Genomic DNA, 484,620 nt, shown 5'->3' with positions numbered 1-484,620 from the left:
TTGGCCTGTCACAGTTCACTTGGAGGCTATTGTGGCACTGTCCTTTTCATAGGCATGCCGCCATGACCAGCATCGCTGAACGCTCATATATAAGAGCTCCAATAACAGTTAAAATGCTATTAAAGTGGATGAGGCACCGCTATGCTGCTGCTCTCTCTAATTTGAGACACTGACTGGAGGGCTGTGTGCAATACTCTCTGGGGGAAACTATTCCCTACTGACTCGAGCATATGTTGTGAGCGTGCACACACACACACACACACACACACACAGGCAGCCTTTCTAATTGCCACTGGAGTGTAAACTGCAGCTGATAATGCTACGGTCATAACAATCTCTCTCTTAAACAAATATTCACATCTGTGCCCTCATGCATGCATACACACACACACACACACACTGAAAAAAGTGAAGCTAATGCTGAAGTGCCTTAAACTTGCATTGCATGTAAAAAGTGATGATTACATGGAAGTCTACTTCTCTCTTGATGTATTATCTCAGTAAACATTGTAAACATGAGTTTATGGTCTCAATCTCTAGTTTCAAGTCTTCTTCAATACAGCATGATGTTAATTTAGACAATTATGCTACGCTGCCAGTTACACGTGGCCAAACCAACACTTAGAGCGTCATAGTTTGAAGTTTAGCTGCATTATTGGACACATTTTGGATGAAAATGCGTTGCAGGAATATGGAAAACCTGCATGCGTATTGTCCGCATGATAAATATGCACAACCGTAGCGACAACTGGAGGTTTGACATCACTTGGGAGAGAGATTCGCCTGAATATTGTGTCCCCGCGGGGTAAGCAGGCATTCACAAGAACCCACAAAATCAGGTTCTATAAATCTCCTTGTAAATTGTTTGGTGTGAATGTGCTTGAAGAGTGTATTCACATACAGTAGCTTTGATACATTTTTCTTAGCCGCCATTGATGGTTCAGGGACGGCACAGATGGCCTCTCATGAGTAAATAAGTGATTTCACTCCACTAAAATGCATCTTTCAGAGATTTTACATCTTCCAGAGGTGTATTATTGAAAAGAAATGAATGGTCAAATAATGCAGGGGAATTTGAATACAAGGCAAGGTAAGCCTTTGATACAAGGGAGAGCTCTCTGAAAAGCGCTGGCTCTTGATGGATTATTTGGTAATTTCAGCCCATTTTGTTGATAGACGCTAGCCTTGCAAGGCATAACAAAGCAATGCTTTTAGAATATGAAAATGATTCTGTTTAAGGGCAATCTGTGACCAAGTTTTCAAATGAGATTTCTAAGAGAATGGAAGGTTGTCTCTCTTGGATGGATGCCAGTTTTCAAGTAGCACTTTTTTTTCTTACCAAAGCTCAATTCTAAAAGACGGTCTTTTATTTGTAATTTGAATGGAGCTCAAATGAGTGGACGGTCGACCACGCGGGTTTAACCAGAGCACACGGATAAGTTGTTCCATGCAGAGTGACGAGGTGTGTGTGTGTGTGTGTGTGTGTGTGTGTTTGAATGAGTGCTCAATTAGTGATAATAAACATTAAAAATCCAACCTCAGTTCAACTCTGTTCTTTCTCTCAAGGAAAACACACAGAACAAACTAATTATTTTTAATGTGTATATGCTTGGTCTCATTTCAGTATCAGCTTTTAATAACATAGATTTAATGGACTGGTATTTAAAAAAAAAAAAAAAAGTCCACTCCATACATACATAATACCATTACTGACCAAATTAACCTTGAGTAAATCTTAATTACATTTAGTTCCATTTGGTTGGTAATGCAATTCACACGGCTCGGGTTATTACAAATGGACAGGGGGGTGTTTTTGTTTTTTTTCTTCTTCTTTTATAAAGTTTGCGTTTCACACATTGTATGAGTTTTTCACTCCAAACTGTCATGAATGTGTCCTTCAAGGATTCTGCGTTGATCTTCTTCTCGACAAATCCTGTGAAAAGACTCAAACCAACAATATATTTATATAACTAGTATTGTGCGTGTGTGTGTGTGTGTGTGTGTGTGTAGCTTATTCACCTGCCCCATAGACCTCTATTAAAAACACATCCATGAGCCACACGACGGACAGACTCACAATCAGCTTTATTCGGTGTGCGAACATGTGCAGGGAATTCAACTCTGTCTTTTTGCATCTCTCATCATGTATTCAACAGAAATACAAGTCAAAGCTAAGATAATAATAATAGGAAAATATCCATACTTTACTAACCTCACGTACGTAACAAACCGAAACTCCTTCCTCAAAAAAAGCTAAAAATAGTCCCCTACAAATACATCCCCTCCAGTTTGATTAATGTTTACTAAGAACTACAGTGATCAGCTGTTTTTGTAATTATTCGTTTTTTGTTAGTTAGTTGGGGACTTAATTATGAATTAGTGCGACTACAAAATGGAATTTGGAGTAAACAGAAGATGAACTAGAAAGGCACAAATCAGGACCAGAAGTTTTTCCATAATTCTGCTGAAAAACAAACCGAAAAGATTGGATGATTCAAAAGTTTTTAGCAAGAACAAAAACAATTAAAATACCCTTTAAAGGCACTAAAAGAGTAGAGCATTGTTCTATCAAGCTCATTATGATTTGGTAAACTCCGTCTAAAGATTATTAGACAAACAGGAACATGCAGCATCAGTGCTTTGAGACAGGCCTATCAATTCCTGCCTGACTCCGTCCCCTCTTATGATTAAAATTCACTCCATGACAAGCGCTCCGCTGCCACTCAGCCAGGCATCTGTCAGTGTGATTCAGTACTATACGATATTATTCAAAAGCACACTTGAATCCTAATGAGAATCCCATTGACAACGTATTGCCGACCCCGCTGATGAACATTGATTGAAAGAGGGGGTCTGGTTTGGAGTGGAGCCCCCCCTCGGTCCAACCTGGACTGGAACGGCAGCATCAAACTGGGGCTCGATGGGATCGATGGTGTGCGACGCTCGCAGCTTCAGAAAGATGTTGCACTGTGAGAACGAATGTTTTCTAACCGTCTCCGTCCGGATGTGTGTATTTGCATGCAGCTTGTTTTCCCCGCCCAGCAGAACTTGTGTGTTCTCACACTTATGGTCCTCCCAAGTCCAAGGCTGGCACGCAATAACGAAGACAGCCCTTTCAATAACCTTGACAGACAGATTAAAAACAGGATTCAATAGCTACTCTTCCCCCATGAGCACTCCATCACAGAGGCCGCTATCCTTCAGACGCCGGTCCTCTCTCCCTTTATCGTCAGCGCCTGTCAATCACGCGGTGGCTCGGCAAAATGGCCTCTGCTACTCCTGAGGAGCCGCTACTGTGTTCTCGCTTATCCTTTTCGGCTGTGGGTTAGAGGGGTAAAGCAACAGCGGGAGCAGCCTTATCGCTGGTGTGTTGCCCGCCACGATATCACCCCACTTACCTCACACAGGGGAGGGGGGGGGTTGATGGCGTTACTGTGAAGAGGTCTGCTTGCATCCTCGTGTAAGCCCTGTCGTCTGTCTCAGCAGACTGTCCTTCCCTCACGTGGGTGGCCTTGTCAATCCCCATTAATACCCCGCATTTCTATGGTTTCCAAACAACCACAGCCTCCGCCCATCCACCATCGCTTTCAGCCGCAGTGCTCACCAGATCGTAGGCTTTCCATGCCCTCCCTTCCTCCTCCTCCTCCTCCCTCCCTCCCTCCTCCTTTCTTGAGTTTTCACCGCGGCTTTACTCGCAGCCTTTGTAAGTTCACAGCCTGTCTTGGAGGCACAGAGAGGAAAATCAAACTGCTCAAGGCGGGCTCGGATCGCAGGTGAAACCCTTAGAATAAAATAGAGGGAGAGAGAGAGAGAGAAAATCCTGATGTGAATTCAGGAGACGCGTTGCCTGAAGACGGGGCACCGAGTTGAAAGAGTTTTTTTTCTCAAAAGCCACACTTGTTTGTTATTTTTCCGCCCATTATCAGATCTAAGTGTTATGTCATGCGTGTCCAGCTTTTTTGGGGTTTCTTATGGTGGCGGATTTAAACCGTGATTCCCCGGACATAATAGAAATATGATGAGGAGGGGAAGTTGTCCAGAGGTTGTTTCCAGCTACACAGTCTATAGCAACAGAAAGTGATACATCAGCTAATTAATGGTGCCAACTGCTTCCTAATTGCCGTGCTCCCCTGACCTCCTGTTACCTCCCAGGAGCTGCTCTCCACCCCCAAGGGCACCGGAGAAGCCCGTCCTCCCGAAGACGCACGCCGGCACGCCCGCGCACACGTGCACGCGGCACAGCAAGCTACCCCTGTGATCCCCGAATGTCAGGTTGAGGGCATCCAGAGGCCAGCCGTCCTCTCAGCCCGGCATACCGGGAGTTTATAAAGAGCACGAAAACACACAGTGGGCAGTTTAGCCGCAATAATCTTGGGGATTACAGGTCAAAATGATTCCAGACACAAGAAGAAACAGTTGAGACTTCAGCTTCGGAGAATGAATACAATGTGTGCTGCCACATGCTTCACCTCCATCAGCGGCTGTTACCATGCTGGAAGTCAGACCCCAAAACAACAAAAAACGTGCCCTTGGTGATGTTTTCTGTTTTCAAATCTGCTACAATCAATACAATCACTTTAATAATGGATCAAATGTGTGATGTAAAGAAATGCATACCGTAATAGAGCTGTAGTTTCAGGTCGACAGAGTAGATGCGTCTTGTTTTGTGCTCGTGGCCGTCACTGTTTTGGTTGAGTCTCACAGCTCTCATCGGTTTGCATGTGGCGTCCTGCGTTCGGCTCCTGACATGACAGCTAGTTTCAAACATAAGCTTCATGGAAAGTGCTGCCAAGCGTCCTCCATTGGTTTCTTTGCAAAGTCACGTCGAGAGGTCATCGCTCTCCAAAAAAACAAACCATGGCGTCCTTAAAAACGAGATAAAACGTACTAATAAGTGAGCTTTGGAGCTGCTGGTTGGTGTTATGCTAACTAACCAGCAGCTATGCTGAAGTTTAGTTGAAGATCTATGTAAAGTCGGGGGGGAAAGTGTCTCTCGGTGTTGGAAATGTAGATGTCTGTGTCTATTTTCAACCCCATTAGATATCACTGACTGATTACATTCTGCTGTTTATGAGAGCACTCATGGGATCCAACGCATTAAACCGTGCCTTCAAAACTTAATCTATCGCTTAATTAAAGTTGTCCAGTATGAAAACAGAACGGGCCTGCTAAGAATTAACTTCAACCCTCCATTGTCCCTCCGTCGGAGCCGCAGACACTCGTGATCCGGCTAATGAAGACGTGTTAAGATACAGATTCGGGGGCCCATTTGCATGCAATTACAGCACATTGCTTAAACGCCAGAGCTGTCAGCATCCATGCGTCCACATATCCTGCATCCGCAGTTCTCCGGAGAATTACGTGCGACCCCCCCCCACCACCACCACCACCACCACCACCCTCCCATTCCACCAAAGTCATTGCTCTGCCTCTGCAGTTTTGTAGCAAATGGCTGTAGTCCATTCAAACGTGTGAAATTGTAATCATAGCTGTCTCTGGATGGGTGTAATTAATGTGCTCTATCACAGGGATTTTGATGGCCAGTGTGGAGCATGTGGGGAGCCGAGCCAGCGAAGGACATCGGCTAAATGATGTGCTATTATATGGAGTGTTTGGTCATTTGTAATAGCGTGCGGCGCGGAATGCATGATGAGCAGAGAGGAACGTCCTCCCGGCGCTATCATCATTGTGTTCATTAATTGCGTTGTTGATGGTGGTCGGTAACGCAGCAGGTTGGGGTGTGATGAGTGTTTACGCGACAGGAAGAGCCGGCAAATTCGCTGTTGTTTGTTGGGGAAATTACCTGCGATGTTTCTGAACAGCTTTAAAGTTTTGGGGCGCGAACACTTTTCCCCTCCCGGGTGTCGGCGGATTGATAGATGTGGATGTAGACTCGGTCGTTAGCGGAACAGATATTAGGGGATGTTGTGTTAAAGCGGCGGTGTCAGTAAACAAGAGGCCGGCGGCGAGATAAGGAGGAGCACGCGACAGAGCCTGAGGAAGACTGATCGGGCGACACGTGTGTGGCGACATGTCCCATCAGTCTGCGTGTCGGACCCGTCTACGCTCAGACAAATTAGGATTTGTCCTTGTGGGTGTGCGACTCAACGCAGAATAAATATATCCTCTCTTTGAGGTGGATTTATCACACACGAGTGTCACGATGGAGAGGAGGGAGGATGGCGTTCTGCTGCAGCCAGTTTTGCAACCAGTGAAGGAAGTGACCATATTTGGAATCATCAGCTGTTTTACCCTGAGGCACTTTGCCAAGGGGCGTTTTTTGAAGCGACCGCGGTTGATCGGGGTCAAAGTGCGCCGGCACATCATGGGGTTTCAAAGTGGTTTCTGATTGGACAGGGTTGAAGTTGGCTGTTAGTTAGTTGCTTCTGCCATGGAGGTTATGTTTTCAGTTCGTTTGTGTGTTTGTGTGTTTGTCTGCAGGACTACAGAAAAACTAAAAGTCCCACCAAATGCATTGTGGAAAAAATATCCCCCCATTCAAATGAATGGAAGAAATGTTGAGAATTTAAACATTTATACGGTCGCATAGAAGCTATATTCAACCTTTAAAATGTCCCTCGTCTTTCATACATTCTGGTGTTATTCAACATTCAAATCCCATTAAAACTTGTATTCAAGCTTCTTTGAAGGTTAGTCAAAAAAATGCCCTTCTCAGATTTGTTTTGGCAGAAAGTTGCAAGCGAGAGTGGAACTCATCACAAAAGGGAGCTTTAAAAATATTTTAGAAGAAATATCTTACATTCCTAGATATACTCTCAAAATGTAGTAAAATCTCATCGTATGTTAACAGAAAACCTGGAATGACCTAGTTTGTTTCTTTTAAATGAAAGCCCTTGAAGGGAACTGTATCTCAACACATAACTCCCATAACCGGGGCTGGGTTTTATTCAAAATAAAAGCACCATCGAGTAATTCTTAATTCTGAGGAATATATCCACAGGAAAGTCAAAATTATGTGCATTTTTCTAAATAAAAGCCCTCAACAGTCACTCTTATTTTACAGGAAGCTTGGGATGACACTTATTCTCGATATATTTGAACAGATAACAAAAAAACTATCTAAATGGAAAACTCAGAAGGAGGCTTTTATTTAAAGCCCCTAACTAGTCAATGTATCTTAACAGGAAACTAGAGATGGACTTAGTTTTTAAATTAAACGTGCTTATAGTTCAACTCTTGACCTCAGGTGTTGTTACATCTGTATTCCAACAAATTAAATGGAAACTCATTCTCTCACACACACACACACACACACACACAATACATTGCATTTAAGTTAAGTCCTTGCTCTAAAACTCCTATTTGAACTCCATTCATGGCCTCCTCTGTGTTTTTCCTTTTTGCCATTCTTCCCCACTGCCCCGACCGAGCTGCTTTATACTCCACGATAGCATATTAAAGTCTTATCTACTGATTCATACTCCATTCAAACCTTAAAATGTTCCGTATCTTTCACAAATTAGGAGGCGTTCTACAACTTTCAAACATTGCGGTTATCACTTGACTTCTAAATCGTGTGCATACGAATAATAAGCTTTCTCCCATTCATCGGCAGTCCTTCAACCGCTTCTTCACGAAGTGCAACAACAGGCTCCGGTTTGGTGTCGGCTTTTCAACACACCGTAACGTTTTCCACATTAATGTGCTTTCTTTTTGTACAACAATGGAGTTGAGTGGCACAGAGGACGGAGATATATCAGGTCTTAGAGTAGGATGCTGCTGGTTTGGTGTATTGAGCTTCAGGTATATTCAAATATAATATCTCTTATATTATTGGTGTAAGATTAGATTTAAGGGAAGTCTAAAAGAAATGGGTTTCCTACACTTCCCAGAATGCCGACTGCTGAATGCAGCGAGATGGATGTGGTCTGTGGCTGTACATGGCAGGCAAAGTGAGAAACCAAGTCCTGGACTCGGGGCCTTGCTGCATGCTGGACCACAGAGGGGGGGGTTTGGGGGGGCTCACTCCTCGCTGATCCATTCCTCACTCTGCAATTGTTGAATGTCGGGTGCACAAAAATGATGATAGAGGCCATTAGTCTTTGATTTTGAAGGACTGACACCCAAACCTGACATTTACCGTTGTTGTGGAGACGGAAATCAAATCCATCACGCCTGTGCTCCCTGTCTCAGGATCCACACATAGGAAACAGCAGCGGGGAAGATGGAGTCGCCATCTTTACTGACATATATGTTACCTATAAGGCAGTATATACAGTAAATATAGAAATATACATCTCTATCTGGTCACTATGGAGGTTCGGGCGGCCGGTAGACTGTCATGTGTCTCAGCCAAGACTTTATGCCTCTATAATGTAGTCTGACATGGTGAGCAGTGGTGACCCGGCTGAAGGGGTTTAATCTCAGACCGTCCAAAGAGAGAGGCCCGACAAACTCCCCTTCACACTTTTCAGCTCCTTCAGTAACAAGTGGCGAAGGCAATTAGGACACCTGATCTCAAGTCTGCTAATAACGACGGTCTGCAGAGGGTATTTAGACGTCAGTGGGATTAGGGAGATCTTTGTCATGTAGATTCCCCGCAATGCCCCCGGCGTCGGAGATAAAATGAAGACGAATCCTTGGTGGAGGAAGAAGAATAAAACAGAGGGAAGGGAGTGGAGGACACAGAGCTCTCAGCTAATGACAGGGCTACTCTGCATCACTGCACTGACTAATGAGCACTCCAACAAGGGTGAGCTTAAAGACCAGCATGTGTGTGTGTGTGTGTGTGTGTGTGTGTGTGTGTGTGTGTGTGTGTGTGTGTGTGTGTGGCCCGCATGCACATGTGTGGCAACTTGCAAACGGGAAAAAATGGTGAAGGGAGAAAACTGCAGGAGGAAGGAGGGAGGGTTTACGTCTCCGAGAGATCGGCGGTGCGTGACAACGGAGGAAGCTCTTAATAATTCACATGATATTGATTTAGTTACCTTACTTCCTTCTTCACTCCCACGCCCTGGGAGAGGAAGCCCACCTGTAGGTTGCTGCCTCCCCCCCTCCCTCCCTCCCCCAACTGATGCAGCACCCAAGACTCACATCATGAACCGCAATCAGCTGGATGACCTCGGACGAATACGAGGATTCTTCCTACCACACCTGTTATTAAAGTGATGATAATTAACTGCACCCTGGCAGTTATCATTTATGGCTTTAAAAAAAGGAAAATAATACTGATTTCTCTAGGGGCAGAATATTTAAATAGTGTAGTAACAAAGATATTTACACCGTCAAATCCTCTCCTGGTTAAATATTCATCTGTTCTTTTATAATTCAGATGAATAAGTTGGTGAAAACATCTCCCTCGCAGCAGTTCAAAGAGGAATTAATTAAAATGGTAGCGTTTCACTCCACTATTACCGGCTCATTCAGCGCACAAGAAGACATCAGGTCGGGGTTTTGTGTTATTTAGTTTTATTTTTTAAACTTCTGATTCTTCCATCAGAGAGACGAAGCGGCCGACGATGCGGTGACGTTTCCCTGCAGTTTGTCGCCACCTTGAGGCCATGCTGGGTAAGTGTTTTTTTGACACACACACACACACACACACACACACAAAAAGATCATTCCACGTAGATACACGTATAGGGGACTGTTTCCCAGGAGATAACGCAATGGATGCAGGCATTAAATGCTCTTTAGAGAGGAGTTAAACAAGCTGGAGAATTAAAGGAGCATTACGTACACGTTGGGAAGGCGTCTGAGATCTGCCTGATGAGGGGAGAAAACACAGGCTTGAGTGTTAGTAGCAGAATATGTGTACTTTTAAATGCTTGAATAGAATAATTCATAGGTTATTGGAGGATTCTTCATTTGTTTAAAAACAGCTATTGTTAGGATGTGATTGATGCTGATGAAGATTTTTAAAAATGATAACAAAAATTGATGATTGGTTGGTTGAGAATTTGCAATATGCACATATATATATGTTTATAAATATTTATATAAAAGTTACATCTAAACTTGTATAACGATTTGCATTAAACGTATTATATTATTCACTCAGTATGTTTATTACATTAATTACATGACCATTTTCTCTTTACATTATGTACACTTATTATCTGTGAAAGAGCATCATGATATTTCCAAACATAATCCTGAATGTATTTCTGCAGTATGGGAACTTTGTGAGACGAGCACTGAAGCTCTAAAACCTCCACATTTTAATTTTATTTTATCTTTCTGTTTGTGTTTATGCGTCGTGGGTTATGTAATGTGGCTTCTTTGAATTTTGCATGTTTTTATAGATCCATAAAGATTTTAGTGGCCATTAGCAGGAGGCTGGTCGCAGAATATTCTTGTTTGTTTGCAATTAAAACCTCTTTGGTTAAAAGAATAATTAATAGATGGATAGAGAAGAATATTCACTTTGTTAATGGTGTGTTTTTTGGTCCTCAATTAATGAGATTTCCAGTGATCACAGGTGATCTTCCCTAATGCAACATATGGAATGCGTGAGGGAATTAATTCATTATATTAATGTACTTTTGTGTAATATTTTTTCATTTGAACCTGCTTCCATTGCTCCTTCTGAATATTGAGTCGTGTTTGTGAGACTGTATTCATATAGTATTCCTGAAAATATCATTTAAATCTGTTAATGAGTGTATATATATACGTGTACAACACTTATTAGCAACTTTAATACAAAACTTCATGACAAAAGCTCTTTTCCATCAGAAACGTGAATTAAATAATTATTTCCAACATTATATAAAAGACAGGCTGTTTAAATATTAAACATATTAACACATTATATGTAGTTTTGAGGGTAAAAGCAAGATTTTCTTTTCTTTATAGCGTTGACCATAATGTCAGAGTGGACCAATGGCTGATAGTCGGAGTGGAACTGCAAGGTGGTTTATGTCACATGCGTACATATTCACAGGCTCCTGATGCGTTTTAATGAGGGGGAAGGAGCAGATGCTATTTAAATGATTTCATTAGTCGTTTATTTCCTGGGAAAATAATCCCACAAATTAATATTCAAAGCATTTTTTGCTGTCTTTATATGTCTGTGTGAAAGGAATCTGTGCCGTTCAAGACAAAACTAAGGTGTTTTGTCTCGATTTAGTTTGATTTTTCTGTTATAATGTCTGCTATCTTCATTTTAATTTTTAACAATATGTATTTAAATTTTCTAAAGATTAACATTAATGATTGTATTTGTATTATTCATATTATTAATATTATATTAATTGCTTAAAAATGGCAAGGTGTAAAGATAGAAATGTGAAAAAATATATACTAAATGGTAAAAGAAATCAAAATATACTTTAAAAAATGTATTTATAAAATACATTTAAACATTTTAATAATTTGGTGCAAATGTTCAGTTTCAGACAAAATAAATTAATGTTATGAGAAGACATCGTCTTGTCCTCTTCCATTTATGCCAGAGGAGTGCCATCTGCTGGTACTGGATGAAACTGCACCACCATGGTGTTTCTCATGCTCCATCCAGTCGACTTCTCTCTTTCTCTTATTATTTAAAATGACATTTGTGTGTTTCCATGCAGCCTTTCTGCCTGTTTTCTCTCCACTGTGTGGCCAACAGTGACCACATGATCCTTTAAATGTCCTTCCCATGTCGACTGATGGAGGTGTGTGATAGTGTTGTGCTATTTTTGTAACGTTTTGTCACATCCTGTGTGTGTTTTTTATCTCGCCTGCACGGAATGGCCTTTTAGCTTTGTTCTTTTCATCGTGGTGATGTGTGACTTTCTAATGATTTATGACAAAACAACTCAGTTGTTGTGGATGATTAAAAACCCACATTGGCCCACATTTTATGAGCTTTTCTTCAAGTGTGAAAGGAAAATGGACCATTCTCTCCTTATTGAGTTTCCACAGTTGTGTACTATAGATGCATGAATATTCATAAAAAAAAACAGCAGAAATTGTGTCCTGAAGGGCCATTTAGTTATTTACGCTGCACAGATTTATAACGAGAGCTCACAAAGCAGGTTCAAATTAAAAATCTCAGAATCAGGAGATGAAAAAACGCTCCATCCCCTGCAGTTTTTTTAAGCTCTGGACCTTTCTCATTCAGTAAGACTCCCAATGAAACCCAAACAACACCACGTGACCTGCGGGAGGCCGGATCCGGTTGCCTTTCACCTACGTATTTAAATCCAGAGAGCGACTCCCGCCACCTCAGATCAATGGAAAGAGATCCATGTCAGTGTGAGGGTTTGATTGACAGCTCTCTTTAAATCGAGCCTGAAAATAGAGAGCTTACAAAGTGCAGCATCTTTAACCCCCGGCCACTTAGATATGACCTGGAGGTAGACGTGTCAGTAAACCTATAGCCTGGATAAGGTTTTCCTCAGGTGAGCTCCTGCAGCACTAAGTGAAAAGAACCGTAATGCCAGAAGAGAGAGAGAGTTTTTACCCTCCAAGCAACATCATATCACCTCATTTTACAAGGATCTGATTGAAACGGAGAAAATAAAAAGCAAATGCGTACCATTAACGGCTTATCAAATGCAGCCTGCGTCTGTCAAGCTGTGCTGTACGAGGAGGCTGATACCTGTAAAGCTCCCCAGTGTGACAAATGTGTTTTCCTGAGCTCAGCTGCTTTTTGAGACGAGGAGAGAGAAAAAAACCTGCACAGCATCTCTTAAGAGGCTCTTGGGAATCGAGCTTGAAGGGTTGGAGATAGAGTGAACTAACAGGGCACTTAGCTGCTATCTGTGGCTAAACAGGGCTACTCGGGGATCTTCTTCTCAGCAGAATGCTGCGCTGGGATGTCTGGAGGCAGCCCAGACCACCGCTCATCCTCTAAGTGGTTTAGATCTCTCCAGACGTGACAAGGACCCTCATCCCGGCTGGGTCCTGGTCCGGGTCTGGGGTGCAGGCGTGCACCCTCGGACACGCGTGTGATTCCGGATGAGTAATGGAGAAAAGGAAGCAGACACGGGGAGATAGGCCGGCACATGGTGGCTGGTGTGTTACCGAGTTGACTCCTCCAGTTTCATTGGGCTCCTGCTCTCTACGTGTTGTATAGTTAATGGCGGTCAGCGATACTCGGCTGCGCTTGTAGACACGGCAGATTTCGGGTCCTATCACGAAATCAAGCTGGCGACGAACGGAGGTCAGCCAACAGCCGTGATTGTGTTTTTGTGCAGACAACGTGAAAGTCACGGCTCCTCTTTCAGATTGTGTTCCCCCTTGAGGAGCAGCGACTTGTAAATAATCCCAATTAATCAAATGAGGGCCGGCGGAGAGCAGCATCGGATGTGTTGGACCGCTTTCAGCGCTGTTTGGTGTCTGGGGAAACGGTCTGCTGACCTTTACGGGTCATGTTTGTAGGCGTCCGGCTGGAAGAGTAACTTCAAGCTTTTATTGAGGAATGGCCTCCCCACGGCTGGGCCAGCAGCTAACAGTGCTGACAGAACTACGCTTCCACAACGACGTGCGGGTTGGGAGGATGAACATATCTACCAGAGGTCTGGGAGCCTGAGGGTTCTTCAGTATCTCAGCTGTTCCTAGGTCTGCACTCTTCTGAACAGAGATCTTGGATGCTGATCCTGGACTCTGCTGGATCCACTGTCCCCGTTTGGGGGTCACAGTTGGTACTTTTTCACGTTCCTGCAGGATTTATGACATCACAACGCGTTCAGAAGCCAATCACGGTTCTGTATGTCCCACTGTTTGCCTTTAGGGCCAACCAGACATATGATAGGTGTGTTAACGCCGTATCGCCAACAGAGGGCGATATAACTGTTTTGTTTTTCCATGAGCTGAGCTCTCAGAAATGATTTGAGCCACACATTTCTCTCATTAGATTGAAGCAAAGCTTTTAAATGCCTGTGATTGAACATTTCCATTCACCTGTAACATTCAGAGCTGGATCTTCTAACCGAGCCGTACTCAGCAAGCCTCACATACATCCTGACATCATCAAATATTTACGGTTGGAAAAACACCATGCATGACGTCACCGATAGGCCCACCCAGGAGAGTTCTGGTGTGATTGCAGGAACCCGTCCCACGTTTTCCTTTTGAAAAAAACGTGACATTTAGAAACCATCAGTGAAATGATTCAGGTGAATCTCCGGGTGACATTTCCACTTCACCTCCACACTCTGCGGCGTCTAATGAGGCCAGCAGCCTTCGATGTGCCCTATAAGAGAAACTGAATCCTGCGGTCATTGTCTAAGTTTATAGGACGCTTCTATAGTTTCCCCTCGGCCTCGATAGGAAGCCGCAAGGCTCCCGTTACACCGAGGCCCGTGTGAAGTGCACCGGTGGCGTCACACCATCAGCTGCTGGCAGCACTAATTCATGGTTTAATTACATCATTATAACTCCAGTAAACTTAGACTCGGTGTGAATGTCTTTGCTTACAGATTGCTGGTGGTGGCTTCTCGGAGTTTCGCTCCCTCAGAGTTGAACACGGACATATAATGAGTCCAGTCTTCGATGTTTGGGCCTCGAGAAAAACATCACTACATTTTAAAAGAGACATCCAGTAGCAATACTATAAATATCCCCCTGGCAGATTAAAGCCACATTCTCTATTCAGCCCCTTTTGTACTGACAGTTAACTGGCGGCAGCTTTACCAGCCGAGAATAGCTGACTGTCACCTGATACAGTGTGTCAATAAGGAGTTTTATGCAGCCATCTTATGTCATTAGCCATAAATCAATGGAGGAGATTGATCGGTGGGCAACTCCACCATGTATGACATGTTTTAAATGGATCGTGCTGTCAAAAGGCAGGGTCAATTCCTGGTTTTAGTGGCAAATTGGTACGTCCGACAACCACGATTGTCGGACTGTTGTGTCGAATCTAAAAGGGTGTGGTGATCACGGTGCTTATAAAACACAGCACAGCGTATGCTTGTCTCTCCTCTGAGAGCCGGGCGCAGCGGGAAATCTTTTCATGTGGAAAATAACCCAAGAAAAACAACATCGCCCGGCAACTTCCTCGCAGCTCTTTGATCAGCCGAGAGCTGCGCTTCTTTGAATCTTGGCAACAGTGGCCTCGGGGCGGCGAGAAGCTTTTGGAGACGCAGGTAGCAAATGTGAACGGATATGAAAAGGTTGCTGTAATAATGTGTCTAAATGTTGAGGACTGCACAGGGAAGGCAGACTGTAATACAACGGCTATCGGATGGAGTGCTATGAAATTGACATTCATGGACTTGGCAGAACAGGAAGGTGAAGTCGCTAATGCTATGAGTTGCAGGTGGAGCTCCGCTCACCTTTCCTCCAGGCTTCAGGCCGGTGAAACGCCGTTGACATCTTAACTTTCAGGAGGCTTAACTGTTCCGGTGAGATTGTTCCTTGCCTGGAGTTCTCTGACAGAGAGATGATTTTATCGGCAGTGAAGCAGAGCGTGCGTCTGCTTGTGTATGCATGTGTTGACCCGCAAGACAGGTATCAGTCCTGCAACCTTCCCCCCAGAATTAATCTCCTCTTGTCCTCGACTGGTACCGATTCACCCTCCATCCTCAGAAACAGCTCTCATATTTCACTCATTCTTTAGTTATATTTATTGTTTAATCATTTGGTTTTCTGGATCTGCAAAACCACGATATATATACTATTATTATTATTTTAAGTTCTGTATTAATTTAGTCATTATTTTGGTGTGTGTATAGTTGATAAGAGAAGGGAATATAATAATTAAGTCTAAAAGTCATATGGATATACGGTTCATTATTAGGGGGTTTTTCCTTATCCGCTGCGATGGTTTGGGGCACAGAGGATGTCTTATGTTGTACAGCTTGACCTCTGAGGCAAATTTGTGATTTGATGCATGCATAAATAACATTTAAGTGAATCCTTTCCAGCCGCCAACTTCAGACGAATGGGGGAAGCACGACAAGAAGCTGTGGTTGAACCTATTGCTCCACAGACACAAGCCATTGATAAAGGCCTGTTATATTGCTGGCCTATTGCGTCTCTGGAAACCACATGAAACGTCAGCTGACTGATGTTGTCAAAGAATATAGTGAGAGAAGAAGAGAAAACATGTTTATTTTAAGGGGGGGGGGGGACAACAAGACTGCTCTGTGTTTGCATTGTGGGGAGGTGGAAGGTGGTGGCGAACACAATCCGGGGATGATCCATCCAGCGATAGGGATAGGACAAGTTGCCACGGCAACCCTGGCTCCTGATCCCTCAGACCGGCTGGAGCTGGCACAGAATGAGAGCGAGTAAGAGAGACTGGAGGGGTGGGGGGGCAGAGGAGGCTGGAGAGCTGCCAGGGATGAAACTATCAACCCTTCATAAACTGAGATTTAACAAAAACACACATATTTAGAAAGCATCAATATCCCCAGTATATCCACAGTACTGGTAGCAGCCTTGCATTCTCCCTACTGGCCATCAGGGGGCGACTCCCCCTGTGAAGCCTGATGGTCCTCTGATGTGAAATTATCACAAATTTGCTTCGTATTTGAGAACTCTTAATATGCGAGGGCCAGGTTGGGACCGGCTACTGTATAGGGGATTACCAGGATGGAGAGTAATTCAATAGGTAAACAAGGTCTAAAAATACCCCGGCCCTTGTATGCTCTGTCAACACCGGCCGCAACGCACCATGATGTCCCTCTAATCGGGTTTCGTGTGCATTGTTCTCACAGTGAGCAGCAATGTTCATTTTGTTGACTCTCTATTGCAACCGTCATGCCAGACATCAAACGTTCCGATGAAAACTGTTTGTGGAGAGAAGATAATACTCAACAAAGTGGAACATTGCATATATTACATCCGTGAATCCTTATTCTTATTTGATTTCGGAGGAAGCAGGCTGTATTTGGAATTTAATATCCCCCGCTGCTGCCGAGCGAGTGATTTTTTATTTTTGGAAGACTTTGTTCCAATATCATTCCTCGGATGAAAAACGCCGACTCACTATTGTTACCAGAAGGTGATTCATGTGACTCTCTTGTGATGCTGTAGCTGGCGCAGCAACCAGCTGCTCGCATCAATGGAGGCAATTGTCGCCCATCTGTAATTGAGATCAACGCTTCATTTAATCACACGGCGACGAGGGCGAAATCTCAGTGTTAACACGAGTTTACGAGCTGAGCACGAAGCGAAGATGGAGCGAGGGCGCTGCAGTCTCGGCGGTGACAAAGGATTTCAGGAGGACAACTTTGTTCAAAAGGCATTTTGTCAGACAAGCCACTTCTGTTTATAGCTTTTAGAAGCAGCTTAAAATACAGTTGAATTTATTTTTTCGTCACTTTTACTGAAATACAATATTTCCCATACCTATATTTTAAATGAAATCGGTAAATGTCTTACTCTGTTTTAATACTGAGCTGTATAAATAAAGGTTATTATTATTATAAGTAGGAGTAGATGTAGTATTATATCAGGAGTGTTTCCGTTTTCGGCCTCGGGGCCCTTAAACAGGTTAATCTGTTCGTGGTCATGACTCCATAAGGAAGTTGAAACGGGACAAAATGGCCTCCCTCCAAGGACAGACACACAAGCCAACCCCGAGTCACAGTCACTCCACTTTGGCACCTCGAGTGGACTAGCGAAGAGACGGGAACATGTGCGGCGTGATGCATCTCTGGGATGACACCTCTCGCCGGCGATGAGCTGTGCAGTCAGAGGCGTTTAGCCGTGATGGCGACGCTGACACAAGACAAAGCCGGCGGTTTACGGGGAGCCGCCAGCGGTATCTCGGAGTGACGTGCGGGTTATCGTTGACAGGCCGACGCCGCGTCCCCGGGCGCGTATTTCCCATGAACTGCTTAGCTGAACTGCTCCCAAAAGATAGCAAAGACAGCGGACGAGGAAAGGTGAGACATTTATCTGCGGAAGGGGGCCGGCTGTGAAAAAAAAGTCTGGGACAAAGTTCGACGGGACTCGGAAAGCAAAAGTCCAACCAACGAGCAACATCGGGTCTCTTTTCTAAGAATTGACGTTATCTGCAACCATTCGGCTGCGACCCTTCGGACCGATTGTCTCCTCCTGGCTGCCGGCCAAAAGCGGAGATCAAGGGCCAACACAACCAAGAACAGGCAGAAATAAAGGGAGGGAGAATAGACAGACATCGGCGGTCATCCCCGGGTGTAGGCGGCCATTTGCCCCAGAGTGATCCCGGGATTAGGGGCCAAGGCCCGGCTGCACCATCTAAATTGCTCCACATAGTGAAAAGATTAAGTTAAAAATGAATGGACCAACTGAGCTTATAGAGTCAGGCTTATAGGAACTATTCTCCATTCAAAAACCCCGGCAGCAGCAGCAGCAAGGAAACGACAGGCCAGTGCCAGTTGGGATATGAACAAAGAGGGGGGCTTGAATGCCTCACGGAGGAAGCATTGGCACGATAGGACTGGCATGGGCATGCTACTGATTATCACAACCATTATCACCATCAAGATGAATCATCGTTGCCAAGCTTGAAGCCGCTGTCATCATAATTATGCTTATCATAATTTCCACTTCATCGCCAGCTTAATGTCGTGACGACCACGACGGCACCTCCGTCTTTTTAAACTTAAGTGATTCATTGAGTTTTTTTTTTTTAACTGCTCATTAAGAATGATTAAGCTGGTGATCACATTTACTGGATCACACGTTAGCGTTTAGCTCAAGGCATCACTGTGCCTCGGCCAGATCAGCCTCCAGGAAATCTACAACCTTTAAAACATTAATTATGCATATTCTGAGAGTGTAGAAAATAAAAATGGATTCCCCAAAAACATGACAGACCTCTGTATTTGCCTCTAAAGAAAGACTTTCTGTCGCGTCCCCATATGGAGTCAAGAAATATCCACATGATGTAGATTGTATAAATACTCATTCACTCACACTCACATCTGTTTGTTCCCCCCCCTGCAGTGGTGAATGGGCTGATGCTGAATGGATGAGGCCACGTGGGATTCATTAATGACTGCCGGGCAGGCGACCGTGCACCGAGCCTCTCGAATGGGTTGAGGTCAGAGAAAAAGCCTCATGGTAACAGAGCTCCTTTACAACCACCGGGGGAAATCACTGCTGGTTTGTTGGCAGCCCATGTAATTAACCATGTTAGCGTTCCTACACTCACACAATCTGGAGAATAAACCCCTCCGCAGGTCCCGACCTTTAAATCCCGTGTCACAGCAAGTGGACGGCGGCTGTTTGACAGCCTCTGAATTATGCACCGCTAAGCCAATTTTCTCACAAATATTTCCATTAGGTTTTGACAGATGTGAAATACATACAAATAGTTGTGATACGTGAAATGCGATTGAACGCACAATTTTCACCTTGGAGCTTCATCCCTGGAACGATCCAGCGATATGACAGAGAGTGTTCACTAAGCCAATTTTAAATGATTTATGGAGGAAAATAACGCTGTGATATACTATTGATTGAAGAGGCTGGAGCAGTTGGTCTGCCTTTGCTCCAAGACGCTTCAGTGGGATGGACGTTTGCTGTCTGGAGGTCTCGAACCCGGTTGAAGGACGGCCGCCACACACAAAGGCGGATCTGCCTTTTTGCATGAGTGACAGGCTGTCAGGCGCTGGCAATGTTTGCTATTAGTCCATCTAATTAGCAGGGCCCAGGGCAAGGTTACACACTACAGTAATCACCCATTTTTTTTCTTTCTTTCCCCAATACATCATAATGATGGTGATGGTCCCACGGGGCAAAGCTGCAATCATTCACCTGCTGACTCAGCTCCAATTATAAAGTGGCTGTTTCAGCTCCATCCCTTTTTTAAACTTGGGCACGTCTCGGAGAATAACATCCATCCTCCCTCCGACGAAGCCACTGCTTGAGATTAAATGTCATCGTTTTTGCCCCTAATGTTCCCCTCACATTGACTTACATCTTTAACACTTGAGGTCAGTTGACAGACTGTATATAAGAAGTGTATTCTTATTTTTGGTGCAGCACGTTTTTCCTGGCAGGGCTTTATTATTTAACAGTTACAGTTGTAGAACTCAATCACTGGATAGATTCATTTGACCATAAAATTGTTGGACTAAGTGACTCTCCTGACAGGCAATATTTCCCACGAGGCAAAGGGGTCTTAATATTTCAGTCTGATTAGAAATAATCACTCGGTTGCACTTAATGGAACACAACTAGACTCATACCCAAAGCAAATATCTCGCCTGAAACTCTGCAGCTTTGCTTCAGAATCCCCTCATGTGTTGCCACTAAGACCCGCATCCCCACGACGTTGTTTAATTTCTACTTAATTATTCATTACTCCCTTAACAGCAACGTCGGGATGATTCTTAATTTCCTTGTCTTGCCGTGACTCATAACCCCGGTCGGGAGGATGCAGCCTCATAAACAGCATAACCGGACGGGCGATGTTCCTGATAAATGGAAAGTAAATACAGTTTTATCTATTAATAGCTATCGGTTCCCATAAAGCACAGAGCCTCCTTGCCAGTAGCATCTGGTAAGAGATATTCAAGGGGCACAATGAGACAAGAACATCTCTTTTGACTTGTGATAGCTTGTTGACACATTTCTTGTTCTTAACACACTAAACCGATTAACCCTGAACAAAATGACACAAACCAACGGGTGTACCTTTTCTCGATGGCTTCTCTCAGTGAAGGTTTTGTTTGTCGTGTGTTGCGTTCAAGACATTTGCGTCAGGCTTTGTTCTTAACATTCCAAACAGGAATACCTGCGTGGTGAACTGCAGCTCCTTACTTCCCCGGGACTATATTCTTCTCTGATGGTGTTCGTCACCACCAGCTGTCCTTTCAGTGAGCGTGAAAATGTATTAATGTTGTCACTCCCTTTAATGTGAATATGCCTCAAGGGCAGGCCTACCCTTTACTGTTTCACCACTGTGAGTCAGCGAGTCGTGCTTGCTGTGCGACGGAGGGGAGGGGGGGGTATTATGGATGAAGTTTTATTAATGTATCATTCATGTTAACTGTGAAAATGCTGATCAGTGCTGATCAATGCGAAAGCAGGGATAAAATAGCGTAATCCAAAGAAAGCTGTCGGTGTTTGACAATGAGAAAAGTGGCTTCATCCTGCTGGATTTCTTGTTAAAACAAAAGGTCGGAAAAGCAACATATGCCATCTTGTCTCCAACCCCCCCGCCGCCTCCACGTCTATGTGGGCATATTGAGTTGTTTTCTCAATGGAGCAGATGGAGGGAGAGCTGGTGTAAGACCAGGACAGATGTTGTGTGTGTCTTTAGAGAGAGAGACGCTAACAGAGACACAGCGAGGGGAATAAATTGGATGTGAAAGGAAAAGTGGAATGGAATAAATTGAGAGGGAGAGGGCATCGAAACGTTTAAACTCCCAGTCCGCATTACCTGTCGGTGTTTTAACACAGTAACAGGACTCACTTTACACAAAAACAGGATCCCAAGTATTCAATTTATTTATATAGACCAAAGGCACAAATCTTATCAAGTCCTCTGTCCCAGGATATCGCGTTAGAAAAAACTAACATTAACGGGAGGGAAGGTATAACAGTGAAGTACGTGTGCTTGAGTATTTCTATTTTGTGCAACTTACTTCTACTCCACTACACCTGATGGAAAGCTTAAATCCCAGTAAGCTGAAATAAAATAAGTGGTTGATGGGTAAACCAGGTGTGTAATACAGCCCATATGTTCCATGTTCCATATTAAATCGGTAATGTTGTTGTTGTGTCTAAGCTGCTTGTTTATAGGCCCCTGAAAGCACCAGCACCATGGCCAGCGCCTGCTTGTGACGCCAGAGCTGAGAATATTGTGTCAAGAATACACCAACACCATTTTTATTGTCAAAAACACGAATGCAAAATTGAGTAAACTTCACTTTTGCCTCTCACTTGCTATTATTGACTCATTTGATTTAATGAGAAAATAAAAGTTAAAATACGAAAATCATTTATTAGTCTCAGTGGAGACTATTTAAATTATTGCTGAGGTGCAACAACAAGCGGCAGTAACAGTAGAGATATAATAAATAAGTGAGCAGTAAAAAAATAGATTATATTTGGTTACTTGATGCAGATATGAAGCTTTGTACGATGTGTTTTCTATTATGGGTCCTGGCACGGTTATGATTTTGGTTTTGGGGATTGGTTATTAGGATCTGGCAACACTGTGGTCATTGGTTGCCATCATAAAACGTAAGTACGCTTTAGCAGAAAAACTTACGGTTGTTAGCACGCGCTAAGCTAGCTAGCTCAATTGTACTTGTGACGTAGAGGTCGGGAGTTGGTGATAGTTGGACTTAAATACGATACGATTAACTAGAAGGTGAAATACAAATAGTTTGTGCTGCTAACATCGCTGTGACGCGTTACCAGTGAACCGTTGCCAGGCAGCACCGCCTCCGCTATCTCTCCGGGCGGCTACCGCTTAGTCTGCGCATGCGTGTGACCTTTTCCCTTCGCAATGTCGGCGCCAGGTTTGTTTTTATTATGTATTTGAGTGTGTTAAGTTCTTGTTATAGTTTCTATCTGGCAACACTGGCTCATTGGTGTCAACAGTATTACTCGTCATCATGTGTGGGGGGTAAAAGGTTACGCTGCTGCTTTGCGTCATAAAAATTAAGCTAGCTAGCGCTCATTAAGCTAATTACGTTGATTAGACACACATATGTGGCGTAAGAGGTGGGATGAAAGGTGATGATAGGACTTAAATGTGATACGAGCTGATCAATAAACCCGTCCATGACACAAAACTAGCGATCAGTAGGATAACGCTGCTGTAACGCGTGGAAGTAAACCGTTACCAGGCAACACTGCCTCTACTATATCTCCGTCTGCCGCTCTGTGTACGCGTCAATGTGGGCTTTCCCTTCGCAGCGTCAGCGTGTAGCGCCTCTCCGGTCCCTCAGCCTCCCAGCCATTGGCTTCAGACGCCCATCAGTCCTCCCATCACTCCCCCCCACCTCCTCCCTTTTCTCCCCAACGCGCGCACGTCCACTCTCACTCGCGGAGAAACAAACGCGCGCAGCGCTCTCGAGGAGCGACGGTGAGATGCTGGACAAACTGCGGCTTGCCGACTCCTTTCTTCCCAGCTTCACGTCGGCGAGGAGCGCCGGGGACGCCTCTGCGATGCGCTCAACCGGGGACTCGTCGGAGTTGAAATAAGGGAAACACGAGAGGGGGGAGATTTTCTTACGAGGATGACTGACTGGTGACAAAGAGATCGGGGAGCCCCCTCTGGCTGCGGTTGTCACCCGCAAGAACTTGACGGTTTTTTTTGGGGGGTACCGGCTTGCTTTTACTTGGACAGCCAAAGATAATTTTATTTTTAGTCATCTTTCTTTCTTTCTTTTTGGAGGGGAACCATGCCTGTCCGGAGGGGTCATGTGGCGCCACAAAACACATTTTTGGGAGTAATCATACGGAAATTCGAAGGACAAAGTGAGTACCTTTCTCTGCTGTGTGGGTGCGTTGTGCTGCCTGCCTGCCCATTGTGTCCTGCTGCATCCTTGAGAATAATTTAGTCGCATTACCGGCCTCCTTTTCTAATAACGAGGCTTTCTGGTGCAGATGAGCTCCAATAAAAATATCCTCTCCCAGTGATTTGGATACAGTACGTGTCAGGTGTCCACGAAAAGTAATTTGAAGTGTATTGTCCCTTTGCCTTATGTTGTTTTACAGTTCTGTTGTGCTGCTCCTGCACTCCTGCGCCTGTGGAAATTGTAGTTTAAAAAAGATGCATATGAGACACAAATATTAAGGGATAATAACTTTTTAAGATCATCAAAATGCCTGCATAAAATCCCCCAGTGATGTGTAGTTTTTATAGAGAATGTGTGTTGATTTTGCAGGAGGCCTAAATGTAATGTCAAATTACAGGCCACCCCAGTCTTTAATTGTAATGCTTTAATTGTATTTAATGATGATTAGACAACAATAAAGCAATCCAGCCTGTTTTATTCACTGGAACAGTGAAGCACCTATATTAAGGAATATATCAGAGGGCAATCCCTAAATAAATTACACCCACCTTCCTGTATTTATGGATTTTCTTATGGATTCTGTCATGTTAATGTGCCTATTCCTTCAATGTATATATTTGTGAATCATTACAGTTAATTGGATTTCAAATTAACATCCCCCCCCCTCCCTCGATCTCCCCTCACAGATAAGAAATTCGTCATAGCCAATGCCCGGGTCCAGAACTGCGCTATTATCTACTGTAACGACAGCTTCTGCGAGATGACGGGCTTCTCCAGGCCGGACGTCATGCAGAGGCCGTGCACTTGTGACTTCCTGCACGGCGAGTTCACCACCCGGCACTCGGTGGCCCAGGTGGCCCAGGCGCTGCTGGGCTCGGAGGAGCGCAAAGTGGAGATCACCTACCACCGCAAAGATGGTGAGTGCTGCCTGCGTGTGGGCTCGGCTGCCGTTGCGTACAAAATCATGACGTGAAGCTGTCGCAGTAGTCGCGCTGTAAAAAAATCCCTCTGGCTCAACTACTGGAGCTCAAACACCGTGTCCCGACGGGTGAATCTGGTTAAGTTGTGTGCTGCACATGACTTGCAGTGTTAATGGAGGATACAGAGGATAAAACGTGTGACTTTTACAATCCCAGGTACACAGTGGGTCATTTTTAGTTCTGAGCCTTTCCTATCTGGAGCATTTTGCAGCAGCAAATCACTGAGTGCACCCATTTAGAGCCCTGAGGGGAGCAGCTGTGAAGGTTTCCTTTGCTGTAAAGTCCAGTTTTTGAAATGTTGCATGCGCTGGGTGACTGGGAGAGATGTTCATTAGCCTGCGCTTGATAGGGCACCCTGGGAAGGATGTAGCTCACCTCCCTAAAGACTAATGTGAAGATAGTGAGGCGTGTGGTTTCGCCGTTTCTCTTCTCATAATCTCCAGAAGAAATAGCGTACAGTTAGTGCACTCTGCTTTCATTCAGCTACAGACCTGACACAGCCTGTGACTGACTGTATCTGTATAGCCTTCCATAGTTCACATAATAGTGACGGGACGATATCAGATAAAAAATACAAAAACACACACTCACGTGGTGAATTTCCATCATATTGTAATTGTAAATATGACAATTTAACCATTTATAAAGCTGTCTAGCTCAGTATCTTGGTAGAGAAGTGAGAAATAGACGAGCTCCAGAGTGAGAAGTTTAAAACGCGTAGCATCGACTGTGCTGGTTCAGGGAGAGTTCATGTGCTGACCTCTAACAATGACATGTATTCAGATGATTAAGCCTCCTTTGCATAATGCTGAAGGTGATGATTCACTCTGGCACAGTTAAGGATCAATAGTTTAATAAGACTTATGTGGGGATCGTGCTCGTCTGGTGTTATTGTTTGTTGTATGTCACCATTATTTATTTTTATTTTTTTCCCTCAGTTATTGTTAATACTGCTGTGTGTGAGTTATTTTTAATCAAATCAAAATCGGTACTACCGCACTTAAACTAGGTCAGGGCTCCACAATAAGGATTGCCTGGGGTGAGTAAAAGCCACTTTGGGCAATATATCTAGCAACTTACTTGCCTAATGGGGGCTTGACAAATATCTTGTTGCAAAAAACAGTAGCCACGTAACAGAAAATTATGTCAAAACATCCTTAAAATCTCTTCCACTTAAAATCCCAAATATCTTTTTTTCTGGCTGAAATATGAAACAATAATTGCAGAGTAAACTTCCACACTTCCACAAACTCTTCTGAAGCCAACTTCAGGCCTCGCCAGCTAAGTTAGCAACTTTGAATCACAGAGCATGTCCCACTGGGCGTCCATGTGTGAAGAAGTTTGGTAACTCTAGGAGAAACCTAGAGCTCCTGATCTGGAGAAAATGTATCCCTGGTAGCGAATGGATGGATGTTCTCATGGATAATAAATCAGGACGGGGATTCAAGGTTTGATGTGAGATAGGAGCTCTGGATCACTGACAATGGTGTGGCCTTTAAACATTGACTACTCGTGTGTGTGTGTGTGTGTGTGTGTGTGTGTGTGTGTGTGTGTGTGTGTGTGTGTGTGTGTAAGAGATATAGGTATAAGAAAATCCTCAGAGAGCAACTGGGGAGGGATCTCTACCAGGATGGACGGAAGTTCAGTAGAGCATAGCCAAATCAAAGACAGAGATTATTAATAATAAGCAACATTTTTAACCATATTTTGAGGATTATTAGGAAAATAATGTGAAATATTTTGGCCAGGATAATCCTGTGCCTTCATTTGCTAGATGTTCTGTGGACGGGATGTTTAAACCGTCAGTGAGCGCTCTCATTAGAGAACAGGACGCCGTTATGTAGAAGCCTCCTGGGAATGTTTGTTGAACTCATTAACCAAACCAAGATCTTTTTAAGGCTATGAGACACGTTACCAAACAGCAGCCACAGGGGAGCCAAGCCACGGGAAGGGCGATACACACTTACTTCTGCTTTGTCCCTTGAAGTTTGAACAGAGAACAGTCGCTCATAATAGAGTATTATTATTCGGTGCTTACCTTTGGCGAGGTAAAGTGTTTAAGTGCTTTAATATGACCAGAACAGGTGTGATGCGTCTCCAGGCCGGCGTATTTGTCAGCCGGGCCAAGCCGGGGGTTCAATCTGCATTGATCCACTGAGCAAACGGGACTAATGAGGACACAAATACCTTCATGTTGCATTGATCTTCAAAACCGGTGCATTGGAGAGGGGGAATCAATGACGACCGAACGCCCTCCCTCCACTCGCTGGTCCACAGGAGACTTGGATAAAAAGAGCTGGAGGACTTCTGACTGTATCGCCCTCATTACCATTCTGTATGCTGCGCCTCTAATTACCTCCGTGTTTTCCACTCACCTGACTCAGAGCTTCTCCGGGGAAGGTCATACACCTGTTCCAGTCTGCCCCAATCCTCTCCTTCTCATAATAAGCAAGTGTGGCTGTGCAGTGACCCACTGAGCAGTTTTACGCTGAAATTATGTGTAATAAATTATACAGCTATATTTCTGTAGGCATTCCCATTAAATTAAGCTTATTCAAGGTTGAAGAGTCATGGTGTAGTAGATGTCTTAGCCTAGATGCTTCAACTTCTTCCCCCAAAAAATCCAATATTAACTGACAGTAAACTAGTGTCTTTAATATTAATAAGCATTTAAAAAGACGTGTTGTGGGTAACTCTAGGGTCGAGACAGCAGGGCAGACGTGTGTCAAAGATAGAGGCCCTCTGTGGTTTGTGATCTCATATGTGGCACCCAGCAGTGTATGGTAGCATAGAATAGCACCTATGATGGATGACACGATTATGACATTTAATTCTAAAAAAAAAAACCCCAACATGTTGTGCTTCTTGCGTCTTCATCATTTATATAACGCTGTAAGAAACAGAATCTGTCGAGTCCTCTTTATAATTTAGCTGGTATGACTCACGCTCTCTCCTTGCACAGACATCGCTCACGTTAAAGGTAGACACATCGCATCGGTCAGGAGTCTGGGAGATGAATGCACAACGGTAACGAGTAAACCTCCCAAAGCAATCACGTTTTCCCAGATGCAAATATGTGTTTACTAAAGGCCAGCGCTATAGTGGGGGGAAACCCTTTCTATGCATCATGTCAATTGCTGCCAGATACCTTGTATTTAATTACCTGTCCAACATCTTGTTCACACAGTGCCTGATAATATTCCCTTGAAATGATACAGAATAGATTTACAATATTAAATTAAAGCAGCATTTGTGGAGCTGGGAGGAAGCCAATGACCACTACATTATAAAATAATTCAGTTTTACATCATTTCTTTGGTGTCAAGTGGAGTTGTACGTTGTTTTTTTTAAATTCAATTAAGCGATCAGGGCCATGTTTAATTTCTCATGCTTATAGCGAGGTTCTTTAAGGTTTTTCAAGGTTTTTCAAGGTTTAATTGATTGTAATCCCATTTCAACTAGTTACAAGTGAAAATGCAGTATCAACATGTCTGGAGGAATCAACAGTTATTTTGAAGATACTCATGATTAAAATCTTTAAGACTTAAAGATAAAATGTGCAAAACCATTCGTGCCACTAGACATAATGCATGTACTGTAAATGCAGGGCTGTGCAGCACTTATGTTAAATATTTACACGTTTTAATGCATTTTTAATGATGTTTTTATATCAGCGTATCGGGCCAAGCTGAAATGACATCGAATGCTCAGTGGAGATCAGGACTTTATCTTCCCCTAGCTGGACTGGTGTAATGCAGTGGCAATGAAGTGTTATGTATTTTTTAAAACTCTGCTTGTAACAAAACACTACTTCTATGTGTGAGCATTTATAGCCTTTGACTGTGCAGCAAATGTGAGTTGGATTGTTCGGAGGCAGGCAGGTCCGGTGGGGAAAATAGGCACATTGTAATCGTAGGTCTTGGAGAGATAAAGGGGCAAAGGTAAATAAAATGTACCACGTTTAGACTAAAAATAAAGGCTCTCGCACACACACACACATTCCTCATCTCTATTGCCTCCTGTATTGGAATTCCTGGATAAATGTCATAGTGGCGAGCTTATTGCTCTCCTCGTGGCGGACCGTTGGGGTGTCTGCGAGGCAATCTTCGTCTCTTCTAATCCTGTGACCCGGGGTCTGCATAAACGCACCGCCCGCCGCCCTTTACAGTCCGTGAAGGAGATCCTGCTCGTCAGCACAATCTCCGTTAGCACATTGTTAATGCTTTCTGATTAGTGCCTTTTAAAGAACCATCGGCCCTTTCTCGTATCTCGTTGACCTCTATAGGGGGATGTGGCCGTCATTAAGTGGCAAAACCTTTATTTGAAACGTTTTTGGTCATTTTGTATAGCTCTTACCTGTCATCATCTGATGATTTCTGTGTTTTAGTTATTGTGTGGAGTACAATGGTTGCTGCAGTGGTAGTTATGCCTAATGTTGTGTGTACTGTGATGACAGATACATTACACAAAACAGCGTTCCAACGATTCCACTTGAACCTCGTCATTGAAAGCTATTTTGTGCTGTGCTAAAATTGATACCTTCTAAAACAGCCAATTTCAGTGAAGTAAATACAATAATAGCATTTCACCCCGAGTCAGTGTCTCCCATTAACTACCTCCATTCTTGGCTCCTCAGGCGAAGGCGAACTTACAGGAGTGCTCCCAGTGCTTTATCAATACATTACAACCAAAATCACAGAGACGGAGCGAGGGTAAATCTCCGTGGTGATTTATGCCATTTTCATGCAACCGGCATCATGGCTAACTTTAGCCAGGATGACTGGGAAATCCCGGCTTAATCCCCCTATCGTTTGTGCAATAGCCCTCAGGTTGGAGCAAAGATGTCATTAAAAGAATCCCATATTACTGAGGGGCCATCATGTAGAGCACTAATGTGTTCAAACGGCAGATGAGAACAAGAGGCAAATACCTAAAACATAATTTCCCGTTCAATAAGCCATTTAATGCTGGAATGTTGCCAAAATGTTGGATTTGGCTTCGTTTTCCTCCTGAAAAAGATCGGCTCACTGTCTGCTTCAAATGCTAATGCTTCCCAGTGTAATTAGACAGCAAAGTGGTGCGAAATTGGATTTGCAAGATGACATGATCTCTTCTCGTCTGAAACAAATGCAAATGATGAAGCAGAAGCTTCAGATCTCACATGGAACGCTTCAGTTCTGCCGTCATGTATTTGTTAATGAATGCTTTGCGGTTGAACGTCCCAAGTTAGAAATTAAGCATGAAAACCATCAATGCTAGCGGCGTCGAAATAAACCGTTCCAACCATAGCAATACATGTTCACCCATGAGGCTTTGCTCTGCCTGCCCCTCCATTCACAGGGTCGTTGTTTCCCTCCTAAAGCGTTGACTCTCGGGGCCTCGGTGTGGCAAGAAATCCATAAGCTCAGTACATGGCCAAAGCTTTCACCTGAAAATAGCAAATGAGACTGAAAATGTCACCCTATAAATAGGTTAAAGTTGTGCTTCAGTGATGCCCACGGAGATTGGTGTTTTATTCTCGCCCTGCGCCTTTAAAATGTCTCGTATCAATGCAGAAACTACAGCTCGTGATCAAAATATACACTGTATGACGTGTGACGCCTCCGGAGGACACGGTTTATGCAGTTCATGCCCACTGCATTCTGGTTGTTGCAGGTTTTCTACCTTTTTTTTTGGAACAAAAGGGAAATACCACAGGCCTTTTCTCTGTTACTGAACCTCCAATAAGGAACTCGATGGAAACCAGCGGGTCTTTAGATATCGGACAAAGCGGTTACAAGCCTAATTGAAGCTGCTTTTTTACGGTGGACATTCCATATTGCAACTCCACCGAGTCAGAGAATAACTAGCAACTCAGTAGCCCAGTGGAATCCAGACACGATGAGTAATGATGATCTTACTCTGGTTATTTGCCTGAAGCACTTTGACGCGGTGACTCTGGAATAGAAACCACTCTGTGTAAAAGCCAATTCTAGATCCAAACAAGATAAGCTCTCATTCACTTTCGCCCCGCAGTCACTTTCCACAATCGCAGGTTCAGCTGTGTTTAAGAGCACAACAGTGGACAGCTTGTGACTGCGACACAAGACATACGCATGAAGGGAGAGACCGGGGTGGGAGAGAGGAGGGTGGGGTCATGTAAATGAGACGGAGGGAGTGTGTGATGGCGAGAGAAGAAACATGGCCCCAGGTCTGTCTCCAGCTCCCTCTGTCTGTCTGTCTGGACTTTAGATAAGGATAATTTATTATTATTTAATTGGTGGATCTATTTTATGCTGATGAAAAGAGAGAGGAAAAGGGATTGATTATGAATGTTTGGAAAACAGACTGATAAATATTTAAAGCTACTGTAAAGCCAATCTCACCCATCAAATAAATACAATTTAAAACCCAAAGGGGAGCGTGAGAAGAGGCTTTTCTTTATCTATGATCCGTCATAGGAAGTTATTAAGACCATCAGGGTGAAAGTGAGGAATATATCTATTATATTGCAATAATTCCCATGTCGATCGGACTAATCTCAGTCGGCGTGTCTACCTCCCGTCTTAACACCATGCAGGAGGGACACTGAGTTGCTATGGTTACGTGCCCACTCGGAGTCCCCGTCACTCGGACAGTTTCCGTCAATAAACCACTCTCGGTGCATAGTTGGTTTTCATAGCAGCCTCAATCGAACTCCTCAACGAGTGCAGGTGGTCGGAGAGTTTTAGATCACAATCCTTTTCTGTGTCATATTTAAAACATTTAGGAGCATAGATCTTTATGTTTTGAAGAAATATCTGCGTGACATCTGGAGTGTGTGTCAGAAATAGTACCCAATTAACACAAATTGGCAAAAAGACAAAAAGGTGTTAATTCCTGAGGCAGAAGAAGAAGCCCCTTAGCTTTCTGAAGATGTGGCCCGCTGAATTTTGTGTGGTGGTTGGTGGCAGAATGAGTGTTTAATAAATGCAATGTTGCTGTGAATAAACAATGTAACATAAAGTAGAGAAATGAGCTAAACGTAGAACGCTCTACGAATAAAGCGATGAGGTTTTAAGGACAGAAAGAGGCATCGTTGTGCTATCTGTGTCGTATAACGATCCCCAGCCCCGCTCTCATCAATTCACATGTGCCTGAGAGGACGGAGTGGAATGAGCAAAGCCCCTCACTCTCCATCTAAAGTGACGCGGACGGATGCGTGTTTGTGGCAAAGGCTTCGATTTCCCTCCGCGCTCATGCCTCACGGTGGCTCTCATTTGTAATCAGTTTCCCCTCAATGGCTTCTCCAGGCTGCCAGCGGAACAATTACACATCGGTCATTTACAAGGAGGTTTGTCGTTACTCCACTGGCAGTAACGGCCCGGAGTGGAGAAGATGTGAAGTCTGCTGTACCTTCACCACATACACATTCTTTTAAGATTGGTGATGATTAACTCTTAACCCGTTTACCACCAGGGACGTTTTTTTAAGTAGCTGGGACATAACGTTGGGAGATTGAAAGCTCGGCGAAGCGAGGAAAGTCACTCTTGTATTATCAGTTTGAGTTCCCCCCCCCCTCCTGTCTGTCAACCATGTGCACCACAGCATAGTGTCGTCTTGGCAGCCGTTGACGAAGGAGCCTCGATACATCACTGCAACTCTGGATTCGTCCCGGCATGTCTGCTGACGGGCTCCAAGCTGGAGAACCGGCGACACAATCACGAAACTTCCATTCGTCTCCTCACTTATGTGTGAAATGTTGATATGTGTTGATATTGCCAATATCAACCGGTTTAACCTCAGCTTGTAGCGATTAGCCGGCGCGGTGTCAGTGTATACATGAATTGGATTAAGCCTGCACGCGCTGCCGTTATGTGACGGCCTTACCACAGACAGTAAACAGCCAGACAGCCCCCTCCCCCAACCTGCTGAAACACCTCTCTTTGAAGGCCCCCCTCCCCCCCTTGTCTCTCCCCATTTGTGCCTCAACCAGGGTCTTACATGCACCCTCACCCATCCTCCACCGCTCCATGCACGGGCGCCAAAACGCTGTCTGAGAAACGATGAGCTGCATGTGAGCAGCAGTAAAAGGTTAAACACCAACCCCCTTATATGTGTCACTAAACAATGATGAGCACATCTGTGAATGAACAGCCATTCATCCCCCCTCACCTCCAGTCAGGCTCCTTCATTCATCAGCTCATGTGCTGACCCGATTGTTTTCATTCACGCAGTTGTTGGTTAACATTTGGTCAATTAGTAGATTTTTAAGAACGTGCGACATCCGTAGACCGGCTTTATTGGGGGTCTTGGAAAGGTCCGGGTTGTAGGTGGCTCGTGTATCCCACTGTGAGCTTAGCGGCACCTCTCGTCTTGACCTCGCTGCAGACTTAAAATGTAGCCTCTAATATCCTGCAGCTCTATCATTAACCACGCTTTGTGGGTTATTTATTTGGTTTCATATCTGGACCAGTGAGTTTATGAATAAATGTTTTTGTTTGCTCGAGCACAGAGTTGTTTACAGACCTAGCCTGGAGGTCAGCCCTTATAGATGCTACTCTATCCCTCTCTAGGATGTGTTGGAGTTACAACAGTGTCTTCATGCCCAGGCAGCCAGCATACGACCCTTTGAAACAGCTGACTCCAACATTATTATCCGCTGAATTAGGTGAAAGATGTTCATGAATCATACCATTTGACCATCTTTTTTAGAAGCCCACCGCTAAATGCCAGGCAGGGATCAGCACTCTGCGGCGCCCGCGGAGCCACTTTGATGGAATCAACAAGCTCTTAGAGTCAGAGGGGACAGCCTACGGCCACGGGCCTGTTTCATAGCATGCAGTCGTACTCTCAATGCATCCTGACATCTGCACATTATCAAGGCGTCGGACCACAATGCTGGCTCTGATTTGACTTTGTCCACTTGAATCCTTTGGAGCCACACAGGGCTCACTTTGTGTTTTGTGTTTTTACCGCGGGCGTACACGGATAGCCGGCCGGATGACAATTTGACAAAAGTAATTTCGCGTTGCCGTGCTGGGATGAGACGAGGGTGACAGGAAGTGGAGCCTCTCAGCATCAGCCGGAGCACTTCCAGTACATCTCACTGATGACCTTATTGCTTTTGCTTGTAGCCCTCTTATCAGGAAATGAGATGAGCTTCGTATTGTTTGTATCTAATCTATAATGTAATTGATTGAAAACAAATATGCATGGACAAGATACTCTCTTGTATCCAGCCTGAATGCCTCCCCCAAGACGTCCCGTGCTGTTTCCAAAATGAAAGTTGCTATGGAAACGGCAGCGCATGTATTTTCTGTGGCCGGTAGCTCCCACGGATTTCACTCCATTTCTGTCTTAATTAGTTGTTTTTCTCCATGTTTTGTTTCTGGAGCGCTGAATGACATGTGATAGGATACAGGAGGAGGGAGAATCGAGATGTGTTTATGGCACCGTTCACATCTTGCTGTTTGACAGAGTCTGCAAAGCCTTCCATCGCCCACCATGATCTCCCAGTTGACCTTTTGCCATGACACCGCACGGCACCCAGAGTTTTAAGGCAGATTATTCCCGCTGAAGCTGCTAGGCTTTGTTGTCTTCCGTGAATTGCTCAGGACTTGTTCCGTGACCTTAGATTTCGTCCTCGCTCACCGGCACAAGAAGTCAACAAAAGGTGCAATTACATTTCACTTACAGGCATAATGGGATTTCAACATCAAACCTTTCTATTAACTGGACACAGTGACCTGTGAAATAGCTGACATGGAAGAAAGAAAGAGCAACATAATGTATTGAATCAACCAGAGTGAAGCATGAATGTTAATAATCCATAACATTACAGATTAATTGTTTGTATTGTCCTCCATTGTGACTCACTTAGTTTCTTGAGCTTCACTCAGTCTATGAGATCTTGGCAGATATTTGTATTTGGATGCACTCCGATGAAACGGCTTAGATTTTCTTTCAAGACTACTTGACCTAAAACTAATTGCAATTTATCTCTGATTGAAATCAGAACCCTGCGGACGGTATTAAATCCTTGGCTGACTTTGATTGCACTGGAATATCTTTTGTCATCTGATCACTTAGTGGCCTCTCACAGATTGCAGCGTACTCTCAGCTGATGGGAAGTGTGTAACGCACTGATACCGGAACGGAACCTCCAATGTGTGATCTTGTATTAAAATGTCTTCCTAGATATTAGACTCTCTTGCCAAAAATGATGAAATGATTGGACGTAGTCATGGCGACGTCACCCACTGGTTTGTGGGTTTGAAAGGTCCAGTTTGGCATTTTTGTCTTCGCCGTCTTGGATTGGAAATTCCCCACATCTATTATTATCTTAACTGATGTTATCTTGTTGTTGTATGTTTTAAAATGTCTATTTGTTATATGTTAGTCTTAATTCTCGTGTCATGTTTTGCTGCAAAACACTTGAATGCAAAACACTTTCAGGTTCAAAATTATTATTATTATATCTGATGTTCTGTAATTCATTAGAACAATAAGAAAAAGTCGTTATATAACATTTTCCTTGAATGTAGTCCACATTTGAGAGAGAGAGAGTCAAAAGACTGAGGACATTATTTGTGCCTGGCTTTGTTTTCTGTTGATTGATTAAGGCGGCGCTGAGGTATCGAGTAGAGGTAACATATTGAGCTCTTAAGTTACGAAGGATTAAATTGCCTCGCTGCGGGAGCGATACCTTCTGGAGCTCGGGTGGAGAGTATGGATGGAAATGATTTTCAGTCACTTGCGGTAAAAGGGTGTTTTTGTTCCTCGTTTTGCTTTCATGTACGGCGTGTAGCTTGTTGACATTTTCATTGACAGGCCCAATGATGGAGAAATGTCTGTGTTGCAGCAGTTTGACATGTGACCTTTGGGTTATGGAACTCCCCAACAGTGTTGTAACCCCGCCTGCTACTTGTTGTTTCGCAAAAACAGCGTAGCAGTCATTGAGTCAGACATGCTGACACTCCAGTTGATTTGAGGACAATTAGCCGCCAAGACGCTCCCTGCTGAGCTTTCGACAGAGGCAGGGAGACGAGGAGGGAGATGTCACTGCAACCCCTCAAGCATTGTAGCACCAACCAACAGCTTCCTGCTGCTGGAGGCTCAGCTCGCATCAGTGTCACACACACACCTATGTAGTCACACACACCACGTCTATGAGGCCAAGGCTAAAAGCACACACTGCAATTTATAATGATTTTGACTGCGATACTCTTGGCAGCGGTTTCTCCAAATGAGGGCTATCAAGATTCCCATATGCCACGATCCCACAATCACTGTCAGACACAAACAGTCAGCAGATGTTAAACTGCGTGCGCTACCCTACCCCGCCCACCCACCCGCCCGCCCCCACCAGCACACCGAGCTGCAATGTCTTAATTATTGATAGCGGAAATAGAATCTAATGAAATTTCCAGCGTCGTGAAACTGGAAATCCTCTCACTGCAGGACCTGTGAGCACACACACACACACACGCACACTCACGCTCGATAGTTCCCGTTTCTTCAATATCTAGACATAACATTGAAACAAATATGGCGTTGCTGGGATGAAACAATGGAGCAGAGAAGTATCTGTTCAGATGTAATGAGTCCTCTCCTCTCCATCCAACTCTGTAATCTTACTGGTTTAAATGAGGTCACCAGGCACTGATTCCTGTAACTTTTCCAGCAACAAGATTTATGCTGCGTTCACACCGTGTGGATGTGTGTGTGTGCGTGTGTGTGTGTGTGTGTGTGTGTGTAGGTGTGTGGGGGCGTATTGGATAGCTCGGTGTAATGAAGGCCCAGCTCTGCGGGAACAGTTGGTCAGCGGTGTATCAGTCCAATATGAGAGTGTCCTCATCTGAACCTGAAGTCCAACAGTGGTGCCGCCGTAGAAATAAAGCAGCAGAAGAAGCACGGACATTCAGGGTGGTAGCAGGATGGTCAGGGCTGTGGCCATTTTTATGTGTACCGTTGCCATAGCGAGCGTTGTAGCGGCCCATGACGTAACGGTGCCTGACTTCCTGCTGCTCCAGAGAAGGACAACATACCTCGCTAACTAGGCAACCAGAGCTGCGTCCTCTCTCTTCCTGGTTAGCTGTGACATCACCCCACTGACGTGCGTCGTCACCATAGCGACTAACAACTATCTCCCATTTTCGGTTGCACACTGAAAACGGTTCTACTCCTATTCTTTGGGTGCTCCTTCCAAACCTCCAAGGTCACAGCAACCAAAAACAAGAAAGTCACCTTCCTTGTGTTTGTTTCTGGATGACATTTACCCACCCGTCTGCACGTATCACTGGGTTGATTCCCTGACTAATGTCTTTGCTCGGACATGCCGTGAGACATCCCGTCCAAATCAGACGGGCGTGCAGGTGACTTTGCCTCTCCCAGTGTTTGTTGATTCATCGCCGTGTGTTCAGGAGAGAGGACACTAAGCGATGCAGCTGAGAAAGCCTGAAAGAGTGTACAGTGATTTGGCATATTCCGTGCGTGCCACACTGTGCAGTCATCCTGCCGAGCCATCTGTGTAGCAGCAGATTAGCAGGTAGCCCTATTAATCCAGGTAGGCTGTGATGCGCCGGGGAGGAAATGAAGCCGAGTGGAAAATGCTTAAATCAATAAGAGCCACATTTCCGCTCCGGCTTAGGCCGAGTCACTTGACTTTGACACACCAGGCCGACGCAACAATGCAGCAGGCTTATCAGGCCTCTGATGATTGGCATCTCTGTGTCCATCAGCTCACTTCCACCGTGCCAAACTTTGAGCTAGCCAACCGCCTGTCCGATTCGACGGATTAGAGACCAGAAAAGGACAGATTCTCAGATGCACTCTGCAAAGGAGAGAGTATTTAAAGCCTATTTTTTTTTCTCCCACAGAGGATGTAACCTGATGTTTCATTCGAGGATGTTTTGTTGTGCAGCTCGCTATAAATATTCACTAAAGCGGCTTTGGTTCCTTTGAAAGGTGCATTCTGTCATTACACAGCAGCGTGTAAAACCAGCTCCACCGCCTGCTTATTAGATTTAGTTGGACAGAGAACATTCTGCTAATTAATGCTCCCTGCAGGCTGTGTGTGAGCGGCTGTGTGTGCTGGACTCATTACTGTTTGTGTCTCTCTACACCGGCGCGCGACTGCAAATGTTATTTCTGCTCGTGTGTAAGTGTGTGTGTGTTTGGCCGCTGAGGCAGGACAGACATTTGCATGGGATCTGTTTGATCTATCAACTTAAAACACATCAGGTGGCCTTCCTGCAGCGAAGCTGGGCAGCTATCTCATTTCTCAGGGAGGGAGATGCGGGGAGAGAGAGCGTGAGCTGAAGGGAGGACTAGAGGGGGGGAAGGCAATAGAGAAAGAAATCAAACAGGGTAGATTTTAATAACGGTGAGCGAGGAAGACGGACAGGGAGAGAAGGCGAGTAAACAAGTAATACTTAATCATTCTTATTTAACCTTTGTTTCACCAGTATTTTTTTTTCTCTCCGTTGTGCCTCATTAGGCACTTGATTATGTATGTCTTTGAGCGTAATGGAAAAAAGAAATGAGTACTCTCGTGCAGCACATGATTTAAAGCACAAATAATCACATGTGTACTGTTTGCTGTCCTGTTTTCAAGACCCCACCACAGGCAATAGGCCCTTTTCACAGCAGCCATTTTGGCATCACACAGGATTAATCAATGCAATTTATTATGGTCCCATTCTGTGAAGTGTATCTCAGTCAGCGAAGTGAAGCTGGATACTCTGGAAATGCCGTTCTTAGGCCATTTCATACACGTTAAACGAAGAACATCATTTAAAATGACGGTAATTCAGGAAATCCAATTTAAATATTTTATTTGAATAGCCTATAGGCTTATTTATTAGCCAAGAAAATACCTAGACTCAGACACACACGTTTCCTCTCTCTTTCAAATTCACATTGTTCTGAAACAATGTGACATGACAAAAAGCAGCGCATGCAAAACACTGATTATGATGGACGAAAAAACCCCAGTAATGTGCCAAATGGAACTTCACAACCTAATTAGTGGAATACTTTTGGGGAATGACATTCCCCACGTCTACCCATCATCTCATTCTTCCGTTGCCTAAACAAGTCTGACCATTATGCTTTCTAGAACATAATACTTAGCTCCTATGAATTATAAATGCAGATGGTTTCCAAGCGGCTTATTTTTAGAGCTTGCATACAGATTGCTTCACAAAGCTGGGGTTACGTCCCCTCCCGAGGTTGCAGAGGTTAAACGAAGCACGTGTTTTTCATTCACCTTTATGGTCACAATCTTGGATTTTTTGCAACCCGCGTCCAGCAGAAAGAATGCAAGTTTCAGGCACTTTTCATAACTGGAACTTATATTATTACACGAAACAGGCTGACAAAGACTCCATCTTTGTTTTGATCAACTTCCTGCCAATCCTGAATAAACTCTCATGGACTGAAACAGCAATTGTTACCAAAAGGTTGAACTTTTATTTGCAATATTAATAGTTTTGCTGATAAAAGATTCAGCCTGCATGAGAAAACTGTCAATATTAGACAGGAGTGTTGCTGCATTTGATTGAGTAATTCAAGCGTAGCATTTTGTTGCAAAAAAAGCCATTTTGAAAATTGTTGCGAGCAAGCGTGTCAGCAATCGCAAAACAAAACTGTAATCTGATGATTATTTTGGTCTTCAAAACAAAACTAAAGAAGATCAGTGTTTGCCGAAGAAGCCCATGACGTCTCCACAACTCAAAGATATCCAGTTTACTGTCATAGAGGAGTGAAGAAGTCAGATTAATAATAGTGGAAGTGCCTTTTTAAATTCCTATTTAGCTCTTGAGCACTCTCTTGTTTCCATGGAGACAGACAAACAAAAGTGATGCATCAGGCTTTCACATAACAGGACGTTCGTCACTGTCGTTGCTGCTAGTTGTGGAGATATAAACACCTTCATGCTTTTACGGCAGCGGGTTGCGTGGGAGGAGCTGATGTAAAAGGGGTTTCTTTTATTTATGGCTTATGACGTGAGAGGTAGTTACGGCTGTCTTATTAAAATAAAAAATGTAAATGGCAGGTCATAATAAATTCAGATTTTTACAACCCATGTCCTTCAAAATGACCGAGACTGAGAAAGCAACCAGCAGTCCCAGTATGGCTTCCCTTCTCCCCACAGAATCAGGAGTCCCCCATACATAAATCAAACCCCACTCCAGTGAAGCCCTTGCTTTATAATATTGCTGCAACAGGAGTTAGGCTGACACTTTTTATGGCACTCGCATCCATAATTCATTATTACATACTTATAATTGGGGATGCACTGGTCCGACTTTTCCAGGCCCGATACGGATCCCTGGTCTTAGGGTATACTTGTTTCCTATAGCTCCAGCACCTCCCAGTTATTATTGCGGGTCCCATCTTATTGCAGGGATCATGGTGCCTTATAATTGCCTTAGTTGTAATACATTATAGCTTTTTTCTAATGCCGTATAATCAATACTGACTAAGATAAATTATAATACACTATGATCCTTGCAAAAAACAACAAGTCACTGTCAAAGAGTGGCCATTAATTCTGCATTATTGTGCTTATAACTATAATTATACATTGGTGCTAGCAGATTATAATGCATTATCATAGTTTGTAAGTATGTTTCTAGATGAAAGGGCTACCAGATTTTAAAACCCGGCAGCACAATCTGAGAAAATGGCCGCTATTCTGCAATTATTGGAGTCTGCGTGTGGGCGTTCATATTTCAAGTACGCACACATTTTGTGAGCAGAGTCAGAGTTGTGTCTCTGTGTTCCCCCCCCTAAAAAGAAACGCCGAAGGTTGGGTGCCTGCTGGGCGAGCTATAAATAGCCTCTTGGTGACAGCAGGACTAAGAGCCTAATGTGAGGGTGAGCATCTTCCAGAGACGTCCACGTTCATTATTTATATCTTCATATACATGTCGTTTTCTACACCAGTAATCCTCATCACGGCTTCATCGACGCTGGCAGCCGCAGATACCCATCCAAGTCAGGCAACCCTGAAATATATCTGAACGGCCGTCTTTGTCTGAATGATAATATTCCCTTTGAAGCTAATAAAAAGGCGAACCATCTCCGTTTCATCTCTTCTTCTTGTCTGCTGTTTTGATCAATTAGGAGCTGTTAGACATGAGACGTTCGCAGCAAGTGGGGGTCACATTAAATTTACCTCCCACTGTGGAGCCATCGCTATCTGGAATAATTGGGCTTGAAGAACTGAGAGCAATTTGCCCATCAGATTGAGAACCCTTTAATACCCTTCCCCCCCCACCAATTTCAGTGCATATATGCAGGTTTTTTAAACAGACTTCATTCCCATCGGCAGTAGAAGATGTTGCTTTGAGGAGAGCGTATAACTGCTGTAATAACCAGAGTTAATGCTTGTTGGAACAGTACACTAACAAAGATGGTTTTGATGAGTTTTGTTCAATGAAGCATCGTTTTTACATAATAAATGGATGTTTTCCGACTGGAGTCTGGTGGCTTTGATGGGAGCATAGTAATTGTATGTTTTGTGCATTAGTAAATTATAATAATTGTCCAAATCCCTGTTGATTTTAATTATTACATATTCAGTATTCACGCCTCACAAAGCATTACACTGAAAAAGGGTAATTTGTTTGGGGAATGAATGACAAAAGCCAGATGTTGGCGAGTGCGAGTGGGTGTTAGCGATAGGAAGGACTACTGCTTGTTGTGTTTTGAGGAAATGAATGAATTGTTATCCGTGTTACACAGTGAGTTTGGACGTAATTGGTTGTGGCGTTAATGCGAACACGAAGTGAGTAGATGTTTTCGCCTCTCGGTGGACCTCTTGACCTTTTCACCCTCATTCCTCTGCGAGGCCTTTCCGCACACACACAGCTTTATCTGGAATGAGATGCTTGAATGTCAGAGTGTTAATGGAAAGCTCCAGGGTCACGACTGTGCTGTATCCTGGAAACTGTTCTGTTACTCGTCTTTGATACGTTTTTTTGCAAAGACTTCACTTTTGGATTGACGGATTTTATGAGCCCATAAAATGTTTATGACCCATTTGTAACCTTGGTTTTCCTGTCGGTCAGGTACAAACTTCCTGTGCGCCACCCACATCATCCCCGTGAAGAACGAGGAGGGCGTGGTCATGATGTTCATCCTTAACTTCGATTACATCCTGGATGAAGGCAGCAGCGACTCGCTAGAGAGACTCAACCACACCTCGCCATCCAAAGCTGACCAACGTGAGTATAGAGAGCTACTGTCTTAGAATCTCAAGGGTGATATGACAGACCATTAGCCACCACCACCACCAGACACTGGTGCTGATGGTCCCGCAGATAAAATGATGAATCTGCAGAGACTGGGCGGTGAGGGGGAGGATCGCGAGTAACGGCAGCGTGAATGACTAGAGGCAGCCAGACGCTCATATTTAAAACGAGTCGGCAGCCAGATGACAACGTAGGTGTGTCTCTGTTGGATGGATGAGACCAGCTGGTGATGCAACCGGCAGCGCCAGACAATAACGGCGTGAGTAGGGCGTATGAAAAATAATCGTATGTGTGATTCATGGTAGAATTCAAACATAATTCGTGCATATTTTTTCTGAAATAAAGTCCCATGGGGAACACCGAGGGATTTAGCCTCGGTAGAAGCTTTCACTCCCTATTCAATAGCCTTGTTGGTGTCCTGCTGTAAACAACAACTATTGTGGAACATTCCTCTTCTCACATGTGCTGCATGTGAAGAAAGAAGTTATCACCGGATAGGACCGGAACAGCAAGGGGTTGACCTTTTTAACTGTGACCTTTCCACACATCCACACCAATTTGTGCCTTTTATAACATGACCCTAATAGATGCTATATGGATACAGTTGTAGCACAGTGTTTGAACCCAGAGCATCCTGCTCCCTTGGCATGTTGACACCGGCATTTAGCAGAGACACTGATGTGTTGGCCTGCCATCATCTCAAACGCCTGCCCCAATTATAGCTCGTAGCCTGCCGGGACGGCCCGACGCACCCCTGGATCAGCGCTGGAGAGCCCTCTTCCCGGAGCTGTCGGTGTAATCGTGTAGAATGCCATCCCCCTGCGGAGCTCTCCCGACGTCTTCTTGATATCGCCTCTCTTTCTCCACTTTCTCCCCGTGACATAAAACGTGGCAGCGTGGAGGAGCAGAGGTCACCTCTACATGACTTTAATTGGATGAGGCCTTCAGCAGGCCGCGCCGCCTCATGGGGGCTGACGGGGGGATGTGGTGAAAAGGATGCATGCGTTGAGGATATAAGCAAGCATCGTCCACATTTGCACACTCAGACAGCATGAGTGAACATTTAAGCTTCACTTAGACAAGATAGATCCTTTTAAAATGGAGTTTTAGGATCAAATATATGCAGATCGATTTGTTATCATTATCAAAGTCTGAGAAACAGATGATACAAAGCCGTCTTTCTTTGGTTTGTCGTTCCCTTTCTACGTCTCTGAATCGTGCTCCCGTACAGGAAGACATTTCACTCCCCGACACGGAGATCTGAGGGCCCAATTAATATTCAATGCAAATATTACTAACTGGTATCATAGCAACAGGGGCCAGCGTACGTCCGTTTGGTTGTGTGAAACCGCCGGTGAGTTTTGAGTGCCGGAGAGGCGGTGAGACATAAAACCAGCTAACAGCACTCAGAGGGTTCAACCCTTCCAATATCACATTTAAATCTCGCTACGTACAAACAATGTTGTTGGCGCACACCTTGAATGCGTGACTGAGTTATGAGCTAATTAAAAGATGATTAGAAACACAGCTCCGAGCTCGTGAGCGCCCGTGAGTTACCATTCATATTTCTGTTGCGAAGGTGTCGTTTCGACAGAAGTGAAATGCTGGAGCCTGCTCGATTTAATTTGGACAAACCTGTCAGTGAAGCGTTGCGGTGGTGTGATGTGGAGACCGTTTTCCTTTTTAGGGGGGGGGGGAGTATTTGAGACGGTCTCACTAAACAGCGTTTTTGATGTGTTTTCGCTGACTTTTGAATACAAATTGGGTACGCTGGTTTTCAGAATGATGAATCAGATGGTGTTTTTTTTAATCAGCAGGCTTCAGCGCCGAGCTCAGATGAAACGACACGTTGCTGGTGATTCTTTAGCAGAAACCAGAACGCTAATTCAACTTGCTTCATTAAGATGAACGGCTTGTTTAGTCCTGCTGGGCTGTTGATTTGAGCACCCGCTCTGACTCAGCAATCATCCATGGTAGAACGCATCCGAGCAAAGAGCAGGTTCAGGGTATTGAATTATGTTAATGATCATTTTTCCAGTCCGACACACAGGCCAGGTGCCAGGAAAATTAGTTTCTTGAAATAAAACTTGTGATAATTCATGCACTAGCCTCAGAAATGATAAATACAAACAACAGCATGGGGCAGTTATTGATCTGGCAGAGTGCTAAATATATATTTCTATTTGAACAATTCTGTCAAAACTGTCAAAATCAGTAGTAAGAGGTACGTAGAAACAGCTCTGTCTTTACATCCACCAAAAGCAAACCCACTAAGAAACTATGTAGACATATTAGATGACTATCTATGTATTGAGCTAATTAGTAAAATAAAAAACAATACTTGGGTCTTAATGGTGAGTAGAGAGCCCATAGTTGTGAGACTACGTTGTTCATAAACAATGTGCATGGTGGGTAAATGTCAAGCTGCATCTCAGTGAGTGGAGCCAATATAGTTAGGCTCACTTTTGAGTAAAACACAGATGCAATCCAGGCTTTTAATCACACAAACATAATTTCCGACGTCCTCAGCGTCTGGCTGGAGACATAATTTAAACAAACTACGCTGACCTAAGACGACACGGAACATTGTGTCTAAAATTACTTTCCTCCTCTCCGGCTCCGGCTCCGTCACCCCGAGCAATGAGATGCATGCCGCTCCTTTCCGGGCCTCAATCTCGTTTACCACCCATTGTGCCTCTGAATACATCCTTAGCTGGTCCACTCTGCAGATATTGAATGTCAAATGCAATGTGCAGCGGTTTGCTCCAGCAAATGAACAAAGGCGACACTGTGATGACGTGTGTTCGTGGTTTTTAATTCAGTAATAAATGCACGTTGTGTTTTTCTTTCCACTGCTTTTTTGTAAAGGTTAGTAATAATAACTATAATCATATAATAATAATTAAATAATTGTGTAGTAAAAGCAGGACAAAAGACTATATAACAAGAGAAATGTCTGTAAACATGCTTTAAAATTCCATTTTCATGGCAGTAAGATGGCACGCGGATATGTACGGCATATGTTCAGGCGACTAAATCATTCAGAACATGCAGGCTGCCACTTGTGGTCCATATGTGAAATCCTGTGAGTGTGAATGTCTCTGTCATGATATTTTTAGATTCAGCTAAATGTGGCTGTTTGTGAACAGTGTGTGGGCTTTAATTTACAACAAACTTAACTGTGTTCTTACTTTTCCCCTCAGAACGACCTACTGTCATGGCAGCAGCACCCACTTTGTGTTGCACTCTCCTTCATCTCCACAGGAGCCATCACTCATTAAAACCCTGCACACATCCCTTTTATGGCGCTAACTCCTCGCCGCACTACTGCCATTATAATATTTCACCAAATGTCCTCCTCCATGAATATTTGAAGGAAATCGAACATTGAACTAGTGCCTGAGGCAGAATGGACATTAGTTTTGATCTGCCGGGGTCTTTTTAAGATCTTTTTAAGCAGGCATACTTTAGGCTGCAAGTAAGATCGGCTACTGACACAGCGGGAAAACGGAGCATGAGGTCGGAGGGGGTCGATCGCACTGGCTCATTAAAAACTACCACACAATGGGTTTCTATGCTGTCAACTAACAATAACTCACAATAAATCACGATAAGTGCGTGATGAAGCTATCTGCTGCCTTAGACATGTTTTTATGTGATATTTATTGCCTCCAGTGTAATTGGTCACCCTAAACGTCAATGCTGAAGTGCCTTAAACTTGCAATCTCTCTTCTGGCCATCAGGGGGCGTAAAAAAAAACTTTGCCTGGAATAATAACCGTGATCTCATAGTCATTGCTCTTCCTTCTGCCAGGGAAAGGGAGATTCTTCCGCTTCCGTTTCCCGGCCATACCTCTCCTGGGCATCAGCAAGCAGTCCCTGCCCCAGGAAGACCCCGACGCCGTCATGGTGGACTCCCCTCGCCACAGCGACGGCTCGGTGGCGACGCGCGACTACCAACTTCCCACCACCCGCGAGAGCTGCAGTCCCTCCTACGCCAATGACACCCGCGCCCTCATTGGCCCCAGCCACTGCTCCACCCCCGTGTCGGGGCCTTTGGACCACTCGTCGCCCAAGGGCCCCTGGGATCGGACGTCCCAACACCAGAGCAAGGAGAACACGGTCATTGCAGCTCCGTCAATCCCGGGCCTCACTCCAACCGCCTCCAGAGAGAGTGTGTGCAGCATTCGCAGGGCCTCCTCCGTGCACGACATCGAGGGCTTGCGGTCCAACTCCAAGATGGCGTTCAGGGACAGACACGCCAGTGAAGGTAGGAATCTCCTGCTCTACTGCCCTCAGTGTCAAATACTGAACCAGTCTTTATGCACTGTATGTCTCACGTTTTTGTGTAGTTTGATATTTAAAGGCTGTTTTTTGATCATTTTAGAAACGTGTCTCCTACCACCACTGAGGAGAATCAGTAATACCCAACATTTAACCAGGACTCACTTGAAAATAACCAGAAGCAGCCTGAAAATGATTGGCCAGTTTGAGGGGCGGGACTTACAAGTGTGATGAAGCCTCCTGTCAGGGTTGTCAGATCTATTGTTTCAGGATGTGCATGTTGGTAAATTAAGTCAAACGCACTAAATATTTAGTTGCTTCATACAAAAGAAAGCAGCCCAACCTCCACTACACACACACCCTAACCATATAAGTGGTTTAACTTTTAAAATGAGAGGGCGGTGTTGGTTTAAAAAGTTGGTTCAAACTGTTCTAACAAAAGCAATATTTTAGCACGACGTGGTCGATACCAATATTTTGTATTTTACGTTCAGGGACTGTATAAACTCACTGTGGTCCCAAAATAGCAGACTGGAGATGTGGCATCTCTTAATCAGCATTATAGTGTGTCACCATCTACACTCTGTGCTATTGATCTTCCCTTGAGCCTCATTAGCCTTTTGGCCCTCATTTGGATGAGGGTAAAAGTGCCCCAGACTGCCCGTTTTCCTCCAGGCCAATCAGTCTCCCCCATCCCCTTATCTCCAATCCTCATTCAAATGGCTCCCAGTGGCTGACACGGTAATAAGTCTACTTCACAGTAATGAATTGTTCGCGGGGACAGTAGCGGGGCTTTGATGGCGGCCCCCATTAGTCATCGTAGAAGCACCAAAAATTCCTCTCTCACCTCCCCTCTTTCTTTCTATCTCGCCGCGTCGCTGCCACCGCAGACAATGGGCGCAACATTAAAGGTAACTAACAGCAACCTGCTGCATCTTGAGCTTGTATTGGATAAATTATCCTGCACAAAACCTGCTTGCTGCATGAGTTTCTCTCCCCCCCCCCCCCTAACATGAGCGAAGGTTTACGTTGAATGCAAATGGACTGTGTTTGTAAATGCTTGTGCCGGAGCCTCGAAAACACTGGCACAGCACTAAATGACTCAGTCTCAGTGCATATGACCCGCTGATCCCAAGCCAGTCCCCCAGGGGAAGGCTCGGTTAGAGGAAGGAAAAAAAAACCCAAACACTGACCTCTGCACGCGCTCGCATGAAGACACACAGTCCATCATCTCTCTTGTTCATTGAATAAAATCAATCAACCTTCATAAGATAACTCCCACTGTCTCTAACCTCTATCTTCTGTGCAACCTCTGCTTCCTCGATGCCGTGATGAATGAAAAGTGACTGTGTGCTCAACCTCGTAATCATTGAGGATGTAAAGGACTTGTAGCGGTGCTGATGCAGCATGCAACGTTATCTTGCTGACACGGATTATGACTCGATGCATTAATGTTTACTTGTGTTCAGGATCAAATTCCCCAAAACTAAGTACAACTGGCCGATGTAGATGAAAAGATCCTTCTGCAAGTAGAGAAGGTTGTCGTAGTATCCATTTCCTGATGAATGCTATAATGTGATATTTCTAAGTGATGATGTTTGCACCCTGCGATCCAACGACCCCTCCATGCTCCCACTCTCCCCTTTACCCCCTATTTCTTCTCTCTCCTGGTTTGCTAGTGTCTCGCTCCTGGATGGCTGGGGGTATGGCTTCAGCTTTTGTTTAATTTTGTTTTTTTTTAAGTTATTTTTCATGACTGCAATGATGTGTCCTTCCTGTGGCATGTATTGAAGCTGTGCATGCAATCCCTCATCCTCAGCTGTCCGTTTCCCTGTCCTCGACTCTCAATCACCGTACTGTACTCTGTGAAAAGGGGGGGAAACGGTGCAACCTTCCTCCGCTGGCTCACAGGGCTGAATCAGCGACCCTCTCTTTTTCACTTTTTATCACTCTCATTGGAGACGTGTCGGTGTGTGTGTGTGGTGCTGTCGCATATTGTTGCAGTGCTTTCACGAGAAGGCGGGGAGTTGATTTCGGACCGTTTTTTATTATGCAGTGTGAACTTGTAGAGAACATTGTGTCGTATGAGGAGGGGATATTGAGTTAACTCTAGGATTGGGTACCGTACACCTTTTGTTGGGTACTTAACTCTTTCTGTAGTCACAGGAATTTCATTTCAGTTGTAAAAAGCACATTAAATAACCCTAAACCGTCACTTCAACCTCACTGTGCCAGTCTGTCACATGGTGTGACTCACATGTGAGACGTATTGCATCGCTTTGCATTTCATATTAGGAATACAGATGTGGACAGGGCAAGAAAGATGAATACATACACAAATGTTTTCCAGCGTTTACTAACTCTTGTAGAAGACATAAAAGCACATCATTTGTCTTCCATATCGCATGCAAAATAACAGTATTTTAATACTTAAATTACTTTTAATACTATGATCTGTGCAGTGCTGAGTAGTTGTCTGAAAAACAGCTGTAAAATGTATACTATCAGTTCCCTGTAATTCCAACTTAATTGAGTTCAGAGTTCGGTACCCAACCCGTGTTAACTCAACACCCGTCATCCGGATCGATGTTTGACTAACTGTGTGAAGTTCTTTGATCGTTTGCATTGAATCATCCTTTTCTTTCACCAACAGTGTTCTTCATTAACTTTTAATGAGAAACCTTGAAAGGCCCGTTCACCCTCGAGTGCTCGTTCAGACGGTGTGGAGTTTATATTTCAGCATCTGTTGTATCCTCCGTGTTGTGTTGCTCACTACCCCATGTCACGGCAATCACAAGAGAACTAGAGCGCTCTCTGATGTCCACGATCCACAATATCTAGATCAATAATAGGCCAACCATGGCACAAGATGTGGCAGCTTTTACAGACTATATCTCTCCCCCCTCCCTGTCGCCTTCTCTTTCAGGGCCGCTGAGCCAGATCAAATCCAGCCTGCTCGGCTCCACCTCCGACTCCCACCTCAACAGGTACAGCACCATCAACAAGATTCCCCTCATTACGCTCAACTTCTCCGACGTCAACAACGAGAAGAAGTGCCCCTCCCCTCCATCCTCTGAGAAAACCATCATCGCCCCGAAGGTCAAAGACCGCACGCACAACGTCACCGACAAGGTCACGCAGGTGAGTTTACCCGGTTTAATGTGGGCTGGTTTCACTGCCGTGGGTCTGGGGTTTGTATTTTGATGAAAAAATGTGCTTTGTGTTTGATGAGAACGCACCTTTTCTTGGTGAAATCACCACTTAACGGAAGAAAAGGCCAGATTTGAATTGAGAAGCAGCTCAGGAGCAGAGATAACTCCCTTTGGGAATAAACTTTAGGCTTCTACAGTCTGGAGAAAAGCTATTAACACACTAAATGAAGGGAACACGCCGAAAAGCATAACCGGTCCTCTTTAATTTCCCACATTTGGTCTATTAAATTATTTTCTTTGCGAGTGACCCGGCTGGCAGGCTTGAGAGTCACTAGTGGAATAGAAAGTTTTATCCACCAATTTGCAAGATATGCAGCAACGGTCTAGGCCTGTAAAAGAGGTCAACTAAACAGAACTAAACTATAACAACCTCGTATATAATGATTTGTGGATCTGATTGGTTGTCCCTCCAGCAGCAGCGGCGGCTCCTCGCCACTGCAAACTCATGAAGAAATTATCAGGAAAGATTGCTGATATTTTCATCTTCTGTCACACAGTTCAGGGGTTATTATTAACAGAAAACAATTAAGCATGTTGAGTTTATTAATAATTCCTACCTTCCTTTGTTGACTGTCTCGAGGTTGCACAGACTGGAGTGGGGAGACATTGGAATTCAATACGAATGGTCGTTGTAATATTATTTACTATCATCACAGATGGAGTGAGCGGGCGGTGAAGTCAGCGTTAGTATCCAGCAGCATCCCGCCCCTCCCACCCCCACCTGCCCCGCGTGCCTCAGGGTGATTAGTTGTAACTCAAGGGGTTTGATACGTAAAACGCCAGAGGTGTCACTTGTGTCACGTAACCGGGGATCCTCTTACCGCTGTCAGACAGCGTCCACAGCTCAGGATATGATTCTAGAGTTACTGACGGGGTTGGAACGTCATTCTTACCATCCCTGCCGGGCCGGAGAGGCTGCTCCTGCAGCACAGCCTGATGGAAATATAAAGTGTTTCTAACATGTTCCTGTAGCATCCCAAGTATGAATAGGTCCTCTTTAATGTGTCCCCTGATGTAGGGCCGAGGCTGGCCCGGAGTCCGATTAGGTCTCAGATTAGCATTTTATCCATTAAGGGTGTAATGGATAGAGAGTACAGAGATTGACCCCTCCTCTCTCTCAACTTCAGCTGAAGGCGAGAGCAGGCTGACCTCTACAACCAGCAATAAAGTTATTAAGCAGCAGAGGCTTGTTAATGTGCTTTTAATGGGATTAGGTAACATGTGGCACACTAGAGGAGGTGAAAACCAGCTGCTGTGTAACTTCTGCTGTGTTTGCGCCTTCTATGACTGAGCACATGGTGTGTCATTTCTAGGTTTTGCATATACTGCATGCTGCGGAGCATTCAAATAATCACAGTAGCAAATGGATAAATAAGCCCTGTAGGGGGCTGCGACTTATTCCCATCCTCCACAGTTTAGAGCTGTAAACGGTTCTCCAGACTGTGAGGAACACAAAGCAACAGCTGATGCCTTGAATCCAGACTCCTAGCTACCACAGGCATTTCATTTTTTTTTCTCGCCAACATCCTGAAAAAATCATTTCAACTTCTCGGAAGTCGGTGTAAACCATCAATAATTGAAAATGTCATCTTCTGAGGATTTCATTCAACCTTACAGCGGCCTCCAAGGATGTGCCCCCCCAGACCGTCACGGACTCGCCACCAAACCGGTCATGCTGGATGAGGTTACAGGCAGAATAACTTTCACCATCTCCAGACTCCTTCATGCTGCTGTTTTTCAGAATGGGGTGGATTGATGGGTGCTAGGCTATGCTAACATTGTTGCTGCTTCATTTGCACTCCAAATAACGTAATCTAGACATATATACGGCAGCGACCTTGTTGTTTTCCACCATAGACGGTCTCTGGTTTCTCCACATAGTCAGATCTGGTTTCTGGACTAATCTCAGCGCTGATAGTCACGCAAATGTATCGCTCCAGTTTGAATATTTCATCTATTTGCATCTTTGCATCATCTTTGGATGCAGCGGCTCAGCGCAGAATTACCCGTTGCGTTGTGTGTGAGCACACCATTAGTTATGTCATAAAATAATAAGGCCTTTCAGTAGTTTCAGATTGTGTTGTCAGCTGCATGACAAGACCTATTGCAACCTCTTATCTGTTAGTTAAATGGCTCTGCTGCATTATTGTATGACAGGATCACATACGTGCATCGTATGTAACGTTGGAAGCCACGTGATGAGCCCTGAAACATGAAACTACACTCTGCTCTTATGAATAATAGCCCAGCCCTCACAGTGCAGACCAAAAACAAGGCTAATGCTCATTTGCATACGGTTTGATGGCGAGCCAAACGCACAACAAGCCTTCCTTCATCCCACAAGAGAGAGTTAATTTGCGCCAAGTGCACATTCCTATAGTAGGGAGGGTAAATAATTAAAAGGGGATGTTTTATTTAGAAACAGCCGGCTGCAACACGTTAATCCGGGACTGTCAACCACTCAGTCCACTCCTCCCGGGCTTCCCAGCAGGCCGAGGGGTGAAGTGTCCGCAGCAGTTCACCATCTTGTTTGTGTTTGCGTCGCTTTTGTTCATAAATGGTGTTGAATAGAATAGAATGCCTTTATTGTCATTGCACGTTTTACTACGAGCTTTGCTGGTTGTCTCCAAAACGTTCAGTCATACACGTATTTTATAAATAATAGAAATAGGCAAAGAATCGATGCATGTGTGTTATTTGTTATGTTTTGATGTTGCATTTAACTTTGTGTGTTTTTATGTGGTGAAATGCAGTGATGGGAAGTAATCTCTGATGTACAAATACTTCCTTACTTTTCAGTTAGCTTGCAAAAACTTTTAGTGAGTCGTGAAGTTAAATCCGTACTTCTATTCTTTATGTATTTGATGTATGTTTCTTGATCATTTCTATGACTCACTGAGTGCTGACCGTAATGAAACAAGCATTCAGAATAGTTGTGGCTTTTAATGAAGCCGCGCGCTGATGAATAATAAACACACTTTTGGTTTCTGATCGATTCCAAAGGTTATCCCATGAGAGTGTTTGACCCTCCGCATCAGACAGAGGGCAGCACTTTCTAATAACCAATTAAATTATTAATGCTTCAGCCTTTTTTTGTGCTATGCATCATCATTCTGTCCCTTAGTGGTCTCTTCTCGGTCACAGAGGTTGTGGAGGTGAACAGCTGGGTTCATGCAATAAGAGATGGCTGTAAAATAATGTTCTTTTCTATCTCATACCCCCTTCTCCCTGAACTTTGGAATGTTTATTCATTAGGAATGTTGTCATATTCTAAATAATACTGGAATATGAGCATAGGTTGTTGTTGATGTTGCATAGTTCTCATTATTAGACTAGAAATGTTCTTTTTCTTCCTTTTTGTAACACATGAATGATTTATTTGGGGGGGGGGGGGGTAATTCATGCCTGGGGCAATCTGCTCATGCAGGCTTTGGAGATTATTCGTACAGTATATACAGGCGTGGCGCTGAGGTTCAACTCCTGCAGCCAGATTACTCGCATATCAACAAACATGACCTTTGCTTGACCTAATCTCCAGTCACAATGCTAATCCACACACACGTTAGCGTAGAGGCACAATGCTAATGCATGCCAGCTTGAATTGAAATCTAAATTCATTCTTACCTAATATGACCCCCCTATGTGGCTCTGTCATTTCTGTACTTTTACCTACAACAGCCCTAATCCACTGTCGTAGCAAGTGAAATAAATTCCCCACTTTGATAAATCCTCTGTCCTCCTCAGGTTCTTTCTCTGGGTCCAGACGTGCTGCCCGAGTATAAGCTCCAGACGCCGCGTATGGACAAGTGGACCATCCTTCACTACAGTCCCTTCAAAGCCGTGTGGGACTGGCTGATCCTGCTGCTGGTCATCTACACCGCCATCTTCACACCCTACTCTGCTGCCTTCCTCCTCAACGACATCGAGGAGCAGAGGAGGCGGGAGTGCGGCTACTCCTGCTCGCCCCTCAACGTGGTGGACCTGATGGTGGACATCATGTTCATCGTGGACATCCTCATAAACTTCAGGACCACGTACGTCAACGCCAACGAGGAAGTGGTCAGCCACCCGGCCAAGATCGCCATCCACTACTTTAAAGGCTGGTTCCTCATAGACATGGTGGCCGCCATCCCGTTTGACCTGCTCATCTTTGGCTCAGGATCAGATGAGGTGAGTGGTAACCGTATGCACTTCCAGTACATCCTCACTGCAATGATCACAACGTTCCCCTCTCGCATCACTTTTACACATTTGGCATAATGTCTTTTTAAAATAAACCTAGCTAAGCTACTGAAATGCTCCCATTAGTGTGTGAATGTTTATCACTCTGATGAGCAGGTTGGCACCTTGTATGGCGGCTCGGCGCCAGTGTATGAATGGGTGAATGCTGGCTTGTGTTGTAAAGCTCTTTGAGTGGTTGCTAAGACGAGAAAAGCCTATATAAATTCAGTCCATTAATCATTTATGCCTTCACTATGGGCTCCTTACTTTCATGAAGTCAGAGCGGAAAAGCAGCCCTCATTAATATTTCTTCTACCATAAGAGGAATGCATTTTGTTGGGAAATTAGGATTCATTGGAGGTGTGACAGAAAAGTGAGTTCTTTCCAGCAAAGTCGGAAATGCATTTTGCCTGTGTTTTGGGACATTTTACTTTGGCTCCATGCATCTGAAAGTACTTCTTGCAGAAAGCCGAGTCCCTCCTGCGTTGCTCCCGTGTCACGGCGTGAGGCCACAGCTCCCGCGGTCGTGTTCCTGAGCTGTTTAGACTACTAAAGCAATCTGACACTGGGCTGTCACATCTGCTTCCCTCTGCCTTCCTTTCATTAGAGGAAAGCCTGGAAGGCCTCCGGCAATCCAAATCTGCTCAAAAGGTCTCAGCCGCCCTAACTGCTCTGCCCGTGAGGAAAGATTTTCTTCATCTTGAGGATGATGGTTTAGCAAGTCATCTAATACCCAGAGAGAGCAGTTTAGAGAGGGCAATACGTTGTCAAAAGGGACACAAATGTCACGATGAGCAAACACTGAAATGGCTGCTTTTGTGTTTAGAGCCTGCTGTACTAAAGCTGCTAATGTGTTGTCTCTCTGACACCATTAACACTGATGTATGCAGCAAGTGTGCCAAACTAAATGCACATTTTCTGCTAGATAAGCTGTAAATATTGCGACACTAATTTACCAGTTGTCTTCTGATTCATGTGGAAATGCCTTTAGATGATGAGTTCACTGACAGTCAGAGGTTGAGCTGAGAGGGGTGAGAACGAGAGGAGGATGAGGAGGTGAAGCAGGAGTAAGAGGAGTAGGTGAAGGAGAATGGAGATGGAGAGCTGACGAAGTAAGACTTGGACAAGAAGGTGAAGAAAGAGGAGGACGGAGAGGAGGAGTAGGTGGAGGTGAAGAAGTAAGAGGAGGAGTCGGAGAACACAGTATTGATAGTGTGTCTCTTACTGTGTGTGTGTGTGTGCAGCGTGTAGTTGGAGCTTATTATGGTTTATTTTACTGTATCGATGCCAAAAAGATGCTGAACTTTGCAAGACGAGACGTTTTAATGTTTTGCTTGGTTTGGTTTTGCAAAGAAAATAGCCTGAAGTTGTTGGTTGTGTTTATTTAGCGTTAGGTGTGTCTTCCTGCGAGGAGGGTCCGTGAGTGGCAGGTGGAGATAATAGAGCAGACAGCCGAACGTCTCCGCGACACGATGTACGTCCTCATCATGCAGTTGGATGACTGGTGCACTGACAGAATGTGTGTTCCTGTTACAGCTCGTGTCAAAAAGCACGCGGTGACAGCATGAGTAGCGTGACAGAATACGGTATTTTTAGCTCGTCCGACCAGCAGCGGAAACACATCCGCGTACAGTTTTGGCTCTCATCTTCAAGGTGTTATTTTAGTTCTCTGTGCACTATTTTTAGACATAATCTCGTGCACCTTTGTTGCCTGGAAACCATCTCCAACTATATGGTAAGTTTTTTAGTTTTTTTTGTGCTGATTTCATTAGAAACATGGAAGGTTTGAATCTCCCTGGAGATGCAGGATTTCAGCTGTGCAGGATGGCAAATGTGAAGCAATTTGTCTGGTGCAGCAATTAAATACAGGAGTTTTATATGAATGTCTCATTGATAGTGATAAGATGACATTTTTTGCCTATTTTGTCCCGATGACATGGACATAGTTCCCAAGACTCATGGCAGTTTGTGAAGTTGTCCAGAAATTGAAATCTGATTTGTAAACACATTTTTTAAAAGGTTTTTTTATTAAATACTACATCACCAGCTCTGGATGTTGCATGGATGCCTTTGTTTTTGAATATCCACTATGAAAAAGGATCCTAATTGACATTCCAATGGCGTTGTTTTCATACTGAGTGACACAACAAAATGGACCATTGTTCCAGTGCACAAAACTAATAGGTTGCATTTTGTGACTATTTCACAACCTGCCATGAAACTGTGTTGTTTTATCCTTTGGTTAAAGCAGACTGTAAAAAAAAAAAAAATCCATTCCAACTCTATTATCCTGCAAACCTGCAGCAACGACTGTGCTATACAAAGAAGAAGAGGAGGCGGCTTCGTTGTAACAAGCGGCCCCCTCAGTCTCATTTTTGGCCTGCTGGAATCGGGCAAACTGTCAGAATAGACACAGCAAAGTTGCAAACGGTATCTTTGTTCCCCCTCGGCTCTGCAGCATCTCCCAGCTCCTTGCTTTGGTTTTATGTTTTCTGCAGTGAGCTGTTTCTGTGGAGAGACTCTAAAAGAAATCTGTACCTCATTATCCCAGTACAGAACGACAGGCAGCGCTTCTGGTGTGAAGCTGTTATCAAAGTTAGCTTCCTAATTCAAGGTTAACTTTACAGCAGAGAGTCATCTAAGGAGCTGCCTTGCTTCATACGTTCATATTCTGCTTCCTGATCCACTTACTTTGGATAAGCTATAAAATGAGTGAAAAGGTTCCATCACAACTTTTAAAGTGGCGCGTGTTGGAGGCCACAGAGGCAGATGGTCAGAGGGATATGTTTCATGCAGCTAACGGGAGCTTTAGCTCAGCTCCAGATCCTCAAACGCATCCGATTTACTGTAAGCCCAGATTTTAATCAACACTCCAGTGTGCGGGCCCCGTCGTGCCATAAGTGTTGTGTCATCAGACGGCAGCGCTACACCTAAGGCACCGCACAATAGATAATTTAGAGCTCATCTGTTCCTATGTATGATTCATCCACTGTTCGCTCAGTTGCCGCCGGCCGGACGCACGGCGGTGAATGATGGCGGTGATTTAGAGGTGAGATCGGGGTGGGACGGAGGTTCATTAATGGACCCATCAGAAGCAGCTACAGTCCTCTTCCTCACCGTGACGGCGACGTTCTCTCCCCTCGTGAATCATCTTTACAAATTAAAAAACTGCAAAGTCCTGCTTTTAAATAAGACGTGTTGTATTTACTCACCTGTGTGTGAGGCCGAAGTCATGACGTATAGACACAACTGCTGCAGGAGGCTGCGGGTAATGATTTCCCCAGGGGTATTAGGATAATTGTCGGGCACGGTAGAACCTATTAGGATTCTCACTTATTGTGTTTACAGATTGCACAACACTAATAGATCGGGACTGGTGTCACAGCTGTGTGCAGCCTCTCCCCAGCCCCCCCCCTCCCGTCGTCTGTGCATCAATTTAGTCAGGCTAGAAAATAGAGACGGGAGGATTAGAGTGCTTTAAATTAAGCAGAACAGAAGGCAGTGTGTGTACGTTGTGTATGTATGCACGCTGTGTCTGTGCCAGTGTGATCCAAGCTCCTGATATTTATGGTTTTTAGAGCTAATTTTGCCATCATCGTATGCATTAATTCAAAAGTGCTTCATCATCGGCCAGATGAATGAGTCGCCAAACTCTCTTCCCTCTTTCTCCCTAATTCACGAAAGCATCTTCCATACTGGCTGCCACGATTTGCAGCAGAGCCATAGGCAGCCACGTGTTAGTCAGTGGCCGTGTCCCACTTCAGCGTCTATCCTTCGGAGGCTGCATTTGAGGACCAAATGCGTCACGGCGGCTGAGACAAGGCCGTCTCAGCTCAAAGAGTCCTTCAGATGCAGCCCAGAACCGCGGCCTTCTGTTCCTGATTCAGAGGATTCCACTGATGGGGAAAGAAGGCCACGTTTCTCAGCCGCATTCAAAGGAGTCTTTGAAAGGAGACAACCTTGTCACCGCCACGTCGGGTCTTTAGACGCAGCCTCCGAGTTGACACCGAGGGACGCTCAGACCCCGGATGATCCGTCTGCACCGGCAGGAAGGATCCACCGTCTAGTCTGTGTCTAGTATACGATTAAGCATTCCTAAGCTACACATGTGTTTGAGTCTCTAAGCCGAGCTGATTGTCCTCATGACCCCGATCGTCCTCGTGACCTTGACCCTAACCCTCGGCACTGAAAGAGACAAAACAACACTTCCACTTTGATGCTGGAAGGTCGTTATTAGTGAGGTTAAGACAGAGATAATATCACTAAATCAGTCGTCATAATTTGTTTAAAGTTGGATGAAGTTTTGAAATCCACTGCGTTGACTGTGTGGTTTCCACTGTAGTGTCTTAAATCCTGTTTATCTCTCCGTCTGGTTTTCCCCCTAGACCACCACCCTGATCGGCCTGCTGAAGACGGCCCGTCTCCTACGGCTGGTACGAGTTGCCCGTAAGCTGGACCGGTATTCAGAGTACGGGGCTGCCGTCCTCATGCTGCTCATGTGCATCTTTGCACTCATCGCCCATTGGTTGGCCTGCATCTGGTACGCCATTGGCAACGTGGAGAAGCCTTACCTGGAGCATAAGATCGGCTGGCTGGACAACCTGGGGGTGTCGATAGGTGACCGTCCTTCTATCTGTTTGGATTTTCAAACAAAGTGCTCACTTTTGCTGCCGAATACTAATTTGCTTCTTATATCCATCGTAGGAAAAAAGTACAACTACAGCGACCCGAGCTCGGGCCCGTCCATCAAAGATAAGTACGTCACAGCGCTGTACTTCACCTTCAGCAGTCTGACCAGTGTGGGCTTCGGGAACGTCTCCCCGAACACCAACTCTGAGAAGATCTTCTCCATCTGCGTCATGCTCATTGGATGTGAGTGACAGGCGAGCAAGGCCCCCCGATCACACCGTCAACAGGCGCAGCCGCTTCCTAAACGCCCCTCGGCAAAGTGCGTCTGAAACAGCTGATCAGCCTGGGGGGGGGAGGGGGGAGGAGGGGAGGGGGGTGCGTGTGCAGCCAGGCAGTCATATCTGGACTCAAGCAGACGTGGAGCTCTTGCTGTTTCCCTGCTGATGGATGATGAGGAGCCGGAAGGAATATTAGTTAATTAAAAATGTCATCATTTTGTCTGCATTCGCTATTCTCCATTCCTAGACGTAGTAAAGCCCGCCTCCTGCTTGATTTGATTGGCTGCCTGGGCCAAGTGTAGAATTGTAGAACAAGTTGAGAATATTAGCGGTGCGTCTCGGTGTGATCGGCCCCTCACGGTACATGTAGTTTTGAAATCCTGTCGTTACTGAAACCCTCTAATCAGAGCTACCTCGCTACGTCACTGAGCTATAAGATAACCAGACCGTATGACTTCTCTTCCAGCTTTAATGTACGCCAGCATCTTCGGGAACGTGTCGGCCATCATCCAGAGGTTGTATTCCGGTACCGCCAGGTATCACCTCCAGATGCTACGGGTCAAGGAATTCATCCGCTTCCACCAGATCCCCAACCCGCTGAGGCAGAGGCTGGAGGAGTACTTCCAACACGCCTGGACGTACACCAACGGCATCGACATGAATATGGTACGAGAGCAGCGCGTGCACCGCCGCGTCTTTTATTCCACAAACATAAGCTTGTTTTTATTCCTGTTGCTTCTGCTCTCTTTCCAATATCATTTGTAACCCCCCCTCCCCGCTCTTACAACATGGTGAAGCGATCTCGTTATGTCACCGGCAAAGTATAATGTCTACATCAGGAAAATACGGCCACGAGTGAAACCAAAGTCACCGCTGCTAACTCTGGCTTTTTCCCATCACGATGCTGTTCATGGTTCTTATATCAGTTTGTCTTTTCCATGTCTGCCTCATGTCAAATGGAATGACCCCACCACTCTGGTAAGAGCAGGAGGTACATGTGTTAACACAACTAATGTGGATGTGAATGTTCCTCAGCGGTAGAGCGCCTCCTAGCTGTGTTGATCCTAGAAGTGCGGTGCTCTGTTTGAACAGGAAATAACAGACAGCGTTCTCATGCAGTTGTTTGGTTATTGTCCCTAAAACGTGCATGTTGTTGTTCCCTCGGTGTCTTGTGTGTACATGACGACGTGCTGTAAACGGTCCTTAGACGGACGGGTTTGCAGCACTCATGCATGCCGGTTACTGCAGAGGACACGCATAACGCTGACAGTTTCTGGCAGGCCACTTTGAAAGGGATGGTTTGGGCTTTTTGAAGTGGGAGGTACTCATCCGTCACCTGCATTATATGGAGTTTGGAGAAACAGACAGTGCCAACACCTGAGCCAAGCAATGAACTGCATTGGTTATGTTTATTATGATTTTCTTCAAAGCCACAATCGGAATCATTTTTTATTCATGATTTTGGAGGAAACCCATTTCCCTCACAAATAAGTTAATTGATAAGGGACACAAGTTACATATTTCATACTTAAATTCCAATTCATCTGATTTACATCTATTTATTTTCCACATTCTGTTATTCTGAAAAACTGAAGTAGTCATGCATCATTCTGCGAACTAATGTGTGGCTTTAAATGCAGAGAACATTCAAGTGTTTTGCTCGTAAAGAGATTTTTGCCTCGTTGGGGTAATTTTGTCCTTGTGGGAATCTAAACTCACCCTTTAAAACGCCAGTCTGTCCGTTTCTCCAAACTCCATGCACAGTGGGTAATCCAATGGATCAGTAGCTCATACAACCACACTTCAAAACATCAGCACAATTCCTTTTAATTGTCTATTAATGGCCTGCCTCAAGGTCTCTTTTGCATGGAATCTGTGTATTGAAACTATGCTAATTCATCTGGTACCAGAGACGGAGTGAATCACGCCTGTGAGAGTGGGCACAGCCTCGCCGGGCGCTGCCAGGTTTCCCTCCCACTGCAGGAGGCTTGGCAGCGCTCCGCCGTGGAACCTGCGCTTGCCAAATGCTGTTCAGTCTTTCCTTTCAAATCTACCGATCCGTTTTTTGTTCTGAGCAACAACAACAACAACAAAAAAAGCCCGTCAGAGCCAGAAAACTAGTTCTTTTGCTGCGCTCGTGTCATTAGCACATGGTATCTTATGTGTGAATGACCGATAAGAAACGCGTTTTCTTGTTTCAACTGTCCTTTATGTGTCCTCCAAGTCCCCATTTTCCTCCTCACCTCCCAGTGTTTGTTGTGGTGTTGAAGTTTGGAAAGAAATGTGGATCATTAGCTGTTTTGTCAGTGGTCACTGTATGTTTGTCTTTAAAGGGTAAGTGTGTTATTAGTCCTCACAATTCATAGAAAATGTTAAGTTGAATGTTAAAATGACTTGTCATACTATTTTTCAGTGTATTTTCAAGGCTCCCGGGCTATCTCGGATGGGTAGGAATGCTTGACCAATCACGATTGGATCAAGTTTCAACATTTGTTATACTAAGTTGTTGTTTTTTAACTAGAAAGCAGATCACATGTCTACAGCGGCATATTAGGGCTAGTAAGTTAATGTGCAGAGCCAGCGGAGGGGGTATTAAGGCAGATATATAGACTAGATTAATCAGAGAAAGCATGTGGAATTTCTGAAATTGAAGTTTCATATTTATGAAAAAAAATGTCACTTTAATCCACAAGATTTTGACTCGTTTCTAAATATCACAGCTCCATAACTTGCTTTGCATGTACCAAGTTAGGGTTCATAGAGTAGTTTCATCTTCTCAGTACATAAAGGCAGTGAAACTCCAAATTGTGCTCCAGTATCACAAACATAAGACAAATATTGCACTTTGCGATGTATCCGCAGCTTCTCGGTTTTCTAAATGTTGTGTCTCGTCTCTCATCTGCTGCGGAAGCTGCCGAAAGGCTCAGTAAAACAGTCAATTGTAGCCCTGTGTCGGAAGTTATTGCAGGCTATTTCTACTGCAGGGAGTCATTGGTTTTGAGAAGAAGGAAAGAACACAAGTGGCAATTGTATGATATTTTCTCTGGGAAAAAAAATTTGACCTGCAACTTCACCCCAAATCAAAATTCAACACGCATTATAACACCGAAGCGCACCGAAGCGCTGGCGGCGTAGAACGACGCTTCCTACACAACGTCTGACCGTAATCACGCCCGCTTTGACCCGTCTTTCACACACAGGTGCTGAAGGGTTTCCCAGAGTGCCTGCAGGCGGATATCTGCCTCCACCTCAACAAGAACCTCCTCCAGGGCTGTAAGGCGTTCCACGGAGCCACCAAGGGCTGCCTCCGGGCCCTGGCCATGAGGTTCAAGACCACCCACGCACCGCCCGGAGACACCCTAGTCCACAGCGGAGACGTGCTCACCGCGCTCTACTTTGTCTCCCGCGGCTCCATCGAGATCCTCAAAGATGACATTGTAGTGGCCATCCTGGGTGAGTCTACTTAGTGGAGCTTCATGTGCTGCTTGTAATGAGTGGTAGAGATCTTCATCTCTCTCTAACTTCCTAAAACATCGAGCTATTCCTTTAACATTTAATTAACTGTATTAAAACGTTGTTTTACGACCAGAGGAGTCGCCCCCTAATGGAAAGTAGAGAGAATGCAAGGTGTAGGCACTGCGTTGCTGCCTGGTGTTTACATCCATGACTTGAGTTAGTGTTATTTAAGCACACCTCCAGCTGCACACACCGACGTTTAAACAGACACCCAGTCGTTTGTTTAGCTGTAGAGTATCAGGTCTGAGGATGAATGGAATCATGAAACCCAGTCAGATCTGTTGTCGAGGCAGAGCGGAGCTCAAAGACGCTTCAATAACAGCAGCGGAGCGTTTAGCTTTGCCTGAACTCACCTTCATTAGTGTCGACGCAGGTGGGCCGACTTAATGAAGATGGCTCCGTGGCGCTGTGATTTGGCTGGGCTGGCAGCTACCATCCCTATTGGGTACGTTGTAATAACTTACTTCAAAGAATATTGCGATTGCCGCCGCTTCACAGTGGTGCCTCAGACGAAGGGAGCGGACGGTGAGGAGTGGGGGGAGGACATCGGGCGGGACAAGAGATGCAGCTGATCTATATTGATGGAATGAAAGAGCATGATTGCTTTCAAACAGAGATGGATGATAATGGGAGCAGGGAGGCATGAAGGAGGGGGCGAGGGAGAGAGAGAAGAGAAGGAAGAGTAGAAGAAAAGGGGTCAGATTGAGGAGTTCAGGAGGAATGAAGTCATAGAGGGGGAATGGAAGTTTCATGTCTCTCTACTGACCATCGGGGGCGACTCCTTGTTGCAAAAACTATCAGATTGCATAGAATTAAATGCGAAAATGTCCAATTATGTTTTTTTTGGCGATGGCCAAAATGCCAAAGACGTCACCATGACTACGTCCACTACTTGTGTTGTCTATGGGTGTGATGCAGTTGTTAATACCGGGTCCACTGAGCCGCACGGCCTCATCAACAGCCTGCAAATGTAATCGCATCAAATCTCATCATCCCAGCAGCCAGCAGGTGTATCCTCCTAAGCTTTTTATGCATTCCATTCAGATTCAGCGGCTGTTTTCACGCAGCCAATAAGATTTGGGGAAAACCGGTGACACAATAGGGTCACGATGAGCGAGAAGCTTGGCTGTAGAAGTCGCAGGCTGCACACGACTCGGCACATTTTCTCTATTACAGCAAGAAAACTGCTGATTTGCTTGCCGTTGCACAGAATTAATTCAAAATATTATTTGTGGAATGATTTTATAAATTATATAATATGGAATGCTTTTAAAGGCTTTCAGACTGCTAAAGTGAAGATGGTTAACTCTTCCTCCTGTCTCTTAGCAGGTCAAGAAGCCAAGAATAGATGAAGATGAGAAAAGCTTATGTCTTTGATTATCCTTATGTGATTGCCCCCCCCCCCCCTCCCCAGGTAAGAACGACATCTTCGGCGAGATGATCCACCTGTTCACAAAGCCGGGGAAATCCTGTGCAGACGTCCGGGCGCTCTGCTACTGCGACCTCCACACCATTCAGAGGGAGGAGATTCTGGAGGTGCTGGACATGTATCCAGAGTTCGCAGACCACTTCCTCACAAACCTGGAGCTGACCTTTGACCTCCGCGATGAAAAGGTACTCGGGCAGGGAAGTCTGGCTCTGAGATCACGCATCCAGGAAGCAGTGAAACGGATTGATGTTGAATCAATCTTTGTAATCCTGCTTTGCTGTGGCGACCGTTCGCTGAATTAAACATCTATTATCTCTGCCATGTCCAATTCAACGAGATGAATGACTTTCTTATTAATTCTCCTCGGGTGCTTCAACGTATCCCTGGTTGTTGGAATGAAAGCACGAGGGCTAATTTAGACCTTCTTCTTTAATCTGCCGTTGGCTGGAAGACAAGCGTGAGAGATGGAGTATTGGGGTGAGGGTGGGGGGGACATTGTGGACATGATGTAGGCTGTAATTATGATGAATTGAGTGTAATGGAAGGATGTATAAGGCCTGCGCCATTATGTGAACAGGAGCCCACACGTCAGTAGTGGTAATTATCTTTTAAACCAGAGCCGAAGTGCACTTTGTGTCTACTTTATCCAGAGAAGTGGAAAGAAGAGAGGTTGGATCGCCGAAGACAACAGATATTAACAGGGAGTTAAAAAAGAAAAAACCTGAACAGTTACATAAAAATGGATTCAACAATCCTCAGAACTATTCCTTCTGCTGGCGGTGAGCTAATTGCATGACATGAATATATATTTAAGCATGCAAATGAGGAAGGGCGAGCAAGATAAATATGAAAAGAAGTAATTAATGATTAAAAAAGCCAAATCCGTCCTGAAATCTATCCAAAGCAGGCGCCGACCTCCCGTTCTGAAAAGTGCCTCCCAACCTGCATTGTGACGTCATGGGACTCCCGTTATGTGCAATAGGGCACATGCAGTACTCGTGTTTACCAGCATGAGGTGTAGCCTACACTCTTTTCCAAGTAAAAAGTATCCCCAAAATTTCCCCCAAAAAAGTGATAATTCTTTTAAAATGCATCAAACCTAAAGCAGTGAGCTTGAAAATGTAAGGAGTAGAAAGTGCAGATGTTTGTTTTTCAAACTTGGGGAGTTAAAGTAAAAAGTTGTCTGAAAAGTAGAGATACCTGAAAAGTATTTGTACTATGTGTCTTTATATTTGATTTGGTCCTGCTCCTCTCTTCCCATGCGACGTGCTCACAGGTGACAGATTCTACCGTGGAAGACACAGAGTGTGGAAGACGAGTGTCGTACAAAAGGAAAACTTCCACAGGTCAGCGTGCTTTTAAATCACAACACAACACGGTGTGAGCAGTGTGTGTTATATTCCGGATGTCTCCTAAAGCATGAACAGTTGTGTTTTTAAACAGGAATGGAGGCTGTGACACGCTGGATTAATGTCATGTCGCCCGGGCAGAATTTCTGACTTATAGCGTGGTGTTTTTGCCGTAGCAGCCTGGTGTCATTTGCACCTGATTTAATGGAGGTAAACACAGTGGACAGCTGTGCATAATGACACTGTGCTGTGGTGCGGCACTTCTCCATTCGGAGGCTGCAGATTTATCAACATATCTGTCCTGCCGCCCGCAGACGGCTGCAGGGATTTAACGAAGCGAAGGAGAAGCTTTCACACAAGCAGCTGTGGACGACACACAGTGTGAGAATCACTATTGTTGTCTGACTGCAGACTGATCTCGTCAGGGTCCCACCGAGGGAAGGGGGGATATAGGATTGTATCGCGATAAAAACACACTCACGATAAGTTGATGTATAAGGAGAATAATAGATCCTCTTTGAGTAAAATAGTTTATTACTGCTAATTACTCATTCTGTGGGGCTTTTTGACCATCAAGGTATGCTGGTGTTCACTTTAGTTTAATAGACAAAGTGTTGGTTGCATCCCAGATTACTAGATCACCAGTTAAACCAGGCTTACTTGAGTAAATCAGGCTTATTTAGAGGTAATCCGGTTTCATAAGGAAGATTTCAATAAGTCTGACCCTCTTGGGGTTATTTGTACTTTCACAGCTTTAAGTTCCAGTCACCCGTTAATAGACATCATGGTTCATTTTCAGCTGTAGTACCTGGACAGGTGTATTAACAGCTAAAATACACACATGAAATACTTCAAAATAAGGTCAACAATATGTTAAAAGTTGGGGAGGAGCCAAGTCATGCAGACTCGAAGAGACAAGACATTACATGTGATGAGAGCTCAGTAGATTGTGATTTCTGAGGCAGTAAGAATAGAAAATGCCTTCAGATCAGTTCCACCGTCGGCCTCCCTGCCCTCGGCGAGACGACAGCAAACGGTACCTTGTGTCGGAACGCAACCTGCACTGTAGAAACGCTGGTAATGTGCCTTCTAACACCCAGCAGCAGTTTGGCTTCGATTCAGGAGAATCAAATTGGTCGCCATGGTTACGGGTCGTACAGCATCACCGTCTCCCGATATAACAGAAGTGAGGACGTACAGTCCATGTCTCAGCCTCCATCCGTCAGGTGTGAAGATGGAGCGGGATGTATTTGTCGTCAGTCATACCTGACTTGTAAATACACATGAAGATCACCGGTGACGACATTATGTCTTCTTTCCGGAATAAGGTCCCATGGGGAACGCCTGAAAGGGCGGGACTTAGCCTCCGTTGGTAATTCACGTTGTGCTCCTATTAGATTCTATGGACGTGATTCATCTGAAGAATAATGAACTCTTCTCCTTTTAATCTTGTTTGTCCTCAGTTGAACCCCAAATGAAAACACTGGCTACCTGTTGTCTCAGTTAATGAGACTATGAGACTTCCCCGGAGGAAGTCTGAGCGGAGAAGTTAGTGTTCCCCCAGCAGACTTCCTGATTACCATTTCTCCCCGTAGGCTCCCACAACAAGGAGCCAACCGCCACCTACTGCGACAGCACACCAGGGAGGCAGACCTATGCCTCCTCAGCAGCTGAGGAGAGCAGGGAGTCCGCTGTGGAGGGAGAGGACGAGGAGGAGGAGGAGGAGGAGGAAGGCAGGGTGGAAGAAGAGGAGCAGAGGCCCCTGTGCTCCGGCGTGCTGGGCTACCCGGTGGTTCGGGACCACACAGCGGGCCTCGGGCTGAGCAGCAATCCAGACGAACAAGCTGGAGAAAACATGCAGAACCAGACGTATAAAGGTGAGGACAGAGAAACCTCCTCCTTTGCTCATCCTCAGTCTTTAAATAGAAATTCTATTTCTATTCACTGCCTTGTTTAAACGGACATGAATGTTCCTGTGAATCCACACACTTGTCCTCTAAAGTTTCCCCCTGAATGCTAATTGGCTCAGAAGTTAATTTAGGGAAGAAACCCACCAAAAATCCCTCAGCCCCGGAGGAGGAGGAATGTCACACCTATTAAAAATCCAAACAGGGATTATGTGTCATTACGGTGCAACCTAAAACCCACTCAGTAATAAAACATAAGAGGATTAAATCCAGCAGTCGGGGGGGGTGTCACCTCTTTTGATCGTAGGTCATGACAAATGAAGGATTTACAGGAAACATCAGTTAAAATCACGTTGTTGACATGCGGCCTCTGCTCAGCTTGGTCAATCTTTTCAGGAAATCTGTGACAAAAATGGTGTTTTAATAGTTCATTCATCCTGTGGACATGAAACGCAGCACTGACACCGTACAGCGAGACAATGCATGTAAATCCCAGCGTAGCTTTAGCAGGCTTCACTGAGCAGCTTCACACACCAGTTTGCAAAATGCTTAAACCCCCGTAAAAATCGCCCAGTGTGAGAAAAGCCTCCTGCACACACACATTAACACAACAATAACGTTTACTGCAGGACTTTTCCTGGGTTTTATTGGCCAAGTTCAACTCTGTGTGCGATGGGGAAACTGATTTTATGTTGTTAATATCCCATAATTCGGCATCCATAAGACGATTTCTGCACAAGTAGAGCATAAAGTGATATTGATTCCTCTAAATGTCCCTTTTCAGATCAGCAAACAGGAAATGCCAATAGAATGTCAGGGAAAAAATGTAAAAAGCCAGGGAAGGATATGAAATTACTGATATTAATGTCGTACATTTGTGAGAAAACACATGGATCTCCTTTGACATTACAGTGGTAATTGTACAAGCAAAAATACATGTGTAAAAATGTAATATTGGTTGAAATTATGTCATACATGTATGGATTTAGCTGAAAGATGTATGACTGTCCAAACCAATGATATACAGAATATATAAATGAATGGAAATAAGATCCATTTTATGAGTTTCAATATAAATAAACATAAATATACATACATACAGATACATTTGAGTGGAGGACAGCTGTAACGGCATACAGACACAACATCAGGCATTAATACTGTATCATGTAGAGATATACAATGTCTTTTTATGGTCGCTCAAGTGTTCTGTGTAAATGTACCGATTTAATGTAATGTACAAATGTAATGTTAGATTTTGTCTTGGAATATTACCCCCTACCATTTGTTTTGCTGTCTTGTATTGAACACAGGAAGGCGCTTTGCTTGAGGCACTTTAATAACACACATCATTTACCGCGCGTGTGTGTGTGTGTGTGTGTGTGTGTGTGTGTGTGTGTGTGTGTGTGTTTGCTTGCACACACGCTTCCCTCCAGAGCGCCATGCAGACGAGTGGGTGCGTCAGCGTCCCAGTGAGGGCGTGGAGGAGGCAGCCCAGTGTCAAGAGACGCCAGCCGGGGAGGACGACAGTGACACAGACCTCACCTATGGGGAGGTGGAGCATCGGCTGGACCTGCTGCAGCAGCACCTCAACAGGTGTGGCCAAGAACTAGCATTTCAACAATGTACAAGCCCCTGTCATTTACAAGGACACACTTCCAGCCAAGCTAACACCCATGTGAGCAGCTTGTGTGGTTGGTTTCTGGTTAGGGTTGGGGCAGGCAGAAAGTCAGCGGCTGTTTATTTATAGCACGCAACCAAAGGCCGTTGACGTCAGCCCGTGAGGTCGGGATAGTGGATGTCATGGTCAAGTTGTGGTCCAATTATGGCAGACAAGGAGGGTATAGTCTTGGTTTCCACCACTTCACCCACAGGATTTGTTAAAAATGCATGTCTGGTGCACTTTGAGGGTAAAATGAAGAGGCTGGATCTCTGAAGAACTTCTTGCAAAAGTAGCAATGATGTTTGAGTTATGACTTTAAAGGCATAGTTCAGGCGTTTTTGTGTAAATACTTTCTTCTCGATGGCTAAAATGAGTGTTGTGTCCCCTCTGCCGTCCTCTGTAACTAATACACGTACATCCACTTGAAAAACTTGTAACTTATTCCTCTCTGTCCGTCAGACTGGAGTCCCAGATGACTTCAGACATCCAGGCCATCCTGCAGCTCCTCCAGAGGCAGACCACGTCCGGTCCCCCCGCCTACAGCACCGTCACCTGCAGCCCAGAGTACCAGAGGCCAGCCATAAGGGTCCAGCCGGTTTCCGCGATCCAGACCGATCTCAGCCTCGCTCCTGCTCCTCCTCCACCTCCTCCTCGGCCACAGGTACTTCACCCGCTTCGACACTGAGGCCTGCCTCTAGGAGACCACTTGATCAAAAATGATCTACAGATTAATGATGAATGAAAATAATCATTCCTGTATTTGTGCTGTGTCTCCTTCAGAGCCCAGAAAAGGCCCAGAACAAATCCAAAGAAACCTCCCAAGTCCTCCTCGGCACAGAGACTCTTCCAGACGGGGACTTTGCCGGGCCACTCGAGGGCGCCACAGAGCAGAGACACACACAAAACGGCGTGGACTCTGTAGAGCAACACTGCCAACCGCCGCCGCGGTTACCGCCAGGCCGACAAGCCTCTCTACCCGACGTCCCCAGCGGCTCAGGAATGTCGGGGCTCCACCGGCCCGCTTCTGAGCCGGGGCTTCCAGGAAAGTAGGCGTCCCTCGAACCCTTCGACTGACTGAAGGCCTCCTCTCAAGCTTTGACTCAGGACTTAAGAAAGAGACAGTATATGCAAAGGAAAACGAACTGTAGACTTTCTTCCATTCCTTTTTGGAAAATCTCCAAGCCCTCGCCCTTTCAACTTAGATGTATAAAGTGCATTTATACAGAGGTATTTATACACTATATTATTACCATATGTAAAGTCCTCATCCACTGTGTACATACTTCAAATCGAACACTGCCAGCAACACGAGGCACCCGATGTGCTTTTTTTCTAAGAGATATGCATGTTTTAGTTTCTCACGGGTCACAACCACCCGGGTGTGACCTCGGCATGCTGACAGACTACCGTAGCGATTAAGTCTCATTTACTACGACCCTTCCCTTCTCGTGGGGTCAAAGCTACTTGGAGCTGTTTCCACGGTCCACTCCGCAGCTTTGAAGTGCGTCTTTTAATGGCCGACGCGGTCACGAACCGGCACGGAGGATTAGCTGCAGAATTTAGCGTGCCTACCGCTTCACAACTTGGTATTGAGCTGAAAATAACTGGAATAATATTGCGTGGCGGGTGCGCCAACATCCCTTAGCACAACGAGACTTTTTGTCCTCGAGAGCAATAACGACGCACCGGTACGGGAAGCGAACAGAACCGTGGTACAGTTCTGGAGTGTAATGAGCTCTGGGAATTCGATTTTTACACAACCCGAACAAAAGAGCGTCTGTCAACTCGCTCTCTGAATTCAGCGGCTCAACCTTCACACGAACGCTGTGGATTAGAAAACACATAATCACCATATAACCACCTGCATCCTGTGATTCTTACGTAAGCATGGTTGTGGGGTGTTTGCAGTAACAGTAGAAACCTGAGAGGGACAGTTAGGTCCAGGCAGGTAAGGGATTTCAGTGACGTCTGCATTTGGTCCTTTTTGTAGTCGGATCCAGAAAAAAAGAACGCTATGCTTTTCTGCTTGTCACCTTTTCTTCCCTGAAATGATGTCATCAAGTAGGTCATTAATAGCCAAGCTAGGAAGAGAGGAGCTGTAGGTTTGTCTCCATGTTGAGAAGACAAACCTACATGTCCTTTGTGTGGACTTCTAGAGGAAGTTTCTGAAGTGAATGGTTCCCACTATTCCTCAGCAGAACAACTCCTGGTATCTGGTGATGGTTCGAGACGAGTCGTAGACTTGAAATCCTGAAACTGCGTCGACATAACATCCCCTCCAAGTGTATTTAAACCAGACGGGAACTGTGACGATCCCACGCCATAGGTTGTTTTTGGTTGCATGCCGTAGGTCTTCCATCGTCTTCTTAAAAAGTAGTATTTTGGTAAAAGAAAGCGTCGTCGGAAACACAGGAGAACAGCTTTCTCCACGTTTGTGGCCGAGGACACAGCTCAGCCTTCTATAGCCTTAGCTTTACGAGCCTGCTCTAGCCTTCACAGACGACGTCAGACCCTGCTTCTCCACCGTCAACGTGTTAATGTACGGGACCACTTTAGGGCGCATGATGAAACCCAATTTGGCATTTTTCAAATTCCAACACAAGCTCAACGTATTGCATGAAGAGTAAACGATACAACATTTAAAAAAACAAAGGTCTCAGTCAACCGTGTATCGATTTAAGAGATAACGGTTCTATGTTTCTAAAGGTTTGATTTGCCATTATGTGTCTATGTTTGTAATTGTTTGGAAAAAGCCCCCCCGATGTCGTGAGAGTGCTGTAAACGGCTGGTGGGACGAAGGGAAGGTGAACATGATGCATAGCCTCCGGATGTAGCACGTGAGACCTCAGCGCCGGCTGGTGTCATGAATGTCACTGATTTCACATCATTTCTGCAGAGCTTCTACCTGGACACGTAAAAAGCCTGGGTGTCATTCTATCCCCCGAAACCCTCAGACGATGGAGGAAGATGAGCCGAGATGAGATACAAAAAAACACAATTAGAAGTGATTGGATAAGCTTTCTTTCTCAAGCACAGTTGTAGAACAAAAGTTTCTGGACTCCAAACGCCCGATGAGTCGACCGAACTTTGACGGGATTTGCAAACTTTTGCACACGTTAGAAAACTTGCTGTACTACTGGATATAAATGTCACTTTTTTAATCTAGTGCTGTTCACAAATTGTTTTTATGCATTTTTTGTAAATGTTTGCCACTGTATTTTATACAATGCAACACTTAACAGCTGATTTGAATGTTTCCGTTGTTAACTATTTAAATTCAATGAAATATATTGTGTAAATAGAGACTGGGGGAGGGGGGAATGCACATTGTATAAATGAATAAACTGAATGCCTACTGATGTGAAATGTGTTTATTGGGAGTAACTAAATGTGATCCTTAGATGTCTGTGAACAGCTCCTTGAACTCCCTGCAGCAAAAAACCCTAAGCAGGGATTATTATCAGACAAACCAACTTTATTTAGAGAGTCTCTGTGTAGCTCAGCTGGGTGAACAAAGGGCTGCAGACCTGAAGGTTGTAGGTTTGAGTCCCAGCTGTCTCAGTAGCCTGCTCAGTGAATTTTGAGGTGGTTATTTCCAAACGAAGAGGATAAATAGAAGTTTCCCACTGTTTCTGACGTGCCGGCTGGTGGAGCGGAGGCAATGAACCCGACAACAAGGTGTCGACAGCAGCAGGGTTCAAGTCCCGGCTGCTCTTGGTCATTCCTCCTGCACTCCTTTAGGGGGTGCTGTGCTGAGTCCTGATGTCAAAGGGAACAAACCAACACATTATTGCGTGACACCAGGTAGCCCAGTGAGACGAGTGCAGGTCTGGAGACCAGAAGGTCTCCTGTTCAAACCCGGGCCGGCACTCTGGATTTTAAGGCCCGACGTTCCCACACGACGAGGATAAATAGGAGTTCCAAACACTAACTAGTGTGAGAGGCGCTGGTGTGATGGTAACGTTCCCGCAGGTATCGGAGGGCCACGGACAAGGTATCGGACAGAGAGGTCGAGGGTTCGAGTCCAGCTCTCTCGTCGGAGAGAGAGCATTGAAGTCTGAAGGTTCTGAGGGAAATGGGCGTGGTATTAGAGATGCAAGTCCTGTGATAAGGCGACAGGGGCCACAGGCTAGGACGACTTCAACATCACACCGCCAAGTGTCAGAACTCCCCGTGGGCTTCTGCCTACGGGGGCCCAAACAGGACAATACAAGGGGTTATGCATCATTATGTTTCAGTGACTCGTTTATTTGCGATCCTTTATTTCATTTATGGATTTTGCAGCACTGCCGCCGTCAGCACCCTCGCCGTCAGCCATGGGTGAAAGCTCGGTTGCTTGCTCAGTGTTGCTCCAACTTGTTGACCTCTGGAGGTCTGAAGGGACGAGGACTCTGGGACCAGACTGGACTCCAGCTGCAGGACAGAAGACAAACACAAGTCAAACACTTATTTCATCACTTTTCCTTCCCTTAGAAATATTTCGGCAACTCACTTCAGATTCCCAGCATTTCAAGACCCAAAGAGGAATTAGGCGGGGATGACCGAGGCTGCCACGGCAACCATGCTGACGGTTCTGTAACAATAACACATTGTGAGGAAAAGTTGAGGTTAACAACATGAACATCTTCTCACAAGTTAGTCAATTGCAAACAGGTTACAAAGCGAGTCCAAGTCAGGAACCAAACAGTGCTCCTTTCTCACCTGAGAGGTGCAGAGTCACATGGCTGCCATCTTTGGAAACGCCATCACCAAATCTTCCCGCAAAACAGGAAAACAACTTAGAAGAATCACCTCTTTTTAACCTGGAGCTCCTTTTGTGCTTGGATGTCAAACCACCACAACAGTGTGTTCAAACAGGACACATGACAAGATAAAGGAAACCGCCAAATTCTATACCACTTATTATTTAGTGTGATGATCATGGAGCCGATACTGTTCTCCCACAATGCAATTGGATTTTTCCCAATGGTGAATGTTGGTGAGATACTTCCAGAAATGTCTAATCAAACATACAGATAAATACAGTATTCAATCTTAACATGGACACTTTTGCACCTGTTTCTGAGGTTTCATTAGCAATGACATTGTAAAGCTGCACTTTGATTGGTCATTACACATATTACACACTATTTAAAAAGGGTTCAGACATGTAACAGATACATCAGCAGGTTCATACCCTGGGAACCACTATAGCTGATTTAAACCCTGGAACATGTATGAAAAGATGAACGTACTTCACCATTTCACAGGACATGATGATGATGATGAGAATGATGAGCCGCTCGCTGTTCTGAGAGGTGTTTCCCGTTCTCGCCATCCACAGCACTCGATGGCTCCTCTGGGAGGTCGACGTCTGCATCCTGATACGCAGCCCTGAAACACACAAACCCACGTTAGTCGCCTGAATGCAACCCGGCATGGACCCTCCACCCTCAGCCAGCCAATGTTTACATGCAGCCCCTCTTTTCATGACAGACAACACCAAATAATACACATCTACAGTATTAGATACTGTATTATGATTCAAAGGTAGGTGGCAAAACATATTGTTCAGTTATTTTATTTGACAAATATTCCTCATATCATCCATTACTTCTCCCACCTCCAGTCTGTACTTCATCTACACCTGTCAGAGTCCTGTTGCCCTCTGGGAGATGGAGGCGCTCCCATGGCTGCTCCCTCTCGGTGGGGAGATCGCCCCCTCGTGTTCGAACGTGGTACTACGCCCCTCCCGAGTCTCGGTGGAAGTGCGCGAGTCCTAACGTGACAACCCGGTGGAGGCGCGTCTCTTACCCTGGCCCTCCCTATAACTATGGAGTCCCTTATGAGAGAATATATATATATATATGACGTCATAAACAGGATGTTGACATCCATATTACACAACAATCTCATTACCTCAGTTTATTTATATTGGCCATAAACCACAGGGGAACAACTTAGTTCAGAATACAACAGAGACAATCTACAGCACTTTGGATTTATTTGGATGTAAATCAACAATCACACATTACATTAAAACACAAACACAACAAACTACATGCAACACAAACAAACTACATGCAACACAAACAAACTACATGCAACACAAACATAAACTACATGCAACACAAACAAACTACATGCAACACAAACAAACTACATGCAACACAAACATAAATTGCAACAACAGTACAAGGTACTTCAACTTACAGGGACTTTAGCTTTAATATCAAAGTGTGTTTAACAAGGTTACCAGAACTTTACGTGCTTTGTGGAAAACATCCAGCCTCAACAATTCACACTTTAATCAAATGACGTTCCACCGTCTGAACACATGAACTGGATGTGCAGTCCATGTGTTTGGGGGGGGGGGGGGGGGGGCTTCTCATGGATCCGGCCTGGGGAGAATTCCGCTGAAAGACAGACAAGTTCAACATTAAATTCCTTTTCTCAATCTAATTAAACATCTCCCTGAATCCCAACACAGGTCTACGACTAAGACAACAACCTTGACTAACTTCCACAACTGAGAGAGGTTAAAAAGGGATGAGAACTACGGTCTTAACGTCCACCAGACTCCTCAGTGATCTGGTGGATCCACCCTCTCTGCCTCTCCGGGTTTCCGACAACAAAGTGGAACCAACTACATTGCAGGATCTTCCATAAAGAGGCCACAACAGTCAGTGTGGGTCATGCCTTTCACAGCCATCTCATACATGTGATTACATCCAAGTACAGGGATGAAAAACTCATTCAATCAAAGCACTAAACAGCAGCCAGTGCTCTCCCTGCAAACAAACAAAGCACCGCTTCATTTATGGCGAGCTACGATTTCCAAGACACACTTTACAATATGCATCGCCAGCGTCCAATCACAGTATCTACTCTCGTTAACCCATAACTTCATTAATATCCGACCATAAAACAACACAAACATTAACATGAATGTGAAACAATGCTAACAAACATAAAGCTTCACCTTACCAGTCAAACATCTCGGCCACATGGAGCTGGAGTGAAGCCTGAAGCCTCACCTGCTGCCAATCAGTCCATTAGGCAGCTTCTCTGCTGATTGGCCGGGAGTTTCCGCATGGTCCTAGTGCCGGATCTTCAGGACTAATGTGGGATTCAATCAAGTGTCAATTTGGAGACAAACAGAAACGCACAACTAATAATGTGGCACCAAATCGAGCTGACGTGTATTAAATCAAAGAAACGTGCATTTCTAAACTAATATTAACTCACAGGTGACGCAGGAAGCCTCCGAACCAACAGCGACGGTAGAACCGTCCCACGCATGCGTACAACTAGAACCCACGTATTTTCTTCTTCTTCTTCTTCTTTAATTAGGCAGACTAGACGCAGCTATGGCGTATTGCTGCCGCTACAGTTTGTTGCACCCACGTATCCCAACGTGCGCGCGACCTGATGGCTTAATATGCTGCCAGGTGCGCACGACCGTCATCAAACCGGACCCCGCCCCCTTTTCTTCAACCTGGCCCAGCTGTGGGAAAACGTCCTCTCCTCGTCGAGCCAATCAATAGAGTGGTGAAGTCCCGCCCCTCCATTTCCGGGACATGGGTCCTCAAAAGCAAAAAAATATCAATGCGATTCAATGGGTAGATACAAATTATTTTCTGGTCCCGTTTGAATTGTGCCATGGATTTCACATATGTTCTTTGTGATATTTAAAGAAAATTTTTCACGCAAAGAAGACGACAATTAAGCGCGAAGAGTTTTGATAAAGTTAGGTTTTGTGTGAGCCGCTTTGTGAACTACAGCTCCTCGCTGTTCTCGTCGCGAATGATATACGTCACCACCCGCCGAGTCCGAAGTCCGCCGAGATGGCTGTTTCTCTGCTCCACTTCACCGCTTTTTTCCAAGGGCAGAATAAAAGTATCGAAAGGGGGGAGAACCACTATAAGTCGGGTCATGTGGAGAGCCTCAACTTCGCCGATGGGGAGGGAAAAGGGCGATGACGTGACGTCACATACGCGACACAACATGTAGTCTTTATCATTGTGTTTTCTCAATGAATTTTAACTGAAGAATTGCACAATAAACGGTCAAACTCTTGACATGGAAAATTATAATTTAAGCCTATAAACAACATTTGTGTAATCCAAGGCATAACGACCGGGGGATCAGATAATAATTATTTTCCGTCCATTGAACACCATTCATTTTTTTCGCTCCGAAAGGACCCATGGCGCCGTTACTTCCTGCTTCCGCTTCGGCACTCTATATGGAGTCAACCTTACGTGATGACGTAGTAGAATATTACTTATTAGTAGAAGATTTGAGATATTAGATATTATTTTACAAGATTCAACCTGAGCGAGTGCTTGCATGTAATTTGTCTGCCTTGACAATACCGCTGGGGTACTTCATGGCTGTGGCCACCAGAGGGCGTTAAAGCTCACGGCTCTACACTGCCCTCCGGTGGACACGGTGCGTAATTACACCCTGTTGACTTAGATTTCCCATTATTTAATCGCGCGAGTGTACTTAATGGCTGTGGCCGCCACAGGGTATTACAGCTCACGACTCTACACTGCCCTCCGGTGGTCACGGTGCGTAATTACACCTTGCTGTATTTGAATTCTAATGACTAAACGGGAAGTAGTGCTTGTATATCTCACACACACACACACACACACACACACACACACACACACACACACACACACACACACACACACACACACACACACACACACACACACACACACACACACACACACACACACACACACACACACACACACACACACACACACACACACACACACACACACACACACACACACGAATAACAACTACTAGTGCATGTTTTAGATTAAAAGATTAAACACATTACCATTAACTTGCTGATATCAAAGAATACAACCAGGAGACATTATCAAAATCTTACACTTTTATTTAAGACCCAGAAAACAGACAACCTGCTGTACTGCTGGATATAAATGTCACTTATTTACTCTAGTGCTGTTCATTATTGATGCATGCTTTTGAAATGTTTGCCACTGAATTTAAAACAACCCTTAACAGCTGATTTGAATGTTTCTGTTCTCAACTATTTACAATAAATGACTGTGTAAATAGACTGGTGGAGGAATAAATTAATCAACTGAACGCATACTGATTAGAAATATGTTTATTGTGAGTAACAAAATGTGATCTTTACTACAACATTTGCGTGTGCGCAGAGGTCGACTTCACAAATGACAACACGGCTGCGTTTGTGTGGAAACATGGAAAACAAAGAGGTTTAAAGTGTCAGGCGTATGCACAGACTGCAGCTAGAACACTTTATAAAGTCTCATTAGAACAGACATCAGTGTGGATTTACATCAGCTCACAGTCACTTTGGCTTGTTGTCAAGTGAAACAGAGTTCTTATGAATCTATATCAAACATTTTTATGAAACAGAAGTGCAAAAACAGATCCAAAGCAATATTCAGTTCAGTGTAAAAGCAAAATCGTGTCACCTGTAAATGCTTTCAAACATTCCATCAGCCGTGATGCTGCCGTTACTACAAGGTTCTATATAAATGGGATATTAATGGGATATTAATATATTAGACGTACATTCAGAGATTATAATGGCACAATAGGTGTCTCTCAGGTCAGACAATCTGTCTAGAATCTGTTCATTCCTAAACCAGAGACCCAAAGCTAAATGTTCAGACGATATAATCTGCATGATTATTTCCCACTCAAACCCACATTCATCAAAGCCTCTACGTTCATTTTCTAATGTCTTTTATTCTTAAAACCTACACATCAGGACTGACCAGACACTGCAACGTGTTGGAGTCCCCTCTAATGTGGATACATACTGTGTATATATATATATATGTGTACACCTGATACATCTTCAGCACGTCCCCGTGTGACAAACAAGACTAAAGCATTACGGCAAGCGTTACAAGCGATGGGTACTTTCCTGCTGCGGCTCATGGTCGCTCAGTCAATCCTACTGGCCTCCTCCCTTTGCGTTCCCACGAGGCAGCGGTCCACGATCCACCACTGATTGGTCCGCTAGGCGCGCTGACCTCGTGGTGTGGGACCGACAGAAGGCCTTAGAGGGCCATTGTGCACAGGATGAACTGTTGACAGGAGGCAAAGAGAGAGGACGTCAACGACAGGAAGCAACAGGAGCCGCCAGTTGCAGCGGCTTCACGTGCAGGTAAATGATGTCACAGTGCTTTTTTAAAATTAATGTTTCTAGGACAACAATCTCTGGACCAGGAAGCAACCTCCCCGACTGAAAAGTGGAGCCTAACTTGCATTCTGTCTGCTGGCCATCAGAGGGCGACTTACATCGAGGACTTTTATAAAAATGACTCAATTCTTTAAAACAAGCATGATGTTCATTTAGTACATATATCTACATATACAACTTATCTAAAAATATGAGTATTGGTATAGTATATAAGTTTTCTTCATCCGTAATATCTGAATGGACGGTGCTTGACTCTCCACCCAAATCATTTTCCTTCACTGCCTCAGACACTAACAGGGTTTGAAGGAACTAACTGATGGAGAAAGAAGAAGCAGGACTTACGTCATCGTACTGGAAGCTGACCGCCCCCTGCTGCATGGTATCTCTCCGTCTGAAGTTGTCTGCAACAGGAAGAGAAACCCGTCACAGCGCCCGAGGGTCACCATTTCAACCAAGCTCGTGTCGAAACACCTTGTGACACGGATTTGTGCGCTGGGCCGAACAGGATGTGAGCACTTCAGAGATAACGACGGGGATTACGGGTGGAACGAACACGCCGTTTCACTGTCAGGTCGCGTTAGAAGCATCTGCACACATCTGTTCACTGAACGCTTCGGCTCCTTTCTCTCTCTCGATGCATCTCAGGCTGGTTTCCTACCTGTGAGAGCTCGCAGTTTGACACAGCAGGCCACGTAGTCGTCGAAGAAGATTCTGCCTCCTTTGTTGTAGCGCTTGATGATTGCATTTAGAGCCTGGGGGCTGACGCGGTAGCCTGATGTGGCGAGAGGAGACAACGTCAGACTCAGATACTCAAACTGTGGCTCAACACATGTCTTTAACATCACCACAACATACTAACTCCACTTCCACATGCAAGGACATTAACTATGCAAACACACACACACAGACACACTCCTGCTCTACTATGATTAAAAGGCTGATAACCCACATCCAGATCACACCAATTAGCACATAGTAATGCTTTCCATTTAGTCTAATTGAGTCATCAAGCAGCCATTAGAGCACTATTAGCGGCGTCTCCACCATCACACCAAAGCGACTCTCACCCATGGCGTTGATTGCCTGACTCATCTCGTGAGGTTCCACGGTGCCGCTCCTGTCCTGGTCGAACATCATGAAGTTCTGCTTCCAGCCGCTCAGAGCTGCAAACAGCTCCTTGAACTCGTTGAAACCCATCTTGCCTGTAAAGTCCCTCTGGCGACAGTCCGGTTAAGTTACGGTAACTAGCGTGGTTGGAATGAAGACGACGGCTGGTTAACACACGTATTTCACTCAGGAGTATGAATGTAATGTATGATAATGTAGCAGGAAAGGATACGTCAAGCATTGCAATCATGATCCTGCACGTCTCCAGACTGAAGGCTGTGAAGACAATAACACATGGGAAGAATTACTGCATAAATATACATAATTAAATATAGAAAATAGACTAGATGGAGAAACTATCACTGAAGATCCAGAGCCAGTCGGGGACTTACGAGTGTAGCTGCCAGTGAAACCAGACTGGGTCAGACACCTCTGGAGCTCCTCTGCATCGATCTCACCGTCCTGTACGGAGAAGGAAGTGAGATTCAGTCATGCGTGACCATTTCTATTGTTTTTGGGTGGAATATTTTAACGCCTCCGACACACTGACAGTATCAGGCCGCTGATGAGTGTTGAGTTTTTATCCCACACAATCAGTACATGTCAGACATGTCATGGAGATAGTTGTAGCAAAGCGGAGTCAAGTTAAGACGGATGTAGTTCATGAACAAACTTGTGAAACCTGAATCTGCAAAGACAGAATCTCTGGTTCGTGTCCAAACTTGAAGCGTGAAAGTCATTCACAGCGGCTCCGTGTACAATATGTGCTCGTTACGTATTTTATGAGAAATGTATCATCCACACTTACTTGGCCTGCTATGGCTGTAAAGTAACTCCACATGGGGTCGTTGGCGGCAGGTTGCGGGGCGCCGTACGTGCCAGGATAGCCTCCTCCATACGGTGCGTACCCTCCCTGAGGTGGTGCGCCTCCCATCGGCCCACCCATGTGCCCGGGCATGGGGCCTCCCATGTGTCCTCCTCGCATCCCTTGCATGGGCATCCCCTGAGCGGGCATTCCTGGCATTGGACCCCCATACTGAGGCAGAGAACAGGTTGACATAGGTTTGGTAAGTGTAAGACATCTCCGGAGGTCTAGAGGAGCTTATCTAACTCTAACCAGCATGTATTGTGCAGCGATCACTGGTCCATTCTTCAGTTTTGCACATATGCAGAGTTGGGTCAGTATTCGAACCCACATCCTCTCTGCAACGGACATATGAGCAATAGGTGCAATATTGTTATTAAATGCATATTGCATGCAGCAGCACATACTCAGTAAGGGAGTGTGTACTACTTACCAGACTGTGGTACTAAAATAGAACAGGGAGTGTTGGTGCCTTTAATCACCTGAACATTTCCAGGGTCATTACGTTCACATTTAACGATACCATAAAGGTACTTGGTAAGCATTATATTCAACCACTTAATGTACATTACAGTTCTATGTGTCTTCTAGTGGTTTAGAAAAGCCAGTGTAGGTCAAGCCTGCTAACATTCACATCTAGTGGGCTAAAGGGGAGCGCTAATTCTGTTAGTCTTCCTGAGTGTTGAGGAATTTTCATCCCGGAAGTCCATTTATAATAAACTATGATGCCAATATGGCTCCTGACTCCCATATCAAACTGACAAATAACGCCCTATTGTGTTTAAACTATATATGGATAGCTACCTTGCTAAATAAGGACAGAGGAACCTTAAGACACCTGGTGACAAAACATCGGAAATTAGCTGAAACAAGCGCCCCGGGCTAGCTTTCATGCTAACTGGTGTAGCTCGTTTTTCGCCATTAAACCATGGCTACACGTCATTTACTCACCCCGCCGTATCCTGGATAAGCCATTTGGTGAAATACAGTCACCCGTCACAAGTTTAATGTCTTTAAAACGTTACCGAAGCCGTACGGTACGGATTTCTCGGTTGTAACTTCCGATACGTCTGAACAGCCGTTACCTCACATCCGGGTGAGTGAAAAGTGGCGGAAGTGCGTTGACTGACAGCGCGCGTAGCCAATGAATGGGGAGCAGTGTGGGGGGAAAGACCCGCCCATTAATTGTATACATTTTTCTCGGTTGCGTTTTAGTACACCTCGTACATTTTATACACCATTCAAAACGGTTGGGAATTCAAAGATTTCAAGGTAAGAATACATATAAAAATAAGACAAAGTGTCGTTTTATTCAAACATGCTTGAATATTTTAATATTATTTATTATTATTATATTAAGTAACTTGGATTTTAACAATCCTAGTTGGCATGTAAGTGAAGAGTCTTCACTTTCCCAGTTTTTATCAACTTCTCACTAAAGAATTTCCTTTTTTTTATGTTGTTTTTCGTATTCGTGACTTTTGAAGTGCACACATAGACTTTTACAAAAGACTTATACGCGTATAAACGTGCTGGAAATCCAGTTAACATGTTTTTAAAGCTTTTAGTGTTCGGCAACAAAAAAATAAAAGATTATTGTCTGTCATGCATTGCTTCCTGTCACCACTAGATGGAGACATTGGGGCTTTTAATATACCATGGAGAAACAAAAAACTACATGTTTTATTTTGAATAGAAACTGAAGCAAAGGCTGCATTATATTAGCCATAGAAATACATTATACATTAACACAATGAGGAGGAACAATAAGTGGAATTTATATTTTTCACGTGCACTTCAGAGGGAATTTCACACACTCTTGCTCCATCTGTCTGCTTTATTAACCACGTATGTACGATGTCAGGGACAGTCAACTCATTTTATTGTGAGTTACAGGGTGAGAATCACAAGCACAAACCACAAGCACTGTATGTCACCCTTCAGTGACATGCATTGCGAGGTCAACAGGAAAGCGGTGCAGCTTCCTGTCGAGCTCTGTTGTGTCTCTAACTTATCCAAACATCTGTGGTGGGAGGGGACCAGCGACTCGGATGTAACAGGCCAATTAGTGTGAATGGTGCCGGCTCATGAGCGCATACACCGGCAGCTACGAAGGTTATGTTGCTATACTGATTACATGGAGATGTTCATCTCCTATTATCGTCTTCATTTTATTTTATTTTCATTTGCTTCTATAGTCTACAAAAATATGTTCTTTACTGGAGAATATTAGCACTCTTTTATTCACATTATTACAGTTTTTCTAATTGTTTAGGTACTATCTTTGAAATCTTAGTCTATTTTTTGCAAACCTCTACACCAAAAGTGCCTAAACTGTCATTCTGTCTACTGGCCATCAGGGGGCGACTCCTCTGGGTATCGTTGTGTTCAAAATGAAGTTACAGAGCTCTGGGTCTGACTATGTTTCCCTGACGAACAACAGAGTGTGACATTTCACAAAGTCTGACTACTATATTTTCCCTGACCCAGTCTTTTAAACAATATTGAATATTTAATTGTACAAGCGCGTTCCTTCCTCGTATCTGACTCCATCCCTGCTTCTTTCTGGCTGTAACCTGAACCTTAAACAATCTTGCATACATGCATGATATTAACCGACACATTTGACAGTTTTCATCCATCACATCCGTCCAGAACCTCCCTATAAGGAGTTGTTTTCTACAAGTAGGCGATGGCAGTTATTCACCGTGTCTCCCCCATCCCTGTCATTGTGACCTGTGGTTACCAATTCCTGTTTTCTAGGGCTTGTGGTTTTCAGGACCTTACAACATATTACGGTGAACAGAGCCAATTGTGGTTTATCACACTCATGAAGGAGAGTACGTTTAATGCAAGCAAGCCAGTGTTGCTGTTACAGTACATTAAGCAGATACAAACGGTGTATAAGTATGTTAACAGAAACTTCACTCTGCCAGTGAGTTTTTCACAGTTACATCCAAACTCCCAACTATTCATCCTCAAGCCAAGAATGCAATTTAACCGCCGACACTCAACATCTGTCCATGTTTATCCCTGTGAACAAACACTGGACGTTTGCCGTCCAAGGAAACTGATTTTTATTGTTTGATTCTCGATTCTTTGCTGGAAACCCGTAATTCTAATGTTTTTATTCATTTTAACAGAGGAGTCACAGACATTAAGGACAGAATTACAGCAAACCAAATAGGAAACAGAGTTTTTACTTGGAATATATTCAGACTTTCAGCCGTCTCTGTCATGAGTTTGAGCCACCTTGTGTTTGGCCTCTCTTCCATTTTCTCAGAATAAGCCTTGCTGCTACAAGAAAACCTGTTAGTGTCAGCCTGATCTCTGCTTTGGTGAAGCCTGGTGCCATATTATCTCTTACCACATACCTCTTCACTAATGTCACTGCAAATGTCCTCTTGCCACACCGTTCCTAGGCCTTCACACATTCTTGTCGGGAAATTATAATTTATCTATAAATTATTGAGGCAGAGTAAGGTATGAGGAGCATTTAGAAACCATATTCTCTTGTACTTCTTCTCTTCTGAGTCCAAAAACAGACCGTATGCTGCTCCTCAGCTGTAAATATTTACAGAAATCCACTTTCACGGTTTAAATTGTGCTTAAATTTGGGATACTTAAGAAACGCGGCATCAGTAAGCATGTTGCTCACCCTACTTCCTGCCAAGTGCAAACACCCAGCATCCATGAACTGCAGGATAATAAACGGTATCGTGTGCCAGAAGCTATGACAAATAATTTGTATTCTGTTTCTCATCGTCAGTATCTTCTTTTTTGACAAATTTCAAATATTAATTACAAAAATGTGATTATACCTTAACATTTATACTTTTATACACATGAAATAACCTACTCGGATCAAAGAGGAGACATTTTCCTCTCTCGTTCATTCAGTTTTCTCTCCATCTCCATGCACCACCACCACCACATCTGTCCAATAACACCCAATGTGTCCAAAGTGACACCTATAAACGGTTTTAGTTGCGCTTAGCGTCACCTCGATGGAGGCATCCACGAAGTAATGCTCTTCAAACAAGCCGTGCTGCATTAAGGAAGACACCCACTGTCTATATGTTTGCGGAGGATGTCCGTTCTGACGGGGACAAGTGCACAATATGATGTCTATTCCCCATAAAGGCACAGCTTTATATTTGAGAAGCTTTTAACGGGCTTTTAGCATCGACTGTGACTGGTCAGCACTCACAGGATGGACAAAGAGGCCGTGGCCACGTGGACCCAAACTGCTGCTGCAAACCACGCTGTTGTCAAATCAATATCACGATATCCTTTTAAAACGCCGGTATTTGAGTTTTCACCTTCGTGTGTCAGTGACATAGTTCTCACGCTGCCTTCAGGGACCAAACAGGAAGGATATTAATGATAATGTCAATACAGGCATTTATGACTGGGTTTATTAGCCTCCATCCCAGCTGTTATCAGTCATTCATTAGCCATGTAGAGTCATCTGAGGCTAAATTACCAATCCCACTGCACAGACATCCATGATCCACTCAACTCGGCCTCTGATTGGAGACTACTAGTCGTTCGGAGCGACGGGTGGATCTGACGAGCACAAGCTGCAGAGCGGTTAACATTGAATTATGAAATCGCTTTCCCAAAGAGGTTCACTTCCCTTCACTGGAATATTATATTTTTGTCGTGTACACTTCTTCTAAAAAGTCTTCGGCTATTTCATTATATTTGGTGCGTAAGATTACAAAACTATTCCATTTCCCTATATATTTATATATATATGTATATATATATATATATATATATATATATATATATATATATATATATATATATATATATATAGGGAAATGGAATGTGTTAGCCTGTAAGACCAGCTGGTTAACAGTAAGCAAACAGAGGATCCTGAGTCACAGCCTCATCATGACAAAGCTATTCACTCTGTAAACACAACAAGCCCCTGATGGACAACATCTTTATTTGTTAATATACTGTAAAAAAACGCATCTTATTTGATGTGATCTGCAGTTCACATGTGTATTATGACACATTATGAGTCTGCATGTGTTGGACAGCTTGGAGAACCAGCAGCCTGACACACTTCCTCTAAAGCACTGGGACGCCCGTAAATCTGACGAACTTCACTCCGCTGGACGTTTATTGTCGCACCTTTGAAACTCGTCGAGGTAATATTTAACAGCGACGCTGCGTATCGCAAGAAAAAAAAAAGAAAAAAAGTTGAGCGTTGCTTTGTCCGCGCGGGGTTTGGGGATTCGGACGGCTGTTTGACGCACCTTCACCTGAGCGCAGCGACGATGGTCGGTGGCGGTTTGTTCACACTCATCGTTCACATCGACACTTTGTTTCTCCTCGCAGACTTCTTACTCCCCCCCCTGCTCTACTCAACAGGTTTCCATCGGCAAGGTGCTCCTCGGAGTCTTCGGGGTGGTGGTGGTCGTCATTCTGATCGCGGTGCCCACGGCTTTATTCCTGAACGGTGAGTACGAGCCGTTAAACGCATCCGGAAGAATGCGCATTACGCGCGCGTCATTACGCACGATGGAAACTCTTCAGCCTAACGATAGGAAACGTCAAGATACTTTTAATTCCACCTTACAATAAAACTCTACATTGCATTATTTGAGGGAGGAGTTCCCGGATGCAACATAGTTTCATCCCCACTCGGTACATTCCCCATCATGAGCCCCAAACGCGCTGACGTCAGCAATGTTCCACTTGTCGTTATCAGACGCACTTGCCCTCTTTTATGATGTGTGTTGGATCATATCTGTGACCTGTGACCTCACCGTGCGTTTTCAGAGGAGAAGGCAGACGACAGGAGGTCTTTCACCTTGGAGGATGCCTTCAACAGTTCACTCAAACCAAAGTTTTTCAGCATGATGTGGATCTCAGGTGAGACAATTAAACCTGCAACAACCACAAGAAAAGGGGGAGCAATGAACATGATGATTTAAAAACCCTAACTGTGTCAGGAGGATGTTTTATGATCTATACTCACCTTCAAACCAGTTACTAATTCACTGACATTGATCCCATCATTCCTGTGTGTAAATATTGTCCTAAGACTTAATGATAAATGGGCTTCCAACCACGTCAACGTTCACCCATTCACACTGAAGTGCCTTCAACTTGCATTCTCTCGGCTGGCCATCAGGGGGCGACTCCTCTGATTGCATGGAAGTCTAAACCCTGTTAGCTCTGTCGGTTATGTGGCTATATTCATGCATTGCACTTCTGCTCTTTTATCCCTCATCTTGCGCCGCAGATTATGAGTATCTGAATAAGATCCAGGGCTCAGTCTTCCTCCACAACGTGGTCACAGGAGCGTCCTCGGAGTTCTTGAGCAAAGACAAGTTCGTGAGTCATGCTTCCTTTTTCCGTCTCTGAGCTGTTTTGTTTGAGCGTGTAAAATGACCATGAAAACTACAAAAAAAAAACCTCCAAACAGGCGCCACGTTGTCTGCGAGGTCATGCGCGAGGCTCAGTGAGACGCTCACAAAAGTGCCCTTTTTTCTCCCCGACACAGACCGAAAAGGACGCCTATGGTTACCAGCTGTCTGCCGACCGCAGATATGTGGCATTCGAGAGCAAACGCACCAAGGTACGGTCAGCGTTTCCTCCCATTCCCCGGATGTACGTTCACGGCTGAAGGCTCACACTGCTGTGTCTCTGTTATTCCATTAGGTGTGGAGGCATTCATATACAGCTTCATATTCCCTTTTTGACCGGGAATCAGAGTAAGTTCCCTAATTATGACTCCTCATGGCACGGCTCGCTACAGTTCTGCAAAATCTCTGTTTTATTCTTAATTTCAGCACATTTCTCAGCCCCCCTGACCTCCCGGATCAAGTCCAGTACTTCGCCTGGGCTCCAGAAGGGAACAAACTGGTAACGTGGACAAACACACACACACAGAACTCTGAGTTGACAGTTCAGGCTTTGAAGTCGGTGATGGAAGAGAGGCGAACGAGTGCAACCTTTCCCAAACACTTCAACAGAGCGTTTGTCATTTATGAACTCTTTTTCATTGTATTTTATTGTATTTGCAGGCCTATGTTTGGGGATATAATGTGTATTTAAAGTCCGACCCCGGGTCGCCCCCCAAGCAAGTCACTTTCGATGGCGAGCACAATCAGATCTTGAATGGGATCCCGGACTGGGTGTATGAGGGTAAGTGGAGATGGATGTATTCAGAATTCATGCATGCTGCAGTGGAAGTCCTGAATAATAACTCCTCCCCCTCCCCCCTGCCAGAGGAGATGTTCTCATCCAATCAGGGCCTCTGGTGGTCACCCGGAGGGAAGTACGTGGCTTACGTTCAGATCAACGACACGGGGGTCCACGCCATCGAGTACTCCTGGTATGGGGAGGGCCAGTACCCCAGCACGGTTCACATTCCGTATCCAAAGGTGGGACGTCCATCGCGGCCTTGTGCCCGATCATTGTGCCGTCGTACGTCAACGACAGTATCTGAAGTGCTTTTCTCCTGCAGCCAGGTACTCCCAACCCGACTGTCAAACTGTTCGTGGTGGACACCAACACAACGGAAATCACCGAGGTCCCCGTTCCAGGCTCCTTCAGCTCCAGGTAAAGAAACGGCTTCTGTTATTCTGTTAAACAGGGAAGATTAATCTTGTATTTTCTTGCCCTCAGTGAGCACTACCTGGCCACCGTTACCTGGGCGACGGATGAACGTCTTGCTGTCCAATGGCTGAAGAGAGTGCAAAACCACCTCGTCCTTCAGATGTACAATTTCACTGGCGTTAACTGGGATCCCGTTGAGGTGAACGTGATGTTATGGACAAGCATTATTGTTTTAAGTCACCACAGTTTATGATTAAGATTGTATTTCTTTTTACAGCCTCTGGAGTTGAAGAGTACCACGGGGTGGATCGGACGGGTATGTATGCTAGAATGGTGAATATTAATCCGCTGCTGAAAATAGTCCAACAAATGACTTTTTCCTCCATCCACCCACATTGCCCAGCTGTTTTTTGTAAATTACCCAATTTAAAACTAGATTTGTGAGCTGTTTTTAAATAATTACATTCCATCTCCGTCGGAACAGTTGGGCCAGGAAGTGTGAGAATATATGATAATATACTTTCTCTTACTAGTTCTCTCCATCAGAGCCGGTTTTTGCCACAGACAAGGACAGCTATTACCTGCTGACGAGCAACAAAGAGTACAAGCACATCCATCATGTGGTTAAGGTTGGTTGGATGATTTATTTTAGCCAGGAAAGTCAGCTCTTTCAGATTTATATCCTATATTTTCTGTAAATATAGATATAATGTTGTCTCATTGTGCAGGGCACGGCTACGCCAATCACCTCTGGGGAATGGGAAGTCATCGACATTCTGAAAGTCACAGCAGATGGCGTGTACGTTGTTGCATCATCTGCATGCACACCTGACAGCTACAACACTCTCATGCACTTTACCAAACTTTCCAAACTCTGAGTTTTATGATGAAGTAATTCGTACAAATTATTCCACAGATATTATTCAAGTAACGAGGAGGGCGGCAAGCCGGGAGGAAGGAATGTTTACAAGTAGGACTATTTATTTTACAGTTTCACTATCTTTTGTTACGTGAAGACATTTCCTCACACTTAAGGGTGCTTATGTTGTGTATTAATATTATTATTGTGTGCGTCAGGTGGACCAAACAAGGGTCCAAGTGTCTGACGTGTGCGTTACGTGGAGAAGACTGTCAATACAACTCAGCCCTTTTCAGCCACAATGCCTCCTTCTACCGTATGAGCTGCAGCGGTCAGTTTTACTTTTGTTTCAACCCCTTTCTGATTTATTTTACACACACACACACACACACACACACACACACACACACACACACACACACACACACACACACACACATAATATAATATTTTGTTTTATCGTCATTTTTAAGGTCCTGGCATTCCTTTCCATTCTCTCATGGATAACAGGAACAATACAGGTAACCCACACATTTTAACTTAAATCTGAAGCAGTATGAAAGAAGAGTAATTGTTATATTATTCTAATAAGCTTATTTTTTTTTACATTTGTAGAGCTCGTCGTTTTGGAGGACAATAAAGAATTCAGCAGCATGATATCCAACATCAAAATGCCCACCATGCGGCGACGCGCCATCCCACTTCATGGATTCAGTAAGTGGATTAAGTACGAGTTACAGTTTACATATAACCAGTTTGAACACAGTTGCAGCTGACAAACATGCAGTGAAGGAGGCAAATTTAACAAAAAGTAGAGCACAAAGTGCAAAGGAAAAAGTGAAAACTGAGGACAAACCGGTTTGAGATGAAGAATCCAGGCAGGAAATCCAACGCAGACGAACCAGAGGAACTAATGAGACAAGGAGACACAGGTGCAGACATGAGGACACTGGTTGGTGGACAGAACAAGGCTGATTAATACAACACAGGTGATACAGAGACAAAAGGAAGTGAAAACCACAAAGACAGGAAGTCAAACTGCAGGACACAAGAGGCAAAACGAACTGGGCTAAGCTAAGCTAACTGGCTACTGGCAGCAGCTTCATGTTTAGTGTACAGATATCATCCAACTGTTTTATGCACAACGAGTTAAAATCCAATATTTCACAAAAAGCCAAGATGAGAGAAAAAACCATCATCTTTCGAAGTGTCAATAATGAGTTCTATGGATGTTCATATTTTTGACAGATCTCTGGTACCAGATGTTTTTGCCTCCAGGCTTTGATGAGTCCAAGAAGTACCCCTTACTAATCGACGTGTAAGAATGAAACATTTCATTATGAAAGCTTTTCCAAACAGAGTTCATACACTGATGATGAATTATTGCCCCTCCAGGTACGCCGGTCCCTGCAGTCAGAAAGCAGACTACGCCTACAGGGTGAGCTGGTCCACCTACCTCGCCAGCACGCAGGAAGTCATCGTCGCCAGCTTCGACGGAAGAGGAAGCGGTTACCAAGGCGACAAGTTAATGCACGCCATCTACAAAGGTTTGGGAACCCATGAGGTGGAAGATCAGATAACAGCAGCCAGGTAAGGAAAGCGAGGACCAGTTAAAGACAAGTCAATGCATCTCCCGCTCAAACAAACAGCTTCACCCTCCGTTTCCCCGGAAAGCTTGATAGAAGTGGATGTGTGACTGTGGTTGAAAGGCTCCCAGGTGGACAGACGTGCACACAGGAAATGTCACGCGATGATCACAAAGCCCGTATTGAGAGAATTGTGTTGCTTTGTATTTTAGGGAATTCATCAAAATGGGCTTCGTTGACAAAGACAGAGTTGCTATTTGGGGCTGGGTAAGTTGTTTATCGCAGGTTTTTCTCGAGGCCACATTTATATTTATATATACATAAACATGACATTTGGTGGTCTTTAATTGTGGACTGCAGCTTTAAGGAACATGTAGAGAGTTATTTCAGAGTTCAGAGGGCAATAAATGACTCTGAAAAATGAGTTAATGTTTCACCCTGCTGTCAGCGTGCTCGGTCTTTACTCAAGGGTTATGAAATATGCGTCTTTCACAGTCTTACGGTGGATACGTGACGTCAATGGTCTTAGGATCCGGAAGTGGAGTTTTCAAATGTGGAATAGCAGTTGCTCCCGTGTCCAAATGGGAATATTATGGTAAATATATATTATTTTAAGGAAATTTCTTAATTTTAACACCCTTTGCCGGACCAGAAACGCTCACTTCAGTGACGTGTCTTGTTTCAGATTCCATCTACACAGAGCGCTACATGATGGAGCCCTCAGAGAATCCTCTCGGATACACCGTAAGTTTCAGCGTCTGACGGTCATTATTAGTGATCTGTTCTCCAGCAACACAAGTCTGTTTGTGCCCAGAACTCAACGGTAACCGCCAGGGCCAAGAACTTCCATTCAGTGCAGTATCTTCTGGTTCATGGAACAGCCGACGGTGAGTCATGCATGGTCTAAATGGATCTATTTATCCATTTAGTTTGTTAAAGGGTCCCAGTACAACCCTGTTAGTCTGGATATTTATACATTTAGGATTTACTAGGTTTTTCTTAATTGTTTCCCAAAGATCCTGAACTATTCCTTTAAAATTTAACACGGATACTAGCTGGTGCTGAGAGAATGATTAGTAGGATTTTGTTGACCTATTGACCTTGAGTCATCAGCTCACTCTCTTCAAGCAACGACGTTGGATTTCAGAGTCAAAGTCAAGTACTCTGTGAACCCCTGACCTTTCCAGATTGCACTGGACGCCTTGTTGATTCATTTTTGCTGTTGTGTTTTCTAGACAATGTTCATTTCCAGCAGGCGGCCGAGATCTCTGAAGCCCTGGTGGAGGAGCAGGTGGACTTTGAGGCCATGGTGAGTAACTCAGAAAAGTGGAATCGTTGGACGGCTTCGCCTTAACGTCATTTAAACAATCTATTTCCTGCCCTCGTCTTCCAGTGGTACACAGACAAGGATCATGGGCTCGGCGGCGCGGCCTATCCGCACGTCTACACCCACATGAGCCACTTCCTGCAGAGGTGCTTCGCATGAACTCCACTGGATTAAACATATACTTTTTGTTGCCTCATGTGAATAAAAAAATAATAATTGGGGATTACGTTTTTTTAATGTAAATGTAGGCTTGATAATTCATGATGTCATTCTGTGTCTGTGAAATCTTGTATTCAAGAAGAAAATGCATCCTATGATTCATTTTTTAAAGCTTGTTTTGTGAATTAAATGTTTCATTTTATACCGTTCGAGTTTACGAGATGGTCGATGTAATAATTGTTCTGTAAAATAATAAAGTACTTGATGAGGAGAACTGTTTTTGTTTGAAATGTCCCTTTTTTCATAGTTTAAGTGGAAATCAGCGTAGCAATACGTGTCTATGCAACCCTTTTTCTACAAATACAAAATATGTAGCCTTTGCGAGAGTATACAAGAATAAGTTAACATGTATTTTTATCAAACAATTGACCTTTAAAAAAAATGGAGATAAGTGCAGATGATGCAAAACGGTCAATATTGCCCATCTTTTAAATTTGATCGGAAAGAACCGACAAATACTGACTCACCTTCCTGATTACGACACAGCACGATGACACGGTAGCACATTAAAGTGTCGTCCCTACTGTCTGTTTAACAGGATGAGCCGCCGTTTGTTTGATCTTAACACCTAATGGCGTCACGCATGAACGGCGTCTTTCCTTTCTGGACAAACGCTCGGCTTGTTGATTCGGCCGACGTGCCGGGGGCCAAGCGTGTCTAATGGGTTGAGAGTAACAGGTGGACCCGTCCTCCACCTCCCATCGCGCTATATAAGCAGGAGGCGAGGGGTCGGAGGCAGACACCAGGAACACGCAGAGGGACTAATACCGTTCTCTGGGGAAAAAAGACGCAAAGGTGAGTTGTTGCAACTGTGAAGTCACTCCAGCTTTCTGATCCGACATGCAAACTGTTTCTTTGGGTGTGCCTGCAGGTTCTAACCATGAAAAGCCTCCACTTCCTGTCAACTATCCTCCTGGTCCTCGGCTTCGTCCAGAGCAGCTGGCAGGTTCCCCTGCAGGAGGCCGACGACAGCTCAAGGTACAGCTTTCACTACTTTTAGTACCTCTTCATTACTTGATGAACGTAAATCAGACTCAACTCGCTGTTCAGCAACGGTTGATGCGACAACTTTACATGCCTGATGTCCCAAAGACACCAAAGCATCTGTGGCCTAACTGCATCCGAACCGAGGTGTTATTCAAAGAGGGATTTTGTTGCTTCAAAGTTCTATGCCGATGATCCATGTCTTCCATATGTTTTGGTGACAAATTGGTGTGTTCTTTCCCCCCGGCCCTGCAGCTTTGAGACAGACGACACGTCGGTGGACGAGCCGACGGAGCTGTCGATCATGAAGAGACATTCGGAGGGAACTTTCTCAAACGACTACAGCAAATACCTGGAGGACAGGAAGGCGCAGGACTTTGTTGAGTGGCTGATGAAAAACAAGAGGAGCGGGTCAGTGTGGGATGCATTTACTGCTGCTGGTCCCTCAAAAAGGGTCACCAGAAAGCTGAAGGGTCGTGAGTTGATTCATTGATTGATTAATATATATATGTATATATTTTCAGTGGTGAAGAAAAGCGCCACGCAGACGGGACCTTCACCAGCGACGTCAGCTCTTACCTCAAGGACAAGGCAATCAAAGACTTTGTTGCCAGGCTCAAGTCTGGAAAAGTCAGAAGAGAGTAGGCTGCCCCTCCCTCTCCTCCTCCTCCTCCTAAAGTCTGATTCCAGCTGACCGGAGAGACAGACAGAAAGACCTAATCAACTGCTTCTTGTACCACCTTTTTTCCCATCCTTTGCTATTTTTTTCTCTCCTCCCTTGATGTTCCTTGTGGTTGTGCATCAATAAATCACCTGAACTTTTGCACCGCGTTGATTGATGTGTTTCCTAACGTGTGATGATTCTTTTTTTGACATGAAAAACGGTCAACGAATCGGGGAATGATCAGAGTCACACCGCAACAAAGCTGATTTTCTTCCTGATGAATGGGCCAAATATTAACAGCTGGAAATGGCAGGTTTTCCACATTGTGTGCCTGTGTACGTACTCAGATCTGACAGGCGGGGTGAGGCGTTCGGCAGGCGGCACGTAGACGGAAGCTTCACCAGCGACGTGAACAAGGTGCTGGACTCCATGGCCGCCAAGGAATATTTACTCTGGGTCATGACCTCCAAGCCTTCAGGGGAGAGGTAAAACCCAGTCACACGGCTGCGTCTGATAACCAGAGATTCTCAGCACGGCATGATTGTGATTTTCTCTCTTTTGCAGTAAGAAAAGACAAGAGGACCAATGAGACGCTCCTCAGGGACCCGCCCACACACTCCGGAGGAATAGAAAGCCATACTGCTTTGCATGTTGTAACGTCAGCACTATATTTAAATTTCTGCGTGTTTGTTTTTTTTTACTTACTGTGCGTGATGCAAAGATACAAAAAAAAAAACTCTTCCATAGTGTTTAAATGTTTAAAAAACAAATTATTTTCTATATTTTTAAGGGGAAAGCCAGAACACAAAAAGTGAAATCTCAGGTCGGCCAATATAGAAAACGTGTAGTGCAGTTAGTTTTGATTGCATATTAATTATCTGCTCTGCAAAAATAAAGATTTTCATCGTGTGTTTGTGGCGTTATTTTGTCTGCAAGTCCATTGGTTCCACATGACGCTTTAAAAACAGCTCATGAATACAATTTATTGCTAATATATATATTATTTAAAGAGATAATGAGGCCGATTTAGTAAAATGATGACGGGACAAGTGTTAAAGCCCTGTTTTTGACCTTCTCGACCTAATTTAAATTCACTCGGGACACGAACAGCTGTCTCCCGGATGAAAGTCCTGTGTTTGTATATTAAAATAACAATTCAACCAACCTCAACCACATGATGCTTGTACTCTTTGGTGTCACTCATCTGCAGGTAACAGCTGTTCTGACTTCTCTACTCTGTCGCTCTCGGCCCAAAGACCACGTGTTCCTACGGAGAAGTTAATGACATTAAAAGTAGGCATTCAAACCCACTATTTCTGTTTTGAGCGAGGATGCTCGTCTCCCTGAGAGCATCATTATTAGGGGTCAGAGATACAATCACCTCCTACCACGAGGCCAGAGGAGCTTCAGCCTGAGGGTGCAGGATGCTCTCTACCCCCCTTATATCCACCGGGGACGTGGACTCCAGCTCCTCCTGAGGTCAAAGCCTGGTATAGAGTATCTCTGTCTACCGTACGCCTCACTAGCTGACCTCCTTCCTCCCTGTGGACAAGAACAAGCATCAATAAAATCACCACATCATTTCAGTTTGTTTAAGATCTTTATTTATGCTCCCACTCACTCGCGCTCTCATCCTCATGAAAACAAATCACAATATAACAACAGGTCTGAACTGAGAAGTTTCTATACAGGTGACTTAAATTATTCAACAGAAAGTGTACAGCTAGCACTACCAAATTTAAGGCAGAATTCCACGCAAAAGTGGTCAAAAAATGTGATATTGATATAATTCTGACCCCTTATTAGTTTCTCTAATCAACTAAGAACCATCAATTAGACAATGGGAAAAGAACATCTACGACAAAAACCTGCCTTCAACACTGACTTCATGTTAGTAATATATTAGTAACATTTTACATGAATAAAATATACTATGTATTATACATTGTTAAGACTCTTTACCGTTTATTACATGTTGCCCTTCCCAGAAAAAAGGTAGCCTATTATTGCATCTCTAGAAGTGACCGTGGTCCTGCAGCGAGACGGTTTGTTTTTTATTTTTAAACAATTAGCTTCCGATGCTAACACATTGAAGGTCGTTTGGATGGGAGATCACATGTCCATGGATGACACTTACTGACAAGATGACAAGGAGTATGCAGGTGGGAAACAGAGCGCTCTGTACAGTCGCACCAGCTCAGCGGAGTCGATGGGGTTTTTAAAAAGCCAAGGCCGAGGTGCGAGAGGTGCTGGAAAATCCCCAACTATGCTGGAATGCTGTCTTGAAAAAGGTTTTCCAATAAGCTGCCCCCAAAATATACTCACACCCACAAAAGGAATAGTCAATTGGGGCTAATGTGCTTGTTTGCTTTGCTTGCCTTGAGTTAGATTTTTAAAAAAAACACACGTTTGTATGATAAATATGAAGCTCCCGCCCCATGTTTAACATGCAGACATGAGAATATTGTTGTCTCGTCTAACGGAAACAGAATAAGTGAATTTCCTAGATGTTTTTTGGGGGGAGGAGGGGGCATTTAATTGTAAAATAGCGATGGAGAAGTCACTAGAGTGATATGAGCCGTCACTGTCACAAAAACATTTAGATTTACAGAATATATAAAATGTCTATTCAATACTTTCAAAAAAATGACTAGATCCGCTATATATCGTCAATTCTTTCAGGTACCAGTGAAATCGATCAGAATTGGCAAACATCTACTTTTTAGGGTTTTCTATTGTCAATGGCGGCATTAAACACTGCACACAAAATCCACACCTCTGCAGTTCGCCGTGGCAGCTTTGTTAAAAGGACAACTCGCAACTGTCGTTGTTGGAAAAATATAAAAACATACAAAATACAAATAAAGTCGATTTTAAAAAGTGTTTAAAATGTTTACTTAATCGGCCCGGAGACACGGCGGTGTCGTCATAATTCTGGCTTCCTTCTGTTGCTGGTATCACCAAAACGTTGATATACACGGAAAACCAACACAGACGTGTCCTCGGTTTCCTCGAGTTAATACTGTTTCTAACAAATTCTTTGTTTTACACAACTTGCACACAGACTTGCATGACAAAAAACACAGTGTAGCACAGTACAAAGGTGGTTGAGTGTGGCACGGTATTGTTTTTTTAAAGTTTTTTTTTGTTTTTTTGATCTATTACTTGACAGCACAACGGCACCGCCAGTATGTGTCATCACAAACTTGTCTCCCTGTCCAAGCTCTTCTCATGCTTCCGGCGCTTGTGTCGCTTTTCGCCGCCAAAACTGCACGGAAAAAAAGTAAAATAAGCAAAATGCATCGGTTCATTCTGCGCAAGGAATTTCACAAATTCAAGACAGGATTCAAGATGCCTGATCGCACAGCATGCAAATATATCTCTCAAAACTTAAAGGGACAGTTCGCACAAATATCTAAAAAACATATTTCCCTCTTACCTGAAGTGCTACTTATCAATCAAAGCGCTCAGAAATCATAATCAAAATGTGTCCTTGAAGTAACATGCACACTCAGGCCATGCCATTAATCTGATTTATTTCCCTCATTAATCGAGTCAACATCTCCCATAGACCGAATCACAACTCACAGCACAGACCAACACCGTTTCCATGCAAGGATCAACAGTCATTAGCAGTGAACAGAAGACACGGGACCATACTCTCCATGCTGCCGGTGACTGGGAACGACTTACCTTTGGATATCAGCTTCTGAGAGGTTAGGAAGGGGAGCTTAGGGGTGGAATGGAATGAAAGAGGCAGGCAGGAGACACTGTGTTAGTCTACGCTGTGGGAAACCTGCGAGGGCAGAGCTGCTCTCAGATAAACCCTTTTTATCTAAACATACTTGGGCCTCAGTTTCCTGGAAAAATACAAAGTAAATGTTCCATAACATTGCAATAATAAACAGCTCTCTAACACACCATTTCCCCTTGAATTTCACTTCTTCTTTTTTTTACTCTGCAAAAATATATGGGAAGTCCTCATGCAGCATTTTGGTGTTTGGTCAGAGATCTGGATGTGTGAGAGTAGTGTGGATGAGGAGGCTAACCTTTTAGCGCTCGCTTCCTTCTTTGTGCTCTCGCCGGGGTTTACACTCTTCCACACATTCCCGAAAGATCCTTTAGACATCTCATCAGTGATGTTCACTGTGGCCGGGTCATTCCTTCAAAAATAAAAACACACACAGGAGGATGACAATTATAGTTTCACTTTGCCTGTGAAGTTCTCGCCTGAGAAGAATGCACACCCGAGGGTAAAGGCACTCTCATATCTTTGGAAGGATGCTTGAGCACCCGATTAAAGACCAGAAGGACTTACTTGTAGGGTCCCTCCAGTGGCACTTGTACAATGCCTTCCTCCTCCGCAATAATACTGTGTTCCTCCTGAAGAAAGAGACAAGAAAACATCTGTAACGCTGCTTCTGGAGAAACGAAAAATAGAGGACTTCCATGCAATCAGACTTCTTTCTGCAAACAGAGGAGTCGCCCCCTGGCTGTCGTCTATTACTGCACCTCTTCTGCTGCGTCCTCCAGCTTCTTCTTCTTCCACTCTGGCATCAGGTCATCCAGCCAACTCAGCTCCCTCTTGGTGAACATGAAGTCCAGCAGCTTACGGATGAACACCAGGGCCAACACCTGATGCAGCACAAACACACAGATATAAACTCATCACAGTGCTTTAAGCACACGAGGATACATGTATACGCACAAGTACACTCCGGTTACCATCATGGGGAAGACGATGGCAGCCTTGGAGGTCTTGATGACCCAGAGCAGGATCAGGCAGCTGAGCTGCACGATGGTAAAGAGGTGCACCTTCCTCAGCGGGACGTGGCGAAGGTAGATGAAGTCCGGCTGATGTTTGGCCGGCATGCAGAACAGCCTCAGACGGTCAAAGAACTGCACGGATACAAACATTCAAGAACTCATCCTGCATCTTTTCTCTGTCACTTAGTCTCATAAAATCCCAGCAGGCAGTTTTATTCCCAGCTCACCTGAATGCCTCTGAGTGAGGAAGCCCCCATGTAGAGAAACACTCCGTACAGCACAGGCATCGGGATAAACTGGAGACATGACAAAACATGAAATAACATCTACATCTGCAACCTATAAGCATGAAAGACAATTGAAAATTAAAGAGCAATCCTCTCTTTAAGTGTACGTGAATGGACACTATATTTTGGCATTCATCCCCTGACCTTTAGCACAGAGGTCATGAAGACGGAGCAGCCCATCAGGGTGAAGATCATGAGGCCGGTGAAGCGCTGCTCTCGGATGCCCAGGAACTTGGGCTGCTCTCCGGGGGCCGAGCACTCCGACTCCAGCTTCAGGCTGTTCACGTGGGAGATGGAGAGCACCGTGGCCGCCACGAACCACGGCAGGCCCATCACCGAGCACACGCCCAGCATCACCCCCACCACGAACAGGTCCAGGTGGTAGCCGCAGCCTTTCTGCAGGACAGGAGGACAGAAACCTCTTATTTTACTGCAGCAGGGTCTAGCAGTCTGCCCTGCAATGTCCTGGTTCTCCCTTGCGTCCCCGAAAATACCTTTAGCTTGTGCTCCTTCCTGTTGATGATGACGGCGGTGATCTGCTGGTCCATGAAGATGAGGATGGTGCAGAGCAGGGCAGGGAGGAAGGTGATGATGGTGGTCCACCAGGGGTTGGGCCCCACAGGGTTGATGAGCCAGCCGCGATCATCTCTGGTTGGCTGGGGAGAGGGTAAAGGAAATGAATCAATTGGCCACAATCAATTATAATGCAGTTGCTCCTGTAACATCTGCTTCACTGACTTACTTTGAACTTGCTGGGGACTTGTAGTTTAGGTGAGGGGATCCCCAAGGCGTAATCTACAAGAACCATAGTGAGGATGGTGATGAAGACAGCGAAGTCACTGATGATGGCCCGTACCTGGAGGGAACACACAGCCACACAAAGTCCATCTTACACTGAATAAAGACACAAGAAGAGTTCTGCTTCGTCTGAAATATTACGCTGTGGAATTAAACTTCCTGGGATCACATGTTTTATCTGATTTTGACAGCTAAACATTGTAGCCACATCCAGACTACAGTGTTGCATTCATCACCACAGGGTGGCGCTGTTGCACTACAGATGAATGTGGCAGCATCACGCCACATCAGCTCATGAGTGTCATCCCAATAACAAACAAAAAATGTATTAACAAATAAACCATCCAACAGATGGCAGCAGAATCTAGAATGAACACTTGAAGCCTATGGAGGACTGTTAGAGCGATACCTTGGTGGGGAAGTAGCGGCTCGTCTTGAACTCCTTGAGGAAGGCGGACATGAAGACGGTGGAGAAGAAGAGGACGACGCACCAGAAGAGGACGTCGGGGATGTAGGGGCCGTGGGGGCTGCAGGCGCTGCCCACAAACTCCCCGTGAAACATCTCGCACTCCTACTGGCACCAGAGGACACGGTGGTGATGGTGATGATGGTGATGATGATGGTGATAATAATCGGGATGGAGAAAATGAGGGCAGGAAGAGTAATTACAATGGCGGTGGAGATAATGACGATGATTGATGTCGGTGTCAGTGGTACATTCAGCTTTGATTTATTCAGTACTATTAATATTCAAAATAAATTATTTAAATATGCATAAGTCCCATTAAATAAAGGTGTATTTATATTTGCATTAACTTATATATATATATATATATATTGCCTCATTTATTTATTTCATATTAATTTATTTCACATTTAATGGCATTCCATAATAATTATTCTTTTTTTGCACTTCTTATGTATGTTATGTAGACAATCTTTCTCCATATGCGTGTGTGAATATAATGTAGTACATGATTCCCCCATTTGCATACGATCCCAATGGCCTCCCGTGCCTCTCAGCTATTTGCACACAAGCATGTGTAGGAGAAATGCCGCGTGGCGCCGCTGGCATGAATTATTTGTGTCAGCGGGAGAATCCACTCTTCACACTTCATCTCCATGCTCATTTTGCACGGCTAAATCCTGTGAAATCCTGCCCACATGTTCTTAATCCCCCGCCTAGACTTATGACGCCTCTCATCCAAGCAAAGTGTGGGAGACCTAACGTGGTGCCAGACGCTGTAAGAAATATCCCCAACTTTCGGAGATGTTTTTGTTTGTGTGTTAAATCGCAGGCTGGGTGTAAATCTGTGAGCTCCTCCTCCACTCATGTGACTCCTACTTCACTATATACTATAAAATGTCAAGGGTTCCTTACCTTGACCTCCAGCATGGTCCAGTTGACCTGAGAGGCCGTGATGTTTCTCTCCTCCCAGAACTGCAAAGTCTCGTTGCTAGGGTTACCGGGCTCCACACATGCACACCTATGGAGGATATGTTTTTATTTAGTTTTCTAAGGAGAACAAGGTGCATTTACTAATGGCAGAATAAATAAAGACACTTATTCATTTGTTTTCACAAACAGCTACATCTTACTGCACTTCTATAAAAAATTAGACCAATATATGCAGCTAGCAGATCATCCCTCAGCTGAAAATTATGATTTATGATCAGTTTTTGGAATTTCAGGACAAATATTTCATGTCATTTTCAAAATGGTGTCGGCTAAAAAGTGGGTATTTGTAGGTTGATAACAAATGTCCTGATGTTGAATCAGAAATGGAGGAAACATCTAGTCTCCTTCTCTCGTCCTATGTGGAGAAACCGGAGTCTCTCTAGTACACACAACAACCTCGCTGCCTGTTTATATTAATAATCAAGACAATAATGGGCGGAGTAATTGCAGTCCTCAGCATTCCTTTCTACATTACGCATCGCCTCCGACATTCAGCCACCAACGTGAAATGACTTATAAAACTACATGACAGCATCCCCTGCTGTCCACCACACCAGAATAGCAAACCACAGAAGGAGCTCTTGGCCTGACATAGCCACTCGCCGCCGGCTTATGTGGCGGGATGATGCACGACGCTCCTGACACACACTCAACATGGGATTATTCACCATAAAGCAAAACCCATTACAGAGGGGTTAAAATGGACAGTGTGTCTACTATACCACTGCTCCATCTGTCCCCAAAATACTTCAGTACATGTGGACAAATGTGCTAAATTCAGATCACAAGCTTTAAGAATGACTATAAAGAAAGAATCAATCCTACTTTCTTTTTATCCAACAGCCTAAAACTATAATGAACCAACAAACAAAACCAAAAAGCAACACTTGTGTGTTTCAAACGAGCACTTACGAGTACTGCGTGAGCTTCTGAAGGTCGTTGTTCTTGTTGATGGGGTAGTGCACCCCCAGGTGGAGCAGCTTCTCCAGAGCCTCATAGATGAAGATGATGCAGATCAGCGCGGCGAAAGCCTCCTCCGTGAAGCGCGTGATGTAACAGACAAGCGAGCTGGCGTCCGTGGCCACCAGCAGCAGACAGAAGAAGGCCGTCCACAGGCCGATACATGCCCTCAGGGAGAGGTAGGAGAGGCCATACTCCCTGAGAGAGACGGGACACACTCATGAGTGAAGGGTGAAGCAACACGATCCGGCACAACCACTCGAGCAGAAAGCACACACACACTCCCTCCATCCACAATGAAATACTCCACTGTAAAATCACAATTTGCACAGGTACAAACGTTGTACAGGAACAGAGAATAACCTACTTGCAGAACTTGAAGAGGATTTTCTCGAAGACGAGAACAGGCCCAGTGCTGCCCAGGATGGTGAGGGGCTGACCGGCAAAGATGGAGTAGGCTATTCCAGTCATGGAAGCCCCGAACAGGGACTCAATGGCACTCTGGGAACACAGGAAATAATGCAACTGCTCAACACTTCGAAGTGGATCTGAAACGGCATTTCAAGGCTTCCGTATGGCGACATTTTTCCTGAGTGAAACAGGATTTCTAGCTCTGATTGATTGATGATTTTAAAGTCTTGGACAAAGTCAAATTTTGACCTGGTGATGATCTATTGGATTTGAGACATTTCACTCTAAAAATACACTTAAAGTGATATTTAGAGTTGATCATCTGGGGACCATGAGTGCGTGTGCAACATTTCATAGCAAGCCATCTAATAGCTGCTGAGATATTTCAGTCTGGACCAAAGTGGTGAAACAACCTGAGCTTAATACTACATCAGTGGTTAATGGCAAAGCTATTTATGGAGATAAGTGGCGCAACATCAGAAATTCAAGGGAGCGTGCGTTCACTTCACTCAGTAATTGCCTCAACCATGTGTCACGAGAGCTTGTGTATGTACAGTAGATTTCCTTGACCTTAGTTGTTTCTAAACTGATTCAAATCCCCGGTCTCTAAACTTTTAGATGTTGCTTCTTACCACACGTCCCTCCGTGGCCTCACCCAGGAGTCCTCCGAAGGTGATGACCGGTGACATGCAGGCGCAGTAGAGGAAGAGGAAGGAAGCCAGACACTGCAGGCTGACGGCGTCTGTGTAGTCGGAAAGGTAGTGAGGAGCCTTTCGCTTGACATCCATGAAGAGCCCGCCAAATATCCTGCAGCAAAACAGGGATTTGGGTTAGAGCCACAGACGCCCCGCAATTACGTCGCGGCCGTATATACGTCTCTGACGGAAAACGTGCGGCGCTTTAGAGTGTCATCGATCGTCATCTATCTGCCTACTGTGTTTATATTAATGCAAGAGTGTGTGTACACATCTATCTTTGAATGGCTCTCAGCCACGGCGAGCAGGCTCTTCCGCTGCAGCGAGCCGGGACCACAGCGAACCAGTCGGAGGAGGTTGCTATGGCAACAGTGGGTGGGATGTTGTACTTATTTCAGTCTGAGGCAGCAAGGCCAGGTCCCAGGAGGTGATGGCGGTGGTGGTGGTGGTGATGGGGAGTTCAATGGCAGCACATCATTCACTCATCTGCTATTAATCCACCAACAGTTCAGCTCTGCGCTATCACTACCCAGCTGGAGTTCCCCTGCTGGACACTGGGTGATTTCTAGGTGATGACGGGACGTTTTTCTCATCTTTAATCCCTTCTCATCAAATCATGAAGGAGTAATGAATAGAAAAATTATAACTACAGGTGCATGCTGGGACCTCAGAGACTCCTTCCTTAAAGAGGACCTATTCTTCTTTTCTGGTTCATATAAGAGAATAACTTTACATGCTATAAGGTTCACTTTATTTTTCATCCTGGCTGTGCTGCAGCAGATATTCCCACCCTGCCCCTCCCTCACAAAAAGCCCACTCTGCTGTGATTGGTAAACCACTTTGTGTTTGTCAGAAAAAAACAGATAAGAGGATAAAATTAATTTGAGCCACTTGTTCCTCAGTTCCTATTCCTTTAAAAGTCCATACAAAAGGACATATATGTTTGTCTTCTCAGGGAGAATCCACACTCAGAGTCTGTGTTGGATAATTTGACCTTGTGAGAAATTGAGAGCGTAAATGTTTGCCGACCAGAAGTCATGTTTTCATCCAAAAGTAGAGTCATTTTGGAAATTAATGCACATAATCTGAAAAGTATCCAGTATGTTATGTTGAAATGGTTGGACCCGAACGCAGGAGACAAAAAGGTAAATGACAAAAAAAGGTTAATTTTCAACTAACAAAGAAAGTCTGAACTAAAGATCCCAAGAGAGCAAAAAAGAGGATAATTAAAACAGAGGATGAAAAACGTACAAAAATCAGGCACAAAAACAAAAAACGGCACAGGAAGGCTGGACGCAGGACCACGAGTAACCAGACGGGAACCAGGGTAGTGAAACACAATGAACCAACAGGGAGACAGGGGGAAACACACAGACTATATAGATAAGGAGGCAGGGAGCTCACGAGGCACAGGTGACACACATTAGGGCAACACAAGAGGGTGGGGGGGTCAAGACACCAGAAACGACAAGGAAGAACAAAACAGGAAGGAGACAAAAATACAAAATAAAACAGGAACACAACACTAAACACAAGAAGTACAAAACAGGGGAAACTTACCTCCCAGTGCGCTGGAGCTCAGGGCCGCCGTGCCCTCCATGGTCCTCCGACTCTCCCAGATCCGTCACGCCGTTGGGAACCGGGGGAATCTTCCGCTTTTCCTGTATCATTAAGATCCCTGTCAGTAGACTGTCTGTTACATGTTACAGTTATTCCAAGATACTATTAACCAAGCATAAATGCCGATTGATTGATCTCGTACACATGAATCCTGCCGTTTCTGATTGCTTCAGCGTGTAATTGCACAGCGGAATCATTAATTCAGTCATTAATTTACCGCATGAGCCTAATGACAAAGAGGAGCAGACAATCATCGGGAGCCGCTTTCTGTCGGGCAACAAAATTTCTCTTCAAAAGTAGACCAAAATAACTAATGGGGGGGGGGGGTAAAGCAATGTTTTGTGGAGGATTGAGAGCAGATCCCTGAGGAGGGGCATCAAAGCGGTGAGAACAACAAGATTAGAGAACGCAGATGCTTGAATATTTCTCAGCAGGCAGCGAGACGGTGAGGGGATTCACGGGAACGTTATTCACTTTTTTTGTTTGCTTTTACCTGAGAGGGCACGTTTTTGGGAGGCTCTATTCTGATGGAGGGGTCCCACTCTCCGGGGGGTAAGACGGTCACCTGATCCAGGAACTCGTCGATGCCTGCCACCAGGTCGTTCCTGTCTTTGGCCTTGTAAGCAACGTCGTGGAAAATCTGTGGAGCAGATCAATCGTAAATAGTCTGCTCGGCTTCTACGGAAGCCCTGAAAGTGACCTGATTTCAAGTCATAAACAACAGAGAAAACCATTTAGATCCCAGATACTTTTTCTGGGTAAACGTAGGTTTACAGAAAGTCTTACATCAGCACCATAAAATATTTATTCCCATCTCCATACAAAACCTGAAGACGGCAAAGTGGATGTTACACAGAATGTGACACAAATCGTAGCGATGGGTACAACTCATTGCCTTATAAGATGAACTCTATTTTAATACATTCCAGAGGTCTGCTGCCAACGGAAAAAAGGCCACATCTGGCTTTGATGATGTTCAGTAACATTAGCTCTTAGCGGCACTGTGGGAAATCCTGTCACTGTTTTCATGTCTGCTTGATCCCCGAAGGCTCCTGCTTTTTTTTATTTATTTATTTTACAAAAAGGTCAAAAGTTAGGTCAGTTACAGGTAAACGTAGGTCTCTCTACTCCGTAAGCCACCCTAATACCATGGGAAATATCTCCCGTGGATATTTAATAATAAAGGTTAATTTCACTCATCTGAATTTAGACTTTTCTTCATTTAATTCTGGTACCAGCAGGTGTAACTAATAGTGAACGCCTCCTGATGTTATTTATAATTCATGACAGTTTGACAGGGCTCCAAGAACTATTACTACATTCAGTAGAGCATGTTTTATTGAAGATTCTTAAAGCCTCCTCAGCTTTTATCCTTCCAGTCTCACGGTTCTCATTTATGTGATGCCTGTGTTTACATTGTTGTTTTGCTACTTTTACTTAAGAAAAAGACACACAGTATGTAATTACTCCACTCTATCTCGCTTTATTACAACCGAAATTGAACCTTGATAATGTTGTACTGAGGCCTCACCTCATCAGTCATCAGGGTAGCAATAGACCGGCCAATTTCATGATACTGTGGACCTTTTCCCAGAGGGCCAAGCAGGATGAAAAGAAACCTGTGAAACACAAAGAAAAGCAGGTTTGAGTAAACGTCAAATCCATTTCTACTCAAGCATTCAGGGGGATTATCGGCTTATGCATCCAGACATGATACAGATGAGAGAAAGAGAGACAAGGCTTTTCCAGCAGTTGGCGTTTGACCTGGTGGTGATGGGAACCTCAGCCAGGCCATTGAGGAGCACAGCGGGGGCCAGGCGGACGAAGGCCACCACGGGGCGGTCTAGGAACTCCAGCTCCCCTACCAGGACGTTAGATGCCTCGGCACCAGGGGGGATCTTCTTCATGAAGTGGAGGTCAATCTGTGGGACGGGAAGAAACCGAAACAGCACCACATCTTGAGACGAAAGTGGTTAAATAATCTAGAATCCAAATCCGCCTCTGATGGTCCGCACAGCAAAAGAAAGCAAGCTTTTACTCCGGGTTAAATTCCAGCCAGTTTCCCAGGGCAAGGTGAACATTTCACACGTAACCCAAGCTCGGTTAAATATACAGCAGTAGTTACGTGTCCAGCTATCAGTGGCCGTGGGTAAACAACGGGACCAGCGGTGGGTCGGGTCTCGCTCACCTTGCTGAAGTCCACGGCGCTGTTTTCCCGGCTGACGTCCTGTTTGCCCTCATTGTTAGCCGGCTGGGACTGAGGTGAGACCGTTTGGCCTGTCGGGGCAGAGCGGGAAACCAACGTCATGTCAATGTTAGGCTCGGCCTATCACAACACCACTTTCCCACACAAAGACAAAAGGACTCCAGTGAGTGACTAGAGGGTTACAGTTACATTCTCTGGAAAATAAGATACAATAATCCCTTTTGTTGGAGGTGCTGTACCTCCAATGATGAAAAGGTTCAGCCCTCGTGACAAAAGATAATATTGTACCTTGTTGCAGAGCGTGCCCGGTGACTTAGTTTAATATTAATATGATGAGTGCTCAGTGGGGCAGTGGGCATAGCGCTTTTAGCTCCATCTCTCCAAATCAACTGCAGTAAAGTGAACGAGGTACAATCTTTAACTTCCATCGACTGTGTTGACATTTGCTCATTTAAAAGTTTTTTTTTTTCAGATGCAGATTGAAAGTCAAAGATTGCTCCTTTTGATTTTAAATCACAAGCCATTTTTTTCAGCCAACTTAAGGTGCTGTCTTGCAGAGAGTTAGATGAGAAGATTGATATCACACTCATCGTTGTCGGTTCAACGTGAAGCTACAGTAAAATCAGCAGCCGGTTAGCTTAGCTAATGCTAGCTGTTGCCCCCTGTTTCCAGTCTTTATGCTAAGCTAACTTGCGAGGCTAGCTGTAGCTTCATATTTAATGTACAGACATTGTCTCATGTAACACAAAATTTTGTAATATTCCTTTACAGAAGGGAGTATTGGGAGAGAAAATCGATACCACTCTCAAAATGAAGTTGGTTAGCTTAGCTTAGCATAAATACTCCAGAGCATATCCTAATTTATCAAAGTCCAAATAGTAGATTTTACACTTACCTTGTTATACATATCAAACAAACTAGATATAACGTGTTAATAAATGTAGGTGGTTCTTTCTGCCTGTTTCCAGTCTTTATGCTAAGCTAAGTTAATCAGCTTCATGTTTACTGGTAAGTGGTGGTATTAGTGGTGGTATACCTAACTTTCTGCAAGAAGTGTTTTCCCCAAAATGTTGAAATATTAATTTGAATAACAATCCAAAACACAACAAAATGAAGAATATATTTCATGTGATGCATAACAGCATGAATTCAAAGAGACGAGCTCCCACTATTTGTCATTAGTCACTGTTAAGGATGTGGAACATGAGTCACAAATCTCCTGTGGTTTCTTCTCATTAAACACATTGTGGACTTTGACAGGAAGTGGAGAGCATTATCATGCCGTGTGTCTGCATAAACAATTCTGCTGAATCACTACCAGTTAGATTTGAGCTTTTTTGTTTTGTTTTTATTGCCTCACTTTTAAAAATACATCAGCTCAAGTCACGACTGCGAGTTGAAGAGGTTTTCTCTCTTTCTGCCAGCACTTTTCTAACCTCTCACACGATGATGCTCTCCACTTTGATGTGTGCTCTTCTATTACTACATATCTCTAGGCTTTTTTTAGTGTTTAGCATCAGCCGTTGCCTGTGCAGATTTCCTGCTCTGTGTCTTCATGTGCGATGGGAAAGTAGCCCTGGGCGACTGCCTGAAGGACACTAAGGCGCTTGGTGTTGGCATGGCCAAAGGCCAAAGTGTCTGGGGTCATGTGGCCACGGCCGCCGGAGGAGCTCAAAGGTGATGGAGGGACGGAAAGACACGACGTGCAACACACACACCGTGGCCACGCCACGCAGGAAAAGGCCTCTCTGGGCGGAGGCTTCCTGGGGACCTCGGGCAAACACTCTACAGGTTGATAACAGAAGCCGTTTACTGGTTAAGTGGATGACACACACATGCATGCAACACACAGCGAGACGAGAACAAACACAAAAACATGGAGAAACACAAACGAGAGGAGATATCAAACAGCAGTAAGTCACAGATGGACACATGCAAAAGGATCACAACATTATAGATACAAAACATACTGTATATATATATAATATGTACATATGTGTGGACTGCAGATTGTGTGCACATTTGCTCACCATTCTTGTCCATGGAATGAGGCTCAGACTGCTTCTTGCCGATATCAGCGAAGGAGCGTACAATCGGTATGCGGTTGGCCAGTTTCTTGTGGTTTTGGTGGTGGTGCTGTTTGAGCAGGGCCTCGCGGATCCTCTTCCTGGCATCCTGACCCACAGGGCCCGACAACTCGTGCTGATCCAGAACCATGTCTGATAAGTCAACGAAAACACATGAATGCAGCTTTTCCCACATTATATATTTTAAATCACACGATTCCCCCGTTCCTGATGGCGTGTGTCCCCGCTACGCTACGCTAAGCTGATTATTCCGACAAAAAGCGACCTGCTGCCGCCGATTTAATCGCACCAAACCAGGTTAAGTTCATGTGGCACAGTTTTTCCTACAATCAGATAAACACTCTATAGCTGCCCTCAAAAACTAAAACATGTTACAGTGTCGGCCTTGTTGACCCAGCCTTGGCCCTGCTGCACACAAATTTGGAGAAAGTAGTCGACAACATGAGGCAAGTTATCTGTGTGTTGTCTGCATAATAATGTTAAAATATACTTTTCCACAACCGGGAATGGAGTTCTGCAGAGCCTCACATCATTTTTGTTTGATTTGAGATTTGAGTTTTAACCACTGCGCTTTACACAAGACCACATGACGCGTTTCGGCACCTGCAATCTCCTCCAACGAGTTGGCCCTCATGTCCAGCATCACGGTGCCGTTCATGATGCAGCTGCGGAGCTCGAAAAGACTGTGTAGAGACAGCGTGGCTACGTAGGGTTTACTCCACCGCTCACCACCGTCCTCAACATCCTCCTCAAACTTCAGCCACCTGAAAACATTAAAAACACGACTCTGTAAATGCATGAAGACGTGATATTTGTGCTGTAAGCTGTAAAGCGTGCAGTCAGACACAAACAGGATCAAACTCTCAGAGGAAAAAACGCCACAGCTGGCGAGACCAAGCCCATGTGGCCGACGGCAGCGGTGTACCTGGCTGTCTCTTTCCATTCGGCGTCCTCGCCCTCCCTGAGGCAGATTTCGTCTAGCTCGGTGAACAGGGCGTGGGGGATGTGCTCCTCGTCGCCATCCTCTGTCCCCAACAGGAACTGCACCCTCTGGGCTGGCGTGTCTGCTGCAGAAAGGGACCGAGGACGAGTGGAGATAAGAGATAGAGGAGGAGGAAACATGCAACGGGTACGATTTTGATGTGCATTGGTGAGACTGGGTTGGAGTTTGAACACCTACTGTGTGACGGGGATTCTCTTCCATCGTCAGCGGTAGAGTCCCTCTCCTTGGACCTCTTCCTGTGTCTGTGTCCGTGGTGGCGGTGGCGCCGGTGCGACCTCCTGCCCAGGGGAACGTGAACCCCGATGTAGAGAGTGCGGTGACCTGGATGCAACACGAAACGTTAGAATTACTATTATAATAACAAGAAAAGTCATCTCTGAAGAAATGAGCATACTGTGTTATACCACAGTACCGCCCACGCCTCGTCTGTACCCCAAAATACCCAGCATGCCATAGTCAGAGTAGAACCACTTAACAAATAAACTGCTGTCTCCTGTGCCTTTTATAAAGAGCTCCACTCCTTTGATCCTGAAATCAATTTCGATATTGGATGACTTTTACAGCTAGGGAGATTTAAATCTTAAATCGATATTGTACAATGTGATTACAAGGGGCCTTTTTTCCTCTGCTGTGTGTGCGTGCGTGAGTGTGCACGTCCACGGGGTCAGCGTGAAGATAATGCGAGCCGACTTCCTCCCCCTGTATCGCAGTCCAGCTGCCCGGCCGCTGCCGCTCGCTTCCCGCCGGCCCTCGGCTCAGGCGACACTATTGGACAGCCTGTTCTCCTGCAGCATATGAGGCGCCACAGTGTCCAGCATCATATGACCACGAGGGCAACTCCATGCTGGAGAGTTACCAAATGACATCCAACAGAGGATAGTAATAGTGCTTCCCCATTTCATCTTTTACCATGAAGAAAGCACAATGACAGATAACTAAGATATCACTGTTAATAACTGTTATATTTATGGAGGTTCAAACATAAATGAGCTTATCCTGTTTATTATTGTCAGACTTGCTGTTTCATTACGTCTGAGGGTAAAACATCCCACAGGAATGCCTTAAATTTGCACTTGGAGCCACGACTAATCACATTACACTCATCAGATTCAGGCAACAAACAAGCATAACATGAATCACATCCAGTGGGAGCACGGTGACATCACGGCGTACTTTCCACCAATAGGAATCCAGCACAGAGGTTAAGTGAGGTGTCTCCGAGAACAGAACGGACGACTAACCGTACGTCAAAATCTATCTGCGGTTTGAGACTGGATTTCGCTTTGTCAGCATCGAAGTATTCACCCGGAGCTAACCGCTGTTAGCATTGTGTAAATTATGTATGACAGAAGCGGGAGAAAGACATGAAGCAGATTTCAGGATGAAATGCACATCCCAGCAGTCAGGAACAACAAGGAATGTGAGGAAAATATGAGTCTTTAAAGTTTATGAGTGGAGACTCATGAGTAGAAGACATAAATAGCTCGCCTCCTCCGGGGCCTGAACTACCGCTGATGTCACACAATGTCTTTTTCTTCCTTCAGTCGAGGCTGGGGTTCATGCAGCGGTGTGTGACGCGCTGCGTTGTGGTGTTTCATCTCCTTAAGTCTTTGTGTGTGTATTCATGCGCTGCTTCACAGGGTCACAGAATACAGCTGCCCTGATTGGCTGTGGGGATGTGCGTCGTCTTCACACTGGCTCTGGGTAACGCAGCTCTGACGTCGCAGCACAATCGCTGTTCTAAATGCGTTCTCACAGATGCAGTTGCCGGGCTATGCCTTCTCCTTCTTGAATGGGTTATAAAGCCAAATTGACTGCCATGGTGCCCACACAAAATATCTCTCTGTGAAGGATCTCAGTCGCCCAGGTCACGGTGATCCTTGAAAGCTTTGTCCAAGGCAACTGGACTCACTTTACAATACTAATATGTTGATCTCTGGAAAGTGGTTATGATAAAAACTACTCTGACCAATGCTGTTAAAGGTGCTAAATTTGTGATCCCAGGAGGTTTTTTGCTTCTTTCTTCTTTATTTTTTGAGAAGGCAGATACACTTATGCTTCATCGGTAAGAAAAAATATAGAAGGTCACTGACTCATCCTTTAAACCCCCATAAACATAAATGTGAGAGAGTATGAGAATGAGGAAGGAGCTGAGTGTTGTGGTGTCAGCATTACCACAGCATCAGACAGAGCTACTCATTACAGCCACCATCATCCGAGGACGAGGGTCCTTGAGATGAAAGCACCGTCTCACCGGCAGAGTCACAAGCGCATCGTCACCTTCGCCGTTGCCCGGCAACACAAATACAGTGGATCCCGACGGGGGGGAAGCAAATGTTAATGACGACTTATGGGCGTTACCTTCTAGCTCTTCCTTCTCAAAGTTGGTGTTGAGCATGGAGCGTGTGCCCCCGCGGTCCACCACCGCCTCCTCATCAGCTCTCTGGAGGAGACACACACAGACAAGACCAGGATGAACACTCACACATTTAGTTCATCTTAATGCTAGCTGTTACGTAACAGCCCCCCCCCCCCTCAACCCGCTGGGAAGAAAGGTCATGTCATGATGCAATGCAAACTTCCACTTGACTGTAACCGGGGCAACGAAAGGCACAAAAAAAGAAAAATATACACACACTCATCTGCTGAGTGCCAGATTACACCGCTTTTGAGTCATGGTTTTAGCGAGAACGCATCATCGTGCGTAAGCTTTAAATCGTGTAAATGTTCCACCACCCACAACGCTGGCAAGACGCGCTGCCCGGGAAGTGGAGCAGCAGATGCTGGATGCGTGGAGCGGAGGGGAACAAGGAACCGATGCTAATGGATGCAACATAGCGCTTTTCTGGTTACTCCACGCTAAAAATAGCTCTGACCTTGAAAAATGAAAAAAAAAAGGGAGGCTTACTCCGCTTTTTAAATATTTAATGAAAACGCTGGATTGTTATTCAGTGTGTGTCACTCGGGTGGAAACTCACACACCATCCAGTCCTGGACACATCACACAGAAATACTGCTGCAGATACTCAACGGCATAGAGGTTTGAAATGTTTGTAGCAACATGTCTTGTGCAATTAAATAAAGGAATAATGAAGGAAAAGATGATGACATCATGGCTCTCGACGTCCTCCATGATTTCGCTGCAGGTCCTGTCCTACATTAGATCCTCTGTGTTGTACATTGTCTGGGTTGCTTTGTTCTTTGCACAATAGCCACTGATGTTACCCTGCTGGTGTCTAGTTACCTCTCACCTGCTGTATCTCGCTTACCCGTCATTCCCTCTCTGACCTATTACCAACAACCGAGTTTTTTGTACTTGTATGAAAAAAGATCCACACTCAAGTAAGATTATGAGATTATTGTAAGAGAGAGTCTGCCTGAGCCAAGCTGCAGGGGTCTAGAGCTCGTCATTTACTTTAATGTAAAAAATCAATGTTTTAATGCACCGGGTACAACTCGATTTACATTTTGTTAAGAAGCAAATACATTTTTATTGCGTCACAGAAAAGACAATAAAATAATCTTAAATAAGATGATCAGGAATCATAAGATCTCCCTATAAAAATAAAGGATAAATGCATTTAAAATATGTATTTTTTTTAAATCAGACACAGAAATTAATCCCAGATCAATTTACTGTGAGCGTTTTTTTATTGCGATCCACAATTAAATCTTATCCCATCCCATTCATTTGTGTATAATCACCTGAAACTAAGAACAAACCCTTCGTATATCTACCTCTTCAACACAGTAAGGTTAACGCTACAACACGTAGAACACAGGAGTCATACGGTACGCTGCATTGTGACACGCTAGAAGTGGCCGATGCTGGCCATCAATCTCTGATCCTGGGAGATTAAGCAAGAACGCTCTCCCACACATGGACGACCACGTGAGGAACGAGCCCAAGCATCAAAAGGAGCATGTGGACAGATGCTGAGAGCTGGGCTTACTGTATGCAGGCGCATAAAACACACTCCCATGGACATGCAGGCACACACGCACGGGCCCAATTCATTAACAAGTCCCTGTAGACGGACTTCCCTAGATTCCCTCCTGGCAGATGGTTAACGGTAATCTGAAATACTTCTTTTTGTAATGTGTTAATTTTGTCAATGCCCGTGCCTACGCATTCCAATTCATCCCCATCTAATCCTCCACAGACTAAGACCGACCACTGCACACCATCTACTGCGAGTCACAAACATAATCAGCACTCCAGACAGACGAGTAATATCCCAATGTCACTAAATGGAGAGATCACACGCTTTAATTAAAGTTAGGGCTGCCCGATAAAGATGGGGCGATATAGGATTAGAACTTTAGTGCAAAATAATAGGATTTTTTCATAAGAATGTGCTTGTTATTATCAGTTTAGACGACGTGATTGTGTTATATCTTCATAAAGAGGCTTTCTAAAAGGACTCTGGTGCACAGAAACACTGCTGATTTTGTCCACAAGCACCAAAGTCAGCAAAGTGAAAGTTCCTCGAGTACCTTTAACTAATACTTTTCACCTTTTTTCACCCTTGTGGCAATGACGGCAGCAAAGAAATTAGATTTTCTGTTAAGCCTGGGAGAGGAGCAGTAGGGGGGGGATGAAGGGTGCTGCAGGTCCCCAGGGAAACTCCCTCGGTCTCAGTCTCACACTGTGTCTCCTCGACCTATGAGAACCGCACAAATCTTAATACAGCTAGCGTGCAGTTCAAAGGCCCTGCATGAGAATCACCTGATTGAAAGAGGATTAAGTTGTTCCATTATATTGAATCAGACCAACCGTGTGTAACACGCGGACTGTATAGAAGAAGTGGACGTAAAGTGCTGCTAAAATAATCCTGAAATGGTGTCATTACATAATCTTCCACTACAGTCTGCCACTTTTTTTCACAGCTGGAGTCAAGAAATGTAAAAAAAAACAGCCGCCTCACTGTTGGTCCAAAATAGAAACCAGCACAAAACACAAACCACCGACACATTTCACATAATGAACACTAAGAAAAGTAGCATTTTGGAAACCTAAAGGTCAGGTTTGAGGTCGCTGCATCTCCTGACAGAACATCAATTTCAGCCTATATGTACATTTTTCAGGGTGTCTTTATTCAAACAGATCTATACTTTTAACAGATATCTAATGAATACAGTTAAGCACAATAAATGTATAAATGTATTCTTGTACCAGAACAGAGCTCTCTTTAAAACAACCCACTGTAGGCCGACTATCTCCTCTGGATCAGAGACAAACTGTATGCTCGTGCTGCTGCCATTAAAGCACTGGATGCCTCTTAACACAGTGCCATTTGATTTATCACTCAAGACAGCGATTCACCGCTGTGAGTCACATGTAAAGGCCTGCGGTCGTGGCTGACATCACTGCGTTTTAATTTATAAGGTCATAGTATCCAAATGAACTGCTGAATAAATGTACGTTTTATTCCCTTCGTATGTTATGTTACTATTGTAAAATATATAGTGATCTCAATGGGACTTCCTGAATAAATATAGCTTAAAAAATAAATAATAAATTAAATGTTCATATCGCCCCATGCCTAGTCCCAATCAAAGCGTGGCCACTATGACAGATGAGCTAGAATCTCCGGCCTGCAGGTGCCTGCTACTATTTATAGATGGTTCCTCCACCTCATGGTGCTGACCCCAGACCAACCGAGACAGCCGCATATCTGCTCACCAATCTAGGGTGGGATTAATCTGCCAGCCTTTATGGCGGGATAAAACCTCATCTCTGACCATGGGATCAGTGATGGAGGGCCCTGCGTGGAGGAGAGAATTAAATCAGCCGTTTCTCCGTCGGTGATGAAGGCTTCGGGGGGGGGAACGGGAGCAGGGAGCACGTGACCGGCACTCCAGGGGAGTCGGGACGGGAGAGGTGGAGGAGGGTAGACATGTGACCGGCCTGATGAACACACACGCTAACATAACACAACATGGATGCATACGTGGTATCTCTTCATTGTCAGCTTGTTTTAATCTTTCCTTTAATGGCTATTGATTTGTTCCTGTGCAGCTCTGCACGTTATGTCTGCAGCACGCACGAAGCAGGCTGCACATGTACTGTACACACATCATGCATAGGGCATGTGATGGGAAGGAGCAGTGTGGATGAATGCGCTCCGAACGGGATAGAGGAGCATAAAGGCTTCAGGCCCGGACACGAACCGAGGACCGGAGGAGGTTCTAACGTCACGCTGTGATCAGAGCGCATGTGTGTGTGTTCATGTGTGTGTGAGCGTGTGTGTGTGTTCATGTGTGTGTGTTCATGTGTGTGTGAGCGTGTGTGTGGCGATGGTGAAGTGGAGCGTCACGACCTTGAAAGGCTTGACATTGGATTTCATCCGATTTTGATTCAATGCACAGTCCGTCGATGCGTGCAGCACAGCTCCAACGTCAATATCCTGGGCTGACATGGATATACTTACAGTGTATGGGGTTCTGGTTTTATTTATGTAAAGATTCCTTATGGAAAGAAACTCCCGGGGATTATTGATGCATGTATTGGATATCTGGTACGACCAGTGGCTAATAATAGGGAGTGTTAGCAAACTTTAGATGCTGCACCATGACATTAATGTTGATTATATCGTTCTTGCTACTGTTAAACTTGGGTTTTTGGGAGGGAGGGGCTGCAGCACAGCCTGATGGGAAAATCAAGTGTTTTTGAGTATTAAAGCATTTAAACATGTTCTAGTAGCAACGTGGAATCCAAGTATGAACCAGAAAAGTAGAATAATAGGTCCTCTTTAAAGCAGCAGATCCTAGAGACTCTTGGGAAAACTCAGTGTGCCAGTTATTAATTGTGTCCTAATTCAGCGGCTCAGACTGCGAAGGCCCAACTGACGGTCTGGTCTACGGAGGATTTTGTCCCGCCCCTAAACTGCATCACCTCACAACCAGCTGTGGCTGACAAAAAAAGAGCATAAAATAAGTACCTGACAATATATTATATCATTTATTTTATATAATGATGGAGGTGACGCTTCATGAGAGCCTTGGGGCTTGAAACTTTCTCTATTGACTTTTAATCAGACACAAGCAATCCATCTCCATGTTCCCTTGATGTGTGCACAACAAAACCTGACCCATAAAACCATAATGGGTGTCCCAGGCAACAATCAATGGTTTTATAGTGAATCATCATAGAAGGGACCGTCACATTCTATACAAGGGAGGCCTTTCTCCACCACCTGTCAACACCTGAATCCACTCGTCAGGCTGCTACATGTGCGGTCCGCATCCCAACCACTCTTCCTAATGACTTTCATGCCTGACATTGTTCAACGGTGCCTCAGGCAGATCGAGTGATTGACCCGAAAAGGCCCAACAAAGCTAGCGTGTCCTCGGGAGCACCAGGTAGCCGCCGCCCCGGCTTTTGTAAACACAACAGGTGACCGCCGGCGAGCGGGAAAAACTATTGTGGGAAAGCTAGAAGAACAATTTGTCCTTTTTTACACATACACCCACTAATAATCCTACAAACTGCAGTTACAGCTACTGAATATTCATTGCTTTGTTTTTGACCTGACTCATCTCACAGTCACGTCTCTACATCTCCTCCACAATGTGCTCCAGTTTCCTCCTGACTCCAGACATTCACCTTCAACTATCACGAAGCGACACAGCCCGGAGCTGCTGTCATGACAGTCAATGGGAGACCAACTTGAATGTATGGATGCAGCAGTTGTTGCAGGGATTTAATGACCATCAACAACATTTTCATTTAAAGCAGCACTTCACTAATTGTACTCACAGTTCCCTTTATTCATCATACCCAAAATAAAACATTTTTTCTGTGATTTAATAGCAATAAACAGATGAAAAGGATGCTGAAAAATGGTGATTTGTAAAAAAGTCTTAAGTCATGCTTTGTTAGGTCTGTCTGCAAGACAACAAGCAAACAACTTTTACAATGCTTCTGATTGGAGTCTGGATTAATGGGTGCTAAGCTACGCTAACGTTGTAGCTTCTCCATCAACACTCCAAATAAGGTCATCTCGACATAAATACAGCGGCGCCCGTGTCAGATTTCTACCAGCGTTTGGGAACGGAAAGACGTAATGGAAAAAAAATGATGTCACAAAATGCGACACGAGCTCTGAGCCAATGATGCTATCTTTCTTATGTCAGGATGTGTCTTCAAGTGTCGACACCGGATTTGAACTATATTCCACTTTCTTGGCGAGAATAAATCACCGACCTATTGATTCTCACAAGCTCCTTTCCAGGAAATCTGTGTACATTATTAAATCGCTCTCCGTGAGGCAGATATGTGACCTCATTTCTATGTTCTGCAGGGATCTCTCCTGAGACTTTCACAACAGCAGGGATGAAGAATGTTTCCATTACGACGCCTTGAGATCTAGACCAGAAGGTGTGCTCTAAAAATCACATCACATGTACACACGGTCTCCAGAAAATAGCCAAGCAGGTGGCATTTCACGTAAAAAATCCATAAGCCTGGCTTCAAATTTAAATCTGTCTATTTACCTTCAATCTGCTTTAGTTGACTTTCCACATGTGATCCTATAGCCTGTAGCTAGCTAAGAGAGGCGATGGATTATCAGCTGCTGTACAAGCCCTGTGATTGGCCGTCAGCTTCTGTTGTCATGTTTTTCATCCCTACAGATGGCCATGGTTACCGTGGCAATTGCAGCAGGAGCTGCATCGGCAGCATCACAGGGAAGAATATGCTAAGTGCACTGGGAACGCCATCATCGGACATGGGGAGATGAAACGTCATCACTGCCCTTCAAAATCAGCAAAGAAGGGGGATTTTTAATTAGTGGGCAGGAAAACTTTCTGCATTTCCTAAAGGCACAAAAAAGAGCACAAAGAATGGAGGTGCTCACACACACAAACAAATTGTTTTTGTTTGCCTGTTTCCTGCTCAGAGATCAGCAGGGTCACTACAGCGGGTATAAGCTCCTCTCTCGCCCCAGAACGGCACTCCCATCTGTCAGCCAACCTTCCCCGGGACCTTCCGCATGCACATCAGCACAACTGCCCATCTCTGCAGCAGAGGAGGCGAGCCTTTCAGCTACACATGCAAATAACATTACGCAGGTAGTTGAAACAGTACAACCGCTTATTTTAGCTTATATCACAACAATGCATCCAAATCAGGCTACAACTTGGGTGGTTGGCAAAGTCAATGACCCTCTTACAGCTTGAATGCTTTGAATGCAAAATCAGAGTTACCTACCGGGTAAATAAATCCTTTATTGGGGTCCACTGCGAGCATGGTGCGCCTCCTACAAGGTTGGGGCAGGATGCCCGCTAACTCCCCTTGTTTTTGCAGCAAAGGTAAGACGAGAGGCTACGGCTCAGGGCCCGGAGCCCCGCTCTGGACTCAAGAGTGTGCGTTCGTGAGATGTGTGTGAAAGTCAGGGAGGGAAGCGAATTGAAGTCAGCTCGGGCTGTCAGTCGGACCCTCCCCTCAGCTGCTCTCCTCGGCCGCTCGTCCCATGCTGAAACACGGCAGCAACCTCACCCACGAAAGCCCGGCGAACGCGACAGAAAAACAAAAGCTCAGCACAAGCTCCGGCTGCCTCAGCCTCCGACAGCTTTCATCAAATGTTTCTGACAAGCGTCCATCCGCCAATCCCCCCAGAGAGATTAGCGCTCTGACATCACTGACGCTGTGCCGTGCACAGTTCTGCTCTGCTGAGCCTTCAAGCTCTGCATCCGTTACCTAAGAGGAGTCTTAGGTCGCGGGGAGTCAAACGACACCATCCTGTACGAGGGGTGCACCTGACGGTCGCCGTGCGCCTCACGCAGAAGAAGCGGCGAGCAGGGGAGCGTTGCAGTCTTACCTCTATACAGGGCGTGCATCTTTAAGTGTCTGCACAACCCACCTGAGGAGAAGACGCTGCTCTCCGACTGGAGCGCACCGTCAGCGAAACTGTGATCTAGCACGGCGTGCTAGAAACAGATCAGAGCACCTACTTCTGCTGCTGAGACGACTGTCAAATCACAATAATACCATCATCTTTGTTGTTTTACGTCGAGTGATATTTCTAACCAGCAAAGATATGAAGATGTGATATTCACAGGGGAAGTTTGGACAGAAAAATCCCACTTTAATACACAATCTAATTTTCTTTGTATCTATCATCATCATGCCATCTGTCTCATGTTCCAGGTCCAGCTCTAGGTGCTCCCTTCACCTCCCCCCCCCCCCACTCACACTGCTATAATTAACCATGGAAAGGCTCCTAGCTGCGGTGGAAGGGCTTCCTGCCTGCACAGTTGGATCACCAAGTCAAATAGACATTTCGCACTGATCCAAGAACACCACGCTCAAGAGAACAGACTTCCTCCGTCAGCTCTCAGTGATCTCCTCCGACCCGGCCAATCAGCCAGCCCCGAACTGGACAGCCTGGCCCAGAGCCAGCTGTTATGTCAGGGTTGTAATGAGGACCGCGACACTCGGGTCCAAGTCCAATTCAGAACCAGGAACGCTCAAGTTCAAGTCAAGACCAGCTAACTCTAAAGTTAAAGTACATGAGCAAGAGGGTACTTTGTCAGGGCAGCTGTCAAAAAAAAAAAAAGTGGAACTTGTGCAGGTTAGCTTCAGCCCTGTGCATCACTTTTTAGTGTCCCCTGTTTTTGTCTATTTGCGTGTGTTTTCTTGCATTTCATAGCTGTGCTAATCACCTGCTGGCTGAAGCTCCATATTCAGCTACAGAAGAGCGGTTTCTTCTGATCCAGCACTCGGAAGGAAAGTGATTAAGCGTATTTCCCTGAATGCTGAACAGCTTCTTAATAGCCAGAGCAGTGAAACGGTCTGAGCTGGTGTTTCACCGAGCCTTTTTCTGGAGGAAGTCATCAGAGAGCTTGCAAATTAGTCCGCAAACTATTACATTTAATGTAGTTTAAAACATTTGTTTCATTATAAAATTGCTACACTGTAAGAAAAATATATTCTGGCAGAAAATTACAGACATTTCAGTTAAACCTAAAACCAAAAATTCTGTAGATTTATCAAAAGATTAGTACTGAGCTCATATATTCTATTCTCTAAGTTTCCAATAGAATGTCAATAATCTAACAAGCCCTGTTACTGTCATAAGGAAAACAAGGGTTAACACTAGTGATCAATCAACAAAAGGTGGGAAATATCGTGCAACATTTGGGAAAGTAGGAGCGGAGTATTCACAGTTTGTCCACTGGCAGACACTTTGTGCTCAGTCTTGTCCTCAGTCTGGCTCACGGCCCACAGTTGCATAAGCAATATTTTCTCCAAACGGATGACATGCGTGCATCAAAACTCCGACCGGCTCGACCGTCTGCTTACTCTCACATCCTGCGAGCTCTTCAAAGCAACACTTAATTTCCCATTATCGGTTAGTATTTGTTTACCCAGCGTGGCCTCGACCTCGCGTGGCTGCCAGATGCATAGTGACACATGTGACAATTGGGAATCTAAAAATACACAGCATCTGCCAAACAAGCTGGCTCGCGAAAGATGTACGTCGAATACAGCTGTGCAATATTAATGTAGAACACAGATGAGATGTGATCACAGAATAAATCTGCCTTAACTTTTTAAACATTTAATTACATCTTTATCGGTGGAAGAAGTATTTAGATTCTTTACTTCAATGTATTGTACAATTTGCATTGTGGCCATCAGAGAGAATGCAAGTGTAAGGCACTTCAATATTGGCTTCACTTTTCACAAGCCAGAAAGGTTTGGTGACTTAAAACAACATATTATCACCTTGTTAAGTTAATATACACCTTACCATTACACATCCAGGAGTTAGAAAGCAATATTCATCTGGAGTTATGTTTGTGCCACCCAATGTCACTCCAATATTATCTATTTATCACCTTCACTTCTTAAAATTCAGTCAAAATGACAGTCAGTAAATTCCTTATGACCTCACCTTTTTTTACTTTTCTTGCCTTGCCCTTTAAACATCTAAGTTTATTGTTTTTACGATTGATTTTTGTATTCTCATGACTCAAAAACGACTCTTTAACAAGTACATTAAACTGAGTTATTGTTATTACCACACAAATCAATGACATTCAGGGTTTTTTTTCATGCCAGGTGAAGAGAATAAGCAGATGCACTCACCACGTCTTTATTTTCTTGGGAATTCTGTTCCTGCAAGTCAAAGAAACATGAAGAAATAAGTGAGTGGAACAAAGGAAAGGATGCTACTGATGCTCGACACGTGGCGTTCAGGTACCGTCCAACATGCTGGAAATCAAACCTACTGTCATGCTTGACCTTGGGAATCACAACAGGAGTGTCTCTTCGCTGAACGTCCCTGGAATTGTCACCGTGCTACCACCTCACATACCCATACACTTCCTGGTGAAACCATGACGACGCTCGCTGCGTAGGCAGGCGGGGAAGCAATGAGTTATCACAGGGAAGCAGCCACACACCGCATTGAGACTGCAGCAGGGGGGATTCAGGCCAGCCATCCCCACATCAACATCAGGCTTCACTGTACGCTCCGGAAAAAACTAAGTCCTCGGAAAACGTCCACAAATAGAACAAACTGGGACCGTATTGATTTACAGTGGTGAGCACAAAGCAATATTCATCTCTCACTGGAGGGGGGGGGGGGGATCTTTCTCTCTCTTCCTTCTCAGGAGAGTCTCACCTGAATGCTAATGAGGAGGGACTGAACACAGCCCCTTCAGGTGGCTCAACGTGTTACGTTTGAGGTATGCTGGTTTGAAACGACGCCAGCGGGGCCCAAGGGGGGTCCTCTGACCCGAAGGGACACAGAGTCGACCCCCCTTTTGTTCCCTGTGTACTTGGGCAGCAACTCTCCATCTCTGTGGGTCAACGGATTTCAAGAGAATCGAATCCAATCATCTATTTCTGTTGTGCATATGTTATGTCATGAATAAATTGGAATAATCCAGTGAAGCGAAATAGGCTATGGAAAGAACTGATGAGGATCACTATAAAGCAACAGCTTCATAGCAGGTTCCATTAAAAACTGGGGTAAACCATATGATTTGTCTGAAACGCAACACATTAAAAGGAGCCTTATGGTACAAATGCATAACTGTGGCTGCTGTGTACACCAACCTGCTGTACAGTGCATCACAAATGCCTCACACTGAATCGTTTGCCTAAATATGAAAGGGTCCAATTTTGCAAATTTTGTGGTGCGCAACATCCACATTCGCCACGATACACCGGTTAAAACATGTCGATGAGCACGCGTCATCCCGTCACATGAAAATGGAAGAGAAACACAACAATAGCGTACCGTGGGTAAGAGCGGCTCCATTTGAGCTCCTTGATCCGTGATGTCCATCTTTCCTCCTCCTTGGCTTCACAATAGGCGAGTCGTGATGCGCTGCTCCGCTGCTGCTGGTTGAAGACGGCGTGTGTGTGTGTGTGTGTGTGTGTGTGTGTGTTTTCCTTTTTTTCCCCTCTCTCGCCCCCCTTTTCTCACATTTACCGGCCGGGTTTTCTCAAATGGAGGTAGCGCAGCATTCCCGTCCTGCCCTACATAATTTACGCATGAAGGAGGGAGGCAGTGCTTCCTATTTCAACCGTGGACGCGGCGGCGAGGAGGCGCGCGGAGACGCGGAGCCGCTGTGCGCGCATTCATCCAGGAATGCAAAATAATATATATATTATTGTAGTATGACAAATATATTGTTAGTTATTTCTATACAGTAGCGCCCTGACTCTCCTTTGTGGCTTTATTTTAAACAATAGATCTGTAGGATCTCTTTGTTGCATGACATGGCAGCAGCAATAAAAGCCATTTCTTAATGTGTGGATTTTCCTCGACCAACAAATAGATCCCTTTAATTAAAACGGCTTGAATCATTATCATCACCACAGTCTGCAATGTCGCATGATTTAATACCGAAACACCAGCCATGCCGTCGTTGTGTCGGGCTGCAGAGCACGCGACGGTGCACCGGCATCAGCATCCATATTACACAAGGACGCATGGTTGGTACGCTGGCGCCCTCCTGTGGTGGGACGCGAGAAACGTCGGTGAGCGCATGGGCATAACAGAGGACTGCCATGAGGATTGTAATGAGGTTACTAGACGAATGCAGGCTTTTAATAATAAAACGTGGATTCGTGTGTATGATTAGCTGTAAGTCAGGGTGACAAATAGTCCCTGGCAGGCCTAACTGTGATTTTACCAACTGGACTTTTATTAGATGGGTTCCTGAGGTCACAAAAAAAGGTCGCTGACTCACAAACTTGTATCTGGTGATTTCGTCTATTAATAAGCCAATTAATTAGCCACCTATTTATAGCTGACACTTTCAACACCAGATCCTCACCAAGTGGAGTTACACAAAACATGAGCTGCAAAACATGAGCAAATGTGTCACACATTTTCAGTAATGGTGTCCTCCTGCCCTAAATTCCTTAAACATAACCATCACTATCTAATTTTAAGGCCATACACTACAGGTTAACAGAGTGATAGATAGATAGATAAATATAGATAGATAGATAGATAGATAGATAGATAGATAGATAGATAGATAGATAGATAGATAGATAGATAGATAGACACACTTTTGGAGATTTTCTTTAAATGTGCAAATTAGTCATTATTTAATTACATAAGCATCAAGGGATTGTAAATAATTTAAATGATCATATTTAATGCAATTTAATTATGATTTATTAATGGCCATATACTTTGTCTTAAGGTGTTATTCATGTGTTTTATGATTATTATTTTTAAAAGAGCATACCCCATTGAGAAAGTATCGGTAAAATGCTAACAAAAAGTATCGGTATGTACCGAGCTCTGGTATCTACAAAAACGGTCCATCGTGACATCGGTCAATCCACCAAGCATCAAACTCCGGTGAGAGAGAAATGTTGTTGATCCGGATCCGGATCCGCCCAGCCTGGCGTCACAGCACCGACAAGATGGCCGGGAGTACGGGACGAAAGTGAGGGAGGAAACAAAAACACTGGCGAGCCATCGTTTGCCGTGGATGCCGGACCCGCCGAAGACGCGCTAGCGCGATGATCGAAGCTGCGTGATCGCTGGATTCCAGACCCCCGTCCCGCGAGCGCCTTTCGCGGTATGCGGACGCGTCGCGCGCCGAGCCAGCTCGCTGACGGAACGTTTGTCCGGCTCGTCTGCGTTGGCTAGCTAGCTAGCGGGCTAACCATGGTAGCTAGCTTGACAACACCGCTGGCGAGAGAATACGCGTTGGGAAAGTGACAGTTGGGTCGTATTTGGAATAAGCATTGCTACGTCTTCGTTTCTGAGAATTCAACATATGTCACAGCGACATTACTGACTCGAGTAGAAGCGGGGGGGACGAATTTAACGCGCTAGTCAACGCTAGTTAGCGAACTAACATTGCGGATTTCTTGCCTGCAGCTTCGCGTTTAGCATTAGCAGACGTCTGTTAGCTTGCTCAGCTGTTTTTGGATGACTTGGGGTCGTTCCGACACAGGAAAAGGCACACCGGCGTGTGTGGAGGGACTTTTTTCTCTCTACATAGCGGTACCTGAGACGGGTCTCTGTAGGCCTGTGCACCCGGGGCTCCCGGAGGATTGCTAACATTAACGGCACCACAGCCGGGACTGTAAACACAAGGCGAGCCGAGGAGCAGTCATGGCCCATTCTCCCGTTCAGGGTCACCTGCCGGGGATGCAGGTAAGCCAGATATCTCTGTGTTTTCTCCGCAGTAAGTAGCCGAGGTCACCGCCGGTACAAAATGTACACCCTTTTGGCTCCCCCGCTGCGCACTCCTGTCTCCTCTTCCCCGCGTCTCAGGTGACGTTTACGTGCACCTCACAGGCTCGGAATATTTACACACAAAAAAAAGATCCCGACCATATTGATGCTGCAGTGGGATGCACGTCGTCGTTAGTTGTCACGTTTACAGCAAGTCTTTGCAACGGAAGGATGCGCATTGAACGCAACATTTCCACGTGAACGCCACAGAGGTCCCTGCCGTCCCCCTGTGCGAAGAAGCCATTAAACACACACGAGCCTTGTCTCTGCCTCTGCTGCTATCTTTAGGAATTTGCCTATAGGGGATAATTGTGTTGGGGAGATAACTGTTCCTACTGTAAACTGCCTCATGCACCAGATTGTATTCCCTGTGCAGACTTGTGAGCATCCCTCCCCCTTGCTTTGGGAGTAAATGCATGCAGACTCAGATTCTGGAGGAGGATGCTTCAGAGGTAGACTAACCGCTGTGATTTTTGGCAGCGGCAAAAGACTTTGACTCCATTTAGAAGATAATAACTCGTGCTAAATTGCAAAGAAGCGTTCGCTGCCAGTCAGGTGGTGATTGTTCTTAAATTAAACTGCAGGACGTGCAATCAAAGTTTTTCAGTCAGTTGAATGTTGTAAATCTAGCAGGAAAAAGTCAGTATTTGACTAGAAGCTCTTATTCCAGTTCCTTCCCAAACAAAGCTCGTTATTGTCGTAAGACACTGTGATCACTTCATCGCTTCTGTCCATTAGCTGAATCACTGTTTGGTTCCTTGAATAAATCTCTTTCATGGCACCGAGAGGATCCTCATCAGTGACATAAGGGATCCCTTTTTGTGGAAGGCGAGCTGTTTCATTTTTAGCCATCTCAAAACGGGCACACTGACCCTTTTCTCTGCTCGAAGGAGGTCACAAAAGGAAGTTGTTTTTATCAGCGCCTGCTCTTGTGTTTCCCACATAAGGTCCCCTGGAGAGTTAAGTCATTTTAGTCCGCTTCCTGTGCCGTTCAAGTAGGCTTTTTCTAGTCAACGCTCCGATACACACGCTGCTCCAGTGCACAACCCCAGAAGAGTTGGAAATATAGGGTTTACATCTCCCTGATTCCACTTCACCTTGTTTGAACCACAGTTTGAAATTTGACAATTTCTATCATCGGGATAATCATTAATATCATCGTGAGTGACTTGAAGAAGCAGCAGGACTACAGTTTTTCTTGAGGAGCATATTTTGTGTTATTTTAATTGTTTTTAACCAACCGTTACACTCTTTCCCTTTCATTCTCCTGTGTCTTTCTTTCTGTGTACACAAACAGGTGTTGCAATGAGTGAATTAATGTATCCTGTAAGAATGGCACCCTGCTGGTGTTTCCTATTCAGTTCAAACATTCCTTTCTCTTTCCCTTTTTGTTTATTTATTGAAATCCGCCTTCCCTTTCCTTCCCCTGCCCGCCCGCTTTGTTCCCCTCTCCCATCACCGCCAGAGCACCAAAGCCGACCCGGAGGAGCTTTTCACCAAGCTGGAGCGCATTGGCAAGGGCTCGTTCGGCGAGGTGTTCAAGGGCATCGACAATCGCACCCAGAAAGTGGTGGCCATCAAGACCATAGACCTGGAGGAAGCGGAGGATGAGATCGAAGACATCCAGCAGGAGATCACGGTGCTGAGCCAGTGCGACAGCCCCTTCGTCACCAAGTACTACGGCTCATACCTGAAGGTGATGCTCGCTGTTTACTGCTGATGAACCAGATTTACTGGAAGGTGAAATTACAGATCAGTTAAGAGATTTTTAAATGTTCGAGTGATTAAAAAGGGATTGGCCCCGAGATGGCTTCACACACCCACCAAGCCCTTATGGTGTCATCGGGACTGGTTTAGAAAAGGCACCTGGCTCTTGACACCAACAGCCGCCTCCGTGAACGGGCCGCGTCCCCACAGACGCGCCGTAGTGACTAATCACCCCTTTTGTTCACCTCTCTCTGTCTCCACTCTTTCAGGACACAAAGCTATGGATCATAATGGAGTATCTGGGTGGAGGCTCAGCATTAGATCTGGTAAGTGGTTCCCTGCTTTGTGTGTTTTTTTTTTTGTTGCACCGGAGGCGTGCGACGCACGAAACTTGACGAGGGATGATGGGTGATTTAAATGACAAAATAAAAACACGATGAGTCGATCGTGGTGAATATCGACATGGAAAAACTCTCTAGCTCACCATAAAGAAAAATACAGGATACAGAAATACTATTTATTCTTTTAAGCAGGGAGACTTTATTTAACATTATTTGAGTTAAGTCGTTTAGGGTTTAGGGTTTAAGGCCGTGGGGGGGACACTGGGACCGGGACTGGGACAAAATGTCTGCAAGGGCGTCCTCAAGCCCTTGATGCTTTGACGGGGACGGGACTCACACTTTTTTTGTTTCCGTTTCCTCTAAAGATGGAGCCCGGAGCTCTGGATGAGACCCAGATTGCCACGATCCTCAGAGAGATCCTCAAGGGTCTGGAGTATCTGCACTCAGAGAAGAAGATCCACCGGGACATCAAAGGTAGCCGGCTGACTGAGAGTGAAGCACACACACACACACATATCACATTAACGGTATTGACGTCCGCCGGCGGTTTCATTCATTATATAGGTTGTATTTCATCGGGGAGCGCCGTGCCGGCTCGCTAAAAGGCTTCTGACAGTCGTTCCCTCTTCATTAAATAAATTGGTGATGAAAGTGTTGACATGAGTGTCTGAGGATGCGTGTTGTTTCACATCATCCCTACTCTGTGCAGCTGCCAACGTGCTGCTGTCCGAGCAGGGAGAGGTGAAGCTGGCGGACTTCGGCGTGGCGGGACAGCTCACGGACACGCAGATCAAACGCAACACCTTCGTGGGCACGCCCTTCTGGATGGCCCCCGAGGTCATCAAGCAGTCGGCGTATGACTCCAAGGTAACGTCAACAAAGAGTGCAATACTCTGATTGATTGTATACATATAAGGGATGCAAAGGTTTCACCGCCTCTTCGTGTGCGTTGCAGGCCGACATCTGGTCTCTGGGCATCACCGCCATCGAGCTGGCTAAAGGCGAGCCGCCGCACTCCGAGCTCCACCCCATGAAGGTTTTATTCCTCATCCCAAAGAACAACCCGCCCACGCTGGAAGGCAGCTACAGCAAACCGCTCAAGGAGTTCATCGAGGCCTGTCTCAACAAAGAGCCCAGCTTCGTAAGTGGCGCTTCACACTTCAAAAAGGTTTGTCTTTTTGACGGAAGTTCCCTCCCGACTCGACTCATCCCGCCGGCTTCTCTCCCGTTTCCTCAGCGGCCCACCGCCAAAGAGCTGTTGAAACACAAGCTGATCGTCCGCCACGCGAAGAAGACGTCCTACTTGACGGAGCTGGTGGACAAGTACAAGAGGTGGAAGGCGGAGCAGGCAAGAACCACAGAGTCCAGTTCGGATGAGTCTGACTCGTAAGTCTGAATGTTTCCCAGTAGATCTACTGGTGCTGTGGCGTTGGTTTATTCTCTCTAAAGGTTCAAATAAATAAATGTTGAAGAAACGGTATTCATTTCTTATAATGTCCGTCCAATCAGGGAGCAGGACGGCCAGGCTTCTGGCGGGAACGACTTTGGCAGCGACGACTGGATCTTCACCATCCGAGAGAAGGACCCCAAGAAGCTGCTGAACGGGGAGGGACAGTCAACAGACCAGGCGAGACATGACGCTAACATTTTGCTGCTTGAGTTTCCTTCCACGCCCCTCGTTCTCACCTCTGTCTCCCTCTCTTTCCACAGACAAAAGACATTCCAAAGAGGCCTTATTCACAGAGCCTGACCACGGTCATCTCTCCTGCATTAGCTGAGGTAAGGAGCTCCGTCTGACAACCAGCATCCTTCACACTCCTGGTAGAGGTGTTAGTCCGTCCCTGCTTATCAATCTAACCAAATCTCTGCCCCCCGCCTGCCAGCTGAAGGCGAGGCAGGAGCAGGTGAACGGGAACCCCATGGTCCTGGATGAGCTGAGGGAGGCCATCCTGCTGGCTGAGGAGGCCTACCCTGGCATCTCCGACTCCCTGGTGGATCACATGGTCCACCGGCTCCAGAGGTAACGTTTGTTTTGTGTAATCCACATTCTTCTTTATCTATTCATCGGCCGACAATAGTCTTCCTTTTTCTTGCAGTTTCTCCACAAGCAGGACGTCCTCCTCCTCCCCCTAGAGATTGGCTCTCTGCCCCAGCCCTGCTCTCCCAGGCCCCCCTCCCCAGCCCCCCCAACACCACAGCCAGATCAGAGGGTTCAAAGTCAGGGGTCAAGTCATCCAACAGCTGACCATGTTTGACCTCCCGTGTGGGGAGGGAGGGGGCTGACCTAGCCTGTAAAAAAAAAATATACTGAACTCCAAAGCGGAGGATAACGGAGGAAGCTTCTTTTAGCCACTTACGAGAGGAGGAGTTTGGGGGACAGCGGAAACCGCGGAACCGGCTGCAACGGGACAAGACTCAAAGTCTGAGCGGCCCACCGGTGAAACAGCCAACTCAGACTCTGCTGGAGGCTCCACATGGAATCTGTTAACCCCAAATCCAAGACTTCAATCCCCCTCTCAATGCAGGCGTCATATCCCCAGAACCTCTGAAAGCATGCTTGATGAACCTGCAGGGATATTATCTTTAGGGTGCAAGCTGCCTGCGTGCTTGAATGCACAACGTGCGGGTGTGTGTGTGTCTGTGTGTGTGTGTGTGTGTGTGCGCGCTTGCGTATGTAAGACTCCCTGTTAAGGCAAATTGCAGCATTCTTAATGAAACCTCAGGTAAAGTGCTTTAAGTGGACTTTGTCCTCCGAGGAAGAGGGGGGGGGGGGGGTCGCCATGCTGTACATGAAGTTGTCAAAGTTGTCATTGCGGGGATAATGAATCACTGTGTGCAAAATGGTCATGCGCATTTTGTAGATACTGATAATGTTTAAAAGTAGATATTTAAAAAGTGAGAACAGGAAATGCCTTGCCTTCTTGAGATACGCACGTCTGCGTTCCGGCATTTCATCGGTCTCTCTGACTCGTCGCTGAGTGACATCCAGCTCGGTGTCCGTCGGTGTTTTCTGAGTTCCAATCTTCCATTTCAATCACCTGCAGAGTCGCCGCGCTAACCACGACAGTGAGCTTACTTTGTTTAGACGAAGGAGCTTTTCATTAGTTATTGTAGTTGAGAGGGGGAGAAACGCCCGGACGTACTTATGTTCGACAATTCAAGTTGTTTTAGGACAAGAATGGAGTATCTGTGTCAGCAGAATAACAGTATCGAGCAGCTGAGGACAAATATGATATCATGTTAATACGGAAGTGGATTAGAGCCACACGTTTGTTCATTTTAGTTCAAAGTTTCATCTCAAAATTCTGAGAAAAAACGTCTGAAATCTGAACCAAAAAGCAAATCCACACATGGCTCTCGTCGTCTTCCGTATGTGAAGTATTACTTTTCATTGGTTTGTCGTTTTCCCCGAGCACTACGAGGAAAAACCGCAGCGGGGGAAGTCGCACCGTGCTCACGGCCAAACTACGGCGTAGTTCTGTTCGCTTCCACGCCACGCTAGAAGTGCCATGTCCTCTTTTTACGCCCTCACCAGATGTTTGTAGTATGATTTGCACCTTCTTTTTGTTTTTTCAGATCAGTGTTTTGCACTTTGAAAGTGTGTCGAGTATTTAAAGAAGCCTGAAAGAGGGGGGGGTAAAAACAAAACAAGAAAAAAGTTGCTAATAGCCATGTTTTACTATATATGTTTACTTCAGAGTTCCAGAATTTACTACTGTGCTAATGCAGCAATAATGTTGAGGAGTTGCATCAAGACGCACTTGTCAATACAGGGATTGAAAGAAATTAAGAAATATCTGATATTTTTATAACTGCAAAGATGGAAATATGGAATGCTTTATGGACGTGGGAACCTGCCTCCGGCAAAAAAAAAAAAGAAAAGATCTATACCTTAGAAAAAAATATATGCTACGAAAATAACTACAAGATGTGTAAATTTGGTCTCCTTTATCATAGCTGACAGTTTATAGTACTGTATATAATCTTTGCTTGTGTCATTTGAGAATTCCCAAGTTAAATGTAAGCTCCTTGTAAGCTTTCAAAGTGACATGAGAAATAAAAAACTAATGCTAACTGACAACTTTGTGCTTCTCTCGTTGTCTGGACTTTGTCAGTAAATGTGCTAATGCAAGTTAATTGAGTTATTCTCAAACCAGAGTATGCTTTTTGCTGCTTCAGGAAGTAAGGATTTTAACAAATTTTCACTGCAAAGGTCTTAAAATTGTACTGACCAAATTTGGAGTCGATGGGGATAAATCTCTTTGTTCCTGAAAGAGAAGAAAAGGTCAAAAAAATTAATAAAAATCAATAAAATGGCCCTAATAAGCCGTCTCAGAAACAGTTTGTATTCAGGAAAAATAAACCATAAGAAACCTTTGTTTATCGCAAACAACACCTTGCGAGTATCTTTATTGAAGACCTTAGTGGGCAGCCATCATCACACAGCTGGAATATGATTCAACATCTTGTGTTCAATTTTATGCTGGGGCACATGAGAATATCATATATATATATATATTTATATAAAACAGTGACAGTATATTACAAAACATTGTGCTTGGAATAAATACAAATATGGGAATGGTTTCTTTGTATCTATGAAACAAAAATTACATAACGAAACAATTTACAACGGCGAAAGCACAAATGATTAACTTATCAAGATCCAGGGATTTTAATGATATGAGTAACCTATAAAGAGCCAAACTAGAATTATCCCTGCCGTGATCCTTCACTAACACTGTCCACCACGAGCTTCACCGTCGAAGCTCTATTTCTGTGTTCTGCCATCTTCAGCAGCATCTCACTCAGATCATCCCAACCGCCGACGCGTCCAGCAGCGAGACACAGAACCAAACAGTGTTTTTTTGAAAGCCGTAAAAGCAGCGGCGGCTTCAGATCCGGGTCTGTTTGTTTTCCTCCTCGTCGGAGCTGGAGTCAGAACTGCTGCCGTCCTTTCCTCGTTTCTCGACTGAGTCCTTCCTGGTCATCTCCACGTTTTTCTTCCGCTCCTTCTCGTCGGGATCCGTCTGGGCGAACTGGGCCTCGATCTGGATGGGGTCGATGTAGGTGTAGAAATAGGCCATGATGGCGAAGATGACGCACACGACCAGCAGCAGGGAGGCGAAGAGGATGTACTCGGCCCACTGGTGAGCAGAAAGGGACACACATATATAATATATATAATATGAAAACACTGGAAGGGGAGGGGCTTGTCCACTATTTGTATAAACTCCACCCACCTGCTCTGGGAGCCTTCCGACCTCGGCGACGAGGAGCACAATGATGTTACCGACAGCAACGGTGAAGAGCCAACCGGCCTGCAGCACTGACTTCATGTTGCTGGGTGCCTGCAGGTTCAAACAGAGCTACATGTGAGAGATGTCCATGTTGACATTAGGACAGACCTTATCACGCAGAGGAAAGCGCCCTCTACCTGCGAGTAGGAGAACTCCAGGCCGGTGACAGAGAAGACCACCTCTCCGACAGTGATGAGGAAATACTGAGGGATCTGCCAGGCCATGTGGATGGTGTTGGGCTTGATGTCCAGCACGGGTCGGATGCTCTCTTGGCACTGCGGGACATACGCGTGTTACCATGTGCACACAAACGTTACGTTGAAGCTTTATTGAGACCCGACATGCATTCACAAGTTACATTTCCAAAGGTGAAGTTTGACGGGATGAGCAGGGTGAAGGAGCTGCCGAAGCCCAGGATTTGATCGTAAACGCACTCTTCTCCGATGTCATCCTTGATCCGGAACTGTGCGCTGACATAACAAACACAAACACACGGTCAGAGACACATTCTCTGGTCTAACTGTGTGTGACAGTGGAATCAGTCTCACCTTCCCCGCGGTACGCCAACATAGTCTGACATGTTGCCCTGTCCGATTTCCCCAAAGTCCATGTCACCCACCGTGACATTCAAAACCGAGCCGTAACCATTAAAAAATCTGGAGAATTCAAAAACACAACAGGTGAGACAAAAAAAACAAACACAACAATGTGTGTTTTTAGGAAAGACAGTAAGGGCTAGTTCACTGTACCAAAAAGTAAACTTGCCTGATCATGTTGGTGCCCTGTTCCGGCTTTAATTTGATGTCCGTGTACTGGAGAGAGAAAAATACTTTAGAGCCTTGATCATTTGCAAAAGTGCTCCATATTATTAAGAATGAAAAGAGCTTGATATGTCCCCAATTTAAATGTTCTATATAGGAAACATGCAGTAAAAACATAATTCAGTCAATGGATGCCAACTTATTAGGTCCACACCAGCGTGAACTTTGACCTCGGTGAGATCGGCAGCTTTACGCGCCTGCTTTAATGCGCTGCAGCCGAGCAGCTAATGAGCTATCTGCAAACAGGCTCCACATTAGCGGTGCACTTTCCCCCGCTGAACGTTGGTGGGTTAGATAAGAAGGAGAGCTAAAATAAATAAAAACACTATTTAGATTTATCTACCATCCATCATGGTGAAGTAAGAACTAAAGTAAGGAGTGACCTCAGCCTACTGCTGGTGTTACACCGTATTTGGTGACCAGCACATTCTGTGACCAGCACCATTTCAGCTATTCATCGTTTGATAATAATAAACATAGAAATGACCTAAAAACATTTCATCATGGCTTCTTGATCATTAATATCTCGCTGTAGCAGACAATGAAAATCTCATTTGTCGGTGCAGGTGTGCTCACCGGTTTTGCTTCGAGGACATCCGGACCGATAACCATGGTCGTCCGACTGCCACCAGCTAGGTTGATGATGTTACCGTCACCAGACCCCAGATTCACCCGAAACGGACGATCAAAGGTCAAGTAATCCTCATTGGCCTGTCGGGGAAAAGATCAGTCAGTAAATCCTCCTGACTATAGAACCTCCTCCGACTTAGTTTGAGTCGATCATTATGTGTCTTATGTTGGAATACCGTGAAAGCCTCCAAGTTAAACCTGTAGGGTACAGCGCTGACATCCACCGATGTGTTCAGCATGTTGATGAACTTCCCTTGGCCCTCGCTGTTTGATGGGAACTTCGGCAGGGTTTGCTGGAAGAGACATTGAAGGGTGCGTTTTAATTGTGCTTCACAAGGTTAATGTGTGTTCAAATCGCCCAAATGTACGTTTTTTTCTGGGCGCGTCGCACTCACATCGATCTGTATCTGGACCAGGCCGGCGGCGATGAACGCCAAAGCGGCGAAGAACATCCCCACGGTCATCCTCCTCAGAGGACTGCAGAAGAAAACACACATTTGAGATGATCTATTATGTAGATGTCATACAATATAAAACCAAGTCCAGAAGGTTAAAGTAAATATAATAAGAATAAACTCACGTGAAGTTTAATTTGCACTTGAGGATCAGCGGGTAGATCACACTGTCGACGACCGGCACCAAAATCAGGATCAAGATGGGGTTGACAGTCTGTAGGGAAGAAGGCCAGTCTGTTAAAGGTTCACATGACAGCATGTAGACTCCAGTACCAAGAAACACTGAGTGAGTAAAGTGGGACCAACACAAAGGTCTTACCTGCATCTGATCGGGCTGGATCACCAGAAATCCCTGTGGAAGGAAAAATGGAGGGAGACGGTTAGAATCTCATTCATTTTTTCTGTGGTTTCTACTGGAGCCACAGGAGCGCCATAATAAAGAATAAATATGCAAAAGAATAAGAAAATCAGTGTGGAAATAAATAAGTGAATTTAAAAAAATGCAATAATGTAAAGAGAAATAACAAAAAATAAATACAAGAATGAATAAATGTGGTAATATAAAGAGAAATAAATAACAGAATAAATAAGAAAATATATAATTAATAAATAATATAAATAAATACAAGAATGAATAAATGTGGTAATATAAAGAGAAATAAATAACAGAATAAATAAGTAAATTACATTAAATGTGGCAGAATAAATAATAAAATATAAAATAAAGAAATAATATAAAGAAATAAATACAAGAATGAATACATGTGGTAATATAAAGAGAAATAAATAACAGAATAAATAAGAAAATATATAATAAATAAATAATATAAATAAATACAAGAATGAATACATGTGGAAATATAATGACAAATAAATTAAATAATTAATACTAAATTAAAATAATATTAAAAGACTGAATAAATATGGAAATGCAACAAATCAAAGACTCACGAAGTTGCCGTCCATGGTGGTGGCCTGGAGGGTCCATCTGGAGCCCTTTGGAAGAGGAGATGAAACCCTTCTTTAGTCTGCTTTTGGATTCTGCCAGCACACTTCTGGTCTGAACACATAATCTATATATTTGTATTATTGAGCGTAGGTGCGTGAGTTGGTGTTTACCTGCTGGTCAAAGAGAGCCCAGAACATGGGCAGGGGGATGTAGAGGAACAGCACCTTCAGCACCATCTTCACCTGGGCGATCAGGAGTTTCTGGAGACGCAAACATAAAACGGGGTGACCATTTTGACATTGCTGGTTGTGCTTTCACGTATTTGCGTACGTATGCTGCACTTACATCGTATTTCTCCTCAGCCCAGTCCATCCAGTGTTTCCTCGTCGGGTGTTCATCACCACGATGCCTGTAGCGGTTCTTGATGGCAAACTGCAGACAGCAGAGAGGACATTTCAAAATGCTGCACACAGGTTTGATTTAAAACTCCACGATGAAGATGAAAACCTCTTCACCACTCACCCCGATGCAGGAGCAGACCTTCACCATGATGTTGCCTTGTGGGGGGGTCTTAATGTACATACCACTCCCAATAATGAACACAACTGCAGACACACATTAGCATGTGATTAATTAAACAGCAACATGAACTTATCAGCAAATCTTTTGCCTTAAATGCACTATAAATAATAATGGTAGGCTTTCTTATGCAAGACACTAAAAAGAGGGTAATAAAGGGCTTATACATTGTAAAAAAAAAAAAAGTGGTTAATAATCAATTAATACATTTACAACACAATTTTACAGTATTTTGCAACCTGGCAACCTCAAAGTTGTCATCGCAAATGGCTTATTTATGATCAATAAAATAATATAAATAGATCATTTATTAAAGGAGTATTAAGCGTTGGACTTTCATTAAGTTGGGGAGACTCACAAGGAAGATTTAAGTAGCAACAGATAAAATATATCTTCAACAAAAACAGACAACAGAGATGTTTAGTGAAGGAAATTCTTACTCAGAGCAACGACCATGAGAGCGGCGGGGACGCCGAAAGCCAGCGCGTAGCATTTCTGCTGGGTGTGAATACCACACTCCTGAGCTGGAAACACACACACACACACGTTTGATTAACTCAACAAGTGAGTCAGCATCTCATATGTGCTGCTCTGGGATCAGCGTTACCTCGGAGGATGGGGGTGATGACGGTGGACAGCAGGCTGCCGGCATTGATGGACAGGTAGAAGATGGAGAAGAAGGTGCTTCTCTGCTTCTCCTGTTGGGAATCAACAGCAGCGATGCAGAGATTTTATTATCCATAACTAAATGAAACAGTATATAATCTACTATTCCACCATTGATATCATGGGGTAATCTTTGTCCCTGGCCTTTGACAGTGTAATAAAGTCAATGATACAGATGTTCCTGCGGTTATTAGTTAATAAACAACTAGCTGGAAACAAATCATTCAAGAAGTGCTGACAGGACGCCGCTGATAGCTGAGTCAGTTGTCTTTTAATTGCCTCTATGGTGTTTGTGCACACGTGCAAACCAGAGAGATATAATGTGTGAAACTATGGATGTACATACGGGGATTGTACCATATCATTTGAAGAGTTGCACGCTCCCTCGTGGTCAAATCTCAGTAAAACATTATTTCACAGGTCTGAAATTGGCTCCAGGTAATTCCTACAAAGGACTAATTTGGTACAAGTTTCTTTTCTTCAAATAAAAGCTCTTTTTTATGGAAACTGATTCACCAACGAAAGGCCCTATTTCCTAATAATGCTTCTGAATCTCATGATTATGACGCAGTATCTTCACAATTTTCAGAATGACCTCACCCACATCTCGTAAATAAAAGAAAACTCTCATCTGTGTGGCAAAACTCTCTCATCAACGTGAGAAAACTCGCTCATAACGATGAGAAAACTCTCATGGATATGTGAAAACAATCTCATATACGCAGCTAACTCCAGTATGTGTGTGTTTGAGTGACATCTGACCTGGTGGTCCTCAAACTGGTCCCCACCGAAGGCCGCCACGCAGGGCTTGATGCCTCCCGTTCCCAGGGCGATGAGGATTAAACCCACCATGGACAGAGCTCTGGGGACAAAGACGGGCAGAGCCCCGACGTCAGCGCACACACCTCATATCGACTGTCATCACGCACATCCATGTGTGTTCAACTCACACGTGGAAGGTCATGTTGTCGGGGGTGCCGTCCTTGTTTGCATCCGTGATGTCATGGATAGCACTCACGGCCAAGACAACCTGGCCCAGCGTGTAAACGATGGACAGGTAAACAATAGTCCTGTTGAGAGGGAGGAGGAGGAGGAGGAGGAAGAGTTAAACAGGTGTACAGGTTGAGGGAGAGATAAGATAGACGAGGGTCAAACATCCAAGGAGGGAATTTAACAGCTGACGTACTTTAACCCCAACTCTGCTCCTCTATGGAGAATGTGAAGCTCATTATTCAAAAGGCACTTTTCAAACTCACTTGAACTTCCCGAGCCACGAATCGGCCACGATGGCGCCCAGGATGGGCGTCAGGTAGCAGAGGGCCACAAAGGTGTGGTAGATGGTGGTGGCGAAGTCGTCGTCCCACCGCAGGAAGTACTTGAAGTACAACACCAGCACGGCTGCAGACGGGCGAGAGGGACACATGAGTTGGAAGGAGTAAAAGTACCAGTAAAGTAGTGAAAAATACTGCATAATCTCTCACTCACTTTTCAGCGCGTACTTCAACAATAAAAGTAAAACAGAAATATTATATATCCTTAGCATATCATGTAGTATTCCATCCGTTCCATAGTACAATTTTGAGGTACATGTACTTTTTGAGGCAGAGAAAAATGACTGAGTTCCAGCTCACCTCGCATGCCATAGTAGGAGAAACGCTCGCAGAACTCATTGACCACGATGAAGAAGATGCTCACTGGGAAGCCGCAGACAGTCGCCTGTTCAGGGAGAAAGCAAACTCTTCAGTATATTATTATTAAATGTGTTTATCTGCAGCTTCTGCACAGCAAGTGTGACTCTTACTGTGTCGTTTCACCTTCATGCTAATAACTTAACAAGACCGTCATATATTGTTCTTTGGAAAAGCCCTGATATAATAAAAATAAAACTCAACTGAATAGAAATGGAATTAAATACGTGCTTTTTTATAAGAGTTACTTACACTTTTTGACTTGGGCTTCTTCCCCTCTTCTCTGTCTGCAGACATGAAGTCACACATTGTGTCAACAAAAAAACAAACTGGACAAAGCTGCTTTGGTGTATATGTTGTAAATTAAGTTAACGATATAAATAACGAAATAAATAAACGCATCATATAAACAATAATAATGATGATTTTTTAAATAATATTAAAAACTTGCAGGAAAAGAAATCCCCTAATCTAAGGATGGGTTCCTGAGGGTCCCAGGTCTCCCCATCCAGACTGGGACTCACCTGCCATGGCTGCTGTGTGTGTCGACTTCAGGTCCTTTTCCAACTGAATCCTTCACAAAACGACACAGAGAGACTTGTGACCCCGGTCCAGATCCAGATCCACGACTAAGACCGAGCTCAGGCCTGGCCTGCTTCTTAAGTAACCTCCCATCAGCCCTCCTGCACCGCCCCACCCATTCTGGACATGCAAGTCCCCATTAATCCCACCTCCCAGCACACGCTCTCACCCTCCCACAGGTGTGCATGTGTGTCAGGCAGTAATGGCTTTATGACCCCGGGAACTGTGCTGCTCTGCAGATATGACACACACCGTGACTACGTTGGTCTGACGGTAACGGCAGTGACTGAAACATGAACACGAACTGTATTTCACCACGTTAACGACACAAACACAAACCATGAAACACTAGCAGGAGGACTCACGGCAGACACATGATGTTTGGCGGCCAAAGTCTCGGAAACAATGACACAGTCGGGGCGTTTGTGGCACAGAGCGGCGAGAGGATTTTACAGCAGTCAGCATCCTCGTGTCACTCTCGTTTCCCTTCAGTGTGAGCAGCTGTAGTCGCTACACACACAGTAAACACAGGAAGTTATCATAATAATAATTCAGACATAAAATTAAGAAGATATTCACAAATTATTATGATGACACAATGACAGTTTTGTCAATTGGATATAAAAAGTATAGCATTATAACACTTTATCAGCCAACAGATCCGGTATCGATGTAGAGTGAAAATACAGCATGAAGTATAAGTGATGTAAACTTACCCATAGTAACACAGCCACACAGTATATCAGACATACATTATTAGCAGGATGTAAAGTAAGATTCCCTTTCTGCGTCTGGTAAGACAGCGTAGTGACAGTTAGGAGCCTGCAGCTTCTGCTTCACAGATAAGGGACATATTTGCGTTGTATCTGAAACAAGAAAAGCAGCTTAGGAGGGTGAGACAGCCTTCTTTCACCTACGTAACATCGCTAAAATCAGGCACAAAAAAAACCCATTAGAAATGAAATTCTTCAAATTACACACTTTCAAATGTTAGTAGCTAACATACGAAATCAAGGCTAGAAGAAGGCATTGTTACAGTTTTTATTTATTTATTTATAAGTCTATGACATATTTACATGAGCAGTCATTAAGTAAAAATGCTTTACCTTGGATAATAAAAGGCATCTACTTGACTAAGAAACAAAAGGGGGCAGATAACAAAGTGTCACTCTTGTCTTTTCTTGCAGAGTCATTTCCTAACGTCTTTGGCAAGAGTGCTTTTCTCCGCAGTAGGTAACCTTGGTAACAATAGAAAATATTGCACACATGTCTTTACAGAAAATAGGTGAAAACACTGCGGTTCACTTGGCTTGAGACAGTTTCTATACACGTCCATTGGCCTAAAATAGAGCAAATCATTCTTTGTCCATGAAGAAGATAAAAGATAAACTCTGATTCCTTGTAGAAAAATGCATCTGCTGTAACAGGGCCTCAATGGGAAAGAATAGAAAAGGGAAATGTAAAAAATCCTGTGCATCGGCTGCAGAATGTATGTACGGTTACAGCAGTGGCATTTAGTCGTGTATTCCCGTTAAAAACCTTCTCTCACAAACACATTAACGGGAGTTTAAAAGGCGTAGAAGTCCCTGGTGTTTGTTGCACCAATCCTCGGGTGGAGATAACACACGACAACATAATAAAGATAACATGTCAGCGACAGTATGTGTATGACAGAAAAACAAACTATACAAAAGGATAAATGACCCAAAAATAAGTGGATAACGTCGCTGTTGACCGGAGTCTCCATAGGAAACAAGGTAGTTGGATCAGTCATTAGTGGTGTGAGAGTCCGGCGTGATGCGTCTGCATCACAGTATGGTGGTGGAGCCGTGAGGGTTGGCACTGGTCGGCGTGCCACTGATGGCGTTGAAGATGCCCATAGAGTCGGACAGGTTGCTCCTCGTGCCGTCTTCCACGGGGTTTATCTAAAAAATATATGTCAAGCCAAAAAACAATGAGACGAATACGATTCAGCCGCACTCCATCATCCTAATAATGTTCATACATCCCCTTACTCTCCCTCAACAATACAAAAGAGCAGCATTACCCTCCGATCTGCTCAGGCCAGCACAGAGAGAGCAGGAGACAGGAGACAGGTTAGTACATGAGCAGAAGAGTTGTTGTATTAGTAGTCTAAATGACGATCTTTGGCCTTCCTACCTGTTCGTGCATGATGTTGGACAGCTCCCTGGCCAGGTCCCTGTAGTTGGCCTTCATCTCATCGTGGTACTCCTGCTGGTCCTCCTTGATCAGCCTCTCGTTCACGCCCAGCGCCTGACCGCAGGCGTCCACAAACTGCCTGAAGAGAGGCAACGATGGAAATAAATTAGCTTTTTATTTTGCCTATTTTTGGGGGAATTCGGTGAAAATGTGCAGCTGAATGGAAACAATACAGATACAAATAAAATGTTTTCTATATGAATATATAATTTGCACTTTTACTCAAGCAGATGTTTCTGTCATACGTACCTGAACACCTCTTTGAGCTGTTTGACCTTGTTGTCAGGATACTTCTTGGCACTGCTGTCGTCGAGGAAGGCTCTGGCGTACGCTAGAGGTCCAGCGTTGACCTGGGGAAGAAAATAAAAAAAGGCTTCAGGTCACAAACATAATCCACGAGAGGTAAAACAGCAGCGCGACCTCGTCGTTCCTACCTGAACGCTGATGCTGCCTTGCAGTTTGAGCTGCAGGCGGATCATGTCCACCTCGGAGGCCGAGCACAGCAGCCGCAGCTCGCCGACCTTGGCGCTCATCTCGTCGATGGCCACCTCGATGGGGCTCAGGTCGGTCTGGTGTTGGTACATGACTGCGATACGCTTCTTCACATACGGGAAACAGTGGGTGGCTGGGAGTGTTGGCAGAAAAGAAGAGGACATCAATGATGCTTTTAAATGTCATAGAAAACTAGATTTCATCAGGAAGACAACAGTCTTGCTGAGACACGTAAACACCAATTATTATGTGTCTAGTTGTGTCTCCATGGCAACGTTCATAACCAGGAGAGTAACCGCACAATCCCAATCAGTAGGCGTGATTATTTCCAAGACAAAGATAACACCTGAACTTTGGGATGAAGTGGACGGTAGAGGAATAGAAAGTCCTCCTTATCTCATCAACAACAACGGTGGAAACAGGAAGATGTTCTTGCTCTTTGCTTCCTGAAATCGCCACGGCGATAAGGCTACCTGGAAGCCCTCGTTTGTTCCACATGAAATATTTCTGGTTGAATCGCGTGACCTACTGGTGAGGACGGTCCGCCGTTTACACTGCTCCTCCACCCCGCCCTGCTTCTTGCCCGACACCGTGAACGGCGTCTCGAACACGAAGCGCCGGATGTTGTGGCTCTTCTCGAAGTCCGTCTTCCTGTCCTCCAGCTCCTTGTCGTCCAGGTAGGGGGTGACGTGGGTCACCTGGATGTAGGCGTACTTGGAGTCCAGGTCCTTCGGGTTCACCTGCGGGTCATGGGAAAATGTGTTTACTGGTAAGATTTACGTTTAAAGAGTTTACACACAGCCATAAAAACGATTGATTATGGAGCTTTAAAGGGCAGATATCATGCTCACTTTCAGCTTCATACCTCTGCTACTATATAAACCCACCTTGCCAGAGTCCTGAATGATCTTGACGTTCTCCTGACCGAACTTGTCAGAGTAGAGCTTCAGGAGCCTCTGGGAGATCTCGGAGAGCGGCGTGAACTTAGGCTCCTTGTAGATGTATTCCTTTCCATCTTCATCCTCAAAAAAGCCCTGAAGAAGAAGAAGAAGAACAAGAAAAAGGACATCAAGAGACAAACACAAATGTGCAATACCTTTGGTGAATCAAACCCAAACCCTCATGCTAAATAATAAAAAAAAGATCTAACAATGAAGAAAAGGAGGAGTATGAAAACACCAGACATGCAAACTTCAGCTGGTCACAAGCAGTCTTTTTAAATCAAGCATATGTAACAGCTGCACAGATGTGTGTGGGTGGATCAGTGTAATCACTGGAGGGGGGGGTCCCAGAGGGAAAATGACTGATGAAGGGAAATTTACCGGGGAGGGTTTACCCAAAGCAACACGCTGGAAACGCAATCATTTATCTTTTTCCACATAAAATAACGATGCGAGGACATAGAAGAGCACACCAGGCCAACACACACAGCTAAACCTCTGCCTACTTACCGCAGCCTTATATCCGAGGGGCGGGAGAAAAGAAGAGAAATCTCTATTAACAAGTACATTTCTGTGTAGAGGCAAAAACGGCGGGTTATTGTATTATATAGTTCTTTTGTTCTCTTGTGGAAACCCTTACCTGTCCAAAGAAGGCCACTCTGAAGTATGTTCCCAGCAGTCTTTTGCCGCTGTGCATCACCTCCATGACTTTAGTATAGGCCCGGTGGAGGGTGTCATACAGGTGGGTGAGTTTCTGTTCAGAAAGACCATAAACTCATGTTTACTGGTATAATAACTCAGGTGAGAAGTAGGGCCATTTTCTCATAGACTTCCATGCAATATGACCTCCTCTGAGAGGAGTCGCCCCCTGATGGCCAGGAGGGATAATGACAGTTTAAGGCTTCACTTCTCCCTGGGTTTACCTCAAAGTCTCTGCGATGTTCATAGATGGGAATGATGAGCCGGTAGACATCGGCGATGAGCTCATAACGCTCCGCCTTCCAGAGGCCGTCAGCACACTCCTCCAGCAGCTCCATCAGCACCTCCTGGACACACAGACCATGTAATTGCCACAAAGAGGGACATTTCTGTTTGTTCTTATTTGGCTAAAGTGAACGTAAACTGAGCATAGTGTTCCTGTAAAGACAGCAGCCGTGGCAGGAAATGGAGACATCATCTCCTTTCTTTTTATAGGGGGATAAGTCCAGCTCATAAAGAGGAAAGGTTTTCAGGGCGGATGGAAGGTAAAAGCATTTTTTCATTGCCTACAGATCTGTTGACCAACTCATAAAATCTCACATATTCTACCCACGATACTTTCAATTTCGCTGGGTTATGGGTTCACCAGAAGGTCTGGTCTCTGGCCTGTCAACAAGCCCCTGCTGGACTGCCCTTGAGCAAGAATCCTTGAGGCCGTCCTCAGATTTCCCAAGGCTGCTCTCCGTCTGCCAGCTCAGTGATTTTCTACATGTGATTAACAACACACGTACCGAGCCCAGTGTCAAAGTCGACAGGAGATACTCTCAACATAGATAAGCGCTCCTCTGGTCATTAGTCATCATGTGACACGTGGTGCCAATGAGGGGCTCATAAAACATCCTAAATGTGTAGAAAAGACCCCCATACCTCATTGAAGTGAACGTCCTGCATCCCCACGTCCTCCATCATGGCCGCCTCCTCGTCGATGTTTGGAGTGATGACGCGGAAAGAGGAGCAGCCCTGTCTGAACATACCTAACACACACATATAACAGCATTTTTATTAGAGTATGGGGGAAAAAACATGACATACGACATTTATCAAAAGGTCATCTTAATCTTAATGGCTGCTGTTTTTGTTTTGACATCAAATTTAAGGTATTGTGATAATAAAATGCAATGCCATGTTAAATGAGAAGCAGAAACGATCCAGCAGAGCTGAGGTGTTGTATGAATATCTGACCTGTCAACGAACGGATGACTTTCATAAAACCCTGTAACGTTTTACAACGGAGACCCTCCAAAGTCTGAACACAGCTTGATATGTAAGGAAAGAAGCGAGCGGATCTTATCTGGGGAACGTGGCGGTGGAAGTGTTTTTACACGGGAGTGAACAGGTGACCCTTGGACGAGTGCTCAGGTGGAAGGTGTATGCCCCTGTGTTTATATATAACTGTAAGGTTTATAGTTAAAGAACATAAAACGTACTCATCTTATTTATCTAATTGTGGATGGAAATGGATGGATGGATGGTTGAGCACCGATTTACTCCCATTAAAATGAGATGGATTGCTTTGTGCATACATCCTTAGTTATTAAATGTGTGTGAAAGTTTTTTTATTACTGTGTGATATCTTATCTCTTAGTAAACATCAATTTTATTGAGTTTATTCAACAATTATTTCCCGGGATCATTGTTTTTCTACTGCGTTAACCTTTACAGTTAATCATTATATGGCCTCTGATTGTAAAAGTGTCGGTATGGCCAGTTATTTACTGTAAAAGGAAGCGTACCGTTACTACCAGGAGATATCCTCGACTCACCTTTCCTCCACAGGTATTCTGCCACCAGGGCAGCAACGTGGACGTAACACATGGCTGCCTGTAGGTGGAGCGGACAAACAATCACACAAAGATCGCATTTCGGATAGAATACGTACGTCAACGGAGAGAGAGACAACGCAAGAAATACCTCGGACAGATCTCCGTTCTTGTTGTGGATGCGAGCCATGCTGTCCAGCCAGGTCTTGCGGAGCTCGGGCGTGCTGGTGTAGGACTTGGCCAAGCTGTACTGGAGGTCCACCAGCATCTCCGGGTCGCTCTCGTGCTCCTTCATCTGCTCGGTGGCCATCAGCACCGTCCTGATGCGCTTTGTCAAATCCTTCACATCTGACGGAAACGCTGTGTGCTGCAATAACAAGATCTCTATTAAGGATTTGGCTTTTAATAGCAATAAATATATAATAAAGCCTTTGTTTTGTCTTCTATTCAAAGTATGCAATCTTATTCTCTGGACAGTGTAGAGTTTTATTGCATTGTATTGTGTATATATTGTTTTTTCACCTGTTCTTAAGTCATAAACACAGGGTATAAAACCATTCAGATCAGACTTTAAAAAGGAAAGGGCTTCCGTATTTGTGTGTTGAGCTGATGCAATGACAAGTGTCATGGATTACCCCTGACCTTGATGCTCTTGTCACTGTTGGCACAGTTGTTAATGATGGAGAGAGATTGCTGGAAACGGGTACCCCCGATGCCGATGACATCAGCAATCAGCTGACTGACAGCAATAACCACCTGGGCGAATAGAGACCAAGGAACACACCAAATCATTACTGCGCTTCAAGGGAAAAAATCTGAAAAGTCGCAAATAGACGCACGTACCTGAAGGTGTGTTCGTACAAAAGACTTGCGTCCGGTGTAGTCAAAGTTGCTTTTCATGAGGAAGTAGAGAAGGTGGGCGGCGTCACAGCGGATGGAGCTCAGCTTGGAGTTACAGCACTTGAGGATTTCATAGCAAAGAGAGGCACACATGTCGGCCCGGCCGTCAAAGAAGGTACAGGGGAACTGGAGGACACATGGAGACAGGATGTTAAGCATCACGACTGGAAATGCACATTGTGTGAGACGAGAGACCTCATATATATATATATACTGTATATATCACCTTGTAGATGAAGGTCCTGAGTGAGGTGAAGACCTGTTTGAGGGCGGCCTCAGACTGAGGGATCTGCAGGAAGCACAGATGGACCTGGAACACCTTCTTCATCAGGGGGTTGTGACCAAGATCTGAATTCAGTTGAGTCTTGAATCCCATGATGAAGATGCTGAGCGTGTCCAGCACGGTCAGGCAGACCTCCGTAGACACATTGGCCTCCAGCAGACACTGGCTGCTCACGTCTGCTTCCGTATGAGAGTACACTGCATGGAGAGCACAATCTCAGGGTCGTTAATGCAATTAAATATCTATATTATTCCCACAATTTGCCTTATAAAGAGTCCGGACAGGAGGAAGGCTTACTGTTGTTGAAGGTGTGTGCATTCTCCAGAGTTCCCAGCTGCTGGAGACGGGCATGCAAGATCCCCGCCCTGTTACGAGACACGGGCAGAGTCAGAGACTTCCTGTCTGGCGCTACAGGCCCCGCCCCCTCCTGGTTCCTGTTGCGAGAAGAGAAATTATGATTAGCAGCAAGTTTGGATGCCAGGTGTGTTCAGAAGACCAAGTTAACACACATAAAAGAGGCACAGAAGAACACAAATCGGACGAAGTCAGAACAAAACAGAATAGAATGTAATAGAGCATTTAATGAAGCGAAGTGACAGGCATGTCTTACCCATGCAGGAGGGGCCTGGGGCCGCGACATTAACCACAAAGCAACTTGCCAGCAGTGTTACAGAAGAGGGAACAAACCAAAGGCAAAAGGGGTTAAAAGGTTCAGTAAGGACCGGCGTTTGTAAGTGTCTGGGCGTGAGTCACAGTATCGCACATGAACATAATCAGCTTCAGTTCAAGAATCCCTTCATTAATTGAGATCATGGAGGTCGGTGAACACCTACCTGACGATGAATCTCTTCCCCATGTATCTAAACTGATGGAGGCAGACTCTGCAGGACAAACACACAAAGTCAGAGGTCACGACTGCATTCAAAGCCTGCATTCTAGTTCTGTACTTACTCGATCAGCGTGAAGAAGTCCATCAGTTCTAAGGGAGCCGCCTTGTTCCAGTATGCAAAAAGGGCCTCTGAGGTGACGACACAGTGAGAAAAGGTTACTATTGTTCCCGTGTTAACGTCCAGTGCAGTGACTCCGGCGTGTCCTACCCTCTGACATGCTCTTGAGGATATGCAGCAGGCACATGAGCACGTTTTTGATCTCGTCCCGGTCCAGTTTGCCACAGCGCAGCACAGTGCTGCCCAGAGCCGACGCACACTGGTTCTGACTCACGGGAAGGAGGAAGAGGAGAGACGGGGAAGAAAAGGAAAGGAAGTGTTAGTGACTGAGCAGCAGAAACATCTGAACTTAACAGAGATAAAGAACACTCAAACAAGCCAAACTTCAGATGAGAAATGTCTTTTCCTGGGAGGAGGGGGAAAAGATTTCCTGCAGTCTGTGCTTTGAGATAGCGACATCAATCGCAGGTTGGAGGAAACACATTTACAGTGAAACGGCTACGAGTCGCACACATTCCCTGATGAGGGACACTCAGAAGAGAAGGAGGATTTTGGACGTATTGTACAGATATCTGTATGTTTTGCTGAGATTTTGCTGTACAATTGTAACCAAAAGTCTCAGGTGGAGAGGTCACAAAGGTCAAACAGAATACTTGTATGGGGATGTTTTCCTCCTGATTTCCATCCACAGCTTGTTTTTTGTCATTATCACTGTCGCCGTCCTGCGGCGGGTCAGGCAGGGGCGCCGAGAGCAGGGAGAAGTCCATGGTGACCCGCTTGGTTTGACGGCTCAGAGGTGGGACTCTGTCCTCGGAGTCCAGGGGGAGAGGGGGCACGTTGACCGAGTGCCTCCTGGTAAATCTCTCCTTTTGGTGGGGAGCGACAGAGCAAGCAGGGGAGCTCTGGAGGAGGGGTTGGGAGGAGAGCGCGGACGTCCAAGAGTGAAGACATTGATGGGAGTGATATGCAAAGTGTCAACCTCAACCCTTGTTTTCCTTTGTACACATTGGCTCTACGTTCACCTCACACACACACACACACACTGAGTGCTTTTATTCATTCAAGCATCCATCTACCTTCTCCAAGGAGTTCGTCTTGTCACTGCTCTTGTCCAGCAGGCTGTTTCCAGAGTCAGTGGAGATCAGAGAGCCCCGCGAGTCTGCATGGTGAACGGAGCTGACGTTGGGTGTGGAGCTGTGAGGGGAGGCTGCAGGGATGTCAGAAGATGTGATGTCATTAAACAGAAGGAGCCTATAGAAAATGATGAAGTTCCAGGATTTACCTGTTCCTGAGATGACTCCGAACACATCTTTATGGAGAGCATTCTCTATGCAGCTCCCAGGTTTCTGAGGGGTCACGATGGAGTTGGGGACCAGAGAGTCCTCCCGGGCATTCTGGGACAGAAAGCAACAAAGTGATCCGGTTTAGCCGTGCATTAAGCTGACATTAACTCGGTAAGTAGTGTTTTGAAGAGAGAGCACGCCTTATTGGTAAAATATACAAGCTACTGTTCACTTTTTCACCACTAGGTGTCAGGCTTACATTGTGGTTGCTGAAGGGGGCGGACTCCTTAATGTCAAGTCTGCAGACGTTCTCCTGGAGCAGGCCGAACAGAGGGAGGTAGAGGGTGGCGAGTCTGGCCTGCTGGCTCTGGAGAGACACAGTAGGACCTCGTTAGCTGCCGAAACCCAAAACCTTTTCCAAAATGAACTCGATCCTTTAGTCCTCGGTGAAGTTGTGGGACTCACTTTCGCAGCATAGCGGTCGTCGAACGTGTGTTTGATCATCAGCCCCTTCAGCACCTGGATGGCGATCTGACGGATCTCTCGAAACTCCTGAAGAGCACTGCCCACCTCCCTCAGCAGCAGCCCCACCAGGAAGTGGTTTCGACAGAAGTCATCAGTCAGAGAGTAGTCCAGCTGTAGATCTGACGCCGAACAACGGAAATAACAATCAAAACCAAACACCAAACGAAGCAGAATATCAGCTGCACTCTGCTTAGTTGGAAGTGACGTTAAGCCGTGTGTCCTTTACCTTGGAACCTTTGAATTCTGCCTTTTCCAAAGGGCATGGGCAGATTAAGAGGGACATAGTGCTCGTGGTTGCAAACAACACGCAGGAACTCAAACTTGAATTCATACAAAGTCTGGAACGGACAAGGAGAGAAAATACATTACACAAGCTTCCTTTAACGTCATGTTTTAGGATTTGAACAACACATTAATGATGGTGAGCAGGAGAGCGTTTAAACCTTGGGGTCTCCAGGCATGAAGCAGTTCATGTAGTTGTTGATCTGCTTGAATACGAAGCCTCTGTCCAAGAAGGTGAAGCAGCGCTGCGTGGAAAACATAAGATCAGATGCAGGGTTCCGAATTAAACTGGATCTCGTTTTAAAATCCAGTTCAACATAAACAATCTGCCGTGAGGAGGATTATTACATATCTCTACATGCCCCGAACCAAAGGGAATTTTTAAAACTCATCTCCATATCAAAGGACATTGCGGGCAGTGGGAGGCGTGCCAACCTTGACGAAGACCGCCAGGCTGTGGTTGGCATTGCGAGCCGCATCCAGATTGTCCTTGTATTTCTGCGTGATGTGTGGCATCAGCATATTGACCAGAGTCTCCACTGCGTGGTAGAAGGACGCCGAGAAACGCTGGTTTCTGGAGAGCTGGACGCGGGAGGAGGAAGGGGATTTAGACCGGGAGGAAATGGGAAGTGGAAGAAAATGCTAAAAAAAAAAAACACAAGACCTACCTTGACCTTCCCGCTCTCGATGAGATAATGAGCCATTGATTTCACCAGAGCTTCGAAGAAGTACCATGAATACTGGGACACAAACACAGAGTCACTGCAAGGAATAATTACCACCCGACATGTAATTTATAAAATACGCTTGAATAGGCGTTATCAAACGAGACCTTTCAAGGTGTTTTATCTTCTCGTCAATGACGTTCTCAAGGTCATGTTATAGCCTATTGATGCTGTACTCCTTGAAACCACCGCCTTTAAACTTTTGCAAAATACAGTTTTCTTTTTTTTTTCTTCTTCAGAAATCACCTCAGCGGCTGAAAGGATTTTTTACCATTCAAACCATGCATTTGAAACATCCATCTCCCTCCATTTGTTTGCAATTTGAACTGCGAAGAAAGCCGCTACCAATCTCTTACAGTTTATAAGAACCCTGACTTTTATTCAGGAGGTGTAAAAGAATCCCCCTGAAACGGCCGTTACCTTCAGCAGCTTGTTGCTCGTGAGGAAGTCGGTGGATGGTTTGAGAATGGCGGTCATGGCTTTAGCCAGCTCCTCGTGAACTGTCTTTACGTTGGTGGAGGCATACGTCTCTGGTTTAAACACGAACTGAGAGGGGAAAAATCAGATTGTATTCATTTACTTTCTATAGAAATGTATAAATATCTGCATATCGTGAGGAAAAGACTGCACCTTGATGTAAGATCTCAAGTAATGTTCAAGCCCTTCTTCGTGGCACTGTGCCACAACATGAACCATCACCCTGAAGAGAAACAGACAATGGGAATATGAGAGAATGAGACGGGAGGAAGTGAAGCTCGCTGGGAGGGACGAGTCAAAGAAAGGGATTACTATTATTCATCCCAAGGCACTAACACCTCATTTTAACACTTCCGAGAGCTTCAAAGACGATGTGGAGCGTGCAAACCATAGGTGAGCGTCTGATGAGAGGATTCAGGCTATTAAAGGAGAACTGGGGGAGATGAAAGCACTGGAACCCACGACGTTCTGCTGAAGGGAAGCTGCATTTCACACATGGGCGTGTAAGAGTGTGTGTGCGTGTGTGTGGCTTGCCTGGTCACGTTGACAGCCACGTCCTCGTGTGTGGCTCTGGTTAGCACGCAGAACAGCTGGTTGAGGATGGCGGGGAGGAAGTTGACCATCACGTGACCCTCCATTGCGTGGAGGCTCTACAAGGAAGAAAACCACATCTATTCTGGGAGAACTATATTAATCGAATACAGACTCTCGCTTGTCATTCCCTTGAACGCCGGATTACAAGATTGCATGTGATGAGGCATGAAGAAAGGGGTGTGTTTCAGCGCATTCGAAAGAAAAGGCCAGGATACCTTCAGGTATTTCACCAGCTCCCCCTCTGAAGCTTGTTCCGACAACTCCATGATTTGACAGTGGTGGAAGAAGTTGTGCAAGTGCTGATCCTAAAAGGAAGCATATGAATATTGTATTTTTTGTATTGCTCCAACATGCAGGTGTTGTTAATGCACATGATGTGTAAGTACCTGAGTGTAAACTGTGGAGACTAGATGCGTGGAGACTTTGAACAGGGGTTTTCCCCCGTCGACCCATTTGATCTCCGAGCCGCAGTGCTGCAAAGACAAGTGGGCAACAATTACTGCAAATGAAAGCTGCACTGTGTTGATTTAGGCTAAGGCACACATGAGATAACAAACCAGAATGAGGAGACAAGCTGTTTCACCATACGGCTGCAGTTTATAAGATGACTCTTATGAGAAAATAGGGCAGGTTTTATGAGTTTATTAACAGATATCCGACCAAGCTACTGAGTTTATAAAGCCCATTTTGAGAATCGTCTGTGTACATCTTCATTAAATGTACACTTACCCCGTCTTCTTCTTACCTTATTGACCCCGTCCTGGGAGCCGAGGTACCCGGCGGGCAGGTTGGCGGCCACCGGCAGCAGCTGTTCGTTCATGATCACTCTGCCGTCCCTGAGCAGAGGCAGCCACGCCGAACCCACTGTGTGTTAAACAAGTAGAGCCACATGTGTGAAAACTAGTGGTAGACTCGTAAAAACCACCTTCACACTGTGTAAAGTATGCCAGGTATTTCCATGAATTCATTGTATTACTTTTTGTGTTAAAATACCCACTGGTGTTTTCATTAAAGGGGGGGGAGCTGCAGCCTACCTGGAGTCTCCACCAGGTCTTTCTTCTTGCTGTTGCTGTCACAGCTAACGTGATAGAAGGTGAAGAGAAGGTGATGCTTCTCGTGCAGCTGAGTAGGAAGCTCGATCTTTATCTGAAAGGCGAGAAAAACACAGATTCCCGGGGTGGATTCCCTCATAAAACAGGGAGCTTTGTTCTACAGAGCATTTCCAGCGAGGATTCAAGGTTGAATTGAAACGTGCTCAAACAATATGAGAGAACTTTGTGACTTTGAGCTAAAATACATATTACAGAATGCATTTCATTATTCAAACTGATCATGATCATGAGCGCAGACGTACCTCGTCGTAGAACTCGGGGTTCTGCTGATGGTGCAGGACGGTTGCGTAGGCCTGCTTCGTGAACAGTGAGCCTCCTGGATGACCATAGATGCACTGCAGCAGATCCAAAAACATGACAGAGAGAGAGACTAGATCTAGTCAAGGCCAGGGTCAAGACCAGCTGGTCCAGAGTCAAGTCTAACATGTCTACAGTCAAGACTAGCAGGTTCAGAGTCCATGTCCCGACGTATCGCTGGTTTGATTTGTTTTTTACAGATTGTGAAGGAGCTGTATGCGTGAAATGATGACGTAATTTCCTGACATGTAAACGCACCTTCACCGCCTGGGCTTCATCCTCATCTGAATCCTTGAATTCAATGCAAACTGCAATATTTCTGGCCTTGAGAAGGGAAACAAAGGTAGATTATAAAAGCAAGAAGCGGTGCCAGGAGATCCCTTAAACCAATTTTAGCCGGACGCTTTCTCCACTCAGCCTCTCAGTGTCCATTATCCATTAGCGTCTATGAAGAGAGGGAACATATTTCATGCAGAGGGCAGAGAGACAGATGTGGGGGAGAAGGCAGGTTGGTTTCTACATATATGGAGCTGACCTGGTGAAAACACCAACCCTGCATTAATGCATTAATCAGAAGCTGCTGCTCTGCGTAGGGATAATTCTATCCAGCTCTGCTGCTTGGCTGAACGAGCCAGAGGCGGTTGCCAGTTGTCTTGTAAGCTAAACAGCAAACACAATATGATGATGATAACAGAATGCCAGCCAGACAAAAACACCACTTTGCAAAAAAAGGATAAGTCATAGGTTTTTGGAGGATTTTATGCTGCGTGTAAAGGGCATCGTGTGGCTCATATAACCAGCTACAAAAACAGCTAAAAATAAACATGGTACGCCCCCCTAATTCTCCTCATTAAAGGGATTGTTACATTAACAATGCAATGCAATTGCAGTGCAATTCTCTTACCTTAGCAAAGGATTTCTGCCCATCATATTTGAGGTGTTTTGGGTACACGTAGAGGTGGTTCTTATAGATGGTGAATGGCTGGGAGCACTTGGCGATGCAGGGTACGAACTCCTCCACCTCCAGGAGAGCGCTGCCCGGCCCGTTGCCCTCGAAGCTCCTCACAGGGATGTAGGAGGAAGTGACGCAATCTGCAGGTGGGAAACGAATAGGGTTGGTTAAAGTCTGATGATTCTGAATAGACAATTAAAAAAAAGAAGTGATTTTGTAAATATTTGGAGGGTTTACTGGTTACATCCGGGGCCACGCTGTCTATAGTTACATCCAAGTTCCCTAAGAGGACAGGGAGTTTGGCCATTTTCTCTGGTCTGTTGGGGAAACAGACATAGGAAAAGCAATTACAACAAAAAAAATAAATCAAAAGCAGTTACTGTGATATCTTTAAGAGAAGGGAGAGCATACTTTCTGAAGTCAGTGAGCAGCTTGAACATGTCCTCGTCTGACAGCTTGCTGCTGTCCTGTCTGTAAAGGGCTGAGAAGCGAGAGCTTTTGTCTAAAGTTCCCGATGCATCCTTGAACACGGGTCTGCAGAGACACAAAAGTCATTGAAGGGCACATCTCAGTTCTACACTAGCGGTTCAAAGGTTTGGCTCTCCCGGCAGGCTGGCTTTCATTTCAGTTTCCACACAGCATCCACATTTTGTGGCACAAGACAATAAATCCTCTTGGTTTAGTCTATTTATGGGCCTGGAGAAGGACGACCTGCTGGTGGGGTTCATACCTTGCAGCCCAGGCGAAAGGCATCCTGTACTGTCCCAGTCTGCTGCAGGCCGTCTTCGCATTCTTCAGCACCTTTTGAGCAATCTAAGGCCAAAAAAAAACGTGATTCATTTCACACATTAATCATTTGAGCCGACGTGAGCATGCAGTGAATCCTAACTGCTTATCTCTGTACCTTGGCGGAGTCTGAGTTCTTCATGTAGGGTTCAGTGCAGTGGGTGATCCCCCCCTGCAGGACCTTCTCAATCCGGGCCACCAGGAAGATCTCTGGATGGGGGCACGTGACTGAGAACACCCCCTGTCTGGGGTACTGCAGAGCACCCGGCGGGAGCCCGCTGGCCTGCCTTCGGTCAGCCAGGGGGCCGTCACCGCTGCCATTGATGTGCAAATCTTGTCTGCTGACGGAGCCTGATGTCAGTTGGCGGACCAAAGGGTGGTTGAGATCCACGTGGAAGTCAGCGGAGATCTTTCGGCTGTTCTGGACGTCAAACAGGGACAAGACCACGTAGAACGGCTCCACCTTTGAAGGGAAAGTAATTTTTGTGATGGAAGACGAACAGAGACGGCAGAGGAAAGAACAGCTTAAGGGACGCCCTGATGCACTTTTCATTTTTCCATCAAGTCCAAATGTACTACTGATGCGATCCATCCGCCCATTCACTCTTTCCACCGTTCGTTTCCATTACACAAGCCCATTTCTCTGTGTGAGGAGCTAATAGCTGTGGTTTTCCCAGCTGAGTGCGTAAGTGTGGAGCGATCCCTCGTCCTCCTCCTCCTACGGAGACAGAGACCTCGGAGAGTGACGGCAGGAAACCAGACTCAGACTAGTGCTAATGCATGGTGGGAGGCCCAGGCCGGTTGCCATGGTAGCGGCCGTTCCTCGCGCCAACAACACCCGTTCTGTCGAGGGGGCCAGCCAAGCGGGCCTTCTGAACGGTCTGTGATCTTCTTAGCCTCGTTTCCGAGGGAATATTTCCCAGAAGCGTGTTTTTGTATTTGAACACATTCATGTCATGAGAGTGTGGTTTGTAATCAACCTCTCTGACTCACATTTGTGACGTTTCTGCCCTTTGAATTTGTAATCATCATATCATTTTTGCTGTGTTGCATGCAAATAATATTATGCTCTTCCCCTGGTTTCCACTAGGGGCACTGCTGCTGCATTATGTGTTTGATACGATGCATAAAAAATGTGAAGAATAATATAAACTCTCAAATATGGAAAGAGATATATTGCTTTAAAGATTTAAAAATAATATTATTGTAGTTTCTATAGATATTTAAATGATTTAAACATACATTAGTTGTTGGCCCCTCTTCGTTCTCTGCGACACAGCCCTGCAGGTTGAACGACAGGTCATGACAGCTGACCAGGACTCTCTTCCCGAACTTCTCCTCAAACTGACGGACGTCTGGCTCGATGCCAGAGAAGTCCAGCTTCTGTGGGAAGAGGAGACGATGTCGAACATTACATTTCATTTGCCACAATAGAAACTCCTGGTCTGAAATCAATAAATAACAGGAGCAAAAGTGACTGCGTAGTAGTCAGGTATCATCTCCCTCACCTGTGTGTCGGGGTCCAAAGTGAACAGTTTCAGGCGAGCTTCGCTCCTCAGCTTGGACTCAATATCTCTGGCAGTCTGTTAAACAAAGAAAAAACGAGATTCAACATCACCAAACATCCATCCATTTCATCCACTTTCCTGAACCAGGAAACAAGCAAAAACAGCAGATAACATTTGCCACGTCCCACTCCTTTTAAGCACAAGGGTCAGCCTCATCTGGCCTCTGCATTTGGAGACGAACACACACACAGACACACGCACACACGCACACACACACACACACACACACACACACACACACACACACACACACACACACACACACACACACACACACACAGGTTGCAGCATTGCCGAGCATCGCTTTAACACAGCGGATGGAGAAAACAGGCTACCTGAAAGCCATCTTGAAAACTTCCGGAACAGAGGTCTGTTTTTCCGTGCTCCTCATCTGTTGGAGAGATCACATAATGATGTGTTTGCCTCGTTATGAGGAGGATTACATAAGGCAAAAATAGTGATAATTAAGTGTTTATCAGGCATGAGAGATTTCATAAGGAAGATGAATAATTCCATGGGGTAGGGGCGCCGTGAAGATGGCCGCGGGTGCAGCGAGCATCAAAAGATTGAGCTGCATTGAGAGACAAACAAGATGCACACCGTCGTGCAGGTCTCCGTTCCTCTTCTCCTGCATGGCCTGCTCAAAGCTGCTGTGGAGGATCTTGTTGAGGGTGCCGATCCACTCCTCCATCTCCGCTTCGCCGTCCGCGGCCAGCAGGAACGTGCTCTTGTCCTGCATCTTCAGCTCGAAGGCGTAGCGACGCACTTTGCTGTTCTGAAAGCGGCGCAGACATTGATTTTGTGATTTCCATTCCTGGTCAAGTTTGTATGACATTACATTGATTTGAAAACCAACGTTGCAGAAGCTCCTCTACCTGAACAACCCCCATGCAGGAGTCAAGGAAGATGGTTCCTTTGGGTTCCTTGGAGGTGTTCTCGTCCTTGTAGAAGTTGAGGTTGTACGATCCGTCTCCCAGCTGGGCGAGATGAAAGTACCTCCTCTTGAAGGACTAGACGATGAAAACAGAAGATATGGCTGACGGCGAATTATCTCCACATTTCAGACAAACGGAAGTAGAGAAAATCCTAATGTTGATTTAATGTTGATAACATGGTGTAATTACTACAGATGGGAAGGGAATGAATAATTGATTTGGTTCTTGCATGCCAAAAGACGAGCAGACTAAGCATTACATAATGAGCGAGGCAGACGCTATGAAGCTTCCGTTACAGAAAGTTACTTCTATATTTAAATAATAGATGCGTCTCCATGGTGTAAACATTGCAGATTGATTTTTGTCAGTTCCCGAGGCATTAATTATGTGAACTTTATGAATATTTAAAGTTTTTATATTTGTTATTTTGCATGCCCTGATGGTGACTTAGGTATTTTTTTATCTGGACCCTGTTTTCCATGACAAGTGGCTTCCTAAAATAATAATCCACTAACTTCAATAAATGTGATTGTATTTTAATAATGTTGTTACTGTACTCACCCGCATAGTAACACTGATCGCACTGTTCATGTTGCCTTTGTACAGCCAGCCATGTTTAGACACTCCTCCCTTCTGGGACCCGAGGGAGGCCGTGTCCTGCAGGAGGAGGTGCACACATTAATACATGTAACTTACATTAAAATAAACATTAATGTCTGTGTGTTTTGTCCCTTAAAGGAGGAGGACATGCATGCAAAACGCTCTCATCTATATGTCTGTACACATATTGCCCACAAGACCAGTTCATTAGAGGCCGTCAATGACTGTCGTTCAACATTTAGATCCACACTGCGCTTCTCTGGTCTCCAGGGATGTCGGCGGTGATGGAGTGTCCATCAAAGGTCACTGGCCTTCCGTTAAATCGATGCCTGAAGCGAGGTGTTTATTGGGCCCTTAATATGCTACAAATGCCACGAACATGTTTGTGTTCTGGGAAACGGCAAAGGTCCTGAACATCAGACAAGACATCCAGACGTTTTGTATTAAAGGAAGGGAATTAAGTGTAACGTTTGCTTTCTGTTGGAATCGTGTGTCAGGGTTTGGTGAGGCCGAGACAATCAGAAGTGAAGACAATAGAGAGGCTAAGTGTGGATTTTCGGAAAGAAGAGAAATCTTTTTTTAATTCACATATGATTTTTAGCAATTTCTAAGTCCAGAAAGTGTCAGTTTGTCGTAGGTTTTGTGTGAAATGAAAGAAAGTTTGGATTAGTGGCCTCACCTCATCTTTTTCCACATCTTCATCCACCTCAAACAGGTGAGCTGCCAGTTTCTCAGGCCTCAGCACCTTACTGAAATTTAAATAAAGGGACACAACACCCAGTGATATGTAGGTCAGGTTCATATTCATGACTGTCGCTCTAAGAAATACACATTTGCGTTTTAGCTTCGTAGGACGTTGCCTGAAAACTGCAGCTGCTTCCCCGAGTGCAGCTCCAACCCCAGACGGACCGCTTGTCCTTTGACCTTTACGAGACCCCGCTTGCTCGGGGGAACGTCTTGAATAAACAGAGTCGGGGGCGAAGGCCAGGGCTCGTCTAGGTTTTCTGCTACAATGTTTTAAACATGATACGCAACATCTGTGAAGTACATTCCTGTCCTTAAGGAAAGTGGCCCGACCAAGGACACATAGGACATTGTGGGGATTTCCCTTGAGAGTTTATGAAATCAATCAACGGCGGTCCCAGAATAGCTCTGCTTATCCTTGCTAGAAAAACATAGGAAGCCTTCTATTGTTGTTGTGCAAGAGCTTGGAGCCTCCGAGAAGAGTTCAGCGGGCCGTAAACAAAAGAGTTACAATATCCCTGGATATCGTCAGGAAAGTGACCTTCACCTCTCAGCACCTGTTGGTATGGCTGCGACACACATACTCACTTGGGGAGCTGGCGGAAGTCTCCAGAATACTCCTCGTACTTGTAACTGACCACATGCCAGTCGGACTTGTACGTTTTGATGCACTGCAGAGACAGAACGTGGAGATGGGGTGGGGCGTCATTTCAACAGGAGCGAAATAAGACGTGAAGTCACAGATATAGTCCAGACAGGGAAGGCCTCAGAAACCAAATATCAAAATCACCCCACCTCCCCGAGAGAAATCAATCCCGTCTGGATGTTCCTTTTTAGTTATGCAATCCCAGTTCCCTGGAATGCTGCTAGTCAACATGTTTTTCAGGGATTATGTTTTTCAAAGTTTCGTGTCTTTCCTACAGAGAGAAGCAAACTAAACATTTAACACAACCACATAAAACAAGCACTCATAAAATTACACATGTTGACTGAGGGAAAGGGGTCACTACGAAATGGAAAAAGTAAATCCAGAGACCAGCACATCTGTATAAGGCCTCACAGCTACTCCAGATGTAGTTATGATGTAATTCCTGGCTGCAGCCATGGGGGACTATCCCCTATCGGGCTCCATCAGGCCGCACCCCGACCAAACCCAGCACGCAGCTCCTCTGAAACAACATGACGCGAACCACCACCGGACTGCGGAGTCCAGCCCATCCTCAGGTCAGGAAAACGTCAGGGTGGAGGAGTTTCTCCAACTCATGTGAGCAGCCGACAGACGTCGACGCTAGCTTCCTGTGAAATCTAATCCGCTCTGCTTTATATTTACACCATAACCATAATCCGGATGAATCGCTGGTCTGAACTTATGAACCGCGAGGATCTGAGGGTGTGAGAGCCAGTTATCTGGACGGAGGCGGAGCACCTGTGTTTGGGTGAAAGGAGACAAAAACGTGGCTGTGCTCCAAACAAAACGACAGAGCAGGGCTTCGGTTCGGGACGGAGACGGTGAGGCTTCGGCCGAGACAGAGAGATAGAGAATGGACAAAGCAGGCGTACGTCCAGGTATGAATTCATTTACCTCTTGGACAAACAGCGAGTGAGCTTCTTTCTCTGCAGCCTCTGGCACGGTGGAGAAGAGAGTCCTGCCCTGGCGCTTCAGGGTGGAGATCTAAGACAGAAAAGAAGGCATGAAAACAGACAGATCCATCCTGCTGGTTTGAATCCAGTCCAGTCTCTTTAAAACGCAGCATTTCAGACAGAGCGTGATGAGCTGTATGTCCAGGAATGAGAAGAATTATGTATGGACCTAAAAAATTAGCATTGTCCAATCATATCATCGATCATCAAATTGTGAACTTTTCTTTCGAACAAGGTTAAAAAAGTAGAGATGAAAGGAGATGGAGGGAATGTTCTGCAGCCCTAATTCTTCTCCCTGTCAGCCTTATTAGACATATATATATACAGCGGAGGAGCAAAGGCGCCTCGGGGCATCAAGACTGTTGGGCTGGCAACCCTTGCTCCCACTAAGTGGTCTGCTTTTATACTCAACCCACAAAGACGAGCAGGAAACAGTGGCACAATGACCTAGTTTTGTGATAAATCTCTTACCCTCACACTGGCGAGCATATACACAGTCATTTAGCCTCTGCCCTCATTTGTCCAGTTCACTCTTGCAATAGTTATGAAAGACTTGTCATTGGTCCAAACCGAGCTGAGATTATTCAGTCCAGTGATACGTGAAAACATCCGCAGGGAGAAAAATACGAGTCATACGGGCCGGCTATGCAAAAGATATTTCAGGGAAAAACTACTTTCTAGGCTTTTGTTTCATCAAAGATGCAAAAATGTTTGCGGCTCATTTTCTGCAACAAAATCATTAAAGTCGTGGGATTAATCATCTAGCCAGGACTATCATAAAAACTCAAGGGTGAGCAGATAGTGGCTGAACTGTAAAAGTCCAGGTGAAAGAGCGATTAGCATACTGCAGTATAACACGGTTAACACCGGCCAATTAACAGCATTCCTTTCACAGTCATTAAAAGCGGGGCTTTGATGGCTTCCGCGGGGCCGGAGGAGCGTGTTCCCACAGGCAGCCACACCGCGGGGCAGATACAGCGATGCCAGGCGGGAATTACATTCTCTAGCACGGATATCTGGGCAAGAGGAGGAAGTCTTCTGAGGACCCCTTTCTTCTTGGAGAGATGAAAGTGTCTGCGTATCTGAACATTTAAACCATTATACTCTCCTAGGAATAACAATCTTGACCACATTCGGTCTAATATCCAACCGAGGATCTCTCCTGCTCGACTTGAATGGAGAGGAAGTTAACACTTTACTTCCTCCCTTACTCTCTTGTATGCTCGGTTGTGTGCAACTGTGTATCCATATGTGTGGATCTGTGCAGCACCCCCCCCCCCACCCCTCTCAAAGCCCAGTGATGTAAAACATATGGCAGGTTAGACAGATGGGCCGGACTGGGTCTGACCATGCACACACACACACACAGCTACACAAAGGGCAGTTCCTAATGGCTGTGCTCTGCAGACAGCCTTGTAATGAGAACCACTCATCATCTAGTGATTGTGAAACAGTCTGGAAGCGGCCTGTACGCTGAAGATTTCCCACCACAAACTCCAAATCGGACAAAGAAAAGGAGGATCTCTGAACAACTGCCACAAATGCATAATATTCATACAAATCATAATGATTAGCTGAAACATCGTTTTTTAGCTGACATTCAAACTGAAGATTTGTTGGGGACTATTTTCAGCGGTGGATTAATAATATATTCTCAGTATTTACAGTATACGCTAGCGTACGTTTTGGTTTCACGCCAGACATGAACAACGATCTACTGGGTCAAAGTCCTGTGTTTGTTTCACCCATCCGTCCAGCTCTCTGGGCCTCGTCAGCACTTTCTTCAAACATAAATAAGTAACTCTCTCCACGTCTTACCTGGAAGTCGTCCGTGGGGAACTGAAGCATGTCCCGCAGAACGTCACTGATGATCTGGGTCTTCCTCTGCACGAGCACGCTCTCGTAGTCCAGAGGCTCTATGATCTTCGGCTTCACCTGAAAGAGCAGATCGCAGCGGCGGATCAGCAAGTGGCAGCTGGGAATACTTGTGTTTTAGGGAATCTTCATCATTTGTTGACCCCATAATTGGACAATTCATACAAGGTGTCAGTGTCACGAATGTGGGGTTGTCTCACTGTCTGGACAACAAGTTGCTATTGTCTCTGACTGACGGCGACAGCAGCGCAGACAGGGATGAATGTGGGTTAACAAAGGGGGAGATGCTGGATGAGAGAAGCGAGGGGATGGATGCGCGAGGGGTCTGTGTGCGCCATTGTACCGGTCGCTGTGGTCACGAGCTCACGTTCAAAACCTGAAGGAGGGAAGTAGATAGTGTCCAGTGCAGCTCGACACATCTGTCGTAGCAACGCCCGCCGCAGGAAGATCCACACCCCAAACAGGACTCCTCGTCCCATACGAGTAAATCCATTAGAGCACGAATGGCTGTGGAGCATAGTTCTTGATCGAGAGATTAAACTCCCCCAGCGCTGCCGACTAACATTCCTCAATGAAGACCCCGGGGATTCCTCCCTTCCCTTTACACATCTTCTCATACACACACACACACACACACACACACACACACACACACACACACACATTGTAACATCCTGAGGAAGTAAACAGAGATGGCCAAAATCCAACATGGCGATGGGTAAATAAATTCCAAGATGGCAACGGACAAAATGCCAAACTGGAGGGTTCAAAAACCGTAGTCCAGGATGGAATCGGTGACATCACAATGACCACATCCACTTCTTATAGTTATGGTTGAACCGAAGTAGTTGAGTGACCAACCAAAGGACCCATAAACGTAGTTTTCATGCTGTTTACGGACTGACAGAAAGTTCAGTCACATCTCAAGTGCAAAGTTCCCTTTACTAACAAACAAACACAGAAAAGGGAAAATCAGCCACTAAAGAAAATAACCAAAAGCTCCAGATTTCTAAATCGCCCCCGGCCGGACTGCAGCCGCTAGGCGTGGTTGTGATGCACATTATTTGGATTAGCCTCTTGATTTGGATCCAATGAACACATATCAAACCGAAGCCAATTAAACAGTCGTCCGAGCATAAATTTACATTTTCATTCGTCCCTCCAACTCTCCTGATGACGTCATGAAAATATCCCCGCATGTCTCGCAGCCCTTTGGATGAAAAAAAGATCATCTGATAAGCAGAAAATCGCTCGCCCCCTGATTTCCAACTGGATAATTGCCAATCAGACAGAAGATAACAACACACAGCTGTGAACTGTGACCTCGCAAGTGATTATCTCATGTAAATCAGAATTAGAGACACAGTTATGTGATCAAGTTTAACTTCAAGGCTGATGGATATGCGGCTGTTATTATGCTCTATAAACTTGAATACAGTCAGTTACATAATACTATAACCTAACAAGAGAACTGCAATTTGTAATCTTCATTTGCTGATTAAAGAATAAACCAAATTTAGGACAATTTAAGCAGTAAAGTGGCAAGTTTCCAAACTAATATAAATATAGCACATGCTGCTTTTCAGTGTTTAACAAACTATAGGCAGCGGAACAGTTAATGAATCTCCATGTCCTAAAAAAAGATCAACATAAACCCTGGAGGGTACCCCCAAGCTGCTATTACACATTTCCCTCCAACTGCTTTTAAAAAAAAAAAAAAAATCCTCAAAGCTGCTCTTGAGAGGGAGATAAAACAGATCACATTGGTTCCATTTACGACTAGAACGAGAGGAATGTGGTTTGCTTCTCGGTCAAAGATGGCACAGTGAGAACTTACCGCTGCCACCTGTGAGCCTCCAGTCTCCACCTCTGCCTCAATCTCAGCCAGGCTCTTGTACTGCTGTGGAGACTCTATCACCATCTCCCTTTTGGGGGCTTTGCCGGCCCGGCCCTGCATGCTGCCCGGTCCCGGCTGTACACAGGTGTGAGCCTCACTGCAGACACGCTGCTGCCATGGCACAAAGCGGCGTGTGAAGGTAGAGAGAGCTTTTGCCGACGTCCAGCCAGATTCCCTCTGTACTCGAATCACAAAAGGTCCAGCCTCCCTCCCTCCCTCCCTCCCTCTCTGGCTCTCATCACAAGGGTAGGGCCCCTCCCACCCCCACAGCTGTGCAGCTGTGTGTGGATTCGAGTGTGTTTGTATGTACAGTATGGGAGTTGAGTGAGGAGGAGGGGGGGAGAAAAGGACCAGTCCTCCCATTTAAACGTTAATGGGTGAGTGCCTCTTGTCTGCTCCACCTGCCCAGTGTGTGTGTGTGTGTGTGTGTGTGTGTGTGTGTGTGTGTGTGTGAGTGTGAGTGTGTGTGTGTGTGTGTGTGTGTGTGTGTGTGTCGAAAATACAAAGAAAAGGTGAGAAAAGAGGAGACGAAGAAGAAAAAGAAGTAGTTGAAAAAGTGGGAATGGAATGAATTAGTATAAACTTGAAAAGTTGCATATTATGGTATTAGTTGGCATGAATGTCCTTGTCTATCTGCATGAAGACGGTGAAGTAGTAGGGATTGTTAGACAACTGAGGATGGGTTTAATTAGTATGAACGCCCTTGAGAATCTTAATAATAATAATATTAGTTTGAAAAACGAGGTCTAATCCCTTGTTTCCTGCTAACATACTGTGACAGTTATGAAAAATAGGCATCATGCTGAGCTTTTATTTTGAAGTGGTGGGGGAAAGGAGGAGAGAGAGACACAAACAGGCTTCAGGTCAACTTCAGGTCAGAGTTATCAATCATAATTGTGTAATTATCCTGGTTCCCTGCTTACATATATATACTTTATGATCTGATGATATGACAGGACCCAAAGATGGTCCAGGTTCTCCTTCCATGAGTCACATGGCTCCTACACGAGATTGGAAGAACTGCATTACTGTTGAAATGAGTAAAAATAACCGTCACAGGCCACAGTCACACTCCGACGCCCGTCTGTGTTGATAAAGTTCTACTCCCCATTGATATTTGGCTCCGCTTTGAACTGTTGCTACGCCGCATCCGCTGCAGCGGGCACTCACAGCGGGGTCAGTTAAAACACTCTTCATCCTTATCCGGCTCACACACACTCACACACACACACTCACACACTCTCCTGCTGCTTCAGGAACACTTTGAGTTGCCTCTTGTTCCTCCATCCACTCAGCACACACACTCTCTCTCCTTTAATCTTTAAGCAAACGGAGGCTCGGCTGCTTTCTATCCGAGCGTGTGTTTCAGAACGATGACATTTAAAGACTTTTCACACAACTGATGTTTACTATCAGTGAATATTCCCCGCATGATGGATGTATCTCTATGGGAAGAGGAATTTGGGGCAGAGAGAATGTAAGGGAGGGGAGGTGGATGACACGCCACGGGTTAGGAGGACTTCAAAGGCTCTCATTTCGGGCGCCATCGCTCCTGACCAAATGCAGCACAAAAGGCAAGAAAGTGCACACACGTGTGTGTGTGTGTGTGAGTGTGTGTGTGCGACCGCTGTGACTTTCTCTTTTTTTTTTGCACGTCCTCTGATGTGCGAGGCGCTGTGCATAATTTGCATAAATTGTTTTAGTTTTAACTGTACTCGCTTCAAAGGGACTCGCTGAAAATGTTCCATTCGGAGAAATAACTCGGTTTAAAAACACAGGAAGCTGTGAAATGAGGTTGTTGCGCCGACTGAGGTGAGCGTTCATGAATGAAGCAGCATTGAAACTCAAAGTTACAATTAAAATAGAAACAAAGAGACAAAAACACAGCATTATTCACATGAAAAAGGTGAGTTTTAAGTAAATGTGGACATGAAACTATAAACTAAAAGGGTGTAAAGTGAGCAACGCATAATAAGTCCTGTTTAAATCTAATGACTTGACTGTCCTCTGGTCTGTGAAGGACTGCTGACTGGACCGCCGAGGCCTCAGCGACAGCGTCACCAGCTCGCCGTGATAATCAGCCTCTTGTCAAAGACCGTGCCTGCACTGAAGTCACCCTCACGCCATCACGCTTCCTGGAGCTATCGCTGGTACAACGCCAGCGATACCGCCACCACATTTTGTGGCTGAACGTGTGTGTGTGATGGGAGTGCAAATTAGTTTACAAGACCATCTGTGTAAGAGTAAAAAAACAGAGAGTGAAGGAGAAGCACGGCGTCCATTCTTTTTTTTTTTTACACAGCAGCTTGAACTCATTAGGACATGTGAGCCTTCCACACCCATCTCAAGAGGCAAACACACACACACACACACACAGAGCGTCACACACGTCTGTGGAGGATTGCATAAGGGCAGGTTGACGTAATGTTTGGGAGTCGACCGCCGCTACAGGCACCCTGGAGAGAGAAAGTGTGAGGGTGTTGCCTGAAAAGAAGCGAGACTCCCCCCTTCGGCTACATGACCTAAAACTCCCCCGTCTGTCACAAGCCGTTCGTCCACACTCTGCAAACGCACGACGTCCTTTAATCAAAGAGGGAAAGCGCAGCTTTGTCATGTGGTCAACTTTATGTGACTGTGGCTTCAGGTAGTAGAGGGGGAAACATGTGGGACACGTTAAATATGATATGGGAGAGGGGAGTTCCCCGAGTCTCTATGATGTCAGAGCTCTCGGAGGTGCAGAGAGCTTGGCTCAGAGCTGTAGAGAAACCTCAGCTGAGGAGCAGAAAGTCCCTGGGATTAGTCCGGTCTAAGCTGGTCTCAATGTAGCAGGACTTCCCACATTATGTGCATTCCACTTTACAATATTTCTCCATGGATATATCACAATAATAAACAACAACAAGATACCTAGCTATGTTATGTGAGGCCAAGCACGGCCTAATGGTTGTAAAGGAAACACATGTAGAAGTGAGTGTCCTTGACTCAGTCCTACTTGACCCCCTCGCTATTGATTGTCCATTAAATCTCTCAGATTCAACACAGGCTAATGGATAATGGAGCTAACTTGAAGGAAGTAGCTTAATGTAACTGTGCATAAATCCTAGTGCAACACGGCGTGGCTAGATTCTTCTTTTTCTTGCTCGGTGCAAGCAAACTCAAATCCTGAGGTTTCCTCGCAGCCAAATGTTAAGCTTTTGATGTGCTGCAGTAATTGTGTGACGGCGGGCGCTGGAATATACACTTGACTTCTACATCTAGTTCCTCAGGGGAATCTATTAGGAGGATTATTAGCCGAAAAATCTGCTGATCTCCGACGAGTCTACGCTCTATCTGTAAATTATTCATTTTTTGTCCTCCAGAAAGATCTTATGGGTGTGAAAAGTAGCTCTAGCTTGTGGAGTCACCAATTAAATACAGATATAAATTCGTCCAAATAACCAGTTTAGATGAGAATGATTCTCATCCTCCTTGTAGGAGTTTAATTCAATTACATTTTGATTGCAAATTACCCCTGAGCACCATAGCAGAGAGGAGATATTTCAAAGCAGGTTTACCAGAGCGGTGGTGGGAATCCAGAGTTGAGATCCCCTCAGACTCGGCGTCTCCTCCTCCTCCCACAGAGCCCCCATCTCCACTGCCCCCTTGACGTAGCCACAGTTCCTCTCCAGGATGGAGCGCAGCCCCTCCAGCAGAACCACGCTGGTGGTGCATCCCATAATGCCACCAAACACACAAAAAAGATCTAATCTCTAAAGTCTTCGCCCCGGGAACCTTAACCTTTTCTACATGTAGAAAAAGTCAGGTGCGCTTTAAAGTCACTCTCCCACAGGAGGAGGAGGAGGATTCCCAATCATTCAGCCGAGTCCTCCAGTGTGCAGCTCCGCGGGGATGGAGGGGTGAGGAGAGCAGCTCGTTCAGTCAAAGCAGGGCGTAGACTCTCCGACTCCGCTTCCTTCCTCCTCCTTCTGCTGCTGCTGGAGGGATGAGGATGCTCCGACGCTCTCTCTCTCCTCCGCTGATTTCTTTTCTCAGCCTCGTCACATCCCTCCCTCACATGCCCGTCACTTTCACTTCTTCCCGTCTCTCTCTCTCTCCCTCCCTTCCACGGCTCAGTCGCTCCTCTGACTCCGCATGCTTTGTCAACAGTAAAAGCAGCCTGTTACCAAGACGCACAGCCCAGCTGCTGCAGCCTCGCTCTCACGCCGCCAATGAAATTATAAGCCGTGCAGTCATCTTTCTGATGTCACTCCCAGACATAAAAAGGAACCGTTTAACTTCTCTTGACCCACGACGTCATCACACCTGATCCATCAGGCGTGATGCGTCATAGGACAGCCAGGACAAACCTGGCAACCCTCTGTAAATCATCGTCTCATTAACATTAACAATCTCTGTATTTTCCTCGCCGTCTCTCCCGTGGCTGGTGTAAATATTTCATCAGCGCTCAACACACTCACCTACTTTTCAGTGGATGATGCAGCAAAGTGGGGAAGAAGGAGAATCGTAATAAAAATCAGGAAAGTAGAAGCAGTTAAATGGAAATGTGTGAGCTTGGAGCTGATATTTGGAACATTTATAGTTGAAATATTGATGGACGTGCTGAAAGAAGTTGCGGTAGGCGCTGTGTGTGACACTGTGGGCTCCACGCCAGCGCTGACAGTGTGACAGAATAGCAGCAGGGGGCAGGGCTTACACAGCCGATAATTGGACAAGTTTGAATTATTTTTAAGCTATATTGGACATGATTCATGCTGTCTGGAAATGAAGACAATATTCATATATATTCAAGACGACGCCATGTGAGTTAAATCTTCACTGTGTCACCAAAAAATGTGTTGAGCAACTGAGGAAGATGAATCAAATTGAGCTTTTCACATACATACCAATGTGAAGGGAAACACAGCTGCTGCCGACTGATCGTCAAGCCCCCTTTAAAGCTATTTTCTGTCATTGCACGGTTTTCACTCTCATTCAGAAAGCCTCAACAGCATTCCTTGAACACTGCCATTCCATTACGACGCATTAATCTAATGAAATCCAAACTGCAACCCACAACGCACCCAATAACCTCTTCACGGAGACATCCGCAACTTAGCCAGCCCACATATTTACATCATTAACGAGACTAACGAATGTGAAACGCTGACAATAACAAAGACACGCTTCTTCTCCACAGCTCTAAGGACACACAAGTCGTTGTCTTTACATGTCGGGAGTGATTCCAGCATGACATTTTATGTACAGTACCTCTAGGGTAGAGGTAATGCATCACCGCTGCCTCCTACAGGCGGCTCCTAGCACTGCAACAACACAGAAGCCTGATGACTCACGGAGAAAGATTGTATTCTTGCCTCATTGTTTCGAATAGATTTTGGGCAACACTCCCTCCACATGCACATGAATCAAACAAAAATGCCGGGTAGGGACACGTAATCGTGAAAGCTTTGCCCAAAATATACTGTAATGTGACCCAGAGAGCATGCAGAGCAGAGTAATGGCATGGCAGCCCAGTCTCACTGCAGTGGTTTGATGTGAGGGGTTCTGGGGTTTAATTTGCAAAAGTAGGCCTGAATTTTACAGTTTTATTGTTGGATGTATGGTCAGTCATGTGAATGATAGAAGGAATCCATATAGTGTGATTACATAGCATGTTTATAGTAAAAACAAGTGATCCTAATCAGGCAACTACCTCCGTTTCTGACAAATGTGCCAATAGTTTCACCAGAGACCTCATTTCAGGCCCCCAATAATGAACTCCACAGGAGAGAATCTGGGTTATGCTCATGTGATTTGGGAACTGAGTGCCTCATGAAAGGCCTGCAGGTAGGACAGGATTCTTGGGCACAGACAAAAAATAGAAAAGGGGATTTTGGCTACAGTACTCTAAATGGCTAACTAACCAGTAATGAGACCAACCGGCACCCTGCTGTTTTTATAACTAGGCCACTGGTTAATGTGTTAACTTGCACATGGAGGGAGACTCAGGCAGGCAAATTATTGTTTTCTATTCTCAAGTGAAATGGCTATTTCTCTATTTTCTGGCAGTGCAATTATGTCAACTGGGTCAGATCATTTTTTATGGTCACTGCCCAGTGTTTGCAGACAAGGCTGGCTGCCCCGCTGATTGAAATAGCAACTGTTTTTGCTAATCCTGGTCATATTAAAGACACACGTAACCATTATAAATAAATGACACAAGGTTAAAGGGGCACTCCACTAATTTAGTCAGTTTATTTGTCATGCCATGGGGACTTAGTGCCTCGTGCTCGTTGAGGGAAATGAAAAAGCTTTGGTTGTAACGTTATAATCTTGTTGTGCAAGATGAGAGATGGAGTTCACTGAGCGGTTTCACACTAAATCAAATGAAACTACGACAAACCTACTGTTTTATATCGTCTAAATACAGTGCAGATATTCCACCAGTTTATTCTTTTCTTATACTTTATACTTTCTTTACTCGTAGCAGTAAATTGTACAATACATGTAACTTTAGATGTTGATCAAACGGCGACGTTGGACGTACAAGTCAAACATCCCAAGAGACACCAAAATGTTTTCCCCAGATTTCTTTTTTGGGGGATTTTCTCAGATCTTGCTGGAGCACCACAACCCACAATTTATTTTAATGTTTTTCAGCTGGGAGCAGCGTCGTTTCACTGGAAAGGCCTACGCGTCCCCGCTCTGCTAATGTTTTTTTTGGTTTTCGCTTTTATCTGATTAAGGTGCTCGCGGTTGCACTGTGGATTTACATGCAATCTGAAGCTGGCAACACAAGAATCATAGACCGTCAGTCACAATCAGCATCAATTCATCCCCACTCCAATATTGTGTCTTTTCTACGTACTTTAGGATTGCACACATTTTTTCATAGTTCATAGTTTCACACACAAAGATCCTATTTGGATTTGGTCTGCTAAACGTGAAAGGTAATGTTACATTCTGCTCAACCTGAGGCAGAGCATTCCAATAAACAACAAAAGAAACCTCAACTCGCTGAAGATGTTGCAATAAGTTGAAACCTCCCTTCCACTCGCGCTTGAATCAACACCATGTCGCAGAAACAAAAACATGCAGCAACCATCCAATAAAAAAAAAAAAAATGTGGCAAGAACAGACTTCTTCATTTGGGAGCCTGCAGGCTCTAAAAGAATGATCACAGCTTTGTTTTGGTAGTCAAAGTCCTGTCCTGAAGGAGGGATTTTGCATTACAGAGACGCTGAATCTTCTGCTGCTTTCTGTCAATCTCCAGCGCCAAATGAGGGCTCATGGGCAAGCAAATGACATACAAGACTGTCGACATACACAAACACACGCATGCCAGACAGCTGTGGAAGCAAAAGGACAGCGTGTGTTTACAGGGTGGTAACGACAGAGTATGAGGTATCCGAAAATAAAGAAGAAACCACGCGGTCAGGAAGGTCTCAGCTATCAGCGAGTCGTGACACCAGCATGCGACCGAACGCCCTGCTTCATCACAAGTCCTGTATCATGACACAGATATAGGTCAGCAGTGCTAAAGCATCTGCAAATCTGCAGATTATCTCTGCCAGATTTTTTTTTTTTTTTTTTATGCTCTCATCAGACCAAATCCGCTCAAGCAGAGTTCACTCTTAAGTAGAATCCCAGCGTTTGAACTGCAAACTCTAAATGGGCAGTGGTTTTAAAGCTGCAGTCGCAGCGTAGCTGCTGTGACCTCGCTACCACACTACCAGTGCAATTATAGCTACTGACATGACTTTAACACTTAGCTGTAGAGTTGACCTTGAATTACGGAGTCAGATGCAGTAAGGTTGCTGCACTGATAACAAAAAAATAATGAATAAAGGTTTTTTTTGTGGGTCTTTATTCTTAAAATATGGTTATTTTTCCACTTCTCTATAATGGCGAGCTACACAGCCTTTTCTAGTCTTTCATGATTATCCATAAAACCGTATATCATCCCATTGCTATCTTAAATGAGTCTCATAGCTAGAAGAAAAAAAAGAGCATACAACGTGTGTTGCGTCTCTACATTATGGATATGTGTGCGCATGAAGAAATCCAGTCCAGTAAGGCAGACAGAGGTGTAAAAAACCTCGAAGCAAGCGTTTCCAACAGTTGGAAGTGATTATTAAAAACAGCGGGGGTTGTTTACTGCTCTACCGCTCGCAGTTTACTACACCGAGTTGACAAAGGTAGCAGACGGAGCCGGCCAAGCCTGCAGATACGATGTGTGCGAGCGTCGAACTCGCCTGATCTGGCCTCAGTCTTGACACGAGATGATTTACCACATATGCAGTATTCATAATTGATGGTCCCCTAACTGCTAAGTGTGACAGCAAGTTACAGAGGAGAGAGGGGGCACATTTAAAAATAGCCTCCCATCGTCTCATCCATTATTAAACACAGCCCCCGGATCTGATCTGACATCCATTATACCACTCCACACACTGTGGCCCAAACCTGAATTAATAGGCTACTATGACACAATTGCCAGATTAAGATTAAATAATGGATTGGTGCTCCACTATACCAGGAAGAGGAGTGCTTTGCATTTAAGTCGCTTCACATGCAAACCCGTCTTTTTAAATACTTCCTCCATTCTCTTGGATTCGGCGTAGACAACCGGATCAAACTTGTCATCCAAAGCCAGCCAGGCCGCGTCTCGCTGAGTGAAACCCAAGCCGTCGAGGACATTCTTTGATGTCTAGTACACTATATATATTTGTTTTACCATGCCAGCATGTCAGTCTCCATGTCAAATGGGCAGGGGAAACAGCTGCAGCGTAAGTACGCCGGCAAAAATAGAGCAGAAAGGAAGTTCACACAGAAGCACCATAACATAATGGGACCCAGATGTAAACGTTGTGATCCACCATAAAAAAGTACAACAGATTTCTGCTAATTCAGCCTTTAATGTACACATAGTTGCTGAAATGAGGTAAAAGGGCACTTATTTACTCGTCATGGGTCGTTTTATAGCATAGTGATGATGATGAGAGACTTTTATCTGATAATGATGGTGTAATGTGGAGCAAGAGAGGAGAGGAAGGGCAGAGCTAATTAACGGCGTGCAGGAAAGCGAATAAACAAATTTCTCAAAAGTTGGAAGCATTCCTTTAAGGCAGCTATTCTGAGCCTCAGAGTGCATTCTGGGTCACGGAGTTCGAAATGCATTTAATGTAGTGCTGACAAAAAAAAAATTCACACTTTTTAAATGTAGTTATTTAGGCAGGTAATCCACAGACGATTTAGTTTTATTAATCAGAAGTGAGCCTTGAGCATGTCTTCGTTTTATATGACTAGAAGTATACGCTCCACTCCGCAGTACAATGAAGGCGATGATGCACAGTGTGCCAGTGTAACACGATGACCCAAACTCATTAGCACTGACCAGATCTCATGCTCACTGGTCAGCGGCTGTTCGCCTGAGCCGCCCCTATCATATGACCACTTCAAAAAATATTGGAGCACAGATGAATTTAACAGTTAAGGTGAGATTCAGGGCTCCTGGAAAATATCATGACCACGATTATGTGGTATTTTTGCATCCTGTATTTTTTAAATCAGGCTCTATTTTTTCCACTTCTCTACCATGATAGCGAGTTAAACAGCTTTATGAAGTCACAAGAAACCCTAAAACCTACTCCTAGGTGTCATATCTGGAACTATCTGAGTCTTTTGATGGCTTTATTACAACATCAGTAGGCCCACGGAGCGAGACAGCAGCCATAACTGACAGTAAAAGCCATTAGATGCAGAAGAATGGCACATTGATCACCATTATGCAACAGTCTAGTGGCGGCGAGTCCCTCGGGATGAGGACAGAGGGTTTCACCACAGAGGAAGGTGTCGTGCCTTTACAATATGATTATCATCCTCATTAGATTGCATATGCCAGGGAGCAAAACATAACCTGTTCTCCCTTTTGTCATCGCTCAGCTGTTTCTGTCTTTGTGGTTTGCAAAGTGCACCAGAGGGGGTCAGATGACGGATGAACTAAAGATGTGTGCAGGTATTGTGTGTGGTGTGTGTGTGTGTGTGTGTGTGTGTGTGTGTGTGTGTGTGTGTGTGTGTGTGTGTGTGTGTGTGTGTGTGTGTGTCCCTTTAGAGCTAGCGGTGTATGTTTCAGTTACCTGGCAACCTCGTTGAGAAAGTTGCAACAATAGACACCCTGCAGAATCAGACATGGGGAAAATGCACGACCACAGAAATGTCACAATTCTCAAAAACATGATGTAGGTGATGAACTTTAGGAAGCACGTAAATACAGTCTGCCTTTATGAGTGCACAACACTCACGTTCCTCTCTTACCATCAACACTGACGTCCTGACCGCCTCCGAGACGCTTTGCCTCAGCTCTGCAGCGGTGCCCGGTTTGTTGAGCCCCCGGGTGAACTTCCTCGCCTCAGGCGGAGCAGCAGAAGCCATGGCGCAGTCCGTCTTTCATCGGGCAGCCAGGTACTTGAGAAGAGCAGTCTTTCCAAGCTGCGGTGCGGAGGCTGAAATCCTGCGGGTCCGGCGTGCGTAAAACGCGCGTAATGTGTTATCCCGCCATTACGCGTAACTCTGCATTGGCGCGATATTATCTTAGACTAGAGTAAGGACAGTAGTCAAGGACACCAGATGATGGACTTTACTTACCGACAGCAGTCGGAGAGCAACACCCAAAGCCTGCTCCGCTCTGTCCCGTCAGCGGAGGTCCCTTGCGCAAACTGGCACGCCCCCTTCCTCGGCGTAATAACGCTCAGTGGGACATCACTGTACACGAACTCATCCATCATATTTGAAGCCTATAGATAGATAGATAGATAGATAGATAGATAGATAGATAGATAGATAGATAGATAGATAGATAGATAGATAGATAGATAGAGATCTCAGAGAGTTAGATGAATAATGCCTTAATTGTTAGATACAATGGTAACATAACGCATAAGGTATTTGGGCCGCACTAAATACTATTTTGAGGTTATATAACTACAAACCGCACACGGTTCCGCCCTAGGTACAAACCAACATTGCCACCTGCTGGAATAATCCTTGTTTTGACTGCACTTTGAGCTTTAAACGCTGTAAAAATGTGTTTGACCACACAGAGGCGGTAAAGTGACATTGGTATTTGAATAACTATTGATGCATTTAATGGCAATCGGAAATAGTGATTTCAATCATGGGATCCATGGGAACTAACTACTAATACTATAATGTTAATAACAATAATAATGCTATGTATTAGGGCACATATGTAGCCTAAATATCTCTCTTTAAAATATATAAAATAAATACATTAACGAGGCACTCTCTGCAGGTTTTGCATTCAGATTCCTGTACTGTATTACTACTTTACTACTAACTCGGAGAGCCTGAACGCAGCATGTGTTTCCAGTGGGTGCCATGACTACAGTCTGCGGCACGGCGGCGCTGCATCACCCCTCCTGACTGTGTAGGACCGTCCTCCTCCACCCCTACCCCCCCCCCCCCCCCCCTAAACACCAACAGCAACCTGATACCGGAGACGAGCGGTCCAGACAAGCCTGCAAACGAGGCGTTCCCAGCCGCCCTGCCTGTCTGTCTGTCTGCCCGGCGGAGCTCCACGGCGTCAATGCCAAACGCAACCGACCGCCTCGGGGAAGATCAGACCGAGAGATACCCGATCCCGCGACCCCGTCCGTCTGCCAGAATGGGAGTAACAACCGCGGAACAGAAAAGGCTCCGTTGACTTGTGATTTCACCCCCCTTCGGAGATCGTGAAATGAGACGGGACGCGGCGAACTAACTGGCTAGCTCCTCGGCTAACGTCGGTTAGCATCGTCAGCTTGTAAACCAAACCCGAGCTAACTAATTGGCTAACGTCTACGTCAGATTCTTGTCGAACGGGTGGACTATTTTTTTTTTTTAAAGCACACAACCGAGACTCGTCCGTACTGACGGGAATTAGCCACGCGTCTGTTATTTTCACCTTCTTTGCCTAAGTTTTCCAGCCGCAGACAGTCGCCGTAGGCAGCTAGCATGTTAGCTAGCAGGTATGGACGTTGTCGGCTGGCTAGTCGTAGACGGCAGATCCGCCAAACACGTTAGCCGCCTAGCGTAGCCGCTCGCTCCTTGCGGGGACCCAACTTTTACTGGCGGTGAATTATCATATCACGTCGGTTGAACCCCCGCCAACACAGCGGGTTTTTATTTCGTACCTTTCTCTCAATGTGTTGTTCCATGTCCGGCAGCACGGTTCAAGTTACTGAGCTGACGTGAAGGTTGGGGAAATAAATAAACAAAGTGGTATCCGCTAAACGAGAGAAGAAGCGCAAGAAGACTGGGAAGGACCCCCCCAAAACAAAACTACAAGACCCGACGTCGGTCATAGCTGTGGGCAGAATCGCGATGAAATCCCTCGTTAAATGTGTGTTTTGCCTGGCCATCCTCCTGACTTCCGTGGCTGGTAAGTGGCTTATTAATGAAGTGATTAATGATGATTTTATTTTGGAAACAGGTAAATGTTTCTTCTCATGAATATTTGATGTTTCCTCCACAGATGTGCTTTTGATGCAGATGTTGTAGCCTCTATATATGATTTGGGTGGAGGGGCAACATCTGTGTTATTGTGTATTTTTAATGTCTTATATCAGACATCATTTTCCCATCATGTGTGTGTGTGCTGAACATCTTGTTGCCCAGGGTGATATCTGATCATCACATTGCAGTTCAGCAAACCCTCCTAAATATCTCCTCTTGAAAGCAGAGCAGCAAGTGTAGCCCTGGCTCCTTTTTTTTTTTTTTTTTAATCGTTCTGTGTACAAAAGGCCTGGAAAAACACTGCCAAACATACCGCAGTCACTGTCTGCCAAGTTGTGCCTCTGTTTAAGACTTTGGGCTGAAGCCAGGCTTCTGTGAGACCTTGAGCATGATAAGATAGGAGCCGGGCTGCACAAAGATGGAGGAAGGAATGAGGAGGGGTGGGGGGGGGGATGTGGAATGTGTTGGAAGACAGGGAGGTATTTTACAAGGTGAGTAATTTAGGTGATGGGAGTTTAACATGGTGCTTAGGCTTGTGGTGGTGTGTGTGTATGAAAATAGGTGGGCTCGTGCGTGGGTGTGAATGTGTGTGTACAAACACCTTCGTAATAATGTAATTGTGAGTGTTGTTGTTGAGGCTCCTCCATCCATTCATAGAGAGAGGGGGGGGGGGGGGTGGAGTAATAAGCAGTGCAGAGGGAAGTATGTGAGCGAAACGTGGAGGAAAATGTGCAAAAAAGAACAGTGTGGCTGTGAAAGCTTAAAGCCTTCAGCATTTTTATTTTATTCCCACTTCAATGAATTGTTAAGCGGCGATATCCAGATGAGGGATGGGATGATGAATTATTTTTACTGAGATAAAGGACACAATACTTTTATTTATTTATGCAGGGGGACCTTATGATTTATGATCATCTTATTTAGGATTATTAGTTTTACCACTAAAAAGAATGCTAAATTCTTTTCTGTGACACAATATAAATATTTGAACAAAATCCTTTTTAGTGAAATACAATTAAATCTTGAATAAGATGATCATAAATCATATGATCTCCCTGCATACATAAAGGATGAATACATTTAAAAAATACAGGATATAAAATGGAATTATAAAATAAGGCTCTATTATTCACTTTCTATGATATTTAAGATTGTCCTGATAATAGAAATGTATTTTTAACGCGACCCGTGATTAAATCCGGCCATCCTTCATTCATATCCGATGTTGAGCTCGTACAGGAGAAACGCCTGCTGCCTCCACGTAATTTAGGAAAAAGTGAAGTTGGTAGATGAGTAAGATAAAGGACCGTGCTGACTCAGCAGAGAGAGCAGGACATGGTGCTAGCACCGGAGATTAGTTGTGAGGTTTTGACGTAGTATCAGTCGGGGGAGAGGAAGGGGAAAAACTGCAATTATTTTTGTCTCAAATCGTAATACATAAAAGAAATATCTTTTATGAGAGACGTCATGCAAATTGGCAGTCCCCCTTTTGGCGTTTTTAACGATCGCAGTGGCTGGCACGGGATTGACACATTCCTCAATAATCAGCGCGGGGACGATAAACGGATACTTATGTGCATGCACGGCATGTAAACAGCCCATAAATTCACGTCGTCGCACTGTGCAAAATTAATTACGGCAGCGGTGAGACTTGACACTTGGCATGAGTGTAAAGAGACAAATGGATGTCCCAGTGCCCGTTTTTGTTTGATGACACTTGTAATGATGACGGATGGATGGCGTTGTAGCCGTATTTTTAGTGTGGGAGCAGGAACCCCCACTGTGTGGCTGTTTTCCTGCCGCTCCAACACCTGAAACGGGTCCAAACGGGACACGAGCCCACAGACGTACTACCTGCCGCGCGACCGCAGGTGTTCTTAAGTAGTGACATCAAATCGGGACAGCCTCAAATTCTCACAAAGTTAAGTTCAACTTGTAGCACATAGCGTGCGCCGCGACCCACATTCAGGCGCCCTTTGTCCCAGGTGAGCTGGAGGTTTGGGGGTGGAAAGAGGATTAGGGCAGAAGTATTGTACCAAAGTGTGAAAAGGACTGCTCATTTGCTCCGCTTGTCCACACTGTGAAGCTGTGTCTCGTAGGCCTCGTACTGTGGCGTTGACAGGCCCGCTGTTCCCCCCACCAGGCCACTTCTCCCCAGCCGGTCCGGACTCTCGGAGCTGTCGGCTCTGCGGTCACATCAGCGGCTCAACGGAAAGTGGAGTTATTGGCTGGAGGTTGCAGGCTCTAAAAATGGTGGTAGGCTAGGTACAGCCTGCTGTCAGCCCTGGCATTTAATCTATGATTTCACTGGCAAGGTTGGCTGCAGAAGACTACCAAGAGGATGAATCAGAATAGCTTGAATGCCAAGCCATGCTGAGGAATTTGCCTTGGCCACACCGCAGCACAGACATTTTGGAAACCAGGATAGGAAGGGCTGAAATCTGTAAAGTATTATGAGCTGCAACTGAAGATGACTTCCTTATCGATTTGAAGGAGAACCCAAAGTGTGTTTCCAGGTATTGGGGAAGACTGCTGCATATTTAAAATAAGTCGTGTAAAGAGCTTGTGATAAAAATAAAAAAAAACTCATGACAAGGGTTAGCCATGAATATTCTCACAAGTGACTTGGAACGTTTCAATTAGCAGCACAGATTTTTTCCCACGGGCCCACTTCACCGAGACTGCATCACCATTAGCTCTCACACAAGTCTGCTGAGTGTGCATTATGAGGCGTGGATGCTGCATCTTTCTGGACGTAAACACGAGGATAGTAAATCGGTGGAAGCAGCGCGGGGGAATGTGGGAAATCATCCGTAAAAAGCTGCACTAATATTTAGCACTCAGTCCACATCTTGGTTTCGTGAGAAGAGATGACAGTAACTGCAGACAGATTGCTGGAATGGAGTTTGGTCTCGAATACAGCTAGCCTTGTATTCTATTAGAAGAAAAAAAAAAATCAATGTCTGTCTCTACCTTGGTTTGAGTTCTGAGCAGAGGTAATGGCAAAGCCAGATACAATAGGACAGTGTTCGGCCGACCTTCTGGTTTGGCAAAAAGGGAGAAATTAGTGGAAGTTTTGGAAAACAAAAGGTGCAGCTTTGAGATGGTAACTCAGAGTGACAGCCTATGATTAACATGAAGCGTTCTCCTTGACCAGCAGAGACAATAAGTCTAGAGCGCGCAAAAAATGTAGCTCAGAGTATGGATGAGCTGTTTCGGGTGGATTGTTTTTGTATTTTTTTTATGAAAAGAAGCGTCGAAAAGTCATTCCAAGGCTTTAAGGTGATGATGTTTTTTATTTAAACTATCCACAGTTGCAGCAGATCAAGGTGCAGTTACTAGATCCCTGTATTACAAGCAATCATTGGTGTAAATGAGTAATTGTGCCCGGACAGAAAAAGAGAAAGAAAAATATAACTGGAGCGGAGGAGGAGGAGATGGCTGCGGATGATTTAAAAATAATCAGATAACTCTTTGAAATTCCTTCACACTGAGTACTGCAATCTTACTGATCAGCCAACACACACAGATATATCAATTAAATAGATAACAATACATAGCGTTCGCAAAAATATATAATAGTGACCGATATTAGGTATGGGAGGATACAGAACATATCCTAATAATCATCAAAATATGCTTACAATGGCACCAGAACATTGGAATCCCTTTACATTTATTAATACAACATATTTGTATACTTGAATACAGCATGCGTTAGTAAATAATGGTCCATTTAGTGCATCACACACCTGTTTGCTCCACAGAACAGGTGAAACCCCGTCATACCAGAGACCACCGGCTGTGTCATCAAGCCTCTGGTGGCTGTTCATTTCTGCAACCAGCAAAATATGTTTTTATAAGACTTAACGCCTGACATCAAACTTTTGCTTGCTCATAAATAATCTGAGATTATCACTCCGTGATCTGTTTTCATCACATATTTGGGAAAGTTAAGGTATACAGGGAGGGAGGGAGGGGGGGATATTTGGTATAAATGCATCGTGGTCAATAATGGAGGCCTCTAAGCTTTGAGGGTAGCATAAGCCCCAGGATTAGCATAACTGTACCAGACCCAGACAGACCCAGACTGAGTGGTGTTTTTTTGGAGGTGGGGGGGCAACAGATGGGACAGATTAAAGCCCGCTCACCCTCCCCACATCTTTAAACTCCACCAGGAGACTTGGAAATTGGGGGTGTCAGCAAAGAGCCCTGAAGCCCATCCATCCCACCTCAGCAACAAGCGTGCAGCCGGCATGACGGGACCCGATGCATGCCTCTGATGGCGTCCGCGGGGATGACAACACTTGGGCACACGGAGCCTCTTTGCACCAGTCATGCATGATGACACATTGACATGGCAGCAACATGCCAGTTCTCCCCATCCACACTTGCACAGCTTGTGGACGGCGCACGGAGGCGAGTCGAGAGGGCCTCCTCCACTTTCTGTCCCACCTCGCCTCTACTCGTGAACTCATAACCAGTTATGGGGAGGAAACAGCCAACGCATCAGTGCACTCGGTGACTTGTAATGAAGTCTCTGACTGTCTTTGCATCCCTCCGCTGGGCCTTGGCCGGAGGAAAGAGAGAGCCAGATTAGATCGCTGTTGTTTTTTAGCAGCGAGGCTGAGGGGAAGGGGGTAGTCCCGGGGTGGGAGAGTGCACTGAAGGCCAGTTGGGGGAGGGGGCTAAGAGGGAGGGAGGGAGATTAGCAAATAACTGGGCCATGGGTAAACACTCAGCGGTGCCTGCCATCATCCAATGAACAGGCTTGGAGCAGAAAACTACTCCGAAGCCTTTTGATATGACTACCCTCTCTCTCTCTCTCTCATCTGCCTCGCTCCACTGGCCTTGCCTGCATACTCTGACCCACAATCCAATACTGCAGCGGCAGCCAAGATCGCACCGCGGAGCAGGGACAGAGCCTGCCACGGCCAATCGGAGATAAGCACAGAGATTGGCATCCAACCAGAAACGCTCCTAGGAAAAGGCAGAATTCGGTGGAAGAGCCAACCGCGGCCGAGCAGAGTGGCGGACGAGCCAATGAGATCCGACGACGGGAGGGCTCCCGTGGCCCAGACTGCAAATGAGCAGAGCCTGGTTGTTGCTGCTCGGGTGTGAGCTCCATCCCATGCTGCACTCTTCTTCTCTCTCTTAGTGTGTATTAGGGAAATCACAATACTAAAAATAATATTCACTCATAGATGTCTCATCTGTGACTCAATGTTTGCTTTATTAACAAAATGGAAAGTGATTCCGGTATATTTTAGTGCCATTTCACATCAGGATACCATTAGAAAATACCTTCGCCTCATACTCATTTTTACCGAATAGAGCCTGAACGCATCATGATGTAATTCAATGGCCGTTCCCTTCAACATTAACTTCCTCTCGTCTCGTTTCAACTCCGGTTTGTTCTCGGTGTATTACCTAGTATGGTGTGTCACCTGAACAATGAACCAATTATCATTCCTGTTAGTCGTGTTATAATGGAGGCATCGCTTTCTGTGTTCGCAACTATAACATATGGAATTCAAACTTTACCCGTGGCAATGAAGTACAAAAATCTATTGTTTTTTTAATGAAAACCCCAAATCAATGTTTGGATTGAACTTGGACCATGAGCCCTTTTTAATGCTGTTTTTTGGGGGGGTTGGGGTTAATGCCCAATAGGCTCAGCAGTGGAGGAGTCTTCATTTCACAGCCTTGAATTGTAGTAAAAATATTAATAATTCATGCCAGTGTGCTGTAGCCAGCTTTGAAAGATAGGAGATACTCTGCTGTATGGATTTCTGTTCTGCTCTCCAGGCCAGGCGTACAAGGTCAGCCTGTTTGTCTAACAGTCTGTGGGTGTTGTCACCGGCTCTCTACTTCCTTCCATTGTTCCTTTATGTTTCTCCTCTTTTCTCCTGGAGGTCCTCCTCTATAACTCCATTTCTAGGTAATCACAAAGGATATGTACTTGAGGCAGAACAGATTTCTCTTAATACTTTTATTTAAGTGCAATTTTACCCAACCAAGCCAGAGTGTTTTCCATCCCAGTGAAGGTGAACACACTGTTTCCAGCAAAAGAAAACAGAGAGGAAAAATAAAGCGTTGCTTATACTGCCGCAGATAAACCACCACACCCTTCAAATGAGAAAAATAGAGCCTGAAACTGCAGTCGTCCTGATAAAAGACAACTTTATATTTAGATTCCCACATCCATTTTAGCGTTACAGATTTGTATGACCAGCTGTGACACTGGTGGTGTTTTTCATCTTGTGAGTCTGTGTAGCATCAGTTGTCAGGCTCTAATAGATCAGAGCTGATCTGATCCCTCTGCAGCGATGGAAACGGGCTAAAATATGAATGAATGTTCCGCATTCTGGGCTCGTCGTGGGGAGAATCCAGTTCTGCTGTTTTCCACAGCTTCTAAGTAAAGAGCTGGTTGTGTTTGTGAGTTTGGGCTGAAATGAAAACACGGCAGTGTTGTGTCTTCATCTGCTCAGTACTTATTTAGTATGTTTGATTCTCGGCGTGACATTAGGATTGTCTTTTTAATAGTCGTGACAGGAATGAAACCTCATTTAGAATCTATATTAAATTTTAAATTCATTTATCCTTTATTTATCCAGGGAGACCTTTTTATGATCATCTTACATAAGATTATTTGATTGTGTTTTACTTTAAATAGATGGGTCTTATCTGTGACGCAATACAAAATAGTTCTTCACAAAATGTGAAATGATTGAAGTATGTTTTCGTGCCATTTTAAGCATATTTTTATTTTAAAAAGAATGGACTATAATATATTTGTCCTTTCCAATCCTCACGTAAAAAAACAAGATGCACTTGATCTGATGCAGTAAAAGTATTTGTTTCTTGACAAAAGGAAGGCGAGGTGATTCAAGCATGTAAACGCTCGGTGTGAACGCAGCGTGGCCTGGCGCTGCCATTACCGGCTCGTCGAAACCCCTCATCAAAATGAACATTTCTCCACAGTTAACCCCCTGGTTTGAACTGTTCCCACTCTGCATGCACACACGGCGTGCTTCCCCCTGCAGGCGAAGGCACTGCCACAGTACAGTAGGCAGTAAAGGCCCACAGTAGGCCAGGGTTGATTGCTTTATCTGAGGATGGGAGCAGAGGAGGAGAGCTGGCGCCGTTCCCAGCAGAGCTACCACCTCATCGCAGCACCCTCTGCCCACACAGGCTAGCTTGACCTTGGGCAGGGCACAGTCACCCTCCTCCCTCCAAAACACCGCCTTCCCGGATGGAGGAAAAAGGAGGAGCCGGGAGTAAGGGAAACAAACTGGCACATCATGTTTCCCTCGTCTCAAATTACCCAAAATGCAGGCTATGTACACAAACACACACTCTGATATTGGCTCAGAGTATTTCTCCCTGGCTAATAAGCAGTCGTGTTATGAACTGAGGCAGGGCGCCGTTTGCTTTCCCGGCATATCTGTGTTCCCATCTTGGAAGTTTTATATTCTTTTAATTAGTGTTTGTTGAGTGCAAATTATCCTCTCTGCTGCCTGTTAAATTTGGAAACTGGTTGAGTGACATTCAAGTGTTTTAGCTATGATAAATATGATGATGGTTACACAAACTTCCTCCATCGATGACTGTCATCCAACTAGTTAATTGGCTTTTGTCGCAACCGCTAAAGCTCAGCTGAGTTTGTGGTGAAAGTCCCTCTTGTGTCTTCGCAGCGGCGCAGGGCGAGGAGAGGGAGTGCGCCTTCACCGACCAGCAGCAACAGATGGAGGTGGAGCGGGTGGAGGGGGGCGAAGGCCGCGTCTCCCCGGAGAACACCACCATCCGATGTGCCAAGGGCAGCCACTGCTTCGGCCTGTGGGAGAAAAGTCTCCCAGGAGAAGTGCGACTGGTCAAACAAGGTGGGCTGCCAACGGATATAAATGTGTAATAATATGAAATAAGAAGTGAATAGTAGAGTTGTTACCATTGAACAGACAGGGGAGTAATAGTCTTCAGATGTTCTTTACTTATTGAGCTTATTTATACTCCGGTCTTTCATAATTTAATGAATGTTTAATAACTCGTTTTTCTATCACACTAAAGTAAGAATTTGTCGAGAACTCTCATCAGTCGCCCAATAAAACCTGTCACCCGTCTCTGCCAGGTTGCTGGACTCACCTGGGCGACCACCAGGGTTGCCGCGACGACCGCTGCGTGGTGACCAACCTCCCGCCACAGATCCAGAACGGGACGTACCACTTCTGCTGCTGCGGCAGCGACATGTGCAATGTCAACTTCACGGAGGACTTCCCACCGCCCAGTCCCACCGCGGCACACCCCCTCTGTAAGGACACACACACACACACACACACACACACACACACACACACACACAGGATCCCATTCCAGTCATGACGCATCTTCCTTCTATACGACCGACAAAAACCAAGTCTGATCCAAAGCCAGATCTCGGCCGACGCTAATACTTTTATGGTTTGAGAATTGAATTATATGGTGGTCATTATTTGAAAACAGGCATGGAAATCACTTTAAAACTGATTGCCTGCGATGTTGCGTCAGTTTAACTGAAAGAGGAGTTGTGTTTTGGAGGGACTTTATTTGTACACAGAGGTGTGACATTAAATAAACTGATATAAAACAATAATTATTAAACATTCAACACTTATTGGCCGGTTAAGAAACTCCAAATCTGGCGTTTTATCAACAAATAAACCACAGAAATGTCTGTAAGGTTAATGTTACCCAATTTCCCCCCGGGGATCAAAAAAAAAGTATTTCCGATTGCGTAACTTTCCATCATAAGACCTGTGGTTCATTCCTGGACTCTAAAGATGTGTTTACACCAAACTCGTGTATGACGAACAAGGAAAATTAACCAGATCCTTCCCTCCCAGCCTTTCACAGTAAAAGCAGTAACTGTTCACCAGAGGGAACTCGAACTCACTCAGAGCAGTTTACTAAAAGGAAACATGCAACGATGCAGCTGAGACAGACTGCCAGACGCTGCTGCGGGTCAATAGGATCCCGGTAGCTCGTCCCTGCAACCATTAAATTGATAAAGCTCTGCAGAATTTGCATAACTGCCAGCGTGAGTAGTTTTGGTGTAAAATATATTGTGATGAGCTTTGTCACGACTACAGTCTTCTTTAAACACAATGGTGTGCGATCGGCGGGCGGGTTGAATGAAAGAGAAAATGACTAACAACGGGAAGAAAACGCAGGCCCACACAGTCCTGCAGCTATTCAGAGGAAAGAATGAACGGATGTTTGATATGATCGGAGCTGTCGTACTCACACCTACTTACACTTCCAGCCTCCTCCTCGGCTTCATCGTTCAGCCTCGCACCTTCAATCTGAACTCCCCGATCGCCGTCCGTGATCAACCTTGACGACTGTGAGTTGAATTCCTCGTTAAGAGGCGCTGTCGTTCATCTCCAGTAAAGGCTTGATATTGACTTCTGTTTCTATCAATGCCCGTCTGTTGTCGGCGAGCTCTTAGCGCGGTTTCAAACGAACCGATGAATCGTTAATTGTTCTTTCCTTTTAAGGTTTAGCTGTGTGCATTGTGTGTGTGTGTGGCAGGATGGGAGGGGGTTGGCGGCGGCGGCGACTCATCATCTCTCCAGACCACACACATTAACACACACACTCCACCATCCATGTCGTCTCTCTGCATTCCACAGATTGCAAGGCGTCTGCTCTGCCTGCGGGCGTGCCGCCGACGCTTCCAGCAAGTACGCTGACGACGAGACACAAGGAAGGGGAAAGTTAGGGGCGTTTCAGAGGGACGTTAAATTGATCAGTGAAGCGTGGATTTTGTTTTCTAACTTTGCATCCTGTTTCTGGTTTCGCTCGGTTAATTCCCGACATGTCTGGGCAGATCCGTGCCAGTATTATTAGATGTAGCGAATGGTTGTGATCTAAAGCCGACAACATGATGACGACGTTCAGGGTTGGGCGGTGGGAGAAAAAAAGCACTCCTGATGCACAATATGTGGTCATTATATGTGTCGACATCGCTTTTAGGATCCAGCTGGTAATTAATATCAGCTACTTTTATAATAATACTGCATATTTGACTTGTTGCTTCTGCTCCCTGCTGCTGTATACGTGCGTTTTGATAGTGTTTATTGTGTTATATTCAAAGCGGCAGAAAGGAGAACAAAGTAATCTGCTGGCTGGGATGAGGAAACCAAAAAGAGTTGTTTTCCTGTTCCTGCCCCTTTGGATATAATCTAATAAACAAATATCAAGACGCAGATGTGTATTACCGGCTTCTCATGCTGGACGTTGCAGTGACTCACTATTAGAATATCGGATCTTTAAAAAAAAAGCGTGCTAGACGAGTGGAAAATAGAGCCTGATTTGAAAGATCCAGGATATAAAAATGCCAGATCGGACACATCGCACCTTGAAGCATTCTGGAGATTTTAAACAGACCTTTGGTATGTTTGGGCCGGGGCGTGTCTGTGTTTATCAGATGGCTTCCTGTGCAAACTCTCTTGTTTGGCGATGAACTCACTGACCTTGGCATTTGAGGGGAGCCGTGTCAACCTTCACATGTTCACGTGTGTGTGCTCGCTCATGCTAACACGTCACTCACAGCCGCCCTCAGGCTCTCAAAGTCATCAATTATTGATAAAGCCGGCGTGGCAGCAGCACCGGCGTGTCGACGAATGTAATGGATGCAGGAGTGTGTTTCTGGGTGTATCCGGGCAGATGCTCCTGACATTTATGTAATTTCTGCAGCAGACTCGTGGTGCACGAGGCGAGCGTCGGTACATGAGGTGGTTACTGCTTCCACCTGCTGCCTCTGGAGCCGAAATCATCAGAGCAGCTCTTTGAAATGTTTTCTTTCTCTCGCTGTCTGCCTTCACTTCACCTTCCTCCTTGCTGCTCTCCAGTCTGTCGTCTGCTCTTCATGGCCGTTTGGCTTAATTGATGTTTTGTTCCTTTTCTGTCATGGCATGCGTGCTTGTCTGAGACCTCCATGTTTTCCTCCATGTCTAGCCACGTGAGATTACTTCCAGATAACTGTGTAAATGACCGAGTGAATGCCTCCTAAATGAGCAAAATGCAAATGAGCATAATGAACTCCCCAATGATGCCATATTAGGCTTCATGCTCCGTATGTCCTATATTGAAGTCCCGCTATCAGAGACCCATAAAGGAAGGTCTCTCATTCTAAACAGCACAGGATGAAGGGACCTGCTGGAACCAGGGAATTGGGGAAAATAACAAGTCCTGTTTATGTCGTGTCACCTGAGGGTCGTACTGACACGAAACCGAAATATGAACACAACGTCTGGCGGCTGCAACCGGAGGAGGTCAAGTAATTTACGATGTTCTGGATGATATTGTAGCGCTCTACAATAGCCAATTAAAACTAATGGTGATATCCCGAGGCCGCCTGAATACACTTAGAACGACGCCGCCGTTCATTTCACAGGATAACGTCAAGATAATTAAGTGTGATTTATTGAGGGTTTTCAAATTGCTCGCAAATTCTAAATGTGAAAATCCCACTTAGGGATGGATCCGTGAGGACGAGTGGTTCTGGCGAAGGTCCATCGCATGTGTTGGAAACGTGCTCCACCAAAAGCTCTTATTTTGATGTGAATATGAACAGTTTAACACCAGGTGTGCACATCTGTAGTGCTTTGATGGTACAGGTGTTCCTTATAAACTGGTAATCAGCTGTCCATAGTTCCCACATAGAGGTCTAACCTTGTGTTTTTTGATGTGTCACTCCCTTCGTAGACTCTCGCACACTGCGCCACGAGGAGACAATAATTATCGCCCTGGCAACCGTCTCCGTGCTGGCAGTGGTTGCCGTAGCAGCCTTCTTTGGTTACCGCATGATGCACGGTGAGTTCTCATGGCACCACGCTGCGAAGAGGAGCAGAGAACATTCATTATTCAGGGCCGTTAAATGTTTTTCCAATCGCACGAATGCAATCAAAGCCGCCCCTCTCATTGAAATGCATCCCCACGTTTTTGTGAAAATTGTGCGAATTAACAGGAGATGGGAAGCAAGGCCTGCACAACTTGAATATGATGGAGGCCGCCGGCTCTGAGAGCTCTCTGGATCTCGACAACCTCAAACTGCTGGAGGTCAGTGCCCACACTTCATTCTCCGTTCCCCTTTCCACATCAGTCTTTGTGTCTAGACACGCTCGCACAACTTTACATTTCTGGCCCGGGGAGGAGTTTTCCATCCATTTACTGCTACGCTTCCACACTGGCATACAGGTTTATGTCTTCGTGAGAATAATGGTGATGTATAAATGGCTCGCTCCATCTTTTCTACTCCAAATGTTGCTGACAGTCTGAAAGTGAAAATATAAAGTAGAATTTAAAAAAACTCAAGATGAAATCCTTTGAGTCTGTTTTTTTCTTGTTGTTTTTTTCAAACTATTGGCCGTGATTTAGCTCCATAAATACATTTCTGTGTTCTCACCGTGTTTCTCTGAGTGTTTGAGGGAAGGAAACAAGAGTTAGAAGGAGAGAAAGGAGAAACCAAAGGCATGGAGGCAGAAATACACCCAAAATACATCGAGGTTTACGGTTACGTTTGTCGTCTCAATGTGACCTTTATCATCCGATCACGGCATTAAGTGGCGGCTCAGGCCTCACAGAAATAGGATTTTTTTTGCTTACACTGACACAGGATCCTAAAAAAACATGATACGGACGTGTGCCGGAGCTCTTATTGTGATGGGAAGTCAATGGAGTCGGGATGATGTTCAGTCAGAGTGACGACACAAGCAGGGGAGAAACCAGCGGACTCGTATCAGATCCAGCCGAAGGAGACGTGAACTTTTTCTGAAAACTCTGTTTAGTTTTTGTCATTTAAAATGAACATGCACGCTCCTCTTGCAAGCAGCGTGGGTCTGCTACAGCTTTCACTATCCCATGAATCATTCTTCTGAATCGGACCCAAAGCAAACACATAAAATCAGATTTCATGCATGACTGCCTCGCGTCGTCTCCCCGTGTGAGACGCCCTCCTGAATCTGTAGAGCGGCAGCAGGGAGTATCTGAGTAATACCGTGAAACACAGGGACATGACATCTTCACATCGTCCCACGTCTCCTTTTAGTCATCCAGAACGAGTCGCCGTCCATTGAATGTATCGGCCTCCGCCACCTTTCAGCTGCTTTACCACGCTGTGAGGAAGACGAGCGACAAAACCAGGACTAAGTGCTGAGACGTCTGTCTGAAGCAAGTTGTTATCATTCTGGAAAATCAGAGGAAATCACTGAGAATCAAAAACTCTATGTGTCATCCAGCGTATGGGCTAAAAATGGATTGGTCTGAGCTTCAATGCGATGTTTTTCTCATCCAGTATTTCAGCCCAGAGTTAGTGATATATTTACAGGAGCTGAATTCAGAACGGCGTCCTTGTGTCTTATCAAATGCAGGCACACGTTCTTTCACGTCAAACTCATTGCAGGGGGGGGGGGGGTCTTCCTCAAAGACAAAACACAGCCTCCTGATAAATGTTTTGAAGCAGACGCGGAGGTAAAAATAAATGCACTCCTGAAAGCTAAGTGTTGCCATCGTGTGCTCTCGCTAATTCGGGACATTGATTGAATGATTCAGAACCGACTGTAACTAAGTTTACTTCCTGTCTCCGCATCTAAATTTGTGTTCTTTTTTCTTCTCTTTGTGTGTAAGGACCACATCCAAAGTGACTGCTGAAGGTCCAGAATTACGTTGTTTTTGTAAATACTTGTTTTTCTATCCCATTAGCTGATTGGACGCGGCCGATACGGCGCCGTCTACTGCGGCTCATTAGACGAGCGGCCCGTCGCCGTGAAGGTGTTCACCGCAGCCAACCGCCAGAACTTCCTTAACGAATGCTCCATCTACCGGCTCCCGCTGCTGGAGCACGACAACATCGCCCGCTTCGTTGCCGCCGACGAGCGCACCGGCCCGGAGGGACGCACCGAGTACCTGCTGGTCATGGACTACTATCCACATGTGAGTGTGCTGGGCGGGGCTGGACGTTACTACTGTGTGTCGATTTATTTAGTTTTTAGAGATAGAAAACCTCAGGTAATATTTAATTATTAATAATGATACTATTCCTCAGTTTCCCGTAGTGCAAAATGACAAATGAAAGTTTAATTTCACCTGCAGATAAATGAGCATGCAGCTGGTGTGGTAAAAGAAAAACAGCAACCGTGTCTGCTGAACGCCGCTACAGGACCTCATAAATATCATAATCATAAATATCTCTGCAGATGCACCTTTTAAAATGAATATATTTGCTGTGCAACGACTCCCAGCGTCTTAATTACAGGTCAGCTGACCCCCCAGCCAGCCTATTAAAGGCGCCCATTACGCATCTTAACCGTTAGGCTAATGCAAATTGTCATGGAAACGCGGTGCAAGCCAGGACAGGAGGCAGATAGACATAATGCATTCAAGTAAATGATAATATAATTATACAAACAGATTTAATGTGATTTTTTCCTTGGTGGCGGATGTGGGAAATGCCTTGTGATGGATTTTGGGGGGAAACGGGGTGAAGTGTGTGTTTGTGAGTCGGCGATAAAATATTCTGTAAGTCAGTTTTATGGTGAAGCACAAGTCATATAAATGATAAACGTGGTTATTATTATCGTGGCCCTGCTATGCGGTTGAACATATTTTAGTATTTTCCTCACCTGTGTGTCGTATCTGCCGGATCCTTAACGTGACGCCGGTGGTTGGTTTTCCCTCCATTCTCTCTCCATGCCTCCCCTATGTGTCTCCGTCTAATCTCCCTTGTTTACCTTCTGTTTTGTCCTTCCCTTCCCTCTTCTCTGCTCACCTCAGGGCTCGCTGAATCGCTACCTGAGCCTCCAGTCCAACGACTGGGTGAGCAGCTGCCGGCTGGCTCACTCCGTCACCCGCGGCCTGGCCTACCTGCACACGGAGCTCTTCAAAGGAGGTGAACATGAGGGCACATACACTCACTTTCGGGGGTTAATAACTGCTCACGGTTCACTCAGGCTCTGAGCAAAGAGCGGCGGTGTAAACAGAAATCTCCAAGCATTTACAGCCCTGTTGGTTTAGATTATTTAGAGAGGCTTTAGACGTGTATTACTGTCTCGCTGCCGAGCGCTGCAGCCTCCATCCGACCTGCACAGCAGCTCCACGTGGGTCTGTTTGGCTTGGAGCGCTCGGCGTCCCTGCATTTTGACACACGTACACACTGCGAGCACGCCCAGTCGAGGGTATTTATAGCCTGGCCTCAAGCTGGCCTCAGGGAGTGTAAAGAGGAGAGGGACAAAGTCGGGGGAAGGAAGGCGGATGCGAGATAGGGATTCGGATGACGTGATTACTCCCTCAATAAAATCAATCTTATTGGGCCAAAGTGACAACCGAACTAAGCCGTCGTCGTCTTTTTCCTTCATGTCAACAAACCTCAGTCTCAGCAGTTACACTCGGGCCTCTCTTCATCAGCGCTGATACGCATCAAGCAGCTCAGAGGCGGAGAGGGGGCGGACAGTCCTGCAGTTAGCGTGTGAAGTTAAGGAATAGAAGTAATTCTGTTTGTGCAGGCATGTGATGGATGAAAGCGCGGGCGGACATCTCTCTCCTCGCTCTCTCCCTCGACAAGCCGACGGGGCGTAGAAGTGACCGGAGAGGAAGAGGGTTTGTTTGTATCTCAGCCTTTGGTACAGTCGTCATCCTCCCCCACTCCTGCACATCACTAGAAGGCAGCAGATAACCACTTCCTCACTGCGCCCTCTGCTGGCGGCGGAGGCACTGCAGGCCCAGGCCCCTCTGATATGGTCTTAATCCCATTGTTGTAGATTAGATTAGAGGGTTTAGCTGTCTGTTGACAGGGAAGCTTGTGTTGGTGAACAATGAGCCCAGAACTGGAATGGAAAGCTATATGAAGGGATTTTCTGGCTGTTATTATTAATATGCGAAGGCCACAGTGTCCGTGACACAAAAACACGAGATAAATGAGCTTCGTGTGCTCTCCTGATCCCCTCTTTGCCTTTCTCTTTCAGACTTGTACAAGCCGGCTGTTTCCCACAGGGACCTGAACAGCAGGAATGTGCTCGTCAAGGCGGACGGCACGTGTGTCATCATTGATTTCGGCCTGTCCATGAAGCTGACAGGAAACAGGCCGGCGCGCCACGGCGAGGAGGAGAACGCCGCCATAAGTGAGGTGAGATATCGGGGTGCCGTTGCTCACCTTTTCTAATTTTTCATGACTTCCCGTCTCACCTTTCAACGCTGCTCGCTTGGTTCCGCCTCCCAGGTTGGAACGATCCGCTACATGGCTCCAGAGGTCCTGGAGGGGGCAGTGAACCTGAGGGACTGCGAGTCGGCGCTGAAGCAGGTGGACATGTACGCCCTGGGCCTGATCTACTGGGAGACCTTCATGAGATGCACCGACCTTTTCCCTGGTGAGACACACAGAATCACTGCTTCTGACTTTATTATCAGAAACAAAACTAGAAAAATAGACGTGTGCATATTCATGAGTTGAATGTAAAAATATCTCCAACACATCGTCCACTTACTGTCCTTCCCCTAGGAGAGTCGGTGTCCGAGTACCAGATGGCGTTCCAGGCGGAGGCAGGCAACCACCCGACCTTTGAGGACATGCAGGTCCTGGTGTCCCGGGAGAAGCAGCGGCCCAAATTCCCCGAGGCCTGGAAAGAAAACAGTTTGGTACGTTTGTTTGCTCTCACACACACAAACAACATCGATATTGTTCTTTCTAGTAGACCGAATCCCCTGTATGCACAACCTAATTCTGTGCGACATGGCAGAAAGTTCTCATCATGAGGTTGAAATCAACTTTATGCATGCTTCTGCAGCGATCCGTGTTCCTATTGCTGTTAAATCTGTGTCCTTCCAGGCGGTCCGCTCCCTGAAGGAGACGATGGAGGACTGCTGGGACCAGGACGCCGAGGCCCGCCTCACAGCGCAGTGTGCCGAGGAACGGCTGGCGGAACTGCTCCTCATATGGGACCGCTCCAAGTCCGTCAGCCCCACGCTGAACCCCATGTCCACCACGCTGCACAACGAGAGGTAGGCATGCACACACAACCGCCTCTATCGTCGCTACGCTCCTTTAAAACGCCATCTTTAACGCTCTCGATGTTTTCTGCCAGAAACCGCATGACGCCGAAGTCCGGCCCGTACGCGGACCACCCCTCCACTTACATCGAAGAGCACGAGGGCGTGGCCAAGAACGCGCAGGCTGAAACCACCGGCTCTGTGAGCGGTCGAGCTGGTGGCGGGACCGGAGAGAGGAACAGGAACTCCATCAATCAGGAGCGCCAGCAGCAAGCCAACGCCCGCCTGCCCAGCCCAGAGGGCAGCAGCACCAGCACGGGCCTGAGGGGGAGCCCCTCGGCCTCCACCACCACCACCACTATCATCTCGGACTCTGAGGGACCCGCAGGGACCGCCACGGTCCCCGTCTGCCTCCACCTGACCCAGGAGGACCTGGAAACCACCAAGCTTGACCCGAAAGAGGTAGACAAGAACCTGAAGGAGAGCTCCGACGAGAACCTGATGGAGCACTCGCAGAAGCAGTTCTGCTCTCCGGATCCACTGAGCCCCGGCAGCTCCAGCCTCCTCTACCCCCTCATCAAGATGGCCAGTGAGGCCGCCGGCACGTCGGACCAGGCCGCCCCCATGCCCGCCACCATCTTCCCCCTGCCCAAGCAGCAGAACTTGCCCAAGAGGCCGTCCAGTCTGCCTCTGCGCACCAAGCCCGCCAAGAAGGAGTCTTCATCGTCTTCACTCAGGTTCAAGTTCGGACGCTCGGGGAAGTCCAACCTGCGTCAGGTGGACGGGACGAAGATGAACATTGTTGCCGTGGCGGGCACGAACACGGCTGCAGAGGCTCATCGGGGCGCCGGCACCAACAACACGCCCGCTCTGCGAGAAACGCACCTCAACGGTAGCGTCAACGGCGGCGTCAACGGTCACGCCAGTGCCGGGATGTCGTCCATAGCTGCCGGTGGAGCGACGGGGTTCGGAGGCTCCATCGTAACCCAGAACGGGTCCGGAGCACTGAGGTCGGACGACAGCCGCCTGAGCCTCGGGGTCATCACAGCCAGCCCCGACGAACACGAGCCGCTGCTGAGCCGCGAGCGAGAGCATCCGGACCCGAGGGACGCGTCGTCGAGCATGGCGGCGCTCCGCTCGGCCCGGCCCAACACGAACAACAACAACAGCAACACCGGCCACGGCCAGGGGGACGGGGAGAGCGGGGGGGAGAGTGATGGAGGGGAGGAGGAGGGGAGCGGGGAAGGAGGGAGCAGGGAAACCACGGGCCCCCCAGGGGAAAGCTCGGGGTCGGGATCCGGCGTCGCTGTGCCTCAGGGGGCCGCGCCGGTCACCATGAGAGGGGAGGCCCTGCTCAGGCAGCCCAGATCCCGCAGGCCTGAGAGACCCAACTCCCTGGACCTGTCCTTCACCACGCAGGATCTGACCTCACTGGGTGATTTCACACACCAACACCAACACACATAGGACTACACGTTTGTAACAAAGTTGCATGCTGGGGGATGGAGTTTGGGCAAGTAATGGGTCTAAAGAGACTAACAGTTCTTCTGTTCCTCCAGGGGACGGCTTGGTGCAGCCGGACGGAGCCCTGGGGCCCGGCGGCGACAAGATCAAGAAGCGCGTCAAGACGCCGTACTCCCTGAAGAAGTGGCGGCCCACCACGTGGGTCATCTCCTCGGACGCCAGGGGGCCGGAGGTCAACAACAACGGCTCCTCCCGCGGCCAGGGCCACAGCCAGAACCGGCCCAAGTCCAGCTCGGCCATCTACCTGCGGGGGGGGAGCTTGGCCAGCGAGCCCAGCGACACGCACGTGTGAAGCGCCGGCTTCCCGACGAGACTGAGAAGATGAAAAAAATAACCCAGAGCGTCTGGTTTCTGTCCGCCGAGCTCTCTGCTCCAAATCAGCGAGAGGAAGCTACGGAGTGTCTTGTGAACAAACAGTCAAGTCTGATCGTGTACAGTAATTAGGTCTGTCTCACTCCTGTGTGTCTTTCTGATGACGGCATCGCTTTAAATGGAATCCAGCTATGCAGCATTCTCATCCGCTTCTGTGTTTTTATCCATTTCCCTTTGTCGACTTTTTACCTTTCCCTTTTTAACGTTTCGTCCTCATGAGCGTAGCGACGTTTCCCGACGGATTTCTTTTCCTTTCTGTGTGCACTTTGAACCGACTAAAATCAGTGTTTAGAAGTCCTGTCTGTTGCGACCACGACAAGAAGTGGTCTCTAAACGTTAAACAAAAAAAAAGGCGAGGAAAAACAATCAACACTATGAGCGTTCTTTAACTTCGCTGCATCAGGCGAGGTCCGAGAGTGGGCGACTGTCTTAAAAGACGGAACTACTATAATTTGTTTTATTTACGTGATTTGTATGCAATATTTTTTTTCCCTGACTATCCTTTTTTTTTTTTTGTATCATATTTTTTAATTGTGCAATAGGATTTTAGCTTTTAGATGCTTTCGATGTTTTTATTGCTTCCATTATTTTTTGGGGTTATTTGCTCCCGTCATTATTTTTGATATGTTAATCTCTGTTGCACTTATGACTCGTCACAATCGTTTTATAAACAATCCACCGAATGCTAATCAACCCGACTCGAGAGAAGAAAAAGGATGACAATCCTCCTCTCTTTCCTTCTTCTCTGGACTATTTTAGATGGTAGGGGGGGACACAAACACTAACAATCAACCCTCCCTGACTGAAAAAGGGGGTTTATGTGGAACTCCTCTGCTTGCACAATTACACCAGGATGGGCTCAAACTCTGGGGTCTTTTTTAACACTACAATCACCTGGATGGAAGTCTGCGGAGGGATCTGCTGCAGCGGCCGACTCAATCGCTGTACCACTATCACCTGACCTCACTGTTGGACTTGAGCTGCCTGTACGCGACTGAAAGACCAGAAACACTAGAAGAGCCCAGATTCTGCTCCTTGAACTCTGTCGGAAACTAGTCTAAAAGAAACCAAACCCCTCTGAAGCACGCTGGATATTATTTCTGCCTCTCGTTGTCTCATCCCTTGATGTTGGAATGACTGAGTGTGTGTGTGTGTGTGTGTGTGTGAGTGTGTGCACGTGTTTCTTTATGTCAGCAAGCATTAGAAATGTCGGGGGCGTGGCGCTGTACAGGCGTGCTGAAATGTCATTGTACTCATTCTGTGTTTTCAGCGCTGCTTCAGGGCATACTAAAAGATCTCATTTATGTTTTTGTAATCTGTAATTTGTATGGAGAAGAAGAAAAAAAAAACCCATGTATGTGTAATTGCATTGATATTTGCATCATTTTTATGGAATTCTGTTTTGCATTCAATGGACACGGCCTTTGATTCCATTGCTATGCATCTGCTCGGTACAGTTTCTGTAAACATTTCCAAGTCAATATGGAAGAAAAAAACAATAAATGTATGAAATAACCGTTGGTTATATCTGTTAAGGGTATGTTTCATTTGGGGCCTTTTATTTTGAAAGTACAGGAAACAGGAAAAATATCATTTTATAAAGAAGAGAAATAGCCAGTAATGGACATATTACACTCATAAAATAAATGATCCGTTGCAATTTGATCATCACAGAATAAGTTATTGTTATGGAAGTAATAGATTTTAATAGTACCATAAGGTCAATACAGGAAGTAGTCTTTATCCATAGTACCTTTAGATCTGTTTAGAAAACGTATTAAACGTTTTTATAGCCCTGTCGTATAAAACGGGCCTTGCAGACTCAGTTCCTAAAGTCGACACACGAGGGAGACATTTCCCCTCCTCGTCTTGTTTATCTCACTCCTCTCAGCCGTCTGCTCCACGCGCCCTAGCAACTGCAGCATCAGCGCGAGCGGTGCAGCGTTGGTACGCTACGTCACAGCTCCGTTCGGCATCGTCAAGTCAGCACTCGGCAGCCAAGAAGGGACCGGAAAGTGACAGACTGGCTTTCAAAATAAAATATTTTACATATATTAAAATATGTTTTTGTATCAATTAAATTCAAAAACTTAAAATTCAAGAGCAATAAGAGTAGATTTACAAGAATAAAATGAACAATTTTTAACTGTACAGATGTGAAAGAAAACATAATTAGTGCAAATAAATAAATAATATGATAAGGGTGATATTAGTTTTAAGTTTTTGTCATTTGATTAAAACGTTAATTAGAGAACACACACTATATAAACACACTTTTAAAATGATTGCGATGTTAAAACTAGGATTTAACATCAACATATAAAGCCCTCATACTGTCAATACATTTGAATGGAAATTAAAAGAGGAGTTTATCCTCTACGGAGTTGAAAGGAACAACCGGAAGTTGTATGGATTACTCCGCCGCGCTTCACACTGGTCCCTCTCCCGTCGTGTCAACCGAGGCTAACCCAGCATCACCGTCTCTTTCTACCCCTTCTCTATTTTCTGTCCCTCCGTTATTTACCCCCGTCATTTTCCGACACCTCTTCAACACCAGCGGAAACAGGGAGCATCTGCCTCTTTTTTTTATACTCTATTCGTCCGTTTACTTCGACCGGAGAGCGCGTTTCGTTAGCCGCTTCAGCCGTCGTGCCGCATCAAGCCGTCGGAGAAAAACATCCATCCGCGACGACGACGGGGAGGCAGGGTGCGAACGCAGCGACGCCCATTTTGACACCTCCCGCATCCCCTGCTCCGCCCGAGGAGACTCCTCGTTATCTTATGTCCTCACTTTAAGAGGGAGCTCTCCTCGCTGGTAGCCGGCGCCCTCGTCCCGTCATCACCCCCCTCCTGCATCGCATCCTCGAGTCGCGGCTGAGGTCCTCCATGCACCTTCGCGTGCAGCGCGGCGCGAGCGCATTTCTGCAGGTGAGTGTGTTTTTCCTCCTCTCGCGCACGTTGGACCCGGATGACGCTCCTCCATCGCCCCTGTAATAACACCACGGTGATGGGTTTGGACGCTGCTGGTCTCCCAGTAAACAAAATTGACCTACATTACAGCAGACATGTGATGGCACGATGTCAGCATCACGAGTTAAAGCATTGTGGATATTAAAAATTAATTATTTGTTTATTATATCTGCTTTAAAACCCAGCAAATTGTGTTTATTTATATTTTTTATTCTCAAATGTTGACATTTTCTTCTTAGATATAAGATATATAAATAGTGTAATAGTACATCTATTATCTTTGGCCTTGGGACTGTTTTTTTAAGCTATTTGAATGCATCAATAAGGGAAATGATGATTGTGGCATTTCCATCCATTTTCTGGTATTTTATACACAATGGGGTGATAATAGCAGATTTATATCTTGTTAGCTGTCCCACTGTCTTGTGTAATTTGTTTTTAGTGACCTCGGCTCCCTAAAAAAAGCCTAAAACACCAAGTACTACTACTACTACTTAATGCCAGCTTTTAGTACATTGTAGTGGGTTGCTGATTTGTGTGTACAGACAGAAAAAGCAGCAGTCAAAATAAAGCATTTTGCCAGTAGACGGCTGGAGCCCAAACCCCTGTTTACTTGCACACACACACACACACACACACACACCAGTGCGGTTGTGTGTAAATGAAGCTCAGTCAGCCCCGTTCCCTAGCAACAGTGATGTGTGCTGGTCAAGGCCTCTGCCAAATTTAGCTCCTGGACCAGCGCTGCCTGTGATGCTGCCGTGTGTTTGTGTATGGGTGCGGAGGTGCATGATGTTGTTATTAGGATCCGGCAGCGTTACAACAAATAAATTGTATTCTGCAAGGTGCTTTGCATGCATTAAACATTTATTTTCTGTGTGCATGCATGGCGTTGTGAGTGCTGGCAAGCAATGTTATAATAAAAGTGATTTTTATTTTTGTTTAATATCACAGTTAACTTTCCAGTACACATATAATATGACTTTCATACAAATTAAAATGGTAAAAAAACAAAAATAAAACATGTTTCTGCAGCTCTGAATCCGGGTCAGTTGTGCAGAACCCAGCACCTGCCCTCAATGCCCCCTCCTCTGCTTTAAGCTGTTTTAATGGCATTAAGCAGAGGGCTGTGTGGGGCACATCCACTCTGCCCAGCACGGGGGGGGGGGATTAACTTCATCTACCAACACACACAAACCTAGACAGACAGGCTATGAGCTTATCCTGGAGACCAGCTGTGTGTCTTGATTTGTTGACCGTGTGTTGACAAATAATTTGTTTACATCCTGAATCCTCTCCCTCTTTACTGCAGTGGCCTTAACCTCCCACGTCTTCCTGTGGATCTCCCCCCCGCCGTCCTGCACCGTCCTCCCCCTTCGGTCCCTCCGAGCGCTGCGCTCCTCATTCTCCTCTCGGTCTCCCGCCATCGTGTCCAGCTGTGGCCCTCGCAGGGCGCGCTCGCTGGCTCTCACCTGACAGGTCCCTGGCCTCAGGACGACAGCCAGCACCAGCAATCTCCCTACATGAGGGACAAAGCGACGCAGGTGAGGATCCGTGAGGCGTAGGCATGCGTTCTCACAACTGCAAGTTAAGTTAATATACAAGAGGGTGCTTTGCAAGACGTACGTGTGTTTAAGAGGCAGGCGATCAATGCAGAGAGGTTGCAGACGGTTGCATCATGGCGCTGCGTTGCCTCCGGCTGTCACTCGAGCTTTAAGGTCTTTCTCTCACAGCAGGTCATCTCAGTCCAGAAAACAGAGTGGTTTCAATGTCGCCTCAGGTGTTCCTTTCTCTTCTGTTTGAGAGAACATGCTGTTGTATAAAAAAACAGTGAGAATTTCAATGTTTTTTTATGTTTGCGCTTCATAGGATGTCATTTTTGGTTTTTAATTCTTATTTTTTATTTATTTTTTTTATCTGTAATGGGGACGTAAGTGTGATCATTTCTCACCATTGCTAGATTAAAATATTGCCAAAAACGTGTGAGAAAATTTAAAAACAGACATTTTGACAACATTGGGAATCTACATAGTTACGTTTTCACCTGAAACATTTTTAAAAATCAATAAAATCGTATACTTACAGCCTTCCTCTGGGGAATCAGCCGGCCAGCAAGCCCCTGAGACACATGCAAGGAGGCTCCAGCAAAAAGTCATAGTTTAGAAATACATGATAAATTGAGTTTTTGGATGTTATGACGTGTGCCCGTCCTATGCAGGCATCCTAGCATTCATTATTAATTGCATGATTTATGCATCATTGAATCCAGGCGTGGTTTCCTGCCTTTAGTTTAGTTATTTTGTACTTGTCCGTTTGATATTTAGCTCTAATTAATGAGTGTGTGTGTGTGTGTGTGTGTGTGTGTGTGTGTGTGTGTGTGTGTGTCAGACCCCCAGGGCCTGGGCAGATGAGAGGAGGAGGGGCTCTCACAAACGCTCGGCCTCCTGTGGGAGCACCGACCAGCTCAAGGAGGTCAGTCTCTTTCCTGTTCATAATGATTTTATTATTATTATTATAGATACGTCTCTTTATGCCAACATGGCTGCATTCCCAATGTCTGTCTCTGAAACCCTCCAGATTGCCAAATTGCGTCAGCAGCTTCAGCGCAGCAAACGCAGCAGCCGCCACCGCAGGGATAAAGACCGCAAGTCCCCGTTCAATGGCAGCCACACCATCATCCAGTCTCAGGTAAGACAGTGAAGGGAAGCGTCTTCATGTTGCATTCTCTCCGCTGGCCATCGGGGGGCGACTGGTTGTAGAAAGATGTCAGAATGCATGGAAGTCTATGAGAAAATTAGCCTATTTCTGACTTGATTTATTATCTCAGTAAACATCGTAAATATGAGCTTATGGTCTCAATCTCTTCTATTAAGTCTATGATGTGAACTCTAACAGCAACTAGGTTGGCTCCCTGAGTTTTGAGGACGTTCCACTTTCCCACATGCCCCTGTTTGGCGTGTCTTCTTTTTTTTAACTGCCCCGAGGTCCATGAGAAGTCTGTATAATTGGGTTTGGCTGATACTGCACACACATGTGATGTTGCTGTGTCAGTGATGGCGGCTCCCTGTGGAGTCTACTGGAGCGTCCTGCTTTCTGCTCCTCCTCGTGAGACAAAGATAAATGAGGACCGACATAGTTATCATGCAACTTTTCTCACAGAACAAAACAAAAAAGAGCCACTAGTTGGAGGAACATAAAGAGTTTATCCTGTCTGTGGCTCACATGAGAAGGGTCACGTGTGTTTGTTTGTATTCCTGCAGTCCCCGATGCCCAAGACCATCCTGATACCCATCCCGATATCCAAGTCATCGGCCCCTCGTTTCCGCAACAGCGTGGAGGGCCTCAACCAGGAGATCGAACGCATCATCATCCGAGACACCCCTGAGAAGGATGAGACCATCGTTGTGAGTTACACGCGTCCCCTCCTTTCTTCTTCACATTGAGGGTTCACCCTCCTGCTCCGCGGTTAACCCCCCCGGTGAGTTACTGTGACCTGATTTCTGTGTTTGTACGACAGCCACAGGATGTCCCAGATGGGCACCGCGCACCCCCGCCCCTCCCCCCGCAGCGCAGCAGCAGCACCCGCAGCATCGACACGCAGACCCCCTCTGGGGGCGGCCTGAGCGGTAACCACAGCAACAGCAGTAGCCGCCCCGACTCCATCTCACCCTCCTACCTCACCGTCCTCAACGACATGGGCGGAGGCAGCCCCTACGAGGATAAAGGTGAGTGGCGCCGGCATGCCCCCTGACAAAGTGTCTGCCGAAGCCTGACCTTTGACCTCCAGTCTCCCCCTCTCCTCTGCCCGTCCTCAGAGCTGGGCCCCTGCTCCCCACTGCCTAAATACGCGGCCTCTCCCCGACCCAACAACAGCTACATGTTCAAGAGAGAACCTCCGGAGGGCTGCGAGAAGGTCAAAGTGTCTGAGGAGACCATGTGAGTAGAAAACTAAGAATTCCCACCACGTCTGTCGAGGACCCGATCACACCACGATCCAGGCCAGTTTATAATGCTAAATGTGTCCCTGTATGTGTTTCCAGGCCCAAACCCCTCCAGGACCTCCCTCCCTTCTTGTGTCCCGACCGCAACAAGGTCAACTTCATCCCCAACAGTGGCTCCGCCTTCTGCCTCGTCAGCATCCTCAAGCCCTTACTCCCCGCCCCGGACCTCAGCTTTCGCTCCGGGGTGGGCCTCCGGAGCCTGTCCCCGTCCCTCGTGCCTCTGTCCACCCAGCCCTGCCTCCTGGAGGAGCCCGAGAGCTTCTGACGGCCCACGAGAAGAACGAGCTCCTCCCCGGCCCCTCCTCCCACGAAAATCAAAAAAAGACATTTACTCGGAAACAACCCTCCTGCTCCAAAAGAATGCCTTCAGCATGCCAGCTAAGCTCTCTCTGATGTCCTTATCTTGTTGAAAAAGCGCTTCCCACTGCCTCCTCCTCCTCAGACGACTACAACGTGAGGGTCCTGCAGGCCGGTGAGGGTCCTGCAGGCCGGTGCGGGCGTTTGCAGCTAACATTTCATCGCTTTCTTCTACCTTCAGTGCTGGTTATGATCCTGTTTTTCGGGAGGAAAAGGGCAAAAAGGACAGACTTATCTCATCGTATTGTGCCATGGCGCCTTTCCACGGACATATCTCTTTTTCTATCTGTAGTTATTTCTCTTGATATAAAATATGCCTTCCATTATTATTATTATTATTATTATTATTTAAAAAAAGGCCGCTGGTTTCCTTGGCGACTGAGAGTTTGACCACGGAGGCTAATTTTGGTGCTGCTAGATATATCGTAGCAAAACTTGAACGGTTGTGACAAGGTGAAGTGTAAAAAAAAATGTGCCTGATATTTTCGACCGCTCAGTTTGGCTAAACCAGCGTAGTGCTCTGATCATGTCTGTTCCTTAAGCTGAGCATGATGTTGGCACTATGGTGGCCGTCGACACAGGAAGGAGGGCACTCAGCCCACGCTTACAAACACACCACGGTAGCAGTGAGCTAACCCCCGCCGCCGCCGGGCGTCCGTCTACCTGCCCCTCCTTTCCAAGCGCCAGCCTTTGCTCAAAATGTCCCTTTTGACTCCACGTCCATCACACCCCCCCCTTCTGTTCCTCCTTTTTCCAGCTCTTTCTCTCCTTTTCTTTCCCTCACCCTCACTGTAACGCTGATTTCCTTCTGTCTTGCTCAGCTAGTGTTGTTGTGAATTGTGTCCAGAAGGACGGCGTCCTCTAGCGGGACAGGTTCCCTCTGGCTTGCAGGGCCGGGAGCATGGAGAGGACCCAGATACTACACACACACACACAAACACACACACACACACACACACACACACACACTAGTGTAAATCAGAAAAAGGTGTCCCGAACCCACATCGACTCTAAATTTGGGAGGCGAATCTGCACCAAATTCTCACATATGTTAACACTCTTGGTCTGATATGCCAAAGTAGTCACAGCGCCACCTACTGACACACTGTAGCACTTATTTATGGCCATTCATTTCCAGGTTCTGTTCTTTAACAAACCGCCTCTATCGAAGTGATCAAAATTGGGAGTTGCCGACATTTTTCTCCAAAGTATATCGTCAAATTTCTCTGGTTTGATCAGGAACCAGGCCTGAAGGCAGCCACATGCTATTAACTCATAGCGCCACCTACTGGCAACAGTTTTTCAAAAAGCTTTGGTCGATGGCCTCTCCATGCCCCGGCCCGTCTCCCTGTAAATGTCATTACTACTTGACTGTGCCTGCTACGGTGGGATAGGAATGTACCAGATTTTGTAAATATAGAGGCACACTGTGTTTGTATTATCGGATGACAAAGATATGTATCTGAATGAATCAACAATTGTACCATATAACCTCCTCCTCCTCCTCCTCCTCCTCCTCCTCTCCCTCCTGCTTTTTCTCCGCTGAGTACTGTGAATTACGACACGTCTCATTCTTGTGAATAACAATGTATTTATTTACCGGGAGCATCATTGGGGTCTTCAGAGAATTTTAATCCAGAGTAGATTACATCGTCCATCTCAGGTCGTAGTGAATAGGATACAATAAAAAAGATATACTAACTTCTCAGCGCACACTAACAAGTCTACACTACTACGAAGAGTGCAACGCAACAGCTGCTGTCTATGTAGCCTCACACACTGAACGATGGAAACCTGTAGCAGACAAAAGTGTGGATGTCATCGAGTTCCTAAATGATCCACCTGCTGAGAAACAATCAGAGCTACAGCGATGAGTTCCAGTTTGTCGTTTTCAGACGTCTGTTTACCAAAAAAAACAAACCGTTTATTTCAGCTTTTTCTATTTCAAAGTGGATAACCAATATTTTGGAACGAGGCTCGACACAAGAAAACACAACTCAATGATTTCCTTTCCTTTCCTTTTTTTGCTTGTCCAGTTTATTGGAAACAGAACTGCCGAGTTTTCATCTGTTAAACCCCTCGAGTGAAATAAAAAGGCATAGTTGAATTAAATAAAGCATTTGTGATTGACTTGAGACATTCTTTTTCTTTAAGTGTGTAAATGAAGAGTAAACATATTAATACAGTGTCGCACTAAAAACAAAGTTACTGTGTAGTCGAAGGGCCATCTCACGGCCCACGAAGAAGCAGATGCAGTGTTTTTCTCCCATGATACACTCTGATCTCCGCTCTACCGAGTGGGATTTATACAGGCACACGTGTGGACGCAATATTCACATCTCAACAACTTGGGTATATTATCCCTAAAATACATTTTTGGAAACTAAACCAAAAGGATGAAAACATTCAAAAATGTCAGTCCGTTCCCTCAAAAGCAAATACAATCAAGTGGGAATTAAATCCACATCTGGTAAATTATAAATTTATGACATGGTAACAGTTCTCCAGTGTTCCCTCTTCTCCTGTAAAACAATAATAGATTTCTGAAAAATCATCCGTGAGTTCTCAAAACACACAACACGCACTTAAAAATAGTAGTTTACAGTGTTATTTGACTTCCTTAGTGTTGTGTAGTGATTTTCAAACGGTAATATGATCTGAAAATAAAGCTCTTTTGAAGCCGATAACCAACCAAAAAATGATCTTATCCTGTTAAAACATCCTTCAAGAGACAACAATGAAAAAGAAATGCTTCATCCTTCATTTTTTTTGGCCTTGGCCTTGGGATTGTGAAATCTGAAGGACAAATTATTTCCAAAGAGTCTTATTTTTAGCCAGCTGGCTTCACTGATCCCGCTTCTATCCTGATGGCTGTGTCGGCTCAGATCACAACGATAACAATGGTTACCATGGGTTACCACAGGGACCCGTCGGGGTGTATTGAAGTGGGGTTGGACGAGGTACTCATCCATAGTCTTAGTGTCTTATTATGTCCAAAGCTAATTAAGCTTGCTTGGTGGTAGAGGTTCCTGGTGCAACGTGAGCCTCAACAAACCAGCAACACACACACACACACACACACACACACACACACACACACACACACACACACGTACACACACAAATAAACAAAGCAAACAGGAATGAAAGAGAAAGAAACGTTGGTCCAAAATAAACCTTTACGCCCAACATTCTCTCTAAAATAACCGACGGTAACACAGACTTCATGAGGCGTTTAGCGGGAGTCGGTAGCTCCGACAGTCACACAGAGCTGCTGAGGAGAGCGTTGAACAGGGCTTCCCTTTTCCAGTGTAAAGCGACACCTTCCAGTGTAACACAAACATGTTTTTATAAGTGTGGATATGTACAGTCTCTCCTGGTAACGGGTGAGGGTGTTCATCAATGTCTCCGTGTGTTTTCCCACGTGTGCTCCTTTACTTGGTTGTTGACATGGAAACGGACATCCAGACCACACGCCCACACACACACACAGCTTTAGGCGTTGAGCAGCTCGTCCGGGGAGCGTCCAATGGCGTCGGGGTTGGAGAGGGGGTCCAGGTCTGCAAACAGGTTGAACCAGGCAGACATGTCTTTGGATTGACCTGGAGCAGCTGCACCAAAACACACAGAAACAAGGTTTAGCAACTGGGTTGAGGTACATTAATTGTAATTTTGTAAAGCTCCAGCACAACATCAACTAACATGACATAAAGAGGACCTATTCTGCCCACCGTTAGCTGATGAACTGGGAGCCGGCTGAGCCGACTGATTCTGAGCGGGAGGAGGCTGCAGGGGCGGAGCCTGGAACATCGGAGGGGTCGCCCATCCTGAAAGGCAAAGAGGAGTCATGAAAGTGACGGGGCAGTGTGCTGCAGTGAGCTCATCCCGTCAGCAGGGTGCAGTGTGGCTGACCTGTGGAGCTCAGACTGTGATCCAGCAGCTGGGAGGGCAGGAAGCCTGTGGGGCTGGGGGGGTTTGAGGGCGGTCGCGCTGCCGGTCCGCTTCCTGCTGCTCCTCCTGCTGCTCCTGCTGTGCTCGGCGGTGGAGGAGGAACGCTGGGAGAGTCGAACAGCCCGAAGGCATCCTGCCACTCTCTGCTGAACTCGTCGCTGGCCCCTGGGCCGGGGCTGAGGAGGTCCTTCAGGAAAGCCATGTCGCCCTGTTCGCCATCTTCCTCTTCTGATCTCAGCCGGGTCCCGGCGGTGTGGGGCGGACCACCTGACAGAAGACCCCCACCTAGAGGGACGACTGCTGTGTTAGACATATATATCACAGATGATTCTGTTGTGTCTGAGCAGAGAAAAACATTTATTCAGAATAACATGATGATGCGAAACCAGTCAAATCCTAACCATGAAATACTCCCACATTCACTGACGACATAGTGAGAGAGCTTGAGGGTGCACACGTTTTTGGCCCAAAAGAAACAGAAATATTCCTGAACTATTTCTGGCTCTCTGAAACGCCGAAGTGATGCAGAAGTAAAGAAGATGTTTGACAAGTGAAGGAAACAAAGGCCCTCGCTTGCACCAGGCAGGCAGACTGAATCCAGATCCAAAGAGCGAAAGGAGGTGAGTTGAAATCCCAGAAGAAGGTGAACTTGTGCCAAAGCCAAGCAAAGTGAGAGGGGAAAGCCGAGATGCAGCTTGAAGTCAGATAGTAGGAAACAGGAGACAGCGGGCCGGTTTACCGGAGGCAGGCAGCGGGAACCGGCCTTGAGGAGTCCAGCCTTGAGGAGGAGGAGGCAGGAGCTGGAGAGGGACGTTGGACTGTGGCAGATCACTGGCCATGAGCATCAGGTCGTCATCAGAGCCCGTTGACAGCCCTCGGAGGTCATGCAGGGCTGGAGTAGGTGTGCTAGTGTTCTGGTGCACTGAGGTCATAAAGCCAACAGACGTCCGGCCCACAGTCAGCACCAACAGACCAACCAACACATCTGTACACAAGGAAACGCCCAACAATACCATCATATGTTCTCAACTTACCAGCATCACTGGTGTGGCTCTGTCCATTCCTGCTGTGGGCATCTGGAAAAAAGGGCACATCAAAATCAGAAACTTCTTACGTTAGAGTATACCTGACAGCTCATTTTATACAATGCTATGCTACAACATGTTCTGTGTCTTTGTGTGTCCACCTCTCCCTCTGTCCAAACCAACATACGACCAGGCTCATTTTATTTTGCATGATTTTTTTTTATGAGAGAACGGTCACAATGTCACTTTGTGTTTAAGCCTACAGGGGGCAGCACATACCTGCGCCAGAGGCACTTTCTGATGGCGTGTTGTCGTCATCCAAGGACACCAGGCTGGGGAAGGAGGAAGGAGGAAAAAAAGTGAGAACTAATCTATCTGGCGAGACACGTTTTTTCTATTTTTAGCCATGCAGTAGCCTCCATTTCATTTGGAGCTGCAGGTTTGTCCTTGCTCTTCTAAAGCTCACAGCCAACACATGGGTCACGGAAATGATAGAAATGCAAAGAAGTGGCGGTAAACTGGGCAGAAGAGATTAGTGACAGTGGTTTGGCAGGATATGTGAGTATGTGGTCGGTAGTCTACATTTCTTTTTCCTTTCCGTGTGCACGTTTAGTGGATCTCACCTGTCGGTGTTGCTCTGCACAGCCTTCTCCTTCTGGTCCTCTTGTTTCTGTGCGTCCATGAACTCCTCTAGTGGGTCTCGCAGGTCCTGTAGGAGGAAAAAACACAGTTAAATGTAACACAAACACACACATAACTCCGCCAGCTGCCACTGCGGTTGGGTATTCATGCTGCCTGCGGTTGCACACTGGCATCTGGGAACTTGAAGGACCTTGAGCGTGGTGAACTGGTACGGTACATGTCCTTGGAAGGCCACGTGGATTCCCGACATGGCGTGGGCCGTCTTCTCCCAGAAATGCAGCAGGGTGGTCTGCCATGGGATCAGAATTCAGATCAGATTCAGATTCAGATCCAGGAGAAAAACCTTCATGTGCTTGGGATGTGTTGGCAGTTACAAAACGAGACACAATATGGCTGCCAGACCTGGTAGGTGCAGAGGGAGTGGGACAGCATGTTGCAGCGACTCGCTCCCAGCATGTCGACCTTCTGACACACGTCATTCTTCAGCTTCTCAAACTGGCCCTTGGTCTCCCTGACCTGGCTCTGGACCTGACGACAGACACACCAAGATGAAATGAAAAACAGAAACACACACCGGTCCACCTGCAGCCCGCTAGCAAGCGTCCTACCTTGCGGAACTTCTCCAGCTGTTTGTAAGTGTCCGGGTCCAGTTCCAGGGAGACGTCTTTCATCCAGAGCAGAGCTCCTCTGTACTCGGTGCGGGACTTCTCCATGCGGCTGACCGTCAGCAGCGTGTCAGCGATGGCACGCCGCCTGAACGTCTCCACCTCCTGGTGCAAACGGTGCAGCGGCGGGCAGAGAGCCATCCTACGGAGGAAAAATAAGCTAGAATTTCATAACATCCATGACATTCAGCAAAACGACATTGAAGACATGGTTTCCTGCTGCTGACCTCTGCTTGGCGGACGTGCACAGGGCCTTGCTGGTGGCGTCCATCATGTTGCCGGCCTTCGTGCGGTCGTGTTCAGCCTGGAAGCGGAGGAAGAGGCCGAGCTCGTTCTCCTCCTGAGACAAACCTGGGGGAAAGGGCTCAAAGTTAAACAACACGTGAAATTAAATCTCTCCCGTTGTCAGTGAGGAGACGGCGTTCCACTCACGCGTGATCCTGTGCTGGTACTTCTCGATCACCCTCAGCAGCTCTGTGCACGTTAACTGAACCGAGCGGAAAAACTGCAGAGACCAAGAGAGCAGATGGAAATAAAACTTTATTTTGCATCGTGATGCTTCAGCGAGGCACAGCGACATATTGTTCTCTATGTTTTCTCTCAGCCGGCAGCCTCTCCTCCCATCTGGAAAACCACAACAGAGATGAGTGTGTGCATAGCAACGCGGATTAGGAGGACGCTTCAGTGCTGCCGTCTGATAGAAAGGGAAGATGGTTGAAAGGTTGAAACGCATTTTGGTGCAAAAGGATATCTGGTATAGGTGTGTTTATTTCAAAGAGAGCCCAATAAGACAGCCTAATAAGTCAACAACACTGATTCACCAGACTTTGAACTTTGAAGGTATCAAGAAGACTAGAGTGCAGCCAGACAGGTTGTAGACTGTAAGAGAGCCAAGGGAGGAGGCGACTTGTGTAATTACTGATTAACCATAGAGTAAACACTCACTGCCTTCAGTGTCAGACCTCTCGGCTGTGTTCAGGCCACCGCTCCTGCACAGCACACCTCTTTCAAATGTTGATTCGTGACACGACCGGTGCCGATCGATTCATCAAGATTGTGTTTATCTCGCGGCAGCTGCTCCGTCTGAGTCACAGCAGACTCAGCGTCGCAAATGCAGCCGAGATTCTGAAATTTTAACATGCACTGAGGCGATGTGATAAGAATCAGGTGAGCTTCGAAGGCTGTCCCACAAATCTAATCAGCTCCGGTGGTTTAAGTGCTTGGCTGCAGAGTCGAGGTGAAATTTTGCGACGGAAATCAGAAGAGTGGGATCTTTGTATGTCGCGCTGCTCGTCTTTTAACACTCCTTCTCTGACTTTGTCTCCTAATCACCAGAAGTATGAATGCACAGACAATGAGAACGGGACAGACGAGGCCTGATCTAGTTCCAGACCAGCGAACAAAAGCCTCGCGGTGCGTCTCCGGTGAGACTCTACCACGTCCTCGCCTCACAGGAGCAGACAGACACACCGTTTCTCGTTTGTGAGGCCGGAGGAACTAGCTGTACCGTACCCTGTTGACATAATTATCACAGTTGGATGTGTTGCCACATATCTACCGTATAATTAAGAATGTTGTAACTGGATGGCAAGAAAGGATCCCTGCAAACAACAGACACCTTGTGACAACACGCTGCCGATGTCCAGACAAACTTCCTTTGTATTCATTCTACTGATAATAATCAGCACACATCGAGGTCAACAATATGTGGTTTTTATCTCCTTCTTGATACTTTTTAGGAGGTTTTATATTAAATATGATGAGAATAAACAATAAAGATAAAAAAAATAAATAGATTTGACTCCTCTCCTACCTCAAGCTTGGCGTCCAGGTCTGCGTCCGACGCCACCACGTACTCGTCCTCCTTCTTGCCCGTGGCCTTGATGAGGACCTGCTTGGTCTTCCAGAACTTCTTCTGCATCCGGGCCATGACCGAGCTGTCCTCGCCGAGCAGAGCCCGGCCGCCGCTCAGCATGTCGCCTGCAAACCTGGGGAGACCACCAGACTTCAGTCAGTCACGTGTGTTTCACATCCTGGTGACTATGATGCTGCTATGATAACTTTACATACCCGTCCATCATTGTTTATCAGCCGTCGAGCTGGTCTGCAAATACACAGACCATGTTTAGACAGAGGGAGAGAAAAGTAAAATAGTCGCTGACGTCACTGCTGTCATATTGTCTTGTTAAGGGTCCTCAAAGATGTTGCTAGCTACATATTTGGTGAAAAACTGAATAAAAGTCTCTGTGTAATGGACACGTGACAGTCTGTAACAATGGGATGACACGTCAACTGCTTGTCCCGGGTTAAATACAGGCATGAAAACAGCCGCGGGTCATAATCGAGTTATAAACGGCTATCACAGACTCGGGGCTAACGGCTAAGAAGCTAACGGCTAACCTAGCACGGCTCTCTCTCCGGACAGCGATCATCGGACACCTGCCGAGTCCGGAGAACTGAGCCAGCTGGCCGCTGAGAGCAGGTGTTCGGTTACGAGAACCCACCAGAACACAAGAGGAAAGGGCAACGTCTTCCTGACATGAGTATATGATGTTAATACTCCACGACGATGTGTCAAAGTAGACGTTAGTCGAGAAACCCTGCCAGGGAACGTCAGCTTGTGTGCTAGCGGCGGTGTAGCTCGTAGCAAGTGTCGTGGCAGTTACTCGAGCGATGACGCAATTCAATACTTTTTTTTAAATTAATTTATATTTATGGTCAGATGATTTTAAGAAGCCTTTATAAATATGTACCTTGCTTTTTAGTTGTGTCCCGCAGTCCGGGCATCTATGCAGCGCAGCTCGGCTAGCCTCCTCTGCCGATCATCGTCATCATCTGAGTCAGAGAAACAGGATATGCAAAGTAGCTCTAGCGCCGTCTGGACGCTAGGGGTCGCTGCTGTTCAGCAGCTGTAAACGTGGACCATGGATGGTGGGTTAAAACCCCATCAAGAGGCTAAATCAGGCTTTCCAGTGTCCCCCATAGGACCGGTTTTAATTGTACACTTAATTACACGTTTGTAGAGATTTTTTGTAGTTTGTTGTAGTGTCTTGCCACTGAATACCATACATATATTTTCCAAAAAAGCAAGATACACAAGGATGTTACTGCAACATGTGAAATACATATACAATAATAATTCATGAAACATGTCATGGAAATAAGGGTGTGTTACTTCCATCATCAGCAGTCTGTTAAGCCAACCTGGAGGTAAATAAATCTTATCGAATGCAATACTTTAATATGATTTGTATATGTGGAACATTTTCTGGTCACAGGTCATTATATCACTGTTTTTTTTTTTCATCTTCAAATTGCCATCCGCTTATTACCACCATCAAAATATTAAATATCGGAGTACGAGTAAAAATTAAATAGAAGAGGCACTTTAGGAGAGACAATTAATTTATAGTTTTCTTGCGTTACAGGAAACCAAAGACAATCCATAAGAAAATATGTGTAAAAATTGAGAGCGGTAAAAAATAACCAGGACAGGGTAAATGACGTTTTGCACTGTACAACATTCTGAATCACCGCTGCTTTGGTCTGCCCGTCTCAACACCGACATTGTCCATAACTCTGCACTTATTGCCTGTGGTGGATCTCTGGAGGCCACGCCGCCCGGTGAGCCTATGCCCCTGCATCTGTCTGACAGGCTGAGTATTTGTAGGTGTACAGCTTGTTGTCTGCACCTCCACTCAACATCAGCTGGAAAGAAACAAGAAGACAGCAAGTTCAATACAGAATAATTCAATTTACTGGGTTATTTTGGTTTTATTTATCTACATTGCATCCTATTTTCCCACTGGGTCATTTGGGAAAATAGGTCATATTCTTTGCTTTGGGATAATATTTGTAGACAGCGGTCTTACCCCAGTTTCTGTCCAGTCCACACAAAACACTTTGTCCTCGTGGGCCGCTAGGTCATACAGAGGAGCCTTACAGCTGGGAGACACGGAGGCAACATTTACATGTTAAAATTATTCCCCTCGGAAAGGACAAACCGAAATACAGTGTAGGCTGAAGAAGCATTTTATAAACTGAGTATTTTTATTCCGACAAAGACGGACCTTCTGGTGTCCCACAGTTTGACCAGGTTGTCAAGGGAACCGGAGACCAGCTGGTGCTCATGTGACGGCGCCCACTTCACGGCGGTGACCCAGCCAGTGTGGGAGGTCAGAGACAGCAGCACCAGCGACCCATCTGTAGAGGAGGCGTTTACATATACAAGTGAATAAAATGGCGAAGATAGAAATAGCGACGCTGCTGAAACAGGTAATAATTATGTATTATTACAAGTTTACGAAACTCGATCTTTGACATTAAGACGTCTGTGGGATCGAGAACACAGCAGTACCTTTGGTGCGAGGGTCCCACAGCCTGATGTGTCTGTCGGTGCTGCCGGAGGCCAGCCGCCGACACAGAGGCGAGTAGGAAATACAGTTAAACACTTTACTGCCCGTCTGTGGAAAGGACAAAAACATCAGTTTATTATGGGAAATAAACAAATTCATAGCATCAAATCAAATCTGCTTGTCATTGTGTTTCTCACCAGCGTCGTCTTCATTGCTGCCGTCTCAATGTCCCACACGCGGATGGTGTGGTCCCACGATGCACTGCAAACCTCCTCGCTGTCGCACCACAGGACGGAGGACACCGCCTCGTTGTGTCCAGATAACGTCATCATGGGAGTCTGCGTCAGCGTGACCACATGGGAACCTCATTTTGCTGCTTCACATCAGTCGTACTAGTACATCAGTTGTCATGCAACCAGATGTGGACCACTCACCCTGGTCAGGCCCAGCTGCTGAGTCTTCTGTTTCTTCCTCGGCCTGTCGACAGGCTCTTCAACCTCGTCTGCCTCGTCTGTGGGCACTGACGGGAAAAAGGTTGCATCTCGTTTTAGATTTCATTTTTGTTCAATCAATGTTAAACATGCAATCAGTCATTCTGGCAACCTACCTGCAGACCAAATCTTCAACATTTTGTCCCAGGAGCCACTGCAGAACTGAAAAAAAGGAGTAATGAATAGGATTGTCCAATAATGAATATAAACAAAAATAATCCCTCTTATTCATGACCTGTGCAGGCCCGTTTTTACAAAACGCAACCTAGAAATCCTACTGCTCATTGTGGCTTTAACCGCCATCCTTCCCTCTTTACCTTTGAGCCAGTGGGGTCAGCAGCGACCGTGTCGACGCTCCCCGTGTGTCCCCGACAGCAGTGTCTGGCTTTCACCTTGTTCCTCTCAGAGTTCCACTCCCACAGCAGGAGGGTCTGGTCCAGGGAGGCCGTCAGAAGCAGCGAGGTCAGACCATCTGCAGCCAAACGTCCACATGGATATTTTAAGAAAGGTTGCCATTATTACCGCCGGAATGAAAGTTTGCCACTCTGTTCTGCTTACCTCTTTTGACCCAGGCGACATCTTTGACCACATCCGTGTGTCCGGCCACCGTCATCACCGCCTTGCCCTCCACAGACCAGATCCTGGCGGTCTTGTCATAGGACCCCGTTAGGATCCTGCAGAAAAACAAACAAGCAAAACGCTAATGAGAAACAGTTACATAACGTGCTGCTGTGAGCCAAAAGCCAAATGAGAACATGGAAATGTGTCATCTCACCATTCAGCATCTGCATCTACGGCGCTAATCCAGTCATCGTGCATCATGCACTCCTCGGGCTCTGGGGCTGTGATCCGCTCCACATACTCTATCTCCACCACTTCTTCCTGAAACAGGGACACGGATGCAGAAATGTCAAAGAACATGATCCAGACAATTCAGTCCCCATTTGTACCTCCAATTGTTTTCGGCGTAAATCCCACCAAACCCTTCTTTCTCAAGCCCTTCTCTACTTCCCGAGGATATAAAGAGCATTATAACCAGGTGGCTGCGTGCATGCAGGCCCTGGAAGTATTCTGTGTCGTTAATAACAGGCACACATCACATCTCTGGTGTAAGCAAGGAGGCTGGTCGTACCGTTGATATGCCTTCTGTTTCCATGTGAGTGGACAGCTGCGTTCGCAGGAACACACCCCTGACCAGGAAGTCGAACTCCACTTTGCTGTGAGATGCTGTGGAAACAAGTACATTAATAATAAGTATTTTTGAGATCCTCACAGCCCTGCTTCAATTTGAAACTCAGCTGGGGAGCTGGGTGCCAGAAATAGTGAAACAGAAATAGTTTTAAGTGGTGTTTTTTTATTATTATTACCATTTCTAGCCTCCAGCAGCTTGTTGATGACATTGCTGAGGTCCTGCACCTCAGACCCAGCAGGGATGGAGAATGGGACATCATCCACAACATACCTATGAAGACAGGTTTTCAGTTAATACCTCAGGTTACACCCATAAATGCACATATGCTCGTCATATATCATATATTAGGGTTGTTAGCATTAGCTAGCTAACTCAAGAAGCTAAAAACAGCTACATGTTAGCGGGTAATAGCTGTACCAGTAAATAGAAGCTCGGCCAAAATGTACAGTACACATGCATTAATAAGAGTAGTGTCTAACGGGCTTGTGCTGTACGTACTGTACTGTACAGCCTGTTAGCCAGCCTGCTAGCCATTCCTGTCTCCTCTTTTATGTTTCGGTAAAAGCATTAAATGACTCACCTTTCGTCCTCGGTGAAGAACCTCGCTTGTAACTGCGACATTTTTATTTGGACGTTTGTCTCGCGGACCACCAGAAAAAATGAATATGAGATATGGCTAAGTAGTTAAACTGTCCCTTCATAACACATAAGACTCTCGTGCAGTCACGCCAGCCATGTGGTAAGGAAGCAAGGCACTGCAGCAGAGCACAGACGCAGCCAATCGATGGCGCGGCTCCGTGCTCCACTAGTAATGTCTGCTCACAGTAATAACGGCTCGCTCGACGATAACGCCAATATCTCTATTATAAACACACACAAAAAAGCTATTATGACTTCATAAATAATTGTATCTCTAATTCAGGCTTTTATTTATTATTATTATTACTATGTTCTCTTCTGTAATTTGTTTTTACATGTTCTTGCCGTACATTGTAGTATTGTATTTTATTTCTATCACATTATAAATATATATCATGCAGACACTTAAAATGACTGGCAAAAGCTAGTAAAAACTATGCAGAAAAGCACCCTGTGAGTGTATAATAATAAAAATACATAGTTTTTATTTATTTTATTATGGTATATAAAAAAATATATAACTAAATAAAGATCATTCTGATTATATTAAGTAGTGTGGAGTGTAAATACACTGAAGTACCTTTAATGATTGCAAGGACCCAATGCAGTGCAATACAGTACATAGACAGTACTTCTAACTGAATACATGCAACGCTGTTAGGTGTACATATGACACAGATAAAGATTGCAAATGGACCAGTTCGGGATCATTCAGTGAGAGAATGAACACATATTTAAAGATTATCAATGGAGGTTAATAAAGAATACAGATGTTTTTATTTACAAGTAATCCAGTGAGATGTAGTTTGACATCTGTCTTCGACTGAGACTGTCCGAGGGCAAGAGACCTTCCAGACACATTTTTTTTAGCAATAAAATAAAGATAACTAAATGTAATTTAATGACAGTCACCAAGATTTATGTTACCAAGTAAGCCAAGGTGTGGAGAGGGTGGTAAATCAATTTCTAAGTCATTCATACATGCAGGAAATTAAATAGGAAATTAACTGGGATACATTTCAAACTGTGAAATGACATTTTAATGAGGGGATAGAACAAGTACTTTTTATAGCCAAGACACTGCTCCTTTAAAGACTGTAACACATGGAATAGTTATGAATATGTAAATACATTTGTATGTTCATTAAAAGGCTTATTTCTTGGAATACAAGTCAAACTTCAGCACTATCCTCTAAATTTGAATTTCAGCCAACATCTCTGCTCAACTTTTCATTTGAAAGATATTTTTGGAAGTCACATATTCTTACTCAAAGTGCAACGAAGCATCCGACTCAAACTTTGGACCATTTCATTTCCCCCTAAAGTGAAAAGAAACTACATCTGCTAAATCCTTTGCAGTTTGCGTCTTGCATTGAATAATCACGTGTGTAAACAACTCAACCATGACAGCATAATGTGTTTATTTCTCCGGGGCAGAAAACAAGGGAATCTCGCTGACTTTCATTCGTGTCTGATACAGATGCGTTTACAAATAAAAATCAACGTAAAAACTGTTGGACCAGGATGGAAGATTACAAACTTGATAACCATTGTAAAAAATAGAATCACATTTTTACTAATTTTATAACAAGCAGTTATAAAAAGAGATCCAATGATGATCTTTTTGTTTTTTAGTTATGCCCTTATTAGATAAAAATGTAGGACAGAAAACCAAAATGACATAAAAACTAAAACAGAAAATATATACACTCTCCACTATTTCAGTCATCGTCTTCCTCCTCCTCCTTGACCTTCTTTTTCTTCTTCTTTTTCTTCTTCTCTGTTGACTGGAGGGAGAACAGACGTGAGCATATTTAACAGCAAAAACAAACCGTGTGAATCGTCTTCTGAAGCTCATTCTTACCTCTGTTACTACCATTTCTTCCTCTTCCTCCTTTGGCTCCTCGGGCTCCTCCGCTTTCTTGTCCTTCTTTTTCTTCTTCTTTTTCTTGGGAGTCTCCTCTGCTGCTTCTTCTTCCTCTTCTTTAATTAAACATGGAGAAAACAAATTAGCATCATAAACTCCATTGTTACCACAACATTAGAGTCATTCTTCTTCTACTCACCCTCTGCTACTGGTTCCTTTTTGGGCTTTTTGGACTTGGCTACCGGTGTTTCGGGCTCTTCGGCCTCCTCTACCTCCTCAAACTTCCTCTTCTTGGAGGTGGAGGGAATAGTAGAATCGCCGGATGGATCATATAGTCTCACCTCACTCTTGTGCTGGTATTTGTCTGCCTTTGCCATCGCTTTGCCTGTTCCACTGATTCTTCGGATCTAAGAGGAAAAACAATGGAGGGAAGATCAGATGACTGGCAGAGAGACAGGTGGCCATCAGACAGATAAATGTTGATATATTGACAGAGAGTAGTTCTTGGAGATCATCGCTCTCTTGGAGCTGTACTTACTCCTTTCTCCTCCAGCTGGCGCAGCCTGGCTTCCAGCTTGAGTCGGTTCTCTGCTCCCATTTCTGCATTTGTGTCCTCTCCGAGGGCATCGTAGCGAATAGCCAGGGATGCTTTAGCTGCCAGCATTCTGGAGATCTGGACAGAAATACAGAGCCTGTGTTAAATTTGATGCCAACCCAACTGTGATGATCATCACCTAGTCCAGTTAGTCATCTGGACTTACCTTGCCCTTGTTCTTAGCACTGGTCTGGCCCACTAGGGAGGCGTGGTAGATGAGACCGTACTTGGGAGTGTCTTTGCGAGTCTTCAGGGCTCTGAACAGAGCCTTCTCTGCTCCGAGGATCTGCACTGTGGAGGCCGGATGCTTCGCCAGATTCAGAAGCGAACCTTGATGACAACGAGAGAGACAGTTAATACGACGCTCCCGTCAGCAGCGGCGGCTCATTCTGCCTCTTAATACAAGCTCAGATGAGGTAGTGACTTAAGAACATCAGGCATTTTCAGGAAAGTGACATATGTCGTCATCATCACCGCTTGGCTGTTTGTTTCTAACACCCCTTTCTCTGACTTACCTGCGTGCGAGATGAGACGGGCGCCGACCAGCTCTCCCACCATCACGGTCAGGTTGGGGGCGATCGCCATCATTCGGTTCTTAAGGTAGTCGTACAGCTGAACACGGTATTCTGTAATCTCAATCACCTACGGAAATGAAGGAGATAAGAGTTATACTTCTACTGCCGGCAGATAAGCGGTCAAAGCAGCCCTGTAGTCGAGAGCGGGAGCCATAAAGTGTGACTGTTCAGATGAGGTAGTGACTGAAAAACCCACATGATGTATTCAGGCTAAAGACAAACGTCGTCATCATCACAACTGTCACTTCAGCTCTCCGATACTCAACGGTGAGACATACAAATACGAATATGCTGGTGAGAGAAAGACAAACCTGATCACACAGGTGCCTAATGTTGCCGATGTCCTGTTCGGACACCTCCGTTCCCATGGAGATCTCTGCAGCCAGTTTCACCTCTGCTTCGATCTCCTCAGGGAGGATATCGGACAGATCAGAGCCGGCCACGTTTGTGCGATCACCTGCAGACACACAGAAATACATGTGGCTACTGAGGAATACACACTACAGCCTGCATTAGAAACTGTTTAAAAGAAGCACCGGACACCTAATAAAATACAAGTTATGTTTTACCTATTGAGCGGACAGCTTTGCAGTAGGCCAAGTTGTCGGTGACAACCTTTCCCAGCTCGGGGAAGTGCCAGCCGTACCACTCTCTGCAGCGCATAATGTAGTTGTTAAGCTCCTTGTCTAGGTCGTCCAGCAGAGCTGAAGAGACGACGAAATAAACAGACAAAGTGAGTGCATATTAAAATACAAATAAAAAGTAGTTATCATCACTGTAGCTAAAAAATACAACTTACAGATGGCTTGCACAATCATAGTGTCCACTTTGTCTGGACTGAACTTCAGCTTATAGCGGGATAAACTGGGAAAAACACAAAAAGAATAAGTTATTAAGGCGTTATTTTACATGGCAAACCTCTGCCTGGGGAGAGACCGCTGCCTCAGGGGTAGTGACGAATGCTGAGGATAATCTACAGGGATGTTTCAGTCAGCAGGTGTAATCATAGGCAGCAGTCGCATCTACGCAACACCATATCTGTGTGCCATCGTACCTGTGAGCTAATCCAAGAGACATGGCACTGATCTCCCTGGGAGGAAGTCCAGTGATGAGGTTCTCCATCTGGCTCCTGATGCATCTCATGAGTTCAGCCACAGCAGAGTTGTGGACGCAGCTCAGGTCGATCTTTTCCTGAAAACCAGAGCATGTTAGAGCCACAATCCTCGCATAGCTACTAAATGCTTATATGCGTAAATGTTGAGATACTTACTTTGATAACTCCACCGAGTTTTGCATCGCTGATGGCCAGCTGCTCGTGAGCTTCCGTGGCAGCAACTTTCCTGAGCGCTTTCTTCAAACTCTTGCCGATTTTCCCCTCGGTGAGTGCAGTGGCCGCTGAGTGGCAGAAGATAGTACACATTAATACAGCTACATACATGGATGTCAACCAGCTGCTGGCATTAACCTATGTGGTCTCAGTGGTAGTGACGAATACTGTTAAAATACCTCATGTTGTAGTCAGACACAGTTAATACATCACAGACCACAGATTACATTAGATACATTAGTCTCCTCTCAGTACCTGCCAAGGCCTCCGTCGTGTCCTTAAACTTCTCAAAGTGCTTCAGCTTCACACTGGCAGAGGGAAAAACACAAAAACGTTCAGAATCACAGCATAACATGATAATAACTATGTGGTGTCATCTTTTATGCTTAGCGGCACCTTCAACACTTACATTTTGTTCGCCTTTTCGGGAGTTTCAAACTCCTTGTACAGGCTGTCGACCTGCTGCAGCTTGGATTCATCGAGGACCTGGAATATAACAGTAGGTTAGTTGTCATGCATTAAAAAAATCTTGGCAGGAAACAGCTGTATCATGGAGGAAAGGTGAAAAACAGCCTGATTTTAAAAATATAGGGTACAAAATTAGAATTATTCATCTATGCAGGGAGAACATATGATTTATGATCATAGTATTTGATTGCAGATTAGTATGTCACGTTACATATTGCAATATTATATTATTTATTATATCACAGTAGAGAAAAGTCACTTGAGTTGGCCTCAGCGTGCACACGTGGTCACAGGGCCTCCACGCTGCATTAGCATTAGCAAAAACTAGCATGCATGATCAAAACGTCAAATTGTCCCTCTCACATCCAACACATTATAACATGCTTTATAACACCACTATTATTCACTCACTGTCAGTAACGTTACATGTAACGGTAGCAACGTGGGATTGCGCGTGACTAGCTTGCGATGCTAACCGAGGCTAACTCAAGCGGCTGATGTGTAATACTCGTGTTTTAAACGACAGGAAACAGAAGTCGAGTACAAACCTTGAATATCGCGTAACCCGCGGCGGTCTCGAATAACACGAGCATGTTGGCAGCAGCTCGGTTGCTTCTCCAGAGTCAGATCGCTCTCCAAGTTGAGAGTCCGGGTTTTTCTACGCCACCACGCTGCTGCTGCTCCTACTCAGACTGAACACACGCGGCGAGAGAGAGAGCACCAGGAAACTGCTGGGTTGCCAGGTCCGCTCAGCTGATATCCCCCGATATAAGGAATGCTTTATAACCGTATCGACCTTTCTGCTTCAACTACAACAGATAGCATCTAACGTATAACGCTATGGAAAAGTGTTTTTTTTTTTTTTTACTTATCAGGCGTCCCGTTAATTTACATGGAAAACAGATTCCACACGAGTTTTCTACTTACCTGGCAACCCATGAAGTTTGTGTTAAATCTCGCGAGAAGTTCTCGCAAACACACCGGCTTATGAAAACTAAACTTTTCATAAAAAACACAGACAGTGGATATCCAATCTAAACAAAACTGATATAGATATAAGTTAATATATATCCTTTATATTTATTATTTTGGTTGCGTTCCTGTGTTTTTTTTATGTATTTCCGGCTCTCCCGGAAGTGACGGACGTGTGCGTATTAAACCATTGCAAAAACATGCACATGTGAGAGCTGCGTGGTGAGAAACTCACATTTACTTTACATTTACTTAACCGTCGACTTCGGGACCTGGAGGATGACCGAGCCGGGACACTATCCTCCGCCGGACTTCGGCTGTCCCCCTCCGAACTCCTTCCAGACCTCCCAGCAGAGTTCAAGCGGCTTCCACCCCAGCATGTGGAGCTGGGGCGAGACGTCCTCCGAGCCGGTCTGGGACTACAGCGGCCAGCCGGGGTGGCATCAAGGGTCCGCGGCAGGATTTCATTACCCACCAGGTCGTGGAAACTACGGACATAAACGTCCTCCTGGTGAGTAGCCCAATACAGTGTGTTAATGGTGATCATCCCAAAAGAACCATAAAGGAAAGTGAACTGGATGTCAATAATCAATAATCCTAAAGAAATATTGATATTGAGGAATGTGTGTGTGTCTTGTCTACAGGTCAACATTGTGATTGGCATCGAGGTGGAAGACAGAACCATGGAGCCCCCAACAATCAGTGGAAAAAGGTACTTGATCACTTAGATCATGAGCATAACGGTGTTTGTCATACAACAGCTCTGAACTGATCCGTTTATAATCAACAGCAGAAAATTAAGAAGGAACCAGACTATTCATATTTCTGTGACACCTGTGACCGGGGCTTCAAAAACCAGGAGAAGTACGACGAACATGTTTCCCAACACGTCAAGGTAATTTAAATCCATCAGGCATATGTTCCTGTATTTGACGTCATTTATGGAAGTCTAATTTTAAAATCTCTTTCATAGTGTTCTGTGCCCGACTGCAGCTTCATGGCTCATGAAAAACTAGTCAGCATCCACTGGAAGAATGTAGGTTGCAACGACTCGCTGTGCATCTGAATCTTCTGCTCTCTGTGTTTTTCCTTTGGTGATATCTGTGTTTTTTATGTCCTGACTGCAGAACCATGCACCAGGCACGAAAAGAATCAAGCTGGACACACCAGATGAGATTACAAAATGGAGAGAGGAGAGGCGCAAGTCAGTATTCACAGCGATAGAATAATGCTCCAAAGTTGGGCAAAAGAAAACATGGCATGGCAATTTTCAATTTTACAAGCATCATTGCCAATAATTTGAGCAGTTTCCAGAACAGCGATGCTTGCCATATATCAATTGTTGTTCAACTTGAGCCTTAATTTGTCTTTCCAGAAACTATCCCACACTTCAGAATATGGACAAGAAGAAAAAGGTGATGGAGGTGCGGGAGGAGACGGGAGCTGTTCTTGAGACGGCTCAGTTTGGGTAAATTGGATGCTTAAATTGTGATCTTTCTTATTTTCTCCTTTTTATAGCAGAAACAACAGAATGTTTGGACTTATTTGAGGCCGAAGTGGATCCTTTCTAAATCTAATCCATTTCATTCACAGACGAATGAGAGGCAGAGGTCGAGGACGAGGTCGTGGTCGAGGTCGTGGCTGGGGGAATAGAGGTTTCCATGGGCAACACCCTGGAGGCCCTCATCCATCAGACTGCAGGGCTACAGAGAGGCCGCCACCCGTCACCCAGCCCTGCAGGGACGGAGATCCACTGGGAGCGCTGGCTAACGGTGATCATGGTGAGAGAGACATCTGACGTGTTAAATATATCACTGTGCCTTTATTATCACATCTGGGGGTTTAACAAATGTCATGGTAACTGATATGTATATCAATGTTTCTCATGTTCTTCCAGACTCTGACCGGGAGGACCCAGCTTCTGAGTCCAGGACCAGTGGCGTTGTTGTGGCTCCTAAACAGATGAGCTCCGCTCTGGGCTCCCTGGTGGCTAACTACGGCTCCATGAGTGAAAGTGACGAGGAACCAGAGGGTGAGTTTGCTTTCATCCTCAGCCTGTATGGGACAGATTATTAGTTAAAAAATAATTTAAAATGTCTTATTATTCCCACACTGTGTTTCAGCCATTCCAATTAAGAGAGCCCATGACCTTGTGAAAGAAAACCAGGCTCTTCTCAACGCAATACAGCAGAACTCTGAAGACAGAGGACCTTCTAGAGGCCTGGCAACTTCTTCACGGGCTACAGAGACTCACAACGACGCTCACTGCAACGGTGCCCATCACACACCTAACGATAGACGTGGACGAGGGGGAAGAGGAGGAAGAGGTGGTAGAGGTGGTAGAGGTGGTAGAGGAAGACACCAACATACACTACAGGATCGTGGTCCCACTCTACTTGAGATGGTAATATTATACAAGCACATTTCACAGGATTTCAAATTGAGGCAATAAAATGATATTTAAAATGCAGCTTCTCTGTCTTCTTTCACTCTTTTTTTAGTTGCTGGCCCCAGATGTCCGCCATGAGAGGAATGTCCTCCTGCAGTGTGTGCGCTACGTTGTCCGAAACAACTTCTTTGGCCTGGAGAGCAGAGCTCAGACCCGGAAGGATGGAGTCACACCGGCTGTCCCAAACGGAGAGCATGAAGGGAGGCAGGAAGACCCATCAGAGGAGGCCGGGGCTTTGACCACCTCTCTGGTTGGTGGAGAGAGAAGCTCAGCAGAAGTTGCTCTTCAGCAGGATTTAGTAACGAGTATTGAAGTTGACCAGTGCTTGCGTACATGCCCAGAACCATCCACGGATCCTCCTGTGGACTCTGCAGGAAGTGCTGAGCAGTGTGCAGGGCATTTAATCCAAAATGCTGAAGAGAAACCCATCAAAGACTGCAACGGCCTTTATATGACGGGCACGGATACAATCGGATCCTCCTGTAATATTTATGATGATGAAGTATGGGAGAGCCCTGCTGCTGTTATGTCCTAGGAAATCCCATGAAATATGATCTGATTATCTTTTGTTGTAAAGCATAAATGAGGGACATTTGTGTTTCAAATGTTGATACTTTGAAGTTATTTTTCAAGGACTATTAATTTCCATGTGATGTTAGTTGTACTAACCATTTATATTTTTGTAACATGCTACAGAAGAAATATTATGTTTTTCTTGTGAAATAAATCATATAAACTATTGATCAGCGTGTGCAAATTAAGTTATGTCATATTTGAAGTAGTATTAAGCAAATTATTGTCACTTTGCGTCAATATTGAGGTTCAACAGTTGCACCGCCCACCTGGACTGCCCAAGACGAGAAAAACGAGCGCAGCTACTCGTCGCCTAGAAACCACCTGGTAACTAGGCAACGGTAAAGTTCTCTGTCGGTATGCGAGGGAGCAGGTAGGTAGTTGTACGTGTACGTTACGTTAACGCGAGGAAGGATATCCTCGTGAGAGTCGTGTCATGGCTGGAAGTTGTGTTCGAGTTGACCCGCCGGTTGTCGAGTTCAACGGGGTGAACGTCGGGGACGTTTACTCGACCGCAGTCACGGCAACGAACGTTGGGAAGTCCCCGAAAAAAATACTGATTGAAAAACCCGCGTCAAAGGTAAAGAATGAACCCCGAAGTGTTTGTTTATCGACTAAATAAGGTATTCGAAATTCTAGAATAAAAATAAAGTTGCGTTAAAAGTAGCTACATTTGGCGGTTACGCTCGCTAAAGTCCCAATTTGGCTAGCAAGAATTAAGCTATGCTAATAATGTACTTAGCTAATGTTAGCTAACTTGAATTAGCCTAAATATGGGCGTTGGTTTGATACGTCCAGTGAATGAATCTATCTATCTATCTATCTATCTATCTATCTATCTATCTATCTATCTATCTATCTATCTATCTATCTATCTATCTATCTATCTATCTATCTATCTATCTATCTATAAATAACATGCTAATATTAATTTTATTAGTATTTTAACTGCATAGTATTTGTTTTATCTATCTAGTCTAAACTGTCTGATTTACTTTACTAAACTGTAATTAGCAGTTGGATAGTAAGGTTTTCAATCTCTCATGAATGTGTCTGTGAATGTTTTTATAATCATTGAATCAAAGTGAGTTTTCTTTTCTATTTCTCTTGTCTTCGCAGTCATTTAAGTTCACATCCTCAAGGTCAGCCAAGCTGGTGGCTCCAGGTGGCTCTCTAAGTGGCCTGCTGGAGTTTATTCCAGAAAAAGAGGAAGAGGAGGTCAGAGACTCTCTTCGGATTCATATAGATGACGTAGAGTCCCTCAAAATCCCACTGCTGGGGTAAGAAGGCCAGACATGATATTAACATATATATTAAAGACCCTGCGACCCTGAGTAGGATCACTGGTTACAGATACTGGATGGATATATATTAAAGCTGTTCAGGACCAAACACACTGTCTGTGACATTTGCTGACGTCTGTGCATACATCTCCACAAACTTTATGACATTTCAACTCTCTGAATTTCTTTTTCTGCTCCTCTAGGTTTCCCAGGGCTTGTTCCCTCCTAAAGGACTCAGTACTAGACTTTGGGTGTGTTGCTGCATGCAGTCAGGTGATCAGCAAACATCACCATATTACCAACCAGGAATCAGTACCAGGTAAATCAGTCTTACTTGGATGTATTGATTTACCCAAACACGGACCCCATGAACCAACAAATGAAAGTCCATAGCACCAGAAAAAGTTTAAATAGCCTGACATGAATCCCCTCTTTTTATTTAATCAGAAAACATAATCAATTCATGGATATGAAAGTAGTTAAAATATTTCAAATTAAGAAATCAGAGAGAAAGTGGGCTATGTAGTGTCAATAATTATGGCTATACACTGTCCTCCTGTCACAATGTGTAATTTCACAGTGTATTTTTTTTATTTTTTTACATGATTTAACCGGAAGTACTACCTGTATGTAATTTGTCTACCTTGATTATACTCTTGTAATAAACACCTGTAGCCACAAGAGGGCGCCAACGCTCATTATATGAATATAATTTGAATTGGATATAAGAATTTGTATCGTTGGAGCTAACGTCAGCTAATAAATTACCAGCTTACCTTTAGTAGAACATACCGTTAATAGTAAATTGTGTTTGCATGAACTGTCTCAAGTGAAGGTATCTGTCCTGTTTAAAACCTCCATCTTTTTCAGCAGTAGGGACTATAAACTAAATTCAGTCCATGAGAATGCTTCCATGTATTTGTGTTGGTGTGCATTGGAGGTGTGTTCCAGGTGCAGTACAATGGAGACTCCTCAGTCAGAATTTCACCGTGCAGGGGACTCATAGCAGCGGGCGCCACCCAGTGGCTGAAAGTGGAACTGTGCACAGACAGACCCAGGCAGATCTGTGAGAAAGCTCTGTAAGAAAGACTTTCAACACCAGTACAAGCATGTATTGAGGGGATTGGACACTAAATGCTCAGTCACATATTTAATTATTTTTTATTTTTTCAAGTTCAAAGAAGCCTAGTTGTGTTTTTCTACCTGACCCTCAGCTTCCCTTTGTCCCAGGTTGAAACTCCAGAATCACTCTGCTGTAACTCTCAGTATAAGGGCTGAGGTGGTGGACCAGCACCTTGAGGTTTTTGACCTGCAGGTAACTCAGGGGCCAAGAATTCATATCGTACTTCGTCTTTGTTGCTTTCCCCCTCTAACTGGTGTTCATATAAAGATACTTGTGCTTATTTCCGTTGCTGAAAATAACTCAACTGTGCTCCAGGGGTCTCCACTGTCCTGTTTATGGTTTGGGCCTGTATACTTCGGGACGTCCCGCGTGGAGAATGTGGTTCTGAGAAACAATTCACCCCGGGCATGTGACTGGGTGTGCCTGCTCCAGGATCCTGCTGCTGGGACTGAGGTGGTGAGTGATGCTCTGCAGACAGGCATGGTTGTGTTTAAGGAAGGGAATGTTGAGGACAGGATGATAGAAAATGAAAACATAGCTGTTAAAATGTTTGTTTGGGAGGTGGGCAAGTAGAAACACAGCTGTAGACTAGTCAGTAGGCGAGTAGGAGGACTAAACAGGAAAGAAGTTAGGTTGGAGGTCAGTTGTACTGAACTGAAAATATAACAAAGCTTTGACTGTGATGGCTGTGTAGGGAGCAGACCTCCAGAAGAGCACAGGTGCTGCCCTGCTGGAGGGAATGGTGAAGTGCATCCCAGCCACCCAGGACGTCTCTCAGGGCTTGGTGTGTGTCCCCAACCAGGGTCGACTGGGACCGTATGACAAAACCACTGTGGCGGTGTGTTTCAGCCCCGTGTTCAACAGGTAAAATGTCTGTGAATGTGCCTGGAAACAAAACACAAATTCTGAATCTAATGTCAAAGAGTAACACATACCAAATGGCCTAAACAAAATGTCCTATAAAGGTTAATGTATTACCACTGCTAGGGAGGGTGTGAAAAAAGGATTTATCATCCCCCGTGTCACCATTCTCACCACCATACTAACGAGGAGTTAGCTGCAGATTGTGGGTATGGCATCCCTTTAACCTTCTCACCGTGACATGACGTCTGTTTCAGTGCAAGCACAGAGAAGAAGCGTGATTTCTCAGCAAGTCGGCAAGACTACTGTTTCTTCCTGCTGTTTGAGTCCGTGGGAAGCAGATATGGCTTCACACACCATGATGGTACTCAAGACACACACACACACACTCTCTCTCATGTCGCATTGCTTTCTCCAGTCCATTCCAGCACATTTACTCAGAGGACATTCAGTTTATATAACTTAATGAGCAGATTATTCACTGATTAGGCAAAGATAGCTGATATTTTAATTCATTCTGTGTTTTTCTTTGTCTCCATAGGTAACAGCAGCGTGGAGCTGGCAGTGACAGGCTCTGGACTGCCTGTGTCTCTGGTGCCTCGTCCCTCTCAAACATTTGATTTCCCCACCTGTGTGATGGGCCAACGTGTGGACCTGCTGTGTCTCCTGCACAATCTCTGTCCTCAACTTCCTGTCAAGTTCCGCTTCCACAAATTAGCAAATTTCACCACCAAGCCCTCCACTGGCACGATTGCGCCCGGGCAATGCCAGGCAAGCGATTGATTTAGTTATTTATATATTTATGTATAAACCCAAGTGGAGCAGTGAATGTGGGAACCTTTTTTTCTCTCTTTTGCATTCTTCAGGATGTAGTTTTGTCTTTCACTGCACGACAGCAAGGGAGCTTCCAGGTGTGTCAGAAGCTCGACGTCTTAGGTCATGCCGTTCAGACGGGTGGGAACCCGGCTGAAGACGTCATTGGACTTGAGCTTCACTGCTTCCACACCATCACTCTACACCTGTCTGCTGTCTGCCGCAGTGAGACCACACACCCTGTGCCGAAACTAAATCCTGGTGAGTACTGAAGGATACATCTTGTGAAAAGACCAAAGCCAACTATGTGTCTGTCTCTGAATACTGTGACGTTCATACCCTGCCTGTGGCTCTCAGCCTCAAGCTGGTATCTGCTGTAGACAAAGCTCTAACAAACAGAGAACAAATGCTCAGAAAGCTTCTACACACAATACTTGCTGGTAGATACATGTAGTGCTGTTTTTGGTCTTCTTGTGGAATTTGTTGACAATAACAAACATAACTATGACAAACAACATGTCCCTGTCCTGCTCTAATTGGCTGCATCACAGGCCTCACCCCGACAGTGACCAATCCAACCGGATCGCGGCCTCACGTCCGCTCCAGAGAACTAGCTCTCTGCTGTGGGATGGTACGTGCTGCCGTCCTCAGAGCTGACGAAACACGACTCCACGAGCATCACAGGGAGCGTCGTCAGGATGCAGAGGGGGAGGAGTTTCTGGCCTTTCCCAATGACCGAGCCGCCAGCATCAGGCCTGCCTCTGCACACAGACAGTACAGGTAGAGGATCAAGTAGCGCACCCTTCCACAGGGTCAGTGCAAGTCAAATGTTTGAAGTAGACATATTTAATTTTAAGTATGTATTCATTGTTAAAAGTAAGTATTATTTAGCTTCCTTTCACAGAAGGATACGTGAATAAATGTTGACACTGCTAGATTTTAAATGTGCTCAAAGCTACAACCAGAAATAGTCATGTTGTTGTTGTTGTTAAGATGTTAGCTGAAGGACTGTTGTGTTCAGGACCATCTTCACCGGTGTAAAGCGTTATCGCTATGTGGACACCAGCTATGCTTACACGAAGGAAGAGGAGGAGCGGAGACAGGCGGACCATCGGATTTACGCAGACTTCATCGAACAGCTCAGACAAAAACGCTTGCAGAAGATCAACGACAGGTAGGCTTTTTAAAATACATTTTAGAATTGCTGATCCATCTCTAGTCTTTCTGTTATATAGTTGGACAGTAAATAGTGCGGTTGGACACTTTGTTTTGGTTGTTAGACAGCAGGAAAAAGTGGAGGACGATGTGGATATCGGGATTGTTCCTCGTCAAGGGCTTGTACCGCCTAAACTCTGCATCAGCGACCTGGAGAGCAGTATAACCTCAGAGTCCAAGCCAAACTACAGCTATGCTTCCCCAGCAGCCAGACATAGCTGCTCCCAAGACATGACATCCATCAACCTGCAGGTTAACAGTCAGGTCAGGTCATGATAACAAACTAAAGCAAATTCAGGGGAAAGTTTAATTTTTTTGCCGTCTGTTGCTCCCTCTAGGTAATGAGTGCAGTTCCCTCTACCAGCCAGGAGGTGGCAGACTGCAACAGGACTCTGACAGCTCTGGAGCTCTACCAAATTGTCATAGGTTAAGAGATTCAATTCAGAAATGCTACAGGACTTGTTTTAATGTGGAAAAAATATTTTAAATATCTCATTATTTCCTCTTTAGGCCCGTTGTTCGTGGACTTTGGCGAGGTGTGTGTGCAGTCAGTGTGTGTTCAGAAGCTGGAGCTGACCAATCCTCTCTCAGTGTTCGTCTGGGTGCAGCTGGAGGTGGACTGCCCTGAGCTGCAGGGCTCCTCACCCCTCTCCCACGTCCTGCCACCCCACTCCCACAACAGCCTGCCACTGACATTTCAGAGCAACACGCTGGGTCACTTCTACAGGTCGGCGGGGGAAGCAGCTCAACACTTTTATTGCATGTAAATCAATGAGTTGATTTAGTTCATGTGTAACATAAACACGCTTATTTCCTCCAGACCTGTGTCCTTCTCTGTGAACCAGAAACACCCTGGGCAGATACTGGTCCAGGCCCAGGTCGTCCCCTTGGCTCTGGAGCTGTCCACCAGCCTGCTGGTGCTCCGCCCCCCACACACATCACTTGCCCAGTCAGGATACAGGAGCTCAGTTACCCTTCGAAACCAGCATAACCATGCCGCAGAGTTCACATGGAGACCAGTAGTGACAGAGAGCGGCATCCTGTTCTCCATTAGACCAGCTGCAGGTGCAACTCAATAGAGTACTGTTTACAGAGCCTTAACATCAGGGAATTCTCCCTCCTTTAATGAGCTTTATTGTTGAAAAGCATTTGTAATGGATCGATTTTCCTATTTGTATTATGGCTAAATGAAGAAGTGTACCCTCTCCTCCACCAGGTACAGTGGAGCCACACAGAGAGTTGGACTGTGAGGTAGTGTGGCATCCCTCCTTCTCCTCCCCTGCAGAAGGAGACTTTGACCTCTGTGTCCATGAGGGCAACACACAACGCCTGCACTGTGTTGCTAAGGTCTGGCCCTAGAATAGGACAGATAACTTTGTATGAACTGGGGGTACGTAGGATAGGAGTTTTACCAAAACTGCATGCCAGCTAGTTTTCAGCAACTTCTGTAACTCTATAGCCTCGGCACATACCCAACCTTCTATTGTTATCTAAATGTAAACAAATTGTTAGTTTTATCGTTTTAGCATCGATATTGCAACGTGCACATAATCAATAATCACATCGCAGGACGTGCTGTGGCGGCCAATTGGCTCAAACGTGAAGCAGCATCTTTTTTTTGCTGCTTGATTCAAAAGGATATCTAGCATTGTGGGTGTCCTTGTCTCGTTTACTATGCTTTGTGGGTATGATTTGTTTTCTATGTCATCACCATTCATATCTTTACAGCTAATGCGTTTATGATTACATTGTTTACAAGAGCAGAACATTGTTCATAAGAGCAAAAATCTGTGTAAGATAATTGTTTTAATGCACCACATCGATGCATTTAACTTTAAAATGTAGCCCGAAAATGTTGGGTGAATAGCTGTAGTCCTAAAATACATTTGTGTTTCAAATGAACAGCTTGGATTCATGAAAGCTGCTTTTGATTCAGGTAGTGAGAAGTTTTCACTGCAGCCTTGAAGCATCTTTAGAAACTTTTCAATTCACCGCTGCAGCATAATTGAAATTCCAGTTCTTTAACTACTATCAGGGATGTGCCTTGCAACATAAACTATCATGACTAAATGTCACCTTGAGATGACTCAAGACCGCTTTAATTGATGAATAGCAAAAGGATGTTCAACCATCAGACATCATCGCGATGAAAGAAATTAAAACAAATTAACAAATAAAAAGGAACCTCTCTCTTGACCCGTTTCCGTTCTACAATCATGCAAAGCCAACTCAAACCATTAAAAAGGCAGATATCGATTCCTCCTCTGACAGCAGCCTCACTAGACCAGAACACAATTCAGTAAAGTGCTGTGTTTTAAGTAAGGCTTGTGACACATACTACATCTGTTATCATCATTGCTCTCCTTAATGAGTGCTCCGAGGGCTGTCGTTTCGTAAAATGTGGGAAATCAGTGACTGCAGTAGAATTAGACCAGGCAGGGAGGACACATTATATATAACATTGAGAGAATCCTCCTGTTTCCTCCCTCTCCTTCTCTCAGGTTGGGTCCAGCAGCATTCAGCTGGCTGAGCAACGGGTCATATTTGGATCAGTGCCTCTCAACATGCCTTCCATCAGAACTGCAGTCTTACACAACACTGGAAAGAAGCATGCCTATTACCAGGTGCCCCCCGTACACACACAGACACTTGTTATTGCACGGATACTCGCCAAACAACTCTCCCTCTGATCCTCTGTCTCTGTCTGTTTGTGGCAGGTGTTAGATGTGTGCCCCCTGCCAGGCATGGTGGTGAGTCCATCTGAGGGCGTGGTGCCAGCCGGGGGGCAGGCCGTGCTCAAGATCCACTTCAAACCCGAGTCTGTCGTCAAGTACGATACCAGAGTGGAGGTGAGACAGATAGAAAGAAGAGGAGAGAGCGCTCTCTTTCTCTCTTTTATTATTATATTATGATGAGTTGTCTGTGTGTGTGTGTGCACTAAAGAGACGATGTGTGTGTATTACAGATAGCTTTGAGAAACATGAAGTCCATTGAGCTCAGAGTGGGAGTATCAGTGGAGCCTCCAAATGTAGACATCAGTGTGGTGAGTTAGTGTGTGTGTGTGTTCCCAAAGCAGCTCAAAATCTAAAACATCAAATTGTTCAGCCTTTACTCTGCTGATATGAAGAATGGGAAGATGAACAACACTGTGACTTGATTGATGTCTAGTAAAGTCTGTGTTAGTGGGACATATTTCAATGTATTGCAGCCTTAAAACTGGCACTGTTCCAATTCTCATGAGTAAATGTTCAAGGAGTACCAGTGTCTTATGGAGAACAGTATTTGCTTAATCATCAAATATTCATAAAAGTCTTAAAATGGCACGCCATACTGGACTCACTTCACATTTTGATGAGGAAAAAAATATTTTGTCACAGATGAGACCTTTTTTAGTGAAAAACAAATCATCTTAAATAAGATGATCATAAATCAGAAAAAGTATAAATACTTGTTTGTATCCTGTATTTTGTTTCGCTTGTCCGCCATTATAGCGAGCTTTTTTAGGCTCTTTTAATCTCCGTCTGTTGATCCATTTTGCTTCAAAACCGTGCAAAGTGTATTATTTATACTTGATTAGGGATAATCAGTCTCAAGCTGATGCTATTATGAAAAGATTCTTGTCTTTGTGAGCAATTTTGTGTTTTGTATTTCACACCATGTGCACCAAGTACAATCAGGAATATTGATATATAGAACAAAAGAGAGGAGGGAAAGAGCTATAACGTATTTTTTTTTATTGCAATTGACAAAAATGGTCTTTATTTCTGAGATAAACAATTATTATTATTCAAATATACCTCACATTTAAACCTCCAGTAGTCATGTTAGTCATGTTAATGTCATTTTCATATCATGTTATCAATCTCATGATGGGTTTACATTTTTGAAAAAGCTCACTTGTCATATCCCGCTTGCACGTTTAAGAGCATCTTGGGCATTAGCTTGCACAGTTTTTAATGCATGCTGATGGATCCTGGAGCTCCAGCTCAGTTCCATGGTTTTTATAATTACTAATCTGCACAGAGGTAATAATGCTGGATCATATAGAAGGTAAAAGAAGAGGGGGGAAGTGATGGTGTGAGGAGAAAGACTGTGTTAAAGTGTGTGTGTGTGTGTGTGTCTTTGGGAAACAGCAGGGGTTGCACCTTTGAAAGGATTATTCTTTCTCTTTCATTCTTATTCGGTGTAGCTGTCGAGGCGCTGAAGCAATTTTCTTTGGCAGGGCGCAATTCTTAAGTTGCGCTCTGAAACTTCACAAGTTTGTAGATACGTCCAAACCTGATAAAAGGAATACCGTTTTAATCAGCTCTCAGGGCACAATAATTTCCCCTTTTATATAATGACATTTTTATTGTTGTTTACCCTTCCAAAGTGGTGAAATAATTACATAATGAAATGTGTGGGCAAGACAACTGGAATGGCTTTTATTGATTTAAGGCCTCATAATACATGCTATTTGTCCAGTTTCCCTCATATCTCCCTGCGTTACTTTCCTCCTCGATCTTTTCAGTCCCAGTTCCAGTTTTACGGGGTCCATGCTGGGTCTCAACGAGCCATTCTGTTCACTCTGACAAACCACTCGCCAGCCGCTGCACGGGTTACCTTCGACCTTTCAGAATACAAAGACTTCTATGTGCACCTCCCTCACCCCTCAGCAAGTACGTATTTACACACATAATGCAGCATATCCTGCACTTATACTGCATGCTGATGGTAGGTTATATGTCTTGAAAAGGAAGGAATACGGATGTAGTGTTATTGTTTGAACAATGTTAGCGTGTTTGATTTAGTTGCATCATTTCTAGGCATATAAGAGATGGTTTCATAGGTAAGTCGTAGCCGTAGACACATCTTTTAAAGCAGACTTCAACAGAGAGGAACATATTATCATCTGCCATCGCTGAAAATCTCCTGGAAAACGTGTGGGGGACCCTGAAGTAAAGAGTGTTTTTCTAGTTTTTGTCTTGTTTAATGTGAATTTGTTTTTCTGTGCGTTTTTACAAACAGAGAAGGAGCCAGGTGTGAGTGAGGTGGAAGTCCAGGACCACCAGACTGTGGACTGTTCGCTTGTCTTCTCCCCCACCAATGTGAGACGTTGACCGGTCATCTTCCCGTAGATTCAGTATCATGAAGATTGAGTAGGCCCAGATTAAATGCATATTTAGGTCCTCTGAACTGTTCTCTAAACTGCTCCTCTGAATAGCGACTGTCCCATCATAGCAACCGTTACTTTGCACAGCATGTGCAAAAGTGTAAGTCATGGATAGTGTGTTTATCTGCAAATGTTAGCATGTGCTGGTGTAGTAACCGAGCGTTAACTTCCAAGGCTCGGCAGCATATCATTACCTAACTACTTTAGATTATGGGGTAACGGCTAGCACTTCTACCGTGTAATATATCTCTCCTGTTTGGCAGCCAGGAAGTCCAGGATGCTACCAGAGTTCAGGCTCACATAAGTGGCTTTTTGTCCCGCTCTTTATTGGATTTGGGGAAGTTTACGCTTCAATAACCTTAAATGCAGTGCAGGTGGTATATGAGGCGGCAAGTGTGACCTTGAATTTCGAGCAGATGATTATCAAACAGTAGCAGGTGTTAGAGATGCAGGAGTAAACTTAGATCTTATAAGATTATAAGACAGTTTAGATGTGTTAGCAGAGATACCTTTTCCATATATATTCAGCCATAATAAGAGATGTGAAATATGTGTTTATTAGTCCGTGTTGTTTACTGCTGCTGTTGATGCTGGCATGCGTGGAATTTAGATTTTCAATGTCGGCCTAATGTGTTTCCATCCCCAGTCAGACAATGCATCCACTCGTATTGATTTAAGTGGTTTTGCTATCCAATCACTAAAAAACCAACATACCCGCCTGAATCTGACATCATATGAAGTCAACAGGTTCCATTATACCTGGAAATCATACCCAACTGCCACAAAAGCTTGACAGGCATGGCATCGACAATGAAGGGGGAAAGGGCTTGCTCTCTCTCAGCTTAAAACTGTTTATTTGTCAAAGTGATTGATATCAAAGCGCTTGAGATGGACAGTCTGTGAAATGTCTTCCTGCAGGCAGACAGTTACGACTTTGACCTGCCATTGATGGTCAACGGCGTGAGATGGCCCGCTGCCTCTCTGTCTCCTCCCCCGACGGCGTCCTCCTGTCCCACCTCCTCCTCCCTGTCAGCTGGCTGCAGGGAGCATGTCGTCAGACCTCTTCCCCAGTCTGTCACCATGGCGATGCAACGGTCACAGCGCATACAGGCCACAGGTGGGGTCATTAATGTGGATTTAGGGGTGTGAATGTGTGTGTTAGTGAGTGATGGAACATGATATCACTGTTACATTCTATGTGCACAGAACTAATGTTACGTAAAGCATAATGTTTTTCCTTCCTTTGCTGTTTTACTGGTTTTAGTGCTGTGTGCTCCACTGGAAATGTCCCCCTCTAGCCTTGAGTTCCACGTGGAAGGCCTGCCACCACAGTGTGATGCTAACACTAAGGTATCAACAAGGGTCTATCTGCAGCTCATCATTTTGTTTCCTTCCTTTCTGACATAAATTGTTTTTTCCCCTATCTCTCTCCGTTCTGTCTCCTAACTCCTCTCCCCCTCTGCAGACAGTCGAGCTGAAAGCCGCATGTGCGAAGAGTGTGTTTTGGCGTCAGGGTGACAGGAAATGTATAAACTGGTGGTTTGACTGCAGAGAAAAAGAGGTACCAACAAAGCACAGGAGAGAGTGGGGGCTATGTTTGGTGTCTCCATCATCGGGGAGTCTAGGGCCTGGCCAGTCCATCTGTCTGGCAGTCACCGTCAACCCTGAAGCTATCACAACAGGTGAGAAACTACGAGAACACACACATATAAACACATTATGGATGGGACACTTCATGTCTCACTGCCTTCCCATCTCTCTCACACACACATTGTACATATCACTTTTCTTTTACACACATACACAGATTATACCTACACAATTTATATCAATTGGCCCCTTCCTACCCTTAGACACACACACACGTCTAGAAAGTATAAGTATAAATTCACCTTTACTCTTCACCGACTGACCTGTGTCGACATTTTTTTCTCCAGGGTCTGGCAGAGTGACCAAACTGTCCCTCCCTCTTTACCTGGGAGACGAGGAAGGGCAGGGGACGGGAGGAGAGGAAGGACATCAACCTTATAGAGAGCTGTCCATCACCATTAACCTTCAGCCTCCCTGTATTACCAGCCACCCCCCTCAAATCCTCCTTACACCAGTACCCCTGGAAAGCACTGCGACTGCCACACTCACCCTGCTGGCCTTAGGATATCTTAGGTTTGTTTATATGCAAAAACAGACGCCCCGTTTTCTTTCTACTCCAGGACAAAATCTCTCACACTAACTGCTCATCATTAACTTTTGATCACTTGGATCATGACACACGGACAGCTGCTTTACGATCGCAGTTTTAGTCTTCAGCTTTTTGGGTGAAAATTGATGGATCTTTATTGGATTGACATTTTTCTAGCTTGTGGCAGTTTACCAGCTGTGTTGAGCTAAATGAATGCGGAGCAAACACGGCCACACATGTAAACTGACTACATTATTCATTTCAATGTGGTTTTTATCAAGCAAGCCAGGAATCAGGCATGTCTGCACTCATATTACGTCGTTTAGATTCATGTAGGAGTTGAATGTTGTATCTATTGGAAATGTTCTACATCTTTGCAGTGGAACGGTGGTGTCAGCTGAAGTGGACGAGGTGGAGCTGGACGATGGGACAAAGATGCAGCCTTTTTCCATCATCTTTCCGGAGGGTAACAACATACCGGCCCAAAACCAGGATCAGGTACAGCCCTGTACTTAGACCAGTTTGTGCATAGCTTAGTCAGGGAGCACCCTCTTACTTAAAGCGTAGGTTGTTGTTGTACTTTCCTTGTGTCATGAAGATTTAGGGTCTGTTTCCTCCACAGCAAGAGTCTATTATCTAGTGGGGTAAAAGTCACACCTCTAAACTAAAATGAGTAAATGCAATTCATCGTTTGGATGAGTTATATCATGGATGAACTTGCAAACACTTTAATTGCAAAAGGTTTCACTCAAGAATTTGCTTTTTCTTCCTTAAGACTGAATTGTATTTCCACACTTTTACCCATCCACCTTGGCTGGATTTGTCTGGACATTACTTTTCCCAACACTCTGTTTCATCCTGCTGTTTACAGTATATACAACACACTGTCCAGATACAATCATTTCTATCTACATTCCAGTCACAACACAAGGCTGATGTCTCCCCAGTCAGTTCTCTAGCAGCTCGAGCAAAACCCAATTTTGTGCCTGGCTGGAACTTCACCAGACATACTGTCATGACCTGTGGAATCATCCCACTTTCCCACTTTATCTGCAACCATAGAGACATTCAGCAGGGATTCAGCACCAGGAGGCCAATGTGACCTCTCTAATCTGCAGTGTGACCTTCTGCTCCGCCATTCCTCTGTCCCTCTGCACAACCATCTCCTTCACCGATCACCTCCAGAACAGGTAACAACAGTTACTGCAGAACAGAGAATATCCTCAGCATGATGCCTTAAACCTGTATATTTAAAGTTGATTCAAATCTAAAAACAAGATTTATTTTTCTGTTTCTCTGTTGCCAGATTTAAGGTTAAGCTGTGTGCTGTTGCTGATAACTGTCTGTTGACAGTCTGGCCCTACATGGCCCTGCACCGCTCCGAGCAACAGATAGTTCTCAAGACCGGTACGTACACTGTATACATACACAAACAAACACACATCCATGAGACTATGTGCCTATATGGAGCATGGACGTTGGGGAAAAACTGAGCCTGCTTGATTCAAGTTGTGACCCAAAGAGGTCGACTCAACACTCTCCAAATCACAGACACACCGGGCTTCACCACATGCTTCTGATGCAAACTAGTTTCTATTTAAGTGAGCTACAGAACTATTAGCTTGTCCAAATCAGGCTACTTTACTTTAGTGTCTGCTGTTTCAGCGACAGCATCAAACAATTAAAAGTAATATTTGGCGAAGCCAAGTTCGCAATCGTACCAATTTTCTGTGCAACACGGGTGGCTCACTTCTCAAGGCCGTGTAGTGCTTCACACTGGAGGCATCCTGTCGCACTTAATTCTCCAGAAAAGCAGCAGCTTTATCACAGTTGCTTCCTCGGCTCGGCTTTGTCTCGTGTTCTCAGTATTGTGTGATGTGTGCTGCCATCCTCAAGTGTAACAGAGAGGAGAGAGGTTGAGGAAGAGAGAAAGGGGTACAAGGCTAAGCAGAAATAATGAGCTCTTAAAATCTTTATACACGCAAAAAATAAAAAAAATATAGGGCAGCACCTTTCTGAAAGGTACAAATAGTCGAATTGGTAAAAGCAACATTCAAAGTTGAACTCTCCTCCTCGACACAATGAGGGTTAGAGTGTGAAAGCCAAAGCAAGATTTACTCTTGTTTTGAACATGCTTGGCGTATCACCTCACTGTGCTCACATTTTATCTGTGCCGTGTCCACTATTTGCGTAGCTTCCTCTGGGATGTGTGTTTACGATCTGGCACCTCTTTCTCGCTATGTTTTTATAGAGGTTGACGCCCAGAATCTTTCCGAACACAGAAAAATTAAAAGGCAGTGTGTCTGCAGACACAATTCTTGATTGAGAGAGATTGTTTTTGTATGAGTCTATACCAAATATGCCCTCCACAATTACCCAAAAACCCAAGGTGATGTCTTCGAATTACAAAAGATGTTTGAGTTCTAATAATACTACCAGCTTTGCCTACCCACTTGAGTTTGCACATTTCCCTCCTTGCATCTGATTGATTTATATGTGACTGCCGTTAAGGGGGCACGGCTGTTGAGGCAGTCCTTCAGCGCTATCACACACCGAGTCCTGCCTCTGGTCCGACATCCTCCTCCTCCTCATTTGATCATAACTCAGGCTCAGGTCAGAAACAGAAATGTACTACTTAATCATATTTCATTTCTAATTACTCAAGTGTATCTTTATTTGTGTGTGTGTCTGAGCAGGAGAGTGTTTTTCTTTTTTGTTTCGTCCTTGTCAGAATCCTGTGACAGTGTGGGCAGTCAGGCCAGCAGGAGTACAGACATCGCTCCTAACAGAGACACTCCAATCAATCTTGGTGCCCCAGAATTCCCTGCTGCCATCTCAGAGGAAGGACTATATTACCAGAATGTATTGTTGGCTGTGGAGCGGTGGTTTAGTCTCTTTGGGTGGCTGAGTGGACCACATCACATCTCTGTGCCACACACACTCAGAAGGTACAGGAATTCTCAATAGCAGCCGCATTTGGATGCTGGTTTATGTTCGATGACTTTCACTTTTCAGGTCTTCTTATTTAATAATGTATGCATCTTCTTTCCCTCCAGCGTTGTGTCAAAAACAAATCATTCCAGTGGACGGACTTACCGAGTAACTCACAATAAAGTCTCCAGGTGTGTTTATGAGTGATGCATTTTTGGTCGCGCCCCATGTACGGAGGCTAACTACGGCGGACCCTTCTGTATGCCGTCCCCCACTCTCTTCCCCCTTTCACTCTCTGAATAAAAAGGCCAAAAAGAACTATACCACGACTAAATACTATTGTATTGTTGTCCAGGTCTGTAGTGGACATGCTTCATCACCTGACCGGCAAACACATTCCTGGTATTCCTCGGTGTCAGACGTTTTCGGCCGATGTAGACCAACGCACCAAACAGATGCTCCAACAGCATGAAGCTATGCTTGCTTTTCTGAGGTAGGCCTTACACACATAGATACCACGCTACATGTGACGGAAATGTTACATGTGGGTATATTTTACAAGGTCAGATATTGTGCAAGCATTGTTGCTCTTTCCATTAATGCATGTCAAGTCTGAATAAAGGGAACGGGAAAGTTTTCCATGCCTGAAAAGTGTTTAAGTGACATTTTTGAAAATGTTTAGGGCTACTGTTTTGTTTTTAATTGTGTCTGTTCATTGTAATCCTGCGTTCAGGGTGCAGGGAGCCAGACTTTGTCACATCAGACCAGAGTACTTGCTTGACATTCAGGAGTTCAAACACTGGTGCATCATCCGGCAGGTACAGACACACGTTCCTAGACCTACATCACGTAAATACAATGACATGTCCTCTAATTCTATTGGTCGAACATTGGGAGATGGAAAACAACAACACCACATATCTTCCCTAGCTTTTTGTGCTATGTACGTACAGTACTATGTGTATTTCTTTCAGTCAAAAGAGGAAGAACACACCGTGGACTACAGCATTGTTGACTATGAGTCTCTAAGCAAACGAACTTGGACTGATGTGCTGCTGCAAATATACAAGGTGAAAGACTCTTTTTGTTTTCATCAAGTCCCTTTTTAAATGATACTGATAACAACAGTAAGAGTACTGATAACTACAGTAAGAGTACTGATAACTACTGTACGAGTACTGATAACTACTGTACGAGTACTGATATCTGCAGTAAGTGTACTGATAACTACTGTAAGAGTACTGATAACTGCAGTAAAAGTACTGATAACTACTGTAAGAGTACTGATAACTACAGTAAGAGTACTGATAACTACTGTACGAGTACTGATATCTGCAGTAAGTGTACTGATAACTACTGTAAGAGTACTGATAACTACTGTAAGAGTACTGATAACTGCAGTAAGTGTACTGATAACTACTGTAAGAGTACTGATAACTACTGTAAGGGTACTGATAACTGCAGTAAGTGTACTGATAACTACTGTAAGAGTACTGATAACTACTGTAAGAGTACTGATAACTGCAGTAAGTGTACTGATAACTGCAGTAAGTGTACTGATAACTACTGTAAGAGTACTGATAACTACAGTAAGAGTACTGATAACTACTGTAAGAGTACTGATAACTACAGTAAGAGTACTGATAACTGCAGTAAGTGTACTGATAACTACTGTAAGAGTACTGATAACTGCAGTAAGAGTACTGATAACTACTGTAAGAGTACTGATAACTACAGTAAGAGGACTGATAACTACAGTAAGAGTACTGATAACTACTGTAAGAGTACTGATAACTACAGTAAGTGTACTGATAACTACTGTAAGTGTACTGATAACTGCAGTAAGTGTACTGATAACTACTGTAAGAGTACTGATAACTGCAGTAAGTGTACTGATAACTACTGTAAGAGTACTGATAACTGCAGTAAGTGTACTGATAACTACTGTAAGAGTACTGATAACTGCAGTAAGTGTACTGATAACTGCAGTAAGTGTACTGATAACTACTGTAAGAGTACTGATAACTGCAGTAAGTGTACTGATAACTACTGTAAGAGTACTGATAACTGCAGTAAGAGGACTGATAACTACAGTAAGAGTACTGATAACTGCAGTAAGTGTACTGATAACTACTGTAAGAGTACTGATAACTACTGTAAGAGTACTGATAACTACAGTAAGAGGACTGATAACTACAGTAAGAGTAAATGTATTGTATGCATGTTCTTGAAAAGTGAGATTGTCTTATTTCTAAATGCCTCACAAACAGAGGGAGATCTACCTCAGCTGAAATTATATTTTTCCAGCAGAATCTTTGTTTAACAATTCAGTATATAAGTATTCGTGGCCTCAATATGAATGAAAAGAAGTGCTGAAAAACTGGTAAATGCCTGCATTAAATATTCAGGTGCTGGTGTTGTGCCGCGTGTCAGATAGCGGTTCAAACAACCCAACTCTGAACCATGATGGCGTAAATGGAAGAGTCCCTGTCGGCTCACAGCCACTGGCCAGTAACATTTATTCGTCCTGTGAGCTCCGGCTGCTGTCATGGCTCAACATGCATTACCAGAACATGAGGACGACCGTGTGGGGAACAGGTAGGGAACACAACATGTGCACATATAGACCATTTTGAGATGTACATTGTGATGCTTTGACATGGTAATGGTTCACAGGTGGCATCCCATCAGCACGCTGGATAGTGAACTTTGACCTGGACTTCACAGATGGACTGGTGCTCGCTGCTCTGCTTGCTGCCTACTGTCCCTACCTGGTCAGTGCCTGAGCATGTGTCTCTGAAGGTGTCTCACCCTCTTCACTGTGGATAAGTCAATAAAGGATGCTGGCTAATGGCTTTAAGTGGCAGAGAAAGGAGAGATCCAAATGAAGCTGCAGAGTTACAGATGAACTGTGACACAGTTACCTTTTGTGTTCCTAATTAGATCTGCAGCCACTTCCGGAGGATGTACACCACGACCAGCAGCCTGGAACAGATCCTTCACAACAACATCATAGTGGCTCAGGCCTTAACTGCACTTTGTCTCAACTTAGATGTTCAGGTAAAAAACAGCTGTTAAATATCTATATAAAATCATCATACTCATATGGACATTCTGTGAATCCAATATTGCTAATGATTGCGGATTTGTTTGACGAGACAGCACCAGGCAATAAGGGTTAGGCTAAGGGTTAGTAGGTTAGGGTTGGAGTTGGGGTTCGTTGTCAGTCATAGATTAGCCAGAACTTCCTTTGTTCCTGTGTGTTCCTGTATGTTGAGTGTATGTGTGTGTGTGTGTGCGCGCATGTGTGTGTTCAGCCCACAGACTTGTCAGACCCCAATCCAGTCCAGATGTTAATTCTATGTGTTCACCTGTATGAGAGGCTGCCTCAGTACCGGCCACTGCAGACCATCACACTGTCAGGAGGCCTGCACAGCACTTTCAGCAAACAGGTCACACACACACACACACACACACACACACACACAGACATGCAGCACTGACTTTGATCTCAGAAGACAGCAGAGTTAAAAATGTAACTTCACGCCTTGTAAATGAAATAAATGAGCACTGTGAGACTAAAGAAGGCTTGGATAATAAGCTCCTGGACAGATAATAACACACAGACACACATTAACATGATTATAGACATACACATACATTAATAGGATTATAGACACACCCCACACACACTAACAGGATTACAAACATAGACAAATATACATTTGGGTAATGAGCCACATTGTCAGGTTAAGCCACATTACCAGTCAAAAATAGATGCTGTTTTGTCTGCTGAAGAAGATGGATTTTATTGTTGTATTGTTTTCCAGCAGCGATAATTGCCTGTGTGTTAGTGGTCGTGCTGGCCTGCGTGTGTATGTCCAAAAACCTGGTTATTTCTATGTGTTTGTGCTGCAGGTGCGTCTGAAAAGCCCATCCTCTAAGCCGATCAAATACCAGGTCTTCCTGTTTGGAGAGGATGCCCATCTCTTCTCCCTCCCCGGTGGATCCACTGTAACCATTCCTCCTAAGTATGTTTTTCACTGAGAAAACGAAAATCACAAAACATGTTTTACAGTGTAAATTTGACAAGGTTTTGTTCATTCAGTGTCGATAAAGTTGCGTCAAAAATCAGCCTTCTCCTCAGTCATAACTCACTTATTCAGCGTAACTTCCCAGAGAGATTAATATGTCTATATGAAAATGTGTTTCAATTAAATATAAATAAATAGATGTGTCTAGCCCACAGCTACATATTGACTCCAATACAGCAATGTAACTCTTGCTACATAGAGTATATGAATATCCCAAATAGAAGTCAAAGAAAAGGACACATTTCAAATAGAGCAAGACTAGAACACGCTCATTATTTTCAATGTCAATGGCCTTAATATCGATTTTCGGACAAAGTAGTCATATTTTTATCTTGAAAGGTCGTGAATAAGATGATGCAGACCTATAAGAAGCCACTTTAGACCACTTATAATGATTTACTCTGAGGGTAACGAGAAAAAAAAAATTGACAGATGACTGGTTGTCTTGTTGAGGTCTGAAAAGGCTGTACATTTCAAAACAGTGCATATACTCTGCTTATATAAAAAATGTCCTTGAACACATATAGTAGTATTCACAGCCCGACTTCTAATGGAAATCTGAACATACTAATGCATGGCATACATCGCTAGCTTACTGACACTAAAGCCTGCAAATAAGGGACTGAACTGAGCAAAAATCCTAAGGATTAAAGGGTTCAACCGTACAACATGAAACAGGAGTTTCCTCTTTTATCACAATAATGGGACCAAACCTCCCGCACTTTGAGGTCAAAGAAACATCTTACTTTTATTCTTGATCAAGCAGTCCCGTATTGTATACACAAAATAACTGAGAATCCTGACTGAACTTAGTTTGCCTTTGCCAACTTTATTTCCATTTTAATTCATGTTTAACTTGTGACTGAATGCAATGAGAATGATCTGCTCAGGACAAACATAACAAAGTGTTCCCAGGCATAGTTTTCTATATTAAAGCATTAATAACCTTGAAAAGAAAACCCTGTGCAATGAATTTTAAACATTTGACATCCCTTTGTAGTGTGCATCAACAATACATACTTAGTAAAACTGGTATTGCTTTATTTCTTTGGATCTGTACTTCCAAATTCAATCTTTTTGGGCAGACAAGTGCCCCTGCAAAGAATAGGAAAAACAATCCTTGTCCAAGTCGAGTAAAATTGGTTTTGCCTTGAGACTGTAGCTCATTAAAATGTACCAGTTGTACTCTCGTGGGAGGCTTCTCCATAAAATAGCCTATGTCCCATTTTAAATCCCTCGCTTTACTCTCCGAAACGCCGTCTTTAAGGCCACTATGCAGAAACACAGTATTAAAATTCTGCTGATTCATTACCGTCATAAACTGAAAATAGGAGATTATACAATAATCAGTTTGGAGAGCATTCTGGCTCCCGACGAACAGAAAATGATTTGATCATTTCTGGTTGGCTGTGGTGATTTCCACAGGGCGAGCACTGAACTGGCCGTCCAGTTCAGCTGCTCCAGCATGCCGCCCATGGAGGCCGTCCTTCTGCTCATCTCCAGCTCTCCTTCTGGCCTGTGCAGCACCACCCTCTCCTTCAATCTGAAGACCCACGTCAGTCGCATCACACCCTCAGTGAGTTTAATGAATTAAAGGGGTTGACTGACACTTGCTTCGCTGCTGACATAATTGGCTCCCAGCTCCACTTACTGATAGTGTTGATAGATTGCTCGCCATCTGTCTCTGAGCGAATCACCAGCATGCTGTGTTTAACACACATCATACATAGGGGTAGCTTGGCGCTCAGCGTGTTTCTGAAGGCTGCCTGTTATCGAGGCTACTGCTGTGGACTGACGATAACTACATGACAGGCTGTCTCCTTCCTGCTGTCTCCTTAGGACACTGTCAAGTGCAAGTCTCCATGCTACCAGCTGAAAGTGATCCAAGTGCCCGTAAATAACCCTTTCAACAAAGAAGCTACATTCAGGTAGAATCCCCTGTTGAGGAGTATCTGGACACTGGAACTGTCTGTCATATTTAGCTCTACACTACGGAGGTGGATAAAATATTTGTATTACACTGAAAATACAGCAATAATGGCTTCCTAGAGATTTAGTCCAGTACATTATGTGGAGTATTGCTGAATTCAAACCTCTCTGCTGTGTGTGTTTCTGCATATGTGTTCAGGGTGGTGCTGGTGGAGTCTCATTTCAACCCACTAGAGCCTGAAACGAAAGAAGACAGCCTCGTTCAGGCCTCCAAACACAAGTAATATATGCACTGTTCACAACACTAATACTCTCACACTCATATATATACTGGTGTGTCTCCATGTGCATTATGTAAACAAAGAACATGCTATTAATAAAAGAACTGCAGGCTGCAAAAGAACTGCTGGCGAAGATTTAGAGACGCTAGCAAATAGTGGAGCATGTACTTTAGCATATGGCCTTTGTGTGGTACCTCTTTTTAAAGAAGAATTTTTAAATTGAAATGCCAGTTGTCAGGACATATGAACCAAGGCTCCATAGTCTTAACAATGGCATAGCCGTCAGTGCTGGAAAAAAAAATGTTAAAGTCCATTCGAATCATGGATGTGGAGAATTGCGACGCGGCTACTTCAGAGAGCTAAAGTACGAGGTCTGGGGTTGTCATTTAGAATAGCTGGTTAGTATGCACCGCTCACCACCTGAGACTTCTTCAAAGCCAAACGTTCGAGCTCCTCCTCCTCCTCATCAGGAGTTGACTGGAGTTGAAGTAGGACTGAGGTCATCTATGGTGAGGCTGAATCCGGTTGTGTAGTCTGATATTCATACATCATGAATGATTATGACTTCTTCCCTCCTCCTTTCTCTCTCAGTATACAGAAGATGACCTCAGACAAGAGCTGCGGGGAGGAGATGGAATGGAAGTGCTCAGATGTTAGTAAGTACGAACGTGCAAACTCACACATGCTGCCTTAATTACTTCTTATTCTTGTATGTGAGTGTACTACCTGTATTCACGTCTGCTAGTCTCTATAAGTGTGTGCGTGTGTGTGTGTGTCCAGATAGTGAAGGCAGTGAGTTCCACAGTGCAGTGACGAGTATTTGTCTGAAGTCAGGCCAAGCAGACACTCTGAACGTCCACTTCCTGCCCTTCTGCCCAGGCACCAAGTACTGCTCCGTGCTGCTAGTTTGCCCACAGGTCAGTGTGGGAGTGTGTCTTGGTTGTCTGATTGATTTATTTATTATAACTGACTATTAACTTGCATTTACAGACAGCTATGAATACTTACTGAAGATATGTTCAATGCTAAATTTGACCTATAAAAATCTGTCATCCCTGCAGCACTCTATACATCCGAACATAACCAACCATGTGTGTCCCTCTAGGTGGGAGACATGGTCTATATGATAAAGGCCACAGCAGGGTTGCCTCTTCCTTCCCCTCTCAGTGCCAGGCCCAGTCCTAACATAGTCTCCATCCCAAGCAGCTCCGGTAGGAAACATGTCTCCCAAATCGAGGCATTGCAGCACAATCTGACTGAACCTGAATATTATTTACTGCAGCTATTTTGCCATTAACCTATTTGTATGACACCAATGCAGGACATCAATTATCCTTGAATGATTAACCATTTAATCACTGATGTTCCTCTCCACCAACAGACCCAGCTGTGTTTGTATCCACACTGAGCATACACTGCAAAGTGGGGCAGGTGTGTAATGAGTCGATGTGTGTGCCGCTGGTCAACGCGGCCTGGGAGCAAGCTCTGGCTTTGTGGGCTCCGCACAGCATGACTGCCGATGAATACAGGAGGCGTATGCTGACACACACTTTGGATAGCAGCACAGCTGTACGCAAGTTCTTCAAACAACAGGTACTCCCTCTGGAAAGCAGATCTTTGGGTATAAACTAAGAAGCTGTGTTGGGTTGGTTCGTGGCCAGGCAGGCTGGATTCCTCATCAGTGAAATGATTTCCCTGTTGTCCATATTTTACTTGCTCCCTCTTCTTCTTTTGTCTCTTGTTAGGCCCATCTGTTGGGAGATATTCACCACAGTGAAGGCGTAGAATACAAGGTGGAGGCTTCTTTGCCACAATACTTTGCTCTGCCCAGTACTGTTACAATACCTAGAAAGGAAGATACCAGCACACAATGGGAGAATCCTGCAGGTACACACACATAAATACCTGATATATATATTGTTGTGTAATTTGTGTGTGATACTAGCTACTACGATGACTTTACAACACTTCGCTGTAAAGTTGACCTTCAAATATTTCAGTTGTACAACTCGACATGTTATTTATTTATGTAGCTGTCAATACTCCTCTTCCCTCTGTTAAATAGATCCTGGCTGTGTGGACATCCCAGTGCAGTTTCAGGCAGACTCTGTGGGGCAATTTATATGTCAGGTGGTCCTGAGGTCCTGGTGTGATACCAGAGTGTATATGCTCGAGGCGCTGGTTACTTCACAGGTAGATAGCAGCTGATATTGCCACTTAGTAAACCTGTGATTGGTGTATTAGGTAAATGCTGGATTGCTTGTTAGTTTATGTGGTTTATGGCTGATAAAACTCTCATCTGTGGCCACAGGGAGGATCCGTCCACTTGGACTTCAGTTCGCCTGCTCATCGTTCAGTCACACAAGACATACCACTGGTGAGGAGCATGAGAATGCATTCATCAGTCTTTATTGGAAGAGACTGAATCGACAGCAACCAAAAAGCATGGCTGAAATGTGTCTTTCACTAGATTTATGTTAGAAAAGTAGAGTGTTAGGATGGCAATTGTATACAATTAGTTTTAACAGGTTGGCAAAATGGTGGGTTCAAGTTAAATAATGCGTCTCTCACAGCACAATGAGACCCACCGAGTCTGGAAAATGCAAGCTGAGGTGGACGGTGAAGGATTCTCCGGCCCAAAGGTTTTGGAAGTGCCAGCAGAGACGAGAGTGTGCTACCCGCTGACCTTTCACCCTTCTGCACAATGCATTATCACGGTAATGCCTCCTTTCTTGTGGTTCCACTGCCAGTTCTCTGTCTTCTTTTGTCACACATTTAACTTCCTTGCTCAGTACCCAATGGAAGCCTCACAGTGTGGTGGCCTTGAATAGTCAGAATAATTCAAGCAGCTACTCTTAAGAGAAGGCCCACTTTCTGAATTCTCTCAGGGAACCGCCTGTAAAACTACGAAGACTTGTCACGATGCCTCAAACAGCAGCGCACTGTCAGGCTCTCTCTTTTTTAATAAGTGTTTGATAAGTGTTCTACAATTTAAAATTTGAATGAATGCTTCACTACTTCTTTCACATTCAGAGAATCATTTTTCAAAGTGATTCATTCGTTTAATCATCAGATGACAAGAAGATGAAAATTTGTCTCTTTTTTTTTTATTCGTGAGAAGTTAAAAATGTAAGGAAATATGCCTGAAACCCTTTGTATTATACATATATAAATGTAATTGAATCGTCAATACATAAATACATGCATACATAAATAAGTATTTAGAAGTGTGTGTGTAGACAAATCAAATACTTGTTTGGAACCAGCTGGAAAAGTGTGTTGCATTGGCCGGGAATCGAACCCGGGCCTCCCGCGTGGCAGGCGAGAATTCTACCACTGAACCACCAATGCTTGGGAGTCAAGCCCAGAATAATGAAAGACTGGAGCATCAGCTTGCCATTGTTCCTTTGTGTGTGTACGCTGAACACCAGTTTGCATGTGTGAACCTGATCCCTTTCCTCACAGGGCAGGCTGTCCTTACATAACGACTGCGACGGTACGGAGCACGTGTTTAGCCTCAGAGGGGTAGGAGAGCCCCCCTTGCCTGTGGACCACGTGGTAATACACTGCTCAGTTGGTCAAACAGCACACACACAGATCGCTGTCCCCAACCACAGTCGGAACAAACTCACTCTCAAGGTATAAGCACACATTTAAATAACTTACTGTTTCTTAGTTCACTCTTGTGCACTGCATATATATTGTATCATAGAGTGGAAGAATAATGAAAGTCCTTGTCGTCCGATAGTGTTTCATCGCATCTGTGAGCATTATGATCCATTTGCAAGTGAGTGAATGTGTGTGACCATGAATATGCAAATTCACGTAGGTGATGACAGACCTATCTGTTGTAAGTGGCCCCCCCTGCCTGGAGATTAAACCCGGTCACAGCGCTCCCTACACCCTGGCTGTGTCGTCATGGAAACGGGGAAAACAGACAGGTTTTTACGCCTTTTTTTTTTCTTCTTTGCAGCTAAGTGAGGTTGGAAATCTTTTTTGTTTTTACTTTCTCTCTCATTCCTACAATTTCTACTCTTCTGGCATAATTTCAGGCCACTTTTGTGTCCACATTATTCACCCCCATTTGAATGCTGTGGTTTTACTCAGTGTGCTAATGTTGGAGTGTTTGTATTGCATGACTGTAGGCCAACATTACTATAATTGTGTGTTTGCATGTGTGAATCATGTAATGGATTAATTCATTTTCTTTAACTGGATAGAGAAATTAAAAAGAAACACAAACAATCCAGAAACAACTTTCTTTGCAGGATGTGTGTCATTTCTAGAAAATGACGATGTGCAGGAGGCAGACAAGCAAAAAGGTAAGCGTAGTGCGGTACCACCTAGAATCTATCAGAATGTTACCTGTGTGAACATGTGTGTTTCCTGCCTGATGTCCAGGACATGTACTCGGATCCTACAAGGTGCATTTCTCTCTGGAGATCATCTGTGAGGCAGCCGCCCCCATCGAGGTCATAGATGTACAGTGTGTTGCTCAGGTAAGTACTGCAAACACACTGACTCTCTAAGTGGATATCCGTGAACCCTGTCGCAAATTTCTAATACCGGTTGAAGGGTGTGTGATTCAGACAGCTTACGATGCCTTGAAGCCCATTAGCGTGTAGGCGGGGTTAGTTAATTGTAGGTTATATTAATTTATTCAGACGATACAGCAGTCATCTTCCCTCTGTAGATCAGAAGTATATCAGAACGTCACAGGTGTCATCTTTGAAGTGCTGTTTCCCCAGAGCTCAGTTGCCATAGAGATCCCTGTCAAGAACCCACGAGGAGAGCTGCTGGTGCTGGATGTGTATGTGGAAGGAGGCGAACTGAGCGGGGACAACAGGGTTTCAATTCCCCCAAGGGAGACCCTCACCTACAAAGTTACGTTCTCCCCCGGCGAAGTAGGGAAGAGCACAGGCAGGTAAGACTCGCCACACTGGAGCTGACCCGACCTCCTTTAAATGGAGGAGGTAAAAAAAGACTTCCCCTGCACAATTTATGATTTTAAGTGAAAATCCCTGTCCATTAAATGCCTTGTGTGTGCTAAAAAATATATATCTTTGCTCTGAATCTGAGACCATTTATTGTTTGGTGTGTGTTTTTCCTGCCAGTGTGGTGTTCCAGTCAGAGCTGGTGGGGGAGTTCTGGTTTCAGCTGGAGCTTTATGCTCTTCCTCCTCCAGTCACCATGCTACCACAGGCCTGTTGTCCACTGGGCAAGTAGGTGCACACCCACCGAAATACATCATTTCTCAATGCAGGATTATTGGCAAGGAATGGTGGCACAGCAATAGTGTAGGCTGAGGACTCTGAAGCATCCCACAATAGCCTTTTTGTGTCAAACCAAAAAAATTGGCTTGCTTGAATTTTATCCCCGACATAGCTGTTTGAGTTTGAAGTGTGCCTTTATATCTTGCCAGCATTCACAGAGTCCACCACGGTGCAGAATCGACCCCAGACTGTTCAGAACAAACGACGCACCAACATCAAATCACATATCGTACAACAACTGTCCTAATCTTGTCCTCTTATTCTATATTAACGACGTTTCTCTGCATGTTAACTGTGGTTGTGTGTGCCAGATGGACCAGGCAGACCATTCCCCTGGTTAACCCGATGGCGGAGCCCCTTGAGCTGATTGTAACCAACAGTAACCCCAGAAACTACACACTGGACATGGAATCAGGAAGTACTGTTAGTACGCACACTCACACTGACCTTTGTGCCGCATCCTTACTTTCATCCGCTCATATATGTGAAGTTACTTTGCACTCGCCTCTGGGGAAATGGATTTTTCATTATCTTTGGTGTTCTTTGTAGTTCAATGCATGTTTGATTGTATTAGCTTTGGATTTCATCTCGCAACATACATCGCAAGACACAGAACAGTCTTTTTACGCATATCGTCAAACAAAGAGTCAGTATGGTGAGTTAGAGGGAAAAAAATGTGCTGTGCATCTGACAGAAAGCCATTAGTTGCCTAGCAATGTGATTAAAAGGATTTAAGCATGAGTGTGTTTATCCTCCCTTGCTGTCGTCCACGAATGTGATTGTCTGTGTTTGTGTGTGGGTCCCAGCTTATTGTGCAGCCGCACTCCTCCACCCAGCTTGGTGTCCGTTTTCGTCCTTCATCCGTCGGCGAGGGGAACCACGCGGCGGAGATCACTTTTGCATGCCCTCAGGTGTGTATATACAGACATGCAAACACAGTCCATTTACCACCTCATAGAACCTCATAATGACTTTCACTGGCCCGTTCACTCGTGCTGGGTCATATAAAGAATATAAACAATTACTCGATGGCTTGAAATCCTCACAACCTTAATCATTAAGACCTATTTTGGACAAATGAGTGTCGCTGAAGAGAGAATGAATGCCCTTTTCTGTCTGGGTTGATCTTTTGACCACACCTTATCTTTGTCTTCCCTTCTTTGTATTCCCGTCATGCTTTCTCATTTCCTTCATTTCTCTCCCTCTGGCCACTTCTTCTTGTTAATCTGTCTCTGTCTTCCTTTAGTTGCAGGAGTGGTGTGTGTTGTTGAGTGGGCGTGGCCTCATTCCAGGGAGCGAGGAGCCTCTGAGCATCTCATCCCCGATTGGTTCCAACGCCTCCATCACCATTCCCATCACAAACCCCACTGAGCGCCGCGTCGCGCTCGATATCACACTCGCAGGTCACAGGCACTCCTCTTATTTCTCCAGCAGACACTTTGACGAACCACTCAGGCATGTTGATAAAACTGTGTGTACTTGGTATAGATGAGGAGCCGAGTGGAGCCCCCGACTGTCATCAACTCACAACAGACAAGGAGGTCTTCTCAATCCCTCGGAGCTCCACTGAAGGTGCGTTAACTGACACCGTTTTCACCACATTATGATAAAATGTTCTATAAACCGCAATACATACAGATCCCAAATACTAAGCACACTTGGGCTGTCCAGAATGCCATTTTTGGGGCTTCGAAGCTTCAGTGAGAAATATTCAACGATAAGCTTCAATGACATACACACCAGTGCAAAAATATGCATGCTCACACACACAGATAGGAAAAGAAAGAGATTTTATTCAGGACCCTTCATTCAGTCAGCCACTCATTAAGAGAATTATATCTCAGTCAGATACAGCTACAAAAGTTTTTCTCTCTCATGGAGGGTTGTTCCGGAGTGAAAAAACAGGCGGCAACCTGTGGTTCTGAAAAGTGAAGACAAGGCTGAAGTGCCTAAAACTTCAGCATAATACATTATGTGCAATTACTATTCATTATATCATGGGCTGTTTGGGATTTTGAGGGAAATGTGTCGAAGCTTTACTAAAAAAAAAAAAAAACGCCCTGGTGCAATCAAATACTGATTTGGACGTTGATTACCATGGCAACAGAAGAAGCCTCAAAGCGTTCGGGTCAGCCTCAAAGCACACTGGACTTGAAATAATTTCTTTGAAGCAAAATGAAAGCAAAACTGCTCTAACAGGCCGACGGCCTATACCCCCATGCAGTCAGGTTGCTAAATGGACAATCTGTCCCCCCACCCCCAACTCCACACCCCTCTGTGACATAGTGCCCCATTCCCATACTCCCCCATAAATCTTTGCACTGATGCATAAACATTACATTACTACATTATTTCATTTCACTAAACGTTAGATTTGCTAACCCTTTCTTTGCTGATCCGATCCACGCCTCCCCCGAGAGCTCTGTGATCAGATGCACCGCTACACGCTGCCTTTTTTAATTAGCCGTATTTACCAGCGTGATGTTTGTATTTCTCATTTGTTTTCCAGGCAGAAGTCCTAAATCAATGTTAATGACATCTTGGCTGCAGGTATACAGCTCCGTGAAGGGAGCAGTTTTGACGTGCCTGTGGTGTTTGCACCGAAGTCCATGGAGCTGCAGATGACCTGGCTCTGCATTACTATGAAGCCGTGCAGCAGCCCGAATAACAACAGTCTAGACAACCTGAGGTGTGTATGTGTGTTATTGTCTCCTACACCCGGTCTCAGTAAAGATCATTAGCATCTACTCCCAGACAGGTTTCTGCATAACAGATCGCTGTAAACTAAATGAAGAAGACTCAAATCAGCTGTACTGTGTGAGAGTACGACAACACAGTGAGAGCAGCGTAATGCACGTAGAATGTACCATCCCTCCATTTTCATACCCACTCAGGATCACAAGTGGCATCCTATTATGCACTGGGCAAAAAAAATGAAAAAAGAAATGAAAAAACTGTGTTTAGGGTTTTGCAAATTGAAACTGTGTCGTGACTATTAGACAAAGAGGTTGGTTATTTAATCCATTTGGTCGAGGTTAGTCTCTGTAGCGTTTAATTTTTGACATGCTGCACACAGCTGTTGGCCTGGTACTACATTTTGCCACAGATGTCCTACATGAGTAAAATGCCTGGCACGTTTTCAGATCCAGTGCTGATTAATCGCCAATCCCAAATACTGTGTGAATGAACAGTAACAAGTGCACTCAGTATCGACATTAATATTTCAGGTCAGAGCAGGAATCGTCCACCATCTGCTGGATTTACCCGATCCGCGGGATTCCCATGGAGGTGCCTGCAGAGAACTCTCCACTCGGCGTGATCCGTTGTGAAGCGGGCTGCCAGCTGGAGAGGAAGGTGGATGTACTCCTCACTGGGTGTGTGCCACGGATTCAAGACCAGAAAGGACAGGAAGGTGTGTGCCATGTTGTGTTTTTTTATTTTTTAGTGGCCTTTCGATATCAGAAAAAACTTGTGTGGGTCATTTTTAAAATCTTGTGAGAATGAGGGTCATAATTCTGACATTGTGTAGTAGTTTTGGATTGTGATGAGTACTCCAAAAGCAGAAAGAGGAACATTTTTCTCTCAAATGTTTATTTTATTCAAGCACGGGATACCCTTTCCACCTGAGCATGATGGGTAGGGAGGGAGGGGAGGTGATTAATCAGGGCACACCTGTGAGCCGGAGAGGAAATCGAGTGAAGGCAACATGGAGGACGGACAGAGTGAGAAGAGAGTTAGGATGATTCCGATGAGAGTCGACGGGAGGCTGTAAAAACGTTGTATTTAATGAATGAAGAGATAGTTTTAACTGTCTTCTAGTTCCTACATCCTGCTGATTCAGCTCAGAGGGTGATTGATTGTTGATCCTGTTGTATGTTTGTTTCACAGTAGTTAATCAGGGCAGCACATCGCAATCGGAAACGAGGAACATTCAGAGGTTTCTTTGTAGTTGGGAAAAGTCAAGAAAACAGGCCACAAGAGATCCTATATCATATATAATATATCTATCGTTTATAGTAGATAACCAGTGTGTTTTCTTGCCAGATTCGCTCGAAGCATGCAGGGAAAATGGACCAGACACTATTGTTATAGATATATATCGTTACAGACCTCCAGCCACTGGCCAGCAGCGCTTGGCTGAAAATTGTGGCATTTCACAGCGCTTCCCTGTAATGCAGGGTTCAGTTATTTTCTTCTTACTTCTGAAGGTTCTCCGTTGGCGGTGGAAGGCTTCCTGTGCTCCGTTCGTTCAGACGGTGAAACAGAAGTGGAGGACTGCCTCTCTGTCTCCACCGAGACAGCGAGGAGGGACCCTGAGACTGGCATCGTGGCGCTCACCCTTCATCTAGTCTACACCCCCCTCAGGCCATGCAGGTACAATACTGCACACACAGCCCTGTTCAAAGACAACGTGACACTCGTTGACAAGTGTGCAGGAAAACTGAAATAGATACAGAGAAACATGTTCAGATAGAAGGAGGAGGAGGAGCGTGTTGTTGCAGAGATTCAGTCGCCTTTGAGTTAAATCCGGTTGTTCTCCTTGTTAAACCACTCCGCCGGCTTTGTTCGCAGCTAAACCTTGCACACTCAGGAGAAATCATTATACACACAAATGCACATCGAAAAAAAACGGCACATTATGAGAGACACAAACCACATTAAAAGCCAAAGACCAGAGAGAGACACACACAAACATCGGTGGCTGTGAGAGTATTATGCAGCCTCCAAGAGAGACAAACACACTTGAAAAGTTAAAACACACACACACAAAGAAAAAACACAAAACTGTACACACTCAGAGAAACAAATAAGCATCTCCTTTGTGCATGCAAATAAACAAAAGGATGCTAATAATAAGCTGGAAAATAAATAAAAAATACCGTTCTAGTACATTCTGACACACAGAGACAACAGGAAGGCCAACAAACACAATCTGGTTGTTGCTCTCTCTCTCTCCCTCCATCTCTCTCTCTCTCTCTCTCTCTCTCTCTCTCTCTCTCTCTCTCCATCTCTGAGGATAACACACTCTCAAGTGGAGTCTGTTCCTACTCTCCCTCACTCTTCCTCCCATCTCCTCTCCCTCTCAGGTGGGTGTGGCCTCTGCATTCATTTATTACTAACAGTCTCCATGTGCTGAGTCTTGATGTTTGCAGTGAACGGTTGCCGTGCTCTCTCAGAGGCAAAGAGGGAGGCCAGTTCAGCAGCATGTGAGGTCATATCCTCATAAAACAAGTCATTTACTTCAGTTTTTAGGTTTCTAATCAAACGGCACAAAAATCAATCATAATAAGAAAAGCATTTGGATATTCCTTTGACTTAAAGTCCACAGAGGTTATAGCATCTTTAGCTTCTGTACTGTGACATATTTCATTTCATGATAGAATATTAGACTTCAAGCTGTCAAAACTATGTCCACATCTATGGTTAGTTACTATGATCCACAAGTGGTGAAAGACTGGGATTTAATGTAAAAATATGTTTTAAAAACAGTCCACAAGATGTTAACTGGAAAATGTATCTTTCATTTCACTGGGTCTTTAAGCTTCTACGCCTTGACTTGTCAAACATTCACACATGCTCACTTATCCATGACACTTTGATGAGCCAATTTTAAGTTGTTGAGGCAATTCTTGTCATGTTCGAACAGTCTGTAGAAAATACATTTCTCTCTACATGAAGGCTAAAAGTTAAGAGGTTGAAAAGGGTTTCATTTCGGGTCCCTTTGATAAAGATTCTTCCACGGTTTCTTCATTGAGTAAAAATAATACTGCTACTAATAATACAATGAATCCAAAGGGAACAAATAAAAACAGACAAAATACTCAAAGAAACCCTTTTCTCTACTGCCCACCCTTACTGTACAGCGCGTGTGACACCCTGTTAGAGGAGGGTGCCTTCATTTATCAGCTCCCGCCTTCGTTTGTGGAGTCCATTAATGAGGCGTGCCCTGGTAGAATCAATATCTCTGAGAGCTAATGAGTTCTCCGTGAGAAAATGACGGGGGGTGTGGCATCGCTAATAGGGTCGTCCATTATCCACATGGTATTTCTCTGCCGTGGGTAGCCAGATGAGGAGGCTAAGTACCATAAGCGGCGAGCAGAAGTATTAAAGAGCAGTTTAGTGAATCGTCTATTCTTTAGATAAATAGGAATGCTCACATTACACTTTTTTCAACATACATTAGAGGATTGACTTGAAGGATACAGATGAGTGGAAAGTCAGAGGCATTCATTCATCTTTGTGCCATGGAGGGAAACCCGTATTGTGATGTTTATTCTAGTTAAAGCCTAATGCAGCTCATTTCACTGATTGGTTCCTCTTTTCTGGATGAAGGTAATCAGTCAAATCATCTGGTGCACACACTGGTTGAAGTATAAACCTGCATACATTTGGCTCTTCATCACATATACAGTGTCCCTGCTGGAATTTAACGTTCTTTTTCCTGCCAAAGTAGCGGGCAACAAGCCAATCATTTCATGTGTGTGTGTGTGTGTGTGTGTGTGTGTTTAGGTGCTCAGCGGTCGTAGCTGTGCAACAACGTGTGTCTGGCGGGATCTGGGAGTTTCCCATCACCCTCGTCTCCACAGAGCATCAAGTGGACGATGTCATCTGCACACAAGCCACCGAGTTGGGCCAGACTTCAGCTGTGGGCTTCCGTCTGACCAGCACCACCAGGTGTGTGTCCACTCACATCCTTATAATGGAATACTAACTGCAATTCCTCTTTGATCTGACAGTTACATGAGATTTTCAACCATGCAGGAACCAAACTAGGATCTACTCATCACAGTTTGAGACCCTCAAATGTTTTTGTGGTGAAAATATGCCAACGTTCCCATTCTAGGAGGCCAGAGCCGTTCACAGCAGCGTTCCTTCCAGGCAGCAGCAATGAGTTCTCAGTGACTCCAGCCTCAGGGACGTTACCTCCTGCCGGTTCTACCGGAGCCCTCATCACTGTGTCTTTCACACCCACCGCTCACAGCAAGCACAGGGCAATACTCACCATCCAGGTATTTAAATGAGTTTCTGTGATAACAGGATGTCCAGCCACAGATGCCAGAAGTTAAAACCGTGCGTATTTAAGATGACATATTCACCCTCGGCCTCCCGTTCACATATACTAACTAAATCATTGTTGCAGGCAGCAGACATGCAGTGGACCTACGAGGTGAGAGGGAAAACCCCTCACACATCCACCAGCTTATCTGTGCTCCGTCCTCCCAATAAACAACAGCAGAACTTTGTGGCCCGGAACCTCCGGCTTCCTGTCCTGGCGAACTCCTCCCCTCTCAAAGTCCACAAATGAAGGACATCCTCCCTCGCTAATACAGCTAAGGATCACCATTTTTGTCTCATCCTTTTTTCACTTATTTTCTGTTGGAATTATAGCAACACTTGGATTTTTTGCTCCAACAACAATGTCACCTTCAAAGACACACATTTTGAAAATGAGCCGCTATTTTAACACATTTTTTTTTTACCATTTGTTTATTTTTTCCCCTCTTAAAATGGCTCATTAGGCATGTTGGTGCTTCTCATCAGTGGGTTATTTTTCTGCCATTACAAAGATGTCTAACTCTAACTCTTTGTCTTTGTGACATTTGAAGATTTTTATTGTCAAACTTTTTTTAAAAACTAAAAAAAGCCAGGTCCATTTGACTTGATTTGAAATGGTTGTTCATCACTCGAAGTAATACTTTCATTTTAACAACACTCTCCAAAGTCACACATGGTTTAACGCATTACATTGCATGCACTGTAATTATATACACTGTAGTCGCTGCTCTTCATCTCCTTGTCCTTCGTTATGAGTGGTATAGATTGAACAAGTGAAACCGATCAGGAATAACGGCGTTCACCTCATCAGTGTACTTCATAAAAAAGAGCCAATGCCCCTGAAGTTTTACACATTCAGCAAATATCAGATGTATGATGAGCAATAAATGCTAGTAATGGTTATGTCCCTATTATGCCTCAGAGTCCATTTCAAGTAAAATGTGACCAAGTTCGTTTTATTCATCTCTTCCCTTTAACTCCTCTGCCAGACAGATATTGCCTCCCCACATTATATTACATTAACCAGGACAACCTTGAAATACGCTGCAACCTTTCGGAAACTCTCGGTATCCTCCATTTAATAAATCACACCACATGAGACTTTGGAGGTTGCCCAGTGTGTGGGCCGGTGTGCATACAAAGCTTCCCACATGGATGCTGCTTGTATGTATCAGCTTTATATTTCATGTATTCATATTGAGGATTTTTCATATACTTTACCGTGGCTATAAGATGTTTTATTGTTTTGCAAATCATCCATCCACTTATCCGGGGCTGGGTTGGGGAGGGCAGCAGGCTTAGGAGGGCATATCAGATGTCCCTCTCCCCAGCCATGATTTCCAGCTCCTTCTGAAGGAACCCTGAGGCGTTCCCAGGCTAGATGGGCTATATAATCCCTCCAGCGTTTTCTGGGTCTACCCCGAGCTGCTTCCCTGTTGGACGTGCGGCGTCCAGGAGGCATCCTGATCAGGTGCCTGAACCACTTCCACCGGCTCCTTACAATGCGAAGCAGCAGCAGCTCTGCTCCAAGCTCCCTCTGGAGGTCTGAGCTCCTCATCCTATCTCTAAGGCTGAGCCCCGCCACCCTTCATAGGAAGCTCATTCAGCCACAACGAAAAAAATAAAAATTTATGTGGTTGTAGAAAGAAGCCGTCACAATGACTACATCCACTTCTCACATACAGTATGGTACTGTGTTGTAAATGTCTTACTTTATTTTATGCATTTTGATCAGGTGCAGCTTCTGAATATTTAGTGATCGTGTTTAAATCTGTCGGAGGTTTACATGTAGCTTGTGTGTGCAGCTTTCAGTGTGTCCACGCGTGGAGCTGTCCCGTGGCTCACCTTGTGCCTGTGGAATCATTCACGGAGCAGTTACGCTCAGTTATGCGTCCATTAAGCACCATCTGCAGCCTGCTGGGGCAAGATTGGAGGGAGGGGTGGAGGGAATGGTTGCCTCTCAGAAAGGATGAGAGGAAGGATGCAAAAGATAGAAGATGGAGAGAGAGAGAGAGATGGGAATAAAGGACACGAGGGAAGGGAGGCAAAGGACATGGTTGAGTAATAGATGGAAAGAGCAGAAGGGGGAGGGAGAGCAAGAGAAGATGAGAGCAGATAAAGTGAACAGTAGGAGGCAGGTGTCAGGTAGAGGATGAAGAAGCTCCACATGTATTTTGCATATCGGCTGTGAGGGAAAGCCTGTGTGTGTGTGTGTGTGTGTGTCTGCGGTTGTTGATTTCTGTCTATAGATTACCTGCGGAAATGAGCTCGCCTTCCTCCTGCGGGTGTGTTGCCCCGGCAACAGATGAGCCACGCCAACGGAAATTGGTGGAAGGTCTGCTCTGTGGTGTGTAGTAACAAGAGGTCTCGCTGAAGTCGGAGTCGCATTAATGAAATCATGACGACGAGTGCCGAGTGCCGAGTAGGGCCGAGAGGTAACGTTGATGCTGTGTTCAATATACTGACACTTCTTCATGGAGAATCCCTTCCACTGGTCAATGCAGCTTTAAGTGACTCTTCTCATGAAGGCATGAACCCTTACAGATGGAGGGGAATAAGTTGTCCAATCAGATAGGAGAGGAAAGTCTTTATAGCTGTTCTGAACCCCTGGAGGCTGGGAATCAGATAATCTTTTAAAAGGAGAGAAACACTGCAGTTATGCTTCAGATTTCTTCATTTAAATTAGTTGTGATTACAAAAGGCTTCACATAAAATAATAGTTTAGTTTTTAAATCTATAGTAGTCCATGGATAAAGCTGTAAGAAACAAATATATGACTCTTAGAATGTTTAATACATTTCTAATATCTTGCTAATCCAAGAAAAATATCTTTTGTTCCCCCTGAAAATGTTACAATTGGGAACAAATCCGTGTTGAAATCGACAAGTTGCATTGCGATGCATTCGAGTGTTCAAATGTAATCTTGTAAAATGAAAAAATGAGAAAAATTCACCAAATGCAGTCATTTAAAGTTTTCAAACCAATAGAAAATAGATATTAAAGAGGGAATTATGATGTATGTATGTGTGTGTATATATATTCAAACTCAACGAGGCCAGACACAACATCCTACCAGTGTGTTCTGATATGCCTGGGTTTGTTTCATTTATCAGAGAATTAAGAATGCTGATCATAAAAAAAAGGAGCGAGGCAGAGAGAGAGAGAGAGAGAGGCTGAGAATGAAAGCATTTGAGCTTTCAAACAACTTTGATGTCCTCTGACAGGCCAGCCATATGGCGCTGCATTAACTAATCCTTCTCGTTTCCCAGACATTCCTAAATGGATTATCTACTTGGCTGCTTAATACTATTTCATTTTCATTCTGTCACAGTGTGTCCTATCCCCATACATCACTCACACTGGGATTCAATTAGCATGGCAATAATTAAGCAGGGGCTGTTTCTCCCTGAAATGCACACACGATTATTTGACAGCCTTCCAGTAGAAGGGTGTGTGTGTGTGTGTGTGTGTGTGTGTCTCATTTTGACAGAGAGAGAGATACAGTTCTGTCAAATGTCCGTTTGATATCATCCTCACTCGTAATAGTGTGTGTACCAACAGATACACACTCACAAACAACGCTGTAAAGTTTGCTGCAGGAACAGCGGGACTGTAAACTTCTTATAATTAGCATCGCTTTGATTTGTGCGGCTAGTGGGGGAACAAACTGTGTTTTTTTTCCGATGTGAAAATGTAGTTTTTTGAAAGGCTAAGCGCCGCCAACATATATGGATTGAAGCAGAATATCTCATTAGATTAAAACACGTGCATTTTTTATTCTTATTAAAGCTTCCGTCCATGATAAATGGTGTACTTCTTTTAAAGAAGGATAACGCCTCCACACACTGCTCCACGCTACAATTGATTAATTGACATTTTGATGCTGCTTGGATCTTCTTTAAGCAGGTTTCATTTTCCTCTGTGATGCTGTACTTTGTGATGTACTCTAGTAAACCAGCCGACGTTGAATCACAGCTACATATATTCCTCAGAGTGCCATAGCATCCGTCTTAACCGCAGACGTCCTCCCACCTCTTAATCATGACTCCTGTTTTTACTCCCATATTTCATTTGATATCAAACTGATTGATAATATTTCTACCAGAGGAGTAAATTACTGGGATCTCTTACTTCTACTACTACACACACACATAGTGATGCACAACAACACACACACGGCGTCTCACAGCAGAGGAGAATGACCGGGTGTCCTGGAGCACCCACAGTCCCTCACCTGCTAGTTTGAGTAGCCAATCAAGCGGCGGCCCCGTCTCCCACCGAAACAACCGCGTGGTTCTTTGAAGTGAAATCTAATTGTGTGTGTGTGTGTGTGTGTGTGTGTGTGTGTGTGTGTGTGTGTGTGTGTGTGTGTGTGTGTGTGTGTGTGTGTGTGTGTGTGTGTGTGTGTGTGTGTGTGTGTGTGTGTGTGTGTGTGTGTGTGTGCGTACACCTATCAAAACTCCCTCTGGTGAACATGACAGAAGAAGTAGGGAGAAAGAACAAGCTGCTCAACCCCGCTTTGATCTCCTCTCCCACCCCTTTTTTTTTAACGTCCTGAAAACTGAGCTCCGACATAAAAAATCATCACATCTGTGTGTGTGATTTACATATTTCATGGTGCAGGAGATGGTTGGAGTGTTGTGTGACATGTTTCTTACGCTGACTGACGGATGGCTGCTTATCTCGGAGAATGATGAGCCAGCGTTTGCATGTTCAAGTGTGTGTCCTCCTCACGAAGCGATGTGTTTCGTCTCCGTCGCCGATGGAGACAGACAGATAGCCGGAAACCCTTCGCCAGCCGGAATATGAAATATGCTAATGAGCCGACATAATGATAACCCATCATCTCACACGCGCGGCAGAAAAGAAAATGAATTTTCTTTGCAAAGGATCCTGTCTTTTTTTTTTTTCCCAACCTTGTTTCAAGACAAAATTGTAATTATCTCCTCCTCACCGCGGGAACATTTTCTGGTGCTGAGAAATAGTGCTAACATCAATCACGAGGAAAATAAAGTCATTTTTTGGGGGGGTTTAAGGACACCAAACATTACGGGTTACTTATAAAACCATTGCGGCTACATTAACATTTCCAAGCGGTTTATTTCCTGCAGTATATGCACATTAAGGACGTATGCATTCAAAAAGCCACCACGCCTCACACAGCGGGGGATTTCTAAATGGTGAACTTTGTGTGTTATTACTGAGAAGCCTGTGGAGGCGGATACGGATGTTTCAGACCCCCCTGGTCTCTGGGGGGTCCACTAATGGACATGAAACAATAGCAAAATCAAAATTGAACACCAAAACTTTGCGTTGCCAACAAATTGTGACAAAACTATAAGATCAGAGTCGGACTATTGGACAATTTAGGTAGTAAAGTAAGTTATTCACTGCCCCCTGCATCGGGCCCCAAAAGTCTGGGGCTGGGGAAGAACAGCACCACATTAGTGTTACTTACAGTCTGCGCTCATTTCAATAATGAGCACTCAGTGGGACAGATTTGTTCTTATACACTTTATATAATAAGTACATATTGCAAAGCCACTGCAATCAAATTGTGAGAAATTAATACAGCCTGGTATAAGGTGCAGTCATCCATTATGTTAGTAGCGGATACTTAAAGCGGTTCATTCCGTTGAGGACCCTCGGAGAGCCATTCCTCTTTTGAAGAATCACCAGATTCATTATTGATGCTCACCAGAAGCCCGGCTTAAACACACCGCAGCGCTCCTCCGTCATCCAATTGCAAAGCGGATCTAATTAAAAGTAACAACGGAGTGGAATTTTAATCAACAAAAAAAACAACTTGCTCTGGCTCCCGCGCCGCGCCTGTGTTCTGTGTTTAGAGCTAATATCGCATAGGAATGAGTGCATGGGATTACCGTGGAAACGAGCACAAAGCATACAAATCAACAGCGATGAGGACATCCAGTTAGTTTGTATTCCAGTGTTGGTTGGAGAGGTAATCAAATAAGATTTCATCCAGCAAAGTGTATCATTATCTATTCTTGTTTTTAATAGAATGTAAAGGCCCCGGAGACAAATGTGTAACTTTTAGGCAAATAGAATTAACTTTCACTAACTTTTCTAACACTCAGAAGAATGAGTGTGTTTCAGCAATTCGTCATCGGAATTATACGACTATTCCTTAAATCTATAATATACATGCTTGATTAATGAAATTAAAGTGTGCTTTGTCTCGCTAATCTATAAGCAATGCAACATTAATATATTCTTGTTTTAGTTATAGTATACTGTCTATCTGTCTTATTCCAATGAATTCATACAATACAAAATGACGGAAACAATGCTGCATACTATTTTGGGTGCATCATCTTTTACAAAGGATGCATCAAACACCCAACAATTATCATGTAGACGACACAAAGACAGGATTAGTTCCACTTAATAGCGTTTTAATATCAGTCATCCATCCTTTATGGTTTTGTTTATTGCTATAAGATGACACTCATTTAAGTGGACGGACTAGTGGACCTGTGAGACTACTGCTCAGAGAACAATGAAAACACTTCAGTCGTCTCTGACTCTCTGATTTCCATGATTCTTCGTAACTACTTCGTGCTCCCCAACGTGCCAGAGCTCTGTGAATCCAGATATAAGATATTGATTAATATTATCAAAAGGTAAGCTTTCTTCCTTTTTTATCCCATCTGTCCTTGAGAAGTGTATCAAAAGCTGCTCATCCAACTGTATATTTTTGGGGAGATATTGTGAAGATCAGATATAAATGACTAACGTCAACTTTTTTGTTGAGAGAAATATTTTTCAAGTCCCTTTAACAGGAAAAAACAGTGTTGTTTTTATTTATTTATTGAATTTCCCCTCCCAGCACAGCATTGAGTGCCTACAGTGCAATCGGTAAATCTGAGGACTTGATCAATCATAATGGATTCTGTGAAATAAGTTCACCACATATAAACTGCAGGGGATTTGAGCAGCTATCTGTGGAGAATACGCTCCACTAAACTCACCTGAGGATACTTGTTTTTTTCATTTAACCTCCAAAAAGTGGTCTGAATGATCACTTTGTTTGCACGCGTTCATACTTGCAGTCTGCCACTGTTTACCTCTGAGCTGCTACACGGTCGGGTGTTTCCACATAAACACCTCTGCAATGCTTTCCAAGTGAATCCTATTTTAGCGTTCTTAATGAAAAGGTGCAATAAAATCATTGTGTTGTGGACGTATAATATCCCCAAACCACGTTTGAACCCGCAGCGTTTGCTTCTCAAAGATGATTCACTCTCATTAGTTTGGTATCGGGGCCATTTATAACGCCGCTGCAGCACCAGACAACCATCTGGACCGCCAACAACAGGTCATTAAAGGGGCAATAATAATCAAACACGAGCCACAGTCAATAAACTCACTTTGTGACAAAGTGCTATATTAATAGGAAAGACCACCATCCACGAGGGGATAACTGCTGCGTCTGTCGGTGGTTTTTGGTGACAGCTGCTGACATTCTGAGCGCTTCATTCTTTTTACCTGATGGGTCTGGATGTCTGGTGCGTCTTTGAACTACAGCTTCTGGCAAAACACCGGTCCCTGTGGTGGCATCGGCACCAGAGACGGCTTCCACTGGATCACCTTGGCTCCATCTGACGGGTGAGGACTTCATGTGTTCATGTGGTTCTTTAAAAAGATTGTAATAGGCATGAATTCTATTTTAAATGGTCTTGTTCTATAATAGCTGGAAATATGTTTAGGGATTTGTCTCACCGTTGACGCCCATACATTTCCTTTCAGATCTAAACTCCATGATGGCCCACGAGAAGGGGCGGGACTTCACTACCAACCCACGGCTTCGTTGTGGAAGTAAAGCACCCAAATATAAGCTATAAACTACATCTGTCAGCTCATAAAGAACATAAATACAGTTTGTCAAGTACCTTCATTATTCTTCCACTGAACGCCATATAAAAGGACAGCACATTAAAAATGCCCTTGGTAAAGTTGCATTAAGTTTCCAGTAAATGCTTAAGTAGCTTTTACTTTAGTGACAAAGAAAGAGAAAATACAGCAGCAACTGATATTGCTAACAATATTCCATCACTTCTAACCCTTTTAACGCAACCTTTCTTCACATTAAGCTGTGAATAAATGGATCAACAGTAGGTGTATTCATTCACACCTCTATCTATCTGCCCTCCATTTCTTTCACCTCTATCTGTTGCCCTTCCCCTCCCCTGTCTCCGTCTGTCTCCTCCTCATCATCGCTCATTATTGTCCTGATGGAGAGTAAACAAGGCCATCTTTTCCTCCCATCAGTCTCCTGCCTTCCTTTCTTTCCAGTTGAATAAACACATGGACGGCTCTTCCTCACTAAACCTGCTCACCTCTGCTGTCTCGGCCTCCCTCCTCCTGTCTCGCTCTCATCCCTGGCTTTGTCATTAGTATGCAGAAGAAACAATAATATTCCTTCATCTGCCTCCCACTTTCCCCGGCTCCGTCGCTGCATCTGCTCTTCTATACTCGTTCAGGCCTCAGTGTTTAATCTCATAATTAATCCAAAATCGGGTTTTCCAGAAGTCACAAATAGAAGGCCAATGGGGTGAGGAAATGTATATTATTTCCACTTCTAAATCAGTGGGGATTCTTAACGATGGAGCCTGTTATCAGCCCATTAAACAGCCGTTATCAGATGTTATCATTTTGCTGCAGATGAACGTGTTTATGAAAGCGGGAGTATTCTGCTTATGAAGAGATCACGGTTTGGGTTGAAGGTATGATATGCAGCATTTTCACCAAGAAACAGTGTATTTATTGATAAATTATCTCTGAGCATTAAGAAAAGTTTACTTCACCACCTTCTCTCTGACTGGTTGATGCCTTCATGTTATATGTGTCATATTGTTGTAATATTGGATGTTAAACACATGTTTTTCTGGCATATATTGTTAAATAGGTGAAGAATATGACCGGGCATGTGACCTAAAAAGGTATTTTTGATATCAGGCGTTTTTTTTCATACTCCAAACAGTTTGGTTGGAGGCTGGTTGGTCTGTGCTCTGGACCTCCTCCTTCCTCCCATCCTGGCTCCAGCCCTGGTCCGTGGTCTCCCCGTCTCTCCTCCTCTCTCTCTCTCTCTCTAGGACCCTGTAGCACCTGCTGATCCCTCGGAGCCTTGACGTCAGCGCTGTGAACGGTGGAGATCTCCGGTGCGCGGCGGCAGCGGTGCCCACAGGCGCAGCGTCCGTCCACCGCGCAACGCAGGCGGCTGCGGCGGCACCAACACCCGGCTCAGACCCCACCGGAGAGGAATACGTCCACACACGTCGCCCCCCTCCTTCTCCCGCCTCCTCCTCCTCCTCCCCTCTTCGCCATGTCATCTGCTGTCACCGAGACGGAGGAGTCGGCGCGCAGCTCCCCGCTGACGCCGCTGAAGCTGGTCGGGCTGGTGTGCGTCTTCCTGGCGCTCTGCTTGGATGTGGGAGCCGTGATGAGTCCGGCGTGGGTGACCGCGGACGACCAGTACTACCTGTCCCTGTGGGAGTCCTGCTGGAAGCCGGCGAGCACCGAGAAGTGGCAGTGCACCAGCACCCTGGGCTCAGGTACGCAGAGGGACAAAGTCACTCTATTAGTCCTACAAAGAGTTACCACGTGTCTGTCATGATGTAGGAGCCCAGACAACAAAGAGTTGGTCTGAATGACATGAGGATGAGGATGAGGATGATGCTTCCTCACCTCTAGAAGGGCATTCCTAGAAGAAAACAGCAGCTAGACAATAATGTGCTGTCCATCCAAGCAGACCGAGCTGCACACTGATTCCTTGTCAACCTGTGACTCCATGAATTACTGTGGAGGTGACATAAAGGAGGTGTGCACTCTGCTTTGGAAACCACAAAGGCACTTTGTCCCATCTTCTCTTGGCCGTTCCAAAAGCTGCACATTGTGTGGTAAATCCAGATGTTAATGAGGCGCACATGTGGCTGACTGCCACAGGTCTCTCCGGGACAAGCAGAGGTGATTTATGAATACATCATCATTCAGACAGAAACGTGATAATCTGTTGATCATTTTGGAGATTTTTTTAAATCAAAAATGCAAAAAAAAAGAAGGGAGAGCTTCTAAAACTTAAATATGTTCGTTAGTACGTTTCACATCTTTTGAGTTTTGACATATTTAATACAATTTACAAATAAGTGACATGCAATTTAACATGGGACGATATAAAAATTTCAAATTAGGATTATCCTGGCCGAAATAATCACTATTCACAATATTGTACCGATAATCAAAATGGTCTTAAAACTCTAAAACCTCCTGGAATTACTATTTTTGTATCCTATACTGTATTTTTTAAAATCAGGCTCTATTTCTCACGTCTCCACCTTGATAGACACAGCTTTTAGGCAGCTTTTTCTCGTCACTTGTGATGATATCTACGACTATCCTGATAATGGACATTCACCAAGAGCCACTTTGCGTGAATGTTTTTTTATCGTGATAAAATCCTTTATCGTCCCGTCCCTCGTTGCAGCACTGAGATGCTCTTTTCATTCATGGTGGAAACAGCAGCTCTCTGTTATAATGCTGGAGGACGATGACGCTTTGCTGCTGGCTCGTTCCGGGGAAATTCAAGTCAAATGAAAGCTGCTCCGGAGCTACAAGGTGTGTTAACAGCCCACTCACAGTGACGCCATTGGGATTATGAAGCAGCACCAACTCTCCTGGGTGATGCCACTTCCCCGCCTCATTAAGTCATTTGTCTAAACAAGCTAAGGAGAGGAGGTGAACAAAGGTGCAGCCTGGACGGAGAGCCCGACCTGCCTCACTCCTATTTATACATTTTTTATGATCCTCCTCCTCATCCTTTTGTTGTCTAGAAAACAGGAGAGGTTTTAGGGGACAGGCGAGGAGGGGGGGGGTGATCCTGGATGTTGGATTGGTTTCCAGGGAAACCAGAGTTCACCAGCATTATTTTAATTGAGGGGAAAGTGGCTTCTTTACTGTGACACTGGGAGACGAGTGGTGCTAATTACACTTGGAGGGCATTAAGAAAGAATCATTTTAAAGGTCTTTAAACTGTCAGACACCGTGACAGACTCCGGCTATACATCCCTCCATGCATCTCCATTAGGGGCTGTCGACATTCTCCCAATTCAATTTGACTTTTAGATTTGATTTTCCAATGAAAGCATTTCTTTTTCGCCCAGCTATGAATCTGTCAAATGTTCTCCAGCAGAGGAGCTGTAACTTTTCTGTCGACGCAAGTCGCCGACTCCTCGAATTCGATTTGACTTTCAGGTTTTAAGGTCACGATTTCATTTTCCATTTACACATTTGTGTGTTTGAAGTGTTTTTAGCTGGCGTATTTGGAAAGGGGGGAAATGACATCATCGTGTTAGGGTTAGGGGTTTCTATCTATATGTGATTGTATGAGTGTGTATCCGTGTGGGTGGACAGAAGGGGAGTGTCTTGGTGTCTGCATGTCAGTGTGTAAATGCGTGTGTGTGTGTGTGTGTGTGTGTGTGTGTGTGTGTGTGTGTGTGTGTTTGAGCTGACCTATTTCTGGACAGTCTCCTCTGAAGCCCAGCTGAATATTTCATGTCACACTCTGATTTCTCTGTTGTTGCATCTCTGCACCGCCACTGCTCACACACACATGCACACGCACACACACACGCACACACACACACACACACACACACACACACACACACAGTGACACACACACACACACACACACACACACAGTGACACACACACACACACACACACACACAGTGACACACACACACACACACGCTTTGTGACCACAACTTCCAGTTATATCTTACTTCACAATTTTACACATCCAGACTCTAGACCAGGACTCCCTAATTAGACGTCTTATTTGAACAGGTGTGTGTCTGCAATACCAACATGCACACACACACACACCCACACACACACACACACACACACCCACACACACGCTGGTCTACATTGTGCCAGCTCATTTGCAGCCCTGAAGCCGACCAAAGCAGTAGCTCGTGTCAGTTTCTCCACAGGAGAATCCTCTTTCCACCTCCCCGTCTGTAGAAAGCAGGGCTGCTACAGCAGACCGGTGGCTCAGTTGGTTCATTAGCTTGCTCATGGGCACATCAGCTTAGGGATGTTTGAACCTGCTGGGCCACCATACTGTTCACAAAGACAAAGAGAGAATGAAAGAATGACAGAAACAGCTATGTCAGCACATTCAGCCTAAATAAACAGATATTCTGTATATTATGAGGGGCTGGAATACATGAATATTTAGTGTCTCCATATATAGATGTATTAGTTGTGTAACGTTTCACTAGGGAAACATTACGAGCATCACAGACATGACAAGTCAACAGATGACCAACTACGAAACAACAGGCACATTCAGCTGGAAGTCACCAGTTAACACGGTCACTGGTTAAACTGAAACACCTGTTGCTCTGAGATGGTCCTATCTGAGTTCTGTCGCCCCCAACAAAAGCAAAATACGGTAATGAATGCAGAGACAGACCGTTCACACCAGGCATCGCTTCCAATTAATTGGACTGGTGTGGAAATACAAGTCGGATCTCACTCTGCAGTAGAGCAGAGTGTGTTAAGAGCAGCTGTTGGAAGAACCGGAGTCTCCTTGTAGTCTAACAGGTACGATTACAGACGTGCACATATTAATTAATACGCGGTGGCAGATTAACTCATGTGTGAATAAGAGTCACGATGTGAGAGGCATAACGGCAATCTCATATGTCACACGTCACAGTTGAGAGCGTTGGTCACGTGATGGTTAAATTAAATCTAATTACAGCCAACGATGGTCTTCAGACTGTCTGTGTTATTAAGAGCAGAGTCTGATATTTTGGTGCTTTCACTTAATAGCAATCTATTGGAAATACATCTGTTTGTTATCTATGACAGTAAGTTACGACGAGGAAGTCACCAGTTAACACGGCCACTAGTTTAACTGAAACACCTGTCGCTCTGAAATGATCTTTAACTGTTTGAAATCAAATCACGCCTCTGGCTTAAATCCCCTCGTTTGCAAACAGGACACAACAATATGTAAGCCATCAAAAATATCTGTTTCAGTTGGTTTTTTTAAACGAACAGCTTTAAATGAAAGCTGCCGAGAACAAAAGGTCTGTCATTGACCTGACCTTGACAGATTTCAGGCTGCTGTGTGGAAACCATCACTAAAAGCACATTTTCTCCTTTTTCATTCGTATTAACATCGGAATCTCAATTCTGCACACGATGTGTTTTTGGCGTTTATAGGAATAATCCCCAAGTTGGTCGACGCGTGTGATTTTCAGCAGATTTAGTGGAGGAGGCGTCGTTTCTTTGGACCCTGTCTTTGCTGTGACAGATCTGAGATCAGTCACCGCTGAGGACCTAAAAGCCTAATCGCTCTCTGCCCTTCTCATCTTTCTCCATCAGTCTATCGATCCGTCCGTTGCTCCCCTGGCATTTTCCTCCTCTGTACTCTTAAATGAATTGTATTTTTCTCAATGCTCAACCCTCCTCCCGTTTCCTTTCTGTTTGTTCCTCCTTCCATTTCTCCCTCTCCTCCCATCCTCCCTCTCCATCTCCCTCCTCCCCCCCCCCCCCGAGGGGTTTCATTGTTACATTCCTAATGTTAATCATTTCTCCATCCTCCTCATACTCAGCTCCCTCCATCTCCATTTCCCCCCCTTTTCCATTTTCTCCAGGGTCAAGTCTCCCTTTTTCTCTCCCCCTTCTCCTCTCTCACCCCCCCCCTCTCCTCCGAATCCATTTCTCCTCTCGGCGTGCTGAGCCTCCAGAGACGCCGTTCTATTTGTAGCGTCTGAACGAGGAATGGGAAATGATGTTCACTTCTGTGACAGACAGACAGACAGACAGACAGACAGACAGACAGACAGACAGGGGAATAGCCAAAAGCCTACACTTGCCATCCCCAAAACACAAACACACACACACACTGGGGGCATGGTGGGAAACGGGATGCATGTGCCCAAACACACATAATCCTTTTGGCGGATGCAAATCAAGCTTTCTTCAAAGCGTTTACAGTATCGCAGCAGCAGCATGTGGCAGCACATAAAAGCCCGGGAAAAAAGTCTTGAAGTAAACACATTCTGCACATAAAAGGACAAGAAAGTAGTGTCAAATAAAAATTACTCTGGTGTTAACTTGCAATTATTGTCTTTTTTTAAAAACTTTTTTAACTCCCCTGCTATCTCTCTTTATACTACGTCTGCAACTCTATAATACATAATCGTATGCATGATTTGACGACATCAGGGGTCACAAGGGCGTCTAATGCACCTGGAAAGAGTGTATAATCCACTGAAAGCATGAAGACCCTGCAATCTGCCTCAACAGCAACTGTCCATTAGCGTATCATTTATTTACTGGTGTGACTGTAGCTACTGTACGACTGCTGGGATCTGCACTGCAGCAGATACTCAGTGTGGCAGCTTGCAGTGGCTTTACAGTAAAGAAAAAAGTGTGACAGTTCAGTGCAGTAATCCAGTCACATGGCAGCGGGAGGTGTGTGTGTGTGTGAGAAAGAGAGAGCGTGGGAGAAACTGGCGTGAACGCTAATTAGCAAGTCACGTACACAAATGAGTGTGTGGATGTGGATTGATATGGCACGTATGGAAAATGCTACGGTCGCCTGTGTGTGTGTGTGTGTGTGAAAGAGAGGGAGAAACGGCGGGAAAAGGGTTTGCATGTTGAAGATGTTGAGAGTAAGGCATCTTCCTCCTCCCTCAAACTGTCCTCACACACTGTGAGGGGAAACAGAATCGCCCGAGAGTCAAAAAGAAACCCTTGTTTGCCAGGAAACATTTTAATAAAACGGGAATGGTGTTTGTCCAGAAAACGCTCTAATCAGCAGCATCATTGAAATTGAACATTTCTGTAATACAAGATGCTTCTGATTGTCCTCTTTATCTGCCTTCCTGCACTCTGTCTTCTTTCCTCCCCACTTTCTCCCCTCTCTCATCTTTAATTTCCGTCCCCGCCTCCCACTATCCACCTCTGCATCTCATCGCTCACCCCTAATCTCTGTCACTTTCCCTCCCTCTGCCTTTAAATCTCTCATTGTCCTTATCTCTCCCTGCCACCATCCATCATTCATCCGCCTTTTTTTCTTTTATCACATCAGAGTGTTAAATTCGGCATCGCTCCGTGTTTACACAACTTAAACAGCCGAGCTGTAAAATACAAAATGCATTCGCTTTAATAGTCCTGCAGCGTACCGTTGATGCTAACTGCTGTGCACTGGCGTTGCATCTGTACTGACAGCTGCATTTCTGCATGATTTATCCGGATCCTCCGGTTTGAAGTTTGCCTTTTAAACAGCGTCTGTACGTCTTCAAGGAGTACAGCTGCTTTTTTATTTATTTATATATCGTATTACAGCGCTGCCTGGTTCAGCTGTGCCGTACAGGAATAGGTTTAACAGGAGCTTTACATGAGAACGCATCAGTTTGACAGCTTCTCATCTGATCACGGTGTCGGCGCAGACAGGTGGAAATAAAAGGTTAGAAGTATGATCAAATCTCTTTTCTCCCACTGAGCCCAGATGATCGGATCATGAAACACCGGCATATCAAACAGACATTTTACAGGGAAGTACATCCAGGAATATAGACGTGTGTATATATATATATATATATACTGTACAGGCATTAGCTTTAAGATAGCGAGCGAGGAGCACAGTTTGTAGTGATGACACGATTGTGTTACCATGTTTGGGCGTGGTTTCATATGTGTGTGTGCTATTTCAGTGTGCATCAAGTCACAGTGCTCTATAAATGTGGACAGATTTTTGATAACATGCCAGTAAAGCTTTTTAGCCAAGGCTTTTTGTAAGCTCAGGTAAACTAAGTGCTCCCTCTCTCTCTCCCTCTCTCTCCCTCTCTGTCTCTCTCTCTTCATTACTTTCACTCAGCGCTGCTCTGTCCCCGGCTCCTTCACGCCCTCCTCATCTCCCCCCCTTCACCACCACCATCCTTCTCCCCTTCTCCTCCTCTTGGCATTTATTTTCCTGCTGCCCTCTCTTTGTCCTTGCGACATCACTCCGCCGCCTCTCCTCCTGCGTCGTCCTCCCCTTTTATCGCCCATCAGCCTCTCGGAGACCCTCAACGCCACCAAACCGCTCTCCATCTCACCCCGACTTCTTCCTTGATTCCTTTTGGTTTTTGCAGTTTGATTTCCTCTTTCATCTCTCCTCTTTCTTTCCTTACATTCCCTCTTGCTTCCTTCTTCCCTTTCCTTTCCTTTCCTCCTTAATTCCTTCCTCTCTTCTATGTTTCTTTCTTCTCGTTGTCTGTATTCCCTGCTTTCATCCCATTCCCTCCTCGCTTCCTCTTAACTTTGTCCAACCTTCCTTCATCTCTCTCTTCCTCTGGCCTTGCCTTCCATCCTTTCTTCCTTCTATGGAGAGGCTTGTTTCATACCTTCCTTCATTCCACCCGTCATCACCTCCTCCCTCATTCTCCCTCGAATCAACATATAAAGGCAGTAATATAAAATGTCAGATAAAATAATATGTCACCCTGGAGGTTTTGTGCATTTCATTTTTATGTGTTTGCAGTATTTCATGAATGATCTATTTTTTTATGTTGCTCACTTTTCAAACTTTCTCCTTGGTCTTCCTCCCCCTCCCCTGCCTTTCATTCCCAGACTGGCAGGTTGCTACGCTGGCCCTGTTGCTAGGGGGTGGAGCCCTGGTGCTGATGTCATTCCTGGTCGCTCTGGTTGCCGTGTGCATCGGCACGAGACGGCGGTTCTACGCGCCCGTCGCCTTCATGCTGTTTGCCGCAGGTCAGCGCGCACACAACAAACCGTAGTTCACCCAGCAGGCCCGGGTCTAAAGGGCACACACACACACACACACACACACACACACACACACACACACACGTACTTAATTAGCCAATTTAGACAAGGTAACTGGAAGATTGCACGGTATTCACATTGGAAACTGACATGCATTTAAATGATAATCCGTTCTTACTCATTTAATACACACACACACACACACTCACACACACACACTCCTCTCTCCCTCAAACTCATTTTGAGAAAATCTTATTTTTAGGAGTCGGCCCAGCAGGGTCGGATCGCAGTGTCACGCCTGTCCCTTTAATTTCCCCAGCCGGCCCAAATCTGAAGTTGGACAACTGTCAAGTTTCCACATCCTAACCTCCTGGAATAATTGGAATTTTTTTTCTTTAAGGCGTGAAATGTTTCATTTTGCAAAGCTGGATGTGTTGCCTTCTCACCCCACAGAAGTGAGATACGGCACTAAAGAGGAGAACCTCTATATGATTTCTCATGGACTGGGATTCTCTTAATCCTGAAAAAATACTCTGAAAGCATTTATGGGAAAAGAAAATGCAGAGACGGATTGGAGTTAAAGCTCTTTATTATGTGATTGTGACTGATTAAGACGCTTTTCAAACAGACAGTTGAAAACATTTAGAGAGGAAGTATTTTTATCAGTATTTACAACTTTTCCTAAATGGCCCAGTCCATTATTTTCTTGTGATTGACAGGTAATTAAATACTAAGAGGACTTTAGGACTGAATTATGAGGCTATCTTTGTTTCACACCAGAATCCAGATGGATCCAGATCCAGTCAGGGTGTCGGTTTGTCATGGCTCATGGCTTCAGATCCTTAACCTCGGCCGCCATCATTACACTCAGTCCTCCAGTCAGAGGCCTGAATCTTCAGAGCTGTAGAACGTCCTCTTTGTTGACTTTTGATCAAAGAACCAGAATCATCTCTTGCACTAATGACGAGGGAGAGTTTCATGTCCATCTGACCCTTGGAAGTCCTCCAGTGCCAGTCACCAAACATTGTCTTTGCAGAAAATCAAAAGGGCTTTTTGCTTCCAAAAATAACTCTTCACACTTCAAAGCCCTATTGTCTATCCGGGGTGGAAGTCAGGAGCCCTGCCTGGGTCTGAGGCCCTGCAATTCATTTTACTGCAACATTTGAAATTCAATTTTAAAGCAAAGGCATTTGTCGTGTCTAAACTGTGTTTGCTTATCTGTTGACGAACAGGGAGATGATTAAAATATAAGCAATGCAAGTGGCTTTAAAACGCTGATCCTACCACAGAAACCGGGAGAAGTTGTTCCGACTGCTTTATGTCGTTCCACTTATTAAACTCATCGCCCATCAAACTTTAGAGGAACAATTTGCTTTATCAGGAAGCTGAATAATTAACACACAAACAAGCCAAACAACCAGCTGTCAAATTGTTGTTTTCGCCGCGGTGCGACACAAACGCGTCTCTAAACGGTATCTTAAAAGCCGAGCAGAGAGGCAAAGTGTGTCCGCTCTCTCAAAGATAGATCACACTCACACTTCCTGACAACCAGCTACCTCTTTAAAGTTGTTTTTCACACCATCTGAGTTAATATTTGCATGTTTTTGGATATTATGCATTCAGTCTCGGGCTTTTTTGTGTGTGCAGGAACGCTTGTTAATGTTCCCACAAGATGAATTCCCTTTGAAGAAATAACGATTGATGTGTTCTCCTTTATTCCACTGCCATCCCCCCCCCCTTTTAAAACTCTCTCTCTGCCCCCCGTCCCCCTTTACCCTCCATCCCTCCCTCAACCCCACTTCTCCTCTCTCCTCTTTTCCTGCGACACTTGCCTGATCAAGTTTGATGTATTTTGTTTTTGTGGAAAAGTGCCAGCTGAAGTGAACAGAGCTAAACGACGTTCCCTGCAGGCATGCGACTCTTCACGGCCCTATCCATGCTAATTCCTGCTATTTCTCTAAAGTGTTTCCTACGCCAAGCTCTCTCTGGCTTTACCGAGGCTCATGTGATGCTTTCAACGCGATGCTAACGTCGTGTTTTTGGCTGTTTATCATGTTATTTCATTATTTAAATTCTATTCTATTCCAGTGGTCCTGCAGGCCTGCAGCTTGGTCCTCTACCCCATCAAGTTCATCGAGAGCATCAACCTGAGGATCTACCACGAGTTCAACTGGGGCTACGGCCTGGCATGGGGCGGAACCATCTTCTCCTTCGGCGGGGGAATCCTCTACTGCCTCAACCCCAAGAACTACGAGGATTATTACTAGCTCTGATCCCAGCCGAGAACCCTCCAAGCTGGGAGAGCAGGGTTTTTTGTTTGTTTTTTCTTCCTTTAAAGGCTCAATTCCCAAGAACTGCCACTCAGTATTTGAGCCAGTAACGATGTCGCCACAAGCTCACGTAAGACTGGTATTTGAACTGGTAATGCCACCAGGTTGGTGTTGGGAAAGGGTCTGGGGGGCGGAGTCGTAGTAGTGTTTTCATGGATTTGTGCATACACACCTGTATGGACTAACGCTGCAGTAACAGAAGGATGGAGGCTCACGGTGACGATCTGTCCTTTCTCCCCTGTGAACTAAGCTGCAAGTCACCGCTAACAACCCAACTTATTGACTCTGTTGCTAAGGAAACAGGATGTCAGACCAACCGCACGTTAACGCATACACACTCAAAGGTGTCTTCACCTGTCACCATCAAACCCTCGTGCTGTCACCCCCCAGACTCCTGCTCCATCAGTGTGTCATCAGTAGTTGTGTTTTTAAGAGTCCTCTGGAGCTCGTAAACTTCCACAAGGGCATGGAAGAGGATCAGACACTCATAACTTTCCATAAGACAGTTAGTTTCCTCATGGGGGGGGGAAATAAAATAAAGCCACCCGATCGATATCTTCCTATTGACCCACTTGTCTGTTACTGTGGTAACCCACAGGGCACGCACACGCAGCTGTCATGATTGATTAGCCGCGGTCGGAGGTGTGAGACGGGCTGTGCTCAGCTGCGTCCATGCGGCTGCTAAATTTCGATTCCCAATGAGCTGAGTTTCTCCGCGCTGCGACGCCCGGAGCATCCTTCCTCCTCCACATCCTTCCTCCTCCGCGTCCTCCTCCGCGTCCTTCCTCCACTCGCCTCAGACAGATACGACCTCGCAGCGGCCATGTTTACACGCACATCAATACAAAGTTAGTGTCATAACCTGATGGATAGAATCACAAGAGATCCTGTGGAGAACTTTATTCGACTTTATTAGATGGATCACAGCTTTGTCTCATTTCCTTTCCTGCGAGGCGTCAAAAGGCATCAGTGCTCCTCGGCACAGCGAGGCTGATAATCACAGCTCTCGTGTCCCGAGGCTGATTTGAATTTTAACAGCATTTATCTCACGCCCTCAGGGCTTGTCTCTAATCATCACTTGTTTGAGTCCAGTGCAACTTCTGGCTGTAAATATGGACGGAGGAGGAGATATAACTTCTAGACATACAGTCTGTCATCTGGTGATCAAGCTTATTTGTGCTCTCGTTGTCGTCTCTCAGCTCTGTGTGCTGAATGACTTTCCCCGTGACCTCCGTTCTCCCTTCCAGAGTGAGGCGGGAGTTGAATGTAAAATACAAATTCTCCCGATGTCGTCGTCCCGTCTCTCCACTGCCACTTATTTACCACGGAGCTGTCAAGGCGGCCGTCACCCAAAAATAGGATCCAGGCCGCCTCCCTTGCCATTTTAACACACGGAGAAACTGTGCAGCCAAACACGCAATCCACGCCGCTGACAGAAGTCCATTCATTTGATTTTAACCGACACAAACAAAAAAACCTTTCTTCTGTTGTTGACGGGCTCGGTCTGTCACTACGGCAGCTTCTAAAAAGTTCATTTACAGCCCGATCTGACATGATTTTATATGAATAAAATACCTACCAGCACTTCCACGTACAGAGGTCATCGGGGTTGTGGAGGGGTCAAACGGGTTTCACCCAGAACTTCTGGGTGAAACCCGTTGGGCCAGCAGAAGACTGCTGGGCCAGCAGTCTTCTGGCCCAGCAGTCTTCTGGGCCAGAAGACTGCTGTTCATGTTCCCGTTTGAAAGTTTTCACTTCTTTTCTTTCTCTGTTTTAGCGACTAGATGTCACCCATCTTCTTATTTAGCGCTTTAGTTCCAGCCGTTATTCCATTAGTCATGCCAGCTATGTGGGTCAGTGGCTGCTCTTCAGCATGTGACCCCGCTCTTTGGTATTTTATCAGTTTGAAAGATGTCACGGGCGTCACGGCGTTCACTGGCGGGGTCTCCGGTTAATCAGTGTTCAGCGTTGCCGGGTCAACGGCTTCTCTGCCGGGTCACGGACGAAGCACTCTGCCGAGCCATGCGAGCAGATGGAAAACCGACGTCATGACACGATGACACAGTGCTCTAATCGAGATCATCACCACCAGTATCATACATGACATGGCCGTAACTGTATTTAATACTATATGATCACAGCTTAGTGAGGGTGTTTTTGCAATCTATAAATGTCTCTGTGCTTTGGTGGCGTAGCGGAGCCGTAGGCACTAACAATCTAACAGACCTGGGTTAAAATATACAGGAATCACTGCCAACATCCCCGTTTGTACTACAGGTGCAGTGCAGCATAGTGAAAATGCTATTGACTTACTGTTTGGTGTGACCTTTATTCTGAGTTTACCTGCCAGACACGCCAACACTCAAGAGGAGATTCATCTCCCCGACAGATAGTTTCAGATCAAAGATTTACAGCTTGGTTTTAGGTAACGGTGTGCAGCTGCTGTACGCCTTTCATTCCAGATTAAAAAAACGAAAAGCAACACACGTTACCGCTCGTGGCCGCCGCCTCCAGGGACGAGCAGATGCAGTTAAAAGTCGCTGCGTGTTTTGGTTTCTTAATTGGGAGCTGGAATCAATGTCACGTCACTTGCAATTATGAGAATCTAAATGACAATGCAAATATGTTTACGCCGGATTCCAGAGTCGACTCACGCGCTTTGATTTTTTTAATGAAGGACTTCAATGGACTTCTGGGTAAATAAGGTTATTTGTGTACGGCCCCTCGGTGTCATTTCGCCTTTAATATGTTACACACCTGCTGTTCGGGCCCCAGGGGGTCTGACCCACGCTGCTTCCTTGTGTGTTTTAGCCCGGCTCTGACTAGCTAGGTATTAGCATTTGTTTGGTTATTAATTTACTGATGAAAATTAGAGGCTTGCAAACAGAGACAGCTCTGTTTTATGCATCATCTCCCAGTAGGCTGCACTGTCTAATGATGTGCATAGGGATTTAGGAAGTGTGTGTGTGTGAGTGTGTGTGTGTGAGTGAGTGCGTGCGCGCATGTGTGTTGTGTGCATTGTAGAGATGTCAGTAATCAGCATTTATCTCTTTGTACGTTGGCACATTAAAGCACTGAAGAGAATGTCTCCGTCTCACTCATTGTCTCAGTCTTTTGTCCCCCTTTATTCAGCACCCAAACGATTATTGCAGTGCTTATTTCACATTCAATATCATCTCACACAGCCGGTGACGTTGGTCATCTAAATTTAGCACAGAATACTCTGCAGCAATGCACTTTGGTTTCTAGGTACGCTGTGACAGAAAAAGGAAAAAGGAAAACAACCACCAAGGTAGAATGAATCAAGTGCAATCGAGATATATCTCAATCCGGTCTCACGGCAGTTTGTGAATAGTCACGAAAAACTAACTACTGTTTCTGTGTAGCAGCAATACAGCTTTTAGAAGGGGGGGTCAATGTACAAATATTACAAATAAATGTGTCCAGTATTCATTAGTCATATTAAAAAACATTTTTTCAAATATGAATGCAGGAAAATAATGCAATGTTGTCCCTTATATTAGCATTAAATATACCTGTAATACCTTCTCCTTACACGCGTGGCGCTGTTGCGAAAGGTCAGCCGAGTTTTGACGTTTGGCTGCATTACCGAATTGCACCACAAGGTGGAGCTTCAGTTCTTTTCCCGTGACGAGTGGGTGCAGGTGTAGCTCGTTAGCTCGTTAGCTAACATAGCGCCGTGGAGACCTGGCATTGAATGGTCGAGTCGTTAATATTTATATATGTTTATGTGAGTAATATGTGTTAAAACCCGTAACTACGTCGTCAGCCGCTTCTTCTCGGTGTATGCTAACCGCCTGCTAGCCGCTAGCTCTCCGCAAGAGTCACCGCAAACATGGCGGGGACCCCGGACACGCCCAGCCACTCCCCCGGAGACGCCCAGGCACACCCCCGGAGACGCCCAGGCACACCCCCGGGACGTCCCCCCTCCTCTCCGGTACCAAGGCCTCCGGGTTTGACGGTAAGATAATGTTTTCCGGTATCGAACCTGTGTGAAAAGTTGTACAGTGTGACACGTTAAGTGGGCGCGTCAGATATTCAAATTTACCAACTGCTCAAAAGTTAACTGTTCACCGCTCACGCGCTCGTCATTGAGAGGCGCGAGCCTTGACGTTGCGCGTGCACATTGCGTATCGACTGTAATCTATTCATTTCCTTGCATCAATAACATTGATTATTGTGTATTGGGTTTGTGTGACTTCAGCACGACGTTGGAGCGCTACGTAGGGATACAGTCTGTGTTAATGTTACTTTATTATTATTTACTGGAGATAGCATCTGTTTGTTTGTACACATTTCCTACAAACAGGGAGGAAGTTCCAGGTTTAATACTATGCTTGAAACTGCCCCCCAGATAGTCAGAGCAAACACTTGATCATAACAACAGTTACTGTCTCCAGCAGCAGCAAAATAAACCAAAAAAACGTTTTAATATAATATTTGTCCTCGCAGAGGCCGTGTGTTTTGGTGTGTTTTGTCTCTGAAGGCCTGTGAGTGACAAAAAGAGCCCGAGAGATGCTGTGAAGTGGTTTCTGGTTGCTGCAGTGACGGGCCACTTCACCAGAGAACAGATTATACAGGAGAAAGGATATTTTAGAGTTACACAACAGTCTGTGATAAGGCAGCAGTAGAAGGCCTTTGACTTTGTCTTGTTTGGATTGTTGACTACCTTTTAAAATTGTATTTATTCATTTTCCACTCTTCTGTGAACTGTACATTTTGTTACAAATGTTGGATTTTTAATTGTCTCATACATCATTTTCTTCATCTAACAGGTGCAATTAGATTCAGTAGCATTAAGGTTTATAACAAAGATAAACTTCTATTTCTTTTTTAGTAGTATTCCTTCCACCCCAAACCCCCTGGTGCCATATGTGATTTCTGCAAAAATAAGAAGAAAATCCAAGTTTATTTAAACAAATCAACAAAATTAAAAGTTTAAATTAAAAAATAATACAGTAATAAATTAAACAAATGCATGATTACCTCACGTGGAGAGTTGTGTAGTACACATTTAAATTGTTTTGCATGATAGAAACGCATCATGAGTTGAGCTAATTTTACAGCACAACTGCTAGACTGGGAATTCCAGCAGTGAGATGGTTTCTCTGCCAACGCATCGCTGCCAAAAAACCTCCCAGGATAGTCAGAGGTCGACCGAGGGGCAACGCCCCTTGTCAGTCCGGATTAGCTCTCTTAATGACACACATCTGTGTCATCAAGCATCAAACGCACTGAATAATCTGACAAGATATTATGAAACACTTCACTGGATGATTCCTGCATTTATATTCTTTAGAATCGACTTCAGCTCCTTTTGTTGTTTAGTATCAGAAATCATTATTTATCCACTGATTGACTGGCCTCCTTTAAAGTAGAGATTCCTGCTGTACTCAATGCTTAGACTGCCCCCTGCTGTCCACATTCTGCCAGGACTACCCAGAGAGAGAGAAAAAAAACATACTACCAGCTAGGTGTGCTATATGCAACATTAAAGGAATGAAAGCTCAAGAAAACATCATACATATTTAAAAAAAACACACAATAATGAAAAAAACCTAAAACAAAATCACTTTTATCAGTTTTAAAAGAGTTAATGTTCAAGACTTAAAGAGGTGATATAACATTTACAGCAGATGGGACAGTTGAAGGGATTTATTGGTGCTTTAGGAAGCACATTCCTAAAAATCTGGAGGTAAATTTAATAGTAACCTGTTTAAATTCAAAGTGGAGCATGTTTAAGAGGATTTGAAGATCTTCTCTGTAAAAAAAAACACTTTTAAAAGTATATTTATATAATTATATATATATATATGCACATATGCAGACCGTCCAGACAGGCGGACTACTTGGGATGCCAATGCTTTCTGTTTTAGGAGCATTCACTTGCACCCCCCACCCCCCCTTTGAGTGGTTTGGGTCTGTCTCCCGGAGACACGCCTGAATCCATCTCACCATCAGATCTAATAATAGCAGCTCTCGGCCTCATAAATGCGCAGCGCGTCGTGCGTAATGGAGCCATTAGAGTATCCTACTTCATATATCAGTATATCAGCAGATCTAATATTAGTGAGTGTGTAACGCCGCTGCCATGTAACCGCGGTGAGCGTCCTCCCTTCCAGAGTTTACAGTAAATCACATTTCATCCAATGAAGGCGAAGCTCACCCATCGCTCCCGTGGTGACCCACATCCATGAACATCACTGGATCAGTACCAAACTCGGGTGGGTTGCTTGGATTTAAATGTGTGGCGGTCCACGTGACCACCACCCACAGAAAGGGGGACAAAGTTGAGTCTGTTGACTCACCTTGATATTTGGCAACTACCTCATCGCCCCAGTGCGGAAATAAACAGGCGTCCACTAATGCGTCCGACGGGTGTCGGGTTTTACGCATGGCGTCCGCCGACCGGGACGGAGGCCCGCGGAGACCACCTCCAAGCATCCTTCTATTTCGAGGTGGGAATGCAACCCCCACCCCCACACCTGCTCTGCCCCGTCTCTCCCTGTCTGGCAGAACCTGCCGGTCCTCCTCCTGTCTCCGTCCTCCCCCGTCTGCACCGCGTCAACACCGTGCGCTCCGCCGTCCGCCTGCCCGGTCTGGATTTGTACTTTGGGTCTGTTCCGCTCCTCCTGCTCGAGTTCGGCGGGCCGTTAAGTCTCTCCTCACAGTGAACTTTTTTACGCCCGGAGCCCTGTTATCGATGGCGGAGGGCGTGCGTCCCGAGGACTACTGCGACGAGCCGGCGGACGACGAGTTTGGAGAGATCATCAAGTGTCGATCCGGTAGGAGATCAAAGCTTTCCTAGTGTGTGCGCGAGGCCAGGTGCGCGTGTTGCTGTGTATCGATCCGCGCGCTCCATATTGTTTATGTAATATTAAAAACCTCGCTCGGTCCAACTCCTCAAACAGAATCACAAACTTTTCCATGAAACTGAAACACGTCAAAGTGAAGTCCAGTTGAAATCTATTAGACAAAATATTAATGGAATACATTTATGAATCTGCTGCCGCAAAACTGGGTCCAGTCAGATGCTTGAACATTTTTTGTTTCCTCAAGAAAAATGATAATTTTCTTAAATTACTTTTTTTTTAATGTGAGAAAAAAAAGCAACAAATATTTTGTTGTTGTAATACTGATTTCGGCCACAAGAGGCTGAAGCGTAAAGTGTTTTCATCCAGGTACATTTAATTCCTACATACTCACATATAATATACATATTATGTATGTAAGCAAGTTGTATAAATTAAAACTTGAAGAAAACACACAAGCAATACTTTAATACTTTGATGTATTGTGAACTTCAGCCTCTTGTGGCCTAAATTCGTATTACAACAGTAAACAGCCTGAAAAAAATAAGTCACCTGCCATAACTTATTTGTTGGCCTGGTTTCACAGATTAAATACAATGCATTTAGTTGGATTATCCTGACATGAACACAGGAGAGAAAACATTAGATCAATATATTTGATTTACAGTTTGACTCTCAGGGCTTCTGTACCGATACTTTGAGGAGGAATCGTGTCTGAATTATAGTGTTTTTAGAAAAGTTTAATGATTTTGAACCAGGAGCTATTTGAAGTGAATGTGGTGCACCTGCCTGTATGTGACAGATGTAATCATGTATTGGTAATGTTAAAGGCATTAACTGCGGGCTACTTTTAGACGTTTGCTGAATGTAAATGTGACCTTGACCTTTTCACCTTCTCTATCACAATGCTGTCTTATATTTCATAAAACTTAAAGTGTACTACCCACGAGCACTGTCCCTTCCTCTTGCAAAGAGGATGTTGACACACGGCATCATCGGAGCTAAAAACAGCCGATGCCCGTATTAATATTATATTCCATTAAGATGCCTGGAAACGCGACACACACGGCACCTTTTTTTAAATCCAAGGACTAAAACAGGAGTAAATTGTTTCCGTGCTAACTTGCCACGCAGCCCAACCCTGGGCTAAAAGTGATCAGGGCGAATGTGTTTGCATTCTGTGTCACCATGACAACGATTCTCTCACAGTGTGAGATTGTATTTCCTGTTTTGGAGCTTGTAAAGTCGAGATGACCTGGACCGGTCAACTAGACATTTTTGTTTAAATGGGAAACTGTAACTTTTCCTTGAGTGACCTGAATGATTAAAGCCCCTTTACCGTCTCTCTATCCCTCACTTTCTCTTGTCTCTGTGGTTGTCTCTCGCCCACTCCCCCGCGGTACAGCTGGTGGGTCATCTCATGCTGGAAATAGCGGTCAGCTGGCCTGATGGACGGCTGTTGTTTGGTGTCAGATTCAGTTTCGGGAGGTTGCCATGCCTTTTCCTTCTGTCTCTTACCTTTCCAACCTCCCACTTTCCTCTCACTGTCGTTCTGTCTTCTCTCTATTTACATCTCCCTCTTCCTGTTTGCTGGATAACATCAGCTTCTTTTTCTCTCCCCTCTTCTGTATTTTATCTCCGTCCCTGTCATATTTCTGACCACCCAAGTTGCTGCCGCTTTGACTGTCTGTCAGTCGCTAAATATAGCTGTGTGTCTCCACTAAAATATTTAACATACCATTACTGTGTGATATCATGTATCCAGGAAAACATTCGCTTTATCTTAGTACATTTCCAGAAAAAAAATGCATAATTATAGTAGTAATAATGTATTAAATTCACCTATAATTAATTTAAAAATCAGTCTCATATAACAATAACTCATTTTATTCACAGAGACTTGGCAAGAAAAGCAAACGACCCTTCAGATTTGGAATGAAACTCTGCAAGGGGAATAATCAGATATTCAGAATAGATAGATATGTCATGTTTTAACCCCTTGGGATTAAAAACACTAAAAACTTGCATTAAACAATTTTCTTTTTGTGGTTTGTATTCAACAATATCAACAATAATTGATTACAATAAGATAATCTTTAAAAAGTAATACATTTAAAGCAGAAAATTACTGGAAAAAGCAACAAAAAATGTACAATTACAAAAAAAATCAATTTCTTTGTATTTCAAACCTCCAATTATCTTTTTTTAAACCTGTAAAACAAAACATAGCACGCGTTAACGTTAGCTAGTACCAAAAAAAATTCAACCAATAATATCATGACAACCATGAATCAATCAATCGCAACAAAGGAGGAGTGTGGGCCACAAGGGGGCGCCGCCAAGTGATTTTGGGTGAATTTTTAGGTCCCAAAAAACCTAAGCCACCACCAGCCTGTATTTATTAGATGTAATTAATTGGTTTGTACTCTGGGTGGCAGTCACCTACAGGGTGACTCGAACATCAGTCTGCTGGGTGAAAGTCTGTGTACGGGAACATCATTTTTAGGATCCACTACAGTCTAAGCTCGCCCACTTTTTAGCGACCCAATCAAACACAATGGATTTGATTGAAAGGGAACATGGAGTAGATAATAAATGAATTTTTTTTTTACATGCTATTCATGTTTTATTAGTTTGTAATTGCCACCATTCATTTTCTAAACAAAGTATCATTTTTGTCATGTCATGTTGTTTCACGGTAGATGGATGGATACAGACAGTTTTCCCTCGGCTCTGGATTTTTTAGTATAATTGGCAATTTGGTCTAATATGCCACCTCTAGCAACACAAGTATGTAGCCGATGACATGTTGATTTATCCCTCCTGCAGGGTGTGTGTGTGTGTGTGTGTGTGTGTGTGTGTGTGTGTGTGTCTACTTTTGTAAATTGGTTTTTAAAATTGTAGAATTTATCAACATTGACAACCTTTCTTCGTGTGCATGTTTTTCTGCATGTGTCGCCATCTCTGGCTTGTTATCACACGACCCACAGCTCCGTAACCACTTTACTATTACCCATCATTCCTTGCCTGTAGGCACAGACCTCTGCATGCTAAACCCTGATTGGAGCAGACAGGCAGGTGAATTCAGGAGTTGCTGAAAACAGCGTTTTTTCCTTTTCTTCCTTTGTCTTGTTCACAGTTATCTTCCTATTTGTCTCTGGGCGTTGACTTCCGGACATATATTGTCCTAATTAAAGTCCAGTGAAAGAGGCTTTGTCAAAGTTGTCCCTCATTGGTGTTTTTTTTATTATTGGTGCCTCTTAAATCGTAATCTTATATGTCATCAGCGCGGGGTTACAGATCTGAGAACAGCAGCATTGTTAGCTCCCTACTTTCAGTTAATATCAGCTTTCACTTTGCATTTATAAAACCGCCATTCTGCAGCGCTGAGGATGGAGAGAGAATAATAAATCAAACATTATAGTACCCTGCTCTTTCCTTATCTTCAGCTGCTGCGTACCAAATAAAGAAACCAAAAAAAGAAGAAGAAGAAGACCGGACAAATAAACGGCTAAACAAACAACATGTTGTGTTCTGAGCTGAGAACAGCTGTCATGTTGAATGCAGCTCAGTGAAACGATAAAGATGAATCGCTGCTTATTTTTCAAGCCTGACTGAGGAACGCCATTTGGGAAATTCCATTTTTGTCGACTGTTTGATATACAATCAGAAAAAGCTGTAACCAGTGTGTTTATTTGCACTCGTAAGCATCCGGCTAACTAGCTTACGACCTGTTTCCGAGGCCAAGGAGCACATTGTGCAAAACTCCAAACTTTAACCTCCCAACTGCATGACCAGGTGATGACATTTCTGGACAGAAGATGGCAGCAGAGGCAGACGATGGCGTTGCATCCGTCCTCAGAGAGAGAGACGTGTGAGATGCTGGCAGCGAAGATGAATGTGTGTTCTTTGGGGAATTAAGTCTGGCTCTGCATGAGAGAGACAGAAAGGTTGGATGGACGGAGGCAGAGAGAGGATGGAGGGGAAAACAACAGCACAGCTAGGAAGTCGGCGAAGAAGAAAGACAGCTGTTTTCTTTGGGGGGAACAAAAAGGCTTGCTGGTGAAATGAATGACTGAGTAGTGATGGATAGCATCACACCCCTCCTGGCTCACTCAGGATAGAGTGGAGGGTTCAGGGTTTGATCCGACCCACTTGGAGTTTCTGGGTCACCACAGGCCAGCGGATCGTATGCGTGGATGTGGAGGATCCCAGAGGAGCCGCCTCCCCGTCCAGTCAGACGTGTGCACATGTCCGAGCATACAAAAACCAGGAGTCCCACCAGGAAAAGTGGCTTTTTGGCTCCTTCTGAATCAGCTTGCATTCTCCGTTCTCATGGAAGTGGGCCAACGGCTCCCAGCGGGGGGCGCTCTGATCAATCAGGTCAGTGGAAGAGTCCCGCCGGGCTGTCAAGTCAACCCCCCCAAAAAAAACATTCTCCATGCAGAGATTATGGTGCCTCGTTGATTTGTCAAGCCTCCGTTATCATCGCCGCGCTCAGACAGTCGGAGCGGCGTCATCAGAGGATGTGACTTTGCGTGGTGTGTTCGCTGTCAAAGCGAGGATCGGGTAACGGGTGGGTGTGAATGCAAAAAAAACCCGCCTTATCACGTCAAACCTCCCCGGGTTTGGATTAGTCGGGATTTTCAACTCGTCAAAGTGGTGCGGATCAATAGTTTTAGTTAACTTTTTCACAGACAATTTAGTCTCAAATAATACAAAGAAGGAGACGAAGGGAAAAGAAATGTGATATCATTTGATCGTGACAGCTGGAGCCTCACCCTGAGCTTCACAACGGCTCTCCAAAAACCTATGGGGGGCATATTATACGCAGTTTAAAGGTGTAGTCTATGAATATGAGCTGATTTATCATCAAAAGTCATCTCACTTTCTACAATATGTTACAGCGTCGCCAATGAATCACACCTACTTCCTCATTTCCTGTCATCTCCCTATTGGGGAGAATCTACTCTACCTGAAATACCCCCAAAAAGTTTTTTAAAGGCATAACAATGTAAAATATGTCTCACTGAATATTAGATATTAAAACATAAGGTCGATAAAGGGGGTAAAGGTCACTACGAAAATAAAAGCCACCAAAAAATACGTGCAGAAATAAAACATATTTTTTTTATGGCGCAATAAATGTAATAAAAAACTTTTCATGTGTTTGCGTCATCGTGGTAGAAAGAGGTTGGAAACCTTCTCAGATCATTCACTGCAGAGGAACTAAGTTATATAAACGGTATAAAGTAGGGAGAGATGGCAAAGATGCGGAAAAGAGGGAGTTTAATTTAAAAGAGAGATATCACCTTCCATCTGCACTCCTGCTGCGTCTTCCTTCTCCGAGAACATCCTTCAAAACACGCCGTGATTTCTTCCAAAGATTTTAAAATGCCTCCGCGTACACGCAGGCCTGATTTTCAGGCAACACGTTAGCTCGGGCTGAAATGAATGAGTCAGCTAATCTATAAAATGTCACAACACTGAGGAAAACGCTCGTCATAATGCCTCACTGCTGAGAAGCTGGTACAGCCGTCGGGACACATTCAAGAAGCATTCACACAAATCTTTATTTAAGTCACATTGCAGTGATTTAATAGAATCTGAGTTTAACTGTTACCAAAGTCGAGAAAAAGAAAACATTGCTGAGTATTTTTGTAGCATAACGAGCGATTTCTGAGAGTTTGGTAGGAAAAAGAGCAAAGAAAAATACTGTCCTTAAACCTGGAAATGTGTCAACATTTTCTTGGTTCCTTGTCTCCAAATCAGTAGGATTTTTGAGTGTGTTTTTGGTCAGATGCCTGAAATAAGGTCGATATGAAATACATCATTAAATTCTGCTCTCATGACTTTTGAAGCTTAGATTCGCTCATGTAGTTTGTAGTTTTGAGGTCTTAACATAACTAAGTACTTCCGTTTACTAAACAAGTGTTGCTTGAACTTAACTTTGCAGTTTTTCTTCAGTAGAATGCTCTGTGCAACCACCACTGGATGTCAGTAAATCCTACACACTGGCCCTTTAATATAAAACGTTATTAGTTAAAGCAGCTTTAATTTTAATGGAGTGTCGTCTGCCTGGATGTGCATGCGTGATGTGTGCTCACGGCTCAGAAGAGGTTATAGATCCACAGTTGCCCTGATCCACATGCAGACCAGCACTTTCTAATCCGCCCTTTGCTCCCTCTCCACTATTTGCTCATGTTTTTTTCCTTTCAGTATCTCCATCTTTTTCTCTGTGTCTCCATTTATTCTCTCCCCTTGTAAAGCTGTCCGTCTCCACATTTTCTGTCACATTTTGTTGTTGTCATTCTCTTTTATTCGCCCACACTGTCAAATCTGTGACACCCTTCTAGATTCCTCACGCCTTTCTTTCTCTCCATTTTTTAGTTTTTTTGATAAAACCATCATCAGTAATGTCATTTTTGCTGCCTAAAATGGTGTCACGAGGTCGCCGTGGGAATGAAAGATGGAATGAAGGAGATGATTTGGAGAAAAAAAACCCAGATGAGTGTGGAAAAGAGAGTGAAAGAAATGTAGACAGATTGCTCGAGGGCACTGAGGTTGAAAGGTTGAATGGATGATATGAAGGAGAGAAAGATGGAGCAATGGGGAGGTAAAAAAAAGAAAAGCATACCAAAAAAAAAGAGGTTAGCAGAGGTGAGTCGAGTTTTAGAAAAAGTCTGTATTGATGGTGGAGTGTCGAAGGTTGAAGGTTTTTGGGAGTAGAAGCAGGAGGCCATGATGAAGATGGAGGTGGGAGAGATAAAGAAATGATGACAGTTAGTGCTCCCGAGGAGATAGCAGGAAGGAGGGCGTGATGGAGAGGTTTTTAAAGTTGTGTTTTAGTAAATATGAGAGGGCCGGTGGGCCTCCCACTGGCAACAACTGCTAGTGTTCTAGTTCTGTATATAAATACACACATATGTATGTACAAATACACTGCTGTGAACCGTGTTATCTGTCAAAACCACTTTATTATAATGGCACAGAACAAATTGCAAACCTGTTACATGATAATATGAAAATAAGACGGTAGGAATAATTGCACGCACGTCTGCCAGCCTTTCACAGCTGACTCAATCGGGACGCGTTTACCTCTTGTGACGAGGCAATCATAAGCAGGAACATTAGGGCCCGCCGCCAACAGATGTGACATCACGTCAAGTCTGGTAATCATGGCAAGGAAATTACAGCTTCAAAGCAGGCTGAAACATACAGCAGTGTTACTTTATCTCCTTGCACTTGCCACGCCCAACGCTTTCCCCGAGCCCGGCCTTATTATCGCAGACTTTCATTGAAGGGCAGCCGGGTGTCTTCAGATTCAACATCCACCGCTATGTCCCTCTCCTTCCTGTCACTCTTTAATTTTTATTTACATTCACTGCAGTTTCCTGACACAACGGGAGCACCAGTAGAAAAGAAGCTTTTTCTTAGCGGAGTGGAGAGAGGCTGTTATTATAGGTGTCTCTTTTAAAAGATGGATGTTCAGCCTGAAGGCCTGTTCACAGCTTACCTGGCACGCCAGATGGTTAGTTTCACATCACTGGAAACAAAAAGGAAGAGGACACTTTCAAGAAGTGCTTGGCAGGTAATTGGATGAACCATCTGTCAATCAAACTCTCTTGGGAGAAGATTGAAAACAGCTTCACATGCTGTCGTTGACCCTTCGCTGACCCCGCCACTAGTACTCAAGCATTCAGAGCTACCATAGAGCCTGTCACTAACTGCACAAGTAAGATCCAACCATGCTTAGCTATGATTGGCCTGTCTTTGCTCCAGGGGCGGGACTTAGCAAAGTGTCAATTCTCCCATGATGTTATGATTTTTTTTCACTATTTCTCGCCAGTGTCAAGGTTTGTCTAGCTAGTGTCAAGGTTTTCTTGCCAGTGTTAAGGTTTTTCTAGCTAGTTTCAAGGTTTGCGCGCCAGTGTCAAGGTTTTTCTAGCCAGTGTCAAGGTTTTTCTAGCCAGTGTCAAGGTTTTTCTCGCCAGTGTCAAGGTTCTTCTAGCCAGTGTCAAGGTTCTTCTAGCCAGTGTCAAGGTTTTCCTCGCCAGTGTCAAGGTTCTTCTAGCCAGTGTCAAGGTTTTTCTCGCCAGTGTCAAGGTTTTTCTAGCTAGTGTCAAGGTTTTTCTCGCCAGTGTCAAGGTTTTTCTAGCTAGTGTCAAGGTTGTCTCGCCAGTGTCAAGGCTTTTCTAGCTAGTTTCAAGGTTTTCTCGCCAGTGTCAAGGTTTTTCTAGCCTCTATCCAGGTTTGTCTAGCTAGTTTCAAGGTTTTTCTAGCCAGTGTCAAGGTTTTTCCAGCCTCTATCCAGGTTTGTCTAGCCAGACACAAACAAGTGAAAGGGCTGATGTGCAGATCAAAGAGTGAGGGATGAGAGACCGGGGGAGACATGTGGGAGGGCTGGGGAGGAGAGGGAAGGTCTCTGATTGCAGCTAATTGCTGTTCACATGCAGGGCGGGTCTAATCACTCCGAGGCTCTTTGGCCATGTGTGTCTGTGTGTGTGGAGATGCTAATTCTTCCCCAACCTCTGGGTATGTAGCCCAGCATCGGAGCGGCGGCTCGCTCGTGCTTTAGCCTTGGTTTATAATTAGCAAATAGTTTATATTCCAGAACCTCAGCTGCACCCTCCACGCCTCCGAATCAGACGGGGATCCTTTTTCAACTTATATAACACTGAGAGGAGAAACAGGAGACCAGGGCCATATAATCCTCCTCTACCTTTATGTGCCCGTGTGATATTATTGTCTCTGCTACAAGGGAGAATCTGTTTTACCAACAGCTGACATAGTTCACACCTTGAGATCAAAATCACAGAATGGATTCTGTTTTCAAACCATTCGGTTTATTTGGTTTGTTCATCCAAAGCCCCTTCAAGTGCTGAAAAAGTGTTCAAATATATTTTTTAAATTACTACTGTAAAAAAAGTATTATGTATAAAAACTGTAGTAACTTAATTGTTGATCAAATTATTTTTAGTAGATTGATATTGATATTATATTTGTGTACTTGTGACTTGATGTATGATTATTTATAATTTCAAGACGTATCTTGTTGAAAATGTACTAATTTGTTGTATTTGCTGTTGCTATAATCACTAATAATGAAGTCAAACTGTAAAGTATATATCTGTACAACAAAATATTTAGTATAAGCTCATTTATTATAATCAGAGGTATCATTGTAGGCCTCCAAAAACTCAGTATTAGCCAGGCTCTCGTTTGATGCCACTTTGCTTTACCTCTTTCAAATCCGTACAATAGCTTTTTAATGGGCCTTGAAGCCACCTATGCACCTAAGCCATAAACCCAACTAATAAAAAATGAAACATTGGAGAGAAGAGATTCACTGTAGGCTTGTATTGTCACAGAAACATGGTGAGGGCTGATACCATTAGGCACATTTCCAAAAACAACCTGAGCCCCCCGGTCCTTTCTGGTTCCTGACTTACAGTTAAATGCAGCGTGAGAGCGATCAGACTTTTATGGCTTTGTGAGAACCGAGCAGTGTGTCCCTTCCTCGGAGACATCCACCATCTGTTGTCTTCTGTCAATTGATTTAAATAACATTCATGACCTGGATGAGACTTAAGAGGAGGCATTGGTGGGAAGCTGAACAGTAGCCTCGCACATCCGTCAAAACAGTTTGGTGCAAATGTGTTTTTACATATTTCTGGAGCTTAATTAGAGTCCGTCCGACTCGACTGTGGCCGTTGTTCTGCACGGTTAGCTCCATTATATTTAATTTGACCCGAGCAGAAGTGCAGATCAATCAGAATTTCTTTCCTAATGGGCCAAGTGTTACTTGGCCGGTCAGTTTTCTAGCCGCAGGGTCTACTCGTCTGTTAGTTGACTTGTTTACGCGCCCGTAAGCTACAATTACACTCATTAAGGGCCTTTGGACTTGATGCTACAGTTGCTCAGTGTTTTTGGACACAGGAGGGGGAGGTAGAAGGGAACATATTGCTGACCTACCATGCAATCCAGGTGGGGTTTTTTGGCTTGTTTTTTGATGGAAACTATTGCCTTTAGCACTGAGCAAGAAGCCAACATGTTGCCATGTCAGCTTGAAATTGTGGGATTAATTCAAGGGATCAGGTTGTGGATCAGTATTGTTTGATTTGCCAGAAGCAAAGAAATTTGTTCCACAACAAGTCACATTCACACAAAATGTAACATACAGTGGAACCACGAGAGAGCAAGAGACTTGTGCTGATGAAGGTATATCCACTTTAAATCATACACATTTCTTCAGTTTTACTCAAATCATTTTCATTTTTTACATATTTTCCAGCAGATGTTCCATAGCTGTCATGTCCCAGATTAAAGCCAGCTCTAAGTCTCCCTGCTTAATCAACCATTGTGGCAGAGGATAAACATAAGTTAAACAATTTAATTAGCCCTCAGGTTGTTTCCATCCATTCTAGGCTGTTATAACATTATTTAAAACCACTTTGAGTCTTCTGTGAACAAGAAAAGAGAAGAAAATATACGCTTTAATTTCTGTCTTTGGGAGAAAACTTTTTTTTTTTTTTATCCCTATCTGACTCACTGATAATACATAATGATTAGAAGCACAAAGTTGTTTGCTGCTACATTAATGCTCTCCTATAGATAACCTTTAAGAAAGTACAGTAAGCATATCCTGCCTTTTTCTTTTTCAATATTTAATGAAGACACTGCTGAAGGCAGAAGCATAACCAAGTTTAATCATGCTTTCGTAGCTCGAGTTTACAATGTCAGTTGAAATCAAGTTTACACATTTTAGACGTAAACACTTATGACAGTCTTAAATTCATCCCCTAGATATGATCAAATATCCATTATTGAACGTCAATCACAGAATATAACTTGAGAGGAATTCACAGGATGATGTGTATCCAAGTACTAATTAAATGAATTAAATCACAGAAGAGGCTCAATGGTTGACTGTTTCCTCTAATAAAAACAACAATAAGAATTCCAGTTATCACATTGATACAGAGGAGGGATCTAATGTTTGGAAATTATCCCTGAGACGCAAACAATACAGAGGAAATTATTACAGAGGAGTTGGCTTTGCTTGAGGCTGTCACACAGGTTAATTGCTTGCTTGTCGGGGGGGGGGAGAAGCTGGGCCGGCATTTTATTTCCAGACTGAAAATGCTTTTAATAAGTAAACAAAACCTGCAACTGAATTATCTGATTATTTCTCTCAGGGCCGAGTTGTAAAAGTCTTTAATAAGTGAACAAATGGAATGAGTGGATTAGCCGAGTTCAGGTTGATGGAGCTGAAGGTGATCTGAACTCCCCTGGCTTGTTAGTTTAATGAAACATCAGCACAGATACCTCCGGTAACCTCTCCCTTTCATTCCTCCCTCCGTCCTGCACACACATCAAAGACACACAGAAAACAAAACGCTCCTAACTGTTAATCGTGCTGCACGTAAAAGTAAAAGAGGTGGTAATTACAACACACCAGTGTGTGCCAGTCTTTTTCAAAGCGTGTATTTCTCTCTACACCATGTGAATTTTTGTGTAATTCGAGCAGCGCTCGTCGCAGCTAATGACACCGTCCTCGGCGGGATGGCTCTCGCCGGGAAACACGCATACATTTATCGCTGCTGGCAGCGCGGCAATACAGATGCCATAGCAACCGCAGACGGGACACAATACAGTACAGGCGCTGAGGTCCTTGGCAACCCGGGCGCTTCCTCAAAAACTCCCTGTGAGCCTGAAGGCAGCTGGAGCTGACACATGGAAACAGTGAACACTGCATCCCAGTGTGTGTGTGTGTGTGTGTGTGTGTGTGTGTGCAGTTGCATCTAATAAACCCCCGTTTAGGCCTTTTATGATTGAATCTGCAGCTAAATGTTTGCCCGCAGCATCTTTTTGTTCGCTGTCGTTTCTGTTTATGCAGAGAATTTAAGGCCGAGCAGCAAAAAGGCGTGTGGCGTGAGTGTCATCGGAAACAATAACGCTGATGGAAGATTGAGGGTTGAGACGAAAACGTTTCAGCGGGAGGCGTGAAGATTTGCCAGAGGAGTTTTTAAAGGAGGAGTCGTATTGTGAGGGGGAGGAAGAGTCAAGTATATATTGAGGACTCTTTCTTGTTCTTGTTTTAAAAGGAGTCAGCTGCAATAGATCTTGAATGCTGTGCCTAAGAAGTGGTTATTTGACGAGGACAAAAACAGTTCACCAGCCTGCTGCTTGTCCGTAGTGTTGCATTAAAGTAATGGCAAAGGTATAGAGCCTGCTTTTGTTGTCTTCTTTGTTAAAAAGTACGAAGGCTGGCCCTTCTGTGTGGGGTTTGCATGTTCTCCCCGTCTCAGCCTGGAGTTCCCAGCTTCCTCCCACAGTCAAAAGGCAGGCAGGATAGCTCAGGTTAATTCCATCCATCCTTTATCGATCACCGCTTATCCTGTTCAGGCTCACGGGGGGCTGGAGGTGCTGCTGACCAGGACTCGGTTACAGATAATAGATCAGTGAATAATAGATGTAATCCTGAGGTTATTTAACTCAAACTCACTTGGAGTAAAAATGTTGGGATTGTCACTCATGACTAAAAGATGTTTTCGTCTCCGGTGATTAAAGAGACCACCCGTTGGCGAGCTTTAATATTTCCTTAAATGTAATCCCTCCCAGTGTGGCTTAATCAAGAAAGAGAGTGATTTAGAGCCCATGTTTGGTGTTTGTGCACACACACACACACACACACACACACACACACACACACACACACACACACACACACACACAGGTGCTTGTATTAACGCACACACACACAGTCACGTTCCTATACATACACTCTAGAGAACAGTCTCTTTAATGGCCCTGCTCTCAAGTCCCCAACTACGATAAGTGAATTTTAATTAAGAGAACATTGAGAATTGTAATAAATTATTTTAATGACCTGCAAATGGTTTCGCTTCTTGAAGGCGAGCGGGAGAAAGAGAGAGGACACACTCCAGTGGTTTCACCGGGGGACGCGAGGGAAGTGTGTATAGCTGCTGTCAGAGCCAAATTACACAAATCAGTCTGTTTCATTAGAGGCTAACTGTTATATGCTCATTTACGGACCAAAATAACTTTATTTATTAACTGTATATCATTTCATGGCAATGAAATAATCTGCTTTGTATTCCTTGTGATGCTTTTCATGCAGAACTTCTATTGTTTTCATTTTTTTCTCTCGTTTTAAGCACTTAATTGGCACTCTTTGCGTATAATGTGTTGTGAATAATTGAATGTACTTAAGTCTTTTCGCTAATGTGCGTGTGCATTGTGTGTGTGTGTGTTTGTGTAATCGTGCCAGCTAAGCCAGGCAGCAGATTGTGGTGATTTTCAGCCAGCTGGTCTGGCTGTGTTCCTATCTGTCATCGCCGCCAACACACACACACTTTCACACATTCTCTCTCTCTCACACACACACACATGCAGGGAGGTCACAATCAAACCAATCAAAACCCCTGAAAGACGTCCGACAGCCAATGAGCAGGCGGGAAGCCCCTGGCTGACTAGCGGCGGCGCTTAATGACGCTCGTGATGACTGTAAATAAAGGCATATGTTTGCTCGCCGACGACGCGCCAATTTGAGGGCTGTGTGTCACAGGCGGACTTGCTCAGCTGCTGCGGATGATGCTCTTACAGGTTTGGCAGACGCGATGTTGGCAAAAGCAGGCTAAACCCAGAATAGAAGATATTCCCAGGTCGGGGGATAATGATAGGACGGTCGGGGGAAAACACTTCAGCGGCTTCAATATGTGATTACTACGCAGGAATAGATCTTGAACGCCACTGGACATATGGTCTCTGGTCTTTGAAGCATCTCCCACATCAAAGCCAGCAGAGAGGGGGTCTGCAGCGTTCCTGGGCTCCAGGGCTGTTCAGGAGTAACGCTGGCACGGCAGATGAAACCCCAAACGCTGTCCGGTCCCCAGATCTGGATTAGAACCTCCAGGCAGCGCCGGAGATCAGTCCAGCTGCCTTCCAGTTATCGGTAATCCGCTCCACTTTTGGGGCTGACCCGTCTTCTGGAGGTGAACACACAAATATCACATATATTATCAGAAATGATCTGTACCATTGTGAAGCTTCTAAACAGCATAATGCAATAATACTGGAGTTGTGCTTGTTTTTATAATTGGCCTTCCTCTGAATTTCTGACATGCAGTCTTTCATCTCTCACTTCAGCAGACCTGCCAGCTTTATTCATGAGTAGCACCTGGGTGGGGAAGGAGTACTCCAAACGCTGAACAGAATATTCACTAACAAGTCAATCTACCGAGAAATAGTTTACGCTTTACACAGAATATATTTGTCTTCATCTGCTACTGCTTGATGCTGGCTCTCCCAGTTCAAAGTTCAGATTCAAAGTTATACCTGTCCCAGAAACACAGATGATTATTGGCAGAATAATGAAAATGTACACCCTGTAGAGCCGTAGTCACTCCGAAATCTTACTTTTTAACATTTAATTCCACCAGTTTTGCACCGTGTTCCCGTGGGGATTGTGAAAGTTCAACTGCATTTTCTTTTTTTATATATATATATAGATGTCTCTTGCTGCTCTCAGCGGCTTTCCACCCCCGTCTGCTCTGCTCCGTAAAAAATAAATAGAAATATATTGATTCCGGGGAGAAATATCAATTTTATTTATTAAAGAATTGTCCCATAAAAAGAAATTTGCGATGAATATAAGAACTGATTTTTCCCCCTACCTCTTATTGTAAACGTGCAACATGATCAGGCAGGAAAAGATGCTAAATACACAATGAATTTACCTTCAAACCTTCACTATCATGTTTTCCCCTCCAACTTGGACTGTAACATGATTATAAATGAAATAATAAATAAAAACAAGTGGTGTTTTTTTTGTATTTAATCGGTTCCCCAAAGGTGCCCTCGTTATGTCCTCTTGGTAATATTGCCAAATGAAAAAGGTAAATGAGACTGCCTTACTGTTTTAATTATAAAGAGGCTTGCCGTACAAAACAATGATTAACTGCACACTTGGCAGCACAAGACTTATACTGCATCTTTTTAACTTGTTAACCCCAAAAGCACAATAACTGCTAATCTTTGGTAACTGTGATGAATAGCTGTATTTTTGATGCGTGGTAAGTAATCAAAAAATGCCATTTGTCACCAATTCTTTCATTAGTTTCAGCTATCCACAGTGCCAAATGCTCATAAGGGTCTTCTGTGCAGGCGGCCTATTATGACTCTATTTGTGGAAATGTAAAAAAATTGCAAGGTCACGCATAATTCAAAGAGATTGGTTTAATTTGCATTGCAAACGTGTGATTGCAACTTCCTGAAAGGGCTGTTTAATCATGAAATTCTAAAGGGTTATACTTTGAAGAAGCCTGATTTATAAATGGGGAACACAGCATGAAGGGCCCATTCTAAGCTAACAAAAACAACAATAATACACCAAAGAAGACACAATTATGAGTATTATATTCAATTTCTGCTTAAAGATAGAAGAATAGACAGGAACGCTGGCCCTTTTAATGAGTCATTTTAGAGACCAACGACACATTCAACCTTTACCCATTCAGATGACAGATTTAATAAGTGTTTTTTATAATATTCAGAACCTTAAAATACCTTGTAAGTGGCACACTAACGCTGTCTTTCCCGGGAAGTGGAGGTTGGATGTGTTCAGTATGCTCTCAGCCCGTTAGCCAATTACCCGAGCAGCAGATGACCCAGGAAATGAGCTGATATTCTATTCATGAGAAGAAAAATACACTTTGCAGAGCTGAGCGGAGATCAAGTTATGCCAGTGCAGATTGTGACGCTCGATAATTGTCCCTCATTTAAGTTTCATTTCATTTGGATTTTCTGAAATCAAACTCCATTTCGTTGGATTTTCCTGGGCTACGTCTTTTGGGTGTGATGGATGTTTCAGAGTGCTGAAAGCTGCAGGGCTTCTCACAGAGGCATGTAGTTAAAAGTCAATAGACAACAGCAAACGCATAAATCAGGAATTTAGCGAAGGAGGGACGGCCTGCGAGAATAACAACTTGCGTTTGGCCGACTGCAATTTATTCCCCACTTCCAGTCAAGTGATGGGCTTGACTTTAAAATGAGATCTTTACAAAACATGTACACCCACTCTCACAGAATGATTGTGAACTAAGAATCTATAGCGGATTATTAAAGCCATTAGCTGCGTGAAGATGATTATTTACCAAAAAAACAACACACTACTCATGTAGTCATCGATATTAATAACAACATCCATCATGACACCACCTAAGAACCAGCTAAGCATTCGACTCACCGTAATGGATTGGGCCAAACTGGAAATAATTAAATTTTTCATTAAAGCGAATGCACCATCAGTCAAGCTGATGGGCCGGGTTTTGAATGTTTTCCTTGTGAAGTGATTCTGATATCAAATCCTGTCCAAAAAGAAGCCCATAAGGCTGATTGATGGAGCATTAACTTTGGTGAAAAATTAAACTGTTTCTGGTTTCTCACTGTAGAGGAGAAATGAAAGGCCTTGTTTTCTCTGCGTTTTATCACCGCTCGCCCAAAAGTGCCTGGCCAGCAGGGGGCGACAATGAGAAAACATTGTAAACATGAGTTTAATCCAGCATGATGTTCATTTAGTAAATTACACAAAGAAAAATAGACTATAAAGCAGGGGATGCTTTAGGGCGGGGCTACCTTGTGATTGACAGGTTGCTAGCACGGCGCTGCTAGCTTAGCTGTAAAATTTACCTTCAAAATATTAAGCTATTTGTTAACAGATTCGCACCAGAATCTAGATGGATCCAGAACCATTAAGGTTGCCGCTCTTCTGTGTTCGTCAGATCCACCCGTCGCTCCTCGTCAGTCCAAATATGGTCACTTCCTTCACTGGTTGCAAATATCACCATAACTACATCCACTCCTTATATATTCAGTTTATAATAATGATCCTAACTGTATTTATGGAAGTGCAACACTAAATTCCTCTTGTTTCTAAGTTGTGTTGCTGGCTGGTTTTTAGGTGTGTGAATCCACGACTTCTTTAAGGTTTACTCACCTTTAATTCCATGATTACAGTATCACTGCGTGCTACTACAGCTATTACACAGCATTGACAGCGTCAGACTCTCACCCCCTACTGAACTCTCAGCATGTCAGCCTGTTCTCATGTGGAAAACCACCTCAAACTGAGAGAGAGAGGGAGGGAGGGGGAAGAGGGAGGTAGAGAGAGAGAGGGAGAGAGGGAGGGAGAGAGAGAGACTTGCCTGTTGTACCAGGACCACGCCAGACGGTGGACGCGCCGGAGGAGGAGGCGTCTCGGTCCCTCTATAAGCGCCGCCGGGAGGCTCTCGCGCACCGGGACATCACCGGGACTATTTGTGATTGACAGCGAGCGGCTGTGACACACTACAGTGTGGCTTTTCGCACGCACGCACGCACCTTCATCAGCCGCGTGCTTGCGCGTGATCACCTGGATACGCAGAAAGGCTGGTTACGCACGCATTTGGGGGAATTTTGGAGAACACCTCCCGGCATACACCTGTTCAGTTGATGTGCCGAGCTGCAGCCCGGCTCGGCTCGGCCCGGCTCGGCTCGGCTCGGCGGGATTAAAGGCAGCCGAGGTGGCAAACGGCTAGAATGGCACGTTGTCAGGTAAGGACCCTGGAAAGCGAGGATGACTGCTGAACGAATGCGCACCACGCACTTCCTCCGCTGGCGTTTCATGCGGTTTGGGTGCAGTTTGTTTGAGTCAAAGCAAGTCCAGCTGACGCGCGTGTCACGAGAGCGGCCGCACGCGCCCGTCAGCGCATTTCAGGGGACGGGAATCAGTCCTGTGGCGAGTTTGGTTTGAATTCTGCAGCTTGTTTCCGGGAATAAACTCTGCTGCATGCGAGGCACGCGGGAGGCATGACATTCCTCAGCATCTAGCGCGTGCGACCTGTGCGCGCGCGTGTGCATGTTTGCGAGGGATTATTATAGAGTAATGCTTCAGGGCATGCATCGATTCTGTGTCGGTGTATTGGCAACACATGCTTCTGTTGATGAAGTGGCATCAGATGGAGAGAGGAAGCTGCCGAGGACGTCCACACTCAGCTGTGCGTGCGTGCGCGTGTGTTGCGCGCTTCCCGTCTCGCCCACACTATCAACGTCTCTCCCCCCGCTTATTATTTTTAAAAAGAAAAATGTTGTTTACCCTTGACACGAGGTGATGACAGCTCACTCTGCTCCCAGATCAGATATAGATAGACTTAATAAAGTCGTTTCTGTATCGTCAAACAATAACGAGCAGTTTAAATGTTGTATAGAAAAGATTCTCTAAATCTCAGACCTGGACTGACAGCCAATTAAAACATAGCAGCTTATTATAAGGGACACTTAAAATAGAAACACAGCACAGCCAGGCTCAGAGTATTAGGGTGATCCCACGGGAGATAGAATTGATCTCATAAACTCACCATAAACAGCATGTTTACAATAACTCACACAACAGCCAACATAATATCAAAGCAGCAGAAAATACATGAAACTCAAAGATATTCAAGTGTTACTTTAAATCAATGTGGAAAAATTAGTTGAAAGTGAAACTCCTTGACAGAAATTGTGGTTTTACTTTTTGAAATAACCATATAAAGTATCAGAAAATCACTATACAGAGCTAAATTGCACATCATATTTGTAATTGATGGTATTTTGATCAAAAGGGCATCCTGTGACTTTTGTTGCCTGTCTACCTGCTGGTTTAACAGCTGGACATTAGAGATGTCTCCGACTTGAACGTGGAGTCCATATTAATGTGACCCTTCGAGTTTCCACATGGCCCTTCTGTTAGCGACATCCCGGACCCAGATTGGCTCCAGGCTGGTTGTGATGTCATAAATCCTGCAGGTATACGTCAACGTGTTAAAGTGAGATTTAAGGCGAGCTCAGAGAAACTTCCCCTCCAGCAGATGGATGTGAAAACACACTCGGCACATTCATCATTCTGCACAGTGAAGCTCAAACATCTCAGTGCAGGAACACACATTTTTGGTATAAAGCAGAACCTGAAAGTGTCCAGGATTAGTTTAATATGAGCAAAAACAATAGGACTTGTGAGAAAAATGTATGGAAATAAATGTGTAGGACCGTTTACGGCGAGGCTTCTTTGCATGCAGGTCGTCTCCTTTCACACTCCTATGGTAACATCCGAGTGATGCTGAATCTGGAATAAAATGCCATCGAAGTATCCAAAAACTCTTAAAGTGAACTGTGTGTGTGTGTGTGTGTGTGTGTGTGTGTGTGTGATGAACTCTGTGTGCTTGTTTGACCTGAAATACATTTATTATTTACATGAATTAAATGTTCCATTTCTGCTCGTTTTTTCACACTGGTGATAAAAGCAGCGATTATGGAGGAGGCTTTTTCACCTGCCTGACCTGTGTGTGTGTGTGTGTGTGTGTGTGTGTGTGTGTGTGTGTGAGAGAGAGAGAGTACTGAGTGTGTATACTTGTGTTTCTTGGCTATTTATGAGACTAGAAATGAAAAAGTTTCACTTCAAATGTATCCTCGTCCTGAAAGGTAATAATGTTACAATATTTGTTTTTGTTCTTATAGTTCATTCAGCTACAGAATATTACAGCAGTAATCTAGACATAAATACAGCAACAACATTGTTGTTTGTACCGTAAACAGTCTCTGGTTTCTCCCTGAGTCTGGTCTGGTCTCTGGACTTGTATGAGCTGCTATGGTAGACCTGTCTGGTCTGGTCTCTGGACTTGTATGAGCTGCTATCGTAGACCTGTCTGGTCTGGTCTCTGGACTTGTATGAGCTGCTATCGTAGACCTGTCTGGTCTGGTCTCTGGACTTGTATGAGCTGCTATCGTAGACCTGTCTGGTCTGGTCTCTGGACTTGTATGAGCTGCTATGACAGGAGGAGGAAGTTGAATTATTTCAACACATGCTGATATGCAAATTTGCATCTATTCACGTCTTTGCATTGATTTTAACCGCAATAGCGTTTTGATGGAATACAGCATTACATGTACTTGCGTGGCCCTGAAAACGCCCTCCATTACCCAGCCCTTAAACTAGGGTTAAAGGTCAGCGAGTCCTTGAATAAGCCATTGACTCATTAATATCAAGTATAACAGTCTGGTCACAGAATGTGTGTCGGGCTGTGTTTGTCCTGAACGCTGCTTTCCCAGGCACCAGGTGCACACTGGGATTTGCCACACTGGGTCAGCTCAGCTCCACTCACCTTATTATCCTCTTTGGACAAGGACAGACGTAATCTCCCACTCTGCCACCCCCCCTTCTCTCCCTCTGTCTCACTCTTGCATCATCTTTTCTCTTTTCCTACCTTTCTGTCGACCTGAGTCTATTTCTGTCTTCTTTTGCTGTTGGTCCCGCTCTCTCTCTCCTCCGTCTGTCTGCGTGGATTGATTAGTCTAGTCCGCTGTTGCCGTTGAGCCCACTCGTCGTCACGCTTGGTTTAGGGGGGGGTTAGGGAGGCTCACGCTAACATGGAGTGGGATGGCTGGAAAGTGGGATGGGGGGGGTTTAGTTGAAAGGAAAACGTCGCCATCCGGCCATCCGTTAAAGTGCGGCGCATGCATCTTGTTCTGTCACCCTTGGCGGTCTACCTCTCACCGCCTAATACGCCCCTGTCACGTCCTGAGGGAGCCGCCGCGACTGAGCGAGCAACGCTTACAGCCATGTGTGTTAACAGAAAGAGACAAAGAGGGGGTTCACTGGGAAGAGGAAACGATGCAGCGTCGTGACAAAAAGGAAAGGTGGCAATAAAATTGTCATTGTCGTGTCCCTGTTGGCCAATCAGCAACAAGTAATTGTCACTATAATCAGTATAATTTCTGAAAAAGTATCATCAAAATCCATTTAGGGGTTTGAAGCACGTCGAGCAGATGACTGTGAGCGGCTGATGAGCTGAGCAGTCATCCCAAATGTGACAATAAGGTGTTATCAGCCAATTAATGAACTTCTTTAATGGGAAATGTCACTTTCACGAATCTCATCCAAGACAATCAAAGAACCAGGTTGAGTCAAACACTGTAAAACCATACAAATCATCATTAATAAATGCAATTATAGTATATCAAGAGACTTTTATTATAAGGCACCAGGTATGAAAGTTACACGTCTCTCTTCCTGATGATTCCTCGGAGGATAAGTGGAGAAGTTCCTTAGCCCTTGTATCATCATCTTTTAGCTTGTGTGGGATCTGGCTCTGTTTAGTCACCACTTCCCCACTTCACCCCCCGTTTCCTTCCTAACACCGCCCTGTCATTAGCTCGCCCCACTCACACCCTGCAGAGTAACGACTCCTCGTGCATTTCCGTCATTCAAACCTCATAATATCTGGATGGAAATCCAAGAGAGCGAAAACTATGTCAAACACATGCACTGCAAACCAGCTGTGGAACAGCTGCTGCTTCGGCATCACTGATACGACTGCATCGATCCTTCTCATCACGACGCCGTTAAAGTCTCCGGCTTTAGTCGGCATATGTTCACATGTGTTTCTCCTCGCCGATGTAAGCAGTGATCACAACTGAGTGTGTGGAAATGAAGGATGGAGAGACGGCGAGGGGAGGGGGTTGGGAGAAGGGAAAGGAAGATGTAGCTCTGATTCATCCTCGTGTTTATCGTTACCGGACTGACGGAGCTGCTGAGTGGAGCAATGAAAGCAGATAGATGGAGGCCTGCGTGTCTGTCTGGCCGAGTAGACCGGAGGAAAGAGATAGAGCCGTGAAAAGCTGTGTGTTTACCTGTGTGTGTGTGTGTGTGTGTGTGTGTGTGCTGATAGAAGCCGTGATAGTATCGACAGCGAGCTTATTGTGGCGGCGCTGAGGTCCCCCGATAAATCACCTGTGAGACTGTTTATGTGACATCATCATTACCTGTGTGTGTGTGTGTGTGTGTGTGTGTGTGTGTGTGTGTGTGTGTGTGTGTGTGTGTGTGATGGACAGATGGGCGTGGCGAGAGGGAAGGAGAGATGGATAATTAGAGGAGCAGGGCATGAGGTGGGAAAATCAAGGGTGACGGAGAGAAATATCCCATAATTCAGCTGGTTGATCATCTTTTAAAGTAATAACCAGCAACACGTGATCTGCCATAAAGAGTAACACATCACTACATAATGAGAGTGTATACATTCTTATATTTACTGTTTTTTAGCCTAACTGTTTGCTCCAGCTTCCTCTATGAGACAAAGATTGTACCACGAAGCACACATACGTCAATAACGACGACCACAAGGATTTCAAAATGAAATAGCTTCTGTTTAGTGAGTTAGGGGTCACTTCTTTGCATGATTGCTAAAAAGAGTTTCTTCATATCTATACTACATCAGTGCTCTACAGGTTCATGGGAAGACGAGGGGCGATGATCACTTCACATTTTCATCCTCTGCCTTTTAACTGCATTGGAAACACTTCATTTTAAATGTTAATTCACCGTCCTTTTCTCTCACATAAACTGCCACCATTACCACCAAAGCGATGGGCTACGGGGCTGTTGGACCTGGAGTCTGTTCAACAATAAGACGGCTGAGGTGAGCCATTCATAATTGAGGTGATGCAAGTGTGAAAACAAAGGAGGGGAAGTGTGCCTGGATGGGAAAAGTGCCTTTTGCATTCAAACGGCTAATTGTATTTTTCCTCTCTCCGGGGATCCGAAGCGGCTTCTCCACGTATGAGATCATAATGCTTAGCGGCGTGGTCACAGTGCAGCATTCGAATAGCCTTCACAATGTAAAGTCATTCATACATTCAACCACATGGGAAAGACAACGCTTAACAATACTGTCATCCTGCATTTCCTGTTGTCTTCCACTCAAGGTCAGCATAAATAGAGACATAACAAGGAGACATGTCTTTGTGACGTGCTGCAGACAAATCACTTCATAGGTAGGAAGGAGGAAGTACTAGAACTGTTTCAGGCATAAATGTGCTGTAATTCAGAATATTAAAGGTCCCGGGTGTTGCATTTTAGGCGATCTATTAGCAGAAATGGAATATAAGTATGTTTCAGCTGAAATTAAAGACTTGTTGCACCATCATCTCACAAGAGACGCCATGTTTCAAACATATCTATGATCGTCCCTCACCAGGAATTCCCCTCAACTACAGGCAGCAGCGTTGAATCAAATCATTTCCATACCACCCTCTCTCTGTTACCGCGGAGCGGCGAGCTTGATAGCGATCCCCGTGGACGCGCTCGCTGCCAGCTCAGTGGTTACAATGTGTTGCCTCATTTTTAATTATTTTTTTTACTCGAGTCAAATAAGAAATGTTCATTCCCTCGCCTCGTTGGCAGCGTGGAGGGATTCCTTGAAGTCCTCTTTATTAACACGGCCGGCTCAGATGTTTGACTCCGACCTTTTGGCCAAAAATCATCATTTACACTTGTAAGTAAATGGTCGTGCAGTCACTCCAGCATTGATTTTGCTTGCACAGCGATTCGGATTGCGTGGTCATTTACAGATATGACCAAATGGATGCATGCAGGTGTAACTCGAGGATTAGATGTATGTACAGTATGTGTGGCCGATGAGTGAACCAGAGATGGAGGACCCTTCTTGCCCAGGTTAGTCCAGAACAGAGAGGTAGACCCAGCTGGGGGAGAGAGGGAGAGTTGAAAGGCAGCCTGCCTGTTTGTGGTGATTTTTTAAAGAGGCTTCCCTTGTAGATCAAAGCCAAGGCTCCACAGAACAGCTCTGAAACGGTATTTTACATTTCTTTTTTCTCTTTTTTTCTGCGGGGAGTGTTTTGCTCCGAGGAGTTCCTGCAGGAGTTTGGTCTTGTGATGTCGAATGCAGCCGCATTCCTTTAGTCACGCGTGTTGTTTTCCTGCAATGTTGTCTACAAAAAAACCCAAACCTTTTTAATTTGACGCTGACATTGAACGCATTCTTTGAAAGCTGAAAATATTCCAGCGGCTGCATGAATGTAGTGGAATGCATTTGCATTAAAAAAAGAGAAATTTTTCCTCATGAATATGGAATTCTCCGATCATCCCATCACTTTAATGTTGCGTTGCCACTTTTCAAAGTGAATTACCGTGAGTGCAACGAGATATCGAGTGATAAAAACGTTATTGTCAAAATAACAAACCACCGGAGAAGGCTGCAGGGATACGTGAGTGTGCTTTCCTACCCTGAATATTGACGGTGCAAACAGTACAATATAAATATAAGGTGAGATACTGCCAATTAAAGTCGAAACGAAGCAACAAAATTTATTTTTTACTCTAATCAGCAATTATGTAACCAACTTGGCAAATGTTAAAGAAAAGTAAACAGAAGCTCAGTTTATCTTTTGTGGCCTGAGTGTCTTGGCTACATTCAACCAATTAATGCTATCAAACAGATAAGAAATGGCAAAAACAAGCATAAATCACACTTCAGCCTCTGCAGCCGGGTTAGTGAGGTGATGTTTGCATTGTAAATATTTGCTTCAGTGTTATTTGGTTTGTGATCAATGACTGCATTTGAATTGTCAGTCAAAGCAGCTGAAGTGTGTGAGATGTGACTCTCGGTCATTTTGTGGTCTCCCAGGATTTACTATTCGAGCTGTGCAAACTGGTTTATAATAATCTGATAATAAGCAGGTGGTTAAACACTGGTTGGCTAACATTTGTGAGTGTGTGTGTGTGTATCAGCATGTCCATTTAAGGTTGTGTGTAGCACGAAAGCAGCCGCGCTTCCATCACTCAGTAAAATCCACGTAGCTTCTATCAAAGATGACGCTTTTAGCCCCCTGGCTGGCACTCGCGGCGCTCCTTTGTGTCTGTAAGTGGTGGACCGTGGACAGAATGGTTAAGCACCCTGAGTTTGTGTGTGTGTGGCCGGAGAGGGGCGTACAACAAAGCGCTTTAAAAGCAAAGTTTATCAAAGCATAGCCAGATCCGAGGTGGTGAGTAGAAGAGGAGGAGGCAGAAGAGAGAAGTGGGATGCAGAAAGAACGGCACAAAGAAAGGGATGTGGGAGGGAGGGATAGAAACCTTCAAATCTGCGCCGTCACAGGCTTCCCAAATTGCCTCGCATCCCTTGGAGACCGTGGAAAGGATGACTTAGTTCCTTCCTTCCTGTCCTCTCTCCCTCAAGATGACAGCCACCACTTGAAATCTGAAGAAGACTTCTTCCAAGTTTCTTCATCAGTGGATATTTAATGAGGTCTCATTATTGCCATAATAGGTGTGGTTAGCATGGCTACAAGGGGAAATATATGTTGTACAAGTGAGTCCTTTGAAGTGCCCTATCTGTATCTGATTTGAGCGGAACATTCCCCGTATAAAGACAGACGCTGGCTCCACTCTACTGCAAGATTATCGCCTGATTAATAGCCGAACTGTGCTCAGTGCAAGTTCAATTTATTTTCAATTCAGGATCCTGCACATGGATGAAACTAAAGAGCGATACTGCAAAGATTAAATAATTTCCCTTTTGTATCGGAGCGTATGCTCCAGATAGCAAATTTAAATAATTTAAATGGAAACGGAAGGGAAAAGGCAGGAGATCCTAAAGATGTGACGTCTGTTTGTATGAATTAATTAATAAGAAATAATGAAATATTGCTTCATCCTGCTTCTTTTCACAATGATATACATTAATTAAATGCTATTAGATTTTTTTTTTTTTAAATTTTCCTGATTTTTTAAAATGTTATTTGCCTTTCTTCGACAGTCTTTATTCGTCCATGAAGACGTTTCCTTGTTGGCACCTGGCTGCTAATAACATCTGCCCTTAATGATAAATGTGAAACACATATAGTCATTGAACTTGCATGTCTTTGCAGGTGACTTTTCCTCTGCTTTTCCACAGTATCTCTCACATGGTGTGGATGACAACAGCAGATCTATAGTAAATATACTGTAAGTCTGATGCCCTTCGCACAGCAGTCAACAGAAACAGATGCAATCTAAAGATTACACCCTCCCGCCCACGCTCGCTCCTTCCTTATTTCATTCCTGCGTCGTAGATGGAGCCGGGCCGGGGCTTTTTCGTGAATCAGCGGCACGGAACGAAAACCTCATTGCAAACAGATGCCACCCAGAGATTAGCCTGCACCACCTCGCTTGTATTGTAAGGGGAATCTCTCCAACAAGATCTTTACGAAGGGGGGGGGGAAGGGGGAGCATTGTGAGCGGATGAATTCTGAAGATTATTCTGGAGTGATTGTCACTCAGTCTGATTGAGGTCCAGATAGTACACCGCGTCTTCGTAATTCAATCTGATTGCGTATTGATTTTGTGTCGTCTGGTCGATCGACAAGGGTGAAAGAGGTTCATTGTCATTTCAGTCGGTTTGTACTTGTTGCGGTGGGTGTGTGTGTTAGCATGTGTGCAGAGAAAGGAAAGTAAGGGTGCCTGGAGGGGGGGAAAGAGTTTAGCAAACTTGACGGTGACGTTGTGTGTAATCATGTTTTTATCCTTCCAGTCTCAACTCTGTGCCGTCTGAGAGAAATCACCACTTATTTATTTATTTGTGCATTATCCCCCCCCCCCCCCGCCGCGCTGTCACACATCTTCATCTCCTCCTCCGTTTCTCCCGCCCTTCCACTTAATCTCCCGCTTGACTTTCATATATATTCCCCCGCTGCTGCTCAGAGCGACAGGCAGCTGAACCCCGAGCACGTTCTCTTCCTGCGGATACAAAGCGGAGGGTCAGCACCCTCGTCCCCTCCAGATAATATCGCCGAGAATTCAGGGTGATTTGCATTCATATGCAGAAAGGCCTATAATATTCAGGTCCAAGAGCACATGCTGCTCCCGCGTATATCTTCTCCAGTTATTGATTCAGTTCTATTTTAGGCAATTTAGGTCGGTCATATCGCCGTCAGCGGTGACAGAAAGTCAAAATTTGATAGAATGGCCCCTGACTTTTTAATTAATCATCAAAAAAGATGACTGGTTGCAGCCGCTGGCAGGTTTTCCTCAATGGGTATCTGCTCTCATATGGCCTTCAGGTAAATTGAAGAATCCATTTGTGGTTCTGCAGTATTCTTTGTATCGTATCATCAAATGCAACTCTTAAAGTGTAAAAGAAGTGCATTAAATTGTGTGAGTTTGGTTGTGTGTGTGTGTGTGTGTCTGTCTGTCCACACCACTGGACCCATCAGCCTAATGTTCTTTAATTCATGTCTGTATGCTGAAAGGACCTCCGGGGTTGGAGTGGTTCAGACTGTTTGAAAACACATTTTATCGACTGTTTTTTGCCGTCATTGACTCCCCAATGTCTCTTGACCGCCTGCTCGGGAAATCGTCAAGAAATGCAATCTATTGTTTTTGTGTACAGGGACGTGAATTATCTATCTTTTCCAAACTCTCAGCATGAAAACATTGCCAATGGAAAGTTAATATTAGGATTCAAGGAAGTGTCCGTGTTATGTTATGATCCAGTAAAGTTACTATCTGTCCGGTATATACAGTAGCTAACATGGTAGTGGTAGATAGGTCAAAGGTCAGCACACTTAGGGAAAGAAACTGCTTGTGAACCCAGGTATTTTGGATGTCCTATCTGCCAGGCTGGGTGTGACGTTATTAAAACTTCCTGCTTCTTCAGTCACATGACTTTCCCCAGAGACACAGATAGCCCCCCCCCCCTCTTATCCTGTCATCTCCCGAGCAGCTTGATAGGCTGAACCATGTCTTCATTTCCTGTCCTTTGAGTGTTGGGTCCCTTCCTGTAACAGAGAGATCCACGGGCAGATAATGATCTGTCTAACAGAGAGAGGGGGAGATGACAGGAGGACAATGGAGTTTCTGTGTGTTTATGAGCCTCTCTCTCCTTGTTACTGCCGTGTGCTGTGCATGTGCGGCTGATTTAAGACATGAAAGTGGCCATCCATCAGCCGGTGAATATCTCTCATTAGAAACATTTGCACAGAGGAAGAAGCCGAAGGGCGAAAAATAGACGGAGAGAAGCAAAATTTTGATTAAATCATATTGACATATTGTGAGCTCATACTTCACTTCTTCTGGGAGTTTACTATATTTATGATTTTGATCCCGTCCTGAGAAAACATTGTTTCCCTTGCGGGCGGATTGCTTGTTAGCAGAGCGACCCTCCGTTGGTGTGACTTCATGAGCGTCTCTGCCTTATTACTGTGGGTCTGTATCAGTAATAGAGGTCTTGCTGCCCGGCTGTGGCTCTCAAACAAAACCACTTAGAGATACCCAGGGACTCACTGGGGCGGCCTTAATGCATCTTTGCACACACACACACACACACACACCAGACATGATCAACACACACAGACGCCACTGCGGCAGGAAACGCAGCAATGCCGGCATTGACGTGAACAAATGTGGACGTTCTCAAATTCTGAAAGCTCTCTCGCTGTAATTCCAAAAGCACTTAATGTTTCACCTCGGTGACTCCTGTGTTAAAGGGCCAGTGTGTAGGATTTCAGGGGCTCTATTAGTGGAAATGGAATTCAATATTAATCGGGAACTAAACATTTTTGTGTTTCTGTTTGGATTCATATCTATCCTTTTCACGTAGTCCGCCATGTTTGAGTGCAAAACTGTGGTAATGCTAGCCGCCGTCTGACTTCTGTTGCCCCTCAAGTACAGTTATTACGGTAAGGATGGAGATCCACTTGGTTGTAATTTGCAACCTATAAATATCGTTATGAAACGCTTACCTGCCACTGTGCACGTGTGTGTGTGTGTTAGGAGAAGACTGCATAACGAGCGCACAACACACACTTATGTTTCTCTAATGGAACCATTTTTTTTAAGGATGCGCGAAATGCCTGCAAGCATCCCAAAACACACACAAAGACACGTGGAGCGCTCTGTTAAGGCTCGGTGAAGGAGAGGACTGTTAAAATATTCAGAGCATGGAGAGCCTGGCAGATCATTACAGACCCAGTGTGGGAATTGAGAGAGACAATGTGTGTGTGTGTGTGTGTGTGTGTGTGTGTGTGTGTGTGTGTGTGTGTGCATATGTTAGTGCGATGCAGTGTGTGCAGGATCATTATCAGGTCACGGCAGGGATGTGAGAGAGAGAGGGAGAGGTTTGGAGGCGAGTTCAATCATAGGTTACCCAACGGAGATCACCCCTGCCAAGTGTGTGTGTGTGTGTGTGTGCGCCGGGATGCTCTGTGTTTGTGCGTGTTCGAGGAAGAGAGAGCGTTCAATACTCGGCTTCCCGTCGGGGAAACACCCCTGCAGTGTGTGTTTGTCTGTGTTTGTGAGAGAGAACAAGTGGGAGGAAACACCGGGGAGAGAAAGTGGAAGAGAGTGACGGGGACAGTGTGAGAGTGTGTCAACACTTCACTTCGTATAGGAAGTCTCAGTATCCCCCTCATGAAAAGCTTTGATCACTGCAACGCTTACAATATTCTGATCCCAGCTCTTCCTGAAGTGCTCAGCAACGCATGTCAAGTTTGTTCTCCCCCTAATCGCATCAAAGCTAATCTTGGAGGAAGTTGTAACAGGATACGGCTGGAGTTGTTCTTTTTCATGCCGTGATATTCTGATAATTACACACATTCATAGGCTACATGCATCCTCGTGACTGTTGCTATCCAGCCTCCTTTTATAGAGTAAGCTCACATTAAACATGACAGAGTAAGTGGAGCTTTTACCCAGCTCATTTACAAGTTAAGGCTATTAACCACTAAACAAATATGTATTATGCAAAACCTCCACTTTCTTCCTCTGAATATAATGGAATATATGAACATAGGGCTGCTGGGGCTCAGATGTAGAGCGGGCTGCCCTTTAATTGGAGGTTTGGTGGTTCGATCCCCAGCTCCTGCATGTTTCAGTAATGAGTCTGTGGAGGTCCACGTAGGGAGGAGGTCTGGGTGGTGGTTTTGTTGCCTATAACTTAGTACTTTAGTTGCTTTTTGTTTCTATTTCATAGTAATTATATTTTAACTTCCAGCCATTTGGTCCCAAAAACAATTCCCTGAAAACCTAATGGTGCATGCAGTTTAGCTGTATGGTAAAAACAGGTTCTGACCATAATTAAGGTCAGGGGCTTAACTCCAAGGTGTTTGGTAATTCCTGCTCTGGGACACCAACATTACAGGCTTGTTTTAATCTCAGGGGTCGAGCTAGAGCAGGCCTATTAGGAATTGGGTCACATTGGTTAGCATTTTTACACATTTTTAACGTAAAAAAACACAAGGTTCAGAGAGCTTCACCTTTTTGTTCTACGATGCAAACAAAAAAAACAACATTTTGGCGTGTGCATGTATCAAAGCAAACAGAAAAATGAAAGGTCCAGTCTTTGAAATCCTCCCTTCCAGAGCTGTAACACCAACAAGAACAAAAATCCCCACATTTAATTGTATTGGAGGGATTTTTTTCCCATTCAATCAAAGTGCCTCAGTGTTGTTCCGTGCATGCAGTGGTGTTTCATGGGTAAATGCACTAATTAGTACACCAGAATGGGACCCTGTTGCAAACCCGCTGCTTTGAAACCTACAGCCTCTCGTGAATTACGGTTCAATATTGTGATTATGTTTCATTTGGATGAATTGTGCAGCCTGGAAGTGCAGAAGCCCCCTCGCTGTGTGTGTGTGTGCATATTAGCTCAGTGGGAAAACGACGAAAAAGGAAATTAAACGCTGACTGACCACAAGTCATGCAGAAATGTACTGGACCTGATGGATGATCTTCTCCCAGAAAAGTAATTTATAATGAGCATTACTGGTTCACCCTGCAGCTGGACCACAAATACCATAGTGATGAAGAAACAGTGAGAAACATGAGACCCAGCATGCACCTGTTGCACAACATAGTCACTGTGATGCTGCTTCTTTTTCAATCTATACAAAGGTAAAATAATGTTGCATTTTTATGCCTTTCTCTGCAACTGGAAGCCTAAAAAATCATATCGTTCCCACCTTTTAACAATAAAAGCCCAAGACATATACAAGGCATCACAAACCTAACAGCAGTCTTGTATATAGTCCTCCGCGGAGGACTTCCATATAAATTATTATACCATCGTGCGCCCCATGGAAATAGTTTCCAGCCAATACCATCGTGTATAAATAGGCTGCAGCTACTGTATTGGATAAGAGTTCTTCAAGTGTTTCCACATTTGCGTCCATATGCTATTATTTGCTGTTGTGTGGACTAAATTGACCGTTAGGGACCAATTCATCCCCAAGTTTCTCTCCCATCTTTCCATAAATGTATACTTAACAATACACAGTGTACCGTTATGTGAATACTTTTTAATATAATCATTATAGAGCTGAGAGTACCTTGCTGTTTTTCCCCTTGTCCTCATTCTGTGGCTGCGTTTTGTCAGAGGAGACATCTGTGCCTTTTTAAAAGATGGATCTCTCTATGCGTGTGAAATATCAGTTCAAAATGATTAATCTAGCAGGCGAGCCCTTGCTCTTTGATTCTGATAGGCTGACAGCAAAACCTGACGTTCACTATTGATGTGTTAGATTGCTAAAAGTGCTATCAAGGTCCATCGCCGGTTTGCTGTAAATATCCAAAATAGCCACGACAACAGTGAAGGTGCATCATCATGAGTTTCTGTCAGGGTAATCCGTTTCCAACGGCGACGCAGCAAGTGCACAATAGACAAGTTGGGATAGTTCATCAACGAGGATCGCTGTCCAACAGGATTCATTAGTGGGAAATTGACTGGACAAGCGTGACCAGGACCAGCAGGCTATCGATCAGCTGCTGTCATCAGTATAGGTGATTTGTGCTGGCAGCGACAACAAGGAGACGGGAGAGAGGAGGAGGAGGAGGAGGCTCTACAACATTTCAGCCTGTTCTAGTAATGGACTCCTTAAGTGGAGGTCAAGAGGTCAACCGTAAAATGAACAATAGTTGAATTGTATTCATTATAGAGCAGGAATATCTCCTAAAACCTGGGAATGAGTTTGCATATTTGTACTTCCTGTTCCCTCATCTCAAAGTCAATGGGTTTTTTTTTTTTTAAATCGTTTTTTGGATAGATGCCTGAAATAAAGTCTGTGGTTTTCAAACATTCTAGTATGTTTATGCACAATTTTGAAGCATATTTTGGTTGCAATTGGTCAGGATAATCCTGGCATGAAATGCTCAATTTGTGCAGTCTGGTATTTAATTTGACTTGAGTAATTTTGCCCCTGAAGCATCAGCGATATGACTTCCGAGGTCCTTATTTTCATACGACTGGAGCTTTATTGTGTGTGTCGTGGCCGTCTGACTCAGACGGAGTTTAAACAGGACTGAACTTCACTGCAGAGCAGACGCCATAATGGCTGCATCTCATGTGTGCCTTTAGGCTTGGGCGGATCCACTTTTTCATACCTCGGTGACATTTCAACGAGGGTGTAGGGTGACTGCAGTAAAACACTGCTTCGTTCCTCTTAAAGACACTTTCTTCTCTCTCTATCTCTCTTCAAGGTATTGGAAAAAAACAACTTCTTTGTGAGTGGCATTGGAAGAGGTACTTATCCATCATCATTGTGTTAGCTACAGTAGACGGCGGTTGGCAAGCCTCTATTTTCTAGATGCAGACAGGAGAGAAGCAATACTGTGGGTCAGGGCAGCAAAACTTATTTAACCACCTAAAAAAATCAATATCAGGTGTAGGTCAGAGTGTTGAAGTAGTGGACGTTATGTGATGTCAGGAATTTTACCTGAACTAACCCTTTTAAAACACCAACACTCGAGCTAATACACCGACTATGAAGCATATCACGGATATGACACATTAATATGTTAATGATTAATTAAGAAACCGTGGCAATGGACATCCGAAACCTTCATGAAATACTGTTAATTTAGCTTTATTATCATTATGTTAGCGCGGGCGGAGCAGAAGCCAGGGAGATGGAGTGTTGGAGAGATAAAGATGAAGGAAGAGGAATAAAAGAGAATAAGGGGAGATATTGAGAGGGGTGCAGAGAGCACCATGTAGAAAGATGGGTTTAATAAATGGCTTGACAGGCCCGGGTGAAGACATTTGAAGTGGTTGAGATATTTCACGTTGAAGTAACTTGCAGCGCTGTTTGTCTTATCCCCTCTTGGTGGGAGTGCTGGTATTTTTAGTTCCTGTTACAGTATTTTTCAGCCGAGAAAGAGAGACAGATGGAGAGAAAATCATAGGGGAAGAGAGTGACGTGGCGAGACTGAAAGGTAGCGGCGTTGAGGAAACGGAAAGTAGATGCAGACTTATTTCTTTAAGAGCAGGCGGGAATAAAAATCACACATCTGAAGCAATCCTGCCTAGTAATGGGGAACAAATGACAGCTTTATGGCCAAAGTTAGAGATGAAAATGCTCGGTTGGTGTGACGACAGACTTCAAGTAAAAAAAAAGAAAGGTCACAGCATTGATTGATTGTAAAGTTGAACATTAAAATGGACAGCTGTGCTTGTTTCTTTTTCCCCTTTGCTCTTGATGGAGGGTGAAATTATAGACATAGCTGTGTAATGTTCTCCCGATGTGGTTTTCTTATGTGTTTTTTACAGAGATGTTTGGTTTTGATGCAGCAAAATCCAAGTCCTCCAGTCCTCCAGTCTCACTTGCTCTTTAAGGCTTCTGGAGACTTAACTTAAGACTCTGAAGGACTGGAGACTTGAGTCAGACTAGAGACTCGACAGACTTGAAACTTGTTCTCATAGACTTGAGTCCTTGGTCTGACAAACTTGAGACTTTCTTTCCTCCTACGCCCTAAAAAAGAAAAAAGCACCGCGTCTAACATTTGCCATCGTTCATAGTCCGTGTGCTTCCTAATAGTGCGACTCCACATAAAATGACAGATCCCAATGACCTGGTCCTCCCGACCCCGCAGTCAGTCATTCGAGTCTCTTACAGCGCAGCACTCTGCCCTGCAGGCCATCCGCTCTCTCAATTATTAGCCAAAAAGAGAGAGTGCACATTGGCATTTCAGGTAGAAAGCCAGATTGATTCCCGGTTCCACCCGGGCACAATGCTTCACACAGCGAAATGGCATTAGTCCAGGGAAATTTCCTGCTGCTGCCTCCTCAAACGGGCTTCTTCACTTCAACACGATGTGACACAATTTCAGCCGGGGAGCCGTGGCCCGACCACTGACACGGCTATTTGGCAGGAAGAATGAAAGGACAGATGAATGCAGGAGGAGAAATGGAAAATAAGCCAGTAAAGATGGAGAACGGAGAGAATGCTTCTCGTCTTGTTTAACACACTGTAGGTAGAGCACAACTGCCCCAGGGCTTGTTGTGCTCCCGCTGGGGCCACTTATTCTACACCAATGTACTCACTCGTAGTCGGCATGACCTCCCAAAATCTTCACTTAAATGAACAGACTTTGGCAGGCAGGGAAAGAACGGGTGGGATAAGCATAATGACCCATCAGAATCTGATGGTGGTGAGTGGTTTTTTGTGTTTGTGGACATATGGTGTTTTGAAGAAATAAGCAAGTGAGAGATTGCAGCTGGGAATCAGGTTTAGCAGTAACAATTAGGCAGCCCAGCATGAATGAGAATTCACGGAGAGGGTCCCACACCGGAGCTGTGTCATCCATCTCAGGAGGGACGTTTCTAAAATTGCTTTTAATAAGGCAATAATACAACAACATTAAGCCATTCGGTCCCTTTTGTATATTTACACACATTATGCTCTGTGTGCGATTTGTTATAGGAAGTACCGGATGAGGTTTGTTCCATATTTAGTGACATGAGAAGGAGGGGGAATCAGAGTGGGGAAATGGGGCGCCAACTCTACCAACTCTGATGCCCCCTTAAATTGTAAGTTAAGTTGATTTCCTGACCCTTTAAGCACCACTTCAGTCTAATCAGTTGTTACTTGGTCAAAGGTAACCTCTTTGGTTCTTTAATAAAAAGCCTTAAATGAAGGAAAGTGTAACAAAGAACAACTTTATTAACTCAGTTGTTTGCTATCGTTTGTGTCCGCTTTTAGCCCGGACTCTTGTTTTCTTTTGGGCTCCGCCCCTCAGCAAATCCCCCCCAGATCCCCTCAAGCCAATTAGGGAATATAGAAGTGAAAAGCGGGAAGCAAAATGGTCTTTTGGCTAATCTCCCTGGGGACTAGCGAGAGAAGGGAAGAGGAGGAGGATGGAGAGAAGGAAAGGGTTTGAAGGGAGGAGAGCGAGGAGGTGAATTTAACAAAGAGAGAGTTGGAGTAGATGTTTGTTCATACAAGCGTGTCCATGCATAAGTGTTTCTACATGGAGTGTAGCTCCCATATATTAACACACCATATATTAAAACTATTGTATGAACTAATCATATGTATAATAATGCACTTGCATCATCCATGCTTGCCCTCTGTTTATCTGAAATAGGTTAGAACAACTTTTACATGACAATACTAATGCAAACACAGCAAGGAAGGCGATTCACAATGCAAACATAAATTTGAGGAAAGTGAGCTGATACTAGTACTTATAGTAGTACACAGCGGCAGAGCTGTCAGCAGGGAATTCAACAGTTAGTGGCAGCAATTATTAGGCATCCAGTCCACATATTGGACTTCTGACGGAGTAAGTGCCACGCTTTCTTTTTCTGGACTGTTTCTATCCAGCACAGACCTCCGAGGTAAATGTTTCCCCCTTCACCTCAAAGACATATTCCTCCATCAACACTCATTGCCATATACTGCTGAAGTGGCCGATTTTTCAGTGTGAAGTTGTGTTTTTCCCGCGGCTCCTACTGACTGCAGCACAGCTGAAGTCCTTCGAAAAGAAACCGCTCTCATGCATCTCAGAAGAGCTGCTGCTCAGTTCTACTCTAATCTCCCTTCAGATCGGCAAACATAGTGGTGCTTCTTTTTATTTGGACAGATGCAGAACCAGAAGAGTTATGAACACAGGTGATAATCTCACTCATTCCCTGTTTGGATGTGTTAATCTGTGCAGCTATATTTGCCCAATTTTGCCGTGCAGCTTTCCTGTTTGGTAATCCTCTTAGAAAGATGCTTGAGATCCTGACAGAGTGTTCTTGACCCCTCCGAGTTACACATAAAGAAAGCGGTTAAATTAGCCATTTTTTCTTGGATAATCAGCCCGCGTTGAATCTTATTTTTCCTGCAGTTCGGCTTATAAATACATACTGTGGCTGGAGGCCAGCCAGGTGTTTAATCTCAAGTTTTAATCCCCTTCGTTCACGCCGACCGCAAAGAAATACTAACTTCTGTCAACGGCGAGTAAATAATGACAGCGGCACTTTGCAATCAACCCCGCATGGCATCATATCTAATTTCATCCCGAAGGCTTTAGACGTGTGTATTGTGTTTTTTTACGACACTCTTGACGTTGTAAGTATGGGGCTTTCCCCCCTCAAGTCAAGCACACTCAAACCCCTATTTCAAAAGCACTATATCCACCCACTGACCTGAATTGATTGACTGATAAATAAAAGCATTAACCAATGATTTTTTATGGCATGCCTGACGTGCCTCTCTGAGTATGAAGTAAAGCCTTTATTTACTAGAAATAATCATTGACTTCCCTGCAGGCAAATGCTCCCGTCTTCCAGTTAAATTTACGCCCTTGCCTGGCCTGAACACATCCATATATCCAGATGGGATGAGGTACGCCCCGTATCAACCCTTCTAGATGTGATTTAGCAACTGTGCTTCTACAGTTGGAAATAAATTGCATCTCAAGTGTCCACACAAATCGAATTTCCCCCTTAACATCTACGCCATTCATAGACAATATTTTAGACCATTTTTTTCTCATTCATTCATTTTCTATTTACACAACCGTGCAAGTAAATGCATGTTTGGACTTTGGTGAGAGCCAGTCTTTATGCAACATGGAGCTCATCAATCAACTTACCTCCCCTGTTTTTGCTTTTATACTTCCTAGTCTGTATGCTGTTGCATGGGAATTAGTCTTTATTATTAATATTGTTAAATGCATCTCTGAGTGCTTTGCTGATGCAATATTTGTGTATTTCGGGCATATTTGCATCCATATTTGATGTTTTTTATGCAGCCATGCATCGTTTTTGATGTGAGAAACCACATCTTTGCTGCTTTTTGAAGCATTTGGGAGGTATTTCTGAAAGTCCATTAATAATTTCTACCGCGGCGAGAGATAAAACTAAAGTTGAAGGTCAATAGAAAGGTACTGCTCGCCACTGGAGACGGACGGAAAAGTGAAATTGGGCCACTGCTCTCCATTAAGCTTGAGGTCATGCCTGTGCATTTTGCATGTCTCAACAAGTCTATGCAGAACTGTGCACAGGGGATGGTAGGTATTCATCTCACGCACATGCTTTTACCTCTAACTTCATGAAATTTGTGCAACCGGGAGAGAAATAAATAGATAAATAAAAATCTGCTGGGAAAGAAGTGTTTTCCCTTCAGAAAATGCCTCCTCAGAGGGTGTACAAATTCTGCTTTTCTGTATCACAGAGTGCTTGTGGTGTCAGTGTTTGGACTTGGGCAATTTTCTGATAAAATAATGCTCATTTTACTTTGCTCTGATTTGGGCCTGAAATCTGATGGCAGGACTAGTATTGTCAGTACAGAGAGCCACTCCTGGGTGATGGAAATGAGCCGACAGAGGAGAGGAATGTGTGCAGCGGAGTGGATAGAGTGACAGACAAGCTGCAGTAAAACAAACTTTGCAACTTCAGTGTTCACAGCTTTGAATTTAATAAAACACTCAATGGCCCCGATGTTCTGGGGAGGCTGTGTGATCCGAGTAGGGATGCACCAATCTGACTTTTTCACTCTGATCCCTGATCCATACCGAGTACCGTTCCCATCCTGGTGTAAAATATAAAAGAATAAATACAACCAAAACTATGTAGCTGCTCCCATGAAAAAAATATTGCAATGTCAGCTTTGTTCCAATGTCGTGCAGGCTGTCACTGATTAGCTCCAGCTGAGTGATCAGACAGATATCTGCTGTCACTATCTGTATTTCAGACGTGGAGGCCTTCAGATATCATTCAGGTTTAAGTAGAAAAAGATATCTCACTGCCTGAAAAGGCGACATTTATTAATCGACAACTGCGAGTGTTTGAAATGAGTCGACGGGAAAACGAGAGTCGGAGCGGTAAAAAGACCTCCAAGGCTTCCTGTCCAATAAAACACAGCGGGAGAAGATTACTTCTTCTTTTTAGAAGAGGTAATTACACAAAAGTCTGCTTTAATAGAGTCATACATTGGTATGAGAGAGATGGGAGGGTAGTAGGGAAGTGGACAGCCTCAGTAATCTATCAATAGGAATTACAAAACTGCTGTATTCTTATTTGTCTTGCTTTCTTTATCTATCTTTCCACTGCACCTTCTCTATCCTGTGTCCGTGTGTGTGTGTGTGTGTGTGTGTTTCTGCCTCAGTGCTCCGTGTGTGTGTGTGTGTTTAATCTGCATTTGTGTTGAGGTTAATCCTTAACTGGCAAAGGAGCACACTGGGTTAATCTGGAACAGGTGGGACCTGCGTCATGTGACGCACACCTACACATCCACACCAGCAAACGGCTCAGAGAGGGATTAATGATGTGTGGACAGGTGTTTAACAACATCGTTTTCCACCTTCATTTTAAATTGCATATTGGCATAAGCATCAAATTAACGCACATATTTAAAACACATGACATGTGTGAGAGAATGCACTCAGTGTTCATGTATTCTGTTCATGCTTAACTTGCCAAGAGTGTATCGGAAATATGTTGAAATAGTTTCTATTTGTGTGTGTGTGGTCCTCAATGTGTACTTGTGCTGCCTACACTTACTTTTGTCTCTCAGCAGATTCATATTCATGCCGTGTGTGTGTGTGTGTGTGTGTGTGTTTGTGTGCATTTGTCGACATCAACATTTCTACAGCAGCAAAATCAAATATCGCAGCTCTCGAGTCACATTTGCTGCCCTCGCTTGGCTGCAAGTCACACACACACACACACACACACACACACACACACCTTCATGTTCGATGTGGCACCTTTTCCCAAACACCCCGTATGTTTCCATCTGTGGGGGTGTGGATGTACAGGATAACAGGGTTTTACCAGCCAGGGGAAATTAGTCTTCACTCGTCTTTTCTCTCTCATCCTTTTTCATTTGTTATTTTTCCCCTCATTTAATTCTGCACCTCTATTTTCTTTTCCCTCTCTTTTTTCTCCTCCCTCCTGCTGTCTCCCTCCACTTTTTTCAACTCTTTCCTCATATTGTCTCTCTCTCTAATTTCAGCCCAAACCAGATCCAAATGTGGGGTCGGGCTGTTTATATGTTGTATTTACTCCATGGATGAAGGAGCTAACAAGCTCTTTATACCACGGACGAGTTTACATTGGAGTTGCATCGAGACCGGGTTGACCTCGCTCCTTCTCGCTATTTATTTTCCCAGCTAAAAAGATGGACGACTATCTGGCGAGGCCTAGACTTTCAAAATAGAAACAGTGTGCTGTGCTGTAATCGGCAGTTGGTGGACATGTTTTAATAAGAGAGGTTAAAGGTGTTTCTCTCTCCAGGCGGAGTGCATTTCTGTTTTTCGTGAACATCTCTCTGCCGTCACTTCATCCTCTCCCTCTGCTCCCTCTCCTCCTTTTCCTCCCTCTGCTCCCTCTCTCCTGCTCTCTGACTCCATATGATGAGTATCAGCGCTACATTTTGGAGCTTGTAAATGTGTTGTTTTCCTGGACAGCTGCAGATATGCACACACACACACTCACACAGACACCGCAGTCCAGCAGAATGATGTGTGTTTGGGAGTGTGTGTGCGTGTGTGTGTGTGTTTACTGGGGATGCGGCGATACAGGATTTTATTGCAGATCGTGATAAAAATACAGTAAATTTATGGTGAATTTTCATTCTGCTCTTATTGGTAAAAAGTAGTCATAGCATTGCAAACACATATAAGTATATGAATGTGTGAATTTGCTTGAAAGAATGCTCCTGAAACCTGAATAATATCAACACATCACACACGTCTTCATCTGAAAGTGCTCCATTCAGAATAAGAACTCATTCAGAAGTGGAGGCAGACATTAGTTTTACTGTTAGTGTGTGTGTGTGTGTGTGTGTGTGTGTGTGTGTGTGGTGCTAATTGACATTGAGGCTGACATAAGCTTGTCATGCCTCTCATTTTCCAATCATCCTCTCTCTCTCTCTCCTCTCCTGTCACTTCCTGTTTCTTTCTTTCTCATTATATTCTCTCTCCTCTTCGTCACCTCTCCTCTCTCTCCGCCAGCTATCTCCCCGTCTTCCCTCTCTCTCCATCACTCCCTCTCCGTCTCATCTCTCAGTAATGACCTGATCTGATTGGATTTGGTCACAGATTCCTTCCGTGGCTAATGGCCATGACCGTTGCTAGGCAGCCGGTGTCAAAACAGCCACAAACATGACTGTTACGGCGGACCACGCCGCCGAACGGAGACGGATCGCTTGTTTGCTCTTGTGGGGCTTCTTTGCTTACTCTTCCACTGAGCCCCATTAGGACAGGTGCCAGGAGAGACTGGCGTCCATGATGGATCGGACAGGTGCCCTGGGTTTACCCGTCCAACACACACACACAGTGCCAGTCTATTAGAAATACATTCTGAGGCGATAAGTACAGGTTCTGCATAATCTCCAGGCGGGTATGAGATATATAAATGACATTTAGCGTCGGCCCCAGTTAATTATCATTCATTTGAGTGTGATCTGCCTGCTGAGAAAACAGCCGTGCTCTGGAAAGGTTGGCACGCTGACGGCTGAATGCGACATGGAGCGTAGTGAAGATTACATGACGGAGACGATTAAATAACTTGAGTGTAGAATAACCACAGGAGGAGTCGTCACACTTAAAAAGAAAAACTGAGTTTTTGGTGCCATAATTAACACCATTAAATGAGAGATCTCACAGGGAATATAACTCACTGATTCCAATGATAGTTTGTCCAAACATTACCAAACTTGGTGGATATTTTTAATTAAGCTGTTGAAACGTGTTGCCAAATGCCAAGAAAAGTGCCTGGCGGGCCTTTGATTGTTCAATTACTGAACGGCTGCATACATTGTGATCCGTCTCAGGCTTTTGGACAGAATGAAACCAGCTGAAGTGACTTTGCTCTGCTTTGTGAAGCCTGAAACCAGCTTTCTGCCTACATCTTTATTTTTTAAGCAATTTAGCTTCTTCCTTCTGCAGAGCAAACAAGGCCTAGAAACCACAATGGCCTTTTGCTTCTTTATTTTTTCTACAAAGTCTTTCAGATACAGTGAGTTGTGCTTTTGTATAAACCTGAGCCCTGTGTTTTTAGAGTTTTTTTTTGGATGAAGTACGCCAAATTCTAGCAGTTCCTGATTTGGAAATGAGAGATAATGACATCCTCAGAAATTGTAATGGATCTAAAATGAATGTGCTTGAAAATGCACAAACAATGCAAACAATGAGGACAGTTTCCACAGCAGTCCTGTTGAGTCCTCAGGAAAGCTGTTTCATGGTGCAGAGCTGCTTTTAGCCAACAGGTGAACACACACAAGGACAGACGAGACAATAAGTAGGCCACTGTGATAGTTTTAGGGCTCCATTACAAACCGATGCTGTCCTCTCTGGGGACGTGCTTCCTTCAATCCCTGGTGGAGTTCAGTATGAAAGAGTTGAAGGTGTGACGCCTCAAACAGTAGTTCCACTGTCGTCTATTAACCAGTGCTGCGAGACATCCAGGACCCACCGCTGCAGTGAAACAGGCCTAAAAAGGAGACTTTTACTTGCACTGGATTCAGTTTTGCAACATTAGATGATTATGGACATTGGATTTTTTTGCCCCACTCCACTTTTTGCTGAGCTAAGACCTTAAGCTTATTTAACCGTTGCACTTTTGCATCGTCCACATGATCATCCACTAAATGCATAAAATGTGAATAGAACTTAATGACTTGAGCTGAAAATGCATTTATGGATCGGTATTCGATTCCTGCTCTTTTTTTCCCCGTTTCCACTTTGAAAGCAAAAGCCATTAAGGAAGACAAAAACGACATCCATTAAGTCAAGTTAAACTTTAATCATTTTATTCGTCTTGAACTTCTATTTCTGGCTGCACAGAACAGGGAGTTCCTTGCTTAAGTGGGTTTTTCATAATGCTAAGTGCTGTTATGTAAATGTACTATGTGGGAAAAGGCTTTTGGGATCTGATATACATGTATGTCATCTGCATTTTTGGAGATTTTACAGTAGCAAAAGATTATTCTTTAATGTCCCAGAAGAAGACGCTTGCAATATAAGAAAAATTTATGTTATTTTTATTCTGATAGATATATTAGAACCCGTTTCCAACACAACTTTTCTACATGAATCCACTACGTGGGGTTTAATACACATTCAGACAGAACTACAACATTAAAGTCCACTTTATAGTGAATGATTTGGGAACAGTCTGTGACTTTTCATAAGTTGTTTGACTTTATCCCGAAGTCTCGCCATGCTAATGGTCCACATAACAACAAGCGACCATGCTGCTACCTTGATTTGAATAGGAATGTCCGTTCTATTCCTATTTTATTTCTACGGCTCGTCAAATTGTGTTCCGAGCCTCTGTACTTTCATGGCTGGCGGGCTCCAGCTGGCTCCCACGACACATAAACACAACCTTCCAGCTTCTCCCACCATCATTAGCTGAGAAAGTGATGGGTTGATAGCACACCCCCACGTTGGATCAAACTCCCTCCTCCCACCTAGTTCCAGCAGACTCTATTAGCCGGATCGCTCATTTGATGCCGCTCGGGTTGTGGGCGCTTCCCTCCCGTTTGTCACTGCGTGTTGTTCGTCGAGTGGCGGCCGTTTGGCAGATGTTAGATGTGCCGCGGGTCTGGATGACTTCATCCGGCTGTCTGACCGTCTAGTTAACTAGAAGCTGTGTTGCCAACGCAGCTCCCCTCTCAGCGGGCGCGTGTGTGGACGTTTCCCCCAACGAAAACACAACCGTGTATTTGGAGATCAGTCGGAGTTTTGTTGGAAATAGAAGGAAGCCCTGCAGATGTCTGGAGATGTATTTTTCATTACGTCATTACGTGCTCTTATATAAAACACATTTACAAATAGTTTGTTTTGAAATTCATAAAGCATTTTAGCTGAGAGGATAAAGGAAATAGTGACAAACGTCCACCATGTTTCTAAATCCCAATGTTACATCTTCAGATATCCAACCAACAGTCCAAAACCTTAAATGTATGACATAATGTTTCACATTTGAGAAGCTGGAACCATCAAGTATGCAGTAATTATACTTGAAGAATGACTTCAGCAGTAAATTGGATTCACAATAGTTGTAATTTTGTAATTTTCTGTACTGTAATTACTTTGTGAATTACTGTTAGATGCCCCAAAGTTCACCCCTGAATCATAAATACATATTTTCAGGTTTCATGTCGGTGCTATTTTCTTGAATGAAGAGCTGTAAACACTTGTTGTCTTTGTTCTTTCCTTCCTGTTATGTATTATTACACATATCATGTTACATTTCCAACAAGTTCATCAGGAAGTCATGCACATTTTTTGAAACCACAGTGTTTGAAGTCGTTACTTTGTGATACGAACATGAAAGGCAGAGAGACGTCTGCTGCTCTACATGAACTCACATTTACAGAAACTGAAATCTTTTTACATTCCTTGGAAGAACAATCTTTCTCTTTTTGTCCACACATTCTCTCTCCTGCCTGTTTCCTCTTCCCTCTCTATTTTCTGCATGTTCTCTATTTGTCTCATCCGATGTCTTGTCCGATATGTCTTCTTCCTTCCCGACACCTCTCTCAAACCAAGATTGAGCTATTCATGTTGTCTTTAATGAGATGCATGTGGCTGTGTGCGTCATGAGAGTGTGTGTGTGCTCCGTTTTAAATGGACTATTGATCGTACTTCTCTTTCCGTCAGTCTTTGACTACTTCCTGTCCTCCTCTTGCCTCTTTGAAAGCACACAACATGTATGCAGATTCACAAAGAGCCTTTCAAACCAACACACTCTCATCCCGACTCGTCAAATCCAGATGTTTGCTCAGGAACAGCTGTCCGTTAAGAGGAAAACGATCATTTTTCTTTGTGTTTCTGATGTGACACAGACCATAAGTTTCAAATATTGTGAAATATATATAAAGAAAACATGAATTGAAAACCCATGCAGAAGGACATTGCACTCTCACTGGCGTTAATGCATAGGGAAGTGAATCCTTTGTATTATGGGAACACAGCGACACACACACACACACACACACTGTACAGCGATTTGAATGGATTACCTGCTTTAGATGAGATTGCGTGCTACATGCTTGTGTTTCGTTCATGCTTCACCGCTCAGCATCGGCGCTGGATGTGTGTGTGTGTACCTGTGTGTGTGTGTGTGTGAGTGTGTGTCTGGCATCTCACAGTGCATTGCTCAACGCAGGACCTTTTAATTAAGGGAGAAGTTTCATTATCAGCTCCATTAGTCAATGCCTGGCTGGTGTCAACACACACACACATGCATACACACTGAAGGAGGACCGTTATCTGTGCCGGTATATTATTTAACCTGTTTCACATGAGAGTGTCATTTACTCTCCGCAGTAATGGGAAGTGACCCTATTTCCAGCCAAATGAGAGAGGCGGGAGAGAGGCGTTATTATAAGTCACCGTGTGGACGTTTGAATTATGATGTATGTCACAGGCCAGAACACACCCTCTCAGTGGAGCGGCGTTCCCCTGATATATCATACATATGGCTTTCTTATTAACGGTCATTAATGGGCTGCAGGCTAGGTTGGGTTCATGTCATGCTGTCAAGTGTGTAAAGTGACGGATTGTTCCACCAGGGCAACAAGTGGGGGGGACTGTAGTTTGTCGTCTAACGTGGCGGTGAGTGGCTGGAAGTGGCACGCTGATTGATATGATGAGGATGCAAAATAACAGACGCCTCTCCTCATGCTGAGCACCACTTATTATGTGTGTGTGTGTGTGTGTGTGTGTGTGTGTGTGTGTGTGTGTGTGTGTGTGTGTGTGTGTGTGTGTGTGTGTGTGTGTGTGTGTGTGTGTGTGTGTGGGATACAGACGCCTGTATCTAGATAGTGAACCACTCAGTCGGACAGACTGGAGTCTGGTAGGATGTTGTAACCACGTATTGGAGGAATAATGGCCGTTCTGTTGTGTTGCCTCTGAAATGCTGTGAGTGATTTTAAGTTTCTCTGGTAACTGATGAGGCTTTTATTCTTGTATTAAGAATAAAATATGTGTATTTTCCCAAATAAATAAATAAAGTACTTTGTGGGCGTTTGTGTTATGATGCTCGGCTCTCATTAAATATTTAATTTTCATGTCTCTCTCCTCTGTCTCCCGTCGGGTTACACTGCTTTCCAAGATGAATTGTGGGACATAAATTGTGGGACATCATGGCTAAGTCACTACAGAGTGTGTATTGATTTTGGACACATCCTTCCGTGTTTCCTGACTGTGTTTTTTTTCTCCCGGCAGATGAAAGAGAAGACGTTCAGAAGAAGACTTTCACAAAATGGGTAAACTCACAGTTGTCTAAGGTAAGACCGTCCGCTCTCAGTCCCTGCCTTCTACTTCCTGTCCCAGAGTCTCTAACCAGATTCTTTATCTCTTTTCTGTCTATTTAAAAAAAAATTGCAACAACATTTTTAACTTTTCCCCCGATTCTAACAAGCAAAATATAAATTGCTTGCTCCTTGGAACCTGGGTTTGAATAGCCGAGGCCCATTGCTCTGAAAATGACTTCTTAATGGAAGCGGTCCCCATGTGTGCTATGAGCTATTGTCCATCATGCAGCAGTGCCACGCACAATGGTTGGCTGGCACTGCACCTATTCATACCAGTTTCTCCTTCCCAATGCCGATTCTGATATCTGAACCTGCATCGTGACAGCATCCTTAAAGATCCACATGGACCAGCTTTTGTCCTGGTTTACGGGGGGAGGCAGCAGGTCAACGGCAGACGCCACATCAAAGAGGTGTACGTCCTCTGAAAGCTGGGAACCTGAAGATTAATTTGAGACGCAGCTCAGCAGTGTGACAGGTGGTCATGAATAAGAAATGAAATTAAATAATTATGAAGTAACAGGCTTAAAACAAGTATATGATTCATTTCCCTGCTCTATTGTGTCTTATAAGGAGCTGCAGCAATTTTTAGCATTTATTACACAGATCTTTTACTTTTTTATCATTTATAAAACTGATCAAACTCCCTCCAAACCACATTAAGTCATCAAGAACTTGAAAAATCAATGCTGTGATTTGCAATCATTTGCAGACTTCTTCAAAAGAGTTGCATGAGGCTGTGATTCTCCTAGAGGTCACTCGGGGTCATTACATACAGTGACTCTGCAGTGAAATGGCTCCCGGGTCGAACATCACACATGAATACAGTTTGGAGTCTTCCAGTCAGACCCAATATATGCAATATCAAGGCACCAGTATGCAGAAATATTCATATAACTTTTTAAGAAAAGGCGATTTATTTCCATTTCATTTCATCCAGGATTCTGTCACGACTTTCCTTGAATCCCTCTCTGTCCGTCTGAACCGTCCCCGGTTTTGTTTCCATTCGTTTCCTCCTGTTATTTGCAGAAGAAAATGGACATTAGAAAAGGATTTGTTGTTGTTGTTGTTGTTGTTTGCAAAGGCGGGCCGTGTCTTCCCCCGTCCTTTCATCTGGAGCAGTTTTCTGTTTCCTCTCCCAGAGTCACGGGCAATTTCAGAGAGACATTTCCTTTTACGGCTGTGATTCCCTCACACACACACACACACACACACACACACACACACACACACACACACACACACACACACATTCCCGCCACGTTCGCTCTCTCTGGAGAGTGGGTTTCGGTGAAGCTGGGATAAAGGGGGTGTTGCACATTTCCAGGCTTCCCTTTTACTTTTTGATTCTGCGTGCTGAATCTGGAATTGTTGTCAGAGAATAGATATTTTCTTTTGTCATCTCTTTCCATTTGCGATGCCTAATTGTTATCGTGTCTGCCGAGCGCCGCCGTCCTGCGGGGACGGTGCGACTTGTTTTGAATTTGATTTTAATTACATTCCCCGTGCTTCTGCATGTGTGTTTATTTGTGGTATTTTGTGCCGTGCCGACACATCACTTCTATTCCCTGTTTTCAAAGTTGATTACCGGGGTGCTGGAGGTGTGCCGTTGCCATGGTGATGGAGACCTAGGTGTGTGCGTGTGGGCTCATTTGTGTGTGTGTGAGTAAAGCTATTGAAACAATGTGATCCAAGCCAGGTGATTAAAGCCAGGAGGACAGACAGGCCTTCCCTCTCCTCCTTTACATTTATATTTCCTCTCTTCCTCTCACTTTCCCTTTTTCTTTTGGGTTCATTGCCTTCCCTCCCTCTCCTCTTCTTCTTTCTTCTCCTCATCCCCTGTCCTCCCAGCATTCTGGATCCCCTCCAAGCATGAATAAGAGAAAGAGGTCGGGAGAACATTTGAAGGTGTGAGGCTTGAAGATTGATAGAAAGAGGGGCATAGATAGGCAGAAGAGATAGAGATAGAGAGAGAGATCGGCTCTTATCCATCCAAACTCAGCCGAGCATAATGAGCACCCCATCTGAGATCCACGAGTCTCTCTCTCTCACATAGAGAGACCTCAGGAGAGTATGAGGCACTGAGACAGCAGATGGGAGAAAGTGAGATTACAGAAAGGGAGGAATTGATGGGAGAGGGAAGGAGACAAAGGATGGAGGAGATGGAGGATGAGTGAGAGGAAGACAAAAGGTCGGACAGGGACAGGAGTCACGGTCGGTCTGGTGGAAGGTGTGGTAACACCAGGACGATGGAGAAAGAAGGCGGGGGTGTCTCTGGCAGTGAAGCAGCGTTGTGTCTGGTTTTAGTGTGATTTGCTGCTGAGGAAACCATAAACAGAGACACTTGAGGAATATACGAGGATGTGTCACCGCGGCAGGAACCACGTCTTTCTTCTTGTTTACCAACCACAGCTGCTGCTTCTTCAAGAGATTGCATTCCGGCACAACGCGTCCAGTGAAATGTACTTTTCTGTCCATTCCACTTTGTGTAAATGAATACCTTCTGGTTCTCCGTGTTGCATAGTCACATGACTGCACTTCATTAGTGTGTCCACCGTGAAAAAAGGATCCTAATTGACTTGTTAAATGAAGGATTTCATGACTTTTCACAACCTAATTACTCCAATTACTACTACTCCCCCTATAAAAGTTGAACTTTCTTTGTTATAAAGACTGGTTTATTTTAGGTGCTGTAGTTTGTTTGAATTTTGGTTCAAAATTGTGAAAGAAACTACTATAATTGTATTTTAGAAGACGTAGTTAAAACAGTTTGGTTGATGATTATTTCGGTTTTCAGAATGGACGAATGAATCCCCCTTAGCGAGCGCGTAGAGGAGGTGAATGGGGTGACAGAGAGAGGGGAGGATGGCATTCACCCAGCACCTGGTGTTAATTTCACACCCTGGCTGTCACTGTGTGTTCACATCCTCACAAACTGCAGACAAACTCTGATAGGAGAGGGAACGGGACAATGGAGCTAAGCAACAAAAAGGAACCGGAGAGAAAAGATGAGATGAGTTGTGGTTTTATGTAAAGAGAGAAGAAAGTAGGAATAAAAGTTTAATTCTGTTCTTTATCATTCAGTCTCCTGTGTGACTTCTGACTCCACGGGGATTCCTTCTGAGATGTCTGACCCGTTTTCTGAGTCGAGCTGTGAAAATGAAGAGCTGTCACACAGTTAGAACAGCTGACTGATGATATCCCAGTCGAAACCAACCTGAACCTGCTGTAAGAGCAGCGTGGGAGACGTGAGACTGAATGAGCTGCTTGTTCTGTCGACTCACGGCTTCATAACTTAGATTTAAAGGTCACCGGGTGGAGTTTTTAAAAGCTTTTTTCGATGCGTCTGATTGGCTGGAAGTCATTTTCACCGCCTCACTCCGCTGTGGAACTTCAGCCAACATTACCACACAATAAATGGTTGTGTGCACCTGTGTGCTGCTTTGTTTCCGAGGTGATTTGACTCTTCAGTGAAGTAGCTTCAATTTATGTAAACTCCGGCAAACAATAATTAGGACGTTACCCTGGGAGTGCGTTGGGTCGTGCTTTTAAAGTGGAGCCCAGCGATAAAACCCAGCACATTATCTGTGAGAAGAAAACAAAACCAGGCGTGCTATTTCATCTATTTAATCATCTACGTGATTCGAGTTTGAATGGTTATTTCATGCAAATTTGTAACCTGTTTTTATACATAAAATGCATGTTTTATCTATCTGTGTGGGCATTAAATAGAAACCAACATGTGTTGAATATACAGTATAATATACAGGGGAGTTGGGTGGATGACGATGTTTAAACTAAAGGTTCCTGGAGCTGCACACACACACACACACACACACACACACACACACACAGATTTGGTGCACTGGAGGGTTTGATTACCATCGAGGGAAAGTCCAAAGTCGGAGTGAGCCACCAGGGTGAGATTAAAGTGAACTGGAAAGCAGCACTCAGCAGAGTGCAGACCTCCATCTGGTGTGTCTGCAACCACCGCTGCTCTATTGTGTGATTGAGTGCATAACACCCACAATTGGCTTAACCCCCCCTTTAGACACCAGCGACCTGTAAGACGGAGTAGAAAAAACAAACCCTGATGTATTTTTATTTGATTTTAATCCTGATCACTTTAACTACAGCTTCATAGAGTTTGTTAACTACGTGTTTTACTGCGACTGGAAGGCAGAACCCAAACATTCAGAGCACATCTGGTGTCACAATCCTACATTAGAGCTTCTCCTGCTTTTGTGCAAGAAAGGGCAATAATGTATGACGATGTTAATACATAAGTTGTAGTTTCTTTCACCTTCTCCTCAGTGACACAAACAGGAAGCTTCTTTACTTCCATTTGTTTTAATTAGCTCAAAATGAGGAGAATACAGCCTCCTCTGGTGAGCTTTTTTATCATGGATGGTATATTCTTTTTTAGTATTTTTTTATGTATTCGAAAGCAATTGAATCTTCCTGCATAGGATGCAAACAAGACTGCTCCTTAAAGTCGTGTTAATCCATCTGGAAACAATGAGTAAGATCCCTGACTGTAAAATCCCTGTACAGGTGTGTTTTCCTGTGAGCGTACAGACAGAAACCGAGTCCCCAGAGATGTGAATTAAATCGACACATTTCACAGTTTCTTGCCTGTGAAATTGCTGATAGCATTGTGCAGCGCAGCTCTGCACATCATCTCCGTTTACATCTTGTCAGAAGCAACTCTGAAGTAGTCTTATTTGTTTTTTTAACGTTAGAAAGCTGCTCTGTAAAGATGCACTCAGTAATACAGTGTTAGATAAATAACGACTCTGCTTCCTTTTGATAAGTTTTGATAAGAACACGTGTATAGACTGGATTAACCTGGTAGACAAATCTTTATGAGTCTCTCCCCGTCCCCGAGCTGCAGATGGTTTAGTCCTGATTCCTGATTCAAAGACCTTGTGTCATCTTCTTGGAAACCAGACACTTCCAGAATGAAGATAAGTGGCTGGGAGGCGTATAGGAGGAAAGTGTCCGGAGCAAAGCCTTTATCTGAAATGCAAGGTTGCATTCCCCGGCCCAGACTGCTCGGGTTACGTCCCATCTTTTGTGTCATCTCTGTGATTTGTGAGTTAAGTCACGGGACGACGGCGGGTTAGAAAATGTAATTACTGAGGCTGACATCTCCAAACCTGCCTGTATCTGATTTGTTTTCACAGGTTATGATGAGTTTGTGTCTGGCGTGGAGGGCAGACAGATTTTACCTTTAACTAAAAGTGCACAACCATAGTGTCTACTTGTGTTGTCTCTGAATATGTGCAGTAGTATTTTTTCACCCCCTACTGGGTATAAATCTCGTCAGGAATAATTGAAAAAAGGCCTAATAACCGTTCATCAGTGTTCCCCGGAGTAGTGCAGTGCAGAATAAAGCTTGACAGATGCTCCACAGATGTTGTTTTCACCTCATGATCACATATTGAGGAACGGCACCATGTGTGATTTGACGTTAGAGACTGTGTTCAGAAGTGTGTGCAAAATCATCAAGAGAGCTTTTCAGATCTTCCTTAATAAAATCAGTCTTCACCCCCCCTGTTGGAATGATACTCCCAACACACACAGCAGAACGGCTCAACGGGGTCGGTCGAGGGCAGAGAGGGATGGAAAAGACGAGGGGAGGGAAATGACAGCGATGTGAGACAATGCTGGAGTACAAATGTAACACAGAAATGAAAGGAACATCGAGGAAGAAGATGTTCCTCAGAAGATTGATAGCTGGATTTTTCTCATCATAGAAAAGTGATTTTCACTCTTCTTTCTATATTGTATTTTTTTTATGATTCCTACATTTTCCTTGCCGTCTCATGCATTTTGGCAGCAGGACTGAGGACTTGTACATGGCAGCCATGGTTGTAATAATGCATGATCGATGCAGGGAGAGGCAACCAGGACAGTAACGATGCACCGAAGATGCACGATGTTATTTGTGTGTGAAGAAACAAGCTCCACTTTGCTTAATGTCCATGTCTTCCTCGGCCCGTTCTCGTCTTCAACAATCCCTCTCACGCTTTCTCATAATTACTTCCATCAGTGGGCTTTTTTTCTCTGTCTTCAAATAATACCGTGGCGCTGATCGCCGTGCTAAATCAAGTGTTACCGAGAAAATGAGTCCAGATTAGCTGATCTCAAATCTGTTATGACACCTCTAATAAAGCGTGTGCATATGAAGGTCATTTGCAGTATCCAATTTAAATTGAACTAATTGATCGGACTTGATTTAAGAGCTTTAGCCCTGTGGAGAGAACCGAGGTAAAAAAAAGAATAGAAATATGCACGTGTGTGTGTGGTGAGGGCATTTTAAAAGCCAGGGATCATATCGGGTAGTGTTGGGGAAAAGAATATTGGATTTTTTTATATAAAAAATACCAAGAATTCTATTTTTTGTCTTTTTTTGTGATCTAAAAAATGATCACTTTAACTTTAAACCCTCATTATGTTTTTATTAAATATGTTTATATTGCATGATAGAGCACATATTGTTAACAGGCTTGATTGTATGTTTGTGTGCTGAAGTACTTCCTCACTTTGAGGACCCTCATTGAGGATCCACTGGCTGCGTTCAGCCTGCAGTGTTTTCCAGTGTGAAGCAGCTGCTAGCTTGTAATCCCAGACTTACAGCACTGATAAAGAACAAGCTCTCCGGTATTATCTGCTATCTCCACGTTTAACACGGGGCCGCTTCGTGCTTATACTCCAGAGATGCCTCCCTCTACTCCCGACAGCTGTTCTGCACTTTTGACCTTTTACATGGGAACTGTTGACTGCCTGCCATTACAGTGTTACGGATTCATGCACGCTGGGTTTCACTCTGATACACTGATCATCTTGTCCATGTGTGCCTTTCAGACAGGGAAACAACCCGTGGAGGATCTGTTCTCAGATCTGTGTGATGGAAGACGCCTGCTGGAGCTGCTGGAGGGGCTGGCAGGACATGAGCTGGTATGAATATGCACAGGAACATACTGTAACATAGCAGACTTTAACTCTGCCATCAGAAGATGATGGTGTGAAGAAGAGGAGCTTAACCTGTGCCTTTTAGTGAAACAGAGGCAGGGTTACACCTGAAGTCCAAAAAATATACATTATATAATAAGATGATTGGATTCTGTTCATTTTATTTAAGATTATTTGTTTGTTTTTCACTAAAAAAAGATGCAGGATGTTTAATTTTCATATCGTTTCATGTCTACGTACAATATTCTCTCTGCATACGTTTTTTGTATTCCAGATGAAATGATGTTTTCTTCTTGTAGTCATTCTGCATTCCTTATTCGTAACACTAACAGTTTTCATTTGGAGTCTGTCCACTTGACTGACTCCGGTACGTTGAAACCACGCAACACTTTCACACCATTGTATGGTGTGAAAGCACGGCATTAATCTCAGCCTGCTCCACCTAATCATATCCCTCACAAAAAATCATCACTTCAATAAATGAAAAATAAATGCCATGTGCCAACATTTAAATCCTAATCTGGCTCTTAGATGGAAACACACAGACATCAGCGTAGCCCTCGGCCTTAATCAAACTCCCACCTTGTTTTTTCTTCCCCCTCCGGCTCTGTTTACCTCCTCCACCTCCTCTGTTTGCTGGAATCACTCTCTTTTATCCAATCCTTTCTCATTCTCTCCATTTGTTCTTGTTTGTCTCGCATTTCCTTCCACCACCTTTCCTCCCTTCCTTTCTTATCTGAGAGAGAGACATTATCATCGCCGTCCTTTGTTTGATACCATCTCCTTATTGTAATGGCATGCACACACATAAACGCAGGCTTTTATTGTAACGTTGCCGTCTGTCGGCTCGCCGATGCCCCTGAGCGAGGTCCGATGGGCTTCAGTGATCTCCTGTCTGGTGTGTAGGTGAGGTTGGAGAGAGGATTCACGCGTGTTCACTCCTTCAACAATGTCAACCGAGCTCTGCAGATCCTGCAGAAGAACAAGGTGAGTCGAGATGCAGGCAAACACGTCGCATGCATCAGTTCAAAATGAGCTAAATCAGGATTTGCATCATCTAATTTAGTTTCCAGGTACCTTTACCCTGTTTCTCCCTACTCCCTGTCTAAGAAAAGCATGCCTTCTTTTATGCAGATTTTCTTTCTTCCTCCTTTGACTTTTCTCTGTCTTCTCAGTCTGTTTCCCAACCTGGCTTTCTCCTCTTGTGTCATTTGGTTTATGCATTTTAAAATGCATAAGTTTCAGCAAATGATAGCTACGTACCCAAAAATAAATCATAGACTTCTCTCTATTTCTTTCATTTTTTGTGAAGTTTTGTGGAAAGTCTCGTCAGCTTTCCACTCTCGCTATGTAGCGTACATGATAACGTGCTAACTCAACATCATTAGTCATTTTTTAAAACAATATATTTAATTCCAGACAGAAGTCAATAAAAGCAGCTTCTTATTTGATGATTTTGTCGCCAGCAAAATTCTGTTAACAAGGTGGTTAAAAACGTCATTAAATCACATTAAATGTGTCACTTCTGTAAGATAAAGGGTTTTTTTATTCACGAGGATACTACCTGTCATCAGTGAAAGCGGTTGGAGGGTGTATTTTGCGATGTCAACGACCTGTTCATCCCTCCAACAGGTTGAACTGGTGAACATCGGAGCGGCAGACATCGTTGATGGGAATCACAAACTGATCCTCGGGCTCATTTGGAGCATCATTCTCCACTGGCAGGTGTGTGTGTGTGTGAGACACAAAGACATACATAGTATCCTCAGTATTTGATACTACGTCACTAGTAATGCTGCTTAGTGAAGTACTTTGAGCTGTGAGGGATTTTTATCAAATTGCTGTATCAAAAAGTGTTTTAATGATCCTCCCTTTAAGCTGCAGTCAAAGTACATGCATGTACAAAATACATTCTCATAGTATTTCATTCTTCATTAAGTAGAAAAGAGGCTCATGTCTCAATCACGCTCGTTTTGGCGTAGACTTAATGACGCGATTAATAGCAAAACACAAGTGTATAATGAGGTGTGTGTGTGAACATTCCCCTGGACGTTGCGGTGAGTTTGTGCGTGGGCACGTCTGTGTGGATCTGTCACCGTGGAGGTGTGTCGTTGTGTCCAGCGGTCTTTGTCGACGCGCCCCTCCAATTAAAGTGGAAATGCATGCAGTGACCTACTCCCAAATGAGTGCGTTTTTTACCCAGCAGGCCACATTCTTAGAGGAATGACTAACCTGTGTGTGTGTGTGTGTGTGTAAGAGATGCAGAGAGAGAGAGTCCCCTTGCTGGGATTTCACCTCCTCACCCGATTACACTGAAGGCTATTAATAGTGTATTTGTGTGTGAGTATCCGTGTGTAATAGACTCTTTCCTTTATAAAGGGTTATCTTTGGGAGTTAAGGGCCGTTTGTGTGTTTTGTTTACTGGATCACAAGGCTCACAACTCAGGTTTATTTATGCCATTCATCCGTCTGCCCGGCCCGGAGCTCTGCCAATACTCATCCACTGCCTCGCTGCATGAGTGTGTGTGTCCAGGAAGCAAGGAGAGCGAGGCAGTGGGAGTTCATGTTGAGAGAAACAAATAGTGCCTTTATGTGTGTGTGTGTGTGTGTGTGTGTGTGTGTGTGTGTGTGTGTGTGTGTGTGTGTGTGGCGGATAGAAAGGTAAAATATGCATAAGTAATACACAACCGGGCAGTAAAACATTTCTCTCTCCCTCCCCCTGAGCCCTGAACAAGTGCTCCAAAACTGTCACTCAGGACTGCCAAAAATCCACAAACACACACACATGCACACACGTGCACACACACACACACACACAGTGTCCTGACTGTGTGTGTGTTTATGCAAAGCATCCACTGACAGGCCACGTCGAGACTTTGCTGGAAAGCAGCAGATATTTTAAAAATAGCACTTTTATGGTAATGTTACCATAGAGAGGTCTCCTATTAGCATTAACCTCTTCTGTGTTTCAGGACATTACTTTAAGTAAGTAATGTGTAGACGTATATTCATGGGGTTTGATGGGAACTGCTAACTGTTGGACCGGTCCACTCCCATGAGCCCACAGGGGAGAGGCTCCTCCCACACCGAGTAAAAATAGAGACCTAGACTGTAGGTCATTAATCACAAATACGGATGTATCGATGTGTTTGACTTAATTCAGTCCCTTGATTCAATTTGATTTATAGTGTGGTCTCACAACAAAAAAACACATTTCAAGTCCCTACATCCACTTCCTATATATATATACAAGTCTTTGATTCCCTTCCAAACCTTCGTGCTGTGAGGTCTAATCAACATGTGAAGTCCTGACAGCAGCTCTGTGTGTTTGTGTGCAGGTAAAGGATGTGATGAAGGATGTGATGGCGGGCCTACAGCAGACCAATAGTGAGAAGATTCTGCTGAGTTGGGTTCGTCAGAACACGCGGCAGTATCCTCAGGTGTGTCCCCTTTCTCCTGCCTCTGGATCTCCTCCTTTTACAGTCATCTCTCTTTGAGTGGTTTACAGTGTTGATACGGCTGCTTAAAGAAGAAGTTGTTGTTGTTTTTCCTCCTCCTCGTTGTCTGCCAGGATATGTAAAACCCTCATGAACACACTTTCATTAAATTTGGTGGAAAGATGAGCTCCAGGCGAAGGGAATGAATTAGTTTAGGTGGTGATCCTGATCTAGGAATACTGCCATGAGATGATTAGCATTTTAAACCCCTAAGTATGAGACAAAATAAGGAGACTTCAGCCAAATAATCCTCAAAATATGCTTTCAGGGCAAAAAAGAATCCAATTAACAAAAAAATAAATAAAAAAAGTCCTTTAGAGTATTCAGTATTTGTCGAGGCTACTTTTCCTCCCATTTATATTTCGCTTCTTTTGGCTTGAATTGTTCTCCACTGCGTTGAATCTAAACTGTGAAGAGGCACTCACTCACAGCATATGCCTCCGTTTGGGGACGACATATGGCTTTAAATCGTTTGTTTCACCACTAATTGTCCCAGACGTGCACAACTTAAAAGTGTCATCTATACGATAATCAGAAGTCATTTACCCTCCGCTAAGCCCCGCCCCCCTGCTGCTGCTCCGTCAAGCTGTCAGTGTTACCATGGAGACACTAACGGCATGAATATGATCTAATCTGTGAAAATCAGAAAGTATTCCAGAGGGGAGCCGACAGAAGTAATAAATAGATAACCTGAAAGAATTGGCTTTTCTAAGCTAGCTACCGCTACTATGTAGCTTTGATATCTATAGTGTTCAGTCACATGTATGAATAGCTCAACCCGAGAGAGGAAGTATGTCAGTAATGTAATCTATACGTCTGAATGGAAGCCGGTATCGGTGTCGTACTGCGTTGGCGGGTTGACCCTTTAAAATCCATCATCTCTGTCCGCAGGTCAATGTGGTTAACTTCTCCAGTAGCTGGAATGATGGATTGGCCTTCAACGCCCTCATCCACAGCCACAGGTACTGTAAAATGGCTGGTGTGTGTGTGTGTGTGTGTGTGTTGGCAGAGTGAGACGTAGGAAGAGAATAAAGCTAAAGACACAAAGGAGGAGTGGAACAACAAGGCAATGTCAAAGAGTTGCAGACAGAAATATTTTGAATCCAGTTCCCAAATTTGATTAAATACACAGAAAAGGGAGAAAAGAGTGACCAGGTCAGGTTGTGCCGGCCAGCTTTTAGTGACGCACTGCTGCAGGAAGCCAACTAGAAGAACGACACGGCCTTTGTTTAAACCCAATCAGTTAATTTGGGGGGGAAGCTGCCATTCCAGCCAGTGAGGATGTTGCATAATTAAACATCTAGTGGAGGGAAGTCGTCACGTTATATCATATGGAAAGGCCGAACCTCATTAAGTCCAGATAAATAAGTTAATGAATCAGTAAATGGATGAAAGCCTGATAATAGATGGATGATTGGCTTGGTAGAGGTGACGCCTGTTAATCTGCCTCCACAGAGGCCCGGGAGAGTCGGGGTCTCCGGCCCCGGACTCACGCAATTATGAATCAAATCATGGGGAGCTAGCATGAACATCTGTTCTCAGCGTCCTTACAGGAATACAGAGCGGGGGATCACACACACACGGAAGCAACAACAGCAGATAAAAACAGAGATAATGTTTGCATTTTGTCGTACTTTCACTCTTGAATGGTGGTCGACTGCTCAGACTCACTGACTTAAAGCTGGTCCAACAATTAAGTAGAATGTATTTCATTTTTCACTAAATGAATCGAGGCCATATCTAGGAAATACTCACTAAATTTGGATGAATTCAAACGTCGACGTGAGCCCTGTTGATTTCCTCCACAGACCTGAGCTTTTTGATTGGAGCTCAGTGGAGAAGAAGACGTCTGCGACCGACAGACTGGAACACGCCTTTAATAAGGCACAGCAACACCTGGGGATCGACAGACTGCTGGACCCTGAGGGTAACTAGCACACACACACACTGATCCCATTCTCCTGTCTTTGTGGGGACTCTCATTGACATGATGCATCCCCTGACCCCTTACGAAAGATATAGAATACAACATTTTTACAAAGGATTTTCTATATATGGTCAAATGTTGCAATGTTTTATACTCAACATGCCAGCACATACAGGTATGAACGGGCGTTTTTGGATGGTCTCGACTGCCCGTGACATTAGAAATTGAGATTTAGTCCCGTTTAATCCCCCCTGTTGTGAGTGCTGTGTTCAGGCTCTGAGCCAGCACGATAGCGAACGTTGTAATCCCTCGCAGCTCGCTTAATCCTCGAAACGACACATCACGGCACGTGAATTCCCATTGATCTTCCAACAAACAATCACAAGTTTTGAGCAAGTGGGGTGAACACGTGTCGTCGCTGGGCCGCGCATCCATGCTCAAAAGACTCCTCGCCCTCCGGCTGATCTTTTTTTTCTTGCGTTTGTTGTTTTTCATTTACGAAGCGGCACATTGTGTGTGATGTCAACATCAGTTTTGATGCTGTCAGACCATTATGGTGTAATCACAAACTTGGACCACGCTCCCTTGGATTTCTCTTGATGTTTTTGTTGGCATGGATGTTTTGGATGTTTTTGTGTTGAATATCTTTGTGTAGAAAATGTACTTTCGTTTGTAGGGTGGTGAGGTTTAAGATATATGAAGTGAGGAAACCACATGAAATGTTTTAAGGTCACGGTAAGGAAAAACCATTCACTACATGACCACGGGGGACCTCCTTTCAGACGAGGACCCAGCATAGATCTGCCTGGTCCCCATCAATTCTATCTGTATGTGGCTGATCTGACAAATGAAGCCGTACTCAGAATGAGAAGGGAACACAAGTTTGAGGTCTCCATCTCCTCGTTGAATGCAGAGGTTAGTTGAGTTGAGTGAACACAAGCTTCCAGTGCAATTTGGAGCTCAACACTGAACGCTGTATTTAGAAGGATGTGGTCATTAGAAAACACATTTCTTTATCTGATACAGCGTCTCCCTCTGATCCCGTCTTCACCCTTCTTTGCTTTGTTTCTCTCGAGACCCTTTGTTCACTTCTTCAGCCCGGAATCAAAGCTGACACCCAGCAGCTCCGCCGCTCTCAAACTGCATCTTTTGGAAAGCGTTTTTTTTTCTTCCACACAGTCCTTGAACACATCAGCAAACTTTGGAATATTTTTCCGACACGTTTTTCTTGCGAGAGTTTTATCTGACCTTGCGTGGGTCGTCGTAACTTGGAAAAGTCATGAATGGAATAATAAAGTTGGTTGTTTTCCCACAAGAATGTAATTTCTCTGTCCTGCGTTATGTATCGCTGTGGAAAACCAATATTTTCCTGCCGAGAAGCTATTTTTTATTTCAAACTAATGACATTTCCACGGTATATGTTTACAGCGGGAGATGTAATCACAGCAGGGCAGACACACACATCCCTGCACTAACATCTTCATGAGGACTCTGATTAACAAAACACCCTTAAGAAGACATACGATGCTCATTCCCAGGTTCATACACGAAACAGAATAATTGAGACATTTTGTACAGAAGGTGATTGCAGCTTACAAACACCCCGAACCTAAATCTCATTCTAATCGGGATAGAAAGACCGAGGACTGAACAACACTTGGACACTTGCAGATGTTGCCGTTATTTACGGAGCTGAAAACAATAGCATCCTCCGTCTTCCTCTGTGATGATGATAAATCAATAGTCCAACAGACAAAAATATGACTCCCGCTTTATCTTTCCATCCACTGACACTTTCTTGGCATCCATTTTTGTGACTTTGCATCTGGCTGTTCTCCTCTCCATCCTCCGTTCTGTTCATTATTCTCAACAGTGGTGAGCGAAGCCCACTCCACACATCTCTGTGAACGGAGCCTCCACCAGCAGCTCATTAGCCCTCCTTCCTCCCTCCTCCCCCAGCTCACCCTCTTTCTTTCCTCCAACCTCTCTATCTCTACTGGCGTTCATTTATCTGCTGTGTCTGAGCCCCGCTGTGATCCGTCTCTATTAGTTTTGCCCGGGGCTGTCTGGCTGGACCACAGGCTCTTCTGCCACCCCTCCTGAAACCACCGCTCCGTTAAAGTCCTCCTCCACCTGTTGGAGACGTTTCCTTGGACTTAATTTAGCCGTATGATCCGGGGCAGACGTGCTGACACGCTGATGCTTTGGGAAATAAAAAAAGAGTTAACATTCATGAGCACAAAGAAACATGTTTTCACAGTTGAAAGATTGACTGCATCCCCCTGCAGCCTCTTGGAAAGCTCTTGCATACTTACATTCATTTTCAAGCTCTGTCTCATTAAAATTATTTCCTCCAGTGAGATTTGTTTACTAGGGCTGCAACCGACAATTATTTTGTTGATGAATCCTCTTATAATTCAGTGTATGTCAGAAAATACTTAAAAAGGTCCCTCGGAATTTTTTAAAGCCCAAGTCAACATCATCAGATGTCTTGTTTTGTCCGAGAAACGGTCCAAAACCACAAAAAATATAATATACAACTGTATTTATATAGGTCAATATCACAAATCAATCTCTAAAAAATATAACAAAAAGTATTCTTGAACACAAATACCTCAGGGAGAGGAGGATGAACAGAAGTAATAGATGTCATGTGTACAGAATAAACAATCACAACATCATCAGTCCAGATGACAGACATTATATCTATTATGGGTGCAGTAATAGCAGGAATAATAATATAATAAACATGATTTGCTGCTGACAATACCAGCATCAGTGGATATAATTATGATAATAAAGCTGTAATAGTAGCAGAAATACTAATAGAAATATGACCAATAATGGTATTTATAGAGTTTGAAACGTGGTCTGTGACTCTCTGAAGAACCCAAAAGTTCCCTGAGTTTTGAAATGACCTTTATTCGTCCCGTTTTCTGCTCCTCAGATGTGGCGGTGCCTCACCCCGACAAGAAGAGTGTCATCATGTACGTGACATCACTCTTCCAGGTGCTTCCCCAGAGCGTTTCCATGGAAGCCATCCAGGAGGTGGAGACGCTGCCGCGGGCGACCTCGGCCGGCGTTGCCAGGGTGACGACGGAGGAGCACTACCAGATCCAGACCCAGCAGCGTTTCTCCCAGCAGGTTAGACACACAAACACTTCACTTCCTCCCGCCATCGCCGGCCGTTGCTGAGATGGCACATTGTTTTTGGTTTTTAGCAACTTTCTCTCCAAGAAATCCTGAATAAATATAGTTTGAATGAATAACTTCTCCTGCACAAACATCCAGTATAGACTAAACCCGTTGTCCCACCAATGCAACGCGTTTCGATTGTCTGTGAAGTCTCAGGACAAATTCCATAGCGTCTCCCTGCAGAGCTCCGGTTCCCGTCTCCATCGCCTCATCAATAATACATGCCACTCTATTGTTTTATTGTGCTTAGCATCAATAAAGTGGCCGTGGTTGCATCATGTCCACGCCACAAACCCTCCTCCAATAACACTGAGGTAAACAATGCAGCCTTAATGCTTCACACAATCAAATACGTCTCGGAGCTCTGCAGCGAGACCCTGACCCCGTCACCTTGACTCCCACAATGCCTTGTGTCGTGATTTAGCTCACTCAGTCTAATAAACACCCTCTTTTAGATGTGATATGAATGTGAGGGCAGTTATGTTTGACTCACTTTTATGTTAAAACGGCAAAAATAATTCACAACAGCAATCTCACGGGGAAACAAAAGTCAGAAAGTTAGGATACCAAAAGTGATGATTCCTCCCTGTGTTACCATAGTAACGTGCCGTTGTTGTTGTTTGTTTCTGTGGTAACGCACGTCGGACTGACCTGCCTGTCTGAACTAGTTGAATAGTGCTCGTGGCATCTTCGCTCCAGTGGATCTGTGCATATTGGTGTTACCACGGCGATGAAGATGTGGTGATTGGCTTCCCATGAGGCTTTGCTCTGCATGCGTTGTGTTTTCAGAGCTGCACGTTTACTTCTCGTTGCCTTGTTGTTGTTGTGGCGGCTCCACAACAATCCTCCAGTAGACAGTACGACTACACAACTACATCACTGCAGGTGTTTGTCCACTGCTGAGGCTCCACAACAGGATTATCTGACCAAATTGCAAAATGAGTTTGCATCAACAATCCCTCCGCCGTCCTGCCAACCTGCCACTTTGTCGAGATTACAGAGTGGGCTTGTGGAATTCCCAGCAGGGCCGCCGTCTCTCTCCCTCTCTCCCCGTCGTAGGGTTTGAGTGAAACTGAAGGGGATGAAGGAAGCCGAGGGGATGATCTCTGCTCTCAAACCTCCTCCGACTTGGATTCAATCAGGGCTGTGTGGGGACAACACCAAGAACGGATATAATCAAAGCAACTCTTTGGAGAATACATTTGATAATGAAGCGTCTGGTATCAGCATTACTGTGGAGGAAAGAACAAAAAGGCAAGAGGGAGGTTTGAAACTCTTCCCCTGTAGATGTGTGACATGAATGAAGGTGCTAACCAGCAGCCACAACAAAGAAGCTCTGTTTGGATTCTGCTTTTTAATGACGAACAGTTTGAGAGCATATTTACTCCTCCGTGGGACCCAGGCTAAGGAGGAGCACATTATCACAACCCTTTTAATCACAAGGCATGATTAAGAGGAGAAACTGCAGCTCATTTCTGGTAAATATTGTGATTTTATCAGCAGACATTTTGGCACAAGACCGTTAATAACAACCTTTCAGCTTGACTGCTCCTGAGATTGTATGAAAAAAAATAGAAAATACAAGTTCAGGTCAATCTCTGTTTTTTTTTTTTTTTGTGTGTGAGGCCGTATTGTTGTGTGGGCGTACTTTGAAAAATACACAATTTTATGCTTGCCTTGAGCCGCTGGGATTTAAAAAACGCTGCAATATACAGTATTTGCAGCTGAAGGTTGATACATAGCAGTTGGAATGAAGTATTGGCTATAAAAAAAGGAATACCACATCAATAAAGTAGATATAGTGATGTAGTAATATTTGGTTTGGCAAAGAGCAATGCTTTTTGTGGATGAGGTATTGATTGATAGTCGGTGTATTGCCCATCGTTGATAATGGTCCAAAACAGACAAGAGTACAGTATATTCTAAATATAGAGTAACTAGGTGTGTTGGTCTCAGAGGCAGCGAGGCAAGCAGATGTTCTTCTCCCAGCTAACTTCATCCCAGGCATGCTGGGAGATGTAGTCACCTTTCAGTGCGGAGTACTTAAATCTTTTCTTCCAGTCACCGCCTGAAATTTGTGAGTGTCGGAATGAAAATTGACTAATAAATTGAGATGGAACCTCTGAATGAAATTGCTTTAAAAAAAAAAAATCAATCAAGTCACAAATTAGATCCACCAGCGCCGACCTTTAGAGAGGAAGAGTTAAGAAGAGGTCAGTGTCATGTTACTGCGGCGCATCGCAGCAGGAGGGAGCGGGCTTCCTGGAGTAATGGCTGGTAATATTATTATCTCACTCTGTTTAATGACCACATCAAGCCCTCCTCCCCCTTCCACCTCCATCAGCTCTCCGAGTGCAGAGGAACCGCGTCCTTCTGAGAGAGAATGATGGAAAATAAAGGCGTCGATTTGGGAGGAAAGATGGGAGAGGAGGGAGTAAAGATATAAAGTTGGGGAGAAAAATGGAGAGGCCAGAGTGAGATGGAGCTGACAAATCGGGAGTGTAAGGAACAAGTCAGATGGCAATAAAATGAGAGAAGACGAGAGGGGGAGAAAGAGTTAGTGACAGCGGCTATTACCTGCCTCCTCCCTCATCTGTCATCATCAAAGTGCTGCTGTCACCACCTCCTTACATCAACCCGACGACGCCACCTGGGACTCGGTGGAGGGAGCTGTTCATGGAAATGAAGGAGCAAAAAATCACACATTTTGACACAGAACTAGTCAGCTTTTCTGTGACTATATGATGCTTTAAACTCCACCCGTCTGCAGGTGGACAAACTAAACGCTACGAGTAATTTAGCAGGAAGCTTTTGATGCAGGCCGGGTCGCCCCCCGGCTGTCTGCTCGCTACAGCAGAGAAAACAGCGTTTCCACCTTGAAAGAGAGGAAGACCTCGGGAGATGAAGAGACGGCGAGGGATTGAACTCTCTTGATGTCCGTGGAGGAACGGTTGCCTCACCCCGCTGTCATACAAAAGGCGGCTTCGGCATTACCAACCCTTAATGGAAACTTATGAAACTAGCTCACCAGATCGTTTGACTCCGACCCATAACCCTTTGCTGCAAGTTATCCCCATCGTGCCCTCTCTTTCCTGTCGTTCTCTCTATCAAATACAGCAAACAAAAAGCCTGTTTCCTTGGAGGGAGGTGACTTTCACACCTCAGCGTTTGACGTTAGGCATGGTGGCTCTCGAGGACGGAGGGTTGTTGACGCCTGCTTTGACTTTGTCCTGTCTGCTGTCCGTCTTCTGTCCTCTCTCTGTCTCTCTGCATTCTCTGTAGTTTCCATCCAAGCAGTGTAAACGTAAACATCGGTCCTAATCAGATTTAATCCGCTTAGAAAACAACATGTGGGAAAATGCTGCTTACACATTAACGATCACATGACCAAGGGCCGGTGAAATGTTGCGTTCGATACCTCAATCCAAGTGAATAACATCCCCCGATGTTCATTTTTGAGACATTTTTTTCGACACTCCGCTGATGGAAACCCACCAAATCTATATTTTATTTTTTATTCATGCCATTTTGAAAGTTCACCCAGAAATGAGCTTGACATTTGGATGGAAACGGGGCTTATGTGTGATTATTCATGTTTCTTTTTGTTGTTTTTCTTCCTGTTTTCTGCTTCTCTTTCTCATCATCATCATCATCATTCGCTCCCTGTTTCCTCCTTCCATCCCGACTCCCTTCACGTTATCACTCCTCTCCCTCTGCATAATGTGGGCTTTTGGATCTCTGTTTTCTCTGTTCACTCTGCATCCTTCCGGCTCTCTGTTTCTGTCTTCCTCTCTGTCCTGGCCTCTCTCTCTCAGATCACAGTGAGTGTGGCTCAGGGCCGAGTGCGGAGCCCCTCCCCTCAGCCTCGCTATAAAAGCTATGCCTACACCCAGGCTGCGTATGTCAAGTCGCCCGAGCAAAAGAGGAGGCGTGTTACTGATCAGGTCCGTGTCTCGCAGCGCTAACACTCCATGCCAAACGTCAGTCACCTGTCTGTTTCTTCTGTCACCTGCTGCTTTGTCTGCTCCTGGCTTTCTGCGATATTGACCAAAAATGACCAAATCAACTCATCAAGTATTCAAACCCATGAAACGATGGGATTCATTGAGTTGGACATTTTTATTTTGGTTTTTGCACCTGCTTGTTTTGTGTCAATATTGTATGAAATGTTGTGCATTTTGTTATTGATGTGTTCATTTCAACAAGTCAGAAGTGATGCTAACTCTGCTTACGGGTTCTTCTTTCAGAAACAGGGTTTTTAACGTTGTTTTTTTTTCAATTGAACCCTATTTCCCCTTGTTTTTGTGTCTGAGTGACTAACGGGGACAAAGTTAGTCCAGTATTGAGCAAGAGTTCATGCATCCCCGACAATTCCTGTACACAAAACCAACAGATTGCCCGATATGATGACATCATAGCCTGTTTATTGGCTGCTGGCTCTCCCTCAATGGTGGACAAATTTAACATATCCTTACGCCCAGAATCATCGCAACAAGGTTTCCCTTTGAGAATATGAGGAACTGATATGAAAAAGGCATGTTTTTGACTCCGTCATGGGAATAGCAGTTATTTATTTAATATTTGATGACTTTACAAGCTGAAAACAGAGGCAGAGGGAGAGTCTGAGTTGAACACATTTGTAATACAAAGCAGGCCTGAATAGAGAGAGAGAGAGAGAGAGAGAGAGAGAGAGAGAGAGAGAGCGGCGCTGCCCGAGGCTGGACAGTTATCAGCACCGCCGACAGGCCTTGTGTATCTTTCCAGGACCTTATTACCAGACAGAAGAATGGAGCGGGAGGAGGAGCGTGGAGCCCCGATAGAGAGAGATAGGTTGTTAGTGTCCACATCAGTAGCGTTCACACAAAGAGAGATATGTGGAGAGAGAGAGAGAGAGAGACCCAGAAAGAAAGAGGACAAGTTGTTGAGGTTGGACCGATGCCAGAGCTGCTCGTCAGCGAACACTAACAGGCCTCTCCTCATCTCTCTATCCTCTTTGTTTCATGCTGCCTGTTGTCTTCCCTGACCCCTTCCTACTCGCCGCCTTTCCTCCTCTCCACCCTCTAATTCCTCCACTTCTCCTCGTCTCGCTCCGTCTCCGTGCTCTTCCCTCTCCAGTTCCTGAGTCCTGGCCAGGAGGAGCTGCAGCGGGGCCTCAGTCCTCTGCCTCCAGGCTCCACCAGTCTGGAGAGCTACCAGGCTGCACTGGAGGAGGTACGGCACCACACACATGCTTTCTCATTCTTTATGTAACGTCTGCTCTGATTTAATTGCTGACAATCACTTCATTAATCAATGATTTCTGGAGCCAAACTCAAAACCGTCACTTAACAATTTACAGGAATCCAAGGTTTCTATCAGCAAAATGACTCACAGATATTATTGATCCAGATAGAGGAGTACACATCATTACTTCCTCCTGTAGTCCGACTACACATGAATATTTTAATACAGATACGAGCATCGTCCGTCTTCCCAGTAAGGAGCTTTATAGCTCCTTTGTTACCTTGGTTACAGTGACCTTGTATCAATTATGAACTATTAGATAATGGCATCAAATATGAATAAAACTGGCAAAACTAAATTCTATATCACAAGGTTTTGCGATACAACTTGTTTTGAACAGTTTGGAGTAAAAGTCATGTGACGTGACAGCTGACCTGATGCGTCTCCTTTCCCCGGCGTCTGTAGGTGTTGACATGGCTGCTGTCGGCTGAAGACGGGCTCCAGAGCCAGCCTCCCATCTCCGACAACGTGGAGGAGGTGAAGGAGCAGTTCCACACACACGAGGTGAGAACCAGACTTATAATAATAACTAATAACGTGTCTAATATGTTACATTACATTAAGCAGCATAAAAAAACTAGCTGTCTTCACATAAAATCAGCTTGTTTTTTTATTATAACGATTGGAAAAACATCCCTTTATTAGTGTTGTAAATGATTTAATTTGAGTGGAAACGAGTTGAAGTCACGTGACGGGGGTTGTGTTCGGATTTCTTCCTTCACCGAGCATCTGTTTGACATTTGAAAGCCGTGTTCGTCCAGGGAGGCACTGATGAGCAGCAGCGATACCATAACGAGATGTTAATTGTACTAATGTAATGAGATGTTAAATATTTTTACGAGCGTGGCTCCTTGCAGTGGTAACAGTGCAGCAATAACGTTTCTCTGTTGCTGTAAAGCAAAAGAAAATGTTTTTTTTTTCTTTTTAAAATCACCGATAAAACTAAACGAAGAACAACAAAATACAGCAGCCATCAATCCATAACCACATACAATGTCCAATAAGTAGGAAAACGGTGTAGTTAGAGGGAATAATGAGCCTCCCTCCACGACACTGAAGATCCAGGCTTAAAAGAAAGCAGATTAAACAACCAAACAACCCTCATGTTTGTGCAGATCCCCCAAAAAATAAAGCTTTTTATTTGTGGAGCCATCACTCCATAAATGGCTCGTTGGGCTTGGAACCTTTTATCGGAAAAAGATTCATCCCCATATTGTTTTCATCGCCAACGTTAAGAATAATGGAGAATCTGCTTTACTTCCTGCAGGTTTTAAACTCGACCGGGGAGCAGCTTTTTTACCATCACCATACTAATTCCTTACACATTACCTTCCAGGATAATTGCTGTGTTTTTTGCACTCCCAAAGTCTAGGTCGAGTCGTGATTTAGCGTTTGGTACAATTTGGGAAAGCTCGTGCTACCTTGAAGACATTTTAATGCAAGGTGTAAGTGTGGAATTAGCCCTGATGGATGTGGATTTGTAGGAGTTCTGACTCCCTATCGACATCCATGCCCTCAAAATGTAATTAACCCTGACCATTCTGCCGTGTGAAACCCTGTAAGGATCATATAAGAGCTAAGTGCTCCGAGGAAATAGATTTAGCAGGAAATGTACTTTGAAAGCAGTTCAAGTGGATGAGGGTCATTCAGTGGGGGGGGGCAATTAGGCAAAATGAGATATCATTGAGAACACGTGTGTGAAATGTGTTCCTCGCCAGGGGTACATGGTGGAGCTCACCACCCACCAAGGCAGCGTGGGGCGGGTCCTCCGGGCCGGCGCCGCCCTGCTGGCGGAGGCCAACCTGAGTGAAGACGAGGAGTCGGAGGTCAGGGAGCAGATGAGCCTCCTGAACTCGCGGTGGGAGCACCTGAGGGTGGCGAGCATGGAGAGACAGAGCAGGTAGACACACTTCTTTACACTCTTAAAGGATCACGAGGTGATGGAGTTGAAGGTCTTTAAGACAGACGTGGGGGAATAAACCAGGAGGCGTTTAGAATGATCAACGAGCCGCACTCAAACACAGAAATGCTTTCACACATATTTCTTTCCAATCTTAATAAAGAGCTATGAAATAAGTTTAATTTATTTTCACACAATGAAGATCTCCCCAGTAGCCGGTGTTCACGGGAAAAAGAACAACAGCCTTTGTAATTATAGTGACTCCAACGATAAGTGACACCAAGCCAAATTTAATTAACTGTTCCGCTATCTTCTTTGATAACCTTGTTGATTCAAGCACACGCGGCCCAGACTACCAAACAGCACTTAGACAAAGCAGAGTCTAACAATCCCCTACCCCTCAGACTCCACGAGGTCCTGATGGACCTGCAGCACCAGCAGCTGAAGCAGCTCATGGACTGGCTGGACGTGACGGAGGCCCGGATCAAGAGGATGGGGGCTCAGCTGGGTCCGGACCTGGAGGACGTCAAGCACCAAGTGGAGGAACACAAGGTGAGCGGCTCACATGACCAACCCGCGTTGCACCAAAGCATTACGACACGCGACCTGACCTCCTCTGTGACCCCTCCCTGTGGTGCAGCTCCTGCAGGAGGACCTGGAGCTGGAGCAGGTGAGGGTGAACTCGCTGACCCACATGGTGGTGGTGGTGGACGAGACCAGCGGAGACAGCGCCACCGCTGCCTTGGAGAGCAAACTGCAGGTAAGGACGCCGACACTCTCGGTGGACTCTGCTTGTTGTTTTTCAGTGAAAATAGATTGAACAGGAGGTAGTTTTGTCTTTGGTGTTGCTCAGTAATTAGACCTCGCCGGTGAAGTGTGTGTGTGTGTGTGTTGTTTACTCTGTAAGTAGTCGTCACACAGACTCCAGTCAGGAGTCAGGCTGCCTGTTTGCGCGGCTTATTCTCCACGCTTGTCTTGGCGTCTGATGTATGGCCTCAGTTCCTCTTGTTAACTCTCATCCACGGCAAACAGTAAAGCTGAAGTCTGTCTTTCTACGACGCCGACCGGGCTGCTCCAGCGTTACAGTATGGCTGCTGTTAAGTGCAGGACTTCTCAGACACGTTGAATGAACAAACAGAAGAGCATTAAACCCCAGAAATTTAATCCATTGTTGTTTTTTTCAAAATTCAAGATCAGAACTTGAAATTTCAGTTTCTTTTTTTCCAAATGATCAAAACGATTTAGCTCCAAACCATATAGTGTTGATGTCAGCTCCAGGGTTTAGAAACGTTTATCTCTTTCCAACCTCTCAGGGTAACACGTATGACTAGTACGCAGCGTCTAACTAACCCTAACCCAGAAAACCAGCCTGAACATGAGACTAAACGACTGCATGAGAGTCTCCAGTCTTGGTGGGAAGTAAAGTTCATGCAAGGAAATAATATGCCGATTTTGTCTTGGAAAGTTCATTTTATGTTATTTTTGAAGAAAGATTTGCGACACACACACACACACACACACAGAGAGAGGAAATGAAGAAATGTGAATAATTGGATGAGACTGGAGCTCTTCCTCGAGGGAGAAAAGGCTCGAGGAGATGTGAATAAGAGGAAGATGCTCCGCGACCGAAAGCAGATTAGCTGAAAATTAGAAACTTTGGTCCGAAACAAAAAAGAAAGCAAAATGTAATAATATGTCGCAGACGCGAATCTTCCACTCACATTGTCATATTTAGCAATTACAATGCAGAACACCTACAGCAGCTGTGTGACTTCCTGCAGCCTTTCATTACTAAATACAAGATAAGAGAGGGAGAGATAAATAAATAGAGTACAGTGTGTTAGAATGTGGAAATGCGAATACAGCGTGCCTCTCCCCCGGTCTCTCCCCGCTGTTGAACCGTCACTTGATTAATTACCGGCCATTCATCTTAAGATTAACCTGCTGAGCCTCCGTCTCTGCCTCCAAGTCCGCCACTTGTACCCCCCCACCCACCCCTTTTCTTTTTATGCATCTCATTGTCTTCTCATTTCCTCCCCCCCCCCCCCCCTCTATGTCACTCTGATGACTCTGTTTCATGGACACACTGTGGGTTTTGTCTTTGCCAGTTAAATGGAACGGAAGAGCGTCTCTCCCGTTTTTACTCAGCGATCAGCCTGCTGCCAATACGCCCACACAATGGGGAAGTTTTACAGCTCACAGCCTCCATGAGAGTGTGTGTGTGTGTGTGTGTGCACATGTTCAGATCTGGATAACAACTATAATACGGCTCTATACAGTATGAACAGTGTGTATTGAATATGCTTTTATATGTTAATATATGAACACGTACAGCAAGACAATTACAGTAGATAAACGATGCGTTTAATATTTAAAATATGCAGGTGCAATAAATGCCATCGTAATAAATGATATTCAGAATTAGAATGAGGATCTTACAGCGATTTTATGAATAAAGTGTTAGAATAAATAACTGTCATTTGCATGAGAATGATGTTGAGGATTACAAACATAAGTGACGATTCCAGACCGATTGATTCATCCTTTATTTGATTATCACAGAACTCATCATCACCACTGTTTATGTATTATATATGGAGTCGGACTGTCATCATTTTGATAGAATAGATAGATGTCGTCTGTGGATTTCATGTCCTTCCCACGGTCGTGGTCAGCTCCGTCCCTCTGGGAGGTAGAGGGACGAGAATCAAAGCGCTCTGTGAGGCAACATGCAGAAGATCAGTCCATCGGGGGAAATCATTCAAAATGAGTTTGTGTGCTAATGTCAAACATTAATATCTAAATGTATTTGTGTGTGTGTGTGTGTGTGTGTGTGTGTGTGTGCAGGTGCTCGGTGATCGCTGGGCAGCCATTTGTAGATGGACAGAAGAACGCTGGATTCTGCTTCAGGAGATTTTACTGAAATGGCAGCACTTCACTAATGAACAGGTACGAGCGTGTGTGTGTGTGTGTGTGTGTGTGTGTGTGTGTGTGTGTGTGTGTGTGTGGAGCTGAGACAGGATCACTGCAGTGTTTGCTGCATGTATAATGAGATTAGACCGTGTCTTCCCACACATTCTGCAGGTTTGAAGAAGCTAAAAAAGAATTAACTTTCATGAAAAATGTGATTTTTTTTTAAATAAAACCCTCAAATAATAATAATTAAGTATTGGACATATTACAACCACAAAAGTATGCACAAATGCCAGATTGGAATATTGAAACTTTCATCCCGAGGCCATCTAATTTTACGATTGAATATGTATTTTGATCAGAATGATTAATTAAAGCTCTTCTCTCGTCTTCATCAGCCTCTTTGGTTGATATTTTGAGCCCCAGCAGACTCGTATAAAGGAAATGTGTTGTGATAATCTAATTTGCTCATGTCCTGTGATTTATAATTGATGAAGCTGAAATCACAACATCGGATTAAACACGATTAACTCATCAGCCTCAAACAAATGTCTGCTCTGACGGCGTTCGGGTCATAACCACCCTTTGTTTACTGTTCCATTTAAAAATAATAATAATAACACAGACTACGTATGTATTATATTGTATAATTTAGGGGCGTCCGGAGCCCATTTGATTACTCAGTTAGGACAGCATTAAGTACAGATTCCTCATGAAATAACCCCTCTGTGTTTTATAATAAGGGATTATTGGCTCCGATGGCCTGGAGACATCCATAAGGACCTAATTTAATTTAATTTGATAAATTATTCAAAACATCAGGAAATACATTGAATTAAATTGTCTTCCATTCCCTGGATAAATGCTTGTTCGGCTATTAGCACCTGAGGCTGCGGCTGCAAATGAACCGTCCGTGGCCCGATAACAGAGACGTGCACCTTGTAATCCGGCCGAGGGAGAGATGCTGTCACGGATACGGGGCCCGAGGAGGACGCTGCAGTCGAGAGCTGTCTGTTCCCACAGGAAACGGTGGCCTCAAATGCACCGCCGCCCACCTTTCCCTCCCTTTACTCCCCCGTCTGCCTCCTTTAGGGCCGATCGCACCACGACACGTCGCTAGAAATTCAAATTAAAAGTTCAAATATGCTCACCTCATGTCAATGCCACACTTGGTCCAGGCAGCCAATCAGATTGGGGAAAGAGGCGGGCTTTACTTCTCAACCACTTCCTTCCTGAAATGGAGACCTCTGCGTTCTGTTTGTTAACATCCATGCCCCCCATGTCTCTTCCACAGTGTTTATTTGACTCCTGGCTGACTCAGAAGGAGGAGCTGGTCCGCTCCATCAAGACCTCCAACCTGAAGGACCAGGCGGAGATGGTGGCCTGCCTCCGCCGCCTCGCTGTGAGTCTCTTTTATTAGCAAAAAAAAAAAGGTTTGTGTAAAATCTTAGCTTAACATCCTATATTGTTTGTGTCTGTGACGGCAGGCGGTGAAGGCAGACCTGGAGGTGAAGCGTCCCACCATGGACAAGCTGTGCTCCATGAGTCAGGACCTGCTGTCCAGCATCAAGAACAAAGAGGTGGCCAGCAAACTGGAGGCCAGACTGGACAGCTTCGCCCAGCGCTGGGACCAGCTGGTCCAGAGTCTGGAGACGAGCAGCTCTCAGGTACAGCTCGGCTCTACAGTCTGTGATCCATGGGTTTGTTGTGACTGAGCGAGCTGCAAGTTGTACTCTCTTTTTACTGGGATCATAAACGCTGTGATTTATTGGAGAAAAGCCTTTTTCAAAGTCGACCCCGGGTTCTGAGGTTCAGAGGAAGAAAAGGAGTGTTTTATAATCCACTGAACACTGAACCACAGGCCTTCTTCATGAGAGAAGTCACAGCTCTTCTTCTTATTGTGCTTCCCAAACGGTTTGTCCCTGTAAAGAACACCGTGTGACGAAACCTTATTATGAGTTATTTAAGTTAGAACGATATATATAGCAGATTAACCTTCATGCTTCTTCCTTCGGCACTCCAGAGCTCCGACATATAGCATTACTTTCTGAACAAATTTGAACCGAAAAAATCTATTTTCACATTAATCTGCACGTGTGTTTGATAATTGTGGCTTTTTCTTTATTACTCAATACATCTATTTATACATTTATTCATCTATTTATTATAATGGCAGGTTCAGTCCTCTGTACTTCCACCAGCTCTCCTTTCCTCTCTCCCCCTATTTGTCTCTCTCACTTTCTCAATTACTTGTCCATTATAATCAGTCAGATAATTAGCAGATTGACCTCTACAGGCGCACACAGTCTCCACCACTTCAGCAGTGCACACACACACACACACACACACACACACACACACACACACACACACCGTATCCATGGTAGCGAGGTTATCCTTGTAGTTGTATTCAATGCTTAGCCATCATTCGGCTCTTCCCTGCTGAAACAAACCTGCAGACACACACACACACGCAGACACACACACACACACACACACACGCGTTTGTCATGAGAAAACCAGGGCTCAGACGTGTAACACACACACACCTTCATGGACACACACAACAACCACAATTCTCTCTCCACTCATCCCTTTTTTGCGAAGTCACAATCTGTCAGAGATCTGCCAGAGCAATCCCAAAGCACTACTTAACCATCACACAGCTGGCTGAGTGTAGACACACACACACACACACACACACGCACACACACACTCACGCACACACACACTCACACACACACACACACTCACATCTGTTGAAAACCCCGCACACACTTTGTCTTATATGTTGTTGTTAATGTTTGATTGCTGTAACAGATTTTTGACTCATTGCCTCTCAAGGACACCATTGCTCTCTGATTGTGTGTGTGTGTATGAGTGTGTGTGTGTGTGTGTGTGTGTGTGTGTGTGCATGAGTGTGTGTATGTGTGTGTACTCACTCTGCACTCAGACAGATGTGAGAGTGTGTTAAGTGGTGATTTGGGAGCGGTGTGATTTTGACAGATCCTTGTGAACTGATGCTGCCTGCTCTTGTTGTATTGTGTGTGTGTGTGTGTGTGTGTGTGTGTGTGTGTGTGTGTGTGTGTGTGTGTGTGTGCGTGCGTGTGTGTGTGTGTTGCGTACATTCAGCTCTCGTCGGCTGTCAGTGCTCCCCAGCAGTCCGAGATGACCCAGTCTGTCACGGCGACCGTTACCAAGGTGACGACGAGGGAGAAGGTGTCAGCTGTGCGGCAGACGCGCGAGTCGCCGCCGCCACAGAAGAAGAGACAAGTTGTGGTGGATTCTGAACTCAGGAAAAGGTGCGTTGCAACACCGAGGACGTTGCTCTGGTTATTTGCACGATGGAAGGTTCTCCTCTAACGCTGTGTGAAATGTTCAGTTCCATGCACCCCTTCCTGCTGTCTTATCTCAGCAGGTAGGTGATGAAGCGGTGTGTGGTGATGATGGTGGTGGTTTGTGATGGTGATAATAGACGCCCGCTTCCTTTGATCGTAGTGAAGTAGGAGATTAAAATCCTCTTGTACCACTTTTAGAGAGTGCTGAACCACGTAATGTATGATGATAGAGAGTCATGATCACTTCCATGTGACTTCATTCAACCCTGGCACGTACACAATCACAACTCACTTACGTTTCCAAGGAAACGTATTGTTTAACAAGCAGAAAATGCCACAAAACTGCAAAGTTAAGTTAAGGAAACTAATTAAATTAAATGTTATGTATTCAATTCAAAAGCCCCAAATCACAAATGTGCCTCAGAGGGCTTAACGATGTGTACAGCATACGACTTCCTCCATCCAAGAAGGAAAAACTCCCTAAAAAGCCTTTTACTGGACCAGGAGGACGCTAAATAGATGTCCTGCATACAGAATAAACAACAACAACGACAACATAGTTCATCCATACGACAGAGAAATACATGTAAAGAGAGCAGTAATGGCAAACAAACAGCAGCAGTGGGTATAACATAATAATAATAGTAATATCTGGAGTTATTGGAGGTGGATTTAATGAGCTGCAGATGTTGTTCCACGTTTAGTTTGTTGTTTCTTAACGTGTGTGGAATGGGAATGGCCAGACGTGAAATGAAAAGCTGTTCACCGGTTCATGCAGGAACGTCCCCTCGTGATGTAAGTAGGCGTTAAAGAGGTATAGAAACCAACTCACAGCTCTCGTCCCTGATTGGCTGACAAGTGAATGAGGTAATGAGGCGGCTCCGTGTCGGCCTGATTGGATGGAGGTAATGTTTTGTCTAACGGCGGCGCCGGTTGTGATGCTTTGACTGAAATTAGTCAGTGAATCTAACCTTAATGACTTATTATTTAAACATGTTCATACAAGTCTAAACATATGTTCAGGACTATGCAATTTAAATCAGCTAAACAGGAACAATCAGGGATGTTGAGACTGCGTGTTTGCCTCCTCAGGTTTGACGTGGACTTCACGGAGCTCCACAGCTACATGACCCGCGGCGAGGCCATCCTGCAGAGCCCCGAGTTCGCCGTGTCACGCAAGGAGGGCAGCATTCAGGAGCTGCATGACAAAGTGCAGGTGAAACACTGTGTTTGTGTGTGAGGACATCTATCTTTATCTGGACAGGCGGCAATGCTAAAGTGCCTTAAACTGTCATTCTGTCGTTAGAAAATAACCCGAATTCTCACTTGATTTCTCTTTTTTTTTTTAGATAAAACTTAAATCGTCCAATAATTTGCAATTAAAACAATGTAAATCAGTGTTTTATTTTCGGTGCACACATTAACAGCTCATTCATGTTTCTGTCTCATCACTATCATTGTATTTGACCCCATTGTTCATCAGTAAATATCAGCTTTAAACCATTAAAACAGAGACATTTTGAATGAAGAACAATACCTTTGCATGAAATCCAAACGCTCTTTCTGAATCAGTGCTTGTTCTTGACACAAACCATTCCCTACAACTTTCACTCAGAGGCAGAAAACAATATACATTTGCTCACATAACAATGAATTACAAATGTTCCTGAGCAGATAAAGCTTCAAAATGGCCCCCGACGCGCTGATGCATGGTTTGTTAATGACAAACAATTAAAGCTGAAGCGGATTAGACGCCAGTCAAACTGTTAGTCAGCGTTTATGAAAGTGCAAACAAGTCGTTCATTATAGAGGAGTTGAAAACAAAGCCACTGCAATCCCCATAAACACTGGATGAAGCGTTTAAGCTGTGAAACCGCGTGGTTACAAACGACGCACGCTCTCCAGTGATGGATGCAGGCCGATACATCTGAAGTCAGGCAGATTCTTCAAAATCGCCTCTGATCTCGGTGTGCTCTCTGCAGCAGCTTATATAAGAAACAGCGCTCACCTCTTCTAGATCATCACCTTCAGAAGCAACGTGAGTCCGGCTTTCACCCTGTTTACACGCTCAACAATATTATATACACCATCTTACATGCTCACACCTAAAGGACTTCCAACATAGTGACCTGAAGCACTTCCAGACCACTAGACCTGGAACTTAACCTGGCTGCTGGGAGCCCTCAGGGGTCCCACCATAATCCATGGGGGTCACACAATGTCAAGACAACATGTTGTTATACCTTTATTCCTTTGAACTACTAAACTTCACTCTGTGCTACGTTTTCAGACCAAGCGGTCACAGTTTCTTCCCTTGTTTTGGGCGTAGCTCCTGATTTCCTGGTGCCATATGCTGATTAGGCTTTAAAATGATCAATGACCTCAAGCCTTTCCGTTGTTTACCAACGAGTAGACAAGCTGAATGTCGCAGCAGAGAACGCACTTTCTTTGGAAGTTCCAGTCTGCTGAGTTTGGCATTGATTTCTGTTGTTTTTAAATAAATGTAATAATAAATATATATTTTTTTCTGTCTAACTCTCTCCACCTCCGTCAGGCGATCGAGCGGGAGCGGCCGGAGAAGTACCGGAAGCTCCAGGAAGCGACGCGCACCGCCCAGACGCTGGTGGAGCAGGGTAACGTGCACTCTCAAAACTTCAACGCACTCATTCACATGCATGCACACACAACGCTCGCGCACACCCTGTCTGTCCCCATGGCAACGCCTCCACCTGTCCCACCCTCTCTCCTTGTCTCCATAGAAACACTGGTAGAGAGAGGAACAGACAGAAAGAGAGAGGGAGAGAGATGTTTCCTCTCGACCGTCCTCTCAGCTGTCCTTGTGCAATTGTTGGAGCACAGAACATGCCAGAACATTGCTCGTCTGACTAAATAGAGTGTCTGTGTGGAAGCGGAGGAGAGGACTAACCATTCAATATATATTCATGTAGAAACAGCATCTACTCATCTGACTGCAAGAAATCAAAGTGCAGCACACAAATTGCCAAATTGTTTCTCGTCAAAGCTCCTCAGGAGAAAAGTTTCTGTGTGCTTCAGGTAATGCTTATGCAGCATTAAGCTAACGCTAGCGTATTTATAGCAACCTGTACTGGAAAGCAGCATCAAGCGAACGCTTGACATGTAAATGAAGGATGCTGCCTTCCAGGTCCAATTATCTCCCAGCCGACGGGGCTTCAGTTTTCCCTTTTCAGAGGCAGGCGCTCCGATCCGTCTCTGTACAACTTTAGCATTGATTTCTCCCTCCAGGAACCTCTTGGAGGGTTTCATTTTCCGGGCACTGGACGTTTGCGTGCGCCCTTAAATTGGCCATTTACATCAAAAGACACATGGGCGGTGAGAGAGGATGCACAGCGAGGCGTTTGTGTGTTGGTGGGCAGGCAGATAAACAGCTTCAGGAGCTCACTTTTTATGCAGAATATAGACGGCTGGCCTCATTTCTCCTACAGATGACATTCATACACAGTCTGTATTTATGTCCGTCCCCTACAGAGACACTAGTCATGCCTGTGTGAACTGTGAAGCATGTGTGTGTGTGTGTGTGAACAGCCTCTCTTACTGCCCCCTCCAGAGGGGAGTCGTGCTGATGACATTGCCCAGGCAGCGGAGCAGCTGAACCAGCGCTGGGTGGGATTCTGTGCCCTGTTGGCAGAGAGACTGGCATGGCTGGCGTACCAGACAAAGGTACGTCCACGTCCACCTTCTTTCTCCTGTCTTTCTGTCATTTTAACACCACAGTCGCCTGCTGTAATTGCATTATGTAAGCTAATGTAAAAAAAAAGCCCCACGTCTTCTTTAAAATGACCACTCCAGAAAATCACTTGAGCAGGTTTTAAATGGACAAACATTTAAAAAAGGCACTCAAGCAATTAAGCATGGCATTTACAAAGTGCTGGATCCCTTTAGGGGGAAGTTTTAAGAGTAATTGTCAGCAGACACAGACGTATCCTGGCGTATATTTTATAATATAATTTCCACGTGTGTATGAAATCTGGATCTGGTACTTCCTCTCTTTTTTCCCACATGCACACAAAAGGTGATTTACATCTGCAGGCTGTGAAAGTCTTTGTGAGCATCGTTTCACAAGCTCTGAATATGAATGACCCTGAGAGGATAGCACGGATTTACTTTGCATAGATAACAAAACAGCGACACGGGTACAGAGTTAAGAGTTCCAGTATGACTCAGACGTGGATGGAGGTCTGGTCAAATGAGCACAGATGTTATGTGGGTGTTCCCGTGTGTGTCCTGCAGGTGCTGGCCTTCTACAGCTTGTATGAGCAGTGTGAGCAGGCTGTGGACAACAGCGAGAACTGGCTCAAAGTGCAGGCGCCCCCAGCATGTGAACCGGAACCGCTCCAAGTCCAGCTGGGCCGATGCCGGGTGAGTGAGCGGACGGGTTGTTGACTCCAAACTCACCTGGTTTTGTTGAAATCCATCATTATGTATGTTTTCATCTGTATACAGTATCTGTATTTATTTGGCGTGTTTGGATTTCTGTCTCTTTTCATGCATCTGTTTGTCACAGCACTTTTCTGTAAGTATTTTTTAAATGGCATTTATTCATTCATGTCAACCCAGACTAAATTTAATTCTTCCCTATTTTCTTTGAAAATATCAGCAGAATCAAATTATTATCTCTTATTACTACATAATTATTATTATTGGTAAAAAAAGGCTGGAGCCCAGCAAGAAAACAACTTTTAAAACGCTTGTTTTTATGAATGGAGTCTGGTTGATGGGTGCTAGGCTACGCTAACATTGTAGCGGCTCCATCAACACTCCAAATAAGGTCATGTAGACATAAATACAGCAGAGACCTTGTTGTTTGGACCACAGACCCAGTAGACCTCTGGGGGACCACAGACCCAGACTCCATTTGAGGAAACTAATCTTTGCATTTTCTTTGAATACAATTGCACGGCAGGAAAAGTTAGCATTAGAAAGTGGACGAACGTTGTACAGATGTGAGGATGGTGCAATCAATCTCCTCAGTTAAGGACGAGGCATCCCCGATATCTCTGGGCGGGCGGGAGAAGGAGGATGGTTTTCTGCACACACACACACAGGTTCAATCACAGCCAAACAGCAGGAGAGGAGCAGTGACGAGGCGAAACAAGTAGAGGTTAGAGGAGGGGAGGAATAACTAAAGTGAGAGGACAGAAGACAGAACATAGTCACAGAGAAAAGTAAACGTCACAGACAGGAGGGGAAGGGAAGAAGCTTTCAAGGTGAGAGAGATGAAGAACGGAGGAGGAGAGTGGGGAATGAACCGGTGAGAATACAAAAAAACAGATGGAGAGCTGAAATTAAATCTGTCTTCACTGCAGACGATTTCACACAAACAAGGTTACACTGAGTCCCGAGTCCCGTTATATTAAACAGGAAAGACTTCAGCCAGATTAAAATATTTGCTGAAACTGCCAGTTTATGAAAGCATATTTTGTCAAGGTTATAAATGGTTGTGTTTTCTAACATAAGAATAAGGGGGCTGTCTCTAAACTCCAGACTGGACTGTAGTTCCTGGGAGGATCGGGGGGGGGGGGGGATTAGACTGAGCTGCATTCAAAGCCCTCGCCCCAGGCCAGTTCAGTGAATATTAACCTGCCCGAGCTGCTGCATCCTCCAGCTCACCTGGAGCATCTCACTTTATATGTGATTGAAACCAGGCTAGTTGGAGTTCATGTTTTAGTCTGAATGCCGGGGGATAAACTGTGTTCTTCTTAATACATTACAGGATTCTTGTTGATATTGTGTTTTCAACCGATTCATGGAGCTTACGTTAGCGTCCAAGCAGCAGCTGATAGAGACGGATCCTGCTAGAATGGGTTTTTGTCTCCCTCTGTCAGGATTCAAGGACCCACTGTCATCATTTCAGCATTCAACACCACCCAGAGACAGTATAGAGACAAACGATCCTCTTCCTGTGATGACAAAGCAGTGGTTTCTTCCTGTCCTCTCTGTACAGTTCAGAACGTTCCACTGCTACATTTCATTTTTGCTGAGCTGGTCCAATTTCCTGCTTGGCTTCCTATTCATTAACAGTCGGGAGAGTATCTTAACATTTCTGCAACCGATTGAGCAAAAGGCAAATGGAGTGGAGCTTTAAAAATCTAGTTTTTCCACAGATTTGTTGGACTACTATGCACTTTTTTTTTTTATCCCTCCACCAAATCTCCATGGTAACAGCAGAGTTGGCCTGTGTGGGTTCATCCATCACGTGACCCTGCTCCCTTTCCCCGCCTGCAGGAGGAGGTGGCTCGCCTGGCCTCCCTGCAGCCTCAGGTGGACCTCCTGGAGAAGCAGCTGAAGGAGCTGAAGGAGGAGAAGGAAGGGGAGGCGGACCCGTCGGCCTTCATGGACGCCGACATCAGTGCCTTCAAAGAGCACTACCACATGGTCCTGGAGGAGCTGAGGGCGAGAGAGAGGCAGTTACAACTGGGTGAGAGAGCAGAGATGAAGGAGAAACTTCATCCCAGTAACTCATAGTGATCTATTAACCTCTACTCCACCTTGTGGCCACTGCTTTTATTTAAGACCCAAACATTAACTACTACAAAACATACACGATTTAAAATCCTGTATCTGAAATACAACTTTATCAAATATCTGAGTCCATTCAGGCCGCTTCAGGTGGAACAAGTGATCATATCAGTTTTCAGGCAGTACCGACTGATAAAGTTTAATACAAAGTATTTAACCTTTGGGTGCAAATCCTTGGATCTCTGGATGACAGATGACAGCAGGCTTGCAGACCGGCTGCCCTGGATATGTTAAACAGTGAACTAATGTTCACCGTGAAGAAATGACTTATCAAAATGGACATAAAGGTCATCTGAACAAAAATAGCAAAACGCCTGAGCATTTGATCAAGCAAAGGCATTTCAAACGCTGCATAAAAATAAGATATCTTTTATTCCATCACAAACAAAAGCACATTTGTTTGAAGTTCAAACCGTGTTTCAAAGGATTGTGAAGTGGCATGCTTTGTGATTTCAGCATTTGGAGCTGAATTAGTTTGTTCTAAACAGAACTTTATTAGACTGCAGTAGAGAGGCTAAGCCCCGCCCCTTCTGGTGGAAACACCTACATGAAATGATCTTTTAAATTGAGAAACATCAAGTGTAATTCATATTAAATTCAAACGTGAAGTGAGGTCCCTTAGGGACACAGGAAAGGCCGAGGCTCTCTATAATAGAGAGATTACAGGAAACACTATATATCCTATAATAAAGATCTGCTAGTTAAGTTTTGGGCCCTTTTACAGCACCAGAACTGGAACTTCTTCTGTGTTTTCTAAGATTGATGTGGTTCCAGTCCCTAATCTTTTAAAACTATAAATTGCCGTGCGGGAGTCTGGGTCCAGCTCTTTAGAAGCGGCTGCTCAGAGTCCCGCTGCTGAATGTCAGCCTTGACGGCCCGCTGTAGCCCACACGCTGCAGCCAGACAGATTTAGAGGAGCAAATGTCACTCCCCACAACACCACCGGCATCCAGCGCCGTCGCGCTGCTGGGAAACCGGAGCATCGGTATCTGCAGCTGACGCCGGCGTCTCTCCGAGTGGGTAGAGAGATAATACCGCGCTGATTACATACAATCTGATCTCCAATTACCTCCACGAAGCCTTAATGTGGATCACAGCGTGGCATGTTGTCGGAGGCTGTTTAATAAATCAATCTGCCAGGAAACATGGCTTATTGTGCTCCACTGCTGGTGTTAGAGTCACTTCATTTAGACCATTCTCTAACAGCAGAACAGCTTTGAACGTCCACTGAGCCTCGGCTATATTTAAAGAATATATAGTTCTACTTTCCAGTAAATACTGGAAAGTAGAAACTTAACATAGCATAAAAAACATCGTTACTTAAAGGAAAACGTCCCAACAGCTGGTGAGAGTGAGTCATGGAGTCCAACAGCAGCGCCGCTCTCGCTGCATGAACTGAGGTGAAAACAATGAAAACAAGGCTTAATGGGATAGAGAAGACGCTGTAAGAACACCAGAGCAGGTAGTGTTTACATCAACGAGCTGGAGGATGATGGGAACGAAGCAGCAAAGTGAACAAAGAGGAAGTCTTTAACGATATAATACACATTCAACTCCTCATAGATGAATGATAAGACACGGATGTTTGGATATTAAAGTGAAAATAATCATTTACTCCTCCTCCTCTGACATCCGTCTCGTTCCAGTTATGGAGAGCTTGCCCCCAGCTCGTTACAAGGAAACCATCCTGACGCTGTTGGCATGGTTACAACAGTGTGAGGCCAAGCTGGCTGTCCCATCCACGGCTGTCACAGAGTATCCCATAATGGAGCAGAGACTGAAGGACGTTCAGGTAAGCACACTCCTTGTAAATAAGGCATCTTAGTAGTCTGGAGACAGAGCTCACTATGTGGCAGCAATCCCAGGTAATGATGCTGGGAGGTGGGTTTGCTGTGTATCGTTGCTCTGCATCTCTTGACACCGCTGCCGCTCCGATGTATATACAAATTCCCATAAAGGCCAAAGTGGTGCTGGCTCTATCATCCTGTGGGGCTGTATAACACTGCAATCAGGTTTTACGACACGTGCTAAAGTTATACGGCCGCCGGCGATGCCAAAGTGCCAAAGCAGCACTCTTTTAAAGGATCCTTCCCCCGCTGCTCTTTGTGGTGGCGGGCGGAGATAAAAGGAAGAGACGGCAACCAGATGACATGGCCCATTAACAGAGAGGCTGATTCATGGCCGCAACCTATAGTGAGTAAATGATTGCATCTAATACGGCGGGCATCCCCAAATCACTGCTGTCCACGTTGGCGAGCCGTGGTTGAGTTAGAGGAAGTTTGAAGAAAGTCCTCGACAACAGAAGTTGCTGTGCGTCACATAAATGTTGCTACACAATTACCGGCGCTCTGTCTTCTTCGGGTCAACGCTTTGAGCTCGTTAAATCCTCGGGTGGCACGTCTTCAAAACGCCACCTTCTGTTGGGGTCTCCCGGCTCCGTTCACAAAGAGGTCGTCTCGCCTCGCCTCGCCTCTGTGACGGCTCGGCGACGGCCGCCCTCGCCGTCTCAGAGGCGGAGCCATTCTGTCACCCCTTCCTGTTCAGATTCACACCCACTCTCAGCGCCAAGGAGTCAAATAATGCAGCTTGATCGGTGCTCTTTGGCGTCAGACACCAACCCTCGTTTAGCTTCTGAGCCCCTGTATAAGATGCACTCACCTGCTGCATTATGGGTAGACCAAATATGGTAGTATGCACACACACACAGACTTTTGTGTCGATGTTAATCCGTCATTACAGTCAAAAATAATACAAAGTGTGTTCTTTTTAATTGCTTTGTTATTGTTTGGGAAGTGTTGTTTTCCATCTTAAGTCAAGTGTGTGTGTGTGTGTGTGTGTGTGTGTGTGTGTGTGTGTGTGTGTGTGTGTGTCTCTTCTTTAAACCTGATAATGCTCTCATGGTAGCGTAGCACGGTGATCCAGCCTTGTAGCCTGAGATTAATTAAAGTTGATTCCAGATAATAATTAGGACCTCCTTGTGCATACCGATAGGCCATCATTAATTTTCAGCACAACTCTTTTCCCCTCTCGTCACGCCAGGAGATTTCCATGTGTGTGTGTGTGTGTGTGTGTGTGTGTGTGTGTGTGTGTGTGGTTGAAAACATTCCCTTCACCCAGGTGATGATATCACCCATCAGCCTGCTTTGGTTTGTTCATTACAATAATGAGCGCTCCCCTCAGATGGGAACTTTGAATCCTGAACTCCAGCCCGATATTAAAAACCGCCCTGATTGGCTGAAGTAAGTGACAGGTGGTTATTAATATTACCCACGGCCGCCCGATAGAAGTTATTAAAGAGCTGATTGCAGCATTCCATTACTACCTATAATTTGGGTGTTATTACAGCTCGTGATTGATTCGTGATGTAATGAGAGGTGAGTCAAAGAGGAACGGAGGTGAAGGAAGATATTCACTTTATAAAAAGTGAAAGAGACAAAAACCTTTATAACACACAGATGAATACTTTTTAGAACTACTTGGGCAGCATCGTTATTTTCTAACAGGAAGTCCGTAGTTGTAGTAGCACCGTCTGCTCTCCCCACACAAAGGGAGGCAGCGCTGACAGTGAAAGAAGGTGGATTTAATAAAAAAAACTCATTTCCACTGATGAATCAATGACATAAACCTGAGGATCTTCTTCAAGGATTCATACAAATAAAAGGAAATGACCATTCAAAGAATAGAAGCTTTCAATGGAGACATTCATCCAAATCTGCATCGTGATGTATCTCCTCTTCACTCATCACCGTGAGGCAGGAGGAGGAAACTTTAAGCACGACTAGGAGCCTCCCTGCTTGGGATTCAGAATCGCAGCAGAGGGATTGTGGGTAAGCCACGGTAACTGAAGGATGTCCCGTCCAGAGGCTGTGCTTGAACTAAGCTAAACTAAGCCTCTGAGCCACCTCGCTGTGAACGGATGCTTTTCTTCCCCCAAATCTTGCGCCGCAGCCCGCCCGGAGTTCACCAGGGATTCCCTCGCCTATCCGCTTGTAATTCACCCCGCGCTGCAGGGCGAGCAGAGAGCCCGCGGTGTGAAAAGGCTTCCATTACACAATGCTAACAGTGACGGCCTCATAACCTCTCATGCTCGTCATCCCTCCCCCCTCACCCCCGGCTGTGATGTAACAGCCGAGCTGCCGAGATGAATCTCTGCCCCGCGGCATTTAAATGAAGCCTCCCGGCACACGTGATAGACGGGGATCCGATAAGTCACGTCGGCTTCCTGCCGCGTTTTGACTCGTCGATAAATGTGTCAAGGAAAATGCCGGCGTGAGGATTGATTATGAAGCTGGGTAAATGTGGATGCGAGGTGTAAACGGTGTGAATTAACTTCATAATCAGAGACATTTAGCTGATGGAACACACTTCCACATGATAAATGTGTTTTCATAGATGCTAACATGCAACGGCAGGCAAATATAATGTATTTTACATCTTTTTATCTGTAGCTATGGTGATCATTATGTTTAATTTCTCATTATATGATAGACACTCTCTGTCTCTCCCCATCCAGGCTCTCCAGGTGGCTCTGGCCGAACACCAGGGCGAGGTGGACTACCTGACCTCAGCTGTGGAGCAGGTCTTCCAGAAAGCTCCGCCAGACATAAGTCAGAAGTAAGACGATGGAATCCAAACCACCGTAACAAACATGAATACACAGGAAAAGGGTCAATGAGCCAATCAGCTTGTGTAACGTTGTGCAGGTACCGCACCGAGATGGACGGCGTCATGGCGCGGTGGAGACACCTCGGCACCACGCTGACGGACGACGCCCAGAGAATCCAGGAGCTCATGGCCAAGCTGCTGCAGTTTGAGGTGAGACACGGGGAGGAGGAGTCGAGTCTAGCAGCCAAGGAACGCAGGAGCTGATCATTTTTAATACGCTTTGTCGCCACCAGAACGATGTGAAGACTCTGAAGAAGTGGATGGCCGATGTGGACGTGTTCCTGAACGAGGAATGGCCGGCGCTGGGCGACTCGGAGGCTCTGGAGAAACAGCTGGAGCAGTGCACGGTGAGGAAACCCAGGGTGCTTTCCTGTAGGGCATTTTGGGAATTTTCTTCAGATGGAATGGAAACAGAATTGTGCAGCAGCTCTTCTCGGCTTCTCTCTGAAAAGCTCAGTTTGACCTCCTGCCCCTCCCTCCCAAAGAGCCCAGCCTGCTCTGATCGGCTTAGTGTTTGTCAGAAATGTTGTTTTTTGTTTTATTTCACTTCCATCTGCATTTTTAGCCATACTATGATGCATTTTACTAACCCTACCCAAGCAGTTCTGTCTCCTTATCTCTACTATTTTGTTTTCTTCAAACTGCGACCTGTAAGAACTTGGGAGGAGACAGATTTGCTCACCTCGATGTCTGCTGCACTTAAATCAAGATCCGAGCTTCCTTTTCTGACAACACCTTAACACCAAAATATCTCATGGATATGAAAGTTAAAATAAAAGAGCAAATAAAAGAGCAACATAAACATCATCAATGCAGCAGTTCTCTCGTCTGAAACGCAGGTTGATAAAGGGCTGAGTGTTTTATTTAGAGTGGATAGAAGTCAAATCTCCTTGAGCTGAAAAGGCCCGAGAGAATTCATCAAATATCCATGAGGCTAAAGCATGCCTTGAGAAAATGGAGAGAAAATTGAAAACGAGCACTTGAAATTCAGCCTCTGAAATATTCACCGTCATAATTTAACCTGCCGTAACCTCCGCCGCGCGCTCTGATTGGCCAGGCTCTGGTGAACGACATCCACACCATCCAACCCAGCGTCAACGGCATCAACGAGGTGGGTCTGTACCTGAAGAAGGAGGCGGAGCCGCCGTTCGCCGTCCACATCCAGAAAGAGCTGGACGAACTCAACGGCCAGTGGGAGAACGTCTGCAAACAGGTGTGTGTTGCTTCGTGGCGCGTTCCTGCAGTCATGTGACCGCCTGACGCCCAGCGTGCGTTTCCCCTCTCCTCCCTCCAGGCCTACGCTAAGAAGTCCGCTCTGAAAGGAGGCCTGGACAAGACCATGGCTCTGAGGAAGGAGATGCAGGAGATGCAGGAGTGGATCAACCAGGCCGAGGAGGACTACCTGGAGAGAGACTTCACGTACAAGACTCCAGAGGAGCTGCGCAAGGCCGTGGAGGAGCTCAAGGTGTGGGAATCATATATACATATATATATATACTGTTTTTATAACAATAATAAAATAAAATACCAAAAAAAACACAAACATTTGCAAAAAGAGGGGCTCACCTGGGTTTCTCCTATATATTATCATTTAAATATGTAGTAAGTAATATAAGAAATATGTATTTCTTATATTTTTGCGTCTATAAAAGGGGAATTATAATATTATTCTCTGATTAAATATGAGTTTGTATTGTGTGTAATTGTTCCTGGCTTTATGGTAATGTATGTGGACCCGTCTTTCAGGAGAAACCTGGTCTGGGTCTTCTCTCAATCACTCTCTTTTGATCCTGTTTAATTCCAGGTCAATAACGTCTACCTGACTCTTTCCATTGTTGAAGTTCAAACCAGCTCTTTCTTTCTTTCACTCTCTTTTATCCTCTTCCTCGCTCCATTCCTCAATCCTGTATCAAACTGCATCAAATCTCCTCCTCGCCGCGTTGCTTTTTCGGCCCTCGTGGCTTTAAACGCGATGTATTTGTGATGTAAATGCGTTTGCTTTGTGGAGCCTTGGCACTAGCAGTCCCCTTGCATTCACCCCGCACCAAAAAACTTTACTTGAGAGTCAGGTTGAAAATTAAAAATTGATTTGCTCCGGCTAATCTCCCCCTCCTCCTCCCCCGTTTCACGTCTCCTCCGCTCCCCCCTTTCTGCTCCGAGCTTAAAGGAAACTCCATTCGTGATTCTGTTCACTCGTTTATTCTCTTAATCCCCCCGTCTCCTTCTCCTTCTCTCCCTCCCTCGGTTGGAAAAGTATTATCTCCACTCCTTCGTTCATTGATTCGTTGGCTCGCTCCGTCTCTCTGTCTCTTTATACTCAGTAGCTTTGTCAACAGAAGAGACATTGAATCATCCATTAATCTCTCTCTTTCTTTCTGTCTTCCTTTACTCTCTTCTTTCAATGTCCAAGAGACTTTTGAGAGTTTATCGTCATGACGACGCTGGTTGATGCTCTCCTAACGCCTGCTTCAGCCTCCAGGACACTAGTGTCGGTACGATGGTCACTATGTCACATCAGGTGACCGTCCCCGACCAATCCCTGGCTGCCTTTCACCACATATGTGATGTTTTTCTCCTCCTTCTCTCTGTCGCCGTAGTCCCTCAAGGAAACGTCAGAGTGGCAGGGCTGTTGTTGCCGTGGTAACGGAGAGTTTGTGTCGGGACGCCACCGACGTCTCAAAACAACCTCATTCACTCGTTCATGTCGTCTGTGTGTGTGTCTGTCAGAGAGCCCAGGAAGAGGTCCACTCCAAGGAGCTGAAGGTCAAACTCCTGACCGACAGCGTCAACAGTTTCATCGCCAAGGCTCCGCCCACGGCCCACGATGCCTTGCGCTCCGAACTGGACGTGCTGACAGCCAACTACCAGCGCCTGTGCAGCCGCCTGGATGGGAAATGTAAAACTCTGGAGGTCGGTACTTCACTTTCCTGTCTTTTCTGTGTTCATTGATGTGAAATGAACAAAATGCACTTTTAAGTGTTCAGAGAGGGAAGGTGTGTTCAAGGTAAAAAATAACAACTTGTTTTTTTTTATCTTTGTGGCCTTCAAATTGTAAGCTTCATTAAAAACAAGTCCGTTTCATAATGAACGCAAGAATGTTTTGATGTTCAGACCGGAGGTAAAAAAAAAGGTGGTGGAGCTGGATCAGATACAGGATGGATAATCTTTATCAGGAGGAAAAACATTGTGTCCTGTGGTTTGAAGGCAGAAATCTCAGATGTCTGAAAAAGTAAAACTATGTGCACGGCTAGATCAAGAGGAGGGAGGCCTCTTTTTCCATTCCACAACCAAAAAACACAAATAAAGCTTACAATTAGAACAAAGATATGGATGAGCTACACACTGAGTTTTAGTCTATAGAAGCAACAATCAGACCAGGCTCTGGTGTTTCCTAATAATTCCACCCACGACAGTGCCATATGTTGAAAGCTCTCCCGGTGGGATCTGGCCAGCAGATCAGCATGGTGGTGAGACTCGGTGTGGGAGGATCGCAGTGGGACTTCTCCCTCAGACACAAAAACAACTAATGTGTGTGTGCTCCTGCGGCAACTCCACAACTCGTGGCTTTTGCACCTTCTGTAATGGTTATCGATCAAAGAATGTCAGTGCAGAAATGTGGAAAGAAGCCTGACATCTAGACGCTGTGCAGAGGAAGCCTATAAAGCCAGAAACGGTGTTTTTCATCAAGCTCTTTGCTCCCGTCTGGGCCTCGATGCTACAAACATGCTGCTGCATTACAATACGATTTTTTTGGTTTGCTTGTTCGTGTGAAATCTCCTTTCTTTCGGGAGCTGGAAACAGACTCATCCAACATGCTGATGTTGAACAGATGTGGTTCTGTCGGCCCATGCTGAATAAGTGAATATAAAGCAACACCGTGATGAAGTCGAGCTGGCAGAGCGCTGCCACCTGTCCTTGTGTCTCTCCTCCCTGTCCTCCTCCTCCACCTCTCCGTCCTCCCTCCATGTGTCTCCTTCACGTCCTCCCACTCTCCTTCCAGCCTCGCTTTACTGAAACATAATGACCTCGCCGTCTCGGTATTCTTTTTCCCGCTTCTTCTCAAATGTCAAACTGGTCATCCCTTCTTTTTTTTTTTATTAATCTGTTCTCCCTTGGAGCTCCTGATGGTTGTGCGTTTGCGTTGCAGGAGGTGTGGGCGTGTTGGTGCGAGCTGCTCTCCTACCTGGAGCAGGAGAACGCCTTCCTCGACCAGCTGGAGCAGAAGCTGGATGAGACGGAAAACCTGCAAGGAGGAGCGGAGGAGCTGCAGGAGGCGCTGGAGGTGAGGAGGAGGAGGAGGAGGAGGAGGACATATACGCAATACATTAAAAAAGATTTAGATAGAATATTAGACATCAGTGCAAGAAAGGGTTGAGATGATGGAATAAAATATGTTTATGCAAATCTGTGAGTATATGGAGGCTAAGCCCCGCCCCTTTCTGTGTTCCTTATGTGACCTTATTTCAGAGGAAATATGATGAAGAAGAGAGAGACAAATAAAGTTTGAATTTTACCATAAATTACACATGTTTTTGTATTGATTTAATTGATTAGACAGGTCTTTCAACAACAAGGTAATTCACACTGTTTTCCATTAAACATTAAAAGCTTTGCAAAGAACCACATAATAAAACACGCTGTTTAGATATACAGGGACAGTCCACAGCTGTTTAGCTGTACGAGGAGCTGATTTACGTATTTATTATTTATTTATGTGTTGCTCTGAAGCCTGAACTCAGTAGATCTGGCAGGCTGGATGTTGATGTTATTTAAGACGACACAGAGAATAAATAAAGTTAATCCAATGAAATGACGTTGAATCTTGCAAAAAGACAAGCCGGCGTGTTCAGGGGAAATAAAGTGGAGAGCTTATTTGTATTTCTAACACCGACTTAATTTGCTTAAATGGTGCCTGAGCAGATATCCTTAGATATAATATACGTCCAGGGATTAAACGATGCAGAACACTTAGAGCCTCGAGGACGAAGCGTTATTTCATGTACGTTCTTCCAGAACAGCAGGAAAACCGCCTTGTTTTAAGACATTTCACCATTCAAAGTGGCACGGCCCGGTTGTGATGGATGATTTGGTTTGCAGAGTCTGGATGTTCTCCTGCGGCACCCAGAGGACAACAGGAACCAGATCCGGGAGCTGGCCCAGACGCTGATGGACGGCGGCGTTCTGGACGAGCTGATCCAGCAGAAACTGGAGGCTTTCAACACACGATGGGACGAGCTCATGGCGAGGGTACGACACACTCTACATCCGGGTTAGATTATAATCTGCTTATTCAGCAGTCGGCCAGTGGATGGTTTATATTTATTTATATTTATTCCCCACTCCAAACCCTCCATCCATCACACCTTTCCTGCTCTACTTGCACTCTTTGTCATCACCCCTCCTCCTCCTCCTCCTCCTCCTCCTCCTCCTCCTCCTCCCGTGCCTCCCAGCCATCATCAGTGGCAACAATACGTTCTCAGCCTCTTGTGGTGATCCTCAGTGACGGATTAGACACAAACACACACACACACACAGACACACACACTCTCATTGCCCGCTGGGTTGATCCTTCCTCACAATAGCAGCAGATTAATGTTCTCCTTGCAGCCTGATAAGCCTCCCTTTGTTTGTCTACCCATCAGAGACAGTGTGTGTCCTTTAGTTCAGACTTTTCCTCTAGTTTTTGAGAGGAAGTGTTGTCGGTGGGTGTTTGAAGGCGTCGCCGCGCGCGTGTGTGTGTGTGTGTGTGTGTGTGTGTGTGTGTGTGTGTGTGTGTGTGTGTGTGTGTCGGCATGTATGCGTGCGAGGTGAGGCCGGGCGGCTCCCAGCCCAGTTTGTTGGTCATCTATAAAGAGGACGAGGAGCTCAGAGACAGGACGCCGCTGTTTGTGAGTATCTCTGGGAAGACAGATGAAGGAGCATAAAGCACACAGAAACCAAAATATTGCCTTCATACGTTTCCCGTCTTTTAGACCGGAGGCGACTGCAGCGAGAGGATTTCTTATTTTTTTTTAAATCTTCTTTCTAACTAAATCAGTGCGGTGGAAAGAACTTAAGAATTTAACCCTAAAATGGGACATATAGGAGCAACACAGGCATCCAGTGAAGTTCTCTTTAATTAATTAATTAAAACAGGCATTTATCAGAATTATAAGAATCATACGATGTTATCTAGTATTAATAATATCTCTGTTATTAAATAAAGGCTGCTGGAATGATGAGAAGAGCCTGGCCGGGGTCCGGTGGGGTGACGTCCACCGTGTTGCTTGTCGGAGGTTCCCTTTAGTTGAGTTTTAATCGCCTTTACGACATGACTAAGAAAGTGACACATCAAAGAGTTTCTTATCTGTTTTTCCTGCTTCTTATCCAAAGAAAGGAATTACAAGTTCAAGAGTCAAATCTAATCCAGGGCTCCAAGGAAATGCAGAGACAGGAGAATATAATCTCATGATATCGACTAAATCCAGACCGTCAAATAGAAACATCTCCGTCTGCACTCTGATCAAAGAGGCGTGTTTGCCTCGTTAATGTGACGGCTGTGAACCAATAAGAGGAAGTGTGCGCGGCATGGAGAGAACGCTGCGTTGCCGACGGCGTTGCCGACACGTGGCACTTAAGCAAACAGCGATCCTCTATCTCTATCGTCCACAATCACTACGCGTGTGTGTGTGTGTGTGTGTGTGTGTGTGTGCAATAAGCAATAAGGCAAAACTGTTTAATGAGAATATGTATTCATGAGCTGACAATTGCCAGGGAAACGGAGTACAGCGCCACAGGGAAGGCTGTTATCAATGTTTGTCTAAATATTTAATCTCACTCAACTTCTCATTTCATACATTATCAGCGACGACAAATCCACTGGTAACACGGGGAGTGCTGCCGGGGTGTGAGACGGGGGGGTGGGTGAGACAGGCTATACTTAGAGGCTTTATCCTTCTGCAAGAGCTTAGCACGCTCACCTCTCACCACACACTCATGATGTAAGAGGTCTAATCATCCAGGAGGAAACACACAGTCTGACATCAGAACGTCAGCGCTTAGGTGAGCGAGGACGGCGGCGTTGATGCGGGGGATCGAACCGACGGGACATGAGAGAGAAACCCCGGAGCCCGGCCTTCAAGAGGGTACAGTGTGTGTTTGTGCTTATGTAGGCGCGCTTGTACGGGAGGGGCTGCGTGTCTTAATGTTGGAGCGTTTAAGTCGACCCCAGGTGCAGGCCGAGGTCTACCATATCAGACGGGACCCCAGGTCCAGGCCGGGGTCTACCACACCAGACGGGACCCCAGGTGCAGGCCGAGGTCTACCATACCAGACGGGACCCCAGGCTGAGATCCTGTGGGACTTCCAGATCCAGACTGGTGGTGGACCGACAGCTACATCAAGAAGAAAGAACACGAGAAACTCCAAAAACACCAAGAGCTGGAAGAGGAGCTCCAAAAGACGTGGAGAGTAAAGGCATCACATAATCAGAGCACTCGGGTCTATCACCCCCAAACTGGGTCAGTGGATCCAGCAGAGTCCAGGACCAACATCTGAGATCTGACAGAACCCTCCGGCTCCCAGACCTCGGGTAGAAGACCGACCCTGAAGGAGCAAATCTTTTCTTCTTTTCATAATGTGCAGTATTGCTTTCAATACATCACGTCCCCGGTGCAATATACCAAACTTTTTATTACTTTTCCAACACCCTGTTGTATGTTATATATTGTTTTTCTCTTTAAAGTCATGCATCTTGCTTTTCTAGTTACAGTTTTAGGTGCTGGTGTTTATATTATCTCTTATACACTTTATTTAGTCTTAAATTGCTGCAATTTACTATCTGCCTTTATATTATCTCTTATTTTAAATGCAGGCTGATGTTTTTTACGCACTTAATGCAAAAACTGCAAAAACAGTAAACACGACAACAAGTTGAAATATGCGGATATAATATCCCCAGCTCCCCCTGAGGATTTTTTATTCAAGATTATTCAAATCGTTGTTATTGGAAATTGCTTTTCTAAACATGAGTTTGCCATTTTTCAGCAGGAATGCCTTGAAACACGCGTGGTCTTCGTGGTGGACTGGGGAGGGTTTTAATGAGCTGGGCTGTGTCTCCGCAGGCGGCGCTCAGGAAGAAGCAGCTGGACCAGAGCGTCCAGTGGGCTCAGGAGAACGACAAGACGCTGAGGCAGATCCAGGACTCGCTGGCCAACACCGACCGCCACCTCGCCGCGTACCTGGCGGACAACATCGACGCCCAGCAGATCCCGCAGGAAGCTCAGGTATTCTACGGCTCGTCCTCGTTAAATACCACTAATATCAACCTTTCATTGGCCAGCGCTCCTTCCACATCCATCGGCAGGAAACAGGAAGGAAGTGGTAAAGTAGTCACGCCCACCTCTTGGTATTCTTAGCACTTTAGTATTCCTTATGTGGATGTTGACCCCCATCTCTTACGCTGAGGTTAAAGAAGACACAATGTGAGTACGGACTCACACACTATCATCTCTCATTTAATAAATCATTCATAGGAAAGGCCAAACCTGCTCTTAGTACACACACACACACACACACACACACACACACACACTTCCTGTTCCATCCTGGCCTCTACCAAACGGCTGAGAGGACCAGTGGAACCAACCAACCAGAATTCACCAGATTGGCTGGAGATGCCTTGATGTAACCCAAGAAAGACCCATCTGGACCTCCAGTAATTAGACTGGACCAGCTCTCATTGTTTGGTTCTTGGTCAGATGTGTGTTATGATAAAATATATATATATATATATATATATATATATATGTATATATTTATCAGAATATGAGAATAAACAAGCCAAGAAGAGAGTTTTTGTTGTAATGAAGCCGGGAACTCACGATGCCCGTCTCTTTGTCTCCTCTTCTGACTTTCATATCTCTTTTTTTTCTCTCTCTCTCTCTCTCTCTCTCACACACACACACACACACACACACACACACACAGCCTCCAGACAGATTGGATGGCGGCTCATGAAATAATGGTGTGTGGTGATAGACTGAGTGATGGAAACTTGAGAGTGTGGGGAGGATGACCAGATTACGTCTCTCTCTCAAGGAGGCGGAGGATTAGATTAGAGAGTGTGGATGAGCATATGTGATTACAGAGCACCTGTTATTTAAAGAAAAGAGAGAGGGCTGACGGTGTGTGTGTGTGTGTGTGTGTGTGTGTGTGTGTGTGTGTGTGTGTGTGTGTGTGTGTGTGTGTGTGTGTGTGTGTGTGAAAAGAGCTCGACAGGTTCTCTCTTTGATGCCTCCTGCCCCCTTGTGGTCAGCAGATAGAAGAACATTATCAGTCCATTCCAACTTTATGGACTTTAGTTTGACTTTTATGTCTTTTGTTTTGTATTTTATTATCTAAATAATGCTATTATTACTATCATATTTGACTGGTTTTATTAACCATTCCAAACCCCTAACCCTGTTTTATAGCTTTTATTTTTGATATAATTTTTAAATAATATTTTATTCTCTAAATTATTATTATTATTATTATTACCATATGTGATTGTTGTTTTTTTGGTTCCAGTTTTTTTTTTCATTATTATCATTATTTTTGTTGTTATTATTTTTATTTAAAAAAAAAAAAATCAAATTATTTTTTAATTTAAAAATGTGTGTATTTAACAGAAAATCCAGGCGGAGCTGAGCGGCCATGATGCGACCCTGGAGGACATGAGGAAGAAGAACCAGGACGTGGAGCCGTCCCAGAGAGTCATGGGACAGATCGACCTCACCCAGGTACACACTCACACCTGCACGTCTACACAAACACACACACATAGATCTACGTGATGATCACAGATTCCTTTTCACAGAAAATGCTGAAAGACGTGTGGACGAAGTTCCGGCTCTTCGAGAAGCCGGCCAACTTTGACGCCCGGCTGGCCGAATGCGAGCGCTTGCTGGCTGGGGTCAAAAAACAGGTGGGGGTGCTGGACATCCGCAGCGTGGAGCAGGACGTGGTGCAGTCGCAGCTGGACCAATGCATGGTGGGTGACGGCGGCAGATAGACGGGTAATTGGAGGGTTTGATCGTTCGCTGAGCCCCCTGCTGTGTGTTTGTGTGGAACAGAAGTTGTACAAGGTGCTGAGTGAAGTGAAAGGGGAAGTGGAGACGGTGATCAAAACAGGCAGACAGATCGTCCAGAGGCAGCAGACGGAGCAGCCCAAAGAGATGGACGACAGGGTGACCGCCCTCAAACTGCTCTACAACCAGCTGGGCTCGCAGGTGAACACACACACTCACACGTGGTCACACACACCAGTCACGTTCAGACGCTGACCTGTTTTAATTTGGCGTAGGTAACGGAGAGTAAACTGGAGCTGGAGAAAAGCCTCAAGTTGTCCAGGAAGCTGCGTAAGGAGCTGAACGGGCTGACGGAGTGGCTCGCCGCCACCGACGCCGAGCTGACCAGGCGCTCTGCTGTGGACGGTATGCCCAGCAACCTGGAGGCGGAGGTGGCGTGGGCACAGGTACGACACACACACACCATCATCATTATTATTATTATTAAAGAAACGGTAGTATTGACGATGTGTTGTCTCCAGTCCATCCACGGGGAGACGGAGAGGCGTCAGCCGCAGCTGCAGAGCGTGGTGGAGCTGGCCGAGGCCCTGAAGGCGGTGCTGCGAGGTCACGGAGGACTGGTGGACGACAAAGTCAGCCTGCTGCACTGCAACTGGATCGCAGTCACATCCAGAGCAGAGGAGTGGCTCAACCTGCTGCTGGTCAGGAATTCAATTTAACAACTGTGATATTTCATTTTCTTTTATCAGTGCTAAAATTACCCCAAACTCTAAAAATAGCCTCTTAGAAGTGTTTCTGTTTGAAGTGAGCAGCGTCTCCGTCCCTCGCCGTCTCTTAGGACTACCAGCGGCAGATGCAGAAGTTGGATGGAGAGATAAAGGAAGTGAACGGATGGATCGACGGAGCGGAGAAGACGATGGACGAGATGGACGGCCAGGGACCCAACGATGCTGGGATGAAGGTCTGTCTTTTTCTGTCGGGTTTCATCTTCTTTGTGTTCTCAGATAAATGGTAGAGATCGCTGTTTCCGATGCTTCTGTCGGGCGAAGGTCCTGACAGATCCGTGTTCATGTTATCTTTTATCTTCTTGTTCTTATGTACATAAATAAATAATGATTTTATTACTTCAAAATTGCCCTTTGGAAAAAAGAGTGTAAATAAAAATCCTCTAAATTCAGGATATATTTCAATGAAATGGATTCTGTGGTATTTAGAGTTCAAGTATTCAGTTGTCTGATATGTCGCTATGTAAAGAAGTGTTATTTTGAAGACTACTCTGTATGAATTTGTAAAGTTACTATGAGGAATGTGTACCTGGTTATGAAACAGTCTCAGTTTAATGCTGATGCCAGCTAATGACCTACATAAGCACATAAACGAGCTGCTCCAGCGGGAGCCAACACCAACGCCGTGCTGCCGCTGCATATAGAGACACAATAATTACTGTACAAATAATGATCACATAACAGTGTAAAACCTCCCCGTGTGTCGTTGTGTGTCTGCAGGTGCTGCGTGCAGAGCTGGAGCTGACCCGGGGTCAGATGGAGGAGGTGAGGGCTCTGGCCCAGGAGCTCATGTCCACCCGGGGGGAGAACTGCCAGGCCCAGGTGGGACCCAGAGTGGAGCAGCTCAACCAGAGATTTGACACCATCGCACAACGCGTCGCCTCCGGACTGGTAGGGAGGAGTTCTCCCCTCTGAGTCATATTATGTAGAAATCCCAACAGCAGTAACACACAGTCTTTAATTAACCATGTTTGACTTGGAAACACTTCAATGAACTCTCATCCTTCCTGCTAAACATGACAGTCCAACCATCCCCATTCATTTCCTTCAGCTCTCTGCAAACACACTCTGAACTATGTTTACTTTCAGCTCTCACTAAATAGACTTCAAAGCATCACTAAATAGACGAAATGTACTTTTAACGCACACTTAACAGACTCTCACCCTAAATTTACTCTCAATAAATCTGAACCGACTAAAGTTACTTCTTCCTCTCGGCCACTAATGATCTTTCTGTTTCCTGTGTGTGTGTGTGTGTGTTTGTGTGTGTGTGTGTGTCAGACGGCGGCGTCAGCCAAGGAGCTGGAGCAGTACCACAGTGAAGCACAGATCTGGCTGGAGCTCCTGGAGGAGGAAGTCAAACAGGGGGAGGACCTCAAGGAGGAGGACTTCCAGGAGAACAAGGTCTCCTCCACACACACACACACACACACACACACACACTTCCCTTAACATACTGCGTCTCTAAAGCGGTGTGTGTGTGTTGTGTAGGACTGTGAGGAAGGTGCAGTGAAGGAGTTACTCCTCAGAGGAGAGAATCTACAGAAGAGGGTCCCGGATCAGGACAAGAGGGAGCAGATCAGACTGAAGCACAACCAGCTCAACAGCAAGTACAACACTGTCAAGGTAACACACACAATATCACTCCTGGCTACCCGATTCATCCAAGCTAGCCGTTTAGCTCCTTGAAAGCTCACTCATTAAGATCACATGTGTGTGTGTGTGTGTGTGTGTGTGTAGGACCTGCGTCTGCTGAGGAACAGGAAGGCGTTGGCCATCGCCCCCCAGTGGTACCAGTACAGGAGGAAGTCACATGACCTGCTGGCCTGGCTGGACGACATCCAGCGCAGCGTGGACCAACTGCCCGACCCCCCCGAAGGAGAGCGGGTGAAGGTGAAAACACACACACGTCAATGCATGAATACACACCAACACACACACACACACATCAGTGATAATGTGTGAACCTGCTGTCTTCCTCATCATCCAGCTCTTCATCTCTTCACTCTTCGTCATCCTGCTGCATTAACTCACCTTTCTTTTACAATGGGAGGAAGACTTTCTAAGTAATTGTTCCAGGACGTCTTCGTCTAACTGTTTGAAGGAATAATTGCAGATTGATTGTTCGGCTGTAGACTGAAGCAGCTTTAATGTGGGAAGCTTTAATGGTGGGGTTTATTTGCCTCGCCTCGGGCGCTCCTTCCTGTTGAACATGAATATTCATGGATGCTAATGCTGCAGGTTGTGACGGAGGAACCCTGGACTCCGCCTGCCTCTCCTCCTCCACCCTGACTCTCTGTGTGTGTGTGTCTTTCACTTCCAGATGATCACTATGACATTTCGCTAAGCGGACATCTGACTCGCCTGTCATTCACCTGAGATTCCTCACTGTCTGTCTGTCTGTCTGCCTGTCTGTCTGCTCATCTATCTGTCCTCTATGCTTCTTTCAACCTCCCACGCTGCACCTCCTCCTCTGTACTCATTCAAAGGCCGGCGATTGTACTCCTCCTCCTCCTCAATGTAAATAAAGACTGAAGGCAGTGTGCGCCTCCTAATTATAGCGTTCTGATGATCTATTGATTGTTGAAGTGGAGATACATACAGTTCAATAATAACATACAATATGAATGATTGATTTCTTCACGTGTTGGAGTGTGTGCTCGTGAGTAAATGATGTCAATGTATTTATTTCCACTGTGTGTGTGTGTGTGTGTGTGTGTGTGTGTGTGTGTGTGTGTGTGTGTGTGTGTGTGTGTGTGATTGTCAGACATCCACATGCCTCTCTGTGCTTCCGTGCTCAGCCAATAGCAAGTGACCTCCCTTGGTTGATTTCGTCCAATAGGAAATTGGCTCAGAGTTCGACAAGAAGAAGGAGGAGCTTAACGAGGTGCAGGGCTTAGCCAATCAGCTCTCAGAAGCTGGAGCCGCCAGTCTAGTGGAGCCCCGCCAACTCCAGCTCAACGCACGCTGGGTTGAGGTGGAGGGCAAGTTCGTACCCTTCAAAAGACAATGTGTGAGTTCCACTAGGCACGACTTGTGTTTATCTACAGCACTAACAGAGCATACTGCACTAATCATAGTACTAATACTACCAGCTGAGATTTAAAACACAGTTTTCACTAACTATTAGCATGACTATCAGATAGGATTCCCCTTCAGAATGTGGTGCGTCCCTGTTTGCAATTACTTACCACACAATAATGATGACATTTTGATGACATTTACTAAGAATCTATTTAATCTATATGACAAATCCTGTGAAAAGACAACAATGTGTCCTATTTTCATTGTTGCTCTTCTCATAAGATTTGTTGAATAATGAGAGAAAATCTCTAAATTAAAGATTAACATCATAAAAAACCCTTTAAATCTAAAGCAGAGTTATTAGATTGTTCCCCCCGGAGAATAAAGCGTGAGTTGCTTTGTTTGTTTTCCGTTGCTGCATTCTCATCGACGTGTCTTAACGTGTACATGAAGCATGCTCACATGTACGAGTCTCATGGGTTGCTCTGTCCGACTCTGTGTCACCGCATGCCGACCAATCACATCACACCCGGCAGTTCCCCGACCTGCCAATCACTGAGGATGTATGTATCCAGTCAACCAATCACACGCGAGGACCACATGGCATCAGCGTGGACCCAATACACATCTACTCTCATATTAGTGTTATTTTAATCTACCCAGAGTCCAACACTCCCTCTATCAGCACGCCGGCGCCTTGCTCAAGGACTCTCCAGCAGTAATTGGTCCTCTCACTTGCCCATAAAGTGCCATTCACTCCATTTGTCACTCTGTATGTTATGATATGGGTGAATGGTGAGGTTTTAAAATGTTTGTGTCCACAAACCGCCTCCCCAGCTGAAGTGTCCTTGAGCAAATCACTCCCAACTCCAGAGGTGTTGTTGAAGCTGCCCTCCGTAGAGAAGGGAACATTTCCACAAGCTTCCATCACGGCTACAAAATGCTGGACTGGTTTCCCTGAAGACCAACACAGTGTAGATGTGTCTTGAGTCCACGTGGTCGAGACGATGAAGCAGAGCAGACCAGATCATGAGAGGCGGAGCTTCAACCTTTTTAGTCTCGTCTTGACGGTGTGATTCGATTAAAGTGCTCCTTCTCAACATCTGGATCTGCGCCGCTCTCATGTCTCGACATCCAACACATTCAAATCCCAAACACAAGAACACAATGTCTATGAAACATGAAGTGTGTGTGTGTGTGTGTGTGTGTGTGTGTGTGTGTGTGTGTGTGTGTGTGTGTGTGTGTGTGTGTGTGTGTGTGTGTGTGTGTGTGTGTGTGTGTGTGTGTGTGTACTAAAGCAGGTTTGGGCCTTCACTATGAATGTGATTTATTAAATGAGAGATGATAGTGTATGAGTCTGTCACACTGGGTTAAAGGATAAGTTCACATATTTATGAAACAGAAAAGTACAAAGTAGCATAAAATCAATACTCAATTTAAGTGCAAGTACCGTAACATTAGAATTAAGTGCAGTATTTGAGTAAATATACTACCAATAACTTTCATAGTGGTATCGATCTTCTCATCGACCTAAATGTCGAGCTGTTCCTTTCAGATTTCGGTGAACTTTAACCCCCTGAACCCCAGTGTGACGGAGCTCTCCGTCTGCAGACAGTCAGCAGGGAAACTGGGACATACAAAACTCTGGCCTTCCATTTCACTTCATAACACACCTGGTGAACGTTCTTTAGTGAACATGCATCCCAGTTAAAGGGGCATTCCACCAATTTCTTAGAAAATAACCCAGGTGATGTCAAAGTGACTACAGGTGTAAGAAAAAGCATTCGTTACAACCTGAGAGACAGAGTTTGAAGGTGGGGTTTCATAAGGCGGAGAGGATTTAATGAAAGGATTATGGGACATGTAGGTTTTTAGTGTATGAGCCATACTTTATGGAAGTTGCATCTCAGCAGCAGCAGCATTAACTACTATGAATTAGCAAGGCTGCTGATGTTTGTTTTAAATTGGGGTTGATTAAAGAAAGGCCGGTGCTCGGGTGACAGGAGGTGAAATAAACAGAGTGGTGTTAATGACCCAGTGTCTCTGCACTGTGGAGCTTCAGCTCCATTGTGTATCATGGTCAGGTTGAATATATAGTCATTTAAACTGCTGTCTCCAGAGTGGACTCTGAGAGTGAGGTGATCATGATATACAATCGGGATTAACGGCGTGTTCGTGGAGGGATTGTCCGTCAGAGGTCACATGATGTCTGACGGCCTGGAAGCGATCTGGGGCTTTGATTTTATGGTCTTAAATGAGTCATTTATACATACAATAAAATAAAAAATATAGATGATTTTGTTCATAAAAGGTTATTCCTACCCCTTTTCTCCACATGCTCTTCAGATAGAAACAGATCAGACGTAGAGATGGCTCACCAGGAGGAAATCTCACTTGCCTCTCAGGGCCTCATCAGCTTTAGATCTTCTCATATATTTTCTAATAACATGGAATTTCAATGATTTCCAATGAACTTATTTAATAATTGAAGTCCCAGATTGTTTCCCCCCTCAAGGTTAGACATGTCGGTTAGAAAATAAAGCACAAAACAACATTTCAAAGTCATAATGTTTTCTTTTTCTGATCCACCTCCCGACTGTGTGAATCTGTGTGTGTGTGTGTGTGTGTGTGTGTGTGTGTGTGTGTGTGTGTGTGTGTGTGTGCAGGACTACCTAACAGAGCTGCAGGCGCTGCTGCGTTCAGTGTCAGAGACGGACTTCAAGCTGAACTCTCCTGAATACTGGCCTGCAGCGTATTATAACCTGCCTCAGCAGGAGCACTGCCTGAAGGTCAGCACCGCTTTAGTGTTTCTCTCAGAGAGCAACCATGTTTACTCACTTCTGATACGTCACACTATTCCTCAGATATAATATCAAGGAAGGTAATTATTTAATGCCGTATGAGTATTTAGGACTCCTGAGCCTTGCTGAGCCACAGAGCTTAGCTTAAAGCCTGGAAGCAGGGCGTTACCTAGCGACTAGCCTGGCTGTGTACAACGCTAACACAACCCACCAACCACACAGGAGGTGAAGGAGAGCGTGGAAACGCTGCGAGGCCCGGTGGGGGGGGCGCTGTCCCGCAGAGAGGAGATGGTGTCCGGGGCTCGGCCTCTGGAGGGTCAGAGGATCCAGGAGACGGCAGCGCTCCTCAACACCAACTGGGACAAACTGAACAAGCTCTACCAGGACAGGCTCAAGTGAGGAGGGGCGGAGGGATGCACATGGTTGCATGAATATTGCCTCATTTTGTGCATACATTTGAATGGAAATCTGTTTGTTTGTTTGTGTGTGTGTGTGTGTGTGTGCACATCAAGGCGTTGGCAAGATTGCAACTCCAAGTGGCAGAAGTTTGTCTCGGATGAGAAGGCGATGGAGGAGTGGCTCTGCGACGCCGAGAGCACTTTGAGGCTGGCTGAGAGTGAACCAGCAGGACACAGACATCACCTCAGGGTAACACGCACACATTTATCCACCGACACACACACACACACACACACACACGGTTCAGAAGCTGCAGAGTGTTTTCAACTTGCTTTTAGGATGTAGGGAGATGTCGGAGAAACGTACGAGGGCTCGCTTTCACACGTCTGGAGTTAAACTAATGCACTCTACCTTGTATATGAAGAGTGTCTGTGTGTGTGTGTGTCGTCAGACATGCTCAGTCCACTTTGAGCTCTTGTGATCAGCTCTCTATGTCCACCTGGACGATGTGTGTGTGTGTGTGTGTGTGTGTGTGTGTGTGTGTGTGTGTGTGTGTGTGTTAAAGGACAGACAACCATCTGGTACCTGGAATCACAAGCTGCCACTTGAACCTCACCCAATCTTGATCAAACACACATTCAGGACTTATATATGAACTGGTGTTGGGGCTGCTGGATTCACGGGAACTTTCTGGAGTTATTACCCCAACTGGGAAAAAATAAATACAATAATTTAAAGCTTGAAAGGTCTAATTTCTGGGAAATGGACTTACTGTCACACCACGTAAACACACAAACCAGGATGATGAAAATGCTAATCACTCACTGTGTGTGTGTGTGTGTGTGTGTGTGTGTGTGTGTGTGTGTGTGTGTGTGTGCGTGTGTGTGTGTGCAGGACCTGGCGGAGTCCATCCCTCTCCAGGAAGTGGTGCTGAGCAGAGTGAACTCTGCAGGAGAAGACATCAGCCAGCTGAGCGCACCAGAGGACGCCTCGCGGCTCCGAACGCAGCTCAAATCGCTCAACACTCGCTGGGCTAACGTCTGCCAGCATCTCAACGAGCACAAGAGGAGGTGTGTGTGTGTGTGTGTGTGTGTGTGTGTGTGTGTGTGTGTGTGTGTGTGTGTGTGTGTGTGTGTGTGACAGTGCATCATTATGGGAGAGACATATAGAGTAGTTTGAAATGTGTTCATGTGTGTGGGTGCCTGTCAGATCCCTTTGTAAAAGCAAAGCTCTCCAAACTCCATAGGATGCCTTTTAAGGTGAATGACCTTGTAAACCAGTCGTGACCCAGTCTGTTGTGTGTCTGTCTTATCAAACTGAGCCATCAGGACTTTTCTCCATGGGGGCATTCCTGTCTGTCTCACCCTTCTCCCCTCTTTCCCCCCCCCCCCCCCCACCCTCCACTCCTGCAGGTCTGCAGAGGCCCGTACGGCGAGCGCTGAGCTGCAGGAGAACATGGGCTCTATGCTGGGCTGGTTGGACAAGGCCGAGGGCGTCCTGGCCATCCCTCTGCACCCCGCGGAGCCGCAGCACATCAGAGACACGCTGGGCAAAGTCCAGGTAGCAGCCAGACACAATAGATGCTTCTAGAGAGTGTGTGTGGGTGTGTGCTGATCAGTGTAATGGGATTCAGCTGCTACACGTCTGCAGAGTGGAAATGAGACACGGTGGTTTGTTATAACGTGTGCGTGTTTCATTTAATTGCAGCTTCCTATGAGATGCTATCATGTTTCACTCTGAAATTCAACCTTGGAAACTTTGTTGTTAGTGTGTGTGTGTGTGTGTGTGTGTGTGTGTGTGTGTGTGTACATACACGTGTTTGGTGGAGTTTACATAATTAGAATGAAAGTCGTACATGGAGCTGCTGCAATTATTCCTTATTAAATTCAGCTTCTGTGTATGTGTGTGTGTGTGTGTGTGTGTGTGTGTGTGTGTGTGTGTGTGTGTGTGTGTGTGTGTGTGTGTGTGTGTGTGTGTGTGTGGCAGGAACGCGTGGAGGAGCTTCCTGTGAAGAAGGCAGCGATGGAGGATCTGAACTCCAGAGTCAAACAGATAACGCTTCCTGCCGAACGGCAGAAAGACATCCGGATCATCAACAGCCGCTGGTCTCAGGTCAGCAGCTCCAGATAAGAGTACTAAAGATCTATTAAAATAGGAGAAGGAAATTACAACAACTAAAATCAAGAAGAAATATAATTCATATAAGAGGTTTATTCAACTTTAGATATCTATATCTTGTCTTTGATGTGTTTTGAGGTGTTTTTTGCCTTAAGAATAAGTTTACGACCACACCACCAGAAAACCAGCGTTTGTGTGCCTGTCCTTGTTTAGGTGTCCAAAGCTCTGCCTGAGCGTCAGCTGGAGATCGAAGGTCTCCTGAGGGAGCTGGAGAAGCTTCATGGCCAGATGGACGGCTTGTCGGCCTGGGCGTCCAGCACCAGGGCCAGGCTGGAGCAGAGCCCCGAGGAGCCTCCTCCCAGGGTGGGACACGCCAACGGTCTATTTAAATGAAACCTTTTCCACGCGGTGCTTTACTTCTGTCTTGTCCTGTTTCACCAGCTCCTTGAGGAAGTGCACGTGAAGCAGCCAGAGGTGGAGTCAGTCTTAGAACGAGCAGATCAGATGTACAAGGACAGACCTCCGAGCCAATCAGACAAGGTGAGGAAATCAAACAACCTATCGGTGATTTATCTCTTGAAAGGAACCAACAGCATGTTCACTGGCTCGTCTGAACAGTGAACTCTTTGACTCTGTGGTAACAGGTGAGGTATGTGAAGCTGAGGGACGACTGGACTGTGATCCTGGAGCTGCTGCGGCAGCATAAAGAGAGGATGGCCGCTCCGTTACTGGCCAAAAAAGCCCGTAAGACCTAATTTTCTTCGGTCCACGTGTAAACCTCCATGTTAGAAAATAGATGGTTTAAACGTGGGTGTGTGTGTCCCAGATGAAGGTCTGACAGGAAGTTCCCAGCCTGAATCTGCGGCGCTGGCTCAGTTCAACAAGTCCTGGGCGGAGCTCACCGATTGGCTGACCATGCTGGATCACATGGTGCAGAACAAGCGTGTGGTGGTGGCCGACCTGGACGACATCAACGACAACATCAGCGGGCTCAAGGTGATGACCTCACAGAACGCCGTTAGCAACAAACGAGGGGCGGAGCCAGCAGACTTTTCATATCATATCTGATCTGATAAAGTGCAATAATGAATGTAGAAATGAATCAATAAACTACAAATATTGATTTTGTTTTTTCAGGCGTCTCTGCAGGAGCTGGACCAGCGGCGCCCCCTCCTGGAGAGACAGGTCACAGCAGCCCAGAACCTGAAGAACAAAACCAGCAACCAGGACACACGCAACGCTATCACTGAACGCAGTATGTCTCACACACACACACACACACACACACACATCATCTACACACAATGCACTTACCTGCCTCCTCTGTCATCGCAGTGGACAGGCTTCAGTCTCAATGGGAGGACTCTCAGACCAAACTCTCCGACCGGATGAAGCAGCTCCACAACATGCTGCAGGACTCCACCGATTGGCTGGATGCCAAGAAGGCAGTGGATCACCTGATTAAGCGGGCCAGTGAGAGGTTGGAGTCCTGGCAGGCGATCACGTACACAGTGGAAGACGTGAAGAAACAAAACACCGAACTGAAGGTGAGTCAGAAATGTTTGGCAGGCTGAGGTTTGTTTGTGTCTAAATTAACATAATAACTATTCATGATTTAGAAGCACACAGTGTTTGTGAGATTGACAAACAGATGGCTCCAAAACAAAGCCACTACTACTGAGGCTGACACCAAAAAAAGGTGTATTTTAAAATTCAGTTTAGTCAACGTCCCTCTTTCCTTTCCTGCCGTCCGTCCTCAGCTCTTTGCCAAGGAGCTGCAGCAGTGGCAGGGTCAGGTGGACGAAACCAACGCACTGGCCGACAAACTGCTGACGCTGTACGCCAATGACGACACGCACAAGGTCACCCAGGTCAACAACAACATGATGACCACCTGGACACACATCGGCAGGCGGTAATGAGCCACACATTAAATGGATATAATCACCACTGAACACAACGTCTCGGCCTTTAATACTGTTGATAATTTCATGTTAAAACATAATGGAGTACCACATGGTTCTATGCTTGGCCCACTTGTATTCTCTCTTTACTTCACTGTCCAGTTGGAGTTTTTTAATGTAACATGTATCCTGTGGTCCTCTCCAGTGTTGCGGACAGGGAGGCGGCTCTGAATGCAGCTCTGAAGCTGCTGCAGCAGGCCTACCTGGACCTGGAGAAGTTCCTCAACTGGCTGACGGAAGCCGAGACCACCTGCAACGTCTTAATAGACGCCACCACCAAGGAGAGGATGCAGGAGCAGCCGGAGGCCGCCAGGAACCTGCTGGCCCAGTGGAAGGTAGGACCGCTGGTGTACACCTTCCTCCAGACACTGAAGCTCCAATGTATTCTATTTTTTGCTCTTTGGCTTTATAATCTCAGAGAATATTCAGGTTTTCTCAGAAACGTCATCTCTGAAATTCTGAATTTTCTCTCTGAATATTACCCGTCTCTTGGTTCTGTCATTTTTATTTTTTTGAACCTACAATGGCCCTAATACTCTGTTGTCCATCAGACATGGAGTACATTTCCAGTTCGTGACCCAGAGTTTCAGACTTGACCTTCTGCCCCGGCTGGTATGACAGGAATGCTGACATGGCAGCAAAGAGAGATCTCATTGGTCAGTCGCTGCCTGGCAGACAAATGCAAAAATCTCCCCCCCACTGCATTGTGGGTGTTGAAGGGAAGGCTCTGTTCTGCAGAGAACATATTTTGACCCTCGGCCGTCACCCTGCACCCACACACTTTCTGGTGGAACGCGCACACACACACACACACACACACACAACGTATGCACTGTAAACTCACATGCAGCATTTTGGGAAATGAATTTTCTGATACACACTTCCTCGCTCTGTCAGTACAACAGCAGGCCTGTATGCAGAGCTGAGATAGTCTTCTGTGTCCAATTATAATACGGACGGCGGCGAGGCATCGCGGTGCACGGGCTACAACGCCGCACGCAGATAACGCTTAATTGGAAAATGAGCACACTCATCGTTTATGCAGCCTTTCAAGTTCTTCCTGCCTCTCTCCTCTCGGTCTCACCCCCTCTGTCGTTCAAAGCCTGACTCACCCTCCATCCCCGTCTCCCTTTTCATGGGTAACAAACTCTCCCTCCCGCTCCTCTTCATCTCCAAATCTCGCTGTTTGTCACACGTTGAAGCCGAGGGCATGCTTACGCAGTCACATCGCCGGCTAATCTTCGGGGACTAGAAGAAGATGAAGCCTCTTCTGCTACTTCTACTTGACGTCTAATTTTTGTAAAGTTTTGAGGATGCTGCGCAGGAAGGTCTACCATGTTCAGGTTGGGAAAGAAAATCTAAATCTTTTACAAATACGAATTGTAATCCTAAAGCAAGGCATTTACATAGTCTGTGTGCTGAATAATGTCCAATGTCTCAAAGCATGTGTCAGTTTTCCTCTAATATCTCTATAAGTTGTTCCCACTTCCTCGTGATATCTTCTCTATCGGCTATCAACGATATTTTGGACCAGATTCCTATCCTTTAAGGCCTTTACAAACCCGGTCGTGACCTGTAAACAACCTGAAAATATCAACACAACTATTCATAGCGGCAGCAATGCATATTTAAAACAGCTTCAGCACTTTTTAAAGAAACGTTTTGAATGGATTTGGACAAATCTAAGTTAGTTTCCTCTGAATTTGACATTTTTCCAAGAGAATTCCCTCCAAATCTGCTAATCTGTTTGATCTGTTTTATAAATACCATTTTGCTTTTCTACATTTAGTGAAATACTTATTTGTCATCAATTTTTAATATAGTCCCGACATAATTGTAACTTTGGTTGCTTTGAAAAAGTGCTTGTAATTTGGATCACGACATTAACGTCCACAGTGGGATCTATTTCTGACTTCAAAGGCATCAAAGTTTGTGATCATATGAAGGCGAAGGTTGATACAGAAGGATCAGAGAGCTTTTAGATCACAGAGCAAACTTTCCACAACTATCCCACCTTTAATACGTCAGCCAGCCTCCACCTTCACTGTCTCCAGAACTTTCTATTTGTCCTATTGTTTGGTGCAGTGACCCATTTTACCCCTCAGGTATCATGAACATTTCATGTCATCTCATTTATCCTCAAACTTTAACAGGGCGTGCTCCTCTATTAACACACTTTGTGTGGCTTTAGTCAACATTTAATGAACAAAGGGAAAACGCTAGTGGGGTTCAAGTTCAAATTTGAGCCTCAAACAGTAATTTAAATGCCACCACGTGACACATTTAGAGGGGAAACGTGAGCTCGACTTTAAGAATTGATTGATATTTGTTATTTTTCTCCCAGTAAATCACTCAGTGGAGACAAAGTGGTTCTTTAAAAAGACATCATCATTTCATTTACTGACGGATGGAGCTGTAAAAATGTGACTTTCTTGCCTTTTCCCCACTTCACAATGCTTGTACTTTGTTCCCCGCTGGGTTTTGAACATTAAGAGTTTCAATAATGGACTTCCCGTAGGAAAGCGGCACACGTGTGGGACCGCCGCTCTCTGGGGATCTGAATGTCAAAAAAAATGATAGACATTTCAGCGCTACAAATGGTTCTACCCGCCATACGTTAAGCCCTGCGTTACGGCTCAATCCTGGCTGCTTTTAGCGAGTAAATCACTATGAGTGCACTCTGAGCACTCGAGCAGTGAAAAAAGTGAATTCCTTGAAAGATTGCTCCAATGACCACTTAAAAATAAAGTGTGTGCTCCAACAGAATGTGTGTGTGTCTCTAGGACCTCCAGGCGGAGATCGACGGCCAAACAGAGCTGTACCACTCCCTGGATGAAAACGGCCAGAGGATCGTGACGGCGCTGGGGGACTCGGAGGACGGCGCTCTGCTCCAGAGACGTCTGGACAACATGAGCCAGCGCTGGAACGATCTGCGCAACAAGACCCTCAGCATGAGGTGAGGGGAGGCCGGGGTCAGGCTTTGTCCCGGAGTTTACACAACGCACCGGGAACAAAAAGGAAAAAGGCCTCTGTTTGTGTTCCCAGGGCTCACTTGGACTCTGAGACGGCCCCGTGGAAGCGGCTCCACATGTCCCTGCAGGAGCTGCTGAACTGGCTCAGGCTGAAAAGTCAGCAGCTGGAGAAGGAGCCGCCTGTTGGGGGGGACGTCCCCGCCGTCCAGACGCAGCTGGACACACACCGGGTAGGAGGACACACACAGACAGACACAGCTTGTCTCCGCCACATTTTTGTGTCTGATTCTGGAGTCGTTTTTTGAGTTTTTCCCACACAGTCTGTTTTTTTGCCTCATTGAAATACATTTTTTGTTGAAACTTTGCCTGGTACATATTCTCTGAGATGAGGTTGTGTGGGGACAGAGGAAGGGGCGGGCCTTCTCTCCATTAAGCTCGTTTTACCTCCTCACAGGGCTTCAGGAGGGACTTGAGATCTAAAGAGCCGGTCGTGACCAGAGCTCTGGACGACGTGGGAGTCTTCCTGTCGGAGCTGCCTCGAGAGACACCTTCACCTGAACAGAGAGGTGACACAAGCACCATTCATTCCTGACTAATGTGCATCTCTAGTTCTACCTTCTCTCTGTTTGTATGTCAGGTTCCTACTAGAACATGTGTATGAGGCTGATTTGTTTCTTTATGAGGTGTTTGAATCAGTTCAGGAGAGGAGTTTCTGTACTTGGACTTTAGGTTTTGACACATTTTAGATGAATACAAAACTATAAAACACACCGAAGGAAAGAGAAGAAGCAGAAAACATCCCATCCATCCATCCAGTCCACGGGGAGAGAAAATAGTTCCTCCATGAAACTGCTCACAACCAGGCTCGTAGGTTTATCTAAAAAACTAGGTCATGATTTCTGTAAAAAAAACATTTCTGTTGAGTTTTCAAATGTATTTTTTGAGCTCCACACACACACACACACACACACACACACACACACACACACACACACACACGGCGGTTCCAAGGCCCGGCGTGAAAGCAGCTGAACTTTAACTGCAGCTCATTCCAGCGACTCAAAAGCAAGCGGAGAACACAGAAAGACTCCAGCTGCTAACAAGCACTTACTTCCTCCCAGAAAGTCGTTATGTCCGTGCGATCTGACCTTCAGCTGACCTGCAGCCGTTGGGGACGTCTCAGAAGCAGGATCGACACAATGCTTTTCAGCATAATGCCATTTCCCTCTGGTTTAAACTCAGCCGGCTTTGCTAGAAGACAACCTGTGGTTTGACTTTTACGTGAGTCAGTCAGTCTTTACTGTCACGGCGACCGCTTATGCTTTTGGGTTCTGGTTGAAAGAGTTGAAGGCTTTTGAACGGAGGTTGAACTGTGACCAGGAGAGGACATTCAATGGGCAGCAGCAGGAGCTGCCCATTGAATGTCTTCAGGACAGGAACAGGGCAGCACCCTGAATGGATCCCAGCAGCTAGAGAGCTGGAGAAATAAGGGCGTTTAGATGTGTGAGGATACACATTGTAGCTTCTTTCTTCTCTCCACCCCTCAGATATCAGCCCGGAGGAGCGGGCTCAGAACGTGGGCCGAATCCTCCGCAAAGAAGCAGACGACGTGGTGACCAGGTGGGACAGGCTCAACGCCGACTCCACCGACTGGCAGAGGAGACTGGAGCTGGCCCTGGATCGGCTGATGGAGCTCCAGGAGGCGGAGGACTTGCTGGACGGGCAGCTGAGGAAGGCAGAGATGGTGAAGGAGGCGTGGGAACCTGTCGGTGACCTGATCAATAACCTGCCAGAGCATATCGACAGAGTCAAGGTCAGATCACATTCTGCAATATGTCCCAATTATAACATATGGTAGTGGTGCACTTCAGCCTCTTGTGGCCAGAATTAGTATTGCAACAGCAAACCCAAAAAAAATCACATTTTTCATAAATACAGGAGAGAAAAATAACAGATAAAACAACACATTTATTTCTTCACACTTGCCTCTCAAGGTTTCCGTAAAGTACTGTTTTATTGTCAAAGCTTTTACCCCTCTCTACATTTTATATCTGAAAGCAAGTGATATCACGGTTGAGAAGACGGCTGACTTTTTTGATTGTAGTGTTATTGCCTCGGTTAGCCCAGCAACGTTGCGTTCATGCTCCTTAAACCCGTCGGCATTTTCTAAACAACATCAAGCGCCGCACGAGCAGAACAAGATGATGGATGCGTCTGTTTTCTCACTGTTATGGTGGGGAACAACCTGTCTGCTTCCCATCTGCCGTCTCATCGCTGTGACAACGCAGCATCACACACACAACCTGACAGTGTAATGTGTGTGTGTGTGTGTGTGTGTGTGTGTGTGTGTGTGTGTGTGTGTGTGTGTGTGCAGGAGTTTCAGGAAGAGATCGCTCCCATTCAGGATGACGTCATACACATGAACGAGTTGGAGTCCACTTTCGGTCCACCCGACATCCAGCTGTCGCCTAGCAACCTGGAACGCATTGAAGATCTCAACACGCGCTGGAGGCTGCTGCAGGTACACACACACACACACACACACGTATACATACATATATACATTTATAGAGTTAAGTGACGTCAGACAAGGATGCCCTACAATAAACATGTCAAGCATAATCTTTTTAGTTGAGCATGAATGTTAAAAAAAGTATTATGTGAGGAAGCTGTAAGGAAAACACACACACACACACACACACCATGTGTCGGTGATCAGAGGCAGCACAGAGTGTGCCTCCATCAGTCTCACTCAAGCCAGCGGCGGCCATGCTGGAAGTCAGACTGAGTGTTACCGGGGGTGACAGAACGAGCCAATCAGCTGCCAGAGAGGCCAACTAATGCCGAGGAATCCCGGGCGGAGATGGGCGCCGTGGTGACACGGCGGTGACAGGACCAGACGGCCGGTCTCTCTGAAGTCAGCGCCTGACCAGATGCTTGCATGCACACACACACACACACACACACACACACACACACACACAGTGATGTTCTGAGTGAAGGTGATCAAATCAGTGTAGTTGATGTAGACAGACAGAAAGGTGGTGTAACGTCCTATTAAATGCAAACAGCAAGTTTTCTATATTAAACTCCATAAAACTAAACATAAACAGGAAGAATTCAGCCCTTGCTTGTATGTTTCTGCCTTAAAAGTCCTGTTGAGCTCTTAAAAACTACTTCCCCTGTTTGCTTTCCTTGCTTTCACTGAGGGAAAGGACACGTCTGTGTGTTTGCACTAATATACGTGAGATGATATGAAATAGTTTGAAGAGAATCAAGTATTTCACTTGGCCAGGAAAGAGGATTTCATTGCCAGATTTTTGTGAAAAGTCAGTTTGTATTGCAGGTGGTTCATTTGGGAGTGGGATGTTTGCCCGGGAATTTTGGCATCACTTTTAATGGAAGGGTGATGGATGGAAATGTGTGTGTGTGTGTGTGTGTGTGTGTGTGTGTGTGTGTGTGTGTGTGTGTGTGTGTTACCTGCACATTCAGGTCACTTTAATTTGTTCACAGCGTTGTGTCGTGCCTGAAAGGTCGACTCTGATTGGTTGGTGCGGGGAGTCATTTTTGAGAAATTCCTCCTCAACAACCCCACTCCTCTCGTTTTGTACGCTCCTGACTAGGTTACCGTGGATACGGGGAAAAGCAACCCAGCCAGAAATGGATTGGGTGAGGTGGACTCCAAGGTAATTTCAGCATTAGAGGTGTAAAAGGACTGATCACGTCGTCATCGTCATCTGTTCTTCATCTCATGAGTCACACTCGTCTCCTGACGACGTCATCGACGGTCTTCGTATTCCGGCTGCTTAATCAGCCAATCTGTCCACTCAGGCTGGGTATTAATAACCCGCCTCGTTCCCTCCATCTCCCGACAGCCATGGCAGAAAGTTGAGCTGTCTTTCAATGATTCACTTTCTCGCTCCCCTGAACTTAAATCCACGGCCAATCAGTCGTGTTGCCTGGGAAACGTGAGACGGTTGAACATCAGTGATTACAGACGCGCTCCAGCCCTCGCCTCCCTCCGGGGACGAGGAGGATGCAGTCAGCTGTCAGACGCCGGGACCACGCTGAAACCATGGCTGCCTGTTCATGTGGATTCTACATCCCATCAGAAAGGTTCAGGAGCCTTTTAAGGCCATTACATTTCACAAGTAAATCATATTGACTGTGGTGATAATTGATCGTAAGGCCTCTGGGGATTCCCACCTCGTATCTATGGGAGCTGCAGTGCAGTAGGAAGACGAGTACCATCAAAGTTCTCATGACATCCCTGGTTGGTCCATTGAGTTTTAGCATTTCTTGGTTTTCATCCTCAAACTGCATGAATCATGGCTGACATACTGTCACTCTCACTTTTATATCCTCACTGTTTTCCAGCGTCCTCTGTACTCTAATATGAAACAATCTTATTGGGCATCTCCTGACCTTTGAACTGGAGGATCATTCCTAGAGTGATCCAATAAAGTTAAAACAGGAGAACATGAGGTTATCGTGAAAGCAACCGACGACATTAAGTGCTTCCTTGGAAGACGAGCCGATCTAATGAAACGCCTGTTTGTCTCCATCAGATCTCCATCAACGAACATCTCAAGCAGCTGACCGACGCTCACAGGGAGTACTGCCTTCAGCACGGTGCGTAACACACACACACACACACACACACACACACTTGTGACTGTGAACGCATCACTAAGTGAATAAAGAAAGAAGATCTAAAGACTCGCTCTGATCTGGCTGATTCTCACTGAGCCGATGATGATGCATTGATCTGTTTATGCAACTTGTTTATTTGAGGTTTTAATCACATAGAGATGAAACACCCCATTGATTGCTGCTACCATGACGACTATTATTAATACGTATATAATAGTTTAACTAAGACGTAATTAATCACTTTCTCCAGCAACTTAATTCACAATATTGTCCAAAAACCCCAAAGAAAGTAAAGCAACAGCATCGCTGTTTGTCTCTCCACGTATTCCAGCAGCACGTCAAAAAGTAGGTCAGACATAATGTGGAAGTCGCTGCTGACTCGGCATCGGAGAGGTGTGTGAGCCCGTTTGTTTTTTCATTTAAGGACGTCCACCTGGAGCCACTCATCACACCGCTGGCTGCTCTTTCCTCATCAATTCTCTTTAGTTTAATTACAGCTCATCTGCAGAGTAATTAAAAGACCACGGATAACAAAAGATCATAACATTGCTCACACGCCCGCGGGGGTGATTAACATTGACGAACCACGGGAGGGGGGGGGGGGATGAGAAAGGGAAGAAACAGAAAGTCAAATTCAGGTAGAAATGAAGTGGTTAAATAGCAGTGTTCTGTGAGATGGTGGGGAATAATCCCGTGTTGGTGTGCGGGGATGAGACATTACTCATCGTGTCACATTTGAAATGTTCCATCTCGCTGGATAATGGAGATGTAATCAATGTAGCAGGACGGAGAGAGAGCTGATGATGGGCTTGTAATAAGAAATGACAGAGAAGATGATGATGTGAGGATGTGTTTCATATCTCAATGCTAATACTGCATGTGTCCTGGCAGCGTGCCGATGATGCATCCTCCCGTTTTTTAACTGCGCCAAATTTTACCTGTGGGGCACAATAACGCTTATACGGCGGGTACTTCCAGCCAAAGCGCTCTGATTGGTCAGAGATGCATTCCAACTGTGCTGACAATTCCCACAAAGCCTTTTTTACGGCTCGAGTGCCGACTCTCGTGGGCGCAATAAGTGAAATGATTAGCCATATTTCTTCTTTTTCTGCTGTTTTTCATTATCATGCGTATATTGCGTTGATTTTTTGGGGGTAAGTGCTGCGTCCACGTTCCTTGGATGGGCGTTAGACCTACAGGATGTTGATCGTGCAGTAAAATGCACACGTGTGAGCGGTTTAATAGCCTGCAAACAAGTCGTTGTGACCCGTGTTTCTCTGTCTCAGCAGGATCCGTAGAGAGCCCCTTCGAGCAGGGCGTCTCCCCCAACAACGTGCCCTACTACATCAAGTAAGTCACTGCTGAGTTTCTTCCCAAATCTGACATCGCTAGAACTAATTCTAGTGCTTTGAGGTCATGGAAGGAGCACAATTCCTAACCTGAGCGTACTAACGTTTTAACAGAGTGAGGTGTGCTGTGACACTAAGTCTCATCCAAGCCAAAGGATTTGGTATCAAATCATGAGCCTTGCCTTCGTTAGGGTGGTGTCAGAGACCGCTCTGACGTGACTAGTGCAAAAGAAGGGGGTGTTGTTCATCGTTGCCATGGTGAGGTCGTCACATTCAACCCCAGATAACGTTGACTGATCCTGGGTCAGACCAACTGGGAACGATGCTTGGCTCTGATACAGTATTGGCCAGTTGTAGTGTATTGATTGGACTTGTTTTTCACTGGTAGCTAGGCGACATTCCCTTTGTTTTTGTGCGATAGCTGTGAGAAATGCATTCACCCACATGTCTAAGTTGTCAATAACAAGCATCCAAACGTGTCAAATCTTATATAGAAACTGTTGATGCTGAAAGGCTGCATCCGCTGCATCTAAATGTTGGACTTACTTTCCTTCATTATGTCTGGAAACATGCTCGTCCAGCAGTTGCGTTCCCCTGGTGGTGAGTGCTGGGAGGCCGTTACTACTCAGCAGATAGCAGAAGTTTGGAGGTGGGGAGTGTTAGTACAACAGTAAGCACCGTCTCGCAGCTCGTGTCTCAGCACAGCGGGGCGCTCGACCAGTCGTGGAACTGCTGAGGACTCCATAACGCAACTCATTTCATCAGTGTTTGTTATTTTTGGACCCATGTGCAGTTATTTGGCTCCAAATTGGCACCATTTCATACCTTCTATGCTTATAATAATAATATAATAACTCTATTAGAATAAAAGTACCTTGGGGAAGTAAATGGTGCAATCTAGAGAAAATAGAAAAGAAGCCCAGAAAGCTAATTCCCATAGAAATAGAACAGAGTAGAACAGACATTGAACTGTTTTCAGCGCGCATTTCAAGAGTACATAAGAAAAGGGTGATTGTTGGTTGTCATGGGAACGACTGGTGACACGGCTCCGGGGACAGACTGGTTAGTTGTAGACGTTGGTACAATCAGACGTCTTTGCGTCTGCTGGTGGCCAGGAGAGAGAATGCAGCTTTAAGGCACTTCAGCGTTGGCTTCACTCCTTAGATCCGGAGGCTACGTTCACACCTTCCATACAGTCACTGGTCGTTGCACGTTTTGATGTGAGCGGGCCGTCCACGGCTGAGCGGCCCACATATGACAGAGGCTTAACCCTCCAGCTCACATTCCTAACTCGCTGCTCCCACTAACCCCCACATTCTTCAGTCAAGACGAGCTCGTGCAGCAGACTGTAATCAGCAACTAGCAGCTTGGTGTGTGTGAGTTAACACGTAATGTCTGAGTGGATCTGCAAGTGGGAGAAACGCACTGGACTGTGAGGGAAGGAGGGAGGAGGAAGGAGGGAGGGAAAGAGAAGTGACAGATTCTCCTCTCCACATGCAGTGGGAAGTCTGGACCTGACCAGATGACCGAAGCCCTGTGAGTGCCGGCTGACCACACACACTCACACACACACACATATAAGTAGCATATACACTGTTTATGCTATGCAACATTTCTGTGGACATCTGTGTACTTAGAAGATAGAAAGGCTTCCATTGTTGTTTTGTTGTGCTAGAAATAATCTCACGCTTATTTAATACGTCACACTCCCTTTCAACGCCGATCTGTTACAAATTGTTTTCCACAAACCAAAATGCGTTATAAACGGTGAAATCGCAGCGTGTCGAGGGCTCTTCTTTTTCTGTGATTACAGCCCAATCTCTGTGTAAAACACCTGATATGTGATTGGTCGCCGTAATCCACGACGAAACGCTTCCCTTGAAGTAGAATTCACGACGGCGTTTAGCTGCGTGGGAACGTCATCTTTGGGGGGAGCGGGCTGCCCAATGTGTCGTTGGAAGTCAGGGACTGGAACCGTGAAAAGTGTGCATATGTGTCCACACACTGCAGCATTCTCACACTTGATTCACTGTGCCTCACACACACACACACACGCCGTCACACATTCAGAGCACGGCGTGACAACATATGGTCAACCAACTGCTTCTGGTACGCGATGGCTTGTCTGCTTCTGGGGATGATTCCTCCCCTTGTTGATTCCCGGGGCCCGAGAGCTTGAAAGCCGTCCGTGGGAATAGTTTGATGTGTGGAGTGTGTCTCCGCTGCACAAACACACACCTACACACTCAGGTACAAAGGCACGCTGCTGTGATTGGACGGAATAACAGTTGGGACTTGCCTATAAATTACAGGCTGTTCTCCGTCTCTCTGCCGGTGCAACATAGCCTACATTTCTCCAGCCTTGAACACTGATTCCCAAAGCAAAGAAACCCCCCTCCCCTCCCCTCCGCCTCCTCTCTCCCTTCCTGTCTCCTCTCTCCTGTGCAAAAGCGCCTCCGCCTTCTTTCCCTTTTTGTCTCTCCCACTTTTTCCTCTTTCTTCTTGTCTGTCCCCGTTGCTTTCTCTGCCTCTGTCCGTGGCCTTGAGTGTGGAAATGTGGGTGCCTTGAAAAGAGTCTCTCCCTGTCTCCCTGTCTCCCCCTCTGTGTGTCTCATTCGGGAGGTGAAAAACCTCCTCAGATGGTGTTGAGGCTCCTTTCAGATACAGCGCTATAGGGGGAAGGGAGGCAGAGGTAGGGGGGACTGAGCTCCGCCTCATCTAGCCGAGCTGAGTCAAGTTTCCCAGAAGCATAGAGGAATAGACCGGAAGTTTAATTTCAAGATAAAGGCGTCTGGGTTCTCCACATTTCTGTCCCAATGATTTAACCGTTAACACCCAAGGCTGGATTAGGAATCCTGGGTTAAAATCACTAGATCAGCCCGGTCTCCTAAATACGTTCCAACGCGGCCAAAGTGGTTTGTGAATTATGTGTTGAGGCAAACATATTTTGTAGTGGATTGAGTTTTCTCTTGATATCACACATTACTTTCAAACGAGTCCATGGAGGTCCACGTAGGGATGAGGTCTGTTTCTAGCGACATGTCTTGGTGTGAAACCCCCTATGTAGTTGTGTTGCGTTTTTTTCAATTTTGTTGTAATTTTAAGCTAAAACATGGTGTTTTTCACTCAACATAAACAAGTAGTTTTATTGCCTAAAACTATATAGTTTTGCAAAAACGTGTAAAAAACAAAATATATATTATCTGGAAACAATGGCAGATAGAGTTTTGTTATTTTCACAATATAGTTTGTTTAAAAAAAAGCCCCCACAGCATCTTTGTAAGCGCCGCTTTTATTTTGAAGCGCTAAGCGGAAGTGCTCGTTGTTTTTTCCGGTCCTTTGACTCTCGCGTCTCGCTGGTCAGTCAGCCCGTTCAACCCACCGCCGCTGCTTGCGAAGGCACTCACGGTGATCTCGGACGCCTCTCTCCGGTGGTAGAGGACGCTCGGTCGGACCGCGGAGGGGGTCGGCACATCGCCTCGGTTCTACCCAGGAATCGATTCTTCTCTACCGGACGCGGAGCTCTGTGATCGGCCGGCAATGCGGGAGCAGCTTCGGAAGTGAGTGCAGCCGGTCCGTGGTGGTGATTGATAATGGTGATGGTGATTGTGCTGGTGGTAATGCAGTAAACCTGTTAACACGCTGGCTGCGGGGTCGTCGCGGCGAACACGAACATCTCAGGATATTTGGGCAGAATCTGTGCAACACAAAAAATCCGCATTAAAAACGCGACATTCCGCTTTTATTTCGGACACGGGGAGGGGGTGGGAGCACATCTCCTCACTTCTCGTGTCCCGGTTTCCCATTTCTGCGAGCCCGATCCTAAACGCGTCTCCAGTGAATGTCACCGAGCGTCTTTTTGCACATTTTCTGTCCAAATCTCCAGCAGGCCCATAGGTTGGAGATATGTTTGCATGTAGGAGATGGGGAACACGGAACGGGACGTTAAATCTGCAGGGAGTAAAAGTGTGGAATCGGCAGCCATTGAAGCCGACCACCACCTTCCCTCAGCGGCTGTCGGTTGCGGTTGTTGCCGGGGAACCGGGCGAGGTGTGCGGCCAGTGAGGCTCCTTCCCCCACCCCCGCTGTCCCCCTCCGGGTCCCCGAACCGTCCATTTCCTAACTCCGACGCCTCTCTGCGGTTCCACTGGCTCGTTGCTGCCATGTTGGAATAAACAGAACGGGCATTGAGCGGAACGCAAACGGAGCTCGGCCTGCCTTTTTTTTTATTTACGTGCGTGTGTTTGAGTGGTGTTTATTTACGTGCGCATAAAGAGGAGGGATCCGCAGCGAGCGGAGCGGCGGCGCATTCCTTCACAGGCAGGAAGGTGCGAACAGGCAGCCCGTGATTCCTGGATGCGTGTGTTGTGGTGGGTTTTTTTTAGGTGGGGGGGTGCGCGCGTGTGTGTGTGTGCGCGGAGGTGTACGCACCTTGCACGGTGCATCTTCATGTGCAGCGTTGGGTCTATTTTCAGCCGGGCCTCGTTTTTTTCGGGATTTCGGTCCACCTGCGCTGTCCGTCAGAGGTCCAGATCGTGTGCTGATCAGTGTTAGTGCACTGATACGACATGCACACCCCCGTGCGCGTGCATGTGCGCGTGCATGTGCGGAGTTGGTATGTCTGGTGCAGAATTCTGGCACCGATGTGGTTGCAGGTGTGTGTGTGCAGAGATCAAATCCAGCTGATTGATAAAGGGCCTCCACACACACACACATCCAGCTGGGTAGAGAGCTGCTGACGTGCTCAGGCGTGATTGTTATGGCTTGTGTTAGTGCCTCTTTGTGTTCACCACACACCGACCACAAGCTGTGCTCTTTTTAGACGCAAATGTCACCCGGGCTGGTTCACCACAGCTGGAGGAATACGCTATGTAGATGGGATTTCATTGTCCTATACATGCAGGAAGGATGCTGAAGTGACTACATAATCACGGTGATTGGTTGAAAGTCTGAAGTCCTGCTTTGTTCGATGTGTCGGCAAGGCGACAAGCTGACAAGTTTTAAATTGCTTGTTTTCTGAATGGAGTCTGGATTGATGGGTGTACGGCTACGCTAACGTTACAGCTGCTCCAGTTTCTCCACATAGATGACTTGTAAGAATATCTTGTGGTGGTCTCCAGGAAGGGGCCATTGACTCATAATGGGACGTGCCTTGTAAACACTGGCAATAAAACACATTTACATGCTAATGTCAGTGTGATGTAATTGCTGGTCCAGTTTACCAGTGATGGTGTGTTGATAGAAAATCTATACTCTGCTGTATCTCACCTTATTTGCATCTGATCGGATCTGCAGAATGAAACCTCCTCCTTCTCCCTCATAAAAAAAAGCCAGAATTTCGGAATATGTAAATATTCATAACAGACTTTCTGGGAACAGACTTCAAAGTCTGTGAGTGTGGACACTTGGAGTGGCCCATTAGGAGAGCTGGGAGAAACTTCCCCCTTCAGCAGAATCATGTTGAAAACATCCTCTGCCTAGCGAAACACATTTTTGACCGGAGGCTGTTGGGAACTGATTTTTATATTCACAAACAAGCTCCATCTCTGCTGCTTGTGTTTGTCAGATCCACCCGTCGCTCCTCCACACTCTAAATATGGTCACTTCCTTGCAAAAAAAGCATAATAACTCTGGCTCCCTGTGATCCCTCAGGTTTTCTCTGTACCTTTCAGGTTCTCTTTCATAGACGGCTTCTAATATCCAGCTGATGAATATGGCTTTCATGCCTTTTTCCTCTCGTTCAGATTGGCTCCCCGAAGGCCATTGTTTGAGCTCATTCAGATGCCTGGCGTGCAGGAAGCATTGCGTCGGGGCTCCCGCTCTGCGATAGGCGGAGGAAGACGTCGCGGAGCCCATAAAGCACCTTTAATCGCTCATCCGTGAGCAGTAATTGACTGCAGTGGGAAGTGACACTGTGCAGATCCATTATTTAAAACACGGATCTGCACCGCTGTCAGCCATTCAGCTGCCTGTTAACTGCAACATGAAATATTACGCGTGTGTGTGTGAAGTGTTCAATTCCACTTTAAGTGATGCTGCACAGGAAGGAACTGTCGATTTAGATTTTTTCTTCAATTTCAACAGTAAAACAGTGATTGTTGTCAACTTTAATTGAGATGTATTGTGATTATTATCATTGTTTTAATAAGCATGTAATTAAGTTGGCTGGTAAACGTTGAAGAACACTTCTTTAATATTAATTTGCAGCTCTTTCAGGTGTTGTTTTCTGTGGGATGTGACTCTTGAACGCTCCCCGCCTTGCTTCTACCACATCGCCCTCCAGCAAGGCAGCGAATCCCCGTCTGCGCCCAGTATGCAGTAGTTTATCTTCTGACAGTTTACGATGTATTATCATCACTTTGCTTTGTCCCGGGGCCGCGATGCCAGGGAGAACGTGTCAGCTTTCAAAGAGCATAAAAAGCGGAGATGCTCGCTTCCTGCAGGCGTACAGGCGGGGCGTTTGTGGTTTGAACGTCATGCAATTATAAACGTAATGCAATACTTTGTTGCTCTCTCTATGAGAATATCTTTTAGCTATCCCGCCTGAAGGCTGAGCTATACGACCATCTTTAAACCTCTCACGATAAAACCCCCCACCGTCCTCAGAAACGCACCATTAATTTAGCAAATCACATAATAAGGTGGCATTTTTTCCACTTTCTGCTCCTGCAAAACAACACCTGAAAACAGGATGCTCGTCCATCCTCTGCACACTTTTGAGCAGCGCTGCATCCCACAGCTACTAAAGCAATATGTATAATCAAATAGATTGAACTTAAATGTCAATATGTGGATGAATCAATCAAGGAAAACAGTGGTTATGGGTTTTTTGGGTGTTAATAACAGCATTTGGAAGACACTTAGACATTAAACGGCCTCAGACAGGGACTTGCAGTACATCCCCATTGCTGTAAACAAGTGTCCCGTCTTGCTCATCTGCTGAGATGTTGTCAGCTGATTTGGGGGATAGAACCACAACAGTTGTGGTGTTGAACGCTGCGAGGCGGCTGGAAGCATCTGTCCGAGCAGCTCGTAGCCCGGCCCCGGAGCGACTGAGCGGCTGGTTGCCAGATTCTGAGCTGGGAGGATGTTTTTAAGTAGCTCTTCACCGTGGGACCCCTCTCCTCATTATCTGGAGTGTGGGGGAGAGGAAAACAAGGGCAGTGCAGTGGAGGGGGGGGGCAATAACACAGCATATGGATTATTATGTGGGTAACTGCAGGAGCGCTTGTGTGTGACCGACTCCACATCCTTTGCAGTTGTGTGGAAACGCCCCCGGCCTGAACGATCCAGCCTGAAAACAGGGCTTTGTCTGAGCGCCGTTTGCTATTAAACACCTCTGCAATTTTTTAAAGCTGTATGTTGCACTTTCTTTCCTTCTTTTCTCCCCCCCGCTGACACACAACACAGTTGTCAGCGGCCGCCCTCTTACTACGGGTGAATCAGGGCGGACGTCACGGTTACTTCACTGCAGTTGCACCGACGCTGTGTTCTCAGAAGACAGGCTTGTACCTCGGCAGGCTGGATGTCGGAATAGAAACGGGAAATAAATCTGATGTTAATTGAATTCTCGCCGCACTGAATGGGCATTTAACCGACACACACTGACACTTCAGTAAGAAGCCCCTCTCGTCTCCAAAATGTCTCTCTATGAACCGCGTGACATGTGAAGTGGAAGGCACTAGAAAGCGTTTCTGGTGAAGGACTTTTCAAATATGTGATGTTCTGAACAAAAAAGCATAATTGCCTCGCTGGTAAGCCATGTGGCTTCCATTAGCCTCCTGTAAACAGGCAGCTGGCACATTACCATCACATCTACTGTCTGACACCTCCTCACACTCCTATTATCGCCACAAAGAGTTCCTTCTGCTAAAATGGCTGCACTCTGTCATTAATGCAGCTGGAATTAGCCGTCCAGATTTCCTTATCATGTTCACGCAATGATTGGTACAACAGCAGCTAAGTGGAACTAATGGCCAGCAAATGCTTTCCTTTCAGTCACGTAATGAGTTTTTTTTTTTTTTGCTGCCATTTTAAAGCGAGACGAGTCTTTGTGATTTTCTAGATTGCGTTTTCATTGGGAGTGGGTGATGTAAGGATGCCGCGGGATGCAGATTATGACACTTGACTGGGATTGAAGTGGAAACACTGGGAGAGTTATAGCCAAACTTGTCGTCTGGAAGCAGGGATCAGCTAAAGGAGGCGCCTTTTTAATGGGAAGTTTATTGTTGGAGACATATTTGACCATATTTATGTTTTCCAGAAAGAAAAACTTTTATTAGAAAATGACAAAGAAGTAGATCATCTTTTAACATGAAGACTAAAGATTTTAGAGCTTTTCATGCGTCGTTTCCTGAAGTCTCGAAGCCCGTTTGGTTGCCTCTGACCGCCTCATTGTCCTCCCCTGACAGGTCAAATAGTCGACAAGTGCGGCGTGTCACGGAGGGAAGTTAACTCGGGTAATTAGTCCGCGACCCACGAGGCGACGGACACAATGCCGAGTCGGTGCTGCAAATAATGGAAAAGGAGTTCAAGACCTCCAACGAGAAATAATTTAAATGTCGTTATCGCTCATATTCTGTTGGCTGAGGAAATACACACAGACATAAATCAGAAAGACACAGCAGCAGCCGTTTATCTCTGTTTGTGCCTCTTTTTCCTTCCTCCATCACACGTGTGTGACGCTGCGAGGGTGGAGGCTGTGTGTTGTTGTTCCACAGTATGTAGTTGTGAGATTAGAAGATGGAGGGGAGGAACACACAGACGATCTACGGCGTCGTGGTGCAGGGATGTTATCAGCAAGTGGGGTTTATTTCACTGGTTTCCAAAGGGACTCTCCATCTCCTGGTTGGTTTACTGGGGGTATGTAGGGTAGAGGGGGAGGGGGGTAGTTTAGCTACTCCATCACCAACGTTGGGCCTTCTTCTTCATCTGGGTTGAGTCGCTGTGAGCATCACTGATGGAGCTGCTGCTAGATGAGTGTTATTAGCCGGAGCTGAGAGAACGTCAGAAATAACGTACACATCTATAGCATTCATCCTCTGTCTGTATGTGTTTGTGTCTCACCAAGGGTTTAGCAATGATCAATGACAATAGGTGACTATGATAGCAATCATATCCATACAGCGTTAGTGTAATATTGAGGCTGATGATGTGTGTGACCGGTCTCTCTCTTCCTGTCCCCCTCCAGCCACCAGACCCAGACAACATGTTGGGATCATCCCAAGATGGCCGAGCTCTACCAGTCTCTGGGTGAGATCCTCCTCCTCCTCCTCCTCCTCCCACACGTCTTCATTTAAATCTGTGCATCTCCGTCCGGCACCAATAACCTCCGATGACCCGACGTGTGGATGTTTGTGTAACTCTCTGGTTTCTCTCTCTCTTCAGCCGACCTGAACAACGTTCGATTCTCGGCGTACCGGACCGCCATGAAGCTCAGACGCCTGCAGAAGGCTCTCTGCTGTGAGTACTCTCCCTCCCTCTATATATATATATGTATATATATACATATACATATATATATGTATATTTCCATGTGTATACCTCCTCTGAATGTGCGTCACATCAAGTCCACTCCATGTCATTGTGTTCCTCCTACTCCTCCTTCTCCTCCTCTTCACCTCCACCTTTTGTGTATTCTTTCCCTCCTCCTCCTCCTCCTCTTCCTCCTCTCCGCTCTGACAGTCTGCATGTGTCCATACGTGCTTCCTCGTCCCTCTCGTCTCTGGCCGGTGCAGCTGAAGAGCGTGAGCCGCCTACGAGCTGTGATGTTGTGTGATATGTGTTAAGGCGTGGAGCTGGAGAGCAGCAGCACTGATGATGTTCACCGGGCGTTCTAAGAATAACAACCAGCAGGTTTCCTGATGAACCCCGTCCTCTGGTTCCCCAACCCTTTAGCACTCATCATTTATTTCCTTCTTCATCATTATTCCCATCCTTTCTTCATTCATTTATCTATTGATTTCTTGTTCTTTCTTTCATTCATTAATCTATTTATAAAGGTTTGATCCCCACACATACAATATTAGTGAACACGGCGCAGCAGTTAAGAGTGGAAAGGAGATTAAAATGTTAAATGTTTAGTTGTCAGCGTTCATCCATCCATCCCTCCTCAGCCTGGACCGGTGGGACGCCTTGAAGAGAGTTTGTCCTCTCGCTGCCTCTCTGTTAGTGGACGTGATGATAACGATGAATAATGTGTTATTGATCCCTGGAGTCAGGTCGCTCCCTCACTGGCGTCCTTGGGCAGAAGGACGTGGAGGATTTGAACCAGCAGCAGCTCAGGCAGTAGGACTCTAACTAACCGCCGTCCCCTCTCCGTCTCCTAGTGGACCTGCTGAGCATGCCGATGGCCTGCGAGGTGTTCGAGCAGCACGGCCTGAAGCAGAACGAGCAGCTGCTGGACATCTCCCAGCTGGTCACCTCTCTGACCAGCCTGTACCAGCGGCTGGAGCAGAGCCACGCCCACCTGGTCAACGTGCCGCTGAGCGTGGACATGTGTCTCAACTGGCTGCTCAACGTCTACGACACGTAGGTGCAGCTCGCCTCGCGTTCATTCAGTGAGCTTTAAACACCCTCTGACAGCGCTGTTGTGTTGCTCGGCAGCGGTCGCACCGGAAAGATCCGGACTCTGTCTTTCAAAACGGGAATCATCTCACTCTGCAAGGCTCACCTGGAGGACAAATACAGATGTAAGTCACACACACACACATCTGGGTGGTCAGGTGTTCCACCTGTTGTTTCTAGAGATGAACTAAGTCCTCTCCCCCCCCGTCCTCCAGTCCTCTTCAGACAGGTCGCCAGTGCCACAGGGTTTTGTGACCAGCGTCGGCTGGGCCTCCTCCTCCACGACTCCATCCAGATCCCCCGCCAGCTCGGCGAGGTCGCCTCCTTCGGCGGCTCCAACATCGAGCCCTCCGTCCGCAGCTGCTTCCAGTTTGTACGTGACGCTTAGTTCCGTGTTTGACTTAATAATAATAATAATGAACGTGCTGCTGAGCATGGGATCAGGGAAACGCTGCAATAGCGTGTCGGTTTGATGCCTCAGGCCCTCCGGATGAAGGTCACATACTAGCAAATAGTTTAAGTCAGGCTTAATCAGGTTTATTTATAGAAAGAACGGGATTGGTTGTCGACCTGCACGTGCAAGCAAGGGAAAGAAAACTCAGCCGGACGACGAGAGAAGGGTTGACTTTGTTTATTTCCAGCGGAGGATGAATCTCCATTCAGTCGTATGGATCGACGACTTGTTGTTTATTCTGTAGACACGGAGTCTTAGTGAAATGTGGCTTTGTTCTTGTTGTTGACAGAGCTGTTAAAAACATTCAAGGTCGTTTTTACCACTCAACGAACAAAAACAATCAAGACACAGGAAGTTTTAACTGGAGTCCTCTGAATCACTTTGGGGGGAAGAACAGCTCTAAAATAACATTTAAATGGATCACTTATGTTGAAAACAGCTTACCGTGGGCTCCTCTCCTCCCCAGGCCAACAACAAGCCCGAGCTGGAAGCCGCCATGTTCCTGGACTGGATGCGCCTGGAGCCCCAGTCCATGGTGTGGCTCCCCGTCCTGCACCGCGTGGCCGCCGCCGAGACCGCCAAGCACCAGGCCAAGTGTAACATCTGCAAGGAGTGTCCCATCATAGGATTCAGGTGGATAGAGCTTCTGCTGTAGAACATGATATCCTTCATCTCAGTACATGGAGGGCAATCAAAAACACAGACTGAATGTAATTCTCAGTTAAGGCCAAATGAATGAGGGTGAAGGTCGTGTTGAAGCTGATTTAAATGCACACTCAGATCTTTCTGACTAACACGTGTCAAACGACAGAGTTGAGATCCAGCTGTGAACCAAACATTTCATCCTCTAAATATTCACCCAGGCGCTGGCGGGTTGGAAACACGTGAATGATTCATGCTGTGACTCCACTCACATTTGTAGCCGTGACCCTTAAACAGCAGAGTCCCAGGAGGTCCGACGGGAGGTTGGGACCCATAAAAGGGGGGCGTGGCTGCTCCATTGTTGGAGGCCCCCTCCACGACGAGACCTGTGGTCCATTTTAATGAAGAGTCCCGGGGCCGGGGAATAAATATGTCATTTAGGTGCCGGGCTGAAAGAATTTGAACTACTCCTACCCCGGAGAAAACAGAGCTATAAATCCCCCTCTTTTATTGATTCTCTCCTTTTTTCCTCTCTCTGTTCTTTCACTCCCACATCTCTCCCTCCCTCCACAGATATCGGAGTCTGAAACATTTCAACTACGACATTTGCCAAAGCTGCTTCTTCTCCGGTCGCGTCGCCAAGGGACACAAGATGCAGTACCCCATGGTGGAGTACTGCACTCCGGTACGAACATTTAAGGTTTCCTTCCTCCTGTTCCATGCTGGGATCCCCACAGCTCACCACGGTGCTTTTCCCACCTGTATTTCAGTCCTTCAGTCACGATGCCAACTCGCTCTCCTCACCAAAGCTAATCCCCATAATGTGGAGCTCTTCCTTTCAGCATGTAGAATGAAAGGATGAAGGTCCAGGCAGGACTAAAGAGGTTGATATGACACAGAAAGGTGTTTATATATTTATGATATCTAGTGTAAATGGAGGGTTAAAGGTAAAGGAGAGAAATAAAGACTGTATCACACACTTGACTGCACAACAAGTCCATTAACTTCCCTCTGTAGACGTGTGAATAAAGGCAGAGTGTGTGAAGGTGTGTGTGCTCTACTCCCATGGAGTGAACAAAGCCTCTTGTGTTCCCCGTCTCCCTCCAGACCACATCAGGCGAGGACGTCAGGGACTTTGCCAAGGTGCTGAAGAACAAGTTCAGGACGAAGCGCTACTTCGCCAAACACCCCCGTATGGGCTACCTGCCGGTCCAGACCATCCTGGAGGGGGACAACATGGAGACGTGAGGCCCTGATCACACACACACATGACATGTCATCCATAGAAGTGAAGCGAGTAGAACGGACCCCTAACGACTATCAGTGGAGTAGTAACTAGCTAACAGTTAGCTCGCTTGCTAATTCTGTCATTAAATGCTATGGCGGTTACTGAAAACGAGGCGAGCAGCGGCGGCGGCAGCGCTGTCACTCTGGAGGGGGCGGGACACCTCCCTCTCTCTGCCCGGTGATTGGTTACATCACGGCCCGGCCCCCGCTGACGTGTGCCGTCGCCATAACAACGAACAATAGTCACCGTTTTCTTTTGTACCATTCAAACCGTTTAATATCCGTTCTATTTCTATGATTCCCACACACACACACACACACACGCACGCACACACACACACACACACACACACACACACACACACACCACGTAGCCACGGTTTGATAACAGATGAAGCAGTAGCTTCTCGTGTGTCCCAGCAGCACACTATAACTGTCTCCTAACCTCTCTGCTGCCCCGGTCATACTACAGCTCCCATCATGCTTTGCTGTGCCCTGTCCTCCCACTTCCTGTGTCATCACCTCGCCTTTTTCTGTCTTTCAGTCCCGTCACGCTGATCAACTTCTGGCCCGTAGACCATGCGTGAGTAACACACACACACACACACACACACACACACACACACACACACACAGGACGACCTAGGACGACACAAGCTTCTGTTGCCATGGCGATCAACCCGCTGTATATGCATAGCAGCAAAAACTCCCAAGTAGGCCGTGATGTGGGGAACAGTAGTCATCTGTAAAGTGTCTTTAATGAGCTCCACCCATTTCACCCTCATTGAGTCGAGTCATATTGTTTGTCGCCATGGTGATGTCACATCTCATAGTGTTGTTGCCGCTGCTTGACCCCACGTTGTTCAGCAGATCTGTGATTCAGGACGAGTCCCTCCTCTGGGTCTGACTTTAAACCTCAACTATCCTCAAATTCTCACCTAATTAATACTTCAATAATTGAGTTTTCCCGTTAACCTGACAAGAAAATATCACTCGTGTCTCACATCTAATCATGTTTAACCTCATGTACTGATTGTTATTGGGATATAATGTTGGTGTAACAGTTTGTAACCATCTGACCACACCAACAAGTCTCAAGCGACTTCCTAAGAAATATATTTTTGGCAGTTGAACCGTTATAATTCCACAAATTTAAATAAAAAACAAGCAATAAAACAACCGTGTAAAGTTTTACAAAAGTTGGGTTGGAATGGAATCTATAATAACAATTTTTTACAAGTGCTGCCAGTAAATTGAGGCTCCACTTGTTGAACAATTTCCATTTTTACAACCTCTTTCTCCTTTTTATGGAAGCACACGACTGCCGCTCTCAGCCAAGGCAGTCCGTTTAACTGAGGAGTGCAGAATTCATCAGAAAAAGCAGCCATAATTATTCTAAATGCTAACGTTTTAACTGCTACTGGCTGCAAATAGCACCAGATTGGAGCAGCGAATCAGATCCACAGCTTTGCCAATACATGGCATTTTATTTCCACCCTGGTGTCCAAGCTGTGGAGGCATATTCCACACAAACACACATCAAATATGTGGCTCTTAAATGTCTGGTTTAAAGTGTCTGGCTGTGAAACACTTTTGGATATTTAAATAAAAAGGAAAAGCTTTCAGCGGTTGTTAGATTCCGAGAGTTAATTGGCAGCATTTCAGGGCTTTTTCCTCTGATAGATCCGACCTGTTAGAAGCAGAGAGACATTTGGCACCGTGCCCATGAGCAAATAGCATCGAACTGGAGAGGCAATCTGTTCATAAGCAGTGACGCATCAACCCGGACTGTATACGTCACCAAGTAGACCAACGATGTTTCATCCACGACGGCTGAAATAACCTCCATCGCTGCCTCCTCGTACACGCTGTGACGTCCCAGCATCCTGTCTGAGGTGATGACATCATCACAGCGGGGTGGACCATGTGTCAAAATGTCCGATCTCTCCCTCGGCAGATGAGGTGCGAGAACCCCGTCTTTTGAAGCGAAGGCGTATGTATTGAGAAGGCGGAGCCACAAGGGAGGAGCTCATGTACAGTATTGAATTTGGAGTCTTTCACCCACCTGTTCCCGGTACCGTCACTCCCCCTCACCGCTCTCCTGCAGACCCACGCTGCCTGTGCATGTGTGTGATGGGATCGCTGGATCCCTGCTGTTTGGATTCAAGCTCTCTCTCCCTCTCTCTCTCTCTCTCTCTCTCTCTCCATGTCACACAGGCCCGGATCGTCCCCCCAGCTCTCCCACGACGACACACACACTCGGATCGAGCATTACGCCAACCGGTAACGTCTGCCTTCAGCCCCGGCTCCTCGCCGTGTAGACTCACAGGGTTGCCCCCCCCCCCCCTCCCATCATCCATTCCACTCACTAGAACTAATAGCTGATCATTAAAGAGTTGATGGCGTTTTAAAGCTGTTAGGCCCCGCTTATGTGTTCTTACGTCAGATTGTTGTCTGTTGTCATCTGATGAAAGCCTCCCCGCCCACTCCAGCACGTTTAAGTGATTTAAAGCAACCCGGTGAGTCTACTGTAGTGATGTAGTCTGAGTCATGTTATTAAATGCTAACGTGGGAGATGTGGAGCTACCTTTCAGGCAGGTGTCATATACAGTGTTTGCATTTGGAGGTCAATTTATATCTTCTGTAAGGGTTAATGAAGTTCAAGGTCCAGGAAACTACCGCAAAGCATAACATGAAATTAATAAACAACCTGACGACGCTGATCTGAGCTCAGTTTATTAGTAGACCTATATGCTCTCTGCAGTAGAGCCTTCCTTTAGGAAGGTGATAATGTAACATTTTTAAACATACATACTGTTATAAATATACAAATTAGTGCCCTCTACTGTTGAAAGCCGGCTTTGCAATAGATTAGTTGTAATTGAATGACTTAAAGACACATTAAAGTCACATCTGAACCAGGAAGTGAAGGTATAGATAAGATTAATAGCCAGCGATGCATATTTAGTCACAAGTTTCCTGTCTCTTTAAGAGCTGAACTGATCCCAGATCAGCGCTCCAGATACGTATGGCTGTATATGGGCGTGCTGTGAAGGTAGTAGCGGGTGTTACTATGCATGATTGTGGATGTTTTAGTGGGATACCTTGACAGTTTTTCAGGTGGTTGACATACGAGGTATAAGTACCTCATAGGAAGGAAACCCACCTTTATTAGCAGGGTTTCCACCTCCCCTTTAAACACTCAGGGTTTCCACCTCCCCTTTAAACACTGAATGTCCCGCCATGATTCCTCAGGTGACAAATAGACGAAGCCTGAATTAAAATGTCAAGGTATCCCTTTCCTTTGCACACAGTAGAACGTGAATCTGGCCACATGATGAAGTGATGCATTGACGTGTTGGTGAATAAGCAGTGAGAGTCCAGCATCCCAGATGCTGCCGGTCCAGGACTGGACCTGTTGATCCATCAGAGCTTATTCCTCCAAACAAGTTGGCGTCGCTGCTGTTTGCAGTGTTTCTAACCTGACAGGTGGAAGCAGTCAAATCAATCAGACTCCGAGTCCATCAATCAGACTACCAGATGACCAATCTGAGTCAGTCAGTGTGAGGTCTGAGCTTAAAAGTAAGCTGTTTGGGTGAAGAAGAGACAGAAATGAGCCTGGAGTGGTCTGACGACCCCCCTAGCAACTCATTTTTTACATCCCGATATCTGTCGTCGTCAACGGAGACGCTGGAAAGCAAAAGCAGCACCGTGGCGTCGTGCAAGCGTTTCCAGAGACAAGACACTAACCATATTCCCAAAACAGCTGACAGGACGTTCCTCAAATAGAAATAAACCAGAAAAAAGAAGCTGAATTTGAGCTTTCAGTGACCTTTCTGTCCAAGGTCACTGAAACGATCCCAGTAAAGTCGAGCAGTCAGTGAGTCTGGCTACTTCAGCATCATAGTGATGAGGTTTGGGATCTTAGGTGTGACAGCAGCGTGCTACCTCGGGTAAAAACATGGCGGCGTGTAAACGGCCCCGACGAGTGGAAACACGCCGGCCGGGGCAGATGCCGTTCTGTCACAGTCCATCTGCTGCCACGCTCGCCGCCAAGCACCAAGCCCTTTTTTACATTCACGCTGATTAATCCCTGAAAATCGCTTCACTTTTTTGGGCCCACAGTCCAACTGCCAGGAAACGGTTCCCGTGGTGACGGCGACACGATGTTTAGATCTTTGCCTGTTTGCTCACAGTCATGTTTATCCTGTTTGGATTTGTTGGAGAAGCCATGGCCACGCTCTGGTTTCTACAAAGCTAATCCCGGATGTATTTACATAGAAACGGCTTATTCCTCGTGGTTTCCAGCCATGTAGTTGTATTATTATTATCTCCACACATGTGGAGGCGAGTGGAATCCTGTTAGCAGCGGCGTTTAAAAAGCAGCGTGTTGCTTCCTGGTTAGAGTAAGCGCCGCGTTAAAAGTGGGGCACTTAACAAACGAAGCGCTAGGAAGCGGGTGTGATGGGAAGTCTAGGTGGTTAGTTTTAAATGGAATCATTAATTCTTCTTTGAAAAGAAGACAAATAAAGGCCTAGCCAACATCCGTCTATTTAAACTCCCCAGTTTGCTCTTCATAGTTAACGCAGCGTTCCAGTGTTAAGTATATGTGGGCATTCTGGGGACTAATGCACCACAAACGTTACCGCTGCAGCTCCAATAGTAGTCAAACAGTGGTGTTATGTTTCCAGCGTTCAAGGTAATGGAAGTCAACGGGATCAGAATGTCCAGCTGTAAACATCAGGTCACCCTGTGGACCAAATCCTCCACAACCCAACCTGTGCTTTGTGTTTTGGGGTGGATTCCCCTCTCCGGGATCCGCTCCCCTGAGACTGACTGCTCTGTTTCTTCCCCCTCCGCAGGTTAGCAGAAATGGAGAATCGTAATGGCTCTTATCTGAATGACAGTATCTCACCCAATGAGAGCATGTGAGAACCGCTTTTTGTTTGCTTGCTTTGTGTCGTGTCTCCTCCGACACCCTCACTCACTGACGGGCTCGCTGTGTGTTTGTGTCTCCCCGCTGTGTTTCCACGGGCCGGTTGTGATAGACGTCCTTGGCATTGACCTCATGTTATGGTTTCGTGTCATCATCTCCCATACACGTGTTATATGTTGTCCATCGGGATCAGGTTTCCTCTGGATGATTAGAATTGGGATGGAAAGCTAATGTGCAAAAAACATACTTGAGTAGAAATGTGATTCTGTTAAACAGGAAGTGGTTCAGAGAGGAGCAGAGGTCAAGTAAGTAAATCCAGTCTGAACCAATGTCATCATATGGAAGTGGGCGTGGCCTGTGGGTCAGCTGCATCTAAATACAACCGGATTGTTAGCAAGTCACTGTAATTCTCCAGAGTTAAGGACACGTATCGTAAAGACGATGGCTCTCTGTCTCTCTCTGCCACCGCTCTCTTTTAGATTCTTCTTCTATGTTTACTTCTGCTGCTTTCAGCAGGATCACTAATGTGTCTGTCTGTCTGTCTGTCTGTCTTTGCAGTGATGACGAGCACATGTTGATCCAGCACTACTGCCAGTCCCTGAGCCAGGGCTCTCCTCTCAGCCAGCCCCGCAGCCCCGCCCAGATCCTCATCTCCATGGAGACGGAGGAGAAGGGCGAGCTGGAGAGGGTTCTCAACGACCTGGAGCAGGAGAACAGGTCAGCGAACGCACCACCTCCTTTATGGTCATTGTGCAAAACAGGGAACCAAAACAGTGGGAGTCCGTTACTGCATGGAATGATTGGAAAAGTCAGACTATGATAGCATGTTGATATTTAAATAACAAGTTAATGTGATTAAAAATCATAGAATGTAATAAAAAATAGGAAAAAAGTCATAGAAAGCCATCTTTTTCTGGTGTAAATTCCTCCCCGTCATGCACACCAACGTTTGTCTTTCCACGGCTCCTGAAGTTGGATTGATGTGTATTTCCAGCGACGTTTAAACGGTCCTGAAAATGTCTATTATTTAATTACACAAATGTCAGTCAGGGCAGCCAAGTACCAGCGTCGTCCGCTCCGCCTGGGATTTAATCAGTCGGAGAATACAAATGTCCTGAAATGGAAATCAATAACGACGGACAGCCTGAGCAGACGTGGTGTTGTTAATAGTTCCCCCTCCTCCTCTGGCCTCGCCGCAGGAAGCTGCAGTCGGAGTACGACCGGCTGAAGAAGGCCCACGACAGGAAGGGTTTGTCCCCGCTGCCGTCGCCCCCGGAGATGCTCCCGGCGTCGCCGCAGAGCGCCCGCGACGCCGAGCTCATCGCCGAGGCCAAGCTGCTGCGGCAGCACAAAGGACGCCTGGAGGCCCGGATGCAGATCCTGGAGGACCACAACAAACAGCTGGAGTCGCAGCTCCACAGGCTGAGACAGCTGCTGGAGCAGGTACGCCTTCACGGTGAGCTCGGTGTGAACCAACGCACAAACACTCCTCTAATAATGTGTGTGTTTGTGTGTCAGACGGATTCCAAGGTGAACGGCACAGCGCTGTCTTCTCCTTCCACCTCCTCCCAGCGCTCCGACTCCTCCCTCCCTCTGCTCCGTGTGGCCGCCAGCCAGACGACCGACACAATGGGTGAGACCACATCCAGAGCCTTAGGGGGGGGCGTGACATGGACCCACTCACTCTTTTTCTGGCTCATTATTACAATGAAGTGTCTTCAGTCCAGTTTGGTTCCTGTTTCAGGTGATGACGAGCTGTCCAGCCCTTCCCAGGATGCATCTGGGCTTGAGGAAGTGATGGAGCAGCTCAATAACTCATTTCCCCACAGCCAGGGTACGTAACACCGACACAGGCGTCACATGTGGTGGACGCTGGTACTTTCCCCTCCAGTCCAACGTGGTTCTAGCTGTAGGCCGTGAACTCCAGACACACCTGACCTTCACTCATCATCAGTTGTCTTTATGACCGACACAAGGCTGATGTGTTTCCCTCTTTCTTCCTTTCCTTTCTTTCTTGTCCTCTTCCTCTTCACGAGCCCAGGTGGGAGAAGGGGACACCCATGAGAGGTTAGTGGCTCAACTTCCTCCAGTTTGTTCCACTTTGATCGCTACGGGAACACAAAGTCTCAGGAGCAAGCTCAGAATTCAGTGTTCATGCATGGTCCTCCCTCCTCGTCTTTAATTTCCTTTTCTGTTCTGTCACTCTGCTGCCCTCTGCTGGACACTAAATTGTTCTGCCTGTTCTTTGTGAGGCATAAATCTTCAACTTCTGTTTTGCCTTAAGTCTAATAAAGAACACACAAAGTTTATTAGAAATAAGAGAAGAAAATGTTGGAGAAAGTCTCAGCGTCCGTGCCGTCTCTCCGCAGGTATCGGCAGTTTGTTCCACATGGCCGATGACCTGGGCCGCGCCATGGAGTCACTGGTCAGCGTGATGACAGACGAGCGGAGCGCCGAACAGCACGAGGCCCTGCCCTTCTGATCCCAACCCCCCCCCCACCCATCCTCCCCCCCTCCTCCTCCCCCCCGCATGCTTTTCTAGTCAAAACAACTGGATCGGAAACACAGTTTACAAAGAGAATATATAACGTCTATTTTTGTGAAGGATTGCGGTTCCGGTGACGACGCGTTTCAAAAAAAGAACAAAAAAACATTATACCTTGTAGATTTGAGTAGTTTCTTAAGATGTCCTGAAGTTGTTTTATTCTTAACAGAGGCTGGTTTTTAAACTTCTATGCAATTGTATAAAACAAGAGCGGGGTGGGGGGGGGGGGGGGGGGGGGGGCAAGAGAGACGAGAGACAAATCCGTGTCTTGGGTGTGTGGTCGGATCTTTGCCATGTCTTTGTAATTGGGGAAAACAGCTCAAGCATTTCAGACATTTTTATCCAGAGAAAAAAAAAAAAAGACTGATTGTAAACATAAGGGTGCTTTCTAAGAGGAAATGTCTTTCTATAACAGCGTACACTACTGTCAAGGTAATGCAGGCATCCTGGATCTTTACAGTACGTTGTCTGTGTGTGTGTGTGTGTGTGTGTGTGTGTGTGTGTGTGTGTGAGTGAGAGAGTGTGAGTTTGTGTGGTCCTGCTTCATTTAGGGGGGGGGGGGGGGGGGGGTCATTAGAATTCTTCATTCGTCCACTCATCCGTCCATCATCCTCATGATTAACATGTTTGATTTCAGCACAGTGTACCGTGTGTGTAGACGGATGCCAGATAGCGAGTGAGGTCATGAGGTCACTTCAAACCCAGTGATGTCATCGTTAAGTATTAGACGTCATCAGGATTCCAGCTTTGACAAAGTACATAGATGATGGGATGGGAAAGGCTTTGTTTTCTGAAGTAGTCTGGGGGAAGAGGGTCTGGGATGGGCCTTGTAGACGCTGAAGGATCTGGATTTAACATTAGTACCCCTGCGGTGCTGTCTAAGGGTCTTTTTCAGGCCTGTTCATGCACAAAGTACACTGAGTCTGAGTTTGTAGGTAAGAAGAGTTTAGAGGGGGAGATCTAAAGTGAGCACAAGGTTGCTAGTTGAGATTATTTAGTCTACTTTGATCATTTCGGACGCCCAGTAACGTAAGCTCTACCTCATCAGAGTCTGCCAACTGTACTCACCCCCTCCCCACAGTCCAATTACTGATGACTCAGCGCCGTGCGTCTCCCAACTGAATGTCCAGGTGAAAATCTCAAGTCCAAAAAACGAGCAATTTCCACAAATACATTGAATCTGTGTGCACTACTGTCATCGGGGGACAAACTAGAGATGTGTGTGTTGGAGGACATCTCTTCTAGCCGTGTTGGTGGTTTTGTGTGTTTAGTGCAGCGTGAGGATCTGAGCATGTGCGGCGAGGTGAAATCCGACCTGTTATTTAACGTGTAACCACTCAGAGGAGCTTTCGGTCTCATCCAACGGTTTGTTTGTGTGTTTTTTTTGCCGCCCAGACACTGAATTTAATTTGATTATTGTTGCTTTGTTCATGTCTAACGTTTTGTTCCATTCTCACACGGTTTGTCTCAAATAACGTGTCAATACTTCACAACATATCAGATTCCACCAAATATATGCCTTACTACTGTATTATGAAATGCTTTACTGTGTATCAATAAAGCACGCAGTCATGGTGGCTCGAGTCCTCGTGGTTTGTCTTCTACCAGGATTGTGTTTAAAGTGAAATGTGGACATGATGTACCCTTTTTCTACTTTTTCTAGCTGGTTTAGACACTAGACTCCAACGTAGATATGACTTTAGCAGAAGTACATTCTATAAATTCTTTGAAGAAATAGTTGTTTAGCTTAAGATGTGACCTAGAAAACAAAAAGTGAAGAGGTTTTGTTGAAGGTTGGGGAATTAGCATGGAAGAAAATACTCTGAGAAAGTGTTTTTTATTCATACAAACCCACAAAATAACCACATGTGTTGGCAAACTCCAGAATCTAATGTGTATCTGCAGCAGTCCAAGGAGGAAAAGACATCAGTCTGTACATGTTGTATGTTGTGTTCTGATACATGTCTATGTTGCTGCTACATTCAAGTAAAGAGTAAAATCAATTGAAATATATATATATCTATATATCTTTAAAAAAGCGAGGTGAAATGTTTGTGTCCAGTCTGCTGTCCTCCACACCAGTCATTTAACTCACTCAGGCCACCTAATTGACCACGCCCATCGCCTCGGCCACGCCCACCCAATTAGGCCAACTCGTTACACCTGGTGTCGCGGCTGCAGCTCATCTCCTCTCCTCAGTATTTAAACTGCACTCTACTCGTGAGTCACTTCCACGCCAGAAGCAGAGTCCTGCCCGTCGCTTCTCTTCTCCGGTTGCTGCTTGCTGCTTTACCGTAAGTACCGTAAGTGTGTTGCGCACTGTTGGACATATTGGGGAAGGTAGCCATTAGCGCCGATGTTAGCAACAGAGAGCGCGCGTGTGTGTGCTGTCGCTCCTGCGCTGTTGCCTACCTGATGACGTTGCCGTAAAGTGTCGTGCGCGGTAGTATCCGAGCTACTTTGTGATTAGGAGTAGTTTCTTCGACGTTAGTGTAGAGCAGCGCTTCCATTAAACCGGTATCCCTCCCTCCCTCACGTCCCCCCTTGTCACTCCCCCGCATGCTCCTCCCTACAGAGGGATGCCGGTTTAGTGGATGAGCGCGGACTAAGTGTAAAGGTTACCTGACAGGTGTGCTCTGTGTGGTAACGGTTCCTAAACTAGTGAAATAAGTGAACTGTAATACTGTCGACCTTCTCCAAATCATGAAGTAGGAATCATGTTAGAAATGATCCAAAGATGATTACCTGGGACTGAAACCTGTGTGTTTTTATATGGTTCTATATTCCCAGATGAGAACCACTGGAAACATTCAGCTGGAGATCCAACAGCCTCCTGAACCTCTGGTCTTCACCTTCATCCTCCTCCAGAGATAAGTCCTCCATCATGATGAGAGAGAAGTCCTCCAGTAATGTAGCTGTGTCACCCCGACCAGTGGTTCCTCCAGAACCAGTCCCCCTCTCCCCCCTCACCCTCACATGCATGCCCCCCTCCCTCACCTGTCTCACCCCTCTGGTTGACTGGAGGCTCTGACTTGTTGTGTTTGAACTTTTCCGATGTCGTGGTACTAAAAGGTTATTGTGTTTGGTTGTAGCGAAGTCCATGGAAGTGTGTCGGAGGTCAGAGAGGAGTTTCCCTGCAGCAGTAGGAGCCACTGGGCAGCGACCCCAAGACATGACGTAGGTTTGACTGTAGCACAAATCTTCCAAGAGAGTGAAATGTGAACTTGTATATAACGTGTGTTTTTGTTTGAAATTTCCAGATGTGAACTGCTGGAACTTGTGGATGCTGTTGGATGTCTAAGTGGAGCCATGAGAGAGATGAGTCCTCTAATAAGTGTGGATTAGTGCTGCAGTCGTTCCATGTCCTCGGTTTCATGTAATAAAGTACATTCAGATCCAATGAAACTGCATTTGATTCGTCCTGCGTTGGTTCCGGTTGGCTATACCATATCCGCTGGTGTAGACCTTTGTGTTGAACAGTGACTCCTCCTAAACCAGATCCCTCCCCCCTTGATCCTCTCCTGCATGCTCCCTCCCTCCCTCACCCCCTCCCTCACTGCACCTCCTCACATGTCCCTCCCTCACCCCCTCCCTCTGGTTGACTGGAGGTTGTGATCTGTTCGCTAGGCATGAAGGCTCTCCTGGGTGTGTGCTCCAACTATTCCAGTGTGGTGCGATGAAGGTGTAGCTTTGTGTTGGATGTAAGAATGTAGTGATTTACATGGAAACGAGTTGATGGAAAGTGTAATCTGTGAAAGATGATTGTAAGAAGAGTGGAAACTGATACACAACCTTGTTTTTGTGTCTTGACAGATGAGAAGCAGCTGAGGGTCTGGAGGCTGTTGGCTCTCCATCCCTCTGTAATGTGATGGTGTGACCTCTGATTCCTCAGACCCCATACATAGTCAATGTGTAAAGTGTCCTGAGATAACTGTCAATAAAGTAGACTTGACCTGAATCTCCTGCCTTGTGACTTGTATAGACTTGGACCAGACCAGAGCTACCTGGCGGTGTTAACAAGTGGTCTCTGTCCCTCTCTGTTGGTGTGACTTGTTTGACCTTGGACTTGATGTTGTTTGGAGCTCAGATCTGAGACTTGGTTGTTGGCAGACTGTTGAGATGTGGACTTTGTAGACAAATTGGACCTCATCTTTATGCCCCGACTTGTTAGAGATGTTAGAGGTGTGTTTGACCTCTGACTTGTTGGACCCAGACAGTGTTGGAGTGGTTTGAGATCAGATGTGTGACCCAGGATGATGTGACGTCAGACTAGTATCTGGACCTGTTTCGAGTTTGGCTTTTGTTTCCAAGTAGAATGTAGTTAACTTTGACTTGGACTAGTTGTGACTTAGCTTTGTGACCTAGGCTTAGTTTGACCGGCCCTTGTGTTTAGACTGACTTGTTTGGACTGTGACTTTATTGTACTTGGAAGTAGCCCTTGTTGTACTGTAGAGTGTGGACTTGACTTTAGTGCAGTTGGAGTTGGAATAGTTGGGATGTGAAGTGTTTTGAGACTGAGTTGTTTTAGCCGTGACTTGACTCATTTGAGTTAGATCCCATGAGGTAGTGAAGTTGGAGTGTTTTGAGGTCAGATTGGTGACTTTGACTAGTGACTGAGACTTTGAACTTGTGAGGTTAGAGTTTGTTGTGAGCTAGCCTTCAGATGTAGCTTTGGGACTTTAGTGTCAGGCATGTTGGACTTTGTTGACTTTGACTTTGAACTTGTGGCCATTAGATGTTGGAGACTTGAACTTGAGACTTTGGAGTCAGGCGTGTTTGACTGTAACTTTGTTGACTTTAGATGTTGGACTTGGTAGATTGTGACTTCAGACTTTTGACCAGAGTGTTGAGACTTGAGGGTTTACACTTTGACTGTATTGACTTAGACGTTGAACTTGGGACTTGTTTTGATTTTTTTGGTTGACTGAGGACTTGAGACTGTAGTGGTCCAAAAAGTGTGGACTTTGACTTGGTAATGTCTTTAGACCTCAGACAGTGTTTGATGTAGACTTAGTGATCCTCGTTTGTTTCCAGACTGTGTGGACTTGTTAGTTGATGGAGCTGACTTTGGACTTGGTAGACTTTCAACATTAGTTGAGGTGCAATGCTTTTGATGGTGTAGTGGACTGACTTGGGGGGTGATTTAACTTTGACTTCCACTTGTTGTCGTCACGTTGCTGTTTTGAGATCTTGACTTGTAGGACTTTGTGTCCTTGGACTGGTCCCAAAAAAGGTGAAGTAGAGTGTTTGGACTTTAGAATGGTTGTGAATTCTGGGAAAGAGTTGAATCAAAAAGACTTTCAATTGAAAGTGGTGTCCTCACTTATTTTGCCCATGTGTTTTTTAAATTGTCTAATGTGTTGTGAACCACCCACTCTAATAAAATGTATGTGAAGAGTTGAATAAAGACTTGTAAAACCACCGCTGTCCTGTGTGCTAAACTTTATACTATCTGCCCCCCCCCCCAAATAAGCATGACACGGAGCTTGTGGGGAAAATAGCATTCAGAGTTGACTCCCCAAATTTATTGAGCACTCCAACTCCACTTCTGGAAAACACAACAAAAAAGTAACATGAGAACTGTTAGGTCAATAGCTTCTACGAGTGGTGCTTAGCCTTATGCTGTCAGGTTGTGCCATTTCTAATGTCTTAAAAAAGGTGACTAGAAACAAATAAAGAATGCTCCAACAAGAACAGACAAAACAATAAAGCAGACTCCTAATTTTAAAGGAGTTAACAATTTCCAGGCTGCGAACGCCGCGTTCGTCTGTGCCGAAAATTGTCGGAAACGAACCCACAGCGAAGGCTCTAATTATGAATAGCGGCCTGGGGGCCAGAGAGGCTTGAATATCCTCACTCTGGATTGATGAAACCACTAGTTTTTTAAACAAGTAGAATCACTACATATTTATTTGTATTTATTTAGATATTTCTAAATATGAATGAATTATTGAGGAAAGGAAAAATTGCCAGGAGGAAGTATTCAAAGAGCTTTATTGACAACACAACAAACAAATGAACTGGCGACATTCTGTCCGAATTTGGTCAATTTTACTTGGGAGTCTTCTCTAATCGCGACTCTACAGTCGCGGTGAGCTCCTGGCTACGAGAGGATGGAGGTCGCACAATCCATCCAGACACCCGCCGACGACGCCGTCCTCCTCATCAGACATCATGTCTGTGGTGCCGCACCTCATCGCCAGCAAGCACACTCCGTCTCGCTTCCAGCAGCTGGAAAACAATCAATAAAGACAATCAGTACTGCGATGCACACAACACCTGAAAAATAGGTTTAGGTAGGTTTGGTCACATTGACCAAAAACGGATCTAATAAATCGAATAAGTCTTACCCTCTTTCTCCTGGAACGACTCCGAGCTGACCTCTTCACAGCTTCCGCCTGCGATGCGAGATCAGGCTGTGTGTGTCTGAAGCTCCTGCGTACCGTTTCATAGAATGTCTTACAGGCAGCTGGAAAACAATTAAATGAAAACTTAAGTCACAGTCAAATGAAAACAAGGAAGAAGAAAACAGTAAAAGTTACACAATGGCGTCACTATCAGCGTCATATAAATCCGGACTTGCGGACAAAGCTCCGAGCAAGTAAGAGGTCACAGCTTCGTTATGAGGCGAGGTTCGTCTGTGAAAACAAAATCAACAGTTAAGATCGGCATCTACTGTTAACGCATCGATTTCCTTATACAGCAGAATGAAAGCATATTCTTTAAATCGTACCCTTGCTCCGGTTCGTAGCGCCTACAATTTGTCTCCGAGTTGTGAAGACGGCGTACTGCTTCCTGTAAAAGACCAACAACATACACTTAACAAAGCAACTTAACGTTACACTGGTTCCTCTCTCTTGTTCTTTTACAAGGCTACTATGCTACTTTTAGCTTGGACTATTAGCGTTTAAGCTACTTTTAGCTTGGGCTTGCTTTGCTAATTTTAGCGTAGCTAGCAGTCACCGAACATATTCTTACCGCAATCATCCTGAGAGTCTCCAGCAGTCCTGGGACATCCTGAGAGTCTCCAGCAGTCCTGGATATAAGAATTATAACATTTAAACCACATTTTCTTAAGTGAAGCCTCTCAGAGCAGCATTCCTGCTGCCGGTGAACGTGAACGTCTCCGCCTCGTTCCCTCCACTGAATGAGGCGCCCGGTGTCTGCATCCGCCCCTTTAACGGACAACGGTGCACGGCGTTATTGATCACCGTTAGTAAATATATAACCACGGTTTAACATAAGCACTATATTATTAGTTAACGTCGGTAAAAACGGCACATTTTCCGCTTCGCTTGCGCTCGCTAACCTCTGTGGTAAATTACCGTCAGTAGGCTAGCTGGCTAGCAGGACCTTCGATTCGTAACGTTAACATACAATGCCAACAACAATAAAGTAACATTCATTATCAATACGATTTAAAAGTCAGCTGGAAACGTAAAAGTCATGTTACAGTATCTGTACGCGGTTTGTGTCGGGCTGTCGCCAGAATTGCCGCAGTCGTCCGCCATTATCCAAAACTTGTCAAGTCAGACGAGCCGCAATGCATTTTGGGAAGTTGAGTGGATGGCCATCTTCTCAAACACACCTCTTCTGTACAAACAGAGAGGACCAGTTGGAGGAGAGAACTTAACAAAGGAGAGGCCACAAGAGTTCACCAACAAACCTGCTGTTTGTTAACACCAACACAGGAGGTCTGAAGGGACGAGGACAAAGACAAGTCAAACACTTCTTCACCACCATCACTTTTCCTTCCTGTCTGCCTTTTCAATGGATCTGATCAAACTATTCACTCACATGGAGGGGATTCCTTCTCGTTGGGTTACAGACGTCCAAAGGCCTCAGGCACCAGAAGACCCAATACCAGGGGATGAGCAGGAGGACCGAGGCTGCCACACCAACTGCACCCACGTTCTGGAACAACAACACATTGTTAGGAACAGTTCGAGTTCATAATTCACATGTTTTTCTAAACTCTGTCAGGTGCAAAAAGGTTACAAACATCATCACTGTCTATCCTCATTTCTTTGGGCCCAATACCAATCACATCAAGTACAACTGTTGCCCTGAATCACAGACATTTGCATTCACCTCAGCAACAATCAACATCACTCACCGCCTCTCGCCTCGTCCACGTCCACACATTGATGGTGGCGTGGAGTCCATGTTGGCTGATGTCTTTGGAAAACCACTCGTTCATCCTGTAACAAAGACAAAGTCTGTTAGAAACCACTTCACTCCTTTGGACAAGGAAGTAGAGATGTATTGATGCCCGGTGATGCAGCTGCTGAGTTCCTCACCTCCTGTTCACCTGCAGGATGATGGCCATCTTCTGACACCGCTCATGGAGGCCCATCTCAGAGGTGACAACACCATCGCTGACACCACAGAGCTCTTCCAGCACCTTCATCCCCAGCAACACCAACCTGACCAGAAGCACAAACACAGAGAGAGAGACATTACAGTACAGAGTTCAACATCTAGACTTACCTGCTGGTCCAACCAGGCCAGTTGTTAACACCGCCAGGTAGCTCGGACCTGATCTAACACAGCAGGAAGCACATGCTGGGACCACATGGGACTCCAACCTGCAGGACAGAAGACAAGTCAAACACTTCTTTCACCAGCATCACTTTTCCTTCATGTCTGGATTTCACATCCATCTGATCTCCTGCTGTCACGTTTCCATCTTCTCACCTGGACACTCAGCTGTCTCCTGGTCGTCATGGAAACAGGTACAAACACCAGGAGTGACCAGGGCTGCTCTTCTGTGGAAACAACACATAGTGACAAACCGTTCCTAGTTAATTCACATCCTGGCCAAACAAAGCTCACAAACACTCTTCATCAGACTCAGTACACAGGCTCATCATCATCTCTCACCTGAGAGCAGTAAGAGTACTGATAACTACTGTAAGAGTACTGATAACTGCAGTAAGAGTACTGATAACTACAGTAAGAGTACTGATAACTGCAGTAAGAGTACTGATAACTACTGTAAGAGTACTGATAACTACTGTAAGTGTACTGATAACTGCAGTAAGAGTACTGATAACTACTGTAAGAGTACTGATAACTGCAGTAAGAGTACTGATAACTACAGTAAGAGTACTGATAACTGCAGTAAGAGTACTGATAACTACTGTAAGAGTACTGATAACTGCAGTAAGAGTACTGATAACTACTGTAAGTGTACTGATAACTGCAGTAAGAGTACTGATAACTACTGTAAGAGTACTGATAACTACTGTAAGAGTACTGATAACTGCAGTAAGCACTACAAGTCAATGTACAATAAATCCTCAGTCTAACCTGCAGACACACCCTTCCTTCCTGAGGACGTAGCTGTCCTGCCACCCAGCTACCTGTCCTCAGAGCCACTAGTTACCCTCACCTGGCTGTATAAAGGTGGGTGTGCACTGCAGGTACCCACCACATCCATGGCATTCAGTTCACAAGCATGTTGATTTAAACATAAAGCACATACCTGTCAGGTAACATTATGATTTGTGCAGCTACAGTGCTATGTATAAGTTTAGTCCAGTGGACAAAACAGAAATGGAAAGCGGCCCTTACAACAACCGTTCAAACATACTGCAGGGTTTCTAACGCTGAATGCAAACAGACAACTTGCTCTGATTTGACATAAGTCTGTTTTAATGAGTAGAGCCTTCAGTCCAGCAGTCAAATGCCTCCATGTATACACCTAGACATGATCACAGTGATACTGTACATACAGAAACTCCCAAAGACACTCACAAAGTCTCTGACACTGGTTTGTAGGCCTGGAACTGGGTCCTAACACACATGAAATAAACAACAGCAACTTAGACACCGCGATATGGATCACGTCACATACCACACACTTCCATTAGGATGAACTTACAAACACTCAGAGTGGATTTGCTGGAGGTCTGAGCAGAGCTTCAGGAGTGCTGAAAGACAGCCGGCCAGCCTCCACATCCTCCTCTTTGTTCTCATGCTTTGGCCTTTCACCTCATCGGACACCAGCTCACCCTTAAGAGTGGCGACGCAGTGAGAGAGTAAGACAAGACATGAGCCGTGACACTTGATGAAGCTGAATGCTATGAATGCTGAATGCTATGAGGACAAGAAAAGCATGCTCTTCCTTCAGAGGCCTCTGCATTAACCCTGTGAAGACATTACACATGGCTCAACTGAAGGGACAGGGCTGTGTGATGGATTTGTGCATGCATTTGCACATCAGTGACTAGACGTGACTTGGATGTGTTGACCTTCAGAGGACCTTCTTCCTCTCGACTCCCTCGGGGCCTGGAAGACGTTACAAACATGTGGATTAGTTACTTTCAGATGCTCTTTAGGAAACTGATTGGACAAATGAAATTATATGGAGGTCTCAGCTTGGAGTATTTCACAGACAAATGACGGTAACATGAATGTTAAATTCCATATTCATTGCAGAAGCGACAGATTCTTTTGATTCCAGACAACTCATCCTCTCCTTTATTTATTGGAATCAATGCATCGCTACATCATTTGACAATGATTGATTATAGTTTGGACAACAACTACAAGAAGAAGAAAAGTCAAGACTAATGTCACGGTCCCATTTCTTGTCCACCAAACTGAATCACAGTTAAGCCAACGTGGGCCGATGAAACGATAAAGTCAGGAAGCGGTAAACCGTCACTGTGCTACAAAGACAGCTGAGTTATTTCAGCTCTGGCCTGCAGTCAGGAGTCCAAAGAGCATATATGCTGCATATAGAAGATACTAGCTCATCCTATCACCAAAACAAGCCATCGAATCCCAACGCGTGGTGACATGAGGCTGGAAACCCAGAGTGTGTGTGAGTGCTTTACAAACAGTGCAGGTGCAGAGGAGACGGGGAGGAAGTGCTGTCTAGTATCTGTGAGACTTCTGTCGACTATTCACTTCAACTCATTTTCCGCTAAGAAAACAGTCACATTTTACAACTGATGGAACTTTGGCTGACTCATAACACACATTTCCTCCGTGATAAACATCGGTCACAAAGGATGAAAGTCCCAGAGTGGATCCAATAATGCAACAAGTCAGTGAGTGGATGACATCCGTACGCGTACAGTGTCAACACATCCAGGAAATGTCATGTTGAGTTCTACTGCAACAAAGCCAGCAAACTGACTTCTACTATAAACAACTGCAGGGATCAGATTTGACCTGCACAGACTACATCAACGAATACATGGAGCCTCCACCTAAATCACACATGTCAGACAATCAATCAGGCAACAAGCAAGACACAGCCATTGATTCTAACTGGAAAAACATTGGCTCCAGCGTATAATTCTTTAGCTATTTATAGCACACATTTATTCTTTGTTTGTGGTTCCCCACAGTGGAACTAAAGAAGAGGGAGAGTGTTTTACAATATGCCAAGCATCCATCAGAAGGCCTATCCATCCTGATATCGCTGCACCAGCCACCGAGCTATTTTCATGAATTATTAACTTTGATCCGAGATAACGCCAACACAGTGGATGGAGCTACCGCTGTGTGATGGATGGCACCATCTTTCTCATGGGAACAGAGTCAAACAGTAGGTTTCCACACGGGCTGGAAACATGACTAAACAAACAGCCCACGGGCCCATTTACCAGTTGAATCCAGTCGGGTGCTCGCTTTCACCCCACAATGGACCACAGAGTTTGCTAATTAGTTTGCACATCTACACAACCTGAGATCTGTTATCATTAATGGACAGGCAGAAGACAAGAGGAAGGGTCATTTTACACTATCATTAAGGTTTTCATTTCTAATTGTAGCAAACATGGGGAAGAATTTAAGTCTTGATGAGTGTGATGATTTGATATGGATATTTAAGTATAAAACTGAAAAGTCAAATAAATACATATAAAATAATAATTAAGAGAATAATTAATTAAATAATACATTTAATTGTTTTAATTCATATTCTTTTTACTTCTACCACCACCAGATAAATAGGCCTGTGCAAAAAAAGCACATCCTCAATTAATAAACCCCAACTCCAACCCTAACCTACTAACACTAACCCACTAACCCTTAGCCTAACCCTCATTGCCTGGTGCTGTCTCGTCAAACAAATCCGCAATCATTAGCAATATTGTTTAAACTTATAAAACTTATAAACTGCAGCTGTAATTGTGATCTGGAGCGCTGCTTTCCGCCGTGTGTTATGATGCTTTCCAGACCGTGAATATTGCTAAATGTCGGTGTGGAAACTGGAGGCATCCTTCAACTTCCGTGGCGACTTGTTTAATACACAAACGGTTTTGAGAAAACACAGTACACCTCCTCCCTATGGGTTACATCCTTAATTCCTTCAGCTAAATGAGGACCGCCAAAAAACAAATGCATCAATTACATAAAGTAGTTTTCAAAGTAGAATGGATACAGAGTAAAACATAATGCAAACAAGACAAAATCCACTGTAGAAATCATGTGCGCTGTAATGAAAACAGCTATTTGCCGTTAAATGAAATCATTGCACTTACCGGTAAGAGGGTGGCTGTAGACGGCCTCGTGGGGCTGAACAACATCCACCTGGAAATAAAGTCACAGTCAATAAAACATCCACCTCTGCAAGTGTGCATTGACAAAGGCCTCTTCACCCCCCGCAATGTTATTGGATTTTAAATGTTTCCTCGTCAATCGACACTCAAGACAATGACAAAGCCAAAACAGGAATCAACCATTTGCATATTTATTTCATATAACTAGTAGAAAGGCTGCAATATTAAACATACATGTGGAAAAGTGACGGGGTTTTATTAAAACACATTGATGTAGTGTTTCATATTTATGATGTTTATGCAGCTGAATTCAGTCATCAAAAGGAACGACATATAGAAACAATATTATATGAAGATGTTGACAGTGGCCTATACTTATTGCATGTTAGCAAACTTAGCTGTTGTTAGCGTCGTGGCTAACAACACTTAACGCGTTGCTAACCACAGCTAACGCGTTAGCATCTTTTCAGCGTCAACGTCATGCTAGCTTGAACTTAAACAGTTCGCAGTTTATCAGATTCCCGTGAAAATAATTTCTACGATGAAACTTGACAAATTACTGGAGCTTTGGACGACGAGTCGGATCTAGTTGTTGATATAAAACCGCCATGTTCAGTCTGTTCATCAGTGGAACGACACTCAACTGCTCTCAACTCAGTGGTTGTCATGGTAGCGCTCTGATTGGGCGGGACAAACGCCGGCAGCTCCGACGCATGCGCAGATCAAATGTATCAAACCAACGTCAGTAGTAGTAGTAGTAGTAGTAGTAGTAGTAGTAGTAGTAGTAGTAGTAGTAGTAGTAGTAGTAGTAGTAGTAGTAGTAAAGCCACCAAAACCAGTCATGATTGGACACAGCAGAGTAGTTGTCTTGTAATCAATAGGTCGCGGGTTCGATGCCCGTCTAAGTTGAGTGTCAGTTATTGTCCCGTATAGAGCAACACTGCAATCTGACGTGCCAAATATGGAATATTGCCTTCAACATGAGTTTATTCTGTGTTAGATTGGATTGTGTCTGCTTTAAACCGAACAGGAACGTGCATCAAATCACAACAGACTCAAACGTCTCGCCTGCACTTCACCTTTTTGACCACTAGATGTCCTAGTCGAGCACCGTCATTGAAGACTCGAGAAAGTGTCTAAGCGTCGCAAACTACAGATGGCCTACAGATCGCGTCTAACAGGATGTTACTTTTTCTATGACTTCCGGTCTAATCTTCGAAGGCCGATGGAAACTGTCAAACTGGACCGCAGCTTTTAGGCTCCGCCTCCTGCTGCTGCCGCATCCTCTGGTCTTCTTTCCAGCTCCAGAGGGATATGGTGCATAATTATCGCCAGGCTTAAGTAGACCTATGTTTGATTTTCACACCTCGGATATCTGCTGCATGGCAGGAACTTTTCTTTTCCTTCCAATCAGATATGTAGTCATCTATCTTGGGACAAAAGGAAGCTGCCAGATACAATGACAAAAGTTGGACTTATTGGAGTGTTTCTGTTACCCCAGGTGAGTTAAACGGAGGTTTGATTTTCATGTCACTTTAGGAAAAAGTGCTATTTTGTCTCCTTGTTTACAGGCAACCTCGTCGTCGGGGTGTCATCCTCATGTTCATCTTGTAAAAGAGGAGGAAAAGTGCGTGACTGATCTGCTACTTTTTGAGTCACACAAAGCAACAGGTGACTTTATACGTTTCTGAAATGTGAATTTACACCTATTTTGCTCTTTTATGTAAAAAAAATTACATAAAAACGGCTGTTTCACATTGAAACAAAACATTGACATTAATACAAATCTGTGTATCAAGCCCTTTTAGCATATATTTAATGTGGCGCTTTAGTGACACCTCGTGGACACATTGTGTAATGCACAACTTGGATTAGCAGAACACATTGTCTAATGAAAGAACCATTAATCCATATATTTGGTTTTGCTGTTTATCCTGCAACTAAAACATACAACCAGAGCTACTATTCTTATTGGGATAGAAATAGCAAATACAATGTTCTCATACATTCATATTATAAACATAAAGGACTAACTTCTGTTCCACCTTTGAAGAACACAATGCCAGTGTCGCCTGTGAGGGAATGTGGGACGACCTGAACTGCTGGCCGCCTGCTTCTCTCGGGGACACCGTCTCCCAGCCGTGTCCTCACTTTTTCGCTTCGGAAGGTGAGACACAGACAGACAGACAGCCGTTATCTTTAAACACACTACACTGGTTAATTATTTGCCAGGAAGCCCGTTTGTTTTCATACAGACAGATTCACACTCTCAGGGTCTCTATCCAAACACCCAGCCATAAACTACTCGTGTACATAGAAACATTGCAGTGCTACATTTATGTTGCCAGATGAGTGATTCCCTGATGTTCATGTGAGGAACCAGAGCTTTATTGGAGTGGGAACGTCATGTTTGGAAGTTTGAAAACAGATGTTAGAGGAAAACAAGTCTATTTTTCAGGCAAAGTGCATCGCAACTGCACGGCCGGCGGCTGGACGGACCCTCTCGTCCCTCACGTTGATGCATGCGGCGACGCTTTCAACGAGACGCTCCACTTCCTTGGAGAGGTTGGTGACTGATATTGCATGCGGTATGTTTAGTTTATCTAATATAAACCTAAGAGGCAACCCATTTAGCATCATCCACATAACACACTTAAGCCCTGGTCTTGTTCAGTCCTCAGATTCCCAGTTGTACTTCTCCTACGTGAAAACCATGTACACAGCCGGATACACACTCTCCCTCATCTCCCTGGCCATCGCCGTCGCCATCTTCAGCCTGTTTAGGTGACGAACCGTTGTTTTGGTTGGACAGACTGGTGTCAAATGTGCTGAGGAAACTTGAGTGTTGTTTCTCCAGAAAGCTGCACTGTACCAGGAACCACATCCACATCCAGCTGTTCCTCTCCTTCATCCTGAGAGCCGTCTTCATCTTCATCAGAGACGCCCTGCTGTTCGCCAACGAGGACTTCTACCACTGTGACCACTACCCGGTGGGGATACTCGCTTTGCTTTTCTGCTGGGTGATGCACGCCGGCGTCCGCTCACCGCGCCTTCTCTCCCGTGTGGCAGGTGGCTTGCAAGGTGGTGCTGATGTTCTCCAACTACTCCATCCTGGCAAACTACAGCTGGCTGCTGGCGGAGGGTCACTTCCTGTTCACCCTGGTGAGCCGCTCCTTCTTCTCTCTGAGGAAACACCTCGCCTGGTACATCGTCCTCAGCTGGGGTACGGAGGACCTTTCACTTCAGCGTCTACTAAATACTATAAAAAGACACAATCATTAACACACGATTCCATCACACAGGCTTACCTTTGATGGTTATTGTCCCCTGGGGATGCGCCAAGTATTTTTATGAAGATGAAGGGTAAGGGGGGTTGCGTTCATTCATCTGCTGTGACAGGATAATCTACATTATTAGATAACATTTGCATGGTTTTGACGTGGGTTCTTGTTTTATGGCCCAAGCTGCTGGGAAACCCGGAGACATGCATGGATTTGGTGGATACTCCGCGTGCCGGTTCTTCTCACCATATCCGTAAACATTCTCTCTTTTACTTCCATGTCGTTCTTTTCCAAACATTATCACAAACTAGTAGCTTCAGAAATACACCTTATCACCTTTTTGCCGGGTCGCCGTGTGGCAGGATGCTCTGTCTGTGCAGGTGAGGGAGGTTTGGGGAGCAACATGGAGTGTTTGTGGTGTGTAGTGACTGTAGTCAACCCTGTTTAGTTTCCATTCAGATGCAGCACTAATGGGACTCTAACCTTGGAGGGACGTCTCCAGGTTCTGCTGCTTCCCTGGTGAGTCGACCGGTCAGACGGTGCTGTTTGGATGCTGAGTCTCATACCGGGTGAGATTTAGTGCCAGACAGCTGCTTTACTTGGGACTTATTTACTGCTGCTGTCTGCTCCATGTTTACAGTGTTTTAAGTGTTAATAGTAACCGTTTACAATATTTCCCACTGGATTTTATATTGTGTGAAAGTCTGACGGCCTGCTTCATATTTTATACATCGTCTCATTTAACCTTCTGTGTCTGAGAGTCCAGACTTGGTTAGACCTTTCCGTCTGCCCTGGTCTAACCACGTCTGGACTCTCATAGCCTCAATGTTGAGTGTGGACACGATCACATTTGTGGGGGATTCAAAGACATGCATTCAGTTCAAAATCAGGATTGTTTAGTGACTATGGAGGTCCTCCATAAGACAGGAAAACACTGTAGATACAAAAACAACTTCATTTAGCAAAGCTAATGGCTAACACTGACAATCCTGACCAATGGGGTTAAATAAATGCCCACAGCCACCTCAATATCTTACAGCTTAGCAGGTAGGGGACTCAGCACGGGGAGATTCCAGTCACGGACCCCAAAACAAACCACAACTCACACTGCAAAGGGAAAAACTCACCAACAAGTAGTGATGCCATCCTTCAAGCCCACCAGCATGCATGGAGGGCCGTGTTCTCCAGAGCTGGTGTTCACACTACCTGAAGAAACAGTCAGTTCAGAAGGTTAAATGAGATGATGTATAAAATATGAAGCAGGCTGTCAGACTTTCACACAATATAAAATCCAGTGGGAAATATTGTAAACGGTTACTATTAACACTTAAAACACTGTAAACATGGAGCAGACAGCAGCAGGAAATAAGTCCAAGTAAAGCAGCTGTCTGGCACTAAATCTCACCCGGTATGAGACTCAGCATCCAAACAGCACCGTCTGACCGGTCGACTCACCAGGGAAGCAGCAGAACCTGGAGATGTCCCTCCAAGGTTAGAGTCCCATTAGTGCTGCATCTGAATGGAAACTAAACAGGGTTGAATGAAGTCTACCTCTTCAGCTACAGATGCATCACTGGATCAATCCGGTCACATCTGCAGACACATCTGTCCTTCCACACGGCGACCCGGCATCAGACAAAGAGGCTCTAATGAGCCTCACCTGCCGTTAAAGGTGAGGAGCGCTCTAAGCCTGTATGTCTGGGTTACAGGAAACAGACAGACATGTTAGTAACACTTAGATTCATATTCATCTCCTTATTTAGCGCTTCACAAGAAAGCAAAGAAGCATATTTCTTAACATGATAAAGAGTGCTTTAATCATTTCAGATGAACCTCCTCTTTTTCTTGGGCATTTTGAGGATTCTGGTGAACAAACTCCGAATGCCAGACGCACAGAGGAATGAGTTCAGCCAGTATAAGTGAGTACGGTTGGAGTGATTACAAACAGAAAGGCCGTGTCTTTGAGAGGAATGTATTGTGCATGAAGGAGGAGTTGATAACGATCCCAGATACAAACATACAGTCACTAAACTCTCTTGTTTCCCCAGGAGGCTGATCAAGTCCACGTTCTTCCTGGTGGCTCTGTTCGGCCTGCACTACATCCTGTTTGTGTTCTTACCCGTTGAAGTCAGCAGCTCAGTGTTTAAGATCTGGACGTTTGCAGAGCTGGCGCTGTCGTCCACACAGGTAGATACCATGTGGAAGAGAGAGAGTTAGAATGGAGACATAACAGTACACTCACTGAGCCCGTCTTCCTCCCAGGGCTTCGTGGTCGCCGTGCTCTACTGCTTCATGAACGGAGAGGTAAGCGCCGCTCGGCCAATAAGAGCCCAGCCTTGTGGAGCAGATGTGGGATCCCACCTCTGCATGTTTCCAGGTGCAGCAGGAGTTTCAGAGGAGGTGGAGGCGGTGGAGGCTGACCCAGCTCCTCCCCAGGAGGCGCAGGCGGCAACACGGCTCCATCAGCCACAGCGGCTCTCCCCACACACAGGTGTCCCTGCTGCCTTGCTCCACAGGCAGCCCGGCAGCCGGCGGACTCCCCGTGGACACGGTGGAGATGTGATCGGCTCCTTCCTCCACTTTACATACATTACACAACCGCAGCGTTAAACAGTTTCTAACAGTTAAAGCCTCCAAACACACATGAGACTACATTTACCAGAATGCAACAGCAACATTTCAGAAACTCTGTCTTTCAAACTCAATGCACCCAGTTTGTGACACAGGATTCCCGTTAAAATGTAACATGTAACCCTGATGACATCACTGTGACATCACCGGGGTCGTCAGAAACAAGCCCCAAGATTTCCAGTAGCCAGTCCTCTTTAATTAAACCGGATTACAACAAATTTACATTTTATGGCATTTAAAGGAATAGTTTGACATTTTAGGAAACACATTTATTCACTTTGTCATGTGACTGGGATCCACACCCCCCTAATGCATGTTATTGATGTAGAGTTTCAGCCAGCAGGTGATTAGCTTAGCTTAGCACAGAGTGGAGGCAGACTGGGTTTATCCAATGTCCAGTGTTGGTTGCTTTTTAAACCATTACATCTTACACCGTAATAAAGAGCACAATCACATTTAAAATCTGGTCTAAATGTGTCCATTTTGTTTGGTTTCTATTGAGAATGAAATGATCAAAATGTGCTCCAGACTCTACGAGCCATCTCTCGCCATCAGCTGCTCCACCAACTCAACGTAGGCGGCCATCGCGTCTTCTCTGGACATCCCTTAAGAACGGAAACAAGCAACCCAGTTGGTTTTTGCAGTTTGCACATACTTTCTGGGATTTATCCGAAACACTTGGAGAAGTCTGACCTTTCTGTTTGTGCCACGCGGCCCATTTCCCTCGTCCTGCCATGTCCAAGACTCCTGGACGCTCTGCAGACGGAAAAGCATCAATAATGAAGTTAAGGACACATGATGGTGTTTTATAGGATGACTGCAGGAGTTTAAATACGACCTCAACGGTGGAGAAATGCCAAATCATTAGTTGCCTTTAAAACATGCGTGACCGATGTTCACAGAAACATGGCCACATTCCATTTTTATCAGTTTAGACTCTCAGAAAGACACAGAACCTGTCGGACCTGATGCGTTCCCTGGTGGCAGTCGTCCATGCACGCTGTTCACACAGAGCTTTTTAGCCGTTTCCATATGAACTCCACAGCGTTGGACGACAGAGACTCACCGGTGTTGACATCACCGACGGTGGCCTGCTTGTATAAACCGTACACTTCACCCAGGACCGCGTGGTCCGGCTTCAGGAGCTTCACCTCCTCCACGGCTTTCAGAAAGGCGTCCTGCAGGACGAGAGAACACAGGCTGAAACGACCTCTGACCCTGGATCAGCAAACACACCTGAGACCATGAGAACCTGAGACTATGCAACCTGCTGGGAAGACCAGAGGAGATGCTACTTACCGTCATGACTGCTGGGAGACACTGACTTGCTGGTTCACTGGTCCGACTGCAACAACGTCCTTTGTCGTGACTGAAAGTGGGCAGCGCTTCTGAAGGCGGCGCTGCACAGCTGGACTAACTGGTTCACGGCGCTACAATTCTTACATTTATAATACTTCTAAAAGGAAGAGTGTCATCCATTCTAACTTGAATCTGTAATCATCACCAAATGCAAAGTATGAAAACAAATAAATCCTTTTTTTGGTTTGTTAAATGTAAAGCACAAACTTAAGACAGAGCTCCATTAAAACCATTAAACACAGAAATGTGTTTCCCTGCCACTAGATGGCAGCATCCACATATTAAATGATGCTATGTGGAAGACCGAGTCAGCCCGAGATTTGATTTACATTTTAAGTCTCACAAATTAATAACGAAGATAGATTTCAGCCTTTAAATCACTTAAGAACGTCTTACAGAGCATCTACACATAACATGTACTTCATATTATTTAAGAGATAAATACAATAGTGGGACAAAAACATTTAGAAAGAAAAATATTTTATTCTATGTTCTAGAAATTTGATCTCTTTACATCCATGCCTTTGTGGTTAGAAATTAAATATGTGTACACTGACGTGACGTTTAAACTCAGACTGGATCACATCTAAATGGAACTGAGACGGATCTTTGGCAAGAACACAAAACTAAATACTACAAACTCTTACACAACTGTGATTCATAATCTAAACCAGCCTGTTCATATTTGAGTTAGTTGATTGTGTTTTCATCAGCAGATCAGAGTTTTTAACACTCAAATGTAACCACATACAACAAAAAAACAAGAATAAGAAAGACAAAGACAGAAACCTGTGAATGGTCCTTTTCTAAAACAGCTACAACAGCAGAAGTACTTTAACTTTGGTTTCCAGTTAGAAACGACACACGTTGGGACTGTAGAAAAAGTTATCAGCATCTTGTTACAAACTGGAACCAAGAAACAAAGATTTCTTTGCATACATTAATATGCACATGAAATCAAATACTCATTTGCATAAAACCACAGCGTTGCCATTTCACTTTTCATTTACATCACGGTGGAGGACGTCTAGTCTCCTCCCTCCCAATGATTCCCAAACAGTTTGAAGGAATATGACGGCACATCTAATATTCAAAGTGCTGCAAAATGAGAGGCCAAAGCAAAAGCAAACACTGATGTGAGATCAGTGAAACGGAGACTGGCTCACAGAAGTCTTTAAGTGCTAAAAGAAAAGAAACTATTGACAGGAAGCCAAACTGAATCTGCTTCTCTTAAGTGGAAAAAAGAAACCATATTTCAAGCTCCATTATGCTAAATGTTCTTGCGCTGCTTGGGTCGGTCAGTGTTCAGCAGTTTCCTTCAAAGTTGCATAAATTAAGCCAGAAGCTGATATTGTTCTTGTGTTCATGGAACAACACATTGAAGCACTAACTAAACAGACGTTAGTGAGGATGCATAGTGCAATCACGTTGACATCACGTTTCTAAGAAGCTACCAGCTAATTTGTTGAGGAGATTCTGAAATCAGTCTCAGAGAGGAGCCTTCAATACATTCAGTGGCGTATAAATCATTCATCTCCTCCGTGACGGCCGTTTATATTCATGAGTGCCGGACCTTCGGTGTTTCTCACACGTTGCTGACGTCGTCCAGCCCGTTGCGGCGGTCGTCGTCCGGCAGGCTGAAGCGGATGTGTCGGCTCTTCTCCCAGCCGCGGCGGATCTGCTGGAGCCGCCGGGCCACGCAGGGCACGAAGAGGGCCAGGCGGCCCAGCAGGACCGCCAGGGGAAGGATGAGGACCAGGAGGAAGGTGGGAGGCAGGCAGAAGCGGTACTCGGCCGGGTCGAAGGCGCGGTCCCAGCCGAAGAGGAGCGTGTGGAGGGCGGCCATGGCCAGGGCACAGTAGCCGACAGTGGACTGCAGGAGGGGAAAGAAGCTCTCGTTATAGAGACCAACATGCTTTATGGTTCTCCCCGGACAGCGAGCAGCGTGATTCTGCACAACCTGGGATTTCCCCTTGAAGTGACTCCTCTTCGGTTCATAACAGCCAGCCGCTCCACTACGTTAGCTCGTAGAACCGGAGGAAACACACTGACCCACCACTCCTGACCTGAATGAACCCCACCAGCGAGCGTGGGTGCGTGCGCTATACACTGGAGCTGCAGGGCCCACTAATTAAAACCTTCCCAAGGTTGAGTCGGGTAGGGGCCAAGGGGTTAACAACAGCCTCATTACTCCTCGTTCACACACACTAACCGGGCAAACTAGATCATAATTATTTCCACTTGACAAGAGTGATGACTTTTTTATTACGGTGCTTTCAAAAAGTGATGGGGAACAGCAGCAATTTAAAATCAGGAAACAAAGGAGCTAAATGTGAAATTGTAGATTTAGAGCTAAATCACTCCTAGTCGGAATTAAAAACTAAACTAAATCATGAGTGAGACTTCAGCTCAAACACACGATGACGTGAATTAATCCGTCACACACACAGATATTTCTATACATGCAGCTGAGGGCAGCGAGTCTAGGAGTGCAGCCTGGCACACAAGGTCGCCACGTGACTAATCTGACGGCCACCGGATTAGCTGAACGTTAAGATGAAAGGGAAACAGGCAGCACCGACGGAGCGCGAGTCCTGGAGAAACGAGGCCACGGCGGGCACAGTTAACGAGGAGACGAGGACGGGAAGTGTGTGTGCGCTGAGTCACTCGTGACGGCTTTTAACGCCAAATCTGGGCCAGCTGCAGAAGTGCAAACACTGTGAGTGCGATCTGAGCAGTAAAGACATCGTGGGCATCTGTCCACACATCAGCCTGGATGTGTGCGTGTCAAGTGTCACGACTGTCAATCTTTGTGGATTAATCCCATCTGACTTTAACCCTGCTGCGTCCAAGAAGAATAGAAACCCAGCCTTGTGGCAGCGGATATTAATAGAAAACGGAGCACTTAACAAACTGTTTGTTTCTGTGTGTTTGTGTCTACCTGAATGAAGGTGAACTCCCTCCAGTTGACAGTGTTGGCCACCGAGGGCAGCGAGGTGACGGCCAGCAGAGAGAGCAGGCCGAGGGCCATGATGCCCACCGAGAGGTACAGCTCCATCCTCCACACCTCCTCCTCGTTCCACAAGTCCACCTCCGCCCCGGCATTCATCTGGAGACACAGTAACAACTCAACTCAAAGTGTCCAGGGTAGGGATGGGACCATGTTTGTGTCAGTGTTTCCTCCTCTCACCTGTTTAAACGCCATGAGCATCTTGAAGCGGGCAGACTTCCTCATGGGCAGACACAGACTGTAGATGGCGTGCAGAGCCGCACACAGGAAGCTGCACAGCCCAAACTGCTTCCTGCCAACGAGCCAGCGGTCCAGCCAGTTGGGGAAGCGGTGGTACTTGGAGCCCTGGCACAGCTGGAGGAAAGCGGCGCACAGACCGGGCAGGTAGACCAGCGCCAGCATCACCAAGGCCACGGAGGGAAGCGTGACGTTCACGGTCTCGATGGGCATCTTGTAGAAAACGCTCTTCCCTTTGGTGACGTAGGGCTGCAGGACGTCACGGAGGAAGTTGTACAGGTAGAAGAAGGCAAACAGGGACAGGGTGCAGACGACCGGGACGCGCCAGCAGGGAAACAGGTACAGGGGGAGGTTTTCGATCTCCAGAGACGAGGAGAGGAGGCCCATGTCGACGGGGACGAAGCCCATTCTACGACAGAGCTGCATCACCGAGCTCTTGGCCTGGTTGCTGTTACTGCACAGGAAGATCTGGAGGAAGAACATGTGGTTGAGGTTCCCTAGAGGTGGAGTATGACTGGACCTCCATGAATCCACCAGCAGCTGACGCTTCCTACCTGCCTGCTCCCATCCCGCGGGCCCGTCTGCAGCGTCCACGCCGATATGGTGTTAAACCCTTTGACCACCAGACTCTCTGGAAACAGGTCGGCCAGCTGCTCGGCGTGTGAAGGCCCGTCTCGGCTGATTCTCAAACCGTTGCTGACATCCACCAGCGTCTTCCCGGCCAGCATCGGCTTCAGCTCCACCAGCGTGGAGTGGTGCTCGGGGAACACGGCCACAAAGACCAGGTCTGCCTGGCTGGCCGCCTCCATCTGGGACGTGACCTGGAGGCCGAGGGATGGGACATACGCGATAATATATTGTTGTCCCATGTCTGTACTTCACATACATTACACACGTTTATGTACACTGTCAAAATCCCAACATATCTCTTGATTTATTACACGTTTTTATAAGATAACTTGATCCAAGTCTGACAGTGTTACAATATAAAGAGGACACTTTTTAAAAAGTGACTGATTATCTGCTTTATTCTCTTCCCATACCACAATAAACCAGCATCTAAGATAATAACAACAGTTATTATGCCTTGCAGATAAAGTCAGGGTAAATATATAATTATCAGCATGAGGGGGGAAACAAAAACACCAATTACATGGCGAGTGTGAATGCGAGCGTCACCTCTGCCTCTTCAGGGAACAACGCCTCGGAGCGCTTGGGGTTTCGGCTCCCCACCACCACTTGGTAGCCGGAGGCCACCAGCCTTCTGGCCAGGGAGCGGGAGAAGTCGCCCGTGCCCAGGATGCCCACGACCGGAGCGTTGAGTTCAGACGTGGAGGCTTCCAGATGCCTGCAGCCTCCTCGGATCAACGGCCTCGACATCTCGTCAGGCATAATGCGCTGATCAATCTATAGGGAAGACATTTTTCAGTGTGGGCTGTTTGTTTACACCTTCTTTTAATATCACAATATCTGTGTGGCTCCAATCAAATAAAAAGGAGAATATTAGATGCTTGCTTTTTCAATGTATTCATTATTGTAATAAAATATGTCAATATTCAATTTATGTTTGTCATTTGACGCGTCATATATGCATACAGTAACTCAAAGTAACTCAAAATAAAAAGGATATTACACACTAAATACAGCTACAGCAACCTGTCACTAGTCCACCCAGCTGGTTCAGATAAATGACGTGCCATCATGTAATACAATAACCACGTAGATTTGACTAAAACATGCCATTCGTGCCAAACTTCATTCGTAATCCCCCTCCCACACAATCAACAAGCGCTAGTTAGCTTACATTAGCATTCAAAACGGCACAAATGTGGCTTTTCTATATGAATGCTGCTTTGGGAACCATCCAGACATGCGCCGAATACACCGGGGAACTGTGACCGTCCAGAACCCGCTTCTAGTAATGTCTTAGAAGGCATTAAAGTCGACTGACGAGCGATTAAACACTAAAATGATGAAAATCCGTATGGACGCTCTGTTGAGGCGAATCGACGCCACCGCGCTCCTCGTCCTTGACTGAACTCGTGAGAAACTTTTACCTCCGATTAAAGTTGCTCTCCTGAACACGAAGGCAACGCGAACACACACGAACACAACACGAGCTCATACAACAGTATTTAGCCTCCGTTCGTACTCACACGGCGACATGTTTTACTACTTTCGGTTACTTACTCGCCGCGCTTCTCCTTCGCCGTCTGCGAACGTTTTCTTCCTGATAAGATGACGCGGCAGCGGAAGCCCCGCCCCTCCCACGCCCCCGCCTGTGTGCAGAAGATAAAACAGAGAGAAAGATACAGTTTATAAGCAACACAATAGACGGTTCACAGTACAAACACATGAATACCAGTGTTTACTAATGTTCTTTACAGGAAGCAGAACATGTCAACAAAATAAAAGGTAACAAATACATACAAATGCAATAAAATATGCACAATTAAAGCAACTTACTTTGTTTTAAGTGATGATTCACTGTCAATTAATCCGTTTTTTTATTATTATTGTTCAGTACTTTAACCCCGAACCCTTAAAGGCACTCACCTGACATGTGTCACATGTTATCTACGATTGTAGGTTTTTATTATAGTTGCATGCTGAGGTTAGCATTTGGCTCAGTCTCACAGAGCTGTTAGCATGGCAGTCTTCTTTTTTTTCTTTTTTTTTTCCAGCACTGGTTTAGTTGTGTTCATCACTGTGTGTTCTTTTGGAAAATGAGGCGAAGGAAATGTCTAGTAATTTGAATTTGAAAGGCTTTTAATAGCCGTCCCTCCCTTGACTCCATCTGCTGCTGTCGGTGTATCTGATGAACTGGCCTTGGGATTGGACATAAAAAAGGAAAAGCGCCTTAAAAAGAGGTCTGGCCGCCGGTCACACACTGTCAACATGACTTCATCAAGTCTGCCTTTGCCACTTGCTAAAGGTTGAACCCCCTCTGGCTCGCAGCGCTGCATCAGTGTCACCACACACAACCCAAACACATACGCACACACAGTGGATGCATGCCAGCCTCTCCAGGCCGTGCCCCGTCTGTGTTTACACTTAAGGTCCCAGTCCTTGACACACATATCCCATTTGGAGATTTCTCATTCATACCTATCGATTACCGGCGTCTCCCGGTGCCGTAATCCATTCAAACCAATTACCCGGATCCTCCCTGAAACCTGGTGATCTGGATTGGATACCCAGGAACCATCAGGATGCTGTTTGCAGGTTCTCACATCATCATCACGCCTGCGACTCCAGACCGGATGTCAGGGAAGTGAAGGCCCGGTCGTAAACGCTGAGCCTGAGGTGGACAGGTGCAGCCATGTTGGCATGTGGCAGGGCTTCACTGTCACAGCCGTCCACGGAGGAGGACGGTTGTTTACTTCCAAGGGCAGAGCGTCTTCAGTGCCCTTCATCAAGGATTAGGGACAAACGTTGAGACAGGAGCTGGTGCTGCAAGTTCCCAGCGCTGCATCGCGGAGGCCAGATGACACACGGAGGAAATACAGCGTGTTCTGCTTCATCCTAAGTGGATGCGACGACACGGTTTCCCCCGTAGTTCACCCTGTAATAGATTCACCGCGTCCTTCCCTGTGGTGCTTGTCAGGTGAGGTGGGTTTACGATGAGTCGGAGATGGATTACAGGGGAAAGCAGGGAACAAAACAGACATGGTTTCCAGTTGATGCTCATAATGTCGTAGTCATGCTAAAGAACACTCAAATCACCAGAGTCCATTCAATATAGTGCACATTTTAAACATGTTTGACTGACCCTCAAACAAGCAACACGAATGTGGAAAACGTGACAGAAATCTGACGTTTGTGTCGTTTTTTCCCCCCTCTCTGCAGTCGACGTCACAGTTTGAATTACTTCCAGCTTGACGAGCTCCACCATTAAAATGCTACTGTCTGTCTCTCTTCCCGTTCATGCATCAATAGTAATAATACAAATTATTATTATAACAATGCAGTACTCTCACAGAGGGGCATTCTTTACTTTTGATGCCCTTTCCTGTGGATCCCTCACGCTTAACTGGCCATGAATCCAATTTGAGTCCAGCACAGACTCCGCCACCACGAAGAAAAACAACTAAACGGAGCGATGGATAATTACTGAATGCAAAAAAAACCCAACAAATAACACATTTCCTGGGGATCAATAAAGCATTTCTGATGCAGATATTGAATTCCTCTAATGGTGGCACTACTTTTGCTTCAGTAAAAGCTCACTCCGTCTGTATGGTGTCTGTCTCGGGGCTCACTCTCTAACGGCGGCTCACGATGGACCGCTGCGTTGGCCTCCCCGTGTGTGACACAGCAGTCCAGCATGCAGCCTGATTGGACGCGTGGCCACAGGGCAGGATCATCTCCGCCGCTGCAGTGCATAATGTGGACAGTGTGCCGTGCGTGGCCCACCGTAGCCTACAGATACAGTCCACTGTACTGATCCCGAGTAAAGGTCACTTCTGCAGAAAAGGGGAGCAGAATGTCCTCTTTACGCCTTCCTGCCTTCCGAATTCCTGCCTTCCGTTTAGCAATCGTTTGCGTCAGATATTAATTTCCATCTCTCAGTCCTAGAAAATTACACCCCAGGTTTTATTTTGGGAGCCGGCTCTCGTGACTCTCTCACCTTCAGACATGAGCAGCCCGGCCGGAGCCGTGTTCTGGGGAGTTAAAGCTGAGCTGAGCACCGGTTGAAATTGCTTCGGGGGGGAGCTGAGGGGGGTCGCGGGGTTGGCTCCTGCAGGGCTTCGGCTAAGCCTCGTCTCCAGCCTCTGAAGATTTCTCAACATGGCCTTGAGCTCTAAAGCCTCTGCTAGGGATGTGGGGGCCGCTGCTGCAATTCCAGGTGCTTAGTTCCCAACCTGCAGTTTCAATATGTCAGATGTTTCAGGGGGAATGTCTAAGCACCGAGATAAAATCAGCCCATGCTTTTATTTTGCACGTGGAAATGTTCTCTTTATTGAGTGTCTCCAGAGCTCCAATGAAAGGCACTCAGAACTCCACCGAGGTTTGTTTGTTTTTCTGTTTGTCAGCAGGGTCAGGGAGAAACCACCGGCCCTTTTTTCAGTTCAACTTGATGCAAAGACGTAGCACTTGTCATGAAGGACCCATTACGTTTGGATCCCAATCATGTTGCGTATACACTCACCTCTTTGTCAGTTATGGAAACATCCTCGGTGACCGTCTGCCCTTCAGAGGATGATGCACTCAACAACAAGTTCATGGTGGCCTCACTGCAAAAGAATGGGGGGAAAAAAAGAGGTATATGAGACAAATCTGTATGCAAATAGTAATGATTGTCTGTACACAGGAGGAATTTTTAATCGGTCGTGGAATTGAAATGCAAGCCCTGTGTCAGTCCAGCGCAGGAAACAAGACATTTTCTGTCTCCCTGCAGCCGGGGGCTGAAGGTGTCGACGGCCGTCAGACATCTTTCCCCACGTGCGTTATCTGCTTCTCTGTCGGCGGGTGTGAGTGTGCAAAGTGATGCGGTTGGTCGTGATGTCATCATGGTGAACCAGCCCTCGGCCGTTAGCTCTGACTTTGAAACGCCTCGTGTCTGAGTCAAATATTTGGATGCATTTAGTTGCCGTTATTTAAAGCTTTTATTTTGTCAAGGTGGATTCATTCATTCATGTATGTATATAGTTATATATTTACATTTAAGAGTATAGCCCATGTGATTATGGATGGCATGTAATGGATTCAATGAGAGATTTAATAAAATAAATACATTTTCCACACTGACTTATGGTATTATGTTAGATGGCCTAGACATAAATCCAAATCCCCCAGTCGTGCCACTGAAGAATTTATGTATCTGTTTCTGAAACCATAAATCCTGGAGGGAATAAATTGTATGGTAATTCTGACCTCTAATGTATTCCACCTATAAGAATACGCAAATGGCTCTGCACCCCTGAGATACATGACAAATAAATATGCAATTATTTGGCATTTTAAGCGAATGCAGATGCGTTTAAGTACAACATGGAGGTATTCTTTCCATATGTTAATATTGAGTTTTCTTTGCGGAATGACAATAAATATTTAGTGCCATCTTGAATAACAATTGCGCATAGTCTTGAACTTTACGCACCAGGCTGATCCTCTTGTCAAGTCAGTCAACAGGAAATACAGCACTTCCTGTTGCACATTTAAAAATAAAAGCCTTGTTGACAACCCTTAAGCTGCTTACAGTTCAAATACGTGGTAATGTGTCAAGTAGACGGTAATATTTCCAGTATAAATATTAAGAAGTACATCTAAAACACTACAGTTATTATTTTAGATTCATATGACTCGACTTTCATTTACTTCGCATTAAACGTCCTAACCTGCTGTTTTATTTTGAAGGCCATGCCCCCTGTCTTCCGGTCGCACCCTCGCTGGCTTTAACAGCTGGCTGCAGCTGTCCGCGCGCACCTATCCATCCATCCAGGACGCGCACCGCTCCCCGGTCACAGCCGCTGCTCCGTGGCTCGAAGCCACCAATTAGAAGCGCCGGGCCGAGGGACGCGCACTTCCCCGACTTGGTCTCGCCTCTGCCCGCGTCTTTAAAAGCGCCCCCCGCCCTCCGTCACGATTCCCCTCCAGAGCGGCTCCGCGGGCTTCCTGTCGTCCTTTCGCCGCGCCGCGCGGAGGAAGTGGTCGGTCCTCCTGGTGACCGCCGTCGCGATGCTTCTGCTGGCTCTGGCCGTCGCCGTGCCGCTGCTGCTGCTCCGCACCTCGGAGACCTCCGCGCACTACTACGAGATGATGGGCACCTGCCGGATGGTGTGCGACCCGTACACGCCGAAACCGGGGGGCGCCACCGCCATGGAGGTGATCCAGAACGTGAACGGCGTCGCTCCGCAGCCGCCCATGGCGCAAGGGAGCCGCGGGGAGCCGGGGCGGCCCGGTAAACCGGGTGTGAGGGGACCACCGGGTGAGCCAGGAGCGCCGGGTCCGAGGGGGCCGCCGGGAGAGCGCGGCGACGCCAGGCTCGCCTTCCCCGCGGTCACCGGACCCTCCGGGGGAGACACCGGCGAACCGGACGGCACGAACTCCACGGCCAGCAGCTTCAGGATCGCGTTTTACGTGGGGCTGAAGAACCCGCACGAGGGCTACGAGGTGCTCAAGTTTGACGACGTGATCACGAACTTGGGGAACCACTACGACGCGAGCACCGGCAAGTTCACGTGCCATGTGTCCGGGATCTACTTCTTCACCTACCATGTGTTGATGCGCGGAGGAGACGGGACCAGCATGTGGGCTGACCTCTGCAAAAACGGACAGGTGAGCAGCTTCAAGTCACTTTTAAATGTTATTATAACATCTCAATGCCTCTTCCTCTGACTGCACCTGTCCACATGTGATGATGTCATGAGGTCACATCTATTTCACACTCTTATTTATTTGCATTTTAAGCTCTAATTTACCCAGCATTCCCTGTTGAGCGTCTATTTTTACGGCTGCACCGCCGCTGTTTCACTGTGCCTCTCAGGCATGCATGAACTTCTCCACTCCCGTCTCTATTTCCATTCTCCTCCTCACTAATGAAGTCTCCCCCCCCACCCTCCCTCCCTGCAGGTCCGGGCCAGCGCCATAGCTCAGGACGCAGACCAGAACTACGACTACGCCAGCAACAGCGCCGTGCTGCACCTGGACTCCGGGGACGAGATCTACGTCAAGCTGGACGGCGGCAAAGCTCACGGGGGAAACAACAACAAGTACAGCACCTTCTCCGGCTTCATCCTGTACCCCGACTAAAGACTGCCTCGTCCCCGTATTCGCTCCATATGTCTCTCCTCGTTTGGTGCCTCGACACACAGGCTCATCTGTTCATTAGACCTTTTGTTTATGTGTTTACTTCAGTCAGAGTATCTGCCGTGACGCGCCCGGAGCGGAGAAAGCATCATATTAAGTTCCTTTGACACATGTCTGAAAGGCTTTAGACGGCGGGCATCGCCCGACCGCATGTCTGTTTAACGCTTTCTCGTGTTTCAGGCCGGAGTGATGAGAGAAACCCAGTGAAATTAAGAGATGACGGCGGCTTCACCAGCATTTAACACGACCGACATCTCACAGCAGCTCGTTTCCTAAAGAGGAGCCACCGTGATCGGTGGATTCTCCCGCATGCAGGGTCCAATACTTCTATTTAACCTCCTCGGGTCAAGGGGTCATCTAAGTAGGCTCGCTAGCTTGAAACCAAGGATATTAAAGGAAGGCCGGGACATAGCTGCGTCCCGATCCCATCTGAGGCTGCATTTGAAGAAGGCCGTCCCATTTAAAACTTCAAATGCAGCCATCGGAGGATCCAACGGATGGATCCTTCACAGCCCAACGTATCCCAAGATGCATTGCATGCAAGTGAGACATCAAATAACAAGAATACAATCTGATCTCTGGCTCCATTTTAATCATATAAACGTTAGTTCCCCTCTAAGTCGGCCTCGGGGGTCTTTAAAGGACCCGGGTCCTGAAGGATGCGGCTGCAGAGCTGAGGTGTGACAGTGTAACGGGAGCTGTGATGTCACAGCAGGAGGACAGTATATGACAGTAGACACGACAGCATCGAGCATCTAAACCATAGTTTCTCACTGCGTATCTAAATGCTGATGTTTTATCTCCGATCGTGGTGAATTATTATCGAGATGATCGTAAATATCGTCAGTGACTTGAAAAAGCTGTCTATCATGGAAGAGAAGTGAAAGATAGAGCCTGATTTTTTCCTTTTTTTTTAAATACATTGTATGTAAATTGTATTTATTTATTCATATTTATTTTTCACTAAAATGGATGTTCACTGAAAAAGATGTGTTTTCTCTGTGACGCAATAAAACATATTTGTTTCTTAACTGAATGTTTCCCCGTCTGCTTTAAACATACCTCACACACAAATGACTTTCATTCTCTATTCTTTTCCGTGATCCACCATCTCTCAGTTTCAACCGATACCTCTGCAGCTTTAATGCTTTTACTTTGAAGGAGGGCTTCGTGGCTTTTCCAGAGTTAGTGAGGAAACATAAATAACGTGCGTCTCCTCACATCTCCTCAGAGAAGCTGGTGGCTGCCGGCTCCGTGTTTCACTTCTGATTAACTTGTAGAAAGACTTGGAAAAGCTCCACCAGACTGGTATATGTGTGTGTGTGTGGCTGTAAGCCTTTATTAAGATGACGGCTGTTTGTGTTGTTGTTTTTTTTACCCCATCCCCTCGGGAACACACACGCCAAACAGCTGTTTACACACGACTCCTGTCAATTTAAATGGAAATCACGCAAAGCAAATATTAGCATGTCTGGTTAGATAAACCTCTATTAAGGTGTTGGCTTATTTTCTTGCTCTGTGCAAACGATCGGTGTCCTCAGAGGAGACGCCGTCATTCTGGAGCTGCTCCATGAAAACCAGGAGTGCATGCATGGAAACCCATCCGTCCTGTGTGGTTTTGGTTTGTAACGTCGAGGACGGAGGTGGTGAGTTAACGTGACATTAAAGGGGAATAAAGCAGGGTGTAATAAAGCCGTTTAAAGGGACACTACGCAGGATTGTCCTCCGTATTAATCAACACTAGAGTCCCCGCCTCTGCCTGGACTTCCTTCTTATTCTGATGTCATCAGGGCGTTGAGAGAACACTCAAATATAGTGAGGCGATAGCCGACAACGCGTGAGACGCTTTCAGCGCCGCCGCCGCCGCATGTGATGCTGCAGGCTGTTGTGGGCTGAAGTGTCACCGCTGGGTTCCTGGACCGCCGTTTCACAAGCCTCGAGCTTGGCGTTTTGGCGCCTGCCATCCTGGTTTCTAGCAACCAGAAGTGACTCCAGTGGGAGGAGCTAAGCTCAGCTGAGTGCAGTCCAGTGGGAGGAGCTAAGTAAAAGCGCCACTGCACACATTCACAATGAAAAGGAGCTGCTGACACCGACTGAGACATCAACGGTGTGTCACCGGCTGCCAGATGGATGCCACACACACACACACACACACACACACACACACACACACACACATATATATAAATAACACGATGGATGATCGTCCGTCGCCCTCGTCTGGGTGACAGTAAGGGATTGCTGACTGACAGACGGAGTAGTGAAATTCTCTGATGGATGAGATAACACACACACACACACACTGTGTTGAGGTGAATGCAGCCTGACAGGCAGCTGAGCAACAGGCGTCATGCTGGGAGTAACGACAACATGACACGCCAGGGTTTGCTTGTTGTACATGTTGTACATGTTGTACTTGTTGTACTTGTTGTACATGTTGTACATGTTGTACTTGTTGTACATGTTGTACATGTTGTACATGTTGTACATGTTGTACATGTTGTACTTGTTGTACATGTTGTACATGTTTGTACATGTTGTACATGTTGTACTTGTTGTACTTGTTGTACATGTTGTACATGTTGTACTTGTTGTACTTGTTGTACATGTTGTACATGTTTGTACATGTTGTACATGTTGTACTTGTTGTACTTGTTGTACATGTTGTACATGTTGTACTTGTTGTACATGTTGTACATGTTGTACTTGTTGTACTTGTTGTACATGTTGTACTTGTTGTACTTGTTGTACATGTTGTACATGTTGTACTTGTTGTATATGTTGTACATGTTGTACTTGTTGTACATGTTGTACATGTTGTACTTGTTGTACTTGTTGTACATGTTGTACATGTTGTACTTGTTGTACTTGTTGTACTTGTTGTACATGTTGTACTTGTTGTACATGTTGTACATGTTGTACTTGTTGTATATGTTGTACATGTACTTGTTGTACATGTTGTACTTGTTGTACATGTTGTACATGTTGTACATGTTGTACATGTTGTACTTGTTGTACATGTTGTACATGTTGTACTTGTTGTACTTGTTGTACTTGTTGTACATGTTGTACTTGTTGTACATGTTGTACTTGTTGTACTTGTTGTACATGTTGTACATGTTGTACTTGTTGTATATGTTGTACTTGTTGTACATGTTGTACATGTTGTACATGTTGTACTTGTTGTACTTGTTGTACATGTTGTACTTGTTGTACATGTTGTACATGTTGTACATGTTGTACTTGTTGTACATGTTGTACATGTTGTACTTGTTGTACTTGTTGTACATGTTGTACATGTTGTACTTGTTGTACATGTTGTACATGTTGTACTTGTTGTACATGTTGTACATGTTGTACTTGTTGTACATGTTGTACATGTTGTACTTGTTGTACATGTTGTACATGTTGTACTTGTTGTACATGTTGTACATGTTGTACTTGTTGTACTTGTTGTACATGTTGTACATGTTGTACTTGTTGTACATGTTGTACATGTTGTACTTGTTGTACTTGTTGTACATGTTGTACTTGTTGTACTTGTTGTACATGTTGTACATGTTGTACTTGTTGTATATGTTGTACATGTTGTACTTGTTGTACATGTTGTACATGTTGTACTTGTTGTACTTGTTGTACATGTTGTACATGTTGTACTTGTTGTACATGTTGTACTTGTTGTACTTGTTGTACATGTTGTACATGTTGTACTTGTTGTACTTGTTGTACATGTTGTACATGTTGTACTTGTTGTACATGTTGTACATGTTGTACTTGTTGTACATGTTGTACTTGTTGTACTTGTTGTACATGTTGTACATGTTGTACTTGTTGTACATGTTGTACTTGTTGTACATGTTGTACTTGTTGTACTTGTTGTACATGTTGTACATGTTGTACTTGTTGTATTTGTTGTACATGTTGTACATGTTGTACATGTTGTACTTGTTGTACATGTTGTACATGTTGTACATGTTGTACTTGTTGTACTTGTTGTACATGTTGTACTTGTTGTATATGTTGTACTTGTTGTACATGTTGTACATGTTGTACATGTTGTACATGTTGTACTTGTTGTACATGTTGTACATGTTGTACTTGTTGTACATGTTGTACTTGTTGTACATGTATGCGGCCATCGTTACAGTCGGTCGTGACTTTTAATGAAAGCGCGTGACTGAAGAGTCTCTCCCTGATTTCACCGCGTGGCTGATTGCTGAACCGACATGAGGAATGGCAGCCGCCGAGCTGATTGGATCCACGCCATGATTGATCCGCTCGTGCCTGAGATGCAAATGCCAGCGCGACACAAAACAAAACACAAAAGGACGACGTCTGAAGGGACCTGCAGAGACCTAAAACACCTTCTGCTTATCTTCCTCCTTTGTTTGTCGGAGAACATCCTCGCTGGAAAACCAGAGAAAGGAGAAGCTGGAGATGACAATGACTTATAATTGTAGCTACAATACTTTATGTATAATTTATCCGTACAACATTGATTTCCTAACTTCTTAGAACAAATTGTTATTTATGAAAGTAATGGTTCCGATAGATCGGTTTATTGTCACAGAGACCCGATACCGGTCTATCGGATCGATATCGGTGCGTTTACAGCTGTTAACACAAACCAACGCACAGCAAAAGCAGAAATCCAGCCACGTTTTGCTTCAGTGAATAAAATTCTCAGCCATGTGACTCACATTTCAGCTGAAATGCTGACTCACTTCATCTGTCAGTCCGCACTCTGAAAACGACGTCTTCTTCGTGGTTTAATCGGCCAAACGAGCTGCGTAACGGAGACGAGGGAGCGGAAGGACGCGGGAAAACAGCGAGGGGAGAAAAAAAACCAAGAGCACACTGAACAACTTATTTTTCTGCCTCATAGAAGAAAATAAAGAAGCAAAAAAAAAAAAGACAATGACTCCTCGGGGGTTTAAACTCAGGGTTAAGCTTATTTGGAAAATAATACAATGCTGTGGATGCGTTTGCAAAGACGATAAGCTTCCAGGCTCATGAACTATAGTTATTATAGTATAGATATGATATTATATAGTATAGTTATTATATTATATAGTATAGTTATGATATCATATAGTATAGTTATGATATTATTACATAGTTATGATATTATATAGTATAGTTATTATATTATATAGTATAGTTATGATATTACATAGTATAGTTATGATATTATATAGTATAGTTTTGATGCCCTGAATGTCATTTCTAGGAGACAAACAACAAGGTCTCTGCTGTATTAATGTCTACATGACCTTATTTGGAGTGTTGATGGAGCAGCTACAGTGTTAGCGTAGCCTAGCACCCATCCACCAGACTCCATTCAGAAAACCAGCGTTTTAAAAGCTGTTTCTTTAATAAATAATAAACCATGACTTTTTACACATCGTCATCATTACGTCGTTACTTCTGCATCCTTTGTATCCGTTTATTGCTCGTTAATCACAGCTGAATATATTTTGGATCCAGCTGTGGTTATTTCAGCCATAATGGAAACGTAAGCCCCGCCTTCTTTCTGTGAAAGAAGTGATGCCTCATTTTAACTGGATTTTCTGGACAAAGAGTCCGCTTTAATCCCATCTACAGTCTGAGATCCTCTAAGAAGTTGCACACAGATGATCTGCAGGCAGGCGGGGGGGGGAATAACTGTCAGAAAGGCACCCCGTCTTGTTCTCGGGGGCCGGGCCATAATGAGAAGCTAAAAGAGCGTCTGCAGAGATCAATCACACACACATCATCCACCGTCTCATCATCCCCTCGCTCTCTGCCACATTTATATCCTGATTATTTATGTCCTGCCGCCTCCCTCCACTCGTCATGAGACAGAAACCTTTTAACAGCCTTTCAAATATGGTCGCTGTCCGCCTCGTTCACACGCATTTCCATACCTCTCATTTTGCTCATTACTATTAAGCAACAGCATATTTTGATCGGGATGAAATCGTGAATCACGATTATTTGACGAACTGTGACACGCAGCAATAAGTAGAAACTTTAGATTTAAACATCTGGATTTATTGTTTTCTGAACATTTTTCAGATGAGGGTAGATGCTGCCGAGATAAATAAAAGCACTAACAAATAACATTTAATTATTTTAGAATCCCATTGAGAGTTTCATTGTCCTTTTACAAGGGGGGCCTTGGACGAGAATGTTTAATTTGGTCCTGCATGTCCTCGCTGTGGCATTAATAGACGATAACCTCATCAGAGATTTGTTCCCGTCTATGAAAGAGCTCAGAAGGTTGGAAACTTTCACAATGCAAACCATTCTGAGGGCAGCAAAGTCCCGATATTACCATACAGCTCACATTTAGTGACGATGGTAAATATAAACAATCATGTCTGAATAAACATTAGAGTCTGTCCTTCCTGATCATTTTAACTAATCGGGAAGTTCACCACGATCATCTTATTATCGCGATAACATCCTCCATCGTCCCTGGCCCCTGAAACTTTGAGCTCCCCTCTTCTTACATATTAAATATTCCTGCTGTCAGGCGACAGCCGGCCACTCAGATCGCTTTATTACCCTCACATTCCTCAAACTGTGTCAAACGGCCGTCATCCGTCTGCTTTCAAAATCTGACAACGACTTATCCGGGATATCATTAATTTATGGCCGTGTCCCTAAGGAGCCTTTTCTAATCCCCGTTTGGTCCGATCTGTCACCGGTGAATATAGGGGAGGAAAGGTTACGGAAATAAGTCATGGAGCGGCCGGCTTTTATTGTAACCGAGCCAACCAGGACTATATCTTTTATCTGTCCGCCGGCTGCCGACGGTGACAGGCCGAGGACGGAGGATGAGAGGGACCATCCTCGGAGAGTCGACTGAAAGGTTAGAGTGGCCCCGGGCGCACACACACACACACACACACACACACACACACACACACACACACACACACACACTGAAAGCCCTTCAGTCATGCATGCACATTAAACACGCTTTAAAACATACAGAATCACATTTATCTGGTGGGACAGCTCCATGCTTCTTCAGCCAAACACACATTCCCAGTAGTTTGAGTATTTACTACAACGTGAACGCCTGTTTCTACAAGAAAAGATCAAATTAAATTAAACATCCTGTCTGTTTGTGTTACATCCGATGAGCCTTTTAACAAATAAACTCCAACTGGACTTCCTGGACGGTGTTTGTTTAATGGCCTCCGTCCCGACTTAATGAGGGCAGAAACCTTAAGAATCAATCAGCTCAAAGTCATTGAGCTTAACGAGGATGAGGAACGGTGAAGAGTGATGCTGCCACTGCACGAGGAATGACCTGTGACCTGTTGCAGGAACGTCTTTTCTGCTGTTTCGTTGATGCTTCGCTGTTGTATTACGTCTGTAATTTTTAACAGGCAAACAGGAAATAGATGTCCAACAGTCTCAACGCTCTGTATGACCAAATTAGGAGGAATCAGTAGGCTTTATCCTCTGGGGAACACGAATGTGGCGTGGACTTCACCATATTATCCCTGATAATCACCGAAATCACGCAATGTTTTTTCCATTATAATAATGAAAACTCACCACGATGAACTTATTGAGTGTTTTTTTGTGCACCGACATCGACGGGTCCAGTAATTGTGTTAACACAAGTCCGGCAAAAGTGTCTGCATCGATTTAATTTGCCAATTACTAAATGGGCCTCATTCATCATCACCTTAAGCTTCCGCAAACCGCTCAGCAAGATGTAATAAGACCAAGGAGCAATCTGTCCCCCTCTCCTCATTAGGGCCCTAAAGAGATCCCCAAAGCTTAATTATTTATCTGCATTAATATCCCCTCTATTATTAATGATAGGTGAGTGAGTGTGTGTATGTGTGAGTGTGCGAAGGCCAAAGATCAGCCCTCCTTTACCTCAGCCTCCCTCCTGATTAATGGATGAGGGAGAGGAGCCCTTCATGTATTATTACTGCAGAGAGCCTGGACCTTGGAGAGAGAGAGAGAGAGAGAGGGAGAGAGTGAATGATAATCGCCGTTTAGTATTCAAACACGTCCTCCGCACGGTGCCCGGCATTTCAATATCGTGGCAGGAAGTGATGGGGTTGAGGGTCTCGCAATTGAAAATCCATCCTTGTTTGTGACGCTCCTCCAACATCTTTGCCCCGGCTGGAATCTGACACCGGCGGGGCAAAGTTGGGGAATGTCAGACGCTGGGAAAGTGGTGGAAAGAGCCGAGTCATCGCCAGACTGAGGCGACAGGTGACCATAAACAGGACTTTTACATGAAAAACACTTTATTGGCTTTTATGGAGGAGGAGAAATATGTCTATCTTATCTGCATCTGCACTGATTAATGCTTCTCCTTCCTCTTGTCTGTGTGTCTCAACAGTCCAGTGGCTTCGTTTTAAAGCTGCGTTACGCTGACATCTACTGGACAAGCACAGTACTGCAAGGAATGTGCAAACAACTTGTGGATATATTTAGTTCTATTAATATTTCTAAATCTAATTAAATATGATTAAAGTCATTATTTGTATTCATTTATTCACTTTATTAGATTTATACAGATTTTGTTTTTTGTGTTTCTTGAGTTTAATGCTGGTTTATTTTTGTATTTTACTCTACAAAAGGAAAAATAAGGGAAATCTAAAAAAAAAAGGGAAATCTAAAAAACATTTTTTTTTACATAAACTGACCTAATATTAATCAAGAATGCAAATTAGTATGGTTAGATATTGACTTTTTTCTATTTCTGCTAAAAATATGTCCAAAATAAAACTATAGAATAAAAACATAAACAAAGCTTCTGCCACTTACACACCAGAGTCACTAGATGTCGCCAGACTTCTATACTTGCTACTGCCTGTCGGGGTATCCAGATGTGGGTACATGAGTTCACAGTTTCATGCTGAGCACATCCCAAAATATACTTTATCTGCATTCAGAACCTGATTTAATGCAAGTTTTGTCGGATTTAATGGACGAACCTCTGCCCTTCAACCTTAGTGCAAACTCTGCATATGTATAATTTAATTGCTGCATTAAAAAAACATTCAACACGCCTCCTTCTCTATGTCCCATCATCGTCCACTAGGTGGCAGCACAGGCATGCAGCTGCAGCACTTTGAACCAAAGCTTCCCTCAGACCTGATTCCTCTCTGACGATGTGAAGGCAAGTTATTTTGTTGTTGCACAAACAGGCCACATTTATCCGAAGAAAACACAACAGAGGAGCATTCTTGGAGTTGTCTGGAGCCAATGAAAACAAAAACATATTTATCTATTATTTTTTATACAGAGTTTAGCTGTCACTGTATTGTTGTAAGTAGATATGTTGTATCACACTGTGACGATGAGGCCGCTGTGTTATTTAAATATGTTTAAAGTGGCTGAGACTAAAATTAGACCCATACTTTGGTGTAGCAACATATTTCTATTCTAATAATAATGTGTTTTTATTGCTACTGGCTCAAACAATCTGATTTACATGATTGCATTAAACTCCTTTTTGCCTTTAAGAAAAACGTTACACTTAAAATGTGCTCTTCAGGGAGGAAAACAACACAGTTTGGTCGTTATTGAAGCTTTTGGAACACTTAGGTTGTATTATTTTTCATGCTTTTCTTTCTAAAAAGCAAGAAGGAACGCAGTTCGTTTGTGTTTCGGGCCTCATTGTTTGGTGTCAAACTCACAGGAAGGAAACAATCAAGAACCGCAGAAAACATGAGTTTCTTCTAGCACACACACACACACACACACACACTGTCATTCAGACAGCTTTTTAACGAGAGCCGCGCGTGTGTGTGTGTGCGCGTGTACCTGAAGCACAAGGCTATACAGGCCACTCAATAAAAGCGGGGCCGCGCTCCGTCAGTGCATTTATCATCCCATTACGGCGACAAATCGGGCTCCAGCGCATGAAAGGTAAAATGAATTACCGACGTTAAGCCGTCAATAAAGCCATTCCTGTAAATGGTGTCTCCGAGGGCCTCCGCTATTATTCAACGAGCTTTATCAGCACCTTGGAAATTAGGCGGCCCGGCTCCGCGGTGATGAAGGGCCCTGCCAGGGACCGGTGACAGCGCTTTGACTCGGGCTTTATTCAGGCCCGCTCCCCGGGACGAGCGCGCGGAATGAGGACTAATTAAAAGCTATAAATTATCTTCCGCGGGCCCCTCTCAAGGAGCCTCTCGTTGCGGCGCCGAGATAAGAGCAGACTGAGTGCTCATTTACCCACAATGCCGCCGCGGCGAACCAGCATATTGATGCTGTCCTTAATTGGAATTTAATTAAGTAGCCGTGGCCTCGCGCTCCGGCCTGCGGGATGAAGATTTCACTGTTAAACATCAACACGTCCACGCGCTTACTATTATCATTATTAATATTATTATTATTTCGCGTCGCCAATTAGACACTGGAGGCATTTTCATTCTTATTCTGGAGATTTTACAAAGCAACTCCTGCTTTTTACGCCTCATTGTGTGTCATTTTCACTCATATTTTATTAGATTAGTGGATATTGGGGGGAAAGTGTAGTTTTTCCTCCTGCCAAAAGCTGCGTGGTTCATAATCTAGATGCTTAAATCAGAAATATGGCCCAGAAACAAGAAAATAGAGCAAATACACCTTTTTAAAAAGACGTGTAGCTTCAGTAAATATTATTATACGGATCACACCTGCATTATTCTCTAAAAAAGTAACATTTTGTCAAATATTACCTTCTTTTTTTGAGTAAATTGTCGTGTTGACAGTCAACAACACGAGCAACTTCTCATTAAGTCGTTTAAATAATATACATTAATTATACATTCAGGTTATGAGGAAATAAAAAAACAACAACAATATGATTTAAATGTATTTCTATTCACAGACATTATAGTAATATTTCTTGTTGTTTTTGTTTTGCTGTGTACATGTGTACGCACGTGCCTGAAATCTATCGAACTGCGCGCGGGCTGCGTGCGTGCGCGCGCTTGCTCGCTCGCGGCTCTCTCCCCCCCCCCTCCCGAGCCCCGATTGGACGCCGTCAATTGTGACAGGGACGGTCCCCGCGCCCGATTGGTCCGCAGCGCGTGTGTACGCGCACACGTGCTTCCGGCTGGGTGTACGCGAGAGAAAGAAACACACGGGGGGGAGGAGGGGGGAGCGATAACGGTTTAGGGGAGTTCGGAAGGGAGATCCACAGATATTATGCTGCACCGGAGAGAGGCACGGACACCGGTGTGAACGTGGAGCTGGTCGCGAGGCCACGGAGGGTTTCCGGAGACATGCCGCGGCTGTAGGTGACATTTAAAAACAATAACAACGCGCAGGCTCGGTTTATTCTCGCGTAGTGCTTGTTTTTTACATGCTGCCCGTGTGATTTGGATACCGAAGGGGGGCGGGAGCAACAAGTGGACTTTCAGGCCGTCACAGCTATGGAGGAGCAAAAGGAGCCCAGCCGGGACTCGACCGAGGAGGAGAGCATGTCCCTGTCGCCCAACCTGCCCTCCCCGCCCATGATCCTGCCCCACCAGGCCGCCCAGCAGGCCCACAGGACCACCAACTTCTTCATAGACAACATCCTCCGGCCGGACTTCGGCTGCCGAAAGGAGCCGAGCTACCGGAGCCCGACGCCGGGCAGGGAAAACGTCAACCCGCTGGGAGCGAGGCCGCCGCACGCCGGCAACCTCTGCCTGGACTCCAACTGCAGCAGCGACAGCACCTCCTCGTCGCCCTCCTCCTCCTCCTCCTCCTCCTCCTCCTCGTCGTCCACGTCCTCCTCGCCGTCGTCCAAGCAGAAGTCGAAGCAGGGCGAGCCGGCGGGCAGCGGCCGGTACGCGGACAGCGACTCGTCCATCGTGGTGGTGAGCGGCAGCAGCGGAGGGTCTCCGGCCAAGGAGAGCCAGCCGATGCTGTGGCCCGCGTGGGTTTACTGCACGCGCTACTCGGACCGGCCCTCATCTGGTAAGGCGCTAGTAGTCCCCGATGTACCCGCCTGGGTGTCCACAGGAGTACTAAATACTCCAAACTTAGTGGGAAATACTCAGTATTTATGTTGCATTAAAAGCAATTATTTATTTAACAAAATAAAAGCGTGTTTTAAAATCAATAAAACAGGAACAGACTAATAATGATTATGGAAATAGAGTGTATCCTCATACACGCAAAGATATTTACGCAGAAACGAGCATTATGGGATGTACTGCCTTATATTTGTGTTTATAAATGGCCTGTGCAGTATTTCAAAAGTATTTATTTTTTTTTATCTTTAATGCAATTCAGTGAGCGATTTCATCACATTGTGCAGAAAAGTTTTCATTAATAAATGGAGTATAAGGCCTTCGTGTGTTGGGTGATTCACTAAAATGTATTTAAAAGTTAATAATTACGGAATATATCTGAGCTACACTACCTTTAAATACTGCAGTTCTGTAATATTCATGATAGCATCGCGACAGAAAATAGCAGTCATTTACGGTAATATTAAACAACAATAACATGTAAAATATTACAGTGAGAGGTCTTTTAACGAGGCTATTAAACAAGCAAATCAGTTTATAATGTGATTTTTATAGTGTGATAATAAATGATTATTATACAAATGCACTGTTTAATTACGGTGGTTTGAATATTGGGAATAAACGTGATCTGGATCACGATCTCCATTTGTTTGGCTTTATTTGAGAAATTTGAATAACTGTAATAAAACAATTATAGGCTGATATTAGAAAATATTGCCTTTATCCGCAGGTGCGTTCACGGTCTGCTGAAATAACTTTATTAATTCTAATATTAAACACAGATTTAATTCGTTGGTATATTTGTATATTTACTCACTTCGAGGTATGAACGGAATCATGAGAATAACGTGTTTATTTGTGGTGAGAATCAGGAGCCAACGATGATGTTTCTCCTGGACTTTTGTTTGCTTTATTGGTCATAAATGTGTTATAATTAACGTTTATAATGCTTTTACAGTCTCCAAATACACACATTAACTCCACTGTGTTATGACAATGTGTGGTCTGATGCAAAAACACCACGTGATCAAGTTATTATTGCTTCTTTAAATTCGTCCTGCTGGGTGATTCCTGTAATTAATTGTACGACAGGATAAGAGAAGGTTCTGGAGGTTGTTTTTTGCAGAATGATGTGGAGAAAAAGCTGCTGCTGGTTTTGGTGAGGGGACAAAGTCAGTCCACGGACCTGGATCAGGTTTTACCGAAAGGCCTATACGACTCCTAAAAAGTATTGACGTCTCCTGTTAGTTATCGTGAACGCGCACGTGACCCAACTCATATGGAATATTAGTTGAATATGAATCAATTATTGGTGTGAAACAGTCAATATATTACCGTAATAACGGTACTGGTTTGGATGAGTATTTGTGGTGTTATCGGCATTGAATCTGATTGGAAGTGCGTCTTATTGTGAAGGGTCGAGCAGGTGACGGTATATCTGACCTACATTTGAGGATGGCGCGCGCTCGGCCGGTGACCCACGCGCCCCCAGCAGTAGAGTAAACCTGTTATTGCCATTGTTGTCTCCACGCCAGGCCCGAGGACACGGAAACTGAAAAAGAAGAAGAGCAGCACCAAGGAGGACAAGCGGCCGCGGACGGCGTTCACGGCCGAGCAGCTGCAGAGACTGAAAACCGAGTTCCAGGCCAACCGGTACATCACGGAGCAGCGGAGGCAGGCCCTGGCCCAGGAACTCAACCTGAACGAGTCCCAGATTAAGATCTGGTTCCAGAACAAGAGGGCCAAGATTAAAAAGGCCACCGGCTACAAGAACGGCCTGGCGCTGCAGCTCATGGCGCAGGGACTGTACAACCACTCGACCACCACCGTGCAGGAGGAGAAGGAGGAGAGCGAGTAGGAGGAGGAGGAGGAGGAGGAGGAGAGCGAGTAGCGTTTCCCCGCTGGACGCTTTTGGAGATAATGAACAAAAAAAAAAATGAACTGGAAGTGGAGGAGACTATTTAAAAACACAGATTTCTGTTTATGGTGACAGTATATGGACATAATTATATAAATGAACGGTCGTTATTAAAGTTTATATAGCCAAACAGTTATGTTGTATACATATATTTAATTTCATCTCCCATCCGGATCCTTTCTGTCTGTTTTAGGATGTTAATCGGCTAGAGGGTTGTTTTTTTATTTTTATTTTTTTGTTCCCATACTTGCGCCACGTTTCCTTCAACAACAGCCCGCAGACTCAGACACAAGCCAAAGATTTTAATATGTTCACGTGTAGTCTGGAATAAAGGAAGAGAACGTAGATGTGGACCAGCACGTTTTCTTTCATTCATTCGTTTCCGCTGATAAAAAAGCATTGGGACGCTGTTTGGATTATATAAAAACCTTTTATCTAAATCTATTATTCAGCCTTTTATTATCTTAATTATTAGTATTAATATTATTATTAGGGCCGAGATCAAATGGATTATTTTCATACTTTAATTTGAATTTATTATATATATATATATATATATATATATATATATATATATATATATATATATATATATATTTAAACTAAGAAGGCCAATCTAAATTATTATTATTATTGCTTTTAAATGGATTGATCAACGTGCAAAATATATGACGTATAGCAAATTTAAAGGGGCAGTCTGTCATTAATAACACGCTTTTTTAACCGTATGGATTATTACAAATGTTTTTTTTATTTTTATAATGATAGGGCAAAGACAGAAATACAACACACACACACACACACACACACACACACACACGCACACACACACACACACACACACACACACACACACACACACACACACACACACACACACAGCTCGTGTTTCACTAGAATCATGGGTAACGTGTCAGCTATTAAACTATTCACAGATCTCACATCTCTGGTAAACTCGAGGAGCTTCAAACGGAACGAATACTCTCATTTAGCGGAGAACCCCGTCGGTGTAACACCCGCTCTTCTGGGGGGATCCACGTGGCCCGTTCTGGCCTCACGTGACCTCGGGTCCGGGTCTGACGGAGCCCGGCTGTGAACCCCGGGAGTCTGTGGACTCGGGTCGGCCTGAGACGTCAACGTTGAGGGTTTCTGCAGAAGTGATGATGTTGATTATGTGTTTATTTTTGAGTGGATAATACACTTTCATTCACAAACACTCGCCTAATTTTAATGTATTTTCCTGTCTTGAAAAAATTACCCCCATATATTAATCTCATGGTCAGAGAGGAATTTGAATTATTATTTTTTTAACATTCCCAACCCTCACGATCAATTCTGCGTAAAATGAAGCGTAAAACGTACATGAAACGTCCCCGTCAGGTCTGGGTTTATTTTTAAAGCGTCTTATATTTAGGCCGAATTATTTGCCGTGACAGTTTAAAGCAGATTTATTTCCCCAACACGTACCAACAGACCTCACGTCGCTTTTTATTGTTTAATTGATGAAAAGGCGCATGATTTCTGGAGTTTGAACCGGTTCCCATCCCGTACTTGTTGTTTGTCACGTCGCTTCCACGCAACTGATCGCGGATCGGATTATTTAATTAAGAGCTAACAAGCCTGCAGAGGTCTGCAGCGGCGGAGGGTTCACGGCCTCCGCGTTTCAGCCTCTTTAATTATTTCAGCGCTGCTGCTGCTGCGTTCACGTTCAGCCTATAGAGGGGGATTTAATAAGCGCGCCGCATTGCGTGTTACTGATTGATTCCAATAAGCAGTTATTTCAGATTGAATTTAATCTTATATTAAAATAGATATGTATTTATGAAGAGCGGCACACTGCTGTTCACGTGCACATTGTGTTTAATATGATTTAAACAATAGCTGATGTGTGATTCTTGTGTTTCCTGTTATAAAGGCAGCAGCGTTGGTGCAGGTAATGTGTGTGATAGAGTCAGCCCTGCAGCCTCTCTGCAGCCTCTCTGCAGCTCAGGGGAACCTCAGGGCTCCAACAGCAATATTAGGAATAATTTAATGTCACAGAAATGTACGAGTGAATATTCATAGGGCTGGATTTCATCTTTGGCACAATATCTGCTGGAATCTAAACGTGATCAGAACGGGCCTTTGTGTGTGTCGGTTGCACCTTTACTTGTTCTAATCCTCTAGTATTTTGGTTGCTTAAATAATAATAACAGGAATAGAATAAGGTTGTGATTGTGTTTAGAAAACACTCTTTGGCCATCTGGGCCGCATGTGTGAACACTGGGGTGAAGAGGCTCTTCACGGTCAGCTCACCCTACAGCTCCAATATTATAATGATAGTTTAATTCCCCGCTGTGAATGCGGAAGAGAGTCCTATGATAATGTATTTAAAATTCATACAATTATGAAACAGCGAGAGGATTTCTCTCTCCCCCCCTCCCACTCCCACCTTGTCATTTAGGAAGCCGAGGGTTTATCTGTAAAACAAAGAAAAGCCGGGGATCGTTTGCATAGTTAGCATAGTCTGCCTCGCAGGCACAATATGGCTTTAATTTATATGCAAATGAAAGCAATAAAAAAAGGAGAATACACTCTGGAAATCTCAGCCGTTTAAAGGGGGGGAGAGAGTCGGACGCAGAGCAGGTAGGGAAGCGTTATCAGCCCCAACAAGAACAATGTTATATAATAAGACCGTTAAACTGCAGCAAAGATACACTGTGTGGAGTCTGAGAACCGCTGAAGTCAGCAGATTCAAGGAGATTTATTCTACTAGCAGGAAAGTTACATTCAGACCGAACAATAACACTTCTACTCAGGATAATCCAGCTTCACCTCCACCAGAATATATGGTTTAAAGGGCCAGGATGCATAATGTTCTCTCACAGGCGGACCACCTGTCATTCAAACAAAGAGTCGGGGGGGAAACTAAGCACCCAGTGTTTATTTTGTGTGATGCTGCTGGAAAACTCACGCCAACGGAAGTAGAAAGGCTTTTTGGGGGGGGGGCGGGGCAATTACAGGCTCAAAGATGCATGAACACGCTACGAAACACACCCAAAAAGACACACACACACACACACGCCGTCTCAGATCACTCCTCTGTGACGGTGCTCAGTAAGTTGAGAGTGATTCCTCCCCAGCTGCTGCTCCACAATGGGAGGAGAGAGAGAGAGAGAGAGAGAGAAGGGAGGGCAGACAAAGAGAGAGAGAGCTCCTTCGTGTCTCTGCAACTTTGTTTTTTCCCCCCCGCCCCCTTAAATTACTGTAGATGCCCAGTTGGCCCCGCGCGTCGGATTGGCCTTTTTGGATTCAGACCGCATACAAAATTGCACAATTTTTCACGCTGTGCACAAACAGAAAGCAGTTGCACGCCGTAAAGAAAAACAACGTATTTGTTTTCGTCCCGGACCGACGTGGACAAAAAAAAGCAGCGCGCCTCGTCCAGATGTATGATGCAACTTTTGATGCATGGAACCGTCGCCGTCGACGACCTCTCGCCCTTCTCAGCCTCCTTCAACAAGCAGCTGCCACTGAATTTAGCCGGTACAACACGCTTTTTATACATTTAATGCTCAACATTTTAGCGCTCTGTGGCTTTAGCTGTTCAGTCGGTCTCTGAGAATGCAGTAAGTTCTACTATAATAACTTCTTATCATGTCAAACGCTCCACAAAAGGTCAGATTCCAGTCGAGACCTTCCATCGTATAAATCGTATGTCTAACTTGTGGAAGAGGAGGAAGTGTTGGGTCGTCTGTGAACCAATGAGGGGTCAAGTCCCCTTGCACTTGCCGTGTGTGTGTGTGTGTGTGTGTGTGTGTGTGTGTGTGTGTGTGTGGTAAGCGTGCGTGTCACACCAATCAGCAGAATCATTTTTAAACCATTTAACCCCGAGTGGTTTCAAGAGAACACATATACCAGGATCGGTTCTCACCAGGGGGAAGTTTACTCATGACTTATTGTGTGCTGTCAACTGGACTCCAACACACACACACACACACACACACACACACACACACACACACACACACACACAGACAAAGGTGGCATTGAGAGGGAACCTCCCACAATGCAGCTGAGCGTCCAGGGGGCCCATCGCTCCAACAGCCGTGATCGCAGCGAGCTAAATCCAGATTACATGGAGGATCTACACAGCGCCACTTGTTTACTCTGCCCGACGGGAGGTGATCTGAGGAGGTGCGGAGGGAGGTGGGGGGGCATCGCCGTACCGTACGGGCCAAAAGAGAGGGGGAAACTTTCTCGACATTTAAAAAAATAACGTGTAGATGCTTTTCAAAGCATCCGACGTCCATTCAAAGGCTGCAAAATAAAAAGCAGCATTTTCTCTAAGGAGTCTTGCATGAAGCGTGTGTTTGTGGTCTGAGGAATAAAATAGGACTGGAAAGACGGGGGTGAAAATGTGATTTTCTTTGGTCCCTGTGAACCCGATCTTCCTCCACCGACTGTATGTTTTTAAAGATGATCCACAACGTAAGGATGTAATTTTCCAATATATAGCGTGCTACTGAGAAGGCGGCGCGGCGGAGGAGGACAGTTCTTCTTCCGCCCTAATTAAAAAGCAAGCGTCGTGGAAATGACAGTGCATCTCCAGCCACAGCTATGTGGCAGACAACACTTCGAGCTGCTGGCGAGGGCTTTTTTTTTTTTTTTTTAATCCGCTTCATCTGTGTCAAAAGAAGTCATCACACGGCGCACATTAATCAGCGTGGGAAGTCCCACTGCAAAAACAACATGGAGGCGCAGGAAACACGAGGAGAAGATCAGAGAATCGGAGAGATTTTTATTCGCAGGAACTTTGAATTATTCATAAAAAGAAAAGGAGAGGGGAAAACAAAGGGCAGATTAATGGCTACACAATGGTGTGTGTGTGTGATGAAGGTCTTATAGAGACTCATGGTGGGTTTCTGATAAGAGGCACACACACACACACACACACACACACACACACACACACACACACACACACACACACACACACACACACACACACACACACACACAGGGAGAACAAAGGCACACCTGGGATTCCCCTGTTGTGTGGGTGGTCACATGCACCTCTGCCTCTTCTTCATGCTTTCCACATGTGGAAGCACTTTATCTCCACTCTGCCTCTCTCACTCTGCCTCTCTTCTGTGTGTGTGTGTGTGTGTGTGTGTGTGTGTGTGTGTGTGTGTGCGTGCATCGCTCCACTTGAGGAAACCAAAGCTGTGAGAAGAAGACGGTCATCGATGACAATTTAACTCGCTCCCATCTGCTGCACCCTCCAGTAAGTAGAACCAAAAAAAAGAAAAGAAAAGAAAAGGGAGATTTGCTGTTAGAGCAACCGTCACATTGTTGGGGGGAGATTGTCATGTTGGTCAACTCGGCCGTAAAGTGATGAGAACATCCACACCGCAGCGCTCCCCCCCGTGTAAATGATGTAGATCAGCGCCGCGTTGAGTGACAATGACCTGTTTGTGTTTTATGATTATTTGTGGATTCGTATGGAGAGAAAAAACAAAAACCCCGTCTGGTCGCCGCCCCCCCCTCTCGCCCTCGCCTCCACTTCAAAGCGGACGGCCTCGTGGAGATCTCCCTCTCCTCCGTCTTTCATCGCGGCGGCCTGGAGGTGATGCGGGGAAGCGATTAGTCATATTCAATTTACATACGGCTGTCACGGAGCGCTGATGTCATCGGTGCGTGGGGCCCTCGGCGGCCACCCGGCGCACGGGAAGACTTCTCCATGTCGGGGGGGGGGGGGGGGGGGGGGGGGGTTCCCTGATGGGTGCACTGTCACTGCTCAAGTGTGATGAATGTGTGTGTTGGTGGAGTATTGTTTAAATTTAAACTCAAATAATCAGAAAAATCGTCCCGTAATTAGATTTAAATCAGCAGACGCTTCTCAACGAAGAGAGATTTAAACTCAAACAGGAAGTGTGTTCGAGAGCCGAATACAAACTTAACAAGTAAAAATAATGCTATATTTGATTGAGTCTGTTTCTGCAGATACTCACACACACACACACACACACACACACACACACACACACACACACACACACACACACACAGAGGTCAAATGATTTAGCTCTGCCTTACAGAAATATTAGCTCAAACATGGCGGTGAACCTCTGGAGGGGTCAGGAGCCGGCGGCCGCTCTGCTGCCGGGGGAACGCCGTGGAGCTCGTTAGGTTTGGAGGGGAGCGTCGATGGCAGCCGTCCAGACGAGGAAGTCCAAGTTATTTATGAAGCCTCGCTGGACAAAAGGCAGTAAAGCTTCCCGTGTTCAGGGTGTCTGACCGCTCCACCAAGACAGCCAATCCAATTTGCTGCAGTCCATATAGCTACTTATTCAGCTTAACGTATGATTTTTTTTATTATTTGATCTATAACTTGTACTTTCAGACATATTTACACACACACACACACACACTCACAGGCAGAAGTGGAGGTTACCAGGGGAACAGGGTGCAGCAGAATGCGAGACCGTGAATAACTGTTTTAACACACAGAGGGCACAATGTGTGGTCTGTTACATACCATCTAAAGCATAACTCTGTCCGTCTGTCCGTGTGTGTGTGTGTGTGTGTGTGTGACATCATTCTCTCAGAGTGCATGTGCTTCATCTTCATCATCCTGTTTTGCTGTCGTGTTCATGCAGCGGAGCCCCTTTGCAGATATCATATCGACGTTACGTCACGCATGCATGTGTTTAAGTCGTAAACTTATATTTATTTTACTTCTTGCACGTTGATTTTAACGCATTAAAGCAGCGATTAATGTTTGGAGAACAGTAACGTTGTGCTGCTGTCTGAACCAGTTTGTGCACAATCTGACTGGATTCATGCTGGCTGTGGGCGGGGCCTACACAGGAAGTAGTTATATATCATCATTTTCTGTATCTAATTACTTTAAAATGCCATTTACACTTTAAGATTTACAAAATTAGTATTCAAATCATGTGAAATGTTTGATTTTCATTGAATAAAAGAGCGTTAAGTGTGTGATAAATAAACCGAAACGAGGGCTTTAACTGCAGAAGGCGATAATGAACGGTATTTTACTTTGAAAATCCCGTTTGTGAGAACTGTCGGGCTTTAAATAACTTTGCTTAATCAATCATCTCGTTTGGACGTTGTGAGGGAGTTGTTTGCAGGTGTGAGGCCGAACACCTGCATGTCGGGCTGCGACGAATCGAAGGGGTCAAAGGTCAGACGTGGAGTTTATGTGAAGGTCAACGTCCCACACAACGACTACAGAAGATGCTTCTACTTTTCAGCGTTTTCAGCGTTGGGAAAACAAAGCAGAAGAAAAGGCTTTGCCTTAAACGTCAACTAAATGTGTTTTTTCTCGCCGCCGCCTGCTTCTGTGCATTGAACTCAGTGTTCCAGAAATCATCGGGAGCAGATGGTTGCGAGACGAAAACAAACATCAGAGAGAGAACGGGGGAACGAGCGAAAGGCAGAGAAGAGAGCAGCATAAGGGAGCCGAGGTCCTGCATTTCCCGTCAAACTGTGGAGATGAACCGCAGATGTTTGTCGACAGAAGAGGAGCGTCTCTAACAGCTGGTCGGGGATCAGATTTGTGTCAGTGCGTGGACGACCTCCTGCGGCGCTCCAACATGGTGGAAACCAGACGCACGGAGACCAAACTTACACTTCTGAAGGGTTGTGAAAAAAAAACACATATCTATGATTTCAAAAAGAGACTTTGTGTCCAGATTGTAACTCAAAACATTTGCTGATGTGCCCTTGAGCAACGCGACCGGATCAATAAAGAGCCTCTTTTGTGGTCGTTTCAAGTTATAAAAAATCCCATCAGATGTCAGAAGAAAGAAAAGTTATTACAGTTCATGTTAGGAGTTGATTGTTGAACTGCTCATCGCCGCCACCCACACTGACGAGCCGGCCGCCGCCGCGCTCGCCAGCGCTCTCAGGCAGGAATGACAACAGCGCTCTAGAACCGCTCGCGGCGGAGCATGCAGAGCAACGTTAGCCCCACGTGTTATGACAAGTGTGTGGCAAAGGCCCATCAAAGGCAAATTTAAATGTCAGCGTTTAGAAGCATGGCAGCCATTTCCAGTCGGTGGACGGGAATCCAGAGGTTGGACACATGTGCGATCCCCCCCTCGTGTGTGTGTGTGACGCTGCGTAAGAATAGCATTCTAGCTACGCCTTCTCTTTATGTCGGGAGGAAGAGGAAGGAGGACATGTCAGCGTGGGTTTGCACGATAATGGAGTCACGGATCCTCCATACTTAAGTAAGTGAAACGTCCTCAAGCACAGAAAAACAAACAGTATATAAATATATATATGACTATTAGTCTGTATGCTGATGCCTCAGTGGGTAAGAGAGTTGAATTACACAACAATGTAAGTAAGTAAGTTTTCAACAAAAGGAAAAACAGCAATTTGATCTGAAACAAAACAGACGATTTACTGCCAACTCTCTATTAAAAAAAAAGCTTTTCAAATAAACTACGAGGCATCGTTGCTCGTCACAACATCAGCGAGGTTTTCTCCTCGCCGGGCGTTGATGGATCACCGGCATGCGAAGAGCAGCCGAGTCACGTTCACAGTCTGACGGCCAAATGTCTTCACGGTGGAAACTTCGTCCTCACAAAACGACAGCAATGAAAAGCATGCGAGGCTCCGTTTCGAGCCCCGCTCTGCATTTGTTTTCTTTCTGCTCGGAGATCTTTTCCTGCTCTCGGAGCTGGATTTGAAGACAGATGTGGAGAAAAGCCACAGTTTTTCATTAGAGTGTTAAGTCGGGCCACATTTCGCCTTCTTTGGAGTTTGGCCGCCTCCTGACCGAGCCGAGGCGCAGATAAACGTGGAGGAGGCGAGCGTCGTGTTTTGTTGTCGAAGCAGTGGGATTATGAGGCCGGCTCTCAGCTGGGGTTCAGTTTATTCACCTGTCATTGCTCTGATTTTCATTTCTGTCACATATCTTCTCAGCTCGTTCCACCAGCAAAGAATGATAAAATAACAACAGCAGGTGAAAACTGGAAGGAAGGAAAAAAATCTGATTATTCTTGATTATCCTCTAAATAATTAGAAGAAAGTGGGTTGATTTTCTAAACTACAAAAAGCTCCTTTCTACACAAACAATCAATCTGGCGTTTTTTTTAATGCAGCCTCCTTTAATGGGCAGAGCCGGCTGATTGTTTTGCCATTAAGTAATATTCCTGCCACAGGTCGATGCGGCGCTCATTAAGGCTGCGGGCTGATAATAATTAACCACTAATGTGTGTAGAAACAGGCCCCCTAAAGGGCTGATGGGAAAGCGAGGCGCTCCCCGAGGACAGCAGCTCGCTTCAAACCAAAACGGACCAAACCAGATTAAGTGGATGGATTAAACCGGGAGGAATTCAGGAGGGTTTATTTATTTGTCCTCGACTTAAAACACAAGCTGGTTGATGAGTGGGAAACGTGAAAACATCATGGTGATACTTTAAGAAAGTCTAAAGAGACAGATTTGGAGTAATATGCCATTAATCCTGCAGTTATCAATATGTCATGCATAATAAAAGGGTAACAAACATCTGATCAGAGCTTCATTCTATGATGAAGGGTGTCAGATACTGCATCCACTAATTAAGTGCTGAGCCCTGAGATGATGATATCAAACCTCCGTTGCAGTGCAGAGGGAAGGAACGGTGAATAAGATGACAGTAAGTTTGTCCATAATTTATATGGACTCTAAGTAGAGAAGAACCGGAGACCAAATGAGAGGCAGTCGGTTTTAAGAAGTGGATTCCCTGAAGGACGAGTCTGGGAAGCCAGATGTTCCTGAGCCTCACGCTCATTGGACGTCCATGTACCAGTGCCCGAGTGTGTGTGTGTGTGTGTGTGTGTGTCAGGGAGAGAGAGAGGCGTTTCCTGATGTCCTGGCCAGATGTTGCTGATCCCTGCCACTCCACGGAGGGAAGTCTATACCAGCTTTACAGAATTAGGAGAGACCGCCGGGACGAGAGGCCATCCCACTGGACAAATTTGGTTTCTTAGTTCTCAAACGGGCGGCGTTTGGTTTGACGGAATATAACGTCTCATCTTAAAAAAAAAAAAATCACAAAACGTTAAAGGCTAGTCTGTGATTTATGAATATGAATCAAACTCATATTTTGGCTCCAGCTCGCCGGTACAATAGCACCGCTTAGGGTTTTCATCCTTTATTGCAGGACTTAATAAATAAAACCAGGATCCACAACAACAAAACACACGTTACTGTAAATATGAATTCTATTTGTTATATTATACTATTTAAATAACTACAATTTTAACGACAGTTTATGTAACAAATCGGGGATTACGAGGTTCTGATGAATGCTGCTAATGAGTTGCATTTTGGGAAATGTAGGATGTCTTTTGGAGGACTGTATAAGTCGGTTTTGAGGCCTTGAGTTAAGCATTTTGGTCGTCGCCATCTTGGAGTTTTTGCAAGCAGTGAAGGAAGTGACCATATTTGGACTGCGGAGGAGCGACAGGTGGATCTGAGAGACTGAACCCCAGCCTCATATCTCCCCAAAGATTTCTCATCAGACACACATTCCTCCTGTAAAGAGACCGCCGACTACACCGTTTATTATTCCCATTTAGATCAATTAAGAGAAAGGGGCCCGTCCACCGAAATGTTATTGAAATTGATTGACGATGATTGGAATGCTGATTGGATATAATCGGCTACTTTAACTGCCATCGACTATGTGACAAATAAAGCCGACCGGCCGTTCAAATTGCATTGAGAACCAATTAAAAGACTGTATTCGGATTCCACGATGTCCAGACGAGCAGATGAAAAACATCAGGCTGTGTGTGTGTGTGTGTGTGTGCTTGTGTGTGTGTGTGTCAGTAGATTTCTGTATGTAAGTGTGTTTGTGCTCCTACTTGTCCACACTTGCATCTGTCTCTACCCTCACATGTGAGTGTGTGTGTGTGTGTGTGTGTTTCTCCATGTGTGTGTGTGTGTCCATGTGTGTGGGGATCCATCTGTGTCAGGTTAACCCGCTGGGATCTTCTCCCAGCAGGTAGTCCTGGAGGGCCTAAATCATCTGGACGGCCAGGAGCGTGAAATCCTTCCAGGCCCGGACAGATGTCTCTCTGTTCAGCCCGGCTCGGCCTCCAGCGACCTCGCAGACCTTTAAAGACCCTCGCGTTGATTCACGCCCGCCTCACAAACCACCTCCAAGGTGGACGACAGGATCTCAAACCACCTCCAAAACCACATTTTTTAAAGGGTGGCCAATCCAGGATTTGAGAGAATTCTCGTAAATATCTCGTGACTTTAAAAGCTGACAGGATACAAACATCACATCTATGCAGGGAGATCTAACCAGGACAGCCAGATGCGATGCGAAGCATGCCGAGGTCGGGTCAGTCCGAGGCTGAGCCGCAGCCCTGACCTCTGACCTGGAGACCACCTGCACCAGTCTGGACCCTTCACACAGCAGGAGATGAGCCGTCCACGGTGACGGACTTCAATATCACGTTACACGTTTGGAGAACAAGAGTTGAACAACGACACATAACTTTAAGCTATTATAATCAATATAATCTTCCCTTAAAACGACATATTTAGTGTCCTTTACTATGACATCCATCGATCCATCTACGACTTTTAGTGAGAAGGAAGTCCAATGAAACGCCAACAATTTGAATAAAACCCATCTAATATCACTATAAACAGCTCCAGTGTTCCAGATCATGAATGTTAACACTCACATTACATTATATGGCAAACACCGTTCACCTCATAAAGAAGAGTATTTGTAAATTCTTCCAGCAGCAGCGTCGAAACGCCCGGTGAGCTTCCTGTCCGTTGGGGGCCGCCCCCACCAGCTGATTGAGCTGCTGTTATGTTTTTGGGCCTAGGTGGCTGAGCCGTGAGCTTAATGGCTACCAGCTGGGTCTGTGTGTCTGCATTAAGTCCTCAAGTGGAAAAGTGGCTGCAAAGTCAAACCACCTGGTGAGGCCGAGCTGCCGGGGAGGTGTGAGGTGGCGGCCGACGGGGCGAGCTGGAAAAACCTCGCCAACGATTATTGGGGAGGCAAAACACAAGCGTGTTCATCTATTTTCCTCTTTAGGAGAAGCTGCACGTCATCATTTCACATTTATTGAAGCTTACGCTGCCTGCAGGTGCTATTTTACCCGTCGGCCAGTTCGCCCAAACCATTTTGGTTTTTAAATCACATTTTTCGGCCAACACGCCGTCCGACAAACATCCACAGGATCGTCGTTCCAGGCGTAGCTGCACACGAGATCCAGTAATTCTTTTACAAGCAGCGTGACAGGAATACTCGGGGATTTCACGTCTGTCCGGGTTGACGTCTCTGCAGCAAACACGCTTCGGCACAAGCATGAAGTGCTTGTCACATTAACGTTCGAGCCCCGCCTTCAAACGGGAGAGGAAATAGCTGCATCGCACTCACACTCACGACTTCTGGGGCTTTGCCTTGCTCAAGGGCTTGGTGTTTCTTGTTCTTTTTTACAGAGGGAGGGGTCTACGGCATGTCTCATCCAATACCTCCACACTGAATCCCCAAGAACAGATTCAAACTGGCAACCCTCCAGTCCATTGTGTCGCTGCTGCCAAACAAGGATCTGAACATTTGCATGTTTTTCATGAGCCGAGTTTTTTTTTAAAACGAGTTCCATATGATTTCATCAAACGCTCAGTAAAGGAGTCTTAATGTGTTTGAAGGGACGACTATAGAAAGCCTTAATGCACTTAAATAAAGAAGGAAGTAAGAACCAGCTGAAGGAACAAAAGACGTAGGTTTGCTTTAGCTTAGCTTAAACACTGGAAGCAGGGGTTAGCAGCTAACATGGCTTTGTACCAATTAAAAATTATTTGAGTTACATTTTGATGCGTTCAAACTCTACGTGGTTGTTTTTTTATTGAGATCCACGATAAAAGCCAAACTAACGTGAAAAAACAATCTCGTATTGTACACACACACACACACACACACACACACACACACACACACACACACACACACACACACACACACACACACACACACACACACACACACAGCGTGTTATCAGCGTGCCACACTGCATCCATCACAGCTCGTCTCCGCCGGCCCACAGCTCAGCCCCGGCTGGAAAATGTAGCGCGGGCTCAGCTGATGAGCTGGCGAGAGATATTTATGAGGATCCTCAGGCAGACGACTCGACCCCGGGGCGCTCCACTTTTCTTTTTTTTTTTTTTCCACGATAGCACTTAACATGTTACCTCCAGCTGTCATTCAGGGAGGATGCTCCAGCATGGGGAGCGATCCGGAGCAGCTCGTCAGCAATGAGGCGGCGTTGTTTCTGAGAGAGAACAGTAACCGTGAGCTCAAAACGCTGAAATGAAACACTTCGCTGGAGCTTTTTTCTTCTTCTTTTTTTCAACAAAACCAACATTGATTTTATTTTTCTTCAATTGTCATACGAGCACTTCTGTGACACAAATGCAAGGCAGCAGTGGAACAGCTTTTATTATGCCTGGCATGCACAGCCTATAATGGAGTTTGTGGGTAAAGAGGAATAAGCCCCCGTGCCCATCCCTCCCTGTGGCTGGTAGCGCTGTGTGTTATGTCTGAGACATCAGTGTTGACTCCAGCTGCTGCATGCATGCCATTCATTATTCAAAAGTTAATGTTTAGAAATTACTCGGATTTTAACTGAGAAGTCAGACCACATAATAGCGGAGTCGAGCCGCAAGTCATTAAGGTTGCGTTGGATTCTGCCGTAAAAGCAAAGACACTTTTCTGTTGTTCTGCCATTTTTTTTCTCCATCCTTTTCCAGGGAGGCTCTTTGGGGAGGAGGAAATCAGTTCGGCAACTCCAGGAGCAAAAACCCAGCCGTGTCAGAGTGAGTTACTCTGAGGGGAGAACAGAGTGACAGGGAGGGAGAGCCAGTGTGATTTGGGTCTGCTGTCATCTGCCTTCTGGACGCCCGTACGCAAAACATGCAGCGATGGAAGGAGATGGAGCGAGGTGGAGAAGGAGAGCATCCCTCTAATCCATCTGGCACCCGTATGCGTCTGCTCAGGCCTCGTGGTGACTTCAGAGATAGAAGATGAGCATGAAAGGGAATCACAAACGAAGCCCTTTCACTGATTCCAAAAAGTCTGCTCCAAATTACATTCAGAGCAAATACTTAAACAGGCCGCTTCTCCCTTCTGCCCCGCTCCGCGAGTTCACGACTCCATCCGCAAAACAAGGCCAAGAGCGGGACGGGATGAGGACCAGCAGCCATTTGAGTCCCCCTCTGATGGATCGAACATGGCACTTATGCTAATTCGCCTGGTTTCTGGCCAGCGCGTGCATTCTTACCCAGCCGAGACTACATTTGGAATGTGCAGTTGTGGCAGTAAAGCCAAGCGCTTGAAGATGCTGCTGCTGAGGCCCTGAACTGTTTCTACTTAGCATCCTAGCTGGATGCTCAACAGACTCTGTGGCCTCGGCAGGGAGCGGCGTGTACGGCCATGGGCGCTGCACGGACCAGCAGCGTTAGAAACGCAGGGGCGATTGAGGTGAAAAACGGCACCCGACGCTGCGCCTTTGAGCACATTTTTTTGCTCTTGTGGCCCACTGTGTTTGGACAAAGCTCAGATGAATCCACTGTGATTTACTGGTGAGCTGAGCTAGCAGCTGAACACTGAATAAGACATATTCAGGCGACCGCAATTTGACTTTCACGAGCTGAAAACGCACCACGAAAGGGTTAAAATCCTTAAAACACAGAGAGAAAGACTCAACCCGAAGACATTCACATTTAAAAACCGTCACTGCTTTTATACTCCTCTGCGGTGGAGCAGCTGTTCTAGAAAACGTGATAGATTTCTGCTATCTAAACACACATCTGCTCTGATTGATATGCTTGAAGTCGGCCAATTTCACATCGTGTTCGCCTTTTATTTGCTCAGCTTTAATTGTCGGCGAGGCGGGGGAGCACAGCTGCAGCGAGGTGACACGCCGGCGGCCGGATCAGGACGATTCGATACCGCTGGGCGAATTAGCATGAACCAAATGGGGATGAGTTCCTCCACCGATATAGCGCCGCTGTCAAGACGTCGTGTGATAAAGGCCGTCCTCGCGGCCATCACGCCGGTCTGCGTTCTGGACGTGAACTTTATCTCTGGGCTGAAACGAGCTGCAACACTATCTCCCTCACACACACTCCATCACACGCAGGGCGAAGGCTTGTCCACATGTCTTACAGTCACGCAGAGATTGACAGATACAATTGCATGCACATGCAACGGCGTTCCTCCGGAGTAATTTGAAGGCACTCGTGGGTCAAGGATTTCTTTCAATCAAAAACGAGGAGTTCTGACAAGAGGGACGTCTCTATCCCCCGTCATGAAAACAATCTGCAAATTATTGGAATTAAAAGTGAAGGAACGGCATGAACATCTGGGAGGCGACTCCTTCTCTCACTACAGCCATGAGAAAATAATAAGCGGAGCGCTGAATTTGTGTCAGCGCGGCTCAGGAAAATAAGATATCATGTCTTGCTGGCGGTTTGATGTCAGGCTCTCGGAGTCGTACCCGAATGCCTCATCCCATCGAGGCTGCAGCGGAGGCCGCCAGAGAGAGGGGGGTTCAGCCAGAGTTCACGTCGACAGCCACTAACCAGCTCTTATTTCCTCTTCATCAGCTCTCTCTATTTACCTCTTAATTTCCCCCCGACTTCTCATCATCATCGTGGAAGGCCGGGCTCCGCGGCGCTGAGCGACGTCTCCTTTAACGCGTTACTCAGCAGCGCCGGTCCCGCGGGACGGCCGCGCCCGGTCCCAGCGTCGCTCACATCTTCAGCCTTCAGCGAGACACTTTGTTTGCGTCTTCGTCAAAAGAAATGGCCGTCACCGGACTCTTGATGCGTGATGGGGAACATGTGTCCACATTCTGCTGGTCACGACCAATAAAAGGGTGGCGGGGGAAACCGGGGAGGGCTTCCAGCTGATCTTTAAAAGATATGAACACGGACTCAGCATGTGCTGTGGTTTTCCTGCATGAGGAGAAGGAATGATTGAAAAGAAACCACCTAAGAATGAGCTCCTGACCAACTCGGTAACGGATTAATTAAAACAGGGATTCTTTCAATGTCGATGTTCATGACTTGTCATGTGACTTTTCCCGCCTTGAGAGACACAAATAGGCCAAAACACATGACTGTGGTCATCGTGACGTCACCACCGGTTTGTGGACTACAGTCATCTTGGATTTGGGAAGCGGGACCATAATTGAGTAAATGAACATCACGTTGTATTGAAGAATCCTTGAAACTAGCGTGTGAGACCATAAACTCCAGACCTGATGACATTTCTAGTCACAGCAGCCACATTGCAGTCATTGCGGTGTGTGTTTCCTCCCTGATTTCTTCATCGCCTCTGAAACCGGCGGCATCACACTGGAACTGGACGCCTGCCAAGCTCACATGTCGGCTCGCACACCAACTCTCCTCCAACAAAATCACTTTCTATCACTCCAGTTTTCACGTTCGACCCCAGACTGCTGACAGATATTCATAAGTCTGTCAATGTGTCACCCTGTGAGAACGGCACATTCCAGCGGCAGGAAACTTATTCTGATAGTTAGTTGAACTAATCCACACACAGACATGTAGGAAAGACAAAAACATCAGGATCTATAACCCAAACTAGTCTTGAATCTTAATTCCGAGGAAACACAACATCCTCCCCCCGCTACATAAAAATCATCGACGCCAGCATCTAAATAAAAAAAGCTCAGACACGTCTGCATGTTAAGTGTCGATCAGATAAGCAGAAAGCCTGCGCTGACATCTGCATTTGGGAGAAGTCGACGCGCTGCTTCTCAACCGCCGGTCCAAAACAGCACCCATGAATGTGGTCTTTTTTTCTGCCGTGGGTTAGCATAAGAAGCAGCAGACGCGTGCGCCGGGGGGCGGGAAAAAAGTTCATTTTTTTTGTCCATATAAAGATAGAAATTAATAAATCATAGAGATCATGAAAAGACAAGCACAATTCAATCCAGGTTTCCTTAATTGAAACTCTGTCCCCCAGCTCCCTGATTAATTTATCCTCTGAACGGGATCTAAATTGACCCATCCAGCCGCGAGGTATGTAGTAGCCTCACCACTGATATGTCATCAGAGTCCCGCTGTGATCGCTGTGGCCCCAATACTTCATACGCTGCTATGAAAGGTGAGAATATGGATTTATATCTCATCAGAGGTATACAGGCTGCCTTCAACAATTTAAATTGATGCAGCTTTGAGGGTGTTGTGATACTACAAGATGCTCCGAGCATCACACAGCGTTCACATCCCTTGTTTGGTTAAATAACGCACATGCGGCGCTTTTCCTCGACAATAATCTCCCATAAATCAACTGCTTTCTCAAAGTGGACGTAGCTCTTTTCTTCTGACGTCTCATTTGCTTTAAAAGCCACAGGAAGCTGGGATGGGAATCGTTTCCCGAGGCATTGTGGGACGGCGGGTGACACGACACTGACTGGAGAAAAGGGAGGGATCAAAAGTTTTTATAAGATGCTTTAAAAAAACGCTGGACTGAATAAATACACATGAAACAGCCAGCGGAGAGGGGAGGGAGATATATTATTATTTATCCAAATCGTCCACAAACCAACGGGTGACGTCAGGACAAATTAATTTACGGTCTAACCTCTGGGATTAAGCTCTTTGTCCTGTGAATGTTCACCTTTACAGAACCTACAGTGTCTCCTTGTTTCACACAGAGCCTCCAAAAGCTCATCTTCCTGCAACGAAGAGGCGACTTTCATTTCCACAGCTCATATTCTACGTCTCCGAGCCTGAATACGCAGATCTGGCTTCTATAAAGACATAGGCTAAAATTACAGCTAAATCAGTCTTGTGGCTTCTCTCTGGGAAAACTTATGAAGTCCTAAAACTCCCACAGTTATGAGTGGGCTCAGCAGGGCTGCGCTGGAAGGTTCCCGAAAGGAGTAGGGAGTGAAATATAATACAAGCGTCACTGATCCTCCAAATAATAAAGGCACTGACAGCGTGGAATGATAGCATGATAACTCATGGAAGCTTCTCAAATCCAGCGCAGGTACATGACCCTCGCTTTGTAAAGAAGTCATTTTCCATGATATATACTTCACTAATTCATCTGGCACATGCTTTGTTTTTCTGCTCCAGTTCTCCCTTCCTTTTGATGAAAAGTGGAATTATTTGCACTGTTGCACACATGGTTCTGGATCTATAGCTATCCCGGTCTGGCTCTCCTTCATTCGATAGGAGTCACGGATAAAAAGGATTGGAGCGCTGGTACGTTTCATGGAATGAAGAAGCAGCAGTGCCACTGTTGGCTCCCTTGAATCCAATGTTTCTGTGTTGCAGGCTTCCAATTGGCCGCTGGAGCCATCAATCACGGGCGACAGACGATTTTCATTAGCCTACCATGACTCCCTCCACAGTTGCGGGTAAAACGGGGAAAAAAATAACATGTTTGCAAAGAACATGAAACAGGAATGAAGTGAGGTGCAGATGTCTGTATGTATTTAGTCTATCGGCCGAGGTCCTCCAGTGATTTCGCTTCAAAGCAGCGAACGGGGAGCCAAAAGTAACAGTTTCACTTCTCCTTCATCAGCATGTGCTCGCTGTTTATTGGCTTTGGAAGTCAAGCGGGGGTCAGGATCAATACACCGTGAGAGAGTGGGAGTCCCACTGAGGACGAGGTGTGATTTTATCAAATCAACATGGAGGCCAGCTCTGCAACGTGCCGGCCTGACGCCGATCAAATCAAAGAATAGTCGCATGCGGTATCAGTGACATTATTAGATTCTTCAGAGAGTCGGCGGTAACTGAAGTTTGAAGGGGGGGTTTCATGACATATTTAACCCCAAATACATTTATTTCTCCAGGTAGCAGGTCCAGATTCCTCAGAACTATGAGAATGCCGTAGGTACAGGTACATTCACTTGCTATTGCTCTCCCTGGTAAACCCTGGAGTGCCACAGGGATCCATCCAGGGACCTCCTTTGTTCTCACTTTCAATGTCTTTCAGACAACTTTAACTTGCGAATGGCTTTCTTCAATAACTCCATGATAATGTGCATGTTGTGTGTCAGAGTCCTTCATGGGAGAGAGCTGCTGATGGGTTGAACCTGTGGCCTGCTGGTCAAACCACCCAACCACTCTCCTGATCCAGTTCCCAGACCACAAACTACAGGCTTTTTTCAGCATCTTGGCGGAC

The 484,620-nt window shown here is 45.1% G+C and overlaps 25 protein-coding genes and 2 long non-coding RNA genes across 42 annotated transcripts in view; 14 read left to right on the top strand and 13 right to left on the bottom strand.

Moving 5' to 3' along the window:
- The first annotated feature begins 22,915 nt into the window (after positions 1 to 22,915).
- On the top strand, positions 22,916 to 70,110 carry LOC311009584 (voltage-gated inwardly rectifying potassium channel KCNH7-like). 3 transcript variants are annotated; one of them, XM_084003856.1, is made up of 16 exons: positions 22,916 to 23,328; positions 24,056 to 24,286; positions 41,389 to 41,544; positions 45,385 to 45,840; positions 48,781 to 48,995; positions 52,811 to 53,236; positions 57,673 to 57,904; positions 57,992 to 58,159; positions 58,661 to 58,860; positions 61,395 to 61,647; positions 63,125 to 63,325; positions 64,402 to 64,485; positions 66,084 to 66,365; positions 67,832 to 67,991; positions 68,518 to 68,719; positions 68,839 to 70,110. In XM_084003856.1, exons 1-16 carry the CDS (start codon positions 23,253 to 23,255, stop codon positions 69,106 to 69,108), a joined length of 3,612 nt encoding a protein of 1,203 aa, XP_083859982.1. In that variant the 5' UTR covers positions 22,916 to 23,252; the 3' UTR covers positions 69,109 to 70,110. The 3 variants fall into 3 exon arrangements, with proteins under 3 accessions (XP_083859982.1, XP_083859983.1, XP_083859984.1); XM_084003857.1 differs by having other exon boundaries at positions 22,917 to 23,328; positions 61,404 to 61,647; XM_084003858.1 differs by lacking the exons at positions 61,395 to 61,647; positions 63,125 to 63,325; positions 64,402 to 64,485; ... (2 more) ...; positions 68,518 to 68,719; positions 68,839 to 70,110 and adding an exon at positions 59,183 to 59,633 and having other exon boundaries at positions 22,918 to 23,328.
- A 1,361-nt stretch (positions 70,111 to 71,471) lies between these two features.
- On the bottom strand, positions 71,472 to 72,858 carry LOC311009583. The gene is made up of 3 exons (XR_014596668.1): positions 72,760 to 72,858; positions 72,551 to 72,631; positions 71,472 to 72,471 (listed from the first exon to the last, which is right to left on the bottom strand). It is a non-coding gene; the product is annotated as an uncharacterized lncRNA (long non-coding RNA).
- A 979-nt stretch (positions 72,859 to 73,837) lies between these two features.
- On the bottom strand, positions 73,838 to 75,358 carry LOC311009582. Its single transcript, XR_014596667.1, has 3 exons — positions 75,282 to 75,358; positions 75,025 to 75,156; positions 73,838 to 73,879 (listed from the first exon to the last, which is right to left on the bottom strand). It is a non-coding gene; the product is annotated as an uncharacterized lncRNA (long non-coding RNA).
- A 1,824-nt stretch (positions 75,359 to 77,182) lies between these two features.
- gca (grancalcin) lies at positions 77,183 to 81,350 on the bottom strand. The gene is made up of 8 exons (XM_084004679.1): positions 81,192 to 81,350; positions 80,184 to 80,411; positions 79,768 to 79,837; positions 79,608 to 79,651; positions 79,336 to 79,483; positions 78,927 to 79,040; positions 78,611 to 78,669; positions 77,183 to 78,152 (listed from the first exon to the last, which is right to left on the bottom strand). The coding sequence occupies exons 1-8, from the start codon at positions 81,213 to 81,215 to the stop codon at positions 78,126 to 78,128; spliced, it is 714 nt and encodes a 237-aa protein (XP_083860805.1). The 5' UTR covers positions 81,216 to 81,350; the 3' UTR covers positions 77,183 to 78,125.
- Positions 81,351 to 85,148: 3,798 nt separating this feature from the next.
- On the top strand, positions 85,149 to 92,023 carry LOC311009696 (dipeptidyl peptidase 4-like). Its single transcript, XM_084004024.1, has 26 exons — positions 85,149 to 85,537; positions 85,629 to 85,716; positions 86,040 to 86,132; positions 86,506 to 86,597; positions 86,767 to 86,841; positions 86,925 to 86,977; positions 87,056 to 87,128; positions 87,290 to 87,410; positions 87,495 to 87,649; positions 87,733 to 87,827; positions 87,894 to 88,023; positions 88,102 to 88,140; positions 88,358 to 88,453; positions 88,553 to 88,623; positions 88,741 to 88,794; positions 88,902 to 89,014; positions 89,157 to 89,204; positions 89,299 to 89,397; positions 89,932 to 90,001; positions 90,079 to 90,273; positions 90,482 to 90,536; positions 90,765 to 90,864; positions 90,955 to 91,013; positions 91,084 to 91,156; positions 91,505 to 91,578; positions 91,663 to 92,023. Exons 1-26 carry the CDS (start codon positions 85,535 to 85,537, stop codon positions 91,753 to 91,755), a joined length of 2,217 nt encoding a protein of 738 aa, XP_083860150.1. The 5' UTR covers positions 85,149 to 85,534; the 3' UTR covers positions 91,756 to 92,023.
- Positions 92,024 to 92,695: 672 nt separating this feature from the next.
- LOC311009690 (glucagon-1-like) lies at positions 92,696 to 94,052 on the top strand (the record flags this gene model as incomplete). Its single annotated transcript, XM_084004014.1, has 5 exons — positions 92,696 to 92,793; positions 93,055 to 93,216; positions 93,324 to 93,440; positions 93,811 to 93,948; positions 94,028 to 94,052. 5 exons carry the CDS (start codon positions 92,696 to 92,698, stop codon positions 94,050 to 94,052), a joined length of 540 nt encoding a protein of 179 aa, XP_083860140.1.
- A 1,930-nt stretch (positions 94,053 to 95,982) lies between these two features.
- Positions 95,983 to 123,324, bottom strand: LOC311009791 (sodium-driven chloride bicarbonate exchanger-like). Of its 2 annotated transcripts, none has more exons than XM_084004171.1 (26): positions 123,013 to 123,324; positions 121,854 to 121,883; positions 112,118 to 112,199; positions 109,934 to 110,077; positions 109,679 to 109,820; positions 109,357 to 109,517; positions 108,697 to 108,885; positions 106,649 to 106,737; positions 106,225 to 106,382; positions 105,992 to 106,079; positions 104,954 to 105,100; positions 104,401 to 104,501; positions 102,778 to 102,952; positions 102,102 to 102,235; positions 101,687 to 101,932; positions 100,697 to 100,802; positions 99,725 to 99,886; positions 99,260 to 99,373; positions 99,012 to 99,173; positions 98,662 to 98,913; positions 98,458 to 98,526; positions 98,189 to 98,362; positions 97,976 to 98,098; positions 97,782 to 97,846; positions 97,513 to 97,626; positions 95,983 to 96,731 (listed from the first exon to the last, which is right to left on the bottom strand). In XM_084004171.1, the coding sequence occupies exons 1-26, from the start codon at positions 123,058 to 123,060 to the stop codon at positions 96,662 to 96,664; spliced, it is 3,345 nt and encodes a 1,114-aa protein (XP_083860297.1). In that variant the 5' UTR covers positions 123,061 to 123,324; the 3' UTR covers positions 95,983 to 96,661. The 2 variants fall into 2 exon arrangements, with proteins under 2 accessions (XP_083860297.1, XP_083860298.1); XM_084004172.1 differs by having other exon boundaries at positions 109,679 to 109,817.
- A 1,328-nt stretch (positions 123,325 to 124,652) lies between these two features.
- On the top strand, positions 124,653 to 131,163 carry stk24b (serine/threonine kinase 24b). Its single transcript, XM_084004052.1, has 11 exons — positions 124,653 to 125,403; positions 126,950 to 127,180; positions 127,461 to 127,517; positions 127,898 to 128,006; positions 128,242 to 128,399; positions 128,488 to 128,673; positions 128,770 to 128,918; positions 129,042 to 129,159; positions 129,243 to 129,311; positions 129,416 to 129,552; positions 129,629 to 131,163. The coding sequence occupies exons 1-11, from the start codon at positions 125,362 to 125,364 to the stop codon at positions 129,663 to 129,665; spliced, it is 1,293 nt and encodes a 430-aa protein (XP_083860178.1). The 5' UTR covers positions 124,653 to 125,361; the 3' UTR covers positions 129,666 to 131,163.
- Positions 131,164 to 131,392: 229 nt separating this feature from the next.
- Positions 131,393 to 140,108, bottom strand: slc15a1b (solute carrier family 15 member 1b). Its single transcript, XM_084004051.1, has 25 exons — positions 139,919 to 140,108; positions 139,568 to 139,712; positions 139,145 to 139,194; positions 138,873 to 138,907; positions 138,564 to 138,648; positions 138,189 to 138,330; positions 137,883 to 138,002; positions 137,695 to 137,794; positions 136,874 to 136,964; positions 136,707 to 136,790; positions 136,210 to 136,292; positions 136,033 to 136,119; positions 135,858 to 135,947; positions 135,690 to 135,734; positions 135,058 to 135,090; positions 134,864 to 134,952; positions 134,679 to 134,760; positions 134,460 to 134,576; positions 134,230 to 134,364; positions 133,598 to 133,644; positions 133,381 to 133,488; positions 133,191 to 133,302; positions 132,970 to 133,107; positions 132,776 to 132,883; positions 131,393 to 132,679 (listed from the first exon to the last, which is right to left on the bottom strand). The coding sequence occupies exons 2-25, from the start codon at positions 139,576 to 139,578 to the stop codon at positions 132,428 to 132,430; spliced, it is 2,244 nt and encodes a 747-aa protein (XP_083860177.1). The 5' UTR covers positions 139,579 to 139,712; positions 139,919 to 140,108; the 3' UTR covers positions 131,393 to 132,427.
- A 168-nt stretch (positions 140,109 to 140,276) lies between these two features.
- On the bottom strand, positions 140,277 to 174,428 carry dock9b (dedicator of cytokinesis 9b). 8 transcript variants are annotated; one of them, XM_084004045.1, is made up of 51 exons: positions 174,091 to 174,428; positions 161,844 to 161,960; positions 159,967 to 160,056; positions 158,973 to 159,055; positions 158,320 to 158,389; positions 157,602 to 157,697; positions 156,981 to 157,115; positions 156,695 to 156,880; positions 156,441 to 156,488; positions 156,046 to 156,120; positions 155,780 to 155,920; positions 154,656 to 155,000; positions 154,482 to 154,564; positions 154,163 to 154,285; positions 153,989 to 154,068; positions 153,704 to 153,891; positions 153,058 to 153,123; positions 152,745 to 152,837; positions 152,425 to 152,536; positions 152,136 to 152,254; positions 151,777 to 151,863; positions 151,606 to 151,695; positions 151,331 to 151,446; positions 150,950 to 151,019; positions 150,740 to 150,865; positions 150,263 to 150,334; positions 150,030 to 150,176; positions 149,756 to 149,839; positions 149,539 to 149,650; positions 149,253 to 149,431; positions 149,047 to 149,154; positions 148,787 to 148,898; positions 148,581 to 148,711; positions 147,655 to 147,769; positions 147,509 to 147,575; positions 147,391 to 147,438; positions 146,855 to 146,991; positions 146,501 to 146,754; positions 146,218 to 146,400; positions 146,017 to 146,130; positions 145,526 to 145,741; positions 145,378 to 145,435; positions 144,482 to 144,588; positions 143,779 to 143,901; positions 143,490 to 143,609; positions 142,802 to 142,948; positions 142,444 to 142,654; positions 141,857 to 142,047; positions 141,672 to 141,772; positions 141,363 to 141,501; positions 140,277 to 141,127 (listed from the first exon to the last, which is right to left on the bottom strand). In XM_084004045.1, exons 1-51 carry the CDS (start codon positions 174,205 to 174,207, stop codon positions 141,011 to 141,013), a joined length of 6,249 nt encoding a protein of 2,082 aa, XP_083860171.1. In that variant the 5' UTR covers positions 174,208 to 174,428; the 3' UTR covers positions 140,277 to 141,010. The 8 variants fall into 8 exon arrangements, with proteins under 8 accessions (XP_083860171.1, XP_083860167.1, XP_083860168.1 ...); XM_084004041.1 differs by lacking the exon at positions 174,091 to 174,428 and adding an exon at positions 167,352 to 167,521; XM_084004042.1 differs by lacking the exon at positions 174,091 to 174,428 and adding an exon at positions 167,352 to 167,521 and having other exon boundaries at positions 156,441 to 156,496; positions 156,706 to 156,880.
- Positions 174,429 to 175,290: 862 nt separating this feature from the next.
- On the top strand, positions 175,291 to 196,720 carry LOC311010186 (bone morphogenetic protein receptor type-2-like). The gene is made up of 13 exons (XM_084004764.1): positions 175,291 to 176,215; positions 183,987 to 184,172; positions 184,418 to 184,597; positions 188,035 to 188,142; positions 188,297 to 188,388; positions 190,030 to 190,260; positions 191,101 to 191,215; positions 192,288 to 192,448; positions 192,542 to 192,689; positions 192,821 to 192,957; positions 193,148 to 193,320; positions 193,404 to 194,743; positions 194,868 to 196,720. Exons 1-13 carry the CDS (start codon positions 176,158 to 176,160, stop codon positions 195,122 to 195,124), a joined length of 3,186 nt encoding a protein of 1,061 aa, XP_083860890.1. The 5' UTR covers positions 175,291 to 176,157; the 3' UTR covers positions 195,125 to 196,720.
- Positions 196,721 to 197,694: 974 nt separating this feature from the next.
- On the top strand, positions 197,695 to 204,662 carry fam117ba (family with sequence similarity 117 member Ba). Its single transcript, XM_084004625.1, has 8 exons — positions 197,695 to 198,132; positions 199,487 to 199,718; positions 200,563 to 200,646; positions 200,752 to 200,862; positions 201,435 to 201,578; positions 201,692 to 201,899; positions 201,990 to 202,110; positions 202,215 to 204,662. The coding sequence occupies exons 2-8, from the start codon at positions 199,698 to 199,700 to the stop codon at positions 202,438 to 202,440; spliced, it is 915 nt and encodes a 304-aa protein (XP_083860751.1). The 5' UTR covers positions 197,695 to 198,132; positions 199,487 to 199,697; the 3' UTR covers positions 202,441 to 204,662.
- Positions 204,663 to 205,307: 645 nt separating this feature from the next.
- ical1 (islet cell autoantigen 1-like) lies at positions 205,308 to 211,659 on the bottom strand. Of its 3 annotated transcripts, none has more exons than XM_084004621.1 (15): positions 211,569 to 211,659; positions 210,886 to 210,919; positions 210,629 to 210,803; positions 209,248 to 209,320; positions 209,043 to 209,166; positions 208,759 to 208,957; positions 208,553 to 208,678; positions 208,341 to 208,439; positions 208,132 to 208,217; positions 207,788 to 207,840; positions 207,518 to 207,559; positions 207,223 to 207,405; positions 206,445 to 206,768; positions 206,264 to 206,359; positions 205,308 to 206,143 (listed from the first exon to the last, which is right to left on the bottom strand). In XM_084004621.1, exons 2-15 carry the CDS (start codon positions 210,894 to 210,896, stop codon positions 206,028 to 206,030), a joined length of 1,707 nt encoding a protein of 568 aa, XP_083860747.1. In that variant the 5' UTR covers positions 210,897 to 210,919; positions 211,569 to 211,659; the 3' UTR covers positions 205,308 to 206,027. The 3 variants fall into 3 exon arrangements, with proteins under 3 accessions (XP_083860747.1, XP_083860748.1, XP_083860749.1); XM_084004622.1 differs by having other exon boundaries at positions 207,527 to 207,559; XM_084004623.1 differs by lacking the exon at positions 207,223 to 207,405 and having other exon boundaries at positions 211,569 to 211,657.
- Positions 211,660 to 212,202: 543 nt separating this feature from the next.
- On the bottom strand, positions 212,203 to 215,580 carry wdr12 (WD repeat domain 12). The gene is made up of 13 exons (XM_084004350.1): positions 215,434 to 215,580; positions 215,029 to 215,123; positions 214,794 to 214,888; positions 214,437 to 214,543; positions 214,220 to 214,335; positions 213,979 to 214,133; positions 213,778 to 213,823; positions 213,605 to 213,690; positions 213,368 to 213,508; positions 213,173 to 213,278; positions 212,886 to 213,018; positions 212,688 to 212,760; positions 212,203 to 212,523 (listed from the first exon to the last, which is right to left on the bottom strand). The coding sequence occupies exons 1-13, from the start codon at positions 215,472 to 215,474 to the stop codon at positions 212,446 to 212,448; spliced, it is 1,272 nt and encodes a 423-aa protein (XP_083860476.1). The 5' UTR covers positions 215,475 to 215,580; the 3' UTR covers positions 212,203 to 212,445.
- Positions 215,581 to 216,896: 1,316 nt separating this feature from the next.
- On the bottom strand, positions 216,897 to 221,021 carry nop58 (NOP58 ribonucleoprotein homolog (yeast)). Its single transcript, XM_084004012.1, has 14 exons — positions 220,873 to 221,021; positions 220,266 to 220,342; positions 220,112 to 220,164; positions 219,800 to 219,924; positions 219,584 to 219,720; positions 219,329 to 219,393; positions 219,099 to 219,233; positions 218,841 to 218,986; positions 218,470 to 218,596; positions 218,121 to 218,284; positions 217,898 to 218,032; positions 217,559 to 217,766; positions 217,357 to 217,475; positions 216,897 to 217,279 (listed from the first exon to the last, which is right to left on the bottom strand). The coding sequence occupies exons 1-14, from the start codon at positions 220,915 to 220,917 to the stop codon at positions 217,214 to 217,216; spliced, it is 1,602 nt and encodes a 533-aa protein (XP_083860138.1). The 5' UTR covers positions 220,918 to 221,021; the 3' UTR covers positions 216,897 to 217,213.
- Positions 221,022 to 221,484: 463 nt separating this feature from the next.
- nufip1 (nuclear FMR1 interacting protein 1) lies at positions 221,485 to 224,486 on the top strand. Of its 2 annotated transcripts, none has more exons than XM_084004602.1 (10): positions 221,485 to 221,807; positions 221,941 to 222,008; positions 222,090 to 222,191; positions 222,270 to 222,332; positions 222,424 to 222,500; positions 222,672 to 222,764; positions 222,890 to 223,077; positions 223,194 to 223,328; positions 223,420 to 223,700; positions 223,798 to 224,486. In XM_084004602.1, the coding sequence occupies exons 1-10, from the start codon at positions 221,576 to 221,578 to the stop codon at positions 224,278 to 224,280; spliced, it is 1,722 nt and encodes a 573-aa protein (XP_083860728.1). In that variant the 5' UTR covers positions 221,485 to 221,575; the 3' UTR covers positions 224,281 to 224,486. The 2 variants fall into 2 exon arrangements, with proteins under 2 accessions (XP_083860728.1, XP_083860727.1); XM_084004601.1 differs by having other exon boundaries at positions 222,087 to 222,191.
- A 210-nt stretch (positions 224,487 to 224,696) lies between these two features.
- On the top strand, positions 224,697 to 259,690 carry LOC311010043 (cilia- and flagella-associated protein 47-like). The gene is made up of 67 exons (XM_084004522.1): positions 224,697 to 224,898; positions 225,438 to 225,598; positions 225,805 to 225,920; positions 226,542 to 226,680; positions 226,832 to 226,916; positions 227,040 to 227,180; positions 227,419 to 227,588; positions 227,843 to 227,949; positions 228,127 to 228,356; positions 228,452 to 228,659; positions 228,950 to 229,178; positions 229,420 to 229,572; positions 229,679 to 229,877; positions 229,952 to 230,039; positions 230,124 to 230,340; positions 230,434 to 230,678; positions 230,830 to 230,960; positions 232,115 to 232,237; positions 232,331 to 232,462; positions 232,579 to 232,656; positions 234,124 to 234,271; positions 234,621 to 234,700; positions 235,684 to 235,882; positions 236,030 to 236,115; positions 236,231 to 236,447; positions 236,703 to 236,928; positions 237,325 to 237,442; positions 238,007 to 238,134; positions 238,251 to 238,351; positions 239,456 to 239,557; positions 239,676 to 239,892; positions 240,001 to 240,066; positions 240,231 to 240,368; positions 240,609 to 240,693; positions 240,850 to 240,945; positions 242,284 to 242,473; positions 242,552 to 242,649; positions 242,819 to 242,935; positions 243,193 to 243,327; positions 243,794 to 243,906; positions 245,395 to 245,545; positions 245,809 to 245,897; positions 246,098 to 246,178; positions 246,771 to 246,835; positions 246,960 to 247,096; positions 247,285 to 247,390; positions 247,561 to 247,772; positions 247,925 to 248,066; positions 248,245 to 248,372; positions 248,491 to 248,556; positions 248,753 to 248,896; positions 249,645 to 249,818; positions 250,009 to 250,120; positions 250,430 to 250,501; positions 250,581 to 250,678; positions 250,928 to 251,103; positions 251,294 to 251,401; positions 251,764 to 251,875; positions 252,259 to 252,363; positions 252,699 to 252,855; positions 252,941 to 253,024; positions 254,003 to 254,141; positions 254,680 to 254,864; positions 255,661 to 255,826; positions 257,963 to 258,127; positions 258,297 to 258,462; positions 258,594 to 259,690. Exons 1-67 carry the CDS (start codon positions 224,755 to 224,757, stop codon positions 258,756 to 258,758), a joined length of 9,261 nt encoding a protein of 3,086 aa, XP_083860648.1. The 5' UTR covers positions 224,697 to 224,754; the 3' UTR covers positions 258,759 to 259,690.
- A 7,963-nt stretch (positions 259,691 to 267,653) lies between these two features.
- On the top strand, positions 267,654 to 278,180 carry LOC311009873 (transmembrane protein 47-like). Its single transcript, XM_084004305.1, has 3 exons — positions 267,654 to 268,083; positions 275,168 to 275,308; positions 277,412 to 278,180. The coding sequence occupies exons 1-3, from the start codon at positions 267,855 to 267,857 to the stop codon at positions 277,588 to 277,590; spliced, it is 549 nt and encodes a 182-aa protein (XP_083860431.1). The 5' UTR covers positions 267,654 to 267,854; the 3' UTR covers positions 277,591 to 278,180.
- Positions 278,181 to 284,055: 5,875 nt separating this feature from the next.
- LOC311009907 (dystrophin-like) lies at positions 284,056 to 400,255 on the top strand (the record flags this gene model as incomplete). Its single annotated transcript, XM_084004349.1, has 66 exons — positions 284,056 to 284,459; positions 329,797 to 329,858; positions 336,753 to 336,845; positions 337,767 to 337,847; positions 338,493 to 338,585; positions 340,199 to 340,300; positions 341,249 to 341,319; positions 342,166 to 342,284; positions 345,232 to 345,428; positions 349,295 to 349,423; positions 350,595 to 350,690; positions 351,168 to 351,266; positions 352,481 to 352,662; positions 353,067 to 353,214; positions 353,303 to 353,422; positions 355,510 to 355,611; positions 356,870 to 356,977; positions 357,063 to 357,242; positions 358,708 to 358,877; positions 360,006 to 360,129; positions 361,468 to 361,546; positions 362,500 to 362,612; positions 363,183 to 363,311; positions 365,178 to 365,370; positions 367,118 to 367,263; positions 369,985 to 370,085; positions 370,175 to 370,286; positions 370,370 to 370,483; positions 371,194 to 371,349; positions 371,431 to 371,601; positions 372,864 to 373,046; positions 374,284 to 374,418; positions 375,234 to 375,383; positions 378,239 to 378,400; positions 379,787 to 379,897; positions 379,975 to 380,148; positions 380,231 to 380,386; positions 380,461 to 380,631; positions 380,707 to 380,886; positions 381,024 to 381,146; positions 381,691 to 381,861; positions 382,252 to 382,374; positions 382,462 to 382,596; positions 382,711 to 382,863; positions 383,813 to 383,983; positions 386,661 to 386,783; positions 387,018 to 387,190; positions 387,308 to 387,443; positions 388,089 to 388,264; positions 388,607 to 388,754; positions 389,181 to 389,306; positions 389,526 to 389,675; positions 389,754 to 389,852; positions 389,957 to 390,056; positions 390,139 to 390,308; positions 390,450 to 390,567; positions 390,648 to 390,859; positions 391,073 to 391,227; positions 391,422 to 391,611; positions 394,060 to 394,232; positions 394,322 to 394,478; positions 394,703 to 394,814; positions 395,796 to 396,061; positions 396,623 to 396,769; positions 398,817 to 398,880; positions 400,191 to 400,255. Exons 1-66 carry the CDS (start codon positions 284,069 to 284,071, stop codon positions 400,253 to 400,255), a joined length of 9,339 nt encoding a protein of 3,112 aa, XP_083860475.1. The 5' UTR covers positions 284,056 to 284,068.
- A 3,376-nt stretch (positions 400,256 to 403,631) lies between these two features.
- Positions 403,632 to 422,257, top strand: LOC311009909 (dystrophin-like). The gene is made up of 17 exons (XM_084004351.1): positions 403,632 to 403,810; positions 409,441 to 409,502; positions 409,638 to 409,712; positions 410,579 to 410,780; positions 410,856 to 410,941; positions 411,032 to 411,189; positions 411,737 to 411,903; positions 412,486 to 412,597; positions 413,020 to 413,156; positions 413,744 to 413,782; positions 415,417 to 415,482; positions 418,062 to 418,127; positions 418,694 to 418,852; positions 419,335 to 419,578; positions 419,654 to 419,768; positions 419,880 to 419,969; positions 420,505 to 422,257. The coding sequence occupies exons 1-17, from the start codon at positions 403,791 to 403,793 to the stop codon at positions 420,615 to 420,617; spliced, it is 1,911 nt and encodes a 636-aa protein (XP_083860477.1). The 5' UTR covers positions 403,632 to 403,790; the 3' UTR covers positions 420,618 to 422,257.
- A 4,620-nt stretch (positions 422,258 to 426,877) lies between these two features.
- On the bottom strand, positions 426,878 to 429,095 carry LOC311009815 (uncharacterized protein). The gene is made up of 7 exons (XM_084004226.1): positions 428,981 to 429,095; positions 428,797 to 428,881; positions 428,478 to 428,594; positions 427,659 to 428,376; positions 427,414 to 427,475; positions 427,031 to 427,318; positions 426,878 to 426,911 (listed from the first exon to the last, which is right to left on the bottom strand). Exons 1-4 carry the CDS (start codon positions 429,088 to 429,090, stop codon positions 428,335 to 428,337), a joined length of 354 nt encoding a protein of 117 aa, XP_083860352.1. The 5' UTR covers positions 429,091 to 429,095; the 3' UTR covers positions 426,878 to 426,911; positions 427,031 to 427,318; positions 427,414 to 427,475; positions 427,659 to 428,334.
- A 6,165-nt stretch (positions 429,096 to 435,260) lies between these two features.
- Positions 435,261 to 439,198, top strand: sctr (secretin receptor). Its single transcript, XM_084004081.1, has 11 exons — positions 435,261 to 435,365; positions 435,657 to 435,763; positions 435,873 to 435,982; positions 436,056 to 436,188; positions 436,268 to 436,421; positions 436,501 to 436,561; positions 436,663 to 436,732; positions 438,307 to 438,398; positions 438,528 to 438,666; positions 438,742 to 438,783; positions 438,857 to 439,198. The coding sequence occupies exons 1-11, from the start codon at positions 435,281 to 435,283 to the stop codon at positions 439,040 to 439,042; spliced, it is 1,179 nt and encodes a 392-aa protein (XP_083860207.1). The 5' UTR covers positions 435,261 to 435,280; the 3' UTR covers positions 439,043 to 439,198.
- Positions 439,199 to 439,284: 86 nt separating this feature from the next.
- Positions 439,285 to 440,562, bottom strand: LOC311009735 (acyl-CoA-binding protein-like). Its single transcript, XM_084004082.1, has 4 exons — positions 440,410 to 440,562; positions 440,177 to 440,288; positions 439,804 to 439,866; positions 439,285 to 439,715 (listed from the first exon to the last, which is right to left on the bottom strand). Exons 1-4 carry the CDS (start codon positions 440,413 to 440,415, stop codon positions 439,642 to 439,644), a joined length of 255 nt encoding a protein of 84 aa, XP_083860208.1. The 5' UTR covers positions 440,416 to 440,562; the 3' UTR covers positions 439,285 to 439,641.
- Positions 440,563 to 440,932: 370 nt separating this feature from the next.
- On the bottom strand, positions 440,933 to 446,013 carry steap3 (STEAP family member 3, metalloreductase). Of its 3 annotated transcripts, none has more exons than XM_084004021.1 (6): positions 445,907 to 446,013; positions 444,896 to 445,123; positions 444,271 to 444,537; positions 443,660 to 444,184; positions 443,411 to 443,578; positions 440,933 to 442,342 (listed from the first exon to the last, which is right to left on the bottom strand). In XM_084004021.1, exons 2-6 carry the CDS (start codon positions 445,106 to 445,108, stop codon positions 442,055 to 442,057), a joined length of 1,461 nt encoding a protein of 486 aa, XP_083860147.1. In that variant the 5' UTR covers positions 445,109 to 445,123; positions 445,907 to 446,013; the 3' UTR covers positions 440,933 to 442,054. The 3 variants fall into 3 exon arrangements, with proteins under 3 accessions (XP_083860147.1, XP_083860148.1, XP_083860149.1); XM_084004022.1 differs by lacking the exon at positions 445,907 to 446,013 and adding an exon at positions 445,774 to 445,891; XM_084004023.1 differs by lacking the exon at positions 445,907 to 446,013 and adding an exon at positions 445,521 to 445,674.
- Positions 446,014 to 448,900: 2,887 nt separating this feature from the next.
- The window catches only part of cUnh8orf74 (chromosome Un C8orf74 homolog), a 101,972-nt gene continuing 66,252 nt past the window's right edge, over positions 448,901 to 484,620 (bottom strand). The window contains exons 9-10 of the mRNA XM_084004169.1: positions 459,413 to 459,484; positions 448,901 to 448,953 (exon numbers count right to left, since the gene is read on the bottom strand). The gene's annotated coding sequence lies outside the window, so the exon portion shown is untranslated. The remainder of the gene's footprint in view (positions 448,954 to 459,412; positions 459,485 to 484,620) is intronic.
- Positions 450,169 to 452,198, top strand: LOC311009790 (complement C1q-like protein 2). The gene is made up of 2 exons (XM_084004170.1): positions 450,169 to 450,997; positions 451,292 to 452,198. Exons 1-2 carry the CDS (start codon positions 450,398 to 450,400, stop codon positions 451,469 to 451,471), a joined length of 780 nt encoding a protein of 259 aa, XP_083860296.1. The 5' UTR covers positions 450,169 to 450,397; the 3' UTR covers positions 451,472 to 452,198.
- Positions 462,675 to 465,387, top strand: LOC311009788 (homeobox protein engrailed-1-B-like). Its single transcript, XM_084004168.1, has 2 exons — positions 462,675 to 463,444; positions 465,036 to 465,387. Exons 1-2 carry the CDS (start codon positions 462,916 to 462,918, stop codon positions 465,356 to 465,358), a joined length of 852 nt encoding a protein of 283 aa, XP_083860294.1. The 5' UTR covers positions 462,675 to 462,915; the 3' UTR covers positions 465,359 to 465,387.

Source organism: Eutrigla gurnardus, assembly GCF_963514095.1.
Source record: "Eutrigla gurnardus genome assembly, chromosome: 24".
NCBI lineage: Eukaryota > Metazoa > Chordata > Actinopteri > Perciformes > Triglidae > Eutrigla > Eutrigla gurnardus.
The sequence above is the reverse complement of the archived record's forward strand: the minus strand, read 5'-3'. Positions and strand labels throughout refer to the sequence as shown.

Excerpts from the sequence above, each read along its gene's own strand:
- gca (XM_084004679.1), bottom strand. The coding sequence starts at position 81,215 with ATGGCTTATCCAGGATACGGCGGG. Across the intron at positions 80,412-81,191 it reads CTTATCCAGGATACGGCGGG|TATGGGGGTCCAATGCCAGG; the intron begins GTGAGTAAATGA and ends TCTCTGCCTCAG. Across the intron at positions 79,484-79,607 it reads TCATGATTGCAATGCTTGAC|AGGGACTTTACAGGCAAGAT; the intron begins GTATCCTTTCCT and ends GACTGTCGCCAG.
- wdr12 (XM_084004350.1), bottom strand. The coding sequence starts at position 215,474 with ATGTCGCAGTTACAAGCGAGGTTCTTCACCGAGGACGAAAG. Across the intron at positions 214,336-214,436 it reads GTAGATGCAGATGCTGAATG|GATCCTAACGGGGTCCTATG; the intron begins GTGAGATGACAC and ends GTTTTTCTGCAG. Across the intron at positions 214,134-214,219 it reads TGTCGCCTGGGTCAAAAGAG|ATGGTCTGACCTCGCTGCTT; the intron begins GTAAGCAGAACA and ends GTTTGGCTGCAG.
- slc15a1b (XM_084004051.1), bottom strand. Across the intron at positions 138,649-138,872 it reads AGAAGCCCAAGTCAAAAAGT|GCGACTGTCTGCGGCTTCCC; the intron begins GTAAGTAACTCT and ends CTCCCTGAACAG. Across the intron at positions 134,761-134,863 it reads AAGTGCAAATTAAACTTCAC|TCCTCTGAGGAGGATGACCG; the intron begins GTGAGTTTATTC and ends TTTCTTCTGCAG.
- nufip1 (XM_084004601.1), top strand. The coding sequence starts at position 221,576 with ATGACCGAGCCGGGACACTATCCTCCGCCGGACTTCGGCTGTCCCCCT. Across the intron at positions 221,808-221,940 it reads CGGACATAAACGTCCTCCTG|GTCAACATTGTGATTGGCAT; the intron begins GTGAGTAGCCCA and ends TCTTGTCTACAG. Across the intron at positions 223,701-223,797 it reads GTCCCACTCTACTTGAGATG|TTGCTGGCCCCAGATGTCCG; the intron begins GTAATATTATAC and ends CTCTTTTTTTAG.
- LOC311009790 (XM_084004170.1), top strand. The coding sequence starts at position 450,398 with ATGCTTCTGCTGGCTCTGGCCGTCGCCGTGCCGCTGCTGCTGCTCCGC. Across the intron at positions 450,998-451,291 it reads ACCTCTGCAAAAACGGACAG|GTCCGGGCCAGCGCCATAGC; the intron begins GTGAGCAGCTTC and ends CCCTCCCTGCAG.
- LOC311009788 (XM_084004168.1), top strand. The coding sequence starts at position 462,916 with ATGGAGGAGCAAAAGGAGCCCAGCCGGGACTCGACCGAGGAGGAGAGC. Across the intron at positions 463,445-465,035 it reads CTCGGACCGGCCCTCATCTG|GCCCGAGGACACGGAAACTG; the intron begins GTAAGGCGCTAG and ends TCTCCACGCCAG.
- LOC311009584 (XM_084003856.1), top strand. The coding sequence starts at position 23,253 with ATGCCTGTCCGGAGGGGTCATGTGGCGCCACAAAACACATTTTTGGGA. Across the intron at positions 41,545-45,384 it reads GCCATCCAAAGCTGACCAAC|GGAAAGGGAGATTCTTCCGC; the intron begins GTGAGTATAGAG and ends TCCTTCTGCCAG. Across the intron at positions 68,720-68,838 it reads CACCTCCTCCTCGGCCACAG|AGCCCAGAAAAGGCCCAGAA; the intron begins GTACTTCACCCG and ends TGTCTCCTTCAG.
- LOC311009735 (XM_084004082.1), bottom strand. Across the intron at positions 439,867-440,176 it reads CGTCGGTGATGTCAACACCG|AGCGTCCAGGAGTCTTGGAC; the intron begins GTGAGTCTCTGT and ends TTCCGTCTGCAG. Across the intron at positions 439,716-439,803 it reads CGCGTGGCACAAACAGAAAG|GGATGTCCAGAGAAGACGCG; the intron begins GTCAGACTTCTC and ends TCCGTTCTTAAG.
- stk24b (XM_084004052.1), top strand. The coding sequence starts at position 125,362 with ATGGCCCATTCTCCCGTTCAGGGTCACCTGCCGGGGATGCAG. Across the intron at positions 128,007-128,241 it reads GATCCACCGGGACATCAAAG|CTGCCAACGTGCTGCTGTCC; the intron begins GTAGCCGGCTGA and ends TACTCTGTGCAG. Across the intron at positions 129,160-129,242 it reads AGGGACAGTCAACAGACCAG|ACAAAAGACATTCCAAAGAG; the intron begins GCGAGACATGAC and ends CTCTTTCCACAG.
- LOC311010043 (XM_084004522.1), top strand. The coding sequence starts at position 224,755 with ATGGCTGGAAGTTGTGTTCGAGTTGACCCGCCGGTTGTCGAGTTCAAC. Across the intron at positions 248,067-248,244 it reads ACAATGGGAGAATCCTGCAG|ATCCTGGCTGTGTGGACATC; the intron begins GTACACACACAT and ends TCTGTTAAATAG. Across the intron at positions 258,463-258,593 it reads GGGCAATACTCACCATCCAG|GCAGCAGACATGCAGTGGAC; the intron begins GTATTTAAATGA and ends TCATTGTTGCAG.
- ical1 (XM_084004621.1), bottom strand. Across the intron at positions 207,560-207,787 it reads AGAAAGTGCCTCTGGCGCAG|ATGCCCACAGCAGGAATGGA; the intron begins GTATGTGCTGCC and ends CCTTTTTTCCAG. Across the intron at positions 207,406-207,517 it reads GAGCCACACCAGTGATGCTG|TGCACCAGAACACTAGCACA; the intron begins GTAAGTTGAGAA and ends TTATGACCTCAG.
- LOC311009909 (XM_084004351.1), top strand. The coding sequence starts at position 403,791 with ATGCGGGAGCAGCTTCGGAA. Across the intron at positions 411,904-412,485 it reads TGTCCCATCATAGGATTCAG|ATATCGGAGTCTGAAACATT; the intron begins GTGGATAGAGCT and ends CTCCCTCCACAG. Across the intron at positions 419,579-419,653 it reads TGAGACAGCTGCTGGAGCAG|ACGGATTCCAAGGTGAACGG; the intron begins GTACGCCTTCAC and ends TTTGTGTGTCAG.
- LOC311010186 (XM_084004764.1), top strand. The coding sequence starts at position 176,158 with ATGAAATCCCTCGTTAAATGTGTGTTTTGCCTGGCCATCCTCCTGACT. Across the intron at positions 176,216-183,986 it reads CCTCCTGACTTCCGTGGCTG|CGGCGCAGGGCGAGGAGAGG; the intron begins GTAAGTGGCTTA and ends GTGTCTTCGCAG. Across the intron at positions 191,216-192,287 it reads CACGGAGCTCTTCAAAGGAG|ACTTGTACAAGCCGGCTGTT; the intron begins GTGAACATGAGG and ends TTTCTCTTTCAG.
- fam117ba (XM_084004625.1), top strand. The coding sequence starts at position 199,698 with ATGAGGGACAAAGCGACGCAG. Across the intron at positions 199,719-200,562 it reads TGAGGGACAAAGCGACGCAG|ACCCCCAGGGCCTGGGCAGA; the intron begins GTGAGGATCCGT and ends TGTGTGTGTCAG. Across the intron at positions 200,647-200,751 it reads GCACCGACCAGCTCAAGGAG|ATTGCCAAATTGCGTCAGCA; the intron begins GTCAGTCTCTTT and ends GAAACCCTCCAG.
- LOC311009791 (XM_084004171.1), bottom strand. The coding sequence starts at position 123,060 with ATGGACATCACGGATCAAGGAGCTCAAATGGAGCCGCTCTTACCCACG. Across the intron at positions 104,502-104,953 it reads CCAAAAACGTGCCCTCTCAG|GAAAAGCGGAAGATTCCCCC; the intron begins GTAAAAGCAAAC and ends TTAATGATACAG. Across the intron at positions 97,627-97,781 it reads CCACTGGAGGGACCCTACAA|GAATGACCCGGCCACAGTGA; the intron begins GTAAGTCCTTCT and ends TTATTTTTGAAG.
- steap3 (XM_084004021.1), bottom strand. The coding sequence starts at position 445,108 with ATGCCTGACGAGATGTCGAGGCCGTTGATCCGAGGAGGCTGCAGGCAT. Across the intron at positions 444,185-444,270 it reads CGCGGGATGGGAGCAGGCAG|ATCTTCCTGTGCAGTAACAG; the intron begins GTAGGAAGCGTC and ends TTCTTCCTCCAG. Across the intron at positions 442,343-443,410 it reads GGGAGTTCACCTTCATTCAG|TCCACTGTCGGCTACTGTGC; the intron begins GTAGACACAAAC and ends CCCCTCCTGCAG.
- LOC311009815 (XM_084004226.1), bottom strand. The coding sequence starts at position 429,090 with ATGAAGGTGCTGGAAGAGCTCTGTGGTGTCAGCGATGGTGTTGTCACC. Across the intron at positions 428,595-428,796 it reads CGTGGACGAGGCGAGAGGCG|AACGTGGGTGCAGTTGGTGT; the intron begins GTGAGTGATGTT and ends TTGTTGTTCCAG. Across the intron at positions 428,377-428,477 it reads CGAGAAGGAATCCCCTCCAT|ACCTCCTGTGTTGGTGTTAA; the intron begins GTGAGTGAATAG and ends TCGTCCCTTCAG.
- LOC311009696 (XM_084004024.1), top strand. Across the intron at positions 86,598-86,766 it reads TCTTGAGCAAAGACAAGTTC|ACCGAAAAGGACGCCTATGG; the intron begins GTGAGTCATGCT and ends TCCCCGACACAG. Across the intron at positions 88,624-88,740 it reads AAAGTCACAGCAGATGGCGT|ATATTATTCAAGTAACGAGG; the intron begins GTACGTTGTTGC and ends ATTATTCCACAG.
- dock9b (XM_084004041.1), bottom strand. The coding sequence starts at position 167,513 with ATGGGATGCACCACCAGCGTGGTTCTGCTGGAGGGGCTGCGCTCCATC. Across the intron at positions 160,057-161,843 it reads TCCCCACGGACGACTTCCAG|ATCTCCACCCTGAAGCGCCA; the intron begins GTAAGACGTGGA and ends TTTCTGTCTTAG. Across the intron at positions 149,155-149,252 it reads ACGACCGCTATGCTGCGAAA|AGCCAGCAGGCCAGACTCGC; the intron begins GTGAGTCCCACA and ends GTGTCTCTCCAG.
- sctr (XM_084004081.1), top strand. The coding sequence starts at position 435,281 with ATGTGGGACGACCTGAACTGCTGGCCGCCTGCTTCTCTCGGGGACACC. Across the intron at positions 435,983-436,055 it reads GCCATCTTCAGCCTGTTTAG|AAAGCTGCACTGTACCAGGA; the intron begins GTGACGAACCGT and ends TTGTTTCTCCAG. Across the intron at positions 436,422-436,500 it reads GTACATCGTCCTCAGCTGGG|GCTTACCTTTGATGGTTATT; the intron begins GTACGGAGGACC and ends TCCATCACACAG.
- LOC311009873 (XM_084004305.1), top strand. The coding sequence starts at position 267,855 with ATGTCATCTGCTGTCACCGAGACGGAGGAGTCGGCGCGCAGCTCCCCG. Across the intron at positions 268,084-275,167 it reads CACCAGCACCCTGGGCTCAG|ACTGGCAGGTTGCTACGCTG; the intron begins GTACGCAGAGGG and ends TTTCATTCCCAG. Across the intron at positions 275,309-277,411 it reads CTTCATGCTGTTTGCCGCAG|TGGTCCTGCAGGCCTGCAGC; the intron begins GTCAGCGCGCAC and ends ATTCTATTCCAG.
- nop58 (XM_084004012.1), bottom strand. The coding sequence starts at position 220,917 with ATGCTCGTGTTATTCGAGACCGCCGCGGGTTACGCGATATTCAAG. Across the intron at positions 219,721-219,799 it reads AACTCGGTGGAGTTATCAAA|GAAAAGATCGACCTGAGCTG; the intron begins GTAAGTATCTCA and ends TCTGGTTTTCAG. Across the intron at positions 217,767-217,897 it reads GCCAGCTGGAGGAGAAAGGA|ATCCGAAGAATCAGTGGAAC; the intron begins GTAAGTACAGCT and ends TTTTCCTCTTAG.